The sequence below is a fragment of the Triturus cristatus genome, chromosome 8 (assembly GCF_964204655.1).
Source record: "Triturus cristatus chromosome 8, aTriCri1.1, whole genome shotgun sequence".
Taxonomy (NCBI): Eukaryota; Metazoa; Chordata; class Amphibia; order Caudata; family Salamandridae; genus Triturus; species Triturus cristatus.
In genome coordinates, this window is record NC_140591.1 from 11,309,995 (window position 1) to 11,870,429 (window position 560,435).

Sequence of the window (560,435 nt, forward strand, 5' to 3'; positions counted from 1 at the left end):
TGGCGCCACCCATGCAAACCTACCAACCACAGACAGACCACCAGGGGAGTGCAGAGTGGTGTGCCTTGCATGGATCTCATTAGGGGCTCTTACCCATAATGTTCTGCATACTTTGCCTGAAACAATACATTTTTCTTACATTTCTGTGATGGAAACATCTAGAATCTACAAACTTCCTACTAACCAACATTACCCACTTGTTCAGATAAAAAAGCTGCCCCACTTGTGTGACTATTCCTATGACATCACTGATGACATCTCAAATGACAAACCCTCAGCAGGCTGCCAACCTCATGCTGCATACAGCCTTTGCCATGCGCGGCGAGGGGTTGGCCACAGGGATTGGCCTGCCCCAAGGCCCTGTAGCCAGACCCGCAGCAGGCTGCCAACCCCACGCCGAGCACAGCCCTAACGTGCGCGGCGTAAGGCTGGCGTCCGGGCCCAGGGCCTCGTCCCCATAGGACAAAACTTGTATATTAAGGGTAAGGGGCATGACTTAATTGGCCTCTGGGACCCCATTCCCCGGGCCAGTTCCAATAGAAAGTGAAGGGGGTAGCATGGCCCTACCTCAAGCCTTAAAAGGCCCCAGGGGACCCCATTCCCAACTCAATTGGGGAGAGGGTGTGCAGCACCCATCCCTGAGCCATCTTGGGCTCGGGAGACCTCATCCCCTGGGGCCAGATATAATAAGAAAGGGCACTGGCCCCTCCCTCTCCGAGAGAGAGAACATTATGTGTACCTAGGTATGAGGGGCCTATGTTGTCATCAAGGAGTTCTAGTGACATTCATAAACCACAGGGCCGAAGAGGAATGACTGAAGCTTGTGAAACAGACAGGAGGTGCTTGAAACTGGGCGCTGTGTGCAGTTTCTCAGAAGCCCTGCTCTCCGTGGCCGCCCGAAGTAGGCGCAGGCGACCTCCAGCGCTTCTCGGAGCCTCGACCCATGTCTGCAGCGTTTCCTGCCGTGGCCTCCCCGCTTCATCTGTGACGTGAAATGAGAGCAGCGCGGCCTGGGTGGTTAACCACGGGCTCGCCTAGGGGCCCTGCACCAGCCCCTGTCCTCGGGCCTTAACTCTCACCTCCCGGCTGAAAGAGGTGCAGCAAGTGCTCAAACAAGAGGTCCAGCACTTTCATTCTGTAAAACCCCTTTCAAACAGTTACCGAGTCCACAGCTTTGTTTGCAAATGTCCCTTTCAGCCATTCCTAAGCTCAGTTTATACACCAATATGTGGAAATCATACGTGACTTTAAAAACATCAGGCTTCCAGCATGTTCTTTTCAGGTTTGTGTGAGAGTGCAGCTGCTTTGAAGTGGCTACTCGGATCACTCACCTCTGGCATGATGTCATCGTTTTAAATGTACCCCTGTTGATTAGTGTTAATGCAGAGCTTTAATTGTAAAATGAATAAATATTTCCTTCGGAGTTCGTCACCCATCGCCAGCGGCAATGCGGGGGTCCCCAACTTCTCCCACTCTTTCCACCTACTGCACAGCGGGTGCTGGCTCACCTCTCCTCTCTGTAATGTTTCTAGCCTCTCCTGTGTATATTTCTTTCTCTTTTGCAGCCCGTCCCCATCATTCTCCATGTATTTTCTCTTCTTTTTACCTCTGTGTCCCTCTCTCTTTTTAGGTCTCGCTGAGCCAGCGCATACGCTGCTCAGCGAGACATTTAGTGTACGGGTTTTCAAAGTGCTGCCACAGGCTTTTGGTGGCCTAAAGCTTGCGTGCTCGCGAGTCTGTGTCCCTTTCACGGCCACGCGGCCAATGCTTGTTTTTAATGGGAGATTAAGGCTCCGCTCACACCTGTGAACGTGCTAATTGTGCCCCATTGGAAGTGAATCCGCCATGTCCACGGTGCACTTCCGGATTCAGCTTTTTACGTCACGCTCCATGGGCACCACCACTACCTGCTTTCATCTCCAAGTTAAATATCGCTTAGCAGCTTGCCCTGTTATGTGGTCTTGCTTTACTAAAAATACTAATTTCATCTATTTTATAGGGGTTTCACGGACACCGTTCAGTCCCATTTTCTTCCGGAGTGCTGTGCCCATTTCATGTGTGATTTCTTCAGCCAGTCCAGACTTTTTCTCCAGCAGCACTTCTAGTGCTGGGGTTTTTGAGCATACGCATATGGGAAACTACGAATCCCAGAATGCAATTGCCTTAGCACTGCCAGATGGTTAAGCCTTCATGTGACCTGATCCAAATAATTAAATCTATCATCAGCAGGGTGCGTACAGCCTCCAGTCCAGCTTTTTCTTTGAGTTCCTGTGTGTACTTTTAAAAAATCGACACTACAAGAGCCAGCATGCTCAGAATAATCCGGGCCTGGTTGAGTCATAGTGGCGTCTCTTGATGTTTAATGAGAGCAGGACAGGGACCACAGAACATATAAAACTGTTGGTGCCGCCTGTGACTACCAGACGTGAAGAGTGCACGTCACACGTGCATACGTAGTAAGAACCTGAGGGCGAGGTGTACCTGACCCTTCTATGGCCCCTGCCTGGAGCCGACATAGCGAGGAAGGACGCTGCAGGTCGAGCCGCCATGAAAAGCTGACGTCACAGGCTCTGGTAAGCATCGCCCACTCCGGGCTAATTTTAAGTGTGTGGTCATGGAGCTACCCTTTGCCAGCGAGGGTGCAAAGACTGAAAGATTTCACCTTAGGCCTGGTGGGTAGCATGAAATCAAAGTGTGCTTTTGGAAAAAAAATACCTCTTTGTCCACCTGCTTTATAGGCATCAAACCTAGGAGTGGCCGAGCATCTACTGTAATATCGACTGTCTATATAGTATATGTGGTACGTAGATAGCGCAAACCTAGCAAAAAGAGTGCGAGGCGCTGTACAGGGTCAAAGGTAGAGACTAAAAGTGTTATGGGGGTATTTAGGCCCATATTTGTCATTCTTTCATGAAATGCTGCGCAACAAAGTAAGCGCTGCGTGAAAGTGAGCAGGCAGGAATATGCTGCATTTAACACTATGCAGCGCATTCCAACTCTCTGCTTGCACTGGCGCACAAACCGCTGCCTAGCGCCAACGCAGGCCCCTTTGCATCATGGTGCAAGTGTGCCTGCTTTGTAGGCAGGATTGTTTTTGTGCGGAAACCTTCCTGCACAAAAGCAATCCTCAGGCATTTTCCTCAAAGTGTGCTGCAGAATGAAGCACACTTAGAACAAGCATTGGCATAGCCAATAGGTCTCGCCTTTGGGACATTATAAGTGTTTAGCCATGCAGCAGTTGATGTTGCACCAAGGATATTGTGATGCATAACTAAATACTTATAAGGTCCCAAAGGCGAGACCTATTGGCTATGCCAATGCTTGTTTCCTTAGTAGCGAATGCTTTCCTCTTCTCTTTTCTCATCACACCTCATCTACCCCTCTCTCGTTTTCCCCTCTCACCAAATCTATTTTTTTGCACCCCTTTCTCTCTTACTTTTTCTGTCCTAGTCTATGAGACTCCTCCTCCCAATATTGGACATGAATTTCAGGCAGGCTGGCAAAGCTAGTAGGCCCAGGGTCACAGGCCCAGTGTGTGGACTGTGTGTTTTTGGTCCCGTGGGCCGTGATAGGACCAAAAACATACGACCCACCCACTCACCCTTTCAAGGTGGCCCTTCTAGCAGTGCAAGGCTGCCAGCCGGACGGAAATTCCTGTCCCTGTCCGTTTCGCTTTTCATCTCTGCAGTTTGTCTCTCTCCTTCTCTTTCCCCCTCTGAGACTCTCTTGCTCCCTCTCTTTTCCCCTCTGCAGTTTGTCTCTCTCCTTCTCTCTCCCCCTCTGAGACTCTCTTTCTCCCTCTCTTTTCCCCTCTGCAGTTTGTCTCTCTCCTTCTCTTCCCCCTCTGAGACTCTCTCTTGCTCCCTCTCTTTTCCCCTCTGCAGTTTGTCTCTCTCCTTCTCTTTCCTCCTCTGAGACTGTCTCTTGCTCCCTCTCCTTTCCCCTCTGCAGTTTGTCTCTCTCCTTCTCTTCCCCCTCTGAGACTCTCTCTTGCTCCCTCTCTTTTCCCCTCTGCAGTTTGTCTCTCTCCTTCTCTTTCCTCCTCTGAGACTGTCTCTTGCTCCCTCTCCTTTCCCCTCTGCAGTTTGTCTCTCTCCTTCTCTTCCCCTTCTGAGACTCTCTTGCTCCCTCTCTTTTCCCTGCGCCCTCTTCTATTTACCTGCGTCTGCACCTCCTTCTCGCTCTCTACTCCGCTGTACCCGTCTCCTTCTTCCTTTCAACTTTTTTTTGTCCCACACTCTCGTCTCTCCTTTGTCCTCTGTCCTGCCTTCTCTCACCTTTTGTTCGCTCTTCTTCTCTCTCACGACCTTAGTGCCTCCCTCCTGTCTTGCTGTATTTGGCTGCTCTCAGCAGACCCCCCCCCCCCCCCAGCATGTTGCGGCATGGATTAGCAAATTTAGTGGCACAAATATGGAAATGTAGCGCTATTTTTGATGCATTTTATTTTACTCATAATCCTTCATTTTCAGTCTGAAGTCAATGGAAATTAGCAGAGTATTCCACTTTGCGATAGGCATGTTTAAAGTGTCTGCAGCTGCAGTCCTAACCTCGTGGGAGGGAGCTGTATTTATCCCTGGGATGTTCTAATGCCCATGAATGCACCCCTGCCCGGGCACCGCTGCCTCCCGGATCCGTGAGGCAGGACACCTCTTCCTCAGGCCCCCTTTGGGCGCAGGATAGTAGTGGGTGACCCAAACAAGTGAGACAGACTGCATAGGGAGGTCACCCCGTGCTTACTCACTGTTCGGACAGGAGTCATCAGATATGGTAGAACAAGGTAAGGAGAGAAACCATCTACTATTTGATGAATTGTGTCCAGAGGTCCATGGACCTCCAGTTGTATAAGATTAAATACATAACCTTCAATTATAGGGGTGATCAGATCCTCTCTTATGTTTCGAAAGCTGGTTTCAGTTCCCCCTTGAATGTGGAGGCGTAAACATTAGCTCATCAAGATTCCATTTGGATGCAGGCATAAAAAAGTAAGGATTCTGCTGTGCATGGGGTGTTTCATAGGAGTCAGACACACACATTACCTCCCGTGATAACATCTTACCCAATCCCCCCCTCAGTAACATCTTACCCAATACCCCCTCAGTAACTTATCACGCAATACTCATTTCAGTAACATCACCTCCTAAGTTACACCTTACCTTTTACATCTCTCTGTAATATCTTACCCTATACCCCCCTCAGTAACCCCTCACCCAATACCCCCTAAATAGCATCTTACCCCGTACCTCCCGTCAGAAACATCTTACCCAGTACCTCCCTCAGTAACATCGACACAGTAACCCCCTCAGTGACATCTTATCAAGTGCCTCTTTCTGTAACACCTCACCCAATACCCCCTCAGTCATACCTTACTTATACCTTGTTTATTAGCAGCTTGCTCAATACCTCCGTCAGTAACCCCTTACCCAGTACTTCCCTCAGTAGCATCTTACCCAGTCACTTCAGTAACAGCCAGCATGGTGTTCTGTGGCCCCTCTCACCCTGCTAGCCCCTCAGACTTACCCTCTCCCTCTCACATCATCCAGCTCTTCCAAGTGTCCAGAGAGGAGCCGGGGTAGTTTGGGAGTGGTCCTTTTGGAGTGTGTCTGCCTGAGCATCTAACTGGATGCAGAGTTCATGTCGGACTTGGCTGGCTAGCTGAAGGCGCCTGTCTGTTGTTTCCCCCCCCCCCCCCCTTCCATCAACCCGCGTGCCTGAACCTGTTCCTGTACACCTGTAGGGCCCCCCGTGGCTCCCCGGAACAGGAAGGGTTGTCAATCTATTCTGATGCATAGCGGGGCGGGTTTACGCTCTTGTGTAGAAGGTCTATGTTGTTCTGACGTGTCTAGTATTTGAATCGACCACCATGGTAGGTTCTTCTCCAGTTGTGTGTCCAGTCTTTTAATTGCTTCCTTATATTTCCCCCTCAAGCCACAAACTTCCTACGGTGATTCGATTTCTAGAAGTTGATCACAGATGTGTTGTCAGGGTGCCCCAAGACAACTAAAAGTGCATTTTCTTTTTTTATTCAGGATCATATTTCTTAGCATCAATGGCTATGAAATAGTTTTCAAAGTTTCTAAACCATGTTTGTCATTTTAATCGTGGCTACCCTGGATTTTGTAACTGGTTCCGGTATGTACTGGAGAGAAGCCATAAGTTAAAGTTTATTCTAGATAATAAAGACAGTGATGGCATTCAAATAAACAGGGCTGAGACCAATGCTAAGGTGTTCTGAGAAAGCGATGCGAAATACTTCAAGTCAAGGTTAAAGCTGTCAAAGGAGGCAAAGAAAAGAACGCCGTGGCAAAGTGTGCAAGCTGCAAACACAGAGCTAAGCATGTGTAGTTGTCATGAGTAAACTGCTGACTTGAATTCAAATACACAAAGCCTGAATGAGAAGGGTGCATGAAGGGTGATAAGAGTTCACCGAGGCTTTGTGATGTAAAGCAGTGTCTTTTCCTCTTAAAATGGCCTCTGCATGTGTGAAGAGACGAACTTCACCTGGCACCAGTTCACCTCTTCAAGATGGCCGCATGAACAGCATGGACAAGCAGTGATGGACACGCGGGAGGGTCGCCAGCCTTGCTTGGTTCCTGATGTAACTCACTGGACGAGAAATAAACTCAGCAAGGGTAAGCAGTCCCATCTGACAGACTCCACTTGCCTTGGTCTGTCAGAAGCTCTGGATGATGCCAAAATCCTGCCACGCCCACTCAACCAAGACAGCAGGGCTCAAGACGAGAGGAGAGCTGGAGATCTGTGGCCATCACTTCCTCCAAGTGGTCGCCAAATATGTCACGTCTTGCACTGATTCAGAGTCGAAAGGTGATATCGAAGAAACGCCTCCAAGTTTATTTGTCAGAAGGAGCCCACGGTGCGGGTACCCCCACAAATGCTCATTCGTGTTTTTTCAACCGCCCCTTGGTTCAAGTGCAAGTTACACGAGACATCAGAAGTACACGAGCACAAGCCAAACTCAACACAATGACATACAGAAGCCCAAGCTTGCTATGATGTGGTGAGTAGAGAGGTGAGCTAACAATTAATGATACAATTAAAGATGAAAACAGGAAAACATATCTCCAGGGAGAATCTGATATACAGCACGGTTCTCTACAGGTGGAATCAAAACGTGAGCCAGTGGTCACTGCCAATGGTGAGAGGACAAAGAGTATGTGTGAGGGGTACAAGGGTTCACATATGAGTGGGTCTGTGAGGGGTTTCCACATCCAAGGAAGATGTTTGAAGCTGTTAGGCGAAAGGTAGACAGTGTGCCTGGGATCTGTGCATGAAGGGCTCGACAGTACACGATATGGTGCTATTTTGGCCTGATAAGCCAGCGAGGTGTTGGCAAAGCAAAAATGTGGAATAGGTGAGTGTCTCCATGAAAAAGACAGAGTGTGTGTCAGGTGATCTGTGCAGAGGTAGAGTTTAGTGCAATGCAAAAAGTCTGCCTTCCCCTAATGTTTTACTTCGTTGATTAATATGAGTTTAGTCAATAGTGTGGACATCATAAAATGGCCACAAGAGGTCCTCGTTTCCCAAAAGTTGGGAATTGAGAGGTGAAGTATCTGTTGTGTTTTCATAGCCTCAACAACAACAAAGAAAGATTGCATTTTCCAAATTTTGCGGGCAATTTGGTAAAAATTGGAGCATTTTTACAAAACTGCCGGTTTCACTTTTTTTTTGCAAATTGCGAAATCCTGGTGGGTCTGTCTCAGTACTTAATTTGAGCCGGTGGCACTCAAATCTAAACACTGACAATAATGCCAGTCCACCACATGGTGGCACTGTCTGTCTAATTTTAAGGTGAGCACAACAACATGGGTTAATATTTCAATATATATCAAAAATGAATATTAGCTACCACGCACAAAATTCTTATACCTTTGGGTGGCCTGAAATAGTTTGAATTATCGCACGTGTAGGAATGCGATGGGAAGGTGTCCTGTTGGTTCTGTTGGCAGCGCTGGCAGGGCAATGGATTGTTCAAGCTGTAATGACCCTCTGAGCAGGGCCCTGGCACTTACTTTTACAAATTAAGTACTGGCTGCTCTCCTGTCAGGTTTTACGGTGTTAGTAATACCATCCTTGCGCCCCATCCCTTGAGTTTACCCTCCCTATTCCATCAGTCTTTCCCTGTGACACTCTTTGACATGGGGGGGAGGGTGCAGTCAGCACATTCCTTCCTGCAGCTTCAGTGCTTCTGAGATGTTTGATGGCTCTTGTCCTGCACAGTTTATCTTCTGGTGTAACCCTCATGCAACCCTCATGTGGACTAAACATTATGTGCAATGTCGAACAATAATGCCCCTTGTTATTTTATTCTGGCCAGCCCTTAGACAATTTTACTACTTGTTTTGGCACGTATACTGCGTGTGAAGGCACAATAGTTAGAATAAATATTTTAAACTATTCTGTGTCCCTGTCAGATCTTATTGTGGACGAGTACAAGAATGCAAGCAAAAGGGTGCGTCTTCTTGTTACCCCGGTTCCCGAGAGATCTGGGAGTGTTGTGTTCTGGGGAGTCTAATCATTGGTTTCTCTGTGAGTGAGTAGGAGAGCGAGTGAGACACTATAGCTAGTCGGTCCTGGGCTCGTGGGTACTGAGGTGGGAGAAAGACCCAGTCCGTATAAACTAAGGTCTTCTATTCCTGTACATAATTCTGTGTTTGTGCAGAATCCCTGCAACATGGCGCCACCAACATTTGGTCTGGTTCTTATTCACGAGACCCCTGAGTAGCACTTCTGGTTGTCCACAGTCTCCTCACACTGGTTTCCGGAGATGTCCATAGTGTGAGGGTTTAGCCTCCTATATTAGTGTTGTATAGGTTTTTCAAGCTTGGAATTTAAAAGGTTTTCTTTCTCTTTCTAATCCAGTTTTGCGGTACCGTTCTACTGGTTTATCCTTTTTTGTTATTATGACGGTCGCTATTGTGACTCATAACCATGTTGCGGACATAGCCCATTTGATTCAACATGGGGTCCCTAATGCGGGGGCTGATATCTTTGTTGTCGCGAGGGATGCAGCTTACCGCTTCAAAGTTTTCTATTCTTGGGTTACATTTCCAGCAGTGAATGGGAATTATAATTTGTTTCATGAATATACACCGACGGCGGTTCGGCAGAATTTTCATCCTTATCGATTACGTGAAGTTCCATTGACAGCCTGGGAGCATACCATTTGGTTTAATGGCACTCTTCCTCACCCTGTTTCTGTGGTCCGTTTAGGCCCCTTGTCAGTCGATGAGGCCACGTGGCCTGTTTTGGATGGTTTTACACCACTTCCCAAATATCTTAATGTTCCACTTGCAGAGCTGTCAGTTACATACACCCTGATTCATATACACAGAAGTGTCATACAATTTATGTCACATAATATTTAAGTGGCTCCAGCTGGAGCCACTCCACAACCACCTGGACATGGTGGGGATCTTGTCATTAGACCCATCATGATTATTTCAGTAATGGGCAAGCGTCCTCAGAATAGAGATGATTTCCCATATTGGTTGGCTGAGAAATTTGAGCAACTCGAGGTCGTTTTGCCACATACTACTCCTGATGAGAAACACAGGATCATTACGATGATTTTACCGAGTGGTATTGTTTCCACGTTAGCTAATTGGACCACCTGGGGGACGTGTTTGCTGCGGTGTATGCACTGTGCTTTGGCACCCCCTCCATGAGCGTTCTTCCAAGCATTCTAAAGAAGTTTCAGGATGAACACGGAGCTGGACCAGCCCCGGAATTGGAGATGAGATTAGTGGGAATGTTCCCTTTTGTCTCCGATATGATTCTGGCAAATGTCAAAGGTGAGGCAGTTAGTTTACAAGTGTGTCAACGACTATCGGCGGTGGCGGACATTGATCGGGAGCGTCAGTTTCCAATTATTATTGCAGATGTGTATACCTCATTAGGTCGTAATAGTTTGGGAGTAAAACTTTATACTCTGGTACAAAGTAAGCCCCCTCCAGATAACGAGGGTCGTCCGGTCTCTCCTAAAAAGACTTGGAATAAAAATCAGCTGCAGCAACAGCAGTAGCCTGATAATCGTGCTGGTTCGCCACCACCGGACGCTTCTGACCGTAGATATGATTTGCGTGACCACTCTCAAATTAAAACACCAGAGAGGTTTCAAGTTCCTGATCCTTGTTCTCCTCGTCACTTTCAGGAATCGTTGGATCAACAGTTCAGTGGGGAAGGACGACAGGATCACAGTGAAGGTGAGTCTGCGCGACCACGACATGACCCGCATCGCCATTTTGATGTAAAAGCCAAACAGGAGGGACCACCCCAATATCGTGCCCCATTTCAGAAGAAAGAAGTTGCCGCTTTGAGTACAGAGTATGCCTCAGATGGTGAGAAGCCTGGTCCTATATTAGAGATAGGCGGTAACACTCCTCGACAGTGCAGCAGAAGTCACCATAGTGTAAGAGGCACTCCACCAGTGTCTGGAGGTGAAAGCAAGTGACACATTCATTACCGTGGAAACAGCTGATATATGAATTGCACACCTAGATATGATTTATAAGATAGGCCTTCAAATTGGAGGTGATATTAAACGCACGATTAAGGCGGTCTTTTGGGACAACCTTACTTCTTCCTATCATATTTTGTTGGCAGAGGTGGATTGGCCTCCCCCATTTGTTCTGGCATCCTTTAAGGGAAAGGATGTTATTCTCCCAAGTTTTTCACGTTATATCTCGGAGGATGCTAAACAAGCATACGCAGCAGAGTGGGCGCTTGCACTTGCCCCGGCTGTGTATCGTAATCAGGTGGGTTGGGATAAGGATTCGCCGGCACATGAAATTCCTTTGTCATCTACGCCACAACCCCAACCACAACTTCCAATTAAGCGTGACGCAAAAGCGCCCATAAGTGAAATCTTGGCCCAATTGGAATAAGAATGTGTAATTGAACCCTGTGTTTCTTCAATGAATAATCCTCTTTTCCCAATATTGAAACCAGACAGTTCATGTTGTATTGTTTTGGATTACCGTCATTTGAATAGTGATGTTCGTACTTTTGCGGTACAGAACACCCACAGCTCTGCGTTAGTCGATCCCATTGTTCGTAAAAAATGTAAAACGACTCTTGATATCTCCAATGGTTTTTATAGTCACAATTTGGCTCTTGATAGCAGTGAGTTCACCCTCTTCAGTGCCGTCGGCAATCATAAAAGGTATAGGCGCTTGCCTATGGGATATAAAAATAATCCCGGCGCTTTTGCAGCGTGCAAGGTGTCTGTTTTACATGAAATTTACCCTGAAGCTTTCTCATACGTGTCTGACATTTATTTGACAGATGATGAATTGATACCTCACCTTGTGTGTGTGGTCCGCATCATAATGTCTTGCGGACTATGGTACAAATTCAACTTTGCCAAGTCGCTTACTGCCTATTTGGAAGTTCTTTTTCTGGGTTACAAACTCACCAATGAAGTCAAGGGGTTGGCCCCCCACTTTCCGGATAAATGTGCTCAATTGCAACCTCCATCTACTCATAAAAAAATGCAATCTTTGCTGGGTTTTTAATTTTGGGAGGGCTTACATTCCTGATTATGCCCAGCATATCAAACCACTTTATTCTTTGATACAACCTTATTTTTCCGCTTCCTGTTGGCTTCCGGAACATACCGCAATTCTTTTGTCTCTGCAGTCTGACCAGCTTGCACCCAACTTCTTGTTGACACAAGACAATTCTACTAATCTGGTCATAAGGATTGTACCTGGCGCATTGGGTTTTACCTACTTGACGTTCAGTGAGGGGGACACGGTCCCCAATGCATATAAATCTCATTTATACATTGTGGCGGAGATGCGTTTTTTCTTCTACAGAAAATGTTTTGACCGCTGGCCAGATGGCGATTCTGAAAGAACGCTCTCTACTCAGGGTAAACGCATTCATGGTCTCGCCGGTACCTGCTTCAGAAGCAGCCACAACGGCTAGTGTTCCAAATTCTAAAGCCTTGGATCAACATTGGATACAATGGGCTAGTTCTTTGACGTTGGCTGATGTCAACTTTATCTTTGACCCTTCTTTGCAGACAAAGGAATTTTTACAATATGAACATGTTCACCCACCACCTCTGTCATTATTTCCTCTTGATCAGTACAAATGTATTATTTACATTGATGGGTCTGCGCAGCTCGTCATTGGACCTAAACATGCTTATTCAGCAGCCTGCGCAATTGTGGCAGGTGAGATTGTTGATGGTGATTTTCAATCCTTCTTGGTGCACACACAGTCTCGTGGTGACTGCAAGGCTCAATTGGCGGAGCTATATGCTTTGGTTTTTGGCTCTTGAATTTGTAGATCCAAGATGTTCCTACGCTTATAGTGTGCGATTCGTATTACTGTGTACAGCCCTTCAATGAAACACAAAGAGGGCCTCTTGGTCTGCTAATCCAATGATGGGGTCTTGGAGTGTCCCTTTCTTAGGACAAATCCCGTCACCTGCCCAAAGGTGGCATGCTTCATCATAGGAGATCTCCTCACACTATGAACCTAGTTGTAGTGCTGCGTTTCAGTTATACGAGTGAGGAACTGGCCTCTGGTGCTCTTTAAACTTCCTCTGGTCCTATTCAGGGCCGGACTGGCCGTAGCGGGCACCGGGCTATCCCCCGGTGCGCCGCACGGGTGGGGGCCGGTTTTGGGCCCCTGGGGGCTGTTTTTGTTACAGGGCCGTTTTTGTAGCATAGCTGCAAAATCGGCCCTGTAACAAAATCGAACGAAAACCGGCCCTGGCAAAGAGCTCGGCGGCACCCCCATACCCGGGGGGGGGGGGGGGACGGCCGAGCACTTTGCCAGGGCCGGTTTTGGTTCCCAGTCCAGCCCTGGTCCTATTTGTGTGTTTACTACAATCCTTCAATGATAACTTGTTCTTCTGGACACAAAATGATTTTCATGATTCTAAAGGTAGCGCAATTAAGCATAAAACACTTTGGGTTAAAGTGGCCCCTCTTAAGGAACGCTTGCCACTCACACATTGTTAGAATTGGGGGTCTCTAGTTGGCAGAGGTAGGTACCTTTGTCCAAATAGGGACCCTTGCTTCTAGTCAGGGTAAGGGGGCTACACTCCTAAAATAACCCCTGCTCACCCCCTTGGTAGCTTGGCACGAGCAGGAAGGCTTATCTCAGAGGCAGTGTGTAAAGCATTTGTGAATACATACAGTAATACAGTGAACACTACAAATGGACACCAAACCAGTTGAGAAAAATAAGTAATCTTCACTAGACTTAACACAAGACCAAACGACAAAAATCCACGATACTGTAATCACAAATAAGTCTTTAAAATGGTAGAAACTAGCTTAGTTCAATGTAGATGGTAAATGCAACACTTTACTCTCAAAGTACCTCAGATGCGTCACGCAATGCAAACATAAGGGTCGCAAGGAAGGTGATGTGTCGGTTCCTTGCTTTGGGGGAAGTGATGCATCGGTTCCTTACTGCAACGCAGGGGAGGTAATGTGTTGTTTGCTTATCGGAGAGGAGGTGATGCGTTGGTTTCTTACAGCGTTTTGGTTACGATGCGACAAGATGGCGTCTTTGATGCGATGCGACAACGTTGGATGCGATGCGTGCACGCCCGACGGCCGTGCGGTGAACTCGGTAACTTCTGAGCCGTGACAGGCCCTGCGACATGCTTCACCAGTGATGCAACATCTGTAGCGGCGAAACGCTTCTCCGATGATGCGACACGCTTTGTCGGTGATGCGACGGCAAACAGCTGTGGTGGCGGCACGCTTCTTCGGCAGTGTGAGGGCAACTGCTGCGGCGGCGACACGCTTCTCCTTGTTGAGTCACGCTTCCAGCTCCCAGAGACATGCAGTCTTCTCAGAAGGCCCAAACAACAGTAGGCACCTCTCTGCAAGTAGAATCCTCAGCAAGGCAATTCAGGGGAGCTAGTGGTGAAGTCTTGTATCCCTGAGACTTCAGGCAGGAGGCAAGCACACTTCAAGCCCCTGGAGATTCTTCTTCAAGATGATGAAAAGTTCACAAAAGTCCTCTTCCCCTTTCTTTGGCAAATAAAGTTACCACTGCAGGCCAACCCCAGAAATGGCACAGCACAGGGGCAGTCTCATGCTTCAGGTTTCTTGGTTCTTTTCCTTGGCAAAGGTTTGTCTTCATTCCCAGAAGTGATCTAAAGTTCTGGGGTCTGGGCCCCAATATTTATACCAGTAAATCCTTTGTCCTCTGAAGGCAGAGGGTGCCTGTGCCCAGCCAAAATCAGTTCTGTGCAGCTTTTTGTCAGGAGGTGGAGACAGCTTTGTTTGAGAGCAGACCTGGCCCAGGTAGCTGAAAGGAAATCTCCTCCCCCTACTCTTTATTCTATGAGGGCTATGGTCAGTAAAAGGAAATCTCCACCCCTACTCTCTATTCAATGCAGGTCCTATTCAACCCAGCCCTGACCCATCAGACTGCTAAAGCCAGCCTCTCCAGCCCCCTGTCACTCACAAACCAGACAGGGAATACACAAACTTTGCAGAGGCATGCTGGATGGTGAGGCAAGAAAATACCTACTTTCTAAAAGAGGTATTTTCAAAGACAGAATGTAAAAATCACCCACCTTAAAAGATGTATTTTAACATTCTGATTTCAGGCATACTAAACTCAAATTTCTACCTTGCTCCCTGGGTCATTTAGGATTATAAGAGGTTATAATCAAACTGCCCATTCTGGCCTATGGGAACAGGTAGTCTTGCAATAGTGAAAAACGAAATTGGCTGTGATTCCCTATCAGGACATGCCACACACATCAGGGCATGTCCTACCCTTCACATACTATGTACCCTGCCCATGGGGGCACCCTGGACCTACCTTAGGGGTGACCAACATGTAGAAAAGAGAAGGTTTAGGGACTGGCAAGTATGTGCACTTGCCACGTCGACATGGCAGTCCCAGAATACACACAGGCTCTGCAATGGCAGGTCTGAGCTATATTTTACAAGCTGCTTCTGTGGGTGGCACAATCCATGCTGCAAGCCCACCAGCGGCATTTGATTTACAGGCCCTGGGCACACACGGTGCACTGTATTAGGGTCTGACAAGTAAATCAAATAAGCCAATCATGGAGTAACTAATCCAATACAACACTTTACAATAGGGAGCACTTGCACTTTGGCACTGAATAGCAGTGGCAAAGTGCCCAAAGCATCTAGACCAGCACAGCAAAAATATAGTAAAAACACAGGAGGCAACAGTGAAAAAATGGAAGGGAGACCCACGCCAATGGTGCCAGGTCTAGCACACATGTTATCCATACTTTTGGCCATCAACTTGTGGGAGCGCATGCTGTTGGTAATTTGTTGGCTGATGAGGCAGCCAAATCTGCAGTAGCCATTTGTTCAGTAGCAGCAGTCACTAGCTCAATAGCTCAAAAAGCATTTTTAACATCTTGAATAGCCTCACTAGCCCTGAGTGCACTAAGAAGCGGATACCCCCCTCTCAAGAACTTTGTAACAATTTAGCCAAGTTCTTTCATGATAAAATTAAAATTATCATTGATGTTCTGGGGGGGGAATCGTCAGCAACTGCCACCTGGAATCGCTGACACTATGGGTCTCAGTGAAATTGTAGAGAGAGGCACTGATGCTTCTATTAACACCTCAGAAAGCCTGGCCGTTAATTATTTAACGGAGTTTGGGCCTCTGGATGTGGAGGATTTCTGCAAGGTGGCTCGGGGTACCTCTTTTGGCTCCCTATTGGATCCCGTGCCACATAAAATTTGGAAAGAGTTTGAGGCAGAGCTTTTTCCTACACTTCGGTCAATCTGCAATCAATCCCTCTCTAGTGGAGTGGTGCCGTCCCATTGGAAACAGGCACTGGTGACACCTCTGTTAAAGAAGCCCTCTCTTGACCCGGAGTGTCCCAAGAATTATAGGCCGATTTCTCTTTTGCCTTTTTCGTCCAAGATTACAGAGCGAATGGTCAACAGTACTCTCTCTAATCATCTGGAACAGCATAAATTGTTGGAGGAGGTCCAGTTTGGTTTTCGGCCTGCTCATGGCATGGAGACTGCCTTAGTGACCGTGTTGGACGAGCTTCGGATGTCGGCAGACAGGGGTCAGGCAGCTGTTCTTATTTTGCTTGACCTGTCTGCCGCCTTCGACACGGTCAACCATGGGACTCTGCTGAGAAGGTTGAGGGAGGTGGGGGTGATGGGCTGTGCTCTTAAGTGGTTTCAGTTTTTTCTTTCGGACAGAAAGCAAGCAGTGTCCCTGCCCCCTTACCAATCTGCCTTTATTAACATCTCACATGGCATGCCACAGGGCTCGGCAATCAGCCCTATTTTATTTAATATCTGTATAAAACCCCTGTTTGCGGTCATCAAAGAGCATAATATTAACATCGTAAATTATGCAGATGACACGCAGCTGATTCTCTCCTTGGAGGGAGATCAGTCGACCTCATTGGAAGTGTTTCATTGCTGCCTGCGTGACACGGCTCTGTGGCTGAAGGGAAACTCGTTGCAGTTTAATGCGGGTAAGACCGAGGTGCTTTATTGTTCGACTGACAGGGTTCCCTCTGTGTTGCCCAGCAACTTTTGGCCCAGTGAGACTTCGACCGTAGTTAGATCAGCTGAAACGGTCCGTAACCTGGGCGTTATGTTCAACAATAAACTTACAATGGAGGCTCAGGTTACTAGAACAGTGGGCAGCTGTTTGGCTATTATTAGATCTTTGCAGAAAATCTTTCCACTGCTGCCTCCCCATGCGCGTGCGCTAGTGGCACAAAGCACCATCCTAAGCAGGTTAAATTACTGCAATGCCCTTTTGTTAGAGTCTCCGAAATTTCTTCTGGACAGACTTTTGAGGATTCAGTCAACGGCAGCCAAGCTAGTCTTAGGCTGGCCTAGAAGGTCCTCCTCCTCTTGGCCTTGGCAGAATTGCATTGGCGCCCGTTGAGACCGAGAATTCAGTTTAAGTCCCTCTGTTTAGTGTTTAAGGCCCTGCATGGGCTGGGACCTATCTCTATGCAGAGGAAGTTTGAATGGTATGTTCCAGTTAGAAGCCTTCGCTCTTCGTCGGCGAGACTGGTTAAGACTTCTAGGTTCAGGAAAGTTAAATCGGGTGGTAGAACCTTTGGTGTAGCAGCTGCTAGACTTTGGAATGGACTCCCATTGGAATTGAGACAAATCAGCGATCTCCTTCTTTTTAGAAGGAGACTTAAAACCTGGTTGTTCCCCAAAGTCTAGTTAAGTTGTCTGTTTTTTCTGGCACATTTTTACACTGTACTCTGAGTTTGCTAGCGCCAGAATGCCTGTTAGGTGACAGAGCTCTTTGCAAATGAAGTAAATAAATAAATCAATAAATAAGGTCCATGAATAAAATTGATGATGATATTCTAGCAGCTATGAAGGAGGGAACAGAGTATCCCCAAGGTTTCCTTTCACGTTACACATACCATTTGTCATCTGATCAAGTCCCATTTGCAACTATTCCATCCGTTGAGGATTGGCTGATTCCCAAGGAGGACCACAGACTTTCTTGGATTATTGCCACTCATAAAGGCGTGGCTTCCGCCGATGCTGGACTGTCAGTCACAGTGTCTCTTTTACAGCAACATTTCTGGTGGCATTGTTTATATCAGCAGACACATAAATATGTACTTTCTTGTGATATTTGTCAACAAATTAAGCCTTCTACTGTTGCATGTCCACCTCACACTCCGCTTTACATCTCCACTGCTGTCCTTTGACATCAGACACTGCTTTTAAACATATTTTGGTTGCAGTGGATTCGTGTGCTAGATTCCTTTGGGTTTGGCTGCAACGTAGTGCTGACGCTCGAGCTGGTATTAAGGATTTGCGTGTCTTTGTAGGGAAATTTGCCTGTGGCACCTTCCATTCTGACCAAGGTCCTGCGTTTGTCTCCAAGGCTTAACGGGATGCGATAAAGTCTCTGGGGGTGCAGGTGCAATTTTTGTTCCCATACCGGCCTGAGGGCAATTCAGTTGTGGAACAAATTAACCGTGACTTAAAGCAATCTTCAACAGTTAGGGTCTTAGGTACTGGTAGGGGTTGGCTTACTTATTTGCATGGAGTCCAACGTGCACTAAAAAATCTCCCTAGAAGATCTCTGGGGGGGACCCCATCCAAAATATTCTTTGGCATTAAAATGTTTATGCCAGTCCTCGAAGGTCTAGACGTTGTGGCGGCTGCCGTAACCTTTAACGTAGATAATCATTGTTTTATGTTAAAGGATCTACAAAAAGCTCTTGACTCCTGAGCAAGAACCCAGTTGCCCTCTTCCACGAATCCAGCGGTGCTGATTCCTGTTTCTGACTGGCTTCCTAAAGTTGGAGATCTGGTCTGAGAAACGGTGGAGATCAAAAAAGAATTTGGTCCATCCTACTGTTTACCAGTCAGAGTCCTTGGTTTGAAAGGCACCCATACTGTGATCCTGCCTCCTTTACCTGGTCATAAGGAGAACCGTTACATTTACATTGAATATGTCAAGCTACACCATATGGCCGATACTGAATAGTATGCCTCCCAGCATTCCACACCAGGATCTTTTACAGAATCCGATGACTTCTGCTTCTTCGACTACTCACCAACACATGGAGGGGGAAATGGAAACTTTAATTGATCTATTGCCTGTTTTTCCTACTACATCTACATCTGCGGATATTGAGTATGCTTCTCCTCCAGTTGAAGTCATAATTGACATTCCTGCGAGTACCATACCTGAAACATTCGATGCAGCACATTTCCCGTTGTTTCAGCTGGGGTCCAGCGGTTATTATGTGGATCGTAATAGCTTTTCCTCTGCCACATCATCGTCGTCATCTTCTGTGCCAGAGACCCCTACCTGTGCAGGTGTTTTCATCTCCTGATTCAAAAAGACTTTCTTGGTCCCTCCCTGGACATATATCTGGAGGGTGCTTACGAGGATATTCCTCTTCATGGGGATCAGATTTGTGGCTGTATTTTTCCTACTCATTAATGGCCATTATTTACCTGCTGTGAACTTTGTAGACGGAGTCTGGCCCCTCACACGTCGTCACATATAATGAAAAGAGACTAAACCCTTGTCAATATATCAGCGATCCCCGTTGTTGATGGCATTGTCTGGGATAAAGTATCATGCAATGTCCATGGCTCGACCGAAATTTTGAACATTCCATGTCTTCCGCGTTTCCTTAGGGGATGTGGTTTTGCCCGACATACTGTGGAAATATGGATTTTTCTGGTCAGTTATGTCCCCTATCTTGGACCCCAACGGTTCTATGTGCATGTTACAAGTACATGTATGTTCCCTCCAGTTCCAGTTATGAAGACGCAAATACATGTGCGTCCACCGTCAACATGTCCTCTTTCAGATCCGCCATGAATGGGCTGGATATTCGATTCCTAAGTACGAAAGGCCACCGACTTTATATGGCTTAGTTACTCCATTTTTGCAGTTCAGGCGAGTAGGCCCTGATTCTGCCATCAAGCCTTTCCCTGCTTTCTGCCTCTGACAGCTCCAGTCTGAGCTCACATCTGTATCCATGAACTTTGTCCTACTCCCTGTGCGGCTAACAGTGCCTGCCTCGGCCGGTCTGCCTGCCTGCCAAAAACTGTATTTCACCTTCAAGTTATCTGTTTCACTCCTCAGCCGATACATTCCTGTCTAGTAGTTTAAGTAAACATTTCCTTCAGCTACTGAGCAAAGGGCCCGGCTTCTCTGTCCTCATGCAAGTAATTCATAGCCCCGTTACCATGGAAGGTTTCTGCCCCTTGCATCTCATGTAGACACTTAGACGCTTGTGCACGCACACACAGTCAGTATAGAATAGATTTTGTCCAAGAGTCCTTCCTTTGTGGATAACATAGTTCTTTAAACATAGGATGTTAGATATGATTTGGGATTAGGTTGACTTGACCCCCCAGACTTCTTGTCTCCACATGTAGAGCTAAATGTCAAGTCCCCTTCACCCCCTAGTTGCACGTCAATTACACGTCATGCTGCTGCGCGCGCATCTCTGCCAAGTATTTCTGCTGACATTGCGAAATTATTTCATAGGTCCACCCATATGTGACATCACAACCAATGACGTTTCCTTGTTACTCCCAATTACGCCTCTTTCAGCTACGCATGTGAAATGTTATCTTTGCTATCAATTGTTACGCCTCTTACATTGGTTTCATTGTAATGTCTGTTCTATAAAAATGATTACTTGTCAATAAAATATTGTACTCCACTTCCTGAACCCCCGTGGTGATGGAACTTGGAGGCCACGATTCGAATCGTCCATTGGAATAAAGCCCATTCTGAACCTCTTATACCACGGATTCTGCCTCTTATTTTACTGAGCTATTTTACTAAGATTCCGTATCAAATTCAGTTCCGGTAATTAAATTATTTACCACATGAATGGCGCCCGAACAGGGACACTTTCTCATCTCACGCGCCGGTGGTGCGTTGCAGGCCCGGTCTCCTGCCACAGCTGGACGGACAACAACGCGTACCAGCAGGATTTCCTGTATCTCCCTCCGGTCAAGCGGGGGCGACTGAGGCTGCGATCAACACCCAGACGAGGCGGTGAGAAGTGCGAAGTATCCCAACCAGAGCCTAGCTGAGAGAGCAAGATCCGAGGTATACAGAGGCCCACCAAGTTCCGAAGTTTCCGATGATCCGAAGTTCCGAAGTTTTCGAGTCGAGTCCAGTTCAAGTTCAGTTCCGTTCCGAGGCCTTCCGTTCCGAGCTACCCGGTGAGTACCATTGCTGGGGAGGCGTTCTGACGTGCACATAGGTTGTGCCGGTCAAGACGGATTTGGGTACACAAATCCGGTCTGCACTGTTTCAGCAGTGTATATGTACTGTTTAGCAGTATATCGAGTATGTCTAGTATATGAAGTATGAATTCTCTAATTAGTATCGAGTATTATGCTTAGTGAACGGCCATCATTGTTGTTCATTAAATGTTAAATGTTTTAAATACGTTCTGCATATTGTGGTATGAATGACTGTTCATTATTGTGCTTTTGTATTAAGTGTGTTTAAGAATAAGTATCAGATCAGTTGTCAGTATGCCGCTCTTTTCGAAATTAAGACAGATCACAACTAGAAAAGGGGTACTCGAAGAAGCTGTTCCTATTCCTCCTAGGGACACTCCAGGGCACTTTATGTATCACAAACATGGCTTAGACGCCATATTATTTCTTGATTTATGGGTGGACTACACCAAGGAATTACCAGAAAGTCACAGGTGGCCCGCAGCTGGGACCTGGGATGCAGAGTGCATCGTGAAAGTAGAGGAAGAGTTATGGAAAAGGAAAGCTAGACCGTCACAGAAAGACGCCATTGAATTATGGCGTAAAGAATCGTATAGACGTACAGAAAAAGCACGTAGACAGGAAGAGAAAAGTAAGGAAAATTCAAATAAAGTTCGAGAAAATCTATTAATTGAAGAAGGTACACGAGTAAAATCAGAACAAGTAGACAGACAAAGAAATGCCCTTATGAATGGTATGTATCCCCTTCTGGCCGAAGGATTACCTAAGGCTACTCCGGAGATACCAAAAGACTTGCCACCCCCATTGTTTCCGATAAAAGCACATCCAAAGGGGCATCCCAGAACCGCAGAAGATGTTTTTCTTTCCTCATATTTGATGACGCAGCTCCCGAGTATGCTAACCCCGCACCACATAGACCGTCTGCTGGGGGGGTTCAACGTCAAGACCATGTGTCTGTACCTTTGCAACAACAAATTCCGACACAAGTTCCGGCAAGCACATCTGTTTCTACATCTGTTCCCACGGCCGTTTCTACAGCTGTGTCCACACCTATAGTTGCTGTATCACGATCAACGAATCCTTTCGCGCCCAGTACCCCAGATGGGGCTACCGGAGGTGCTATCAACGATTTTTCTACGCCACCCAGAATAAATAAACTTACTTTTCAAGAATCAGCACATCCACGTACGCCCAAACTTATAAATACCCGCACACTTAAGGAACTTCTAGTAGATTGTAGATATGATCCTGTGCCCGGCAAAGAGGACGAAATGGTCCTGGCATCATTACGTATCAGACGAGCTGCGATGTTCTTAGGGAAGCTACCAGGAATGACTATGCATCTAGATAATATATATCATTTTGTCCAAACAGGTCGAGATTCTGAATGTATTAACAGAGCTATGGAATACCAGAAAGTGGAAATACAGGGGGAACTGTTACGTTTCCTCATAAATTGTGTGATCAGAAATCAAGACCGACCGGGGGTAAACCCGGAAGTAATGCAAATTCTTACGAGATGGAGCCAGAATATATCAGACGGGAAACATGATAAGCAAACATGTATAGTAGCTATGTGCCGAAAGATCAGAAAAGAAATAGAACGAATACATGAAGAGAGATTGGCAGTAGACGAGTTTGAACAAAACGAAGAGGGAGAATTAGAATTTCCCGCAAGACAGTCAGAAACTATAGCCTATGTAGGTAGAGGAAGATCTTGTAATAATACTAGATGTTTTACTGATCCGACACGTCCGATATGTCCAGATAATAACAGAACTTATCCAACACCTATAATAAATATGAGGTCTCCCGAGCATTCGTTCCAAGCCGCTGACAAACTACTCCGAGAACGAAGGGGTTATCACCTACTCGATTCTATGGATGAACAAGAATTAGCCAGATCAGCCGTTCACTGGATTGACAGTCCCGGAAAATATGGTGATGAAACAGTAGCACACACGTTTTTGAACCTCAGCCCAGATGAACAGCGTTTAGCTGGGATTTATATGATTCAACAACTTCTTATCTTATATAAGAACAAACATTCCGATCCTGGTCCTTTACCTGATATATTAACTGAATTACTCACGAATAGATGGAGAGGTTCAGGTACTAAGTTAATTAGAGAAATACTAGAATCCAGAAAGCAGTACATTCTTTTTGTATGCCCAGAACATGTCTCACTGCCCATCAAGGAAAGAACGCCGTATTACATAGATAGACAGAATCCCTTGCGAGAAGTGCACCCAATAAAAGGCGAAGACAATGAGTTTAAACGCGTATTTGTATATACGCCCATATCTAAAATAGAATTGTTAGAAATGAAGAAAGTAGTACCCAGTCATGACAAAGACCCAGCGGGTTTTCACCGAGAAATTAAAGACATGTTACTCATGGGAGAATATACCTATCCTGACATTATGACAATATTAAAGGTATTAATGCCTGCTGGCATTTATGAAAAACTTAAGGAAAAAGAGTGGGAAGTGGGAGACCAAAAGATAGACTGGACAGCATTAGAAGCAGAAGAAAAGGCCCGAACTGCAGGAGCAGGGCTCGGGGATAAAGTTAAAGCACTACCAGGTTTACTAGTACAGGTACTGCCACGTTTATTAACTACGAAAAAAGAAGACTGGGGTGCAATCTCAGCCTGTAAGCAAAAACAAGATGAAGACACTAGTGATTTCTATGCCCGATTCGAGAAATGTTTCGGTATAAATAGTGGCATAAAAGCAAGTAGTAAGTCATATCCACATCTGTTTGTGACGAAATTAGTTGAAAATTCCTTGCCCCAAGTGAAGAATAGAGTATTGAAATTCGAAAGTACCTGGCAAGGTAACACCCCGTCACAAATGTTACAAATGTTACAGTATCATCACAATAGAATTAGAGAAGAACAAGAACATGAACAAAGACGTATGAAAGACACAAAAATGAAAATGTTAGTCTCCCAGACAGTTCCAACAGACGGTCACAAAAAGGGTGTGACACATTCTGGAGATTCAGCAGTTCCTGTAAAAGGGACATGCAATTATTGTAAACAGCCAGGTCATTATGTACACGAGTGTCCAGTCCTGAAACGTAATATTGCCGTAGGTATTGCAAAGGAAAGGCCACGGCCACTCAGACAGGATCAGAATGAACAAGGAGCCCCGCAGCATGCACAGTCCATGCCAGTTCCGCAACAGTCCATGCCAGCTCCGCAACAATCTATACAGTTTGTGCCAGCTGCACCAGCGCTGCCTGTTGCTGCCACACAAACCACGACACGACAAATGTATCAGGCCGCACAGTATGAATATCCTGAGTATCAACGATACGCATGAACCAGCCTAGAGAGGGAAGTTGACTTACCCCTTATCGAGGTCCCTGTAGATCAAGAAGGACCTTATGTGCACAGTGAATTATTGGGTCAAGATAGAAAATTTTTACTTGATACAGCGGCAAGTCGAACAACAATAAAACGTAGTGAAGTTCCGGAGGCACCCCTCTCAGGCTCACAGAATATTTCCCTTGGTTTTTCAGGAAAACCTATTGTTAATGAAGTATCACAGCCTCTTCCACTTACGATTGGACCCTTGACACGAACTACAGATTTATTGCTTACTAAATCATGTCCAGAAAACTTGTTAGGTATAAAAACATTGAAAGCTCTAGGAGCGATAATATGTTGTTCTCCGAAAGGAGTAAGATTGTTTTTGCGTGATTTTAAAGGTCACTATGTATCCCGAGACATGGATCACCGACTGCAGACTTTACCCACACATTTATGGGCACAAGGCCCTACTGATGTTGGTTGCATGAACATTACACCATATCGAGTCACACTAAAGGCAGGAGTGGTACTACCACGAATACGACAATACAAGCTACCACCAGATGCTGTAGTGGCTTTACTACAAATCATTGACGAGCTTATTGCCCAAGGAGTGGTTGTGGAAACAGACTCCAATGTATGTAATTCTCCGATAATTCCGATTCTTAAACGAACCGATCCAAAGGCCCCGCCAGTATATCGATTGGTTATTGATCTGCGCGAATTAAACAAATGCATTGTGCCACAATTTCCTGTGGTCCCCGATATCTCATCATTACTGACAGCCATTGATTCACAAGCAACATTCTTTACTGTAATTGATCTCAAGAATGCCTTTTTCAGCGTCCCAATAGATCCGGAGAGCCAATACTTGTTCGGATTTAGTTTAAATGGACGAAGTTTTAAATTCACACGCGCACCTCAAGGATTTACAGAAAGCCCCAGCATCTATAGCCAAGCACTGAAACGAGAACTTGACAGTATACACATGCCAGTTAACACTGCACTGCTTCAGTATGTCGATGATCTGCTGATCACCGCCCGAAGCGAACCTGAATGTGAAAAAGCATCTCTGATGGTTTTACAATTTCTAGCCGAAAAAGGGCACAAGGTGTCCCCTTCTAAGCTGCAATTCTGTGTCCAGCGAGTTGTTTATCTTGGTCACTCGCTGTCCAAGGAGGGAAGGCAGCTTACACCCGACCGCATTCAGTTAATTGCTAACATGCCAATACCCAAGACACAAAAGGAGGTGCGGGCTTTTATAGGCCTCACTTCATATTGTAGGCAGTGGATCCCTCAATATGCATTTTTAGCAAAACCACTCATTCAGTTGACAACACAGGAGGCGGCCACATCGACTGTCCTCCCTTGGACTCAGGAACACACACTAGCTTTTGAAAGCTTAAAGAAAGCTCTATGTCAAGCACCTGTTTTAGCAACACCATGTTACAGAAAACATTTTACACTCTTTGTTACAGAACGAGAAGGTACTGCCTTGTCCGTACTCACTCAGGAACAAGCAGGATCACACAAACCATGTGCCTATTTCTCTAGTACATTAGATCCCGTAGCCCAGGCTTTGCCTGCGTGCCTGAAATCAGTGGCAGCAACAGCTTTAGCAATAAGACAAAGCGATGCCATAGTGTTAGGACATCCATTGACAGTACAAGTACCGCATGCAGTAGAGGTTCTTGTGAACCGAACGCAAACACAACACTTGACCATAGCAAGACTTACAGGGTACGAACTAACATTGTTTCAGCCACACATAGAAATCAGACGCTGTAATACATTGAATCCTGCCACACTTTTACCTGTAATCGGAACAGACCCACTAGCTCATGATTGTATTGAAGTTATTACAATAACGACGAAACCCAGACAAGATTTGACAGATGTTCCATTGTTAGATCCAGACCTGACGTTGTATGTAGATGGTTCATGTATGAGAACAAGTACAGGAGATTTAGTGGCCGCATATGCAGTCACAACAGATACTGAAGTCATTGAAGCAAACTGTATAAATACCTTGTCAGCTCAAGCAGCAGAGCTTATTGCTCTGACACAAGCCTGTATCCAAGCCACAAATAAGAAAGTCAACATATACACTGACTCACGTTATGCATTCGGAGCTGTACATGACTTCGGCGTGCTGTGGCGAGAGAGAGGTTATTTAACTTCTCACGGTGCCCACATTCAGCACGGATCCCTCATTCATGCTCTGTTAGATGCAATACATTTACCCACTGCAATATCGATTATGAAATGCAAAGCTCATACGAAAGTTACTGATATCATTTCTCAAGGCAATGATTTAGCTGACAGAACAGCTAAACAGACTGCGCAAACTCGCACATCCGACATGACAAAGACAATAGTCCAGACACCAACACATTGTATGACGATTAAGGATCCCGCTCTTGATGTAATTGACATACAGACACATGCTACACCAGACGAAATAAAGAAATGGACGGAATTAGGAGGGATCCAAACGGACCAGGGATGGATGACGAAGGAGAAATCTGTATGGTTTCTTCCTGACTCTATGGTCCAAGCTATCATAAATACAATACACAGTCCAGCGCATCTAGGAGAGAAAGCTATGCTAGATAGCATTCAACACATTTGGTTCAACAAACATTTACGAGCAGCAGCGAAGCAAAAAGTCCGTACCTGTATGATATGTTGTCAGTTTAACCCAGGTAAAAGCATCCCCGTAGAGCAGGGTGGATTTCAGCCTCCTGATCACCCTTTTGAAGTCCTCCAGATGGATTATATCCAGATGGAACGATGTCGAGGATTCAAATATGTTCTCGTAGTTGTCTGCGCTCTTTCCCGTTGGACCGAAGCGTACCCAGTATCAGATTACACTGCCCCGACCACTGCCAAGCAGCTAGTTCGAGAATTCTTCCCACGGTACGGTTTACCACGTGTTGTCTATTCAGATAACGGCCAGCCGTTCTCATCCGAACTGATGAAACATGTTTCACTTCTGCTAGGATATCAGTGGAAGTTTCATTGTGTCCGACCCCCCGAGGCAGCAGGTCTCGTGGAACGACATAATCAAACTTTGAAAATCAGATTGTCCAAAATATGTAGAGAGAAAGGTGTTGACTGGGTAGTAGCTTTACCAGTTGCACTCTTTTACATGAGAATGGTAGCACACTCTCGAACAGGGCTATCCCCTTATGAGGTGATCTTTGGAAGACCACCGAATATGTGGGGGACGCCTATACCCCGTAAAATAACTGATGTTGACTGTAATATGCTGACAGATTACTTGGCTTCCTTGATGTCTGCACTACAATCTTGTCGTTCACAGGTAGCTGCAGCCTTTCCTGACAACACTGAGGTGAAACCCCATGACGTAATTCCGGGGGATCTCGTTTTAGTGAGGAACTTTGATCGGAAGACTCAGCTGGATCCTAGGTGGAAGTCGCCGCAATTGGTCCTGCTCACCACAAGGACAGCCGTGAAGATCGAGGGCAGAAAAGGCTGGGTACATTCAAGTCATATCAAGAAATTTCATGGACTACCATCGGATGTAAATGCCACACCTCGTGTGTCTTCACCTATTGACTCAAAGCTTCCTTTGGTTGAACTTAGTAGCTCGGAACAATATAAATTAAAACTCAGGTCTAATAAGTCAGACAATTTGATTGTTTAAGTCCTCTCCAAGGTGAAGCGGTTGAATTTGTCTCTGACATGTATCCCTTAGACCTGAATAGAGGAAAAACTCGAAAAATGTTGAAACGACATGCGTACTGTAAATCACTGCGTAGTCATTGTATAGTGACGTTATTAATTTTGTTTTTCTTGAGTCTTATAATAATAACTGCAAGTATATTGTTGCACATATATTATCCTATTTCTAAACATGTCTATAATGTTACTGCTGAACATTCTTTTAGTGATCTACCCCCGCATGAATTGTCCTATAGATTTGCGCTGCGCAATAACACTTTCATTAGTATGTTACATCATTCCCATCAGACTAGTAATGCTACCAATTGTTGGATATGTGGTCGACTCCCTCCCTATCAGAATTATAAGGGAGTTCTGCCCCTCTTTCCATATCCGTTTACACACAATGGCTCCTGTGGAGCATGGTTTAGTTTAATCAATTCCTTAGATTCAAACACAGCAGTTTATCAAGACAATTGGGTATGGGGAAATCTGAACTTAGTTTTACTCAAAGTCTGCTACCCCGACAAGGAGGGTCGTCCCAAGAGAACAGGAACTGATCTAGAAAATGAAGTATATGGATTAAGTAATTTTACACTTAATCTCATGATCCTGAATGTCGAATCCGAAGTTGCACCAATTTTGCCTGCCATGTCAGTGTTCCCAGCTAAGGGTGAATTGTGTGTAAGAAAGAATGGTTCCATACATATGGGCCATAGTAGATGCACTACTGTAATAGAATTCAGTGATCAAGGCAAGTCTTCGTTTAGAGCTTCTCGCCACTCCTACTTCATATGTGGTCAGACTGCATATATGCGTCTGCCTCTAGATTGGGATGGTACCTGTTACATTGCATTCCTTTTGCCACCTGTTTTCCTAGCTCCTCCTGATTACCACAGAAATATTCATTTAGTACACAATAGAGAACGGAGAGATCTCCCAATTGTCGATTACACTGAGACGGCATGGGAGAAGTATGTAGATTTTAATAAAGGTCTCTTTCCCTATATAGGTACAGTTACCAATAGTAAGCTAATACGTAGATTAACTAGGACTCTTGAAGCCGTAGTGAATGAAACTATTTCCGCCCTAGGCAACTTGACAGAGGAGCAGTTTGCGATGAGGATTGTTGTTCTTCAAAATCGTCTTGTCCTTGACGACATCCTGGCCGATAGGGGCGGAGCTTGTAGGGTCATCGGATCAAGCTGCTGCGTATTCATACCAGAAAATTCGCCATCTGTATATAAAGCTATAACTCGCCTTCATAAGATTGTGAGCCAGATACACCAGAATCCAGGCACTTGGACTTGGTCCGGGTGGTTTTGGAGCGTGTTATCAGCCTGGGGATGGAGAGTTCTATCCTTCCTAGGTATTGGCCTTCTTATACTATTCAGTTGCTGCTTATGCCTGCAATGTGGACCAGCGATTTGTGGTCTGTGTGCCACTTCGTGTATTCCACATCAAGATTCTCATTCAAGATCCCGAAAGAAGAAAGAAGAACAAATGATGCTATATGAACAGATCGATGGATTAATGAAGATTGATATCTCTTGACGGGCAAGTAGGGGACAAGGAGGGAATGTGGAAATATGGATTTTTCTGGTCAGTTATGTCCCCTATCTTGGACCCCAACGGTTCTATGTGCATGTTACAAGTACATGTATGTTCCCTCCAGTTCCAGTTATGAAGACGCAAATACATGTGCGTCCACCGTCAACATGTCCTCTTTCAGATCCGCCATGAATGGGCTGGATATTCGATTCCTAAGTACGAAAGGCCACCGACTTTATATGGCTTAGTTACTCCATTTTTGCAGTTCAGGCGAGTAGGCCCTGATTCTGCCATCAAGCCTTTCCCTGCTTTCTGCCTCTGACAGCTCCAGTCTGAGCTCACATCTGTATCCATGAACTTTGTCCTACTCCCTGTGCGGCTAACAGTGCCTGCCTCGGCCGGTCTGCCTGCCTGCCAAAAACTGTATTTCACCTTCAAGTTATCTGTTTCACTCCTCAGCCGATACATTCCTGTCTAGTAGTTTAAGTAAACATTTCCTTCAGCTACTGAGCAAAGGGCCCGGCTTCTCTGTCCTCATGCAAGTAATTCATAGCCCCGTTACCATGGAAGGTTTCTGCCCCTTGCATCTCATGTAGACACTTAGACGCTTGTGCACGCACACACAGTCAGTATAGAATAGATTTTGTCCAAGAGTCCTTCCTTTGTGGATAACATAGTTCTTTAAACATAGGATGTTAGATATGATTTGGGATTAGGTTGACTTGACCCCCCAGACTTCTTGTCTCCACATGTAGAGCTAAATGTCAAGTCCCCTTCACCCCCTAGTTGCACGTCAATTACACGTCATGCTGCTGCGCGCGCATCTCTGCCAAGTATTTCTGCTGACATTGCGAAATTATTTCATAGGTCCACCCATATGTGACATCACAACCAATGACGTTTCCTTGTTACTCCCAATTACGCCTCTTTCAGCTACGCATGTGAAATGTTATCTTTGCTATCAATTGTTACGCCTCTTACATTGGTTTCATTGTAATGTCTGTTCTATAAAAATGATTACTTGTCAATAAAATATTGTACTCCACTTCCTGAACCCCCGTGGTGATGGAACTTGGAGGCCACGATTCGAATCGTCCATTGGAATAAAGCCCATTCTGAACCTCTTATACCACGGATTCTGCCTCTTATTTTACTGAGCTATTTTACTAAGATTCCGTATCAAATTCAGTTCCGGTAATTAAATTATTTACCACAATACACTCGGATGACTGGGATGTTCATGCCGTTCATTCATTGTTCTCTGATTTAAAATATTACGCTGCTTTTAACACTGAAGATTTGTATTTGAATTCCGCAACATTATGGCAATCATTTTTTACACAAAATTAAAACTCAAAGAACCTTTTTTAATTATACTCAATGGAAGCATTGTCGAACACCGTTACGGGACAGTTCGAAGATTCAACAAAGTAAATTTGTGTATTTTTCTGGTTACAATCTGTCTGACCCACAGTCCTATTTTTATTAACTCTGTGCGTAGTGGGGCTACGCGGAGGGCCACAGAGGTACATGCAAACTCCGTGGCCCTCCGCGTAGCCCTGCTACGCCACCCGCCTCCCCCCCCTATATAGTTAACAATAAATTATGCTACTAATAAGTACATTTAAAACACTTACCTGAATTGCGGCATCCCCAGGCTGCCCTCCTTTTCTTCGTCGCTGTTTCTGCTAATTCTTGCAAAAACTGCACATGCGCGTGCACCCGCGCATTCGCATTTCTCACAAGAAATAGGTGAGACACACTTGGAGAGGGACCTTTCCAGGGAGAAGAGCAAGACAGCACTTATGATGTAGATCTACCATCTATAGGCTAAGGTATGGGATCTGCTCCAAGGCCCATAGATCTTCTATTATATAATAATACTTCTTCTTAGCAAGGGGAGGGAGGATAGGCACTATAATCCTTTCTCCATTGTCTTTCTATGATAACATTTCTCTTCATGATTTATGGACTTGCTGCCCTGCTGACTATGTTTGTATTATGCATTTTCCTACTTGTTGTGGCACGTATACTGCATGTTAGGGCACGTTCGACACTATAGATAGTTGATCCTGGGTTCATGGGTACTGGGGTGGTAGGAAGACCCAGCCCCTATACACTAAGGTCCCATTATCCTGCACATAGTTCTGTGTTTGTGCAGAATCCCCACAACAGAAGTTTGAGTCCCTGTATGTGTGAATCTCCTGTAGAGTTTAAGCAGCTGTGTCTGCTCTCCAATATTTGAGTCCTGTAATATGGACACCTGCACTGTGTAAAGTCTTTACAATATATTCCCTGCAGTATGACTGGCCTTCTTCTGTAAAGGTCCCTCCATGGTGTAAGCCCCTTGAACTCAGAAGGGTCACTGCACTGTCTATGCTTCATGTACAGTGTAAACACTGCACAGTACACGAACCGCTGTGCAGTATGGCCCACTTTATCACACATTCTGTGCATTTCAACCCTATATACAGTAGTACCCCACCCAGCTCCCCCGTCCACACGTCAACCAAAATGGAATGACGTGCGAATCACTCAACCCCTCTTCCCTCACCCCATGCCTAGACTGTGATTCGCGTGGCTTCATTCCAAGCTTTGCACATGGCTAGTTGACTACAAAGTCTTGAAAACAAGGAGAGGGGCTCGTGCGTTCCAAAGGGACAGAGCACCACAAACTGAAAGGTTAAAGATAATTGTTGCCTTTGGAGATATTCTGCATAGAATTCACACACTTACTCTCCACAAGCAATCACTCATGCTGTATTTGGTTAAAATTCCACTCGGGATGCTAAAGCACTTAAAATATTTAATTCATAGTATCACAATTAATACAATACAAATATGTGCAAATAAACAATTACTGTTAAAAAATATTTTTACAAAACATGTTGACTACAAAGTCTGGCTAGTGCCTGGGGCTGGATGGCCGTCCAACCGGACAACGATAGCCAGTGCCTCGGACTGGTGAGATAGGCAAGCGAGAGAAGGCAAGGATAGGGACCGCAGGGAGGGAGATCTGGGGAGGACACAATAACACACTGTTAGTCTTTGCTGTCAGTTCACAACAACCCAATCATGTAAGGCACATCATAAGAATGGCTGCAACGGTAAAACAAACTACCTGAAATAAAGAGAGTGAAGAAACGATAGCAGAAGAGAGAAGAGGGTGATTTGCAAACCTCCAGCAGGGAACTAGTAGGAAGAGAGAACACACCATATAAGTATCTCCTGTATGCGTAACAGTTCCCCTACGGAAGATTTCCCTTCACCTACCCAAAGGTACATGTGGATCTGTAAAACGTGCAATACTGCAGCTTCCTGCACACCCTCATAAGACTCTCTCTCTCCTAGGAAACAATATATAACGAACAAGATAATGTGAAGAAACGTAACTTAGCAGCTAAGGTACATTCATCATCTGTACAATGCTGAAAACGATGTAAAGCTGACGTGTATTATCACCATGAAAGCCCAAAGGGATCAAATGATTTCTTTTTGTCCCCAATTCAGATTACTGCATAAAACTCCACAGACTTTCCTCTGCAGCTGTTCAACAGCAGTGATGTATACCCTAGAGGAGGAATTGTCTGTGAGCCAATCCATGAATATCCACCATATACAGTCTCAGCCTGGGGAGTAAAATTTCCGCAAGAACCCCCATTGACATTGGCTTGGTTTCTATAAATTGGCAAAGGTTCAGAGTACAGCGTGTTTCTTTCCTCTAAGGGGCATGGAATGGTCAATGCCCAATTGTCCCCTCTTTTGTCCCTCCTCTGCAATGAGACACAGAACTTGGCTGTCTCTTCCAACAGAGGAGCGTGAGCAGGAATGCAGCAAATACCAGGCGCTATTACGCTCCTCTGCAAGAGACGCGGAAAGGCGTCTCGCCAACAGAGGAACGAGCGACCGGTGCCGTAACAAGAAACGGGAACACAGAACACCAAGAAGTAAAGCAGACAAAGACCGCCTGCGCATTCCTCTGCAAGAGACGCTGGAAAGCCGTCTCGCCAACAGAGGAGCGTGCAGGCGCATAGTCCACAAGGGTCTAGAACACGGATTCCCAGGCAAGTACTCATGGTACCTCCGAAGAAGCGATAGATCCTCACACCACCAGGACTCCTGAAATCCAGAGCATCTAATGGACCGCCATCCGGAACGAATAATCGGCAGTGCTTGGTCTTTCAGTCTGCGCCTATATCCGGTTTCCCGCATTGCGTTGCGTCAAGTGGGGCGTGACTCTGCTACGCATGCTGGGAAATGTAGTTTTGAGAAGGGCCAACTCGCGTCCTGGTGGCCCTTCTGTGTGTAGTCAGTGCTTACCCGAGCTAGGGCCTGACAACTCCCCCACTCACATGCCGATAGATGCCGAAACTGCATCAGTGTGGTTAGTGGTGGGATGAGTGGGCACTGCCTGAAGCTCAACTCAGGTAAAACCGAGATTATCGTGTTCGGGAACCCCTCCCCAGCTTGGTCCATTAATTGGTGGCCTGAAAACTTTCCACAGCCTCCTCTTCCCATCACCAAGGCCAAGAATTTAGGAGTCATTATTGATGACAACCTTAATATGAGTGCGCATAGTTCTGCTATAACATCTTCAGCTTGCTATATCCTAAAAATGATAAGGAAAATTCTTCCATTCATCCCGGATAGTCATAGAAAAATCTTAATCACTGCGCTAGTCCTTCCCAGGTTGGACTATTGTAATAGTCTCTATTTAACCATTTTAGAACAACACATGACACGCCTTCAGTCAGTCCAAAATGCCGCGGCTAGAATGATTCTTAAGGTTCCCAAATTCCACTCCATCAGGCAGGGACTTCGTAAGGTTCACTGACTTCCCATGCGCTGTCAGGTGAAATTTAAAGCCCTCCGTTTAACCCACAAAGGAATGCATGACCTAGGGACGTATTTTTTTAGGTCAGTTTTTAAGCAATATAAACCGAATAGAGAACTCAGATCAGCCAAAGCCAATCTTTTATTTATTATTATTTATTTATTTATTTATTAAAGCGATTTATAAAGCGCTCGATTACCAAGTAGGTGTCCTGGCGCTAACTACTTCTCCAAAGATAGGGCAGGGGCAGTAAGGAATTAATTCACGAAAAGCCAAGACTTCAATGCCTTTCTGAAGCTGAGCAGATTGTTGATGTTTCTTAGGTACAGAGGCAATTTATTCCACAGCTTGGCGGCACCAAAGGAAAAACTGCGTCCACCCCATCGGGCTTTTTTTTATCAAGGGGATTGCAATTAGTTTAGCTTCAGATGATCGTAACAGGCGCGATGGTGAATACCATTGAAATTGCCTTTTTTTTAAATCCGGGCCCTCATCATGTAATGCTTTAAAAACCAAGCAGAGAGCTTTAAACTGGACCCTGTTCTTAACTGGGAGCCAGTGCAGTTTTTGTATTACGTTAAAGATAGAAGCAAATTTGGGGGTACCCGTCAAAAGTCTGGCCGCAGCATTTTGAAGCATCTGGAGCTTGTGCAACAAATTTTGCTGTAGATTTAAATAAAGGCTGTTACAGTAATCCAACCTGCATAAAACCAAGGCCGTAACCACTGTTTTACGGCAGTCCGGCGGAAGCAAAATCAGGATCTTTTTCAGTATTCTTAGAATGTACCCTGTTTTAGAGGCTACCACCTTAACCTGGGCAGCCATAGATAGTTTTACATCAACCAGGATCCATAGGTTTTTTACCTTCTCGACCGGGGTGGGGAGGACCCCCAAAGAAGGCGGCCACCACGAGGGCGTCCAAAAGTTAGGGTTGTTTCCGAACAGCATAACCTCGGTTTTATCTGAATTCAACCTGAGGCAGTTGCCTGCCATCCATCGTCCTACCTCCGTCATACATGCCTGGAAATTAGGATCCAACCCCTTCTCCAAACCTGGAAGTAGAGATACCACGATTTGTGTATCATCCGCGTACGAGGTGATACCAAATCCATAACGCCTAATGATCGGAGCCAGGGTAGTGACATACACATTAAAGAGGGTCGGGCTTAATGATGACCCCTGCGGAACACCACATGGTAAGGAGAAGGGTTGTGAGTGAAATTTGCCCAGTGCGACTCTCTGGCTTCTATCCGTAAGAAATGAGTTGAGTAACTCCCAAGCTTTCCGTTGAACCCCGCATTTCATTAAACGGTCCATCAAAAGCTCATGATGGACCGTATCAAAAGCGGCCGAGAGATCCAAAAGGATCAGAGCCGTCTTGCCTCCCTGATCCACTGCTGCCCTAATTTCCTCCGTAGCTTTAATCAAGGCTGATTCAGTACTATGTCCTTCCCTGAAGCCGTATTGGGATGAATCAAGCAAATGGGACTTCTTTAGAACTTCTTTTAGTTGTCCCCAAATGTAAAAAGATGCAATGGGGTGGCCGAAGTATAGTCCTCAGCACGATCAAACTTTCGAACAGCCTTTCACTTCATCTCCGAGCAATCCCTTCCCTGTCATCCTTTAGGAAGGAGATAAAGACCTGGCTATTCAACATCTAATATAGCACTTAGCGTGCCTTTCAGACAGCGGCAAGACACCTTTGAGGTAATTGCGAGCGTTAAATTATTTTTAACATAACATGCATGCTCCTCAACACCCACTCACTCATGAAACACAACGCCAAGGTCTGGGACCTTCTGCACGACAACCGACAACACCCCAGACTTACTTTTCCTCAAGGAAACCTGGCTAAAACACACATTTGCACCACCGCCTCTCAAAAACTGGTACAGCATCATTGACCAGGAGTGGAACACCTCTCTCAACATCCATTAACCAAACACAACAGCCTCAATGCCAGCAAGAACTTCAACAATTGCATCACCTGCTGCTCCAACTCCCTGGCCCCCTCAAACACAGGGATACAACAAGATCCACACCCCAGGCCAGTTAGTACCCCGAGGAATTACAACTGATGACTGTGCCTGCACACAACTAGAGTACCAATGGGGAGTTAGCAGAGACAATGCAGACAAGAGCACCCTGAGGCCCTGCCACTAAATTATCCCGACCACCAAATGCGCAGTTCTGGTGGACTGCATTGACGCCAGCATCCACAGAAGCAAATACATCTTTGTTTCACCTGATTTCACCTCACCTTTAACTCCATCACCCCTCGCAGTACCTCTGCATCAATTTCTCTCAATTCTTCAGCAACAAAATCACCACCATTTACAGCAATGTGAACCCGCAATCAGACTGGAAAGACCTTGCCAACCTCCCAATCCTATCCAAAGAACCAGTGCTCACCACATGGCCAGACATCACCCCAGGAGAAACCGCTACCACCATGAATTCCATCCACTCAGAGGCCCCATCAGATCCCTGGCGCCACCATCCCCACTCAAGAGGACTGCAACCCATCAGCGCCATGCGGGCACCCATTCTGGATGCCTCCACCTCTTATGCATTCCTTCCTAGGAGCTCGGAAACACACAACTGTCTACCCACTGTTGAAGAAACTCTCTGTGCACCTTCAATGCTTGCCAACTACAGACCAATCTCCCTGCTACCTTTCTCAGCCAAGGTCTTAGAGAAAATCATCAACAGATGCCTCACCAAATACCTCAACGACCACCAACTCCTTGACACCACTACGTCTGGTTTCAGACCCAAGCACTGCACAGAAGCTTTCCTCATCGCCACCACAGAAGACATCTGCTGTACTCTGGACGGAGGAGGCACAGCGGCCCTCATCCTCCTGGACCTCTCTTCAGTGCTTGACACAGTCTCCCACCTCGTCTTCATTCAATGCCTACATGACATCAGAAACCACGCACAAGCACTCCGATGGATCTGCTCCTTCCTGACTGGAAGGATCCAGTTGGTCAGCTTAGCACCATACACCTTGGACGCCTGCGACAACGTCTGCAGACTTATGTTTAGGGTATTTATAGAGTGCATGGCTGCCCAAGGGCTTCCCAGCAAACCAATACTGAAGCCACAGGAGGTTAATGGTATTGAGTAAAGAGCCAGGTCTTAACCTTTTTTCGGAAAATGGGATCAGTTCCCACGAATCTACTTCCACAACCATCCAAGCTAACTCTTACAGAGAACCTGGCTACAACCTCAGAGCTGTAAACAATGACAGCCTCAAGTGCATTCACATATCTCAGACTGCCAATAACCAACTGAAATGCGTGCTCCTCACTGCAGGTCGGCTGATAAACATGCACCCGATATTTATTACCGCATCCTCGCACATGAGCTCAATATCGTTATCCTTATGGAAACTTGGTTAAACAGCTCATCTCCTCCTACTTTAGATCTACTAGTCACCCCTAGTCATGGCATCATTCGACTACATAGACCTAAGAAGCCTGGGTGGGGGAGTAACCTGCATCTACAGCAACACCTTCTCTGTGTTTCAGTCAGAAACCACCACCCTGACTGCACGTGAATATCTTTGCATCAATATCGCTAACAACAACAGTCTCAGTTGTAAACTACACGCGTTCTACCACCCTCCTGGAGACAATCTGCCGTTCATCGAACACATCATGGAAGTCATCACAACCAACGATGATCCTCAAATGACCAAGATATTCCTCAGGGACTTTAACCTCCACTGGAATGACCTGAATGACCATGCAGTGAACTGCCTTAAATACTTTCCATCAGACCACAAATTGACCCAATTCTATGACAGCTCTACTCACAAGACAACAAAGGTGAGACACTGGACCTTATCTTTTCAAAGATGGACAACATCACATTACAGTCCATTAGCCCCTGTGACTGGACAGACCATTACCATATCACCTTCCTCATCAATGTGATGCTGACCCCGAAGAGAGCGCAACTGAAGAAAACAAAACAATGGAAAAGGAGTCTTCGAAACATAAACTCTAATGACTTCTCTACCCGCTGTAACAACACCTTGACTCCTCAAATGGTCGTGGTAGATGCCCACAACCTCACTGACTTCTACAATACCTCTATTTTAGATGTCCTTGACTCAGTCGCCCCCTTCAACAAAAAAAAATCCACCGACGTCTCTAAAGATTGGTTCAAAGGTAATCTGAATTCTGAAAGACGCAATATGAGACTGGCAGGGAGAGCCTGGAGATCCTCACCCTGCAGGGAGCACCTAAAACGCTTAAGATCAGCGAGGAACACTTACAACAGAAGAATCAGAAGTAATAAGCCAGCTTCTTTCGAACGCAGATAGACCAAGTCAGAAAACGACCCAAAAAACGTCTTGAAATTGTCAAGCAACAATCTCTTAATGTACCAAACCCACTTAGCAACGGGTCCATCACTCTCCCAAACTGTGAGGACTGGGCTTCATTCTTTTTGGAAAAAAATAAAATCTATGAAAATGACCTACAATCAGCGAGGGAACTACTTCCTGCTGTCTCGCACATCATTCCGCACACCACAAGGACCTGCCTTTGCACCCATTCTCCTCCAAACCACATACCCAAGATCAACCTGTGGATGAAGCGTCTAACTGCCCTCAACTTTACCCCTCACGTTATAGACTCTGTTAGATCCTTGGGAATTACACTAGACAATACCTGAATATGCACAATCACATCAGCACTGTCACCAAAGGAGCGAATGACCAGGTGAGCAGTTTAAGGAAACTTAAACCCGTCCTCCCTCAGGACCACGTTAAACTTGCATTCCAAGCTCTTGTATTGATTACGAAAGCGGCACACTGTGTGGCTTGCCTAGATACAAGCTGGCCCCTCTAAGGCCCTCCCTTAACCTGCCAGACTTGTCGCCAGAGCAAAAAGAAATGATCACATCTCCCTGGATCTAAAATCCCTGAACTGGCTCCCTGATGAGGCAAGAATACAACTAAAGATTGCGTTATTACTCATTTCTGATGATCACATTTTTACCCTAAGATCGCACCTTTTGTTTATTGATTTTATACTTGTCTGTAATTCATTTACTGATTTGGCTACTACATTCCTGACTCTCTAAGGAGGTGAAGCTTATTATTCTGTTAATCCTCAATGTCTGTTCCTTGCTCGTATCTGTGACTGGTTTCGATCTCACACCTACATCCTGCTTCCCCTTCACGTAAAGCACTCTGATAACCTCTAGGGTCATGTTTGTTCTATATAAAACTTTATAAATAAGTCTACCATTGCAGTCTACGATGCCACGAAGGCTGGTAATGAGTGAGACTCCATTGTGGTCTACGGTGCCACGAATGCTGGTAAAGCGTGACCACCACCCGGGCGTCACTTTTTTGGGAGCGGCGGCGAGCGCAAGGTTCATTTTATTTGTTTTTTCGCCAGCACACGCAGCTTGTCGTTGTCTGTCGACAGCACCCCCCGCTCATCTGTCGCCAGCAACCCCCACACACTCTTGCCTGCACTGGGCAGCAAACTAAGGGATAGCCCGGGCAGCAACAGCTCTAGATACGCCACTGCCTTCCAGCTACAGTGACAAAAACAAAGCCACTGCCTACAGCTGCAGTGACACAAACAAAGCCACTACCTACAGCTACAGTGACAAAAACAAAGCCACTGCCTTCCAGCTACACTGACAAAAACAAAGCCACTGCCTACAGCTACAGTGACAAAAACAAAGCCACTGCCGACAGCTACAGTGACAAAAACAAAGCCACTGCCGACAGCTACAGTGACACAAACAAAGCCGCTACCTACAGCTACAGTGACAAAAACAAAGCCACTGCCTTCCAGCTACACTGACAAAAACAAAGCCACTGCCTACAGCGACACAAACAAAGCCACTACCTACAGCTACAGTGACAAAAACAAAGCCACTGCCTACAGCGACACAAACAAAGCCACTACCTTCCAGCTACAGTGATAAAAACAAAGCCACTGCCTACAGCTGCAGTGACACAAACAAAGCCACTACCTTCCAGCTACAGTGATAAAAACAAAGCCACTGCCTACAGCTGCAGTGACACAAACAAAGCCACTACCTTCCAGCTACAGTGATAAAAACAAAGCCACTGCCTACAGCTGCAGTGACACAAACAAAGCCACTGCCTTCCAGCTACAGTGACAAAAACAAAGCCACTGCCGACAGCTACAGTGACACAAACAAAGCCACTGCCTACAGCGACACAAACAAAGCCACTACCTACAGCTACAGTGACAAAAACAAAGCCACTGCCTTCCAGCTACACTGACAAAAAGAAAGCCACTGCCTACAGCGACACAAACAAAGCCACTACCTACAGCTACAGTGACAAAAACAAAGCCACTGCCTACAGCTACACTGACAAAAACAAAGCCACTGCCTTCCAGCTACAGTGATAAAAACAAAGCCACTGCCTACAGCTGCAGTGACACAAACAAAGCCACTGCCTTCCAGCTACACTGACAAAAACAAAGCCACTGCGTACAGCTACAGTGACAAAAACAAAGCCACTGCCTACAGCGACACAAACAAAGCCACTACCTACAGCTACAGTGACAAAAACAAAGCCACTGCCTTCCAGCTACACTGACAAAAACAAAGCCACTGCGTACAGCTACAGTGACACAAACAAAGCCACTACCTACAGCTACAGTGACAAAAACAAAGCCACTGCCTTCCAGCTTCAGTGCTAAAAACGAAGCCACTGCCTTCCAGGTGCAGTGCTAAAAACCACGCCACTGCCTTCCAACTATAGTGATAAAAACAAAGCCACTGCCTACAGCGACACAAACAAAGCCACTACCTACAGCTACAGAGACAAAAACAAAGCCACTGCCTTCCAGCTACACTGACAAAAACATAGCCACTGCGTACAGCTACAGTGATAAAAAACAAAGCCGCTGCCTTCCAGCTACACTGACAAAAACAAAGCCACTGCCTACAGCTACAGTGCTAAAACAAAGCCACTGCCTTCCACCTAGAGTGATAAAGCAAAGCCACTGCTTTCCACCTGCAGTGACAAAAACAAAGCCACTGCCTTCCACCTAGAGTGATAAAGCAAAGCCACTGCTTTCCACCTGCAGTGACAAAACCAAAGCCACTGCCTTCCAGCTAGAGTGACAAAAACAAAGCCACTGCTTTCCAGCTACACTGGCAAAGCCAAACCACTGCCTACAGCTACAGTGATAAAAACAAAGCCACTGCATTCCGGCTAGAGTGATAAAAACAAAGCCACTGCCTTCCAACTACAGTGATAAAAACAAAGCCACTACCTACAGCTACAGTGACACAAACAAAGTCACTACCTACAGCTACAGTGACACAAACAAAGCCACTACCTACAGCTACAGTGACAAAAACAAAGTCACTGCCTTCCAGCTACACTGACAAAAACAAAGGCACTGCGCACAGCTACAGTGACAAAAACAAAGCCACTGAGTACAGCTACAGTGACAAAAAACAAAGCCACTGCCTTCCGGCTACACTGATAAAAACAAAGCCACTGTCTTCCAGCTACAGTGATAAAAACAAAGCCACTGCCTACAACTACAGTGATAAATACAAAGCCACCGCCTTCCGGCTACACTGATAAAAACAAAGCCACTGTCTTCCAGCTACAGTGATAAAAACAAAGCCACTGCCTACAACTACAGTGATAAATACAAAGCCACCGCCTTCCGGCTACACTGATAAAAACAAAGCCACCGCCTTCCGGCTACACTGATAAAAACAAAGCCACTGTGTAACCAAACATGTCACTTTCTGCACTCCTGCCAGGGCACAGTTGCCACAGTGACCTTCAAAAAAGATGATGGCGTCCTTCGATTAAACTATAGATTGATCCGTTTAGCTGATATTATTGCTACGAAAATATCATACTACCAGATTTGGCAGCCTGGATCTCAACTAGTGACTTATGGGTCTATTACAATGGCGGGCGGAACGTAACAGCAAATGGGACCCAGGGCCGGACTCGGAACCAAAACCGGCCCAGGCAAAGTGCTCGGCAGGACCCCCGGGGGGTTGGGGGTGCCGCCGAGCTCTTTGCCAGGGCCGGTTTTCGGCCGATTTTGTTACAGGACCGAAAACGGCCCTGTAACAAAAACGGCCCCCAGGGTCCCAAAACGCCCCCCCCCCCACCCGTGCGGCCCACCGGGGGACTGCCCGGTGCCTGCTACGGCCAGTACGGCCCTGATGGGACCGCCCACCATATGTGCGGCGGTCCCGCGAATCAAATTAGGATGCGCCTGCCACACACTGGGTGCATCCCGCATTTTCTACATTGCGGCGGGCGTTGCTGTCAGCAGCACCCGCAGTAATGTAAAAAAGGCATGTCGTGCATCTGCATGCACAACGTAGCAGGCACCGCGCGGTGCCTGCCACCTTGTGCATGCAAATGTGATACCCCCATGTGCATCCCCCACCTCCCCAACATCCTCGGGGCCCACAATGGGCCCCTGAAAATGATATCCACCTGGCTTTCCATGGCGGGACCTCCGCCATGGAAAGCCTTGCAGCTCCGCACATCATGATATGGATGGGGGTGTCTTGCAGACACCGCCACCATATCTGAGCCCTTTTCCGCCCGTCGCCTGTCTGACCGGCAGAAAACTGGCAGACGGTCTTTCCGTCTGCCGGCTTCCCCACCGCCATCATGATTTGGCGGGGGGAAATGGTATGCGGGCGGTGGGAATTGGCGGGCGGATCGCCACCGATCTGCCTGCCAACCTCATCGACCCCTTAGTTTCCTTTGAGAAGAGGAGACTCTAGTCCACTGCTGGGCACTGCTGGGCACTGCTGGGCACTGCTGCGCTCCATGGACATTGCCTCAGATGTCAAGGGAACCAGCTTTGGAAGACTGTTCTCTTTCACTAACACTCACATTATCAGGGAATCAAGATCAATTCTAGACAGGCTGGCAGACAATTCTCTGACGTAAGAGATTTTTAAATCCAGTGTATGATTCAATCCTCTCTTCTCGTGCTTGACATTGGCAACTAGGGTCAAAGATACCAAGGGAAATTGTATTCGTGTTTAGTTGTACATCTTTCGGAGTTCACATATTGTTAGACTGCTTAAATGTTTTGACCACCTTTATTTCCAGAATGCAATGCTAGGTCCACTCAAACGTCTATGAAGTTATCGGAAAAATGTTATTTATTTAGATGTAATGATTTGCCACGGTCGATAGTTAATCTCACTAAAACGGCACTGCCAAACGCTGTAAGCTGTTTTATATATATGCATTGTATTAGTTTAATAGACTAACCTATTTAAATAAACGGTATTCTCATACTGGAGTGAGCCCTGTTGTCTGTGACCCCGCCGAGGCCGGTCACACAGTCCTGCAGTAGGTCCGGCTCTGTGAGGGTCTATTCTACTTACAATGCGGTTCTAGGTTTCAGAGATAATAGCGCGTCTGGTGCTCTAGCACCCAGGCGCAAACAAACATTGGCTGCTGTAGGATGAAGGCACGTGGCGAACAGGCGCTGTGCACTGCGCACCCCCAGCCCCCTACTTTCTGTGGTTAGTAGCGTGCTACAGGAAGTGTATGTGTGAACTGTGGTGAGCTCGGAGTTGCAGCAGCAGAGTCTGTACTCAGTGCTAAACTGAGCTCACAGGCGATGAAGAAGGAGATATAACCACCCCCACCCCCCCCCTCTGCCTGCAGCACCCGTCTGAAGACCCCAACACAGCCCCCTGCGACAGCACGGTGAGCGGGCGACTGCACTGGCGCTGCACGCGAGGGCTGCGGGTTCCACAGTATGGCTGACCGGGCAGGGTAGATGTTTTACAGTGTGGTGCCCCCGGCAGGGTAGATGTTGTACAGCGTGGTGCCCCCGGCAGGGTAGATGTTGTACAGCGTGGTGCCCCGGGCAGGGTAAATGTTCTACATGTTGGTGCTCCCGGCTGGGTAGATGTTTTATAGTGTGGTGCCCCTGGCAGGGTAGATGTTGTACAGTGTGGTGCACCTGGCAGGGTAGATGTTTTGTATTGTGGTGCCCCGGGCAGGGTAGATGTTTTACAGTGTGGTGCCCCCGCAGGGTAGATGTTTTACAGTGTGGTGCCCCCGCAGGGTAGATGTCTTACAGTGTAGTGCCCCCGCGGGGTAGATGTTTTACAGTGTGGTGCCCCGGCAGGGTAAATGTTCTACATGTTGGTGCTCCCGGCTGGGTAGATGTTTTACAGTGTGGTGCCCCCGCAGGGTAGATGTCTTACAGTGTGGTGCCCCCGCAGGGTAGATGTCTTACAGTGTAGTGCCCCCGCGGGGTAGATGTTTTACAGTGTGGTGCCCCGGCAGGGTAAATGTTCTACATGTTGGTGCTCCTGGCTGGGTAGATGTTTTACAGTGTGATGCCCCTGGCAGGGTAGATGTTGTAAAGTGTGGTGCCCCTGGCAGGGTAGAATTTGTACAGTGTGGTGCCCCTGGAAGGGTAGATGTTGTACAGTGTGGTGCCCCTGGCAGGGTAGATGTTGTACAGTGTGGTGCCCCTGGCAGGGTAGATGTTGTACAGTGTGGTGCCTCTGGCAGGGTAGATGTTCTACAGTGTGGTGCCCCTGGGAGCGTAGATGTTTTACAGTGTGGTGCCCCTGGCAGGGTAGATGTTGTACAGCGTGGTGCCCCCGGCAGGGTAGATGTTGTACAGCGTGGTGCCCCCGGCAGGGTAGATGTTGTACAGCGTGGTGCCCCTGGCAGGGTACATGTTATACAGTGTGGTGCCCCTGGCAGGGTAGATGTTTTGTATTGTGGTGCCCCGGGCAGGGTAGATGTTTTACAGTGTGGTGCCCCTGGCAGGGTAGATGTTTTACAGTGTGGTGCCCCCGCAGGGTAGATGTTTTACAGTGTAGTGCCCCCGCGGGGTAGATGTTTTACAGTGTGGTGCCCCGGGCAGGGTAAATGTTCTACATGTTGGTGCTCCCGGCTGGGTAGATGTTTTATAGTGTGGTGCCCCTGGCAGGGTAGATGTTGTAAAGTGTGGTGCCCCTGGCAGGGTAGATGTTGTACAGTGTGGTGCCCCTGGAAGGGTAGATGTTGTACAGTGTGGTGCCCCTGGCAGGGTAGATGTTGTACAGTGTGGTGCCCCTGGCAGGGTAGATGTTGTACAGTGTGGTGCCTCTGGCAGGGTAGATGTTCTACAGTGTGGTGCCCCTGGCAGGGTAGATGTTCTACAGTGTGGTGCCCCTAGCAGGGTAGATGTTCTACAGTGTGGTGCCCCTGGTAGTGTAGATGTTGTACAGTGTGGTGCCCCTGGCAGGGTAGATGTTCTAGAGTGTGGTGCCCCTGGCAGGGTGGATGTTTTACAGTGTGGTGCCCCTAGCAGGGTGGATGTTGTACAGTGTGATGCCCCTGGCTGTATAGATGTTGTACAGTGTGGTGCCCCTGGCAGGGTAGATGTTGTACAGTGTGGTGACCCTGGCAGGGTAGATGTTCTACAGTGTGGTGCCCCTGGCAGGGTAGATGTTCTACAGTGTGGTGCCCCTGGCAGGGTAGATGTTCTACAGTGTGGTGCCCCTGGCAGGGTAGATGTTGTACAGTGTGGTGCCCCTAGCAGGGTAGATGTTCTACAGTGTGGTGCCCCTGGGAGCGTAGATGTTTTACAGTGTAGTGCCCCTGGTAGTGTAGATGTTGTACAGTGTGGTGCCCCTGGCAGGGTAGATATTTAGAGTGTGGTGCCCTTGGCAGGGTAGATATTTAGAGTGTGGTGCCCCTGGCAGGGTAGATGTTCTACAGGGTGGTACCCTTGGCAGGGTAGATATTTAGAGTGTGGTGCCCCTCGCAGGGTAGATGTTCTACTGGGTGGTACCCTGGTGGGGTAGATGTTTTACAGTGAGGTGCCCCTCGCAGGGTAGATGTTCTACAGTGTGGTGCCCCTGACAGGATAGATGTTCTACAGTGTGGTGCCCCTGGCAGGGTAGATGTTCTAGAGTGTGGTGCCCCTGGCAGGGTAGATGTTTTACAGCGTGGTGCCCCTGGCAGGGTAGATGTTCTACAGTGTGGTGCCCCTGGCAGGGTAGATGTTCTACAGTGTGGTGCCCCTGGCAGGGTAGATGTTTTACAGTGTGGTGCCCCTGGCAGGGTAAATATTAACAGTGTGGTGCCCCGGGCAGGGTAAATGTTCTACATGTTGGTACCTCTGGCAGGGTAGATGTTCAACAGTGCGGTGCCCCTAGCAGGGTGGATGTTGTACAGTGTGATGCCCCTGGCCGGATAGATGTTCTACAGTGTGTTGCCCCTGGTAGCGTAGATGTTTTACAGTGTGGTACCCCTGGTAGCGTAGATGTTGTACAGTGTGGTGCCCCTGGCAGGGTAGATTTTCTACAGTGTGGTGCCCTGGCAGGGTAGATGTTCTACAGTGTGGTGCCCCTGGCAGGGTAGATGTTCTACTGTGTGGTGCCCTGGCAGGGTAGATGTTCTACTGTTCAGTGCCCTTGGCAGGGTAGATGTTCTACAGTGTGGTGCCCCCGGTAGGGTGGATGTTCTACAGTGTGGTGCCCTTGGCAGGGTAGATATTTAGAGTGTGGTGCGCTTGGCAGAGTAGATATTTAGAGTGTGGTGCCCCTCGCAGGGTAGATGTTCTATAGGGTGGTGCCCTGGTGGGATAGATGTTTTACAGTGAGGTGCCCCTCGCAGGGTAGATGTTCTACAGGGTGGTGACCTGGTAAGGTAGATGTTCTACTGTGTGGTGCCCTGGCAGGGTAGATGTTTTACAGTGTGGTGCCCTTGGCAGGGTAGATGTGGTGCCCTTGGCAGGGTAGATGTGTACAGTGTGGTGCCCTTGACAGGGTAGATGTTCTACTGTGTGGTGCCCCTGGCAGGGTAGATGTTCTAGAGTGTGGTGCCCCAGGCAGGGTAGATGTTTTACAGTGTGGTGCCCCTGGTAGCGTAGATGTTCTACTGTGTGGTGCCCCGGCAGGTTAGATGTGTACAGTGTGGTGCCCTTGGCAGGGTAGATGTTTTACAGTGTGGTGCCCCTGGTAGCGTAGATGTTCTACTGTGTGGTGCCCTTGGCAGGGTAGATGTTTTACAGTGTGGTGCCCCTGGTAGCGTAGATGTTCTACTGTGTGGTGCTCCCGGCAGGGTAGATGTGTACAGTGTGGTGCCCTTGGCAGGGTAGATGTTCTACTGTGTGGTGCCCTGACAGGGTAGATGTTTTACAGTGTGGTGCCCCTGGTAGCGTAGATGTTCTACTGTGTGGTGCCCTTGGCAGGGTAGATGTTTTACAGTGTGGTGCCCCTGGTAGTGTAGATGTTCTACTGTGTGGTGCTCCCGGCAGGGTAGATGTGTACAGTGTGGTGCCCTTGGCAGGGTAGATGTTCTACTGTGTGGTGCCCTGACAGGGTAGATGTTCTAGAGTGTGGTGCCCTTGGCAGCGTAGATGTTCTACAGTGTGGTACCCCTGGCATTGTAGATGTTCTAGAGTGGAGTTCCCTGGCAGGGTAGATGTTCTAGAGTTTGGTGCCCCGGCAGGGTAGATGTTCTACTGTGTGGTGCCCTTGGCAGGGTAGATGTTCTACTGTGTGGTGCCCTGGCAGGGTAGATGTTCTACTGTGTGGTGCCCTGGCAGGGTAGATGTTCTAGAGTGTGGCACCCCAGGGAGGGTAGATATTTAGAGTGTGGTTCCCCTGGCAGGGTCGATGTTTTACAGTGTGTGGCAGTTCATTCTATACAGGGCCATTATAGGATCATTGCAGGGTCTGGGCAGATCTTTGTGTTTAGAGTCCCTGTGGACCATTTAACTCTGAACCTCTGGGGGGTGGTGTTTGCCACTCTCCACAGTTGGGCGGTCTGCAGGTACCCCAGGGGTCCCAGAGCTCATGGCACTGGGTCATCATGTCGGTGGGCCCTGTGGTTCGTTGTACACAGGTTACCTGCATATGGATCCTTGTGTCAAGGGCTGTGAAGACCATTGCATTGACCCGCCTGCTGTGGGTACAACCCACCCCTCTACTGATGCGGTCATTGTTTACACCAGGCTTACAGGTCAACTACAAAGGGTCAGCGGCTGAAGAGCCCTCTGAGGCAATCCGCATCAGCAGACCTGTGGGATAGGACCATCTACCTAATGTCCAACAACTTGAACTAAGTCTGGTTAAACCTATTGGGGCAGATCTCGCGGGCCGCGAGTCATTTTGCTGCACGGCGCTGGGTTAGTTTTGAAGCACAGGGATGCGACATATTTACAACAATATGTTGTATCTCTGTGCTTCCCCATGCGGGGTAAACACCCCTTACCACGCATACGTCACCCCACATGTTACAACAACCGCATTGTAACAACACGTACCATCACCCCGCAGGTCGTTACAACGACTTGTGGAGGGGGGAGAAGGTGATGGATTTAAAATCCAACTCCTTCCCTACTGTCCGCATAGACTGGAGTTGGAATAGTGAATGATAATAATCCAACATCCAGCGCCCCCCTCCGCAAGTCGTTATTATGACGTGCTGGGTAATGGTATGCGTTGTTACAACGCGGTTGTTGTAACAACTGCGTTGTAACAACATGCGGGGTGAGGGAAAGCAGACAAAAGAGGCATATTCCCCTGCACAGGCGCACAAACTGCTGCCATGTGCCGGCGCAGGCACCCTTGTACCATGGTGCAAGGATGCCTGCATCGTGGAAAGATTGTTTTTGTGCAGGAAGGGGCACCTTCCTGCACAAAAACAATAAATTGAGGTGATTTCCTCTTCCAATATGTGCCGTAGAATGCAGCACACATTGAAAGAGGGAACAAAAAGAGGAGAAGTGAAAACATTTCTCCTCGTTGCACCTCGCCACGCCACCCTTAGGGTGTCTTAGCATTCTGGCGCGTTTTCAGTTTTTACGATTTCTCGTAAATCTGGAAATGCATCAGTGGACATGGGTGTTGTATGGGAACACCCACAGCAACATCCATGTCACATCCCTAACACGCAAAGTGTTGCGTGAACAGGGGCGATATTTACAAGTCCTAAACACACCGTCCACTTGTTTTTAATACCATATGGCCGCCACTCACATTACAATTTAATAGGCAACCATAATGGCTTTTTAAATCACTCACTCATTCTCTTCACGGGCCCCCACTTAGCTTAGAAGTGCATCCGTGTCGTCAGGTTTATGCCCGCCCTCCATCAAACCACGTTTTTGGAGGGCGAGAACTGGCCAATGATGAAGCATGACACCAGGTGGTGTGCGAGACCAGTCCGTAACTTTTAATGAGATGTCTCCACTTCTTTAAGAAAGCACTGTAAATAAAAAATAAAAAATAAAAAAATCTTGGTCACTAAACTGGGAGCGGCTCGTATGTGGTAAACATTCGATATTAGAGGCTGTCTGCTCCCAGTGCCCTATCCCTCTAATTCCCTCCTCAAGGGTTTCCTGGGGATAGTGTGGTTCATACAGCGATATTTACAAGCACAGGTTAAATCACGCAGGGTGACTTTACCTCTGCTTGTATATTTCACTCAGCAGGCTGCGCCACCCGTGCGTCACGCAACGTGATGCACCGGCGGCGCAAGGGGATTGTAAATCTGCCCCATAGTGCCTCGATCACGTGAAGGTTACTGGAGCCCCATAAACATGTAGTGAGAGCTATTCTGAGCCTCTTCATTGAAATCTTAACGCAGCCCGCTCGATTTGGCAGTCTCGTAGTGATAAAGCCTCGCGCCCTCTCATTTGGAGTGACAAAGCCTCCTGCCCTGCCTTTTGGAGTGATATAGGTCTGCACCCTCTCGTTTGGAGTGATAAAGCCTCCTGCACTGTCCTTTGGAGTGATAAAACCTCCTGCCCTGTCCTTTGGAGTGATATAGGTTTGCACCCTCTCGTTTGGAGTGATAAAGCTTCGTGCCCTCTCGTTTGAGTGATAAAGCCTTGCGCCATCTCATTTGGAGTGATAAAGCCTCGCGCCCTCTCATTTGGAGTGATAAAGCCTCGCGCCCTCTCATTTGGAGTGATAAAGCCTCGCGCCCTCTCGTTTGGAGTGATATAGGTTTGCACCCTCTCGTTTGGAGTGATAAAGCCTCCTGCACTGTCCTTTGGACTGATATAGGTTTGCACCCTCTCGTTTGGAGTGATAAAGCCTCGTGCCCTCTCGTTTGAGTGATAAAGCCTCGCGCCCTCTCATTTGGAGTGACAAAGCCTCCTGCCCTGCCTTTTGGAGTGATATAGGTTTGCACCCTCTCGTTTGGAGTGATAAAGCCTCGCGCCCTCTCATTTGGAGTGATAAAGCCTCGCACCCTCTCGTTTGGAGTGATATAGCTTTGCACCCTCTCGTTTGGAGTGATAAAGCCTCGTGCCCTCTCGTTTGAGTGATAAAGCCTCCGCCCTCTCATTTGGAGTGATAAAGCCTCGCGCCCTCTCATTTGGAGTGATAAAGCCTCGCGCCCTCTCATTTGGAGTGATAAAGCCTTGCGCCCTCTCGTTTGGAGTGATAAAGCCTCGCGCCCTCTCGTTTGGAGTGATAAAGCCTCGCGCCCTCTCATTTGGAGTGACAAAGCCTCCTGCCCTGCCTTTTGGAGTGATATAGGTTTGTTCCCTCTTGTTTGGAGTGATAAAGCCTCGTGCCCTCTCGTTTGAGTGATAAAGCCTCGCGCCCTCTCATTTGGAGTGACAAAGCCTCCTGCCCTGCCTTTTGGAGTGATATAGGTTTGCACCCTCTCGTTTGGAGTGATAAAGCCTCGTGCCCTCTCGTTTGAGTGATAAAGCCTCGCGCCCTCTCATTTGGCGTGATAAAGCCTCGCACCCTCTCGTTTGGAGTGATAAAGCCTCGCACCCTCTCGTTTGGAGTGATAAAGCCTCGTGCCCTCTCATTTGGAGTGATAAAGCCTCGCGCCCTCTCATTTGGAGTGATAAAGCCTCGCACCCTCTCATTTGGAGTGATAAAGCCTCGCGCCCTCTCATTTGGAGTGATAAAGCCTCGCGCCCTCTCGTTTGGAGTGATATAGCTTTGCACCCTCTCGTTGTTCAATGTGTTGTAGGACAGTCTGGTGACCAAGCTGAGCTCATCATCTTGTGAAAGGGAGCTGTGTCTTTTCTGTCTCACTCTCTCCACCGCACCCCTTTTATAGTTCTGCATTTGGGCTGACTGCTCCGACTCAAATGTCTTCCTCATGGGAGCTTCTATGAGCTAGGTTCTAGTGAGTATAGTCAATAAAACCCAGTCCTCAATGAAAGGATAACCCCCCCACCCCCCCTTCACCCCCAGCTGCAAAAACAAATCGAGATTTAAGCAGAGTCCAGTGTTATATTTGATACTCTTCAATATCAATCAATACACTCAACGCAGCCCCGCTCCGCCCAATCAGCTCGATCTAAGACCGGTCGGTTCAGTGCAATTCAATGTAATGATTCTGTTGATATAATGACGTACATTAGTTATCCCTGGAATCAGTATTCAGACATGATCTTCAGATGATGAAAAGCCAGGGTTAGTTTTCAAAGCATGAGAAAGAGATGTGAAAATGAAAGTGAAAGCAAAAAGAGAGGCTCCACAGAAATCCACAAAGTGCCCGGCTTGTTGTTTAGCTTCCTCTTGCACAACATGAGGCCGGAAGTGTATTGTGATTGGTTGTTTACTCTATTACGGAACCTGAAACAGAGTTAACTCCTTCCTCACTCACAACTCGAGCTCCTCCTCCTCTCCCCAGACCCCGTTTGAGGTATCTGGTGAGCCGTGCGGGGGTGGGGTATTGAAAAGTGCTGATCATGAAGGGCCACCTCATTGATCCTGCTTCAGGCAGTCTTGGTGCCTATAGGCCTAGAGGTCAGTCCTCTTACTTCAGTTTGATCTTACCCCATACATCGGCCAATATGTTAAACCCACTCAGTGCTGCCCCGGCAGCTATTGCAGCGGAAGAAGCTCTGATGCCGAGAGAGAAACCCCGGGTATCTTCATCATAATTCAACCCGCCTGGTGTGAGATCACCCGCAACCGATGCAGGAACAACTCTGAGGGCATTAAACCACTCCCCAGTATTTATGTCTGAGCCCAGGCGTTACTGTGGCTTTTCCGTCATATCCGAGGAACAGGATACTTCCTCTACTGTTAAAAAGGCCTTTTGTTAAAGTAAATGTGCATTTGTATTTCTATATTATTTACTTTATTGTTCAATTTATTTACATTTATCAAGCACAGACAATGCTAGATCTTGCATTAACCTGCTGTCCAGAGAAGCATCATTAGTTATACTTGGTCCTGACCATTCCTCGAATGCAAAACTGTTGAACAGATGCACCAGCTAGGTTTGCATGGATTATTTTTTTGTTTATATGTTTATTTTTAAAAGGTTTTAATAGGTTGCAATGATGAAATATTATTAATGAAATACAATTGTTTCTAGTTCCTGCAACCTTTTTAAAGTTCTTTTGAATTTTCAAATAAGTTTTCATTATAGCCTTATAGAACTCCATAGCAGGCTATATCGGCTATTAAAGGCCCACTCCCGCGTTAAAGGTCCGAGCTGAAGGCGAGGGACTTTAACAAGGGAGCGGGACTTTAATAGCCGGTATAGCCCAGCTATGACGGGCTATAAGGCTATTAGAACATTCTGCCACTAGAGGGCAGAATGTTCCAACAAATAAAACAAACGCCTCTCATAGCCCGAGGGGGTTTAAATCCCCTCGGGCTCCGAGAGGCCTTTGGAAACAACATTGGAATGTTGCTCTGCAGGCCTTTACCGGCCCGTAGAAGCCCGGAGCACTTCATGGTCTTCAACGGAACTCTCAACGTTCCAATGTTCTAATAATAATTTGAGTCTGTTGAATCTGTGTAAATCTCATCAGGATGCCCGGGGCCCTGGTACAAGTGAGCACATCGCCCCCCTTCCCTGGTTAGGTACTGAAGCACAGCCATGACTGGGGTACAGAGGGCACTTCGCATGCCAGGAGAGCATTAATGATGGCTATGCCGATGTTGGGGTCCAGTTCGAGGGAGAGTTAAAGATTTAGGACTGTCTTACTTCAACAGATTAGTGAAACAAATGCTTGCACAAGTTACACCACAATTAAGAACATTCTAGAACTGGCGCTTGTCAGGTACAAAGTGACTAGCTCATGTTTCAGTATTTGTATACTTTTGGATTAGTTGTCGGTTTCGCTGGTGGGCATCAGCTGTGGTCAGGGTAATTCCATGTAAATGTGGTGCCCACATCTTACACCTCTTCAGATGACTTGTTGGGTATTTCCAAAGAGTTGTAGGCGGATTTCAAACATGTTTCTGCACTGCTCAGTGAGACCAGCAGCTTTCAGATAACACTATTGCTGAAAGTAAGGGATAGGGGCACCAATCACCCCTGGAGAAGGGGAGAGAGAGAGGGTGCATGGAGGACAACAGTCTGAAGCGAGAAAAAGAATGAATTCTTAGGTTGGCCCAAGAATGTGTCACTCTCTAAAGGAAAACTGCTGTATTTTAAACAATGTGTGACGTATGGAAGCCACAAAACTGTTGCAGGATTGTAGGCGCAACTTCCAAAAGTCTCAGTATGTGCCTACTAAAGTACATCCGGCCCTTACATCTTTTTCATACATCAGCCTCTTAAACACCTTAGTAAAGATGAAAGGTTCTGTTTTACATTATGAATCTTTTACGAATTACTCCAATATTTATTAAATCCCTAATAACAAGTTAACCCTGTGAAAACTAATCCAAGCTATTTAAAACCCTAATCAGCATTTGTAACTATTTCCAACTGAACACATCCCCAAACTTGTTTAGAATATCTTAACTACTAATCGGGACTTTCAAAAACAAACTCCTTTTACACTAAATTCAAACTTGTTAAAAAACCCATTTGAGTTAATATAATATGTTACATTTTTTTCTCCCTACATTACCCTGATTTGAACCTGTATTACAAACAAGGTCCCCCATGGGGTCTTCCACCGATTACCCCAAAGAGAAACTCCACACAACTGGCACTGAGAGATCCAAGCGATGAAAACAGATCTCCTTCTGGAAATCCCTGAATCCCTCAATAAAGAATCATCCATTCGCGCCTTCTCCGGCATGCCCCAGATGTGGGACTCTAGCCCAGATGTGTTCATTTATGAAAGAGTTCAGGGTTCATGTCTTCAAAAAGAATTTTCTGGCCGAATCTTCCACCTCTTCAGATAACCTGCCCCAGCCTTGATCCTATGTGCCCCTTCGCTTCATGAACCTCTTGTTATCTTCGTGTGTTTTGTATTTACAACATCTTCTTTGTAAAGCGCAGTGTTGCCCTTGCGGCTAGGTCCAAATTACAAAACTTTGTAAAATAAATTAATTTATAAAAAAAAAAAAGATTGCTTTATACCCTTTTAAGTACCAATGCCACATGAATTTCGGGTGTCTAATGATTGTCCTGTGTGCTGCCGTTGGTCACCTCTTGCATCAAAATCAATGGTACATTAGATTTCATTCGGGGCACATTACTTCTGTAAATGTGAGTACTTTGAGATAGTCCATCTGACAGGTCTGACTGAAGCTTTTTGAAGTGATGTGAGCACCGAATGCCAACACTTCTTCTGATATTCTTAATTGTGCTCTACTTGGACGTAAAATATGAAATTTGTTACAGAAAATGTGAGAAAAACCTAAAATATAGGAACGACCTAATGTTCGTAAAGAGAGAGCAGTGAATATGTAGCTGGAAAGTAATGACGGCTGCTATTCGTAATAATGACGTAGAGTTACTTTGATACTTGGTCGCGAATAGCTCAAGATCCCATCCAAAGATCTCTAGCTAAGAAACCTCACAAGTGTGGGGGGAATGTTTTTAGAGTTTGTAGCACACCAGACAGTCCACTCATTTGCATATCAAAGTTGCCTTTCAATTCTCTTCTTTATTGAACAATAGGAATGCTGAACTAGGGCCTGTGATGTCTAAATATCCCAGTGGTGTCCATGAAAAGAGGACTTGAAGGGGTGGAGTGGTGTTGTGGGCCACTGTTCCTTCTGGCTCTGGAATGGTCCGTCCGGTTCAGTTTTCAAAGCGGGCGCTGTCACTTTCTGCTCCAACAAGAGGCTGAGAGTGTTCTTAAAACGATCACCGGAGGTGATGCCAGCAACTCTTTGTGTCACTTGGGGCACTGGGCTGCGACTGCCAGCCGTGTTCCATGCAAACATACAAGAGTCGCGGAGAATCCGGCCACATCTACAGCTGTACAGTTCTCTACGTACCGTGCGCGCTCCTGCTGTTCGCGCGTGTACGTACCTTTCTGGTGAGTTGAGGGGAATTGAGAGTTTTAAAGTGAAGAACCTCACTTAAAGTTGATTTTTGATTTGTTTAATGTCCTTCTGACCAGCGTCACCAGTGGAATCTTCGTTCCATATTGATGTGCAGGTTCGTTGTTGCTTGTGGCAAAATAAAGCCCCATTTATTATTGTTTTTATAGTTCGCCTTAAGTTTGCCTCGCTGACGGCTTCTCAAACATGTCGGAATGTATATGAATCTTGCCTTTCTACATCTTTATTTTATCAAATTCTTTAAACTAATTTTCGAAGTAAAGTCCTCAACTTGCTGCTTGTACCTTTTCTAAAGAAACCTTGTAAGTGGAGGACTTTACTTCAAAAATTAGTTTAAGGATTTGTTAAAATACACAAGTAGGTCTGCAGAAAACTAGAGCAAACCTTTAGTGACGGAGGCCACTCTGCCGACATCACCCCACAAGTGGTGAGACATATGACCTGCCGCAGAGACAGACACTGCAGAAAAGTCCAGATGTGGAGACTTCGGTCCCGGCCGCAGCAATTTAAAAGCGGTTCAAAGTGCTTAACATGAGTACAGAGAGGGCACAGAAGTCAGACCGCCGCGCAGCGCGATCTTTGTGAATTGTGCCCAGTATCTTTTATTTGTGTTATTTTACTGTGTGATGCAGAAGCACACACAGAGTCTAGTTTTGTTAGAGCGCCGTGCAAGCCATAGAGCTTGGGGACCAGTATTATCTGTAAATAGCAATGTAAAAATCATGTTTTATAGCAAGAACTAAGGAATCCAAAAGGTATTAAATAATTATAGAGCATTTGTAAAACACGAGCAAACACGTCACAATGACAGACGTCGGCCTGTAAACATCCTGCAAACATGTTCATATGAATAGTGGCGCATCACAGAATGAAAGGCCCGGCCACAGGGCACAGAGACACCGAGACTGGCAGGTGAGGGGAGGAAGGTAGAAGCAACAACGTCTGAGAAGTAAAAAGTGAAAGTGGTTGAAAATGAGCTATAACGTGAAGGAGGCAAAAAGACAATACAAGACAGAAGAACGAGTTTAAATTGCACATCTAAAGAGGGGTCGAAAACAGAGGGGTCGATGGTAGAATATTCTGACTGGCTGGAGAACCGCGAGCAGTTCGAAGGTCCCAGCTCCGAAGCTTTCTTCACAGAGACTTTGCGTGAAACATTTCCCGACAGTGAAAGAGGCACAGAGCGCATCCGAGGGCTCAAGCAAGCACAGCCCGTAGGACAGAGCTAGGGGCAGAGGGAGGACACTATTTGTGGAGCTGCAGAACTGTCTAAAGGTAAAGCGAATCCTTTTATTAACTGTTACCTACTGATAGTATTTATGAGAATCAAATCCACAAATGTGAATTGAACCCACAGAGGAGGCCAGCATTGCTTTTGAAGGACACATCGACTAGTCTCGGTTCCTGATAGGAATACTCGAATGAATCGCAGGATTTTGGAGAAATCGATTAAACACAATTGCCAGGACATAAACCATTTTGAATTTGATCCATTTTGAATTATTGTTTTAAATATACTTGTCTGCTGCATCACATTGGAAGAGAATCACAACCACATCTGGAATCCGTTCACAGCATCTGCACTTCTGACCCTGGTCGGAACATATACACGAGGCGCACAAGCGAGATGTTGTTCACAGAAAAAGACAAAGGCCTGAGATATCTACAAAGCCATGTGTGGAATGTACACTACGGAGACAAGGAGCCAATAAGGTAAAAGATGCAGGTAAGCTAGCCGTGCTACCTCTATCAAGTCCCTGGCTGCAGTGTATGTTACACTGGCGTTACCTGCAGTCCACATACGGGGTCTTTGAGAGCAGATTTATTATTGTAAAAACAAAAGTCTTTCAAAAACGCCTGGAACACCCTGCCTCTCACCTCAGGCAATCACCGTCACTGCCTCAGGTCAGGAAGGACCTCAGACCTGGAACACCCTTCCTCTCACCCAAAGGCAATCACCCTCACTGCCTCAGGTCAGGAAGGACCTCAGACCTAGAACACCCTGCCTCTCACCTCAGGCAATCACCGTCACTGCCTCAGGTCAGGAAGGACCTCAGACCTGGAACACCCTTCCTCTCACCCAAAGGCAATCACCCTCACTGCCTCAGGTCAGGAAGGACCTCAGACCTGGAACACCCTGCCTCTCACCTCAATCACCGTCACTGCCTCAGGTCAGGAAGGACCTCGGACCTAGAACACCCTGCCTCTCACCTCAGGCAAGCACCGTCACTGCCTCAGGTCAGGAAGGACCTTGGACTTGGAACACCCTGCCTCTCACCTCAGGCAATCACCGTCACTGCCTCAGGTCAGGAAGGACCTCAGACCTGGAACACCCTGCCTCTCACCTCAGGCAATCACCGTCACAGCCTCAGGTCAGGAAGGACCTCAGACCTGGAACACCCTGCCTCTCACCTCAGGCAATCACCGTCACTGCCTCAGGTCAGGAAGGACCTCAGACCTGGAACACCCTGCCTCTCACCTCAGGCAATCACCGTCACAGCCTCAGGTCAGGAAGGACCTCAGACCTGGAACACCCTGCCTCTCACCTCAGGCAATCACCGTCACAGCCTCAGGTCAGGAGGGACCTCAGACCTGGAGCACCCTGCCTCTCACCTCAGGCAATCACCGTCACAGCCTCAGGTCAGGAAGGACCTCAGACCTAGAGCACCCTGCCTCTCACCTCAGGCAATCACCGTCACTGCCTCAGGTCAAGAAGGACTCAGACCTGGAGCACCCTGCCTCTTCACCTCAATCACCATCACTGCCTCAGGTCAGGAAGGACCTCAGACCTGGAGCACCCTGCCTCTTACCTCAGGCAATCACCGTCACTGCCTCAGGTCAGGAAAGACCTCAGACCTGGAACACCCAGCCTCTCACCTCAGGCAAGCACTGTCACTGCCACAGGTCAGGAAGGACCTCGGACCTGGAACACCCTGCCTCTCACCTCAATCACCGTCACTGCCTCAGGTCAGGAAGGACCTCGGACCTGGAACACCCTGCCTCTCACCTCAATCACCGTCACTGCCTCAGGTCAGGAAAGACCTCAGACCTGGAACACCGTGCCTCTCACCTCAGGCAATCACCGTCACTGCCTCAGGTCAGAAAGGACCTCGGACCTGGTACACCCTGCTTCTCACCTCAGGCAAGCACTGTCACAGCCTCAGGTCAGGAAGGACCTCAGACCTGGAACACCCTGCCTCTCACCTCAGGCAATCCCCGTCACTGCCTCAGGTCAGAAAGGACCTCGGACCTGGAACACCCTGCTCTCACCTCAGGCAATCACCGTCACTGCCTCAGATCAGGAAAGACCTCAGACCTGGAACACCCTGCCTCTCACCTCAGGCAATCGCCGTCACTGCCTCAGGTCAGAAAGGACCTCGGACCTGGAACACCCTGCCTCTCACCTCAATCACCGTCACTGCCTCAGGTCAGGAAGGACCTCGGACCTGGAACACCCTGCCTCTCACCTCAGGCAAGCACTGTCACTGCCTCAGGTCAGGAAGGACCTCAGACCTGGAACACCCTGCCTCTCACCTCAATCACCGTCACTGCCTCAGGTCAGGAAGGACCTCGGACCTGGAACACCCTGCCTCTCACCTCAATCACCGTCACTGCCTCAGGTCAGGAAGGACCTCAGACCTGGCTCTTAGACTGAACCCCAGAGCCCAGACAGATCAACAGGCCCCCGCCCCCCACCCCAGTTCCCTGAGACCCTCATGGGTGAGTAGCCGTGCTCTAGAAACCCCTGATTGATTGATTGATTGATTGATAGTTGCTGCGAAGGAGATGGGAGCTGGATTCAGCATGGATGGTGCGGTGCAAAGATCTATTTGTAAAAAATGTGTATAACTGAAAAAATAGTTTGTGAAAAATATAAATATGTGAAGAGCATTGTTTTCAGTTATTGTGCTCTGCGTCAAAGCAAAAAATGTGCAGTCATTTTGGGTGTTCACATTAAGGACCACAACTATTCTGCGCACCCCATTAAAATCCCATGTTTGGGGGTCTGTGGTGGGAGGAGGATGTCCCCTCTGATCTCTGAGCTTTCCCGGCAGCTCCCCTACTTCCCAGTTCGAGCCCCAGCTCAGGGATGTGCAGCCCCCCTTGTTGTGAATGTTTGTCCAGATTCAGACTGGAGGCTCGTGGCCAGGGTGGGGGGTGGGGGGGGGGGGCAGACTTCACTGTTTCCATCCGGCTCTCCTTGGATATTGGAGCAGCGGGCGCCTCTGAGCCACTGGAGTATAGCCGGGGATAGTATTTTTGTATCACTTTGTAATTAAAATATTTGAAATGCAGTACAAAATGTAATAGTCAAGTGCAGCCTTCTTTTTGTACTGGTGATATTTAAGTTTGTTATTTTTTTTTTAAGAGATAAAAGATATACAAACAGTCCGATAAACCAATACAAAGAGAACCATAAAATGGAATATAAAAGCTGAGCATGAAACTCCTATCCACAGCAAAAAGGCAATTTACATTGTTGTGCAGGAAACCGGATAAAAAACAGTATTTTTAAAGTAAAGTGGGAAGGAAAGAATCAAATGAAGAACGTAGGAGAAGAGAAGAGAGAAATAAGAAGAGTAGAAAAGATACATTATAATTATTGAAAGATACTTACAAAATATATAAAATAAAATTATAGATATAAAACATTGTATAATAAGCAAAGCGATCTAGTAACGGGAAAGCGCCTCCTCAGTGACGTGCGCCTCAGACGCTGTAATACAACCCGTAATGAGGCGACGGTCTGAACCTGCCCGGGCAGATGTTGAGGGAATGTTTCCCAAAGGTCATCTCATTTCAACAAAGAAGTTGAGGCGTGTAATGATAGCAGTCCAGAGGATGCTTGGGACGCACCACATCCCACCACTGGTGCAACGTGATGGCGTCTACGGGTTTCCAATTGGTGGTGATTACCTGAAAAGCAACAGCAATCAGCGGTTCAACAAACTTAGGGGGTCATTTACTCTGAGGCCAGACACTGCTCAGGCCGCCTAAAAATACAACATCAATGGAAAGGGAGAGGACTTCAGTAATGTCTCCTGTTCTGCTCCACAATTGTTCACACATCAGTGACAACTTGGGACATACAAAAAACCTAGCCAAGGGCAGTGTTAATATCTAGGGTCAAAGGAGAAATGCACCCCCCCACCCCCCCATATTTATGGTGATGGATTGGAAAAGGTTTATCTACAGGGAAAATAGAATTTTCCTTATATACAAAAGTTACAGGAAAAGCACATTTGTTCATGGTTTGATGATGCGTAAACTTCAATACGTATCTCGCTCGGTTCTTCTGGCCAGACTGCAGTACATCGGCGTCAGAGGGCAGGCATTGGACGGGTGCTCCTCCGACCTCGCGGGTCGATCCCGGGAGGGTTCCCTTCCACCATTTATGTCCGGCCTTGAGCCTAGGAGTTCTTCAGGGTTCAGCACTTAGCCCCACGCTCTTCAATATTTACATCCACCGCTGTTGAGACTCATTAAATCCTTCGGTTTGCGATGCATGAATTATGGGGATGATACTCCGCTCCTCGTCACGCTAGACGGGTCAGGCGCAAACCCTCTGGAACGGTTCCATCTTTATTTGCCAGCGGTGCCTCACTGGCTGCAGACCAACTCGCTCCAAGTGACCCATGAAAGATGGAGGCAATGTAGGGGAAACATTCTTGTTTCCCGGATTCGCTGCCTCTGGACTTTTCGGGCATCATTTGATCAATGCGACAACCGCAGCTGAAATGGTACAAAAATGTGGGGATCTGCCTGGACCCAGAACTTCCATGGTGGGCCAAATAGCCTATGTTGCAGCAAGAGGCTTTTTCCTTCTAGAGCTGCTCAGGAAGGTGTTATTCCCTCCTCCCTAAGCGGGTCCACCGAGTGACTATATTAAGTCGCTTGATCTACCGTAAGTCTGTTTCTGGAGCTGGATGGTGGGTCTGCCAAAGAAGCTTCAAAGGGCACAAACGGCGGCGGCTAGATGGCCCATGGGGCTTCCTCATTTTTCTTTGAGATCTGAGGCCCTGAAGTTGATGTGTTGTCTTCTGGTGAAGAAGAGGGTTATTTTTAGTCCCTCTGCCTTGTGTTTAAAGCAGTTCATCTTAGTGGTCACGATTACTTGATTCAGAAATTTCACAATTACGGTCCCTCGCGCTGCATACGCTCCTCCGGAGCCCAACTGCTGGTTGTGGCTATGTTCAAACGAGCTGCTCAGGCGACAAAGCATTCTCGGCGAGGGTGGCAAAGTTCAAGACTGAGCTTTCAGGCCCTGTACAGCTTGACCTCGCCTTACTTCAGTTCAGGAGGACCTGGCTTTTTAAGAGCTAGGGCCCTCTTTTACAGGGATTTGGCGTAGGCGAGCACAGCGAGTCACCGTGCTTGGCAGCCCTACATCAAAGTGAAGGGGCAAGAAAGCATTTATCCAGTAAGGTGCATTCCTGTCCTTTCTGCCCGCGATGGCACCGTTTCAATAGCCTAGCGCCAACGCAGGCACTCTTTCACCATGGCGGAAGGATTCCTGTGTTGCCGGCTGGATTATTTTTATGCAGGAAAGGACATCTTCCTGCATTAAAACAATCCATAGAGGCGGTTACCTCATTCTATGCGTGCTGCATTTACAGCCACATGGAAAGAGGATAAACCTTGAAGAAATAAAGATCTTTGTCCTTGTTAGGCCGGCCCTGGCGAGCTGGAAGATTGTGACTCATTCCGAGGCCTACAGATCCTTGTAAATCTGTGACCGAACCGCAATCCGTGGGAGTTGCGTGGGGACACCCACCTCAATGCCCAAGGAAGGATTTTCGCTGCGTCTCCTGACTCACGATTCATGAGGCCACTCAAAAGTCAAAGCTATGCTGGGTGACTCTGCGTGGCTCCATAAATCTGACTCTGAGCCCTGCATCACACATGTACCACTCTGCGTGGTCTTTGCATCACGCATGTACCACTCTGCGTGGCCCTTGCATCACGCATGTACCACTCTGCGTGGTCCTTGCATCACGCATGTATCACTCTGCGTGGTCCTTGCATCACGCATGTGCCACTCTGCGTGGTCCTTGCATCACGCATGTGCCACTCTGTGTGGTCCTTGCATCACGCATGTGCCACTCTGCGTGGTCCTTGCATCATGCATGTGCCACTCTGCGTGGCCCTTGCATCACGCATGTACCACTCTGCGTGGTCCTTGCATCACGCATGTGCCACTCTGCGTGGCCCTTGCATCACGCATGTGCCACTCTGCGTGGTCCTTGCATCACACATGTAATCAATCAATCAATCAATCGAGGCATTTGTATAGCGCGCTACTCACCCGGGAGGGTCTCAAGGCGCTGGGGGGGAGGGGTCCGTCACTGCTCGAACAGCCAGGTTTTGAGCTGCTTCCTGAAGGAGAGGTGGTCCTGGGTCAGCCGAAGGTGGATGGGGAGGGAGTTCCAAGTCTTGGCTGCCAGGTAGGAGAAGGATCTTCCTCCGGCGGTGGCTCGGCGGATGCGTGGTACGGAGGCGAGGGCGTGGCTGGTCGATCGTAGTTGGCGGGTGGGCGTGTAGAAGGTCAGGCGGTCATTGAGGTACTTTGGGCCCAGGTCGTGGAGAGCCTTGTGTGCGTGGGTGAGGAGCCTGAATGTGATTTTCTTGCTGACAGGGAGCCAGTGCAGGTCTTTCAGGTGGCCGGAGATGTGGTTGTGTCGTGGGATGTCCAGGATGAGTCGTGCGGAGGCGTTCTGTATGCGTTGGAGTCTTTTTTGAAGTTTGGCTGTGGTTCCGGCATAGAGGGTGTTCCCGTAGTCCAGTCGGCTGGGGACGAGTGCCTGGGTGACGGTCTTCCTGGTTTCGGTGGGGATCCATCGGAAGATCTTGCGGAGCATGCGCAGGGTGTTGAAGCATGAAGAGGAGACGGCGTTGACTTGTCTGGTCATCGAGAGGGAGGAGTCCAGAATGAAGCCAAGGTTGCGTGCGTGGTCCGTTGGTTTGGGAGTGGTGCCCAGGGCAGGGGGCCACCAGGAATCGTCCCAGGCGGAGGGCGATGATCCCAGGATGAGGACTTCCGTCTTGTCTGAGTTCAGTTTCAGGCGGCTGTTCTTCATCCACTCGGCGACGTCTTTCATCCCCTCGTGTAGACTGGCTCTAGCGGTGTCGGGGTCGTTGGTGAGGGAGAGGATCAGCTGGGTATCGTCGGCGTAGGAGATGATGTTGAGGTTGTGTTGGCGTGCGATGGCAGCGAGGGGGCTCATGTAGACGTTGAAGAGGGTTGGGCTGAGTGATGATCCTTGTGGTACGCCGCAGATGACTTCGGTGGCTTCGGATCTGAACGGGGGGAGGCGGACTCTCTGGGTTCTTCCGGCGAGGAACAAGAGGATCCACTCCAGTGCCTTCCCTTGGATTCCGATGTTGCTGAGGCGCTGCACTAGGGTGGGGTGGCAGACGGTGTCGAACGCTGCGGAGAGGTCCAGGAGGATGAGGGCCGCTGTTTCCCCGTTGTCGAGCAGGGATCTGATGTCATCGGTGGCTGCGATCAGGGCGGTCTCGGTGCTGTGGTTGGCTCGGAAGCCGGACTGTGAGGGGTCGAGGGATCCGTTCGTCTCGAGGAAGGCGGCGAGCTGTCTGTTGACGGTCTTCTCGATGACTTTGGCAGGAAAAGGGAGGAGCGAGATGGGGCGGAAGTTCTTGAGGTCGGTGGGGTCCGCTGTTGGTTTCTTCAGGAGGGCGCTGAGCTCGGCGTGCTTCCAGCTCTCCGGGAAGGTGGCGGTGTGGAAGGAGGCGTTGATGATGTCCCGGAGATGGGGTGCGATGATGGCGTCGGCCTTGTTGAAAACGTGGTGGGGGCAGGGGTCGGTAGGGGATCCGGAGTGGATGGTGTTCATCGTGCGGGTGGTGTCTTCGGTGCTGACCGGGGTCCAGTTGCAGAGGGTGGTGGTGGCGGGCGTTGGTTCAGGTGTTGTGTGCGTGGTCTGTGCGCCGAAGCTGTTGTGTATGTTGGCGATCTTGCGGTGGAAGAAGGAGGCGAGTGAGTCGCAGAGGTCTTGCGAGGGGGTTATGTCGTTGTTTCCGGCGCTGGGGTTGGAGAACTCTTTGACGATGCTGAAGAGTTCCTTGCTGTCGTGGGCGTTGTTGTCCAGTCGTTCTTTGAGTGCTGTCTTCTTGGTTGCGCGGATCAGCTGGTTGTGCTTGCGGGTGGCGTGCTTGAGGGCGGTCCTGTTGTCTGTGGTCTGGTCGCGGCGCCAGGCTTTCTCGAGGGTGCGGCAGTCTGCGTGGTCCTTGCATCACGCATGTGCCACTCTGCGTGGTCCTTGCATCACCCATGTGCCACTCTGTGTGACCCGTGCATCACTCATGTACCACTCTGCGTGGTCCTTGCATCACGCATGTACCACTCTGCGTGGTCCTTGCATCACGCATGTACCACTCTGCGTGGTGCAAACGTGACGCAGCGCTGACTAATTCCTTCCTTTTGTCGGTCTCTCTTTTTCTGTGTTTCACTTGGTGTCCGGACCCCTTTCGAGGGTTTTGTCGCGCTTTACAAATCTGGTAACATACCATATCCGAAATGTTGAGCAATCCCACGGGAGCAGCTCATGCCTCCTCCACAAAGGGGTTTTTGAGTCCGTGCCCGTGGCATCAGATGGTCTGGTAGAGACTTCCTCGGTCCGCTCCTCCTGTGAAGTAAGGGGGGCCGTGAATAGATTTGGTATTTAATAATACTGGTAAACGCTCGGTTTCGCCACAGTGCTCCCACCGCCCGAGAGATGCACAGAATGTGCACCCACAGGATTTGTAAACAGACCGGACGTCCGTGCATCACCTACGGCTGCCAGCTCCAGTCCCACAGGTCTTGTCCACCTTTGCCCAGGGCCCCTTGCAAGGGTACATGGGAAAAACTGGCAGTGACCCCTGACGAAGGAACATGGGAAAGGCTGGCAGTGCCCCCTGCTGAGGGTATATGGTAAAGGCTGGCAGTGCCCCCTGCTAGGGTAAATGAGAAGGCAGCAGTGCCCCCTGCAGAGGGTACATGGAAAAAGGTGGCAGTGCCCCCTGCTGAGGGTACATGGGAAAGGCTGGCAGTGCCCGCTGCTGAGGGTACATGGGGAAAGCTTAGCAGTTCCCCCCTGCTGAGGGTACATGGGAAAGGCTGGCACTGCCCCCAGCAGAGGGTACATGGCAAAGGCTGGCAGTGCCCCCTGCTGAGGGTACATGGGAAAGGCTGGCAGTGCCTGCATGTGAGGGCACATGCAAAAGGCTGGCAGTGCCCTCCTGTGAAGAGAACATGGGAGAGGCTGGCCATACCCCATGCCGAGGGTACATGGGAAGGGCTGGCAGAGCCCTCTAGTGAGGGTACATGGGGCAGGCAGTGCCACCCTGCTGAGGGTACATGGGAAAGGCTGGCAGTACCCCTTGCTGAGGGTACATGGGAAAGACTGGCAGTGCCCTCCAGTGAGGGTACATAGGAAAGGCTGGTAGTGCCCCTTGCCAAGGGTACATGGGACAGGCTGGCAGTGCCCCCTGCTCTGGGCACATGGGAAAGGCTGACAGTGCCACCCTGCCATGGGTGCATGGGAAAGGCTGGCAGTTCCCCTATTGCCGAGGGTACATGGAAAAGCTGGCAGTGCCCCTGCTGAGGGTACATGGGAAAGGCTGGCAGTGCCCCCTGCCAAGGGTACATGGGAAAGGCTGGTAGTGTCCCCTGGAGAGGGTACATTGAACGTCTGACAGTGCCCTCTTATAGAGGGTACATGGGAAAGTCTGGCAGTGCCACCCTGCTGAGTGTACATGGTAAAGGCTGGCAGTGCCCCTTGCTGAGGGTACATGGGAAAGGCTGGTAGTGTCCCCTGGAGAGGGTACATTGAACGTCTGACAGTGCCCTCTTATAGAGGGTACATGGGAAAGTCTGGCAGTGCCACCCTGCTGAGTGTACATGGTAAAGGCTGGCAGTGCCCCTTGCTGAGGGTACATGGGAAAGGCTGGCAGTGCCCTCCAGTGAGACTACATGGGAAAGGCTGGCAGTGCCCCCTGCCAAGGGTACTTGGGAAAGGCTGGTAGTGCCCCCTGCCAAAGGTACATGGAAAAGGGTGACAGTGCCCCCTGGCCATGGTAAATGGGAAAGGCTGGCAGTACCCCCTGCTGAGGGTACATGTGAAAGGCTGGCAGTGCCCCGTGCTGAGGGTACATGTGAAAGGCTGGCAGTGCCCCCCATGCTTAGGGTACATGGAAAATGTTGTCAGTGCCCCCTACAGAGGGTACATGGGAAAGGCTGCCAGTGCCCCCAGCTGAGGGTAAATGGGAAAGGCTGCCAGTGCCCCCTGCCAAGCGTATATGGGAAAGGCTGGCAGTGCCCCCTACTGAGGCTACATGGGAAAGGCTGGCAGTCCCCTCTTACCCTGGGTACATGGGAAAGGTTGGCAGTGTCCCCTTGCCAAGGGTACATGGGAAAGGCTGGCAGTGCCCCCTGCCAGGTTAAATAGGAAAGGCTGGCAGTGCTGCCCTGCCGAGGGTACATGGGAAAGCCTGGCAGTGCCCTCTGGTGAGGGTATATGGGAAAGGCTGGCAGTGCCCTCCTGCTGAGGGTACAATGGTATGGCTGGCAGTGCCCCCCTGCTGAGGATCCATGGGAAAGGCTGGCCGTGCCCTCCTGCCGGGGGTACATAAAAAGTTTTGCAGTGCCACTCTGTTGATGGTATATGAGAAAGGCTGGCAGTGCCCTCCTGTGAGGGTAAATGGGAAAGCCTGGCAGCGCCCCCTGCCAAGGGTACATGGGAAAGGTTGGCAGTGTCCCCCTGCGGAGGGTACATGGGAAAGGCTGTCAGTGCCCTCTAGCAAGGGTACATGGGAAAGGCTGGGAGTGCCCCTCTGCTGATGGACCATGGCAAAAACTGGCAGTGCCCTCCTGCTGAGGGTACATAAAAAGGTTGGCAGTACCCCTCTGTCGAGGGTATATGGGAAAGGCTGGCAGTGCCCTCCTGCCGGGGGTACATAAAAAGGTTGGTAGTACCCCTCTGTCGAGGGTATATGGGAAAGGCTGGCAGTGCTCTCCTGCCGGGGGTACATAAAAAGGTTTTCAGTGCCACTCTGTCGATGGTATATGGGAAAGGCTGGCTGTGCCCTCCTGTGAGGGTACATGGGAAAGATTGGGAGTGTCCCCCTGCCAAGGGTACATGGGAAAGGCTGTCAGTGCCCTCTAGCAAGGGCAAATGGGAAAGGCTGGCAGTGCCTCTCTGCTGATGGTCCATGGAAAAGCTGGCAGTGCCCTACTGCCGAGGATACATAAGTTGGCAGTGCCCCTCTGTCGAGGGTATATTGGAAAGGCTGGAGGTGCCTCACTGCCGAGGGTACATTGGAAAGGGTGGCTGTGCCCCCTGCCATGGGTACATAGGAAAGGTTGGCAGTGTCCCTCAGTCGGGGGTATATGGGTAAGGCTGGCAGTGCCCCCCTGCTGAGGGTAAATGGGAAAGGCTGGCAGTGCCCCCTGCTGAGGGTACATTGGAAAGGCTGGCAGTGTCCCCCTGCTGGGGGGTACACGGGAATGGCTGGCAGTACCCCCTGCTGAGGGTACATGGGAAAGGCTGGCAGTGCCCTCCTGCCGAGGGTACATACATAGGCTGGCAGTGCCCCCTGCTGAGGGTACATGGTCACCCAGTGGCTTTGGATCTAGTGGACTTTGGGGTACTCATCATCTGGATTAGACACAGGCTGTCATTTGAGGGGAGAGGGGTCAAATGACACCCCCTCTCCATCCACACTGCCAGAGTACCACCACCCCTCCAACAGTACAGAAAGAAGCTCTTCAGAGCACAGGACACCCACACGTGGTAGATACGTCACCCGCAAACAACTATTGTGAATCATAGCACAGCGCGTCAGCCTCGATGCAGCACTTCATGGCACTCTGGCTAGGTTACCGCTTGTACCAAAACATACCTAGAGGGTACTGAAGTGACTCCTTTCATGACTGGCCCATCATCAGGCAGGGTGGGGAGTGGCACCAAAACATACATACATACATACATAGAGATTACTGAAGTGAGTCCTTCATCGTCAGGCAGGGTGGGAGTACTACCTTAATTTGCGAGGGGGTATTACACACACTGGGGTAGAATTTCAAACACTTTGTGCTGGCTTTGCATCACAAAAGTAATCAGCACAAAATGTTTTGGGGGAATTTAATTTCCAGCGCATAACTTGCTTTGCGCTGGAAAGTGCCCTAAAATGAGTGCAAAGCAGCGTGAAGCATTGCCTTGCAACACTCCGCGCCAAAGGGTCATTACATGAGTGGTACATGGGCGTTCCCAGGCAACCACTCGTGCCTTTTGACACAAAACCCTATCTACAAAGAATTGTAGACAGGGTTTAGCGCCCAAAGTTAACAACACTTCAAGGGATGCGCTAACAGGAGAAATATTTTCAGGTCTTCTTTCTTTTCCGACTGTGCATGCGTGCTGCGCTGTGCAGTGCACATACAAAGTGGGAAAAGGTTCTAAACATGTCTAGTCATGGTATTTTTGCCAAATTAAGACCAAGTAATTCCTGATTTTAAGTTGGCGAAACGAGGAGAAATGCATAATTTCTCCTCGTTTTTGCTTTTTCCATGTGTGCTGCCTTGTGCAGCACAGATGGAAAAAGCATATTGCCATGGATTGTTTATGTACAGGAAGGTGTCCCTCGCAGGGGGAAACGTGAGGCTGCACCACATTCTTGTAAATATGGTTCAGCCTTGCGCTTCTGAAGTGGCCGAGAGAGGTGTTAAGCCAGAAAGGCAAACCCCGCCTCTCCATCACTTCATTGTACATATGACCCAAAGAGCGCAGGGACTGAGGGCTTAGACTGCCTTCCATTTTCTTTTCTTGTACACATGACGGGCTGTGTTTATGACCTGGTTTACGTCGCTCTTGCACCACACAACGTGGTGTAAGAGTGAAGCAAACTGCAAGTCCGATTTTTGTAACCACGCAAAGCCACTTTGCGTGGCTCCAAAAAACGGAAGTCACGCAGCGCAGTGCAAATCGCTGCGTTGCATTACTCTGTCCTGGGTAGGTGTTCCATGGGTGTTGTGTGGGTGTTCCCATGCAACTCCCATGGTTTTTGGTGACAAGTATACGCTTCCCCAAGAGAGGCATAAGGAGGATAAATATCTTTATTTGGTCTTGTTACTTCCTCTTTCTATGCGTACTGCAAGAAAATGCCTTAGAGGATTGTTTTTTGTGCAGGAAGGTGCCGAAAATGTTAGTAATTCGTACAGACATCTTGCATGACAGAGGCTTAGACATTAGGGGTGGGCGGAATTTGCAAAATCCACTTTCGCAAATGATCGCGAAAATGTTAAAAATTATCGCAAACACGCGGAAATATCGCGAAGATGCGGAAGTTTTTTTCCCGCATGTTCGTGAGATTTTCTGCATGGTTGCGGCTCGCCAACTTAACCATGTGGTTGCTCGCGGGCACGGCCATCTTGTTTTCAGTTGTCTTGCGGTGCATGATCGCGAGAAGAAAGACGTGATCGCGCGATGCATGACGTCACTGCGGGCGCGAACTGTCGCGAGACAGCGCAAATGGCTAAAAACAATACAACATCTCATGGAGAACGCGACCGGATCAAGAAAACTTGTCGGCGAACGCAGGGATTCAGGTAAGGAGATCGCGCGTGCGTGCGAGAATGTATTATTTTACAGCGCGAGCAAGAACCAAATTATCGCTAAGCTACGGAATGCGGAAATTTTGACATTTTCGCGCTTTCTGCGGAACGCGAAAATGTCAAATTATCGCAATTTCCGCGAACGGAACGAAATTTTTGGCCAGGCCTAATAGACATTTGACATGTACAGTATTATAAAACGGAAATCACTAATCATCAACTGTGCGTGCGTGACTCATAAGTCGCAAGATATGGTGAGTAGATGCATAGGAAGGGCGATATACATGACTTCTCCTTTTGCTCAGTCTTGCATAATGCATTTTCAGATCACTTCCATGATGCCAATTCAAGCATGTTAAAGTACAGTGGAACTTTCAAGTCTGATAAACATAAGCTTTGATCTAAGCTGCACCCAGCCTATGTGATCAATGACGAACTGTCTAACACTATCTGCCTAGTATGACGATCGAGGTGAAGGTACATAGGAACACATGGCTCTGTCAAGGGGGCCTTCTGTGTAAAACCTATGTGTGAGTCAGCGTCATCACTGAGACATGTGGACTATAAACCGCAAGATCATTGGTGGCGTAGCGGCTGACTGGAAGTCTGCAAGTATAGTGTAGCAGCTATTAGATAAGGGGTGTGTGCGTAGCCCTAGTGTATCTTCTCTATGTAGGGTGACACTTTATCCCTGCGGCATGCCAAGTGGCCAGTTCAGCCTGTGATGTAATCGGCTCTCCACGTGGCACACCTAGTAACGGAAGAACTGGTGCGTGTGGTGGAACGTGTTTGGTGAAAGAGAGGCAACGTCTGTGACAGTGGTAAGCCCCTTCAATAGCGTGGGGCTGGGCATCCGGATCTGTGTGCAGGGGTGGAATAAATACGATACATCAATGTATGGAAGGAGTGGGCAGGTACTCTGTCAACAATAAATTATTGTAGTCCAAATAAATTATTTTCTGAAGTCCAAGAAATTTCTTCCAAAAAGATTCTTTTATTCTTTCAAATTATTTTCAAGTTGCTGCTCCGACACATTCTGAGAAGTCCAAACACAATCTTAGAAGTCCGACACATTCTTAGAAGTCCAAACGCAATCTTAGAAGTCCGACACATTCTGAGAAGTCCAAACACAATCTTAGAAGTCCGACACATTCTTAGAAGTCCAAACGCAATCTTAGAAGTCCGACACATTCTTAGAAGTCCAAACACAATCTTAGAAGTCCGACACATTCTTAGAAGTCCAAACGCAATCTTAGAAGTCCGACACATTCTGAGAAGTCCAAACACAATCTTAGAAGTCCGACACATTCTTAGAAGTCCAAACACAATCTTAGAAGTCCGACACATTCTTAGAAGTCCAAACACAATCTGTGTTACACAGAATAAAAGAATCTTTTTGGAAGAAATTTCTTGGACTTCAGAAAATAATTTCTTTGGACTACAATAAGTTATTGTTGACAGAGTACCTGCCCACTCCTTCCATCCATTGATATATTGTTTGTTCCAGAGTGGTTTCTTTACGGTGGGCCACTGGAGGTGGAGTGGAATATATACGTTCAGTATTATTGTATCAATTTTAGATTCTTCATTGCACACATATTGGACCCTCATCGTTTTGGATGTGGAATAAATAGGTCAGTGTCAATAATACTTTTATTTGATTTCGTAAAAAATCATAAAAGGTTGGGACAAGCCACCTAAGTACATGGTAGATTAGCTCTTTTATAAGTGTTTAGCCAAAGGTAAAAATACGACAGAGTCATATCCTTGAGCAATAATCAACTAGTTAGATAAAAACTCAAATTGGTATAGATGTGAAAAGTGCAAGTAAAAAAAGGTGCAAAAAGTTTGATTTAAAAAATTTCAAATCAATTTCTCTGTTTTGTTTAATTTTTTACCGCAATGTTCCAGAGTGTAATGGCTCTGCAGGACGGTTGGATCAATGAGCCTCCGAGACATTTGATAACTGCCGCTCTGCATGTCTTTATTTGTGCTTTCCTTAATGGCACCCGAAGAACGATCTTTCGAGTTTCTAGTAGTGATGGGCAGATACATAAGAAATGCAGTAATGACTCGTCGCCTTTTCCACAAAGGTAGCATTCGTTTGTCAGCCATGCCTGCTTCCATTTCAAGATCAGGTCTTTTATAGGGAATGACCCCAGCCGCGTCAAGAAGTGCTTTTTTTATGCGAAAAGTGCTCAGACAAGTACGGCTGAGGTTTCAACGTCCGATAAGATTGTATCACCGCCCATGCGTGATGTATTTTTGAGAACGCTGTTTGATCCATTAATAGTGAGATCCGTTTAATTGCATTATTCACTACGATTTCCTCATCAAGCTGTAGTATAAAAGTAGAGTCGTTTAGCCTGGCTTGTTTTTCGATCTCCTGCCAACAATAATGGGCGAGGGTATTATCTTCGGCTGCCCTCATCCTCCAGTAATATTTAGCCAATGCGCCTTGTCTGGCTGGTTTCTGGTTTTGTGGTCCATATTCGAGTCGGATTTGTGCCTGTGAGATATGTCGCGGGATTAGGAACAAACGCTTAAAGAGCCTAGATTGAGCTGTATTCAAGACTGTGGCTTTGTTTGTGTTCAGCATTTCCGACCCATATGATATGGAGGGCAGACATTTTGCGGCGATTACCTTAAGCAAGTGACCTGTAGAGCACCCTTTAAGCTTTTTTTCTAGGATTTTAAATACGAAAAGCAGTTGTTTGGTGTGGTAAATTACTTGTCTAATATTCTCCACTGTACTGCTCTGTCAGAATGTTCCATGACATCATCGAATGCCGGAGTGCCTCTCTGTGTTTAGGGTGTCAGTTAGTCAACTCAGGCTGAGCTGCCAGGAGCCTGCTCCTGGTGGGGCTGTCTTTGAACTATCTATCTTCTCCTACTTTCCTGATCTCCTATTCTGGAACCGAGCTACAAATAAAGAAGTATTCTACTTGTACAGCTGGACTCTGTATCTTCCTTTACAACATTTGGCTTTCGTTTTTCCTTGTTCCAGATGTTGCTTAAAATTAAAGTTGGAATAAATAAGGTAATGTTGACAGGGCCCAGGCTGGTAAAACAGTGGCTGTATCAGTTCGGCATAAGCTAGCCATCCATCGGGCTACCCACTGAAGGTGAGAGGCCAAATAATCATGCTCAAAGTGGGGAACTTCCAACCCCCCTTTGTATGCGGGCTGATAGAGTTTCTGCAGCGCCACTCGGCATCGGGTGTTGTGCCAGATCGATCAGTGCATCAATCCCTCAATTAAGGAAGAAAAGGGCTTCGGAATATGGAGGGGAAGGTGAGTGAAATGATATAGGAACCGAGGTATCATTATCATTTTAATAAGAGCAATGCGGCTCGCCACAGAGAGTGGGAGGGACCCCAAAATCCCACCTGAGAGCGCACTGATGTCAGTGCCCTGGTGAGATTCCCGTCAGAGATCAGTAGGCGAGTGATAGATGCGAATGCCCAAATATCGGACATGTAGGGTTGCCAAGGCAAATGAACGTCGTTTACGAGGGACGCTGTGTCCGCTATTGCAGGATTGAAAGGGAAGAGGCAGGATTTGGTCCAGTTAACCATCAGACCACGCAAGGCCGCAAATTAACTAAAACTGGAGACTACAACTTCCGGTATCACTGTGTCATCCCTAAGATATAGCAGAAGATCATCCGTGTATAATGATTACTGAGTGCGGGATGGGGGCGTGGCTTGACGCCGATGTGAGGGGAAGCAGACCTCGGAGCTCTTCCCTCCACCATCATTGAGCCTGAGATGCTGAGGTGGCCCCTTACCGCACAACTGGTTGCGGAAATCCTGGTGCCCATGCCGGTTCACTGCTGAGGTGCATTGGTGCCACTACGGGGGTGAAAAAAGCAGCTAAACCCCCTGATCGAGCCCCGGGCACGGCATCGCTAAGATGGCGGCCGCACGCTGAGATGAAGGCTTCCATCGGCTGGGACAGCAGGAGTTCTGCGCTCTGTTTATGAGCGACTGTACAGGGAACTGGAGCACAGCCCACGGCGGGACAATGCAGAGGCGACAGCCCAGAGGGGGCGAGCTGGAGTGGCGGGATCGCCAGAATAGCCCAGTGCTGGCTTACGTTCCCAAGTTGGCAGCTCTATGATGTGAAGGGGAGACCTGGTGTCAGAAGAGGCGGAAAGCAGGCTGAGACAGAGCAGCGGGGAGGCGCTGCTTGCGGGAGAAACTACTGGCCGCTGAGACGCGCGCCTGGCGCCTGGAACCACAGCATTGGGCGGTGAGACAGCGGCGTTCATTGCGAAGTGGCACTGAGGCCAGAGGCTGATGAGTGACTGAGCCGTTGGGAGCTGATCTGAGGCACAGGACCGCAACGGAACTCTGCAGGAGCGGCGATCCTGAGGGAAAGGACTGGGGAGGCGGGGAGATTGCCAGAGCCTTCCTGTGCTGCGTTGCCCTCCCAAGTTGAGGGCTGAATAACGCGGAGACCTGATGCCAGTGGAGGTGTGGCGCAAACTGAGGTGGGGCAGTGTGGAGATCGCTGGTCACTAGAGGGACTGCTGGCTGGTGAGACGTGCGCCTTGTGCCTAGACCCACAATATTGTGAGGTGGCGATTGGACTGGTGCCGCTGCGCGGCGACAGATGTGTGGTGGCACTGAGGACGGAGGCTAGCTGGCTGGGGAATTCGCGGACGGTGTGGGACTAATTAGTGCATACCGGCGACTTCTTTGAGGCTCACTACTACTGTGCACAAATTATGTAAGAGAGTGCAACAATAGGGAAAGTGTTGGATAGCATAGGGGTAATAATTACTATTCCCACACCAGAGAGTGCAACAGTAGAGAAAGTGTTGGATAGCGGAGAGGTAAAAATTACTATTCCCACTCCAGTGAGTGCAACAGTAGGGAAAGTGTTGGATAGCGTAGGGGTTAAATTAACATACTAATTAATTAAATACTTTTTGTAGAATAAATCAGACATTACATTTTATTAACTAATACATTAATAATAAATACAAATAAAATTAAATTAATAATTACTTAAATAAAATTAAAATGCTTCCCACCCTATTCCCCCATAAACACACAACCCACTACACATAAAAAAGAACACAATTAATTTAATTTGCCATTAATCTATAAATAAAAAATAATTAACAATAATGAATTAACAATTAAAAAATATATATAATTATAAATTATTCAATCAATAAAAATTATCAGCCAATTAATAATTAACAGTAATATTATTTATCAAGAACAATAAACTATAAAATATTAATTAATTTATAATTAACAAATTACTTCCCACTCTATTCCCCTATAAACCCACAACCCGCAACACACAATAATGAACATAATTAATTTAATTATAAATTAAGCTAATGAAAATTAATTAACAATTATTAATTAATTAACAATTATTAATTAACAATAACAATAAATACATTAAAAACTAAATTATTTATAATTAATATGATAAATTAATCAATTAATTAAATGTAATGACCAATTAACAATAAATTATTAATCAATAACAATAAATTTTAAATAATTAATTAATTATAATTAAATTACTTCCCACCCTATTCCTCTACAAACCCACAACTCTATCTGATACTTAAATGCAAAAAATATTAATTAATTATAATCAAATTCCTTCCCACCCTATTCCCCTATAAACCCACAACCCGCTCTGATACTAAAACCTAAAATTTACTTTAAAAAAATTACTAATATCAAAACATTTACTACATATATTTGGAATTAATTAAAATACATTACAAAAAATGTTCAACATACATATAAAATACATAACACTAATATAAATATCGATATTATTAACAGCGATATTTTTGCTAACAATATTACTTACTTCGATATTACTAACTTCGATATAAAAAAAAACAATATTACTTACCTTAAGGTCGATATTCTGGTCAAAGATCTTCCTAACATCGATATTCTGTTCCTACGATATTGTTGACTCGATATAATTGTAGGCCGATATTTAAACTTCGATATTTAGACTGTGCACCGTCTTATAGAATTTGGAGGACAGGCCCTCTGGATCCGGTGACTTGCCAGAGCATATGGATCTAATGGCTTCCTGGATTTCAAAGAGGGTAAGGGGACTGTCAAGTTGTCCCTTTTATTTGAGTGTGGCCTGTGGAACCGCAACGCCAGCGAGGAACATGTCTATGTTAGCTGTAGTGGGTGTGTTGGCCGATCAGTTCAAACCGGAGTAGTGGGCGGTTATTTCTGCATGGATTTCGCACTGGGTGCAGAAGAGAGCCCCTGAGGCCGCACCTAGCTCTAATATCTGGTGTCTAGGTTCCTCTTGATGGAAAAGCCAAGCCAATAGCGCACCATATTTGTCCGCCTCAGCATGTTTTCTCGCCCAATGGTCTGCAAAGTTGAGGCAGCAAAGTCTCTTCAACAGTGCAGTGTGTTCCTGTCGTGCGTGTGTTAGGTAAACTCGGATTGCGGGGTTCTGCAAGGCTTGAGTTTCATGTTTCCGCAGGTCATGTTCGATGTTCGTGATGTCTGTGTCCAAAAGGCAATGGATCTTCCAAGTAGTGCCAGTAAACTGACCCCTTATAGTTACCTTGAAGACATCCCACTCCATTCAGCAGGATGTGGCAGTGCAGGTGTTAGACTCAGAAAAGCTGGTGTTGGCAGTCTCCAGGAATGTGCGAAAGGGGGGATCTTCTAAAGTCACCGGTTGTAATCGCCAGGTGGGGATAGGCGATGGATCCCTTCCCAGTTTGGATGCAGGAGCTGAGAGTTGTGGTCAGAGTGTGTGCACCCCAAATAATCAATGTACATAACATATGGGAGAAGGTCAGGGGAGACGACAACGCCATCAATGCTGACACGCAAGTCATGTGGACAGGATTAAGAAGAGTAGAATCTAGAAACGGCGTTGCGTGCACACCAAATATCTGCTAATGGCCAGTGTCTGAGTCACTCTGTGAGATTTTGGGCATTTGTTGTGGCAAACGCGTTGGTAAAAGGGGGCAACAAGCAGTCAAGGCCAAGCCTCAATGCACTATTGAAATCTCCTTCCACCAGCCAGGGTGGCATCTCCAGCCTGACAGTGTGTCAGACAGCTTAGTTGAGAAGGTTGCCTGGTCTGTATTGGGGCATACGTCAAGTCTACCCCTGAGTAGGACATATCGTCCTTCTGAGTCGACCCTAGTACTCCCTGCCTGACAAGGAACTCCCGCCTTGACCCACACTGGCACTCCCCTTGCGTATGTTGGAAAGTTTGAGGAGAATCCCTGACCTCGCCAATGCTTTGCAGCTTGTTGGCCTCAGTAGTGATCAAGTGTGATTCTTGCAGACAGACAATGTGGGTATTGTGGCCCATCACACCCCATCACACAGGTATGAATACACAGCTTACCTGTGTGATCGCGTGTGCATGCCTCGAACATTCCATGTAATCACATTGGCGTCCGGCATGATACTGATCAGGGCTTGTGACCGGGCCTGGCCTTGTCAAATAAAGCAAATACCAGGCCTGTTGTATTGTGGATGTCGGCTGGGTGTGGACAGAAAAAACAAACAATAAACAAAACTAAAAGAACCAGAGCAGGAACATGCGTCTGTCCAAACTGATTAGCATTTCATATGTAAAGATATGAACCAGCTATTCAGGTTAGAGCTGTGTAGGAGGTGAAACCCCCTGACTTGATGCTATATAAGTAACATCATTCAGGAGTAAGTGTGATGACAACAAAATGAAGCAATACATTGTAATTCGTACTTGCTGATGCACGGTGACCATGCCGCAACCAATGATTGAAAAGGTACAGGCGATTGGCATATTGTGGACCATTGCCTCAAATGAGTTCATCTGGGGTTTGTGGCGTGACTTCTGCAGCCCCTCTACATGCGGTTTTGCGGTTTAGACGGTGGATGAGCCATCCTCAATGGAGGACCCAAGAATTCCCTGTCAGGTTCAAATTTGGGCGGGTGTTCTCGGACGTTGGTGGCCCTTTGCAACGCATGGGAGTTGACCTGACACATGGCGGATGCTCCCCTCTTCGGTGCTTACCACACTGGCTGTCTCTACGTGGGAGTCCTGGCGTCCCACTTCCGTCTGAGAAGGTTGCTGCGATGCAGGACCATTTGTGTCAATCCAGTCCCAAGCTTCTTTGGGGTATGTCAAGTAATAGGATCTGCTGTCCATCAAGACCCTAAGTTTAGCTGGGAACAGAAGCTTGTATTTCATGTCCCAGTCATGCAGGTGGCGTTTACCAGATAGGAGCGAGCCCCTTTGGCGTACCGCCAAAGTGTACTCTGGAAAGAGCATCACTCGTGTATTATCTACAGTAACGTCGGCCATCTTCTGAGTCTCTCTAGGGTGAGGCTTTGATCTCAATAATTCAGCACTTAAAAGACCAGCGGCCTAGGGTGTGCTGCTGCAGAGGTCTGTGGGCAGGTGCCCGATGTGCTCTCTCAAGAGAGAAGATCGGTGAGAGGGCTGATGGAGTAATACGTCCGCGGATCCATTGTTTGATGCAGGAAACTGAATCCTGGCCTTCAATGTTCTCCAGAAGACCCACAACTCGGATATTGTTGCATCTAGAGCGGCCTTCCACATCTTCTGCCTTCTCCGCAAGATGCACATTCTGTCTGTGAGTTGTTTGAGTTGGGTTTCTGTGGCGTGTGTACGGGGTTGCAAGGCAGCCAGCGACTGCTCCATTTCATGCACCTTTCCGCTAGGTTCTTGTGGTCAGCATGGAGGAGAGCAAGATCTACTGCGACCGTGCCAATCTTGTTTTCAATTGAGAGTCTTGATTTCTCAAAAGACGCCAACGTTATGTTCAACTTGTCGTCATGTGCTGTGATGCGCTGGAGGGAACATGGGGGTCTGGCGCATCAGACATGGTTCTGGAGACAGCTAGGTGTGAGGTCACGCCCATTCAGCCGGATCTTGGGTATCCCCTGGGGTGGCCTGTCAGCTTGACAGTGCCGGGATGGCCAGGGGTGATGAGCGTGAGCCCGCTTGCTTATGTTAGGGGCATTCACACCACACAGAAGCACAAGCAACTCACCCGTGGGGCCTAGCCGCTGCACCGCTAGCTGGCTCTGTAATTGTAGTGACGATGGGGTGTAGAGACATAAGAGTTGGCTAGCCAGTTGCGTAGCCAAGAGGAATACAGGATTTCAGAGGGCCCGCTTGCATACCAGAGGTTGTGCAGCCCCAGTCGACCAGTCGATGATGGAAGATTGTGCAGCTCTGCAATGTTACTGTGGAAGCAGTGGCGAAAGGTGTCAGGGGTCTAGTAAGGCACTGTTGAGTGGTAAATGACTGATGCCACAAGTTGTTAATGTCTAAGGAGCCAGGGTTATAGAACGCATATATCCTAAGTAGAAAAGTGGAAGGCATGGGTGTGAAATTCTGCCCTGCTCGCGGAGTCTGCGGAGTTTTTCCCACTCCGTTCTCCACCTAGTGTGCAGAGTTCTGAAAAACTCCACTCCCTGGAGCAGAGTTTTTTACTTTCCGCGCTTGCCGACGTTAAGTTGGCGAGCACGAGTGAGTAAAATCTTACTACAGATCCCCTCCCGGTGAGATTTCCCAACGCAGGCAGTCGCAGATGGACGTTGCTGGTCTCATTGAGAGACCTTTCATTCGGGTCGAGGAAGCTGCCGCTCGAGTAGAACATCTACTCGAGCGGCAGGATGAAGCTGCACCGTCTTGCGCTGCACATGGTGCTGTTTGCACCTTTTTCAGCGCGGGAGAAACACCCAGGGCAAACGGCAAGACCAAACGCACTCCACTGCTTGTGGAAATATGCGTAGTGCGGTGGAGTTTTTGGGTCACTTTGCGGAGCTCCGCGTAGCAGAACTCTGTGCTCCACCCAGGCCTAGATAAGGCCAGTATGAAGTAATGGGGTGACCAGGGTAATCGGCTGTGCGCGGCAGTGGCATGAGCGTGTGCCCGCGTGTGTGCCCGAATTGTCAGTAGGGTGAGCCAGAGGGATCCCAGTATTCGCACGGGTGGAGGGAGCTGGTAGGCGCTGTCGCCATCGGAGCATAAGCACAAGGCCGGCCGTGCACGGGCGAGTGTGCACACACAATCTTTGCCTCAGGAGTCGTTCACATCAGGTCCATGTAAAGTCGCAATGCACAGGTTTCTCTGAGCTCAGTATAGGCGACGGTGAGTTTGTCAGCCTAGCCAGTCCGTGCAGCCCATGAGGCTGATGTAAGATAATGAGTGCGGGTTTTATACACAGAGTCACAGCGCTATGGCCCCCTCGTCTATGGAGAGCCGGTCAGGCTGAGGGGGTCCAAGTCCTGCAGGGCCGCTGCAGTCTGATGGCGGCAGCGGTGGCAGGCGGGAGGGGAGTTCACTAGACCTCGATGGAGCCCTCACCCGTCGCCAGAGCGGGGCAGGAGCGTCAGGGCCTCAGCGCTCAGGGAGGCAGTGCAGGGGGACAGGTGACGGTGGCCGCGGGGCCTTCATCTGTTGCCGACTTGTGCGTCCGCCCACAACCTCAGTCAGCAGAGCGCCACCCGCAGGGCGGCCCACGGGCACCGGCCTGCAGCCGTTCCGCCAATTACACAGTGGGCACCCAGTCCGGCCCAGGACACCCAAAGCTGTGGTCCGGCAGGGATGGCATAGCGCAGGGATGGCATGGAAGGGGCCGGTTCACTCCTAGCCTGTCGTCAATTCCCAAGGGGTGGAGGTGTACGGGGCAGCCTGCTGCGCGGTGCAGTGGGTGCCCAGTAACCTATTGCACTGGGAGGAAGGGAGGAACAGCGGGCACGATGCCTTACCCTAGGCAGCAGCTGGTGGTTGCACAGAGAGGAGACGCCGGTACCGGAGCGGTGCCCGCCAAGCAGCATGGCTCTGCTCCGCGATTCTCCACTCGTTGGGTTTCTGGCGTTCTGGGAAGTCGAGGGCTGGAAACAGCAGCCTCAGCCCTTCGGAGGGATCAAGACACCTAGTTACAGACGTTGAGTTGTGTCTGAGGGCCGCATAGGAGATGGATTGATGGGGCCCGAGGCAGAGCTCACTTATTTTATTTTATTTATTTAATGCGTTTTTATATAGCGCCGACTTTACCCGAAGGTGTCAGAGCGCTTCACAGTAGGAACAGTAATGATACATGAGGAGAAAATTACAAGTGAGCAAGTTACAAAAGCAAACGTTACGATCCATGAGGCAATAGTGACAATTGTGCAAGTATCAGGAGCAAACAGAATACAAGAGGGAGCAAACGATACGTTACAAGAGAAAAGTGACGTGTGCAGGTTACAAGAGCATACAAAGTACACGTAGAGGTAAAATACTGCACTAAATGGCAGACACTCAACACACAAGAACACACTGGGAAGGCGCTTCTATAGGCATGGAGAACAGAATTTCCCATAATGGAAGGACTTCCTTCAGATAATAGAGAGGGCGTAAATTAAATTTGGAAGTGTCTTTGAAGAGGAGAACTTTGAGGTCAGTTTTGAAGGCCTGGGAAGAGGTGGTGGTCCGGAGCTGAGGCGGAAGTGAGTTCCAGATTCTCACCGCGTTGCCTGAAAAGGATTGGGCCATCGATCTTTCCTTCCTGAAAGTGGGAGGTTCAAGCAATACATTTTCCGCGTTACGTGATGGTCTGGAGCCTCCAGAGAGTTTCAGTGTATTCGCCAGGTAGCGAGGGGAGGAGGAGTGCAAGGCTTTGTGGGTGATACAGGCAGTCTTGTAGATCGATCTTGCCTCGATGGGAAGCCAACGGAGGGTGGATAAAATGGGTGTGATGCGGTCGCTTCTTTTGGCCCCATATATGAAGCGAGCTGCTGAATGGAGAACAGACTTCAGGGGGGACAGGTGGGATTTGGGGAGGCCGGTCAGAAGAGAATTGCAGTCGTCCAATCTGGAGAGAACCAGCGATTGGACCAGGGTTTTAAGGTCGTGCTCCGGGAAAAAGCGACAAATCCCCCAAAGAAGGAGCAGTTGGTATCGAGCAGACTTTGCAATGGAATCGATGTGGGAGTGTAGATTGAGTTTTTTGTCGAGTATGACACCAACGGATTTTGCGCTTTCGACAATGATGGGTTTATTGTTAAGTAGATTCATCTGATCCATCCACGATTGAACCCGGGGGAGGAGCAAGTGAGGAGGAGAGGAGGAGGAATTCAGTTTTGGAGGGGTTCAGGATCAGTTGATGAGTTAACATCCAGTTTTGAATGGAGTCGAGAGTAGAGTTTAGGATGGAGAGATCGTGAGTGGAGGCCACCTTAAGATAGATTTGAGTGTCGTCCGCATATAGATGATAGTGGATCCCGGATTTACTTAGGAGATTTTCCAGTGGTTCTAAATGGAGATTGAACAATGTGGGTGCGAGTATAGAGCCTTGAGGGACAACTTGACCGACCGCTAAAGGAGATGAAAGGCTGTTCGCTATTTTGATCATTTGGGCTCTATCAGAGAGGAAGGAGGCAAACCATTTGAGCACAGTGCCCTCTATGCCCATTCTCTGTTGCAGAGTGTTAAGGAGAGTGTTGTGATTGACAGTGTCAAAGGCTGCAGAAAGGTCAAGAAGAATTAGAAGACAAGACTCCCCCGAATCGAGTATCCGCAGCGCGTCATCCATCACTTGCAGCAGGGCTGTTTCAGTGCTGCAGTTTTGAATGAAGCCGGACTGGAAGTTGTCCAGAAGATCATTGTCCTTGATATGGCGCGAGAGTTGTTTCGCTACACATTTTTCTGTGATTTTCGCAAGAAAGGGAGGTTAGTGATGGGGCGTAAGTTGTTGAGGTCGTTCGCATCAGCGGTGGGTTTTTTGAGCAGAGGGGTGACCTGTCCATTTTTGAAGGAAACAGTAAGGGAGCCTTGACAGAGGGAGAGGTTGACCAGAGTGGCCCAATAGGAAAGAGAATGGGTATAGAAGTCGATGGCAATGGCGCTAGGGATGGGGTCAAGAGAATGGTTGGAGGGCTTTGTATCGAGGATGCATTTAAGGAGGGCATCTTAGAGATGGGGTCAAAGTTCTGCCAAATGGCTAAGGATTTGCGCTCCTCTGTAGGGGTGGGATGAATGACCTGATCTACAAGTGATTTCACTTTTTCGTCAAAGAATATAGCGAATTCCGCTGCTTTCTTAGTAGAATCCTCCAACTTGGAGGTTGGGGGAGAGCAGTTTCGGTTCATGATGAGGTTGAAAAGTTTTTTGGGTCTATTTTTAGCTGAGTCGAGGAGGGTTCCGAAGTGCGACGCTTTTCCAAGGAAGATGTGGTTGTGGTACTTGGATCTTGCTGAACAAAGCGTGGCCAAATTTTCGGTGGAGGGCGCTTGTCTCCATTGTTTCTCAAGGACTCTTAGATACTTCCTTTCTTCATAGAGGGATTTATTGAACCAGGGTGCTGAGGGAGTAGGCCTTTTATTTTTGCTTTGGAGAGGAGAGACATTATTGATTTCGACTGCAAGGACTGTGAGGCATTGGGAGGTGAGTTTGTTAACATCTAGGTCCGGGTCTAGCCTTGGAAGTGATAGCAAAGCCGAATCTGTTACGATTCCGTCCCAAGTCCAATACTCCTCAGGATTCGAGTGATGCTATAGGGTGTCCACCTCTCGACATCCCCAATTCCTACACTAACGGCACGGAAGGTTGGAGCAATCAAGCGAGGGAAGGGAAGGAAGGGAACAGTGGGAAGTAGAACCTGTAAAAGAAAAGTACACAAACACAAACGAAATACTGAGGCATATAATGCTACACTCATAAATTCTCACTAGGGATAACGATACCTTCAGTTTGCTATCAGTCTTGTAATCCTTATCCTATCTTTGTTTGCACCAATATTACATCATATTCATACTGACAAATAATCCAGATCCAAGCCCATGCACCTAACATTCATACGTGTAACAAGAACAGCAAGAAACCTCCCCCCCCCTTTTGTACTCCTTGAAGGAACTGTGGGTATGTTAGGTTCAGCAGGAACCCCCTAATTATTAGATTCACAATGGCAAGGTCTGAAGTGTCTCAGCAAGGCATGAGGTGACTGAAGACACAAGCCACTATGGCCTTTAGTAACCACCGCGTTAATTGGCCTTACACAGAGTTCTGATGATGTCTTATAGTCCCCTATGGTGCCTCACTGTAGTTCTTAATGTTTTCCCACCGCGGTTGCTTCACCGCTCACTGGACTGAAACACACCAAAGAAAAAAGAACCAACTTTAAACCCCCAGCTCCCCCTACTTGTCTTATCAGAAGGGTGGAAAGTACGAGCTGGGTCACCTACGGAATGCTAAAGGCAACAGCGCTTCCTACGCCGGAGTACGCTGTGCAAATGCTGGGAGAGATACACGGAAGAAGGCGTCTAGTCCGGGGAGGCGGCTCCGGTAAGTAAATAAATACCTTGACGGACCTCCCTTTTGGTCCGGAAGAACAGAACACTGAACTGGCCTCCAACGACGATGTCTCCTGGGTAATTGTACGTTTGAAGCAGCAGACGGGCTGCTTTTTTGAAAGTGCACGGGAAAGCAGGCAGAGTCCGCGATGAGACCGTCGGATCGAGGTCTCCAACAGGTGGCGGGCAAACGATCCACGGCCTCCTTTCTTCTCGGGAAAGGGGTCGGGGACGGACTCGCACTCGGGAATTACGCACAGTGTCCTGTGCGCGTTACGTCTCTTTTGTGCTCGCTGCTCCTCCCCCCCCCCCCAGTCCTCGGGCATTCTGGGGATTGTAGGCAATGCAGGTGCGCAATACCTGATCCCTGGCAGAATCACAGAGGGTACCGAGGTCAATAATTTTAGTGTCCCGGAACCAGGAAGTAGCCCTCTTGGCCGAGAGTTATAGAGTGTGATAGGTGAAGAGAGAATGGGATGAGGAGGTGGTCAGACCAGTCTACACGAATACTGTTGTTTCAATGTCCACTGGGGCTCGCCTCAAGACACCTCTGTGAATTTGCTGGCCACCTTCCTCTCTGCAAACGACCTTATCCAACACTGCACGTGTTGGATAAGATCGTTTGCAGAGAGGATGGTGGCCAGCAAATTCACAGAGGTGTCTTGAGGCGAGCCCCAGTGGACATTGAAGTCACCCACGAAGATCTGATTGTCACTTTGCGAGTATTGGTCGCTGATGAAGTCAGTGAGTTCCTCCATAAACGAAGGGCTGCTACCAGGCGGGTGGTAAATAGCATGGAATCTGAGAGGTGAGCGGTGGTGCAATTGAAGCTCAAGAGATAGGCATTCAAAAGTGCGGAAGGAGCTGTTAGGAATAACCTTAAGTTGAAGCGAGTTTCTAAAGATGACTGCAAAACCTCCCCCAACTTTGTCAATTCTGTCATTTCTAAATATAGAATAGCCTGTGGGTAATAGGAGGTCAAACATAGAGTGAGCGGTATCGTTGAACCAGGTCTCTGTGAGGAAGAGCATGTCAATATTGTTCAGGATGATGGTATCGGAGATTTCAAGTTTGTGTTTTATTGCAGATCTGCAGTGTGAGAAGTTGGCCTGGTATATGATGTTCACTAGTTAAAGTGACCACCTTGTACCATGCCAAGCAACCCTTATGGTGTGGTTGTAAGTCAACCTTTTCGGACTAGCTGCCCTAGTGGTAGCGTAGGCTAAGCAGTCTTTGAGGCTAAACTCGTTTAAGCGTGTTAAGCAAGCTGTTTTACCATATGTAACCCCCCTTTTAGACCAATGAAAGGACACCACACAGATATATATATGTATTTATTACTCAAAGTATCCCCTAGACTCTTTATGAGCACAGGAGCACAAATCGTTAAACAAGAAAGTATTACAATATACAGAAGTTGCACTTTATATGGATAGGCCCTGGTGGCCGATCAAACCATATACTAAAATAGTGGTATAAGTACCACGAACAGGAAAGGGAAAAGACCTAGGGCCTCTAGAATCGCTGGGCCTACAAGGAGCTAACTTCAGTTAGTGACCAGGAGGTCCACGGGTCACGTGTGCAGTGAGGAAATTTACACGCGGGCTCCCATAGGTTTTCAATGGGTGCGTAAAAGTTCAAAAGTTACTGCTAGAAGGATCTTCTGGATGGACTACGAACTTAAGACTTAAAACACAGACACTAGAGATGTTTATCTACACTTGGGCACCGGAGTGCTAGCTTTACCTCACCCACAGGAAGCGGGTGCATAGGTCTCGAAGTGCGTCTGGTTTCGTCTATCTGTTCAATGGAGCCTGATGACAAAGATGATGCAGGCGGTCGGTCCAGAAGAGATGCGGTGGATCCAAGGGTGGATCGGAGTTGTAGAAGACCTGAAAGCAGAGGGGACAGTGTTCACAGTCACTAGCCAGTGACCGGCGTGGCACCAGGTAGGTACCAGGCGATGTCGGGTGCAAACAGGTGAAGAGGCTGCATCAGTGGCCCCTAGATTATGGAATGCTCTTCCCTCTGAGCTTAAAGCTATAGCATCTCTGCCCTCGTTTAAGAAAGCCCTTAAGACCTGGCTCTTCGGGAAAGCATACTACTAAACTGCGCATGGTGATTCAATTTATTATGTTAGGCGCCTTGATGCCCTTCGGGCTAAGTCTGCGCGTTATAAATTTATTTTCATTTCATTTCATTTCATTCAAGAGGTGTAGCTTGTCTCCGCAGCCACGTAGTCCCTGGAGGTCGACGACATCCAGGAGTCGGTTCACGAGCTGTCCCACGCAGGCTCTCGCTGTCGGCGGTGTCGGCGACTCGAAGGAAGCAAACAAGCCTTGGCAAAAGCAGGAGTTGCAGGAATTGAAGAAAGCTGTTTACTCGGACCAGCAAGGTCAGAGGGGCTGCTCCTTTGGAGCGAAGCAGGGGCCAGTCTGGAGCAACCAGACCAGCATCGTAGTTTTCAAGTTAGTTTGCCAAAATGGGCACTAGCCAACAGGCCAGGGACCGGGCAGGCGCGTCGAGATGCAAAGTGCAGAGGGGCCCCACGCAGATCGTGGAGATGCGAGGGCTCACCTTTGGTGCAGATGCTGCTCGGATATTGGGCTTCTCAGGACCCAAAGCACAACTCGGAGGGAGCCTCTGTTGTTGCGCTTGCAGCTTGTCGATTGTCTTTCCAAGATGGCTGGCTCCACATGTCTCGGTGCCTCCACGGGTTCCTTCTTTGCAGGGACTGTGGATCGGGCTGTGAGAGGTCTGGAGGTCCAGGTCTTGTCAGTCTCCGGGCTCGGGCTCCGGCAGGAGGCGGCGGCAAAGCAGACGTCGAGTTGCTGGATGGTGCTTGCGTTAGCAAGATGGTCACTCCCTGACCATAGGGGAGATTTCCTTCAGTCCTCTGTGCAGCAGAGCGACAAAGTTCCCGTCTTCTTCTTTGTGTTAAGTTGATTCCAGGATGTCTGAAGTATGAGGACACAGCTCCTACCTTTAAGCGGATTATAGAGGCCGGACTACCTGCTAGGTCCCTCCCTAAGGGTGGGACCAGGAAGGGGGGTGGTTACACCCCCAATCCTTTGTCCAGCTCGCCCCAGGTCCGGGGCTGGTGTGCCCCAGGACCGGTTTGAACTGGCATATGCACCGAGGCTCCTTGTGAGCCTCAGGCATGTCTGATTCTATTCAAGCCCTACCTGACCAATACACAAAATCCTGTCTGGGGTGGTGCACGCACCTCCCCTGGCAGGTAACCCTTTGTCCACGTCTCCCAAGCTGGAAGGACTCCCAGCAGCAGGAGGGCAGACTTGTGTCTGTGGTGGCAGCGTCCATTTTGTGGAGCTGAGGCTATGTCTGATTTTACCCGGGTTTCAGGTTCTGTACATGTCGTCTCCCTCTAGAAGGGTGGAATGCTAACCCCGTCGCCAGAATTGGCGAGGGGTTAGTATTCCAATTCATATGACACCTTACTCGACATGTTTTGATAAAGCCAAACCAAAGATAGCATTTAACCGCGAGGTTCATAATGCACTTAAGAGTATATGGTATGGCGATATCTGGAAACGGTAGAAGGAAGTTGTTCCGACCACTGCAGACAGGCTCAGCTCATGCCAGAGCACCATCTCACATGGAACCAAGCACTCTGCCTTCAGGATTGTTAAGGCCTGCCATAGGAGTGACTTATAGGTTAACATGTGTCCCATTTAAGGTTAGGTATAGGTATACTACACCTAAGTAAGAGGTGGTTACACCAACTTACCCCAGCTGAGTGATCAGCTAGTTGTGTCAAATTGTTAGGCCAGGCCAGGGGTGGCACAATACATGCTTCAGCCCCTGGTAGGCCTTAGATACACCAATGCCCTGGGTACCTAGTGTACACTGGTACAGGGGCTCACAGGGTGATCCAATTCCAATTGGTTATGCACCTATAGAGCATAGTGTCAATTTAGTAGAGAGAACAGCAGGCTGGGGGTCTGATTAGCAGGCCCACAGCCTCAATATGTCAAAAACCAGTGAAGCAAAAAGCAAAAATTTGGGGTGACCATAGGATAGCAGACCCTACTCTCCTACATGCAGTTGTGGAGCATACAGCGCAGCTCTGTCAAGACTGTTTTGGTGACGGGGGCACTTGGGCTATGAGGGGTGATGGGGCTATTGTACTTATATGAGGGTGCTCGGGAGGGTTTAGGTGGATGCGTGGTTCTGACAGAGGAGAGGGTCGGAATAGTGTAGATAGTAGGGTTACTTGGAGATGAGAGTGGAAGAAGGGTGGCGTTCGAGGGCTTGTGTGAGTTTGCGATGTTTGCAGACAACAGGTTATGCTTGGCTATTATGGGGCGTGGGGGCGAGGTGCAACTCGTGGGAAGGTGAGTGTTTTCCAAAGGAATTGAGGTGTAGGGAAAAGTGGAAATCTTGAAGCTTAAAACTGAAATGGTAGCTTCAAGTTGGGAGATGGAGGTGATAAGCGAGCCTAGCTTATTTTCCAGAGATAGTAGGGCAGAGCACGGCATGTTGGGTGGCTCGATGGAAACAGGAGGGGGTGCACTTGGCGGTGGAAGGCAGGGACAGGTGTGGTAACGGGAGGGGAGTAGGGGTACAGGGTTCAGAGGTGGGGAAAGGTGGTGGATGAGAGCAGGCGTTGGTGCACCAGAGGTGGAAGGAGAGTTGTCTTTGTTGGTGTTGCAAGAAGGATAGGAATTAAGGACATAATTGGGAGTAGATAGGAGAGGAGCGAGGCAGTGGAGCGGAAGGAGAGGGGAGGAGTGTGTGGAGTCATAGGGATGAAGGAGGTTTGGGAGGAAGAGAGGGGAAGGGGTTGGAGAGGTCCTGGCAGCTAGGTGAGGTATCTGTGAGGGAGCGGGTATCTGGCAGAGTGAGGGGGGTTGGGAGATAGGGAAGTTGAAGAAAGGAAGTGGTTCTGCTAGGCCCGAGGGAGGAAAGAGGTTACCAAGGAGGGAAAGGGGGTAGCACAGGATTGCTGGAGGAGTAGGGGGAAGGAGAGAGATGCAATGGGTTTGTGGAGAAATCGGGGTACATAGCGAGGGGAGGAGGGGGTAGAAAAGCGGAGAGGAGGAGGGGAACGTAAGGAAAGTTAACTAGGGGAGAAGGCTGGAGGAGAGGTGAACTAAAAAGGGGGTGGCAGGTAGAGGTAGGGGGGAGGAGATGAGAATGGAGTACCGGGACGGTGCAGATTGGACGAGGAGCGTGTTAGCTAGAGGTAAGGCTGAAGTGATGAGGGGGGGCATAATGTGAGGGGGAAGAATGGGAGGGGAGGGCACAGGGGAGGGAAGAGGGTCGACCTGTGCCTCCCGAGGGTGCAGCCTATTGGAGAGTGGGGGGGGGTCAGGGGAGGAGATAGGGAGTAATTGGTGGCGCTAGATGAAGAGTCATGGGATAGCCCGGTCTCAGGGGAGGGGAGTAGGGAAGGGAAGAGGTGATCAAAGAGAGAGAGAAAGGTGTCTTGAGCTTGGATCATGACTGTACCGTTGTTATAGAGTGAAATAGTGACGGAGCCGTTGAAACACACAGAGGGGGACATTTTTAGCTGTTTCCCATGAGGGATAGAGGAGGAGGAGGTGACGTTAAGGGAATTGTAAAAGCTGGTGGACCAGGAGGGGATGTATTCAGTGAAAAAAATGAAATCGTTTTTGAGCCTCCCATAACGACCATTGTCAAATTGATCAGAGAATCAGGGAAACATTCAATGGTGTTATGCTTGAAACGTTTTGCTGCAGTTTAGTCAGGTTAGAAGGGTAAATGATTTTGTAGCAATTAATTCCAGACTTAACTCGAGTGGTGGCCATGTTGGGAAACTGAGGAGGAGGAGGGTGGTGGGGTGTCAAGAATTCCTGTCATACAAGGGAAACACGCCCTTATGTAAACAGGAGAGCTGTTACATAACTCAAGGGAAACACGCCCTTATGTAAACAGGAGAGCTGTTACATAACTCAAGGGAAACACGCCCTTATGTAAACAGGAGAGCTGTTACATAACTCAAGGGAAACACGCCCTTATGTAAACAGGAGAGCTGTTACATAACTCAAGGAAAACACGCCCTATAAAGGGAGGAACCGGGAGGTACAAGGCTGTCGGATATTGTGTTTACACCGACGTACCTGCTTCGTGAAGAGCAGTGTTCCGGAGTGGTGCTCCAGTAAGGCAAGAACGGAGGTAGGTCGAGTCGTTACTCCCTGGGCCGTGTCTTGCCCCATCGTCACCTGTGAAGGACCCGGAAGCTCTACCGGTCAACCATTGAGCTTCGCTTTTTGACTCGGCTGAGTCCAAGCGCAGTGGCGCTTTTGCTGGTTGGAGTCGTAACTCCCAGCCCGACCAGAGACACAGGGACTGCCAGCTGTAACGCACACCAGGAGGTGTTTGCCGCGTTACAGACTCGGAAGTCCACAGGATCGATCGAGCGGCTGCTCTCGGTTCAGTCTTCTTGCTTGTGATTGGGGTATCGGTGACGCATCACCAGGAGGTGACTCCGCGTCCCGGTGCAGTCTGAGGAAGAGGTTGAGCGGCTGCTCCCTTCAGGTAGAGACCCCGGCTGGGTGTTTCCCTGACTCCTCGATTCTCCCCAACACTCTTCGTGCCCCTCACAGTCTACCGATTGGCATTGTCGGCCATTTCATTTCTGCCCTCTGTTGGCATACGCCGGGATCGGCGTATATGCAGAGGACGGTTAGGACCATCCGTGCTGTGGGCTGGTAACGTACTTAGCCTGGAGGATTCCAGTGACTATAACTTTTGTTTGTTCTTTGTATTTTATTTGCCTTCATTAAAAGAACTAACCCTTCACAAGTGGTTGCGTCCTCATTGTCGTGTCTGTTAAACGATCCTGAGACGTTCAGGGCGTTACAAAATATCCGACCTTAATAACACTAACTGTCTCCCGGTCGATAACAGACATGGCAACACTTGATGATGTGCTGGCTGCTGTAGCGGCCATACAAGTTGAAGTGGCTGCCTCTAGGCAAGAACCAGCCGATGTAAAAGCCAGACTGGATGCTATCCAATTGGACCCGCTCACGCCCAGCACCTCCCTCACGAACCAGACCCCTGCGGTAGTGGTGGAAATGCCGGTAGCCATCCCCTTGGCAACACCAGAGAGGTACAGTGGGGATCCTAACACAGTGCAGTTATTCCTCACACAAGTGGCGCTACATTTATCGTGCAAACCAAAGGCGTTCCCCACGAGTCAGGCTCGTGTGGCTTTCCTTATATCCTATTTGGCTGGAAACGCGGCACAATGGGCCGTACCTCTGGTGAGCAGGGACGACCCCCTCTTATGTGATTGGGGTGCTTTTCGCGAGGAATTCCTGAAGGTATTCGACAGAAGGGCTGACTCGTACACGGCGGACCGTGAAATGCTTGAGTTGAGACAGGGATCCAACGACCTGGTGCAGTATCTCAACGCGTTCCGAAGGCTGGTTGCGGAAACCAAGTGGCCTGTTGCTAAACAGACGGCGCTCTTCCATCAAGGGCTGTGCGATGAGCTCAAGGACGCCGTGGCTCATATTGACCCTCAACCCAAGACATGTGAGGGCCTTATCAACCTGGTATTACGGCTGGAACATAGGCTAAGTGAAAGAAAGGGGGATCATGGGAGAAAAGGAAAATCCCTTCCATCCTATGTGACGGTGGGAAGTCCTGAAACTTCCACCGCATCCAAGGGAGAACCCATGGACATCAGCGCAATACGAGCGAGCCTCACAGCCACGGAGAAAGAGTCACGCCGTAAACAAGGATTGTGCCTATATTGTGGCAAAAAAGGCCACTACGTACGTGAATGCCCTGCCAAACCGAAGACGTCACGTTATCGGGCCAACCGGTCGGTAACAGCCGTGGTGGAGATACCGGCGGAAAACTAGAGGACTCCAAGACCAGAGAAGGGGCATCTCGGAGTCACTCATCCATCCCTTCACTTTCCAACTCGGTCACTAAGGGACAACGACACCTGTTTATCACGGTGCACGTGGGAGTGCATGACCAGTGGATACCCGTTGTGGCCATGGTGGATTCAGGGGCCACTGGCATGTTTATGGACCACAACGAGGCATGCAGGCTAGGGCTAGTGCTTCTTCCCAAAGCTGTACCCGAAGACGTCTATGCTGTAGACGGAAGGCGATTGGTGACGGGGCCCATCGGACAGCACACGGGGGTCCTTCCGATGAGATATGGGAGGAACCATTTGGAACAAATCGATTTTAACATCATCCGAGCGCCCCAATATGGCGTCATATTGGGATTGCCGTGGCTACAGAAACACAACCCCTTTGTGGATTGGCCAACACATCGCATCGAAATGACGTCACCGTATTGCATCCTGCATTGTGGAATAAGAACGGAATCCCTTGACGCAGATGAGAGCGGGAGTCAGACGGTGGCTACAGCGGCAGAAAAAGATGTGGCTCTCCCCCAGGCTTATCACAGTTTTGAGGATGTATTTGATGAGGTGAAGGCGGAAGTGCTACCACCACATAGACAGTTTGACTGCCAGATCGACCTGGTGCCAGGGGCCAGCGTTCCCAGCGGCAGGCTGTATGCCCTGACGGAGCCTGAAAACGTGCATCTCCGGGGGTACCTGGATAAACTCCTCAAGCTAGGATTCATCCGCCCGTCCAAGTCTCCGGCCGCCTCGCCACTCTTCTTCATCCCGAAGGCTAATGGGGAGCTGAGAGCCTGTGTGGACTTTAGGGCATTGAATGCGATAACCATAAAAAATCGGTACCCCTTGCCTCTCATCAGTGTACTTCTGGAACAGGTCAAGAAAGCTCGTATCTACACCAAGTTGGATTTGAAAGGGGCATACCATCTGGTGCGCATGAGGGACGGAGACGAGTGGAAGACCGCCTTTAAGACCAGGTTCGGCCTTTTTGAGTACCTCGTCATGCCGTTCGGTCTGTGCAACGCCCCGGCAGCCTTTCAGTACTTTTTGAATGAGGTATTCAGAGAGGAGTTGGATATCTACGTGGTCGTATATATCGACGACATCCTCATCTATTCGTCCAGTGTGGAGGAGCACGTACACCACGTCAAAGCTGTGCTCCAAAAGCTGAGGGAAAACATGCTGTTTTGTAAACTCAGCAAGTGTGACTTCCACGTCACATCCGTGGAATTCCTCGGAGTGATGCTGAGTCCAGAGGGACAGGAGATGGCAGAACGAAAGATCAAGGCGGTGAAAGAATGGCCGGTGCCCCAAAGCGTGAAGGACGTCCAAAGTTTCATTGGCTTCGCCAACTTTTACAGGCGGTTTATAGATGGATTTTCAGGAGTGGTGGCCCCAATCACACAGCTACTGAGGAAGTCCAAGGAGTTTGTCTGGTCCCCTGAAGCGAACAAAGCCTTTGAGTCCCTGAAAAGCGCCTTTGGTAAGGCGCCGGTGTTGGCTCACCCCGATCCGGATCTCCCCTACGTGGTGGAAGCGGACGCGTCGGATGTGGCGCTGGGGGCTATCTTGTCCCAACGCAACCACGACACAGGGGTGCTTCATCCCGTTGCGTACATGTCCCGCAAACTCAACGACGCCGAACGCAACTACCATATTGCGGAGAAGGAGCTTCTCGCAATCAAGGACGCCTTCACCGAATGGAGGCATTGGTTGATGGGGGCAAGACATGTGGTATCGGTGTACACGGACCATCGGAACCTACAGTTCATGACGGCCACTAGACACCTTTCTCCCAGGCAGCTGCGGTGGATGATCTTCTTTGCGGGGTTCAACTTCCGCATCACATATCGGCCGGGGACGGAAAACCGGAAGGCGGACGCCCTGTCCCGTCAATCTGCAGTTAAGGAACCATTGCCTGCAACCGAGCGTTCCATCATTTCCCCGAGGATGGTATTGGGGGTTATCCAACCGGATACTTTCCTGAGGGGAATAAAGAGAGGGATCAGGTCATTCGCATGGCGGAGGTGGCTCCTCAGTCACAGAGAATGGCAGCTGAAGGACGGGATACCCCTGAAGGGCAGGTGCCTATTGATACCCACGCCTAGGCTAAGGAAACAAGCATTCATCTGGTGCCATGACTCTCCATGCGCAGGTCATTTGGGCTTTGAAAAAACGGTGGCTAGCATGGGACGGCATTTCTGGTGGCCAACCATGAGAGTGGATGTCAGGAGGTGGGGACAGGAGTGTCCTACGTGTGCTACCATGAAGGCCGACCATGGCCGAACCCAAGGGCTCTTACATCCACTTCCGACCCCGGATAGACCATGGGATAGCATATCACTGGACTTCGTGGTGGGCCTACCGGTAGACCAGGGGATGACGGCAATACTGGTGGTGGTGGATTACTTGACGAAAATGGGGCACTTCATCCCCTGCAAGAGAGTCCCTACGGCCGGGGAATTGGCGTCACTACTCCTAAAGAATGTGGTACGACTGCATGGATTACCTGGGGTGATCGTGTCGGACCGGGGGTCGCAGTTTACTGCGCAATTCTGGAAGACTTGGTGCACAGCGCTGCATGTTAAGACCGCCCTGTCCACCAGCTACCACCCTCAAACGGACGGCCAAACCGAGCGCCTGAACCAAACGCTCAAACAGTATCTGCGATGTTTTGTGGACCAGGGCAGGGAAGAATGGGTCGACTTGCTATGGGTTGCAGAGATAGCCTATAACAACGCCACTCACAGCTCCACACAGTCATCTCCGTTCTATAGCAACTATGGCCAACATCCCAGGTTCTTGCCATTTCTACATCCGTTCAGAGAGGACAGGATTCCCGCCACAGCGGACAGGGTGGCACACATAAAAGACACGTTGATGCGCTCAAGGGCTGTCCTAATAGAGGTCAAGAGAAGATACAAGGCTGCGGCAGATAGGAAGAGAAGGCCCGGGCCACTGTACCGCACTGGAGACTACGTCTGGATATCCACAAGAAACATGAGGTTTCGAAAGAACAGTGTGTTCCATCCCAAGTACATGGGCCCCTATCGAATTACCAAGTGTATGGGTCCCGTGAACGTGAAGGTGTGCTTGCCCCAGTCATTGCGGATACACCCTGTCTTTCATGTATCATTGCTCAAACCAGCACCCTCCAAGCCGTCTGGGACACCTAGGCCGGTATGCGTGGAGTCGGAGGTGGAGTATGAAGTGTCGGGCATACGGGCGTCCAAATGGCGCAGGGGGAAGCTGTGGTACCTGGTTGCGTGGAAAGGCTATGGCCCGGAGGAGCATTCATGGGAACCGGCTGAAGGGGTTCATGCTCCGCGCTTGGTCTCCTTGTTCCATCGGCGTTTTCCTGCCAGCGCTGGACCCGTGGGGAGCCGCTGAGAGGGAGGATGTACTGTCAAGAATTCCTGTCATACAAGGGAAACACGCCCTTATGTAAACAGGAGAGCTGTTACATAACTCAAGGGAAACACGCCCTTATGTAAACAGGAGAGCTGTTACATAACTCAAGGGAAACACGCCCTTATGTAAACAGGAGAGCTGTTACATAACTCAAGGGAAACACGCCCTTATGTAAACAGGAGAGCTGTTACATAACTCAAGGAAAACACGCCCTATAAAGGGAGGAACCGGGAGGTACAAGGCTGTCGGATATTGTGTTTACACCGACGTACCTGCTTCGTGAAGAGCAGTGTTCCGGAGTGGTGCTCCAGTAAGGCAAGAACGGAGGTAGGTCGAGTCGTTACTCCCTGGGCCGTGTCTTGCCCCATCGTCACCTGTGAAGGACCCGGAAGCTCTACCGGTCAACCATTGAGCTTCGCTTTTTGACTCGGCTGAGTCCAAGCGCAGTGGCGCTTTTGCTGGTTGGAGTCGTAACTCCCAGCCCGACCAGAGACACAGGGACTGCCAGCTGTAACGCACACCAGGAGGTGTTTGCCGCGTTACAGACTCGGAAGTCCACAGGATCGATCGAGCGGCTGCTCTCGGTTCAGTCTTCTTGCTTGTGATTGGGGTATCGGTGACGCATCACCAGGAGGTGACTCCGCGTCCCGGTGCAGTCTGAGGAAGAGGTTGAGCGGCTGCTCCCTTCAGGTAGAGACCCCGGCTGGGTGTTTCCCTGACTCCTCGATTCTCCCCAACACTCTTCGTGCCCCTCACAGTCTACCGATTGGCATTGTCGGCCATTTCATTTCTGCCCTCTGTTGGCATACGCCGGGATCGGCGTATATGCAGAGGACGGTTAGGACCATCCGTGCTGTGGGCTGGTAACGTACTTAGCCTGGAGGATTCCAGTGACTATAACTTTTGTTTGTTCTTTGTATTTTATTTGCCTTCATTAAAAGAACTAACCCTTCACAAGTGGTTGCGTCCTCATTGTCGTGTCTGTTAAACGATCCTGAGACGTTCAGGGCGTTACATGGGGATATGAGAAGGCTGTTACTAGGAAAGCGGTGGTGAGGAGAAGTATAAGGACAAGAAGGGGGCACATATTCCAGACGTCGGGTGAAGAGATCTGAGCTAATGTGCAGTCAGGGAAGTGAGGCGATTAGGAACAGGTTTTTACTTCGGAACAGGACAGATTCAACAAGGCAGGACTGAAGATGGAGCGGTGTAAGAGGAAAATCACTGTACTTAGCATCATCCTGTGACATAAACCACATTATGCACAGCATCACATTAGGCGCCAAACGCATTGTACGCCCAAAGTCTCAACAGTCTAATATTAGACACTTACCTCCTAAGTATCTCCAACATTAGGGGCATAAAGCACAGGGTGGAACATAATCTCACTAGCATAAACCAAAGTATACAAGACAACCTCATAATCATTAAAAAAAAACACATTAAGAGGTAGCCAGAACAGGGTCCGAAAATCAAACTACATGAAATACATTTCCTAGCACCACATAAACACATTAGGGCCTGGCGCCCTACAAACCTCGCAGTCCCCCTGGCCAACTGGCTATCTCAAAGGGGCTCAAATGACCTGTGTCCAGAATGTCGGGCTGCTGCCAATGCAGCGAAAGTCCAGGGTGCGTACCTGCGCAAATCTAAATGTTGCAGCTGGCACTAAGTGCTGCGCAGCTGTGAAGAAATGGGGGAAGGAGTGCATCTCACTCCTAACTCAGACAGAACTGCCCCCAATTGCCATAAGAGTCTAGAGGAGGACAACTTTGGTCAGTACACCCGTTGGGAGAGGATTGATCTGCCCTTATTGTCCCTTATGGGCCCCAGTCTTGTGGTTACTCCTTCCATACTGCACAATAATTACCTTGCACGCCGTCTCTGGCATTCACGGAGGTATTGATGTTTGTATATGTCCCCGCGGCCGCCATTTTGAAGTCAGGCAGGCCGCTTGGGGGCTTTCATACTCATTCAGGTGCCGCTGGGGAGCCCCGGTCCTGCTGCAGTCGCAGCCGCCTGTGGCTTGCGGTCACCCCTTCCAGTGTTGTGGTGTGCAGTGTGAAGAGTATTCTCAGGGGTCTCCCTGGGCTCTCTGCCAGGTGATCGCCGCATCTCCATCCCCCAGCGGGCCTCACCTCTTTTAGGTGCCAGTCACTAGTAATGAGCGACGCAGCCCCCCAGGTCTCAGGCCAGGTGACGCTGGCCTCCGCTATTCCCGGCTCCCGTAGCCCTCTGGCAGATCCCTCCAAGCTCCGATGCCGATCAGGGGCCAGGCATCCTGCAGCTCCTGGGGCCGTGCATATGGTGAGGGCCGCAGCCTCTTCCTTTCTTCTGAGGCCGCAGTTGGAGGCCCTTCACCAATTGATCCTTCGCACCACCGTCACCGCAACAGCAACCTCAATCTCCGGTGTTTACTTCACCGGATAGCTAGACTCCAAAGCTCGGCCCCCACAGCGCGCTATGCCGCCCGATGCTGTTAAAATATTAGTTCTCTCACGAGAGACCACACAATGCCCCGTTGGTGCGATATTGTTCTCCCGCTATCTTCCTTAGTTATGCTGCCGTCCCGCAGCCCCACCGCAGCCCCACCGCAGCCCCACCGCACCCCCACCGCAGCCCCCCCACTTAGAGAGCGTCCACCATCTTGGCCTTCGAAGCCATACCCCTGCCACTCCACACTACTCTAACGCTCCCCTCCACTCTACTCCACTTTACGACACTCCATGCCACTCTCCTTTACCGCACTAACTACCTCAAGACCTGGATGTTCAACCAATAGGAATGCAGCGTGATCCCACAGCATGACTCCACAGCGCCTCGAGACCCGCACGCAGAGGCAGCTCCTCCGTTAAGGTGGAGGAGTGTCACACCGCTAGCTGCCAGCGCAGCCGGTACGCACTGAATAATAAAATGGTCATTACCGTACCATTGTATTATTCTGTGTGCCGCGGTGTGCGCTAGCACAGAGTGATGGTGGGGGCGGGGCAGACAGATTCCTGCATATTGCTGGATGGCTGCTTGAAGTGCACATGACAGATGGGCAGGCTGTCTACAGCCAACCAATCTGTGATGTGCACTTCAGAGCCTGCCATCCCAGGACCGTAAAACAGCCGAGGGATTTCAGACACTGGCCCCCAGCCTCAAAGCGAGTGCTGGGTTAGCCTGAACCAACCAATCCTGGAGTTTGGCTGGATTCAGAAGTAGAAAGTAAACCACCTTCCTTTCCTGCTCGTCGTCATCAGGAAGGGCAACGGGAAACATATCAGTGAGTTTTACGACGCCCAGTGCCCCATCGAATTTTTTAAATGCTAGCCGCCCCTGCCCTCATGGGTGACGCAGCTGCGCTATACAAATCCTGATTAATTGATTTAACTTTTAGCCGTGCTGAACAGCAGCCACGCTGGTGTTCAACATGTCTAAAACATATTGGCAAAGCCATTCTCTCTTGCATAGGTGAAAGCTATTGGCTTTGCCAATGCTTGTTTTGCATTTCTCATCTCCTTTTATAGAGTGAAAGGCAAAGTTTAGCATTATTTCTTCAGACATCAGCAAATCCTTAAAACTACATCACAGCCCAGTTTGGGTGGGTATGTGTCCACCAACCCACTCCAGTTTGCAGTTGGTACAAGCCCGGATGGCAACTCCTTAAAAATACATGTGTGTGCTCTCCCATAAATACCTGTCGTCACACAGTTGACCCCACACCCAGACCTTCTAAAGTTGAAGGAAAAAGGAGAGCCTATGTACTTTGAATATACTGTGAAACATACCACAATGGTTTTATGGTGATGCATACCAGACACCAAGGCAACATTCAGAGGCGGTGGAAGCCAAACATATGACTCTGAGAACAAGCCCAGCACTGAAGCGAGATGTGGTCCATGACGTAAGAGCTGGAGAGCGTCATTCATAATGGCAGACGTGGTCCCTGACGTAAAAGCGCGAGAGCGTCATTCATAATGCCACATGTGGTTCCTGACATAAGAGCGGGAGAGCACCATTCACAATGCCAGATGTGGTCCCTGACATAAGAGCTGGAGAGCGTCGTTCACAATGCCAGATGTGGTCCCTGACATAAGAGCTGGAGAGCGTCGTTCATAATGCCACTTGTGGTCCATGACGTAAGAGCGGGAGAGCGTCGTTCACAATGCCAAATGTCGTAAGAGTGGGTGAGTATCATTTACAATGCCAGATGTGGTCCCCGATGTAAGAGCTGGAGAGCTTCGTTCATAATGCCAGATGTGGTCCCTGACATAAGAGCGACCCCTAACCCTCCTTGTAGGTTGCTCCCCCTCCGCACAGCTCCGCCTGTGTGCCCCTGCCCCAGGTGCCGCTGCTAAGAACCTGCCCGTAAGTGTGCTTCCTCCGATTCTGTGCCCCATTGTTTTGCTTCTGTGCCACTGTTTTCCCCCTCTTTTGTGCCCCGTTTTTTGCCTTCTGTGCCCTGCATTTCCTCTCTTTTGTGCCCCGTTTTTTGCCTTTCGTGCCACTGCATTCCCTCTCTTTTGTGCCCCGTTTTTTTGCCTTCTGTGCCCTCCATTCCCTCTCTTTTGTGCCCCTTATTTTGCCTTCTGTGCCCTGAATTCCCTCTCTTTTGTGCCCCGTTTTTTGCCTTCTGTGCCCTGCATTCCCTCTCTTGTGTGCCCCGTTTTTTGCCTTCTGTGCCACTGTTTTCCCCCTATTTAGTGCCCCGTTGTTTTGCTTTCTGTGCCCTCGTCTCCCCCGCCGCTGTGCACCCTGCGGCCACGCCCCCCTGACTGCCCACTGCCCATTCGCTGCTCCCGCCTCCCGCTTGCTCCTCCCTCCCACCTCCCCATATATGCCGGACGCTGCGCGGCTGCGCAGCGGACGCGTGCAGAAGGCACGCCTAAGGCAAGCCCGTCTGTGCCTGGACCGCGCCCAGCGCCAGAAACCCTGGCCCCCGCACACACCACGATGCCCGCCTCCGCTACGACTCCAGCACCCTCCACGCACTCAACGCCGGACGATCACGCACCTGCTGCCTGGCCGTCCCGAAGGGCACCCAAGGACCCTTCTCCTGCCGTAACTGCAGCTTCACCAGCATCCGGCCCGCCAACCCACCCAACATGGAAACCAACTTCCTCAGATGTATCCTGCTCAACACCCGCTCCTCCCGCAAACACGCAGTCGAACTCTGGGACCTACTCAACACCAACGCCCCAGACGTCGCCTTCCTGACGGAGACCTGGCTGACCCCCTCCTCGGCACCCGACATCACCATAGCCATCCCGGAAGGCTACAAGATCACCCGCAAGGACCGCACCAACGGAATAGGAGGAGGAATTGCCATCGTCCACAGAAACACTCTCAAAATCTCGACACACTCCGACAACACCCTCAGCACCGCCGAACACCTGCACTTCCAGATCCACACCGACCCCAACACCACCCTCAGAGGCACCCTCATCAACAGACCCCCCGGACCCCGACTACAGTTCAGCGACTCCATCACCGTCCTCATCAGCACACACGCCCTCGCCTCCACGGACTACATCCTCCTCAGGGACCTGAACTTCCACCTCAAGAACAACAACGACCCCAACTCCTCCACCCTGATCGACAACCTCGGCTACCTCAGACTCAGACAACTCATCACAGCACCCACACACTCCGCCGGCCACATGCTTGACCCCATCTTCTCAGCGAGCACCCACGTCTTCTTCGACTGCACCACCGAACTCCACTGAACCGACCACCGCTGCATCCACTTCACCTTCCGGAAACCCACCACACCCAGCAGGTACCTCACCGCAGCTGGGGCAAGATCACTGAGGACCAGGTAACCGCTGCCCTCGCCCAGAGCCCACCCGCAGACCAAACCGACCCTGACGCCGCGGCCCGCAACCTCAAACAATGGATCAACGACTGCGCCAACACCCTCGCCCCGCTCAAGAAACCCCCAACACCCACACCAGCAAGAGAGCCAGCTGGTTCACCGAAGACCTCCAGGCATCCAAGCGAACCTGCCGAAAACTAGAAAAAAACTGGACCCGCGAAAGAATACCGGAAAGCTACACAGCCCACAGGAACGCCACCCGCCGACATCACCAACTCATCAGATCCGCCAAAAGGACCGCCTTCAGAGACCGCCTCGACAACAAAGCACAAAACAGCAAAGAGCTCTTCCGCATCGTGAAGGAACTCTCCAACCCCAGCTTCAACACCAACGACATCCCACTGTCACAAGACCTGTGCGACTTTCTGACCACCTTCTTCCATCACAAGATCGCAGACATCCACGACAGCTTCAATGCCGTCACCACCCGACAACAGCCAACACCCTCGCTCCCACGACCACCACCCGCACCAACCACCTGCTCGCCTGGACCAACGCCAAAGACGACGACACCACCATCAAGATCATGAACACCGTCCACTCCAGATCCCCAGAAGACCCCTGCCCACACCACATTCTCAACAAAGCCAGTAGGACCATCTCACCACACCTTCGGAAAACCATCAACATCTCCTTCGAGACAGCGACCTTCCCGGAGAGCTGGAAGCACGCAGAGATCAACGCCTTACTAAAGAAACCCAAGGCGGACCCCAAGGACCTCAAGAACTTCCGACCCATCTCCCTGCTCCCATTCCCGGCGAAGGTCATCGAAAAGGCAGTCAACAAACAACTGACCAGCTTCCTCGAAGAGAACAACATCCTGGACCCATCCCAGTCAGGGTTCTGCAGCAACCACAGCACCGAAACTGCCCTCATCGCCGCCACCGATGACATCAGGATCATGCTCAACAATGGAGAAACCGCGGCCCTGATCCCCCTGGACCGGTCAGCCGCCTTCTAAACAGTCTGCCACCGCACACTAAGAGCACGCCTCCACGACGCCGGAATCCAAGAGAAGGCCCTAGACTGGACAACCTCTTTCCTCTCCGGGAGAACCCAGAGCGTCCGCCTGCCCCCCTTCCGCTCCAAAGCCACCGAGATCATATGCGGCGTACCCCAAGGCTCATCTCTCAGCCCAACGTTATTCAACATCTACATGGCACCACTCGCCCACGTCGCCCGACTGCACGACCTAAACATCATCTCCTACGCCGACGACACCCAGCTGATCCTCTCACTCACCAAGGACCCCCACACCGCCAAAACCAACCTCCACGAAGGAATGAAGGCCATCACCGACTGGATGAGGAACAGCCGACTGAAGCTGAACTCAGACAAAACGGAGGTCCTCATCCTCGGCTCCACCCCCTCGGCTTGGGACGACTCCTGGTGGCCGACGGCACTAGGAGCATCCCCTACACCCACCAACCACGCATGAAACCTAGGAGTCATCCTCGACGCCACACTCTCCATGACAAAGCAGGTCAACTCCGTCTCCTCCTCCTGCTTCAACACCCTCCGCATGCTTTGCAGGATCATCAAGGGGATCCCCATCGAAACTAGAAAGTCGGTCACCCAGGCCCTCGTCAGAAGCAGACTGGACTATGGTAACGCACTCTACGCAGGAGCCCCGGCCAAACTACTGAAACGACTCCAATGCATCCAGAACGCCTCCGCTCGCCTGATCCTGGACATCCCCCGCTGCAGCCACATCACACCCCACCTGAAAGACCTGCACTGGCTCCCCATCACGAAGAGGATAACCTTCAAGCTCCTCACCCATGCACACAAGGCACTCCACGACACGGACCACCTTACCTCCACAGACGACTCAGCCTCTACACCCCCACCCACCAGCTCCGCTCCGCAGACCATGCCCTCGCCACCATCCCCCGCATCCGAAGAGTGACCGCCGGCTGCAGATCATTCTCCCACCTCGCCGCCAAGACGTGGAACACCCTCCCCATCCGCCTACGGCAGACCGAAGACCTTCTATCCTTCAGGAGACTCCTCAAGACCTGGCTCTTCGAACAGTAGCAGCACTCCCCCCCTAGCGCCTTGAGACCCTCACGGGTATGTAGTGAGCTTTACAAATGCTAGGATTGATTGATTGATTGAGAGCATCGATCACAATGCCAGATGTGGTCCCTGACGTAAGAGCTGGAGAGCGTCATTCATAATGCCAGATGTGGTCACTGACGTAAGAGCGGGAGAGCGTCGTTCATAATGCCAGATGTGGTCCCTGACGTAAGAGCGGGAGAGCGTCCTTGTTAGAAATGGGGGTCTCTAGTTGGCAATGGTTGGTGCCAATGTCCAAATAGAGACGCTTCTTCCTATGTCAGGGAAAGTGGGCTACCCCCTTTGACGCCCTCTTCGCAACCCAGTGGTAACGTAGCACGAGCAGTTAGGCCTATCTCAGAGGCAGTGTGTGAAGCATTTATGACCATGCACAATAAGGCAGTAACAACACTACAAAAGGACACAACTCAAGTAGGTATAGAAAAATAATATCTTTATCTAAGGTGTTGGAAACGGGTAGCGTGGTGCAGAGCGGGCGGGCCAAACTCCGGAGGAAATGTGCAAAGCATCCACGCAGTACACACAGGCGACACACAAGGCACACTACAAAAAGAGACACCACACCAGTTTAGGTAAAAGAACTTTTGTATTGTCCAAAACCACAAGGTGTCAATAGGCAATCTCTGTACTGCGCCAACTGGTGCTCGGTTAACATTTACAGGGGGGGAATTATGTACAGGGCAGGGCCAATCGGGCCCCTGCCGGAATCATTGCGATTTAGAAGATAGTAAAAGTAAGTCCATTAGCTGCAACCTGCAATAAAGTCAACTCAGGGCATAACCTTAGGCGTTAGTCCAGACCACCTGTAATAAAACACATCATGACCTGACCATATCCCTACACAACCTGGAGGTCCCCTGAGGCAGGAATCAAAATAGGCAGTTCATTCACCTTAAAACCTGGCATCTAGACATAGCGCTGCATACAACACATGACTAGCACTTTAAATCATAGCCATTGACATAGCGCTTAAGAGCATGACATTTGAATATAGCGCTGCACATATCACGGCGAAAGCGCTTCAAAACATAGCCATTGACATAGCGCTTAAGAGCATGACATTTGAATATAGCGCTGCCCATATCACGGCGAAAGCGCTTCAAAACATAGCCATTGACATAGCGCTTAAGAGCATGACATTTGAATATAGCGCTGCACATATCACGGCGAAAGCGCTTCAAAACATAGCCATTGACATAGCGCTTAAGAGCATGACATTTGAATATAGCGCTGCACATATCACAGCGAAAGCGCTTCAAAACGTAGCCATTGACATAGCGCTTAAGAGCATGACATTTGAATATAGCGCTGCACAACTAGCATTGACCATAGCGCTTTAAATATGGCATTATAGCATAGTGCTACACCTGGCAGATCAATGGCGCTTCAGATAGGGCCCTCGCTGGGAGCATTCAGCATAGCAAGCTCTTGGGGCAGTAGACTTGGCAAGCTCTGGGAGCATCAACCATGGCCAGCCACTGCAGCGCTAGGCATTGCATTTAGTCCGGGCAGGTCCGTGGGCCCTCCGAGGTGTCCACCCCCTCCAGCATCCCTCTAGGCCGTTGCAGCTGCCCACTGTCCTGTGGGGCAGCTGTGCAGGCTCCTGGCACCAGGGGCGGGCACCGGCAATGTACCCCGTTGCCCCCCCTCCTCCACTACCAGTCCCACACGACGCCGGGGGCGGGCACCGACAATGTGCCCCGACACACCCTCCAAGAGTGCCCCCACAAGGTCCCAAAAATGTGAAGGGTCCCCGGGGCGGGCACCGATAATGTGCCCCGTTGCCGCCTCCATGCCACTGGTTCCCCCAATGCCCCACTCACCGGGCTCTCGACTGCAGGCGTCTCGGCGGCCTCCCAGCAGCAGGCTGTCACTCTCTCCGGCTGCAGGCACAGCCACTTCAAAGATAGCGCTCACCAAATCCAGCGCTCTCCTTCCAGGGGCAGCTTGTAAATAGCGCTCTCCTTTGTAAATAGCGCTCTCCTTCCAGGGGCAGCTTGTAAATAGCGCTCTCCTTTGTAAATAGCGCTCTCCTTCCAGGAGCAGCTTGGGAATAGCGCTCTCCTTTGTAAATAGCGCTCTCCTTCCAGGAGCAGCTTGGAAATAGCGCTCTCCTTTGTAAATAGCGCTCTCCTTCCAGGGGCAGCTTGGAAATAGCGCTCTCCTTTGTAAATAGCGCTCTCCTTCCAGGGGCAGCTTGTAAATAGCGCTCTTTGGTTCCTGCCCCTTGTTTGAGCGTTTCTTGAGGGGGGAAATTGCGTTGGTGGCGGAAGGCGGACTAATTAGTCTCTGCCTCTCGTCCCTGGATTCTCCTCTCGCCGGGCCAGATCAGTGGGTAGTTCAGGATCCCTCATTCACTTAAAGGGCAGCGCCTAAACCCTGTCACCTTCAGAGGCATAGGTCCCTGACTGATCCTACCGCCTAAAACTCCTGCGAGGGCTTCTCCAGGTTTGCGTTGCCCCAACTATATCTTTTCCTCGCCCTGTGGACAGTAGGGGGGGTAGGTAGGCTCAGGGCCCAGCATACAGGCCTATGTGGCGGTAACCCCTGGCAGCAGGTCCCCTCTCTCCCTGGTCCACCCTCTGACTGACTGCATGGCAACCCAGCTCCTCCCTTTAGACGCCCCTCACCCCACCTTCCAGACAGTGCCAGAAGCTTCTAGAAGCATCTGGGGAAACTGGCTCTAACTGGCCTAGGGGGAGGGGTAGAGCACCCTGGGTGCCAGGCTTCCCTCCAAAAGCTGGGGCTGCTGGGAAATAATGCCTAGACTGTCAACCCAGCTCAGTCAAACGGCGCAACCACACAGCTCTGGCATCCATTTTAAGTTATATTTTTAAAATGGGGAAACTCAGTCTGCACACATTCATACAGCCTTCATATATCATTTAGTTTCCCCGAAAAGCGAAAAATTTCTGGGAAAAAGGGCCAAGTCCAACACAACCCCCTTCCAGCCAAAAGCCAGGGTAGACCGATCAATGCCTTGATGGGCTTCCCTGCTTAGGGCGAGAAAAGGTGGACGCAGGCCCGCAACTGCAGGAGCACCCGCAGGTTCTCCTCCACTCTGGAACCCGAAGGTTCCCTCTCTCAAACCTTCCTCGACCGCCTAAGCCACCACCCGGGGGTTCCCTAGCTGGTTGTGGCCAGGACTGGCCCCTAGGCCACCCAGATGTCTCTGGCCATTGCGGTCTCACAGAGTGGGGGGCAGTAACCCCAGGCCCATAGTACCCGTTGACCACTCTCCTCCCCCTCCTTGCAGTTCCGAACTGCCACTGGTCCTCCCACCTGGGGTCCGCACCCTCAGGCTGACCAGCCCTCAGGGGCGAGGCTCTCCTCCCCCTACCTCTCCTTCTGGGGTTCCTCACCCTACTTCCATGCGAGGCACCCTCAGACCACCACTCTCTCCCCAGTCCAGGGCCTTGACCCTTCAACTGGTTCCCCAGCCTAGGGTCTAAACCCTTAGGCTGCACCGGTGCCAGGGGTGAGACCTCCCTCCCCCTGCACCCCCTCCCAGAGTTCCGCACCCTCCCAACGGGAGTAGCACCCCTGGAAGACAATTCTGGGGGGACACTGCTAACAGATGTCCCACCCGCCAGGTCAGGCAGTACCCATCCCTGGCCTCCCAACCAAGGATCTAAGCCCTGTGGCTGAGCCGGTGCCCGAGGTGAGACCTTCCTCCCTCTGCACCCCCTTCCAGAGTTCCGCACCCTCCCACCTGGAGAAGTACCCCTGGAAGTCAATTCTGGGGGGACACTGTTAACAGATGCCCCACCCGCCAGGTCAGGCAACCCCTGAACCTGGCATCCCAGCCCAGGATCTAAACCCTGCAACTGGGCCAACCCCAGGACCTCAGGAGCTCTGATTACAGATGCCCCGGGTCCTCCTGACACTAGGGGCTCCCCCTCACCGGGCGGCACATCAGGACAGCCTAGGCTCCCAACCTGCGGCTCCCTTACGGAACTCTCCAGGCCCTGAGACTGCGGTTGGGGCACCTCGAGACACCTCCCCGTCTCACTCCTTCCTATGGATAGGTCGTGAGGCCCTACAACCCTCTCTCTTCCCGGGGACCTAGCTGGGCTATTCGCCACCTCTCCCACCTCGCTGGGTTGGAAGATCCCTGCACCACCCCCTTCAGGGTCACTCCCCAATGCCTCCTCAGACACCCTGGCCCTCACCCAGAGGTCTGCCTCCTGTGCAAGCTCCCTGGGGTCAGAGAGCCCACACTGTACTAGGTGGTGACGCAACCTGGGGGAACAATTTCTGAGCATGTGCTCCCGGATGAGTACCTGGCACAGCCCTTCCCACTCATTCACTGCACTCCTCACCACCCAATCCTCCAATGCAGTCCCACACACCTCCGCAAACTCCCCCCAGGACTGGTGGGACAGTTTTCCCCTGCCCCTGAACTCTAACCTGTCCCACTCTTCCTGGGAATCAGGCACCGTCTCCTGGGCTCTGGGAGTGGGACACCCTACATTGGAACCACTCTCGCTGCCACCACTGGATCCCACCCTCACTGGTGAATCCAGACCACAGAAACCACTCTCAGGGGACAACCTACCCTCCCGAGCTGGTCTCTCCCTGGCAAAGGCCCTCTCTGCCTCCGTCATCCTCTCCTGCGCTAGGACCTTCTCCGTCTCTAGCCTCTTCTCCTCTACCCTCAGCCGCGCTAGCTCCACCTTGAGCCTTTCCAGCGCCAGCTGATGCTCCCTTTCTTCCCTCCTATCTACCCACTCTTCTGGGGACAGGGAAAGGGACGGGGCGGCGCCCCCGGGACTGGACCCAGCGCGGGACTCCCTAACTCTGGTGTCCTCCCTCGCTACTGGCGTCTCCCCCCAATCACTTTCTTCCTCCTCGTCAGTGTCACCACCCTCCGGGGTTATGGACTGGGCTCCCTCACTCTCGGAGTCCTCCCCTCTCTGGAGGTCCTCCTCTGGGTCTCCGCTAAATCCACCCTTTAAATATGCGGAGGGGTAATCTGACAGGTCCCCGCCAATCTCTAAGGGTTCCCCCCTCTTGAGGGCCTCATAGAGAAATAACTTCCTGCGTGTGTCGCCTACTGGGGGTATCCCTCTCTCCCTGCAGAAATCCACTACTTCCTGCTCCGTGTACTCCATCAGGCAAACCTCCTCGTAGGTCAACCCCATCCTGGCAAGGTACACCCGGGGCACACCACCCACAGTGCAACAAGGGGACACAATTAAAAAACACTTCCAGGAGGAAACCACAATCAAGGAAAAAAACAATAATTCCCCATAACCTGAGATTACTTTTAATCCTCAGTTTGCAGTGCAACCCGTGGTCGCTGCGCAAACACAAGTCCTATCCCACCGCTGAACACCAATGTTGGAAACGGGTAGCGTGGTGCAGAGCGGGCGGGCCAAACTCCGGAGGAAATGTGCAAAGCATCCACGCAGTACACACAGGCGACACACAAGGCACACTACAAAAAGAGACACCACACCAGTTTAGGTAAAAGAACTTTTGTATTGTCCAAAACCACAAGGTGTCAATAGGCAATCTCTGTACTGCGCCAACTGGCGCTCGGTTAACATTTACAGGGGGGGAATTATGTACAGGGCAGGGCCAATCGGGCCCCTACCGGAATCATTGCGATTTAGAAGATAGTAAAAGTAAGTCCATTAGCTGCAACCTGCAATAAAGTCAACTCAGGGCATAACCTTAGGCGTTAGTCCGGACCACCTGTAATAAAACACATCATGACCTGACCATATCCCTTAACAACCTGGAGGTCCCCTGAGGCAGGAATCAAAATAGGCAGTTCATTCACCTTAAAACCTGGCATCTAGACATAGCGCTGTATACAACACATGACTAGCACTTTAAATCATAGCCATTGACATAGCGCTTAAGAGCATGACATTTGAATATAGCGCCGCACATATCACGGCGAAAGTGCTTCAAAACATAGCCATTGACATAGCGCTTAAGAGCATGACATTTGAATATAGCGCTGCACATATCACGGCGAAAGCGCTTCAAAACATAGCCATTGACATAGCGCTTAAGAGCATGACATTTGAATATAGCGCTGCACATATCACGGCGAAAGCGCTTCAAAACATAGCCATTGACATAGCGCTTAAGAGCATGACATTTGAATATAGCGCTGCCCATATCACGGCGAAAGCGCTTCAAAACATAGCCATTGACATAGCGCTTAAGAGCATGACATTTGAATATAGCGCTGCACATATCACGGCGAAAGCGCTTCAAAACATAGCCATTGACATAGCGCTTAAGAGCATGACATTTGAATATAGCGCTGCACAACTAGCATTGACCATAGCGCTTTAAATATGGCATTATAGCATAGTGCTACACCTGGCAGATCAATGGCGCTTCAGATAGGGCCCTCGCTGGGAGCATTCAGCATAGCAAGCTCTTGGGGCAGTAGACTTGGCAAGCTCTGGGAGCATCAACCATGGCCAGCCACTGCAGCGCTAGGCATTGCATTTAGTCCGGGCAGGTCCGTGGGCCCTCCGAGGTGTCCACCCCCTCCAGCATCCCTCTAGGCCGTTGCAGCTGCCCACTGTCCTGTGGGGCAGCTGTGCAGGCTCCTGGCACCAGGGGCGGGCACCGGCAATGTACCCCGTTGCCCCCCCTCCTCCACTACCAGTCCCACACGACGCCGGGGGCGGGCACCGACAATGTGCCCCGACACACCCTCCAAGTGCGCCCCCACAAGGTCCCAAAAATGTGAAGGGTCCCCGGGGCGGGCACCGATAATGTGCCCCGTTGCCCCCTCTACGCCACTGGTTCCCCCAATGCCCCACTCACCGGGCTCTCGGCTGCAGGCGTCTCGGCGGCCTCCCAGCAGCAGGCTGTCACTCTCTCCGGCTGCAGGCACAGCCACTTCAAAGATAGCGCTCACCAAATCCAGCGCTCTCCTTCCAGGGGCAGCTTGGAAATAGCGCTCTCCTTTGTAAATAGCGCTCTCCTTCCAGGGGCAGCTTGTAAATAGCGCTCTCCTTTGTAAATTGCGCTCTCCTTCCAGGAGCAGCTTGGGAATAGCGCTGTCCTTTGTAAATAGCGCTCTCCTTCCAGGAGCAGCTTGGAAATAGCGCTCTCCTTTGTAAATAGCGCTCTTCTTCCAGGGGCAGCTTGGAAATAGCGCTCTCCTTTGTAAATAGCGCTCTCCTTCCAGGGGCAGCTTGTAAATAGCGCTCTTTGGTTCCTGCCCCTTGTTTGAGGGTTTCTTGAGGGGGGAAATTGCGTTGGTGGCGGAAGGCGGACTAATTAGTCTCTGCCTGTCGTCCCTGGATTCTCCTCTCGCTGGGCCAGATCAGTGGGTAGTTCAGGATCCCTCACTCACTTAAAGGGCAGCGCCTAAACCCTGTCACCTTCAGAGGCATAGGTCCCTGACTAATCCTACCGCCTAAAACTCCTGCGAGGGCTTCTCCAGGTTTGCGTTGCCCCAACTATATCTTTTCCTCGCCCTGTGGACAGTAGGGGGGGTAGGTAGGCTCAGGGCCCAGCACACAGGCCTATGTGGCGGTAACCCCTGGCAGCAGGTCCCCTCTCTCCCTGGTCCACCCTCTGACTGACTGCATGGCAACCCAGCTCCTCCCTTTAGACGCCCCTCACCCACCTTCCAGACAGTGCCAGAAGCTTCTAGAAGCATCTGGGGAAACTGGCTCTAACTGGCCTAGGGGGAGGGGTAGAGCACCCTGGGTGCCAGGCTTCCCTCCAAAAGCTGGGGCTGCTGGGAAATAACGCCTAGACTGTCAACCCAGCTCAGTCAAACGGCGCAACCACACAGCTCTGGCATCCATTTTAAGTTATATTTTTAAAATGGGGAAACTCAGTCTGCACACATTCATACAGCCTTCATATATCATTTAGTTTCCCCGAAAAGCGAAAAATTTCTGGGAAAAAGGGCCAAGTCCAACATAAGGTTTAACTCAAGACTCTCAAAGCGTTTTAAAAAGCTACAGTGCACGTAAACCAGAAGGGACTCAAAAAGGCAATAACGTATTCACCAGGCGTGACACTGAGTGAGTTCAAGGCCGGGGCCTATGCGACCCGTTGCGCACCAGATACCTGTAGTTGAAAGGGGACACAGCACACAGCTTCTCGAAGAAGTGGAGACGGTGACAGGCGGACTCCTAGTGACCACAAGTCTTGGCTGCAGGGGTCCGCAGCGTGCACCCACAATGATTCGGGCATTCGGGGACAGGCGGGCTCTCAGCGGCAGCAGCACGCAGCTGCGGCGGCCCGGGCTGGTGGTGGCGATGACTCTCGTCTTACAGCTCCGTGGTGGGCTCACAGCGGCAGCAGCTCTCTCTTAGCTGCGGCAGCCCACAAGACGATAGCGACAATCCTCAATAATGGTGAACAAGATGCGGGCACACAGCGGCGGCAGCTCTCCCTTAGCTGCGACGGCCCACAGGACAAATCACGATGAGGCAACATTGCCAAAGGTGCGGGCGCTCAGCGGCAGCAGCTTTCTCTTAGCTATGGCGGCCCACAGGACAGATCCCAATGATGCATAGTTGCCAAAGGTGCGGGCGCTCAGCGGCAGCAGCTCTCTCTTAGCTACGGCGGCCCACAGGACAGATCCCAATGATGCAAAGTTGGCAAAGGTGTGGGCACTCAGCGGCAGCAGCTCTCTCTTAGCTGCGGCTGCCCACAGGACAAGGGATGGTCTCGACCAGGCTGGCACAACGGTGGGCACTCAGCAGTGACAGCTCTCTCTTAGCTGCAGTGGCCCACACAGATTTACCGAAGGTTCCGGAGGTTCAAATTCAGGCGGGCTGTCAGCGGCGGCAGCTCTCTCTTGGCTGCAGCGGCCCACACAGATTCAGCGAAGGTTTCCAGTCCGCGTTCCTTACAGTAGAACTAGAGGCTCTGGATTGCTCGACGGAGGCCTCATCTGCAAGCAGAATTCCTCGCACAGGAATTCCGATGGCTGACGGGGTGAAGTCTAATGTCCCTGAGGCTTCAACAGGAGGCTCTCTCAATTCAGGCCCTCGGGTAGTTTCTTCATTAAGCTTGGTGAAAGTTTCTGATATACCTTTTCTCTGTTCACTCGAACCGAGATTCGTCTTGACATCCAGAAGGAACACACTTCGACAAGGTTCCAGTGCAGCGTTTTATACCTAAAAAGTCTTTGTTCTCTATAGCTACAATTCACAAAATGCAGTCAGAACCAGTTTGGTGGGGTTGGGGAGCACTTGGTTTACGATGCAACATCCTGCCCTTTCAGAATGCAGGGGTCGGCTATCAAACGCCCAGTGGGGGGGTGGAGCCATCATTCACCTTGCCAAGCACGGCCCTGCTCGGATCAGAGTCACCCCTCCCCAGGCTCTGAATACCGATCTCTCTTTCCAGCCAGGTCTGACCCAGCTGGCCCTGCTGCTCCAAAACCAATACACATACACAATACACATACTAGCAAAGCCTACAGGAAAGCTCAGGCAAGAAAATACCGCGTTTCCAGAAAAGCCATCTTCGAACATGGGATCTATAAATGGTTCTTACTAAAAGGTGTATCTCAATGTCCTCAGCATAAACATATCAAACTCGAAGTTCCTATCAGGTTCTGGGGGTCAGATAGGATTATAGAAGGTAATCGTCAACCTGCCCATTCTGGCCTATGAGAACGGATAGCTTCATGATAGTAACAGTGAAATGGAGGGTAACTTGCTATTAGAACATGCTACACAGACCTAGGCATTATGGTTATCCTAATTCATACAGTCATCTTTACACATGGAGCATTCGCGCTGTGGCACTGATTAGCAGTGGCACGGCACCCAGAGCATCTAAATCCAGCCAACATAAAAGATAGGAAGCGAAAAGAGGAAGGGAGACCCTTGCCAAAGATGCCAGGTTTAACACGCATCCCCTCCAGCTGAAATGTGGGAAGAACTAACCATCCCCTTGGGAGTTCTCATCACTAAGGCAGAAAAATCTGGACAGACCGTCAGCATTGGCGTGTTCTGTACCAGGGCGTTGTTCCACCGTGAAATCCACACCCTGTGGGGAAATGGACCACCTCAACCACTTGGGATTCTCACCCCTCATCTGCATCAACCATCTAAGGGACCTGTGGTCTGTCTGAACCCGGAAATGAGTCCCAAACAGGTATGGTCTCAGCTTCTTCAGCGCCCAGACCACAGCAAATGCCTTGCGCTCAATTGCAGTCCACCTCTGTTCCCGGGGAAGTAACCTCCTGCTTAGGAAGGCTACCGGTTGGTCTAGTCCCTCCTCATTGATCTGTGACAGAACAGCCCCTATACCATGCTCTGAGGCGTCTGTCTGGACAACAAATTCCTTTGAAAAGTCGGGCGCCTGAAGCACGGGTGCGGTGCACATGGCAGTATTCAGGGCATCAAAAGCTTTCTGACAGGTGTCAGTCCAGTTAACTTTCTTTGGCTGTTTCTTAGAAGACAGCTCAGTCCAGAGTGCAACAATTTTGCCATATCCCTTCACAAACCTCCTGTAGTAACCTGTGAGTCCCAAGAAGGCCCTCACCTGCGTCTTGAGTCTTGAGGGGTTCCCACACCAGGATGGTTTCAATTTTGGGCTGCAGTTGTGCCACCTGGCCGCCCCCCACCTGGTGCCCCAAATATACTACAGAACCCTGCCCAATCTGGCACTTACTGGCTTTGATTGTGAGGCCTGCTTGCCGCAGTGCCATCAATACTTCTCAGAGGTGGCGCAGGGGTTCCTCCCAAGAGGAGCTAACACCGAAATGTCATCCAGGTAGGCGGCACTCAAGTCTTCCAGCCCCACCAACACCCTGTTGAACAAACTCTGAAAGGTGGCAGGGGCATTCTTCATTCCAAAGGGCATCACCCGGAACTGGTAGTGCCCATCAGGTGTGGAGAAGGCTGACCTCTCCTTTGCTCCCTTGGTCAAGGTGATCTGCCAATACACAGACGTCAAATCAAATGTGCTGAGGTATTTGGCAGCCCCCAACCGATCTATGAGCTCATCAGCTCTGGGGATGGGGTGCGCGTCAGTCTTCATGACTGAATTGAGGCCCCGATAGTCCACGCAGAACCAAAGTTCTGGGGTGGCACCAGGTGCCGCAGCCTTTGGTACCAGCAGCACGGGGCTGGACCAAGGGCTGCTAGAGGACTTAATCACCCCTAAAGCAAACATTTTGGAAACCTCCTCCTTGATGTATGCTCTGACCCGGTCAATCACTCGGTAAGCCTTGTGCTTCACAGGAGGACTGTCCCCAGTGTCTACATCACGGAAGCACCAGTCAGTGACACTAGGCACCAGGGAGAACAGATCACTGAATTGCCCCAACAGTTGGCGACAATCACCCTGCTGCTCAGGAGTCAGTGTAGTGGAGAGGACCACACCCTCCACTGACCCATCTCGCTCCCCTGCACACAGGAGGTCAGGAAGGGGATCGCTCTCCTCCTCCATCCCAGCCTCTGTGGCCAGAAGCATGCCCACTTCAGACCTCTCAAAGTGGGGCTTCAGGCGGTTAACATGCAGGACCCGCAAGGAGACTGCAAGTCCACCATGTAGGTAACAGGACTCTTGCAATTCACCACCTCAAAGGGGCCGGTCCACCTATCCTGGAGCACACAGGGCTCCCTGGGGCCATGACCCAAACCTTTTGTCCAGGCTGAAACTCGATCAGAGTGGCATTCTGATCATGCCAGCATTTCATCTCTTCCTGGCTGGCTTCCAGGTTTGCCTCAGCAAGTTTCCTGAAACGCAGAGTCTGGTTTCTGAAGGCCAGCATGTAACTAAACACATCCTGGGGAGGTTTCCTGGGAGATTGCTCCCAGCCTTCCTTGACCAGACTCAGAGGCCCTCTTACCGGGTGACCATAGAGCAGCTCAAAGGGACTGAACCCTAAGGACTTCTGTAGCACCTCACGGTAAGCAAACAGGCATGGCAGGAGGACATCCCACTTATGCCTCATGGGCTCACCTAGGCCCATATTCATGCCCTTAAGGGTCCGGTTGAATCTCTCACCAGCCCATTACCCTGGGGGTGGTAAGGAGTGGTGAACGTATACGTTAGCCCACACTCCTCCTACAGAGACTTCATGTATTTGGAGATGAAATGAGTTCCCCTATCGGACACCAGCTCTCTGGGGAATCCCACACGGGAGAAAATCCCCATCAGTGCCCGTCCCACCACGGGGGAAGTCACTGTCCTGAGTGGGATGGCCTCAGGGTACCTGGTGGCATAGTCCACGAAGACCAGGATGAACCTGTTGCCCATAGTTGTCTTGGGATTCAGCAGCCCCACAATATCTATGCCCACTCGCTCGAATGGGGTACTGACAACTGGAAAGGGCTGGAGTGGGGCTTTAATCTTCCCCCCACTCTTCCCATTTGCCTGGCAAGTCTCACACGTCCAGCAGTGAGCATCTGAGCTCCTGCGCATCTGGGGCCAATAGAAGTGGGTGCCCAGCCTCTCAAAAGTCTTGGTCTGCCCCAGATGTCCAGCCAGTGGCAAATTATGAGCCAAGCCCAGTAGGAAGGTCTTGAATCGCTGGGGTACCACCAGCACACTGGCTGACCCAGGCTCAGCAGCCTTAGGCTCGCTGTAAAGGAGGTAATTCTCCCAATAGATCCAATGTGACCCTGTCCGATCACCTGCTGCCTGGGCGACGGCCTGGCACCGCACCCCTCAAGAGAAGGGCAGGTTCTTTGTTGCTCGAAAAATTCCTCCCTGGAGGGCCCCCCTTCCTGCTGCCAATGGGTCAGCTCTGGTAGGTCCCCCAGTTCAGCCACTTGTTTCCCTGTAGGTTCCAGGGCATCCCCCTGAGGGTCTGCTCCCTCCGGGACCGTGGGAACCGCGGGGGCCGGTTTCCCCCTACCCCTTCTCTTTAAGGCAGGGGCCTGGGCCATACTTTCAGGCTCCAGGCCCTCCGGAACACCCTTCTGAGCTGTCATGGACCGAGTGGTTGCACACGCCCACTCAGGCAGGCCAAACATTTCCAAATGAGACTTTCTCTCCACCGTAGCCACAGGGAGTTCTCTAGATCATTGCCCAACAGACAGTCTACAGGCATGGCAGGCCTCACAGCCACTTGAAGAGTTTTATACCTAAAAAGTCTTTGTTCTCTAAAGCCACAAATCACTAAATCCAGTCAGAACCAGTTCGGTGGGGTCAGGGAGCACTTGTTTTACGAGGCGACATCCTGCCCTTTCAGAATGCAGGGGTCTGCTATCAAACGCCCAGTGGGGGGGGGGGTGGAGCCATCATTCACCTTGCCAGGCAAGGCCTTGCTCAGATCAAAGAGTCACCCCTCCCCAGGCTCAGAACAACGATCTCTCTCTCCAGCCAGGTCTGACCCAGCTGGCCCTGCTGCTCCAAAACCAGACGGCCAATACACATACTAGCAAAGCCTACAGGAAAGCTCAGGCAAGAAAATACAGCGTTTCCAGAAAAGTCATTTTGGAACCTGGGATCTATAAGTGGTTCTTACTAAAAGGTGTATCTCAATGTCCGGAGCATCAACATATCAAACTCGAAGTTCCTATCAGGTTCTGGGGGTCAGATAGGATTATAGAAGGTAATCGTCAACCTGCCCATTCTGGCCTATGAGAACGGTTAGCTTCACGATAGTAACAGTCAAATGGAGGGTAACTCGCTATTAGAACATGGTGCACAGACCTAGGCATTATGGTTATCCTAATTCATGCAGTCATCTTTACACAGGGAGCATTCGCGCTGTGGCACTGATTAGCAGTGGCACGGTGCCCAGAACATCTAAATCCAGCCAACATAAAAGATGGGAAGCGAAAAGAGGAAGGGAGACCCACGCCAATGATGCCAGGTCTCCAGTCCTTCACGATGCCAGATGTTGACCCTAACGTAAGAGCTGGAGAGCGTCATTCACAATGCCAGACGTGTTCCCTGACGTAAAAGCTGGAGAGCGTCATTCAGATTGCCAGATGTGGTCATTCAGAAGAGCTGGAGAGCGTCGTTCACAATGCCAGATGTGGTCCCTGACGTAAGAGCGTCATTCACAATGCCAGACGTGGTCCCTGACGTAAGAGCGTCATTCACAATACCAGACGTGGTCCCTGACGTCTTCCTCCTCTCTGAGCCCCTTGTTCGTCCTGCCCTCCACTCTCTTGTACCTTCCTCCTCTCTGTGCCCCTTGTTTCCCCTGCCCCCCAACCTCTTCTACCTTCCTCCTCTCCGTGCCCCTTGTTTCCCCTGCCCTCCACCCTCTTGTATCTCCTCTCTGTGCCCCTTGTTTCCTCTGCCTGCCACCCTCTTGTACCTTCCTCCTCTCCATGCCCCTTGTTTCCCCTACCCTCCACCCTCTTGTATCTCCTCTCTGTGCACCTTGTTTGCCCTGCCCTCCACCCTCTTGTATATTCCTCCTCTCTGGGCCCCTTGTTTGCCCTGCCCTCCACCCTCTTGTATCTCCTCTCTGTGCCCCTTGTTCCCCCTGCCCTCCACTCTCTTGTATCTTCCTCCTCTCTGTGCCCCTTGTTTCTGCTGCCCTCCACCCTCTTGTATCTTTCTCCTCTCTCTGCCCCTTGTTTCCCGTGCCAACCACCCTCTTGTACCTTCCTCCTCTCTGTGCTCCTTGTTTCCTGTGCCAACCACCCTCTTGTATATTCCTCCTCTCTGTGCCCCTTGTTTCCCCTCCCCACCACCCTCTTGTACCTTCCTCCTCTCTGTGCTCCTTGTTTCCTGTGCCAACCACCCTCTTGTATATTCCTCCTCTCTGAGCCTCTTGTTTCCCCTGCCCACCAACCTCTTGTACCTTCCTCCTCTCTGTGCTCCTGGTTTCCTTTGCCAACCACCCTCTTGTATATTCCTCCTCTCTGTGCCCCTTGTTTCCCCTCCCCACCACCCTCTTGTACCTTCCTCCTCTCTGTGCCCCTTGTTTCCCCTGCCCCCCAACCTCTTCTACCTTCCTCCTCTCCGTGCCCCTTGTTTCCCCTGCCCTCCACCCTCTTGTATCTCCTCTCTGTGCCCCTTGTTTCCTCTGCCTGCCACCCTCTTGTACCTTCCTCCTCTCCATGCCCCTTGTTTCCCCTACCCTCCACCCTCTTGTATCTCCTCTCTGTGCACCTTGTTTGCCCTGCCCTCCACCCTCTTGTATATTCCTCCTCTCTGGGCCCCTTGTTTGCCCTGCCCTCCACCCTCTTGTATCTCCTCTCTGTGCCCCTTGTTCCCCCTGCCCTCCACTCTCTTGTATCTTCCTCCTCTCTGTGCCCCTTGTTTCTGCTGCCCTCCACCCTCTTGTATCTTTCTCCTCTCTCTGCCCCTTGTTTCCCGTGCCAACCACCCTCTTGTACCTTCCTCCTCTCTGTGCTCCTTGTTTCCTGTGCCAACCACCCTCTTGTATATTCCTCCTCTCTGTGCCCCTTGTTTCCCCTCCCCACCACCCTCTTGTACCTTCCTCCTCTCTGTGCTCCTTGTTTCCTGTGCCAACCACCCTCTTGTATATTCCTCCTCTCTGAGCCTCTTGTTTCCCCTGCCCACCAACCTCTTGTACCTTCCTCCTCTCTGTGCTCCTGGTTTCCTTTGCCAACCACACTCTTGTATATTCCTCCTCTCTGAGCCTTTTGTTTCCCCTGCCCACCAACCTCTTGTACCTTCCTCCTCTCTGTGCTCCTTGTTTCCTGTGCCAACCACCCTCTTGTATATTCCTCCCATCTAAGCCTCTTGTTTCCCCTGCCCACCACCTTCTTGTATCTTCCTCCTCTCTGAACCCCTTGTTTCCTCTGCCCACCACCCCTCCTATATCTTCCTCCTCCCTGTGCCCCTTGGTTTCCCTGCCCTCCACACTCTTGTATCTTCCTCCTCCCTGTGCCCCTTGGTTTCCCTGCCCTCCACACTCTTGTATCTTCCTCCTCTCTGTGCCTCTTGTTTCCCCTGCCCACCACCTTCTTGTATCTTCCTCCTCTCTGAACCCCTTGTTTCCTCTGCCCACTCCCTCTTGTATCTTCCTCCTCTATGTGCCCCTTGTTTCCCCAGCCCACCCCTCCTATATCTTCCTCCTCCCTGTGCCCCTTGGTTTCCCTGCCCTCCACACTCTTGTATCTTCCTCCTCTCTGTGCCCCATGTTTCCCCTGCCCTCCGCCCTCTTGCATCTTTCTACTCTCTCTGCCCCTTGTTTCCCTTGCCTACCCTCTCCTCCCTAGTGACTTCTTAAAACTGCTTAGGCGCTGGGTATCTTTTTCAGAAAAACAAAAGATGGTCCATAATAAATGCTCCCTTGCCTTCAAAACCATCTTCTTTTTAGGTCTTGCTTATACACAGCTTTCAGCTGTCTGTTGTCAAAAGACCTCTTGTGGGCAATGCCAACAATCTACTGTGGGCTTAAAACCCTTCCATTGCATACGATTGGCTGACGTTATTGCCACTCTCATTTGCTAACTTCTTATTCGATTGCTTTCCTCCCTCTTCTTCTGTTTCTCCCTTCGCCGAAAAATTACTTTTTTGCCATCGTCCTGAATGGATGACTTGCATCCTTCCAGTGCCCACATTCACAGATCTGGTTTCTCTTTCAGCACTGCATGAGAGTCCATGTGTTTTCTTGTTCTCTCGCTTGTACTCTCCCAGACCCTGGGTTTTGCTCTCTCCTCCCTTCCACCTCTGCGCATCTGTTTTATGACTCCAACCTGGCTTCCTTCCATGCTTTAAAAAAGACATATTTCCTCTCCTGGCCCCACTTCAAGTTCTGACCTTGCTCCTCTGGCCACTTCGCATTGCTCCTACCTCCACATCTCCTACCTCCACAGCTCCTGCTTCCGCAGCTCCTACCTCTGCAGCTCCTACCTCTGCAGCTCCTACCTCTGCAGCTCCTACCTCTGCAGCTCCTACCTTCACAGCTCCTACCTCTGCAGCTTCTACCTCCGCAGCTCCTACCTCCGCAGCTCCTACCTCCGCAGCTCCTACATCCATAGCTTCTACCTCTGCAGCTGCTACCTCTGCAGCTCCTACCTCCGCAGCTCCTACCTCCGCAGCTCCTACCTCCGCAGCTCCTACCTCTGCAGCTCCTACCTCTGCAGCTCCTACCTCTGCAGCTCCTACCTCTGCAGCTCCTACCTCTGCAGCTCCTACCTCCGCAGCTCCTACCTCTGCAGCTCCTACCTTCACAGCTCCTACCTTCACAGCTCCTACCTTCGCAGCTCCTACCTCCGCAGCTCCTACCTCCGCAGCTCCTACCTCCACATCTCCTACCTCCACAGCTCCTGCTTCCGCAGCTCCTACCTCTGCAGCTCCTACCTCTGCAGCTCCTACCTCTGCAGCTCCTACCTCTGCAGCTCCTACCTTCACAGCTCCTACCTCTGCAGCTTCTACCTCCGCAGCTCCTACCTCCGCAGCTCCTACCTCCGCAGCTCCTACCTCCATAGCTCCTACATCCATAGCTTCTACCTCTGCAGCTGCTACCTCTGCAGCTCCTACCTCCGCAGCTCCTACCTCCGCAGCTCCTACCTCCGCAGCTCCTACCTCTGCAGCTCCTACCTCTGCAGCTCCTACCTCTGCAGCTCCTACCTTCACAGCTCCTACCTTCACAGCTCCTACCTCCGCAGCTCCTACCTCCGCAGCTCCTACCTCCGCAGCTCCTACCTCCGCAGCTCCTACCTCCGCAGCTCCTACCTCCCCTACTCCTACCTCCGCAGCTCATACCTCTGCAGCTCATACATCCACATCTTCTACCTCTGCAGCTCCTACCTCCGCAGCTCCTACCTCCGCAGCTCCTACCTCTGCAGCTCCTACCTCCGCAGCTCCTACCTCCGCAGCTCCTACCTCCGCAGCTCCTACCTCCCCTACTCCTACCTCCGCAGCTCCTACCTCCGCAGCTCCTACCTCCCCTACTCCTACCTCCGCAGCTCATACCTCTGCAGCTCATACATCCACATCTTCTACCTCTGCAGCTCCTACCTCCGCAGCTCCTACATCCATAGCTTCTACCTCTGCAGCTGCTACCTCTGCAGCTCCTACCTCCGCAGCTCCTACCTCCGCAGCTCCTACCTCTGCAGCTCCTACCTCTGCAGCTCCTACCTCTGCAGCTCCTACCTTCACAGCTCCTACCTTCACAGCTCCTACCTCCGCAGCTCCTACCTCCGCAGCTCCTACCTCCGCAGCTCCTACCTCCGCAGCTCCTACCTCCGCAGCTCCTACCTCCCCTACTCCTACCTCCGCAGCTCATACCTCTGCAGCTCATACATCCACATCTTCTACCTCTGCAGCTCCTACCTCCGCAGCTCCTACCTCCGCAGCTCCTACCTCTGCAGCTCCTACCTCCGCAGCTCCTACCTCCGCAGCTCCTACCTCCGCAGCTCCTACCTCCCCTACTCCTACCTCCGCAGCTCCTACCTCCGCAGCTCCTACCTCCCCTACTCCTACCTCCGCAGCTCATACCTCTGCAGCTCATACATCCACATCTTCTACCTCTGCAGCTCCTACCTCCGCAGCTCCTACCTCCGCAGCTCCTACCTCCCCTACTCCTACCTCCGCAGCTCATACCTCTGCAGCTCGCACATCCGCAGCTTCTACCTCTGCAGCTCCTACCTCTGCAGCTCCTACCTCCGCAGCTCCTACCACCCCTACTCTTATCTCCGCAGCTCCTACCTTCACAGCTCCTACCTCCGCAGCTCCTACCTCTGCAGCTCCTACCTCTGCAGCTCCTACCTCCCCTACTCCTACCTCTGCAGCTCTTACCTCTGCAGCTTGTACATCTGCAGCTTCTACCTCTGCAGCTCCTACCTCCGCAGCTCCTACCTCCGCAGCTCCTACCTTCACAGCTCCTACCTTCACAGCTCCTACCTCCGCAGCTCTTACCTCTGCAGCTCCTACCTCTGCAGCTCCTACCTCCGCAGCTCCTACCTCCACAGCTCCTCCCTCCACAGCTCCTCCCTCCACAGCTCCTACCTCTGCAGCTCCCACCTACCCTACTCCTACCTCCGCAGCTCTTACGACTGCAGCTCGTACTTCCGCAGCTTCTACCTCCGCAGCTCCTACCACCCCTACTCCTATCTCTGCAGCTCCTACCTCTGCGGCTTCTACCTTCACAGCTCTTACCTCTGCAACTCCTAACTCTGCAGCTCATACCTCCCCTACTCCTACCTCCCTAGCTCTTACCTCTGCAGCTCGTACTTCCGCAGCTCCTACCTCCACAGCTCCTACCTCCGCAGCTCCTACCACCCCTACTCCTATCTCTGCAGCTCCTACCTCTGCAGCTTCTACCTTCACAGCTCCTACCTCCCCAGCTCCTACCTCTGCAGCTCCTACCTCCACCGCTCCTACTTCTGCAACTCCTACTTCCACAGCTCCTACCTCCACAGCTCCTACCTTCACAACTCCTACCTCTGCAGCTCCTACCTCTGCAGCTCCTACTTCCGCAACTCCTACTTCCACAGCTCCTACCTCCACAGCTCCTACCTTCACAACTCCTACCTCTGCAACTCCTACTTCCACAGCTCCTACTGCCACAGCTCATACCACCGCAGCTTCAACCGCCCCTGCTCCTACCTCCGCAGCTCCTACCTCCGCAGCTCCTACCTCCACAACTCCTACTTCCGCAGCTCCTACTTCTGAAGCTCCTAGCTCAGCAGTTCCTACCGACGCATCTCCTACCTATGCAGTTCCTACCTCCACTGCTCCTAACTCTGCAGCTTATACCTCCATGGCTCCAACCTCTGCAGCTTCTACCTCCTCAGTTCCTACCCCCCCAGCTCCTACCTCTGCAGCTCCTACCTTCACAACTCCTACCTCCACATCTCCTACCACCGCAGCTTCTACTGCCCTGCTCCTACCTCCATGGCTCCTACCTCCACAGCTCCTACCTCCACAACTCCTACTTCCGCAGCTCCTACTTCTGCAGCTCCTACCTCAGCTGCTCCAACCTGCACATCTCCTACCTCTGCATCTACCTCCGCAGCTCCTACATCCACAACTTGTAACTCTCCCGCCTCTGCAGCTCCTACCTCCAGAGCTCCTACCTCTCCGGCTCCGAACTCCGCAACTCCTACCTCCACAGCTCCTACCTCCCCTGCTCCTACCTCCGCAGATCCTACCTCCGCAGATCCTACCTACACAGCTCCCACCTCCCAGCTCCTACCTCTGCAGTTCCTACCTCCACAGCTTCTACCTCCCCACTCCTACCTCCCAGCTTGTATCTCCACAGCTGCTACCTCTGCAGCTCCTACCTCCGCAGTTCCTACATCCCCCGCTCCTACCTCCGCAGCTCCTACCACTGTTGGTTCTTCACCTCCACAACTCCTACTTCCGCAGCTCCTACTTCTGCAGCTCCTACCTCAGCTGCTCCAACCTGCACATCTCCTACCTCTGCATCTACCTCCGCAGCTCCTACATCCACAACTTGTAACTCTCCCGCCTCTGCAGCTCCTACCTCCAGAGCTCCTACCTCTCCGGCTCCGAACTCCGCAACTCCTACCTCCACAGCTCCTACCTCCCCTGCTCCTACCTCCGCAGATCCTACCTCCGCAGATCCTACCTACACAGCTCCCACCTCCCAGCTCCTACCTCTGCAGTTCCTACCTCCACAGCTTCTACCTCCCCACTCCTACCTCCCAGCTTGTATCTCCACAGCTGCTACCTCTGCAGCTCCTACCTCCGCAGTTCCTACATCCCCCGCTCCTACCTCCGCAGCTCCTACCACTGTTGGTTCTACCTCCCCCACTCCTACCTCCAAAGCTCATACCTCACAGCTGGTACCTCCGCACCGCCTAACTCAGCAGCTCCTACCTCCCCCGCCCCTACCTCCACAGCTCCTACCTTCACAACTCCTACCTCTGCAGCTCCTACTTCCACAGCTCCTACCTCCAGAGCTCCTACTGCTGCAGCTTCTACCACCCCTGCTCCTACCTCAATGGTTCCGCCTCTTAACTCTGCACCTCCTACCTCCACAACTCCTACTTCCGCATCTCCTACGTCTGCAGCTCCTACCTCCCCCACTCCTACCTCCACATCTCCTACCTTCACAACTCCTACCGCTACAGCTCCTACTTCCACAGCTCCTACCTCCAGAGCTCCTACCGCCGCAGCTTCTACCGCCCCTGCTCCTACCTCCATGGCTCCTACCTCCGCACCTCCTACCTCCACAACTCCTACTTCCCCATCTCCTACTTCTTCCGCCATTCCCCCCAACTCCTACCTCCACATCTCCTACCTTCACAACTCCTACCGCTACAGCTCCTACTTCCACAGCTCCTACCTCCAGAGCTCCTACCGCCGCAGCTTCTACCGCCCCTGCTCCTACCTCCATGGCTCCTACCTCCGCACCTCCTACCTCCACCACTCCTACTTCCACAGCTCCTACCTTAGCAGCTCCCACCTCTGCATCTCCTACTTCTGCATCTACTTCCACAGCTCCTGCGTCCACAGCTTCTAACTCTCCTGCTCCTGCCTCCGCAGCTCCTACCTCCACAACTCCTACCTCCACAGCTCCTACCTCTGCAGCTCGTATATTCACAGCTCCTATCTCTGCTGCCCCTTCCTCCGCAGTTCCTACCTCCCCCGCTCCTACCTCCACACAAGTAAACACTCAGTTTTTGATTACTGCTCCAAGTGACAGCTCCCATCTAAGAATGGTAAAAAAAAATACCCCCCTTGTGTGTGGTGATGTATTCATGTGCAAGTGTCATAACAATGTTGGCACAGCTGCCAGAAGTGTCATGACACATACTCCCTCATGCACGTGCTCACACCATAACGCCCTTTTGCCTTTTTCTTTTTGCTGGTTCTGCACAACATCAGAAAAAAACATTTGTTTTGCGAATACGGCACATTAGCTGCAAAATGCATTGACAAAAATGAGACCTATTGGCTTTGCCAATGCTTGTTTTTCATGGTCATTGTGGTATAACTCACCCTCCTGTTTCTAAGTAGTGTAACCTCAAATGTAGAAGCCCCACCCTTCTAAGGTCTGTGCACGCCAACGCTTTCCAAGAACATGTACCAAGCTGCAGGCTGGGCGTCTTCACCCCTCCTTTCCTCTTGTGCAAACACTGCAGTGAATTGGGGAAGCTTGGCTGTGTCTATTTTCAGCCCTCAGTAGCTTGATGCACGCATGTTGGCACTATGGTTGAGTCCTTTCTGTACTAGTGCATCAGCACATGAATCTTGCCACAATCATTCTACGTTATCGAACCCTTACTGAGAGGTAATGCATGGTGCACGTATACAATCAATAGTATGTTATTCCATTGGTGCCCCAGTGCATTCTGGGGTTCAAAACACTTCACCAGGGGACTCACTTATTCCAATACACATTGAGTATCACAATTAGTAAACAGAGAGCGCGCTGGGAACTGCTGAACAAAGCCTATAATGCTGCTAACTTCAATATAATACAAGTTAATGTAATATAATATAATATAATATGATATAATGTAATGTAATATAATATAAGGTAATGTGATATAATATAATGTAATGTGATATAATATAATGTAATGTGATACAATATAATATGATGTAATGTGATATAATATAATATATTATAGTATAATGTAATGTGATATAATATAATATAATGTAATGTAATGTGATCTAATATAATAAGGAGTTAAAGAGTGCCGGACTCATAAGAAACATGTCATTTCAGGTCTGTCGTTCAACCCTTTTGGTTGTAAACTGTATAGGGTCTTTACCAAATAAGCCTTTCTCTCATGTAAAGTTCTGTTGTTATCTCAGTCCTGTTGTTTGTGCATTTGTCCACTCACTTGATATCTGTGTTAATTAACACTACGTCCCATCTCATAGAATTGTTTCAATACTGTTGATCTTTCTGGTATGTTTTTGAGTTCACTTTGATGTTTGTTCTATCTCTTTCTGATCTCACCTTCAGTTAGTTTTCCCTTTGTAAATCTTACAATAGGATTGTTTGAAAACATATGCACAATTGTTAGTATCACAGGTCTAGGAGTTCTTATTATAGAATTTTTACCCTGAGTAAGGGTGTTTAATTCTGATGCCTCTCATCGCATTTACGATGTGTTATGCAGATTAGTAGAACGCACTGTCACCTGGGAGGGTACCTGGCGCTGAGCAGGACTGAGTCTAGGCACACCGAGGGCCTAGTGGGACTACTCACAAAGCCAAGACTTAAGCTTCTTGCGAAATTGAAGAAGTGAAGAAGAGGCTCTTATGTGTAGCGGCAGTACTAAGCGCTATATAAATCCAAATAGAATACCATGGACTTGTACAGCAGCAATACTGAGAGACTGCTTTAGAGGCTATGCATGCACCCACCAGGCAAGCCAGAGGCTGGCACTTCTGTAGGAGAGACGGAGCACAGAGCTTCGGGAAGGAGGCACCGGAGTAGGGAGAGAGGGAGGAGACAGTGCTTAGGAAACACGATAACGTGAACCAACTGTGATCATCGATACAGTGGGGGATGTCACAGACAAACAAGCCCTTTATCCGCCATTCCTGATCATACCATACCGTACTTTACCGTAGCATACTGTACCATACCATACTGTTCCGTAGCATACCATACTATACCATACCATACAAAGATAGCTCATCATATGCCATACCATACCATACAATGCCAGGCCATACCATACCATATCACACCATACCCTAGCTTACCATACCATGCTATAACTTCCCATACCATACCATACAATGACAGACTATACCATGCCATACCATACCACACCATACCGTATCTTATCATGCCATAGCATAGTACCATAAAATTTAGTATCATGTCATAACCCACCATGACATACCACACCATATAAAACAAACAAAAAAATCATACAACAACATACACTACCATACATTAGGCCATTCACATATCTTGGTCATCTTTGAAGCTTTGTCTGATGAAAGCTAGAAACTGTTTGTCGAGATTTAAAAAGTTCCCCAGAGCTCTTGCCACTTCACTGGCTGCTGTCCGGGTTGTCTCCTAAGCTCTCAATGTTACTTATATGACGTCACTTCTGAGGAACATAAGTCTGATCCATAGGATTGAGCAGCGCTCCAGCTGGCTAGATACCCACGGCTAGGTGAGAAGGGTGATACCACAGCATCAGCACCACTGTGGACTCCAAGGACCATCTACACCGAGCCACAGCCGGCCTCCTCTAGCCACAGGGAAGAGGCCAATGATCATGGCTTTAGTAGATCTGTGTCACTCTTGTTACTTGACTTATTTGGAGAAGTCTAGGGTGATCGCCAGCATCCACGGGAGCGAAGACCAGAATCACAACTCTCCCCTAGGGTATAGTCATTATCAGTAGAGCCCACAAACCGAGTAATGAGTTATACCCAGGGGAAGAGCCGGGACCAGAAAGGGATCTCAGGGTAGCCCACCAGGGAGTCTGAAGGGTCTCAGAGGTGGTGCGCCAGGTAAGGAAACAGAAGACTGCAGAAAAGAAAAATAATAAACAAGGAGATAAAAGAAGAGAAGGGAAGAATTAATTCTGGTAATGCACTAGTCAGGAACAAACCTCTTCCCCCCCTGTGCATGGCGTTTGTCGTATAAAGAGAGGTTGTGTACCTTCGCAATCCTTATCTCAAACAATGAAGATGTTCTGTACAATGGGTATGTCCCTTCAAAGGGGCTAGGAGGTAAGTCTGAGACAGAACGTGGCTCTCTACCTGAGAGAATCCAATGAGGAGTTGCAGGTTACAGGAAGGTATCGATGTGTCAATAAAGTTTTGTTAAAGTAAAAAAAAATGAAACACCACAATCCGCTCGTCAGTCTCTGATTGTGGCAAGACAACCAACAATATTCCACCAGGCTCTCGTGGGTTTATGTTGTGGTACAAGTACATGCTGAATTCAGTCCGGGCAATATTGATAGCTTTTAGAATGTCTCAGTCAATAAACAAAAAGGTGCACGCGCGCGTGTAACGTACCAGAAACGCCGTGATCTGGATCGTTCAAGGGAGCGGCTGGTGGCTCCAGTTGCAGTCGATGACTCCTCTCGTCACTGGCGAAATGCAGAGATCCTACGAAATGGGGGACGAGTGAAAGGAATCCCAAAACCCCGTAGGCAGAGCGGGGAAGAACAAATGAGTCCGGGTGTTGTTCCAGCGAGCTTTGAGGATTGGCTCGGGGGTCCGTAACAATGGAGGCTGATACAAAGTTTCTTTGTCGATCCACGGCTCAAGGGAAACGATAGTCCCAGGGAAGGCTAGACGTGCAGGGAAGTATCCGCAAATGAATGCAGGTGGCTGCTTCAGTACAGCAGAAGTCCGATGTCCGTAGAAAACACCTACTCCGGGTAAAGGGCAAGGCAAGGTTTCAAGCGAGGTTCACAAGAGCTTCGAAAAGCCAAGCAACGAACTCAAGGAGGGGCTTGGTTTTAAACGTCCTCCTGGACCAATGAGCTCGTTCGAGGAGGAATTGGGACGGTACACAACCCTAGACCTGTAGTGATGCATTATGGGAGTTGTAGTGGGAGTGAGGGACGCGTGATTAATGCACAAGTGGATGAGCGTGTAACAATCTGTCTTACGCTTCACACTGACAGACCTACAGCCATGATGGCCCAGCTGAGAGCAACTGGGACACAGGACGAGCTCTGAAAGGGTGTCTGACCTTAACTTCATCAGGCATTTATTTAATCAGGATTTACTTCATCCGACATTTACTTAATCGGGCATTTACTTCATCAGGCATTTACATCACGAGGCATTTATTTCATCAGCGATTCACTTCATCGAACAATTACTTCATCGGCATCTAATACATCAGAGATTTACATCATTGAACATTTACTTCAGCAAGCGTATACTTCATCAAGCATTTACTTCATCTGGCATTTATTTCTTCAGGGATTTATTTCATCGAACAATTACTTCATCGGCATCTAATACATCAGAGATTTACATCATTGAGCATTTACTTATTCGGGTATTTACTTCATCAGGTTTTTACTTCTTGCAATTATTTAGACAACCTCTCTTTACTGAACCATACTGTCACTTCCACAAAATTATCATGAAAATGGTTTATATGATAAGTGTAATTTGTAAGTAGGTTTGAAATAAATCACTAAAATATAAATAATTCATTTATCTTAAATTACATTTGTTTATTTAGTTAGGGATGGTATTTCTATATTGTATTAATTTAATTATATTTTATTTAATATAAATCAAAAAAATTTACAGTTAGAATTAGGGCCAGCAATAAAACAGTTAACTGCCATTACATTTGAAATATTTCATTAAATATAATGTTGGGTATAGCATTAGAGTTAGGAAACATTTAAAGTAATATAAACTTCATTTCATTGATTGGCATTGTAAAATGTAATCTAGTGCAATACATTATTTTAATTTCATTCGAAATATTTTCTTGAATCTGTAGGATTGTGACTGGGATTAGAATTACAATAAAGTTAATATTTTAATATAATTAGATTACAACATAGAATTAGGGTAAAAATGGTAGTAATAAATGTATAATAAAATAATGTATATAGGTTTCATCTAATGTAGGTTTGGGGCTATGGTTAGCAGTAGCATAAAATAATGTATTATTTTATTTAATTACAAAACTGTAGTTTGAGTCACTATTGGTGTAGGTCAAAGGTAGTATGAATTACGTTTGTTTGCAATTCAATTATATTAGCAAGCATTTGCAGTGCAATAGGTCTGGCATTACTGAAAGTTTGAGCTATTGGCGTTGCAAATAATAATGCAATGCCAGTAGCTCAAACTTTCAGTAATGCGAGACCTATTGCATAGCAAATGCTTAATATAGTGTCTGAGTGAGTTCGAGAAAAGGTGGAAAGCCGAAAGAAAAATGGAGAGAGGAGACCGTACAAGAATGCCAAATTACTCGTCGCGCGTCTCTGCAGCGTTCACACACAACGGCCAAGTCTGCAGGCTTTTTTTTTAAAGCGGAGAACAATACAGACCAGTAGGTTCAATCAAACAAGTTGGACGAGCCGCGCATTTTGTAAATATCATGTGCGGCCCCCATTGCTAATAGAAAAATTAAGCACTGGAGTGGAGCAAGGCGTGCATTTTGTAAATAAAGTCGCGTGTCCGCCATTGCCTGCTATTCTGACGAAAAGAAAGGTGTGTGGCCGCTGTTGTTAAAGTGTGCCGCACTTCAAAAAAAAAAAGAAAAATTATATGAAAAGATGCAAGTTTGGAGAGCTACATATTTTGAGAATATCACGCACGGCTGCCATTGCTAATAAAAACATAAAAGCGGGCGTCGTTCTGAAACCTAAAGCGCGGCATCCGGAGGCAGGATGGCAATGAGGAGCAGACAGTCAGGAGAGAGTGGAAAAGAGGGGGTTGTTGCAGGTAAGCATGACGTGCGTGCAATAGGAGAAATCATTAAAGAAAATAGTGCTCACAGACGGCAAATAAGACATACCAAGTAAAAACACAGAGGGCCAATCCTCATTTGAGGATACAAAAGGAGAAAATATGGTACTAAGGAGGGACTACTAAGCCTATTCACGAATCAAAAGCAACCATTTAGAAAGGTCGGTAACAGGAGCCTATTGAAAAGATAGACGGAAAATGGGAGGAGATTCAAGTCCAGACATAAATACAGCATGTCTCGAAGAGACAGTGGAAGCGCTGCCTAGGCGAGACAAAAAAAAACTAGAATAGTGCTAAGTTCACCCACTGCGCTCACATCCTTTGTCCAATGTGGGAAAGCAGGGCTGGTAAACTTGCCACAGCTAATCTTGGTTCCTAGTCTGGCACTGACTGGGGCAGACAAACTGATATACAGTCTGTGTCCAGTCTGCCAAAAAGTAAAGAAACGTCAATGTTTCCCAGTTATGGAAATATAAGCAACCACAACCCCCCCCCCCCCCCCCCCCCCCCCTTCAACCCGACCAATGCACAGCTCATAACATCACAAATGACATCAGAGAAAAAAACACAATTCTGTCACTGGTGATAGCTCATAAGACCTCGCTAAACGAACACACGCGGACTTTCTCATCCCTACCGGTGGACGCGAAGCCTTCTTTTATTCATATAATGGCTACGAGGACGTCCAGCTGTCGATCATACACACCTAAACATAGGCTAGGTTAATAATCATGATAATATTTAAACATTAGTTTAAAAAGTCACTGAAAACACAATTAAAATGAAGTTAGGTTTGCAAATTAAACCCGAAAAAACGACTGGGGTTGGGATGTTATAGCTAGGACAGCTCAACAGAGATGGAAACCGTAACTCGCACACTGCATGCAATGGCTCAAAACCACGACAAGATTATAGTTTAAAATCAGAGAAAAGAAACTACACATAAACCACCAAATGTAGTAGAAGTAAAAACCAGCATGGGCTACAAAAAAACAATATAGTTAAAAAAAACTGATCTCTGTGCCAAAAACTACCTAATACAATCATATACCACAGAAAAGTGTAAGAAATATGATTAAAGTAGCAGAAGAGACTCGACAACAATTGAGCAGAGTCACAACATGTAGAATAGATGACCAAAGTAATGAAGGAAGGACAGGGTGAATGACTGTCATGGGAGCATGCATAGGGCCACAGTGCCCTCAACAGGACCAAAGCTAAAAGAACGTGGTCGCATTGTACGCAATGAGGTCACTCACTGCAGGACGTGGCTAAAGATAAAACGAGGCCACTGATGAAGTCACAAGACCACAGACAATGGCATAGAGGGACAGTCCCTAGGAAATGACCAGACAACAGAATAGGGCCAAAGGTCACAGAACAGGTTCACAGATCACGATACATGGCCACAGATTTTGGAACTCGGTGTCTGAGGGCAGTAAATAGTCCCATACAATGACAAAGTTAGACCACAAATTGGCTGACAGACTAAGGAACTAGGTAGGAGATGACAAAACAGACTGACAGACTACAAACCTGTCTGCGCCCATGAACAAGCATTTACAGTGCAATAGGTCTCGCATTTACGCAAGTTTGAGCTATTCGCATTGTAAATAACAATGTCATTTGCAATGCTAGTAGCTTCAACTCTCGCAAATGCGAGTCCTATTGCATTGCAAATGCTAGTTTTTTATGCACTTCAACCGCTGGGTGGCCCTTCGCCAAAGTCTGGTCTCAATCTCCATAGGCACAACAGTAAGCGGGTGGCACCCTCTTGTGTGTTATCAGTTATCGTATTTAGTTTTGGTTTGCGGTGGGTATTGACTGCAGATATTGGTATCAGGCCAGCCCGAGAGTACCAGTTATGGCACGGCAGTATTTCAGGCCCTTCTGATATTCACTGCTGTTGTTCAGGTTAAAAGTTCTATTAAACTGTTTTTTTTAAGTTGATTTCTATCTACAAACAACACCTCTGGCCGAATATTGATTGTTAGTAAGTGCATTGGTTTATGCAATATATTGTATCTGTGTCCAGACTTTACTGTTCGACACAGGGGATTTAAGAGCCTTGGCTAACCTTTGCAAACAACAGCATCCCGGGGCAGTGCTGGGAGCGGGCAGCCTCACCTCCCACACTGGTCGGTACTCCCTGCAAAACCCAGAGCCTGCAGAGGACGTCGGAGAGCGCACTTTACCACAAGTGGACACCGAGCCCAGCCCTATCGATCCGGCAGCAAGCATTCTGTGACACCTGAGCCGTAAAACATGAGCAAACACCATGTAAAAGAGGAAGGGCACTGACGCTTCACAAGAACCTCTGACAGATGGCGTTTCCAGAGGGAACAATATGAAACACATACAATTATTTTACTCTAAGCGATCAGCAATGATTTTCATGGGGGGAGGACAAACAGGAAATGTGTCCTCCACATATCTTGCGCTGACACCACTTCAAAACAATGCAGCTGGGGCCAGGAGCTCGATGCCTGCACTCTCTGCACACAGAAGGGAAAGTTAGGGCTGAGAAAGCCCCGTTCTCCTCCAAATATCTGCTCGCCAAATGCAACGTGTGTTCTGCTGGATTTACTTAAACAAGAAAAAAGTGCTTAGCGGCTAATTAAAAGACACCGTGTTACGCCGCGAGTAAAAGATCCAGTCTGGGTGGGCGGAACCAAAAGGAGACAGCGCGGTAACAAGGAGTAACTAAAAATCCTCACTCACAATGGAAAGACAGAGTTTAGCATGCACGATGACGCAAGCCAATGGAAAGAAGGGGCGGGGCCTAGACTCCACTTCTGAAACTGGCTTGATTACAAGAAGCGTTGCAGAGCGGGTAGCGCATGTGCGGTGCAACACTAGGCGAGACCTAAAAAGGGCCAGAGATTACAAAAAAGCGTCACAAACCATAGAACAGGATCATAGACTCAGGAATGGTGCATGGGCGATAGAGTGAGGCCAGAACTACCACAGAGAAGAGTCACACCCCACAAGACCAGGGAACGGCCCACAGAATCAGGTCACAGGGGATGGACCAGGGTCACTGACAACAGAACAATGCTACTCACCCCTTACCATGCGGAGGATCAAACATGGCAGCGCACAATAAAACATGGCCACACTGACACAGACAGGAGTCACAGACCACTGAGCCAGGGCAGAGATCCCTAAGCCAAGTCTCATAGCACGGGATAGGGTCACAGAAGATGGGGCAGGTACAAACCCCACTATATTGCACGTGCTGCATTGCATGACAGTAATATTGCACCCACTGGGCGTGGAAACGGGAATAGTTATTGTATGCTTGCCATGACCACATAGTGTCAGGAGATGGGACGTATAAATGTTATAGCAGGTATATGATATTGACTTCGAAGCACCATTGTACAATCTTCACTGCCCAAGGTACATGGTTGCACCCCACGTGCAGGGTGACAGAAAGCAGTGAATGAGCACAGGAGAGAGCTACAGGCCATAAACCAGGGTGATGGATCACAGAACACGCCCACAAGCGATGGACCAGCATAATGAAATACCAACAGTCAGTAAGCAACAAGCATGGCAATAAAGCGCCAGACCATTCCCACAAAGGGGGTTATAGGGCCCCGATCCACAGAAGCGGTGCATAAGTGCACATTACAGGCGGCAGAACCTGCCTGTCTGTGACCAGCTGTAGAACTGTAGTGGCAGCTGCAAGATGGCGGCACCTCTGCACCACATCCGCGCATGCCACAGCCACCATTTTCTTCCAGCTCAAAGAGACTTCAGAAATGCAGCTTTTTAATAAAAAATGTGCAGAACCCCGACTTAGGCAGTGCAGAAATAAGGAGCACTTTCCTGCGGTGGCATAGGGCGGTGCCGAGGCTGGAGCCGCGGTACTCGGGAGGATGGAACCAGGGTTGGATTGGGATTATAAATCGGCCCGGCAAGCTAAAAATAAATTGGGCCACATATTGCCTTTCCATAAAACACTGCGTCTGCAAAATTTTATTAAAAAAAGGTGGGGAGGGGTGTTAAAAAAAATGCACGGATTAGTTTACACTGATGAGACACACCTAAAAACAAATGAAGCCACTTTTGCTCAGGCCCCCTGCCCCCTCTCAATATGCATATAATAATGAGCCGACCCAGCGAGAGAGAGGGAGTGACACCTCTGCCGTTGATAAAAGGGAGGTAATGGATGACCATCTACCTCCAGAAAGGCCACTCAGGCGCCCCGTTGGGCCGCTGGCAGCGTCGAACAACGCAGAAACCGCCCAAATCGCCACCCACGCTGCTCAAAAAAGCAGCCCACAGCTGGAGCTTGGACACCGGCCCTTCGGGCATTCCCCCCAGTGCCTGTATTACCAATCCAACGCTGGATAGGACAGAGGGGGCCACAGATACTCGGGAGGATGGGACCGAGGGGGTCCGCAGGAGATAACAATTTTATGACATAATCCTTAGACCATTAATTCTAAACTTTACAAGCTTTATTCAGCTTAATTTAGCTTTTACAAAAAGACATTCAAAATCAATTATACATGTCTTTAGAAAGAGTAACACATTGTTAGGTTACACAGTGTCATCCAACATTAAAGCACGTAATCAAACATAAGTACACATGACAGAATCATTTTGTTGTTTCCATACCCTGAATACAGCATGTCTCAAAGAACCTAAAAATGAGACTCTGGAAACAACTCTCTGCAGCTTCCACATCTCACACTTTTCCACCCAGAGTTAGTCACTCCGGCTAGCAGCCGCCCAGAGTGTGTCCCGGACTCCAAATATCCCATCCAGTACCATTACTAGACTGCCCTCTGTACTGAATATACCGCTGGTACACTGTACTGAAAATACAGCCTATGCACTGTACGGAATATACCCCTGGTACTCTGTACTGAATATACCATTAGTACATTGCACTGAATATACCTCTCGTACACTGTACTGAATATACAGCCTGTACTCTGTACTGAATATACTGTTCACACACCGTACTGAATATACAGCCTTTACACTGTACTGACTATACCATTTGTACACTGTACTGAATATACAAGCTGTACACTGAATATACTGTTTCTACACTGTATTGAATATACAGTTTCTACACTGTACTGAATATACCGCCTGTACACTGTACTGAATATACCGCCGGTACACTGTACTGAATATACCACCTGTACACTGTACTGAATATACCGCTGGTACACTGTACGGAATACACTGCCGGTACAATGTACTGAATATACCATTTGTACACTGTACTGATTATATATACTGCCTGTACATGGCACTGAATATACAGCCTGTACACTGTACTGATTATACAGCCTGTACATTGAACTGAATATACTGCATGTACACTGTACTGAATATTCTACCTGTATATTGTACTGAATATACTGTTTGCACACTACTGAATATACCGCCTGTCCACTGTACTGAATACACCGCCTGTACACTGAACTAATTATGCTGTTTCTACACTGTACTGAATACACCGTTTTTACACTGTACTGAATATACTGCCTGTACACTGCACTGAATATACTGCCTGTACATTTTACTGAATGCTTTTAATAAATTATAACATATTATAAACATATTAAAAATTATATATACATATATATCCATACACCGGTAAAATAAAATATTAAAATATGTATATTTTTTTACAATTTAATTTGACACTTTATTAACTGCAACAGTAGTAAAAATGTTGGATAGCGTAGGGGTAAAATTTACTGTTCCCACTCCAGTGAGTGCAAAAGTAGGGAAACTGTTGGATTGCGGAGGGGAATCATTTACTATTCCCACTCCAGCAGGTAAAACAGTAGGGAAAGTGTTGGATAGCGGGAGGGTAAAAATTACTATTCCCACTCCAGGGAGTGCAACAGTAGGGGACGTGTTGGATAGGGGAGGGGAATAATTTACTATTCCCACTCCAGCAAAATAATTAACATTAATTAACAAACAAATAATTAAATCTAAATAATTTACCTGCCACTGTATTCCCCTATAAATAACACCACCAATGTTGTAAAACATAACACAATTAACAATTAATTACCAATTAATTAACAAACAATTTAAAAACAATCAATTATAAATTAATTCACACAAATAACACTAAAAAACAACAGAAGATACATTTCATAAAATATATATTTTTTTAATTGTTTTAATTAAATTAGTTCCCTGCCTACTCCCTTATCAACCCACAACCCGCTCTTAAAAAAATAACACAAATAACATAATTAATATTTAATTATTCATAACCAATTAATGAATACATGAGAATAAATTATTTACCACAATTAACAATATAAAATATTAAATACATAAATATTAAATATAAAAAATATATTAATTAATTCATTAATTTTAAAACACTTCCCAACCTACTCCCCTATAAACCCACAACCCGCTCCTATAAAAATGACACAATTAACATATATACCAATTAATTATTAATAATTAACAACCAATTAATAACTCATCAGTAAGAACTTAATTCCCCCAATTAACAATATATAATCTTAAATACTACATTATTAATTATAAAAAAAAACATATTCATTATAATTATAATTTAATTACTTCCCACCCTATTCCCCTATAAATCCACAACCCACTCCAGAAGAAAGAACACAACTAAAATATTTACCAAATATTTATTATTAATTAACAACCAATGAATAATGAATTAATAATGAATTAATTAACACACTTAATAATATAAAATATTAAATACCTAAATATTAATTATTAAAAATGATGAATTAATTAATTATAATTAAATTACTTCCAACCCTATTTCCCTATACACCCACAACACCCTACGGAACAAAAACACAAATTTTTATTTTAAAAGATTAATAACTTCTAAAAATGATCATTACATGTGTTTTACCGGCTAAGGAACTAAAATGATATTTGCAACTCGATATTATATCTGTTTACCCCTAGGTCCTCTCCACTCTCCCACAACCCACCACACTCCACTATACCCCATTAAACCCCATCCCCCACTAACGTACACCCATGCTGAACAGCTGCCACACTGGTGCACAACTTGGCTAGAACACATTGCCAAAGCCAATAGCTCGCACATAGGCAAGACCTGATGGCTTTGCCAGTGCTTGTTTATAAAGTGCTAATGAACCAGCCCCGACACAACAAACGATGCACTAACACGAGCCACAGGGCGTTGCTTCTGGCAAGGAACCCCCAAGAGGCGGAAGACGAAGCGGGCGGCCTGTGCAGAGGCGCTAGAGGCCTCGGTGAGGTTGCCGACCGCACAGAGGCTGGAGGTAGGGACGTGGGAGCTGGGGGCGCAGACAGGGGCGTAGGAGACACTAAAATTCTGGGGGGGACAGGGACAACCTTGTGCACTTTCCAGTGACCCTATACAAATCACCGCCCGTTAAACAAATACAATCGCATACTTTCGAAGTGAAATATTGAGAAAAGCAGGCATGTAGTCACAGTTTGCATGTATGCTTTATTGTTATTTACATTCATATAGTAATGAGACCAAATGTTTAAAAAAAACATATATATGAATCTTGCATCTTAATGCACAAAGCAAACAAAGGCCGCTGACTTAGGGTGGGGGCGTCGTGTTTGCAAGTGCATTAGGGTTTGAAAAGTACCTGCTGCTGCATTCCTGGTCTCCAGCAATTTTCAGGCAACAATAAAAATGTGAAGATAACTTTGGTGATTAATGTTTTTTTTTTAGAGAGATCGAAGGCTTGTCTAGTGAAAGTTTTAATTCAATAGGTCAGTGAGTTACTGCTTTTGTCTGAGATATTCTTTTGGTATTTGAAGTTTATAAGTTAAAATCCTAACATTGAACAGTGAGCTATTAACCGTCATCAAAGAGCTGCATAAAAACTTCAATGTATAGATTAGAACGTTATGATTTTTCCCCAGTCTTTCCCTATCCTAATGTTGGAAAATGGGTTCATTAGGATAGAAATCAATTCTGATTATTGAAGAGAACCCCCCAACCATGGTGTTAAGTTTTACATTCTGAGTTTGTGTTTCTCTAGTGTTGCAAAGCTGCCCTGGGCACTCCCCAACTTTTTGCTGACTGGTACTGGTGGTACCTGACTGACTGACCCTGGCCTCTGCCTAAACAGCCAGTGCTATTCTGGCACTTAAAAATACAGTGAAAACACCTACATACACTAGGGTTCACTATGGGTTAGGGTACCCCTATGATTGGCATGACCTCTCCTATAAGGCCCTAGTACATAATAGGGCAGGGGGATTAGAACTACTTTTAAGTCCCTAGAATATAATAAGGCATGGCAGTTTAGAGGCCAGCAGCCCTTTATGCGCTTGCATGTGTGCACTGCTGAAGCCTGAGGTCAGTTTAAAAGTAGCCCTGTGTTATAGGGCTGCTTTTAAAATGCAAATTGTGCCCAAACTCGACTTTTGGGTTTGGGGAACTTACAAATTGATCAACTACAATGTTGGGGCAAAATTAAGTGGAAAAATGTTTTCCACTTAACTATGGCTGTATCATATATGCCACATAATACATCATCTGCTGCATAATCTAACGATTTCCTCCAAAACAATTTTGTAACTCAAACGGATCCCAAATTACTAAAAGAAATCTGACTTGTGTTGCTGTGAAGTTTAGGGGCCTTTGCAAAGGTTAGTAAAGAAAATAATTCCTAAGAAAACAATTGGTCCCAGACACTCCTAATGACACTTAAATTAATACCTGTAGGAGAGTGCAGTATGCAATCAATTCATACAACCAAAAATGTATAATGTAAAGGCACATTCAACAGGGAAATCTCATAGATAAGAGGCCAACCAAAGTCAATTAAATTGCAAACATCAATTTATTTCCCGCTGAATCATATTCATAAAATGCAAACTTAGGGGCTAACTACGATGGCAGGCGGACTTCAGTACCACCGCCATCGAATCGGGGAATGGGACCGCTGGCCTTCAAGGTGGAGGCCCCACGATAGGCATTACAATGCGACTGCCACTACGGTGTTCGCAGTGCCTATCTTTTACATTGCAGCAGGTGCTGCTGGCTGCATCATCCGTCGCAAAGTTAAAAAAAAAAGGAACATGTTAAATATATCGGTGCCTGCCACATGGTGCAGTGATATATTGTGGGGCATCATAGATGCCCCCCAGGACCCATGTCTGAGGGCCAGGGGTAAAGGGGCCTGCTACGGGCCCCCAATGTCCCTTTCGCCAACATTTCCATGGCAGGTGAACCGCCATTGATAAGCTGGCGGGTAACGGACATCGTAATCCCTGCTGCGGTGCATGGTAGGCACCACCAGCATTGTAGGAACCATGAGCCCCTCCACCACACCGGCAGGCTCAAGAAGCCCGTCGGGTGCGTGGTGGTTGGTCTTTCCGACCGCCAGGTAACCACCCGCCATTGTAATATGGCGGGCTGTGACGCATTCACCAATGGCGGTGGGACCGCCACCGACGGGGTGATGTGGTGGTCCCACTGCCATTATAATCACCCCCTAAGTTTGGTGTGCATGCAAATCCTACATTGCCAACCCCTGGCAAGTTGCACTGCTAGTGCTGGAAAAAGGCCAATGGAGGTACCAATGGGTGAGGTGGACTGGCCTCAAGGGTCTTGTGACCTCAGTGACAGATTCACTGTCGATCTAGGATGTGCTTCTTCATATGCCTGCCCGTAACACTGGAAGTGAACTGCAGTATGGATTGTGGTGGACAGGTCCACCTGCGGGTGCTAAGACACCTGGCCTTTTAAGGTCTATCGGGCCTTCTAAGGTGTAGCATCGGAATAAGCTCTGTCAGGAATGTGGTAGGGTGAACTGGTCATGAAGGTCTGAACATGGTTCTCCAGTTCCAAGTTCAGCAGCTCTGGCCAGAGTGCCACATTCTCTCCCACACTGAACACCATACTGCCCCACTGAGAGAAACTCGCACTGCCTTCAGCACACCTCAATTGTGCTGCGACTAAATTCAAATTATGCACTAGACAACAGTAAAATGCTGCCTGAAAAAAAATGAATTACACCCTGGGAAAAGCAAACACTCATAGGGAATGCAAGAATAAGCAAAGCATGTGAACTGTAATCAGAAAAAAACATGGTTACCTTAACGGTTTTAAACTCATTATTCAGAAATCAGTAAGTGATTTTGCCTGAAAAGTTCAAGACATGGCTACAGGACCAGGAAGGGACCCCTTTCAATGTCCTTTGCTTATATCCTTTCAAAATGTATGCAGTTTGGTTTAAAAAAGACCACATCCCCAAACACAGAGCCGCATTTTATAAGCTAAAATAATTAAAAAGTTGAAAACGATCATATTAAACGTTTCCACTCGACCCATCAACCAGGTATTGCAGTCCCTTTAGGAATGGCGCACTTACCCACCCTGGGAAAACAATGTTGTTCAAAGAAAGAAGATAAAAAGAAAGTAGCGCTTTCACTGGCAAACTCTGTAAAGTGGCGCTAATGTGTGTGGGTGTAAATAACAGTCTGGCCTGTCTGCTGTCCACTCTGTATTGCTTTATTTAGGTATTTAACTATTTTTTTTTCTCCATTCCGAGGTTTTTCTTTTCAATAGAAAACGGTCAGAAAATGAGGACATTTACAGCCAAAGTGTTCAGCCTTTTTTGGATCAATTTCACAGGGGAACAAATAAAGAAAAGGAGAGGCAAGAGAGAGTACCTTAAGAGCTGCCTCTTGAAATCAGCACGTAAGCAGGAGCGAGACAGAGACAGAAAGAGATGGAGGAATAAAGAGAGGGGGGCAGCCGCCAGAGGCAGGTCAGGAGTAGTGGACACGGTCCTTGCCATGAAGGAAAAGAGACAGCGTACCGGATACCTGGTCTGTTACTTGGTTTGTCACCTAATTCAGATTCCTGCTTCTCTCACCTGCCGTGAGGGCAACGGCCTGCGAGGGGAAGACGCACTGCCACAGGTCTACATCGCCGATGCCGTGAGGGGAACGGCCACTGGAAATACAAACCCCAGAATCCTCGGCGCAGGGCGAACGCCGATGAGGTCATCAGGAAGTGCCTAGCCCTTAGAAAAGACCAGCAGGTGCCCCGCAGCGCGGGACGCGCACCGGATACCTGGTCTGTTACTTGGTTTGTCACCTAATTCAGATTCCTGCTTCTCTCACCTGCCGTGAGGGCAACGGCCTGCGAGGGGAAGACGCACTGCCACAGGTCTACATCGCCGATGCCATGAGGGGAACGGCCACTGGAAATACAAACCCCAGAATCCTCGGCGCAGGGCGAACGCCGATGAGGTCGTCAGGAAGTGCCTAGCCCTTAGAAAAGACCAGCAGGTGCCCCGCAGCGCGGGACGCGCACGGGCGGCGCCCGGGCGAAGCCCGGGCCAAGGGCGGGCCCTCTGTGGCCCTCAGAGGCCTGAGGAGACTGGACTGGGCCAGGGACGCTGGTTCTGTATATAGGAGTCACACGAAGCAGTGGGGGTGATATTGAGTTATTTGCTAGCCGTAGCCAATGTTTTTAAAATTTGAAATCTATGCGAAATATTAACGGACTGAACGTCATATCAATTCAGTAAGCTTTTGACGGGCGTGTGACGATTTACAATTTACAATATGTCTAGATCTAAACCCTCTATGGGGCCACGTACAATGGATAATTACTTGGTCCAGAAGGTTAGTAAGATTAATTCGGAAAGACGACAGTCGCTGGGGAAAAATAGTACTCCGCATCTAGAGAGCCCTGTAAGAGGTCTATCAACCCCTAGTACGGAGGGTGCGAACAATCACTCCGACACTAGTATCTCTGGAGTGGTAGAGTCAACAGAGATGGGACACCTCGAGACCGCACAAACTACCCCCAATGAGTTAATAATAGATGACTGTCCTGACACGGTGGAACAATGTTTACCTTCCACAAAAGTACGGGCAGTTAGAACATGTAGGAAATTTCCGATTAAAAAGAGGACACTGCGTAATGGGCAGAAACCAGCTGTCTCACCAGATAAAGACACGGAAAATATTGTCCTGAGAAAAATTAATAAGGGGGGGACTGAGGATAGTATTGTTAGTAACATTGAGGAGATTATTGGTATCAAGATTAGGGACATCATAGACCCACTGGTTTTAAAAATAGAGGAGTTAACAAAAGAAGTTGTCAGATTGGGTGGTTTGCTAAGTAAGGCCTTAGACAAACCAGGAGAGGTGTCTGTTGCTACTACTGTTACAACTGCTGTAACTGACACCACTAACAACCAAGATAAGAGCCAAGCACAGGGAGACCCTGCTAAGAAAGCCACAGGGAATAAAGGGAATGATAGTGCTATCTTGGTAACACCCCAAATGAGCACGCGTTCAATTAGCAATACTCTGCCTGCTATAGATAACATAAATAGGTGGGAGGAAAATAACGTTAAGGGCGCTGTTAATCTCCCACCTGAGTGTGCTCCTTATGTGGTGGTACTTACAAATGTGCCACCGCTAGATAACAGGGGTTTTCAAGAAACCCATGATTCCCTAAAAAACAAATGCCTGTCGTGGCTAAATAGACAATGTGGTTTCCCATTGAATTTTTCTGATAATATTTTGACAACCAGGAGAGCCAACTGGATTGGGAGCGATAGGAAAAGATTAAAGGGGGACTGTGTAATTATTAACTTTAAATACCCACAGCATGTTACTACAGTTCTCCTAAGAGCGGCATCCCTCCCATTCTCAGATGGCAATGTATGTGCCCGAGCACTAGGATACTTTTATAATCACCTTAATGACAATCGGAGGGACAATACTAGAAGTTCTACTTATCCGCTCACTTGCAAACCTTATTTTGATATTCCTACACAGAATAGATTTCTTGCACTTAGTACTCTGGACTCTAACGATTGACGCACAAAAGAGACGGGGATATGTACAGGAAGGGAAGAGGGTCCCAATTTGGAGGACTGTAGAGATGATTGTATATCTGTAATATCTGTAACAACAACCTTGGTCCCTGGATTTGTGTCTAATCAGAATGAGGCTGAGATCACACAAGAGGGTAGTATGAATACAGGTGAACTGGGTCAAACTTATGAGGCTGGCACAACGGAGGGAAACGCCCGAGGTCCCACTAGTGGGATTACCACCAGAACAGGTATATGCTCCAGGTTGGTGTGCTGGAACGTAGCTGGTCTGAAATCTAAAAGCAGAGACCCGGGTTGGAATTCCTTCATTAATAGGTATGATATCCTTTGTTTTCAGGAAACCTGGTGCAAAGATAACATTGATTTTGAGGGGTTTGTTTCATATAACCTACCAGCATATGGAGAGGGACCGGGAAGAGCTAAGGGGGGTTTACTCACCCTTGTATCGGTCCACCGCCAGATGATGGTGATAAAGTATGTGCCGGTAGGTGATCTAATACAGATGATTTGGATCCGAGAAGGCAAAAGCCGTAACATCCTTCTGATCAATTATTATAACAACATTTTTGATAGCACCAGGGGCAGAATCGTAACCGAATTGGCCAATGCTATTGAGAACCTAAGTTTGAATTCCAATGAAGTATTTGATATTATCTGGTGTGGGGATTTCAATGTCTCATTATGTGAATTATTATACACAAAGGCGTGTGGGGTTACAAATAATGCTGGATGGGAGGTCCCACACTTTGGGCATGATATGTATGGGGAAAATCTGAATACATTAATGGGGTTCCTTGACCTGGAAATTTTGGATTGTTGCAGGGATAGTAACGGTTCACCTATCCCCACATTTAGGAATTGGCGTGCCAATTCTGTAATCGATCATGTGTTGGTATCCTCCAGTATTGCCGACTGTTTTGCCCCACTGGAAATGGAGATAATGGGCACCAGTGACCACAATTGTATTATTGTGCCCATGACTTTGTGGGAAGAGAATGATAGAGAGACAGGGACTACGGTTGGAAATATTGAAGCACACCGGGTTAATGGGGTAAGGTTGAGGTGAATAGGTGCAAAAGCATCTGAACTAACTGAATCTATTATTATGAAGAATTTAGCAGACATTGTTTTTATTTTAGAAAATAGATTAGATCATGAGCGGGTCTTATCTAGTTTTAAAGGAATCAACAATGCCATTAACGCAAAGTTCACAAGCGGTAGTAGGGGTGGTATAAAACCTGGCTTTGTCTGGTTTGACAAAACCTGTTCTACTGCCCTGACCGATCTTAAACAGGCCCTAGCAATAAGACCTAGGGATAAAAAACTAGTAACTACTCTGAGGCTAGAATATAAAAGTGCTATTAAAGCAAGGAAGAAGGTTCTACAGCTTCAGGCATGGGACTCTCTTAACCAGGCGGCAGAACTTTCTAATTCTGTATTATTTTGGGCAACAGTCAACTCCCCATTCCTTAAGGAGACAAATATGCCTGAGTTAACAGCAAATGTCTCCTGCGAAGGCTGGATTACCCATTTCTCAAGTATTTTCGATTCAGATAAAAACAGTAACGTCGGGTCAGATAGCTGGCCGATTATACCACTCGATATTACTGTGGAAGAAGTGGAAATGGGGATTAGGGCAAGCAAGGGAGGGAAGGCCCAAGGTCCAGATGGGGTCCCTAGTGATGTATATAAGGATGCCCCAGAAGTATGGGGTCCATTGTTGGCTGTTGTTTTTAACGCCGCGGTTTGTACAGACCCTCCGTTAACATGGGAGGAGTCTATAATTGTACCAATATATAAGAAAGGATCCAGGTCAGATGCAAAAAATTACAGACCAGTTTCATTATTGGATGCTTCGGTAAAAGTTATGAGTAGGATTATGCTAGTTAGACTGGAAGAATGGGTAGAACAGGACTGTATTTTGTCAGATAGCCAATATGGTTTTAGGAAAGGTAGGGGTACACTCGATCAATGCATTAATTTAGAATTATTGATCGGGAAATATAGCGAAGCCAAATCTGGCCATATTTATATGTGCTTTGCTGATTTAAGCAGCGCTTTCGACATGGTCGACCACTCTATTTTGTGGTCGACCTTGTTGGAAATAGGGGCGCCAAAGGGCATAATTTATTTTCTTGCCAGGATGTATGAGAGATTAAAAACATGTGTACGTTTTGGTAGGAAGGGCGAATGTACCCGGAACTTTAGCGTTAAACGAGGTATAAGGCAGGGTTGTGTTTTAGCACCCCTTTTATTTATTTTATTTATAAATAACATTGATGCAATTTTAAAAGAAGTACCCGCAGATGCTCCAATGATTAACGGTACCCCCGTTCCGGTGTTACTATACGCCGACGATGCTGTATTGTTGTCAAGAACCCCGATAGGGTTACAACGATTAATGGATAGTTTTGCTTCCTTTATCAATGATAAAAAACTAGTTATCAACAAAACCAAAACTTATACAATGATCTGTGGCCCAAAGAAATTTAAACATATAGCGAAAGGGTTTTTTATTGACAAGTTAAAAGTACAGCAGGTGGACAAATTCTGTTATTTAGGTATAACTTTCTCTGAGGATAAAAAGTGGACACATGAATTTAATAATATACGCAATAAAATGGCTAGAAATGCACACGGAATTTTTAGATTTGCCCAGAAAATTGGGGATCGTAGGACCAGAGATATGACAAAAATTTATCAGGCTAGATGTGTTTCGATTGCATTATATGGGGCAGGAATTTGGGGTTACAGTGGCGTACATGAATTGCAACTGGAACAGAATTCTTTCCTTAAAAAAGTTTTGTGTTTACCCACTTCGGCCTCTAATGCATTATGTCACCAAGAATTAAATGTGAACTATCTATCCGATCTTTTGTCACTTAGACCTCTGATGGTTTGGCGGTCTATTTGGCTGAATGAAGAAAAATCCTTCACTAGGTCTATTATCCAGGATTGTATGCGACTAGATAAAGCTATAGCAATACCCTGGATTAAATACATTATTATGTGTTTTTCGGATATTTTTAACCTGAATATTGTAACTGATCCGAACGCTGTTTTATTGATCCCTAAGATCGAGTTAAAAAGGGTTTTTCTAGCCTTTGTTGAGAGGAAAAGAACAGTTATTGCTGGCACTTTGTCCACTGTTATGTTTTATAACAGATACTTGTCCATGGATGGATTTCCTGTCTATTTAACTCTTGTCACCAGACCGACACATAAATTTGTGCTGACCAGATTGAGATTTGGAACAGTGCATCATCTGGTGGCACAACCTGTAATGAGGAAATACCCTGTAGGTCCTTGTAGTTGTGACGGGATTTCCAAGCAGAGCACAATGCACTTTATATTATTCTGCAAGCTCTACTCTAACTTTCGTATTATCCTGCTAAAACCCATGTTTGTTAAATATGGTACACGTACGGTTGAGCAAGCTATGAAATTGATTTTTAATTTACAATCTGCTGACATTTGTTTTTATACTGCTACTTTTTTAAACAAATGCATCAATTTGAGGAAAAGCATGTGTTTTTAGATGTAGTTATGTAATTTTAAAGGTGTAAATTATTGTTTTTTAACTAATAATACTGTTTAATGATGTGTGATTATGTCTGCTATAAGTTGTTCATATTTTGTATTTGTGACTGTGATTGTGTATGCTTTTATGGACATTAATTTGTACCGAATAAAGCTGAATTGAATTGACAGCGTTTATTTTTTCTCGTTCTCTGCCCTTCCCAGAATGGCTGAGCCTTCCTGCAGCATAACAAAAGGCGGAGGGCGGGTGGCCTCTGACTCCAGGCAGGTCAAGTGCAGGGTCATTAGGGAGCGCTTTCGTGTGCTAATGGCCCTGCGATAACAGAAGGGAGAGGGGAAATTCCTTTGTCCCCTCGTCCCCCCCACCCTTGTCCCACGTGTCCCCCCCACTCCAAAATCTGGGGGGGATATATCCCCGCGTCCCCCACACTTCCTACGCCCATGGGCGCAGAGTCACGCAAGCACAAGGGAGGGGGGAAACCGCAGGCCTGAGAGGTGCAGGCTCCTCACACTGGGCCCATGGGGGCGTTTCACGAGTTACGGTATCTCATAAATCCTCATAGATACAACTTTGTATCACGACCCCTCTACTCCAAACCTTCTCCACCCATCGAGTCGGCACCTGAAAATATTCCCCGCTACAGCCGTCCGTGTCCTGTGGTCGCGGCATCCCGGTCCTCAAAGCCTCCCTCTTGAAGGCTTGACATATACCCGCGTTTGGGTGGCCTGGGTCTTATAAACGTCTTCCCAGCGCAGTGTCTCTGGCTCCCAGTGGACTTCATGTCAGGTGGACGTATCTTTCTCAGTCCTGCACTTTCCTTTTACAGATCACTATTCTAAGGTGTGATTGCCCAGTTTGATTAATTAATTCAAGCCGTGACTACAAGTCCCAGAATGCACTGCTCTAGTGAGTGATGGCCTGGGACATGGAATGAGACTTGGAGTCACGTGGTACCTCTAATCAATAGCACAGACCTAGATCCATTCTGTGTGGTGCTTAAAGTGTTGGTCCCCTCCCGGCCCCCGTAGCTCTGGGGCCCGAAGACACGTGCTCACGCCACTTGCACTGAGGGCCCTTATCTTTGAGTCATCACTTCGTAAATCACAACCATGGGTTAGTTTCTCACATTTACAGAGCACGAGCCGAGCCCAAGGAATCCACACAGGGAGTGGGGGTGGGGGCGGGAGCGAAAGGATGAATGAGAAAGTGAATAACGCGCTTTGACGCCCTGCCGTGAGAGATGCAGCGCTATAGATTGTACAGTACAAGGGAGTGAGGGAACAAACCTTGACAGAGAAGGCCACGTTTCAAGTGTCATTCGTGCTAGAAGAGGTGAGGTGGTATCCGCAGGTTTAGTGTGGCTGGTCGAGACCAAGGAGTAGATATTTCATGGATGAAACGTGCGCGTGACAGCTGGTCCCCGGCCCTTCTTTGGGGCGAGGATGGAGGCTTTGAGGTGCGCAGGGTCACGGCCACGTCCCAGCGGTGGTGCACTTTTCAAAAGCTCTCCGGTGCAAAGGTCGCACGAATCTTTCTTTCACATTTGTATGTAGCGGTATTGGGGCGCTTTGCATGAGCGGTTACATCACACACAGTCACGTGCATTGTTTACATTCACGGGGAGATTACGCGATTTGCCCAGAATCACAGGATACTGAGCCGGCGCCGGGACTCGAGCCTGGCTCCCCAGCTCCAAAGACAGCAGATGACACTGCACCCCCCCCCCCCCCCCCCCCCCCCGCGTCACCCCAGCCCAGCCCCGCCTCAAGGTCTACCCTGGACTGGACTCGGTTCAAAATCAACTCTTTCTGTCTCAAGGCCGCGTTATCTGAAGGGCTGTGTCTTGTGACGAGGGTCTTGGGTTTGTTCCTGAAACCTCGGGGGGGGGGAGGGATCACATGCTGTCAATGCTACGAAAAAATAAGTACAATTAACACTCTAGACACACAACTCCCCCCCCCCCCCCCCACAGAGTTCCGACGCACTGCCCCCCAGTCCATGACAGCTTGTCTGCAGCCCCTCCAACTGCTGCTGTGCCCCCCCCCCTCCCCTGAGAATGAGCGTGCGAACTCCCAGTTGTCAGAGACATGGGGTCAGAGGTCAGGATGCTGCGGAGGGGCTGCATCCACTGAAGTCTGTTTAATATAGTGCCAACTTGGCATCTCGCTGCCCTTCGGAGCGCTTAGCCCGCTAGGGGGAGTGGAAGTAACACTGGGGAGTCGGGGGGCAGACGTGAAGGGAAGGAGAGCGTGAGGGGTAGAGCAGTGAAAATAAGGCGAGTGCCAGGTGGCACGCAGGTGAGGAGTTAGACACGAGGGGGCAGATTTACAAGCCCCTTGCGCCACTTTTGCGTCACTTGCTGCCACCTATGGTTCTAGTGTCTGGGGTTATGCCGACTGTGCAGCTCGATATCGGGCAGAGAACAACATTCTTAGAAGATTTTCAGTATTTCCTCAAGCTCCCCAGCAAACATTTGGAGTTAGCGCTTTCATATATTGAAGATATTATCAGATAACGCCCGAGGCAGCTCTGGCTTATAGTTTGTTTGACACGTGAGCCCACCCTGAATTTACAATGCCAATACCTCTAACTCTTGAAAGTGCAAGACCTATTGGCATTGCCAATGCTTGTTTTAATAGTCAACAATGGTACATTTTGAACCCGATGTCACCTTTGTACGATTCTCTTCATGGTGACCAGGCCTGGCCATTGGTCTAAAGGAAATAAACGTTGTCCATGTGATGGAATGTCCGCTCAAAGTACTTAGGGCCATATTTACAAGGAAGTAACTCAGCGCAGCGCCGCAAGTTATTTGGCTGCATCACGCTGCATTACTTTTGAAGCAAAGGGATGCGCCATATTTACAACAATATGATGTACGGGGCTCTCCCTTGCACTGGGGAACAATTGGAAGCCATGTGCCAATGCAAGCCCCCTGGCACTATGTGAAGGGGGCCTGCGTTGCGGGTATGATTGTTTTTGTGCAGGAAGGGACGCCGTCCTGCACAAAAACAATCATGAGTGGTGTTTTGCGCTTTCTATGCGTGCTGCAGGATGCATAGAAAGAGGAAAAAGCGAGAAAAAATAAAAGTATTTCTCCTCATTGCGCCTCCCTATGGCTCCTATTGGGAGGCGTAGGATTTCTCCTCGTTGCTCCTCCCTATGGCTCCCCTTGGGAGGCGTAGGATTTCTCCTCATTGCGCCTCCCTATGGCTCCTATTGGGAGGCGTAGGATTTCTCCTCGTTGCTCCTCCCTATGGCTCCCCTTGGGAGGCGTAGGATTTCTCCTCATTGCGCCTCCCTATGGCTCCTGTTGGGAGGCGTAGGATTTCTCCTCGTTGCTCCTCCCTATGGCTCCCCTTGGGAGGCGTAGGATTTCTCCTCATTGTGCCTCCCTATGGCTCCTATTGGGAGGCGTAGGATTTCTCCTCGTTGCTCCTCCCTATGGCTCCTATTGGGAGGCGTAGGATTTCTCCTCGTTGCTCCTCCCTATGGCTCCCCTTGAGAGGTGTAAGATTTCTCCTCATTGCGCCTCCCTATGGCTCCCCTTGGGAGGCGTAAGATTTCTCCTCATTGCGCCTCCCTATGGCTCCCCTTGGGAGGCGTAGGATTTCTCCTCATTGCGCCTCCCTATGGCTCCCCTTGGGAGGCATAGGATTTCTCCTCGTTGCTCCTCCCTATGGCTCCCCTTGGGAGGCGTAGGATTTCTCCTCATTGCGCCGCCCTATGGCTCCTATTGGGAGGCGTAGGATTTCTCCTCGTTGCTCCTCCCTATGGCTCCCCTTGAGAGGCGTAAGATTTCTCCTCATTGCGCCTCCCTATGGCTCCCCTTGGGAGGCATAAGATTTCTCCTCATTGCGCCTCCCTATGGCTCCCCTTGGGAGGCATAGGATTTCTCCTCGTTGCTCCTCCCTATGGCTCCCCTTGGGAGGCGTAGGATTTCTCCTCATTGCGCCTCCCTATGGCTCCTATTGGGAGGCGTAGGATTTCTCCTCGTTGCTCCTCCCTATGGCTCCCCTTGGGAGGTGTAGGATTTCTCCTCATTGCGCCTCCCTATGGCTCCTATTGGGAGGCATAGGATTTCTCCTCATTGCTCCTCCCTATGGCTCCCCTTGGGAGGCGTAGGATTTCTCCTCATTGCGCCTCCCTATGGCTCCTATTGGGAGGCGTAGGATTTCTCCTCGTTGCTCCTCCCTATGGCTCCTATTGGGAGGCGTAGGATTTCTCCTCGTTGCTCCTCCCTATGGCTCCCCTTGAGAGGCATAAGATTGCTCCTCATTGCGCCTCCCTATGGCTCCCCTTGGGAGGCATAGGATTTCTCCTCGTTGCTCCTCCCTATGGCTCCCCTTGGGAGGCGTAGGATTTCTCCTCATTGCGCCTCCCTATGGCTCCTATTGGGAGGCGTAGGATTTCTCCTCGTTGCTCCTCCCTATGGCTCCCCTTGGGAGGCGTAGGATTTCTCCTCGTTGCTCCTCGCGTAGGATTCTGACACATTCCCAAGTTTACGAAACGTTGTACATCAGGGAACGCCGCAGAATCCATGGGTGCTTCGTGGGCACACCCACAGCAACACCTATGGAACGTCCTTTTCACACAAAGGGCTGCGTGAAAAGGGGCCGTATTTACAAGGACACGAAAAGCCACGCAGGGTGCCCTTGCAAATATGGAGCACTACGCTGCGTCACCAGTGCATCAAGAAAAGTGACACACCGGCGGCTCAAGGGGCTTGTAAATATGCCCCTTTATAGCTAGGCTTTGTTTGTAATTTGTATAAATTGCCTCAAACTCGCTTTTTAAAACTATTTGTAATGCTTTCTAAAGAGTGTAGGCCTGCTCTTTCATACCTGCAAACTCTGCCATCCATTCTTATATATTCTGCCGTGCTAAGTTTTATAAACTGTGCTCTAGGGATTAAGAACTTTTGGCCGGATATTCCTGCAGACTGTATTTGATTTTATATTTGTAACTACTTCATTGTATTTTGCTAAATTATCTTTTATGGTTGTGGAACATTAACCGAATAAGGAATCTTTGACTTTGAATATATGTGCTAGTGGGGCTGGGGTCAGTGAGGTGCAGACTTTATTCCTTCTTATGTGAGACACACATTGGACCATGTAAATCCTTGTGAAAGGCCAGTGAGTGGTGCGTTGTGTCAGCAGCCGTGTAAGTCCTTGAGGGAGGTCAGTGTGTGGTGCGTTTGTGTCAGCAGCCGTGTAAGTCCTCTAGGAGGTCAGTGTATGGTGCGTTTGTGTCAGCAGCCGTGTAAGTCCTTGAGAGAGGTCAGTGTGTGGTGCGCTTGTGTCAGCAGCCGTGTAAGTCCTTGAGAGAGGTCAGTGTGTGGTGCGCTTGTGTCAGCAGCCGTGTAAGTCCTTGTGAAAGGTCAGTGTATGGAGTGTTTGTGTCAGCAGCCGTGTAAGTCCTTGTGAAAGGTCAGTGTATGGAGTGTTTGTGTCAGCAGCCATGTAAGTACTTGTGAAAGGTCAGTGTATGGAGTGTTTGTGTCAGCAGCCATGTAAGTACTTGTGAAAGGTCAGTGTATGGAGTGTTTGTGTCAGCAGCCATGTAAGTACTTGTGAAAGGTCAGTGTATGGAGTGTTTGTGTCAGCAGCCATGTAAGTACTTGTGAAAGGTTAGTGTATGGAGTGTTTTGTCAGCAGCCATGTAAGTCCTTGTGAAAGATCAGGGTGTGGTGCGTTTGTGTCTGCAGCCGTGTAAGTCCTTGAGGGAGGTCAGTGTGTGATGCGCTTGTGTCAGCAGCCGTGTAACTCCTTGTGAAAGATCAGGGTGTGGTGCGTTTGTGTCTGCAGCCGTGTAAGTCCTTGTGAAAGGTCAGGGTGTGGTGCGTTTGTGTCTGCAGCCGTGTAAGTCCTTGTGAAAGGTCAGTGTATGGAGTGTTTGTGTCGGCAGCCGTGTAAGTCCTTGTGAAAGATCAGGGTGTGGTGCGCTTGTGTCAGCAGCCGTGTAAGTCCTTGTGAAAGGTCAGTGTATGGAGTGTTTGTGTCAGCAGCCGTGTAAGTACTTGTGAAAGGTCAGTGTATGGAGTGTTTGTGTCAGCAGCCATGTAAGTCCTTGTGAAAGATCAGGGTGTGGTGCGTTTGTGTCTGCAGCCGTGTAAGTCCTTGTGAAAGGTCAGGGTGTGGTGCGCTTGTGTCAGCAGCCATGTAAGTCCTTGTGAAAGGTCAGTGTATGGAGTGTTTGTGTCAGCAGCCATGTAAGTCCTTGTGAAAGGTCAGGGTGTGGTGCGTTTGTGTCTGCAGCCGTGTAAGTCCTTGTGAAAGGTCAGTGTGTTGTGTACGTGTGTCAGCAGCCGTGTAAGTCCTTGTGAAAGGTCAGGGTGTGGTGCGTTTGTTTCTACAGCCGTGTAAGTCCTTGTGAAAGGTCAGTGTGTTGTGTGCGTGTGTCAGCAGCCGTGTTATTCCTTGTGAAAGGTCAGTGTATGGAGTGTTTGTGTCTGCAGCCGTGTAAGTCCTTGTGAAAGGTCAGTGTGGTGTGTGCGTGTGTCAGCAGCCGTGTTAGTCCTTGTGAAAGGTCAGTGTATGGAGTGTTTGTGTCTGCAGCCGTGTAAGTCCTTATGAAAGGTCAGTGTGTTGTGTGCGTGTGTCAGCGGCCGTGTTATTCTTTGTGAAAGGTCAGTGTATGGAGTGTTTGTGTCAGCAGCCGTGTAAGTCCTTGTGAAAGGTCAGTGTGGTGTGTGCGTGTGTCAGCAGCCGTGTTAGTCCTTGTGAAAGGTCAGTGTATGGAGTGTTTGTGTCTGCAGCCGTGTAAGTCCTTGTGAAAGGTCAGTGTGTTGTGTGCGTGTGTCAGCGGCCGTGTTATTCTTTGTGAAAGGTCAGTGTATGGAGTGTTTGTGTCAGCAGCCGTGTAAGTCCTTGTGAGACGTCAGTATGTGGTGTGCTTGTGTCAGCAGCAGGAAGGACTTGTATAGACCAGGGGCTGTGTTAAATAAAATGCCCCGGGAGCGCAACGGGCGTTTACGCCCGCTTTTCGTGCCTCTGAGGCACTTTGGTATTACAAAAGGGACCACAGACGCTTGTGCGCCCCCTTCTTTAATACCATTAGCACTGGTGCACATAAAGCACCAGCGCTATCTTCAAAGGTGCGTTCCCTCATTTGAATGGGGGCGTGCCCCATGCAAATGAGGGAATCCTTTTGCCTCTGCGGCCGTGCCGTATTACAGACGTTGGTGCTGAGGCAAAGAAGCCCTCAGGAGGCGCACTGGCATGGCGCACTGTGAGTACGCCCCCTTAGAGCAGCCCTCTGATCGAGGGAAAGGGGGTCCCATGGACCCCCGTGGACATCCCCTTGCAGGCGCCTGCAGTCACGGACTTCACCCACCTGCAAGGGGATCTCTACCCCCCTTCAAAAGTGCAGCCTGGTTGCCGTCTGCACTGGGAAACACGTAGCGGCTTTAAAGCAGCCGCTCTGTTTTTCACATGAATACGCTGCCCCCAGGGTAGCACGAGTTCTCGGCTGCCCAGGGAGCAGCGCATTCAACATAATATGGTGCATTTTCACTGTTTGCGCCAGAGCACCTTTTTAAAGTTGCGCCAGGCGCAAACCATGAAATTGCGCTTTCTGTGTAATGTGGCCCCAGAAGTCCCACATGTGTGACTCCCTCTGTTTAGAGACCTTTGGGGTGAGTGTGCGAAGGACCCCCTGGCACACAGTGACAGACACTTTGACGGGTGTCGGTCACTAGTATGACGTCACAGGCCCGGCCCAGCGCGTGCTGTTCCATTTCCAAGGTCACTGCTGAGGCCTGAGAGCACATTCAGAAATGTGACTGGCAGCCGTTATCCTTAAGGGGCCGAAGCTGCCGCCTCCACCCCAGTGACCTCTACAGGCGCCTACAATGACGCGTTCCTACTCCTGACGTACACAGACTGAGGTCCTGAAGATGATGACTCAGCCTTTCATCCTCCTGTGGTCACTAGAAATTCATGTAGGTTTTATTAATAATTGCGTGTCATTGCCTTGGGCTGGTGGCTTTAATCGCTCTAAATTGCCCTCTGCACAGTAATGGGACTGAGAGCAAGCAATCGGTACTTCTGCATCCGCCCCCACCCCCCCCCCCCGATTTAGTGCTTCTCTCCGCCAAACTTTCACCTGCAGATTTCGTCTGCTTTCACCCCGAATTCCCAGTAAAACCTTCTAGGGCTACAGATCTACTGTGGTTCTTGTGACTCTTGATGGGGCCACTATCTCCATTAGAGGCCCCATCGGGAGACAGGCACCCCATAATGCCCCGATTACTTACCGGTAATCTTCATTACTCCGAGTCCTAGTCTTCCTCGCCACAGTATTCAAATATGAGCCTCCGGCTCCACACAGAACTCCAAGTAAAATTAAAAGAGCAGCGCTCTAGTCTCCCCTCCCTCCTCCAATATGGCCCCCAGTGGCTTCAGCCAATCCCATAAAAGGATACATACCAACCATCTCGACCTGAGAAACAAAGCCGCAGACATGAAGCCACCACCAGGGCCGGGAGGGAAGGGAAACTATACTGTGGCGAGGAAGACTAGGACTCGGAGTAATGAAGATTACCGGTAAGTAATCGGGGCATTACCTCCTCGTCCAGTCTTCCTCGCCACAGTATTCAAATATGAGCCGATACCAAAGCAATCAGCTTCATGTAAGGAAAAGACCACACCAAAGTGCAGTGAAAAACAAAATTTAATAAACAGAGGTACAGCAATCAAAGACAACCTCTCAAGGCATCCCCGCAGTCAGAACAGAAGATGCAAATGAAACAGAACCCCCACCCCCAACCTGGAGGCGGTAATGGGACATGAATGTATGAGGGGAAGACCAAGTAGCAGCCCGGCAAACATCCTCCATGGACACCCCTTCGAAGGAGGCCCCAGACACAGCAACAGAGCGGGTGGAACGCCCCTGAACAGGAAGGGAGGGAACTACAGAAACCGAAGCATACGCCAAAAAAATGGCCTCCTTAATCCAGCGACTGATCGTCGAGAGGGAGGGTGTCAGTCCCTGACGTGACAAACCATAATTGACAAACAAGTTGTCCACTGTGCAAAATGAAGACGTGCGTGACAAATATATCAATAAAGCACGACGAACATCTAAGAGGTGCAACAGGGCTTCCTCATCCGAGGAAGGATCAGGACAAAGACATGGAAGCACCACCTCAGAAGACCTGTGAAAACAAGAATCCACTTTCGGAATGAACGTAGGATGAGGGCGCAACACCACCCTGTCCGCCAAAACCAACAAAAAGGGAGCAGAACGGAGGAAGGCACCCAACTCACCCATACGTCTGGCAGAAGCAATCGCCACAAGAAACACCACCTTGAGTGTTAAAAACTCCAACTCCACCGACTCCAAAGGCTCGAAGGGAGCCAACTGCAAGGAGCGCAAAACCAAAGGCAGGTCCCAAGGTGGAGGACACATAATAGGACGGGGGCGTCGGAAAGAGAGAGACTGAAAAAGTCTAGCAACCAAAGGCGAAACAGAAATTAAAGGAAGGACATGGAACGCCTGAATCGCAGCCCACAGAGCCCGAAGAGTCGAAATGGCCAAGCCCAGCACAAATCCATCATTCAAAAACCCAAAATGTGAGCCGGATCCAAAGAATCCACAGACAGATTGCGACCCAGACACCAAGAAACAAAATCATCCCAGTGTTTTGCATAGGAAGTAAGAGTAGAAGGTCTCCTGGATTGCTGAATGACCCCAGCCACAGCCAATGAACAGCCAGTTCGCATCAACGAATCCCTCTCAAGAGCCAGGCCCGCAGACCCAAGGAACGGAACACAGGCAGAGGAAGAGGAGGACCCAACAGAGGATGAGGACTGAATGGCAACGCCCACCCCGGAGACACAGCCAATTCCAACATCAGGGGATACCAAGGGCGACGCATCCAACCCAGAGCAATGAGAAGCACAAAGGATCCCTCCCTCTTGATCTTCTGCAAGACCGCCGGAATCAGGGGAACAGGGGGAAAGGTATACAAGAGACCCGTCGGCCAAGGGAACGACAGGGCATCCACTCTCCAGGTATCCCGGCAAGGCATAACCGTGCATGTAACACGAACATTACCATTTGCGAAATCCCATTGTACATGTGACAATGTAAGCGTCTGCCAGTGAGCAGCCATCTGATACCGGGAAATATTCCCCAACCTTACTGAAGGAAATACCATTGCCTAAACTGTAGGCCGAGCAAACAGAGAATGACCAGGGAATGAACACCTAATCTTCAGATTAAGAGTCTAAGACCTAAACCAATAGGTCATAGTGACTGTTTACCACAGGGCCCTGGAAGCCAAGCATGGGTAGCAGGAGAATATACCCAAATACCAAGGCACAGCGCCCCAAAACCGTGGTAGCAAGCCACCCCTCCGTGCAACAAAACACCGGAGACGGTGCCACAGAGAGGAAGGAAGGGAACACCCAACCACCTCACCAGAGCAACCGAATGAAATCAAGTCAACAACGGACGAAGAACTCCCCACACAAACAGAAACACCAACAACCTCGCGAAGGTGACACTAGAAAAAGAGGTTAACACAAAACCTCGAGGAGCAAGAAGCACCAACCACTAGGCCACAGCGAAACACTCACAAGGGAAGGCCCAACCAGGGCCCCACAAAACGCCAAAAAAAAAACACACATGGCCATACCGCGAGACGGAAGCACCCCCCGGGATTAAGGGGATCCTGTGCCATGGGGCCAAGGAGGCCAAAACCAACCACACAGCGGAGAGCCACACCCCTGCTTTAACACAAACACAAAAAAACAACACAGCGCCTCCGCCCAACACAGAGTCCCAAGCCCCAGTAGGGACTCGGGGAAATGGGAAAGAAACCGACAAGGAAAGAAGGCCACATCCCATTCCGTTTGGGCACCCACAGAAGCAGCCGTGGGAAAAGACTGGTGCCAACAGCAGCCCTCCCCCAACAGAAACGCAGCCGCAAACCAAAGAAAGCAGATTGTGAAAATCCGCCATCCTAGGACACTGAGACATCATCAGCAGGAGACGAACCCCTGCCCATCCAGACACATGTCCCACACAGGCACATGACCAACCCTAGAGCCATATCTCGTGGTACCCAAAGACACAATAAAAATCCACTCCCACCAGGGCGGACAACAACAACAAAAACATCGGAATGAAGAGAATCAATGGAAATTGAACCTGTAACCGCGAGATTAAGAGCCTCAGACTTGAACCAATAGGTCACTGCGACTAATGGAACCGTGAGTGCCCGTAGGAGACTCGGCGCTGAACCACAGATGACCATTGATACCCAACTCATCGACACTCACGAAATCGACCCCAGGAGGATGAAAGGCCAAATCGGACCCGCTGGGAGATCCAACCCGTAACCATGAGTGCAAACACAGGGTCCTACAATGGAAGCAGTAGCGCACAAAGACAAGCAGCAGGGCAGAACCGTAACAAAAGCAGTACACAGAAGCCCAACAAACAGAAAGCACAAAATGCCAACTGTCAGGACCGACTACAAAAGGGTAAAATGGGGGAAATCAACCAATGAAAGGTGCTAGGCAAATACCACAGTAACAGGTGCCTAAAACCCCCCAGGAAAGCACATATGCAAAGCAACAGAAGAACACTCACCCAGAGGACGCAGGTCTCGTGGCACAGCACAACGAGACGGCAGAGTCAAAAAAACGACAGGCATCAGAAGTGCCCAGCCAAACAACACACGCACACAGACGGAAAGCACGAGTCTGTGTCGTAGCGTGAGAGAACGGAGCGCGCATGCGTGCGTGCAAGACATAACAAACGAAAAACACGGCCAGACATCGATGTGGGAAATGAAAGTAATACTGAAAGAAACCCACAAGGACATGAGCCACTCCATGGGTACAAACACGGTACAGGACCACGTCCTCCAAGCGCGCGCCCCCGAACCGAAGAACGGGCGATCGGGCAGCAACATTGGGACCGGGAACGCCATAGGTAAACATAGCAGCACGCGTCACCCGGGAGGGAGCGCGCGCCCACCCCGGCCCGGGGGAGCCTCATGGAAAACCAGCCCCCGTCGCCTGATGGGTCTGGGTGCAGGGCAACAAAAGCCAAAGCAAACATAGCACCGATACACACCAGGGATTTAGGAGCCCCGCAGCTGCCAGCGCCGGCCCCATGGAACCAGCAGTGAATGCAGGCCAGTAAGCATGAACACCAATCGCCAGAGTAAGAGTCTTAGACCCTTCACCATTAGGCCAGAGCGACGCATTACATGTCACGGGGGGAAGAGGAGGCCCAAAATCAACCGCACCCGGCAAGAGTGAACAAACAAATACTCAGCCCACACGGACGAGGGGACATTCAGACCCCCTTGCCCTGCCTCCTGTACACCCAGGGCGTGCTAAAGCAGAACCCAACCGGTCCAGACCAGACACCGGGGGAAGGAAGGAGGATGGTCCCAAAGCATTGGCAGCAGGTAGGAATGTGACCGGGAGCCTCCGGCCCCCAGAGCAAACGCACCCGGCCGCGCTACGTCCGCTTAGCAGGACGCGCGGTCGGGAATGAAAACAAACATAGTAGGACTCCAAGAACGAGTCCAGATCTGAAACAAACGCCACTAAAGTCCGCTAAAGCAGGACCAGAGGCGTTAAAGGCAGAAGAATGGGGGAAAAAACAAAATCTAAGGAAAATAACACAATAAAATTCAACAACTTCCCCCAAACTAGATACCCTAGGGCAAAACGGGTCCGCTCAAGCATGAACCCAGCCCCACTCACCTGACCATCAGGTAACACAGCACTCGGAGAAGTGCAGAAAAAAAGAACAGGTCGAGATGGTTGGTATGTATCCTTTTATGGGATTGGCTGAAGCCACTGGGGGCCATATTGGAGGAGGGAGGGGAGACTAGAGCGCTGCTCTTTTAATTTTACTTGGAGTTCTGTGTGGAGCCGGAGGCTCATATTTGAATACTGTGGCGAGGAAGACTGGACGAGGAGGTAATGAGGCCCTAACCCACCAGCCCCAGAAAAGCCCTCCCTGGGGGATTTCCTGCCATGCCCCCCCCCCCCCCCCCCCACCCACCCCGCTACAGGCTCTTCTTCCCAATTTTACCCAGTACAGAAGTTCAATTTTTATTCCCGACTCGCCTTTTTAAAAGTGTCTCCAATTTCTTGTCCAATCCTGAGCGGGGTGGAGCAGTGTAATGCGAAAGGACGGGGCCCCTGCAGAAAGGACAGGGCCCCTGCAGAAAGGACGGGGCCCCTGCAGAAAGGACGGGGCCCCTGCAGAAAGAGACGAGCGGCCCCTGCAGAAAGAGACGAGCGGCCCCTGAATCTTGACTATAACAGATATTCATGGCCTGTAGCTGGACGGAAGCCCCCTGGCAGGTGGAGGCGCTGGTGAAGGGTGAGGGCCACACCAGGGCGGGTGTCGGGGAAGCGAAGCAGATACATCTAGTGGCTGAAGTGCACATTGTGATGCCTGGAAAACCTGGGATTAATCCCTGCTTCTCCACTTTACCAAATTGTGTGATCCTAGGAAGTTGTTTTAATTCACTTGCCTCCTTTTTCTTTCATTATCACGTTTAAGAGGAGCTCGAGATACATGACGTCAGGACGAGCGCTGCACAAAACCTTCTCCTGTGTCTGATTCAATAAGCTATAATGTTGAGCATGAATGATAGGAACCCCGGCCACTCTAAGAGTGCACACAACAACTGACTTAAGTCTTAGTTCAGTATTTGCATTGCTGTCAGTGTAGGGGCAAAATGTATGTTTCTAAATCCATATTTAAAAACTATCACTTAAATTAATACTTCTCAATGCACTGATATAATCTGATGTACTAAGGTGAAATGGTTCTGCATGTCAACAAAATACACTTTTGAAGAAACCTTATCCTATCTTTACACAAGATGGTTTGGAAAATGAAGATTTTCATCAAGTTAAGGGGTGCAGGACAACCTAGCTCTTTCCTTTCTTGGACTTCAGTGAACCTTTAAATAAAGGCTCCCCTCTATATTTAACATCGTTTACAGTCGGCAGCAGCCCCCTGCCACTGTTCATCGGGAGCCGCATGTAACGGTCATGAGAGCCCCAAGTGGCCCCGGGCCCTCCTTTGAGTATCCTTGGCTTAGGTGGATCCAACCCACCCCGGTGCAGGTGCTTATTGAGGCCAGACAACAGGTCCAATCCTTTGTAGATGAAGATCAGCCATCGGGGCGGGGGGGGGGGGGGGGGGGATGAGAGTGGCTTTAAGGTACCAGACCCGGACATCCACCACCACCCCCCCCCCCCTCAGGTGAATAACGTATCACCTCACAGCAGCAACGGGTGAGCAGCAGAATGGAACGAGCCATCTCTCAGGTACGCAGTCACCTGGGCAGCCCTAGATACCGCCCTCCGCCATATTAGCCTCTTTCATGGAATCCAAGAGGCAGATTTACTAACATTTGACGCAGCGCAGCGCACCGCAGCAACTTACTGCACTCAGGGGTGGCTTCTCCACTAGGGTGGAGGAGGGTAGCTCCACTGGTTTCTCGCAGTGCGAGAAGCAGAAAGATAAAATGGTAATAACTACCATTTTATGTTTCTCCTTCTCGCACTGCAAGAAAGCAGAAGGGTTTGGTTGCGGGCGGGTGAGTGGCAGGGCTGCTCTGCGAGCAGGGCTGGGCAGGGGAGGAGTGTTGTGTCCACTCCTGAGTGCGCATGCCTGGTTTGGTCGACCCTCTGGGGCCGGCCAAACTAGCCATGCGCACTCTGCCCTTCTCCATGCAAGCTGCAACACCGCCTACATGGACAACATGGCCAGGCCATTAGCCCCTGGTTAGGCGGAGTCCCGAACAATCACCACACCGCTTGCAGCATTGTGATTGGCTTAGAGGTGGGAGTCTCACTGCTTGCATCCTGTTCCTGCCGGAGGTAGGAGAGCATGAGAGGAGCAGAGATGACGCGGTACCCGGCCGGCGGGAAGGTAAGTTTAATTTTTCATTTATTATTAAATTAAAGGCAGTGTGTACAGAGCATGGGTATCCAGGGGTACACTGACGGGATGAGGTGAAGTGTACAGAGCGTGGGTATCCAGGGGTACACTGACGGGATGAGGTGGAGTGTACAGAGCGTGGGTATCCAGGGGTACACTGACGGGATGAGGTGGAGTGTACAGAGCGTGGGTATCCAGGGGTACACTGACGGGATGTGGCGGTGTGTACAGAGCGTGGGTATCTAGGGGTACACTGACGGGATGAGGTGAAGTGTACAGAGCGTGGGTATCTGGGGGTACACTGACAGGATGAGGGGAGTGTACAGAGCGTGGGTATCTAGGGGTACACTGACAGGATGAGGGTGTGTGTACAGAGCGTGGGTATCTAGGGGTACACTGACGGGATGAGGGAAGGTGTACAGAGAGTGGGTATCTGGGGGTACACTGACGGGATGAGGGGGAGTGTACAGAGCGTGGGTATCTAGGGGTACACTGACAGGATGAGGGTAGTGTACAGAGCGTGGGTATCTAGGGGTACACTGACAGGATGAGGGTGTGTGTACAGAGCGTGGGTATCTAGGGGTACACTGACGGGATGAGGGAAGTGTACAGAGCGTGGGTATCTAGGGGTACACTGACAGGATGAGGGTAGTGTACAGAGCGTGGGTATCTAGGGGTACACTGACGGGATGAGGGGGAGTGTACAGTGTCGGAATCTAGGGGTACACTGACAGGATGAGGCTGTGTACAGAGCGTGGGTATCCAGGGGTACACTGACGGGATGAGGTGAAGTGTACAGAGCGTGGGTATCCAGGGGTACACTGACGGGATGAGGTGGAGTGTACAGAGCGTGGGTATCCAGGGGTACACTGACGGGATGAGGTGGAGTGTACAGAGCGTGGGTATCCAGGGGTACACTGACGGGATGTGGCGGTGTGTACAGAGCGTGGGTATCTAGGGGTACACTGACGGGATGAGGTGAAGTGTACAGAGCGTGGGTATCTGGGGGTACACTGACAGGATGAGGGGAGTGTACAGAGCGTGGGTATCTAGGGGTACACTGACAGGATGAGGGTGTGTGTACAGAGCGTGGGTATCTAGGGGTACACTGACGGGATGAGGGGGAGTGTACAGAGAGTGGGTATCTGGGGGTACACTGACGGGATGAGGGGGAGTGTACAGAGCGTGGGTATCTAGGGGTACACTGACAGGATGAGGGTAGTGTACAGAGCGTGGGTATCTAGGGGTACACTGACAGGATGAGGGTGTGTGTACAGAGCGTGGGTATCTAGGGGTACACTGACGGGATGAGGGAAGTGTACCGAGCGTGGGTATCTAGGGGTACACTGACAGGATGAGGGTAGTGTACAGAGCGTGGGTATCTAGGGGTACACTGACGGGATGAGGGGGAGTGTACAGTGTCGGAATCTAGGGGTACACTGACAGGATGAGGCTGTGTACAGAGCGTGGGTATCCAGGGGTACACTGACGGGATGAGGGTGTGTACAAAGCATGTGTATCTAGGGGTACACTGACGGGATGAGGGTGTGTACAAAGCATGTGTATCTAGGGGTACACTGATGGGATGAGGGTGTGTGTACAGAGCATGGGTATCCGGGGTACACTGACGGGATGAGGGTGTGTACAGAGCGTGAGTATCTAGGGGTACACTGACGGGATGAGGTGGTGTGTACATATAGGGGTACACTGACGGGATGAGGGGGTGTGAGACGCGTGGACGGACAGGCACTATGGGCTGGGTGGCTTGGAAGGGTCAGTCACACATGTGGACTTCTGGTGTGGGGAGCTCACACTCCAGTGGTCCGTGGGGGACTTCAGTCCCTTTAACCAAGTGAGGGGTGTAGCCCAGCACCCCCAGGAGATGGCGCCACTGCAGGCGTCTTGGTTCCAGGTCCAAAAGTAAATCTGATATTTTAATAGAACGTCTGTGTTCGTTTATGCCTAAAGGAAGAACCTTTGTGTGTGTGTGTGTGTGTGTGTGTGTGTCTCTGCGAGCCTATACCAGCTTGTGTATGTTTATCTTTTGTGTATCAATGCGTGAGTGTGCACATAGGATACATGTATACAGCTGTGTGCGAGAGTGCATATGTGGGTATGATATGTCTCTGGATGTACCTATCTATGAGGAGTGTTAGAAGCTAAATTAATATATTTGTATATATTTGTTTTTATGTATGTATGCGTGTATCTGTAGTATGTATGCCGCGTCTGTGTGCGCGCATGTATATTACTTTGTTTCTGTGTGCGTAAGGGTAGCTTCAGACCCAGTGACTGTAGCACACACAACACCGAGTTAAAGCCAGGAGCATAGCTTCTAGGCGCCTTACAATACATGCAATTAAAGCATATGAACAAGCTGTAAACTGTAAAATCGAATCTCATCACGAATATATATCTTAATATGGTATTCTATCAAATAATAAAGAAGAGGGGGGGTATAACTGGCTGAGAAAACATGTGGCTGACGTGCAGTGAGTGAATGTGGGCTAGTGAAGGTATGCGTTAGTAGTGTATGGGTGAATGTGTGTGTGCGTGTGTGTGTCTGCATTAGTGAAAATGTTGAATGACTGAGTTAGTGGTTCGCGGCTGAATGAGAGTCCTTGAAGTGAGTGGCTGACGGTGACTATTTAAGAGGCCGGGTGAACGGTTCACGGTGGCTCAAAGAGCTCATAAATGAGGGACTGTGGTAGCCGGGGACTTGGATTTCTGGAGCTGGGCTCACTGCGGTCAGACCTCGGGGCGCTTTGTGACTCTATGGATTGTGGTTGCTGTGGTAGGTGGGGTGCGTTTAAGGCATCTGCAGGTCCCGTACCTCACCTGCCCCGTGTCAGGGTGTGTTAGTGCCCATTGGACAGTCTTCTGGATATCTAACTTGAAGGATAACAGGCCGTGTGTGCCCTGTCGTGGCGCCAGCCCATGTCCTGTCCAGGGCCCACAGACCGGCCTCACCAGCAGGGGGTCACAGCACCGACCTCACAGTTCTATTCAAACGCTCCCATCGAGGGGCGCAGCACCCCGTCTTTTCACTGCCCCACAGGGCTGATTAGAGACAGGCTCCTAGAGTCGGCTTCAAGTCCACAGGTGCCAAAAAACCCACAAATATCTTATGAAAGGACTCCTTCCGGTGTGTCAGCAGCAGGATGAGTCCAGCTTCCTGCTCCATGCACAGCAGAGATTATATTAAAGGACATCTGGTTATATTACACACCTCCCGATGCTAAAAACCACAATGAAAGGTGCTGCCACCTGTCATTAGAGATAACATGTTAGACTAAAGAAGTGCCTACCTGATATCACGTGACGCAAGTGAACATTACCTTACATCACAACAGAGAAAATACAATGAAATGTGGGATTACCCCACACAACATCAAAGCTGACCCCGCATGGCTGGTGAGGGTGGTGCTCTGTCTGTCATAAGTGCGGCCAGGTAAACGACTCTCAAAGTTCTAAGGTGGTGGAGCAACTGAGGGACACCCCCTGGACATGAGCTGCAGAGGTCAGCAGCGTATGAGCAGGCTTGTCTTCTACGCATCGCACACAGACTCCTGCAGACTTCCAGTGGCCTCAGTGTGTAGCCACTGAACCAGTGTCCGAGTGCGTAGCGCCTAGATGGAGGTGCCAGCGCTCATTGCCCACGGTACACTCCAGGATCCCACTCCAGGGGCCCAGGGTACACTCCAGAATCCCACCCCAGGGGCCCAAGGTACACCCCAGGATCCCACCCCAGGGGCCCAGGGTACACCCCAGGATCCCACCCCAGGGGCCCAAGGTACACTCCAGGATCCCACCTCAGGGGCCCACAGTACACTCCAGAATCCCACCCCAGGGGCCCAAGGTACACCCCAGGATCCCACCCCAGGGGCCCAAGGTACACTCCAGGATCCCACCCCAGGAGCCCAAGGTACACCCCAGAATCCCACCCCAGGGGCCCAAGGTACACTCCAGAATCCCACCCCAGGGGCCCAAGGTACACTCCAGAATCCCACCCCAGGGGCCCAAGGTACACCCCAGGATCCCACCCCAGGGGCCCAGGGCACACTCCAGAATCCCACCCCAGGGGCCCAAGGTACACCCTAGGATCCCACCCAAGGGGCCCAAGGTACACCCCAGGATCCCACCCCAGGGGCCCAAGGTACACTCCAGGATCCCACCCCAGGGGCCCAAGGTACACTCCAGGATCCCACCCCAGGGGCCCAAGGTACACCCCAGGATCCCACCCCAGGGGCCCAAGGTACACCCCAGGATCCCACCCAAGGGGCCCAAGGTACACCCCAGGATCCCACCCCAGGGGCCCAGGGTACACTCCAGAATCCCACCCCAGGGGCCCAAGGTACACCCCAGGATCCCACCCCAGGGGCCCAAGGTACACTCCAGGATCCCACCCCAGGGGCCCAGGGCACACTCCAGAATCCCACCCCAGGGGCCCAAGGTACACCCCAGGATCCCACCCAAGGGGCCCAAGGTACACTCCAGAATCCCACCCCAGGGGCCCAAGGTACACTCCAGAATCCCACCCCAGGGGCCCAAGGTACACCCCAGGATCCCACCCCAGGGGCCCAAGGTACACTCCAGGATCCCACCCCAGGGGCCCAAGGTACACTCCAGAATCCCACCCCAGGGGCCCAAGGTACACTCCAGAATCCCACCCCAGGGGCCCAGGGTACACTCCAGGATCCCACCCCAGGGGCCCAGGGTACACTCCAGTATTCCACCCCAGGGGCCCAAGGTACACTCCAGAATCCCACCCCAGGGCTGCAGGAAGTTCGGTTACAGCCTCGTGTCTAGCCTTTCACCCCCCAGGCTATCAGTCCATCCATCACTCGGGCAACACTGCTTCCACAGGTAACATATACTCCCCAACTCTTACCCTCAAAGCCCCTGTGACGCTGCGTCCGAGAGGAGAGGAGGAAACGCCCGTTTCCAGCCTAAGAAGAGCAAAAAACCGCAGACATAGGAGAGAGTCAAGCGTTGGACCTTACGCTGCCATGCTGCACGGGAGCGTGATCACACAGAATGTAATAAGGTTAACCGTTAATTTAATATATAAGTATTTACTAACACGGAGGAGTTTTAAATCCGTTTCTAAATACATTTAACTACTTTTGTACGGTTCACTTATATACATTTTTGTTCTATATTCACAAACATAGCATTTTGTACATTCTTTTTTAAAGTATTTTTAAAAAACATTCAATTTTGCATTACATTTGGTAGCTTTTGGAAGTAGAAAAATGACATTTTAGCATGGCCACTAAATCATTCTGCCTGTGGTAGCTGGTGAGCTGAGCTTGCATCCATGTCTAGGGTCTGCTCGAACTTGCGCCCCCTGCTTGCTTCAGCTCACTGCTATTTCAGGAAGCCTGCTCTGTTTGCTGTTTTATTTTGCAGCAGCAGCGACTCTAAAGCCCAGGGGCGGGGGAGACCATAAGTGTCATACGTGTAAAAGGCTTCGGGCGCTGTGCCGAAAAAATGACAGGCGTGCAGCCGCCATGCTGTGTGAACAAACCCTGTGTGAAGAAGAGCTAAGCACAAATTCAAATTAAAAAGGTGGTGCGCCAAATGGAAATAAATGCCCTGGAGTGACATGATCCATGTAACAGGGTCAATCTCCAGGGTAGTAACAAAACACCCAAAAGGCAGGACAAATGTAAGGGATTTGCAAAAGAAAGGAAATGAATTTTGAAAGGCATGCTAAGAGCCCAATGAAAGCGATGGGCATGTAATGGGCGTGGTGAAACCCCACAGAAGTAGATACAGCATGCCAAGAGACAGCGCATGCGCGCTGCCTAGACTCGACCGAAAAGGAAGTAAAAGGAGAACTGAACATACTCCTCGTTACACCTCTGTTGGGAAGAAGCACTCTTGACGCATTCCCAGGTTTACAACTCTTTGTGAATCTGGAAATGCGCCTGACGACATGGGTGGATGCATGCGAACACCCGTACTCCACCCATGGAACTCCTCTCTGCTGCAAAGTAATGCCGCCTTGTGTCACCCTTGGATTTAATAAACCTTACGGAGACACGCAAGATGGCTTTACGTGGCTTACTAAATCCTAGTGAAGGGCTTGCGTTGCCTTGCGTGACGCAAGGGCAACGCGCACCCTTAGTAACTCCTAGTTAAGGGCTTGTGTTGCCTTGCGTGACGCAGGGACAACAGAAGCCCTTAGTGAATCTGGCCCCAGGTTTGTATTCTACCGCACACTTTAGCAGATGCACACACACTCGACGCACTTAACTGACCTCACATATCCCATGCACACTCCTCTCCTGGCTGCAGTCCACAAGCATGCAAGCAGGAAACCTTGTCCAGGGAGGTCTTCCACCCATGGGGAGTGGGGGGGGCAGTACGAGCCTCACTGCAAGGATCTGTCTCTGGACTAACACCCCCGCTGCTGCCACAGCCAGAGCCACGAAGGCTGGCTCCAGAGGGCAGGAGCCACTCTCTTACGAAGAATGCCCATTGGCCACCGCCAGCGCTTCGAGGCGCAGCTCTGGGGTCACACTCCATTTCTCTCTACAGTCTCTTCACTATGTAGGATTTGTTGTATTTTCTCCTCGCCATGTAGAAAAGCTCTGGCCTCCCTTTTCTTGTGGGTCTAGTTAGAGCTGTACCGATGAAAAATGCATAAAAAGTGCTACAGAATTCTCTAGACATTACTCAGACCGAGAGAAGAAGGCGGCTCACTGAAAGACCTTGTTAATGTGTGTATAAATGTATGCATTAAGATTGTTACACTCGATCTGAAAACGCTGTGCTGCCGTCCTTCACTACTAACTCAACTGAGGGGGGTGAAACGCAGGGGCTCATTTACAAGCTCGTTGCATCGCCGCTGCGTCGCTTTTCTTGACGCACTGGAGGTGCAGTGTGCTGGCCATATTTAGAAGGCCACGTCAAGTCACCCTGCATGGCTTTTCAGGGCCTTGTAAATATGGCCCCTTTACACGCATTACTCTGAGTGAAAGGGGCGTTCCAGGGGTTTTGCTGTGGGTGTTCCCACGCAACATCCACGGAACCTGACACATTCCCAGATTTACAAGGTTTTGTAAACTTGGGCATGTGTCAGAATGCTGCGCTTCCCCAGGGGAGGCGTGAGGAGGCGCAACGAGGAGAAATACCTTTATTTCTACTCGTTTTTCCTTTTTGTACGCATGCTGCATTCTGAAGCACACATAGAAAGAGAACAACACCTCTCATGATTATTTTTGTGCAGGAAGGTTTCCCATCCTGCACAAAAATAATCACCTCCTACAGCGCAGAGACCATTGCACCATGGACTGAAGCAAATCATATCTGAGTCCCAGAATGCACTGCAGTGTGGCAAATGAAGGCCTACGACTGGCACTAAGGAGTGCTTGTGGCACAGAGTTACCATAGCAACGCAGCAAAAGTGTGTTCATTCTTAGTGATTTAGAACCACAGCAGTGGCGTAACAAAAGCTCCTGCAGGCCCCACAGTGCGGGGGGCCTGAGCTCTGGGGCACTGGCACTGGCAGGTCCCTGGCCTGAGAGCTCCAGACTGGATCCAGAGGGTGGGAGGACCCGTGCATGTACTTTGCAGGGGGCCCCCTCTTGTTTCGTTATGCCACTGATCCAGGTGGCGGGGGGGGGGGGGGGTGGGGTCGAAGAGTCTCATAGGTGTGATTGGTCTGTCTGGGAGCGGATGGTCATAGTCGCTTCAGCCCTGACTCACAAACTGTATTTTGTATGACATACAGTAGTGTTACCACTTCTATAAAATGCATTTCGAAGAGCTACGCATGTAAATCTCCACTCTCCTATCTTTTCTATGGAGAGATCCTCAAACCTGTAAGTTCACTACGTAGCAATAAATGTGGGAGGGGCCAAGGGGAGTGCCTGGAAAAGGGTGCGTAGTTACTGCTAGATGGGAGAGGTTTAGGGAGGACCAAGGAGGGGTTCTGGGACCGGTTTAAAGAGGGGCATGTGCCCACCCGCAAAAGGGTAAGCCCATTCTTATTCACAAATCGCACTTGTAAAGTTACTACAGCCAGGACTCAAAACAGTAGTAACCGTACTCCCTCAAAGCTGGAGTAATCCAGCACCACACATGGCCAACTATTGATAATGCAACACCCTCTCATAGGAAAAACTGGAGGTAGCCACTAAAAATAAAAATCCCTAGGAAATATTGTGTAATAACATTTTTTGAAGTTAATTTAATGTTTTAAAAAAATATATAAATAAAATGTGTATTAGTTTATTTAAAACATTTTTTATTAAAAGATGGAAATGATACATTTGTATTAAAATATAGTTACACAACAATTAATTTCATGTAGTTAATTTTGCATATCAATTTTAATAATTATTAATAGAGTATAAAATATGTTTTTTACTACATGAATAATTACTTTTTTTAAAGTCTTCATAAAATATTATTACTTTAATATATGTAATTCAACTTTAAGTTAATGGTACTATGCATTTTTTATATTGTCTTCAACATTTAAAATAAATATATAACTTTCATTTCAAATAATATAAAACATAAAAAAAATTACAATTTTCTGTAGTTGAATACCTTTTTTAATGCTTTCTCTATACCTTCCCACAGGAAGATTTCTTTCACGGGGTTGGAGATCTTCCTATGGTAAAGTACATTTTTGAACCCACCCCCAGTTTCAGGGGCGCAAACATGTAAGTCTACACTTTTGAGTAACTTTAAATTCATAAGTGTTGAATAACCAAAACTAGTAAAGTTACTCAAATGGGCAAGAGGAAACTAACACATGTAGATTTGGTCACATGTACGTTTACCTTTTGTGAAAAGGCCCCTCTGTGTTAGGAGCGGGAAAGTGAGCTTCAGGGGCAGTAGGAAGTGGGAGCAGGGGGGATTCGCTGACATCTCACTAGGTGCTATGCACCTCATTTACAATATGTGGATGCAGGCAGCGAGGCAAGCGTTCTTACTGCGCTGCCGCGTGTCACAAGAAAAGGCAGGAATGTGCTGTATCTTCAAGACATGGCACATTCCTGTCCGTTCCCCTTGCGCTGGCGCACAAACGGCTGCCATGCGCCAACACAGACATCCTTGCACCATGGTGCAACGGTCTCTGCGCTGTAGGAGGTGATTATTTTTTGCAGAAAGGGAAACCTTCCTGCACAAAAACAATCATGAGAGGTGTTTTCCTCTTTTTATGTGTGCTGCAGCATGCGTACAAAAAGGACAAGCATTGGCATAGCCAACAGGTCTCGCCTTTGGGACCTTATAAGTGTTTAGCCATGCAACAGTTGCATAACTAAATTCTTATAAGGTCCCAAAAGCGAGACCTATTGGCTATGCCAAGAGGCCGTGCGGCCACGAAAGTGAAAGTGATCGCGATCAAGCATCAAAGTAGCTGTGCGGCCGCGAAAGTGAGGCGCGCGCGCCCCCGCGCACGTGCACTGTAGCTCTAGGCTGGCCTGGTAGCACTTTTTGAAGCCCTCTCAATAAGTCTCGCCAGATCAGCGCATGCGCAGGGTCGGGCGAGACCTAAAAAACAAATAGAAATAAAGGTATTTCTCCTTGTTAAGCCTCCTCACGCCTCCCCTGGGGAAGCGCAGCATTCGGACACATGCCCAAGTTTACAAAACCTTGTAAATCTGGGAATGTGTCAGGTTCCGTGGATGTTGCGTGGGAACACTCACAGCAAAACCCCTGGAACGCCCCTTTCACTCAGAGTAATGCGTGTAAAGGGGCCATATTTACAAGGCCCTGAAAAGCCATGCGGGGTGACTTGACGTGGCTTCTACATATGGCCAGCACACTGCACCTCCGGTGCGTCAAGAAAAGCGACGCAGCGGCGATGCAACGAGCTTGTAAATGAGCCCCTGCGTTTCACCCCCCTCAGTTGAGTTAGTAGTGAAGGACAGCAGCACAGCGTTTTCAGATCGAGTGTAACCATCTTAATGCATACATTTATACACACATAAACAAGGTCTTTCAGTGAGCCGCCTTCTTCTCTCGGTCTGAGTAATGTCTAGAGGATTCGGCAGCACTTTTTATGCATTTTTCATCGGTACAGCTCTAACTAGACCCGCAGAAAAGGGAGGCCAGGGCTTTTCTACATGGCGAGGAGAAAATACAACAAATCCTACATAGTGAAGAGACTGTAGAGAGAAATGGAGTGTGACCCCAGAGCTGCGCCTCGAGGCGCTGGCGGGGGCCGAAGGGCATCCTTCATAAGAGAGTGGCTCCTGTCCTGTCCGGCCAGGCTTCTTGGCACTGGCTGTGGCGGCAGCGGGGGAGTTAGTCTAGAGACAGACTCTCTGACGGGTGTCGGTCACTAGTATGACGTCACAGGCCCGGTCCAGCGCGTGCTGTTCCACTACCAAGGTCACTGCTGAGGCCTGAGAGTACATTCAGATATTTGACTGGCAGCCGTTATCCTGAAGGGACCGGAGCTGCTGTCTCCTCCCCAGTGACCTCTACAAGCGCCTACAATGACGCTTTCTTACTGCTGACGCACACAGAGACTGAGGTCCTACGGACGATGACTCAGCCTTTCATCCTCCTGGCCTGACGTCAGCTTCCATAAACGGCGTCAGATCCCCAATAGCGCAATGTAACAGCACCTACAGTGCAAGAAAACAACATTAGTAAATGCCCGCATTCTCAGGCTTCTGATTGGCTGCTCCGACCTCAGCATTAACGAGTGGAAGCTAATAGTGCCTACTGATGAAGGGTCGAGGCGCAGTCTGCTGCTGGGCAGGCCAATAAAACAATCACCGCTGCTTCATCAGGCGGGGTAAACGTTCTGCAGAAAGTTTGGAATGCATGGGGGTCTCTTCGCCCACAACCCCCCGCCACTCCGAATTTTATCTTCAGCTCTTGTGTCTCTGGGGGCAAACACTTTCCTCGACCTGAGCGGGGCAATGCCCACCAGTGAGAATGACTGAAATAGTAAAACACCCGAAACATGGCATTTCAGTGGCCAGTGGATGGAGCTGGGGAGCCCCCTGCTGGCGCAGAAGGGATGAACCAGGGCTGTAATGGGGGTGGACGGAGCATGCTAGGTTTCATGCCGCGGAGTTATATAAAAACTCCGCGAGACTCTGTGGAGCTCTGCGAGCAGGCAGGATCCGGCACATCGCGCTGCTCGCGCTGATTTTTAGCGCGGGGCACTTCTTCCAGACTATAAAATCCGCGTGAACGGCTCCACGCGGCGCACCAGAGGGCGCGGCTTCTTTCTGCCACTCGAGAAGATTTCGTTCCAGCACTTGAAAATTGTGTCAGGGGATGCACATTCACGCTGGCACCTCCCCAACTTAACCATGGCCAACTTCGTGCAAGAAAAAACTCTGCCATGCGGCGGTTGGCGGAGTTTCGCCAGAACTCTGTGCTCCAAGCAGAACGCAGAGCGGTCAGAACTCCACGAACTCTGCCGCTGGAGTGGGATTTTTCACCCACCCCTAGACTATGCTCAGCGGGGTGGAATACTCCATTACTCCATCCCATAATCCTTTTTATTAAGACCAGGATGCAAGTCACTGTCTACCCCTGACATACGGTGACGTCACTCTACAGCGCTTACTCTTTGTGCGGGTGAGTACCGGGAGCAATGTTAATCCCGACACAGATTTTGTTTCCCCCCCCCAAACCTTTGACTCAATTGGAACATTCTAAATGACAATTTCAAGGATTTGCACATAGAACCCCTTTGGTTCTACAAAAAGGACAGACAGTGAAGTCTTACACCTGAGAGGGTTTATTTTCCGATTGTATCCACACAGAAATCAATTGGAAACATCCAAATCATGTCCTCAATAATCAGAACGCAAAGCTGAGTGAAGGCGCTGACCTCAATGACAGAACTCCCTGAAGGAGAGGTCAGCAAAGATTCCAGTCTAAAAAGGGGGGAGAAAGCCAGGATGGATCCCCTCCAGGGGTCAGTGAGCAAAGGCTCTCTACGCATGCAGACGCACGCACTTCCATAGGGCGCTGAACAGAGGATTGCGTGCATCTGTTAGGGTCGTACCAATCAGGCCCAAGCAGAGGGAAACCGTTTCAGATGAACATCCCTCACAGTTCTACCACATGGTGCTTCTCGCAGACGCCCCTGTGCTGGAACAACGTTTGCTGCGTCATATGCGATTGCACTGGAACAGCTGGGCACTGCCTCGAGTCAGAACACATTTTTATTCGGAACAGATTGTGAAGGTCGCTGGGCTTGTCCATGGAGCGCGTGCAAACTTCATTCTACTGAGATATGACATCGCGGGGCATATTCACGAGTGGAGTTGCGTCGCTCGTGCAGCACGCAAAGGACCGCCAGAGTGACGGAAGCCCTAGATGGGATTTATAAAGCCACACAAGGCCGCGTTGCGTGGCCCTGAGGGGCCCCATAAATCTGAAGTAATGCAACGAAGCACCAATCGCCGTGTTCCCTTACGCTGCCGTGGGAAGGCGTTCCATGGGCTTTGCGGTGGATGTTCCCGCGCAACCCTCGTGGTTTGGGATGCACTTCCAGATTTACCAGAACTGGTAAACCTGAGAATGTGACACAAAGTGACGCCTTCCCAGGGGAGGTGTAACGAGGAGAAACATCTCTGTGTCTCTTTGTTTCGTCCTCTTTCTAAGTCTGCTGCTTTCTGCTGCATATGTAGAAACAGGAGTTTGCCTCCCAGCAAGGGGCACCATGGTGCACGGGTGCCTGCGTGGGCGCTAGGCTGCCAAAATGGTGCCAGCGCATGGGAAAGGACAGGAACGCACCGTATTGCCTTAAAAAGTGACTTTGTGCGCCTCACTGCATGACTTTCTCATAAATGAGCCCCTACAAGATTTTCCATGTAGTGCAGTGAAACATCACAACATGATGGAATCTGAGGCCTAAAACCTCTGTGCTATCAAAGCATTAACATAAAAAACCAGCTCCGTCAAAGGTCTGGGTAGAATGCGTGTGGACTGCATCCCCCTCACCGGCTCTAGTGCGGACCTTCCGTCTAGGCTAGCAACCCAAGCAGGGCTCCCGTTCCTTTAATATATCAGCGTAGACTCCGATGCTCTGGAACATTCATAATGACACGTGACCCGAAGGAGGATAGGGGGCTGTGATCTGCTGGTGCATGGATGGTGAGAAGTTTGAAAAAAGGGGGCAACCCAGTAACCCAGGGACCTGAGCCAGACAAAATTTATCAAACAAGCATTTGCAATGCAATAGGTCTTCCATTTGTTAAAAAGTTAGAGCTGTTGGCGTTGAAAATAACAATGTTTTTTACTTTAGTTTTTTTACTTTCAGTGGAGTTATTATATTGGCATAGCACTATCCCCAATCGTTTAAAAAAGCAAAGTAAAAAACATTTTTAACGCCAACTGCTGTAACTTCAACAAAAGCTAGACCTTTTGCTTTGGAAATGCAGCCGGTCTCACATTTGTTGGAGTTTTTGGCATTATAAATGCCAGTGATTTTTACCTGGCCATGTTGCAGGGTGCAGTACCATACGTTGGCCGAAGGAGTCCCATGGGACCTCTGTTGGCCACATATGGTACTGCACCCTGCAAAGATGGAGTTATTGGCATTATAAATGCCAGTGATTTTTACCTAGCCATGTTGCAGGGTCCAGTACCATATGCAGTCAAAAGAGGCCCTATGGGACCTCTTTTAGTCACATATGGCACTGCTCCCTGTAGAAGAAATGGTAAATCCACCCTACCCATAATGCATTGCATGCAAACAGTACCACAAGTATAATCAAATAGCTATTTCCATACATACAATTGGTAGTTTTGAAATGTGACAAAAGGATTATTATATTAATTCCAGATTCAGTTGTACTCTGTGTGGCGCTGATGAAGGGAAATTTATAGACGGTCTCATATAAATGTGAGATGTGCTAGTAGGTAAATTAGCCACTGCCAGCCTTTCCTAGGACCAAGTGTGTGTCCTGTCTGAAGGCCTTTAACAAAATAGTGCTCTGAGGCTGTAATTAAAACCTAGGGAGTAACAGCACATGTAACAGGGTGTTTGTTCTCATGGGAGGTAAGAAGAGACAAGGGGGTACTAAGGAGGGACTACTAAGCCTATTCACCAATGAAAAGCCACCATTTACAAGGGACAGGAGGCAATTAAAAAGATGGGTGAAAAGTGGGCGGTGCTTTATGCCATATCTGGAATACAGCATGTCTTGAAGAGAGAGTGCAAAAATTGCCTAAGCGAGACCTAAAACGGTGGTCTCCAAGGGTGAAGTGTAGGCCTGGACTTCCACAGCAATAGTGATATATAGAGAGTTAAACGGATCTTATTTTAACTCTGCGATAAGTGCATTCAAATATTCAAATAGGAGGGCAAAAATGGCACAGCATTCATACTTTATCTTTTTAGTGTTTTTTCATTTAGCATTTTTCAAAAATTGTTAATAAACAAAAAATCAGGTGCTCCTTTATTTTGTCAGCGCTGTCAAAGTGAGTAAAGTGACTAAGAGGTGTGCTTGTGTTATCTACAGAATATGTACATGTGACTGATTGTGAAAAAGGAAGAGTCACACGACACAATCACATTTTAAAATCAGTCCACATAGAGCTTTTTGTCGACGTTTCGACCCCGTGGTGGAATAATTTAAAAAGGGCCATCATCAGGACAGATAGAAAAGGGAGACACCAGTTAATATGAGTCAACGGACCCGTAAGTATGATTATATCAATGGTAAACGGGCACCAGTTTTCATTTAAGCTGTGTCAGGGTAGCCATAGGTGAATGTAGATGTTTCTTTTGTTCTCGGCTGTACATCCTGTATTCAATGTAAATGCTCAATGAGGGGTGCAAGAGAACTCAGTCCCTTCTGGGGAATGGAAATTGACTTCTTGCTCTATCAAGAGACTTTACAAATGTTCTGTTTTCTTATAGGGCGTGGAACCGGGCAGCTGAGTGCGAGTTTAAAGCAGACAAGGGTCTCTTAGGCCGTGAACCAAGCAGCAGACTTCCCATAAGTATCAAAGATGTAGATGGAGGCTAGATGGAAGTTGTAAGACGCAGCTGCGTGCCTGTTGCTTCGTATCCGTTCTCCCCGTGAGGGGAAAGCCGCCCAGTGAGGTCCGTCTGCAGCACCCCTCAGGGCAGGCCGTGTCTGTGGCACCGGGAGGGCTCCTGGAATGGTGGCTGCAGGCGTGGGGCGAGGCTGAACCTTTCCAGGAGTGCACCTTTCCAGGAGTGCACCCTCTGTGATGCCTTCTTAGGCTGAGCAACTAAAGATGTCAGCCTCTCCCGACGCTTGGGTTCGATGACGTCCCGCCCTGCAGTGGAGAAAGACTTTAAAAACTTCTCTTGACCCCAACTTCACTCCCTCTTTAGCATGGACCCTCCCTGGCGAAGAATGAAATCCAGGCTGTCCCATTCCCTTCCTCCCCCTGCCCTGTGTGACACTGCCCGGGACCTTGGCTGGGCTTTAGGGGCAGGCACCGGGCAATCCCCCCGGTGCGCCGCACGGGTGGGGGCCGGTTTTGGGCCCCTGGGGGCCGTTTTTGTTACAGGGTCGTTTTTGCAGCATAGCTGCAAAATCGGCCCTGTAACAAAATCGGCCGAAAACCGGCCCTGGCAAAGAGCTCGGCGGCACCTCCAACCCCCCCCGCGTGGGTGGCCGCACCCCCAACCCCCTGCGGGGGCAGTCGAGCACTTTGCCAGGGCCGGTTTTGGTTCCCAGTCCGGCCCTGTTTAGGAGTGAGAAGCCCCCTCTCCCATCCTCTCACGTTATGAGCTCCGTACTCCGGTGCTATTGAGATTTCCGGTACATGGTGTTTGGACTCTATAGTTCGACCCCATCCCCAGCTATCCTGGCCCCCTGCAGCCTTTCGCCCCCTCGAGGCCGAGAGACAGCTCAGTGAGCTGAACGTTTGCCTCTGAATTAATTAATCTGGAGGTCATGAGTTGAGGTCTAAGCCCATCAAGGTCGTCTCAGCCTTATGTCCTCTTGAGTACCATGAGTGGTTACTAGTTAGGGTGGCCAACTGGCATGGGCACAAATTCAGGATGGTGAGTGTAAAAATTCAGGACAAGGGGTCAAAATTTAGGACAAAATTCGGGACAACAGGTATGCTTTGCAGACACATCAGTGGATGTCATGCAATAGTATATAAATAAATAGGCAAGGAACATAAGTACAAGTCACTTCTCCTGCCTCGTCACTTCTCCTGCCTCGTCACTTCTCCTGCCCGTTCACTGCTCCTGCCCTTTTACTGCTCCTGTCCAGTCAGTTCTCCTTCTCATGCTCGATCACCGCTCCTGCCTCGTCATGTGCCCTGCCCCTCAATTCTCCTGCCCCCTCACTTATCCTGCCCCGTCAATTCTCCTGCCCCCTCACTTCTCCTGCCCCCTCACTTCTCCTGCCCCGTCACTTCTCCTGCCCCGTTCACTTCTCCTGCCCCGTTGTCTGCTCCTGCCCCGTTCTCTGCTCCTGCCCCGTTCACTGCTCCTGCCCCGTTCACTGCTTCTGTCCTTTCACCGCTCCTGCCCGGTTACTGCTCCTGCTCATGCCTAATCACCGCTCCTGCCCCGTCACTTCTCCTGCCCCGTCACTTCTCCTGCCCCGTCACTTCTCCTGCCTCGTCACTTCTCCTGCCTCGTCACTTCTCCTGCCCGTTCACTGCTCCTGCCCTTTCACTGCTCCTGTCCAGTCAGTTCTCCTTCTCATGCTCGATCACCGCTCCTGCCTCGTCATGTGCCCTGCCCCTCAATTCTCCTGCCCCCTCACTTCTCCTGCCCCGTCAATTCTCCTGCCCCCTCACTTCTCCTGCCCCCGTCACTTCTCCTGCCCCCTCACTTCTCCTGCCCCGTCACTTCTCCTGCCCCGTCACTTCTCCTGCCCCGTCACTTCTCCTGCCCCGTTCACTTCTCCTGCCCCGTTGTCTACTCCTGCCCCGTTGTCTACTCCTGCCCCGTTGTCTACTCCTGCCCCGTTCTCTGCTCCTGCCCCGTTCACTGCTCCTGCCCCGTTCACTGCTTCTGTCCTTTCACCGCTCCTGCCCGGTTACTGCTCCTGCTCATGCCTAATCACCGCTCCTGCCCCGTCACTTCTCCTGCTTCATCACTTCTCCTGCCCCGTCACTTCTCCTGCCCCGTCACTTCTCCTGCCCCGTCACTTCTCCTGCCCCGTCACTTCTCCTGCCCCATCACCTCTCCTACGTCATCACCTCTCCCTTCCTGTTGCCTCTCCTGCACCATCACTGCTCTTGTCCCGTCACTTTTCCTGCCCGTTCACTGCTTCTGCCTGTTCACTGCTCCTGTACGGTCAGCACTCCTGCTCATGCCCCATCACTTCTCCTGCCCCATCACTTCTCCTGTCCCATCACTTCTCCTGTCCCATCACTTCTCCTGTCCCATCACTTCTCCTGTCCCATCACTTCTCCTGCCCCGTTCACTGCTCCTATCCGTTCACTGCTCCTATCCGTTCACCGCTCCAGCTCATGCCTAATCACCGCTCCTGCCACGTCACTTTACCTGCCCCATCACTGCTCCTGCCCCGTCACCTCTCCTTTCCTGTCGCCCCTCCTTTCCTGTCGCCTCTCCTGTCCCGTCACTGCTCCTGTCCCGTCACTGCTCCTGCCCTGTCACTTCTCCTGCCCCGTCACTTCTCCTGCTCGGTCACCTCTCCTGCCCCATCACCTATCCTTTCCTGTTGCCTCTTCTATCCCGTCACTGCCCCTGCCCTGTTCACTCTGTGTACAACAGTGACAAATTACACAAGGTGGCAAGTTCCCCACAGTCCTCTGTTTGGGGAAAGCTCCTCTGTAATGGCTAACTCCGATCTCACTGGCACATGATATGCTAAAGGCAGAGGGAGTGGGCATTGTCAGTCGGAATGACAATGGGCCTGCCCACAGTCTGTGAGAGCCACAGTCTGTGAGAGCGCAGGGAGGGGCTGCCGCAGGTCCTGCCCACAGTCTGTGTGAGCTCAGGGAGGGGCTGCTGCAGGGCATGCCCAGAGTCTGTGAGAGTTCAGGGAGGGGCTGCTGCAGGGCCTGCTCACAGTCTGTGAGAGCTGAGGGAGGGGCTGCCGCAGGGCCTGCCCACAGTCTGTGAGAGCTCAGGCAGGGGCTGCTGCAGGGCCTGTCCACAGTCTGTGAGAGCTCAGGTAGGGGCTGCCATAGGGCCTGTCCTCAGTCTGTGAGAGCTCAGGGAGGGGCTGCTGCAGGGCCTGCCCGTAGTCTGTGAGAGCTCAGGGAGGGGCTGCTGCAGGGCCTGCCCACAGTCTGTGAGAGCTCAGGTAGGGGCTTCTGCAGGGCCTGCCCCCAGTCTGTGAGAGCTCAGGGAGGGGCTGCTGCAGGGCCTGCCCCCAGTCTGTGAGAGCTCAGGGAGGGGCTGCTGCAGGGCCTGCCCACAGTCAGTGAGAGCTCAGGGAGGGGCTGCTGCAGGGCCTGCTCGCAGCCTGTGAGAGCTCAGGGAGGGGCTGCTGCAGGGCCTGCCCTCAGTCTGTGAGAGCTCAGGGAGGGGCTGCTGCAGGGCCTGCCCGCAGACTGTGAGAGCTCAGGGAGAGGCTGCTATAGGGCCTGCCCGCAGTCTGTGAGAGCTCCGAGAGGGGCTGCTGCAGGGCCTGCCCGCAGTTTGTGAGAGCTCCGAGAGGGGCTGCTGCAGGGCCTGCCCACAGTTTGTGAGAGATCAGGGAGGGGCTGCTGCAGGGCCTGCCCGCAGTCTGTGAGAGCTCAGGGAGGGGCTGCTGCAGGGCCTGCCCGCAGTCTGTGAGAGATCAGGGAGGGGCTGCTGCAGGGCCTGCCCACAGTCTGTGAGAGCTCAGGGAGGGGCTGCTGCAGGGCCTGCCCACAGTCTGTGAGAGCTCAGGAAGGGGCTGCCATAGGGCCTGTCCTTAGTCTGTGAGAGCTCAGGGAGGGGCTGCTGCAGGGCCTGCCCGCAGTCTGTGAGAGCTCAGGGAGGGGCTGCTGCAGGGCCTGCCCACAGTCTGTGAGAGCTCAGGGAGGGGCTTCTGCAGGGCCTGCCCACAGTCTGTGAGAGCTCAGGGAGGGGCTGCTACAGGGCCTGCCCACAGTCAGTGAGAGCTCAGGGAGGGGCTGCTGCAGGGCCTGCCTGCAGATTGTGAGAGCTCAGGGAGAGGCTGCTATAGGGCCTGTCCTCAGTCTGTGAGAGCTCAGGGAGGGGCTGCTGCAGGGCCTGCCCGCAGTCTGTGAGAGCTCAGGGAGGGGCTGCTGCAGGGCCTGCCCACAGTCTGTGAGAGCTCAGGGAGGGGCTGCTGCAGGGCCTGCCCGCAGTCTGTGAGAGATCAGGGAGGGGCTGCTGCAGGGCCTGCCCACAGTCTGTGAGAGCTCAGGGAGGGGCTGCTGCAGGGCCTGCCCGCACTCTGTGAGAGCTCCTTATGTACCTTAGCCGAAGCCTCGTGGCTGTCTGCCTTCATTATGGCAATTGTATTTCTGCACGTGGCCCACACCCAATGGCGACCGGCACGGATCAGGGGTGAGGGGACAAGAGGGGAAATGTAAAGCGGTTTAAAAAAAGAATTAAAAAACACTTACCTGATGCCATGTCTCTCCTCCGTGTCTCCATCACCGTCTCGCTCCTGGGCCCAGAACAGGAAGCACCCAGGCTCCCCTCAGCCAATCACAACGCTGCAATGCATCCTTATGATTGGTCTGAGCGCCGTGTTTCCAAGCTCCGCCAGGAAATGGAGCCTGCATGCAGAACATGCAAAGTGCACATGAATGTTTGGCGGGCCCGTGAGGACCAGACAAACATTCATGCGCACTTGGAGTGGGCAAACCACTCCTCCCGCTGCTCCACTGCCGTCAGAGCAGCCCCGCCCACGCAAACCTGCCGCAGCAGGGGAACATCAAATGATAATAGCCTGGAGTTATCATTTTATGTTTCCTTTCTTTGACTGCTTCAAAGCGGTGGGGCGACGCTCCCCCGCCTCAGAGGAGGAGCCGCCGCTGCCCACACCTCATTCCATAGATCACACCCTCCCTCTTGGCAACCACATCCATGCAGCCTACCAATACATAGCGTCCTGCAGTCTGTCTATTCAGCCCACCAGCTAATCAGCTTGAACTCACCTATCCCGCCCCGCGCTATTCATTACACATCTCCTGCTAATTGAGGGGCACGTGTCAGAAAAGATCATGCAGCGCAGCGCAGCAAGCCACCTTGCTGCGCTGCGCGATTGTAAAGGGGCAGGAATGCACCATGTTTAACATCATAAGGCGCATTCCTGGCTTTCTTGCGCTGGGGCAGAATGTGCTGCCTGGCGCCGACTCGGGCACCTTGCACCATGGTGCAAGGGTATCTGCATTGTAGGTAGGGTTGCTTTTGTGCTGGAAGGGGCATCTTTCTGCACAAAAACAATCCCCTGAGGCACATTCCTCTTTCAATGTGTGCTGCAGAATGCAACACACACAGCAAGAGGAGAGAAATAGAGATATTTCTCCTCGTTGCGTCTCCCCTGGGGATGCGTACCATTTCGACGCCTTCCCGGGTCAACCAGCAATTGTAAATCTGGGAATGCGTCAAAAACCATGGGAGTTGCGTTGGAACTCCCAAACTTCTGGAACGCCGTGCTGCAGCAGAGTAACGTAAGGCAGCGTTTTGCGCCGTCTTGCGCTGCATTTTCCGCTGCGTTGTGCTAATCTAGATATCAAGAAACTCAGGATGTAGTTGCGTCGCCCTGGCACCCAATTGCGTAGCGCAAGGATGACGCAACGGCTTCATAAATATTCCCCTTAATCTACAACAAAGAAACTGGCGTAAGTGCATGGAATGGCTTCCTTGAGAGCACTCGCCGGATCCTATTAACAATAACCACTGGATTAACATCTGATTTGGGGTTGTGGAGTAGCACCCATGAAGCACTTCAAAGCCTCGTCAGATACAATAAGCGCTATATATATGCAATTACAATACAACACAATACTGTCACGCTAATGAAAGTAAAAACCAAAGGAAATGATGGACGGAGTGTTGAGCATTGCAAGCACTCACCCCCAGTCAACTGATCTGGGTTTAATCCATCACCGTTCTTTAGCCCACTCTGCCACCCCAGTTCAGACATGGCCATATGCAAATCAGTCTGACCCCGTGCCTCATGGGAACAGTCCAGCCCGAACTGCCAAGCCATGTCTTCCCTGGACCGGAAATGAAAGTGCCAGACACCGATGGCAGAAGAGCTTTTAACAGACCTTGGCGAACTCCATGCGCATACTTTATTATTTATTTTTCCCCATGAAGGTCTAAAAGACATATCCTGCTGGTGTTCGTGTGAGGCGAGGAGCGGGGGTGGGGCGTGGGGGGGGTCGGGGACCACTTGACAGCAGGTTCTCAGGGTGACAGATTTCAGTTTATTACTCAAACGTTGTCTGTGTGTTTACAGAACCCTCGGGCAGGTCCCCTGGTCGCCATTTTAAGGCAGGCACAAGATGGACGACTGCGGCACCCCTGCTCAAGGCGTTCAGCTCTGACTCGCTTCTGTCTATACCCTTCCATCCTATAGGGGCAGAGAAGCGTCTCCGGCTCGCGGTGAAGCAGAAACCATGGCGGCCGCCTGCCAGGGCCCCCCCTCGTCCTTCCTGGCAGAAGGGGAGACCCGGATCTTCACCTGCTTCCAGCACCCCTCTGCCATCCTCGAGGTAAGGGTGCTACAGCGCCTAGACACCTGACCATACATACCCTTTATGTGAATGTGCTGATGCAAAGAAAAGGCAATGGATTCTGGTCTTGTATTGTATGGTCTATATAGCGCCTCAAGCCCTGTCGTGAGCACTGAGGCACACTTTCAGAGTGCTACACCACAGGGGAGTGTTGTCTTGGTCGTGATCCGAGGTGTCAAGAGTTTTGGTGCCGTGTGTGAGTGACCCGAGAGATGCTCTTTTAATGCCTGGGGGCTCAGCGCCTAGCAGTGTGAGGGATGAAAAGGTGAGAGATGGACACACAAAGGAAGGACACAAGAGGAACGAGGCAGCTGAAAGAGACGAGCATCTGTCTGGATGGTGTGTTATAAAGAGTCCAGGGGGCATATCAGCAACAACCGGCGATAATTATCGCTAAGCACACTTAGTGCTAGGATAATTATTGCCGGCTATCGTGGATTTTTATCGCTGAGATAGCGTGCTATTAAAAGCTTATCTCAAAAGCGATAAAAAATCCTAGTGCTAACAGTCTAACGTGAGATTGTCACTGGAAACCCAGCGATAATCTCACGTAGTGTGGCATTAGCTTGCTGATAGGGCCTCACAAACTTAGCCATGATATCCACCTTCCATAGGATATCATGGCTAAGTCAGTCCTGAAGCAGGCGTAAGGAAAGTAGCGATAACCGGGGTTATCGCTACTTTTCTTGCCGCTATGCTTCATAGCGTGGGGCTTGATGATAGGAGAAATGTCGCTTAGGGACATTTCTCCTGTCATGTTGGGTCAGGAACGCCCACTTTGCATCTCATTAGATATGCAAAGCTGGGCGTTAAGATTTCGTGCGCTAAAGCAAGGTTTCACGCGATAGCGTGGCCGTGCTAATTAGGCGATAAAATGATCGCCGCTTTTCGGCCAAAAACGGCCGCAAAAGCGGCGATAATTTTCTATCGCCGCCTTGTAGATATGCCCCCAGGTTTGGGGCAGGCAGACTCAGGGCAGCTTAAGGGCAGCTACACAGCGCCAACCTGCCCAGAGGGGCAGCGGCATGCCTGTTTTGTTTGTGTGTACACCCAAAAAGAAGATTAATCAGAGAAGGCCCAGTCGTCGATATGGCAGCAAAAATAGGGCACATAAGTGTCACTCTAGTAAAATGATGCCAAGTGGGCCCGGATAACCGTGGCTGGTGGCTCAGTGGATTAATGCATCCAATATGGACGGGGCCTGTGTTCGACCTCATTGTCACAAGTTCAAATCCCTGCGGGTCTACTCAACAAAAGGAGTGCCATTGAGTCGGCTAACAATAAACAACTGTTATTCAGTGCCAAGATGTTTTTCTGAGTGAAAGTGCGCTTTACAAATACAGTGTTAGGTAAGGATAGGAGTTGGTGACACGCTTCGGTCTTGAACTGTTTTAAAGGAAAGGATACTGCCTCCTGTGGGGACGAATGCACCTCTGAACGACGAAAGAAGCGGAAGAGAGCCCGAGCTCGGCGCCCTGAGCAGGCTGCACAGGTCTTAGCCTCATTGCAATTACTTGATGTGGCAGAGGAGGGCATACTGTGTGCATGGGATACGGACCCCAGTGTGTGCACGGGATACGGACCCCAGTGTGTGTACTGGGTACAGACCCCAGTGTGTGCATGGAATACAGACCCAGGGTGTGCACGGGATATGGACCCCAGTGTGTGCACGGGATACGGACCCCAGTGTGTGCACGGGATACGGACCCCATGGTGTATACGGAATACAGACCCCAGTGTGTGTATAGGATACAGACCCCATTGTGTGTAAGGGATTCAGACCCCAGTGTGTGTAAGAGACACGGACCCCAGTGTGTATACGGAATACAGACCCCATTGTGTGAAAGGGATACAGACCCCATCCTTCCTCTCCGGCAGAACCCAGAGCGTCCGCCTCCCACCCTTCCGCTCCAAAACCACCGAGATCATCTGCGGCATCCCACAGGGATCCTCCCTCAGCCCGACGCTGTTCAATATCTACATAGCCCCCCTCGCCCACGTCGCACGACAACACAACCTCAACATCATCTCCTACGCTGACGACACCCAGCTGATCATATCCCTCACCGAAGATCCCCACACCGCCAAAGCTAACCTCCACAGAGGAATGAAGGCCATAGCCGTCTGGATGAAGGACAGCAGACTGAAGCTGAACTCAGACAAGACAGAGGTCCTCATTCTCGGACCCACCCCATCAGCCTGGGACGACTCTTGGTGGCCCACGTCACTAGGCACAGCCCCGGAACCCACGGACCACGCACGCAACCTGGGGGTCATCCTCGACTCCACTCTCTCCATGACCAGGCAAGTCAACGCCGTCTCCGCGTCCTGCTTCATCTCCCTCCGTGTGCTCCGCAGGATCTTCAAATGGATCCCCCTCAACACGAGAACAACCGTTACCCAGGCCCTCATCACTAACAGACTCGACTACGGGAACGCCCTCTACTCAGGAACTACAAACAAGCTCCTGAGACGACTGCAACGCATCCAGAACGCCTCGGCTCGACTCATCCTCGACGTCCCCCGCGCAGCCACATCACACTCCACCTGAGAGGCCTGCACTGGCTCCCCGTCAACAAAAGGATCACCTTCAAGCTCCTGATCCACGCACACAAAGCACTGCACAACACCGGACCCACCTACCTCAACAACCGACTTAGCTTCCACACCCCCACCCGAAGCCTCCGCTCAGCCAACCTCGCCCTCGCCACAGTCCCTCGCATCCGAAAAACCACCGCCGGCGGCAGATCCTTCTCCTACCTCGCCGCCAAGACCTGGAACACTCTCCCCACCATCCTACGACAGACCCAGGACCTGCTGGCCTTCAGAAGACTCCTCAAGACCTGGCTCGTCGACCAGTAGCACCGCCCCCTCCCCAGCGCCTTGGGACCCTCTCGGGTATGTAGCGCGCTTTATAAATGCAGTGATTGATTGATTGTGTATGGGATACAGACCCCAGTGTGTGCATGGGATACAGACCCCAGTGTGTGCATGGGATACAGACCCCAGTGTGTGCATGGGATACAGACCCCAGTGTGTGCATGGGATACGGACCCCAGTGTGTGTAAGGGATACAGACCCCAGTGTGTGTAAGGGATACGGACCCCAGTGTGTGTACTGGGTACGGACCCCAGTGTGTGCATGGAATACAGACCCAGGGTGTGCACGGGATATGGACCCCAGTGTGTGCACGGGATACGGACCCCAGTGTGTGCACGGGATACGGACCCCAGTGTGTGCATGGGATAGAGACCCCAGTGTGTGCATGGGATAGAGACCCCAGTGTGTGCACGGGATAGAGACCCCAGTGTGTGCACGGGATACGGACCCCAGTGTGTGCACGGGATACGGACCCCAGTGTGTGTACGGGATACGGACCCCAGTGTGTGTACGGGATACGGACCCCAGTGTGTGTAAGGGATACGGACCCCAGTGTGTGCACGGGATACAGACCCCATTGTGTATAGGAAATACAGACCCCAGTGTGTGCACGGGATACGGACCCCATTTTGTATACGGAATACGGACCCCATTGTGTATACGGAATACGGACCCCATTGTGTATACGGAATACGGACCCCATTGTGTGTACGGGATACGGACCCCAGTGTGTGCACAGGATATGGACCCCATTGTGTATACGGAATAAAGACCCCATTGTGTATACGGAATACGGACCCTATTGTGTATACAGAATACAGACCCCAGTGTGTGTACGGGATACAGACCCCAGTGTGTGTAAGGGATACGGACCCCATTGTGTGTACGGGATACAGACCCCATTGTGTATACAGAATACAGACCCCATTGTGTGTACGGAATACAGACCCCAGTGTGTGTACCGAATACAGACCCCAGTGTGTGTAAGGGATACGGACCCCAGTGTGTGCACGGGATATGGACCCCAGTGTGTGTACGGGATACGGACCCCAGTGGGTGCACGGGATACAGACCCCAGTGTGTGCACGGGATACGGACCCCAGTGTGTGCACGGGATACGGACCCCAGTGTGTGCACGGGATACGGACCCCAGTGTGTGTACGGGATACGGACCCCAGTGTGTGTAAGGGATACAGACCCCAGTGTGTGCACGGGATACGGACCCCAGTGTGTGCACGGGATACGGACCCCAGTGTGTGCACGGAATGCGGACCCCAGTGTGTGCACGGGATACGGACCCCAGTGTGTGCACGGGATACGGACCCCAGTGTGTGCACGGGATACGGACCCCAGTGTGTGTAAGGGATACGGACCCCAGTGTGTGCACGGGATACGGACCCCAGTGTGTGCACGGGATACAGACCCCAGTGTGTGCACTGGATACGGACCCCATGGTGGGGCGGAGACAAGTCAGTTTCACAGCCTCCTTTATTCATTTTTCCATTGCTTCACATTTTCCAAATGTTTCTTGATAAACCTTCTCTTTCACAGCGGGTGTGAGCCTGTAGGTAGGTTTGTGGTATTTCTATAGTATGAACCTAGCCAGAGTGCAACGGACACTACAGTGCTGAAGGCAAGAATACAGCCCACCCAGGGCCGGACTGGCCGTAGTGGGCACCGGGCCTTTCCCCGGTGGGCTGCCAGGGTGGGGGCCAGTTTTTCCTACCCGGGCTGGCAGTAATGGCCCCCTGTAACAAAATCAGCCAAAACCAGCCTTAGCAAACAGCTCAACCGCAACCACCGTCCCCCCCCAGCCCTCCCGAACCCGGGGACCGGCCGAGCAGTTTGCCAGGGCCTATTTCGGTCCCCAGTCCGGCCCGAGTCCACCAGCGCTTGAAGGGCAGCTGAGGGGACAGGAACTGTTCCTGCACTGTGATGTAGTTTTCTTCATGAGGAGTGTGTTCAGCTTTTAATCTGGAGCAGGGTTAATGCAGCCCTGAGAGGGAAAGGGATGTTGTTCCACACCCTAGAGTAGGGGTACTTTAAAAAGAGAAGTGGGCAAAACTCCAGTAATTGTGTGTAGCGCAATCACGCAGAATTACTTAAGAATTTCCAGAGTTTACACTTGATTTACACGAGAAGAGCAATTCTGCGTTTATTGCTATTTCTTAGGACAAAAATGGCCACTGTGCCCAAAATGAACGCAAGGACACGTTACACACTAAGAAATAGCACCAAATATAACAGAACACAGGAAGCGGGCACGCTGATGGCTGCTAAATGTGATTTTGGGACAGGATGTTTCTTCCCCAATTTACTACCGTCATTTAGGGCTATTTGCCTGGCGGAAAATGCACCCTCGGGTCCAAAATGGCCGCCAGGATGCTTTTTACGCTAATGAGCAGCGCTAAGTGCAGCACAACATGAATGGGGCGATGACCACAGAACATAGTGCCAATGCTGCACGAACCCGCGGAAGGAAACGGTAAACAGGCAGAGCGAGCAGAGAAACGAGTGCGAAGGCGAACGAAACAAAGTACACAAGGAGCCAGGAAAGGCTTGATTCCTGCAACGCATGGAGTTAGAAACGTCTCTCCTGGAGATGGCCATGTCTCTTTCTACTCCTTCACTGCTTGACACGCGCTGTAAACTACGCAGCTTCTGCGCAGGCGCAAAGAATAGAGTCTGCATCTTCCTTCAGGAACGGCCTGTGGACAAGAATTCTAGGGATCGTGTTTTCCTTGAAGGAAGCTTGGCTGCGAGACAGCTCTCACCCTGACCTCGCCTTTGCTCTGCGCCTGCTTATCGCATTTTGGCAGCAAATTGATGCGGGAATAAGGCGGGGGGGGGCAGCTATCTTCAAAGATGCGATTGAAGCCTCTTCCACTCCCCTTAGTTAATGAGAAAACATTGAGGACGTGTTTTTAAATTTTAAACTCCCCCCCCCCCCCCTCCTTCTCTTTTTCTGATCTGCTGTTATCTCGACCTCTGGACCGCCCTAGCAGCAGTTTCTCCACTGCAGTATTGTCAATATCGGCTTCGACGCGCTACTTAGACTGTTCTGGGAGATTTCAATGTCCACGCTCATGACCCCACCTCCCAGCTGAGCTGCACAGTCCGTTCAAACTTTGGCAGGGTTTAATCTAGAGCAAGTGGTCCAGACCCCCCCCCCCCACATCTGGTGGGTCCTATGCTGGATTTGTAGCCTTATAGCCCGCCATAGCGGGCACTACTGGCCATTAAAGGCCTGCTCCAGCATTAAAGGCCTGAGCTGAAGGCGAGGGCTTTTAACAAGGGAGCGGGCCTTTAATGCCCGGTATAGCCCGCTACAGAAGGCTCTAAGGCTATTAGAACATTCTGTCCCTAGAGGGCAGAATGTGGTAATTAGTAAAATAAAGGCCTCATGGAACTTGAGGGGGTAGAAATCCCCTCGGGGTCCGTGGGTCCTTTTTTCAAAGCAGCAGCAAGACGTATGAACGTTGATGCTCTGGGCTTCTAGCGGCCATTAGAGGCCCGGAGCACTCCACTGTCTACAATGGAGCGCTCAACTTTCTAATATTCTAATATTTACCAATGTCACCAGCCTGCAGGTTAATGATCCAGAACAGCTGATCTGGACGGATCAATTTCAGGATTTCATTCGCGTTTTCTGGCCGTTGGGCACAGCCTACGCGTATTCCGACTCAGCGATGAAAAGAAAGTGGCAGGAAGTGACTGAGGAAGCTCTGGGTCACTCCGTTACTTCTACTCTGTTGATCTTACAAGCAGTATTTGAACCCGACGTCCTGTTGTTCTATAGTTGGTTTTTTAATTCATTAAACCACCCGCTTTGCTCCCTTAAAGTACAAGGCAAAAAGGCTGCGGCCGACAGCGCCTTGGTTATCCCCACCCTTAGAATGGAGAAAAGTCAGTGCAAGAAACTAGAACGCAAATCGAGGATAGCATATGGCTCTGATGCCAGGAATCTTTATAAAACAGTGCTTAGAAGCTTCCAAAATAATACACGCATTGCTATGAAAGATTATTTTTCAGATCATATTAAGACGGAAGCAAATTAAGGAAGAGTTTAGGTTGGTAAATTCCTTTTGGTCCACGGATGGTCCTAAAACGGATATCACTCCATCAGCTGACCTTTGTGAAAAATATCAGTCTCCCTTGGTGAGAAGATCAATTCTCACCAAGGGAGATCAATTCTCTTCCTTTCCTAATGCTCCGTCGGAGACTGTAGCCTTCCGCTCTGCTGTTGCAGGGAATATGGAATGTCGCAAGCCGATCTTCCATGAATTTGCCCCTACCTCGGTAGACCGTTCTCTGAATGTAACTAAACGGTTAGTCTGGCACTCCGGAGGAAGACTGCCCCCCTCATATTTTTAGGCTTTTGTCTCAGCACTGCAGTCCCCCTCTCACTGAAACCTGGAATGCTTCCCTAATGTTGGAAATTCATCCTGCATATTGGAAACAGGCGTTTCTCCTGCCGTTGCTAAAAAAGCTGAACGCCGACACCAGTGTGACGAGTAATTATGGGCCTATATCTCTCCTCCCAGCCCCAGCAAACATTCTGGAGAAAGGGGCCAATCAAAAATTGTCCACTTTTGTGTTGGCCAATTTGATTCTCCATGACTCGCAATCTGGCTTTCGGACAGGCGTTGGTACGGAGACAGCCCCTTTGGAGGTTGCCCGATTTGTCAGGGAGAGTCTGGGCAGGAGCGCACCTGTCTCGGCGCTGCTCTGGATCTGCCGGCCGCGTTGGACACTGCGTCGCAGGCTGTTTTGTTGAGCAGACTTCGCAATCTTGGCATTCAAGGCGAGGCTCTTCAATAAATCAAATCCTTCCTGGAGGGCAGATGCCAACAGGTATCTACACCCGCACGTTACGTCCCCTAAACCTTTGGTATGTGGGGTGTCAAGGGCTCTGCACTGAGCCCACTCCTGTTCAACCTATACCATTCCCCCTCGGCAAACCTTATTGAGTCTTGAGGGGTTAAGGTTGTGTCCTACGCCGATGACACCCAATTCCTTTTTTCTTTCCAGTATAACTCCGAGGCACCCTTTTCCATGTTTTTTTTTTGATAATCAATTTTATTGATATTGCAAAAACCACAAAGAAAAGACATTGGCAGCGAACTCGTACCCAGTACCACAGTGGATGGCCATAAGAAGATGGAGACGGAGACCTGTCCATCAAGCATCAGAGTTAAGTATTCGTGTGAGGATTTCATAACACATAAGGATACACACATCCATCGGGACAAAAGATTAAACCATTTCCCCCAGATTCTTTTCAAACATTTCGGGGCAGCCTCAGGCCTCGAAGAGAGACTCCTCCTGGGTCCCACACCAGTCCACCCCTCGTCTCCACTTCCGTACCCCAGGAGGCGTGGCCTGAGACCAAGGAGCCGCAATGTCCCGCTTTGCCACCGCCACAGCAGTCCCCAGGAAACGCTTATCGGCCCGGGAGCCGTCTAGGCCGTCAAACACACCCAGGATTAGGCAGAGTGGGTCATGGGGAACATCCCACCCCAAGGGCTGTGTAAGTTCTAGCTCCACACCCGCCAAAAATGGCGCAATGACGGGGCAAGGCCAAACCATGTGGAACAAATCAGCGGGAGCATGGGTACACCTTGTGCATGTCGGGAGGGTCTCAATCGAGCTTTGTACGGACGTGTGGGGGGGAAATATGCCATATGTAAGTAGTAGAGTTGGATTAGACACAGTTTGGAGGAAGTCGTCAAGGTCTTGGGAGCCATGAGAGCATCCCGCCCATTTGCGTCGTCCATTGGGCCTAATCAGTCCTCCCATCGGGAGCGTAATGAGGCTAGGGTTGCAGGGCCGTTGTTAACTAGTGAGCGGTAGATCCGCGACACCCCTCCCCTGCCTAGGTTCCCCATCATCACCTGAGCCTCTAGGGGACTAAATTCGGGGAGGGACGTGGGAGACGTAACGTGTATGGTGGGCATGCCGAAGTTGCAGATATTTGTGAAATTGGGAGGCGTGGAGGGAATAACATTGTTGCAGGTCTGCGAAGGTCATGATGTGATTCCCAGCCCAGACATCCCCAAGAAGCGAGATCCCAATGTGATCCCATTGACGGAAGTCCCGGAGAGCTGAGGTCTCACGGAGCCAGGTACCGTGCCACAGAGGCGTCTGTCGGGTTAGCCGTCCATCCCACCTCGTGTGGCGCAGGGCCATGCACCATGCCAATAGGACCGCCCTAGTGATGGGGGTGGGAAAGGCTTGAGGTATGGGGGCCCGTTTAAGTAGACTTGGAGGTGCGGAAAGTCCATGGAACAGAGCTCGACCCTGGATGCCAGGTCGGACCAGCCGCCGGTGAACCAGTCGTGAACCACGATAAGTCACGTGGCTAGGTAGTAGAGGTGAAGGTTGGTCACAAACATGCCACCGTCATAGGGAGATATCCGACAATGGGCCAGGGACATTCGCGACCCCCCGCCTGCCCACAAGAACCGGGTGAGTAGACCATCAAGTTCACGAAACCAACTCCCCGGGAGGTGCAATGATATGTTTTGGAGAATATATAGGAATCGGGGAGAACCATCATTTTAAAAAGTGTACTCCTGCCAAGAGGGTTGAGAGGGAGGGGTTGCCATCGCTTGAGGTCAGCCTTGGCCTTGGTAACCAGGGGTGTAAGATTGAGGGCCCACTCAAGTTCTGGGAGCAGAGTGACCCAGATTCACAAAAATGTGAAGGATTGCCTTCGCAGGGGGATGTGGTTTGCCAGACGAAACCGGCATGCGACGGGTGGAGGGGAACCAGAGTGGATTTTGCTGGGTTGAGTCGCAGTCCCGAGACTCTTTCAAAGGCGAGGACGATTTCCAAACAATGGGTGCCTGAGTCCTCGGGATGTGCCAGGAAGAGGAGGACATCGTCAGCGTATAGGGCGACCTTGACGATCTGATGGGAGTCCCAGGCCCACCCCTGGATGCAGGGGTCATTGTGCACGAGGGAGGCCAAAGGCTCCATCACTAGCGCGAATAAAAGCGGAGTAGGTGCCTCTCTGAATGGGAAATGCCTCGGAGAGCACGCCATTAATTAAGACCCAGGCCTTTGGATTAAAGTAGAGGACACAGACAAAACGCCAGAAAGGGAGGCCCATTCCCATTGCCTCGAACACATCTTCCAGATAACTCCAGTCAACGGTGTTGAATGCTTTTTCAAAATCAATGAAAAGCAGGACCAAATATGGAGTGAGCTGATGATGATGCGCGAGGGCGAGTTGAAGACGGCGAATGCAGTGTCGGGTGCCTCGAGCAGGCATGAAGCCGCATTGGTCCGGGTGGACCAATTCCTGCAAAAGGGGGCGGCGGCATTGAGCCAAGACGGTAGCAAAGATCTTCATCTCAGTGTTGATGAGGGAAATGAGGTGGTAGTCCGCGCAGGAGAGGGAAGGTGGTTGCATCTTCGGCAGAACCACAATCAGTCTCGGGGGGTTGGGGGGGAAGGACCCGGTGTCCACCACATGCTGGAATAGAACTACCAGGTAAGGAACCAACAAGTCACGATAGGTCACATAATATTCTTGAGGGTATCCGTCTGGTCCTGGCGTCTTACCGGCATGCAAGAGTGAAATGGCCCCATGTATCTCCTCCGGAGTAAGGGGGAGATCCAGAGTTTCCGAGACTGCTTGAGGAAGGTGAGGCAGCTGGGTCACAGCCTCCGACAGTAATGCAGTTAAGGAAGCCGCGGGGGTCTGGCTGCATAAAGTTGGGCATAGTAACCCGCAAAGGCTTGAGCGATGGCCTGGGAAGTGAAGTGATGAGCGCCGGTCGCATCACAGATCTCAGGGATTATGCGATTGGCTGAGGGATAAGAAACAAGATTGTGGAGTAGTTTCCTGTTTTTGTCACCCCAGCTGTACACCCGCGCCACAGAGGAGCGCCAGAGCATCTTGGCCGACTCTAGAGAGATCTGGCAGATCTCATCGCGAAGCAGTGCGAGGTGGCGGGAGGAGTCAGCATTGTCGGCAGATGCTTGGGCCGATTCCAATTGCAGCACCTGGGCCTCAAGCTGCAGGAGGCGAGCGGTCTGGGTCACGCGTTTCGCGTGGACCAAGGCTCTAGCCACGCCATGCGCAGTAGCCTTGCCAGCCTCCCACAGGGTACCCGAAGATGAAACTGACCTCTTGTTGATCAGAAAATATTGCTTCAGCTCTTGCTTGAGGGTCTCAACGATATCGGGATCTTAATAGGAACCAAGCATTCATCCGCCAGATCCTTCCGGCCCCCCTTTTCCAATTTTAAAGAGTGTCTTAGAGGAGTCGCAATTTGAATGGATGCAGATTGTTTGAAACTTAACTCTGATAAACCGAAGCTAAAATGGCCCCCCCACCTCCCTTTTGGTGCCCTGCTGAACCAAACACTCCACTTCATCGACTAGAAATGTGGACATCATCTTTGATTCCACCCTCTCCTTTGTGGCACAAATTGGACATATACCATCAGTCAGTTTTCTGAAGATGAAAAGTTTAAAGAAGTTACTTGATCTGGCTCCTGCAGAGACTAGGACGGCGGTGGTTCACTCTTTGATCATGTCCTGCCTATCTATCTTGACCTCCCTGCATATTTGTCACGTCGACTTCATCTAATTCAAAATGCAGCGATGTTAATGCGTAGTGAGTTAGCGCTTTTCAAAGAAGTGTGCCTTCAGCCCTTCCCTAAAATAGGACTTACATTTAAAACAAAAAGTTTTACCCAGAGATATGAGATAAAGAGATAGTTAGAACGTAAGACATATCTATCTTGGTGGAAATTCCAGTGGACCAGTTACAAATGTTTTCTAGTGAATGCAGGTTGGATATGCAGGGGTGTGGGCATTAGCTTACATGTACCGCATGCAAAAATAAAAATAAAAGATTTGACAAAATAAAAAGACCCCCTAAACTCAAAGACGCCATTGCACCCCAATAGCCACTGATTGGGAACTGCAATGAACTTGACTGCTCTCTTTAGCCCCTCTGCTCAAGTTCAAACCTCTGTATGTCAGCAACTGGATCCCATATAGGCCTTTTGTAACTGGTCAACTGGAATTTTAACAGAGGAATAGAAACATTACCGCCTCACGGTCTTTTTCTTCTTATCCTCACTGTTGAGGTGACTCCACCTCACCAGACAGCACCTCATCGTCCTCAGAAAAATTATGATTTATTTTTTAAATGAATGCTGTCTTGCTCCGCCCTTTCCCTATCAAGTATGGCCATAAAGAACTCTTTCATCCACCACTTTACCCTGTTGTCCATCTTTTACTAAAGACAGTCACCTCATGACACTTTGATAAGTCCACAAGTCTACGCGGGATCCACCTCTCGGAAGGATCTCTGGCTGGCAGTGATGAAGACCCATCGTAGTGCTGGGGCCGGGCGAGAAGGTCTGGTGGAGTAGGCTTGCTGGCATCAGGTGAGGTGAGGCTGGGCCACCAGGTAGGGGTGCTGATGTGAGGTGAAGGCCATAGTGGTTGAGGGTTGGGGCTTACCCTTCAGGACCTCACATGGATGACTATGTAGGGACTGGAAGTGATTATCAAATCATAACCTCTGTCTGCACCCACTCTTGTGTGAGCCATGAGCCGTGCCCTGGGGGAGGTATGACTGTGTTGACCATTATAACTATCAGTGCATTTCACTGGGGGTTTTGTTTTGCATCATAGCGGAAACATTCCTTGAGCAGAAGTTGTTTGGGGAATTTCTGTTTTTTTATTATAACAAACATTATTTTTCTTTTCTCTGTAACAAAGGGTTTTCAGGAAATATGCATTCGAAAATAATGCCTGCCATTAAAAAGCAAAAGGTTCCAAATGTGATCTGAGATGTATAAAACCTTGGCTGGCGCAGCCGACGCTTTGGAACTGAGAGTTGGCTTTGGCTGAGTCTCTGCAGCTCCCTCCATCCATCTCTTCAAGGACAGAGATGGTCCAAGGACCCCTGAAGATGTCTCCGGATCTCTTTGATGGATGTAGCAGGGCAGCCTTGCTGCATGAGCTTGGGGGGAAGGGACACAGCAAGACTGAGTCAGTAAAGAGCTCAAGGTCAAACAAAGACAAACCTAAGTAAATAAAAAGAGAGGCTTCACTAAATAATAATAAAATGGAGGAAGGACCGCCCCCCGCCCGCATCGCCCAGGCTACATGTCGCTGGTCGGTATGTGACGGAGGCATCGGGCAGTGGAGATCTGTCGATACTACTGGGCGTCCCACCTGATGGTCATAAATGGCTGGCTGACTGGCGGATGGGCTGATCCAGCGTACCAACTAGAATTTTGCCGCCTTAGTCTCGACTGCATTATCTATATGGCCGACCACTCCCTCTGACTCTCCCAGACATAAAATGTGTCCATAAAAAAAAGATGGAGGAGGAGCTTAGGGCAAGCAAAAGTAGTTAGGAATTAACATCATCAAAACATACCATATATTTTTTTAAGGATGGAGGAAAACGCATGCAGTTCTTAGACACGTCGTCGTGTCGAGCGGAGGCTTCGGCTAGCGTGTGTCAGGACCCCACAAGTCTTACCTGATGTACTCGTGGAGCTATCTCGCAGGGACGCCGTGAGCAACCTCCACCGTTTCCCTCCCTACCTGATCAAGGTGAAGAATCAGACCGAGGCACGGAGGAGACCAGGGAAAGATGCCTAATGGGATCGGGGGAAAGATGTTGTCGAAGAGGATCAGAGGAGGAGTCACGCTAGACCGGGGATGCTCTCTGGGGTATTGCCAGCTAAACAGAGGAACAACAATGATTAGTGCACCTGATTTCCTTTCGTGGATCACACGTACAGACGCAACAACCATACCATAATACAGGGCTGGTAGTAGGAGTCAATATTCACCTGGCATCTGATGGTTTTAGGTCCCTTTGGGGTACTCCAGATAGAGGGTTGTCTTGGTGATCCCGACGTCTTACGTGCAGAGGGTCAAGGGCCGTCATACATGCTTGCCGGACAGCAGCATGTGATGGAGCCAACAAACACGCTCCTGCGCGGTGAGGGGGCAAAGGAGACAAATACGTGACCACGCTTCCGTGTGCGTGTCACGAAGGTAGGTACAAATGAGCTCCTGCGCGGTGAGGGGACAAATTAGGCAAATACGTGACCACGCTTCCCTGTGCGTGTCACGAAGGTAGGTACAAATGCGCTCCTGCGCGGTGAGGGGACAAAGTAGGTGAATACGAGACCACGCTTCCCTGTGCGTGTCACGAAGGTAGGTACAAATGCGCTCCTGCGCGGTGAGGGGACAAAGTAGGTAAATACGTGACCACGCTTCCCTGTGCATGTCACGAAGGTAGGTAAAGTTGCGCTCATGCGCGGTGAGGGGGCAAAGTAAGCCCGTGACCACGCTGCCTGCGTGTGTCACGGAAGGAGTCAGGATTTAAGGCGCTCCGGCGTTGAAGGGGAGGCAAGAAAGCCCGTGACCACGCTTCCTGCGTCTGACGCAGCATATACCTGCGGGGGGAGTTGTAGGAAGTTCGTGGTTCTCTTCCACGAGAGTCCGGAGGCGGTGAATCAATAGGTGGAAGCAGGCGGCCAAGCAGCAACACGTCTCAGTACTGGAAGCACTGACGGGAGTGGCCGCTGCGGTTAAATGCGGCCTCACCCGGAAGTGCTTCCTATGGTTTTCGTGAGCACTAGACTGCTGACCTGAAAGCGGTGCGTGCTCCGAAAACCGGAAGTCGGTTTCCTGACGTAGAGCACCCCCGGCTGGAACCATGACAGCGTAGCTCGTACAGACCTGGCCTTGGGACGGGTCCTTTGGTTCACTGAAGACCTGTGTGATGAAGGCCTGTGTCCTACAAGGAGCTCCTCAGTTTCATGCTGTGAGACGGGCGATGGTGTCCTACAAGGAGCTCCTCAGTTTCATGCTGTGAGACGGGCGATGGTGTCCTACAAGGAGCTCCTCAGTTTCATGCTGTGAGACGGGCGATGGTGTCCTACAAGGAGCTCCTGAGTTTCATGCTGTGAGACGGGCGATGGTGTCTCTTACAAGGAGCTCCTGAGTTTCATGCTGTGAGACGGGCGATGGTTTCCTACAAGGAGCTCCTGAGTTTCATGCTGTGAGACGGGCAATGGTGTCCTACAAGGAGCTCCTGAGTTTCATGTTGTGAGACGGGCACGGAGCGCGACCCTCACCGGCCAGCAGCGGAGGCCTGGACTCCTGAAGAAGAGCCTCTCGCCCTCTCTGTTCCGCAGAATCAACAGTACGTCAGTCTTATCAGCATTTCCCTCTTTTAACTCTGGGATAGTGGCTTACAGATCAGAGCCTGAGGGACACTGGGCCCTTCTCCAAGGGCCAGACCGCCAGCGTCGAGCCCGGCGTCCGCGCCATTCTTCTGGCTGAAGGATCTAAGTGACTTTGGGTAGGATTCCTGAAGACTAAACCCACCCTGAAAGTAAAAAGGCTTGTAAAGTTTTATGAAATACTTTGGAAAGGTGGCATAGGTGAAGTCTCGCAGATTCCGATCAGTGTGTAACCTACCAGGCAAGGGTTCAAAGAAAGGTAGGGCTGATGCATCCTTCAGTTTCACAGCGATTGCTACAACAAGTTTGAAGAAAATAGAAACTATGGTTGAAACGCCTCAAGGAGATAAGTCAGTCCGTGGTTTGTGTGCTCCTATGTGGTGGATTCCTGTCTACTGACCTTCTATCATTTCTTCGCAGGACTTCAACCAGCTGCGTGCAGAGGGGCTGCTGTGTGACGTCACGTTGGTCCCAGGAGATGGCGAGGGCTCTTTCCCTGTCCACAGGGCCATGATGGCCTCGGCCAGCGACTACTTCAAGGCCATGTTTACAGGTGATGCGCTGCCGCACTTGGCCCAGTGTCGTCATTTCCTTGTGAGTGGTTCGCAGCTCTACAGCTCTGGGATCACAAGGTTCTACTGTTACCTCTTGACAAATACTAGAAGGGTGGTGGGTTGAGGGTGAAATGGAGAGTTGTACCGAGCACACACATTTAAGATCGTTTATTGAAGCAGAGAACCCCTGGCAGCAGGAAGCTCGGAGATGAAGGGCCAGCAGGAAGAACCTGGAGAACAGATCCCACTTGACACCAAAGATGAGAAACGCAGACTTACCTAGGGGCATATCGGCAAGGAACGGCGATGAATAACGCAAAGCGCGCTTAGCGCTTTCTAATTCATCGCCGTCTATCTCTGGAATTTATCGCCCTGGTAGCGTGTTATCAACAACGCATTGCTCCAGGGCGATAAAAATTCCAGAGATAGCGGGGAAATCGCCGTTTTGCAGGGAACATCGCTGGTTTTGCAGCGATGTTCCCTGCAAAAGGACAATAACCTTGCTGATACGACCCTGTGGTCGTAGCAGCATAATCCACCCCTATGTTGGGGATGGATAAGTCAGGATTTTAGCAGATGCTAGTTTTTGGAGAAAACAGCGGTTTTCTCCAAAAACTAACGTCTGCTAAAATGCTGGGGCAGCATTGTAAATATCGCGATGTGCACATCAGCGATATTTGCAAGGCTGTACTGCCCAGTGACGCCCACTTTGCATCTCATTAGAGAAGCAAAGGGAGGCGTCGGGAAAAGGGGTCCTAACATGCGATTATGCATGGTAGCACCCTCTTGTAAATTGGGCAATAGTTTTATCTCCGCTTTTTTGGCTTTTAAAGCCAAAAAAGTGGAGTTAAAGCCCTTGTTAATATGCCCCCTTGGGAGGACAAGTACGTACCCTACTTAGCACAAGTATGTAAGTAAGATCAAAACACATCTGTTAACAGTGAAAACCGATGGGAAAGAAATAGAAATATATTATTCCAGTATAAAAAGTTTAAAATAATACAGTAAACTAAAGGCATCCAAAGACATTACTCTGTGAGTCACTCCGGCACCGTGCGGATGCACCCACAGCGTTGCCCTGCTTTCACGGGTCCCCACAGGTAAGAGCGGTGGGTCTACAAGGGAAAATGAAATAAATAATTAATATTGCCTCGTCGTCGTCTGTCGACATCCTCCCCTCCTGCCCCACCGCTCTTCCCTGCATGGGCCACTGCTGATCAGCCATCATCAGACATACAAGCGCCAGCTTTACTTACTCTTCCCATTTTTCCACATTCCGCCACTAACACGACTAGAGTTTAGTTTCACTTCAGCACAATGTACAGCCTGCGTCACAGATAACCCCTTATTTACATATCATGGGCGTTTTACCCACCAAACCTCTCCAGACAAGATGTTTCAGCATTACACCTCTCCTGGCTTTAAAATGCTGCGAGGAACACATTGACACTAAGTGCAACATTCACCTTCACTTCTCCAATTGGAACGGATGTATCTGTGTCTGTGCGCCGGTCAATGGATCTTTGGACCCTCATTGACAGCTATTCTGAAATTGTCAATTTTTCCCCGATAAATTCCAAAGAGATGTTTCAGTTGTGAAATGTGGGGTGTTCTGGTATGAAAACAACATGCTAACAACAGATTAAGTTACGCTTTCTATAGGCAGGAACTCACTGCATACATTCTACAATCGCACTGTTTGTACATTCTTTCGATCCAATCACCTGAGAGTGGTATAAAGCAAACGTTCTATCACAAAATCAACTCTGCCATAAAATAAGATGCACTTTCCACAAAGTAAATTCATTGTCAAATCAGTTAAAAAATATGGTTCACAATAGCTTTCATACTCTGCCACAAAGCTGAACCCATTTAGAACAGTAGTCATCCAGCTCTGTAGCCTGTCTACTGGGACTGGAGACACCCACAGAACACAACAAAAGAATTGATCACTCGACTGAGACTGTGAAAAGGCTAGAACTGCGCATGGAGGAGCTAATGCAAGGAGATTTCATGCAGACGCTTGGGTGCAACCAGGAAGAAGGGGCAGATTTCTCTAATAAATAATATAGAGATGCACAGGAAAAATATGAGACTGTATCATATAATGGGTTTGAAAAACACGCGTTAGGAAACTGTAGTAATTAAGATTCTCAGTACAGGTTCAAAGTGAGCAGTCACCTTGCAATAACCTCATCTCAAACCTCGGTCTGGCTCCTGAATGGGTGTTTATATTTTATTTTTATTTGTTGTATATGTCACAAATGGGTCAGCTAGTGATGGGCATTCCAATCATTTAAATGTTATCATCTATTGCATGCGAACAGAGCCATCATTTGAAATCTATATGTACTCCTTCACGAAGATCAGTTTCTTTTGATTGCTCAAGCCTCATTCACCCACATGCAGTAAGTTATTCAGGCCGCCCTCGGTCTCTGATGGAGGTCTTGTTCCTATCCCATCACCTAGGAGGCATGAAGGAGGAGAACCAGCGGACTATCCGGCTCCTGGGCGTGAGCGGAGCCGGCCTGCGGCACATCATCGAATTCATTTACACGGCCAAGCTGTTGCTCAGCATGGACAACCTTCATGACGTCCTGGAAGCCGCCAGCTTCCTCCAGATCATGCCCATCCTGGACTTCTGCACCGAGCTCCTGGTTTCACAGGTAAGTGTGTCTACTGTCCATCATTGAGGCAAAGAGAAGATCTGTCTTAAAGCTCGTAACTTAGGGTGAAAAGAACCACTTTGTTAGCTCCTCATCTGAATCTTGAAGCACATTCCAGAAAGACCCAGGGGGCTGTGAGATGTGAGGCACTCACATCATAGCACAGAGCCAGGCAAGCTGGCCCTTTCTTCTGGGGTGTAATATTTCGAATATTGCAACTACATGTCGGATGTTTCATGCTCCCCGTCTCAAGCTCGGCTTCTGTCCCTAACACCAGCATATCCGGTGACTCTCAACGTATCTACTGCATTACCACTGCTCAGTGACGCAATCTTGGAAACACAGAGTGTGGCTAAGTCCCCAACTACAGCGACTCTGGTAATTCTGCCCTCCTCAGTTCACCCCTTCAAAGTGATGGTAGATACAGCCCGAGGATCTGCCATCAGCAAGAAGGGAATCGACCTGAGGCGATATCCGGTGCGCGAGGAGTTCAATGCACAAGATCTGTTGATGGTGACAATGACGTTACCTTAAATTACTCCCTCCTGGTCTGAGCATTTATTCCGTAAAAGTGGAAAGATGTAACAGATCCAGGATTCCAGTGATGAAAGATGCATCTGGCTGGCACGACTTGAAAAACATTATCCCTTGTGGTGTCGCTCGGGACGGTCTCCGCGGCAATGCATGGGATAGGGCGGAAGCGTGTGTCGCAATGGAGAATGAAATGGTCGAAGCACGAGCAGAGCTTGGTTTCTTCCTCACATGAGTTTATTCCGTTAATTCTCTATCCATTTACTACAGTCCTCACATCACAGCCAACTGCTGGCCCTTTCAACTCGCACCGACAAGCTGGAAGCCACGCTGGGGTTGTCGGCACACTTCTGTTGCCTCTGCATTTTCAACTTCAACTACTTCCCACATGCACCACTCTGCTTCATAGCAGCCATCTTGGTTCCCAGCAGTCGCAGCCACTGTCTCCAGGGTTCCTGCTGCTCTTGAGGTCACTGTGCCTCATGTCTCTTCTGCTGTAATGATCTCAAAATACCAGATGAACTGAACACCATCCAGGTAATAGGATGATCTAGGGTTGCTAACACGGATAATTAGTGCTGAAGATTGAGACGTTGTTAGTGTAAAGTGACTCCCTGCTGAGAAGTGCTGGGTCTGTCAGATTTAAAGTACAACAGGTCCTCTGAGAAGTGCTGGGTCTGCACTATTCAAGGTGCAGTAGCTTTGCTGAGACGCGCTAGTGTGTCCGATTCAAGCTACAGCAGGCTTCCTGAGAAGTGCTGGGTATGTCCGATTCAAGGTACAGCGAGTCTGGTGAGAAGTGCTGGGTCTGTCCGATTCAAGGTACAGCAGCCCTGCTGAGAAGTGCTGGGTCTGCCTGATTCAAAGTGCACTAGTCCTGCTGAAAAGTGCTATATCTGTCCAATTCAAGGTACAGCAGCCCTGCTGAGAAACGCTTGTGAGCTGGCCTGGTATATGATGTCCACTAATGCAAGTGGGCATCTTGCACCAGTCCAGACAACTCTTATGGTGATTTAGGAGGTCTTAGACAAACTTTAGAAGCTCTCTAAGTGGTAGCCGTGGAGAGCAGCCTTCAGGCTTAGTCCAGAAGGAGTGTAAAGCAGCTTGTTTGACCAGAATGCAATCTTTATAGTATAGATTAAGTGAAAAGAGCCACACCAAGTATTTATAAAAATATGTATTTATTATATAATACTCTCTATTAGGTTCCAATATCTTCAACATGGAGATAAACACAATGCACACAATACTTTAGCAAAGAAACACAGTAGATAGCACAAAATATACAGTGGGACCAAACCATATACTAAAAGTGGTATAAGAACCACGACTTGGGTCAAGACAGGGTCGAGAGGGTGTAGAAGTGCTGGGACCCCAAGGGACCACCCAAGGTGAGTAGATAAGGACCCCACGGAGAGCGGGAGCAGTGCGGAAACACGACCGCGTGCTCCGTACAACTCTATGTGCAACTCGTGGTTGGATTATTAAAGATTAACAGCCCTTCCCATTGGACTCTGAAGAAACCCCATGGAAGACAGAAGGTTGCAGAGCCACCCCACCCGCGGATACCCTAGTACCCACGTTAGCTACACCAGAGGAGAAGGGTGCATACGTGTGAAGTGCTGTTGGAAACCGCAGTCGAACCCAATGGGAGACTTCCGGAAAGTGCCGCTGTGAAAGAAGGAAGAAGTGTCCGGTGGAATCCGAGGATGGATTCTTAATGAGAGGTACCTGCAAGCAGAGGGGACAGAGTCTATGTCACTCAGGAGTGACCAGGAGACTTGGAAGACGAATGCTCTCCGATGTCGGGCGTTGCAGGATGGATGTCGAGGACCTTGACTCTGGAGCTGTGAGGACCAGGCGATGCTGAGGAGGACCAGAAGCCATGCACGAGCTGTCCCACAAAGGATGCCAAGTGCTGAGTAGTCGGTGTCCGGCGGGAGCACTAACAAGCCTTGGCAAATGCAACCAACACAGGAATCAAAGAAAGAGGTACGTCGGGAAGTCCAGGGGACTCACCAAAGGCAGGGGTGTAAGGGCAGGCCCGAGCAATCAGGGGAGCCCAAGAGAAATAAGTGTGACCCTCAAGTGGACCCACAGGCCGGAGGACTGAAGTCGTGAGAGGACCTCAAGCAGCTCACCAAAAGATGCAGGCCATGATGTACACGATGCGGTGTGGCTGAAGATTCTGCTCACTGGAAGTGCTGGAGGTTGGGTCTACTTGGAGCCGGAAGATCTCCTTGGAAAGAAGTCAACAAGCTTTTGCAACTGCAAATTGACGCGGTGCACAGGGGTTCAGTTATTGTAACCCCCATGAAGGATACTGCCCTCAAACTTGGTGAGAGGACAGGGCAGGCCGCGGAAGCTGTGGAAAACTGCCACCTATGTTGCAGAACCTTTGGAGTCCAGAGGCGCTCAGGATCATTAGAACGGTTAACTTAGTTGTGGTGTCTGCAAATGCAGGGGAGTGACTCCCTCACTCGAAGGGGGATTCCTTCAGGTGTCTTTCATGCCCACAGGCCTTGGAAGGTTCCTGTATGGTACACAGGCACAGACAATGCAGCAGACTGGAAGGGAGACAAAGTAAGGCATAAACGAAGTCCAGGGTGCCCAGACGGTAGAAGTAGAAGTGGTGTCTGATCTGAATCTTATCCCACGACAAATCTAGGGACCCACACCCAGGTAAGCTTTTAAATGTCCTGGGAAAGGGTTGGGGAGATTCAGGGGACCCTCCCAGGGGAGGGTCTGGACAGGGGAGAGGTTAGTACCATGTCCTTTGTCCAGTTTCGTGCAAGAGCATGAGCCAATGGCTCCCAGGACTGGTTTGAACTGGACTATGCACAGGGACACCAAAGGTGCCCCTCAGGCAGACTTTCAGGCGCTGGCAAGCTCACCCAACCAGCCCTAATACACTAAGTCCTGTCTGGGATGTGGTCACACCTCCCTGTGACAGGATGCCTATTGTTCTACCTTCCCCTGCTCGAGTCTGGTTCAGCTGCAAAAAGAACTATTGATGGACAGAATGCAGAACAATGTCATACATTCACCCCAGCACAGAGATCTGGGCCTAAATCCATCGTTCAGCAGCAGGAGGGTAGAAATGTGTCTATGGTCGGCAGCAACCATTTTGTGCTGTCCAGGTCTAGAAGGCTGGTGCTGGGAACACTGAGAGACTAACACAGAGCTCTTCTAGTGCTTGGAATCATACCTGCCACACCATTTACGGTGGGGGGTATGATTCCAACAAGTTTGATACCAAAAATGATAGGATTGTTGCAGGCGTTTTCGAGATGGTCATCGCGTACTTACGCGGTGCCCCTCTATAAGGTATATGGCTGTGTAGGAGAGTAGGATCTGCTTCACATGGGTACCCCCACTTTTTGCTGGTGTTTCACTGTTTTTCGACTTTAGTCTGGCTGTGGCCCTGCCAATCAGGACCCCGGCCAAGCTGCTTCCTCTCTAAAATGGTTTCCATGTACATTAGGTACATATGGATTCTGGAGTGCCTTATACGACCCTAGTCTATGGTATACTATGTACCTAGGGCATAGGTACCTCAGAGGCCTACCAGGGGCTGAAGCATGTATTATGCCACCCCTGGGAAGCACTCCAAAATGACACCACAGGTCTGCTACTGCAGCCTGGGTAAGGTGGTGCTTGCACCCCTTACTGTGGTATAGGCTACCTATATCACTTCCATTGCACACACATATAAAACCTATAAGTCACTCCTATGGCAGGCCTTAACAATCCTAAGGCAGAGTGCTTGGTTTTTATGTGAGAGGGTGCCACTGCATGAGCAGAACCCCTCTGCAGCGTAGGGAGTACCTCCTCTGATGCTGTTTGTGGTGCAACCTGACCATATACTCTTAAGTACATTATAACCTCGCGGTAAATGCTAACTTTGGACTGGCTGCACGGAAACATGTTGTGTTTGTGTCAAACGCTTTGGAATACTACCCCCCGCCAGTTCTGGCGGCAGGGGTAGCACTCCACCCTTCTAGTGGGAGAGACATGTTCACACTGGTCTACCCGGTAAAGACTTTCTACAGCCCTGGCATCACCAAATGGATGCCACTGCCACAGACACGGGTCTGGCCTCCTGCTGCTGACCGAAACTCCGGCAGGGGAGGCCTGGACAATAGGTTTCCTGTCCCAGGGAGGTGTAACCACCTCCCCAGACAGGCAGATGTGTATTGGGGCTGGGCGGGAGCACTCTCTGGTGCTTTGAAGTCCTGCACTGGGGGCACACTTGGTGTCCCTGTGCATAGTCCAGTTCAAACCGGTTGCAGGGGCTAGTTGCCCCTGCTATGGTGCAAAACTGGACAAAGGAAATGGTTGTAACCACCCCTCTTTCCAAACCCTCCCATAGGTGGGTCCCTAGAGTATGTCCAACCCCAAAACTTTGTATAAGTATGGGAAACAAGTCCTAGGGACTTTAGATTACCCTGGACGAAACTCTGCAACATATATCCTGGACCTTCGATGTCTATTTCAACTAGAAGACTGAAGAAATCTCCCTTGGGGTCAAGGAATGGCTCCCCTGCTTGGCAGGCACAAAAGAAGCAACTGACCAGTCTGCAACTCTGAAGCTCCCGCCGGACGCCGATGTCTTCGCATTACCAGAGGTGGATCTCCAGACTTCCCCGGGGCCTAACCTGAGTCCACAGCAAAGCTGAGGCCTGTGGCTATCGTGGGTGATGTGAAACCGTGACCCCTGGACACCGTGATCTTTTGCTGATCCATCATCTTCCTGGTCTTCCTCGAAGTTGTGCTTTGGGCTCCGAGTAGCCCCAGCCTTGAGCACCTCCTGCACCAAAGACCTCTGGCCTCTACTCCACTAGTGACCTGTGGGCCAGTTTCAAGTGCGACTGCTCAAGGCTCCTTCGCTATCGCTAGCCCGTTGGCTAGTGGGTCCCCACAAAGGCAACTCCTCTTCTGATTGGGCTTTACTGGTTGCTCCAGACATGCCCCGACTTACCCTTGCTGGGTGGGTCCCCCAGACCTTGCTGGGCTGCACCTCAGTCCTTTCTCTGAATTCCAGTGACTTGCCTTTGCCAAGGCTTGTTGGGTCCAATCTGGTTGCCGACACCACAGCACTTGACAGACTTTGTGGGACAGCTCGAATCCAGCTCCTGGTCATCGTCGGTGCCTCCTGGACCTCGTGGCTGAAGAGTCAAGACACCCGTCAACTCACCTGAAGCACCCGACATCTGTGGGCATTGGTCCATCGTGCCCTTGGTCACTGGTAAGTGACCCAGACTCTGTCCCCTCTGCTTTCAGGTTCCTTCCATCCTTGATCCGGGCTCAGATCCCTTCGGACACTTCTCCTCTTCACGGCAGCAGCACTTCTTGAGCAGCTTCCCTTGAAAACGACACCGCGACCTGACACCATTTGACACCTATGCACCCGGCTTCCCTGGGTGAGGTAACTCGAGTACTCCTGTGCTCCCGTGGGTGTTAGCCCTAGACACCTCTAAGTCCAAAAGGGTTCGCTCGTAGTCATCCTCTAACTGTCCTTAAACTCTTAATTTCCAACCGCGACTTTACCTATGGAAGTTAACAGCGATTCGCGCTGTGTTCTCACACTGACCCACTTGTGGGACACCCCCGTGCCGCACGGCCACCAGCTGCTGCGTGTGCCCCTTGCCTGCCCTCTGCCTCGCTGCCCTCTGCCTCGTCTGCCGGCTGCCGCCGCTGCAGTTGCTTGCCCTTGTTTTAACGTGATTTTGTGCCTGCTTGGTCTAACTCTCTTTTTTTTCCCTTGTTTATCGTTATTTGTGCCTGTTCTGCTGTTATTTCATTTTCCCCGTGTTTGCTTCCTTCCTTGCTGTCCGCCTACCTCGCCGCCCTCCGCCCTCCCTTCCCGCCACCGCCGCTTGTCCCCGCCCCTTTTTGCCTTCTGTAACCCTCCCCGCTCCCGCCACCGCCGCTTGTCCCCGCCCCTTTTGCCTTCTGTAACCCTCCCCGCTCCCGCCTCCCAGCTGCTCCGCCCACCCGCGCACTTGGCCTTAAATGGCGACCGTGCGACGCAGGTGAGTGTGACCCACTTGTGGGACACCCCCGCGCCGCACGGCCACCAGCTGCTGCGTGTGCTCCTTGCCTGCCCTCTGCCTCGCTGCCCTCTGCCTCGTCTGCCGGCTGCCGCCGCTGCAGTTGTTTTTGCCCTTGTTTTAACGTGATTTTGTGCCTGCTTGGTCTAACTCTCTTTTTTTTCCCTTGTTTATCGTTATTTGTGCCTGTTCTGCTGTTATTTCATTTTCCCCGTGTTTGCTTCCTTCCTTGCTGTCCGCCTACCTCGCCGCCCTCCGCCCTCCCTTCCCGCCACCGCCGCTTGTCCCCGCCCCTTTTTGCCTTCTGTAACCCTCCCCGCTCCCGCCACCGCCGCTTGTCCCCGCCCCTTTTGCCTTCTGTAACCCTCCCCGCTCCCGCCTCCCAGCTGCTCCGCCCACCCGCGCACTTCGCCTTAAATGGCGACCGTGCGAACGCGCAGCGGCCACGCGCAGCGGGTGCGCCGATTGAGCGCCGAAGGTGCGCCAAAGGTAAGCCCGTCTGCGCCCGTCCGCGACCGGATCGCGTCCAGCGCCAGGACCCCTGGCCCACGAAGACCCCGACCTACCCGCCTGACATACTCCGCCGCCACCCTCATCGCTCTCAACACCGGCCGACTCCAAGATTGCCACCAAGCCACACCACGACACACCCACGGACCTTTCAGCTGCCACGCCTGCAAGTTCTCCTGCATCCAGACCAGCCCCGCACCAGCACCCGCCAAGTCGAACACCAGCAGCACCCACCTCAAGTGCATCCTGCTCAACACCCGCTCCGTCCACAGACACGCCATCGAACTCTGGAACCTCCTAGACGCCACAGCCCCTGACGTTGCCTTCCTCACGGAGACCTGGATGAACGCCTCTTCAGCTCCCGACATCGCCATTGCTATCCCAGAGGGCTACAAGATCGTCCGGAGGGACCGAAACGCCAACCAGATGGGAGGAGGCATCGCCATCATCCACAGGAACACCATCCGTCTCACGACCAGCACCGACAACACCCTGACCAGCGCCGAACACCTGCACTTCCAGATCCACACCAACCCGAACACCACCCTCAGAGGCACCCTGATCTACCGACCCCCTGGACCACGCACGCAATTCAGCGAGGACATCGCCGACTTCGTCAGCCCGCATGCCCTCCCCTCCGCTGACTACATCCTCCTGGGAGACCTCAACTTCCATCTGGAGAACAACAACGACCACAACACCAGCACCCTGCTCGACAACCTCGCCAACCTGGGACTCAAGCAACTGGTGTCCACCCCCACCCACCTCGCCGGACACACACTCGACGCCGTCTTCTCATCCAGCACAGACATCGACTTCAGCCACGCCACAGAGCTTCAATGGACGGACCACAGCTGCGTCCACTTCACCTTTAAGAGAACGACGACTCACCATCACCAGCAACAGGCCGCCCGCAGAAGCTGGAACAAGATCACAGCAGACCAGCTCGCCACCTCCCTGAGCCAGCACCCTCCTGCCAGCTCAGCGAACCCCAGCCAGGCCGCCGACAACCTCACGAAGTGGATCAGCAACTGCGCGGACGAACTCGCCCCGCTGAGGACCCCGCCTAGCAGACCCGGCAGCAAGAAGGCCCCATGGTTCACCGACGAACTCAAGAGCTCCAAGAAGAACTGCCGAGCCCTCGAGAAAGTCTGGAAAAGGGAACCGACACCGGACAACAGAACCTCCTACAAACTTGCTACCCGGAAACACCACCAGCTGATCCGCGCCGCCAAGAAAACAGCATTCAAGGACCGGTTGGACAACAACGCACACAACGGCAAGGAACTCTTCAACATCGTGAAAGAGCTTTCCAACCCCAGCGCAGGAAACAACGACATCACCCCATCGCAAGACCTCTGCAACTCCCTCGCCTCATACTTCCACAACAAGATCACGGACATACACAGTAGCTTCAACAACCAACCAACGCACACCATGACCGACCAACCACCCCCACCCACCACCACCCTCCACGCCTGGACCCCGATCAGCACCGAAGACACCATCCGCACGATGAACTCCATCCACTCCGGATCACCGACCGACCCCTGCCCTCACCACGTCTTCAACAAGGCCGACGCTGTCATCGCACCCCACCTGCGAGACATCATCAACACATCCTTCGACACCGCCACCTTCCCCGAGAGCTGGAAACACACCGAACTCAGCGCTCTACTCAAGAAACCAACAGCGGACCCCACCGACCTCAAGAATTACCGCCCCATCTCACTTCTCCCGTTTCCAGCCAAAGTCATCGAGAAGACCGTCAACAAGCAGATGGCGGCCTTCCTCGAGACGAACGGATCCCTCGACCCCTCACAGTCCGGCTTCCGAGCCAAACACAGCACCGAGACCGCCCTCATCGCCGCCACCGATGACATCCGAGCCCTGATGGACAATGGAGAAACAGCGGCCCTCATCCTCCTAGACCTCTCCGCGGCTTTCGACACGGTCTGCCACCGCACCCTAGTACGGCGCCTCAGCAACATCGGAATCAAGGACAAGGCGCTGGAATGGATCATCTCCTTCCTCGACGGAAGAACACAGAAAGTCCGCCTACCACCGTACAAGTCAGAGGCCTCCGAAGTCATCTGCGGCGTCCCCCAAGGATCATCTCTGAGCCCCACCCTCTTCAACGTCTACATGAGCCCCCTCGCGGCCATCGTACGCAAACACAACCTCAGCATAATCTCCTACGCCGACGACACCCAGCTGATCCTCTCCCTGACCAACGACCCCGCCGCCGCCAGAGCCAACCTGCACGAAGGGATGAAAGAGGTAGCCGAGTGGATGACGACCAGCCGCCTGAAACTGAACTCGGACAAGACGGAGGTCCTCATCCTGGGCTCTTCACCCTCCGCCTGGGACGACTCCTGGTGGCCTCCCGCCCTGGGCACCGCACCCAAACCGACAGACCATGCACGTAACCTGGGCTTCATCCTGGACTCCTCCCTCTCCATGACCAGGCAGGTCAACAACGTCTCCTCGGCGTGCTTCAACATCCTACGCATACTACGGAAGATCTTCTGGTGGATCCCCACAGAGACCAGGAAGACCGTCACCCAGGCCCTCGTCACCAGCCGACTGGACTACGGTAACGCCCTCTACGTCGGTACCACCGCCAAGCTCCAGAAGAGACTCCAGCGGATCCAGAACGCCTCAGCCAGACTCATCCTCGACATCCCACGATCCAGCCACATCTCCGGACATCTGAGAGACCTTCACTGGCTCCCCGTCAACAAGAGAATCACCTTCCGCCTCCTCACCCACGCACACAAAGCCCTACACGACCAAGGCCCGAGCTACCTCAACAGCCGAGTCAACTTCTACGCTCCCACACGCCACCTCCGATCAGCCAACCACGCCCTCGCCGCCGTCCCCCGCATCCGAAGAGCGACTACAGGAGGAAGGTCCTTCTCCTACCTGGCCGCCAAGACCTGGAACTCCCTCCCTCCCGACCTGCGCCTGACCCAAGACCACCTCTCCTTCAGGAAGAAGCTGAAGACCTGGCTATTCGAGCAGTAGCGGCACCCCCCCCCCCCCCCCAGCGCCTTGAGACCCTACGGGTATGTAGCGCGCTTTATAAGTGTCACTGATTGACTGCACCCGTCCTCCGTGGGGTCCCTGTGTCACTACCTTGGGTGGTTCCTTGTGGTCCAAGCACTTCTACAAGCTCTAGGCCTTGTGTCTAGTTCAGTCGTGGTTCTTGTACCACTTTATTGGTATATGATTTGGTACGCCCCTAGGGCCCGAACGTGGATTTGTGCTTTTACTGTTAAATACTGATTTGTAACTTAAGTGCTTCGAACTCCAGCCTCATAAAGAGACTAGAGGGGTGTGTGTTAACCTAAATACATATATTTTGAATACATACCTGGTGTGGTTGTCCTTTCATTTGATCACTCAAGAGATTATAGACTGGTAAAACAAGCTGCTTTACATTCCTTCAAGACTTAGCCTGAAGGCTGCTCTCCATAGCTACCACTAGGATAGCTTTCAATAAAGGTTGTCTTTAACCTATCACCATAAGGGGTTGTTTGGACTGATACAGGGTGCCCACTAGAACTAGTAGACAGCATATATCAGGCTTTCACAGGACGAGTCTGTTTTCAGTATTTATTATGCACTTGTCACTTGATGAAAAAATGAGAATGTTTCCGTAGCTGCGTCATGTCATCAAGGACTGCGAAGGCCGAAACGCGTCATGGCAGAGGCTGTATGATCAACCAATTTTTGATTTAAAAAATCAGTTTTTTAACATGAATTTATATCAATAAAGATGAAAAAAAAATTATATGTTCAAGTGCACTGTAGTCTATTAATATGTCAATGAGCTTTTTGTAGGTCGCTCCACAACCAGTTAAATACATAGGTTTTGCAGGGGGTCCCTTTTTGAGTCTCAATTAAAGTATTTCTATAGGGTGCACCCATCAAAAGGCAGCAGAGTGACAGGAGCGGGAGCTGCTTTGTGGACGGTTACTGCAGTGTGATGTGGTCTTCAAAGAGGGGAGATGTAACTCTTTCCTAAATTGGAGCAGCGATGGGGCGTTCCTGATGGAGATGGAATGTTGTTCCAGATCCTGGGGCATAGATGGACATGCCCTGGTGGACAAGGCCTGGTGGACAAGGTCTGATGGACAAGGCCTGGTGGACAAGGCCTGGTGGACAAGGCCTGGTGGACAAGGTCTGGTGGACAAGGTCTGGTGGACAAGGTCTGGTGGACAAGGTCTGGCCCAAGGCCTGGTGGACAAGGCCTGGTGGACAAGGCCTGGTGGACAAGGTCTGGTGGACAAGGTCTGGTGGACAAGGTCTGGTGGACAAGGCCTGGTGGACAAGGCCTGGTGGACAAGGTCTGGTGGACAAGGCATGATGTCTTGCTTTTTTCAAACTTCTTCGTCTCCAGTCTGATGGTGTCCTGAATGTAGGTGTGAAGACAACCACCAGAGATGGTGAACTTGTCTGCAAGCTTGTTTTGATGGCTTTACAAATGAAAAAACAACAGTTGATGGACAGAATGCAGAACAATGTCATACATTCACCCCAGTACAGAGATCTGGGCCTAAATCCATCGTTTCTTTAGCTCACCATGCCATTCCAGTTTGAACTCCGCCATATGCAAATCAGTCTTGACCCTGTGCCTCATGGGAACAGTCCTATCCGAACTGCCAGGCCAGGTCCTCCCTGGACTGGAAACAAGCATCCAGGACCAGTTTTGGGGTTTCACTCCTCTTCAGCCAGGATAGCTTGATTCCAGTGGCATGGAGAGCACGGGACCCAGGTCTGGGCATACCCGTCCCACTCGGAGGGACAGATGCAAAAACAACAGTTGATGGTGAGAATACAGAACAATGTCATACATTCACCCAAGTACAGAGATCTGGCCCTAAATCCATCGTTATTTTGCTCACCATGCTATACCAGTTTGAACCCAGCCATATGCAAATCAGTCTTGACCCTGTGCCTCATGGGAACAGTCCATCCCGAACTAGTAGTGGGCAAAAGAACGATGGATTTAACCCAGATCATTTGACTGGGGGAGAATGTTTGCATTGTTAGCATTCCGTCCATCATTTGTTTGCTGTAACACTTTTCGCCCTAAGTGGGAAGGGTATGCCCAGACGTGGGACCCGTGCTCACTATGCCACTGGAGTCAAGCTAGCCTGGCTGATGAAGGTTGACATACCCTGAAACCAGTCCTAGGAAGCTTGTTTTCGGTCCAGGGAGGACCTGGCCTGGCAGTTCGGTCTGGACTGTTCCCATGGGGCACAGGGTCAAGACTGATTTGCATATGGCTGGGTCCGAACTGGGTTGGCGTAGTGGGCAAAAGAACAATGGATTTAACCCATATCTTTTGACTGGGGGAGAATGTTTGCATTGTCAGCATTCCGTCCATCATTTGTTTGCTGTAACAGCTTTACAATTGATGCAGCTGGTTTTGAAGATGGTGCAGGGTGACTAGGAGACCCAATGAGTGGCATCAGGCTGGGGTGCTCTGATCCTATTTCTTTGACCCCCTTGATGAGACCTACTACAACATGTAGGATGCTTGTGAGAGGTGCTGCAGAAGAGCCAATGGGCAGGGCCTTGCCACAATCCAAGGGCGAGTGTACGAGGGCTTGAACAGACGTTCTGAAGCTAAATGTGAGAGATAGTTCTGCTTTCTCTAGGTACAGCATGTGAGTTCTTTCTTACTTGATGACTAGCTCTACACTGTGTGAAGCCTGGGAGATTGGTCTGGTGTCTGAAAGTGAGTTCCATATACCTAAACTGATTGATACCTCTCCCATGTTGGGCGCCAATCTGTAAATTCTTTGTATCCTGAGTTATCTTTTAACGGGTGGCTAGAGTGAAAGGTGGGCATGCCTCCTCCCTTAAAATTCAGCTCTCAACAATACCATTTTATATCAGATCAACCATTTATTGATCTAATGATTGCCAAGAGTGGGTTTTTAACGTTGTATTTGCTCTCTCAGCGCCCCTCCCTCCATGTTCAGCTTCAGTTCTGATGCGGGTCACAAGCTCTCTGTGCATGGATGCCCCTCACAGAAGAGGCTGATGTGTTGTGGGGTGCTTACATGGCTCCCTATTGTGAGAAGTTGGCCTGGCATATGCTGTCCACTAGTTATAGTTGGCACCTTGCACCAGTCCAAACAACCCTTATTGATGATAGGTTTAAAGACAACCTTTTTTGAAAGCTATCCTAGTGATAGCTCTGGAGAGCAGTCTTCAGGCTAAGTCTTAAAGGAATGTAAAGCAGCTTGGTTTACCGATCATAACCTCTTGAATTACTAAATGAAAGGAGAACCACACAAGGTATATATATGTATTTATTTCTAAACACTCATTACTAATCTCTTAATGAGATTAGAGTCCAAGATACACAATAATACAGTTCTAAAACGACAGTAAATAGCACAATATACAATGGGCCCTGGGGGGGTGGGGGGGGACCAAACCATATATTAAGAAAGTGGTAGAAGAACCACGGCCTGACCTGACACAGTGCCTAGAGCACGTAAAATCGCTGGGACCCCAAGGAAGCACCCAAGGTAGTTACGCAGGAGACCCACGGGGGATGCGTGCCTCGTACTATTCTATGGGAAAGTCGCAGTTGGAATTTTAGAAGTTAAGGACACTTAGGAGAGGACTTTGAGCAAACCCCTTTAGACTTAGGGGGTTCTAGGGCCAGTTCCCATGGGAGCACCAAAGTACTCGAGTTACCTCACCCAGGGAAGCCGGGTGCATAGGTGTCAAATGGTGTCAAGAATCATCGTTGATTTCAATGGCGATCTGCTGCAAAGTGCTGCTGCCAGGAAGGAGAAAAGTGTCCGGTGTGATCCAAACCTGGATCAAAGACCAGAAGAACCTGAAAGCAGAGGGGACAGAGTCTTGGTCACTTGCCAGAGACCAGGGGCACAATAGACGAATGCCCACTGATGTCGGGTGCTTCAGGCACGAAAAGTCGAAGCTTGACTCTGCAGCCACGAGGACCAGGAGGTGTCGATGATGACCAGGAGCTGGATTCGAGCTGTCCCACAAAGGATGTTGAGTGCTGCTGTGTTGGTGCCCGGATTGTACCCAACAAGCCTTGGTAACAGCAACCCACGCAGGAAGAGAAAAGAGGCTTTGGTGCGGACCAGCAAGGTCTTAGGGACTTCCCAAGCAATGGAGAGTCAGGGCACATCTGGAACAACCAGATAAGCCCAATTAGAGTTAGAGTTGCCTTCACAGGGACCCACCAGTCGATGGACTAGGGATCGCGAAGGGACCTCGAGAGAAAAGACAAAGGGCCAGCTCACGGAACTCTCGTGGAATGTAGGCGGGCAATCTTTGGTGAAAATGCTGCTCGGGGTCAGGGCTACAAGTAACCCAAAGCTCAGCTGCAGGAGTTGCTGGAAAGCTGATGCTTCTGCAAAGTGACGCGGTGTCCAGGGGTTCGGGTTGCAGGGTCGCCACGAGGGATACGGGCCTCACACTTGCTGTGGGTACTGTTCGACCTCTAAGACCATGGAAACCCACTTCCTGTGTTGCATGTCGGAGTCTGATGGGAGCTTCGGAGATGCAAACCGGTCAGATGTGTCTTTGGTCCCTGCCTTGCAGGGGAGTAACTCCTTTACTCCAAGGGAGATTCTTCAGTCATCTAGTTCAATGTAGATCGTCGATTCTGTATCAGAGTTTCGTCCAGGTGTAATCTAAAGTCCTGTTGCCTGGGGTTCGTATCTTATACCCAAGGAAGATGTGGGATTAGCTCTAGGGACCCACCTGTGGGAGGGTCAGGAAATAGGGATGATTACACCCATTTCCTTTGTCCAGTTACGCACCAGAGCAGAGGCTGGTAGCCCCTGCAAACAGTTTGAGCTGAACTATGCACAGGGACACCAAATGTGCGCCCAGTGCAGACTTCAAAGCACTCTTGGAGTGCACCCACCCAGCCCCAATACACTAAACCCTGTCTAGGAGGTGGTGACACCTCCCTGTGACAGGAAACCTATTGTCCAGACCTCCCCTGCCAGAGTTTCATCCAGAAGCAGGAGGGCAGACTCGTGTCTGTGGCTGGCAGCATCCATTTTGTGATGCCCGGGCTCTGTTAGCTGGAATCGGGTATACCAGTGCTGTCATGTCTCTCCCTCTAGACGGGTGGGATCATACTCCCACACCAGTTACTGGTGTGGGGGTATGATTCCAAGGTGGTTAACACGACATGTTGCCGTGCAGCCATCCCAAAGTTAGCATTTACCGTTTAGTTATAATGCACCTAAGAGTATATGGTTTGACTGCATCACAGACAACCCTGGAATAAAGATTCCGAAGGCTACAGAGGGGCTCTGCTCATGCATGGGCATGCTCTCACATAAAACCCAGCACCCTGCCTTCAGGATTGATAAGGCCTGCCATATATGTGCAGTGATATGGAGAGATACAGTGAACCTATACCTCAGTAAGGGGTGCATGCACCACCTTACACAGGCTGTAGTAGCAGACCTGTGGTGTCATTTTGGAAGGCTTCCCAGGGGTGGCATTATACATGCTGCAGCCCCTGGTAGGCCTCTTGGGTACCTATGCCCTTAGGTACACAGTATACCATATACTAGGGACTTATAAGGGTACCCCAGAATCCAATCTGGATTGTACCTAAAGTACTTGTAATCAATTGAAGGGAGACAGCAGATAGGCTGGGGTCCTGAATAGCAGGATCCCAACAAAACTAAGTCGAAAACCAGCAAAACACCAGGAAAAAAGTGGGTCAACCATGTAGTCAGATTCCACCTTCCTACACCTATGGCTTATGAAATGAAATTAAATGAAATGAAAAATTATATTTGTATAGAGCGTAACTACCCGGAGGCCTCGCAGCGCTTTGACTGATTACTGTGGCGGGCTACAGGGTGGATTAACACGCTTTTGCGAACAGATGAGTTTTCAAAGCTTTTCTGAATGCCATCCGGTTATTATTCTCTCTAAGAGCTAGGGGGAGGGAATTCCAAAGCCTCGCGGTGGTGTGGGAGAAAGAACGGCCGCCCCATCGGGCTTTGTTGATTTTAGTTGTGGTTGCTAGATGCAGTGAACCGGAGCGGAGGACTCTGGACGGGGCGTAGGGCACGGCTAAGGGGAACAGGATGGAAGGGCCTGTTCGGTGGAAGGATTTGTGCACAATGCACATGGCCTTAAACTGTGCTCTAGCAGCCACTGGGAGCCAGTGTAGTTCTTTTAGGGCTTTCTTGGCTGACTGCCAACGGCGGATGTTGAACAGTAATCGGGCGGCACAGTTTTGCGTGACTTGGAGCCTGTTGGTCACTGCTGCCGGGGCTCCTAGGTATAAAGCATTTCCATAATCCAGGCGGGAGAGTTTCGGGGCCTGAACCATGATTCTCCTCGCCTGGAAAGGAAGCAAAGGGAGCACTTTGCGGAGCATTTTCATTAGCCCGACACACGTGGAGGCCGTTTTGGTGGCCTGGACTGAAAAGTCTAGCGCTTTATCGAGCCAAATTCCAAGGCTCTTTATCTGAGGTTTGGGGGGGGGGGGGAGGAGCGCCGAGACATGTGGGCCAGATGGAGGCCAGAGTGGTCGGTGGAGAGTTGCCCAGTAGCATAATCTCCGTCTTCTCCCCATTAAGTTTGAGACAGAGGATTGCATCCACTTAGCGACAGCCTCTAGACAGGGGCCCAAGGTGTTGGACGACCCCTCAGTGTGGTCCAGGGAGACCACCAGTTGGGTGTCATCCGCGTAGGTGACAATACGCACACCAAAGGGCTGGACTATCTCTGCTAGAGGTCGCATGTAGGCATTAAAAAGTGTGGGGCTTAGGGAGGAGCCCTGGGGAACCCCACAGCTAAGTGGTTGCTTGGGGGAGACTACCTCGCCCTCGAACACCTGGAAGAATCGCTCATCCAGGAAGGAGGTCAGCCATTCCAGGGCCGCGCCCGACACGCCCATGCCTTTCAGACGATGTAATAGTGTGGCATGGTTAACCGTGTCGAACGCGGCACTGAGGTCGAGTAGTATGATGGCTGCTTTTCCTGCCCGGTCCAGCACAGCTCTAGTTTCTTCCGTCACTGCTAAGAGGGCAGTTTTGGTTCCGTGCTGAGGGCGGAACCCCGTCCGGGAGGCACATAGCAGATTATTAGATTCTAAATAATCTACTAAGATGTTATTGATGTGCCTCTCAAGCAGTTTCTCATCCAGGGAAGTAGGGAAATAGGGCGAAAGTTGGCCAAGTTGTTCTGGTCTAAGGTGGGCTTTTTTAGGAGGGCTTTAACCATCGCACACTTCCATGGAGCTGGGATGGAGTTAGAGGTGATGGAGGCATTAAGGACATCCAGGATGACCGGGCGAATGGCATCAATGACCTTAGTAAGAGTCTGCGGAGGTGCTGGGTCATTGGGAGATCCCGAGGTGACTTTAGAGATCATTCTGTCTAATGTGATGGAATCTAGGAGAGGGAATTTGTCCAGCGAGCAGGGGAAAGGGAGGTCAGAATCTGTTGTGGTGGTAGACTCCGTGTCACAACTACCAGTGGTGAATGAGGAATAAATGGCCTGGATCTTCTGGGAGAAGAAAGTGGCTAGGTTGTTACAACGGGTTTGCGCGCCGTCAGATGACAGACGCTCAGGGGGGGGGGAAATTAGAGATTTGGCTATTTTAAAAATTTCTTTAGGGGAATTTACAGCTAGGTTAATTTTGGATTCATAGAATTGGGCTTGTACAGATTTTATTTCATTTTTGTAGAGCTTTATTGCGGCTCTGTACTCAGCTTTCTTCGGTTGTGAGTGTTCTTGTCTCCAGGCTCTCTCTAGTTTGCGGCAGGATTGTTTCATAGTTCTAAGGGCGGGAGAATACCAGGGGGCGACTTTGGATATCTTTATCGAGTGCAGGGATTCCTTCGGGAGGACTTGGTCAAGGGTACTAGAAATCCAGTTGTCAAAATTGACAGTGTCTGTGTTGGGGTTAGTCACCTTCGGGGGTGGGTGTTCGGTGAGAGCCAGTTTCCACTTGGGAAGAGGGAGCGAGACCCATTTTCTTCCCCAGTGTTTATTGTGATTTTGTAGAGTGGGGGGGGGGTGCATGTGGACCATGTAAAGGGTACTAAGAAGTGATCGGTCCAGGGCAGTGGTATGGGTACCTCGGCAGTTAGGCTATCTAGATTACTATAGATGTGATCTAGGAGATGCCCCTTGGTGTGCGTCGGTTGAAAACCTTTCTGGAGCAGGTCGATGGCCTGGAGGTTCGATCGAAAACTGTTGGCTGCTGAATCAAGCGGATCGTCTAGATGCAGATTCAGGTCGCCCAGCAGGGTGAAATTTGCAGAGGTGAGCACTAGGTTGGCAACTATGTCCGTCATATTTGTGACGAAGTCGCTAAGGGTACCAGGTGGTCGATAAACTAAAATACCAGAGAAGGTGGTGGTGGGGGAAAATTCGAGAGTAAAGTGTAGGTTCTCACAGGCTGGCGTAGTGGAGGGAGTGACGCGGCATCTATAGTTGTCTCTATAAATGATGGCCAACCCTCCGCCTCTGCCTGTCTTGCGGTCCAGTCGCTTAAGAGTGTAGCCTTGGGGGGTGGCCCATACTGTTGCAGGATCGGTTTCTAGCTGGAGCCATGTCTCTGTTAGAAAGAGGGCGTCTGGATTGAGCTCCTCTATCAGCATGGCCAGTTCAGTGTAGTGCTTCGGCAAAGATCGGCAATTGAGGAGGAACATCCTCCACTTGTGCATGGAGGGATGTTTCCCTGTATTTGGGGTGGACATACCCCAATCACATGTTTTACAACGGGCCTTCGTATTTATAGGGAGGACCGAATGTAAGCATAGTGGGTTGGTGGTAGGTCGTAGTGCGTGCAGGGAGGAAGCGCTGTATGAGAGGAGGTTTCCTACCATAGTGCCGGCTGGGACCGGGAGCTGGAAGCGTCTGGACGCAGACTGGCTTCTCTTTGGCGCCTCTTCGGCGCGTCTACGGCGCTACCGCTGCGCGTGCCGCTGCGCGGTGAAATAACTGTTTTGTATAGATTGGGCTCGAGTAAGACTGGAGGGTCAACCCAGTAAGATGGCCGCCGAGTATTGGCACCACCAGGAAGTATGAGCGCTCTGTTCTCCCTCCACAACAAACAGCCTAAATCGCTGCGGTGGACCGGGGAGTCAGTGCACAGTTCAATTATTATCAGCAACAGCAGTATTTTAAAAGCACAAGAACAATTGTTAAAAACGCATGCAGCAATACACAAACGGTGCTGTCACCTGGAGCGCTAGCGCAAGAGTGATCAGTTTCAAGATTTTACTCTGCGCGACAGCGCTGGGAGCCTAAGTAGTCAGGGCTCGAGGAAGACTGGAGCGTCAACGGTGCTGTCACCTGGAGCGCTAGCGCAGGAGTGATCAGTTTCAAGATTTTACGCTGCCATGCAGAAGAAACATGCCCAGGAACATGAGCTAGACTAGTGGTTCCCAACGGGAAACATTGTTTACAACGCTGTCATTACATCGCTGTACCATTACAACGACCGCGTTGCTAGTATGCGATGCATTTACATCGCAAGTCATTACAACGACTTGCACTAGGGGGCGCTGAGGTATGGGAAATGAATTCCAACACCTTCCCTACAGTTGAGCAAACTGGAGTAGGAATAGTAATTAATACTAATCTGAAATCCACCGCGCCCCGTAGTGCAAGTCGGTTAAATGACTTGCGATGTAAATGCATTGCGTACTAACGAGGTCGTTGTAACAACCGTGTTGTAAAAGCATGTGATGTAACACATCGCGTTGCAATGAACCATTTAGTTCCCAACATGTGGTCCTGGGACGTCAGGGGGGGGGGGTTGTGAAGCCTCCTCAGGGGTCTGCAACTACTTAGAAAATTAAATATTATTAACGGATTAACCCCTTCGCCGCGGCACGAATTCCGCCGCGGCGCTGGGGGGGTTTGGGGGCAGCGCGGCGCCGCCATGCTCATGACGGAACCACGCCGTCATGAGTCACGGGCGAGCTGTGCTCATGACGGAGTGGTTCCGTCACGACTCCGCCCACTCGCGCTAATCGCCTGCACAGGCGGGGAATCAGCGCAGCGTGGGAGGAGCGGCGGCCAACGGCCGCAGCATGACGGAACCACTCCGTCATGAGCACACGGCGCCCGTGGCTCATGACGGAGTGGTTCCGTCATGAGCAGCGATGAGGCTAATAAAGTGTGTATATAAACAAAGAAGCAAAATTTACAATTGAAAATTTAAAACGTACTGTAAATGTTAAAGGATTTGACATTGGTGGTTAAAAATTAAATTAGGATCCTCAGATTGATTCGTGGGAGCAGTTCAGGTGCATCATAGAGAATATAGTATGGACGATGAGTGGACTCAATCAAGTGTAGAAAAGCTACAACCTTCCTATTAAAATGTTTATTTTTTTTATTATGTGTTTATTATGTGTTTTCAAATTAAATAAAATGTGACATCATATGTGTGTTTATTAGATGAATGTTTTTTCTGCATTTTTTTTGTATATTGTTTTGCGGTTCAAATCATCAGCAATGTTTAGGCCGGGGTCCCTGGCTTCCAATAATGATTCAGTGGGGGTCTCCCGGTGCTAGAAATGATTAAGTGGGGGTCCCCATAAGTCAAAGGTTGAGAACCAGAGCTACACTGCTTTTTTGGTGTTGGATCAAGGTTGATTTGCATATGGCACCCTTCCTGCACAGATAGGCTAAAAATCAATTAAATTAAATGTCACCCGGAGCAATTTTCAGTACTGGGGTAAGTTTTCTAGCGGGTAGCAACAGATAACATGATTGCTCTCCTGTTTAATTTCCTAAATGTGATCTCAAATTCTGCCTGCAGGTGACTCTGGAAAATTGCATGGAGGTCAGTTCCATCGCCAACACGTACCATCTTGGCCAACTAGAAGATTGCATGACAGACTTCATACGGCTCAACTTCTCATCTTTCCTGTCCAGTGGCGAGTACCTGAAGCTGTCCGCAGACCAGCTGGCACACATCTTCAGCTGCAACAGCCTTAAGGGCTGCTCAGAAATTGAGCTGTATAGAGCCGCCAAGGCCTGGCTCACCCAGGATGAGTCGCACAAGCAGTTCACCTACAAACTGATGAGTAAGATCCGCTTCCCTCTGTTGACCCCCCAAGAGCTAGTGGACATTGCCCAGAAACCTGGCTACCTTCAGGCTGACACAGCCTGCCTCAACCTGCTTCTGGAGGCCTCCAACTACCAAATGTTACCAGATATGCAGCCCATGATGCAAAGCGAGCGCACAGCTATCCGCTCGGATGCTACCCAACTCGTCACACTTGGCGGGGTCATGCGCCAACAGCTGGTGGTAAGCAAGGAGCTCCGGCTGTTCGACATGAAGACTCGTATGTGGAAGGCCCTGCAGCCCATGGACGCCCCTCGCTACCAGCATGGCGTAGCAGTGATTGGCAACTTCCTGTACGTTGTTGGCGGACAAAGCACCTACGACACCAAAGGAAAGACAGCTGTGGACACCACCTTCCGCTATGACCCACGCATTAACAAGTGGCGCCAGTTGGCATCGCTCAATGAGACGAGAACCTTCTTCCATCTGAGTGCCTTGAAGGGGCATCTTTATGCTGCCGGAGGCCGGAACATGACTGGAGAGATAGGTACCCACCATGTCTGATGTACCTTGTCTTTCAGGTGATGTTAGATTTATGTAACCATAGGGAGCGACTATGAGGACAGCTGGTGTGGCACTAAATTAGAAGGCCTTCTGTAGGTCAATAAATCCAGTCTATGGCAGTAGTGAGCAAATGTCATTCCATTCCACCATCCCACTGATGGCCTTTGCTCTTCGAGGTCTTGCACCAGTTACCAGTGGGCCCCACCCAGAGAACCCTGAGTTTCTACACTATATGTGCTTGGGCTTAGGTGCACTTTATAGGACATAGAATTTTGTCTGTGAGTGAAGGGTTTATTTATTTATTTAACCATTGTTATATAATGCGAATTAGACCCACATAAAAGTGACTGTGTGTTTTACAAACCTTAATAGAGACAAGTAAAAAATTCAAAGGAAAATATACTACAAAAGATAGCTGAATAAAATACAGAACAGGTAGTTGAACATTTGTAGCAGTCACAACTGAGTTGACAGTGGCAAAATATAAGGTCAAAGAAAGGTAGAAGTAGTCTACGTGTATGAGGTTATTGCTCAGGGAGCATAGAGTCAGCAGATGTAGGAGGGTCTGTGGCAGCTCAGTGGGTTGAGTCTGAAGGATCTCTTGAATTGTCTCAGGGAAGGAGCTAGCCTGGTTTGTCTTGGAAAATGTTCCTTATCTTAGGGGAACGGTTGGCGAACGAGCGCTTACGGGTGGACCTTTTTCATGGAGTAAGAAACGTCCACGTGTAAGGATGTTTCACCTCTTGAGGTTCTGCTGCCACCATAGACAGAGTGTTTGTGCCAGGTGTGAGGGAGTGTGGATGTGTAATGCTTCATTTGAGAAGCCTTGTAGATGCAGCACACTCCTAGTGGTGACCAATCGAAGGAGTCAGGACAGTCTTAGCACCTGGGCTTGTGTTTCAGCACTTGACATAAGCCGGGCAGAATGTTTATGTCAGAATAGCAAGGCCAGAAATACCATCCTACGAAACACTGGCCCATATGTCGCTCATGATACTCCGGCTCTATTCTGGACAAAGAGTGTAGAACCTCTTTGTTGGATAATGACCATGGCTGGCTTGGACTGGAGGTTTTTTGGTCAGCTCTTGGTAGGAAGGGCCTGATACTTCATATGGGTGTCCCTTGATAGTTGACATTCTTTGCCATGGACTCCACATGCGTGTTTGGGCTTAGCTTGGAGTCAAGATTACATTCGAGGGGCTTTGTAGTGGTGACAAGTTTTGGTAAAAGGACTAAGTGCTCGTGTATTCATTCAAAGGTAAAGGTGGTATGAATTTCTGAGTGAGGAAGAGGTGGATGCACAAGGACTTTTGTGGGTTCAGTTTAGATTTATGCATAATTGTATCTCAAATGCAAGTGGTCAGGGTGCGGTCAATTCTCAGATACAGACGCATGTCATCACAGTATTGGTGGATCCCACACGTATGTAGTAGATCACCTTGTGGTTCAACCTATACGTTCAAAAGTAGAGGGGGAGACGATGGATCTTTGGGGCACACAAATGGGGTCTGAGTAGGAGTCTTGGCCAGTGTTAGTGCCCTGCAATCCCCTTGTGAGATAAGAGTGGATCCATTTCAGGATCATGTTCTAAAGACTTTTTCTCTCATTAAAGAAATATATACCAAATGCTGAGGACAGGTCCAGTACTACTTAAAGACAAGGGTTGCGTTGAAAAAGGGCAGAGTGTTGCCACCTTCCTTGAGAAGTGTAGCATTGGTGCTGCGGCCGCAGGGGACGTGCATTGGAGAAGGCACAGAAGGTGATGGTTGTTGAGGAATTCCTTGATTCTGCTAGTAACACAACCTTTGAAGATGTTAAGGAGGTTGTTATTGCTACAAATTTGAGCTTGGTATATGACTTTGAGGAATAGCTGAACATGGCCAGTTTTAAGGGGGTGAGTATTAACATTCTTTATAATGAGGATAATCAACGTGTTTCTCATCTGTAGGAGAAGACAACGTCTTCAGTTGAGTATTGATCGGGTCTAGTAATTATAGCTTACTTCATGAACTCCTCTTAGTTAAATAGTTTCTTATGTGGCTGTGACTAGTAGGGTTTGAGTGCAGTGATGGGTCTCGATGTCTGCTCTGATCACATGAATCTTCTATGTGAAGGAATGAGAGATTCACTCTAAGAGATCCTTGTGACGTTTGTTTGTTGGCGCTCTAAAACTAGTCAGCAACAACTGTTGCACGAACTTTCCCATCCTGTTGTGCAACCTGTGACAACCAAGGATCCCCCAGGGGCACCAAAGAAAATTAGTCATGTTAAAAAACCTTTATCTATGGCACTTGCAGCATTAAATATGCCTCCACAGCACAATACTGTGACGTTGTTGCCTATATCCGGGTCATTGTTGAACATCTCTGGTGCAGGCCTAATATGGGTATTTAGTTGTGGGTGGCACACAGACCCCAGACCTTGGAATAGTCACCTAGACCAGTTCCATGATTCAATGAACACCTCTCTTGTATGAGCGGCTGAGTGGAGGCTGACGTCAAGAAATGCTTCCTTCTTACAACGGAGGGAGAAGGAGAGCCTGCTGTCAACCAATACCGCTATTCTTGGATAGAAGAAAACATTGACTTCTGGGAGGAGCCTCCCTCGCTGATGATGGGCGAGCGAAGGCTGGCTTCTAAGAGGCACCTCCCTCGCTAATGATGGATGAGGGAAGGCTGGCTTCTAGGAGGCACCTCCCTCGCTGATGATGGGCGAGCGAAGGCTGGCTTCTAGGAGGCACCTCCCTCGCTGATGATGGATGAGGGAAGGCTGGCTTCTAGGAGGCACCTCCCTCGCTGATGAAGGATGAGGGAAGGCTGGCTTCTAGGAGGCACCTCCCTCGCTGATGATGGATGAGGGAAGGCTGGCTTCTAGGAGGCACCTCCCTCGCTGATGATGGATGAGGGAAGGCTGGCTTCTAGGAGGCACCTCCCTCGCTGATGATGGATGAGGGAAGGCTGGCTTCTAGGAGGCACCTCCCTCGCTGATGATGGATGAGGGAAGGCTGGCTTCTAGGAGGCACCTCCCTCGCTAATGATGGATGAGGGAAGGCTGGCTTCTAGGAGGCACCTCCCTCGCTGATGATGGATGAGGGAAGGCTGGCTTCTAGGAGGCACCTCCCTCGCTGATGATGGATGAGGGAAGGCTGGCTTCTAGGAGGCACCTCCCTCGCTGATGATGGGCGAGCGAAGGCTGGCTTCTAGGAGGCACCTCCCTCGCTAATGATGGATGAGGGAAGGCTGGCTTCTAGGAGGCACCTCCCTCGCTGATGATGGATGAGGGAAGGCTGGCTTCTAGGAGGCACCTCCCTCGCTGATGATGGATGAGGGAAGGCTGGCTTCTAGGAGGCACCTCCCTCGCTGATGATGGATGAGGGAAGGCTGGCTTCTAGGAGGCACCTCCCTCGCTGATGATGGATGAGGGAAGGCTGGCTTCTAGGAGGCACCTCCCTCGCTAATGATGGATGAGGGAAGGCTGGCTTCTAGGAGGCACCTCCCTCGCTGATGATGGATGAGGGAAGGCTGGCTTCTAGGAGGCACCTCCCTCGCTGATGATGGATGAGGGAAGGCTGGCTTCTAGGAGGCACCTCCCTCGCTGATGATGGATGTTAGAAGCAGGAGATTCCACGCGCACCGTTGTTGTCAAGTGCGCGACCCGGACCTCCCCGCCTCCACGCTAGGCCAAGAAGGACACCATCCGAGACAGCCCTGCTCACCCCCTTAGTACACAGCAATCCCAATGATGTCACCACAAATGGACTCCACACGAGTTTGAGTAAAACGAGTATACTTTATATAGACAGATACACGAAATGACCACGAGATACCAATCCAACATATACACAATGGGTAATATTGTTTCCGGTCGGTGGGGCGGTCCTAATCCCCAACCACCGCTTCTAATCAACAGTTACGCTGACTTTTAACCGTTCTCAACAGGTTAGGTACGTTGTATCACTAGAATCACACACGTTGCAAAATAAAAGGAATACTGCCCTACTTAACGATGGGTTCCTGTACAATGCCACAGTGAAACAAAGCCATGCGTGGCATCACAATCATATACTGAGTCAACACACGATAATGCAACTCGGTTCGCTACAGCATGCCCTGTTCAAGGAAGAAATACAGCAATGCGTCACGCTGCCATTCCGTACAGTGCGATAGGAAGACAATGCAATGCATATCACCACCAACATGCCCTGTGCAAGGAAGGAATAAGGCACTGCGTCACAGCGCAATTCAGTACAGTGCAGTACACAACCAATGCAGTGCGCTACGATATGATCCTGTATCCTACAAGAGAAACATAACGTAGTGTGTGGCGCACTAACCCCTGAGTTCGCTAAGCACCACTAGTGTCAGACGTTGTCCAATAGTTCGATAGTTCATTAGCAGCAAATATGCAAAGTGTTATACGACTGTTTTCGGACGTTGTGTCACCGGTTGCCCCCAACACGGATCAACAATGACACCCAAGTTCCACTCCGGACCCGGCCCCCTGTACTGCCCCGTCCGGGACCAGCACGGACCGAGATCTGGGCCGAAGCAACAGGCACACACAGCTGCCAGCATCGAGAAGCCGAGAGAGTGTCCATCCGAGACCGCACCCTACCCCAGGCGATGATCCACTTTACCTGGGGGGGGGCGTGACCTCACTCTCCTCTCCTGCAGCAGCGGGTTCGCCTCACTCCAGAACCTTATTACCACAGGCAAGGCATGCTCGGGACGGTAGTTCAGCTCCTGCGGGGCTGCCGGTCCGAGCCGCCAACGTTCAGCACAAACTCCTTCCACGAAGCCTTCCATACAACGTTGGTGCCACCCCACGTTGCCTCCGAGGGCCCGATCAATTGGCCCCCCTCTCCAGCGCTGTTAGGACTTCTTCGCTCCCCGGTGCTCACCGCTCCCCGTCACTCCTCAACAGCAACACCGGTGGAACCTTCAACACGCACCCTGCGCGTCCGAGTCTCGCTCCGTCTCCGGGTGCACACGATCTTCAGGACCTCTTCTCTAGCGCCACAACTGCATACCCAAACGCACCCTGCGTGCTGGAGACCCACCTCGTTTCTTGGTGCACACAATGACCCAGGCGCTCTCCACTAACGTCCTGGTCGTACCACGACACGCCGACCCGCGTGTCGGAGACTCACTCCTTCTCAGTGCCCACGATGTCCCGGCTCTCTTCACTAGCGCCTTGACTGCACTCCCTGCGCGTCCCGAATCTCGGCTCTCTTCCACGATGCCCACAATCCACAGGCGCACCAACACGTGTAGCCGCACCAAGACATGCACCCTGCATGTCAGTCTTGATTCGCTCCGGGTGCCCACAATCACTTTAGGCACCCGTTCGGAGGTCTCAGGCTGCCACGACACGGTCCCACCACCGCGCCACTTGAGACTTCCTGGAAACTTTTATGTTCATGTGTTTCCGAACAGGAAGCCAGCTCACCTCGGGCCCTTGGGGTTCAGAACGCAGCACACAGCAAAGTCCTGCTCAGGAAGAAGGGGGGGCCTGACCAACTGCAGCGACCCTTCAGTCTCTCCTCTGTCAAGAGCTACAATCGGCCCACAAGCCCCAGATCATGAAGCAAGGGTCAAGTGTCTCCCGCAGCCTATTCAGCAACTCTTCCTGAGGCAGAGGTTTTCTTCCCGATCGCGGACAGGTCAAAGCCGCCAGACTCGACCCGTCCACGGCGTCTTCAAAGCGCTCCCAGCACTTCTCTGAACGATACCGAGACCGTTCTCGATGACATCATAAACATAACCAAAGTCTTGAGGTTACAGTTCTAGTTATACCCCTCGTTGTCGTTGAAGTTTCCTTGTGCTCAGGGGTCCCTGACCCCTCCCTAAATCAGTCTTGCCCTAAATCAGTCTTGCGTCTCTCCCCCCCAGTGTCACCGTCCTCCCTTTGATACTGGGGGCCTGGATCTTTAATCACTCAGAGGGAGATGGGTCTATTCTATTATGGCTCTGAACCAGGCCTCTTCACCTCGCAAAGCCTCTCATTCTCCCTGCTCCAGGTGCAGGGCAGCCTGGCGCCGTCTCCACCCCTCCCCTGGGGCACGACCTCCCTCAGATCCAGGCAGGCAATTCACATTCTGCTGAGACACACAAAAAGGTCTAAAGCACAAACTCAACCATTTTTTCAAACAGCAGCTTCTGGCACACAGCGACAAAACTATCCACCCAGAAAGGTGCGTTCTGACGCTGTGAGCTCAGACATACCAAACTTCACTGTTCCATTTCCAATTCTTGGGACACTAGGCTAACAATACTGCACCCAGCCTCCCCATTGTGTCCTATGGGCAGGATGGCCTTTCACCAGGGAAAATGAAATGGAGTATTTTCCACTGTCAGGGCCTAGCACCCACGCTGGCACCGGTCCTGCCTTTTAACTACACTGCACCCTGCCTAGGGGTTACCCAGGACGTCCTACAGGGGTACCCCATGTGTATGCAAAAGGGAAAGTAAGGCCTGACAAGTGGAAACACTTGTCAGGACAACATGCTAAATTAGCATAACGCGTGCAGGCCCTACACTGAAGACCTATGTTCCCTCTCTGCGCATTTCTCTAGTACTAGCCCTGGCATACACAGTGCACATCACTTAGGGATCTTGCTAATAAGGCACACATACCAATCAGAGACAACCAATCACTACTACAATTTATACAGGGAACATCTGTACGTGCACACTGAAGTACCTACAGCATCTAACTTCGTAACTCTGTTAGGAAAACGGTCTAAGGGAAAAGCAAAAAAGTTTAAACTTTAGCCAAAAAGGTCAAGTCCAACAATGGATGAGCGAAGGCTGGCTTCAAGGATGCACCTCCATCATTAATGATTGTTTTACATATATACAATGTGATGTACGTGGGTGTATTCAGTGTCTATATGACCACGCTCTTTCCATTTATTTACTTTAGTTTTCTTTGAACTGTTGGGCTTTCTTAGTGCTGGTAGTGTTATTTTCTGCCTCCATGGATCTGTACATATTTCCTTTGCAGTACCTGTGAGTAGCGCGTGTGGTGTGTGACTTTCTTCAAGGCTTGGTTGGAGTAGAGCTGGGTGTATAATGGCTACTGTATTAGAGGGATATATGTTGCTATAGGCTTCCTGAATTGCATTTGACCAGCCTTTCTGAATAGTGATGACCTTATATTTACAACGCTCCTAAGTGACCATGGCACCACTCCCCTCTCTTTGTCTGTGCAGCATCCGTGGAACGCTACGACCCGTCGAGGAACGAGTGGACCTTCACGTCCCCGTTAAACGAGCCACACTATGGACACGCGGGCGCGGTGCACGGAGACTACATGTACATCTCAGGTGAGTCTGAGGAGCTTCGGACTCTGGGTGCTGGAGAGCCCAGGGTTCCATGGTCCATGCTCCTGCTAACATGTGGCGGAGTTTGGAGACCAATGATGATCAGCGGTGTAGCGTTCGACCTCCCTGGTGCATTAGTCATGTGACATCATGCTCCTCTTTTCAACATCCTAACTTACTTGGCATGTATTCCTGCGCAGGCTATCAGTGCCTCAAGTCCCTTGGAAGGTGCACTTTGGAATGTTTGTGTTGCTTCAGAGCTTAGTCCTGCACTGCACTGGACCAGCGGCTGAACTTTGGCTAAACTTTGAAAGAGCGTCAAACTGGACTTTGCGTGAGAGTGAAGGGAGCGCAGTGCTGTACGTAAGCTCTGGCTCACAGAAGAGCATGTAAAGAAAAACAAATTGGCAGAAAATTCAAAGCCCTGCGGGGGGTCAGTAATGACATATTGCAATCATTTTGCCGCGTGCGCGAGAATCCATCATTTCCACTTGGTGCTGGGACTCCCCCGGCCCAAAATAACTTAGGAAAAATCCACTGTTCTGCAACCATTTTTCAATTAGTTTTCAAAATATTTTTAGCAGGATACTCGACTTTGTTTTTCCATTCATCTGTTTTGAGTCCATTCTCACTTGCAACTGATGAGTATGAATGTGCATGACCGGGTTTGGCTGGACAGACCAAGGCCCACATTTACTAACATTCTGATTTGCGGTTGTGTCACTTTTTTGACACAGTCCGGGTGCAAAATGAATTTCAAGATTTACTAAACCGCGCAAAGTCTGACTTGTGTCGCCTTGTGTTCCATTGCGTTTGGGATATGCTCTATGAGCGGGGCATGGGCATTCCTGTGCATCCACCCGTGAATTCTGTTGCAAACCTAGATTTAGTGAAGTCCGTAAACCTCGGTTTGTGCCACAATGGTGCGCTTACCGAGGCCGGCATAACAAGGAAACATATCTTTCTTTTCCCTCGTTACTTCCTGTCTGCATGTGTACTGCACTGTGCAGCAAAGAAGCAAAGAGGAAGAAGCCCCTGAGAAGAGTTTACGTGCAGGACGGCATCTCTTCCTGTACATCACGCAGCCTTGGGTCGTGGCACAAGGGTGTCTGCGCTGGTGCTCGGCTGCCACAAGCGTGACAGGGCAAGGAGAGAGCAGAGGGGCATCCTATGTTAGTAAATGTGGCGCATTTCTGCTCTCTTCCTCTCACGCAACGCAGTGTTGCCTTGCTGCGTTGTGTGAAAGATTAGTACATCTGGGCCCATATGTTATGAAATATTTCACAGTCATAGGCAAAGCTATCGGCTCAAACGCGACCTCTACTGGTGCATGTGAATCGCAGGACCCGACCGCAGCCAAGTGACACTAATAATGCGTGCTCATGCTTCCAAGAGCAGAAGTGGGAGGAGCATAGATGCTGTATTAATAGAGATGATGAAAGTCACGAAGTAACAAACGTGGCAGCAAGTGCCTTCTGGCACTAGTGAATCAACATAAGCAATTAGTCTTTCAATAATTTATTGATCAAATATCAGCTTTAAATATATATTTTTTTAAATGCCACTATTTTGTCACAAATTATCAACCTTTTCTGCCTGTTTTCTGCCCTCTGTTTTGCATTTTCTGTTTTTTTCTGCTTCCCTATATTGCTCATTTATCTGCCCTCTGTTATGCTTTTCTTCTCGTTTTTCTGCCCTCTGTTTTGCTTTATCTTCTCGTTTTTCTGCCCTCTGTTTTGAACTCTTCTGCTCTGTTTTGTCTTTTCTGCTTGTTTTTCTGCCCTCTGTTTTGTCTTTCCTGCTTGTTTTTCTGCCCTCTGTTTGTGCCTCCTCTGCTCATTTCTTGCTCTGTTTTGCCTCTTCTGCTCTTTTCTGCCCTCTGTTTGTGCCTCCTCTGCTCATTTCTTGCTCTGTTTTGCCTCTTCTGCTCTTTTCTGCCCTCTGTTTGTGCCTCCTCTGCTCATTTCTGGCTCTGTTTGTGCCTCCTCTGCTCATTTCTTGCTCTGTTTTGCCTCTTCTGCTCTTTTCTGCCCTCTGTTTGTGCCTCCTCTGCTCATTTCTTGCTCTGTTTTGCCTCTTCTGCTCTTTTCTGCCCTCTGTTTGTGCCTCCTCTGCTCATTTCTTGCTCTGTTTTGCCTCTTCTGCTTGTTTTTCTGCTCTCTGTTTTTCCTTCCTCTGCTCTCTGTTTTTTTCCATTTTCTGCTCCTTTTCCCGCCCTTTGTTTTGCCTTTTCAGCTCACTTTTCTGCCCTTTTTTTCGTTTTCTGAAGGAATGGACTCTATCAGTCTCTCTTCCCTCTTATCGCTCTATCAAGGTTCATTTGGCCTCCTGTGTAACTCTGGTATCACCCTTATCCCCCACTTGTTTAACCCCTACATTTGTCCCTTAATACACTCCCTTCAAAAGCAAAACAAGAAAATATTTAATTATACTTATGATATGCAGCTGATTTTCACCATAGACAACTCCATGGAATCCAAGGCATTCTTTTGAAGATACCGGGCACGATTCACGGAACTAACTTAAGACAAAATCCTAAACTTACTACTTTTGGTATTCACAGAAGTTAGGATTTTGTCTTATGTTTGTTTTAAGACAAACTTAAGACAGACTTAAGACAGACTTAAGACAGACTTAAATTAAGACAAAATCCTAAGTTTGTTTTAAGACAAATTTAAGACAGACTTAAGTTAGGAGTCTGTCTTAAGTCTGTCTTAAGACAAACTTAAGAAAAAATCCTAACTTCTGTGAATACCAAAAGCAATAAGTTTAGGATTTTGTCTTAAGTTAGTTCTGTGAATCGGCCCCACCATGCTTTATATCCGGGACTGAATGAAGTTCCACCAGCTGAAAAAACGGAAGTGATGATAACGGAAAATAACTTTATCCAGTGGAATCCCTCCTTTTGGTCCCTGAATTGGGCTCTTCCACCAAACCAAAGATAGGGTGAGAAGCCTTGGGACGCTCATTGATGAGTGTTTATCCCTCAAACAACAGATCGGGCTGTCTCTTCCTCTTGCCTCTTCCAACTCCAGAAAATAAGAAATTCAGGAGATATATTATGGAGGAAGCGACTATTCAAATTGCAATCACCCTCGTGATATCGCGACTTGACTATGCCAATGCCCTTTACTTGGAACTTCCCGCTGGCTTAAGCTGCAGGCTGCAAATAGAGCAAACACAGGCAGCCCGGCTGGTCTCCAGTCAACCAGGACATTGCCACACTGGGCCTCTTGTGAAAAAGCTTCACTGGCACCCTGTGCCCCAGAGGACCTTTTTTTAAATGGCCTGCACGATTTTCAAGGCTCTTCTTGGCAAAAGCCCGGCCTTCGGGTCTTCCAGAATTCAGCGCTACACCCCCACATGCCATCTCAGGTCGGGTCACCTCAATTTACTCACAGTGCCAGGAAGCAAAAGAAAAAGGTGAGGATGGGCCAGATTTTCTGTATTAGCCCCCTCACATGAAACATTCTCCCCTTGGACATTAGATCCGCATCCAATTATGGGAATTTCAGGAAACTTAAAAAGCTGGCTGTTCCGACAAGCCTGTTGCTGCCTCGCTACTGGCGCCAAGAGACCTTATGGTGAATGTGCACTTTTTAAGATTGCTATAACATAACATAACATGTTCGGCTTGTTGTTCTGCCCTCCGTTTTGCCTTTTCTGCTAATTTTTCTGTACTCTGTTTTGCCCGCTGCTTCTCTGTTTTGCATTTTCTGCTTGTTTTTCTGCCCTTTGTTTGGCCTTTTCTGCTTGTTTTTCTGCCCCCTGTTTTGCCTTTTCTGCTTGTTTTTCTGCTCCGTTTTGCCTTTTCTACTCATTTTTCTGCCCCCTGTATTGCCTTTCCGCTCACTCATTTTTCTGCCCTCTTTTTTGCCTTTTTCTGCCTGTTTCTTCCCTCTTCCCGCCCTTTCCTCGAACCTTGCTGTATCTTCATGTCTATACCATGCATTCTCCTCTTAGTGTCATGTGCCCTGCTGCTCAGAGTGACTGTGTTGTAATTAGAATGCTGATGTGTGCCTGGTTGAATGAATGTCCGTTGGAGTGCGTGGACTGGGCAGCAAAGAGGCTGCTTCCGGTGGAGCTTTCGCTGATTTACTGTCACCTGATCTGAACTTAATAAACCTACATCTTTTATAACCTGGAAGACTGCATCAGTGATTGTAACAGACCTATTTCAGGGGGAGCTGGTAGGAGGTAGACCTCGCACCCCATCGCCCTCACACCGCCAGGAGTGGCATGCCGCGCTCTACAAATGCTGATTGATTGAGTGATATACATTTGACTGATTGAGTGATATAAAGCCAGACACAACCACAATGGTTCTGATGGATTAGTTCAAATACCTTCATATAATAACTATGGAAAGTTTCCATAACAAATCCCTCCTAATATGAATGTATAAAAGAATCCAAGGTCCGCAAGAGGTACATATGTTAGGAAAGGTATTTTATGATTAACATAAATAAGGATCCATAAGGGGCTGCACAGGGGACAGGTGAAGCACCACAGAGCAGGTGAGGGTGATGGTGAAAAGATCAAACACAGCCACAGCCTTGTTCGCTTTACTACCCGGGATGTAAAGTGAAACCTTCACTCCCGCAGATTTTATTTGTGGCCTACATAGTCCACAGTCCCACGAGAACCCAGCTGCCCCCCTACATCAAAGGAGGTGCAAGATGGCCGTTACTGGAAGGACCCAGGGAGCTCCGTCGTGGAGAGATGCCGGCAGAATGCGGGGGTACCACGACTCGTGGCCTGCCCCAGCGAGGAAGGGGCACCAGGCAGGGTGCAGGCTAGGGAGGAAATGCACCCCTCACTCCATCCCACACCCCCAGAGTTGTGAGTTGGGTGTATGGAGTGGTCTGAGCGTCCAGTCACGGCATTAACTGCCTCCTTCGCTGCCCGACAAGGCCTCGCTGGGGGGCCTCGGTCAGACAAGCCCCAGGATGTTCAGACTTGTGTTAGAGCCTACATGTGAGGCTGTGGAAGCCTCGCCTTCTCTCCGCCCATATTTTTGATTGGCTGGTTTCATTGTCCTTGGTAAATGCTGGCTTCTGATTGATAATGAGGCTTGTTAGTGCCTCCTAGTTACCGCCCTGTCGCCATTTGTTACCTCCCAAGAGGAGAGGATCTTTTACTCGTGGCGTTACACGGTCTCATTCATAAGTCGGTAAGCACTATTTTTTTTATTTGCAGCGCAGTCCGCTTTCACTTTAGTGGCTGAGCTTTTTTTTTTAAATTAATTTGCCACAGGGGCCGAAAGGGAGTGTTTCTACTCACTAATCTAACAAGCATTTGCAGTGCAATGGGTCTCATATTTATGCGAGTTTGCGCTTTTGACATTGCAAATAACAATGCCCTTTATTTTTGTTCTTGTTTTTAAACCATACATAAAAGGCATTGTCATTTACATTGCAATAGCTTAAACTCACCTAAATGTGAGACCTATTGCATTGCAAATGCTTGTTGTTCCTTTGGTTTTTGTATTCGTATTGTGGTAGCACTTTGACAAACGATGTATTATGATTGCAATTGTTTTATATACTTACACTGTTATGAGCTGTGATCTGTATTTATCATCCTCCCACGTATTTATAATGCTTTTGCACTGTGCACTTTTATGGTTCATTGAATTGAAATAAAGTGATAAAGTAAAAGTAGAAAAAAAAACTATTATTCTAACGAGAGAAACCAACAAAGGCATAGAAGACCCAACTCAGGGCCCCCAGAACCAACTCTCAAGCCAGGAATGCATTTATTTGGGCGGTGTTACCCTAAACTCCCCCTCCGGAAGCTACGCCCCTGTCTGTGGGGCGGTACCCCAGGGTGCGATACCACTTAGCCCGTTCTCAACAGGCACAGTGTTCCGCACCCTGATGAACTGGTTCCGGTAACCAAGGTTCTGATTTTACCAGCCGGTAAAACAGCAGTAGGGTGGGCGACAAGACCATACCGGCCTCGGTCTCTGACTCCCACCCACCCTCACCCCTTGCCACCCCTCCCCCGCCCCCCAGCGCTACCCTCCTCCTCCGAGTAGTTTGTAAATGGCAGTGGTAATGCACATGGAAAAGGACCTACTCTGTAGATTGCTTTCTGGATAAAAAGGTTCCCGGTGGCGAAGCCCCATTCCGTGGGCATTCATTCATAATCGGCGGATTCAGTTGCGGCAATACCAGTAGCATTGGTAGTTCCAGCCACCTGCTACCTGCACACTTAGATCCTATTAACTGTTCAACGAGGGTCGAGCACACCTAGGCTGAATTCCTGGCTTGCTAATTTGTGTTCTTGGGCAAATTGATTTCCAAATCTGCTGTGCGCTCTCACTGTTAGAGTGCCACGTGTAGTGCTTTCAACCTAGGACCAGTGTACCTTCTCTTTTCATCTCTGGTGTGCACTTTCTCTGCTACATTGCCAGGTGTAGTGCTTAAACCACTCTCCGTTCTGTTTCCATGTCTGGTTTTCACTGTCGCTGTTATAATACCACATGCAGTGCTTTAAACCAGTGTCTGTTCTGTTTCCATGCCTGGTGTGTGCACTGTCACTGTTATAATAGCACATGCACTGTTTAAACCAGTGTCCGTTCTGTTTCCATTCCTGGTGTGCACTGTAGCTGTTATAATACCACATGCAGTGCTTTAAACCAGTGTCCGTTCTGTTTCCATGCCTGGTGTGTGCTCTGTCGCTGTTATAATACCACATGCACTGCTTTAAACCAGTGTCCATTCTGTTTCCATGCCTGGTGTGTGCACTGTCACTGTTATAATAGCACATGCACTGTTTAAACCAGTGTCCATTCTCTTTCCATGCCTGGTGTGCACTGTCGCTGTTATAATACCACATGCAGTGCTTTAAACCAGTTTCTGTTCTCTTTCCATGCCTGGTGTTCACTGTCGCTGTTATAATACCACATGCAGTGCTTTAAACCAGTGTCCGTTCTGTTTCCATGGCTGGTGTGCACTGTCGCTGGTATAATACCACATGCAGTGCTTTAAACCAGTGTCCTTTCAGTTTCCATGCCTGGTGTGCACTCTTGTTATATTGCCAGGTGCGGTGCTTTAAACCGGGGACCAGTGTCCGTTCTGTTTCCATTCCTGGTGTGCACTGTCGCTGTTATAATACCACATGCAGTGCTTTAAACCAGTGTCTGTTCTCTTTCCATGCCTGGTGTTCACTGTCGCTGTTATAATACCACATGCAGTGCTTTAAACCAGTGTCTGTTCTCTTTCCATGCCTGGTGTTCACTGTCGCTGTTATAATACCACATGTAGTGCTTTAAACCAGTGTCTGTTCTGTTTCCATGCCTGGTGTGCACTGTCGCTGTTATAATACCACATGCAGTGCTTTAAACCAGTGTCCGTTCAGTTTCCATGCCTGGTGTGCACTCTTGTTATATTGCCGGGTGCGGTGCTTTAAACCGGGGACCAGTGTCCGTTCTGTTTCCATTCCTGGTGTGCACTGTCGCTGTTATAACACCACATGCAGTGCTTTAAACCAGTGTCCGTTCTCTTTCCATGCCTGGTGTGCACTGTCGCTGTTATAATACCACATGCAGTGCTTTAAACCAGTGTCTGTTCTCTTTCCATGCCTGGTGTTCACTGTCGCTGTTATAATACCACATGTAGTGCTTTAAACCAGTGTCTGTTCTGTTTCCATGGCTGGTGTGCACTGTCGCTGTTATAATACCACATGCAGTGCTTTAAACCAGTTTCCGTTCAGTTTCCATGCCTGGTGTGCACTCTTGTTATATTGCCGGGTGCGGTGCTTTAAACCGGGGACCAGTGTCCGTTCTGTTTCCATTCCTGGTGTGCACTGTCGCTGTTATAACACCACATGCAGTGCTTTAAACCAGTGTCCATTCTCTTTCCATGCCTGGTGTGCACTGTCGCTGTTATAATACCACATGCAGTGTTTTAAACCAGTGTCCGTTCTCTTTCCATGCCTGGTGTGCACTGTCGCTGTTATAATACCACATGCAGTGTTTTAAACCAGTGTCCGTTCTCTTTCCATGTCTGGGGCACACTCTTGTTATATTGCCGGGTGCGGTGCTTTAAACCGGGGACCAGTGTCCCTTCTATTTCCCTGTCTGGTGTGCACTTTTTTCGTTATAGTGCCGTATGCGGCGCTTTAAACCAGGGACCAGTGTATCTTCTGTTTCCGTTGTGGAAATGAGCCTTTGTAGGGGCCCACCGGTGCAGGGTTCACCCTTATCTGTCCACTGGTTCTTTAAACCAACATAGTAGAGATTGGCACGGAAGCTGGAATATCAAAATAACAAGTTTATTAACCTCACATGAGGGAGACTGCGTCAATACGGTACCCTCAGGCCACTGCATGAGGCAGTCCCTAGAGTACAGAAATCATGGGTGTTTTATGCCCAGTTTATAGCTGAGTAAGCATGAAGACTCAAAAAGAGGCGGTACAAGTATACCCATGAATAGCTATTACTCATATAAGGACTAACAGAAAATACTTAGTCAAGAAAGTAGGAGGAGTAACAGAGTTGCTGATATTAGTTAAAATAGCCTGACAGTTACAGTCTTAGAGCAGGTGCACTCTGGCAGCTACAGGCCTTTCTGAGCATGCGCAGTGCTCTGGCTCAGTACTGAAGGAGTTAACTATAGTTGATGACTTAAGCGAAATACAAGGGCAGGCAACAGTGAAGGCGGAAGAAGCACATGGCTAACACATGGCTAACTAAAATGGCTGCCACAACCAAAATGGCTTCAGCTCATGCTAACAGCGATTTCAGCTAGTTTCCACACCATGTTTGGTGTGCACTTTTCTTGTTATAGTGCCGGGTGCGGTGTTTTTAACCATGGACCTTTGCCCTAATGTTTCCATGTCTGGTGTGCACTCTTCTTGTTATAGTGCCTTGTGCTGTGCTTTAAACCGGGCACCAGCGTGCCTTCTGTTTCCATGTATGGTGTGCACTCTTCTTGCTATAGTGCCGGGTGTGGTGGTTTAAACCAGGCACCAGTGTCTCGTCTATTTCCATGTGCCGGGTGCAGTGCTTTAAACCAGGGAACAGTGCCCTTTTCTTTCCATGCCCGGTGTGTACTCTTCTTGTTATAGTGCCGAGTGTGGTGCTTTAAACCAGGCACCAGTGTCCCGTCTATTAACATGTCTGCTGTGAACTCTTATTGTAGTGCTGGGCGTGGTGCTTTAAACCAGGTAGCAGTGTCCTGTCTATATCCATGTCTGGTGTGCACTCTTGTTATAGTTCCGTCTGTGGTGCTTCAAACCAGGCACCAGTGTCTCGTCTATTACCATGTGCGGGGTGCTGTGCTTTAAACCAGGGACCAGTGTCCCTCTGTTTCCATGTCTGGGGTGCACTCTTCTTGTTATAGTGCTGGGTGTGGTGCTTTAAACCAGGCACCAGTGTCCCGTCTATATCCATGTCTGGTGTGCACTCTTCTAGAAATAGTGCCGTCTGCGGTGCTTTAAACCAGGCACGTTTGTCCTGTCTATTTCCATGTCTGGTGTGCACTCTTATTGTTATAGCTCCGTCTGTGGTGCTTTAAACCCGGCACCTGCGTCTCGTCTGTTACCATGTGCGGGGTGCTGTGCTTTAAACCAGGGACCAGTGTCCCTCTGTTTCCATGTCTGGGGTGCACTCTTCTTGTTATAGTGCTGGGTGTGGTGCTTTAAACCAGGCACCGGTGTCCCGTCTATATCCATGTCTGGTGTGCACTCTTCTAGAAATAGTGCCATCTGCGGTGCTTTAAACCAGGGACCAGTGTCCTGTCTATTTCCATGTCTGCTGTGCACTTTTCTTGTTATAGTTCTGTCTGTGGTGCTTTAAACCAGGCAACAGTGTCTAGTCTATTACCATGTGCCAGGTGCAGTGCTTTAAACCAGGGACCAGTGCCCCTCTGTTTCCATGTCTGGGGTGCACTCTTGTTGATTATTTTCTTTTTTTTATCAACCATTTTTATCTGATTTTTATCAATAAACAGAACGATCACGTGTGACAAATCATGGCCCATCGTTGGGCACGTCAATGGAGTGGATAAGCAACATGCCATTCCATGTGGATCTCGCAACACTCAATATCTCTAGCGTTTTATAGTAGGTTGTGTCATTTTGCAGGCAGGGGATTGGTGCCCATGTTCCATCGCAGGGGTGGGTTCAATAGTGCAAGGGGAGTGAACTGTGTATAAACACGTGGGTGGGGGGTGTAGGGGTGCTTCGATATGTGCCAGCGTAAGTGAATTGAGTGGCACGGAGGGCAGGCTAGAGGCGGCAGGCGCCAGGCGGGCTAGAGGTGGGCAGGCGCCAGGCGGGCTAGAGGTGGGCAGGCGCCAGGTGGGCTAGAGGCGGGCAGGCGCCAGGGGGGCTAGAGGTGGGCAGGGGCCAGGCGGGCTAGAGGTGGGCAGGCGCCAGGCGGGCTAGAGGTGGGCAGGCGCCAGCGGAAGGGGGGAGTTGGTTCGAATGGAGGGGATAAAGGGGAGTAAAATGCCTGACATTATTCTGAGATTTGTCCCTCTGGGTGGGGGGCGAGGGGGGCCCATGCTGATATGTAGTATGAGTGGGGCATTCATGTGGGCCAATCGTCATTGCCGTCCAGCAGTCGGAAGTGCACGAGGAGGGCGGCCCACTGCTGGAAGATAGGCCTTCGACAGATACTGGGGGTCTCCTTACTGCACCCCTTTAACGCAGCACCCCTTTCCATGCCTCTGTAGGACTCCCCGATATAGGCCTGTGCCCTATCGTATTACGGCATGTATGGTACCCCCATAGTCTTGGAGGGCTGGACACGACCACAGCATATGCTTGAGTGTGGGGTCTGGGGCCCGACAGCGGGGCATGCACAATGAGTATCCCGGAAGTAGTGATGTAGTTGTGCAGGAGTAACGAAGGCTCTATGAAGCATAAAGAATTGTATGTTCTTGAATCGTGATTTGTGGGAGACCTTTTTCTGGGATTCAAATGCTGGTTTCCATTCCTTATCGTGCAATGGCTTCTCAAACTCATCCTCCCATTTCTGGCAGGGAATGTCTAGCGAGGGGGGCGTCAGCTCCCGGATGGCTCTGTACAGCCAGATGATAAGGTGGCGAGCTGGCCCCATAGTCAATGTGGCTTGAAGTGGTGGATGCGTCTCAGGCTCCCCGCTTGGAGGATTCCATAGGATGTCACATGCATGTGTGAGCGGCCTATGTAGGAGAAACTATCCCGGCAGGAGTCCGCTCTCCAAGAGGGAGAAGTTGGCCATCTGCAAAGAGGTCCCCACCCCGAGGAGCGAATGGTCTGTCTAGATAAAGAGTTCCTTCGTGGTGTAGTAGTCTGGCCCCCGGGGATGACCAGCTGAAGGTAAGTTAGTGGGTTACAGCGGGACTGTCCGAGTGATGCGATGTATTCTGGTCATACAGGTTTTCCCCACTGCTACCTGTAGTGGCCAAGAGGACTTAGGTTGCACGCCTGGGAGGAGCAAGTGTTGGACAACGAGTATCGGTATAGGTCCCATCTTTATAGAGGCTTCGACAATGTGGCACCCGGCACTCCAGCATGACGACCACTGTAGTTCAGCTGCTAAGAAGAATACCTCAAAAGACGGGGCCCGAGGCTCCCTCGGTCAACTGATAGGGCAACATGGCGGCGGTCCAACGCCTACATAAGTGTGCAGAGGAGTGCATCTATCTCCTTGAAGGAGTGGGGAGGAATAAATGGGAGGTTTGCATAGTGATAAAGGTGGCATGGCAAAACCACCATTCTTGCCAGGGCAATCTTGCCGAGGGGGGCTAGGCGGCGAGTTCGCCTGAATTGCATTTGAGATCGTATGCTTGCCAAGATTTTGCATAGGTTTCCCTTCAATAGGCCTAGGGCAGTATGATAGAGTCGGACTCCCAAGTATCGGGGCGCCTAACCTTGGTGGGTTGCACCAAGGTATATTTCCCGAGGTATCTGCCCTGGTTGGAGTGGGTAAATGACAGATTTTGCCCAGTTGACTAGGAGTCCGGCCGTGGAGGCAAACTCCGTCAATGTTTCCTGAATGAACCTCAGATCGGTTGTTATATCGTGGGCAGAGAGGAGTAAATAATCCACGTGTAGAGATGCTGCATGAGTCCTGCCCAGTAGAGGTATGCCCCACCCATGCCCTCCTCCCTCAGTCATTTGCCCAGCGGCTCCATTGCGAGGGCAAGAAATAGGGGAGACGATTAGCAGCCCTGTAGTAACTCTTGAAATACCGAAAAAGGGGCGAGATCAGGCAACCCAGGTGGACCACAGACGCTGGGTTAGTACAGGCTGAGTTTAGGACCCACCCCCAGCGGGCAAAGCACAGCGAACACCAGGTCAGGGCGTTAAACGCCTTTTCCAAATCTAGTATAAGGCGCGGAGCCTGTGGGAACCACCATTTAATCTGGTCTTGCACATGAGAGAGGTGACCAAGATTCTGGGAGGTGCTTCAGCCCGGGACGAAGCCGTTCTGATCCGAGTGTATTAATCCTGGGAGAATCCGGGCATACCGAGCGGCCAAGATTTGACCTCAACTCTTGTCATCAACCCCAAGGATGGCAGTGGGTCTGTACGCGGCTAACTGCAGCGGATCTTGCTCTGGTTTTAGGATGGAGACCAAAAGGGACTTGAGTGGGGAGTGAGGGAGCTCGCTGCCGCTCAGCGCCGTCCCGTACATTGCAGCCAATTTGGGCAACAGTAGGGACGACAAGGTGTGATGATATTCCGGGGACAGACCATCTAGTCCAGGAGTCTTATTGCAGGTGAGGTCGTGTATCGCCTGTTTCACTTATGCGGTTGTGACGTCCGTATCTAGGGCTTGGCCTCGTGGAGGCTGTGCTCGGATTCTAGCTGGGTACTCTGTTCGTGTGGTTTGTGGTGCGCTATATATGGTTGAATAATAATCCTAGTAGGCCTATAGAATGTCGGCCTGATTATGAACTGGGACACCATTTAGTGTCATGACCTCTGTTATAGGGTGAGTCGTTGTGTCCTGCTGGGAGAGCCACGCAAGGAGTCGACCGGGTCTATCGCCCTCTCGTGGACTGAATAGGCCGTAATGTCATAACAACACAGGTTTTCCAGAAGGGCAGCATAGGCATGTCTGGCGTCTGCTAACTGGAAGGCGAGGGCGGGGTCGTTGTCTGCCCCTTTACTAAGGTCCGTGAGGGTCCGTTCAGCTCCCTCAATGACCCTCTCTAGAGTCCTGTGGACTCCGGCAATCTGTTGAATGCATGTTCCCCGTGCTACTACTTCAAACGCATCCAATTCCAGCATCCTGGAGGATGCCAAGTTGTGATTGTCAGAGAAGTCTTGCCTGATGCACATCTGTTCCTTCTGGAAAACCTGACCATCGAGGCAGTCCTGTGGCAGCCGCCAGGCGGGTGTAGGGGGGGGAGGAGAGGTGCCCATCTAATGTCCGTATTGTGTGCATCGTGGTCCGATACTACCCTACTCAGTCTGTATGTTGTAGCAAAGGTACCAGTGTCGGAGAGCAAAGGAAGCGGTCAAAACGCGTGTAGAGGTTGTGTGGGACTGAATGTAAGGAACAGTGCTGTGCTGTGGGGTGTTGAGAGTGCCACATGTCTGTGAGTGCTCAGTGGTGGACCCAGGTTCGAAAGCATTCTGTCTGGGTATGTGGGGGGGGGGGATGAGGTAATGCAGGGTTGGACCTATCCAAAGCAAGGTCCAGAACACAAGTATATTATCCACCCAGAACCCACGGTGTTGCTGTGCTACAAGCAATGGTGGTTGAAAGGGTGTCCCGGAACGGTCCCTGGTCAGTGTTGGGCGCATAGATACTGCCCAAGAGAATGGGCTGTCCATCAATACGGCCCTCTAAGAGGGTATAATATCCATCTTTGTCAACCTCTTTGTAGGTTTTTTGGAAGAGTACTCGGGCGAACCCACCACGATGCGCACCTAATGTATGCGGAGTATGTTGTGGCACAAATTATACCCCCCAGCACCTGCACAAGTGGTCTAATTCCTTTGCCACGATGTGTGTCTCTTGCAAGAAAGCTGTCTGTGCCTTCTGTCTCTTGATGTAGGAGTAGATAGCATATTCCTTCCTAACAGTATGCATGCCGTGAGAGTTGAGGGTATTTTACCGGATGTCAGAGATTGAATCCATGACTAAGTCGCATGTGTTACGGGCTTGAAGTCTGATATGTCGCCAGCGTGGTCTTTCTGCTCGTGCCTCAGAGGCCATGTGGTGCCCGCCACTGTGTGTTAGAGTGGTAGGGTGAAAAATAATGAGGGAAACATCAGTCACTGGGTAGGGAATAAAATCCCAATACTGGGAGCCTACCGCAATTGGCGATTCTCCCAAAATAAACATACTCATTGTGTAGTGGGAGAGAGAGAAAGGCAAATGTGTAAACCAAACAGTGCAACAAAGAGCCCATCAAAGTCCAAGATTATTGTTGTCGGCTTTGGCAGAAGTACGCATGGAGATAGTATGATAATAGGTGATTGTTCATTGCGGAGGCTCCAGTGTGCGTGGCTAGATGAGAGTGTCTGCAGTTTTGGGGGTCACCATAGGGGAGGGCAGCAAATCGACACGGGAGTCATCAGATTGGAGTGAGTCCTCCACAGAAGAGAACAGGTGTGGGTCCTTCTCATCGTCTGTGGCAGTGTGGTGAGGGGGTAAGTTTGCTGCAGCTTGAAGTGCTTTTGGGTGATCTGAGATCATTTGTTCCAGGTTGGGCGAGCTGGCAGATGAAATCTGGGGGGGGGGTCTTTGTTGCGTCCCACCCCATCTCCTCCTCCGGTGTCCGCCCCTAGGGCCTCGGGCTCCTATCGCGCACCCAGCAGCGTCCCCCGTTCAGTTACCTCCATGTTGTTCCACCCAGTCTCATTTTTCTTTGGGGTCCGTGAAGAACACAGTGGTGCTGACGGAAATTATCTTGAGGCGGACGGCGAATAGCCAAGAGTGTTGCATCTCTTGTTGACAAAGGCAGCATTTGACCTCCAGGAAGGAGGATTGTTGCCATTGGACAGCGCGCGTGTAATCTGGAAACAACATGATAGTTTTGTCATCCACTTGAAGAAGTCCCGCCCGTCTGGCCACACAGAGTATTGCATCTTTGTCCCTGAAATGGCGCCTTACCAGTTTGGGACGTGGGGGAGAGCCCGGGGGTGGGCGTCTCGCCCAGACACGGGTTGCCCTCTCTAGAAAATGGAAGTTGGTAATGGCAGAGGCCAGAGTGAAGAACTTGAACCAAGGTTCCAGGTAAGCAAGGGGGTCCAACCACTCAACCCCCTCTGGTAGACCCATGAGGCAAATGTTTCTCCTCCAGAAGCGCCCCTCTAAATCCTCCGGCCTGTTCTCTAGATGCGTAACTCGGTCCTGCAAGTCTTTGATGGCGGATTGGTTGTCTTTTGCAAGAGGGTGCAGAGTGGAGAGGGACTTCTCACCATCTGAGACCCAGTATGCAAGCTTGAGTTGATCGTCCCAGAGAAGTGTGAAGTCAGCCGCGAGGGATCTGAACTGGGTCTGCATGGTGATGCGAGAATGTTCAATGGCTGCGCATGGAGATAGTATCCTATCCAATTTCTCTGATGTGATAAGATTCGGTTTACTCTCCAACTGAAGGGGGTCAGTGGTCATACCAAGTGGGTCCGTCATGGATGATGGTTGGGCCATGGCTGGCGATCGCAGCCTCCCCATGACGCTGAGGTACTCGGGTTGGGCTGTCAGTACCAGGCGGTGCAAACGGATTGGGAAGAGAAAAACTCCCAGACACTTTTATTTTTTTTATTTTTTTTATTTTTGGATTTATACAGCGCATAGCTGCCCCAGCAACGGGGCGTACCAGCGCTTCCCAAAGAACAGGTGCCAAAGAATGCTCCAACCAACACAGACCAGCCAGGTCTTTAAAGCCTTTTGAAAAAATTATATGATTCTGGAGACCTCTGACAGAAATCGGGAGGGAATTCCAGAGATGGGCCGCCTGGACCTTAAAAGAACGTCCACCAGCTCTGACTCTTTGAAAACGAGGAATACAAGCCAATCCCGAGCTGGAAGAGCGAAGGGGGCGATTGGGGATGTACTGGACTAATAGGTCCATTAAGATCGGAGGGCCTTGTTGTGTCAGAATTTTGTGGGCTAAACACAAGGACTTAAACTGAATTATTTTGGCTATAGGCAGCCAATGCAACTTTGGTAAGAGATTGGATACCGAACACGACTTGGGAAGTGCAAACAAAGCCCGAGCTGCGACATTCTGAATTCGTTGGAGGCGTAGGATACACGATTTATTGGCGCCCAGATAAAGGGCATTGCCATAGTCCAACCTGGATAATATTGTGGCCTGGATAATGGTTTGGCAGATTTTTGGTTCAAAATATCCAAGCAGGGGTTTCAACCCCCTCAGATGTCCGAAACAGACCCCTGCGAGGACTTTAGATTGTGTATCAAATGAAAGATCCCTATCAATCCAGAAGCCCAGATTCTTAACCGCCTCTTTGAGCAGTGGCGCTGGTTTGAGTTTATCCGGCCACCACTGTTCTGATCAGAGAGCAAAGTCTCTCCCCAGCACAAGGATTTCCGACTTGGCAGCATTGAGCTGCAAACAGCTGGTTGTCGTCCAATCTGAGATCGCTAACAGATCCTCTTTAAATTTAAAGAGGTTGTTTTTGCAGTTATTTGAAAAGGAGATGACCAGCTGGGTGTCACCGGCATAAGACACCAATGACATCCCTCTACTTTTGGCAACCATTGCTAGGGGTTGAACATAAATGTTAAACAGTGCAGGGCTCAATATCGAGCCCTGAGGGACCCCGTGCTTAATGGCGTGCACCTGTGAGTGGTAAGGTGGTACAGCAAATTGAACAGTTCTGCTTTCCAAAAAAGAACGGAACCAGGTCAAGGCCAGCCCCCTGACCCCGATATCATGCAGCCTGCCTAAAAGGATGTCATGTGAAACCGTGTCGAAGGCGGCACTTAAATCCAGCAGAATCAAGGCCGCCGAGTTCCCAACATCTAGGCTGCTCCGAATATACTCAATCACAGCCAGCAGTGCAGACTCGGTGCTGTGGCGGGGGCAAAAGCCGTTTTGTGAGGGGTGAAGGATTTTATTCTGCTCTACAAATTCAGCCAAGACAGTATTTACATAGGATTCGGTAGCTTTAGCTAGAAAAGGAAGTTGGGAGATCGGACGAAAATTACCAGGGTCCGAGGGCTCCAGAGATGGTTTCTTTAGAAGCGGAATAACTTTTGCATGTTTCCATGTTACAGGCAACGATGCAGAGGACAGCGATAAATTAATCAGTTCCCTGACCGCTGGTAGAACTGACGTGTAAATTAAACAAAGTTGGTCTGGTCTCAGAGGATCGGCTGGGGAGCCTGATTTAATATTGCGACCGTGATTCCGTCCCAGAGAGCATAAGAGGAGGGAAAGTGCACAATGTTAGTTCAGGAGTGACTAACCTATCCTCGACCTCGGCTATTTGATCAGTATTGACCCTAGCTGAATGGCAGCTGCCAGTTGCAAGGTTATCATAGATAGTCTCCACCTTGCGCACAAAGAAATCTGCAAGTTTGTCGCACTGAGCATTGGAGGACACTGGGGATCTACTTTCACATTAGAGTGTTGCATCTTTCTGAGAAGGGAGAAAATCATTTTAGGGGGGTTTTCCTCTCCAAAATGTTGGCAGCAATATAATCGGCTCTTGCTTTCCGGATCAGCCTATGATATGACTTGATTGCATCACGATATGTATTTTTAGCTTTGAAATCATAGGCACGGCACCAAGTTCGCTCCAGTTGCTTACAGACCTTTTTAGCTGTCACCAAGGTTTCATTCATCCACGGATTAGACGGCCCTTGCTTCTTCTTTGAACTCCGTTTCGTGGGAATGCTGGTATCTAATGCTAGAGCCAGCCAATCCTGGAAGAGAGAGTCCGCTGCCTCTCTGTTCGACGGGAACTGTGGTTTTGAACTTAACAATAAATCTGAGAGTTGACTGACATCCAGTTTATGCCAAGGACGTTTCATCACAGAGCGAGAGCAGTTCAAAGCCCGTTTCCCTGGCAGCGGTGTTAGGCCCGGGAGGGGGGGGGGGGATCGAGTTCCAGCAGGGTGGTCAAGCCTCATGTCTCATCCAAGAGGGGACCCTCACTTGGAGGTGAGCAATTAGATCCAGCGGGGTCAGGGCCACAATGCAAAAATGGGACCCTTCCCAGTGTCCCCAGTGACAGCGTCAAGAAGAGAGAAATGTCTCTGGATCAGAGGGCCCACCTGGGTATCACGCAGGTCATCTCAGCCTTGCCAAGGGTATCAAGGGGGCATGTTAGGCCACAACGGGCCGTAGCCCTCTCCTCCCCTGCGGCAATGAGAACAAGCATTTGCAATGCAATAGGTCTCGCATTTATGCGAGTTTGAGCTATTGACATTGTAAATGACAATGCCTTTTATTTATGTTTTGGTTTTTAAAACATAAATAAAAGTCATTGTCATTTACAATGCTAATTGCTTGCTCTCGCAAATGAAAGACTATTGCATTGCACATGCTTGTTTTTCTTAGCAGTTTGGATTTGAGCTGTTTACTTGTGCTTGCTACGTACTGTGTCTTGGTGGGGATTGGCTGCACCGATCAATAAAGGTACCTTTAGGTATTATGTTTGTTACAATGAGAAGCTTGGGTAGGCACTGCTAGAGATGACGGTGAAAGGAGCTATGAAGAGCCGCATGCATTTAATATGCAATTGTGGTTTCACAACGCACCTCAGAGGTAAACTGCAGCGCTCTCTATGTTACATGCTCATGCCTCTGTTACACTGTGCTCGGAGGGACATGGGATCGCACTGACAGAGATGGTGCTCCTAACTCAAGTATAATTGTTGAACCCTGTGGCAGTAGCGGCTGGTGGCAGGGAAGAGGGGTGGAGCAGCGAAGGAGGTGGGTGGAACGGGACGGATGACAACAATAGTAATAGCACAAAATAAAACAAACAGAAAAGCACTTACCTGAGGCCCGCCGCGGCTCTTCTGCTCCTCTGGCTCCTCTGGCTCCCCTGCAGCACAGTCTGATGCTCGCAAACTCCCCTACGGCCAAGCCAGGCACTGCTCTCTACTGCTGGAGCATAGGGAAGCGCCGGGACTGGCCTGAGCGGCCTGGATTCGCATTTACATAAGATTAAACATGTCGCTGGTAGAAACAAGCTTTAGTTATTGCCAAAACCTGCGGAGTGCAGGAAAGTTCAGGGTGTAAAAGTACTCCTACGTTACTCACTTCACATTGGTTGAGGTAGGACTCACAGATATTGGCTGAAGTACAGTAAAACAGAAGTTCACTTTACTCTTTCTTGGGAAGATTTCAGCCCTAGGCCCTCCTTAGGAGTTGCCTTCTAGATTTCATTATGCGTGACAACTCCCATTACGGCACATACTGGAGTTATGAGTGTTCCGGCTAGCACCCCTCCTCCACAATTATCCCCAGGTGAAGCATGCAAAATCCGCATGTATATTATCCAAAAACCCTTAACTTTTGAACATGCTCTCCAACTGGTAAGTCCAGACCTCCTCAGTGTCCGGTATTAACGGGTGCGATCTGATTATCACATACGATAATGGGCTACTCGTAAGGAGGTTCCTAAAGAGACCACTGATGTTCACCCACCACTGGAACATCATAATAGCCAGCGCATAAAGAAGATGAGCAGTTACATACTAGACAGGAGGGGGGAGTGCGCAGAGCCTTGCAGCGGTTCGTAATGGACTAATTCATTAGCCGTATATGCACAAGACGCAGAAAGAAAGGAAGGAACTAACGTGGATGAGCGGAGGTAGCGGTAATATTATAGGCCAACGAAATGCATATGCTGGGGCGGACCTGACGAGGAGCCACACGATGCCACCTATGGCTGAGGAAAATCTCTGGACCCATGCCGTGAAAGGACAGCACATACTGGCCGAGCTCAGCAGAAACCACTAATGGATCCCGTACCAATGAAAGCCGTGTCCCGCAGCCAGCCCGGCGCTTCCTAAACCGATCACCCAAGAATGAGTACCTGGATCTGAGGCTACTCACCGGTGTGTCGTGGGACAGGCCTCTGGCCTGGGCGCTCACTTGTTCGTTCGGACGGACAGACTCGCTGGGGCACAGGCCGCTGGTTCCTCCCAGACAACCTGTCACTTAGTTCAGAGTCTATATCTCTGCTCTCTGGAGCTGAGGCCGCCCACCATGGGGAGGCGGTGGATGCAGCAGCTAAGCGCTAGGCTTAAAGTAAAAAATATATATATTAATAAACAGAGCGCAAGGTCCCTGGAGCGGGCACGTGCTTTGAATGAAAAATTTAAAAATAATCACCCAGCGGTACTTCGCTACTGGCAGCTGCTATGAAAGTGAAAGCGCGCATTGCGCGCTCTGTGTACAAATAATGACTGTCAATGGCCCGCGAGTGCTGGGGGGAGTGGGGGTTTGGCCACTAATAAAGTAAAAGTGCTCCGCATAAGTGAAAGTGCAATGCAAAAAAAAAACACGTGGCCGCCTTTGCCAAAGGTGACTGAAACAAGCTATCGCCATTACGCGAATAAGAAAAAAAAAGTGCTTACCCATTAGTTAAAGGAGACTGTATAACGCCGCAAGCAAAAGATCCAGTCCAGATAGGATGTCCAGAAAGGAGACAGGGCGGTAACAAAGAAGCCTCATTTTGAATCGGAAGCCAGCGTTTAGCATAAACGATGTCGCCAGCCAATAAGAATGATGGGCGGGGCTTGAACTCCACTTCTGAAATTACAGATTACAGTATTACAATAAGCCTCGCTGAGCGAGCTGCGCATGCGCGATACAACGCAGGTCTGCGAGACCTAAAAAGGAGACTAGTCGATGTATTGTGTGGACCGTATGTAAATCCCACAGGGCTCGCGGGGGTCTTCTTCGTGTACCGTTATGTTCCCCACAGCTGAGAACAAGGGTCCACAGTGGCCTGACAGGGGCCAATGTGTGACAGAGCTCTGCGGGGGATCTCGCGGTGCTCCTCGCCCCACAGTCACGGAGAGTGTCACAGGCTGCTCTGGGGTCCTCTCTCCCTTCACACTAAGCTTAGTTGGCCTCGGGTCTCCTATATTATCCATATTCTTCATACCCATGGTGAATCGAAGGAGTATATTATACGTATGTTTATTAGCACATCCACCTAATGCTCAATAATCATTTATTGTACAATATCCTGCTGATTCCGGGTCACCTATGTTTGTTATCTATATATTATATTTCTCTATTGTACGTATTGACACATTTCAACTGCTTGTATAATACATCATCCACTTATGTTTTAAACTGTATACTGTAAAGCGCTCTGATACCGTCGTGGGTCACGTTCGCGCTATATAAAACTTTATAAATAAATAAATACCCCCTGCCCACCGGTGCTGCCCCTCACCACAGGCCTCCAGGTCCTTCGCTACAGCAGGGGTGGCATCGCCAAGAGGGTGCTGTGCACCTCGATTTTAATGGCACTGACCGCGGATCAGGCACTCCTCCTCCATGCACAGCCAGGGAGATACCTGTGCGTTGGGCGCAGCTGCCAGCAGGTAAGGCCCCAGCACCTTATCTGCCACAGCGTGCCCATGGGCTCCACAGCACGCCCTACCCTGGGCGTCGATCAGGGACTTCCCAGCAGCAGGTGACGTGGTCCCAGTCGTGACCACCAGAGAGGGGGAGTCCAATATCTGCGGGGTCCTCGCATCCCCCGGCTGACCCCCTCTGCAGGACCCCCACCACATCTCCTCCTACTCGACTTTGGGCTGCAGCTGGAGAGGACCACCCACTGTGGGTCTCTGACATTGGGGCTCTCGTTGCCCCCTCAGTGCAGGGGCTTCTGGGTTCTCACTCCTACCGCAGTGTAGTGGGTCAGTGCGGCCTCCGGTGTCTGTCAGTCGTGGCTGTCTGCGGTCCCCTTACCTACTCGACAGCGGTCTCTGGTCTCAGGTTTGCCGAGTCGGTCGGGGCAAGCCACTGGGCATCGGGGTACAAATAGCTGCCCCCGGGGAACCACCTCCGTTAATAGGCTGCTATTAAGCTAGCTTTTAGTCATAGATGGTTACCGATTTTCGGGCTGGTTGGCGCCCAGAGCACTATAAAGATGCGTCCGTCATCTTGACTGGCTTAGTCATGCCCCCGTGTGCACTTTTCTTCTTATAGTGCCTTGTGCTGTGCTTTAAACCAGGCACAAGCGTGCCTTCTGTTTCCATGTCTGGTGTGCCCTCTTCTTGTTATAGTGCCTTGTGCTGTGCTTTAAACCAGGCACAAGCGTGCCTTCTGTTTCCATGTCTGGTTTGCAGTCTCATTGTTTTAGTGCCTTGTGCTGTGCTTTAAACCAGGGTCCAGCGTGCCTTCTGTTTCCATGTCTGGTGTGCACTCTTCTTGCTATAGTGCCTTGTGCTGTGCTTTAAACCAGGCACAAGCGTGCCTTCTGTTTCCATGTCTGGTGTGCACTCTTCTTGTTATAGTGCCTTGTGCTGTGCTTTAAACCAGGCACCAGCGTGCCTTCTGTTTCCTTGTCTGGTGTGCACTCTTCTTGCTATAGTGCCTTGTGCTGTGCTTTAAACCAGGCACCCGCGTGCCTTCTGTTTCCTTGTCTGGTTTGCAGTCTCATTGTTTTAGTGCCTTGTGCTGTGCTTTAAACCAGGTACCAGCGTGCCTTCTGTTTCCTTGTCTGGTGTGCACTCTTCTTGCTATAGTGCCTTGTGCTGGGCTTTAAACCAGGTACCAGCGTGCCTTCTGTTTCCTTGTCTGGTGTGCACTCTTCTTGTTATAGTGCCTTGTGCTGTGCTTTAAACCAGGCACCAGCGTGCCTTCTGTTTCCATGTCTGGTGTGCACTCTTCTTGCTATAGTGCCTTGTGCTGTGCTTTAAACCAGGCACCAGCGTGCCTTCTGTTTCCTTGTCTGGTTTGCAGTCTCATTGTTATAGTGCCTTGTGCTGTGCTTTAAACCAGGGTCCAGCGTGCCTTCTGTTTCCTTTTTTCCTTGTCTGGTGTGCACTCTTCTTGTTATAGTGCCTTGTGCTGTGCTTTAAACCAGGCACCAGCGTGCCTTCTGTTTCCATGTCTGGTGTGCACTCTTCTTGCTATAGTGCCTTGTGCTGTGCTTTAAACCAGGCACCAGCGTGCCTTCTGTTTCCTTGTCTGGTTTGCAGTCTCATTGTTTTAGTGCCTTGTGCTGTGCTTTAAACCAGGGTCCAGCGTGCCTTCTGTTTCCATGTCTGGTGTGCACTCTTCTTGTTATAGTGCCTTGTGCTGTGCTTTAAACCAGGGTCCAGCGTGCCTTCTGTTTCCATGTCTGGTGTGCACTCTTCTTGTTATAGTGCCTTGTGCTGTGCTTTAAACCAGGGCCCAGCGTGCCTTCTGTTTCCATGTCTGGTGTGCACTCTTCTTGCTATAGTGCCTTGTTCTGTGCTTTAAACCAGGCGCCAGCGTGCCTTCTGTTTCCATGTCTGGTTTGCAGTCTCATTGTTTTAGTGCCTTGTGCTGTGCTTTAAACCAGGGTCCAGCGTGCCTTCTGTTTCCATGTCTGGTGTGCACTCTTCTTGCTATAGTGCCTTGTGCTGTGCTTTAAACCAGGGTCCAGCGTGCCTTCTGTTTCCATGTCTGGTGTGCACTCTTCTTGTTATAGTGCCTTGTGCTGTGCTTTAAACCAGGGTCCAGCGTGCCTTCTGTTTCCATGTCTGGTGTGCACTCTTCTTGTTCTAGTGCCTTGTGCTGTGCTTTAAACCAGGGTCCAGCGTGCCTTCTGTTTCCTTTTTTTCTTGTCTGGTGTGCACTCTTCTTGTTATAGTGCCTTGTGCTGTGCCTTAAACCAGGCTCCAGCGTGCCTTCTGTTTCCATGTCTGGTGTGCACTCTTCTTGCTATAGTGCCTTGTGCTGTGCTTTAAACCAGGGACCAGCGTGCCTTCTGTTTCCATGTCTGGTGTGCACTCTTCTTGCTATAGTGCCTTGTGCTGTGCTTTAAACCAGGCACCAGCGTGCCTTCTGTTTCCATGTCTGGTGTGCACTCTTCTTGTTATAGTCCCTTGTGCTGTGCTTTAAACCAGGGACCAGCGTGCCTTCTGTTTCCATGTCTGGTGTGCACTCTTCTTGCCATAGTGCCTTGTGCTGTGCTTTAAACCAGGCGCCCGCGTGCCTTCTGTTTCCTTGCCTGGTGTGCCCTCTTCTTGCTATAGTGCCTTGTGCTGTGCTTTAAACCGGGCACCCGCGTGCCTTCTGTTTCCATGTCTGGTGTGCACTCTTCTTGTTATAGTGCCTCGTGCTGTGCTTTAAACCAGGCACCAGCGTGCCTTCTGTTTCCTTGTCTGGAGTGCACACTTCTTGCTATAGTGCCTTGTGCTGTGCTTTAAACCGGGCACCCGCGTGCCTTCTGTTTCCATGTCTGGTGTCCACTCTTCTTGTTATAGTGCCTTGTGCTGTGCTTTAAACCAGGGTCCAGCGTGCCTTCTGTTTCCATGTCTGGTGTGCACTCTTCTTGTTATAGTGCCTTGTGCTGTGCTTTAAACCAGGGTCCAGCGTGCCTTCTGTTTCCTTGTCTGGTGTGCACTCTTCTTGTTATAGTGCCTTGTGCTGTGCTTTAAACCAGGGTCCAGCGTGCCTTCTGTTTCCTTTTTTCCTTGTCTGGTGTGCACTCTTCTTGTTATAGTGCCTTGTGCTGTGCTTTAAACCAGGTACCAGCGTGCCTTCTGTTTCCTTGTCTGGTGTGCACTCTTCTTGTTCTAGTGCCTTGTGCTGTGCTTTAAACCAGGGACCAGCGTGCCTTCTGTTTCCTTGTCTGCTGTGCACTCTTCTTGCTATAGTGCCTTGTGCTGTGCTTTAAACCAGGCACCAGCGTGCCTTCTGTTTCCATGTCTGGTGTGCACTCTTCTTGCTATAGTGCCTTGTGCTGTGCTTTAAACCAAGCACCAGCGTGCCTTCTGTTTCCTTGTCTGGTGTGCACTCTTCTTGCTATAGTGCCTTGTGCTGTGCTTTAAACCAGGCACCCGCGTGCCTTCTGTTTCCTTGTCTGGTGTGCACTCTTCTTGCTATAGTGCCTTGTGCTGTGCTTTAAACCAGGTACCAGCGTGCCTTCTGTTTCCTTGTCTGGTGTGCACTCTTCTTGTTATAGTGCCTTGTGCTGTGCTTTAAACCAGGGACCAGCGTGCCTTCTGTTTCCTTGTCTGCTGTGCACTCTTCTTGCTATAGTGCCTTGTGCTGTGCTTTAAACCAGGCACCAGCGTGCCTTCTGTTTCCATGTCTGGTGTGCACTCTTCTTGCTATAGTGTCTTGTGCTGTGCTTTAAACCAAGCACCAGCGTGCCTTCTGTTTCCTTGTCTGTTGTGCACTCTTCTTGCTATAGTGCCTTGTGCTGTGCTTTAAACCAGGCACCCGCGTGCCTTCTGTTTCCTTGTCTGGTGTGCACTCTTCTTGCTATAGTGCCTTTTGCTGTGCTTTAAACCAGGCACCAGCGTGCCTTCTGTTTCCATGTCTGGTGTGCACTCTTCTTGTTATAGTGCCTTGTGCTGTGCTTTAAACCAGGGTCCAGCGTGCCTTCTGTTTCCATGTCTGGTGTGCACTCTTCTTGTTATAGTGCCTTGTGCTGTGCTTTAAACCAGGGCCCAGCGTGCCTTCTGTTTCCATGTCTGGTGTGCACTCTTCTTGCTATAGTGCCTTGTGCTGTGCTTTAAACCAGGCACCAGCGTGCCTTCTGTTTCCTTGTCTGGTTTGCAGTCTCATTGTTATAGTGCCTTGTGCTGTGCTTTAAACCAGGGTCCAGCGTGCCTTCTGTTTCCTTTTTTCCTTGTCTGGTGTGCACTCTTCTTGTTATAGTGCCGTGCTGTGCTTTAAACCAGGCACCAGCGTGCCTTCTGTTTCCATGTCTGGTGTGCACTCTTCTTGCTATAGTGCCTTGTGCTGTGCTTTAAACCAGGCACCAGCGTGCCTTCTGTTTCCTTGTCTGGTTTGCAGTCTCGTTGTTTTAGTGCCTTGTGCTGTGCTTTAAACCAGGGTCCAGCGTGCCTTCTGTTTCCATGTCTGGTGTGCACTCTTCTTGTTATAGTGCCTTGTGCTGTGCTTTAAACCAGGGTCCAGCGTGCCTTCTGTTTCCATGTCTGGTGTGCACTCTTCTTGTTATAGTGCCTTGTGCTGTGCTTTAAACCAGGGCCCAGCGTGCCTTCTGTTTCCATGTCTGGTGTGCACTCTTCTTGCTATAGTGCCTTGTGCTGTGCTTTAAACCAGGCGCCAGCGTGCCTTCTGTTTCCATGTCTGGTTTGCAGTCTCATTGTTTTAGTGCCTTGTGCTGTGCTTTAAACCAGGGTCCAGCGTGCCTTCTGTTTCCATGTCTGGTGTGCACTCTTCTTGCTATAGTGCCTTGTGCTGTGCTTTAAACCAGGGTCCAGCGTGCCTTCTGTTTCCATGTCTGGTGTGCACTCTTCTTGTTATAGTGCCTTGTGCTGTGCTTTAAACCAGGGTCCAGCGTGCCTTCTGTTTCCATGTCTGGTGTGCACTCTTCTTGTTCTAGTGCCTTGTGCTGTGCTTTAAACCAGGGTCCAGCGTGCCTTCTGTTTCCTTTTTTTCTTGTCTGGTGTGCACTCTTCTTGTTATAGTGCCTTGTGCTGTGCCTTAAACCAGGCTCCAGCGTGCCTTCTGTTTCCATGTCTGGTGTGCACTCTTCTTGCTATAGTGCCTTGTGCTGTGCTTTAAACCAGGGACCAGCGTGCCTTCTGTTTCCATGTCTGGTGTGCACTCTTCTTGCTATAGTGCCTTGTGCTGTGCTTTAAACCAGGCACCAGCGTGCCTTCTGTTTCCATGTCTGGTGTGCACTCTTCTTGTTATAGTCCCTTGTGCTGTGCTTTAAACCAGGGACCAGCGTGCCTTCTGTTTCCATGTCTGGTGTGCACTCTTCTTGCTATAGTGCCTTGTGCTGTGCTTTAAACCAGGCGCCCGCGTGCCTTCTGTTTCCTTGCCTGGTGTGCACTCTTCTTGCTATAGTGCCTTGTGCTGTGCTTTAAACCGGGCACCCGCGTGCCTTCTGTTTCCATGTCTGGTGTGCACTCTTCTTGTTATAGTGCCTCGTGCTGTGCTTTAAACCAGGCACCAGCGTGCCTTCTTTTTCCTTGTCTGGTGTGCACTCTTCTTGCTATAGTGCCTTGTGCTGTGCTTTAAACCGGGCACCCGCGTGCCTTCTGTTTCCATGTCTGGTGTGCACTCTTCTTGTTATAGTGCCTTGTGCTGTGCTTTAAACCAGGGTCCAGCGTGCCTTCTGTTTCCATGTCTGGTGTGCACTCTTCTTGTTATAGTGCCTTGTGCTGTGCTTTAAACCAGGGTCCAGCGTGCCTTCTGTTTCCTTGTCTGGTGTGCACTCTTCTTGTTATAGTGCCTTGTGCTGTGCTTTAAACCAGGGTCCAGCGTGCCTTCTGTTTCCTTTTTTCCTTGTCTGGTGTGCACTCTTCTTGTTATAGTGCCTTGTGCTGTGCTTTATACCAGGTACCAGCGTGCCTTCTGTTTCCTTGTCTGGTGTGCACTCTTCTTGTTCTAGTGCCTTGTGCTGTGCTTTAAACCAGGGACCAGCGTGCCTTCTGTTTCCTTGTCTGCTGTGCACTCTTCTTGCTATAGTGCCTTGTGCTGTGCTTTAAACCAGGCACCAGCGTGCCTTCTGTTTCCATGTCTGGTGTGCACTCTTCTTGCTATAGTGCCTTGTGCTGTGCTTTAAACCAAGCACCAGCGTGCCTTCTGTTTCCTTGTCTGGTGTGCACTCTTCTTGCTATAGTGCCTTGTGCTGTGCTTTAAACCAGGCACCCGCGTGCCTTCTGTTTCCTTGTCTGGTGTGCACTCTTCTTGCTATAGTGCCTTGTGCTGTGCTTTAAACCAGGTACCAGCGTGCCTTCTGTTTCCTTGTCTGGTGTGCACTCTTCTTGTTATAGTGCCTTGTGCTGTGCTTTAAACCAGGGACCAGCGTGCCTTCTGTTTCCTTGTCTGCTGTGCACTCTTCTTGCTACAGTGCCTTGTGCTGTGCTTTAAACCAGGCACCAGCGTGCCTTCTGTTTCCATGTCTGGTGTGCACTCTTCTTGCTATAGTGCCTTGTGCTGTGCTTTAAACCAAGCACCAGCGTGCCTTCTGTTTCCTTGTCTGGTGTGCACTCTTCTTGCTATAGTGCCTTGTGCTGTGCTTTAAACCAGGCACCCGCGTGCCTTCTGTTTCCTTGTCTGGTGTGCACTCTTCTTGCTATAGTGCCTTGTGCTGTGCTTTAAACCAGGCACCAGCGTGCCTTCTGTTTCCATGTCTGGTGTGCACTCTTCTTGCTATAGTGCCTTGTGCTGTGCTTTAAACCAGGCACAAGCGTGCCTTCTGTTTCCTTGTCTGGTGTGCACTCTTCTTGTTATAGTGCCTCGTGCTGTGCTTTAAACCAGGCACCAGCGTGCCTTCTGTTTCCTTGTCTGGTGTGCACTCTTCTTGCTATAGTGCCTTGTGCTGTGCTTTAAACCAGGCACCCGCGTGCCTTCTGTTTCCTTGTCTGGTTTGCAGTCTCATTGTTTTAGTGCCTTGTGCTGTGCTTTAAACCAGGTACCAGCGTGCCTTCTGTTTCCTTGTCTGGTGTGCACTCTTCTTGCTATAGTGCCTTGTGCTGGGCTTTAAACCAGGTACCAGCGTGCCTTCTGTTTCCTTGTCTGGTGTGCACTCTTCTTGTTATAGTGCCTTGTGCTGTGCTTTAAACCAGGCACCAGCGTGCCTTCTGTTTCCATGTCTGGTGTGCACTCTTCTTGCTATAGTGCCTTGTGCTGTGCTTTAAACCAGGCACCAGCGTGCCTTCTGTTTCCTTGTCTGGTTTGCAGTCTCATTGTTATAGTGCCTTGTGCTGTGCTTTAAACCAGGGTCCAGCGTGCCTTCTGTTTCCTTTTTTCCTTGTCTGGTGTGCACTCTTCTTGTTATAGTGCCTTGTGCTGTGCTTTAAACCAGGCACCAGCGTGCCTTCTGTTTCCATGTCTGGTGTGCACTCTTCTTGCTATAGTGCCTTGTGCTGTGCTTTAAACCAGGCACCAGCGTGCCTTCTGTTTCCTTGTCTGGTTTGCAGTCTCATTGTTTTAATGCCTTGTGCTGTGCTTTAAACCAGGGTCCAGCGTGCCTTCTGTTTCCATGTCTGGTGTGCACTCTTCTTGTTATAGTGCCTTGTGCTGTGCTTTAAACCAGGGTCCAGCGTGCCTTCTGTTTCCATGTCTGGTGTGCACTCTTCTTGTTATAGTGCCTTGTGCTGTGCTTTAAACCAGGGCCCAGCGTGCCTTCTGTTTCCATGTCTGGTGTGCACTCTTCTTGCTATAGTGCCTTGTGCTGTCTTTAAACCAGGCGCCAGCGTGCGTTCTGTTTCCATGTCTGGTTTGCAGTCTCATTGTTTTAGTGCCTTGTGCTGTGCTTTAAACCAGGGTCCAGCGTGCCTTCTGTTTCCATGTCTGGTGTGCACTCTTCTTGCTATAGTGCCTTGTGCTGTGCTTTAAACCAGGGTCCAGCGTGCCTTCTGTTTCCATGTCTGGTGTGCACTCTTCTTGTTATAGTGCCTTGTGCTGTGCTTTAAACCAGGGTCCAGCGTGCCTTCTGTTTCCATGTCTGGTGTGCACTCTTCTTGTTCTAGTGCCTTGTGCTGTGCTTTAAACCAGGGTCCAGCGTGCCTTCTGTTTCCTTTTTTTCTTGTCTGGTGTGCACTCTTCTTGTTATAGTGCCTTGTGCTGTGCCTTAAACCAGGCTCCAGCGTGCCTTCTGTTTCCATGTCTGGTGTGCACTCTTCTTGCTATAGTGCCTTGTGCTGTGCTTTAAACCAGGGACCAGCGTGCCTTCTGTTTCCATGTCTGGTGTGCACTCTTCTTGCTATAGTGCCTTGTGCTGTGCTTTAAACCAGGCACCAGCGTGCCTTCTGTTTCCATGTCTGGTGTGCACTCTTCTTGTTATAGTCCATTGTGCTGTGCTTTAAACCAGGGACCAGCGTGCCTTCTGTTTCCATGTCTGGTGTGCACTCTTCTTGCTATAGTGCCTTGTGCTGTGCTTTAAACCAGGCGCCCGCGTGCCTTCTGTTTCCTTGCCTGGTGTGCACTCTTCTTGCTATAGTGCCTTGTGCTGTGCTTTAAACCGGGCACCCGCGTGCCTTCTGTTTCCATGTCTGGTGTGCACTCTTCTTGTTATAGTGCCTCGTGCTGTGCTTTAAACCAGGCACCAGCGTGCCTTCTGTTTCCTTGTCTGGTGTGCACTCTTCTTGCTATAGTGCCTTGTGCTGTGCTTTAAACCGGGCACCCGCGTGCCTTCTGTTTCCATGTCTGGTGTGCACTCTTCTTGTTATAGTGCCTTGTGCTGTGCTTTAAACCAGGGTCCAGCGTGCCTTCTGTTTCCATGTCTGGTGTGCACTCTTCTTGTTATAGTGCCTTGTGCTGTGCTTTAAACCAGGGTCCAGCGTGCCTTCTGTTTCCTTGTCTGGTGTGCACTCTTCTTGTTATAGTGCCTTGTGCTGTGCTTTAAACCAGGGTCCAGCGTGCCTTCTGTTTCCTTTTTTCCTTGTCTGGTGTGCACTCTTCTTGTTATAGTGCCTTGTGCTGTGCTTTAAACCAGGTACCAGCGTGCCTTCTGTTTCCTTGTCTGGTGTGCACTCTTCTTGTTCTAGTGCCTTGTGCTGTGCTTTAAACCAGGGACCAGCGTGCCTTCTGTTTCCTTGTCTGCTGTGCACTCTTCTTGCTATAGTGCCTTGTGCTGTGCTTTAAACCAGGCACCAGCGTGCCTTCTGTTTCCATGTCTGGTGTGCACTCTTCTTGCTATAGTGCCTTGTGCTGTGCTTTAAACCAAGCACCAGCGTGCCTTCTGTTTCCTTGTCTGGTGTGCACTCTTCTTGCTATAGTGCCTTGTGCTGTGCTTTAAACCAGGCACCCGCGTGCCTTCTGTTTCCTTGTCTGGTGTGCACTCTTCTTGCTATAGTGCCTTGTGCTGTGCTTTAAACCAGGCACCAGCGTGCCTTCTGTTTCCTTGTCTGTTGTGCACTCTTCTTGTTATAGTGCCTTGTGCTGTGCTTTAAACCGGGCACCCGCGTGCCTTCTGTTTCCATGTCTGGTGTGCACTCTTCTTGCTATAGTGCCTTGTGCTGTGCTTTAAACCAGGCGCCAGCGTGCCTTCTGTTTCCATGTCTGGTTTGCAGTCTCATTGTTTTAGTGCCTTGTGCTGTGCTTTAAACCAGGGTCCAGCGTGCCTTCTGTTTCCATGTCTGGTGTGCACTCTTCTTGCTATAGTGCCTTGTGCTGTGCTTTAAACCAGGGTCCAGCGTGCCTTCTGTTTCCATGTCTGGTGTGCACTCTTCTTGTTATAGTGCCTTGTGCTGTGCTTTAAACCAGGGTCCAGCGTGCCTTCTGTTTCCATGTCTGGTGTGCACTCTTCTTGTTCTAGTGCCTTGTGCTGTGCTTTAAACCAGGGTCCAGCGTGCCTTCTGTTTCCTTTTTTTCTTGTCTGGTGTGCACTCTTCTTGTTATAGTGCCTTGTGCTGTGCCTTAAACCAGGCTCCAGCGTGCCTTCTGTTTCCATGTCTGGTGTGCACTCTTCTTGCTATAGTGCCTTGTGCTGTGCTTTAAACCAGGGACCAGCGTGCCTTCTGTTTCCATGTCAGGTGTGCACTCTTCTTGCTATAGTGCCTTGTGCTGTGCTTTAAACCAGGCACCAGCGTGCCTTCTGTTTCCATGTCTGGTGTGCACTCTTCTTGTTATAGTCCCTTGTGCTGTGCTTTAAACCAGGGACCAGCGTGCCTTCTGTTTCCATGTCTGGTGTGCACTCTTCTTGCTATAGTGCCTTGTGCTGTGCTTTAAACCAGGCGCCCGCGTGCCTTTTGTTTCCTTGCCTGGTGTGCACTCTTCTTGCTATAGTGCCTCGTGCTGTGCTTTAAACCAGGCACCAGCGTGCCTTCTGTTTCCTTGTCTGGTGTGCACTCTTCTTGCTATAGTGCCTTGTGCTGTGCTTTAAACCGGGCACCCGCGTGCCTTCTGTTTCCATGTCTGGTGTGCACTCTTCTTGTTATAGTGCCTTGTGCTGTGCTTTAAACCAGGGTCCAGCGTGCCTTCTGTTTCCATGTCTGGTGTGCACTCTTCTTGTTATAGTGCCTTGTGCTGTGCTTTAAACCAGGGTCCAGCGTGCCTTCTGTTTCCTTGTCTGGTGTGCACTCTTCTTGTTATAGTGCCTTGTGCTGTGCTTTAAACCAGGGTCCAGCGTGCCTTCTGTTTCCTTTTTTCCTTGTCTGGTGTGCACTCTTCTTGTTATAGTGCCTTGTGCTGTGCTTTAAACCAGGTACCAGCGTGCCTTCTGTTTCCTTGTCTGGTGTGCACTCTTCTTGTTCTAGTGCCTTGTGCTGTGCTTTAAACCAGGGACCAGCGTGCCTTCTGTTTCCTTGTCTGCTGTGCACTCTTCTTGCTATAGTGCCTTGTGCTGTGCTTTAAACCAGGCACCAGCGTGCCTTCTGTTTCCATGTCTGGTGTGCACTCTTCTTGCTATAGTGCCTTGTGCTGTGCTTTAAACCAAGCACCAGCGTGCCTTCTGTTTCCTTGTCTGGTGTGCACTCTTCTTGCTATAGTGCCTTGTGCTGTGCTTTAAACCAGGCACCCGCGTGCCTTCTGTTTCCTTGTCTGGTGTGCACTCTTCTTGCTATAGTGCCTTGTGCTGTGCTTTAAACCAGGTACCAGCGTGCCTTCTGTTTCCTTGTCTGGTGTGCACTCTTCTTGTTATAGTGCCTTGTGCTGTGCTTTAAACCAGGGACCAGCGTGCCTTCGGTTTCCTTGTCTGCTGTGCACTCTTCTTGCTATAGTGCCTTGTGCTGTGCTTTAAACCAGGCACCAACGTGCCTTCTGTTTCCATGTCTGGTGTGCACTCTTCTTGCTATAGTGCCTTGTGCTGTGCTTTAAACCAAGCACCAGCGTGCCTTCTGTTTCCTTGTCTGGTGTGCACTCTTCTTGCTATAGTGCCTTGTGCTGTGCTTTAAACCAGGCACCCGCGTGCCTTCTGTTTCCTTGTCTGGTGTGCACTCTTCTTGCTATAGTGCCTTGTGCTGTGCTTTAAACCAGGCACCAGCGTGCCTTCTGTTTCCATGTCTGGTGTGCACTCTTCTTGCTATAGTGCCTTGTGCTGTGCTTTAAACCAGGCACAAGCGTGCCTTCTGTTTCCTTGTCTGGTGTGCACTCTTCTTGTTATAGTGCCTCGTGCTGTGCTTTAAACCAGGCACCAGCGTGCCTTCTGTTTCCTTGTCTGGTGTGCACTCTTCTTGCTATAGTGCCTTGTGCTGTGCTTTAAACCAGGCACCCGCGTGCCTTCTGTTTCCTTGTCTGGTTTGCAGTCTCATTGTTTTAGTGCCTTGTGCTGTGCTTTAAACCAGGTACCAGCGTGCCTTCTGTTTCCTTGTCTGGTGTGCACTCTTCTTGCTATAGTGCCTTGTGCTGGGCTTTAAACCAGGTACCAGCGTGCCTTCTGTTTCCTTGTCTGGTGTGCACTCTTCTTGTTATAGTGCCTTGTGCTGTGCTTTAAACCAGGCACCAGCGTGCCTTCTGTTTCCATGTCTGGTGTGCACTCTTCTTGCTATAGTGCCTTGTGCTGTGCTTTAAACCAGGCACCAGCGTGCCTTCTGTTTCCTTGTCTGGTTTGCAGTCTCATTGTTATAGTGCCTTGTGCTGTGCTTTAAACCAGGGTCCTGCGTGCCTTCTGTTTCCTTTTTTCCTTGTCTGGTGTGCACTCTTCTTGTTATAGTGCCTTGTGCTGTGCTTTAAACCAGGCACCAGCGTGCCTTCTGTTTCCATGTCTGGTGTGCACTCTTCTTGCTATAGTGCCTTGTGCTGTGCTTTAAACCAGGCACCAGCGTGCCTTCTGTTTCCTTGTCTGTTGTGCACTCTTCTTGTTATAGTGCCTTGTGCTGTGCTTTAAACCGGGCACCCGCGTGCCTTCTGTTTCCATGTCTGGTGTGCACTCTTCTTGCTATAGTGCCTTGTGCTGTGCTTTAAACCAGGCGCCAGCGTGCCTTCTGTTTCCATGTCTGGTTTGCAGTCTCATTGTTTTAGTGCCTTGTGCTGTGCTTTAAACCAGGGTCCAGCGTGCCTTCTGTTTCCATGTCTGGTGTGCACTCTTCTTGCTATAGTGCCTTGTGCTGTGCTTTAAACCAGGGTCCAGCGTGCCTTCTGTTTCCATGTCTGGTGTGCACTCTTCTTGTTATAGTGCCTTGTGCTGTGCTTTAAACCAGGGTCCAGCGTGCCTTCTGTTTCCATGTCTGGTGTGCACTCTTCTTGTTCTAGTGCCTTGTGCTGTGCTTTAAACCAGGGTCCAGCGTGCCTTCTGTTTCCTTTTTTTCTTGTCTGGTGTGCACTCTTCTTGTTATAGTGCCTTGTGCTGTGCCTTAAACCAGGCTCCAGCGTGCCTTCTGTTTCCATGTCTGGTGTGCACTCTTCTTGCTATAGTGCCTTGTGCTGTGCTTTAAACCAGGGACCAGCGTGCCTTCTGTTTCCATGTCTGGTGTGCACTCTTCTTGCTATAGTGCCTTGTGCTGTGCTTTAAACCAGGCACCAGCGTGCCTTCTGTTTCCATGTCTGGTGTGCACTCTTCTTGTTATAGTCCCTTGTGCTGTGCTTTAAACCAGGGACCAGCGTGCCTTCTGTTTCCATGTCTGGTGTGCACTCTTCTTGCTATAGTGCCTTGTGCTGTGCTTTAAACCAGGCGCCCGCGTGCCTTCTGTTTCCTTGCCTGGTGTGCACTCTTCTTGCTATAGTGCCTTGTGCTGTGCTTTAAACCGGGCACCCGCGTGCCTTCTGTTTCCATGTCTGGTGTGCACTCTTCTTGTTATAGTGCTTCGTGCTGTGCTTTAAACCAGGCACCAGCGTGCCTTCTGTTTCCTTGTCTGGTGTGCACTCTTCTTGCTATAGTGCCTTGTGCTGTGCTTTAAACCGGGCACCCGCGTGCCTTCTGTTTCCATGTCTGGTGTGCACTCTTCTTGTTATAGTGCCTTGTGCTGTGCTTTAAACCAGGGTCCAGCGTGCCTTCTGTTTCCATGTCTGGTGTGCACTCTTCTTGTTATAGTGCCTTGTGCTGTGCTTTAAACCAGGGTCCAGCGTGCCTTCTGTTTCCTTGTCTGGTGTGCACTCTTCTTGTTATAGTGCCTTGTGCTGTGCTTTAAACCAGGGTCCAGCGTGCCTTCTGTTTCCTTTTTTCCTTGTCTGGTGTGCACTCTTCTTGTTATAGTGCCTTGTGCTGTGCTTTAAACCAGGTACCAGCGTGCCTTCTGTTTCCTTGTCTGGTGTGCACTCTTCTTGTTCTAGTGCCTTGTGCTGTGCTTTAAACCAGGGACCAGCGTGCCTTCTGTTTCCTTGTCTGCTGTGCACTCTTCTTGCTATAGTGCCTTGTGCTGTGCTTTAAACCAGGCACCAGCGTGCCTTCTGTTTCCATGTCTGGTGTGCACTCTTCTTGCTATAGTGCCTTGTGCTGTGCTTTAAACCAAGCACCAGCGTGCCTTCTGTTTCCTTGTCTGGTGTGCACTCTTCTTGCTATAGTGCCTTGTGCTGTGCTTTAAACCAGGCACCCGCGTGCCTTCTGTTTCCTTGTCTGGTGTGCACTCTTCTTGCTATAGTGCCTTGTGCTGTGCTTTAAACCAGGCACCAGCGTGCCTTCTGTTTCCTTGTCTGTTGTGCACTCTTCTTGTTATAGTGCCTTGTGCTGTGCTTTAAACCGGGCACCCGCGTGCCTTCTGTTTCCATGTCTGGTGTGCACTCTTCTTGTTATAGTGCCTTGTGCTGTGCTTTAAACCAGGCACCAGCGTGCCTTCTGTTTCCTTGTCTGGTGTGCACTCTTCTTGTTATAGTGCCTCGTGCTGTGCTTTAAACCGGGCACCAGCGTGCCTTCTGTTTCCATGTCTGGTGTGCACTCTTCTTGTTATAGTGCCTTGTGCTGTGCTTTAAACCAGGGTCCGGCGTGCCTTCTGTTTCCTTGTCTGGTGTGCACTCTTCTTGTTATAGTGCCTTGTGCTGTGCTTTAAACCAGGGTCCAGCGTGCCTTCTGTTTCCTTTTTTTCTTGTCTGGTGTGCACTCTTCTTGTTATAGTGCCTTGTGCTGTGCTTTAAACCAGGTACCAGCGTGCCTTCTGTTTCCATGTCTGGTGTGCACTCTTCTTGTTATAGTGCCTTGTGCTGTGCTTTAAACCAGGGACCAGCGTGCCTTCTGTTTCCTTGTCTGGTGTGCAGTCTCATTGTTATAGTGCCTTGTGCTGTGCTTTAAACCAGGGACCAGCGTGCCTTCTGTTTCCTTGTCTAGTTTGCAGTCTCATTGTTATAGTGCCTTGTGCTGTGCTTTAACCGCTTGCTGCAGGTTACATGGGAGAGAGCAGGAATAGACATTGCATTGAAAGTTCAATACAAGGGGAATAGAGAGAGCGTCAGGTTTGTGCCGCAGCCATGGTCTTCCCGACAGGGAGAGAGTCTCAAGATAAGGCGCTTGGTTTGCATAAAGTGGAGGGGGCGCTAGGAAGAGCATTGAAACAACTTTAATTGTGCAAGAAAAGAGGTTGCACTCTTTCAGTCATGGAGTGGGGTTTAAAGGAAGGTTCCAACCAGGCTCAGTGAGTGCTTAGAGGCCACACAGGTGGAGATGTTTGCTGGCGTGTGGAGAGCATGGCTTACGGAGGCTTACCCTAGTAAAAAGTCGATGGTCGAAGCCGAGGCCTCTCCTCCGCTTGAGAGACACTTGTGAGTCCTTCCAGACCTTGGTGCATTGGAGTGAGAGTAGCGTCTCTTGGGGGCCCGGATTACAAGTTTAGGTGGCATTCATCGCACGTTGTTGGGGAATAACATGACCGGAGTGGGGTGTTTCACGCACCCAGATCCGCAGGATGCGGTGAATACCCCATGGTTTTCCTGTTAAATGTCAGCATGTGTGAGCTGCCGGATGTTACAATTAGCGCTCTAGCGTTTCAGCTAGAGCGCTGGAGGACACGCGTAGGTTGCGCTCACGTCAGGGACGTGAGCGCATACATAAATAATAAACGGACGGGCGAGCCAGTTAGTTCGCGCCCAACCGAGTAACGGTGTGGAGTGTATTCATTGCGCTGCGCACACGCTAGGCCCCCCTGACTCCCCAGACCACGAGGGTGCTGACCCAGGGCCCTACCCTTCCTAGGCAGAGGTCAGGGAGTGTAACACCACACTGGCGACGAGGGATGACTACTGAACCCCAGGAACTCCTGCTACCGGCTGCACAGCCAAGGAGGCCTCGCCTGAAGGTGCAGCGCGCTGCACCTGCCCACGTGCAGCGACCGGCGAACCAAGTGAGTGCACGACGACCCCTGCTCACACGTCGGTGGTTTCGACACCACCATGGGCGATGATGAGACGCCCGGCCCTGTGGGGGCGCTGCCCCATCACCCCGCTTCAGGAGTGCTGCCTCCTTTTAGCGAAGCCGCAGACCCCACAACCGCCGCTCCGCAGTGGCAGACATGGCTGGGGAGGCTGGAAAACTACTTCGTTGGGTCCAGAGAGACGGATGGAGCAGTGAAACGCTCCCTACTACTACACTACGCGGGAGAAGAGATTTACCTTCTGTTCAAGCACCTGCCCGACACGGGTCCCCCGACGCACTATGCAGCGGCAGTTGCGGCCTTGAACGCACATTTTGACCCCCAAGTCAACCCTGATTACGAGCACTTCAAACTTCACCGAGCGAAACAGCGCGAAGGAGAGTCAATTGACGCGTTCCACGCGAGGCTGAGGGTTCTCGCAGACAGGCACCTGGTCGGAGATCGGGCTAAAGAGGAAATCAGGGCGCAGCTGATCTTGGGGATCAGGAGTAAAACGCTACGAGGCATGATACTTCGCAAGCCTAACATCGCAATGAACGACATCCTCGTCCTGGCCAGGACTCACGACCTGTCAGCAGCACGTGCAGAGGGAATGGATTTGGCCCTAGTGAAAGGAGCTGCCAGTACCGTGGAGGTGAAAGTGGAGAAAGCGGACGCAGTCCGGAGAAAAGAACGGCCGCCGAAGCCCCGCGACCGGCGGGCCCTCGATCAGGCCAAGCAATGTGGGTACTGCGGATACGATGAACATCCCCTCAAGGCATGCCCGGCTCGAGGGAAAACGTGCACCAACTGTGGCATCGACAACCATTTTGCGTCAGTCTGTCACAGGAAGACGCAACGGAGCAGCCACAAGCGAGACAAGCCAGTGAGGAAGCTGGTACGGCAACTGTCACACACGTCATTATCGTCGCAGCCACGGCCCAGGAGAGAACAAGCCAGGGAGTACCCAGACTCAGACACTGAGTCCGACGATGGGGAAGAAACGTACCTCGTGTCGTTCACCAGAGCCCTCAAAAGCACCCGGCGACCTCAGCCACACTGTGACATATTGATAGCCGGATTGGAGGTGAACGCTGTGATAGACACCGGTGCGTCGGTGACAGTGATGGGTGTGCAACAGTACAACCGCCTCAGACCAAGGCCGGACCTCCGACCGTCGAAGACCAAGATCTTCGCTTATGGAAGTGACACGCCACTTCCGCTGAAGGGCAAGATGACGGTAGCAGTACAGTCAGAGAAGGCGTAAATCGTCATCGACGTTCATGTCATCAACCAGGAAGTGGACACACTTCTCAGCGGCCACGCGGCAGAAGATCTAGGACTGATCACATTCCACAGAGTGGTCCAAGACCGGCAAGTCGAAGACCTGCTGGAAGCATTTCAAGGCCTGTTTTCAGGACTAGGGAAGATCAAAAGGCCGCCCGTACGACTTCACATAGACCCCGCTGTGCAACCGACAGCCCTCCGGCACAGGCGCATCCCGTTTCACTTACGCCCGTTAGTAGAGGAGGAGCTCCGACGATTGGAGGAACAGGGCATCATAGAGAAGGTCACGGGACCCACACCATGGGTGTCACCGATGGTGATAGCCGAGAAGCCACGACAACCCGGGAAGATCCGACTATGCATCAACATGCGCCTCCCAAATAAGGGAGAGGCACATCACACCGACCATGGACGACATTGTCTCCGATCTGAACGGCGCCCGATGGTTCTCGAAACTGGACTTAAATGCGGGGTACCACCAACTCACCCTAGCTAAGGAGAGCCGGTACATTACCACCTTCAGCACGCACTTGGGGTTACGGCGGTACAGACGCCTGAACTTCGGGATCTCATCGGCTGCCGAAATCTTTCAGAACACGATTAGAGACATCCTGGTCGGGCTGCCTGGCGTCCTGAACGTGAGTGATGATATCCTCATCTACTCAAAAACAGTGGAGGAGCACTACCGACACGTACGGGCCACCCTCACGCGCCTCAAAGAGCACGGAGTCACCCTACACCGAGAGAAGTGCCAACTGTTCCAACAAAAGATTGAATTCTTTGGCTACATCTTTACCAAGGAAGGCATCCAAGTAGACCCTCGAAAGTCGCAAGCCATCAAAACGGCCGCGGCCCCCGCGTCAGTGGCGGAAGTGCGCAGCTTTCTAGGGATGGCCACATACTGCGGAAGGGTCGTCCCAAATCTGGCCACCCTGGCTGAGCCCCTGAGACACCTCACCAAGACAGACATGGCGTGGCAGTGGACTGACACCGAAGAGCAGGCTTTTGAGGCGATCAAGGAAGCGCTTCTAGACCAGACAACACTGGTCTATTTTGACCCGAACAAGAAGACCGAGATCCTGGTGGATGCCAGCCCCGTAGAGCTAGGGGCAGTCCTAACACAAGAACAGGAACTGGGGCAATGGGCAACTCTGGCGTATGCTAGCAAGGCCCTCACCTCACCTTCCTTGTCTGGTTTGCAGTCTCATTGTTTTAGTGCCTTGTGCTGTGCTTTAAACCAGGTACCAGTGTGCCTTCTGTTTCCTTGTCTGGTGTGCACTCTTCTTGCTATAGTGCCTTGTGCTGGGCTTTAAACCAGGTACCAGCGTGCCTTCTGTTTCCTTGTCTGGTGTGCACTCTTCTTGTTATAGTGCCTTGTGCTGTGCTTTAAACCAGGCACCAGCGTGCCTTCTGTTTCCATGTCTGGTGTGCACTCTTCTTGCTATAGTGCCTTGTGCTGTGCTTTAAACCAGGCACCAGCGTGCCTTCTGTTTCCTTGTCTGGTTTGCAGTCTCATTGTTATAGTGCCTTGTGCTGTGCTTTAAACCAGGGTCCAGCGTGCCTTCTGTTTCCTTTTTTCCTTGTCTGGTGTGCACTCTTCTTGTTATAGTGCCTTGTGCTGTGCTTTAAACCAGGCACCAGCGTGCCTTCTGTTTCCATGTCTGGTGTGCACTCTTCTTGCTATAGTGCCTTGTGCTGTGCTTTAAACCAGGCACCAGCGTGCCTTCTGTTTCCTTGTCTGGTTTGCAGTCTCATTGTTTTAGTGCCTTGTGCTGTGCTTTAAACCAGGGTCCAGCGTGCCTTCTGTTTCCATGTCTGGTGTGCACTCTTCTTGTTATAGTGCCTTGTGCTGTGCTTTAAACCAGGGTCCAGCGTGCCTTCTGTTTCCATGTCTGGTGTGCACTCTTCTTGTTATAGTGCCTTGTGCTGTGCTTTAAACCAGGGCCCAGCGTGCCTTCTGTTTCAATGTCTGGTGTGCACTCTTCTTGCTATAGTGCCTTGTGCTGTGCTTTAAACCAGGCGCCAGCGTGCCTTCTGTTTCCATGTCTGGTTTGCAGTCTCATTGTTTTAGTGCCTTGTGCTGTGCTTTAAACCAGGGTCCAGCGTGCCTTCTGTTTCCATGTCTGGTGTGCACTCTTCTTGCTATAGTGCCTTGTGCTGTGCTTTAAACCAGGGTCCAGCGTGCCTTCTGTTTCCATGTCTGGTGTGCACTCTTCTTGTTATAGTGCCTTGTGCTGTGCTTTAAACCAGGGTCCAGCGTGCCTTCTGTTTCCATGTCTGGTGTGCACTCTTCTTGTTCTAGTGCCTTGTGCTGTGCTTTAAACCAGGGTCCAGCGTGCCTTCTGTTTCCTTTTTTTCTTGTCTGGTGTGCACTCTTCTTGTTATAGTGCCTTGTGCTGTGCCTTAAACCAGGCTCCAGCGTGCCTTCTGTTTCCATGTCTGGTGTGCACTCTTCTTGCTATAGTGCCTTGTGCTGTGCTTTAAACCAGGGACCAGCGTGCCTTCTGTTTCCATGTCTGGTGTGCACTCTTCTTGCTATAGTGCCTTGTGCTGTGCTTTAAACCAGGCACCAGCGTGCCTTCTGTTTCCATGTCTGGTGTGCACTCTTCTTGTTATAGTCCCTTGTGCTGTGCTTTAAACCAGGGACCAGCGTGCCTTCTGTTTCCATGTCTGGTGTGCACTCTTCTTGCTATAGTGCCTTGTGCTGTGCTTTAAACCAGGCGCCCGCGTGCCTTCTGTTTCCTTGCCTGGTGTGCACTCTTCTTGCTATAGTGCCTTGTGCTGTGCTTTAAACCGGGCACCCGCGTGCCTTCTGTTTCCATGTCTGGTGTGCACTCTTCTTGTTATAGTGCCTCGTGCTGTGCTTTAAACCAGGCACCAGCGTGCCTTCTGTTTCCTTGTCTGGTGTGCACTCTTCTTGCTATAGTGCCTTGTGCTGTGCTTTAAACCGGGCACCCGCGTGCCTTCTGTTTCCATGTCTGGTGTGCACTCTTCTTGTTATAGTGCCTTGTGCTGTGCTTTAAACCAGGGTCCAGCGTGCCTTCTGTTTCCATGTCTGGTGTGCACTCTTCTTGTTATAGTGCCTTGTGCTGTGCTTTAAACCAGGGTCCAGCGTGCCTTCTGTTTCCTTGTCTGGTGTGCACTCTTCTTGTTATAGTGCCTTGTGCTGTGCTTTAAACCAGGGTCCAGCGTGCCTTCTGTTTCCTTTTTTCCTTGTCTGGTGTGCACTCTTCTTGTTATAGTGCCTTGTGCTGTGCTTTAAACCAGGTACCAGCGTGCCTTCTGTTTCCTTGTCTGGTGTGCGCTCTTCTTGTTCTAGTGCCTTGTGCTGTGCTTTAAACCAGGGACCAGCGTGCCTTCTGTTTCCTTGTCTGCTGTGCACTCTTCTTGCTATAGTGCCTTGTGCTGTGCTTTAAACCAGGCACCAGCGTGCCTTCTGTTTCCATGTCTGGTGTGCACTCTTCTTGCTATAGTGCCTTGTGCTGTGCTTTAAACCAAGCACCAGCGTGCCTTCTGTTTCCTTGTCTGGTGTGCACTCTTCTTGCTATAGTGCCTTGTGCTGTGCTTTAAACCAGGCACCCGCGTGCCTTCTGTTTCCTTGTCTGGTGTGCACTCTTCTTGCTATAGTGCCTTGTGCTGTGCTTTAAACCAGGCACCAGCGTGCCTTCTGTTTCCTTGTCTGTTGTGCACTCTTCTTGTTATAGTGCCTTGTGCTGTGCTTTAAACCGGGCACCCGCGTGCCTTCTGTTTCCATGTCTGGTGTGCACTCTTCTTGTTATAGTGCCTTGTGCTGTGCTTTAAACCAGGCACCAGCGTGCCTTCTGTTTCCTTGTCTGGTGTGCACTCTTCTTGTTATAGTGCCTCGTGCTGTGCTTTAAACCGGGCACCAGCGTGCCTTCTGTTTCCATGTCTGGTGTGCACTCTTCTTGTTATAGTGCCTTGTGCTGTGCTTTAAACCAGGGTCCGGCGTGCCTTCTGTTTCCTTGTCTGGTGTGCACTCTTCTTGTTATAGTGCCTTGTGCTGTGCTTTAAACCAGGGTCCAGCGTGCCTTCTGTTTCCTTTTTTTCTTGTCTGGTGTGCACTCTTCTTGTTATAGTGCCTTGTGCTGTGCTTTAAACCAGGTACCAGCGTGCCTTCTGTTTCCATGTCTGGTGTGCACTCTTCTTGGTATAGTGCCTTGTGCTGTGCTTTAAACCAGGGACCAGCGTGCCTTCTGTTTCCTTGTCTGGTGTGCAGTCTCATTGTTATAGTGCCTTGTGCTGTGCTTTAAACCAGGGACCAGCGTGCCTTCTGTTTCCTTGTCTAGTTTGCAGTCTCATTGTTATAGTGCCTTGTGCTGTGCTTTAACCGCTTGCTGCAGGTTACATGGGAGAGAGCAGGAATAGACATTGCATTGAAAGTTCAATACAAGGGGAATAGAGAGAGCGTCAGGTTTGTGCCGCAGCCATGGTCTTCCCGACAGGGAGAGAGTCTCAAGATAAGGCGCTTGGTTTGCATAAAGTGGAGGGGGCGCTAGGAAGAGCATTGAAACAACTTTAATTGTGCAAGAAAAGAGGTTGCACTCTTTCAGTCATGGAGTGGGGTTTAAAGGAAGGTTCCAACCAGGCTCAGTGAGTGCTTAGAGGCCACACAGGTGGAGATGTTTGCTGGCGTGTGGAGAGCATGGCTTACGGAGGCTTACCCTAGTAAAAAGTCGATGGTCGAAGCCGAGGCCTCTCCTCCGCTTGAGAGACACTTGTGAGTCCTTCCAGACCTTGGTGCATTGGAGTGAGAGTAGCGTCTCTTGGGGGCCCGGATTACAAGTTTAGGTGGCATTCATCGCACGTTGTTGGGGAATAACATGACCGGAGTGGGGTGTTTCACGCACCCAGATCCGCAGGATGCGGTGAATACCCCATGGTTTTCCTGTTAAATGTCAGCATGTGTGAGCTGCCGGATGTTACAATTAGCGCTCTAGCGTTTCAGCTAGAGCGCTGGAGGACACGCGTAGGTTGCGCTCACGTCAGGGACGTGAGCGCATACATAAATAATAAACGGACGGGCGAGCCAGTTAGTTCGCGCCCAACCGAGTAACGGTGTGGAGTGTATTCATTGCGCTGCGCACACGCTAGGCCCCCCTGACTCCCCAGACCACGAGGGTGCTGACCCAGGGCCCTACCCTTCCTAGGCAGAGGTCAGGGAGTGTAACACCACACTGGCGACGAGGGATGACTACTGAACCCCAGGAACTCCTGCTACCGGCTGCACAGCCAAGGAGGCCTCGCCTGACGGTGCAGCGCGCTGCACCTGCCCACGTGCAGCGACCGGCGAACCAAGTGAGTGCACGACGACCCCTGCTCACACGTCGGTGGTTTCGACACCACCATGGGCGATGAGACGCCCGGCCCTGTGGGGGCGCTGCCCCATCACCCCGCTTCAGGAGTGCTGCCTCCTTTTAGCGAAGCCGCAGACCCCACAACCGCCGCTCCGCAGTGGCAGACATGGCTGGGGAGGCTGGAAAACTACTTCGTTGGGTCCAGAGAGACGGATGGAGCAGTGAAACGCTCCCTACTACTACACTACGCGGGAGAAGAGATTTACCTTCTGTTCAAGCACCTGCCCGACACGGGTCCCCCGACGCACTATGCAGCGGCAGTTGCGGCCTTGAACGCACATTTTGACCCCCAAGTCAACCCTGATTACGAGCACTTCAAACTTCACCGAGCGAAACAGCGCGAAGGAGAGTCAATTGACGCGTTCCACGCGAGGCTGAGGGTTCTCGCAGACAGGCACCTGGTCGGAGATCGGGCTAAAGAGGAAATCAGGGCGCAGCTGATCTTGGGGATCAGGAGTAAAACGCTACGAGGCATGATACTTCGCAAGCCTAACATCGCAATGAACGACATCCTCGTCCTGGCCAGGACTCACGACCTGTCAGCAGCACGTGCAGAGGGAATGGATTTGGCCCTAGTGAAAGGAGCTGCCAGTACCGTGGAGGTGAAAGTGGAGAAAGCGGACGCAGTCCGGAGAAAAGAACGGCCGCCGAAGCCCCGCGACCGGCGGGCCCTCGATCAGGCCAAGCAATGTGGGTACTGCGGATACGACGAACATCCCCTCAAGGCATGCCCGGCTCGAGGGAAAACGTGCACCAACTGTGGCATCGACAACCATTTCGCGTCAGTCTGTCACAGGAAGACGCAACGGAGCAGCCACAAGCGAGACAAGCCAGTGAGGAAGCTGGTACGGCAACTGTCACACACGTCATTATCGTCGCAGCCACGGCCCAGGAGAGAACAAGCCAGGGAGTACCCAGACTCAGACACTGAGTCCGACGATGGGGAAGAAACGTACCTCGTGTCGTTCACCAGAGCCCTCAAAAGCACCCGGCGACCTCAGCCACACTGTGACATATTGATAGCCGGATTGGAGGTGAACGCTGTGATAGACACCGGTGCGTCGGTGACAGTGATGGGTGTGCAACAGTACAACCGCCTCAGACCAAGGCCGGAGCTCCGACCATCGAAGACCAAGATCTTCGCTTATGGAAGTGACACGCCACTTCCACTGAAGGGCAAGATGACGGTAGCAGTACAGTCAGAGAAGGCGTAAATCGTCATCGACGTTCATGTCATCAACCAGGAAGTGGACACACTTCTCAGCGGCCACGCGGCAGAAGATCTAGGACTGATCACATTCCACAGAGTGGTCCAAGACCGGCAAGTCGAAGACCTGCTGGAAGCATTTCAAGGCCTGTTTTCAGGACTAGGGAAGATCAAAAGGCCGCCCGTACGACTTCACATAGACCCCGCTGTGCAACCGACAGCCCTCCGGCACAGGCGCATCCCGTTTCACTTACGCCCGTTAGTAGAGGAGGAGCTCCGACGATTGGAGGAACAGGGCATCATAGAGAAGGTCACGGGACCCACACCATGGGTGTCACCGATGGTGATAGCCGAGAAGCCACGACAACCCGGGAAGATCCGGCTATGCATCAACATGCGCCTCCCAAATAAGGCCATCACAAGGGAGAGGCACATCACACCGACCATGGACGACATTGTCTCCGATCTGAACGGCGCCCGATGGTTCTCGAAACTGGACTTAAATGCGGGGTACCACCAACTCACCCTAGCTAAGGAGAGCCGGTACATTACCACCTTCAGCACGCACTTGGGGTTACGGCGGTACAGACGCCTGAACTTCGGGATCTCATCGGCTGCCGAAATCTTTCAGAACACGATTAGAGACATCCTGGTCGGGCTGCCTGGCGTCCTGAACGTGAGTGATGATATCCTCATCTACTCAAAAACAGTGGAGGAGCACTACCGACACGTACGGGCCACCCTCACGCGCCTCCAAGAGCACGGAGTCACCCTACACCGAGAGAAGTGCCAACTGTTCCAACAAAAGATTGAATTCTTTGGCTACATCTTTACCAAGGAAGGCATCCAAGTAGACCCTCGAAAGTCGCAAGCCATCAAAACGGCCGCGGCCCCCGCGTCAGTGGCGGAAGTGCGCAGCTTTCTAGGGATGGCCACATACTGCGGAAGGTTCGTCCCAAATCTGGCCACCCTGGCTGAGCCCCTGAGACGCCTCACCAAGACCGACATGGCGTGGCAGTGGACTGACACCGAAGAGCAGGCTTTTGAGGCGATCAAGGAAGCGCTTCTAGACCAGACAACACTGGTCTATTTTGACCCGACCAAGAAGACCGAGATCCTGGTGGATGCCAGCCCCGTAGAGCTAGGGGCAGTCCTAACACAAGAACAGGAACTGGGGCAATGGGCAACTCTGGCGTATGCTAGCAAGGCCCTCACCGACACGGAGAAGCGGTACTCCCAAATCGAGCGGGAAGCACTGGCGATCCGGTGAAGCTGCCGTCATTTCCATCTGTACGTATGTGGACACCCGTTAACAGTGGTGACCGACCATCAGCCGCTGGTGCCGCTATTCCGGGGAACAGCACCACACCCGCCCCAACGCATAGAGCGGTAGGCCATCGGCTTGCAGCAGTATCACCTAAGTGTAGTATACCGGCCAGGGGCCAAAAACCCGGCATATTTCCTGTCCCGCCACCCAGGACACGGCAGTGAACCCGAGCACAAAGACGCTGAGGACGAAGCCGAGGAGCACCTTGACATGGTGGCGGCACTGACGTGTCCCCAGGCTATAACGCTTGAGGAGCTCCGAGAAGTAGCCGATCAAGACCCCGTAATGGGCAAGGTCAAGAACACCATCCTCGAGGGAACCTGGCAGTCGTTTCTGCAAACGGCGAACTCGTGGGCCAGTGGAGACCGAGAGGACCTTCAACACATGTGGTGGGTACGCCACGAGCTGAGTGTGACCAGAGGGGGACTCCTTCTAAGAGGTTCCCGAATCGTTGTCCCAGGGGCACTCCGGACAAGAGTGACACAGTTAGCCCACAAGGGACACCAGGGTACAGAGAAGATGAAAGCCTGGATGAGGGAGAAAGTTTGGTTCCCGGGTATGGACGACTATGTCACCGACACTGTCCGCAGATGCCAGTCATGCCAGCTAACAGGGGAGGCCCGACCACCGGCACCCATCACAACTGAAGAGCATGGGCGTACCCCCTGGGAAAAGATCAGCGTGGACTTTGGGAGCCTGCCCGACGGGCGAGTCACCCTAGTCGTCATTGACAGTTACTCGAAATACCCAATAGCAGAGGCCCTACCGTCCACTGCCTTCGTGCATGTGAAGCCCGCCCTGGAGAAGATATTTGGGATGTTCGGCTACCCTGAGGTACTGCGGAGTGACATTGGACCCCCATTCCAAGGGCACGAATTCGAAGAACTCCTGAAGTCACACAGCATCAGACACAGGCGCATCACCCCGCAATGGCCCCAAGCCAACGGGGAGGTGGAGCGGTTCATGCGCACCATCAATAAGGTACTGCGCATCGCCGTGTCTGAACAACTAGACCCGGAGCAAGAGCTACAGCGATTCCTAGGGGAATACCGCAGCACTCCCCACTGCTCCACCCGACAAGCCCCCTGGGCACTGATGTTCCAAGGAGCTCACAGGGATGGGCTGCCAGTAGCCCCAGGCTGGGTAGCGCCGCCCTTCAGCGAGGAAGAAGTATTCCGAAGGCGCCAAAGGCGAAACAACAGAGTCAGTGAGGCCCGGAGGTCTGTGACCCGAGAAGTTCAGGCCGGAGACACGGTGGTCCTAAAAGAGCGCTGGCCAGGAGGAAAGTTTAAGACTCGATACGAAAGAGGGTACTGGAGAGTGTTCGACCGCCGAGGAACCATGGTGACAGCGCGTCGAGGGAGAGACTTGGTCACCCAGAACATATCGTGGTTCAAGGTGGTGAGGAGACCCGCGGACGACCAAGAGATGGCAGACCTCGAAGTAGACCACGACTCTTGGGACGCCCCGGGGGACACATCCCGCTCCGACCCACGGAGCAACACAGAGCCTGAGCCAGGCGGCGCCGACGGCACAGGTGGTGGGCCAAGGCAAGAGGTGCCACCTGAGACCTCGGCCCCGGGCACACGAAAGGCCGCCAGGTATGAGCTGAGGGAGAACCCCAGGCCCAGCAGTCGGCTGAGAGACTTTGCGTGCCAAGTAAGTGATGCGGCGAAGTAATAAGTGAACTGTTGTCAAGGACTGAGTTGAGAAGGGATGTTACAGTTAGCGCTCTAGCGTTTCAGCTAGAGCGCTGGAGGACACGCGTAGGTTGCGCTCACGTCGGGGACATGAGCGCGTACATAAATAATAAGCGGGCGAGCCAGTTAGTTCGCACCCAACCGAGTAACGGTGTGGAGTGTATTCATTGCGCTGCGCGCACACTAGGCCCCCCTGACTCCCCAGACCACGAGGGTGCTGACCCAGGGCCCTACCCTTCCTAGGCAGAGGTCAGGGAGTGTAACACCACACCGACATGCAATGACAGTTGAGGCATTTAATGCATCTGATAATTATCTGAGGTGGTAAATACACAACTCCTGATCCCAACCCATGCATAAGCAGGGGTGTGCACTCAGCTCGGAAGAAGGGCGCTTCTAGTCTGGACGCCGTCATCGAACTCCACCCAGCAAGAAACATCCCATCACTGCCCTTCCGCTTCTGGAGCGGAAGAGAGAGGTGAGGCGGAGGAGGCCTGGAGGAGTCTGGCCAGCCTCCCTTTGATGACCACTCACGTGCTCTCAATCTATTGAACACATTCTTTTCCGTCTCTGCCACTTGTTTGTTCTTATGCGCCTTTGAAAACCCAAACAAATGTTTTATAAAAACAGAAAAAAAGCAGTGAAGTTGCCCAATGTCCAAGTCATTGAGCAAAAGGTTAAACTGATGAAGTCCATGTAATACCTTATTGTAATGAACATTCCTCAAAGTAACTTTGTCGCACTTAAACCAATCTGCCCATCTCTGAAAGGAAGGGCTGTGGATGGGCGAGGCAAGCATATAGCAAATGTAATGCAGATTCCTCAAACGCCCAAAGTTATGATTGACTTGAACTCTTTGGTTGTGCGCAGCGTGTACTCAACTTTGCGTCTCACCTTCCACTCTTTCCTCTGCAGGGGGCATCACTCACTTGACCTCTTTGGTTGTGTGCAGCGTGTACTCAAGTTTGCGTCTCACCTTCCACTCTTTCCTCTGCAGGGGGCATCACTCACTTGACCTCTTTTGGTTGTGTGCAGCGTGTGCTCAAGTTTGCGTCTCACCTTCCACTCTTTCCTCTGCAGGGGGCATCACTCACTTGACCTCTTTTGGTTGTGCGCAGCGTGTACTCAAGTTTGCGTCTCACCTTCCACTCTTTCCTCTGCAGGGGGAATCACTCACTTGACCTCTTTTGGTTGTGCGCAGCGTGTACTCAAGTTTGCGTCTCACCTTCCACTCTTTCCTCTGCAGGGGGCATCACTCACTTGAACTCTTTTCGTTGTGTGCAGTGTGTACTCAAGTTTGCGTCTCACCTTCCACTCTTTCCTCTGCAGGGGGCATCACTCACTTGACCTCTTTTGGTTGTGCGCAGCGTGTACTCCAGTTTGCGGCTCACCTTCCACTCTTTCCTCTGCAGGGGCCATCACTCACTTGACCTCTTTTGGTTGTGTGCAGCGTGTGCTCAAGTTTGCGTCTCACCTTTCACTCTTTCCTCTGCAGGGGGCATCACTCACTTGACCTCTTTGGTTGTGCGCAGCGTGTACTCAAGTTTGCGTCTCACCTTCCACTCTTTCCTCTGCAGGGGGCATCACTCACTTGACCTCTTTTGGATGTGCGCAGCGTGTACTCAAGTTTGCGTCTCACCTTCCACTCTTTCCTCTGCAGGGGGCATCACTCACTTGAACTCTTTTCGTTGTGTGCAGCGTGTACTCAAGTTTGTGTCTCACCTTCCACTCTTTCCTCTGCAGGGGGCATCACTCACTTGACCTCTTTGGTTGTGCGCAGCGTGTACTCAAGTTTGCGTCTCACCTTCCACTCTTTCCTCTGCAGGGGGCATCACTCACTTGACCTCTTTTGGTTGTGCGCAGCGTGTACTCCAGTTTGCGGCTCACCTTCCACTCTTTCCTCTGCAGGGGGCATCACTCACTTGACCTCTTTTGGTTGTGCGCAGCGTGTACTCAAGTTTGCGTCTCACCTTCCACTCTTTCCTCTGCAGGGGGCATCACTCACTTGACCTCTTTTGGTTGTGCGCAGCGTGTACTCAAGTTTGCGTCTCACCTTCCACTCTTTCCTCTGCAGGGGGCATCACTCACTTGACCTCTTTTGGTTGTGCGCAGCGTGTACTCAAGTTTGCGTCTCACCTTGCACTCTTTCCTCTGCAGGGGGCATCACTCACGACACCTTCCAGAACAGACTGTACCGCTACGACCCGGACACCGAGGTGTGGTGCCAGAAGGCGGACATGAACACACTGCGTGGGCTGCACTGCATGTGCACCGTTGGGGACCGCCTCTACGTCATCGGGGGCAACCACTTCCAGGGCTCCAGTGACTATGATGACGTGCTGATGTGCGAGTACTACAGCCCTGCTCGGGACGAGTGGGTGGTGGTCGCCCCTATGCTCTACGGCCAGAGCGACGTCGGGGTAACCATACTGGATGGCCGGATCTACGTGGTGGGAGGGTACTCCTGGAACAGCCGCTGCATGGTGGACACTGTGCAATGCTACGACTGTGACCTGGACGAGTGGACCAAGGTCTTAGAGCTAGAAGAGCCTCTTGGGGGCATTCGCGCCTGCACGCTAACTGTCCACATGCCTGAGGAGACGGTGGACTCACAGACCCGTGAGTCCCCCCTACCCCCAACAAAGAAATGCTGAGCTACCCACCAGCTGGTAGCCAGTGTGGGTGCTCATGGCACGTCATGGATCTGTAGGACGGTTTGTGTGAAGAGGCAAACCTTAAAATGATGCTGTCCAGGCCTCACCGACTGGACCCCTTCGATAAAAGAAAATATCTATTGTTGTATGGCTATGTATGTCAGCGCTTTGTTGGATCGCTGTGTATGTCAGCGCTATGTTGGATTACTGTGTCTGTCAGCGCAATGTTGGATTACTGTGTCTGTCAGCGCCATGTTGGATCACTGTGTCTGCAAGTGCTATGTTGGATCACTGTGTCTGTCAGGCTATGTTGGATCACTGTGTCTGCAAGTGCTATGTTGGATCACTGTGTTTGTCAGTGCTATGTTGGATCACTGTGTCTGTCAGTGCTATGTTGGATCACTGTGTCTGTCAGTGCTATGTTGGATCACTGTGTCTGTCAGTGCTATGTTGGATAACTGTGTCTGTCAGCACCATGTTGGATTAGTGTGTCTGTCAGAGCTTTGTTGGATTGCTGTGTCTGCCAGCACCTTGTTGGATCACTGTTTCAGCACCATGTTGGATCACTGTGTCTGTTAGTGATCTGTTGGATCACTGTGTCTGTCAGCACCATGTTGGATCACTGTGTCTGTCAGCACCATGTTGGATCACTGTGTCTGTCAGCACCATGTTGGATCACTGTGTCTACCAGCACCATGTCATGTTACTGTGTCTGTCAGCACCATGTTGGATCACTGTGTCTACCAGCACCATGTTGGATCACTGTGTCTGTCAGCACCATATTGGATCACTGTGTCTTTTAGCACCATGTTGGATCACTGTGTCTGTCAGCACCATGTTGGATCACTGTGTCTGTCAGCACCATGTTAGATCACTGTGTCTGTCAGCGCTATGTTGGATCGCTGTGTCTGTCAGCGCTATGTTGGATCACTGTGTCTGCAAGTGCTATGTTGGATCGCTGTGTCTGTCAGCACCATGTTGGATCACAGTGTCTATCACTGCTATGTTGGATCACTGTGTCTGTCAGCGCTATGTTAGATCACTGTGTCTGCAAGTGGTATGTTGGATCACTGTGTCTGTCAACGCCATGTTGGATCACTGTGTCTGCAAGTGCTATGTTGGATCACTGTGTCTGTCAGGCTATGTTGGATCACTGTGTCTGTCAACGCCATGTTGGATCACTGTGTCTGCAAGTGCTATGTTGGATCACTGTGTCTGTCAGGCTATGTTGGATCACTGTGTCTGTCAAGTCCATGTTGGATCACTGTGTCTGTCAGCACTATGTTGGATCGTTGTGTCTGTCAGCACCATGTTGGATCACAGTGTCTGTCAGGCTATGTTGGATCACTGTGTCTGTCAGCACCATGTTGGATCACTGTGTCTGTCAGCACTATGTTGGATCGCTGTGTATGTCAGCACCATGTTGGATCACTGTGTCTGTCAGCACCATGTTGGATCACAGTGTCTATTGCCGCTGTGTTGGATCACTGTGTCTGTCAGCGCTATGTTGGATCGCTGTGTCTGTCAGCGCTATGTTGGATCACTGTGTCTGCAAGTGCTATGTTGGATCACTGTGTCTGCAAGTGCTATGTTGGATCACTGTGTCTGCAAGTGCTATGTTGGATCACTGTGTCTGCAAGTGCTATGTTGGATCACCGTGTCTGCCAGTGCTATGTTGGATCACTGTGTCTGTCAGCGCTATGTTAGATCACTGTGTCTGCAAGTGCTATGTTGGATCACTGTGTCTGTCAGCGCTATGTTGGATCACTGTGTCTGCAAGTGCTATGTTGGATCACTGTGTCTGCAAGTGCTATGTTGGATCACTGTGTCTGCAAGTTCTATGTTGGATCACTGTGTCTGTATACGCCATGTTGGATCAACTGTGTCTGCCAGTGCTATGTTGGATCACTGTGTCTGTCAGGCTATGTTGGATCACTGTGTCTGCAAGTGCTATGTTGGATCACTGTGTCTGTCAGACAATGTTGGATCACTGTGTCTGCAAGTGCTATGTTGGATCACTGTGTCTGTCAGGCTATGTTGGATCACTCTGTCTGCAAGTGCTATGTTGGATCACTGTGTCTGTCAGGCTATGTTGGATAACTGTGTCTGCAAGTGCTATGTTGGATCACTGTGTCTGTCAACGCCATGTTGGATCACTGTGTCTGCAAGTGCTATGTTGGATCGCTCTGTCTGTCAGCACTATGTTGGATCGCTGTGTCTGTCAGCACCATGTTGGATCACTGTGTCTGTCAGCACCATGTTGGATCACTATGTCTGTCAGCACCATGTTGGATCACTGTGTCTGTCAACACCATGTTGGATCACTGTGTCTGTCAGCACCATGTTGGATCGCTGTGTCTGTCAACACCATGTTGGATCACTGTGTCTGTCAGCACCATGTTGGATTAGTGCGTCTGTCAGAGCTTTGTTGGATCGCTGTGTCTGTCAGCACCATGTTGGACCACACCCTCTACTGACCTCACTGGAGCCCTGTGGCGCTCGACTGACCTGGCTGGAGCGCTGTGGCCCTCGACTGACCTGGCTGGAGCCCTCTGGCCCTCAACTGACCTGGCTGGAGCCCTCTGGCCCTCAACTGACCTGGCTGGAGCCCTGTGGCCCTCCACTGACCTGGCTGGAGCGCTTGGCTCTCAACTGACCTCACTGGAGCTCTGTGGCCCTCAATTGATCTCACAAGAGCCCTCCACTGACCTCACAGAGGCCCTGTCGCCCTCCACTGACCTGGCCTCACTTGAGTGAAGCACACGTGACCTTCTCTCTAGGACGGATCTGAAAAGGACTTTGGATTCAGCCCTGGAGGAGCAGAGAAGCCGCCTGGAAACCCTTCTGCCGAGCTGTGCCTTATCATCTCTTTGCTTCATTCAGAAATAAATTCAAAACTTTCTCTTTTTAGGAGTCATTGTAATGTGGCGACAACTTCCTCCATTTTCTAAGCAATTCTGTCTTTGTCTATCTTCTTGTTTTGTTCTTTTATTTTATACTTTTACATAAAAATGCCCACAGTAAGTGAGGTCACCCTGTGAAAAAATGGACAAAGTGATTTGCGATGAGTCCTGTGTGAGTCCTGCAGCTCTTGCTCCGTGCTGTTTAGCGCTGGCACTAGCAGGGGTGCTGTTTAGCGCTAGCACGAGCAGCGGTGCTGTTTAGCGCTGGCATGAGCAGCGGTGCTGTTTAGCGCTGGCATGAGCAGCGGTGCTGTTTAGCGCTAGCATGAGCAGCGGTGCTGTTTAGCGCTGGCACGAGCAGCGGTGCTGTTTAGCGCTAGCATGAGCAGCGGTGCTGTTTAGCGTTGGCACGAGCAGCGGTGCTGTTTAGCGCTGGCATGAGCAGCGGTGCTGTTTAGCGCTAGCATGAGCAGCGGTGCTGTTTAGCGCTGGCACGAGCAGCGGTGCTGTTTAGCGCTGGCACGAGCAGCGGTGCTGTTTAGCGCTGGCACGAGCAGCGGTGCTGTTTAGCGCTGGCATGAGCAGCGGTACTGTTTAGCGCTGGCATGAGCAGCGGTGCTGTCTAGCGCTGGCACGAGCAGCGGTGCTGTTTAGCGCTGGCACGAGCAGCGGTGCTGTTTAGCGCTGGCACGAGCAGCGGTGCTGTTTAGCGCTGGCACGAGCAGCGGTGCTGTTTAGCGCTGGCACGAGCAGCGGTGCTGTTTAGCGCTAGCACGAGCAGCGGTGCTGTTTAGCGCTGGCACGAGCAGCGGTGCTGTTTAGCGCTAGCACGAGCAGCGGTGCTGTTTAGCGCTGGCACGAGCAGGGGTGCTGTTTAGCGCTAGCATGAGCAGCGGTGCTGTTTAGTGCTGGCACGAGCAGGGGTGCTGTTTAGCGCTGGCACGGGCAGCGGTGCTGTTTAGCGCTAGCATGAGCAGGGGTGCTGTTTAGCGCTAGCATGAGCAGGGGTGCTGTTTAGCGCTAGCATGAGCAGGGGTGCTGTTTAGCGCTAGCATGAGCAGGGGTGCTGTTTAGCGCTAGCATGAGCAGGGGTGCTGTTTAGCGCTAGCATGAGCAGCGGTGCTGATTAGCGCTAGCAGGAGCAGCGGTGCTGTTTAGCGCTAGCACGAGCAGCGGTGCTGTTTTGCACTAGCACGAGCGGCGGTGCTGTTTAGCGCTAGCATGAGCAGGGGTGCTGTTTAGCGCTAGCATGAGCAGGGGTGCTGTTTAGCGCTAGCATGAGCAGCGGTGCTGTTTAGCGCTAGCATGAGCAGCGGTGCTGTTTAGTGCTGGCACGAGCAGGGGTGCTGTTTAGCGCTGGCACGGGCAGCAGTGCTGTTTAGCGCTAGCATGAGCAGGGGTGCTGTTTAGCGCTAGCATGAGCAGGGGTGCTGTTTAGCGCTAGCATGAGCAGCGGTGCTGATTAGCGCTAGCATGAGCAGGGGTGCTGTTTAGCGCTAGCATGAGCAGGGGTGCTGTTTAGCGCTGGCATGAGCAGCGGTGCTGTTTAGCGCTGCACGGGCAGCGGTGCTGTTTAGGTCTGGCACGAGCAGCGGTGGTGCTTAGCAATGGCACGAACAGAGGCGCTGTTTTGCGCTGGCACGAGCAGGGGTGCTGTTTAGTGCTGGCACAAGCAGCGGTGCTGCATAGCGCTGGCTCGAGCAGTGGTGCTGTTTAGCGCTAGCATGAGCAGGGGTGCTGTTTAGCGCTGGCACGGGCAGCAGTGCTGTTTAGCGCTAGCATGAGCAGGGGTGCTTTTTAGCGCTAGCATGAGCAGCGGTGCTGTTTAGTGCTAGCACGAGCAGCGGTGCTGTTTAGCGCTGGCATGAGCAGCGGTGCTGTTTAGCGCTAGCACGAGCAGCGGTGCTGTTTAGCGCTAGCACGAGCAGCGGTGCTGTTTAGCGCTAGCACGAGCAGCGGTGCTGTTTAGCACTAGCACGAGCAGCGGTGCTGTTTAGCGCTAGCATGAGCAGGGGTGCTGTTTAGCGCTAGCATGAGCAGCGGTGCTGTTTAGTGCTGGCACGAGCAGGGGTGCTGTTTAGCGCTGGCACAGGCAGCGGTGCTGTTTAGCGCTAGCATGAGCAGGGGTGCTGTTTAGCGCTAGCATGAGCAGGGGTGCTGTTTAGCGCTAGCATGTGCAGGGGTGCTGTTTAGCGCTAGCATGAGCAGCGGTGCTGATTAGCGCTAGCACGAGCAGGGGTGCTGTTTTGCACTAGCACGAGCAGCGGTGCTGTTTAGCGCTAGCATGAGCAGGGGTGCTGTTTAGCGCTAGCATGAGCAGGGGTGCTGTTTAGCGCTAGCATGAGCAGCGGTGCTGTTTAGTGCTGGCACGAGCAGGGGTGCTGTTTAGCGCTGGCACGGGCAGCAGTGCTGTTTAGCGCTAGCATGAGCAGGGGTGCTGTTTAGCGCTAGCATGAGCAGGGGTGCTGTTTAGCGCTAGCATGAGCAGGGGTGCTGTTTAGCGCTAGCATGAGCAGGGGTGCTGTTTAGCGCTAGCATGAGCAGGGGTGCTGTTTAGCGCTGGCATGAGCAGCGGTGCTGTTTAGCGCTGCACGGGCAGCGGTGCTGTTTAGGTCTGGCACGAGCAGCGGTGGTGCTTAGCAATGGCACGAACAGAGGCGCTGTTTTGCGCTGGCACGAGCAGGGGTGCTGTTTAGTGCTGGCACAAGCAGCGGTGCTGCATAGCGCTGGCTCGAGCAGCGGTGCTGTTTAGCGCTGGCACGAGCAATTTTGCTGTTTAGCGCTGGCACGAGCCGCAGTTCTGTTTAGCGCTGGCACGCGCAGAGCTTCCTGTGAAACCTATTACTTTTATCAATGTTTTTTTTTATTTTTATTTTTTTAGGGTTGCCCTTATCTTTTTTTTTTTTTCTTTATTTCACCGTGTAAAAGCACAAAATTTATAAGTACAATACAAATGTACAAAAAATCAGAGGTAGAAAGTACAGATGTGCAAATACGCAAAAATACAAATACACAATTCATAAAAATACTATAGGAAAGGAAAGGGGAGAAAAAAAATGACATAATAGGAAAACCCCTGGGATTAGAGCATCAGAAATACAGCAGGTAATTCAATTCATTGATGTATATATTCTTACCATAAACATAGAAAAAGATAATCCAAATCTACAATAGATGCATACTTGTGCATAACAGCAAGGGAATACTCTAGCTGCCATGCTATTACTCAGCCAATCCCCAATCTTTCCCTATACCATTCTGAGATATATGCCCAGACCTCCCTCCCCCGTGCCTTACAGCGCACCCCTCTACACGCATACAAGGCCTTTTCCTGATTGTATATTCCCAACAATCTAGACAGCCACATCTGAAAGTTTGGGGGTTCCGCATCTTTCCAGCGTGCGGTTAAGAGAATCCTATATACTGCTGCCCCTATAAATAGGGTATATGCTTGTTTTCTAACCAGACCCAGGGAACAATCATATCCTAGAATCATTAGGGTTGGTGTCATCACCAAAAGCTGCCCAAATAATTCGCCATAAAACCTTGATATCTCCTTCAATAAAACTAGCAGCTTGTTACAGTCAAATAGCATATGTTTAAGATCAGCCGACCCTTCCCCACAGCTAGCACATTTATCATCGTTTCTCATTCCCCAACAATGCAACTCTGCCGGGGTATAGTATAAATTATAAACCGTTTTATATAGTTGAGCCTTCAAATTAGTACTTAATAAAATATGCCTAGATGGGGCAAGAGACTTCTCAATATCCACGTCCGGGTTCTTTAATTTAACACCTTGCCCCTTAACATCAGACAAAGTGTTACACTGCTTCAGTTCCGCAAACTCTTGAAAACCTGGCTGTTCTCTCATTAACCTCTTTTTCTTTTCTTCCCTCACATCTGTTCAATTAACTGGTTTACCCCCTCACATTTCCTTAGTCAATATTGGTTTTTAGCGCCAAGACGCCTACGGGTATATGCAGCGCTTTACAAATATTAAAAATAAATAAATAAATAAATAAATACTGGCCCAGGCTGCCTCATTCTTATTTAAATCATCTGGAACTTTTTCCAATAAACACTTATAGAGTATACCGATCCTGCTTCTTTCTTTCGTACTCAGTATTTCAAGTAATGGTATTTTGTCACCAACCCTTACCGCTGATCGGTTTCTTGTTATACAACTCATTATTTGAAGATACTTTAAATGATGTCCACCTGGTAGACCATACCTCTGTTGAAGTTCGGGAAAAGATATAACTTCCTGTTGGTCACAGATATCCGCAAATATATTTATGCCTTTTTCCCCCCACCTTTTACTAACTAAGTCTCCTGGTAATATAGAAAGCATTGGTGTATCCCATAATGGGGTATACCTATTTAACTTGGGAATCTCTATCATTTTGGTCACATATTTCCAAACTTTCCAGACTCCCTGAATTGTCTGTAACTTTGTGCGTTTATAAAACCCTCGCTCCATATATCTTAAACAAAGCTTCCTATATGATTTTCCCATTGATAACTCAAAGGTTGATGGTACTCTAACCCCTATGTTCGACATATCAGTACTAGAGGATGAGAATAGTGGTACCATCTGTTGCAAAAAAGCAGCATAGTAATAAAGCCTAATATTTGGTACTAATAAGCCACCTCTATCTAAAGGTAGCGACAAATATTGTAAGGAGCGCCTTATTTTTCCATACTGCCACATAAACCCTGATATTATAGCCTCGATCCGCTCCATAATTGATTCATCAATAGCTAATGGTATGGAACGGAAAAGATAGAGCAGCTTGGGAAGTACATTCATTTTTATATAATTACAACGCCCTATAAGTGTTAGATGTAGGTTATTATCCCGCCGAAGATCCTTTCCAATAGAATCAACTAAGGGCTTATAATTTAATTCCATAATATCTTTAACGTTGGCGCAGATGCAGACACCTAGATACGTTGCACTGTCGGTTCTCCTGATATCATTAAATATTACATTTTGTGTACACACAATGATCGTCTTCCCTTTATTCAATGCGTAGCCTGATAGTGCTCCAAATTCTTCTGATAGCTGCTCTATCTCTTGAATGGCTTCAGTAGGGTGACTCGTAATTACCGCTACATCATCCACATATGCGAAGATCTTACTTTCTGATTCCCCCGTTCTAACTGGAATAATTTTCTCACTAGCCATCAACTTCGTCAGCAAAGGTTCCAAGTACAGGGCGAAAAGTAAAGGGGAACAGGGACACCCCTGCCTCGTTCCTCTGGAGATATAGATATTCCCTGATTCCAAACCCATAAGTTGGATCCGTGCTGTAGGTTTGACGTACATGGCTCTTATGGCTCTGATGATATTGGGGCCGAGACCTTTATATCGAAGAACCTCCCAAAGAAACACCCACGACACCCTGTCAAATGCCTTTTCCGCATCAAGGAGGATCATGGCCATCGGCCTTCCGCCTGCCGCCATGATGTCAAAAAGCGTAATTGCCCTGCGAACATGGTCCGTCGTATCCCTTCCAGGGACAAACCCATGCTGCCAGGGGGAGACCAAGGTACCCATGATCCTCCCCAACCGATTGGCCATGATCTTAGAGTACACTTTATTATCTGAATTTATCAGAGAAATTATTCTTTTAAAGATTCTGATAGTATTTTTGAAATTCATTAACAATCCCCACCGCGTCTGAAATTGTGCAATCTCCCTGCTTGATATTATTAATTAAATTCTGGGTCTGTCTCTGCCGATTGATAAAAGCCAATCTTCTTCCTACAGCCTCTCCATTTTCAAAAGCTTTATTTCCTATTAAATAGGATTTCTCTGCAGCTTCTTTAGCCAAGTAGCTATTAACTTCAGCTTTTAGAATAGTTATTTGCTGATGTGTTTCAGGTATCCTTCTTCCGTCTGATATCTCCCTTATATGTTTTTCCTCAGCCTGTATAAGTTGGCACATTAGTGCCTCCTTTCTATCTGCTTGAGCTTTCCTTTCCGCTGCTACAAAGCTCACAGTCTCCCCCCGAAGTGTGGCTTTAAAAGAATCCCAAACCATGTTACGACTAGCGCTGAATCTGTTAAAATTAAAAAATTCTAACGCCCATGCTTTAATATGGTCGGCATACTTAGAGATGACCAAAAGTCTTTTATCAAACAACCATCTACTTCTTTTTTTTTCATATGACCATGTAGTTCCAACGTAATAATCAGGGTTTTGTGATCAGATATTACCTTCGGGAGTTTTTTAATAACTGCATCCCTAACCAAGCTTCTAGAAATAAAAAAATAGTCGATCCTCACATACTTGCTATGAGGGTAAGAGAAATATGTATAGCCAGCATCCTGGGGCTTCTTAATTTTCCATACGTCCTCTAGGCCATGGGTTTCTTATAAGCATGGTAATGCACTGAAAACTTTCGGCTTCCTACCCCCATAGCACGTCTTACCTGACCCATGTGAAAGATCGTTAACCGGATCTATGGATATGTTAAAATCTCCACATAATATTACAGGGGTAGGCCAGACCGCTAGTTCGATTTCCAGCGCCTCCAATACCGCTGGATCATGTTGATTAGATGCGTATATAGTGCCTATTGTAACACCAGCCTCTATTTCAACCAGAGCCCATCTGCCCATATGATCGGCTGCCTTTCTTTTAACCGAGCCCAGTGCAGATTTCATCAGGATAGCCACCCCTCTAATCTTAGAGGTCTGAGTCAAGCAAACCACGGTCTTATAGCCCGGGATGTCAACGAGGCGTCTACTGGCCCATGGGATGTGCGTCTCCTGGAGACATACTATATCGTAATCAAACAATCTAATATAATTAAGAAGACGCTCTCTCTTAGCCCTACCGGTCATCCCAGCTACATTAATTGTACAAATCGTTACTCTCCCCATAATTTCACGTTGATTTGTCCCAACTTACTGCTTTTCCGATTCTTCCCAAATTTAATATACTGTGTTATATAGCTACTGATGCTCACTACCTCAAACCTCATTTCCAAAAACTTAAATTTATTAAATCATCCTCTTTGAGATGTACTTTCTTTAACAATATTTCCCCCCCCATCCCCAACGTTCCCGGACCCCCCACCCCACTCACCCACTCCTCCCCCCCACCCTCTCCCAATCCCCCCACCCATTTGGTGAAGCACAGACATAGTCTGTGTGTGATGGTCGCTGAGCACAAATACGAGAGCCCATCCAAAAGCATAACCCATTTCCTATACCCTTCTCATAAGCCATAATTATCAGTCCCCAACGAACGTGTTAATGTTTTCCCTATAAAACTACTTAACCCCAAAAAAAAAAAAGCAAGATGGCGGTCTGTAGAGACTGTAGCTGAGACGCAGAGAGTTCGAGAGCCCGTCCCTAGAGGTGCTGGAGAAGTAGTGGATGGCGTAGTATTGTGATATTGGAGGAGGATGAAATAAATGACATTTATTTTTTTTTAAAATACGATGGCGGCAACGGAGCATCGAGTGGAATACCTGAAGCCATCAGGCAGTATCAACACTGCGCTGTTCGATCCGACGGGACCGGCAGGATTTTGCTTGAGGTTGCGAGAGGTAGCAGAGTCTCTGATTGTTTGGACCCGCCTCCTTCTGCTGAGTGTGGAGAAGGAGAAGGAGAATTCGAGCTGTGCCTGCAGTGCGGAGAGGTCGCGGCAGCAGAGGAAGCAGTGCGAGGCAATGGCTCCCAAAGTCCCGCCTAAGGCGGTGCAGATGGTCGGCAAGCCAAAACCTGCCCGATCGGCCACGGAGACAGAGGAATCGACCTCACCAGCTACGCCGAGGCGGGCACGCCGAGGACAGCTGCAGCCGTCGGAGATCATCGATAAGGTGGTTGAAAAAAAAGGCAGAGGTGGGGGGTTGAGCAAGCCTCACCAGCCCATTCGGTCTGTCGTTGATATGCTGAAGGGGCGAACCGGCGTTGGGGCTGGAGCCGGTGCTGGGGGTTATGAATGTGAGGGTGATATCCGAGGGGGCCTGCAAGCAGAGACTGGGACGGCTCCAGGAGAGACTGACTTGGCGACTTCAGCCCATGGTGTGGTGAGCAGTTCTAAAAACCTTACTGTAACCAAATGTATCAAACAAAGGGGAAAAGGCTTAGAAACAACCACTATCCTGTCAGATCATCTAGCTCTATAGTAAATCATAGCCTCGCTGAACCCATATTTGACTTACCGGCTCGTCCTATAATCGAGGTAACTGATGTCGAAAGCATAGCAGGCAGTGGGGAGCCGAACAATTTAATTATGCCTGACACGGCTTTGGAAAATGATACCCCCCGAGCGGAGGGGGGTGCAGGGGTCTTAAATGGTCAAAGTGCCTCCATAGTGTCGATAGGGAGATTTGGGCCCACGGCACAGCAGGGGGGCCCTCCGGTGAACAAGTCATGTGAGCAGGACAAGGATTATGGGGAAAAAGTACATAGCGAAAAGACTATAAGGAGGCTGAAAAAGAGAGCTGGTGAGAAGGAGTTGGATTGGGACTACAGTTCCCCAACGCAACTTACAGGTCTAAATAGGAAGTTTCCGGGTGTCAGTCCTACACCCCCATCGTTAGATGCCATTTTGCAAGCTATAACAATGCACAGGGAGGAGACACGCATGGGGGGGTGTGTAAGACCTGGGGTCACCAAGCCCTAGGGGGGTAACACGACTCGAGCGGCTGGGCACCCAAAGGCTTCTGTGTAAAGCGACCATACAACACACGCCACCTCTGAAGCAGGGAACGCACACAATAAGGGACGCCACACTGTAGGGTTTATGCAATAACTCAAGTTTATCCACGCAGATAGGCATAAAGACAGTTCAGTATATGTAAATGCAATTCATCAGATGTAAATGCAGTTCATTATATGTAAGTGCAATTCATTAACGGTAACTGCAATTCATTAGATGTCAATGCAGTTCATTAACGATAAATGCAATTCATTAGATGTCAATGCAGTTCATTAGCGATTAGCATTTGTTGCGCCCATCAACCATAACAGTGCTGTAGGGAGTACCTGATACAATCTGGAACAGCGCTCTAGAACCCAGCGCTACTCGTGATAAGTGCGCCGTGAATCCTGGTGAGCAGAGCCTGCGGACACAGCGTTACTCGTGCTAAGTGAGCTTCGAACACTCCAGAGCAGAGCCTGTGAACACAGCGTTACTCGTAATACTGGAGCCTTGACCGCTTTAGAGCAAAGCTTACCAACACAGCGTTACTCGTAATAAGTACGCATCGAACACTTCTGAGCAAAGCTTACCAACACAGCGTCACTCGTAATAATGGAGCATTGAACGCTTTAGAGCAAAGCCTACCAACACAGCGTTACTCGTAATAATGGAGCATTGAACGCTTTAGAGCAAAGCTTACCAACACAGCGTTACTCGTAATAATGGAGCCTTGAACACTTTAGAGCAAAGCTTACCAACACAGCGTTACTCGTAATAAGTACGCATCGAACACTTCTGAGCAAAGCTTACCAACACAGCGTTACTCGTAATAATTGTGCATTAAACACTTCTGAGCAAAGCTTACCAACACAGCGTTACTCGTAATAATGGAGCATTGAACGCTTTAGAGCAAAGCTTACCAACCCAGCGTTTCTCGTAATAATGGAGCATTGAACGCTTTAGAGCAAAGCCTACCAGCACAGCGTTACTCGTAATAATGGAGCATTGAACGCTTTAGAGCAAAGCTTACCAACACAGCGTTACTCGTAATAATGGAGCATTGAACGCTTTAGAGCAAAGCTTACCAACACAGCGTTACTCGTAATAATGGAGCATTGAACGCTTTAGAGCAAAGCTTACCAACACAGCGTTACTCGTAATAATGGAGCATCGAACACTTTAGAGCAAAGCCTACCAACACAGCGTTACTCGCAATAATGGAGCATCGAACGCTTTAGAGCAAAGCTTACCAACACAGCGTTACTCGTAATAATGGAGCATCGAACGCTTTAGAGCAAAGCTTACCAACACAGCGTTACTCGTAATAATGGAGCATCGAACGCTTTAGAGCAAAGCTTACCAACACAGCGTTACTCGTAATGATGGAGCATCGAACGCTTTAGAGCAAAGCTTACCAACACAGCGTTACTCGTAATAATGGAGCATCGAACGCTTTAGAGCAAAGCTTACCAACACAGCGTTACTCGTAATAATGGAGCATTGAACGCTTTAGAGCAAAGCTTACCAACACAGCGTTACTCGTAATAATTGAGCATTGAACGCTTTAGAGCAAAGCCCACCAACACAGCGTTACTCGTAATAATGGAGCATTGAACGCTTTAGAGCAAAGCCCACCAACACAGCGTTACTCGTAATATGGAAGCATTGAACGCTTTAGAGCAAAGCCCACCAACACAGCGTTACTCGCAATAATGGAGCATTGAACACTGTAGAGCAAAGCTTACCAACACAGCGTCACTCGTAATAATGGAGCATTGAACACTTTAGAGCAAAGCTTACCAACACAGCGTCACTCGTAATAATGGAGTATTGAACACTTTAGAGCAAAGCTTACCAACACAGCGTCACTCGTAATAATGGAGCATTGAACACTTTAGAGCAAAGCTTACCAACACAGCGTTACTCGTAATAATGGAGCATTGAACGCTTTAGAGCAAAGCTTACCAACACAGCGTTACTCGTAATAATGGAGTATTGAACGCTTTAGAGCAAAGCTTACCAACACAGCGTTACTCGTAATAATGGAGCAATGAACGCTTTAGAGCAAAGCTTACCAACACAGCGTCACTCGTAATAATGGAGTATTGAACACTTCAGAGCAAAGCCTACCAACACAGCGTTACTCGCAATAATGGAGCATTGAACACTTTAGAGCAAAGCCTACCAACACAGCGTTACTCGTAATAATGGAGCATTGAACACTTCAGAGCAAAGCCTGCGAACACAGAGTTACTCGTAATAATGGAGCATTGAACACTTCAGAGCAAAGCCTGCGAACATAGTGCTACTCGTAATAATGGAGCATTGAACACTTCAGAGCAAAGCCTGCGAACACAGAGTTACTCGTAATAATGGAGCATTGAACACTTCAGAGCAAAGCTTACCAACACAGCGTTACTCGTAATACTGGAGCCTTGAACACTTTAGAGCAAAGCCTGCGAACATAGCGTTACTCGTAATAATGGAGCATTGAACACTTTAGAGCAAAGCCTACCAACACAGCGTTACTCGTAATAATGGAGCATTGAACACTTCAGAGCAAAGCCTACCAACACAGCGTTACTCGTACTAATGGAGCATTGAACACTTTAGAGCAAGGCTTACCAACACAGCGTTACTCGTAATATTGGAGCATTGAACACTTTAGAGCAAAGCTTACCAACACAGCGTTACTCGTAATAATGGGGCATTGTACACTTTAGAGCAAAGCTTACCAACACAGCGTTACTCGTAATAATGGAGCATTGAACACTTTAGAGCAAAGCTTACCAACACAGCGTTACTCGTGATAATGGAGCATTGAACACTTTAGAGCAAAGCTTACCAACACAGCGTTACTCGTGATAATGGAGCATTGAACACTTTAGAGCAAAGCTTACCACCACAGCGTTACTCGTGATAATGGAGCATTGAACACTTTAGAGCAAAGCTTACCACCACAGCGTTACTTGTACTAATGGTGTATTGAACACTTCAGAGCAAAGCCTACCAACACAGCGTTACTCGTACTAATGGAGCATTGAACACTTTAGAGCAAGGCTTACCAACACAGCGTTACTCGTAATATTGGAGCATTGTACACTTTAGAGCAAAGCTTACCAACACAGCGTTACTCGTAATAATTGAGCATTGAACACTTTAGAGCAAAGCTTACCAACACAGCGTTACTCGTAATAATGGAGCATTGAACACTTTAGAGCAAAGCCTACCAACGCAGCGTTACTCGTAATAATGGAGCATTGAACATTTTAGAGCAAAGTCTGCCAACACAGCGTTACTCGTAATAATGGAGCATTGAACATTTTAGAGCAAACCCAACAACACAGCGTTACTCGCAATAATGGAGCATTGAACGCTTTAGAGCAAAGCTTACCAACACAGCGTCACTCGTAATAATGGAGCATTGAACACTTTAGAGCAAAGCTTACCAACACAGCGTTACTCGTAATAATTGAGCATTGAACACTTTAGAGCAAAGCTTACCAACACAGCGTTACTCGTAATAATTGAGCATTGAACACTTTAGAGCAAAGCTTACCAACACAGCGTTACTCGTGATAATGGAGCATTGAACACTTTAGAGCAAAGCTTACCAACACAGCGTTACTCGTAATAATGGAGCATTGAACACTTTAGAGCAAAGCCCACCAACACAGCGTTACTTGTAATAATGGAGCATTGAACACTGTAGAGCAAAGCTTACCAACACAGCGTTACTCGTACTAATGGAGCATTGAACACTTTAGAGCAAAGCTTACCAACACAGCGTTACTCGTACTAATGGAGCATTGTACACTTTAGAGCAAAGCTTACCAACACAGCGTTACTCGTACTAATGGAGCATTGAACACTTTAGAGCAAAGCCTACCAACACAGCGTCACTCGTAATAATGGAGCATTGAACACTTTAGAGCAAAGCTTACCAACACAGCGTTACTCGTAATAATGGAGCATTGAACATTTTAGAGCAAAGTCTGCCAACACAGCGTTACTCGTAATAATGGAGCATTGAACATTTTAGAGCAAAGCCCACCAACACAGCGTTACTCGTAATAATGGAGCATTGAACATTTTAGAGCAAAGCCTACCAACACAGCGTTACTCGTAATAATGGAGCATTGAACATTTTAGAGCAAAGCCTACCAACACAGCGGTACTCGTAATAATGGAGCATTGAACACTTTAGAGCAAAGCCTGCAAACACAGCGTTACTCGTAATAAGTACGCATCGAACACTTCCGAGCAAAGCTTACCAACACAGCGTTACTCGTAATAAGTACGCATCGAACACTTCCGAGCAAAGCTTACCAACACAGCGTTACTCGTAATAATTGGGCATTAAACACTTCCAAGCAAAGCCTGCGAACATAGCGTTAACCGGAATAATGGAGCATCGGGCACTTCAGAGCAAAGCCTGCAAACATAGCGCTACTCGCATTAATCGAGCTTCAAGTACTTCGGTGCAGTTCGTGGGGCACAACGCTGCTCGACAGTCTCGGAGACGAGGGGCAATCCCTCGGCGGGGTGTCAAAAGTCTTGAGGGGACGGGGGGACTCCCACGGAGGGGAACCAGGGTCTCAGGGTGCGGTGCTGCTCCCGGTCTGTGGGGGGCGCACCAGGTCCGGCCCAAGCCTCCCGGGCTTACCTTGATCTCGATGTCTTGAGGCGTCCCAACCAGCTCCGAATTCCGCAGTCGGTCCTTCTGCGACGGGGGCAGGCCACGGCCCCACACACCTTCCCCAGCAGCTGCGACGGCAGCGACGGGGCCCCGGGCTTCTCCGCGGGCCTCGACACGATGAGGGGTGATGATGCACGCTTCAGGCTTCCGGGCCGCAGCGGTGAGCGCGCTCTGGTCCCCGCACTCCAAGGGGGGGGGTCAAATTAAGCGGGAGAACTCCGCGCTCAATGGGGATGGATGCCGGGGATCCCAGGCCTGGTCAGGGAGCGCAGGGGTCTCAGCGCTGGTACCTGGTTGATCCCGAGCACTTCCGCAATCAGCTTTGGCATAAAGTTTCAGTTGTCAGTTCTGGCATGCAGTCTCAGCATTCAGTTTCAGTATGTCGTCGTGACATGAGTTTTCAGCATTCAGTTTCTGCATTCAGTTGCTACCTGAATTCTTGATGGCGCAGATGTCTCTGGCGCCCTTGGGGGGTTCTGTTCCTGGGGTGTAGGGATTGAGTTGGCGACTAGGTCCTTCCTAGTCAGGCTGGGCAGAGGTTCCCTGGGTCCTCCTACTGCTGGGCAAGATAAGTGGGCTTTACAGGATCCCTCATTCACTTAAGAGGCAGCACCTAAATCCTGTCACTCTCAGAGGCATAAGTCCCTGGCTAGGCCCTACCGCCTAAAACTCCTGCGTGGATTCTCCAGCTCTGCTTTACCCCACTGGCCAACTGACTAGAAAAAGTTCCCTCCCTCCCTTAAGTAGCCCTAGGTCAGGTGACCTCTAGCCAAGGCGGCAAAAGTAAAACCACACCTCCCTTCTAGAAGGTTCCAGCACATTCCAGGAGCTTCCCCATTCTACCTATGGGACAAAAAAGGCGGGCTGGTGTTGCAACATTGTTGTGGGGTCCCAGCCAGCTCCTGGCAGCTAGGGTGCTACTAACGAAGACCACTCTGCAGTAGCAGGGGCCTGTGGCAGCCATCTTGGGAGAAGGGAGCACCTGCACCTTAACACTGATTGGCAATGAAAAGGCGCCCGGAGACCTAAGTCCAACATCAAAATGAGGGTGGAAAAAATGAGGCGCGATCAAAAATAGATGGGGAGACCACCCTAGGGCTGACAGGTCCAACACGCGTCCCCCCCAGCCAAAAGAGGGGAGAGCTACCCAACCTCTAGGGAGTTCTCTTCCCTAAGGCGGAAAAACCTTGAGAGACCGTCAGCATTGGCGTGGTCAACTCCGGGCCGATGTTCCACCCGAAAGTCCATCCCCTGTAGGGAAATGGACCACCTCAACAACTTGGGGTTTTCGCCTCTCATCTGCATGAGCCAGCGAAGGGGCCGGTGGTCGGTCTGAATGAGGAAGTGAGTTCCAAAGAGATATGGGCTCAACTTCTTCAGAGCCCAGACCACCGCGAAGGCTTCTCTCTCAATGGTGCTCCATCGCCGTTCCCGAGGGAGGAGTCTTCTCGATATGATGGCCACTGGTTGATCTTGGCCCTCGGCGTTGAGTTGCGAGAGCACCGCACCTATGCCGTGCTCTGAGGCGTCTGTCTGTACAATGAACTCCTTACTGAAATCTGGAGTTGCGAGTACTGGAGCAGTACACATCGAATGTTTCAGTGTGTCAAATGCCTCCTGGCAAGCAGCTGTCCATATAACCTTGCAAGGTTGCTTCTTCGATGTCAATTCTGTCAAGGGGGTTACGATGGTACCATATCCCTTGACAAACCGGGGGTAATACCCAGTGAGGCCAAGGAAAGCTTGGATCTCTGTTTGGGTCTTGGGGGGCTCCCAAGCCAATATGGTCTCTATTTTGGCCTGGAGGGGTTGCACCTTCGTGTCGTGTCCCAGGTACACGACAGATCCCTGTCCAATCTGGCACTTGCTGGCTTTAAGTGTTAGGCCAGCGCGTTGCAGCGCCTGCAATACCTCCTGGAGGTGCTGCAGATGGTCCTCCCAGGTGCTGCTGAAGACAGCTATGTCATCCAGGTATGCCGCTGAGAAGGACTCCAGACCAGATAGTACCTGATTCACTAACCGCTGGAATGTGGCCGGGGCATTTTTGAGCCCAAAGGGCATCACTCGGAACTGAAAGTTGCCCTCGGGGGTGGAGAATGCGGTCTTCTCCCTTGCTCCATCGGCCATGGCAATCTGCCAATATCCGGATGTCAGGTCAATGGTGCTGAGGTACCGGGCTGGTCCCAGCCGGTCCACCAGCTCGTCCGCTCGTGGGATGGGGTGAGCATCTGTCTTAGTGACAGAGTTCAACCCCCGGTAGTCCACACAAAACCGAAGTTCCGGTGTGGTACCCGGTGGGGCCGCCTTCGGCACCAACACCACCGGACTAGCCCACGGGCTGCTGGAAGGTTCTATCACCCCCAGCTCCAACATCTTGGCTACCTCACGCTGGATGCTATCCTTCACTCGGTCAGAGAGCCGGTAAGACTTGTTCTTCACCGGGGGGGGTGTCCCCTGTGTCCACATCATGGGTACACAGATGAGTGATTCCAGGCGTGAGGGAGAACAACGAGGCGAACTGTCCCAGGACATGGCAGCAGTCCCTCTGTTGCTCTGGGGTCAAGGATGGGGAAAGGACTACACCTTCTACCGAGCCATCCTTCTCCTGTACCGCTAGAAGGTCAGGAAGAGCTTCACTCTCTTCCTCTTCGCTCCCATCCGTCACCATAAGGAGAGCAAGCTCTGATCGCTCATGGTGCGGCTTCAGGCGGTTGACGTGGAATACCCTCAGGGGCTGTCGGGGGATCTTTAGATCCACTACGTATGTGGTCTGGCCTCGTCGCTCCACAATGTCATACGGACCAGTCCACCGGTCCTGGAGGGCACAAAGCTCCCCAGGTTCCATGACCCACACCTTCTGTCCAATGTCCAACTCGACCGTCCGAGCGTTGCGGTCGTACCACTCCTTCATAGCGGTCTGGCTAGTCTCTAGGTTCTCTGAGGCCGCCTTCCACAGCTTGGCCATCTGGCTGCGGAACGCCAGCATGTAGCTGACAATGTCACAGGGAAGCTTCTGCGAAGTCTTCTCCCACCCCTCCTTCACTAAACTGAGGGGACCCCTAACGGGATGTCCATAGAGCAACTCAAACGGGCTGAACCCGACTCCCTTCTGCGGTACCTCCCGGTAGGAGAACAACAAGCAGGGGAGGAGGACGTCCCATTTACGCCTCAAGCCCTCTGGCAGGCTCCGGATCATTCCTTTCAAGGATTTGTTGAAGCGCTCTACGAGCCTGTTAGTCTGGGGGTGGTAAGGAGTGGAGAACCGGTAGGTCACTCCACGCTCCTTCCACATGGCCTGCATATAGGCCGACATGAAATTCGTGCCCCTGTCCGACACCACGACCTTGGGGAATCCCACTCGGGTAAAAATCCCCAATAGTGCCCGCGCCACCACCGGTGCAGTGATGGTCCTCAGAGGGATAGCCTCTGGGTACCTAGTGGCGTGGTCCGCCAAGACCAGAATGAACCGGTGTCCCACTGCGGTCGGAGGGTCCAACGGCCCAACAATGTCTATGCCGACCCTCTCAAAAGGGGTCCCGACCACCGGTAGCGGTTCCAACGGGACCTTCAATTTAGTCCCAGTCTTGCCACTTGCCTGACAAGACTTACAGGTCTTACAAAAGGTGTCTGAGGCAATCCTCATCCTGGGCCAATAAAAATGTGGGACCAACCGCGCAAAGGTTTTGTCCTGGCCCAGATGTCCGGCTAAGGATATCTTGTGCGCTAACTCCAGCAGGAAGGCCCGGTAACATTGGGGGACCACTATGGCCCTCGAAGATCCATGTACCGGCACCTTGGGCTCACTGTATAGGAGGCCATCCTCCCAATACACATGATATCCTCCCATCTCCTGACTGGCCACTTGGGCTTCGGCCTGTCGCCGCATGCCTTCAAGCGTGGGGCATGCCCTTTGTGCCTGACAAAATTCCTCCCGGGTAGGTCCTCCTTCCACATGCCAGTCGGCAAGGGTCGGCAAGTCCCCCACGGGAATGACATCCACCTCCGCGGACTCCGGGGGCACCCCTGCGGCCTCCCCATCCATCTCACGGGGCGTGTCCTCTACCACCTTCTTCTCTCCACACTTGGCGTTGGGTTGGGCCATACTTCCAGGCTCCAACCCGGGGCGGGTTCTATGCCGGGCAGCCATGGACCGCGTGACTACGCAAGTTCACCCTGGTAATCCCAGCATCTCGGTATGAGCTCGAAACTCTACATCTCCATTTGGTGTGCTCCAGGTCGTTCCCTAGCAAGCACCCCACAGGCAAGGCAGGGCTCACCGCATCTCTTAGTAGGCCTTTGACTCCTCCCCACTCAAATGGAACACGAGCCACTGGATAGTGACTCACACTGCCGTCAGCCAATACGGCCGGATGGAACTCCTCGGGGACTACTTGGTCTGGGGACACCAGCCGCCTCACTACGGTGGTCATGCTGGCACCTGTGTCCCTCAGAGCCTCCACCTCCTCCCCGTTAACTCTCACCCTCTGCTGGTATTTAGCAGTGTTCGGGGGCAGGGACACTACGGGGACCACCTCTCTATCCCCGAGTGAAACCAGGGTCAGGCCTGTCCACTCCCCTTCCCTATCTAAGGGCAGCTCCACCCCAAGCGCTACACTACTTACCCCGGGGCTCTTCCCGCCCGGTGGGGCTGGGGGTCGCTTGCGACACTTGGGATCTCCTTTGTAGTGTCCAATCTCCCCACATTCGTAGCACCTCACAATCCTTGGCTGCTGACTCCTGTCAGGGTAAGTGGGTTTTGTGAAATTGGACCGGGGTGGGGTTCCTACTCCCTTCCCAAACTTATTTTGGGGACCTTTCGAGAACTCCACCTTTTTATCTCCCCCTTCTTTCTTCTGGGGGAAACCCTGTCCGCCTTTCGAGCCATCTCCCCCGGGGCCCTTGTGAGACACCCGAGTGCTCACCCAAATATCTGCCTCCTCCGCAAGCTCACGGGGATCCATTAACTTGCGGTCCACCAGATGCTGGCGCAGCTCCGGAAAGCACTTATCCAAGAGGTGCTCCCTTAAAAAAAGATTGTACAACCCTTGGTAGTCCTGAACCTCGCTGCCACGCACCCAACCATCTAGTGCCTTACGGGCATAGTCAAAAAAATCCACCCACGTCTGTGTGGACAGCTTATGGCTGCCACGGAACTTCTGCCTATACCTCTCGGGGTTGAGACCAAATTTCTTTAGTAAGGCCTCTTTCATGGGGGCATACCTGACCTGATCCGCCTTGGCTAAGTATAACAGGGTGTCCCTGACATTGGGAGGTATATAGCAATACAGGCCCCCTCCCCAATTGCTCTCGGGAACCCCATGGGCGGTCAAGGCCACTTCGTATGCCTCCAACCATTTGGCAATATCGTCCCCCACTGTGTAGCTGGCAATGACTTCTTTGGGTAAATAAAATTTTGACTCATGGGACTCTCTTGGTACGCTGCCACCATTGTCCTTATTGGACGCATTTATCTGGAGGGCGCGCAGCTCCAACTCCTTCAGCTGAAGCTTGTGCGCCAGCTTCTTTTCCTCCATTGCCCATCTCTTGTTTTCTCTTTCTCTCTCTCTCTCATGTTCCAATTTCGCTAGCTCCCATTTTAACTGCCTCTCCTCCCTCCTGTCCTCATACTCCTTTGGAGACGTGCTCCTACTAGACCCTGTCCTACTACTGGCCCCAGAACGTCTCCCTGGGGGCACATTTTCAGACACATCTACATTTAGTATGTCTAGTACTTCCTGGGCGCTCTCCTCCTGAGGTGCATCTGGCGCCTCCTGTCCCTCATCCTCTCTCCCTTCTGGGTGGGCCTCTACCCATGCCCTTAAGGCGGTGCGGAGTTCCGGTCCTTTGGCCTTCCGCACCCCAGGCACCCCCATCCCCTGCCCGAACTCTCTCAGTTGCTTTACAGTGTACCCCTCGAGGTCAGCTAACCGGAATTCCATCGTGACAGGTGGGGACCTAGATACTAAGGAAGAAGAAACAAATTCCTAGGATCTGGGTGACAGTTACCAGCTAACCAGGATTTTACACCCTCAGTCTGGACAGTGGAATCAATACATGCAGCAATAACAGTTGCAGAGCTTAAAACAATAGGCGTTTAATTGTGGCGCCCTCCGCTTCACGGAAGGGTGCTGTATGGTCACAGGTCCTTATCCCACCGCTCGCCAACAATGTAAGACCTGGGGTCACCAAGCCCTAAGGGGGTAACGTGACTCGAGCGGCTGGGCACCCAAAGGCTTCTGTGTAAAGCGACCATACAACACACACATCCTCTGAAGCAGGGAACGCACACAATAAGGGACGCCACACTGTAGGGTTTATGCAACAACTCAAGTTTATCCAAGCAGATAGGCATAAAGACAGTTCAGTATATGTAACTGCAATTCATCAGAGGTAAATGCAGTTCATTATATGTAAGTGCAATTCATTAACGGTAACTGCAATTCATTAGATGTCAATGCAGTTCATTAACGGTAACTGCAATTCATCAGAGGTAAATGCAGTTCATTATATGTAAGTGCAATTCATTAACGGTAAATGCAATTCATCAGATGTAAATATGCAATTCATTAGCATTTGTTGCGCCCATCAACCATAACAGTGCTGTAGGGAGTACCTGATACAATCTGGAACAGCGCTCTAGAACCCAGCGCTACTCGTGATAAGTGCGCCGTGAATCCTGGTGAGCAGAGCCTGCGGACACAGCGTTACTCGTACTAATTGAGCTTCGAACACTCCCGAGCAGAGCCTGCGAACACAGCGTTACTCGTAATACTGGAGCCTTGACCGCTTTAGAGCAAAGCCTACCAGCACAGCGTTACTCGTAATAATGGAGCCTTGAACACTTTAGAGCAAAGCTTACCAACACAGCGTTACTCGTAATAAGTACGCATCGAACACTTCTGAGCAAAGCTTACCAACACAGCGTTACTCGTAATAATTGAGCATTGAACACTTTAGAGCAAAGCTTACCAACACAGCGTTACTCGTGATAATGGAGCATTGAACACTTTAGAGCAAAGCTTACCAACACAGCGTTACTCGTAATAATGGAGCATTGAACACTTTAGAGCAAAGCTTACCAACACAGCGTTACTCGTAATAATGGAGCCTTGAACACTTTAGAGCAAAGCTTACCAACACAGCGTTACTCGTAATAATTGAGCCTTGAACACTTTAGAGCAAAGCCTACCAACACAGCGTTACTCGTAATAAGTACGCATCGAACACTTCTGAGCAAAGCTTACCAACACAGCGTTACTCGTAATAATGGAGCCTTGAACACTTTAGAGCAAAGCTTACCAACACAGCGTTACTCGTAATAAGTACGCATCGAACACTTCTGAGCAAAGCTTACCAACACAGCGTTACTCGTAATAATTGTGCATTAAACACTTCTGAGCAAAGCCTGCGAACATAGCGTTAACCGCAATAATGAAGCATCGGGCACTTCAGAGCAAAGCCTGCAAACATAGCGTTACTCGTAATAATTAAGCATGGAACACTTCCGAGCCCAGCCTGCGAACATAGCGCTACTCGCATTAATCGAGCTTCAAGTACTTCGGTGCAGTTCGTGGGGCACAACGCTGCTCGACAGTTTCGGAGACGAGGGGCAATCCCTCGGCAGGGTGTCAAAAGTCTTGAGGGGAGGGGGGACTCCCACGGAGGGGAACCAGGGTCTCAGGGTGTGGTGCTGCTCCCGGCCTGTAGGGGGCGCACCGGGTCCGGCCCAAGCCTCCCGGGCTTACCTTGATCTCGACGTCTTGAGGCGTCCCAACCAGCTCCGAACTCCGCAGTCGGTCCTTCCGCGACGGGGGCAGGCCACGGCCCCACACACCTTCCCCAGCAGCTGCGACGGCAGCGACGGGGCCCCGGGCTTCTCCGCGGGCCTCGACACGATGAGGGGTGATGATGCACACTTCAGGCTTCTGGGCCGCAGCGGTGAGCACGCTCTGGTCCCCGCACTCCAAGGGGGGGGTCAAATTAAGCGGGAGAACTCCGCGCTCAACGGGGATGGATGCAGGGGATCCCAGGCCAGGTCAGGGAGTGCAGGGGTCTCAGCGCTGGAACCTGGTTGATCCCGAGCACTTCCGCAATCAGCTTTGGCATAAAGTTTCAGTTGTCAGTTCTGGCATGCAGTCTCAGCATTCAGTTTCAGTATGTCGTCGTGACATGAGGTTTCAGCATTCAGTTTCTGCATTCAGTTGCTACCTGAATTCTTGATGGCGCAGATGTCTCTGGCGCCCTTGGGGGGTTCTGTTCCTGGGGGGTAGGGATTGAGTTGGCGACTAGGTCCTTCCTAGTCGGCTGGGCAGAGGTTCCCTGGGTCCTCCTACTGCTGGGCAAGATCAGTGGGCTTTACAGGATCCCTCACTCACTTAAGAGGCAGCACCTAAATCCTGTCACTCTCAGAGGCATAAGTCCCTGGCTAGGCCCTACCGCCTAAAACTACTGCGTGGATTCTCCAGCTCTGCTTTACCCCACTGGCCAACTGACTAGAAAAAGTTCCCTCCCTCCCTTAAGTAGCCCTAGGTCAGATGACCTCTAGCCAAGGCGGCAAAAGTAAAACCACACCTCCCTTCTAGAAGGTTCCAGCACATTCCAGGAGCTTCCCCATTCTACCTATGGGACAAAAAAGGCGGGCTGGTGTTGCAACATTGTTGTGGGGTCCCAGCCAGCTCCTGGCAGCTAGGGTGCTACTAATGAAGACCACTCTGCAGTAGCAGGGGCCTGTGGCAGCCATCTTGGGAGAAGGGAGCACCTGCACCTTAACACTGATTGACAATGAAAAGGCGCCCGGAGACCTAAGTCCAACATCAAAATGAGGGTGGAAAAAAGGAGGCGCGATCAAAAATAGATGGGGAGACCACCCTAGGGCTGACAGGTCCAACAGGGCGTAAAGGGCAGACCGCCCTAATAAAATTTCAGGGTGTGGCAAGAAAATTGTCCAAAACATGCAGTGCAATTGGGGCGCGTGTAACGGAGATGGAATCGCGAATTGTTACAGCAGAGGCGGAGATATCGTCTACTCTGATGAAAAATGAATCCCATGAAGCACAGTTGATTGACATAAACTGGAAACTTGAAGAATTTGAGAATCGCCAGCGGCGAAACAATCTTCGAGTACTAGGCATTCCTGAGGGGGTCGAGGGTGGGGACATTCGGGAATATATGTTGACCCTGTTTAAGGATACTCTACTGGAGTTAAAAGACTGGCACTGGCATACTGAGGTACAAAGTGTGCACCGATTTCCCTTTGTGCAGAAGCAACCAGGGAGGGAGGGAGCCTTCCCAAGGGCAGTCTTGGTCTATGTGGGTAATTACCTATTACGACAGTTGATATATGAGAAGGCAAGACCAGAGGCCAAGAGAGTAGGAGGAGATATCTCATATTTTGTACGCCCTGATTACTGTCACACTACGGTTGAAAGGCGCTGGCGTCTTCGCCAGCTTATTAAATCGTTTCAAGATAAAAATGCCCAGGCCTATCTGAACAACCCAGCAAGACTTAAGGTTACAGTGGGGGGTCAAACTCATTTTTTTTATCAGAGATAAAAGCTAAGGAGTATTTAGATAGCTTGTAGGCAATTTTGGAGTGGGAGGCAAAGAGTATATTAGGGTGGCATGCCTGCCTAACTGCTGTGCTATGTGAGATATTTGTCTTCTCCTTAATCTGGGGGGTGTTTTTTTTTTTTTTTGGGTCAATGGTTTTTGTCAATGCTTTTGGATACATGTGTAGGGTGACCAGAATTTTTAGGCCAAAAACCGGGACTTTTCACTGAAATAGAAAAAGGACTAAAATGTTACTTCAAGCGAGCGCACAGAATGACAGCGCTCCTCACCAGAGAATTATATAACAGTCAGAACCTACATAAAATGCAATTTTTAAACCTAGTAGCTTGCCTGTTAATTAAATTGCTTTCTTGAAACAACTGCTAACTATCCCTGCTTTGTAAAACATAAAAAAGCTCCTCCCGCTGTTTTCAGTCGACCCTCTCTAAAAACATGAGCTAAATTTCCTGGACAGCTGGTGAAAACCGGGACCATTCTGGCAAATCCGGTACACCTCGACTGACCTGGATGGAGCCCTCTGGCCCTCCACTGACCTCACTGGAGCCCTCTGGCCCTCCACTGACCTCACTGGAGCCCTCTGGCTCTCAACTGACCTCACTGGAGCCCTCTGGCCCTCGACTGACCTCACTCTTGTCCCCTGGCCCTCAACTGACCTGGCTGGAGCCCTCTGCTGACCGCACTGGAGCCGTCTTGCCCAGACTGACCTCACTGGAGCCCTTTGGCCCTCGACTGACCTGGCTTGAGCCCTGTAGCCCTCGACTGACCTCACCAGAGCCCTGTGGCCCTCGACTGACCTGGCTGGAGCCTTGTGGCCCTTGACTGACCTCACTGCAGCCTTGTGGCCTTCAACTGATATCACTGCAGCCATCTGGCCCTTGACTGACCTCACTGGAGCTCTGTGACCCTCAGCTGACCTCCCTAGAGCTCTGTGGTCTTTGAAAGAACTCATTTGATCCCTGTGGCCCTTGACTGACTTCACGGGAGCCCTCTGGCCCTCAACCGACTTCACTGGATTCGTATGACCCTTGACTGACCTCGCTGGAGCCCTGTGGCCCTCGCCTGTCATCATTGGAGCCTCTGACCCTCGACAGACCTCACTGGAGTCCTCTGGCCCTCGAATGACCTGGCTGAAGCCCTGTGGCCCTCAACTGACTTCACTGGATCCATATGACCCTTGACTGACCTCGCTGGAGCCCTGTGGCCCTCGCCTGACATCATTGGAGCCTCTGGCCCTCGACAGACCTCACTGGATCCCTTTGGCCCTTGACTGAATACAATGGATCCCTGTGGCCCTCGACTGACATCATTGGAGCCCTGTGGCCCTAAACTGACTTCACGGGTGCTCTCTGGCACTTGACTGACCTGGCTGGAGCCCTTTGGCTCTCGACTGACCTCGCTGGAGCCCTGTGGCCCTCCACTGACCTCGCTTGAGGCCTCTTGGCCTCGACTGACCTCACTGAAGCCCTCTGTGGCCCTCGACTGACCTGACTGGAGCTCTCTGGCCCTTGACTGACCTCATTCTTGTCCCCTGGCCCTCAACTGACCTAGCTGGAGCCCTGTGGCCCTCGACTGACCTCACTGGAGCCCTGTGGCCCTCCACTGACCTCACTTGAGGCCTCTTGGCCTCGACTGACCTCACTGAAGCCCTCTGTGGCCCTTGACTGACCTGACTGGAGCTCTCTGGCCCTCGACTGACCTCACTCTTGTCCCCTGGCCCTCAACTGACCTGGCTGGAGCCCTCTGGCCCTCGACTGACCGCACTGGAGCTGTCTAGCCCAGACTGACCTGGCTGGAGCCTTGTCGCCCTCCACTGACATCACTGCACCATCCACGACGCTGGCCTCACTAGAGTGAAGCACACGTGACCTTCTCTCTAGGACGGATCTGAACATGACTGGATTCAGCCCTGGAAGAGCAGAGATGCCACCTGGAAACCCTTCTGCCGAGCTGTGCCTTATCATCTCTTTGCTTCATTCACGAAGAAATCTAAAACTGTACATGTTGTACATGAGCAGGGCTGCTCTGCAGCATGGCTGAAAGAAAGAAAAAAACACTGACACAGACAAGGATAAAAACGTCATTGCATTTTTTGTGTTGTTGATGTGTGGGAGGCAACCTGGAGGGCGGGTGGAAGATGCAACACGGAGGGCGAGGGCGGTGGATGTGGGGGTACAACATCGACAATGGAGGAAGGGTGGCTGGGGGTTGCAACACAGAAAACAGGAAAGGGGTGTGAGTAGGTGAGGAGTGCCTCACAGACAACAGAGGAAGAGAGGGTGGGGGTGCAACACGCACAAATTAGGTAAAGGAGGGGTGGCAGGTGGCAGGTGGAGGCAGGGGTGGTTCCTCCACAATGGCGGAGGAGCGTGCCCCACTGGCTCAGACCAGCAGGTGAAAAATAAAACAATGTTCTATCATCGTTACACCGGCTCTGAGCCAGCATGTGCAGGGAGGGGTGGGGCCGGGGCCATGGGAGGGGGGAGGAGGACTGGTTCCTGCACTGTAAGTGCGCATGTGTGTTTGGCCGGCCATCTCAGGCTGGCCAAACGCACATGTGCACTTAGGCTTCTCCACCTCGCCTGCATTAAACAGCGGGGCTGGAGAAACAGCACAAACTCCCCGTCCCGGACGGAGCGTATTTTCAGCCCGCTCAGGCCAATACCTACGCCGCTTTCAAGCATGAGAGCAGCGCGGGGATTGCACAGGGAGTCTGTCCCAGTGTATGCTGGGAGCCTGGGACCAGGAAGAGCACATGGAGGCGCAGGATATAAGCCTCGTTTACTACATCAGAGGCGCAGGATATAAGCCTCGTTTACTACATCAGAGGCGCATGAGGGCTGACGTTCTAGTTTAAAATGGAGGATACAGTCAAGTAAAGTATTGCAGGGGTAAGCTAAGACAAATGCGTTTTCTCACACACGGCAAACTTGGGGGCAGGCCTCAGTGATACGGCACAATAAACACCTGGCCATTGTTAGGTCCTGCCGAGGATAGCTTATCCACTGCTGGGTAAGCTGGAGGCAGCGGCAACTTAAGGTAAGTTTCAGTTTTAAAAATTATTATTAAACTCCCCCTTGCGCTCCCCCCGGCGCTGCGCCTCCTGCGCTCCCTCCTCACGCCTCACCACCCTTAGTTTGTGGCGGGGGCAACATTTACATTGGCAAAAGGGAGGGAGGTCGGATGGGGTGCACCAATATAAACGTAAGGGAGAAAGGGCTGGATGAGGTTGGAACACAAGCAAGAGAGGAAATGAGGGTGCGCAGGTGGGGCTGCAACAAGGACAATGGACAAAGAAAAGTAGGGTGGTTGGGGGTGCAACATGGGCAAAGGAGGAAGAAAGGAAGGGTGGTTGGAGATGCAACATGGACAAAGGAGGAAGAAAGGAAGGGTGGTTGGAGGTGCAATACGGACAGAGGAGGAAGAAAGGAAGGGTGGTTGGAGGTGCAATACGGACATAGGAGGAAGAAAGGAAGGGTGGTTGGAGGTGCAATACGGACAGAGGAGGAAGAAAGGAAGGGTGGTTGGAGGTGCAATACGGACATAGGAGGAAGAAAGGAAGGGTGGTTGGAGGTGTAACACGGACATAGGAGGAAGAAAGGAAGGGTGGTTGGAGGTGCAATACGGACACAGGAGGAAGAAAGGAAGGGTGGTTGGAGGTGCACCATGGACATAGGAGAAAGAAAGGAAGGGTGGTTGGAGGTGCAACATGGACAAAGGAGGAAGAAAGGAAGGGTGGTTGGAGATGGAATACGGACAGAGGAGGAAGAAAGGAATGGTGGTTGGAGGTGCAATACGGACATAGGAGGAAGAAAGGAAGGGTGGTTGGAGGTTCAACATGGACAAAGGAGGAAGAAAGGAAGGGTGGTTGGAGGTGCAACATGGACAAAGGAGGAAGAAAGGAAGGGTGGTTGGAGGTGCAATACGGACAGAGGAGGAAGAAAGGAAGGGTGATTGGAGGTGCAATACGGACATAGGAGGAAGTAAGGAAGGGTGGTTGGAGTTGCAACACGGACATAGGAGGAAGAAAGGAAGGGTGGTTGGAGGTGCAATATGGACAGAGGAGGAAGAAAGGAAGGGTGGTTGGAGGTGCAACACGGACATAGGAGGAAGAAAGGAAGGGTGGTTGGAGGTGTAATACGGACATAGGAGGAAGAAAGGAAGGGTGGTTGGAGGTGCAATATGGACAGAGGAGGAAGAAAGGAAGGGTGGTTGGAGGTGCAACACGGACATAGGAGGAAGAAAGGAAGGGTGGTTGGAGGTGCAACACGGACAGAGGAGGAAGAAAGGAAGGTTGGTTGGAGGTGCAACACGGACATAGGAGGAAGAAAGGAAGGGTGGTTGGAGGTGCAACACGGACATAGGAGGAAGAAAGGAAGGGTGGTTGGAGGTGCAAGACCTAGCGGGTTGGGAGTCACAGCACCTTCTCGGGGAGGGCCTCACCCAAATCCAGGTGCTAGTCCCCCAAGCAAGAGCAGGGTCACGGGGGTGTCGGTGGGCCTCAGGAACGGGGCGTGTTGCTCTCAGCAAAGAGTGGGGGGCCGGCGAACCATCCCTGCATCTCTGGCCAGCCCCTAGTCACCGAGGCAATGCGTCGCCGAGAGTGCGAGCCATGCTGCGAGCCTCTGTGGCCAAGTGCTGAACTCGGCAAGTGCAGGCGTGGAATCCTTCTAGCGCAATGAAGGAGTTTCAGGCCAGTACTGATCATGGGGGACACTTCATCTCCTTTAAGTGCAGCGCAGATAATAGAGAAGGCCGGACTGACCATCAGACACGTTCTGATCCTTAATCCCAGCCAGCTGCTGGACTCGCGAACACCAGCGTCTCCGGCAGTGGGAGGACAATGACATCTTTGATGGCTCTGAAATTTCTGAAACAAGGGGCAAGCCAGCAAGCCATTGGAGGTACTCTGGGGCTCAGTCCTTGGTCTTCTGACAGGGCATAGGGCAGCAGGGCAGCTCAACAAAGCAGGGAAGCAGTTCCTTACAGCAGTCAGGCACAGCAGAGTGACAGTCCTTCCGCACAGCAGCCTTTACTCCAGCAGAGTTTCTCCCTGGTCCAGTAGTGTTGTAATTTGATAGGACCAGAGCCCTAATACTTACACTCCAAATTGCTTTTGATGTAGGGGCTGACTTCGAAAGAGCCATCTGAAGTTCACAAGTATTACTTACTACCCCTTCTCCAGACTACCAGTAGGGGGTAAATCAGCCCTTTGTGTGAGGGCAGGACAAAATCTATTCAGATGTGTCAACCACCTCTGGCTCTCCCTGCCCAGAAAGACAATCAGTATACAGATGAATGCCTATGCATCCCCTGCCACACCCAGCTCTTCCTGTATTGTGGCTGTCTCAAGAGTATGCACAAAGTGTAGATGTCACCCAGCCCAGATGTGTATTGGAGACAGGCTGCAGGCACACAGAGCAAAGTTAAGAGAAGGGAAATGTCCACTTTGTAAAAGTGGCATTTCTAGAATGATAATGTCAAATCCAACTTTACCACTAAAGAAGATTTATCATCACCTTTCCAAAGATATTAAACAAGAAGTAGCTACTCCTTTCCAATCATCATTTACAGATTAAAAGGTATTTGAAGGAATCCCCCATGCTAGGCAAGGGAAGGAGTAGGCCTCACAGCAGTAAAAAATTAATGTATCTGTTTGTCACTGCCAGGGCATGTAAGACTTAAAAGTACATGTCCTGCCTTTTAGTTACACAGCACCCTGCCCTTAGGGTCACTTAGGGCCTGGCTTAGGGGTGATTTATGTGTAATAAAAGGGGAGTGTTATGCCTTGGTAAGATTTAAATGCCAAGTCTAAGTGGCAGTAAACTGCACTCACAGGCCCTGTAGTGGCAGGCCTGAGACAGATGTGAAAAGCTACGTCAGTGGGTGGCACACTCAGAGCTGCAGGCCCACAATAGCATTTAGTGTACAGGCCCTAGGTACACAGGGTACCACTTTACAAGGTACTTACTGATTAACAAAATATGCCAATCAGGTATACACCAATGCCACCATGTTTAAGAGAGAAGCACAGGCACTTTGGCACTGGTCAGCAGTGGTAAAGTGCTCAGAGTCCAAATGCCAACAGAAATATAAAGCAAAAAGTGCGAGGCCAAAGGCAAAACGTTGGGGGAAGACCGCCGTAAGGATATCGGGTCTAACACCTCATCTGATGTCTAACACTCTACACACCCACACAATGAAACAAAACACAACTGTAACCCATGCCTGACTCCATGGCTGCTCAGCACCAGGGCAGAGTGCACAGCCCACTTGGTGGGTGGTGTTCATTCTCTGCCAATTGTGATGACTGTCAGGTGGGCAACATTTCCTGCAGGTGAAACCCATTTCCATACTCCATTCAATGAAAGGCTCTACATCCCATAGGAAGGCAGAGACCTCCCCCTACTCTATGTACAACAACAACTGGCATATCATCTCCTTGCAGTAACTTTAGAGTCTTATTTTCAGTTGTGTATGTTCCCGCCCCCTCTTGTTTGATACCCTCCCCTTCCTCCGAACACAGTCCCTTTTACTTGTAGCCTTCGTCCCCCAATCAGGTGCTGGTTTCTGTAATCTCACTTCTCGCTTCTTCTTCGATTAAATGACTGCCCTCGGGGACTCTGCTGCTTCTCTGCACTTGGCCACACTTCGTGGAATATTCAGAATTAAAAAAAAAATGTTTTGCTGTTTAATATGGGGCAAACTCGATCCAAAGGTATCAGAGTGCTTTACACAAGGACATATTCACTTTTGTTTTTTAGGCACTAGGAGATTACGTGATATGCCCAGAATCACAGGATGTCAAGGCAGCGCCGAAACTCTGCTTTCCCAGGCCCAAAGTGGGCAGCTCTGGCCGTAAGGCCATATCCGTCATCCCAAACAAATATGTGACGTTTCCTCCTGAAGAGAATTGGCCATCCCAAAAATTTCTAAGCACAGAGACACTTTTTACACTGGAGCAGATCCCTGTACATAACCCATCTTGTTGGTTAGTGAGCTGGTCCAACTTTTGCTACTAAAACAAACCAAAGGAAGACATTGAGGTTTTTCTCTTCGACATATTCCTTAGACTTCTCTTGGTTCCCTTAGACTACTCTAGTCTAACAACTGTCCCCATTGGTGAGACGGGTGTAGAGAGCCATCTGTGCTCTCCCATACATTGTTACCAGCATGCACTCCTCGGGGTGGGCTCGTCCCGAGGTGTTAAATAAACGACAGGAGACCGCTCGGGTTCTTCCCGCCACACTATCGTAGCGGACTGGTGTATACATTATTTCTGCTGCGCTAGGCCCCTGACACCCCCAGGCCTCGCAGCGCTACATTGGCAACGAGGCCGGTACAGGACCCGCACCTTGCTGACATACAGGTAGAAGAGCGTGAAGGGATCTTAGCGCCATCCTCGCACTGTACGGCAGTGGAATCCCCAATCGGCCACCAACCATTGGGCTCCGACGATCTGGTTGGCAGCACGCCACACAGCAGCCTCCTACGTGGCTGCAGGGCTCGCTAGCCCGGCATCTCCGCCCACACGTCGCTATCGAGCTGAAGCAGTGCGACACGGGGAAATCAAGCAGAAGACCCCACAGGCTGAAAGACCTGTGAGAAGCCACGCCCTGCAGCGTGGATCACGACAGCCGGGGAGAGGCCTATGGCTGCGTGGGCAGGAGTGAGCCCAGCAAGGCGCACAGCAGCATTAAGGTGAGCGTGCTGTGGCGCAACTAAGACTGCACACAACACACCAACAGCGCCCCATCAGACTGTCAGACCTCATCATCAGGAAAAACATGGAAGGCACGTCACACAGAGAAGAAAAACAAGGAAAAGAGACAACCAAAAGAAAGTCAAGAAACTAAGGAAAGGGTGCATATAAGAGCAGGAAACACAAGACAAGGACACAAAAAGTTGGAATAAATAACGCAAAAGGCCGGAAAGTGGACCCTGCAAGAAACACGCCCAGGGCAGAGACTGGCCACAGCGGTTTGAGCAACCATGAGCACGCAGCAACAGGCAGGTGCTGTAGGCCCGCAAGCAGAGGCGGGCGAGCCACAAGCAGGCGCGGCTACCCCACCCCAAGAGCACAACCATGCAGCAGTATCTCCACTACCCCCATTTATCGAAACAGGGGATGCGGCAACAGCAGCCCACACTGGAAAGCATGGATAGGGCGCCTCAATCACTATTTTAAAGGAACGCGGGAGACGGATGGAATAGAAAAGAGATCGCTGCTAATATACTATAATGGTAGATGGATCTCGGACTTATTCGAGACAATCCCAAACACAAGGGACGATGACGACTATGAGGCCGTGATCGCTGCTCTCAATCGGCACTTTGACCCCCAGCTAAACCCTGATTTCGAGCGATTTAAAAATAAGGCAAGCGAAGCAGTCTGACACTGAGTCAGTGGACATGTTTTACGCATGGCTAAGGTGACTGGCGAGTACGTGCACTTTCGCTGATCAAAGAGAACAAATACAAGCCCAGGTGATCCAGGGGTGTCGCTCAGTCCTCCTATGGAAATTGATCCTCTGACAACCGGGAACATCGTTAGACGAAATACTCATACTCACCAGGTCTCACGAAGTATCAGATGCTCGAGCAGACAAAATGGAAGCGGCCCTCAATAGAAGTGCCATGACGTCCCACACCCCAGATACACCCAAGTCAAGGAAGAGTGGGTCGAAGCTATCCAGCGGCACCCGAACACATGCACATCTACAAGAACACAGACGGGCGGAGCATGTGGTAACTGCGGGACAGATCGCCCTCAAGCTGGCCCGTGCTTTGAGAAAGCAAAAACTTGTTCCCGATGCTGAAAAGCAAATCATTTTGTGAAAGTTTGTAGAAGCAGCAGATTTTGGCCGACCTACCCAAAATCACGTGTGGACAACGCAACAACTTTACTGCTGTAAATCAATGACCATCAGGCCCAAGAGGAAGGTACGGCACAAGGGCGCAGTTTCACCCCGGAAGACGATGATGATGATGTGTTCGTCATATTATTTGTAAGCCGGTCAGACAAACAAAAAAGACCTCCTCCCATGTGTTCCGTCAAAGTGACCAGATCCACCGTCCAAGTGCTGACTGGCACCGGGGCATCCATGAATGTCATGGACTCAGAACAATATGAGCAGCTATCTCCACCCCCCCTGGCCCCTCCAAAGGCCAGAATCTACACTTGTGGAGGGACTCACCCACTTCCTCTAAGAGGGGTAATCGAAACGGAAGTCACCAGCGAGAAACACACCACGAAGGACAGGTTCCACATCACCAAGGGAAAGAAAGGAACTTTACTCAGCTGTCACACGGCCGAAGACCTGGGCCTTGTCTTTTTTGCAAACCAAGTACATGACTCCCACGCCGAAGCTAGTTTGCAGGAATTCCCGAAACTGTTTGAGGGACTAGGAAAACTCAAGGGCAAACAGTTCACACTACATATCGACCCGACTGTCAGGCCGACAGCCCTGGGGCACAGGAGAGTGCCATTCCATCTGCGCTCACAAGTAGAAGCAGAACTGAAGAAACTGGAAGACCTCAATGTCATCGAGAAAGTATCGGGACTAACCCTGTGGGTGTTGCCGCTAGTTATCGCACCGAAGCCCAAACAACCTGGAGCTATCCGGCTGTGAGTAGACATGCGCCTCCCGAATCAAGCAGCCAACAGACTCATCTGACTCCCACGATGGACGACATAGTTGCGGACCTCAATGGAACTATGTGGTTCTCGAAGCTCGATTTGAACGCTGGATACCATCAGCTGGAGCGGGAGAGCCGTTACATCACCACGTTCTCCACCCATTTGGGCCTTCGGATATACAAAAGGCTGAGTTTCAGGGTGTCCTCGGCCGCAGAAGTCTTCCAGAACACCATCAAAGAAACCCTGTCTGGTCTGCAAGGCGTCATAACCCTTAGTGACAACATTGTGGTTTTCTCAAACACCCTGCAGGACAATCGCACACACCACACTCCAACGTCTTGAAGATTGCGGCTTAACTCTTCAAAGGGCCAAATGCTCCTTCTATCAGGAATCCATAGACTTCTTTGTGTATATCTTTTCTAGAGAATGGCTGAGAGTGGATCCCAAGAAAGCAACAGCCATCCGGTCAGCCAGAACTCCCACTACGCCAACTGAAGTCCTCAGTTTTCTGGGTATGGCCACCTATTGCACAGATTCATTCCGAATCTGGCCTCGCTGTCCGAGCCACGATGAGCTCTCACGCACAGTGGAAACACCTGGGACTGGAACACTGCAGCCAACCCTGCGTTCCATGCCATTACAGCAGCACTAACGGACAAGCTTGCAGGTGTCTTGGAAACTTTTCTATTTGGAAAGTCTGCCTCTATTGCAAGGAGTCCCACAGAGCTCTATCTTCAGCCCACCTTTGTTCACTCTGTACTTCGGCCCCCTTGCAGATATTGTGGAATGACACAAGGTGACAATTGTGACAATTGTGTCACATGCAGATGACATACAACTGATAGTCACGGTATCACGAGACCCTGAAGCCTCGCCACCAAGTACTTAGTAAAAACAAGGCAAAAGCAAAAGAAAAACTGGAGGAAAGGAGGCAGAAACTAGTAAAGAATGAGGCAAAAGTGGAAAAACCACTTTGAAAAACGGGGGAAAAGAAAGGAGAAATTAGTAAAATACAAGGTAAAAGCATGAAAAGCACTCGGAAAAATGGGGGAAAGGATGGAGAAAGCAGTAAAGAATGAGACAAAGCAGGAAAAACACTCAGAAAAATGGGGGGAGTGAAGGAAGGAGAAAGCAGTAAAATACGAGGCAAAAGCAGGAAAAAAGGGAGGAAGCAGGGTGGTGCAGCAGCAGAGGAGAGCTGGACCTGGGGAGTTGCGTGTGGAAGTGATGTGAGTGTGTGTATGTGGTGTTGGATTGCGTGAGATTACTGTTGTTGAGTTTGTGTTCAAGTAGGCTGCTATGGAAGTGATGTGTGTGGCTGTATGCAGTTTTTGAATTTATTTTTGTTGTTGAGGTTGTGATGAGGTTGCGAGTGGAAGTGATGTCAGTGCATGTATGTGGTGTTGGATTGAGTGAGTTTGCTGTTGTTGAGTTTGTATTCATGTTGGCAGTGTTGAAGCGATGTGTCTCGCTGTATGCAGTGTTCTATTGAATGTATTTTTGTTGTTGAGGTTGTGATGTGATTGCACAGAGAGTGCCGAGTGTGCATTGTACGTGGAAGTGATGTGAGTGTGTGTACGCGGTGTTGGATTGCGTGAGTTTGCTGTTGTTGAGTTTGTGTTCGTGTTGGCATATGTGGGAGTGATGTGGCTGGCTGTTTGCATTGTTTGATTGAATATATTGTTGTTGAGGTTGTGATGTGGTTGCACAGAGAGTGGTGAGTGTGCATTGTACGTGGAAGTGATGTGAGTGTGTGTACGTGGTGTTGGATTGCGTGAGATTACTGTTGTTGAGTTTGTGTTCAAGTAGGCTGCTATGGAAGTGATGTGTGTGGCTGTATGCAGTTTTTGAATTTATTTTTGTTGTTGAGGTTGTGATGAGGTTGCGAGTGGAAGTGATGTCAGTGCATGTATGTGGTGTTGGATTGAGTGAGTTTGCTGTTATTGAGTTTGTATTCATGTTGGCAGTGTTGAAGCGATGTGTCTAGCTGTATGCAGTGTTCTATTGAATGTATTTTTGTTGTTGAGGTTGTGATGTGGTTGCACAGAGAGTGCCGAGTATGCATTGTACGTGGAAGTGATGTGAGTGTGTGTATGCGGTGATGGATTGCGTGAGTTTGCTGTTGTTGAGTTTGTGTTCATGTTGGCATGTGTGGGAGTGATGTGGCTGGCTGTATGCATTGTTTGATTGAATATATTGTTGTTGAGGTTGTGATGTGGTTGTGCAGGGAAGGCGCGTGTTCATTGCATGTGGAAGTGATGTAAGTGTGTGTTTGCGGTGTCGGATGGAGTGACTGTTGTTGGTGAGATTGTGGCTGGCCTGCTTGGTGCCAAGGGGCACTGCCACAGGCAGGCACCCTTGGATAGCGGTGCAGGCAGTAGTCCCAAGGGCACATTCTTTTTACCCTGGGAGGGTTCATCTCTTCTGCGTTGTGTGTCCTTGAGCTGAGTGAGAGGGGATGTGATCTACGAGCTGGTATTTTTAATCTTGCCAATGGCCCAGGGGCAAGGTTGGCCCTAATCTAAGCGGCTGATCCCTCACTTTTTTATGATATATAATATTAACAATAACTGGTTCTTTATATAGCACTTACCATAGCACCTCTGCCCTTTCTAGGCGCTGTAAATCACAGATGTTACCATTACACAATCTAATAAGACTCAATTTATTGACCTCGTGTAGTGCGCTCCCAATGTGCAAGTCGCTGTCCCCCCCCCCCCCCCCCCCCACCCCCACACTGCAAAGACTCACAGGGGAGAGACAACTTTGATTGTGGTTTAATAAAGTTAAGCAGACATTACAGTCATGAACATTCCAGGTCATACGATCAGTACAAAAAACAGAGTACAGATTGTACGAGCAATTTAATGGTGCATAGTGCCAGAAGGCCCCTATTCCTTATCCATTTCCCCAGCCATGAACCAAGGGGATCCCGGGGATTATTGGCAACCATCCATTTGTGGCAACTCACACTTACCCCCGACTCTCAGAGGGAGAGTCAGTAACTGCTGTTCCATACCAACCAGGGCACCGCATAGTGTTCCGTGCCTGCCGGGGTACCTGTTTCCAGGCAAATCCTCCCCAAAATGTTCATTTCCAGGGTACGTCAGAAAGGTCCAGGACCACCAGCAGGTCAGTCCCCCCTTCCCGCCTGCCTGCCCAGTGCCCACACAAAATACCACAGGCAAAAATATTAAACTCCAGGCATCGCACCCAAAACTGCAGGCATCGCGCCTAAAATGTTCAACTCCAGGCATCCTGGGGTAGGGCAAAAACGTCCAGGGCAACCAGAAGGTCAGTGCCCCTCTTGCCTGCCCAGTGCGCACACAACTCAACACCCCTCCAAGGGGTAAGCACAGTAACTCAGTCCAAATTCTTTGGGTATCCCCCTTTTTCTGCTGCTAGAAATTCCACTAATTCTGCCTTACTCCAGGGGTTGGTTGTGATGCGGTGTGCTAGAGCGCGGTGGAGAGGAAAAGAGGCCGTTCTCTTGCCTCACGACGCCTTAAATGTCCTGTCCCGGGCACATGCCGATGACGTCATGGCCTGCTTTGGAGGCAGAACAAACAGCGGACTCCCAACTTGGCTAGCTCCTGCCCATGGTGAGACCAATGGCGCCCCTCAGCTATTTGCTAGGGGCGCCAGGGCAGGAATGGAGGGCGGAGTTGACCCTGACGAGATTTAAATTTGTGGCATTCAAAACACCAACTTTTTCAGCGGCGAGCGCATAACTCATGTTTTTCAATCTGCCAGCTTTGTGGGGTGGGGGCATTATACATAGTGCCAATAACAGCAACACTCCCCATCCCACATGCAGCAATATTATTTGGAAATAAACCACACGACACCTTGTTTGTGGAGAAAATTGCTGCAGGTTTAGTTGCATACCAAATATGCCAACATGGTGGGTTATCTTACGGGCGATCCAAGGGCAGGCAGCCCCTCCGCCGCCTGCCCGCCTGATGAGCCAAATTACACCGTGGCCGTCGCCAATCGGTGCTTACCAATTTTGGGGGAGGGGATAACCCCTCCCACCGGTGGACCGCCAGTCCACCCCCTCACTCATGCCCCCGAAGGGCCGGAGCGTTCCAGGCAACCCCCGATTGCTCAGGCTTACAACCGCCTGTGGGACTAAGGGGCGCCGTCGCTCCTCCAGGGTTCAGAGCGAGGACTTGCTGGGGAATTTGGCCTTTGCACCCTTTGTGCTCCTGAAGAGGGTACCCCTGTGTACCTTTCCACCTCTGGATCGCCCTGTAACTCCGCCTGCAACACAAAATAACAAGTTAGAACACCTCTCCCACCCCACTCTTGCACTTACGCTGGGTAAGCGGTAGGGAAGGAAACGGCGTCAAGCGCAGCGCCAAAGAGGCCGCCAGTTGGGCGGGGAGAGGCAGTTATACCTTATCCGCCGCCCATCGTCTACCAGAAGTGACGCTGCACGCGTACCCCTAGGGGTCCCACAATGCTGGACTGTCTTGTGTGCCCTCATGTGGCACTAAGGCGGCCGCCCTCTTATGAGGGTCCCCCTCGTAGACCATGGGCAGCCAACAGCAACGTGGTTTTAGTGTAACTGAGATATAAGTAGAGCCTGGCCCCGATCAGCAGAGTGTGTCCCAGTGTCCTGGCACACAACACGTGGGGTGTGCCCTCGGGGGGGGGTGGGGGGGGGGACTGCTGCCTGTGGACCCGTGTCAGGGCGGCAGGGGACGGGCGCTACCAGTGAAGCCAGATGCGGTGGAGGGGCTGGGGTTGACCCCCTCCCCTTCAGGGGCGAAGAGCAGGGGCCTGAATAACATACGCAGTCTAAGGTGCAAAGCTGACAGTAAAATGCCTCGATTTACAAGTGCAAGGTGTTCACAAAAGGCGTCACAGCTCTCGTAAATTCATTTGCATATTACACCACTGTGGCTTATGTGGCACGGGAGTGAGTCCCACACCAGGAGCTGGGAATGCTCATTGTACTGTGGACCTGCTCTGCAAACTTTGTGAAGACCCATAAACTAGGAGGTATTAAAAAACGAAACAAAAAGGTTCCAAAAGTGATACCTTTAAAAGTAAGCATTGGCAAAACCAATAGATATAGACCATAAAATCTATTAGATGTACCAGAGCTTATGGTTCAAGATTATCCTCCTTTGTTTTTTTTAAAAAAAAAATCCTAATTAAAAATAAATATATACATATATATATTTATATAAAAGGTTCTTCTCAATCTAGTTATAGAATATAATAAATGCTTCCAGTTTTCCGTTTTTATGGAATTTTACAGATACATTCAGACAGAAGCCAATGTGTTTTCTTTCTGCATTTATTTTTAAAAGTGGAAAAATGCAGAAGATTGGGCTCCTTTTCAGTGGCTCTCTGTGATGTTTTGTATGAATTCCAGACCAACAGCTGAGCAGATGGACAGTGTGGGGGTCACAAAGAGGATGGCATTTCCTTCAATAATGGCACATGTCACCATACCTTTGTAGTGTAATGCTGACGTTTACCCGAGGGTGTGGTGTGATGTGACGTGTACCTGAGGGTGGAGTGTGATGCGACGTGTACCTGAGGGTGGAGTGTGATGTGACGTGTACCTGGGGGTGGAGTGTGATGCGACGTGTACCTGAGGGTGGATTGTGATGTGACGTGCACCGGAGGGTGGAGTGTGATGCGACGTGTACCGGAGGGTGGAGTGTGAATCGACGTGTACCTGAGGGTGGATTGTGATGCGACGTGTACCTGAGGGTGGAGTTTGATGCGACGTGTACCTGAGGGTGGAGTGTGAATCGACGTGTACCTGAGGGTGGATTGTGATGCGACGTGTACCTGAGGGTGGAGTTTGATGTGACGTGTACCTGAGGGTGGAGTGTGATGTGACGTGTACCTGAGGGTGGAGTGTGATGCGACGTGTACCTGAGGGTGAAGTGTGATGCGACGTGTACCTGAGGGTGGAGTGTGAATCGACGTGTACCTGGGGGTGGAGTGTGATGTGACGTGTACCTGAGGGTGGAGTGTGATGCGACGTGTACCTGAGGGTGGAGTGTGATGCGACGTGTACCTGAGGGTGGAGTGTGAATCGACGTGTACCTGGGGGTGGAGTGTGATGTGACGTGTACCTGAGGGTGGAGTGTGAATCGACGTGTACCTGAGGGTGGAGTGTGATGTGACGTGTACCTGAGGGTGGAGTGTGATGCGACGTGTACCTGAGGGTGGAGTGTGATGCGACGTGTACCTGAGGGTGGAGTGTGAATCGACGTGTACCTGGGGGTGGAGTGTGATGTGACGTGAACCTGAGGGTGGAGTGTGATGCGACGTGTACCTGGGGGTGGAGTGTGATGTTATATTTAGCTGCTTAATTTGCTAAATCACGACAGAAATCAAAGTATGAGTGCCTGTTTATCAGGTAACTAAATGTGTAAATATATGATTTTTTAATCTTCATTTATTCACAAAATAAATATGGATAAATACAAACGGAAATGTAAAAAAAAAAACATAAAACCGGGAGCTGTGCTGGATTGTGCAGAGGGAAAACCAAAGCAATACTAGCGTACAAACAGGCTGCCTTGCACAAAGCAGAGTCACATATACTAAGACTGGCCCGCTGCTGCTGTCAGGGCCTTTACTAGCGTACAAACAGGCTGCCTTGCACAAGGCAGAGTCACATATACTAAGACTGGCCCGCTGCTGCTGTCAGGGCCTTTACTAGCATACAAACAGCCTGCCTTGCACAAGGCAGAGTCACATATACTAAGACTGGCCCGCTGCTGCTGTCAGGGCCTTTACTAGCGTACAAACAGGCTGCCTTGCACAAAGCAGAGTCACATATACTAAGACTGGCCCGCTGCTGCTGTCAGGGCCTTTACTAGCGTACAAACAGGCTGCCTTGCACAAAGCAGAGTCACATATACTAAGACTGGCCCGCTGCTGCTGTCAGGGCCTTTACTAGCGTACAAACAGGCTGCCTTGCACAAAGCAGAGTCACATATACTAAGACTGGCCCGCTGCTGCTGTCAGGGCCTTTACTAGCGTACAAACAGGCTGCCTTGCACAAAGCAGAGTCACATATACTAAGACTGGCCCGCTGCTGCTGTCAGGGCCTTTACTAGCGTACAAACAGGCTGCCTTGCACAAAGCAGAGTCACATATACTAAGACTGGCCCGCTGCTGCTGTCAGGGCCTTTACTAGCGTACAAACAGGCTGCCTTGCACAAAGCAGAGTCACATATACTAAGACTGGCCCGCTGCTGCTGTCAGGGCCTTTACTAGCGTACAAACAGGCTGCCTTGCACAAAGCAGAGTCACATATACTAAGACTGGCCCGCTGCTGCTGTCAGGGCCTTTACTAGCGTACAAACAGGCTGCCTTGCACAAAGCAGAGTCACATATACTAAGACTGGCCCGCTGCTGCTGTCAGGGCCTTTACTAGCGTACAAACAGGCTGCCTTGCACAAAGCAGAGTCACATATACTAAGACTGGCCCGCTGCTGCTGTCAGGGCCTTTACTAGCGTACAAACAGGCTGCCTTGCACAAAGCAGAGTCACATATACTAAGACTGGCCCGCTGCTGCTGTCATGGCCTTTACTAGCGTACAAACAGGCTGTCTTGCACAAAGCAGAGCCACATATACTAAGACTGGCCCGCTGCTGCTGTCAGGGCCTTTACTAGCGTACAAACAGGCTGCCTTGCACAAAGCAGAGCCACATATACTAAGACTGGCCCGCTGCTGCTGTCAGGGCCTTTACTAGCGTACAAACAGGCTGTCTTGCACAAAGCAGAGTCACATCTACTGAGACTGGCCCGCTGCTGCTGTCAGGGCCTTTACTAGCGTACAAACAGGCTGCCTTGCACAAGGCAGAGTCACATATACTAAGACTGGCCCGCTGCTGCTGTCAGGGCCTTTACTAGCGCACAAACAGGCTGCCTTGCACAAGGCAGAGTCACATATACTAAGACTGGCCCGCTGCTGCTGTCAGGGCCTTTACTAGCGTACAAACAGCCTGCCTTGCACAAGGCAGAGTCACATATACTAAGACTGGCCCGCTGCTGCTGTCAGGGCCTTTACTAGCGTACAAACAGGCTGCCTTGCACAAAGCAGAGTCACATATACTAAGACTGGCCCGCTGCTGCTGTCAGGGCCTTTACTAGCGTACAAACAGGCTGCCTTGCACAAAGAAGAGTCACATATACTAAGACTGGCCCGCTGCTGCTGTCAGGGCCTTTACTAGCGTACAAACAGGCTGCCTTGCACAAAGCAGAGTCACATATACTAAGACTGGCCCGCTGCTGCTGTCAGGGCCTTTACTAGCGTACAAACAGGCTGCCTTGCACAAAGCAGAGTCACATATACTGAGACTGGCCCGCTGCTGCTGTCAGGGCCTTTACTAGCGTACAAACAGGCTGCCTTGCACAAGGCAGAGTCACATATACTGAGACTGGCCCGCTGCTGCTGTCAGGGCCTTTACTAGCGTACAAACAGGCTGCCTTGCACAAGGCAGAGTCACATATACTAAGACTGGCCCGCTGCTGCTGTCAGGGCCTTTACTAGCGTACAAACAGGCTGCCTTGCACAAGGCAGAGTCACATATACTAAGACTGGCCCGCTGCTGCTGTCAGGGCCTTTACTAGCGTACAAACAGGCTGCCTTGCACAAAGCAGAGTCACATATACTAAGACTGGCCCGCTGCTGCTGTCAGGGCCTTTACTAGCGTACAAACAGGCTGTCTTGCACAAAGCAGAGTCACATATACTAAGACTGGCCCGCTGCTGCTGTCAGGGCCTTTACTAGCGTACAAACAGGCTGCCTTGCACAAAGCAGAGTCACATATACTAAGACTGGCCCGCTGCTGCTGTCAGGGCCTTTACTAGCGTACAAACAGGCTGCCTTGCACAAAGCAGAGTCACATATACTAAGACTGGCCCGCTGCTGCTGTCAGGGCCTTTACTAGCGTACAAACAGGCTGCCTTGCACAAAGCAGAGTCACATATACTAAGACTGGCCCGCTGCTGCTGTCAGGGCCTTTACTAGCGTACAAACAGGCTGCCTTGCACAAAGCAGAGTCACATATACTAAGACTGGCCCGCTGCTGCTGTCAGGGCCTTTACTAGCGTACAAACAGGCTGCCTTGCACAAAGCAGAGTCACATATACTAAGACTGGCCCGCTGCTGCTGTCAGGGCCTTTACTAGCGTACAAACAGGCTGTCTTGCACAAAGCAGAGTCACATATACTAAGACTGGCCCGCTGCTGCTGTCAGGGCCTTTACTAGCGTACAAACAGGCTGCCTTGCACAAAGCAGAGTCACATATACTAAGACTGGCCCGCTGCTGCTGTCAGGGCCTTTACTAGCGTACAAACAGGCTGCCTTGCACAAAGCAGAGTCACATATACTAAGACTGGCCCGCTGCTGCTGTCATGGCCTTTACTAGCGTACAAACAGGCTGTCTTGCACAAAGCAGAGCCACATATACTAAGACTGGCCCGCTGCTGCTGTCAGGGCCTTTACTAGCGTACAAACAGGCTGCCTTGCACAAAGCAGAGCCACATATACTAAGACTGGCCCGCTGCTGCTGTCAGGGCCTTTACTAGCGTACAAACAGGCTGTCTTGCACAAAGCAGAGTCACATCTACTGAGACTGGCCCGCTGCTGCTGTCAGGGCCTTTACTAGCGTACAAACAGGCTGCCTTGCACAAAGCAGAGTCACATATACTAAGACTGGCCCGCTGCTGCTGTCAGGGCCTTTACTAGCGCACAAACAGGCTGCCTTGCACAAGGCAGAGTCACATATACTAAGACTGGCCCGCTGCTGCTGTCAGGGCCTTTACTAGCATACAAACAGCCTGCCTTGCACAAGGCAGAGTCACATATACTAAGACTGGCCCGCTGCTGCTGTCAGGGCCTTTACTAGCGTACAAACAGGCTGCCTTGCACAAAGCAGAGTCACATATACTAAGACTGGCCCGCTGCTGCTGTCAGGGCCTTTACTAGCGTACAAACAGGCTGCCTTGCACAAAGAAGAGTCACATATACTAAGACTGGCCCGCTGCTGCTGTCAGGGCCTTTACTAGCGTACAAACAGGCTGCCTTGCACAAAGCAGAGTCACATATACTAAGACTGGCCCGCTGCTGCTGTCAGGGCCTTTACTAGCGTACAAACAGGCTGCCTTGCACAAAGCAGAGTCACATATACTGAGACTGGCCCGCTGCTGCTGTCAGGGCCTTTACTAGCGTACAAACAGGCTGCCTTGCACAAGGCAGAGTCACATATACTGAGACTGGCCCGCTGCTGCTGTCAGGGCCTTTACTAGCGTACAAACAGGCTGCCTTGCACAAGGCAGAGTCACATATACTAAGACTGGCCCGCTGCTGCTGTCAGGGCCTTTACTAGCGTACAAACAGGCTGCCTTGCACAAGGCAGAGTCACATATACTAAGACTGGCCCGCTGCTGCTGTCAGGGCCTTTACTAGCGTACAAACAGGCTGCCTTGCACAAAGCAGAGTCACATATACTAAGACTGGCCCGCTGCTGCTGTCAGGGCCTTTACTAGCGTACAAACAGGCTGTCTTGCACAAAGCAGAGTCACATATACTAAGACTGGCCCGCTGCTGCTGTCAGGGCCTTTACTAGCGTACAAACAGGCTGCCTTGCACAAAGCAGAGTCACATATACTAAGACTGGCCCGCTGCTGCTGTCAGGACCTTTACTAGCGTATAAACAGGCTGTCTTGCACAAAGCAGAGTCACATATACTAAGACTGGCCCGCTGCTGCTGTCAGGGCCTTTACTAGCGTATAAACAGGCTGTCTTGCACAAAGCAGAGTCACATATACTAAGACTGGCCCGCTGCTGCTGTCAGGGCCTTTACTAGCGTACAAACAGGCTGTCTTGCAAAAAGCAGAGTCACATCTACTGAGACTGGCCCGCTGCTGCTGTCAGGGTCTTTACTAGCGTACAAACAGGCTGCCTTGCACAAAGCAGAGTCACATATACTAAGACTGGCCCGCTGCTGCTGTCAGGGCCTTTACTAGCGTACAAACAGGCTGCCTTGCACAAGGCAGAGTCACATATACTAAGACTGGCCCGCTGCTGCTGTCAGGGCCTTTACTAGCGTACAAACAGGCTGCCTTGCACAAGGCAGAGTCACATATACTAAGACTGGCCCGCTTCTGCTGTCAGGGCCTTTACTAGCGTACAAACAGGCTGCCTTGCACAAGGCAGAGTCACATATACTAAGACTGGCCCGCTGCTGCTGTCAGGGCCTTTACTAGCGTACAAACAGGCTGCCTTGCACAAAGCAGAGTCACATATACTAAGACTGGCCCGCTGCTGCTGTCAGGACCTTTACTAGCGTACAAACAGGCTGTCTTGCACAAAGCAGAGTCACATATACTAAGACTGGCCCGCTGCTGCTGTCAGGGCCTTTACTAGCGTACAAACAGGCTGTCTTGCACAAAGCAGAGTCACATATACTAAGACTGGCCCGCTGCTGCTGTCAGGGCCTTTACTAGCGTACAAACAGGCTGTCTTGCACAAAGCAGAGTCACATATACTAAGACTGGCCCGCTGCTGCTGTCAGGGCCTTTACTAGCGTACAAACAGGCTGTCTTGCACAAAGCAGAGTCACATCTACTGAGACTGGCCCGCTGCTGCTGTCAGGGCCTTTACTAGCGTACAAACAGGCTGCCTTGCACAAAGCAGAGTCACATATACTAAGACTGGCCCGCTGCTGCTGTCAGGGCCTTTACTAGCGTACAAACAGGCTGCCTTGCACAAGGCAGAGTCACATATACTAAGACTGGCCCGCTGCTGCTGTCAGGGCCTTTACTAGCGTACAAACAGGCTGCCTTGCACAAGGCAGAGTCACATATACTAAGACTGGCCCGCTGCTGCTGTCAGGGCCTTTACTAGCGTACAAACAGGCTGCCTTGCACAAGGCAGAGTCACATATACTAAGACTGGCCCGCTGCTGCTGTCAGGGCCTTTACTAGCGTACAAACAGGCTGCCTTGCACAAGGCAGAGTCACATATACTAAGACTGGCCCGCTGCTGCTGTCAGGGCCTTTACTAGCATACAAACAGGCTGCCTTGCACAAAGCAGAGTCACATATACTAAGACTGGCCCGCTGCTGCTGTCAGGGCCTTTACTAGCGTACAAACAGGCTGTCTTGCACAAAGCAGAGTCACATATACTAAGACTGGCCCGCTGCTGCTGTCAGGGCCTTTACTAGCGTACAAACAGGCTGTCTTGCACAAAGCAGAGTCACATCTACTGAGACTGGCCCGCTGCTGCTGTCAGGGCCTTTACTGGCGTACAAACAGGCTGCCTTGCACAAAGCAGAGTCACATCTACTGAGACTGGCCCGCTGCTGCTGTCAGGGCCTTTACTAGCGTACAAACAGGCTGCCTTGCACAAGGCAGAGTCACATATACTGAGACTGGCCCGCTGCTGCTGTCAGGGCCTTTACTAGCGTACAAACAGGCTGCCTTACACAAGGCAGAGTCACATATACTAAGACTGGCCCGCTGCTGCTGTCAGGGCCTTTACTAGCGTACAAACAGGCTGCCTTGCACAAGGCAGAGTCACATATACTAAGACTGGCCCGCTGCTGCTGTCAGGGCCTTTACTAGCGTACAAACAGGCTGCCTTGCACAAGGCAGAGTCACATATACTAAGACTGGCCCGCTGCTGCTGTCAGGGCCTTTACTAGCGTACAAACAGGCTGCCTTGCACAAGGCAGAGTCACATATACTAAGACTGGCCCGCTGCTGCTGTCAGGGCCTTTACTAGCGTACAAACAGGCTGCCTTGCACAAGGCAGAGTCACATATACTAAGACTGGCACGCTGCTGCTGTCAGGGCCTTTACTAGCGTACAAACAGGCTGCCTTGCACAAAGCAAAGTCACGTATACTAAGACTGGCCCGCTGCTGCTGTCAGGGCCTTTACTAGCGTACAAACAGGCTGCCTTGCACAAAGCAGAGTCACGTATACTAAGACTGGCCCGCTGCTGCTGTCAGGGCCTTTACTAGCGTACAAACAGGCTGCCTTGCACAAAGCAGAGTCACATATACTAAGACTGGCCCGCTGCTGCTGTCAGGGCCTTTACTAGCGTACAAACAGGCTGCCTTGCACAAAGCAGAGTCACATATACCAAGACTGGCCCGCTGCTGCTGTCAGGGCCTTTACTAGCGTACAAACAGGCTGCCTTGCACAGAGCAGAGTCACGTATACTAAGACTGGCCCGCTACTGCTGTCAGGGCCTTTACTAGCGTACAAACAGGCTGCCTTGCACAAAGCAGAGTCACATATACTAAGACTGGCCCGCTGCTGCTGTCAGGGCCTTTACTAGCGTACAAACAGGCTGCCTTGCACAAAGCAGAGTCACATATACTAAGACTGGCCCGCTGCTGCTGTCAGGGCCTTTACTAGCGTACAAACAGGCTGCCTTGCACAAAGCAGAGTCACATATACTAAGACTGGCCCGCTGCTGCTGTCAGGGCCTTTACTAGCATACAACCAGGCTGCCTTGCACAAAGCAGAGTCACATATACTAAGACTGGCCCGCTGCTGCTGTCAGGGCCTTTACTAGCATACAAACAGGCTGCCTTGCACAAAGCAGAGTCACATATGCTAAGACTGGCCCGCTGCTGCTGTCAGGGCCTTTACTAGCGTACAAACAGGCTGCCTTGCACAAAGCAGAGTCACATATACTAAGACTGGCCTGCTGCTGCTGTCAGGGCCTTTACTAGCGTACAAACAGGCTGCCTTGCACAAAGCAGAGTCACATATACTAAGACTGGCCCGCTGCTGCTGTCAGGGCCTTTACTAGCGTACAACCAGGCTGCTTTGCACAAAGCAGAGTCACATATACTAAGACTGGCCCGCTGCTGCTGTCAGGGCCTTTACTAGCGTACAAACAGGCTGCTTTGCACAAAGCAGAGTCACATATACTAAGACTGGCCCGCTGCTGCTGTCAGGGCCTTTACTAGCGTACAAACAGGCTGCCTTGCACAAAGCAGAGTCACATATACTAAGACTGGCCCGCTGCTGCTGTCAGGGCCTTTACTAGCGTACAAAGAGGCTGCTTTGCACAAAGCAGAGTCACATATACTTAGACTGGCCCGCTGCTGCTGTCAGGGCCTTTACTAGCGTACAAACAGGCTGCCTTGCACAAAGCAGAGTCACATATACTAAGACTGGCCCGCTGCTGCTGTCAGGGCCTTTACTAGCATACAAACAGACTGCCTTGCACAAAGCAGAGTCACATATACTGAGACTGGCCCGCTGCTGCTGTCAGGGAATTTACTAGCGTACAAAGAGGCTGCTTTGCACAAAGCAGAGTCACATATACTAAGACTGGCCCGCTGCTGCTGTCAGGGCCTTTACTAGCGTACAAACCAGCTGCCTTGCACAAAGCAGAGTCACATATACTAAGACTGGCCCGCCGCTGCTGTCAGGGCCTTTACTAGCGTACAAACAGGCTGCCTTGCACAAAGCAGAGTCACATATACTAAGACTGGGCCGCTGCTGCTGTCAGGGCCTTTACTAGCGTACAAACAGACTGCCTTGCTCAAAGCAGAGTCACATCCACTAAGACTGGCCCGCTGCTGCTGTCAGGGCCTTTACTAGCGTACAAACAGGCTGCCTTGCACAAAGCAGAGTCACATATACTAAGACTGGCCCGCTGCTGCTGTCAGGGCCTTTACTAGCGTACAAACAGGCTGCCTTGCACAAAGCAGAGTCACATATACTAAGACTGGCCCGCTGCTGCTGTCAGGGCCTTTACTAGCGTACAAAGAGGCTGCCTTGCACAAAGCAGAGTCACATATAGTAAGACTGGCCCGCTGCTGCTGTCAGGGCCTTTACTAGCGTACAAACAGGCTGCCTTGCACAAAGCAGAGTCACATATACTAAGACTGGCCCGCTGCTGCTGTCAGGGCCTTTACTAGCGTACAAACAGGCTGCCTTGCACAAGGCAGAGTCACATATACTGAGACTGGCCCGCTGCTGCTGTCAGGGCCTTTACTAGCGTACAAACAGGCTGCCTTGCACAAGGCAGAGTCACATATACTAAGACTGGCCCGCTGCTGCTGTCAGGGCCTTTACTAGCATACAAACAGGCTGCCTTGCACAAGGCAGAGTCACATATACTAAGACTGGCCCGCTGCTGCTGTCAGGGCCTTTACTAGCGTACAAACAGGCTGCCTTGCACAAGGCAGAGTCACATATACTAAGACTGGCCCGCTGCTGCTGTCAGGGCCTTTACTAGCATACAAACAGGCTGCCTTGCACAAGGCAGAGTCACATATACTAAGACTGGCCCGCTGCTGCTGTCAGGGCCTTTACTAGCGTACAAACAGGCTGCCTTGCACAAGGCAGAGTCACATATACTAAGACTGGCCCGCTGCTGCTGTCAGGGCCTTTACTAGCGTACAAACAGGCTGCCTTGCACAAAGCAAATCACATATACTAAGACTGGCCCGCTGCTGCTGTCAGGGCCTTTACTAGCGTACAAACAGGCTGCCTTGCACAAAGCAGAGTCACGTATACTAAGACTGGCCCGCTGCTGCTGTCAGGGCCTTTACTAGCGTACAAACAGGCTGCCTTGCACAAAGCAGAGTCACATATACTAAGACTTGCCCGCTGCTGCTGTCAGGGCCTTTACTAGCGTACAAACAGGCTGCCTTGCACAAAGCAGAGTCACGTATACTAAGACTGGCCCGCTGCTGCTGTCAGGGCCTTTACTAGCGTACAAACAGGCTGCCTTGCACAAAGCAGAGTCACGTATACTAAGACTGGCCCGCTACTGCTGTCAGGGCCTTTACTAGCGTACAAACAGGCTGCCTTGCACAAAGCAGAGTCACATATACTAAGACTGGCCCGCTGCTGCTGTCAGGGCCTTTACTAGCGTACAAACAGGCTGCCTTGCACAAAGCAGAGTCACATATACTAAGACTGGCCCGCTGCTGCTATCAGGGCCTTTACTAGCATACAAACAGGCTGCTTTGCACAAAGCAGAGTCACATATACTAAGACTGGCCCGCTGCTGCTGTCAGGGCCTTTACTAGCGTACAACCAGGCTGCCTTGCACAAAGCAGAGTCATATATACTAAGACTGGCCCGCTGCTGCTCTCAGGGCCTTTACTAGCGTACAAACAGGCTGCCTTGCACAAAGCAGAGTCACATATACTAAGACTGGCCCGCTGCTGCTGTCAGGGCCTTTACTAGCGTACAAACAGGCTGCTTTGCACAAAGCAGAGTCAAATATACTAAGACTGGCCCGCTGCTGCTGTCAGGGCCTTTACTAGCGTACAAAGAGGCTGCCTTGCACAAAGCAGAGTCACATATACTAAGACTGGCCCGCTGCTGCTGTCAGGGCCTTTACTAGCGTACAAACAGGCTGCCTTGCACAAAGCAGAGTCACATATACTAAGACTGGCCCGCTGCTGCTGTCAGGGCCTTTACTAGCGTACAAAGAGGCTGCTTTGCACAAAGCAGAGTCACATATACTTAGACTGGCCCGCTGCTGCTGTCAGGGCCTTTACTAGCGTACAAACAGGCTGCCTTGCACAAAGCAGAGTCACATATACTAAGACTGGCCCGCTGCTGCTGTCAGGGCCTTTACTAGCGTACAAACAGACTGCCTTGCACAAAGCAGAGTCACATATACTAAGACTGGCCCGCTGCTGCTGTCAGGGAATTTACTAGCGTACAAAGAGGCTGCTTTGCACAAAGCAGAGTCACATATACTAAGACTGGCCCGCTGCTGCTGTCAGGGCCTTTACTAGCGAACAAACAGGCTGCCTTGCACAAAGCAGAGTCACATATACTAAGACTGGCCCGCTGCTGCTGTCAGGGCCTTTACTAGCGTACAAACCAGCTGCCTTGCACAAAGCAGAGTCACATATACTAAGACTGGCCCGCCGCTGCTGTCAGGGCCTTTACTAGCGTACAAACAGGCTGCCTTGCACAAAGCAGAGTCACATATACTAAGACTGGGCCGCTGCTGCTGTCAGGGCCTTTACTAGCGTACAAACAGACTGCCTTGCACAAAGCAGAGTCACATATACTAAGACTGGCCCGCTGCTGCTGTCAGGGCCTTTACTAGCGTACAAAGAGGCTGCTTTGCACAAAGCAGAGTCACATATACTAAGACTAGCACGCTGGTGCTGTCAGGGCCTTTACTAGCATACAAACAAGCTGCCTTGCACAAAGCAGAGTCACATATACTAAGACTGGCCCGCTGCTGCTGTCAGGGCCTTTACTAGCATACAAACAGGCTGCCTTGCACAAAGCAGAGTCACATATACTAAGACTGGCCCGCTGCTGCTGTCAGGGCCTTTACTAGCATACAAACAGGCTGCCTTGCACAAAGCAGAGTCACATATACTAAGACTGGCCCGCTGCTGCTGTCAGGGACTTTACTAGCATACAAACAGGCTGCCTTGCTCAAAGCAGAGTCACATCCACTAAGACTGGCCCGCTGCTGCTGTCAGGGCCTTTACTAGCGTACAAAGAGGCTGCCTTGCACAAAGCAGAATGATATCTACGAATAATGGCCCGGTGCTGTCAGTACCTTTACTAGCGTACAAACATTTACTGTCACCTGGCAGCAGGCAGGCTGTAAGTCAATAGAACACTTCTTTGAATTCAATGGGCTCATCCCTTTTGGCCACTTGAAAACAGACGATGGCCTCCCAGAAACAGACCGCCGCCACTCTCTCCAGATCCGGCACTGGGTCCTGCACCCCATGGTGAGACCTGGTACCAGAGATGCTGAACATCCTTCAAGAAATGGCTGCTTGCAACGGATGCTGACAAGTGCCTCGCCTCTGAAATCTGCGCCTTCCCCACCCGGGCCACTGTAGGAGAGAAATCAGCGGAATAATTGTGGTGGGAGAGGGATTTAGGACGCACCCTCACACATAAGGAGTTTGAGAAATGTATTACTGCGCGTGCCACACTGCGAATAACACAGCCAGCACAGAAACGCCTGTAATGCCGCTGCCCGCGTCCCACGCAGGGGGACATCAGCAGGGCAGCTCTCTAGTGGCCACCCGTCGGAGCCTCCCCCCCCCCCCGTTCCATCTCTCTCTCGAGAGGCCACGCCTTGGGGAGGGGAGGCCCCAATGGGCATTGCTGGGGGAGGCGGGCTACTGGGCTGGGCGGGGCCAGGCCCTATTTATGCCTCCCACCCCCGTAGATCGCCCTCTGCTTCCTGTTACGCTCCTGGCCGCGCGACGTCTCGCCCCTTTGCTGCCCCACTTTCACGCCGTTGCCTCGGTCATCGTCGTCTGGCCCCACGTGCATCTACGAGTCGCTGGTGAGTCTTGCCGCAACCACTCCTCCCCGGCCCTGTCCCTGGGCAGTACCAGGTTGACGGGGCCTTGTGGCGCGGAAATGCCACGGCGGAGGGGGCGCAAGATGGAATCTTTGGGGCTCGGCGCTGGCGCCTTGCAGCTCGTTTAGGGCTTAGGGCGGTTTAAATTTGGATGTGGGAACGTGTTCTGTGGCATCGGAGCTTGAAGCGGGGTCGGCGATCTCTCGTGGAGCCCGGCGTGGTGCATTCCTATGCCGAAGGCAAGCGTCAGCTTCAGGTTCGAGTCACGCAAGGTCACGATTATATCATTCATCTGGAAACGCAGAAGATTAACATTCTTTAGGCGGGAAACTTCGGCATCGGGCTCTGTGTAACAGGGTTGCCTCGGCGGCAGCGCAACACTGATATTTGCAAGGAAGGTATTTTGCTATAGCTCGATGTTTAAATGATCGAGCCTTCAGCTACACCTGTACTTGTTTCTGTTGTGCTGGGCGAGATTGGGGGGGTTGCTGACCGCGAGTCGGGCCTCGCGGCACCAAAGACAGCGCTCCTACATCCTCTTGGGGAAGAGGCGCGGGGCTCAGCGGATCCCCAAAGCCGCCTTTGGGGCTACAGATCAAGGTTTACGAATTTTAGGCATGTAAAAACGCGCCAAGGCGGTTTGGCCGGCAGAGTTCGCGATTTAGATATGAAGGTCAGATCCGTGGATACATCGCGGAGGGATGTGGCGTCTCGGCTAGCCTGCTGACTTTTGTGCTGAAAACCAGGGTTCGCGCCTCGGTTCGCGCCACTTTCTGTGATCCTGGGGCAAATCATATAATCTCTACAAGCCTGAATGTGCAATGCAAATACGGTGCTCGTATGAAGCGCTCCGCTACCTTCGGGTCTAGTCCGCGCTATATAAATATGCAACAATTTTCAGCCTTTAAGCGCCTATAATCCTTGCGGTGTCCGCCACGGTTGTGCGGTGGGAGTCGTTGTGCGCGTGCCTTTTGAGGCACGGGAGGCTGCGTTTGTTTCTGCGGCAATTACCAGGCCTCACATAAATGCCAAGATAACTCGCGTGAATCATTATCTTCCAGGAGAGCGAGCAGGTTTTTTGTACAGTTGAGGTTTTGACTTCGGCGAAGTTAGGGCAGAGGGTTAATATGCCTGCTGCTAAGAACGTGTGCCAAGTAGAGTACAGAGTGCGTATGATGTAAATAGGTCAGCTGGTTACTATTTTCAAAGAGGCATCCTTTTGTTATTTGCAATTGTGTCCTAATATTCATCAGTGAGCTGCAAACGCTTATCTAAATCTGCATTCACTCCGCAATGCATACATTATTAGAACATGGTTACTGTGGCTCGCGCAGCGTTGGGGCAAATGCTTTAGCAGCCTAATGCCGGTTTAGTTGGGCAATGATACTGGGTGGATCTGGTGCGTTGGGGCCCCGAGGAGAGTTCCTGTGGGGGCAGTGGTTATCGTCGTGAGCCTATCTCCCTGGTTGAACACTGTGGCGGTGCTTCCTGCTAGGGGGTGGGATCCGGGCTTCGTTCCCGGCCGTTGCAGTGCCAGGGATGTGTAGCTTAGTGGAATAGCACATGCGTGGCATGGATGAGGCCCCGTCCCCATACCTACTTCTAATGAATGCTCAAGCCCCAGACTGGGGTTTTCCTTGTCCACCCGGGCATCAGGACGGGTAATTGTGCCATCTGCGCAGTCGAGTGCGGACGGATTGACTGCACGTTTTACAAGCGGTGGGTGGGGGCATAAGAACAATGCACGGCAGGCCGCCGTGGCCTTGGGCGTGCCCTTAACCGGACTGGGCTAGCCTCCCGTCAGCACCAGTGTTTCATGGGGATCGCGTTTTCTGCTCGCCCCTAGCCGATCATAGGCACGCACCTGCCCTTAATTTAGTGTATATATTGATATATTAAATGCGAATTTCGATAGCACAAACCCTACACGAAGGTGTCGGAGCACTTTGCAAAGGGACCAGTTTCATCACATAACGACTTCAGGGTCTCGGGTTAAGCAGCACCTACATTTGGTTTCCTTGTGTGCGGGTTGGCCCCGCCATGAAGCAACTGAGGTTTCGCTTCCTCGCTCCAGAGAGTGCGGTTCGGCAGCGGGGGTGAAACATGAACGTGGGGCCATTTGCGCCTTCCAGTAGAGCGAGTCGGTCGTGGCGTCCGCAGCACCATCAGAACTGGTGTAATTTGCGTGGTAGTCTGTGTCTGGCCATAGCTGATTGCAATCGGATCGTAGCGAGTCGAGGGGGCGCTTTGCAAATGGTCCAACAAACTTACGCTTTGGAGCAAACATGCTATTAAGCAGGCAGACACCGCTCCAAAGAGCTGTGAATGGCCTAGGATTTGACCACGGTCAGCAATCCCGCCCGATCGCGAAAGCTTGCACAGTTCCCCACCCCCCGCATGCATAGGTTTTTTCCTAAGAGCTTTGAAGCACCGGATGCTGCGTTTCTTTCCGCGGCAATTCCAGGCCTCACATAAATGTCAAGATGACTCGTGTGATTCGTTTACTTCCTGGAGAGAGATCGGGGATTTGCATAGTGGAGGTTTTGACTTCGGTGTAGTTAGTGCATAGGGTTGATGTGCCCGCTGCAAGGAACGTGTGCCGGGTAGATTTCAGAGTGCGTATGATGTGAGTGGGTCAGCGGGTTACTGTGTTCAAAAGAGGCATCCTTTTGTTACTTGCAATGTATATCTTAAGGCCCTAATAGTCAACAGTGAGCTACGAACGCTCAGCCTAGAGCTGCATACACGCCGCTGAGCATACATTATTAGAACATTGATTAATGTTGCAAAGAGGGTTAATTTGGCTAGAAACCGACTGAGCTTGTGCTTCTCCGCACCAAGCAGCCTTAAACTATACTGCCTGCCAGCAGGGATGACATGAGTCTCCTACACTTTGAGTCCTGTGGCTCAGGTAACATTCCCGATACACTGATTGACATGCATATGATTGATTGGCTCGGCGGTTTTGTGTGAGAGGCAGGGTCGAAAACAACTCTGTGTCAAAAGCATGGCACAATAGAAAGCTATTTGTCCAGACAATCAGCACAAAAGTGTAAGCTCAAATAAACTGAAAATAATACCAACTCACCTAATATCACAGAATCCATTCCTCCTCTTCTCCCAAATGGACAAACATGCGGGTTCCATCCAACCCACCCCCCGAGTTGACTCTCCCCCACTGGTAAAACTAGTTAAGCCGAACACTTCCCCTATACTTGCATCTAACTCAGAAGAAGGGCTCTGAAAGTTAAAACTGCAGATTAAGGATTTAAATAAAGAGGTCAGCGCTCTTAAAGCAATGGTTAGCACATCATCTGAATCCCTTAAACTCGTACTAGCAGACACAGTTCATATAAAGAATCAGCTACATAATTCTACAATAACAGTGCGCAGTGAGTTGCACCGTCAGACAGGTTTCAGGGGCCAGTGAGAATACTGTTAAACGCTACGATCACCTCCCACATGGTAGCACATTCAGATCACACCAATATACACAACGGCCTGGCCCAACATTTGGTCACGCAACTGTACAAAACAGTACAAACTCATTTGACTGGGTGTCAGTTTATAACCCTTCAAGCTCATCCATCCTTCCTAATAGGACGAAGAAGACGACGCAACTTATTAGAGATCCTGTGCTGGGTTAAAAACAAAATCGCTCAATTAACTAATGTCCCCAAATGATCCCCTAGTTTAATTAAAGAGGACAAAGTCGCACTGATAAATAAATGCACCCAATGGATCAGACATGTGGGGGGCTGTCGATCAATTATTAGGGAAGATATAATCATGGTGAAAAGGCTACCCCAATCTGGATCTGCTTGGATTGTATAGCGCTGACCTCTACCTGTAGTGAACTAGTTGACAATCTAGTGGCATTTGATGTTTGGAATTCCCATTTAACAGATACACAAATCCGAACGAAATATAACTCCCTGGATCTCTAATTAAATCTACTACCCAAAAACCATCCTTTTTCTCGTTTAATAGAGTCTACCCCAAGTGCATTGGATTGATGGTCATGGAAGCCTCTCCACGAGTTCCATCGGAATGTAGTTCCTGAATGCACTGGAGAGGCTACCGGCCACCAACTAATTTCATGTGTTCTATCTGAACCCTATGCCTCCCCTGCCCACTTGTATCGAGGAAATAACAAACACAGCCCATGGGGCCCAAATGAGCAGGTAGTCTCACTCCAGCCAATAGCAGCAACTCAGACATCATTCCTATCATGGAACATCGCAGGACTGAGATCTAGGGGAGCTTCTTCAGACTGGAACAGTCGAATTGATACACATTATACCTTTATTTCAGGAAACATGGTCTACAGACCCCATATTCCATCCTGGGTGCCTGAATTATCATATACTGGCAGCTCGCCGCCAGTGGCAGGCCATAAGGAGGGATGAGCATATGGGTGGGGCAGGCCATAGGCTATAAGATCCAGGAGCGCTGTACAGACAGCTCCTTGCCATTCGCATGCAGATTAGCCACCAGACCTATATAGTTATTTAGAATGTATACACTAGAGGAATTAAAGGCAGTCGAAGGTCTAACACCGTGGTGTTACTGGGTGAACCTCTGGCTATTAACCCAGATATCCCTCACCTACTAATAGCAGGGGATTTTAATACAACCTTTGGGCCCCTCTACCAGGACAACTATAAACTAACCGAAGAGGAAGATGCTCATAGGGGTACCCCCAGCCTAGAAATAGTGCCTATCAAATGATGGACAGAAACGGCTTTACAACTAAAAGCCCATGTTTGGAAATGGGCATTAGGCCAGTAAATGGGAGATCCAACTCAGATAGACATGAGTCAAACACTTATAATATTGGCTACCGTGCCTGCCATATTGATTATCAATAAATCTGGAATTGTGGCATGCCCTCATTTACATGGAAATAATTGAGAGAGCAGAGAGCGACCATACCTCTTGAAATTTGCACTTAAACTTTCTAATAATGGAAAGGGCTTAACACCTTCTGAAATAAGCATGACCAGAGATGTGCTGCTTTCCAACGACATTTGACAGCTTAAATGGGCAAAGCTAGTGGAAAAGCCAGATGTATTGTCATCAATTAAGGTAGACGTGACCCAGGTATTGGCAAGATAGAGACACTGCCAACTATGAAGATGTAAACGAAATCATAACTGGGGCTCACAACAAATTATTTGATAAAATAAGAAGTTTCTTTTTCAAGCCACTATGTCGGTGCCACAAATTACCTATAGCGCAGCAACACCGGGATATCAAGGACTGTAGGCAAACCTATAAACTCCTTGCAGCAGCAATAAAGTCTAAAATCTAGCTTCTATCCAACAAGCAAGGAAATTGTTTACACTGTCCCAGTGGAGAGCAAGAAAAGATTGGGATGAACAGCGAGACTAGTATTAGCATGCTGTAGGAGGGTGAGATTGTCTCAACGAATCATTTGCCAATAATTCTGTCACTAGCTAAGGTTGTGGCATTAACATTCAGAGACAGTGACATGAAGCAGCCAGGGACAGTGAGCATAGGTTTCCGTGTCCTGGGTGAGAGTACATAGACAGAGGCTGTTGCCCCCATACTTTCTGATGTTGACAGCTTTTAATTGCCCATCCCATCATCGGATACCCGTGATGTCAGCTGGTGTTTATAATCGTAGGGAAGGTAGTTAACTCACACGTTACCTTCATCTTGCGTTATTGTGATGTAGCTGTTGGAAACACACTTCTAAGCCAGGAAGGACCCTAATTTGGCACAATTGAAAAACCATAATAGGATTTCATGTCCATAAGCGCCTATTTCACCAATGCCTTGTTACCCATGCCATATTTTCCAGTCCTGAGAAACAGATTTAGGTGTGGCCCTCCTTCGCTCAGTCCTTCCTTGTAGCCTAGGGAGTTGGAACGTTCACAAATTTTGGCCCCGAGCTGAAAGATATGTATCCCTCAGAAGCAAATTCTCACCTTTTAGGCAGTCAGTCATATTGGCTTTATCCGGAGCATGGCAAAAGGTGTCCATATAAGCAGCCAGCTTTAAATATTTTGCCCTGCCTAGAAACCATGCATACCTCGAAGCAGCAGCATTTCGGGGACCATAAACACTATTAATACATCTCCTGTTTAGACAAAGTGGAAAATGAAATCTTCTTCGTGCTAGGAAAGAAACACCGCTTTCCGAAAATTCAGCCACCTTTACCGGCAGAGAACATATTCTTCCATTGTTTGCAAAATTATGTTCAAGGAATGAAGGGTATGATGGACTGAAGAATTTAAAAAAATAAAATAAAAAAAAAAGCTACGGTCCAGTTCTGGCTCTATAATGTAGGTTTTAGATCTTCACACAATTACGTCTGGAAGATCTGCAGTTACATCTCAAAGTAAGTTAGGAACATCATTCACGTATAAGCCGAACAACTCCTAGGAGGCATATTTGGGCTGCAAAGTAGCAGGAGTACCACTGGCATTCCCAGTATTAACATAGTGAGGCATTTATGCTCTGGTTCCCCCCTGGGTCACGCTGTCCTGTCTGCTCGCTGGTATGCGGGCAGAACTTTGGGAGGGCTAGGCTTCACATAGGGTGGTGACTGTCGGAAGGTGATGGTCATACTCCGACTAGGGCTAGACTCAGATAACTGAGGTAAGAGGAAGTAGAGCGGGTTTGTCAACTCTTACCTCCACCCGCGGGCACTTCCTGGCAGGAGTGGCTTGTCATAGGTATTGTTCTTCAGCCATGCAAAGGTAACATTGGACCAACGCCTATTTTTAGGTTTCGGGTCACTTCAGTCAAAATCCACGGGGAGCTTTGATAGAATGGGGGCACTTGCCTGAGGGGGCATGCCGGCTCCGGGCCTGCATGGGCTAAGACTGGTTTGGCTGGACCTGGGGAAGCCCGGTTATCAGTTGCAAATTATTGCCGTTATTTACGGGTTACAGAACAGGATCCATAATTTAGCCCACTAAAGCTAGCTCGCAGGGGCAGGGCACCTATAACAGCGAAGGGAGGAATGGGGGGCTCTGGCAGCGACGGGAGCCTCCCCAGAGCTGTAGCGGAGTTACAGGGCGATCTGGAGGCAGAAGGGTACAGTAAGGGTACCTCTGCGACAGTCGGTACAGTAAGGGTACCCCTGTCTGGCACAGTAAGGGTGCCCGAGCCAAGGTCCGGGAGCCAAAGGAGGTTCTGGGAAGACCGCAACGGCGCCCCGTTAGTCCTTAGGGCGTTTGGGGAGCCTGACCAACCGGGGGTGTGCCATAACACGCTCTGCCCCCGTTAAAAGGGGCGGGAGTATTACACAGATCACGTGATCCAAAGGAGGATCTGAAAAATGTGCCGCACTGCCGGGCATCGACCCACCGTGCGTGCTGGCTCGCAAGGCAGGCGGAGCAGCAAGGGGCTGCTTGCCCTGGATCGCCCGTAAGATAACCCACTCTATCGTCATACTTATGTTGTATGAAATAAACCTGCAGCAGTTCTTCACCCATAACTAATGTGTCAGTGTAATTATTGGGTGATGTCTGTGCATACGTGTTGAGTGGAGCGGATGACGGTGTGGGCACTATGCCGGTGCCCGCGTCCCACGCAGGGGGACATCAGCAGGGCAGCTCTCTAGTGGCCACCCGTCGGAGCCTCCTCCCCCCCCCCCGTTCCATCTCTCTCGAGAGGCCACGCCTTGGGGAGGGGAGGCCCCAATGGGCATTGCTGGGGGAGGCGGGCTACTGGGCTGGGCGGGGCCAGGCCCTATTTATGCCTCCCGCCCCCGTAGATCGCCCTCTGCTTCCTGTTACGCTCCTGGCCGCGCGAGATCCCACCCTTTCCGCTTACACTGCGCGGCGTAGGCAGCGCGCAACTGGAATGTTATAATGTTTTTTCTTGTGTTGCAGGCGGAGTTACAGGGCGATCTGGAGGCAGAAGGGTACAGTAAGGGTACCTCTGCGACAGTCGGTACAGTAAGGGTACCCCTGTCCGGCACAGTAAGGGTGCCCGAGCCAAGGTCCGGGAGCCGAAGGAGGTTCTGGGAAGACCGCGACGGCGCCCCGTTAGTCCTTCGGGCGGTTGGGGGGCCTGACCAACCGGGGGTGTGCCATAGCACGCTCCGCCCCCGTTAAAAGGGGCGGGAGTATTACACAGATCACGTGATCCAAAGGAGGATCTGAAAAATGTGCCGCACTGCCGGGCATCGACCCACCGTCCGTGCTGGCTCGCAAGGCGGGCGGAGCAGCGAGGGGCTGCTTGCCCTGGATCGCCCGTAAGATAGCCCACTCTATCGTCATACTTATGTTGTATGAAATAAACCTGCAGCAGTTCTTCACCCATAACTAATGTGTCAGTGTAATCATTGGGTGATGTCTGTGCATACGTGTTGAGTGGAGCGGATGACGGTGTGGTCACTATAATAGCAACATACTGGCATCTAACGCCGACCAGACGGCATCAGTGCAACCCCACACACAGCACCTCTGGTTGGCAGGCACCCGATTACACTACCTGCTGCGACACGAACAGGATGCAGGCTGCCAGGCTCCCTTCCCTAAGCCATTCACAATGCTGTAAGCGTTGTGATTGGTCAGGATGTTCTGCTGGCAGAGTGAGCATGACGGGTTTGGGCGGCCCCAGAGGGTCGACCAAACAGTCTTTGCGCACTCAGGAGTGGGCAAACCACTCCTCCCCTGCCCTGCTCAAAGAGCAGAGCAGCCACGCCCACCCGGCTGCCATGTGCAAAGGTAACATATGTTTCTGCTTCTCACACTGTGAGAAAGTAGTGGGGCGACGCTCCCCCTCCCGAGTGGAGGAGCCGCCCCAGGGTCACTCCTATCCCAAACCGGTCCTCTGCTTGGGAGGAGGTTTTGACGGGTATTGATGCACACATGAACGTTCAGCTGCAACGTTTCCCTGCACTTATTGTGCTGCGCCTTCCCAATGCCTTAACCTACCCACTGAATTATAAGAGGGTGGGGGTGTCCGAGAGGGCTAGCCATAGGGACTGCTCTCTAGGCCATTATTTCCCGCTGAGGCTCAGACAGAGTTCCTCCTCACTCCTCTTGGCTGCACAGACTCTGGCTGATTCTAGTCATGGACAAACTGACCCTGGCGCAGAGCACCGCCCTGGCTCCTCTCAGTACCTAAGGGCCTCATTCATCGCCCTCCTCTCTCAGGAGTTCAACGAGCTGACTTGCCCCAAACGTATGCGAGTTCTCCGTCTACTCCCAGAGCGACGGGGAGACAGCTCGCGAGAGACTCCCCGTACCACACGACCTATCCCCACACAGCGAGTCCTCCGCCTACTCCCGGAGCGACGGGGAGACAGCTCGTGAGAGACTCCCTGTACCACACGACCTATCCCCACACAGTGAGTCCTCCGCCTACTCCCGGAGCGACGGGGAGACAGCTCGTGAGAGACTCCCTGTACCACACGACCTATCCCCACACAGTGAGTCCTCCGCCTACTCCCGGAGCGACGGGGAGACAGCTCGTGAGAGACTCCCCGTACCACACGACCTATCCCCACACAGTGAGTCCTCCGCCTACTCCCGGAGCGACGGGGAGACAGCTCGTGAGAGACTCCCCGTACCACACGACCTATCCCCACACAGTGAGTCCTCCGCCTACTCCCGGAGCGACGGGGAGACAGCTCGCGAGAGACTCCCCGTACCACACGACCTATCCCCACACAGTGAGTCCTCCACCTACTCCCGGAGTGACGGGGAGACAGCTCGCGAGAGACTCCCCATACCACACGACCTATCCCCACACAGTGAGTCCTCCGCCTACTCCCGGAGCGACGGGGAGACAGCTCGCGAGAGACTCCCCATACCACACGACCTATCCCCACACAGTGAGTCCTCCGCCTACTCCCGGAGCGACGGGGAGACAGCTCGTGAGAGACTCCCCGTACCACACGACCTATCCCCGCAAAGCGAGTCCTCCGTCTACTCCCAGAGCGACGGGGAGACAGCTCGCGAGAGACTCCCCGTACCACACGACCTATCCCCACACAGTGAGTCCTCCACCTACTCCCGGAGCGACGGGGAGACAGCTCGCGAGAGACTCCCCATACCACACGACCTATCCCCACACAGTGAGTCCTCCGCCTACTCCCGGAGCGACGGGGAGACAGCTCGCGAGAGACTCCCCATACCACACGACCTATCTCCGCACAGCGAGTCCTCTGCCTACTCCCGGAGCGACGGGGAGACAGCTCATGAGAGACTCCCTGTACCACACGACCTATTCCCGCACAGCGAGTCCTCTGCCTACTCAAAGAGCGACGTGGAGACAGCTCATGAGAGACTCTCCGTACCACACGACCTATTCCCGCACGGTGAGTCCTCTGCCTACTCCCAGAGCAACGGGGAGACAGCTTGTGAGAGACTCCCCTTACCACACGACCTATCCCTGCACAGCGAGTCCTCCCTCTACTCCCAGAGCACCAGGGAGACAGCTCGTGAGAGACTCCCATACCACACAACTTATCCCCTCACAGCGAATCCTCCCCCTACTCCCAGAGCACCAGGGAGACAGCTCATGAGAGACTCCCTTTACCACACGACCTATCCCTGCACAGCGAGTCCTCCCCCTACTCCCAGAGCACCAGGGAGACAGCTCGTGAGAGACTCCCATACCACACAACTTATCCCCGCACAGCGAGTCCTCGGCCTACTCCCAGAGCAACGGGGAGACAGTTCATTAGAGACTCCCCATACCACACGACCTATCCCCACACAGTGAGTCCTCCGCCTACTCCCGGAGCGACGGGGAGACAGCTCGCGAGAGACTCCCCATACCACACGACCTATCCCCACACAGTGAGTCCTCCGCCTACTCCCGGAGCGACGGGGAGACAGCTCGTGAGAGACTCCCCGTACCACACGACCTATCCCCGCAAAGCGAGTCCTCCGTCTACTCCCAGAGCGACGGGGAGACAGCTCGCGAGAGACTCCCCGTACCACACGACCTATCCCCACACAGTGAGTCCTCCACCTACTCCCGGAGCGACGGGGAGACAGCTCGCGAGAGACTCCCCATACCACACGACCTATCCCCACACAGTGAGTCCTCCGCCTACTCCCGGAGCGACGGGGAGACAGCTCGCGAGAGACTCCCCATACCACACGACCTATCTCCGCACAGCGAGTCCTCTGCCTACTCCCGGAGCGACGGGGAGACAGCTCATGAGAGACTCTCCGTACCACACGACCTATTCCCGCACGGTGAGTCCTCTGCCTACTCCCAGAGCAACGGGGAGACAGCTTGTGAGAGACTCCCCTTACCACACGACCTATCCCTGCACAGCGAGTCCTCCCTCTACTCCCAGAGCACCAGGGAGACAGCTCGTGAGAGACTCCCATACCACACAACTTATCCCCTCACAGCGAATCCTCCCCCTACTCCCAGAGCACCAGGGAGACAGCTCGTGAGAGACTCCCATACCACACAACTTATCCCCGCACAGTGAGTCCTCCGCCTACTCCCGGAGCGACGGGGAGACAGCTCGTGAGAGACTCCCCGTACCACACGACCTATCCCCACACAGTGAGTCCTCCGCCTACTCCCGGAGCGACGGGGAGACAGCTCGTGAGAGACTCCCCGTACCACACGACCTATCCCCACACAGTGAGTCCTCCGCCTACTCCCGGAGCGACGGGGAGACAGCTCGCGAGAGACTCCCCGTACCACACGACCTATCCCCACACAGTGAGTCCTCCGCCTACTCCCGGAGCGACGGGGAGACAGCTCGCGAGAGACTCCCCATACCACACGACCTATCCCCACACAGTGAGTCCTCCGCCTACTCCCGGAGCGACGGGGAGACAGCTCGTGAGAGACTCCCCATACCACACGACCTATCCCCACACAGTGAGTCCTCCGCCTACTCCCGGAGCGACGGGGAGACAGCTCGTGAGAGACTCCCCGTACCACACGACCTATCCCCGCAAAGCGAGTCCTCCGTCTACTCCCAGAGCGACGGGGAGACAGCTCGCGAGAGACTCCCCGTACCACACGACCTATCCCCACACAGTGAGTCCTCCACCTACTCCCGGAGCGACGGGGAGACAGCTCGCGAGAGACTCCCCATACCACACGACCTATCCCCACACAGTGAGTCCTCCGCCTACTCCCGGAGCGACGGGGAGACAGCTCGCGAGAGACTCCCCATACCACACGACCTATCTCCGCACAGCGAGTCCTCTGCCTACTCCCGGAGCGACGGGGAGACAGCTCATGAGAGACTCCCTGTACCACACGACCTATTCCCGCACAGCGAGTCCTCTGCCTACTCAAAGAGCGACGTGGAGACAGCTCATGAGAGACTCTCCGTACCACACGACCTATTCCCGCACGGTGAGTCCTCTGCCTACTCCCAGAGCAACGGGGAGACAGCTTGTGAGAGACTCCCCTTACCACACGACCTATCCCTGCACAGCGAGTCCTCCCTCTACTCCCAGAGCACCAGGGAGACAGCTCGTGAGAGACTCCCATACCACACAACTTATCCCCTCACAGCGAATCCTCCCCCTACTCCCAGAGCACCAGGGAGACAGCTCATGAGAGACTCCCTTTACCACACGACCTATCCCTGCACAGCGAGTCCTCCCCCTACTCCCAGAGCACCAGGGAGACAGCTCGTGAGAGACTCCCATACCACACAACTTATCCCCGCACAGCGAGTCCTCGGCCTACTCCCAGAGCAACGGGGAGACAGTTCATTAGAGACTCCCCATACCACACGACCTATTCCGCACAGCGAGTCCTCTGCCTACTCCCGGAGCGACAGGGAGTCCGCTCATGAGAGACTCCCCGTACCACACGACCTATCCCCGCACAGCGAGTCCTCTGCCTACTCCCGGAGTGACAGGGAGACAGCTCGTGAGAGACTTCCCGTACCACACGACCTATCCCCTCACAGCGAGTCCTCTGCCTACTCCCGGAGCGACGGGGAGACAGCTCATGAGAGACTCCCCGTACCACACGACATATCCCCACTCAGCACAGCTGGCCAGTGGTTCCCTCAGACCACTGAGGACAGCATCCTCCCAGGTGCCACTGATTCTTAAGCGAGTACAGGGGACGACGGGGTGGGAAGTGTTCCGTTGGGTCTTTGGTTTGTATTGTTTCTTTTTCTATGATTCCTTTTTGAGTCTAGTCTATGTATGAATATACGTGCCTGTCTTGGGTTTTGCTGTATGGATATACATGCCTGTCTTGGGTTTTGCAGTGAAACAATAAAACAGATTGAACCATAAAGAGCGGGAGATGGCGAAACCTCTGGCTGGTCACCTGGAGTGAGAGCACCTGACCTCAGCTCATTTAGAAGGATTGGACTTGTTTGCATACAAAGGAGGTGACCTTAACCTCATGGGCATCGGAGGAGGTGGCAAACTACGTCTAATCAAAAAAAGCTGCACTAAAACGCTGGCCGATTACTATCACTACATCCCCTCCTGATGTGTGCCTAAATATACTACTTATAGAGAAATTGCAAAATCCGGTGGGGGGAGGCGTTGAAATCCGTAGCGCAGCTGCCCACTGCAGATCGATTCTCAATAGCGCACCTGGAACCAGACACTATTGTGAAAAAACCCTAAGTGTAAGAAATCGGATTCTTAGCTGTGAGAGATTGATCGATCAGGATTTATAGAGCGTGGATAATCACCCGTGAGGTTCTCCAGGTGCTGAGGGGTCCAGTCGAACAGCCAGCTCTTGGGTCTTTTCCTGAATTCCAGCAGAGAGGATGAGGTGAACGAGGTGAACGAGGTGAACGAGGGGGAGTTCCAGGATTTCGCCTCGGGGAAGCAGTGTCCACCACTGTTGCTTCGGCAGAGGTGGGGTGAGTGCGCGAGGGAGAGGGAGGCGGAGCGCAGGTGTCTGGAGAGTTGGTGGAAGTTCAGGCGGTGGTCGATGATGCTGCCCTTGCTAGTGATGGGGGATGGCAGTCCTGTGCTAGTGAGCAGACGTCTTACTCACAACACTGAATACATTAGTGCCCAGTCAGAGCCTTTTCTTTTAAAAAGGAAAAGTACATTTATAGAGCACCTAGTACTAAATACTAGCATCAAAGTATAAATACATGCGTTCCATAGAAGGAAATACACTTGGTGAAGCCCTCCCATCACATATCACGCCTAGTGAGTCCTGAACACCACACTCACACACCCCCCACCCCACCTGACATGAGATGCAGCATCAAACTATAGAGGAATGTAAATTATGCATGAGCAGGCCTACTGGCTTTGTCAAGAGGTCATCGCATCAATAATCACTAATCACATGTTTGAAAACCAATGGAATCAATAACCATATTCAAATGATTCACTATTATTAAAAGCATTAATTCAATCAGAAATGTGTGTTTGAATTTTTCTTTTTTATTCGTCAGATTATAAAATCCAACCACAGCACCGACCACACACAACCCCTTCACTCCCGCCCCAAGGAACAGCAGCGCCTCCTCCAGGAGTGCTTCCAACTATGGTAACCGTCTTTGAGAGCATAATCTCAAGGACCCCAGAAACTTAGAGTGAGTCTGTAAGACATTCTTTGAGGGGTGTTGCACATCCTACAGCCCCCCACAATACATTGGTGGTGCCCCTGCCCAGAGCAAGAAACGTATGTAAATCATGGATCTGATGGGGCATTATGAGCAGTGAGTCCGAGACTAGCTGCTCACTCCTCTCTTCAGGCCTTGCTGTGCCGCCTCAGTGTTCCTTTCAGTGTTTTGTTTCAGGGGGTGCCCCGGTGCCACCTGGGGCACCCAGATGCCAAATCTAACAAAGGAGGAGGTGCGTCTTCATTTTCTCTGCCTGCTCCATGAAGGCAGGGTGCGGATGCTGCAGTGCATGTCCCCTGCCCCTCTCCCCCAAACATGGGCGCAGGGCACAGTGCTGCTCACCCCTCTCTCCTCCTCACATCTGGGTCCAGGGATGGGGGTGGGGGTGGTATTGATGCAGCGGGTAAAATATTTTCTTTTTATATACCCAATCCATTTATATATGTTTATATTAAAACGAATAATATTAATTCTAATCAATAATGGAGTGATGTGATGTTAAATAATCAACCTTATTAACAAAGAGAATACACGTGGGAATGCATTTGCATGGCTAAAATAATAAGTGAACAAAGTTGGTACGCATATTAAAATGATAAGTGTTGCTTAGGCAATGTTATTGTAATTTGCGCTTAAATAAACCAGCATTAACGGCTTTAAATGTTGCATATGGCTAGATAAATGCATACACATAAGGGTATTAGTAAGGGAATAACACTGTTTTAAACATTTCAATGTATTAATTACGATTTTGTGTTTCTTTGCTTAAGTTGACTATTCTGGCCTACCAAAAGATGGCCGCCGACTGAATCCTAACTAAAGTATATGACTTCATAAATTGAGCAATGGAGAAAGGCGCCTGCATTGACTTCGTTCGTGGCCTTTCCGTGACCCGACAGACCAGGCCCATGAAGACTACCCTGGGCGAGGTGCCAATGTCCCTGAACGCGGAGCAATTGTTGCTATTTGGGAACCAGAAGCCACCTATTCACAATAGACTGATACTTTCCTGACCTGGGAACAGCCTTTCCCATGCGCCTAGTTTATTCATCATCCGTATGTGAAATTTGGAGAATGTTTCTTAAAGTATTGAGACGTGGCTGAATTCAGCCAATCAGGGGCCTGGAAATAAAGAAAATGTTACTGTTTTATGTAAATTTTAGTATAAATATTAGTAGTCTAGGGAGGGAAACGAGCATTCGTGACCCCACCTGATCGATGCTACTCTATGCGACACGCCATGCTGACAGAAGAGGACGGGACGTTAGAACACTGATGATCTTTCTGAGGACCGGTTCTGACTTAGAAAACAACAAATAGCCAGAATAGGTAAATATGACAAAAGATAATATGGCATTGTTGGGATTTAACCTGCAATTTAATTAGATAAAGAAAATCATTATTTTAAGAACTGTGTCGGGTGAATATTTCTTTGAAATGTTTATTGAGTAAATTAAGAGTTAAGCGTTGCATCAAATTTCCATAACAGCTAAATGATCAAGTCGACCTCCGGATGGAGGAACTAGTAGGGTAAGTCAATAGATGAGGTTTCCTCTATCCAAGTGAATAATTGTAGTTCGAGATCGGATATCTCCTCTGTCAGGCACGGATAGATTGAAGAGAATGCATGTTGGTGTTATGGGCCCCACCAGCGTGTGATGTGTGTATGTGCGTGTGACTGAGAAATCATTCTGTCTCTGGAAGCAGGGGGAGATTTTGTGTCCTGAACTGCACCAGTATCAGGTCCCAATCGATATTATGCCAGTGTCACCAGGGTCAAATGAGCCTGGGGGTACACAAATGCCCCCTTCCAACACCCCCCACATCCGCCAGAACCGCTGCAGAGGTCGTTCCATCTCCTGGAAGGACCTCCCCCTTCACCTACGCACCTGTCCCTCGCTTGAGGAATTCAGAAAGAAGGCGCGGCTCTTCGACCAGGGACATTAGGACCTCCCCCTTCACCTACGCACCTGTCCGTCACTTGAGGAATTCAGAAAGAAGGCGTGGCTGTTCGACCAGGGACATTAGGGCCTCCCCCTTCACCTACGCACCTGTCCGTCACTTGAGGAATTCAGAAAGAAGGCGTGGCTGTTCGACCAGGGACATTAGGGCCTCCCCCTTCACCTACGCACCTGTCCCTCGCTTGAGGAGTTCAGAAAGAAGGCGTGGCTGTTCGACCAGGGACATTAGGGCCTCCCCCTTCACCTACGCACCTGTCCGTCACTTGAGGAATTCAGAAAGAAGGCGTGGCTGTTCGACCAGGGACATTAGGGCCTCCCCCTTCACCTACGCACCTGTCCCTCGCTTGAGGAGTTCAGAAAGAAGGCGTGGCTCTTTGACCAGGGACATTAGGACCTAGCGCCCAGAGACCCCCGGGGTGACAGCTCACACATTATAAGAACTCTTTGATTGAATACTACATGAAATGTTCCTTGCCCCGCCCCCACAGCTCTGCCCCCCAGGGGTATTTTCAAGGGGATCAGCAGAGCGACAAGCTCTCATTTTTCTTTCAAACCGGTAAATCTTCACAGCAGCAAATCTGTAGCCTGGGGGGGGGGGCAGTTTTCATCATGTACGGCTCGTTTTGCTCCTTATGACCAACACTTGACGTCAGCGAATTTTCAACAGGCCTCCTGGGCTTTAAACGGGGTATTCTCAGTGGGGAGCTGGATTTAGTGAGCCCCCCCTCACCCCACTAGAGGCCAGCCTTGTCATCTGTCTGGCTCCTGGTGCTCCTGTCCTGCTGACCGGCTCCTGGTGCTCTTGTGCTGCTGGCGGCTCCTGGTGCTCTTGTGCTGCTGGCGGCTCCTGGTGCTCCTGTGCTGCTGGTGGCTCCTGGTGCTCTTGTGCTGCTGGCGGCTCCTGGTGCTCCTGTGCTGCTGGCGGCTCCTGGTGCTCTTGTCCTGCTGGCGGCTCCTGGTGCTCTTGTGCTGCTGGCGGCTCCTGGTGCTCCTGTCCTGCTGGCGGCTCCTGGTGCTCTTGTGCTGCTGGCGGCTCCTGGTGCTCCTGTGCTGCTGGCGGCTCCTGGTGCTCTTGTGCTGCTGGCGGCTCCTGGTGCTCCTGTCCTGCTGGCGGCTCCTGGTGCTCTTGTGCTGCTGGCGGCTCCTGGTGCTCCTGTCCTGCTGGCGGCTCCTGGTGCTCTTGTGCTGCTGGCGGCTCCTGGTGCTCCTGTGCTGCTGGCGGCTCCTGGTGCTCTTGTCCTGCTGGCGGCTCCTGATGCTCTTGTCCTGCTGGCGGCTCCTGGTGCTCTTATGCTGCTGGCGGCTCCTGGTGCTCCTGTCCTGCGTGCTCTTGTGCTGCTGGCGGCTCCTGGTGCTCCTGTCCTGCTGGCGGGGGCATCTTCTGCAGTCCTTCTGCAACCCGCCAGAAGAAAACCCCTCCTACTCGCACTCCCCACCCCCATGGCCTCCTGGCCAACTTACGCAGCACCCGGGGGTGTCAAAAGGGATACCTTCCTGCACAAAAACAGTCCTTACAGGCATATCCCTCTTTCTGCACACATGGAACAGCACACACAGAAAGAGGCAGTAACAAGGAGAAACTAGGATATTTCTCCTGGTTTTGCCAGCCTTGGGGGGCGCAACCATTTTGGGCAAACCAAGGTTTTCTGACTTCAGTAAATCTAGATTTGGGTCAAAGTGCGTGGCTGATGCCTACCTGACGCAAAGTAAAGCAAGTCAGCGCTGGGCGTTGCCTTCCGTTACTAGCCACGCAAAGTCATGCACACTGGGCTTTGTGCGGATAGTAAATCCAGAAATACATCTTGCGTCTGGTCCGCGTAAGCCTAACGCAAACTGTTAGTAAATATGGCCCTATGCTTTTTATTGCACACCTCAAGCACTTTTGTTCTGGCGACCGATTCTTTCTCAGACTCCTTGTGCACCTTAGGGTCAGTCCTCAACATAATGTTGGCCTGTGGGCTCGCAAACCACAAGTCCTCAGCAACCTCTGAAAAGCATTGGGTGTCAGTTCCTTACACTGTGCAGTGTGTTCCTGTGACCGAAGGTGCCTGACACAGAAGTGCCAGATGTGTAAGATTTCCCGGGAGAGCATTTCCCTCTGCCCTAGGCTCTCAAAGGTAGGGACCGAGGACCACCTGCTGAGAGCCCACAGCGCTGCGCATACCCCTGCTTGGCAGCTCGGTGGGTTTCAGCCTCAGGTACATGCAAGGGCAGCTCAGGGGCTTCAACCTCAGGCACAGGCAAGGGCAGCTCAGGGGCTTCAACCTCAGGTACAGGCAAATGCAGCTCAGGGGCTTCAACCTCAGGTACAGGCAAATGCAGCTCGAGGGCTTTCAGCTTCAGGTACAGGCAAGGGCAGCTCGGTGGGTTTCACTCTCAGGTAGAGGCAAGGGCAGCTTGGTGGGTTTCACTCTCAGGTAGAGGCAAGGGCAGCTTGGTGGGTTTCACTCTCAGGTAGAGGCAAGGGCAGCTCAGGGGTTTCACTCTCAGTTGCAAGCTAGGGCAGCTCGGTGGGTTTCACTCTCAGGTAGAGGCAAGGGCAGCTCAGTGGGTTTCACTCTCAGGTAGAGGCAAGGGCAGCTTGGTGGGTTTCACTCTCAGGTAGAGGCAAGGGCAGCTTGGTGGGTTTCACTCTCAGGTAGAGGCAAGGGCAGCTCAGGGGTTTCACTCTCAGTTGCAAGCTAGGGCAGCTCGGTGGGTTTCACTCTCAGGTAGAGGCAAGGGCAGCTCAGTGGGTTTCACTCTCAGGTAGAGGCAAGGGCAGCTTGGTGGGTTTCACTCTCAGGTAGAGGCAAGGGCAGCTCGGTGGGTTTCACTCTCAGGTAGAGGCAAGGGCAGCTCAGGGGTTTCACTCTCAGTTGCAAGCTAGGGCAGCTCGGTGGGTTTCACTCTCAGGTAGAGGCAAGGGCAGCTCAGTGGGTTTCACTCTCAGGTAGAGGCAAGGGCAGCTTGGTGGGTTTCACTCTCAGGTAGAGGCAAGGGCAGCTCAGGGGTTTCACTCTCAGTTGCAAGCTAGGGCAGCTCGGTGGGTTTCACTCTCAGGTAGAGGCAAGGGCAGCTCAGTGGGTTTCACTCTCAGGTAGAGGCAAGGGCAGCTTGGTGGGTTTCACTCTCAGGTAGAGGCAAGGGCAGCTTGGTGGGTTTCACTCTCAGGTAGAGGCAAGGGCAGCTCAGGGGTTTCACTCTCAGTTGCAAGCTAGGGCAGCTCGGTGGGTTTCACTCTCAGGTAGAGGCAAGGGCAGCTCAGTGGGTTTCACTCTCAGGTAGAGGCAAGGGCAGCTTGGTGGGTTTCACTCTCAGGTAGAGGCAAGGGCAGCTCGGTGGGTTTCACTCTCAGGTAGAGGCAAGGGCAGCTCAGGGGTTTCACTCTCAGTTGCAAGCTAGGGCAGCTCGGTGGGTTTCACTCTCAGGTAGAGGCAAGGGCAGCTCAGTGGGTTTCACTCTCAGGTAGAGGCAAGGGCAGCTCAGTGGGTTTCACTCACAGGTAGAGGCATGGGCAGCTTGGTGGGTTTCACTCTCAGGTAGAGGCAAGGGCAGCTTGGTGGGTTTCACTCTCAGGTAGAGGCAAGGGCAGCTCGGTGGGTTTCACTCTCAAGTATAGGCATGGGCAGCTCAGGGGTTTCACTCTCAGTTGCAAGCTAGGGCAGCTCGGTGGGTTTCACTCTCAGGTAGAGGCAAGGGCAGCTCAGTGGGTTTCACTCTCAAGTATAGGCATGGGCAGCTCAGTGGGTTTCACTCTCAGGTAGAGGTAAGGGCAGCTCAGGGGGTTCACTCTCAGTTGCAAGCTAGGGCAGCTCAGTGGGTTTCACTCTCAAGTATAGGCATGGGCAGCTCAGGGGTTTCACTCTCAGTTGCAAGCTAGGGCAGCTCGGTGGGTTTCAGCCTCAGGTACAGGCAAAAACAGCTCGAGGGCTTTCAGCTTCAGGTACAGGCAAGGGCAGCTCGGTGGGTTTCACTCTCAGGTAGAGGCAAGGGCAGCTCAGTGGGTTTCACTCTCAGGTAGAGGCAAGGGCAGCTCGGTGGGTTTCACTCTCAGGTAGAGGCAAGGGCAGCTCGGTGGGTTTCACTCTCAGGTAGAGGCAAGGGCAGCTCAGTGGGTTTCTCTCTCAGGTAGAGGCAAGGGCAGCTCAGTGGGTTTCACTCTCAAGTATAGGCATGGGCAGCTCAGGGGTTTCACTCTCAGTTAATCTAGGGCAGCTCGGTGGGTTTCAGCCTCGTGTATAGGCAACAGCAGTTTGGTGGGTTTCACTCTCGGGTACAGGCAAGGGAAGCTCGGTAGCAGTGGCGGCTGGCATGTAAGGAGGGTGGGGGCGTGGGACAAATAAAGGTGAGAAATAATCCCACTTACCTTGTATGTGCGACGTCCTCCTCGCTCAGGTCTCCAGGCAGGCATAAGAGCAGCGCCAGGATATGAGGGAGCGGCCTCTCTCGTTGCTCCCAAGGAGACTCGAGCCCTCTGCTGTCTCTAACCCAGCCGTCTAGTTTAAACTGCGCATGTCAGGCCGGCCATGGCAAGAAGGCCGGCCAAAAAAACATGCACACTTTAATCGTAAGTGCCCTCCCTGGCACTGCTCTCTGGTGCTGCCTGACTGGCAACAGGAGGAAGCAGAAAGCCCGGGCTCATCCTGACACTCAGCTCGGACGGAGGGTTGAAATATAAAATAATAATTTACTCCCCGTTTTTTTTATCCCTGGGGACATTGTTTTAGTGGTGCGACGCTCCTGCACCTTAAAGGAGGAGCCGTCCTTGCTCAGTGTGTTTCAGCCTGGGCACAGGCAAGGGCAGCTCGTGGGCTCCAACCTCAGGCACAGGCAAGGGCAGCTCTAGGGCTTCAACCTCAGGCACAGGCAAGGGCAGCTCGTGGGCTCCAACCTCAGGCACAGGCAAGGGCAGCTCTAGGGCTTCAACCTCAGGCACAGGCAAGGGCAGCTCGTGGGCTTCAACCTCAGGCACAGGCAAGGGCAGCTCTAGGGCTTCAACCTCAGGCACAGGCAAGGGCAGCTCGTGGGCTTCAACCTCAGGCACAGGCAAGGGCAGCTCAGGGGCTTCAACCTCAGGCACAGGCAAGGGCAGCTCGTGGGCTTCAACCTCAGGCACAGGCAAGGGCAGCTCAGGGGCTTCAACGTAAGGCACAGGCAAGGGCAGCTCAGGTGCTTCAACCTCAGGCACAGGCAAGGGCAGCTCAGGGGCTTCAACCTCAGGCACAGGCAAGGGCAGCTCAGGGGCTTCAACCTCAGGCACAGGCAAGGGCAGCTCAGGGGCAGGAAACAAGTCCTAAAAAAAGAAGGGGGGGGGACTAACCAAGTTAGACAGTATTCAAGTCACATCATGGTGCATGACATCACAGCACGTGACATCAATGCGCGCAACATTGCATCTGGCATCACAGGAAGTGATTTAACAGGAAACCACATCACAACCATGAGCTCACAGGAAGTGATATCACAGGAAGTGACATCAAACTTAAGACCTCACATACATATATTTAGTAGGTCTACCATGAACATGTGAGCGCATGACCAGAGTTACCAAATTAGATTTTGCATTGGGGTTGTGCCAAAAAAGTGACGCAACCCTGATGGAAGATCTGCACCTCAATTTAAACATTTATTTTTGTTTAAACTCTGCCACAAATACACTGTAAACATGGAGAAATATGGCAGTAGATCTATTCTGCTTAAGTTATTGCAAAGTCTACATTTTAAAGTATCTTATGGTGTTAATGCACCTGCTGCAGAGATCTTTGTGTGCCCAGTAAATCTCAGGAATTGATAATAATGGTAAAATTACTCTGGGGGTTAACCATTTGCTGGAGGGTTCTGTGTTTTCTATAGCCCTAGTTTTGGATGGAAGTATCATAAAGGGTTAATGTGTCTCCTGCAAAGCACATGATGTAGCATGCAGATGACGGGTTTTAATTTATGTAGGTAGGTAAGTGGTTTACTGCTTCTAGCACAGAGATCCTGTTATTTGCAGTTCATGATTGCTATTCTTATAGAGCACAGTGAGCTATGAAGGGCACGTGACTCCTACACCTTGTGACTCTCGCTGTCTCATGCAGGCCCTACACCCTCGCTGTCTCATGCAGGCCCTATGCCCTCGCTGTCTCATGCAGGCCCTACACCCTCACTGTCTCATGCAAGCCCTACACCTTCGCTGTCTCAGGCAGACCCTACGCCTTGTGACCCTCGCTGTCTCATGCAGGCCCTACGCCTTGTGACCCTCGCTGTCTCATGCAGGCCCTACACCTTGTGACTCTCGCTGTCTCATGCAGGCCCTACACCCTCGCTGTCTCATGCAGGCCCTATGCCCTCGCTGTCTCATGCAGGCCCTACACCCTCACTGTCTCATGCAAGCCCTACACCTTCGCTGTCTCATGCAGGCCCTATGCCCTCGCTGTCTCATGCAGGCCCTACACCCTCACTGTCTCATGTAAGCCCTACACCTTGTAACTCTCGCAGTCTCATGCAGGCCCTACACTTTGTAACCCTCACTGTCTCATGCAGGCCCTACACCTTGCAACCCTCGCTGTCTCATGCAGGACCTACACCCTCGCTGTCTCATGCAGGCCCTACACCCTCGCTGTCTCATGCAGGCCCTACACCCTCACTGTCTCATGCAGGCCCTACACCTTGTAACTCTCGCAGTCTCATGCAGGCCATACACCTTGTAACCCTCGCTGTCTCATACAGGCCCTACACCTTGTAACTCTCGCAGTCTCATGCAGGCCCTACACCCTCGCTGTCTCATGCAGGCCCTACACCTTGTGACCCTCGCTGTCTCATGCACGCCCTACACCTTGTAACTCTCGCTGTCTCATGCAGGCCCTACACCTTGTAACTCTCACTGTCTCATGCAGGCCCTACACCTTGTAACTCTCGCTGTCTCATGCAGGCCCTACACCTTGTGACCCTCACTGTCTCATGCAGGCCCTACACCCTCGCTGTCCCATGCAGGCCCTACACCTTGTAACCCATCGCTGAAACATGCAGGCCCTACACCTTGTAACTTTCGCTGTCTCATGCAGGCTCTACACCTTGTAACCCTTGCTGTCTCATGCAGGCCCTACACCTTGTAACCCTCGCTGTCTCGTGCAGGCCCTACACCTTGTAACTCTCGCTGTCTCATGCAGGGTCTACACCTTGTAACCCTCGCTGTCTCGTGCAGGCCCTACACCTTGTAACCCTTGCTGTCTCATGCAGGCCCTACACCTTGTGACTCTCACTGTCTCACGCAGGCCCTACACCCTCGCTGTCCCATGCAGGCCCCTACACCTTGTAACCCTCGCTGTCTCATGCAGGCCCTACACCTTGTAACCATCGCTGTCTCATGCAGGCCCTACACCTTGTAACCCTCGCTGTCTCATGCAGGCCCTACACCTTGTAACTCTCGCTGTCTCATGCTGGCCTAACTCCTTGTAACCCTCGCTGTCTCATGCAGTCCCTACGCCTTGTGACCCTCACTGTCTCATGCAGGCCCTACACCTTGTAACTCTCGCAGTCTCATGCAGGCCAAACACCTTGTAACCCTTGCTGTCTCATACAGGCCCTACACCTTGTAACTCTTGCAGTCTCATGCAGGCGCTACACCCTCGCTGTCTCATGCAGGCCCTACACTTTGTAACCCTCACTGTCTCATGCAGGCCCTACACCTTGTAACTTTCGCTGTCTCATGCAGGCCCTACACCCTCGCTGTCTCATGCAGGCCCTACACCTTGTGACTCTCACTGTCTCATGCAGGCCCTACACCTTGTAACTCTCGCTGTCTCATGCAGGCCCTACACCTTGTGACCCTCACTGTCTCATGCAGGCCCTACACCCTCGCTGTCCCATGCAGGCCCTACACCTTGTAACCCATCGCTGAAACATGCAGGCCCTACACCTTGTAACTTTCGCTGTCTCATGCAGGCTCTACACCTTGTAACCCTCGCTGTCTCGTGCAGGCCCTACACCTTGTAACTCTTGCTGTCTCATGCAGGCCCTACACCTTGTAACCCTCGCTGTCTCGTGCAGGCCCTACACCTTGTAACCCTTGCTGTCTCATGCAGGCCCTACACCTTGTGACTCTCACTGTCTCATGCAGGCCCTACACCCTTGCTGTCCCATGCAGGCCCCTACACCTTGTAACCCTCGCTGTCTCATGCAGGCCCTACACCTTGTAACCATCGCTGTCTCATGCAGGCCCTACACCTTGTAACTCTCGCTGTCTCATGCAGACCCTACACCTTGTAAACTTCACTGTCTCATGCAGGCCCTACACCTTGTAAACTTCACTGTCTCATGCAGGCTCACTGGAATTATGTGATGCTGCTGCCACTGCATGTTTCACATAATTATGGATTTCCCACATTTGCCACATAATCCATCATCTGCTGCAGAATTTGCAGATTTTAACAAAAAGTGTTTCCAGCTGAAGTGCATCAAAAGTTACTGAAATGCGTGTTGCAGTGCACTGGGAGGCAGGTCGCAGAGGTTGACTGTTCACCTTTCAGTTGCATATTGCTGTACTTTGGTGCTAAACTAGTATTGATAAGGTGAAGCCTGTGTACAGAAAGTGTTAGGGTGTGTAAATATTACACAATAATGAACTGGTACTATAAAAAACATCTGGCACATTATGCCACATTATTAGCATTTTCTTGCTATGTAATTTATTAAACCCTGCCACATAAATGAATCCTTAATTACAGCATAATTTCAGTGGCACTGGTCTTCTATAACACATCCTATACACTGATGTCACACACAATATTTAGTGTGTATGTGTGATGTAAAGTGCTCTGACACCCTGCACTGGGATGAGTAGTGGAATAAAAAAATAACACACTATAGTGGTATTTAAATTGTTATTTGTGTAAATACTGGAGCAGATCAACACATCTGACATTCTTACAGTGCGTGCATATCTCTCATTTACAGTCACTGAAGAAAGCCAAAAGCATGTCTCTCGTCATAGTGACCACACCGTCACCCGCTCCACTCAACACGTATGCACAGACGTCACCCAAAGATTACACTGACACATTCGTTATGGGTGAAGAACTGCTGCAGGTTTATTTCATACAACATAAGTATGACGATAGAGTGGATTATCTTACGGGCGATCCGAGCCAAGGTCTTCCCTGAACCTCCTTCGGCTCCCGACCTTGGCTCGGGCACCCTTACTGTGCCTGACAGGGGTACCCTTACTGTACCGACTGTCGCAGAGGTACTCTTACTGTACCCTTCTGCCTCCAGATCGCCCTGTAACTCCGCCTGCAACACAAGAAAAAACATTATAACATTTCAGTTGCGCGCTGCCTACGCCGCGCAGGGTAAGCGGAAAGGGTGGGATCTCGCACGGCCAGGAGCGTACACAGGAAGCAGAGGGCGATCTACGGGGGCGGGAGGCTTAAATAGGGCCTGGCCCCGCCCAGCCCAGTGGCCCGCCTCCCCCAGCAATGCCTATTGGGGCCTCCCCTCCCCAAGGCGTGGCCTCTCGAGAGAGATGGACCAGGGGGAGGGGGGGGAGGCTCCGACGGGTGGCCACTAGAGAGCTGCCCTGCTGATGTCCCCCTGCGTGGGACGCGGGCAGCGGCATAGTGACCACACCATCATCCGCTCCACTCAACACGTATGCACAGACGTCACCCAAAGATTACACTGACACATTCGTTATGGATGAAGAACTGCTGCAGGTTTATTTCATACAACATAAGTATGACGATAGAGTGGGTTATCTTACGGGCGATCCAGGGCAAGCAGCCCCTCGCTGCTCCGCCCGCCTTGCGAGCCAGCACGCACGGTGGGTCAATGCCCGGCAGTGCGGCACATTCTTTTCAGATCCTCCTTTGGATCACGTGATCTGTCTAATACTCCCGCCCCTTTTTACGGGGGCGGAGCGTGTTATGGCACACCCCCGGTTGGTCAGGCCCCCCAACCGCCCGAAGGACTAACGGGGCGCCGTCGCGGTCTTCCCAGAACCCCCTTCGGCTCCCGGACCTTGGCTCGGGCACCCTTACTGTGCCAGACAGGGGTACCCTTACTGTACCGACTGTCGCAGAGGTACCCTTACTGTACCCTTCTGCCTCCAGATCGCCCTGTAACTCCGACACAGCTCTGGGGAGGCCCCCGTCGCTGCCAGAGCCCCCCCTTCCTCCGTTTGCTGTTATAGGTGCCCTGCCCCTGTGAGCTGGCTTTAGTGGGCTAAATTATGGGTCCTGTTCTGTAACCCGTAAATAACAGCAATAATTTGCAACTTTACTCAGAAGCCCAGAGCAGACTAACAAAAGAGATTTCTACAAGAAGCGAATTGACGCAAGGATGTCTTTTGGCCCCACTGCCGTTCAGCTTATACGTGAATGGTGCTCCTAACTTTCTTTGCGATGCGGCTGCAGATCTTCCTAACGTAATTGTGTGAAGATCTAAAACCCACATATAGCGCCAGAACTGAACCATAGCATTCCTTCAATCCATCGTACCCTTCATCCCTTGAACATAAATTTATAAACAATGGGAGAATATGTTCTCTGCAGGTAAAGGTGGATGTATTTTTGGAAAGCAGAGTTTTTTTCCTAGCACGAAAAAGGTTTCCTTTTTAGCTATGTCTAAAAAGGTGCTGGATCGATAGTGTTTATGGTCCCCGAATTGCTGCTGCTTCGCAGTTTGCATGATTTCTAGGCAGGGCAAAATATTTAAAGCTGACTGCTTATATGGACGCCTTCTTCATGGCTCCGGATAAAGCCAATATGACTGGCTGACTAAAAGTTACGAATTTGCTTCTGAAGGATACATATCTTTCAGCTCGAGGACCAAAATTTGTGAACGTTTCAAACTCCCCAGGCTACAAGGAAAAGACTGAGAAGAGGAGCAGCACCTAAATCTGTTTTTCAGGCTGGGAAATATGGCATGGGTAACAAGGCATTGATGAAATTGGCGTTTATGGACATGAAATCCTAATGTGATTTTTCAATTCGGCCAAATTAGGGTCCTTTCTGGCTTAGAAGTGTGTTTCCAACAGCTACAGCCCAATAAAGCAAGGTGAAGGTACGTGTGAGTTAACTACCTTCCCTACGTTTATAAACACAAGCTGACATCACGGGTATCTACTGATGGGATGGGCACTTAAAAGCTGTGAACATCAGACAGTAGGGGGGCAACCGCCTCTGTCTTACTCTCACCCAGCATACGGAAAAATATGCTCACTGTCCCTGGCTGCCACATGTCACTGTCACAGAGTGGTTAATGCCACAACCTTAGCTAGTGACAGCATTATTGGCAAATGATTCGTTGAGACAATCTCACCTTCCTACAGCATGCTAATACAAATCAATGAAAATCGATAAGACAGCTAACTCTGCCGTATTTACCTTTTCGGCCATTAACTCCCTACTTTTGCTTCCTTTCACATTGTATTATTGTCCTATTGTGTACTTCAAATGATCAATATCTCAGCAACATCTCCTTGTTTTTGCCTTTCTACTGCCAATAATGACCTAGCATTCTGGGGGTCTATCCTAACTAACCAGATAATACAGGTTTTATTGAATATTCTTTCAACTTGAGTTACATTAAATTAGATGATGGAGTCTTATTCTGGCTTTGTTTTTCAATGGTTCATATAAACTCAAACTAAGATAAATATTATTGAAATATTTCGGTTCATTCCTACATTTTAATTTACTTAAATTAAAGTTTATTTTCCTGGAGACGACATGTAATTCGAACTAACATATGTAGGGAACAAATCAGTTTCAATAATTAAATTGACTCAGCACCTCCTTCCCTAATTCAAAACCTAATGCTAACCACAACAATTATGAACCTATGTGCAAATGCCATTTTTTTTAATTTTTTTTTAATACAGGCACTGAAATTATTTATTGTTTGTTTAATGTTTGTTATATAATGTTGTTAGTTAATGTTATTGACTGATACAAATTGAAATGCAATTTCTTAGAATTGATTTCGTAAAACGAGGTAACCTTATCTCACCTTTAACCATAACTATTAGTCCAAAATATCGTTAACTTGTTGACTTCTGTTTAATTAATTTCAAATTAATTTTTTTTTTATAATTGTTTATTTCAACAGTATGGCTTGCTGTCACCTTGTGAAACATCCTGTGTGGTTCCACAAGCTCTGTTTTCGAATCTCTCAGTAGTGCAGAAACACATTATGTTCTGCTCCTAAAAGATTATGAAATCCAATCCCACATTTGTTATGTTATGTTATACTAAATTTGTAGGGCACACGTATCAGATTGGTTTCCTGGCGCTACTCTGAAACCGGTTAGGGTGGTATGTTACTCATATACCTGTCTAACTGGCCATGTATTAGGAGTTTGCGGGAAGTCATGCGGTCTGTGCAGGACCTAATCTCTAGAGGTGGGGAGTTCCAATATCTGGGACCTAGTGTGATAAACCTTGTTCCCCCAAAGTGTTTCCATTTACAGGATCCCTGGGGAACACCACATGTAGTTTTAATCTTGGGGGTCGTGACGTGGCCAAGAGTGAACCTTTCACGTCGCCACATTCATATCGTAGAATGGATAAAAGAGAGCAGTATTGGTGTTTTTTTTCTTTTTTTTTATTCCAAAACAAAATTACTTTCGAGATTTTCACCATAACCACTTGATGTGCCATTGGCTTGACTATTTGGAAATGTCCTTTTCGAAGGAGTACAGCTCTCAGATATCATCCACCCAACACAGGGCATCTCTGAGCGACACCAAATATTTACAGCTCCTTGTGCTTACTAAAATGGACCCGCTCCTTAGTTTCCAGCACACAATGCCCTTTAATGTCATCTGGCCCTGGTGCCTATCAAACAACTGTGACAGCCTCTGTCACCTTCATACAATAAATAAACGAACTTCAAAAGGTCGCAGAAGAGGCGCCAGGCTGAGTCTCGGTAGACCATGTCACTCTGGGCTTTCCCTGGCCTCCCTGTGGAACAGGGAGAATAACCTTAAAGATGTTACGTATGACACACAAACCTAGGCCTTCCGCATGTCTCAAAAACAACTCAGGCTGCTGACTGTCCTGTATAGACTAAGCTGCCCCTATGACTGTGAGTTGCAGAAAACATTACGCCAGCTGTTTCCGAGGCAGCAGCATCTCTTGACTTAAGCGTGGAACTCACACTAATAAATACCTTCAAGATGTTATGTATGACACACAGACCCAGGCCTACAGCTTGTCCCAAACCAGCTCAGGCTGCTGACTTTTCTGTATAGACTAAGCTGCCACTATGGCTGTGATTTGAAAGAAACATTACACCAGCTGTTTTCGGGTAGCAAGGCAAAGATGAAAGACAGCAGCATCTCTTGACTCAAGCGTTGAACTCACAATAATAACATTGGTAGATGGATTTCTGTGTTACACCTTTCCACAAGCTGACCATTGCACTTTGGTTGAGACTGGGTTTTAGGCTGAACCTTTGACATATTTGTAGTCCTGCTACCAAGATAACATATATATATATACCCTCCCTTATCCTGTTGCACCACTTGGGACACATAACTTCGTCACTTCGTAACTACCGGCATGGAACTACTGCCAAAGAGATTCCCCCCTAGTACCGGATAACCCTACTAAATGCTGGATTTTGGGACAAAGATACCAGAGAACCTATGTAAAGGGCCATGTCATTGCGATTAGTAACTGCTGCTCTGTTTGAGCTAAAAACATGCAAATTTATTCATTTAATCAGCAAAGCATGCTGGAGATGAAGGAACATGTGGCCGGCCCAAGGATATACAAGTGAGCCGCGGCATTGCATGGTTCCAGAGACATGGCTGAGTGAAGCGGCCTCACGACTTTTGTGACCGTGCCGTGCAGGTACGACTGCCCATCAAAATTTAATTTAACTGACAACACAAAGATGAGGCCCTACATGTGTACATATGAAAAGCTGATTTATTGCCCGTGGCGCAGGAGTCTCATGTAGGTATTAGACTGGTTGCTGCGTTTTGCATAAAGGGGGTTGCCCATCAACGTCTCTAAAATTACCATCATCATGACTTGAAGTTGTATAAAAACCACTAGCCCTCAAACGACACTGCATAAGGACATAAGAATGTGGGTTTTATTCCCATTAAGTGCGTGCCTATGCACGATGATGCCGGGCCGATACCGAAGGCAATTGGCACTGGTGCCCCACAATGCAAGCTTGCCTGTGTCCCAAGAAAACCTTCCCCAACTTGGACATACCCACAACCGCCTCTAGTGTCCTGCAATATCAGCTATTCCGAATCTGGCTAACGAAAACTACCATTGGGCAAAAGCTAAAACTAATAGAAACTAGACCATATGTTTCTCAAACGCTTACCATAAACCGTACTGAGTACAGACTCATCATAGATCACCCTGGGCCCCCAAACCTTTCCCAGGGAACTGGAGAGAAATGAACTCATTTGCGCAGGGCAAGAAATACCAAAAGTTAATACTGACCACGTTTCCCTAACCACACTCTCATATGCATTGAATTAGTTATATAGCGCCACTCCTACCAGTGTAGGGTGTCCGCGAACTTTGCATCTCACACAAAAAACCGCCGAGCCAATCAATCATATGCATGTGAATCAGTGTATCGGAAATGTTACCTGAGCCAAAGGACTCAAAGTGTAGGAGACTCATGTCATCCCTGCTGGCAGGCAGTATAGTTTAAGGTTGCTTGGTGCGGAGAAGCACAAGCTCAGTCGGTTTCTAGCCAAATTAACCCTCTTTGCAACATCAATCAATGTTTCAATAATGTTTGCTCAGCGGTGTGTATGCAGCTCTAGGATGAGCGTTCGTAGCTCACTGTTGACTGTTAGGGCTTTAAGATATACATTGCAAGTAACAAAAGGATGCCTCTTTTAAACCGCTGACCTATTCACATCATACACATTCTGAAATCTACTTGGCACACGTTCTTTGCAGCGGGCATATTAACCCTCTGCACTAACTACACCGAAGTCAAATCCTCCACTATACAATTCCTGATCTCTCTCCCGAAAGATAACGAAGCACCCGAGTTATCATAACATTTAAGTGAGGCCTGGAATTGCCGCGGAACGAAACGCAGCATCCGGTGCTTCAAAGCATAATAAACATCCAATCCGGCAGGAGGAGACGGCAGGGAACCGCGACAGAGGACAAGATAGCGGAACATGGTGGCATGTCAAGAAAAAACAGAGATCGGAGGTGAGCCCCTGAAAGGAATAACTGTCTTATGGGCACAGCGCCTGCTGGGTGTGAAGGGAAGTGTGCAGCCTGCCCTCAAAAGGATCCTGTCTGAACAGTGTGGAGGGGGTTAGAAGTCACGTATGGAAGGGTGGACCCATTACAGCGAAGTACACTCAGTGGCACCGGGGCAGTGACGTAAGCGGGGTTTGGTTCTCCTCTACTCACCAGGGGTAGCACTGACAAGGGGAGAGGGCCCGAAAAATTGACCCTTGAACAGGGTCATAGGGACTGACCGTGAGCCAGAAGAAGCAACCCTTTCTATGATAATGACGGGTTCCTAACCCCCCCGCACCCTCATAACGGCGTAATCTCAGCAGGGTTTGTACTTCATCATTCAAAGGCCGATAACATTGGTACCATCACGTTGCGAAACAAAAGCAGCTATTTTAAGAGCCAAGCGTCATTTTAGTTTACGCTCCACATCATTTCATTGTTTATCAAAAACCACTTTTGATTATTGCTTCGACGTTGCTTATTCCTGAACTAATCGTAGGCCGGATAAAGAGATTGGTAAGTGACGGAGGGACTAGGGCCATAGCATTTTCGCCCACGGCTACATTACATATTACAAATACAGGTACTACGCGGATGTTTCCCATTCCCATCATCTGGCAAAGCAATTGTGTAGCGGTGTGAACTGCAATGCAGATCAAAACCGGAAAGTTTACATTTAGCCACTTCTAACAATCACCGCAGAGCTGCGCGGTGAAGTGTCGACAGCTGGACAGGACAGGTACACGTGTAGGTGGGGACAGAGAAAAGCAGGGATGACGCACTCAGTGTGACAGGTAAAGCCCTGGTGGCTCCCAGTAGCGGGTTGCGCCCAAAACGTTGCAACGTCGTTACACCGGAGACATGCCGACTGGGCCCCCCTGTGACGAGACAACTTACCAGCAGTCCTACAATAAAGAACATTGCAGCAAAATGTTATAACCATCACGCGGCGAGCGCGGGAAAATTTAAAGAAACGCTTGCCGCCAGAAAGCCAGGTGGAAAACCACCCATGAGCAATTACGGGATGTGCCATGCGCTGGACCACATTCACTTATTTATGCATTCTTTTGCCTGCCGTACAAACGGAATTGGAAACCAGTGTAGGAGCTATAAATCATAGCGCCATTGCCTCCAGGCTAAGCTTAATTTATAACCATAGCGCAAGGCAATATAACCCGATAGCCTCTTACAGCTAAGCATTATCAGGAGACGGTTAGTATTGTATAGAAGAGTATTGCTGCAATTATAACCGTCACGTGGCGAGCGAGGCAAACCTGTAAGGAACGCTCGCCGCCAGCAAGCCAGGTGGAAAACAAACCATGAGCAAATTACGCGACGTGCCATGGCCAACGGAAGTGGAATTATATAAAACATGTCGGACAACGGCCGCCAACAGCATGAGCCACGAAGAACGCTTGCCGCCAGAAAGCCAGGTCGAAAACCAACCACAAAGCGCCCAGCTAGTTGTAATTTATTCAGTGTGGCGCTTTACCCTGCCGTTATGTCTGCCCTCACTATGCACCATACGTGTTCGCTGTGCTCGCATATATTACCCGCGCGCACAACTGATCCCAAGGCGGTAAATTCAAAAACCCGCTCGACTGATGGCGCCGGTAAACTTTTTTCAGCGCTGTTGCCTAACTCCCCAACGCAACTCTGCTCCGGCTGCCGCGCCTAACACCTAACACCCGCTGGTCCCTAGATGCAGTCGGAAGAATGGCCCGAGCCCCCGAGCAGCTTCTCAGGCAACCCCCGAGGATCGACTGCGCACTACCCAAGTAAGGATTTCTGGGTCAAAATTCGCGCGCTCCAACCCACGGGGGCTGCCCAACAGACCCGCCCGAGCCCCGACACCTCACCACCGTCCACACGGGGACCAGACTGCTATCCCCAGCACCACACGGCTCTTCTCCCGGGCTGACTACGCGAGGTCCCGCGGCGAGTCCTGTCCTTTTGCACCGACGCGATGTGCGCGAAAATCCTGTCGACGCTGTCCTACGGAAATGCTGTTCTCAAAATGGCGACGTCAGCAACCAAAAAGTTAACAAACAGCGATGTTCCCGGGATCTCGCGCGGCCAGGAGCATACACAGGAAGCAGAGGGCGATCTACGGGGGCGGGAGGCTTAAATAGGGCCTGGCCCCGCCCAGCCCAGTGGCCCGCCTCCCCCAGCATTGCCTATTGGGGCCTCCCCTCCCCAAGGCGCGGCCTCTCTCGAGAGATGGACGGGGGGGGGGGAGGCTCCGACGGGTGGCCACTAGAGAGCTGCCCTGCTGATGTCCCCCTGCGCGGCAGTCTCGTGAGTACCTGTGAAGTGATAACAAGCTGTGCGCCTTTGTCCTGCATCCAGGAGTGAGGGTCAGATGCTCCCAGCCAGGAGACTGGCACCAAAGGAGGCCTAACGGCCCCTTAAATGTGGCATGTGTTGTCGGTCCAGCTGGAATTTAAAATAGCAAAGCTCCTTCGCCTGCAGGCCCTGCTGGATGTGTCCCGGGGTCTGTAAATGGCGAGTTCAGCATCCTTCAGTGGGGCCCCGTTTCTTGGCAAGATGGACGGCGTGCACCCCATGATAGTGGGTGGACGCCATCTACCTGCATGTACCTCCGACGTGTGCCCTGCTGGGGGGGTTTGAGTGTCGGGTGCAAGCAAGGGCAGCTCGGTGAGTTTCAGCCTCGGGTGCAAGCAAGGGCAGCTCGGTGAGTTTCAGCCTCGGGTGCAAACAAGGGCAGCTCAGTGGGTTTCAGCCTCGGGTGCCAACAAGGGCAGCTCAGTGGGTTTCAGCCTCGGGTGCCAACAAGGGCAGCTCGGTGGGTTTCAGCCTCTGGTGCAAAAAAGGCCAGCTCGGTGGGTTTGAGCCTCGGGTGCAAACAAGGGCAGCTCGGTGGGAGCCTCGGACTGGAAAGGCAGGCAATCGGCCACCTGCCAATGGGCCTTTGGCCCAGCCCGTTGGTAGGTCGGTTTCTTGGTGGCCATCACAATCTCAGTCTCCACCTCAAGGGCACATCATCAAAGGCCTTTGCATAGACATGATGCGCCTGCCTGATGCACATTATGGTCAGACCGGAGGCAGAATGACAAGGGCTGCTCCGGCTGTCACAGCAGGAGGTGTGTCTGCCCTCTGCCTCCCTGACGGTGTGACAGTGGCCGCAAGAAGCTGCTGATGGGAAGCCATCTGCAGGGGAGAGGACTTGAGAGGTGGGGGGGGGCAGCCAGGGGGCTCTTCATTTATTTGTGTTTCCCTCCCCTGCATGAACAGGCATTTCCTTGCAAATGAGTCTTTGCTGTTCTCCTTTGCCTGCTATAAAACTGGGTTTGATTCCCAGCGTCAGATCAACAGCCAGTGATTCTGGGCAAATCACTTATGACACCGGCCAAACAGAGCATCGATCTGGCCGTCTGAAATGTTATCTGGTGCTCGTGGAAAGCTCTCCAAGGCCTCTGGGCAGTTTCATGCTGTGTAAAACTGCAAGTATGTGAGGAAAGTGACACTGTTGTTTTTATTTATTTTCGCATTCACACACTAGCATCATTCCCTGTACAGGAAATTACGCGTGATAATGAACAGAGACACCTTTCACCAGTCTCTGAGGATTGGAGGGCCTCTCTGAGGTACTGTAAAAATACACATCTACAAGCCCTAGGCAAGTGTAAAAGGCAGTCCAGGTCTGAGCCACTTCCTGTTTCCCAGCGGACATCACTCAAAATAGCCACAGTGGCGGCTGGTGGATTTTGAAAGAGGTGAGGTGAAATATGCAAAGGAGCGAAGCGAGCAAGCCCAAACTGCAAAAGAAGGGTTCGGGGAGGGGAGCCCCCCGCAAGATAATTTTGCAAAAATGAATTCAAATGGTGGGTTTTACACCACATATTTAATGCAAATTGTTGAAAAAAAGGGGGGTCCAAATATAGCATTTTGAAGCACAAGTGTTAAGAAAACATTAGAATCAAATCAAAAACGTACCCAATCCTCAAACTGGTCCGCTTGCAAAATGACCCCCCGATCCAAGCACATCCAACCAACGGAAACAGGCCCCCTAAGTGTTTCCAACCTGTAACACATCTGTGAACCACCTATGTTTTCATTGTATATAATAATGAAAATGCTGCAGTTTGTTCTCATTTATCTTATGCAATTTACAACCATTGACAAAGCCTATAGCCCTGGCAGGTTGTAGGTTTAATGTCACTTGTATTATATATCTGGAGGCAATGACAGACGAAGCACAATACCAGCACACTATGCTAAGTACAGATTTTTAGCTTAACAGTTTCAAGCCACGCTCATAATTACATCGGCTGCCCCTACGAGAGACCCCCCCCCATTTTTTCATCCCACTTAAAGCCCTGCACAGATCAGGTATCCTCCATAAAAAGCTCACAAAGACCCTCTTCGTCCTGTTTAGGAAAGCGAGTATTTTGCTGTCCCTGTCAACAAATACAACAGGTAGGAATACGTTCAACTCAAAATCATTATTGCTGTTTTTTGGGTGTTACTGTATTTTATATGTGTGTATGTGTGTGTAAAACTAGTGTTAGTTTAAACTTTTCTGTATTATAAAATCTCGAACTTATACACCCCTTTCAACCACAGGTGTGCAGTTTAAAAGCATTTACATATGTGACTGTATTTTATTACAACTGAATGATACACTAATTATCATTCTCAGAAGGATGAAGGGCTGTGTAGGGAATAAACATACCAGCAGCAGGCGTTTGAACCAATACACTATGTTACCACGTATAGGCTTAGCAGGGATACTCGCCGTCCATTAGGAGAACGAGGGCTGCGGCATTGATCAACCCTCGCTCTCCTAATGCGCAGCCGCCAGCCAGTGCAAACACTAATGTGCATGACTGGGCTGCTCGGAAAAATTATCCGACCCAAACCCAACATGCGCACTTGTGAGTTGTGCGCTCCGCTCGACCACCCCCTGGCCTCCTGCAGTGCTGAGACTGACAATGACATGTCAGTCAGCATGACACCAGAGTCAACCCGCTGGCTGCCCCGCCCCACCCCCTGCCTGTCTGCTAAAACTGTAAATGACTGCCTCCAGTGCCTCGGGAGTCGGACGCGGCCCGGGGCTCGGGAGGTAATAATAGGCTATTATTACTGTTCTTTAGGGGCCAGAAATTACTTGTGGGTCAATGCCCCAGCGCCCTAATGGATGCCCCGCCACTGAACAAACTTATAGACAGAAAAGCAGTGAAACATGAGCTCCTAGTATTTTTCATTATTCTGAGATTCCAAGGGATATTTTTTCACTAGAATGTTAATTTCCAATTTAAATCCTGGCCCTATAAGCCTTAGAATACTTTAATTGCTTCATGTTTGTCAACACTTTACTCCATGGTAGGAACCAAGCAGTTTATTGCAAAGGTTGCGATCTGCGAATATGGGCCACTTTTTAGGTCGAGCCTAGGCAACGCATGCGCTGTCTGCAAGACTGTTGTATCTCTCCTCGGTGGGCTCTTGGCACGCCCATCATTGCCATTTGATATTTGTTGTGCCATTCAGAAATGCTGCCTTTTTATTGGTGCATTTGCTATAATGGTTCCTCCTTTGGGTGCTTGGTTCCCTTCTAAAGGATTTCACTAAGTGAATCTTTTTGTTGGCCATCTCACCACGTTTACCATTCTTCCTGTGACAGCGTGTGATGGCCCCTCCCCCGCTGCCCGTCTGGGCATGGCAGCCTCGGTTAAAGCACAGTGTTCTGAAAGGCATTGAAGATTTAGTTAGTTCTTGTGCCTCTTCTCGGGTGTACCTAATTGATGTTTTGTAAGCCCCCTTTACTCCACGGACCACCACTGCTGTTATTCTCTACGGTTATCCAAACAAGCATTTGCAATGCAATAGGTCTTGCATTTATAAGAGTTTGAGCTATTGGCATTGTAAAATTACAATGCCTTTTATTTATGTTTAGGTTTTAAAACAAATAAAAGGCATTGTCATTTACAATGTCAGTAGCATAAACTCGCATAAAAGCAGTGTGTGGAGTGCAGCAGTGTGCGGCGTGCAGCAGTGTGTGGCATGCAGCAGTGTGAGGCGTGCAGCAGTGTGAGGCGCGCAGCAGTGTGCGGCGAGCAGCAGTGTGCGGCGTGCAGCAGTGTGTGGCGTGCAGCAGGTTGTGGCTTGCAGCAGTGTGCGGCATGCAGCAGTGTGTGTTGTGCAGCAGTGTTTCGTTTAGCAGTGTGAGGCATGCAGCACTGTGTGGCGTGCAGCAGCGTGCAGCAGTGTGAGGCATGCAGCAGTGTGCGGCATGCAGCAGTGTGCTGCATGCAGCAGTGTTGTGCAGCATGCAGCAGTGAGTAATGCAGCAGTGTGCAGCAGTGTGCGGCGTGCAGCAGTGTGTGGCGTGCAGCAGTGTGTGGCGTGCTGCAGTGTTTCGTGTAGCATTGTGAGGCATGCAGCAGTGTGTGGCGTGCAGCAGTGTGTGGTGTGTAGCAGTATGTGGTGTGCAGCACTGTGTGGCGTGCAGCAGTGTTTACGTGTAGCAGTGTGCGGCATGCAGCAGTGTGCGGCGTGCAGCAGTGTGCTGCGTGCAGCAGTGTGTGGCGTGCAGCAGTGTGTGGTGTGCAGCAGTATGTGGCGTGCAGCGGCATGCAGCAGTGTGTGGCGTGCAGCAGTGTGTGGCATGCAGCAGTGTGTGGCGTGTAGCAGTGTGCGGCGTGCAGCAGTGTGCGGCATGCAGCAGTTTGCGGCATGCAGCAGTGTGCGGCGTGCAGCAGTGTGAGGCGTGCAGCAGTGTGCGGTGTGCAGCAGTGTGAGGCATGCAGCAGTGTGAGGCATGCAGCAGTGTTTCGTGTAGCAGTGTGCGGAGTGCAGCAGTGTGCTTCGTGCAGCAGTGTGTGGTGTGCAGCAGTGTGTGGCGTGCAGCAGTGTGTGGCATGCAGCAGTGTGTGGCGTGTAGCAGTGTGCAGCGTGCAGCAGTGTGTGGCGTGCAGCAGTGTGCAGCATGCAGCAGTGAGTAATGCAGCAGTGTGCAGCAGTGTGCGGCGTGCAGCAGTGTGTGGCGTGCAGCAGTGTGTGGCGTGCTGCAGTGTTTCGTGTAGCATTGTGAGGCGTGCAGCAGTGTGTGGCGTGCAGCAGTGTGTGGTGTGTAGCAGTATGTGGTGTGCAGCACTGTGTGGCGTGCAGCAGTGTTTACGTGTAGCAGTGTGCGGCATGCAGCAGTGTGCGGCGTGCAGCAGTGTGCTGCGTGCAGCAGTGTGCTGCGTGCAGCAGTGTGTGGCGTGCAGCAGTGTGTGGTGTGCAGCAGTATGTGGCGTGCAGCGGCATGCAGCAGTGTGTGGCGTGCAGCAGTGTGTGGCATGCAGCAGTGTGTGGCATGCAGCAGTGTGCGGTGTGCAGCAGTGTGCGGCATGCAGCAGTGTGCGGCGTGCAGCAGTGTGAGGCATGCAGCAGTGTGTGGCGTGCAGCAGTGTGCGGCATGCAGCAGTGTGAGGTGTGCAGCAGTGTGAGGCGTGCTGCAGTGTGTGGCGTGCTGCAGTGTTTCGTGTAGCATTGTGCGGCGTGCAGCAGTGTGTGGCGTGCAGCAGTGTGTGGCGTGCAGCAGTATGTGGCGTGCAGCACTGTGTGGCGTGCAGCCGTGTTTCGTGTAGCAGTGTGCGGCGTGCAGCAGTGTGCTGCGTGCAGCAGTGTGTGGCGTGCAGCAGTGTGTGGTGTGCAGCAGTATGTGGCGTGCAGCGGCATGCAGCAGTGTGTGGCGTGCAGCAGTGTGTGGCATGCAGCAGTGTGTGGCGTGTAGCAGTGTGCAGCGTGCAGCAGTGTGTGGCGTGCAGCAGTGTGTGGCGTGCATCTGTGTGTCGTGGTTTGTAAACAACAAGAAAAGCAGACATCAAAGGAAGGGTGGGAGGGAACGAGCATATGGGGTGTAAGTTATAACGAAAGTTAATTTTTGTAAGAGGGGATGCAGGAAGTGAGGCCGAGTGCGCGCTGGCGAAAGCAGTCTGCTGCTTTCAAGTCCGATGCCAGATGCCAGCTTCGCGCTTGAATGCCTCACATGCACTGGCCATAAACCGCATTCCTAAGGTCTTGTGCCCCTTACTGTTATAAGGCGTTCCCCGGGGAGGCTGCGGAATGTGTTCCTGACCACCCTGAGGCCCACCTTTCCCAGAGTTAGGCCGAGCAAGAGCAGGGAGGCCCTTTCTGGAAGGGTCTCGCACCTAGGATCGCACACGCTACGCTTCTCTCTTCTTCGGATAGAGGGACACCACACAGTAAATCGTTGTAAGATAATAAGCTTTTATCGGTGGTTATCAGGGATCTTTATGATCCAGCAGGCAGGTGCAGAATTAATGCCACAAGCGGCAGCGATCTTATGATGGAGGGAAAAGGGGTAGCGGGACAGTCTTTCAATCAGTGTCTCTGCGAGGTATCCGGCGCCCAGCTCTCAATCCTCGAGCTGAGGGGATGTTGCTTCTCTCGGCGATCTCTGCCGATTCTCTTGGAGGAGCGGGCTGCGAGTCACTCAGCAGGCACCGGAGGGTCTTAGTTCTGGGATCCGCGACGGCGTCAGCAGGGCTCAGATGGTTCAGAGTTCGGGGAGCCGCGACAGCGTCAGCAGGGCTCAGATGGTTCAGAGTTCAGGGAGCCGCGACAGCGTCAGCAGGGCTCAGATGGTTCGGAGTTCGGGGAGCCGCGACAGCGTCAGCAGGGCTCAGATGGTTCAGAGTTCGGGGAGCCGCGACAGCGTCAGCAGGGCTCAGATGGTTCAGAGTTCGGGGAGCCGCGACAGCGTCATAAGGGCTCAGATGGTTCAGAGTTCGGGGAGCGTTCTTCTGTTCGGGGGGTGATCGAGCCGCGACCAAGTCCGCAAGCTCTCGTCAGTCCAGGTCTTCTCTGCCTCTCGTCCCCTCCGCAACCCTTGTTATACTCCCCCTCCTCTTTGAAGTCCGGAGTCCTCGCGGAGAGGGGTCTGGTGCCTGGGGGGCGGTGTGTCGGGGTTCCCTGTCGCTCGGCCCCTTGATCTGTTCAGGTGTGTCCGGGAGGGACTCCAGACGCCCAGCAGGAGAGGCGCCCGCTCACCGGGGGCCTGGTGGTCGATCGAAACCTCCCTCGGGGAAGAGCCCAGAGGTGTGACAGGGTCGGCGCCTCTCGGTCTGGTTTGTGGGGGTGGTTTAGTTCTCCCTCGGCCGGGCATGCGTGTTGGGGATCTGGTCGGCCCTCGGGATGTTGGTCCACGGAAGCCGGGAGGCCGTGCCCACGAGGTTCGGCGTGATTGTAGTGTAACTTGCTGGTCGGGAGGGCCCACGCCACGAGGCCGGTCTCACACGTGCCCCCCCCAGCTGAAAGGCGGGGAGAACTACCCATCCACTTGGGAGTTCTCCTCGCTGAAGCGGAAGAATCGGGACAGGCCGTCCGCGTTGGCGTGGTCAGTCCCGGGGCGATGTTCCACAGTGAAATCCATCCCCTGGAGAGAGATGGACCAGCGTAGCAGCTTGGGGTTTTCCCCTCGCATCTGCATCAACCACCGCAGGGGTCGATGATCTGTTTGTACTCGGAAGTGTGTTCCGAACAGGTAGGGCCGTAGCTTTTTGAGGGCCCAGACTACTGCGAACGTCTCTCGTTCAATTCAATTGTGCTCCACCGCTGTTCCCGGAGCAGTAACCTTCGGCTGATGAAGGCTATGGGCTGATCTATGCCTTTGTCGTCATACTGTGAGAGGACTGCCCCGATGCCGTGTTCCGAGGCGTCCGTCTGGACCACAAACTCCTGGGCGTAGACGGGTGCTTTGAGCACTGGAGCCGCGCACATTGCGGCCTTTAGGGTGTCGAACGCCTTCTGGCAGGAGGGAGTCCAGTGTATTTTCTTGGGGTGTTTTTGGAGGTTAGTTCTGTGAGAGGGCCGCGATGCTGCCATAGTTTTTAATAAACCTTCGGTAGTAGCCGGTGAGGCCCAGGAAGGCTCGGACTTCCGTTTGGGTTGCAGGGGGTTCCCAGGACAAGATGGCGTCGATCTTCGGCTGGAGGGGGGCGACCTGCCCACTCCCCACCTGGTGCCCCAGATAGGTTACGGAGCCGTGCCCAATTTGACATTTGCTAGCTTTGACGGTGAGGCCGGCTCGGCGCAGAGCCAGCAGGACTTGACGGAGGTGCTGGAGGTGCTCGGTCCATTGGGAGCTGAAGACCGCTATGTCGTCGAGGTATGCTGCGCTGAACCCGTCTAGTCCGGACAGGACCCTGTTCACCAGCCGCTGGAAGGTGGCCGGGGCATTTTTCATTCCGAACGGCATCACCCTAAAGCGGTAGTGCCCATCCGGGGTGGAGAAGGCGGAGCGCTCCTTGGCTCCCTCGGTGTGTGGTAAATATTTCATTACCGGTACTATTTTTTATGCGGTAAAGTTTAGTAAGAATAACTCAGTATAAATAAGAGGCAGAATCCGTGGTATTAGAGGTTCTGAAAGGCTTTATTCCTCTACAAAGGAATTTACAGTTCGAACTGTAGGCTTCAAATTCCATCACCACGAAGGTTCAGGAAGGGAAGGCAATACATTATTGACAAGTAATGATATTTATATGAAAAGTATTACATTAAGACAGATGCAAGGGGCGTAATAGCTGATAATACAGATAATGATACACATACGTAATGAAAAGAGGCGTAAACATAGGCGTAACTAAATACGTCATTAAACATGATGTCACAAGTGGGTGGATCCATGAGAGAATCCTGCAATGTCAGCAGAAATACTTGGCAGAGATGCGCGCGCAGCCGCATGACGTGTGATTGACGTGCAACTAGAGGGTGAAGGGGACTTGACATTTAGCTCTACATGTGGAGACAGAAGTCTGAGGGGTCATGTCAACCTAATCCCAAATCATATCTAATATCTTATGTTTAAAGAACTGTATTATCCAAAAGGAAAGGTCTCTATGATGGAATCTATTCTATACTGACTGTTAGTGCGTGTACAAGCGTCTAAGTGTCTACATGAGATGCGAGGGGGCAGGAATCTTCCATGGTAACAGGGGCTATGAATTACTTGCATGAGGACAGTGAGGCCTGGCCCTTTGCTCGGTAGCTGGAAGAATGTTTACCTAAACTACTAGACAGGAATGCATCGGATGAGGAGCGGAGCAGATAATCTTGAAGGTGAAATACAGTTTTTGTCAGGCAACAGGCTGGATCAGGCACCGTTAGCCGCGCAGGGAGTAGGACAAGGTTCATGGATACAGATGCGGGCTCGGACTGGAGCTGTCAGAGGCAGAAGGCAGGAAAAGGCTTGATGGCAGAATTCAGGGCCTACTCGCCTGAATCTGTAAAATGTGGAAAGTGAACCACATAAAGTCGGTGGCCTTTCATACTTAGGAATGGAATATCTGACCCATTCATGGCGGATCTGAAAGAGGACATGTTGACGGTGGACGCACATGTATTTGCGTCTTCATAACTGGAACTGGAGGGAACATACATGTACTTATAGCATGCACATGGAGCCGTTGGGGTCTACGATAGGGGACATAACTGATCACAAAATTCATATTTCCTCATTCCCTCCTTGTCCCCTACGGACCCTCAGGAGATATCGATCTTCATCAATCCATCGATCTGTTCATATAGCATCATTTGTTCTTCTTTCTTCTTCCGGGATCTTGAACGAAAACTTGGATGCGGGATACACGATGTGGCACACAGACCACAAATCGCTGGCCCACATTGTAGACATAAGCAGCAACTGAATAGTATGAGAAAGCCAATACCTAGGAAGGATAGGATCCTCCATCCCCAGGCTGACAACACGCTCCAGAACCAACCGGACCAAGTCCAGGTGCCTGGACTCTGGTGTATCTGGCTTATAATCTTATGAAGGCGAGTTATGGCTTTATATACTGACGGCGAGTTTTCTGGTATGAAAACACAGCAACTTGATCCGATGACCCTACAAGCTCCGCCCCTATCGGCCAGGATGACGTCAAGGACAAGACGATTTTGAAGCACAACAATCCGCATAGCAGACTGCTCTTCTGTTAAATTGCCTAAGGCGGAAGTAGTCTTGTTCACTACTGCTTCAAGGGTTCTAGTTAATCTACGTATCAGCTTACTATTAGTGACTGTACCTATATAGGGAAAGAAACCTTTATTGAAATCTGTGTATTGCTCCCATGTCGTTTCAGTGTAATCGACAATCGGGAGATCTCTCTGCTGTCTATTGTGTACTAAATGGGTATTTCTGTGATAGTCAGGAGGGGCTAGGAAAACAGGTGGCAGAAGGAATGCTATGTAACAGGTACCATCCCAATCTAGAGGTAGACGTATATATGCAGTCTGGCCACATTTGAAGTAGGAATTACGGGAAGCTCTAAACGTAGACTTGCCTTGATCACTGAATTTTATTACAGTGGTGCATTTACTATGGCCCATGTGTATGGAACCATTCTTTCTTACACATAATTCCCCTTTAACTGGGAATACTGACATAGCGGATAAGATTGGCGTAGCTTCGGATTCAACATTCAGAATCATGAGGTTAAGTGTAAAATTACCTAATCCATATACTTCATTTTCTAGATCAGTTCCTGTTCTTTTGGGAAGTCCCTCCTTGTTAGGGTAGCAGACTTTAAGCAAAACTAGGTTCAGGTTTCCCCATACCCAGTTGTCTTGATAAACTACTGAATTTGAATCTAGGGAATTAATCAAACTAAACCATGCTCCACAGGAGCCATTGTGTGTGAACGGATACGGAAAGAGGGGCAAAACTCCCTTATAGTTCTGATAGGGAGGGAGTCGGCCACATATCCAACAATTTGTAGCATTGCTGGTCTGATGGGAATGATGTAACATACTAATGAAAGTGTTGTTGCGCAGCGCAAATCTATAGGACAACTCATGCGGAGGTAATTCGCTAAAAGAATGTTCTGCAGTAACATTGTAAGCACGTTTGGAAATAGGGTAATACATATGTAGCAATACACTAGAAATGATGATCAGAAGACTTAGAAAAAACAAAATTAATAATGTAACTGTGCAGTGACTACGAAGCGATTTACAGTACGCATGTTTTTTAAGCTTTATCTGTCTATTTCTCTCTCTATTTCGGTCTAGAGGATACATGTCAGAGACAAATTCAACCGATTCACCTTGGAGAGGACTTAAACAATCAAATTGTCTGACTTGCTAGACCTTAGTTTCAGTTTATAGAGTTCGTTTTTTGTTTGTTCAACCAAGGGGAGCTTTGAATCTGTCTGTGAGGGAATGCAGGGCTGAGTGTTCACATCAGATGGTAGTCCATAAAATTTCTTGATATGACTCGAGTGTAACCACCCTTTACGTCCCTCAACCTTCACGGCTGTCCTTGTTGTCAGCAAGACGAGTTTGGGCGACTTCCACCTGGGCTCCAGCTGGGTCTTCCGGTCGAAATTCCTCACAAGAACCAGATCACCTGGAACCACGTCATGGGGCTTTACCTCAGTGTTATCGGGAAAAGCTGCAGCTACCTGTGAACGACAAGATTGTAGTGCAGACATCAAGGAAGCCAGGTAATCTGTCAGCATATTACAGTCAACATCAGTGATTTTGCGAGGTATAGGCGTCCCCCACATATTTGGTGGTCTACCGAAGATCACCTCGTACGGGGATAGCCCTGTTCGAGAATGTGCTACCATTCTCATATAAAAGAGCGCAACTGGTAAGGCTACTATCCAATCGACACCTTTTTCTCTACATATTTTGGACAATCTGATTTTCAGAGTTTGATTATGACGTTCCACAAGACCTGCTGCCTCGGGATGTCGGACACAGTGGAATTTCCATTGGTAACCTAACAGAAGTGAAACGTGTTTCATTAGTTCGGATGAGAATGGCTGGCCGTTATCTGAGTACACGACACGTGGTAAACCGAATCGTGGGAAGAATTCTCGAACTAGCTGTTTGGCAGTAGTCGGGGCAGTGTAATCTGAAACCGGGTAGGCTTCTGTCCAACGGGAAAGAGCACAGACAACTACGAGAACATATTTGAATCCTCGACATCGTTCCATCTGGATATAATCCATCTGGAGGACTTCAAAAGCATGATCGGGAGGTTGAAATCCACCCTGCTCTACGGGGATGCTTTTACCTGGATTAAACTGACAACATATCATACAGGTACGTACTTTCTGTTTGGCTGCTGCTCGCAAGTGTTTGTTGAACCAAATGTGTTGAATGCTGTCTAGCATAGCTTTTTCTCCTAGGTGCGCTGGACTATGTATTGTGTTGATGATGACTTGAACCATGGAGTCGGGAAGAAACCATATAGATTTTTCCTTCGTCATCCATCCTTGATCCGTTTGGATCCCTCCTAATTCAGTCCATTTCTTTATTTCTTCGGGTGTAGCATGTGTCTGTATGTCGATTACATCAAGGGCGGGATCCTTAACTGTCATGCAATGTGTTGGTGTCGGAACTATTGTCTTTGTCGTGTCAGTTGTATGAGTCTGATTCTGAGCAGTCTGTTTAGCTGTTCTGTCAGCTAGGTCATTACCCTGAGAAATGATGTCGGTAACTTTTGTATGAGCTTTGCATTTAATAATCGATATTGCAGTAGGTAGATGAATCGCGTCTAATAGAGCTTGAATGAGGGGTCCGTGTTGGATGTGGGCACCGTGAGAAGTTAAATAACCTCTCTCTCGCCACAGTACGCCGAAGTCATGGACGACTCCGAATGCATAACGTGAATCTGTGTATATGTTGACTTTCTTATTTTTGGCTTGAATACAGGCTTGTGTCAGAGCGATGAGCTCTGCTGCTTGAGCTGACAAAGTATTAATACAATTTGTTTCAATGACTTCAGTGTCTGTTGTGACTGCGTAAGCGGCCACTAACTCTCCTGTACTTGTTCTCATACATGAACCATCTACATACAATGTCAGGTCTGGATCTGATAAAGGGATGTCTGTCAAGTCTTGTCTGGGTTTCGTCGTGATAGTAATGACTTCAATACAATCATGTGCTAATGGATCTGTTCCATTTACGGGCAAAAGTGTGGCAGGATTTAACGTATTACAACGTCTGATTTCTATATGTGGCTGAAACAATGTTAATTCATAACCGGTGAGTCTTGCTATAGTCAAGTGTTGTGTTTGTGTGCGGTTCAAGAGAACCTCTACTGCGTGTGGTACTTGTACTGTCAATTGATGTCCTAACACTATGGCATCGCTTTGTCTGATTGCTAAAGCTGTTGCTGCCACCGATTTCAGGCACGCAGGAAGAGCCTGAGCTACTGGATCTAATGTACTAGAGAAATAAGCACATGGTTTGTGTGATCCTGCTTGTTCCTGAGTGAGTACTGACAAGGCAGTACCTTCGCGTTCTGTAACAAAGAGTGTAAACTGTTTACTGTAACATGGTGTTGCTAAAACAGGTGCTTGGCATAAAGCTTTCTTTAAGCTTTCGAAGGCATGAGTATGTTCTTGAGTCCAAGGGAGGACAGTCGATGTGGCTGCCTCCTGTGTTGTCAACTGGATGAGTGGTTTTGCTAGAAATGCATATTGAGGGATCCACTGCCTACAGTATGAAGTGAGACCTATAAAAGCCCGCACCTCCTTTTGTGTCTTGGGTGGTAGCATGTTAGCAATTAACTGGATGCGATCAGGTGTAAGCTGTCTTCCCTCCTTGGACAGCGAGTGCCCAAGGTAAACAACTTGCTGGACACAGAATTGCAGCTTAGAAGGGGACACCTTGTGCCCCTTGTCGGCCAGAAATTGTAAAACCGTCAGTGACGCTTTTTCACATTCAGGTTCGCTTCGGGCGGTGATCAGTAGATCATCGACATATTGAAGCAAGGCAGTGTTAACTGGCATGTGGATACTGTCAAGTTCTCGTTTCAGTGCTTGACTATAGATGCTGGGGCTTTCTGTGAATCCTTGAGGAGCGCGTGTGAATTTAAAACTTCGTCCATTCAAACTGAATCCGAACAGATATTGACTTTCCGGATCTATTGGGACGCTAAAGAAAGCATTCTTGAGATCAATTACAGTGAAGAACGTTGCTTCTGAGTCAATAGCTGTTAGTAATGAAGAGATATCTGGGACCACAGGGTATTGTGGTACAATACATTTATTTAATTCGCGCAGATCAATAACTAATCGATATACTGGTGATGCTTTTGGATCCGTTCTCTTAAGAATCGGAATTATCGGGGAATTACATACATTGGAGTCGGTTTCTACAACCACTCCTTGTGCAATGAGCTCGTCAATGATTTGCAGCAAAGCCACAACAGCATCTGGTGGTAACTTGTATTGTCGCATTCGTGGTAGTACTACTCCTGTTTTTAGTGTGACTCGATATGGTGTAATGTTCATGCAACCAACATCAGTGGGGCCTTGTGCCCATAGATGTGTAGGTAAATTCTGCAGCCGGTGATCCATGTCTCTGGACACGTAGTGACCTTTGAAGTCACGTAAAAATAATCGTACTCCTTCCGGAGAACAACATATTATAGCTCCTAGAGCTTTCAATGTTTTTATACCTAACAAGTTTTCTGGACATGATTTAGTAAGCAATAAATCTGTAGTTCGTGTCAATGGACCGACCGTGAGTGGAAGGGGTTGCGTTACTTCATTAATGATAGGCTTTCCTGAGAATCCAAGGGAAATATTCTGTGAGCCTGAGAGGGGTGCCCCTGGAACTTCACTGTGTCGTATAGTTGTTCTGCTTGCCCCTGTATCAAGTAAAAACTTTCTGTCTTCCCCTAATAGTTCACTATGTACATAAGGTCCCTCTTGATCTACAGGAACCTCGATAAGGGGTAAGCCAACTTCCCTCTCTAGGCTATTTCATGTGTATCGCTGATAATCGGGATAGTCGTTTTGTGCATACTGGTACATCTGTTGTGTCGTTGCTTGTGTTGCAGCAATAGGCTGCGCTTGTGGTGGTGCTACGATCTGTTGTGGAGCTGCCTGTTGCGGAGCTGGCTGTTGCGGAGCTGGCCTAGATTGTGCATGCTGAGGGATTTGTTGTTGATTCTGATCCTGTCTAGGTGGACGTGGTCTTTCCTGTGTTCTACCCGTGGCGATATTATGTTTCAGAACTGGACAATCGTGTATATAATGACCTTGTTGTTTACAATAGTTGCATGTCCCTTTCGCCGGACCTGCGGAATCACCCTTTTTATGACCATCGGCTGGAACTGACTGGGCAACAAGCATTTTCATTTTCGTATCTTTCATACGTCTTTGTTCATGTTCTTGTTCTTCTCTAATTCTATTGTGGTGATATTGTAACATCTGTAACATCTGTGACGGGGTATTACCTTGCCAGGTACTCTCAAATTTCAATACTCTATTCTTAACTTGTGGTAGGGAATTTTCAACTAATTTTGTCACAAACAGATGTGGATATGACTCGCTACTTGCTTTTATGCCACTATTAATACCAAAACATTTTTCAAATCGGGAATAGAAATCACTGGTGTCTTCATCTTGCTTTTGTTTACAGGCTGAGATTGCACCCCAGTCCTCCTTTTTCGTAGTTAATAAACGTGGCAGTACCTGCACTAGTAATCCTGGTAGTGCTGTAGTCTTTTCCCCAAGCCCTGATCCTGCAGCTCGGGCCTTTTCTTCGTTTTCTAATGCTGTCCAATCTATCTTTTGGTCTCCCACCTCCCATTCCTTTTCTTTGAGTTTCTCGTAAACACCGGCAGGCATTAACACTTTCAATATTTTCATAATGTCGGGGTAGGTATACTCTCCCATGAGTAACATGTCTTTTATCTTACGGTGGAAACCTGCTGGATCCTTGTCATGGCTGGGTACTACTTTCTTCATTTCTAATAATTCAATTTTAGTTATAGGCGTGTACACAAACACGCGTGTAAAGTTATTATCTTCACCCCTGATTGGGTGTACTTCGCGTAACGGATTCTGTCTATCTATGTGATACATTTTTCTTCCCATAGTGGGAACTGGAACGTGTTCTGGGTATACGAAAACTATATACTGGTTTCGAAATTCTAGAATTTCTTTAATTAAATCAGTACCTGACCCTCTCCATTTATTCGTGAGTAATTCTGTCAATATGTCAGGTAAGGGTCCAGGATCGGAGTGTTGGCTTTTATATAATATAAGGAGGTGTTGAATCATGTATATACTAGCTAAACGCTGTTCGTCTGGGGCAAGGTTCAGAAACGTGTGTGCTAATGCATCATCACTGTATTTGCTGGGACTGTCAGCCCATTGTACTGCTGACCTGGCTAATTCTTGTTCATCCATGGAATCGAGCATATGGTACCCCCTTCGGTCTCGGAGTAGTTTATCAGCGGCTTGGAATAGGTGTTCAGGAGACCTTGTATTTAACATAGGGGCTTGGAGATGTCTGTTACATTCTGGACGTATCGGACGTATCTGATCATTAAAACATCTGGTTTTATTAAAAGATCTTCCTTTACCTACATAAGCCATCGTTTCTCTTTGTCCTGTAGGCATTTCGTCCTCCTCTCCCTCTGATTCATGTTGATCTGACTCTAATCTTTCTGTATGTATTCGTTCTACTTCTTTGCGGATCTTACGGCACATAACTACTATACATGTCTGTTTATCATGTTTCCCTTCTGATATATTCTGACCCCATTTGGTAAGTACTTGCATTTCCTCCTGATCTACCCCAGGCCTATCTCTGTTTCTGATCACACAGTTTATGAAGAAGCGTAACAGTTGTCTCTGTACATCCACTTTCTGGTATTCCATAGCTTCGTCAATACTTTCAGGGCCTCGCCCTGATTGGACAAAGTGATATATATTGTCTAAATGTGCCACCATTCCTGGTAGCGTCGCTAAATACCTTGAAGCTCGTCGTATTCGTAGTGATGACAACAGCATACCGTCCCGTCTACCGGGCACAGGATCATACCTACAATCCACTAGATGCTCTTTAAACATGTCGGAAGTTGCTAGTTGGGGTGTACGTTCGTATGCTTAATCTCTAAGGGATAATTTATTTCCTCGGGGTGGCGTGGCAAAAATGTCTGTCGCACCTCCTGTCGCACCGTCTGAGGTGCTAGGCACGAAAGGATTTGTCGGATGTAAGATAGAAACTGTAGATGTAGGAAAAGCGGTAGAAACAGATGGACCTGTGGGAATGTGCGTAGGAGTTTGTTGTTGCGGGGATACAGACGGATGATCTTGGCGTTGAGCACCATCGGTGGGCGGTGCGTGTGGCGGAGCATTAGCATATTCAGGAGCTACATCATCTAAATAGGAAGAAAGGAAAATATCTTTTGCTGTTTTGGGATGTGCTTTTATCGGGAGCAATGGGGGTGTCAAGTTTTTCGGTATTTCCGGGGTGGCCTGAGGTAACCCTTCGGCCAGAAGAGGATACATACCATTCATAAGAGTGTTTCGTTGTCTGTCTACTTGTTCTGCTTTTACTCGGGTACCTTCTTCAATTAATAAATTTTCTCGGGTTTTATTCGAATTCTCCCTACCTTTCTCTTCCTGTCTGAGCGCTTTTTCTGTACGTCTATATGATTCTTTACGCCATAATTCAATGGCATCTTTCTGTGACTGTCTGGCTTTCTTTTTCCATAATTCTTCTTCTACTCTCATGATGCAATCTGCATCCCAGGTCCCAGCTGCGGGCCACCTCTGACTTTCTGGCAAATCCTTGGTGTAGTCCACCCATAGATCAAGAAATAATACGGCATCTAGGCCATGCTTATGATACATAAAGTACCCTGGAGTGTCCCTAGGTGGAATGGGAACAGCCTCTTCGAGTACCCCTTTTCTGGTTTTGATCTGTCTTAATTTTGAAAAGAGCGGCATTTTTAGACCTTATTACTTGAACACACTTAATACAATAAACACAATAATGAACAATCATTCACACCACAATATGTAGAACGTACTAAAACATTTAACATTTAACAGTTAATGAACGATGATAATTAATAGAAAACTAGTTACTGACATAATACTGACACTAGATAATACTGAATTATATGCAAGACATACTAGATATACTGCTAAACAGTACAGATACACTGCTGAAACAGTGCAGACCGGATTTGTGTACCCAAACCCGTCTTGACCGGCACAACCTATGTGCACGTTTAAATGCCTCCCCGGCAATGGTACTCACCGGGTAGCGCGGAACGGAAGGCCTCGGAACTGAACTGAAACTGGACCGGACTGGACTCGACTCGACTGGACTCGGAACTTCGGAACCTGGTGGGCCTCTGTATACCTCGGATCTTGCTCTCTCAGCTAGGCTCTGGTCGGGATACTTCGCACTTCTCACCGCCTCGTCTGGGTGTTGATCGCAGCCTCAGTCACCCCCGCTCGGCCGGAGGGAGATACAGGAAATCCTGCAGGTACGCGTTTTTGTCCGTTCAGCTGTGGCAGGAGACCGGGCCTGCAACGCACCTCCGGCGCGTGAGATGAGAAAGTGTCCCTGTTCGGGCGCCAATTTATGTGGTAAATATTTCATTACCGGTACTATTTTTTATGCGGTAAAGTCTAGTAAGAATAACTCAGTATAAATAAGAGGCAGAATCCGTGGTATTAGAGGTTCTGAAAGGCTTTATTCCTCTACAAAGGAATTTACAGTTCGAACTGTAGGCTTCAAATTCCATCACCACGAAGGTTCAGGAAGGGAAGGCAATACATTATTGACAAGTAATGATATTTATATGAAAAGTATTACATTAAGACAGATGCAAGGGGCGTAATAGCTGATAATACAGATAATGATACACATACGTAATGAAAAGAGGCGTAAACATAGGCGTAACTAAATACGTCATTAAACATGATGTCACAAGTGGGTGGATCCATGAGAGAATCCTGCAATGTCAGCAGAAATACTTGGCAGAGATGCGCGCGCAGCCGCATGACGTGTGATTGACGTGCAACTAGAGGGTGAAGGGGACTTGACATTTAGCTCTACATGTGGAGACAGAAGTCTGAGGGGTCATGTCAACCTAATCCCAAATCATATCTAATATCTTATGTTTAAAGAACTGTATTATCCAAAAGGAAAAGTCTCTATGATGGAATCTATTCTATACTGACTGTTAGTGCGTGTACAAGCGTCTAAGTGTCTACATGAGATGCGAGGGGGCAGGAATCTTCCATGGTAACAGGGGCTATGAATTACTTGCATGAGGACAGTGAGGCCTGGCCCTTTGCTCGGTAGCTGGAAGAATGTTTACCTAAACTACTAGACAGGAATGCATCGGATGAGGAGCGGAGCAGATAACCTTGAAGGTGAAATACAGTTTTTGGCAGGCAACAGGCTGGATCAGGCACCGTTAGCCGCGCAGGGAGTAGGACAAGGTTCATGGATACAGATGCGGGCTCGGACTGGAGCTGTCAGAGGCAGAAGGCAGGAAAAGGCTTGATGGCAGAATTCAGGGCCTACTCGCCTGAATCTGTAAAATGTGGAAAGTGAACCACATAAAGTCGGTGGCCTTTCATACTTAGGAATGGAATATCTGACCCATTCATGGCGGATCTGAAAGAGGACATGTTGACGGTGGACGCACATGTATTTGCGTCTTCATAACTGGAACTGGAGGGAACATACATGTACTTATAGCATGCACATGGAGCCGTTGGGGTCTACGATAGGGGACATAACTGATCACAAAATTCATATTTCCTCAGGTGAGGGCAATCTGCCAGTACCCACTGGTCAGGTCGAAGGTGCTGAGGTAGCGGGCGGCCCCAAGGCGGTCAATGAGTTCGTCGGCACGGGGGATAGGGTGAGCGTCTGCTCGGGTGACCGCATTGAGGCCTCGGTAGTCCACGCAAAACCTCAACTCGGGGGCAACACCCGGGGTAGTCGCTTTCGGTACCAGGACTACCGGGCTGGCCCAGGGGCTGTCGGAGGGTTCAATCACCCCGAGGTCTAACATCTTTGCCACCTCGGTCTGGATGCAGGTCCGGACCCGATCAGGGACCCGGTAGGCCCGATGTCTCACTGGCGGGCTGTCTCCGGTGTCCACGCCGTGGACACACCAGCTGGTGACCCCGGGGGTCAGGGAGAAGAGATCCGCGAACTGCCTTAGTAGCTGGCGGCAGTCGTCGGTCTGTTGGGCTGTGAGGGCGGTCGACAGTCTCACTCCCTCCACGGATCCATCGGTTTCCTTCGCCCCCAGGGGGTCTGGAAGGGGCTCGGTGTCTTCTTCGGCCCCATCATCGGTGGCCAGGAGTAGACTTAATTCGGTCCGTACAAAGTGGGGCTTGAGGCGGTTCACGTGGAGAAACCGGAGGGGTTCCGCGGGGACTGCACATCGATGAGATATGTGACTTGGCTCTTCCGCTCGACCACCTTGAAGGGCCCAGTCCATTTATCTTGGAGAGCGCAGGGTCTCACCGGGGCCATGACCCAGACTTGTTGGCCCGGCTGAAACTCGACCAGCGTAGCATTCTGGTCATACCAGCGCTTCATTTCTTCTTGACTGACCTCGAGGTTTGCTTCTGCGAGTTCCCTGAATTTTCGGGTCTGGTTGCGGAGCGCCAAGATGTATCGGAACACGTCCGGAGGGGTCCCCCGGGGGGTTGTTTCCCACCCCTCCTTGACCAGGCTCAGGGGTCCTCGGACGGGGTGTCCATATAATAGTTCGAATGGGCTGAATCCCAGGTATTTTTGGGGAACCTCCCGGTAGGCGAACAGGAGACATGGGAGGAGGACGTCCCACCTCCGGCGTAGGGGTTCCTCGAGGCCCATGATCATTCCTTTCAGTGTTTTGTTAAAGCGCTCGACTAGTCCGTTTCCTTGGGGGTGGTACGGGGTGGTGAATTTGTACGATACTCCGCACTGCTGCCAGAGGGATTTCATATAACGGGAGATAAAGTTCGTACCCTGGTCACTCACGACTTCGCGGGGGAACCCCATGCGGGAGAAGATCCCCATCAAGGCCCGGCCCACCACAGGGGCCGTCACGGTGCGGAGAGGGACGGCCTCGGGGTAACGGGTGGCATGATCCACTAGGACGAGGATGAACCGGTGGCCCTGGGCGGTCTTGGGGTCCAGCGGTCCCACAATGTCGATTCCTACCCGCTCAAAAGGGGTACTGACGACGGGGAAGGGCTGGAGCGGAGCCTTGCGCTTGCCCCCACTCTTTCCGCTGGCCTGGCACGTGGGGCAGGACTTGCAGTGGGCCTCCACATTTGCTCGCATCTTGGGCCAATAGAAGTGGGTGACGAGCCGTTGGTAGGTCTTATCTTGGCCTAAGGTTCCGGCCAGGGGTACATCATGGGCCAGGCCCAGGAGGAGACTTCGGAAGCGTAGGGGTACCACTAGTACCCGGGCCGATCCCAACTCGGCCGACTTCTGTTCGCTGTACAGGAGGCCGTCCTCCCAGTATACCCAGTGGGTGCCAGTCTGGTCGCCTGCTGCTTGGGCCTCGGCCTGTTGTCGGGGTCCGATGAGGGACGGGCAGGTGGATTGTTCTTGGCAGAATTCTTCACGGGAGGGGCCCCCTTCGCAGGGCCACTGGGCCAGTTCTGGCAGGTCCTCGAGGTGGGTCAGGGTTTCGGGGTCGGAAGGCGCTGACCCTTCGTCGGGAGCGGTCGGCTCGTCCAGAAGGGGGTCGTTGGCCTCTGGTGGTGTATTCTGGATCTCGGGGGTGGTGGCGGTGTCTAGCGGCATGGGCTCTTCCCCCTCGGAGGGAGGCGCCCGGAGAGTCATTGAGCGCGTGGTGGCGCTTACCCACTCGGGGAGGCCCATCATCTCGAGGTGGGCTCTTCGTTCCACTTGTCCCCACGGGGAGTTCTCAAGGTCGTTGCCCAGGAGGCAGTCCACGGGCTGGGCGGTTCGGACCGCCACCTTTAACTTGCCGGTGACTCCCCCCCATTCGAAGGGGACTAGGGCCATCCGACAGAGGCTCTCGGAATTGTCTGAGGAGATGACGGGGCAAAAGGCGCCAGGCAGGATCTGATCCTCGGAGATCAGGTGACAATGAACCGCCGTGACACTCGCCCCCGTGTCCCGGAGGCCCTCGATGCGGTGACCGTTGACCGTCACCCGCTGTCGGTACTTCTTCGTGTTGGCGGGCAGGGACGTTCCGGGGACCATCTCTCGATCCCCTAGGGAGACCAAGGCCATGGCGGCTGGTTCCCATTCTTCGGAGTCTTCTATCTCTTCCCCCAGGGCTACGGAGGCCATCTGTCGAGTCGGCGGGGTTGTTGTGGTGGACCGCTGGTACAGGGGACACTGGGGGTCGCTGGCATAGTGTCCGGTCTGTTGGCAGCGGAAGCAGGTGATCCTCACTCGGGGCCCCGGCCTCCCTGGTGGCCCGGTGCTGGCCGGAGGGGGAGCTGGAAAGGGCGGAGATTGTCCTCTGGGAGGGCTGAGCGGGGATCCCCCCGGAAGCTCCCTTTGCCGGCCTTGATTCCCTCCGTCCCTCTGGCGGGGGGGTCCCTGACTGTGGCGACCGTAGTCCCCCACGGGGCCCCGGGGGGCCCGGGTGTTCACCCATCGGTCAGCCTCGACGGCCAGTTTTCGAGGGTCTGTGAGTTTGCTGTCCAGGAGGTGCTGGCGCAGCTCTACGAAGCAATTCACGGACAAGTGTTCCCATGCGATTAGGTCGAACAGCTCCTCGAAGGTGGAGACCTTGCTGCCCTTGATCCATCCACCCAAGGCCCGGCTGTAGAAGTTCACGTACTCCACCCAGGTGGTACTGGGTATCTTTTTGCAGTCTCTAAACCGTTGCCGGTACATTTCAGGGGTGAGCCCATATCTGGCTACTAGAGCCTCTTTCATGTGACTGTAGGAGTTCATCACGGTGGAGGGCAGGTCCAGCAGGGTATCTCTCCCCTCGCTCAGGAACCGGCCCCACAGCCCGGCCCCCCAGTCCTTCTGCGGGACTCGGTGGGAGGTCATGGCGACTTCGTAGGCCTTGAACCATTGCTGAATATCGTCGTTCTTATAGTATTCTTTCACCACATCCTTGGGGATGTGGACCTTTGGTTCCACGGTGGAGGAGATGGGTTGGGTTTCCGAGGGTCGGGCCTCCGCCTTCTTAGCCTTGAGCTCGATTTCTTTTAGGCTACGTTCGTGCTCTAGTTGGAGTTTTTTCTCGTCGTGTTCTCTCTGTCGTTTCTTTTCCTCTAGTTCTCCTTGTAGGCGTAACTGTTCCACCGCCAGTTTTTTCTCAGCCAGCTTTAGCTCTCCTTCGATTTTTAATTTTGCTAGTTCTAGTTCGTGGTTGCGATCTCTTTCTCGGTCCGCTAGTTCCTCTGTGAATAGGCCCCTCTCGGGGGCACCGTTCCTCCCCGGGTTGCTTCGTGGTTCGTTGGGAGATTCTCCTTCTGTTTGTGTCCGGGGAGTTTCTGCCTCGATCCAGGTTTTTAATGCCCCCTGGAAGTCCTCTTTAGTGCTTAGTCCGGTGGTAGCGATTCCGAAGTCTTTGCAAAATTGTTTCAGTTCTCGGTGTGTATACGATTCTAACTGGTCTTTTTGGAATGCCGTGCTCGGGTTGGTGCCTGCGGCACCTAGGGAAGTTTCTCCTTCCATTCTTCTTGGTAGTGCGTACGTCATCTACTGCACGATCTCTAGGTGTTGGCTCGGATCCCGTCGCCTGCCACCAAATGTTATAAGGCGTTCCCCGGGGAGGCTGCGGAATGTGTTCCTGACCACCCTGAGGCCCACCTTTCCCAGAGTTAGGCCGAGCAAGAGCAGGGAGGCCCTTCCTGGAAGGGTCTCGCACCTAGGATCGCACACGTTACGCTTCTCTCTTCTTCAGATAGAGGGACACCACACAGTAAATCGTTGTAAGATAATAAGCTTTTATCGGTGGTTATCAGGGATCTTTATGATCCGGCAAGCAGGTGCAGAATTAATGCCACAAGCGGCAGCAATCTTATGATGGAGGGAAAAGGGGTAGCGGGACAGTCTTTCAATCAGTGTCTCTGCGAGGTATCCGGCGCCCAGCTCTCAATCCTCGAGCTGAGGGGATGTTGCTTCTCTCGGCGATCTCTGCCGATTCTCTTGGAGGAGCGGGCCGCGAGTCACTCAGCAGGCACCGGAGGGTCTTAGTTCAGGGAGCCGCGACGGCGTCAGCAGGGCTCAGATGGTTCAGAGTTCGGGGAGCCGCGACAGCGTCAGCAGGGCTCAGATGGTTCAGAGTTCGGGGAGCCGCGACAGCGTCAGCAGGGCTCAGATGGTTCAGAGTTCGGGGAGCGTTCTTCTGTTCGGGGGGGTGATCGAGCCGCGACCAAGTCCGTAGGCTCTCGTCAGTCCAGGTCTTCTCTGCCTCTCGTCCCCTCCGCAACCCTTGTTATACTCCCCCTCCTCTTTGAAGTCCGGAGTCCTCACGGAGAGGGGTCTGGTGCCTGGGGGGCGGTGTGTCGGGGTTCCCTGTCGCTCGGCCCCTTGATCTGTTCAGGTGTGTCCGGGAGGGACTCCTGACGCCTAGCAGGAGAGGCGCCCGCTCACCGGGGGCCTGGTGGTCGATCGAAACCTCCCTCGGGGAAGAGCCCAGAGGTGTGACAGGGTCGGCGCCTCGGTCTGGTTGGGGGGGGGGGTTTCGTTCTCCCTCGGCCGGGCATGCGTGTTGGGGATCTGGTCGGCCCTCGGGATGTTGGTCCACGGAAGCCGGGAGGCCGTGCCCACGAGGTTCGGTTGTAGTGTAACTTGCTGGTCGGGAGGGCCCACGCCACGAGGCCGGTCTCACACTTACTAAATCTCTCTGAATGCGTGAGGCGGCACACGCGCAGGAAGTAGCTGGTGGCAAATGGAATGCGCGTGGTTGTGCGCGTAACCGCCACCCGATCCGCCTGGGAAGCCTTTGGGAGCATTTTCTGAAGCCCCTACATATTTCTCGCTGCGCGATCGCTTACGCGATAGCCAGGCGAGACCTAAAAACAAATAGCCTGCCGCCGCTCTTATGATTCGTTACAGGTGTTTTTTTGGCATTTGGTACAATTGCAGTTACTTCCCTGGGTCTTTATTAAATAAACCCCGCCTGCGCTGGACCTTTCTGCCCTGCAGATGTCTGTACAAGGTTCACGTTACTAAGCGAAGTGTCAGACTCGGGAGCCACGGGCAGCGCACACCATCCCGCCGCCGCCGCCGAGGCGAGGGGGCTCTCTGCTCGCCACCCTCACTCACTCCGCTCTCTGTCCAGTCTACTTGTGTCTCCGTTATTTTTGCATGTTGTATTTTGTCTGTTGCGGCGCATACCTTTATTTCTTAGTTATTTTACTTTTGATATGTTCTCCTGTGCAGTGACAAACTCTCATTGTGCAGATGTTTTGCATCTGACGTTTTATCAAGTTGCGGTTCGCCGTTTTCTTTTTTAGTTATTTTGCATTGAATGTTGATTGTGTTACAATTAGCGCTTGTCCTAAAGGGTCGTGAGCACAGCTGGGATGTTTGAAAAAAGCCTTTGTGACCTGGATTCGGACTCCAGCTCATTTTGCCCCTTCGACTTGTATCTTCTATTTCTTCTCAACAGTAGCTTGGAGAATGGTATGGTGCCTCCTTCTATTTCATCTCGTTGAGGCGTTGCACATTTTCAGTTGCTCTTAGTTCTCTATTATCAAGGTTATGTGGAAGTTTGCATTTCTTGTTAAATATGTAATAATGAACGCGAGACACCAAAAACCGTAAGCGAAAACGTCAGTAAACATTTGCTGGCAAAATAGATGACAGGTGCGGCCATCACAACAGCATTATGAGCTCTTATGCATTAATATGATAAGCAATGGTGCTCACATTACACGAGCGCAAGTTGTAGGTTTATCGTCACTCGTATTATATATCTGGAGACAATGACACACGAAGCACAATACCAGCGGGGCAGCACACTATGCTAAGTACAGATATTTAGTTTAACAGTTTCAAGCCACGCTCATAATTACATCGGCTGCCCCTACGAGAGACCCCCCCTGTTTTTTCATCCCACTCAAAGCCCTGCACAGATCAGGTATCCTCCATAAAAAACACAAAATTCTACAAAACACCACATATTTAAACTCCACTACATAACACTCCACAACACAAAAATAACATTCCACATGATAACACTCCATAACACACAATCCCACTAAGCATACTTGCAATACACTTGAATACACCATAATTAATGTGCACATAATTCCACTGCACACCATGCCACATAGTTCCACTACACAAATTCAATCCACACCCGACAATTCCACACCTAACAATTCCAAAACAAACCTTATAATTCCCCTACACACCACCACATACATCTACTGAAATTCATAACACATCAGAAAAAGACATTTGCATTTCCCACACCAATAGCTCTTACTCTCGTTTCTCTCCTTGTCCTTACTTTAGAACCTACCCTCACACCTCACACCACGATATCATCGCCGGCAGCCGCTGTTGTGATCAACCAGCGATCATTATCGCTAAGTGCACTTAGCGCTAGGATAACTATCGCCGGCTAACGCAGAATTTTATCACTGAGATAGCGTGCTATCAGCAACGCTTATCTCAACAGCGATAAAATTCCAGGTGCAAGCTGCCAAGTGTGCGATTGTCGCTGGAAATCCAGAGATAATCGCACAACATTTGGCGATAGCTTGTTGACAGGGCAGGGGGGACTTAGCCATTATATCCACCTTCCATTGGATATAACGGCTAAGTCAACCTGAAAGCAGGCGTAAGGAAAGTAGCGATAACCGTGGTTAGCGCTACTTTTCTTATCGCTTTGCTTGTTAGCGAGCCCATTGATAATTGGAGAAATGTCGCTTAGCAACATTTCTCCAGTCATTTTGGGACAGAACGCCCACATTGCATCTCATTAGAGATGCAAAGCTGGGCGTTAAGGGAAAGGGCGCTAAGGCAAGGATTTACGCGATAGCGTGACCTTGCTGATAAAGGGATAAAATTATCGCCGCATTTTGGCCAAAAACGGCTGCAAAAGCGGCGATAATTTTATAGCGCTGCCTTGTTGATATGCCCCTTTGTTCTTACGTTGATGTCTGGCACATATGCTGTGTTAACCATATTTGTGGCAACTATTTATGCGGCATAGTTCCTTGACTTTTGCCTACATTGCTGTAGGATTTGAATGTTTTTTTTACCATACGTTAATAGCACATAACTACCATCCACATAAACCACTCTATGCCACATAACAACAATCCACATAAATAAACTCCACACCATACCACATAGTTCCACTCAACATAATTTTACTAAACACCACACTTTTCCATGCCACACTATTTAACTTCACACAAAGCCATTCCACGCCACTTAATTCAACACTAAACCACATTATTCCACTCCACAACACATTTCCACTACACAACACATATATTCAATTTACAACACATAATTCAACATCATACCACAAAATTCAACAGCATACCACATAATTAAACTCCACTAAAGAACATTCCACAAAGCAAAATACCATTCCACATAATTACACTCCATTACACACAATCCCACTCAACATAATTCCACTACACAATTCAACTCCATACCACACAATTCCACGCCACACAATTACACAACTAACTAACTAATCCAATCCAACCCACATAATTTCACTGCACACCACTTACATACACTCCAAACCAAGATGCATCGGTAAAAGACATAGCCATTTGCCAATAGCTCTAACTCACAAATGCGCGACCGATTGCATTTCTAATGCTTGTTTTTTTGTTTCGTGGGCCTAATTCTGTCCCCAATCAATAAATCAAGTAATTTGTAAAGCGCACTACGTACCCGTGAGGGTTTCAAGGCGCTGGGTGGGGTGGTAGAGGGGGGGTGGGTTCTGCTGCTATTGGTCGAAGAGCCAGGTCTTGAGTCGTCTCCTGAAGGTCAGCAGGTCCTGGGTTTTTCTTAGGTAGAGGGGGAGGGTGTTCCAGGTCCTGGCGGCGCAGTGGGAGAAGGTTCTGCCTCCGGAAGTGGTTCTACGGATGCGCGGGACCGCGGCCAGGGCGTGGTCAGCGGAGCAGAGTTTCCTGTTGGGTATGTAGAAGGAGAGTCGGCTGGGCCGGTTTTGTGGAGTGCCTTGTGTGCGTGGATCAGGAGCTTGAAGGAGATTCTTTTGTCGACGGGGAGCCAGTGCAGGTTCCTCAGGTGGGGGGTGATGTGGTCGCGGCGCAGGATGTCGAAGATCAGGCGTGCAGAGGCGTTCTGGATTCTCTGCATTCTGTTGATGAGCTTGGACGGGGCTCCGGCGTAGAGGGCGTTCCCGTAGTCGAGTCTGCTGCTGACTAGGGCCTGGGTGACTGTTTTCCTTGTGTTTGTTGGGATCCATCTGTAGATCTTGTGGAGCATGCACAGGGTGTTGAAGCAGGCGGAGGAGACTGCGTTGACTTGTTTGGTCATGGTGAGTTTTGAGTCGAGGATGATTCCTAGGTTGCGTGCGAAGTCGGTGGAGGCCGGGGGGGTCCCCAGTGACGTGGGCCACCATGAGTCGTCCCATGCTGAGGGGTTGGACCCGATGATGAGGATCTCCGTCTTGTCTGTGTTCAGTTTAAGGCAGCTATCCTCCATCCAGTCGGCGACGGCCTTCATTCCCTGGTGGAGGTTGGATTTGGCAGTGAGGGGGTCCTAGGTGAGGGAGAGGATCAGCTGAGTGTCGTCGGCGTAGGAGATTATGTTGAGGTCGTGTTGTCGGGCGATGCGTGCTAGTGGTGCCATGTAGACTTTGAACAGCGTCGGGCTGAGGGAAGATCCTTGAGGGACGCCGCAGATGATCTCGGAGGCATCGGAACGCGGGGAGGCGGACTCTCTGGGTTCTGCCGGATAGAAAGGAGGTGGTCCAGTCCAAGGCTTTCTCCCGGATCCCTGCGTCTTGGAGTCGCGTGCGTAGTGTGTGGTGGCAGATGGTGTCGAAGGCGGCGGAGAGATCCAGGAGGATGAGTCCTGCTCGGTGGGTTTCAGTCTCAGCCTCGGATACAGGCAAGGGCAGCTCGGTGGGTTTCAGCGCAGGCTTCTGTGACTCTGCCACAAAACTGTACATCCTTTTAAACCCACTATCCAACGTCAACGTTTTGAGTGGCGGTATTGTAAATAGAGAATAGGCGCATATGGTGAGTGTACCCGGTATCTGTAAAGTTCTAAATTAATTATGGTGCTAAAAGGTATGGGAGAACCACCAGCCTCCCTGGACAGTTGTCACGAAAACAACACAAAGTTAGCATCAAGGTTCCCAAGCACACACAAAAATAAAGTTGTCAAAGTTAATGATACAAATCAGTATACAGCGAAAACAGTAAATCTTCGTCTTTTTCTTGTGTTTCGTCGCCTTTAGTTTAATCATACATGCGACTTGTTCACGGCTGAACACTGTCTTATAAACACAATATTAAGTATGACGTATTTGGAGCCAGACGCGGATGAGGGCAGCGAATCTTTGCAGTTACTGACTCTTATAACCAAAGACGGGGAAACTACTTTGAAATACAGAGCACAACTGATATGTAGAAAGCATAGATCCTGCAGATGCCTGTCCCCCCCGTCGCTTGAACGTATGACCTGGAATTATCGTAATACTTAATATTGTGTTTATAAGACAGTGTTCAGCCGTGAACAAGTCGCATGTTTGATTAAACTAAAGGCGACGAAACACGTGTTGGCTCAGGAACCACTGTGAAGACTGTGAAATCACTAAGAAAATGAAACTATTAAACTGAAGAAATTCACAAGAAAGAGACGAAGATTTACTGTTTGTGCTGTATTCTGTTTGTATCATTAACTTTGACAACTCCACTATCCAACGTCACCTTGGATTCACAACTGAGACAAAGGGCCGAAGTCCCATAGTGGACAGGAGCAGCAGAGATCCGGTGGGTGGTGAAGTGGGGCGCAGGCGCTAGACACGCTTCGAAGGAGCTTGTACCACCCTAATTCATCCCACCTCGGACAACAGGCACAGAGGGTACCTCCAAGTGCCGACGATGAGAGGGCCTCAGTCACCTGCCAGAGAGATACCTTTGTGTACCACAAGAGGGGGCCAAAGGGCACTGCTGGCACACCTTTAGGGGCAGCCCTTGGATGGTCGGAGCATGTTCTTCACCCAGGGAAGCAGCAAGGGAGGAACAAGCACTGGCAAAGCCAATAGGTCTAACCTGCACGAGACTGAACACCTCGCAGTGTCTCTTTGTTTTCACTTTCGGCCATGCTGCACAGCAGCTGCGCTTCTGTACAACGTTTTCTTGCTCACTTTGCAATGCTTTTTAAGTGTCACCTCTATATGCTGGGGTCGACTGTTTCTAGAGGTGGGAGTGCCCTGGGTCTGGCTCCGTTCGATGTCCTGTTGGAATCTCAAGACCAGAGCGAGCCAAACTTTCATATGTCTTACTCCTGCCACCTTCACGCTACCCAGGAAGTGGTGTTACAGGCTGAGCTGTCGACTTTGGAACTGGGTAACCAGGTTTGAGTCTCGGCATCGACTCAACATCCTGTGAGTCTAGGCAGATCACTTAATCTCCTGATTCTTGTGAGCAATGACTGGTGGCTTTGTCACGTGTGATGTAACTGGTGCTCAAGTAAAGTCCAGCGACAGCTCAGAGCCACCAGGAGATAAATAAAACGATATACATCATTGTTTTATTTTTCAGTTTCTGTCTCAGCCAGCATGCAGTGAGGGGCGGGGCCAGGTCCAGGTCGATGGAAGAAGAGGAGGAGTGCTATGTGCACTCTCTAAGTTGGCATGTGTGTTTCGCCGTCTGTCTCAAACCAACCAAGACACACATGCTCACCTAGACTTCTCCAACCTGCCTGCATTGAACAGCGGGGCTGGAGAAACAGCACAGACTCCCTGTCCTGAGTGGAGCCGGGCTGGAGAAACAGCACAGACTCCCTGTCCTGAGCGGAGCCGGGCTGGAGAAACAGCACAGACTCCCTGTCCTGAGCGGAGCCGGGCTGGAGAAACAGCACAGACTCCCTGTCCTGAGCGGAGCCGGGCTGGAGAAACAGCACAGACTCCCTGTCCTGAGCGGAGCCGGGCTGGAGAAACAGCACAGATTCCCTGTCCTGAGCGGAGCCGGGCTGGAGAAACAGCACAGATTCCCTGTCCTGAGCGGAGCCGGGCTGGAGAAACAGCACAGACTCCCTGTCCTGAGCGGAGCCGGGCTGGAGAAACAGCACAGACTCCCTGTCCTGAGCGGAGCCGGGCTGGAGAAACAGCACAGACTACCTGTCCTGAGCGGAGCCGGGCTGGAGAAACAGCACAGACTCCCTGTCCTGAGCGGAGCGTCTTTCCAGCTCGCTCTGGCCAATCCCTGCGCGTCTCTCGTAGTATGAGGGCATTGCAGCGATTGCACAGGGAGTCAAGGAAGACTGAGGCGCGACATGGGAGGCAACTGCAGCTGGAGGTAAGCTTTTCTTTATTTTTTATTATTATTAAACTCCCCCCATGCTCCCCCTCCCACGCTCCCATTCCCGTGAAGTACTGGGTAATTTAGACCCAGCGGTGCAGGGGCACACACCCTATGACTTCTGGGTTCACCCTGTTCCGGACCTACAGAAACACAGAGTCTTCTGGGTGAAGTCAAAGAATCGTTTATTGGCTGCAGACCAATGACAGGTATCCTAGAAGTACAACAGCGTGTATGTTCTCAGGAGACTGCTGCAAATCATAGGAACGGACTTCTCCTTAAGTACAAAATATCATGCTCCAGGCACACATTCCTTGGTTTACGATATGGTCGTATAAAGGCATACATTACAAACGAAAAAGCAGAGTCATGATGACCATCCCACATTCCAGTTCGGCCAGCCCACAATGATTTACACAGTAAGGTTCAGATCCCACGTTTGAAGTAAATAGACCCCCCAATAAACATGAGCATCTCCTGTTTTGGGAAACAAGTCATAAAGCAGGAACAAGCAGGTGTGGAAGAGATTAGCCGGGGGATGGTGTAGAATGAAAGGGTTTTATGACGGGTCAAACCCTGATGCTAATCACAGGTGGACGGAGGAAGGGGAGCTCGTGAGACCGGTTTGACCCGGGGCAGCAGAGCCAGCTGCCCAGGTCACAGAGAAGTCAGAGGGAAAGCCCATGTACTGTGAGGCCCGTATTAACTCCATCATAGCCTATGTGAGGGCAATGACAAGATGGCCACTGCTTCCAAAATGGAACCCGCGTAGTGAAGCAGAATAACGTGTACACAGTGCATTCACAGCTAGAACGATATATAAAGCACTCGTACATGCCGCATTTACCATTTGCGGTCCGCTAATACCAAGATAGACAGGGGTAGGGCCCTGTCCCCTACGCGGTCCCGAATATTAAAGTACGACAGACCCTCCTTTTGCCCTTACATAGGCAATCACTATTCTCATCTTAATCCGAGTCTAGGTCAATGTTCACGAAGTCATGGAGATGTTGCTGTAGCATCATCCTATTACTTAGCTCATCCCTCGATACAGGTTTCCTTACACATAAGGTAGCACAGAGGCCACATATCGCAGGAGCACACTGTATACACAGGCAGAACAGGAAAAGAATGGCTAAGATCATTCCAATGACCATCAGAACTTTCCAACCCCAGGCAGATATCAATTCCCAGAACCACCCCATCAGTGACCAATCTCCCTTATCCACGTGTATGGCTTCAGATATTTTATGGAGTTTGGAGATGGCTTGATACACTGTTGGAGCATTATCTGGTATGAAAATGCAGCAACTGGATTGGATGACCTTGCATACCCCACCGCGGTCTGCAAGAATAACGTCTAGAACCATGCGGTTCTGCAGAGTCATAAGGCGATCCGCTTGGAGCTCAGCTGTCAGATTACTAAGGGCACCAGCCGTTACATTGACAGTGGATTCAACCACACGAGTCAGCTGTCTCAGGTTCCTACTATTGACCATAGGTCCCCAAAACGGCAGGAAACCCAAGAAGAAGTCTCCTGCTTCCTGACCGGCAGTGTCCTCCTTACTAATCACACCTCTCACAACTCTGGTCTTGTGATAGTCAGAGGCAGCAGTAAATGTCGGCGGTAGCAAGTTCGCAATATAACATGTGCCCGAGAAATCAGGGGGCAGCCATGTATATGCTCGGTCATGACAGATGAAATATGTGCCCTTGGCAGCCAAAAACGCAGGGGAAAACTGTGACGGGAAAGTGTACGTTTCAGTACAGTCACTTCTTCCCAGTTGAGCTCTAGGATTCTGACCATTACCCTGTAAGCAGAACCGACCCATGTGGGGTACGACCCAGATTGGAGATGAGATTTTCCGCTGTCTTTCACCCAGACTAATACTATACCCCGTCGCGTTCCATCCTACATAAGGTCTCAACTCTTCTTTGGGAATGGATGAGTATGCATTAATATCCCTACTCATATCGGCAACTCCTTTCATCAAAGCCTTATTATTGGTGATAGGTCTGATGGAACGCGGTTGGCGAGGGGAGTATGTATCTAGAGCATAGAGAAACATGGTTTGGAATGCCCATGACGATCCATTGTAACTGTACGGCAGCACCAGGTAGGGAATACCTTTGTTAATGGTATGGGGCATTAACCCACACACCCAGCAATTGGTCGTATTCATTACCAGTTGGTGCTGGTGCAAGAGCTGGATAAACGAGTTATTTACGAACTCTGATCGTCTGGTCTGTTCGTGCTCAGGCAAAGGGTGGAAAGAGTGAGAGGAGGCAGTAGAAGGAAGTATAGGCTGTTGAGTGGGTTCAATGGGCTTTTGAGCGGAGAAAAACACAAATCCTACAATAAACATTATGATACTACACAGTGTAAAAAGGCACAAAAAGACAAAACATTTACTTTTTACAATTCTACACATCCTTGCGTTAAAGTTCATTTCCTCAATCGGTCTCTCCATCTTAAAAAACTCCATCCTCTACTCGGGCCGCTCGCGGTGGATGAGTTTCTTCTGCTAAGGAGTACGCCTGTCAGTCCAGGGAAACGCCCTAGACCAACCAGAACCGTTGACCTAGCGTCTTCGGCCTGTACCCCAAAGTCTTGGCACCGCGACCCTGCGGCAGAACCCGGATGGTGGTTCGAAAAACAAAAATCAAGAAAGTCCTTCAGATGGGAGAGCAAAAAATGTCAAAAGGGAAAATAGTGAGGAAATCTTTATTTGTCCATGGGCCTAGGTCTCAAATTATAGCGGAGACGGCCAGGTGCTGTTTGGTCCCGGAACAAAAGTTCAGGCTCAGTGGTGTCCAGTCGACTTGATGGTGGCACAGCTTCCTGCAGAATATTGTCACTCTCTTGGTCTGAAACTGTGTCTCTTAAGCGTGCGTCACTGAATGGTACAAAGCGAGGTACAATGTCTGTCTCTGAGTCGGCGATACCCTCCTTGACCCACTGGTCATATGGCAGAGGCAAAGGGACTATTTTGCAGTGAGTACCATGAATCCAGTGCTTCTTCCCTTTCACTCGCACTGCTGATCTTGTTGAAAGAAGAACAAGATGGGGGCCGATCCAGCGGGGCTCGTCGTTGCTCTTGCGCTGGAAGTTTCGGACTAGCACCCACGTACCAGGGTTGATAGGGTGTCCGGGAGGTTCAGAGGCTTGGGGAAGAGTATCATGTACCTGTTGGTGCAAAACACGCAGTTTAACAGTCAAATCATACAGGTAATCGAGCAGTACTGGATGCTCTATTTCGCTAAATTTCGCCGGTCTTGGCACGCCCCATACATTAGCCGGGCGGCCAAAGACGACCTCATAAGGGCTAAGCCCCACTCGTGAGTGTATGGTCATTCTGGTGGACAGGAGTGCTAGAGGCAGAGCGTCAGGCCATTTAAGACCGGTGCTCGCCTGGATTTTAGCCAGCTTGAGCTTTAAGGCTCCATTGTAGCGTTCTACTAATCCAGCTGATTGGGGGTGATTTGCAGCGTGGAACTTCTGCTTTATTCCTAGCCCTTCACATACATTCTTCATCACTTAACCCACAAACTCACTTCCGTTATCACACCACACCATTCTTGGCATCCCAAACCTAGGGAAAAACTCCTTCACAAGGGCTTTGGCTGTGGATAGGGCAGTGTTATCTTTCAGAGGATAAGCCTCTATCCATTTTGAGAAAGCACAAACAACCACCAGTACATATTTCAGGTTGTTGCATCTTTCCATGTGAATAAAGTCCAGCTGCAAAACTTCAAATGGACATGATGGGGGTGCAAAGTGACCAGCCGGAGTTGGGGTTCCCCTACCAGGGTTGTACTTCAAGCATACTATGCAATTCTTGACCACGTTCTCTGCACACTTGGGAATCCCAGCATTCTGCCATACTGGAGCCAACAACTTGCATATACCTTTCGTACTGATATGTGCCATTCCATGTGCCATAGTAACCACTGGAAGCACATATGCATCAGGCAACAACCATCGCCTATGTTCTGTCGGATCAATCCAACAACCATTCTCATCCAACTTACCCATACTTTCTCTCCACTTGCTTAACTCTTCCTCTGTGGCTTCAGCTTGAAGCAACTTCACACTCTCTATTGTGTTCTCACACATTCCCACATCATTAACCCATCTTGCGGGACCTGCAACATACATTCTAGTCTTCACATTCTGTGCCGTTTCTCTCGCGGTCTCATCAGCAAACGCATTCCCACGTCCAACATCATCTGTGACTTTCCGGTGCGCACTACATTTCATGATCGCAACTTGCAACGGTAGGGTCAGTGACTCAAGGAGATCATTCACCAACTTGCCATTCTGAATTTTAGCTCCATGCGACGTCAGGAACCCACGCTCCTTCCACAAACGCCCAAAATTATGAGCCACGCCAAAGGCGTACTGGCTATCTGTGTATATGTTCACTCTCATTCCTTCAGACAACACACATGCTCTCGTGAGGGCGATTAATTCTGCTGCTTGGGCCGTATTATGTGGCACTCGTGCAGTTTCCACGACCGTGTGCAAAGTCGTGATAGCATAGGCAGCAGTCGTGTCACCATTAGGGAGCTTGAAACAGGACCCATCTACCCATAAAGTGCCATCACACTCAGTCAGGGGAGTATCTTTGAGATCTACTCTCCCTTTCGTTTCTTCTTCTGTTCTGAACAGACAGTCATGTTGCTCAATCTCATCTGAGTCTGCTGGAATTGGCAACAATGTAGCTGGATTCAGCGTATTACATCTTTTTATGTGTATGTGATTAGCTAACAGTGTAAGTTCGTAGCCCGATAATCGTGCACTAGTCAAGTGTTGCGTCTTAGTTCTATTTAATAATGTGTCTACAGCGTGTGGAACCATGACAATCAATGTGTTGTCCATTACCAAACCAGCAGATTGTCGGATAGACATCGCTGCAGCAGCTGTCGCTCTCAGACAGCTTGGCAATGCCCTCGCTACAGGGTCCAAGGTGGATGAAAAATATGCGCATGGGCGCGGTCTGTCGCCAAAAGGCTGTGTTAACACTGACAACGCACATCCATCTTTCTCGTGAACATACAATGTAAAAGGCTTGCTGTAGTCGGGAGTACCCAACACAGGTGCTGAACATAATGCATTACGCAATTCCACAAAACTTTTCTGGCACTCTTCAGACCATGGGATAGGATTCGGTGTGTCTTTGCATGTTAAGGCTAACAAAGGTTTTGCCAATAAGGAAAAACTAGGGATCCAATGCCTACAGTATGAAGTGATGCCCAAGAAAGCACGCACTTCTCTCTGTGTTTTCGGCACACTCAACTGTGCAATAGCTTGAATTCTTTCTGGGGTCAGTTTCCTTCCCTCCTTCAATAAGAGATGACCTAAGTAGGTCACTTCTTGTCGACAATATTGCAGCTTAGAGAGAGACACTTTGTGATGGAAAGCGGATAAATGGCGCAACAGTGACAATGTGGCTTCTTTACAAATCTTTTCAGTATCCGCAGCGATCAGTAAATCGTCCACGTACTGAATCAGGATAGCGCCACTAGGTAGAACAAGTGCATCAAGCTGCGCTTTCAGAGCCTGACTGTATATGGATGGGCTCTCACAGTAGCCCTGGGGAGCGCGTTTGAAGCGGAAGCTTCGGCCTCCCAGACTAAAACCAAAAATATCTCTGCTCTCTTCTGCAATTGGGATACTAAAGAAAGCATTCTTTAAATCGATCACTGAAAACCATGCAGCAGAGGCTGGAATCATCGTTAACAAGGCAGTTATATCAGGGACAACCGGAAACTGTGGCACAACAATCTTATTAACCTCTCTGAGATCAATCACAAATCTGTAAACAGGTGGCTGTGAAGGGTCCGTTCGTTTTAAGACAGGTAAAATCGGACTATTGCAAACGTTGCCTCTTGTCTCTTCGATCACACCCTTATTAATCAAGTCACTGACAATGTCTAACAATGCTTTCTGCCCTTCATTAGAGATCTTGTACTGGGGAATACGTGGCAGTCTGACATTAGCCTTTAGAGTCACCACATATGGCGGTATCTCCAAGAGGCCCACATCATTGGGACCAGTAGCCCAAAGGGCATCCGGAAGGGATGACAATTCAGGTGGCATCGTGTTTTTAGACAAATACATTGGGGAAATCACTTTCTTACCTAATGTAAGTTGTACTCCCGAAGGAGAACAATACAGTGTAGCATGCAATCTTTTCAACAAATCTAATCCCAGCAAATTCTCACCACAACCTGTTGTCAGGATCAGGGGTGCTTTCAGCTCGCAAGGTCCAACAGAAAGTGACATGGGACTGGAAATCGGGTTCCTAACCGGGGCGCCAGAAAAACCTACTGAAACATTTATATCGCCAAACAAAGGTGCGCCAGGGAGTTTTGAATGCATGATTGAACTCTTTGCAGCACCAGTGTCTAGCAGAAAAGGCTCCGTTACATTCGCTGTGGTCACCTCAACATACGGTCCACTCTGATCCACTGGCACTGAAACAACTCCCTCTCTCTGTCTATGGCTGTCCTAGTAATCCTTATTCTCTGCATCACCGTCTTCTGCATAATAATCATTATTATAATACTGGGCCGTATTACTAGTCGCGTTAGCTTGCTGATCAAAACTATTGATGGTACTTTGAGGCGGCAGAGGACGCGCGTTCTGGGGAACACTTCCACGCCCTCTGCCTCTAGGAGCTTGCTGACCACCCCTACCTCTTGCGCCATACATATTACCGTTCCGCTGCATTAATTTAGGGCAACTGTATTTAAAATGACCTTCCTCTTTACAGTATGAACATTGGTTGGGACCTACAGGGACACGTGGTTGGTAATACCCGTTCATTTGCTGATTTGTCTGAAACTGTTGGGGTTGGTGATAGACACCTTGGGGTTGCCTATAATTATTACCACCTCCACGTGGCGGATAGGCCTGCTGTAAAAGGACCTTTGTCTTTAGTTCCTTCGTTTTCTTCTCCGTTCTATCTTTCTCGTCTTTATCTCTATTTTCATAATACTGTGCAGTAGCCAGTATTTGCGCTGAAGAAGAAACAGCCCAAGAACTTTCTGAATCTTTTAACTTTTTACACAGGTCGGGAAGTAAATTCTGCACGAACTTATCCACAAACAGCCGTTGGCCACCCTCAGTACTCATATCCTGCCCACTGTGATCAATAAACGTTTCTTCAAACCTAGTAAAGAAGTCTGACACTGTCTCATCTTTCTTCTGCTTGCATGCAGATAACTTATCCCAATTTACGCGCATCGCAGGCATTATTGTCTTCATATACGTGATGATTCTACCAGGCAATTCAGCTACTAAAGGTTCTGGTTTCGCACCACCAGTTTGTCTCGCATCAGCAGCAACAATGTTAGTCCATGTATCCCCTAGTTCTGCATTGTGATCTACATTACGAATTGATCCCCATAGAGGCTGTGGAACAACATTACCAAACAACATGTCTATATCGGCCAGATTCATAATGCATGACCCTGCCGTCTGTGACAACTCTTTATAATAACCTGCTGGGTTTTTACGGGGATCAGGCAAGGACTGCTTAAGTGCTAACACCTCAGAGCGCTTCCATGGAACATGCACCCAAACACGCTGGAAATGCGCTGCCACAGCGGGGTTACCACCGGCAGCTGCAACCGCTTCCTTCCATACCGGGGGGACTTCTCTCATAGGGTATTGTCGCGCTTTTGCCTTCTTCCCCACAAGGACCTCTTGCTCAAACAATGACTGTTGGCAATCGTCATTCCTTAAGGACAATACAACCGCAACTGCTTTATCTACTTCGCGGTCCACAATTATACCAGTTCCAAAATCGAACCTCACTCTACACAATTCCTGCGGATTCGGATTTCTACCACTATCCTCCAATTCTTCACAGAGAATTTCGCACATTTTCTCAAACACATATCTCCGTTTAGGGGCATCCCATTGATGGAAAATGTTGACAACTGATTCCACATCATACAGTGAAGGGAAAACGATCCATCTACGCGCCATGCTGTCTATTACCTTTTTCTCATCGGGGTTAGGCAATTGGCTGCGCAACTGCTTATGCTGTACACCAGGAGTTGCACCAGATGACCCAAAGAGAGGAGACATTAATGTAGTAACCACATTAGCTAAGCGCTGTCGCGCTGAAGGAGAAGCTGAGGCAAGAACAGGGGGAAAAACAGAGGGAAGAAAAGAGGATGTAGAGACAGGTACTGGAGTGGTGGAAGGAAGAGTGTTAGGGGAGGCAGTTACTGGATTAGGCAAAGTCACAGGAAGTGCGGGGGCAGTTGGAAGCACAACTGGCAGCGCTTGAGAGGGCTGCGCTACTGGAATAGGAACTGGCTGCAAAGCAACTGGCGGTAGCGGCAAGGCTTGCAGTACATGCACTGGAGGCGGCATATTTACAAGCTGGGGAGGCGCCGTGGCAGTTTGAGCATACGGGGGTGGCGAACTCAACAAATGTGACATCAGGGGATCTTTCTCCTTTTCTTCTGACTCACCCTGCTTAGAATGTGGCAAAGCTGGGTAACATTTGTCAATCCCTAACTTACGCTGCCTGTGCAATTGCTCATTCATTTGCTCCTCTTCATTGTCTTTAAATTGTACAGCTGCTTGCATTACTGACATACCTCTCTCTCTCTTATTCTTTTTCGCTAACTTAATTTCCTTCTGTTTGGCTTCCTTTCGCCATAAGCGGAAAGAGTCAAACATCGCCGGCCGGGCTTTCTTCTTAAACAATTTAATTTCTAAATTATCTAAAATATCAGTATCAAAACTACCATTTTGGGGCCATTTTAAAACACCATCTTTCCTGGTGTAGTGGATCCACACTTCGTTATATGCAATGGGGCCTACGCCATGTTTTACATAGAGCTCATAAGTTGGAGTTCCAACCGGAGGAACCGGACATGATTCCTCTAGCTGGAAATCTTTTCCACAACCCAAACAGAATAATCTACCAAATAGTCCAGAACCAGGCATCTTCGCTCACTAGTCTAGATCCAAACGTCAAAGGATTATCGATTACGATAGCCTCGTGAATACACGAGTCCTCTGGTTTTGGCGTTTACAAACTCCAAAGTACCAATTCAAATGATCCCGAAGGATACCAAAACAAATGGGAGACGCTCCACTTATACTTAACTGAATATTGCTGATCGATGGCGTCACCAGAAGACTCTCTCGATTGTTTCGCTCTCTCAAACTCGTCAAGGGTCCAAAACAGGTCGATTAATCAGGGCAGCAGTCCTTCGTAGCCGTCGGGACGCGGAGAACCTCGCAGAAAAGACTTTCGGACCACGTCGACATGCAGGGGTCGATGAAGTGGCGGCCTTCCTCCGGAATTTCCTCACGAAGCTCCTCACGAACCTCTGGCTTGGACTGGTACCGCTGAAATCGTCCCGAGTTGGGCGCCAAACTGAAGTACTGGGTAATTTAGACCCAGCGGTGCAGGGGCACACACCCTATGACTTCTGGGGTCACCCTGTTCCGGACCTACAGAAACACAGAGTCTTCTGGGTGAAGTCAAAGAATCGTTTATTGGCTGCAGACCAATGACAGGTATCCTAGAAGTACAACAGCGTGTATGTTCTCAGGAGACTGCTGCAAATCATAGGAACGGACTTCTCCTTAAGTACAAAATATCATGCTCCAGGCACACATTCCTTGGTTTACGATATGGTCGTATAAAGGCATACATTACAAACGAAAAAGCAGAGTCATGATGACCATCCCACATTCCAGTTCGGCCAGCCCACAATGATTTACACAGTAAGGTTCAGATCCCACGTTTGAAGTAAATAGACCCCCCAATAAACATGAGCATCTCCTGTTTTGGGAAACAAGTCATAAAGCAGGAACAAGCAGGTGTAGAAGAGATTAGCCGGGGGATTGTATAGAATGAAAGGGTTTTTATGACGGGTCAAGCCCTGATGCTAATCACAGGTGGACGGAGGAAGGGGAGCTCGTGAGACCGGTTTGACCCGGGGCAGCAGAGCCAGCTGCCCAGGTCACAGAGAAGTCAGAGGGAAAGCCCATGTACTGTGAGGCCCGTATTAACTCCATCATAGCCTATGTGAGGGCAATAACAAGATGGCCACTGCTTCCAAAATGGAACCCGCGTAGTGAAGCAGAATAACGTGTACACAGTGCATTCACAGCTAGAACGATATATAAAGCACTCGTACATGCCGCATTTACCATTTGCGGTCCGCTAATACCAAGATAGACAGGGGTAGGGCCCTGTCCCCTACGCGGTCCCGAATATTAAAGTACGACACCCGGAGCCCCTCCCCCCTCCCCTCCACTTTTAGTTTGTCGCCGACACCACTGGTAAAACCCTTGAATACCATCTGGTTGAGTTCGCCCTGCAGGAAAACGCAATAAGACGTAAAAGCGAAGCATTAACATGACGGAAAGAAAATAGATACCCTTTTACTGGATGATTAGTGCTAAGTGAAACCAGAAAACCTGAATAAATCGCTGCTTCCCCAATTAAATTGTGTGATCCTAGGCAAATATTTAATTTCACTAAAACTGCTTTTTCTTCATTGCCTATGAAAGCACTTTCAAATATATGAGCTCAGAACACCGGTTGAGTTTGATTTAATAGATGTTTGTGTTGCTCTGCAATAATCTGTCCACGTACAGGCTTTACTTGACAACTGTCTTGCCTCTTACTTCACTAATGGTTAATGTTTAAAAAAGTAATTTTTTGAATTTTGAACATGATTTTTTATGTTATGTTTTCTGTATTATTTACATAGCAAACATGTTTGCTTGTGTACAGGCTCTAAGATCCGAGATAAACCCTTGGCTCGGCTCTGGCTCGACTCTCCCTGTTCAATTGTCGGCTCGTCCACCTCTGTCCGCTCCACGGGACAATGGAGAGGCAGTCTTGGGTTCAGTACAAAGCTTGCTCCCTTCCTAAAACATTGCCAGAACTGAAATACGTTTGCAAGTTAAATAAGGTTGGTTATTGTATGTCTTATATTTTTTTGTGTTTGCATGGTGACCTCTGACCCCTGCATGCGTGCAGCTGCTCAAACTGCGAGTCCACTGATCTGCAGCAAACATGCTCTCGTCTTGGACGAGCCCAACAGTTTTACTTTTCCACGTGGAGGATGGGATTGTTCAAGACAGGACACAATTATATGTGTAGATTGTATGATCTAAAGTAAGGCGCCTTGACGCCCAAGGGCATAGCGCACTTTATCAATATGTATCTTATGTCATATGAATGTGAATGCTTTTGCGTCCCAGCTTCACGCTGTCATTCTGTGTGATCTCTGGTCAGTTGCACTTGTTTTCTCAGATTCTATAAGTCAGTGCTCAGAGATTTGGGGGCATATTAACAAGGAACAGGGAAAATTAACGCAAAGGGCGCATAGCGTTAATTTTTTTAACGCCCGCTATCGCCTATCGCCTGGTTATCGCGTTATTAACAACGCTAACCGCCCAGGCGATACAAAATCCAGCGATAGCGGCATTTTGGGAGGTTATTGCTGGTAATGCAGCGATAAAACTACAAGGATAGGGATATCCGTGTTGATAGCCCATGGTGGACTCAGCAATGTAATCCACCTCCCATTGGATTACATGGCTAAGTCTGAAAATTAGCAGACGTAAAAAAGCAGCGTTAGCCGTGGTTAGCGCTGCTTTTTTTGTCTCTGACAGGGTTAGCGTGAAGCTTGATAACTATTATTTTGCTCTGGAACGCCCACTTTGCATCTCATTAGAGATGCAAAGTGAAGCGTAGTAAAAGGGTGCTAACATGCGATTTTGCGTGTTAGCACCCTGTTGTTGATAGGGCGATATTTTTATCTCCCCTGCTTGGGCTTTTAAAGCCAAAAAAGCGGAGCTGAAGCCCTTGTTATTATGCCCCAAAGTGCGCCTGTGTGCCCTGCTGCACCCGGCGGATGAAGGGAGACGCTTTGAAGGAGCTCTCAGTGCACGCGCGTGCCTCTGATGCTGAGCAGGAACTTCAATGTGCAATGCTGACCCTGTGGGAGACGGACCCTCTGCTCCACGGGGTCAGCGTGGGGTATCCGTCCGCCAAGCTACTAGGACTGAGAGAGGCAGGGAGAATAGAGGGGTGGACAATGGTGCCAGCAACAGCAACGAAGGACAACAATAATAAAAGCAACAACCACTAGAACAGTAATAACAGCCCCCCCCCCCCCTTGGGTGGCCACGCCCACATTTACAGGCAGTGAAACAGATCAACGCATGTGAGAGAAACATACCTAGGCAGGTAAACAGGCATGTAGACAGCTAAACCCACAGCACCTCACACCATTGGGGCACTGTAACACCACAAAATAACAAGCTATCCGTACAGATGTTTGTGTAGAAGGACACGGACGGTGAGTGACCTGGGCTCGCCTGTCATTCAAGGCTCAGAGACCTATCGAGACACTCATTCATCCACACTGACTGTCACGAGAGCAGCTGTTTGAACTCACTCCTCATAAATGGTTGTTTTAAAAGACACACTTCCGTTTAAAAAGCTTGCCACCCAAATGTCCACCGTTACTCATAATTATTCTCTGCAAACAATGGTGCGGACATCACACGCGGGTTCTGTTCCCTTCCAGCATTTCAAACGGAAAGCGAAACCTGTCGTGAGGTGTTTGTACCCCGTGTTGGAACGCAGAGGCGTTCGTGCTGGAAATGGACAACAACACGTCATAAAAGCGCCACAAAGACAACTTTCAGAAGGCCCTTCTGGGAAAGGAATTCTCCTGATTAATTACATTTGCTGTGGTTGTGTGGAGCCGGCTCTAGAAACAGAAACAAAGGGGCGGAGGGACTGAACCCCAGTGCTCGTGAAGGCAACAGACGCGACACAACAACTGACCGTCAAAGAGGGGTGCTATAGGGACTGATGACAGTGCCACGGCCCTGGTCAGAGGCCACCGCAGCCTGCACCACCCACTGACCCAGTGATAGCACCCTCACACTCCTACAAGTGCCACAATTCGGGCTGCACGAGGCCCCCAGAGCGATAAGAATGGCTTGCACGACAGATGTTACTTGTTTTCAATTTATATTGGATTATTAAACAACTGTTGTTCTGCTCAAACAGCGCCACCATCAGGCAGCTATCATAAGTGCCGGTGTTGACAGGTGCAATGAGGGGGGAGTGGAGTGTTCCGTCCTGGATGCCACAAGTTTTAGGGGCAGCAGCTTTCTCCCCCCAAACTCACATACGGGCGCCGTGGGGCAACCCCTCCAGGGGCTCCCCAGGCGGAAAAGGGTCTAGCTATGCCACGCAGTGGAGCACTGGAAACCACTGGTTCAAATTAAGCACTACTGATGAAGGAATCCTTTGTGTGGCTTCATAAATCTGTATGAGAGCCCTGTGTCGCACATGTACCACTTTGTGTGGTGCAAAGGTGATAATACAGGACTCTCATAGAATAGCCCCAAAATGTCTTGAAGGGACAGCACGTGCACTGTCTCAAGCGAGACCTAAATAGTGTCCATTTATCCTCAAGCAGGCAAGGATGGTCCTAGGAGTTTTGGCACCCCCGGCAGAAAGGGAATGTGCGATGTCCCTCTAATTTGCATACAACGTGAAACATTCAGGGCTCTTTACATCTCAATAGATGCCCCTGCTCCTGAAGAGGCTAGGGGCAGACCCCCCCCCCCCCCCCCCCCCAGGGCTGCAGACCCCCACTCCCAGACACCTGCAAGCCCCTCCTTTACAGCTCATAAAGGGCTGAAGCTGCCACAGTTGCTTATCACCCAAAGGATTAATACTTGGGGAGGTGGGGGGGCTAGGCTGCAGGACAATAGCCATCCTGCAGTGACTCTTTGTGGGCAGCAGGGCAAACGAGCAGACTGTGTCTCCTTGTGACTGGGACCATAGGAAGACCCCACCCTGGGCCTTGTCTCCCTGCACCATAGTAGCGAGAACCAGGGGACAGAGCCCCCTCCGATGGGCCCACATAAAAGAAAAAGCCTTTCTTTAAATTGGATAGGAGGGGGGAGGGGGGCACAAGAGGCCTGTCTGTGTCCCAGTGGTGGGGGCCTAAATTGGTGGGCTGAGTAAGGGGCCCTGGGCAGCTGCCCACACTGCCCATGCTTACCGCTGGCCTTGCAAGCAGAACTACAAAAGAGGCTATAACTGGTGTGCAATGGGCCCCTCACACCCCTGGGCCCCAGGGCCACCATACCTGCTATACTGTTGAAAGGTATGTCCCTATCTTCACCCTTAGATAAATTAGGTATCTTAAGTTCAGCCGTGACCAGATGGCTGTTGGCTCTCTTCGCTCCAACACGGGATGAGTTCCTCCAGTTACCTTAGAGCCAGACAGATAGCCTAGGCCTTGAGGCATGTCCACTGGAACTATGGGGCAGTGAGGACCAAGTTATGCCAAACAGCATCCAGATGGGGTCCAGACAGCCTAGGCCTCAGACCAGGGTCAGGCAGGATCCAGAGAGCGTCCAGGCCGCCTAGGCCTCAGCCCAGGGTCAGGCAAAATACAGACGGGGTACAGGCAGCCTAGGCAGAGGGTCAGGCAGGATCCAGACAGGGTCCAGACAGCCTAGGCCTAGGACAAGGGTCAGGTAGGATCAAGACAAGGTCCAGGCAGCCTAGGCCTCAGCCCAGGTTCAGGTAGGATCAATGCAAGGTCCAGGCAGCCTAGGCCTCAGCCCAGGGTCAGGCAAGATCCAGATGGCGTCCAGGCAGCCTAGGCCTCAGCCCAGGGTCAGGCAGCACCCAGACAGGGTACAGGCAGCCTGGGCCTTAGCCCAGGGTCAGGCAGGATCCAGGTGGAGTCCAGACAGCCTAGGCCTCAGACCAGGGTCAGGCAGGATCCAGAGAGGGTCCAGGCCGCCTAGGCCTCAGCCCAGGGTCAGGCAGCATCCAGACAGGGTACAGGCAGCCTGGGCCTTAGCCCAGGGTCAGGCAGGATCCAGGTGGGGTCCAGACAGCCTAGGCCTAGGACGAGGGTCAGGTAGGATCAAGACAAGGTCCAAGCAGCCTAGGCCTCGGCCCAGGGTCAGGTAGGATCAAGACAAGGTCCAGGCAGCCTAGGCCTCAGCCCAGGGTCAGGCAGGTTCCAGATGGGGTACAGACAGCCTAGGCCTCGACCCAGGGTCAGGCAGGATCCAGACGGGGTACAAGCAGCCTAGGCCTCGGCCCAGGGTCAGGCAGGATCCAGACAGGGTCCAGACAGCCTAGGCCTTGGCCCAGGGTCAGGCAGGATCCAGACGGAGTACAGGCAGCCTAGGCCTCAGCCCAGGGTCAGGCAGGATCCAGGTGGGGTCCAGACAGCCTAGGCCTAGGACGAGGGTCAGGTAGGATCAAGACAAGGTCCAAGCAGCCTAGGCCTCGGCCCAGGGTCAGGTAGGATCAAGACAAGGTCCAGGCAGCCTAGGCCTCAGGCTAGGGTCAGGCAGGATCCAGATGGGGTACAGGCAGCCTAGGCCTCAGCCCAGGGTCAGGCAGGTTCCAGATGGGGTACAGGCAGCCTAGGCCTTTGTCCAGGGTCAGGCAGGATCCAGACGGGGTACAGGCAGCCTAGGCCTCGGCCCAGGGTCAGGCAGGATCCAGACGGAGTACAGGCAGCCTAGGCCTCGGCCCAGGGTCAGGTTGCCATTCTCTGGCTTAGTCAGACTAGATCCATATTTCACAGCAGGGTGCAGCATCATGGCCTTTGGGGTGGCCTTGGCATGGTCGTAGCCTTCTGAGGTAAACAGCAACTCCCAAACTCCTGCTGGTGGTCAAGTGGTTTCTGGTGAAGCCTTCACAGAAGTCCACCGACAAGGTGCTGGCCCTGGACAGCCAGTCCTTACCCAGTTCAAAGGGTCAGTCCTGGCATGCCCGGATGATCAAGGGTTTCACTGTGGTAGAACCCACACCTTTGACAAACAGGCGCTATACGCAGCAGTTCAGTTTTACATTATTTGTGATTGGGTAAGTGGTATCTTTCCACTGTTGGTGGTGGCGTTGTGTGTACGTTGTATCTTCAGACTGACCCCAGGTTTACCTACACTTGTACTGGGCGGTCCCGGGGGAGATGCATCGAATAGCAAAGCCACCCAAGATGTTGCACTGTTCTGCATTTGGAAGCACGAGCCGGGGAGCTCCATTTCGACTAAGATGCAGCACCGGACCGGATCAGTGCTTAATTTGTACAAAATAAAGTGCCAGGGCCCTTGTCGCAAGGACACTGCAGCCTGCACCACCCATACCCTGCCCGCGCTGCCAACGACAGTACCAACAGAACGCCAAGCCATCCCACTCCTAACAGGGTGACAGTTCAGACGATTTCAGGCCCCCAAAGCTGTAATAATGGCTTGAGAGGCTGGCATTATTCAAATTCAATGTGTATTGACTCTATAAACACGGTCATGGTGTTATCTCAAAATTAAACAGAGTGCGCCACCATGTGGTGGACTGTCAGTAGAGCCAGTGCTGACAATTAATGAAGTGCCGGAGCCGAGCACCGGAGATCACGGCTCAAATTAAGCACTGGCGCAGCTGCTCTCTCCCCAGCGCCGGTGCTTGAACAGGCTGGTAGTGCCACGCGCACGCACCTTGGCACCATACCGTCTGCAACGAATCATCGGCTACTACCGGTCCTGCGGGTTCTAAACACGTGTGCGCTCTTTCCAGAATAAACTGCCACGTCTGACCCGACACCTCCTTTCCTGGGTCTGGCTAGAGGTGGCGAGCCAGCAAATTGACAGGGAGGGCCGAGCCAGGTGTCTGGCTTGGCTCTCTGAGCCCGTGCACGAGCCGAGCCCTGAACGTAGTTGCTTTGTAAATCATGCAAAAAACGTTACTTAAAATATGATAAGGCCTCTTCAAAATGCAAAAAGTTATTTTTTTTTCTTGCATTAATAGATCACGTGATAGGCCGGCGCTGAGAAGTACTTATTACAAGGGATATTTTTAAACATATTAGTGAACAAAGTAAGAGGCGAGACAATTGTCATGAGATTGTAATTGAGCAACATTATATTCTGACTTATTTTGTAAAGTTTTTTTATCTGTTTGGATTTTTAGTTGCTATTAGCTCCTCGAAATCAACGGCCGTCGCTGCAAAGCGCTGGCCTTGAGCTCGCAAGGGACGCCATGATTGACATGACAAAGAGTGATAGCGCCTGAAACCAGGTCCTCGGGCCAAAGCGCCGCCTTTGAGCTGGCAGAAGCGCCTCGACTGTGACCATCACTACAAAGCGCTGTCCTTGACCTGACCGAGAGTGATAGCGCCTGAAGACGGCAGAGCAAGAGGTGGCCCTGGGCCCGAAGCCACGTCTTCTGCTGGGAGGCGTTAGGGGGGAATCGGGAGAGAGTGGGGGGGAGGGGAGGGGCAGGTGACAAGGTGCCGGGGAGGGAGAAGGGAGGCCCTGGGGATTGTGGGAGTGAGTGAGCAGCAGTGACTTAGGAGGTGCCAGACACACAGGGCATAAATACTGCACCTCTGGCCAGACCAACTACTCGACATATGAACTCACGCCTGCCGGCTCGCTTGCACTAAGACCCCGTCCTACGGAAGGGAGACCAGCACCAGCGCCTTGAAGCCGCTCCTCGAGAGCCCTGCTGGTCCATCACAGGTAGGGCGGCGCCAGCGCCTTGAAGCCGCTCCTCGAGAGCCCTGCTGGTCCATCAATGGTAGAGCGGTGCCAGCGCCTTGAAGCCTCTCCTCGGGAGCCCTGCTGGTCCCTCACAGGTAGAGCGGCGCCAGCGCCTTGAAGCCTCTCCCACGGAGCCCTGCTGGTCCCTCACAGGTAGAGCGGCGCAGGCATTGGGAGTATAAAGTGCAGGTACTCGCTGAGCTACAGTGCCGAGCAAACTGAGGTACAGACAGGGTGAGTGACTAGTGATAGAGCCAAAGAGAGCCAGAGAAACTCACGACAGACACCGACAGCGCCGCCAGCATCACAGAAACTCACGACAGACACCGACAGCGCCGCAAGCATCGCAGAAACTCACGACAGATAACGACAGCATCAAAGAAACGCAGGACAGATACCGACAGCGCCGCAAGCATTAACGAAGCTCAAGACAGATACCGACAGAAGCAGTCGGGCCTCACGACAGACACCGACAGCATCAAAGAAACTCACGACAGACACCGACAGCAGCAGTCGGGCCTCACGACAGTCACCGAGAGCAGCAGTCACGCCTCACGACAGCCACCGGCAGCAGCAGTCGGGCCTCACGACAGACACCGGCAGCAGCAGTCGGGCCTCACGACAGTCACCGGCAGCAGCAGTCGCGCCTCACGACAGACACCGGCAGCAGCAGTCGGGCCTCACGACAGGAGTCCCCCGGGCGTGTCGGGGCCGGTGAGGGGCCTCGGGAGCCGTCATGCCCCCCTCCCTCGCAGGGGTGAGGTGCCTGGTGACGGGAGCCGGGGGCTTCCTGGGGCAAAGGATCGTGCAGACCCTGCTGGAGGAAGAGGAGGGCCTGGCCGAGCTGCGGATGATGGACCTCGCCTTCAGCCCCACCCTGCTGAAGGTCTGCGACAGTGAGTGACCTTTGACCTGTCCCTCTTTTAGCCCAAATGTACTTCTGTGTGTTTTTTGTGCGCGCAATTGTTTTGTGTAGCGCTTTGTGCGAACGGAATGACCAGCAAGGCTCTTATCGACACGCGCAGAAGTTTGAGCGCCGCAGGTGGGGTTCTAAGCGCTATGCTTGGATAGAATGGGGTGCTTCGGGGTATCGAGGTGTGGCTGATTTCAGGCCCAGTGTTTGAACTGAATACATACCTCAAATCATGATTGAGGACAGGGTCATAACACACCCTAGGGCCCCCCACTAACCTTTCGGAGGGCCACATTCCGTACAAGGCCAATAGGCCGATGAATTTTTGAGAGATCAAGGGCCCCTCTTCACACTCTGCGGAAGGGGGGGGGGGGGCATCATTTTATGTTACACCACGAATTACGGGGACGTTGGGATTGGAGTAAAGGGTCCCTGTGGGGCACTGTTGGGGTTGGATTAGACTTAGAGGGTCCCTGTGGGGGCACTGTTGAGGTTGGAGTAGAGGGTCCCTGTGGGGCACTGTTGGCCTTGAAGTCGAGGGCCCCTATGGGCACTTGGGGTTGGAGTTGAGGGACCCTGTGGGGCACTTGGGGTTGGAGTCGAGGGCCCCTGTGGGGCACTGTTGGGGTTGGAGTCGAGGGCCCCTGTGGGGCACTGTTGGGGTTGAAGTCGAGGGTCCCTGGTGTAGGGCTTGAATAATTCAAGTCCTGACCGAGGCACATTGTGAGAGCTGAACTCGGGCTTTAGGCGCACTATGAGGGCTGTGAGGGAGGCTCACTGGTGTGACCAGAATGGGGTGTTTCGGGTGAGGGCTGAGGTGCACGATGAGAGCTGTGAGGGAGGCTCACTGGTGTGACCAGAATGGGGTGTTTCGGGTAAGGGCTGAGTTGCACGGTGAGAGCTGGATGGAGGCTCACTGGTGTGACCAGAATGGGGGGTTTCGGGTTAGGACTGAGGTGCTCTGTGAGAGCTGAAGGGAGGGTCACTGCTGTGAACAGAATGGGGTGTTTCGGGTGATGCCTGAGGTGCACTGTGAGAGCTGTCAGGCAGGTTCACTGGTGTCACTGAACAGAATGGGGTGTTTCGGATAAGGGCTGAGGTGCACTGTGAGAGCTGTGAGGGATGCTCACGGGTGTCACTGAACAGAATGGGGTGTTTCGGGTGAGGACTGAGATGCTCTGTTAGAGCTACAAGGCGTGCTCACAGGTGTCACTGAAAAGAATGGGGTGTTTCGGGTGAGGGCTGAGGTGCACTGTGAGAGCTGCGAGGGCGTCTCAGTGGTGTGAACAGAATGGGGTGTTCCGGGTGAGGACTAAGGTGCACTGTGAGAGCTGTCAGAGAGGCTCACTGGTGTCACTGAACAGAATGGGGTGTTCGGGTGAGGGCTGAGGTGCTCCGTGAGAGCTGTGAGGGAGGCTCACGGGTGTCACTGAACAGAATGGGGTGCTTGGGGTTGAGGGCTGAGGTGGACTGTGAGAGCTGTCAGAGAGGCTCATTTGTGTCACTGAACAGAATGGGGTATTTCGGGTGAGGATTGAGGTGGACTGTGAGAGCTGCGAGGGCGGCTCAGTGGTGTGAACAGAATGGGGTGTTTCGGGTGAGGGCTGAGGTGCTCTGTCAGAGCTGTGAGGGAGGCTCACGGGTGTCACTGAACAGAATGGGGTGTTTGGGGTTGAGGGCTGAGGTGGACTGTGAGAGTTGTGAGGGAGGCTCAGTGGTGTCACTGAACAGAATTGTGTTTTTCGTGTGAGGGCTGAGGTGCACCGTGAGAGCTGTGAGGGAGGCTCGCTGTGTAAACAGAATGGGGTGTTTCGGGTGAGGACTGAGGTGCTCTGTGAGAGTTACGGCGGGGAGTTGTTACTGGTGTAGTAAGTGGCGTGATCTGGTCAGTAAGATTATAGGGGTGTGGGCCTTATGGGGGGTGGGGGCAACGAGCTTTAGATTTTCTAACAATTGCTTTGGAACATAATGATAAAATACATTATAAGACAAGCATGGCACACACAAGGGGAGCGTGGATTGTACTAGAGATTGTGTTTGTCTGTGTGTGCCTGTGTGTGTTTGTCTGTGTGTGCCTGTGTGTGTGTGTTTGTGAGCGTTTGCATGTGTGTGTGTGCTTGTGAATGTGTGCCTGTGTGTGTGTGCGTGTGTGTTTGTGAGTGTGTGCCTGTGTGTGTGTGTGAGTGTGTGCATGTGTGTTTGTGAGTGTGTGCATGTGTGTGTGTTTGTGAATGTGTGCCTGTGTGTGTTTTTGTGAGTGTGTGCCTGTGTGTGTGTTTGTACGTGTGTGCCTGTGTGTGTGGGTGCATGCATGTGTGTGTTTGTGAGTGTGTGCCTGTGTGTGTGTGTTTGTGAGTGTGTGCCTGAGTGTTTGTGTTTGTGAGTGCGTGCATGTGTGTGTTTGTTAGGGTGTGCATGTGTGTGTGTGTTTGTTAGTGTGTGCATGTGTGTGTTTGTGAGTGTGTGCCTGTGTGTGTGTGTTTGTGAGTGTGTGCATGCGTGTGTGTTTGTGAGTGTGTGTGTTTGTGAGTGCATGCATGCATGTGTGTGTTTGTGAGTGTGTGCCTGTGTATGTGTGTTTGTGAGTGTGTGCCTGTGTGTGTGTTTGTGAGTCCGTGCATGTCTGTGTTTGTGAGTGTGTGCATGTGTGTGTGTTTGAGAGTGCGTGCATGTGTGCGTTTTTGAGTCTGTGCCTGTGTGTGTTTGTGTGTGTGTGCCTGTGTGTGAGTGTTTGGGAGTGTGTGCATGTGTGTGTGCCTGTGTGTGTGTTTGTGAGTGTGTGCATGCACAGATCTCAGGTGAAATCCAACAGACATGCCGACATACCAGACTGAAAGCACCTGTACCAAACTATTCATCAGAAAATACATTTATAAGGGGGATGTAACACCCCAAACTACCCCCCCCTTGAAGGTGAGTGTTAGATTTGGAGGTCTCTAGTTGGCATAGGTAGGTACCTGTGACAAATAGGGACCCTTGCGTCTAGTCAGGGTAAAGGGGTACACTCCTAAAATAACCCCTGCTCACCCCCTTTGGTAGCTTGGCACGAGCAGACAGGCTTATCTCAGAGGCAGTGTGTAAAGCATTGGTGACAAATACAGTAATCAAGTGACAACACTACAGATGGACACCACACAATTTTTATGTCAAAAATAAGTATTCTTTATATAGATTGATCACAAGACTATAAACGACAAAAATCCACCATACTGTACTTTAAAATAGCTTAGTTCTCTTGAGAAGGTAAATGCGACACTCAGAGTTCAATGTACCTTAAGATGCGACACGCAGGGCAACAAAAGTGTTGCAAGGATGGTGATGCGTTGAAGATCCGGGGCAAATTAACAAAGATGGCGCTTCCTTCTTGATGCGACACGCTTTCCGGTGATGCAGCGGCACCTGATGCGACATCAATCTCCTTCGCCTGAGATGCGAGATGTTTCCTCAACATGTGAGCTGTGACAGGCCCTGCGGCACGCTTCTCGGAGATGCGGCGGCGTCTGATGCGACATCGATCCTCGTCTCCTGCGATGAGCCGCGACAGGCCCTGCAACATGCTTCCCAGTGATGTGGCGGCTTCTGCTGCGACGTCGATCCTCTTCTTCTGACGATGCGAGGCGCTTCGGTGGACCTGCGGTGACTCAACGATTCTTCTGCGACACGCTTCCCGGAGATGCGGCGGCGTCTGCTGCGACGTCGATCCTCTTCTCCAGCGATGCGAGGCGCTTCGTGTTGTGAAGCGGCAGTTCGGCGATACGCTTCTTGTTTTTGAGTCACGCTTCCAGCTCCTTGCGACACGCAAGTCCTCAAAAAGACCAACACAACTGCAGGCACTTTAAAATAACTCTTGGGGAGCTGGTGGGTGAAGTCTGTTGTCCCTGAGAATTCAGCAGGAGGCAAGCTCTTTTCCAAGCCCTTGGAGATCCTTCACAAGTTGAATAAAAATGCACACAAAGTTCTTTCTCCTTTCTTTGGCAGTCAGGCAACCACTGCAGGCCAATCCCCCAAGCAGCACTTCAGCTCAGGGATAGTCTCTCCTCAGTTTCTTCTGGTTCCACTCCTCAGCAAAGGTTTCTTCTTGTTTCCCAAAGTGATCTAAAGTTCTTGGGTTTGGGTCCCAATATTTATACTCCGTTTCTCTTTGTTCTCTGAAGGCAGAGAGGCATTTGCATAGTACAAACCAGTTCTGGTCAGTCCTGGAGCACTTTGATGACAAGACTCCTTCTTTCCTTTCAGAGTGCAGGGCAGAGACATCAGACGCACCACACGAGGTGGAGCCAGCATTGTGGAGGGAAGGCCCAGCCCTATTCAGGTCCCAGGTGCAACTCCTCCCACCCATCTAGATGCAGATCTCTCTATTCAGCCCTGTGCGGACTCACCCTGTCTCCTGGAATCCCCCAGCCCTATCACTCAAACTCCAGACAAGGAATACACAGCCTAGCAGAGGCAGGTGTGGATGGTTAGACAAGAAAATATCTACTTTCTAAAAGTGGTATTTTCAAACACAGAATATTAAAACCAACTTCACTAAAAGATGTATTTTATCATTCTGAGTTCAGGCATACTAAATTTGAATTTTTACCATGTTCCCTGAGTCAGTTAGGATTATAGGATGTTATAATCAAAATGCCCATTCTGGCCTATGGAGAACAGGTAGCCTTGCAATAGTGAAAAACGAAAATGGCTGTAATTCACTATTAGAACATGCCACACACACCAGGGCATGTCCTACCTTATCCTTACAATGCACCCTGCCCTTGGGCCTACCATAGGGGTGCCTGAAATGAAGAAAAGGGAAGGTTTACGGACTGGCAAGTGGGTGCACTTGCCCAGTCGCATGACAGTACCAGACTGCAAGCAGGCTCTGCAATGGCAGGCCTTAGACACACTTTTACAGGCTGCTTCTGTGGGTGGCACAACCAGTGCTGCAAGCCCACCAGCAGCATTTGGATTTACAAGTCCTGGGCACTCCTGGTGCACTGTACTAGGGTCTGACAGGTAAACCAAACCAACCAATCATGGACTCCCTAATTCATACATTAATTTACAATAGGGAGCACTTGCACTGTGGCACTGGACAGCAGTGGCACAGTGCACAAAGCATCTAACACCAGCAAAAACACATGAGGAAACAGCAAAAATGGAAGGGAGACCCACGCCAAGGTGCCAGGTCTAACAGTGATGTAATAGGGTAATTTTAGGAATTTGAGTCACATGAAATTACACAATAAAATACAGGTATAACATTAATCCTACCCAGGCATAACACTGCACCATTAGAAATTAACAATCCACTTCTGGTCTAAGAACCCAGCATCCCGTCCAATCACGTACCTACTGTGTCCTCACCTTTGACCCAAAATCCCCTCCAATCACGATCTGACTGTGTGCGCACCTTTGACCCCGCATCCCCTCCAATCACGTACTGACTGTGCCCTCACCTTTGACCCCGTGCAGCATTCTGTTGCCTTCTGCTAGGTTGAGGCTCTACTGATAGCCTCTAAATGCATGCATACAAGCACACAAGCTCACACGCCCAGGCTTGCTGGGGGTCCCTTTAAGTCCGGGCACGTGGGGCTAGTAGGGATGTCCTCGGCCCTCAGTACAATATGACGTCTCCACCCATCCCCAGAGCTTTGGCCTCATTACATACTGCAGGGGACACTTTTTAAAGCCTCCTCATCACCCTCTTCTCTGACCAATAGGGCCCAAGCTCCTTCCTTGTGTTCCCCGAGCGATAGCTCTGCTGTCTGAGGAGGGCGATTCTAATATTTGTGTAACTCTGTCTGAGGTGGAAGACTGTAACCCGAGCGATAGCTCTGCTGTCCGAGATAGTAGCCTGTAGCTGATGCAGCGCGGCTATTATAAAGCCTTTCCCTTATGACATCAAGCCATAAACCCCTACTCCTATTTATTCATATAAACCTACGTCGGTGGGGCCCATGACACAGAATACACAAATCTACTCAGTTTTCTGGACTAATGATAAGTAGACGAGCTGCAAGACGAACGGGGTACCTTATTAAAACGACCGAATGTACATTATACACATTATATACATTAATCTTATAAACTGTCGGTTCTAAACATCAAGGTACTCCGCTATTCGGTTGATGGACCATCTAGTAGAATCAGTTGATGGTGATTACGTCCAGCTCAATCACGATTAAAACCTTTAACATTTATTGTTCATGCTTAATTTAAGAATCACAGACTCAATCTTAGAGTTAGCATATGATTTTATCTGAATTCATTGAATGAAAGTAAATAAGTTATGTTTTATTAGACATATGCATTTAACATTATCCGTAAGCATTTATGTAAAATTAAAATAGAAACGGAAAAAAATCATTACCCTTGGCCATAGTGCGATGAAGAGAATGGTTCACCAGAAAGAAGAATGAACCGCAGCTCACAGGATAGATCTCCCAACACTGACTGACTGTCCCTCTAAACTCCTCGGACGCAATTCCCTCCCGGGGCAATTCCCGCAACGGTCTCGTTCCTACTCCCCATCAAAGTTCGGAGTCCAAAATGACAGAGCCTCTCGTAGCATCAGGATAGAAAAATGAAGGAGTGTCGAATCGAATCAAATCTGATCGAACCACTACGAACCGAACTGAACCTCTCATAATGTAAGCGCAGACTCATTTTATACCCTGTACTCTACTTGCTACACTCAAAATTAAATACTTTAGGGGCTGAATTCATTCTAATTGGCCCATTGGAGGGGTGGTGAGGGTCACCTCATCGCCCTCCTTGTTCGAACCGGTTTGCAAAAAATAAATGCATACAGTAGTTCTGGTGATCCACAATGTCCAAGGGAAATTTAACTTGTTAATGAATTTGTAAGAAACTCCGATGGCCATCCTCTGTAGCTCAGTTCTCCCATCCGTTCCCATGCATACATGCTGAACTCCTGACACGACTCTCGTTTCAAGTCAGGCTGGCCTTGACATCTCTCACTCCGGGCATAGGCCGCATACACGTGACTGAAGCATGCAATCTCCTCATGCGCGGGGCCATCTTTGTCGGCGCACGCAATGTCATCCCTCTCCGGCAGCCATTTTCAGGCATGGCCTACCAGGCCCGAGCGAAACTAATATAAGAACAAACACAACAGAATTTAGACATAGAGAAATAAGCCTTTCTGTTTACCACACGCCATTCTAATAATCTGTGTTAGATATTACCTAGCAAAAGTGACATTTAAAGCCATTTTACTTACCATCTGCATTCTTTGCCACAGTATAATTTTGCTACGCAACAAAATCCATATAATTTTATTCTATTTTTAGGTAAATCACAAGACCTATGTTATTTAATCCACACTTGTAAGTAAATTAGATTTTGCAAAGCTAGTTAGTTTTCCCACATGTAGGGCTATATGTAGGAAATTTCTATTTACCGATTCCTAAATGCCGAATTTTACCGATTCGGTATTTAAGAATCGGTAAATAGAATGTAGGTAAATAATCGGTAATTATTACCGAATCGGTAATATTCGGTACTTATGAATCGGTATTTACCGATTCGGTAATAATGCATCCCTTCCAATTCATTCCTATGGGCCTGGAGTCCGATAGGAATGAATGGGAAGCCATTCACTATTACCGATTCGGTAAATACCGAATTGGTAATAGGGGGAGCATATTCAAGGGTGGCAGGGTGTCACATTGACACCCTGTTGCACCCCTGAATCGTGCATGTGTGCACATGTGGCGCACATACATGCCCTCAGCCACATGGCACTTTTAAAAAAGCACAAAATTGCTTTTGAAAAGGTTTTCGGTATTTACCATCAACTTGTAGTTGGTGGTAAATAACGAATCCTTAAACCAAAAATGCACTCACTTGAGTGCTCCCTACATAGGATTTAAGGATTCGGTAATTTACCGATTCGGTATTTTACCGATTTCTTAAAATACCGATTCGGTAAATTACCGAATCCTTAAAACCTGCCTCCTACATTAGAAAGGGCTAAATACCGGTTGGTAACGGGAAAATTACCGATTTTCGGCCGTTACCGACCGGTATTTAGCTATCTACATATGGCCCGTAGTGTCTAATAAAGGTGCATTTTGTTGATTAGTACATGCGTTCAAACAATTAGTATCATTAAAGTTATGAGGTCATTAATTTCAAAGGGGTCCAAAAAATATTTTGTTTTCCCCTGCTCCATCATAGCATGTGCGAGCCTCTAATACTGTCTGATGTGAGGGCCGCTAACACTGTCTGATGTGTGAGCCTCTAACACTGTCTGATGTGAAAGACTCTAACCCATGTAACAGCTCTGCTGTCTGATGTGTGAGCCTCTAACACTGTCTGATGTGTGAGCCTCTAACCCGTGTAACAGCTCTGCTGTCTGAGCCTCTAACACTGTCTGATGTGTGAGCCTCTAACCCGTGTAACAGCTCTGCTGTCTGGTGTGTGAGCCTCTAACACTGTCTGATGTGTGAGCCTCTAACCCGTGTAACAGCTCTGCTGTCTAAGCCTCTAACACTGTCTGATGTGTAAGTCTCTAACCCGTGTAACAGCTCTGCTGTCTGGTGTGTGAGCCTCTAACACTGTCTGATGTGTGAGCCTCTAACCCGTGTAACAGCTCTGCTGTCTGATGTGTGAGCCTCTAACACTGTCTGATGTGAGAGCCTTTAACATTGTCTGATGTGTGAGCCTCTAACACTGTCTGATGTGTGAGCCTCTAACACTGTCTGATGTGGGAGCCTCTAACACTGTCTGATGTGAGAGCCTCTAACACTGTCTGATGTGGGAGCCTCTAACACTGTCTGATGTGGGAGCCTCTAACATTGTATGATGTGGGACCCTCTAGCACTGTCTGATGTGGGAGCCTCTAACACTGTCTGATGTGGGAGCCTCTCACACTGTCTGATATGGGAGCCTCTAACACCGTCTGATGCGGGAGCCTCTAACATGGGCTGATGTGGGAGCCTCTAAGACTGTCTGATGTGGGAGCCTCTAACACTGTCTGATGTGTGAGCCTCTAACACTGTCTGATGTGGGAGCCTCTAACACATTCTGATGTGGGAGCCTCGAACACTGTCTGATGTGTGAGCCTCTAACACTGTCTGATGTGGGAGCCTCTAACACGTTCTGATGTGGGAGCCTCTAACACGGTCTGATGTGGGAGCCTCTAACACTGTCTGATGTGGGAGCCTCTTACACTGTCTGATATGGGAGCCTCTAACATTGTCTCATGTGTGAGCCTCTAAAACGGTCTGATGTGGGAGCCTCTAACACGGTCTGATGTGGGAGCCTCTAACACTGTCTGATGTGTGAGCCTCTAACATTGTCTGATGTGTGAGCCTCTAACACTGTCTGATGTGAGAGCCTTTAACCCGGTTTGACGTGAGAGCCTCTAACACTGTCTGCTGTGGGAGCCTCTAACACTGTCTGCTATGGGAGCCTCTCACACTGTCTGATGCGGGAGCCTCTAACACTGTCTGATGTGAGAGCCTCTAACACTGTCTGATGTGTGAGCCTCTAACACGGTCTGATGTGGGAGCCTCTAACACTGTCTGATGTGGGAGCCTCTAGGGAGCCTCTAACACTGTCTGATGTGGGAGCCTCTCACACTGTCCGATGGGGGAGCCTCTAACACTGTCTGATGTGGGAGCCTCTAACACTGTCTGATGTGGGAGCCTCTAGGGAGCCTCTAACACTGTCCGATGGGGGAGCCTCTAACACTGTCTGATGCGGGAGCCTCTAACATGGGCTGATGCGGGAGCCTCTAACACTGTCTGATGCGGGAGCCTCTAACATGGGCTGATGTGGGAGCCTCTAGGGAGCCTCTAACACTGTCTGATGTGGGAGCCTCTCACACTGTCTGATGCGGGAGCCTCTAGGGAGCCTCTAACACTGTCTGCTGTGGGAGCCTCTAAAACGGTCTGATGTGGGAGCCTCTCACACTGTCTGATGCGGGAGCCTCTAACACTGTCTGATGTGAGAGCCTCTAACACTGTCTGATGCGGGAGCCTCTAACACTGTCTGATGTGGGAGCCTCTAACGCGGTCTGATGTGGGAGCCTCTAACACTGTCTGATGTGAGAGCCTCTAACACTGTCTGATGTGGGAGCCTCTCACACTGTCTGATGCGGGAGCCTCTAACACGGTCTGATGTGGGAGCCTCTAACACTGTCTGATGCGGGAGCCTCTAACATGGGCTGATGTGGGAGCCTCTAACACAGGTGTCTCCAACCCATCCGCCACTTGCTAACACCTTCAGAGTTGCTCACAGGCTTAAGCTCATTTTTATGAAAGCGCAGGGTCCCATCTTTCTTTTAAAGCTCAGGGAAGGCGGTGTTTGTTCTGGCTGCAGACCGCAGGGCCTGGTAAGGAGCGGAGCTCTGTCAGATCTACGACCCAGGACACACAGGGGAACGACTGAAGCTCAGAGCTGTTTACCTCTGAGTCAACCCAATATTGGAATGTGAGATCAAAATGATGCTTTAGAATGCTTTCAAGTGGTAGAAAATCAAAACCAAAAGTTACCTTAAGGATTGAGTTAACTCTTCATTGTAATGGTCTCCCGTTTCCACACAGCGGCCGCTTGCTCCCAGTGGCCAGGGGACTCTGTGCCATGTGTATGACTGAAAATACAGGCCTCTCTTTTGAATGGGAGAAATGTAAAGTGAAGAAACATATTTCTAGGAATCATGAAGGGGCATATTTGCAAAAATATTTCGGAGCGTGGATCTGCGCCAAATTCAGCAGCAGCTCGCTCCGACATTTTTAGAACACAGGGATGAGCCGAATTAACAAGAATACAGTGCACACCTGTGTTGCCCCTGGTGCTGGCACAAAACAAAGTGCACACAGTACCGCTCCAGCACTGCAAGTGCCCTAAAGCCATGAGGGACAAACATAGAAGCAGCGGACTCAGCTGAGGGTGGCCAGCTACCATCTGGGCCAGACTGGTGCAGGGGGCAGACATGGGATGGACCCGGCCTTACACAGTATCGCACCAGTACTGTACGTGCCCTAAAGCCAAGAGTGGGGATGGACATAGAAGTGACTGACAACCGAGGGCTTCTCGCCCCCAGCTGGCCCAGACCACTGCAGGGTACGGACGCAGTACGGGCTGGGTCATGCACAGTACAGCTCCAGTGCTGGACGTGCCTGAAATCCTTTCCCTTTCCTGCCAGCATTTCATCAGCCCCTTCCCTCTGTGCCCTGCTGCCTCCATCTGAGCTCTCTTAGGGGCATATTATCAAGACAGGCGATAAAATTATCGCCGCTTTAGCGGCAGAAATCTGCTGCTAAAACGGCGATAATGGGCTTGATAATCTGCTCTATGGAATTCCAATAGAAGCTCAGGTTAGACGTCCTTCACATCTATCATGGGCTTCAATTGGAATTCCATAGAGCATATTATCAAGCCCATTATCGCCGCTTTAGCTGCAGTTTCCTGACGCTAAAGCGGCGATAATTTTATCGCCTGTCTTGATAATATGCCCCTTAGTCCTAGACTCGATAGTAGCATTTGCTTCAAGCAGGCGTAAGGCACCATGTTAGGGATAGGGCAGGTTGGAACAGTGTTGGAGTTGCGTCGCGCTTGCGACACAACTTCAGCACTGCGCCAACCTTACGCCGGCAGATGCGTCACGTATCTGCTTGTCCTAGCGCCACGATGCACCGCATTGTAAATGCGGCGCATCTGCGGTGGCACAAGGGCAAACTTGCGTGACGCTTCTTCCCTGGCGCATCCCTGCTGATTTGCAGGGATGCGCCAGGGAAGGTAAATCTGCCCCTCAGTCTTTAGTTCCTAAAAGTTTGTATCACCAACACCCCCGGCCCCTTCGATTGTAGGCGTTCTTGCTTCAAACAGTGAACATCAAAGGGCTGCTCTGAAGAATGTCCCAATGCCATTGGTTAACGTCTGATGATTGTCTCCTAATGTCCCTCCCCTCCTTGTTCCTCTCCACCTCTTCGTATGTGTGTGCTTCTCTGGGAGGACAGATACAGCTGACCCTGCTGAGTAGGGGGCATTGGACGAGCAAAGGTACAGGATCGGGACAGAGATATGAGGAGAAGAGTCGAGTGGGAGTCATGAAGTAAAGCAGAACGGGGTCAAGATGGACATGGGATGGAAAGCTGCGTATGGAAGAGAGAGGCTTACAAAGTATAGCAAAAGGAGAAGCAGAATGGGGCAAGATGAAGAGAGTTAGAAAGAAGAAGAATAGGCAGAGAAAGTGAAGTAGAGAAATAGGTAAGACAGAGAGAGGCAGAGATAGGAAGAAAGAGTTGTAGTGAGAAGCAGAGCACAGAACTTCAATAGGTGAGGTTGTGAGAGGTAATGTAGAAAATTAGGTGAATGAGAAAGAGTTAAAGGCAGCTGGAGGCAGGTATAGTAGGGGAGATGAGTTAACCTCCAGAGATCTTAATGGGAGTTTCAGAGGACAGAAGGGTACCCTAATTAAGCCCACATAAAAACTCTGATAGCATTTGCAAGCGGGATACGCCACGCCTGACCTCAAAATGGCGCCCGTTGTTGGGGATTGATCCAGCATCTATGCCCTGGAGTCTCAGAGACCCCTCTGCGAGAGTCCACCGCGACAAGGGAATCACACATTACGGAGGACTGGGAATGATCCCTTTACCGCTGGGAGCCGTCACCTACCCAGCTGGACATGAGACACTGTTACTTCCTTGTCTCCACGCTGTGTCTCCGGGTCTAGCCAGCACTATATAAAACTTTTCAAATTAATAAATAAAAGGTATGCAGATACAGAGAATTGAGGAAAAACTAAGAGATTCAAGGCAGAAAGGCCAAAATGATAAGAGGTATAGAAAAATGGGCCCTGTAAAGAGAGTAGAGGGGAAGAGAGGAACCCAGAGAGACGGTTGAAGGGTAGAAAGGAAAAGGTGGTGTAGAACAAAAACAGGAAGTTGAAAGATGTGAAATAGAGAAAGAGAAGAAAGGTTAATACAGAGGTGGACAGAGCTCTTAAAGGAAGAGTGGTAAGAGCGATGATTGAGATGATGCAGGCAAAGCCAGGAGAAGGATGTAGTGAGCAATGGCGTTTGGTGAAGTATGAAGGGTATTCTGAGAGAGAGATGATAAAGACTAAGGTGGGTTAGAGGAGCTGAGATCAAGAGTGTTGTGTAGTTCCCACTAATCCGTAGGACCTGCGCATTTGTTGCACAACATAAGCTTTGGGTGAGATGCCTAGACTGATTCCAGGTACCCCCGCAGGATATGTTGGCCTAGAGACCAGCTAGCTCACAGTGCCACCATAAGCGCCCTAACCTTCCCGGGGAGCGATGGTTTCTGGCAGCCACGGAACATGACAACCCCGACCCCTCGGGGATCGTGGTAACAACACAGATCCGTTCACTCACTCACTCGTGGTTACTCACTCACTCGTGGTTACTCACTCACTCGTGGTTACTCACTCACTCGTGGTTACTTGTGCTCAGAGAAATATCCACAGTTCACATGGGGACGTTTTCAATATATTGATTGAGTCAACGCTATTCTGGTATCGAATACATGTGCTGCGATAATCAGTCGACAGAAGCAGATGAAAGTGATTACAAGCACCGAGAGAGAAAACAGTAGATGCAGTTCCACCGAGGTGCACTCCTACTGTGCAAACCCTACTCTGAGTGTACCTAGAGTGTGTGTAGCTGGGAAGCCAAGCATCCCCCCCAAGGGACGATCCAACCCCATTACCTGGCGGGAGAAAATGAAGGTCACATCTTGGTCACAAACTGGTCACCACTCACGGAGATTTCAGACCCCTGCGTGGTGAAGCCTCAGCATGCAGGGACCCTCGGTGTCCGCTGGAGGGCCTCCTCCGCTGCTCCCTTGGGATGCTCATTATCTATAGTAGAAGGCAGCCATGCGATGTGCGTATAGATTAGTGATGTTATGGATATGTAGATTACTCCGTCACCCCGTGGATGAAGATAGGACGACATTTGCACATAGTGCATCGAATGGCTGTTCAAGTCACCGTGAAATGTTGTGAGAAGCTAGATGAGCAAACAAAGTAGTTTCAGAGAAACTAATCCAAGAGTCTTGTGCACACAAATATGTGCCAAAGGTCACAGCAGAAATGTTATTGAGAAAAATAGGACAATGTGAGAAATGAGCCGCTTCGCTATGTGGGCCAAACCCGGGCACAAAACAAGAGAAAGAGTGTAGATACATACAGCTGTAGAGATAGAGCGGGCAAGACAGAGGGGTAAGATAGGAGAGATGAGGCGAAGTACGGTGGGAGGAATGCAGTTTAGTTGCCACTAAGCCCCTAAGTGTGTGGGTGAACATTGGGCAGGTCTGGAAGCCCATTAAGGGCACCACTTGTCCACACATTGTGCCAGTGACCACCAATAGGGAAGTAAGCTGGTGCAAAGTGTTGATCTGGGCTCCATTTTAGAATGGTAAAGTGTGTGTGTGTGTGTGTGTGTGTGTGCACGAGCGTACGCTAATACAGAGCAGTGAGCTCTCCAGTAGCAGTGTGTAGCCGCTGGTCACCCACAGAAAAAAGTGAACTAAAGAAGGGCCGCTCGGGACGGCTGAAGGGCCCTTGGGGCCTGGTGTAGATTTTGGAGGATGGGTTACTGCATCACAATGGTGAACGATATCCTGTAGGATATTATGGGATTTATACTTCGGCAATGGGGTTCTCTTTCACCGTTATGACGGAGCAACCCACCTGCCGAAATCTAAAACAGGCCCTCAGTCTGGGAGGTGGTGAAGTGATGGGCGAGAAAGTCAGTAACCTGGCAGCAGTGTGCAGCTGGCGGGCCTTTGCTAAAAGTTTTCTTTTCTTTAAAGTGATGCTGGAGGCGGGAATGCACAGAGGAAGTGGGGATGGCAGCATCGCAGGATGGTATGAAAGTGAGCGACCTAGCAGCGGGGTGCAGTTACGGGCCCTCATGCAAGCTAGTGAGAAAACAATGCAAAAACAAGTAATAATAAAGTAGGGGGACCAATGGATGCAACACATGCGGAAGAGAGCAGGTAAACACATGCACTCCCATGGATTGCTGAAAGAAAAAGAATGATAAAGCTTCCTGAACTCAGCCCTGGAAGGATACAAACCATTCAGTGAAAAGGTTGGTAAAGATGCTATGCTCCAGGGGAGGGACAAACAGAATCAGAGGAAGCAAAGCCATTGAAGAAGGCGTAGGCAAATGAGATGGACAAGGAACCCAACCAATGATAGGCCCTAGGCTGACCTAAAGCCCAATCTAAGTATTGGTAGTGAATATAATAGGTCTTTCTTTAGGCAAGTAGTAAAAAACATATCACTATTGCCATGAAGACATCAGGCACATTGCCATCAACCTAGCATGAGGCATTTATTATGGTGTGGCTGCAATAATGCATGTAATGTAAAGACCCGCGCTACAATAAGGAATGACGAGGGCGTTGCCTAGGGCGCCAGAGCAGGGGGTGACTTTATGACCTTCGAGGCCGTAAATATGACCTTTTCCACCTCCTGGCCATGCTCAGCTTCCTCAACAAGAAGACGGGAAAGACACCTATGTTAGGGGTGTTTACTCTATCTAAAAACCTTCTCAACCCTGGATACAAGCTTCTCAGTAAAGCTATGGAATAGAATTAGGGGTGGGCGGAACTCGCGGAATATGACTATGTGGAATTCTGCAGAGTTAAAAAAAAAACTTCACGCGATTCCATGGAGTTCTGCCAACGGGCAGAAATAGGCATGTCGCGCTGCTCAAGCTGTGGTTTAGCGCCCGCAGGGCGTTCCATACTAAAAAATCAGTGTGAATGGCACCACGCGGTGCGCCAGAGGGCACGGATACTCGAAGTGATTTTACACTTGAGATTTTCTACTTCAGCCTTCGGAACGTGAATGGTCGCGACCATTTGTGTTGGAAAAATCTCGTCAGATGTCCTCCTAATGACAAAAATCACACTGGGGGGCATCAAATCTGGCTTGCACTGGCACACTTACCGTTTTGGCATGCATGTGAGAAAACATTCCACCATGCGGCAATTGATGGAACTTGGCCAGAGCTCCGCATTATAAAGTTAATGCGGCAGAACAGAACATTGTGCCCACCCTTAAATAGGACCCCTAGAGTGGATGTCTATCCCCCCCCCCATTTGCTCATCAAAGGCCACCTCACAGATGAAGAGAATAGATTAGAGGCAACCGCCCCTCGTACATGAGGGTACAATGTGAATACTAGATTTACAGATGTGGACAATGGGTGGGTCAGGATGTGGGGGTGAAGAGGTGTCCTTCTTCAGGGACTAAGCGCAACGCAATGGAGTAAGAGCTGTAAGGAGGAAGCCAGAAGAGGTGGCAACACGTGACCTCTCTCATCAGGACCAAGGATGAAAGAGGAAGGTGGTCTGCTGGGACCTCTGCTCATCTTTCTGACACCCTCACTTCTCTTAACATTTGTACCATTTCTGCGCGGCACCGCCACACTCTGCAGGCACAGTGCCTGTGCTATAGTCCTGCGCAATGAGGCTTCTTTACAACGCAGTGGTTGTTGAAAACTAAACTGCTTGTTATCATGTGATGTTGTTGGTGTTTGTGTTGGTGTTTGCATCACACCCGCCTGTCAGTAAGATGGCTTTGTAGCACTATCACCTCTCTAGAGTGCCCCAAATATGGGGTCTCAGCTGCAGACTGGAGTTTGAATCATCTAGTGGTGATATGTCCTGGGTATTGTGTATTGTTTTGGTGGAAGTGTCATCCTTAATGAGCTATTAGTGTGTATTTTGGTTGGGTGGCAGCAATCACCCTCAATGTGCTGCGAGTGTGATTTGCTTGGGTTTCAGCGTCATCCTCAATGTGCTGTAAGTGTGTATTTTGGTTGGGTGGAAGTGTCATCCTCAATGAGCTGAGTGTGTGTTTTCGTTGGGTGGCAGTGTCATCCTCAATGTGCTGTAAGTGTGTATTTTGGGTGGGTGGCAGCGACATCCTCAATGACCTTTAGGGCTCTTTGGTTGGGTGGAAGTGTGATCCTCAATGGGCTGTGAGTGTGTTTTGGTTGGGTGGAAGTGTGATCCTCAATGGGCTGTGAGTATGTTTTGGTTGGGTAGAAGTGTCATCCTCAATGTGCTGTAAGTGAGTATTTTGGGTGGGTGGCAGCGACATCCTCAATGACCTTTAGGGCTCTTTGGTTGGGTGGAAGTGTGATCCTCAATGGGCTGTGAGTATGTTTTGGTTGGGTGGAAGTGTCATCCTCCATGAGCTGAGTGTGTGTTTTAGTTGGGTGGCAGTATCATCCTCAATGTGCTGTAAGTGAGTATTTTGGGTGGGTGGCAGCGACATCCTCAATGACCTTTAGGGCTCTTTGGTTGGGTGGAAGTGTGATCCTCAATGGGCTGTGAGTGTGTTTTGGTTGGGTGGAAGTGCGATCCTCAATGGGCTGTGAGTGTGTTTTGGTTGGGTGGAAGTGTGATCCTCAATGGGCTGTGAGTATGTTTTGGTTGGGTGGAAGTGTGATCCTCAATGTGCTGTAAGTGTGTATTTTGGGTGGGTGGCAGCGACATCCTCAATGTGCTGTAAGTGTGTATTTTGGGTGGGTGGCAGCGACACCCTCAATGACCTTTAGGGCTCTTTGGTTGGGTGGAAGTGTGATCCTCAATGGGCTGTGAGTGTGTTTTGGTTGGGTGGAAGTGTGATCCTCAATGGGCTGTGAGTATGTTTTGGTTGGGTGGAAGTGTGATCCTCAATGAGCTGAGAGTATCTGTTTTAGTTGGGTGGCAGTGTCATCCTCAATGTGCTGTAAGTGTGTATTTTGGTTGGGTGGCAGTGTCATCATCAATGTGCTGTGAGTGTGTATTTTGGTTGGGTGGCAGTGTCATCCTCAATGTGCTGTAAGTGTGTATTTTGGTTGGGTGGCAGTGTCATCCTCAATGTGCTGTAAGTGTGTATTTTGGTTGGGTGGCAGTGTCATCATCAATGTGCTGTGAGTGTGTATTTTGGTTGGGTGGCAGTGTCATCCTCAATGTGCTGTAAGTGTGTATTTTGGTTGGGTGGCAGTGTCATCCTCAATGTGCTGTAAGTGTGGATTTTGGTTGGGTGGAAGTGTGATCCTCAATTAGCTGAGTGTGTGTTTTCGTTGGGTGGCAGTGTCATCCTCAATGTGCTGTAAGTGTGTATTTTGGGTGGGTGGCAGCGACATCCTCAATTACCTTTAGGGCTCTTTGGTTGGGTGGAAGTGTGATCCTCAATGGGCTGTGAGTGTGTTTTGGTTGGGTGGAAGTGTGATCCTCAATGGGCTGTGAGTGTGTTTTGGTTGGGTGGAAGTGTGATCCTCAATGGGCTGTGAGTGTGTTTTGGTTGGGTGGAAGTGTGATCCTCAATGGGCTGTGAGTGTGTTTTGGTTGGGTGGAAGTGTGATCGTCAATGGGCTGTGAGTGTGTTTTGGATGGGTGGCAGAGTCTTTCTCAATAAGCTGTGAGTGTGTGTTTTGATGTTTGTTGGAGCCCCTTTGCCAGTTGTTTATGCAGCTTTTCGGCAAATCACATGCCCTTACCCTGGCATTAGATAGTCTAAGCCTGGTGCTGTTGGCTGTGTGGTTGTTTTTGTGTGGCGCTTTTAGGGGGCAAACTCTTTTTGTACCGTGTGAGTCCTCTATAGGGCGTGTCAGCTCTTTGTGTTATGTTGTGTATCCACAGTGCACTGCTGGCTTTGGGCCATTTCACCAGGTATATTACTAATGTTATGTTATGTTTGGCTTATGTGTGATACACTTTGTTGTCATTGATACTTTGTTGAGTTACGTATTACACCACGGTCATGCTCTGCTGTCTTGTGTTATATTGTTGCATGTTAGGCATTCTTTCCTGTGTTATGATAACCTGCAGAGCACTGCAGAAGGTTCTATGTTGTTCTACTTCTAGAAACTTTGTGTTGTTTTGTATATATTAGTGTGATGTCATATCGTGTTTTGATATGATTTAAACACATGGCCTCACAGTTAGTTTGGTATCTGTGCAGCCTGCAGAGTTGTGAGATTCACACACTCATGAGTGAAGGACGTGTGGAGTCGGGAGTCTGGTTAGTGAATCTCTCTCCCTCTGGAGTATTGTTTAGTAATGTTTGTACTTGTCGATGGATGAGTAGTGATGTCTGGTGTTACTCAGTCTGGTTAGTGAAGATCTTTCTGTCTCCAGAGTACTGTTTAGTAATGTTTGTACTTGTCGATGGATGAGTAGTGATGTCTGGTGTTACTGAGTCAGGTTAGTGAATCACTCTCTCTCCAGAGTAATGTTTAGTAATGTTTGTACTTGTTGATGGATGAATAGTGATGTCTGGTGTTACTGAGTCAGGTTAGTGAATCACTCTCTCTCCAGAGTATTGTTTAGCAATGTTTGTACTTGTCGATGGATGAGTAGTGATGTCTGGTGTTGCTGAGTCTGGTTAGTGAAGAGGTCTATCTCCAGAGTATTGTTTAGTAATGTTTGCACTGGTTGATGGATGAGTAGTGATGTCTGGAGTCACTGAGTCTGGATAGTGAGGAGCTCTGTCTCCAGAGTATTGTTTAGTAATGTCTGTACTTGTTGATGGATGAGTAGTGATGTCTGGTGTTACTGAGTCTGGTTAGTGAGGAGCTCTGTCTCCAGAGTATTGTTTAGTAATGTTTGTACTTGTCGATGGATGAGTAGTGATGTCTGGTGTTACTGAGTCAGGTTAGTGAATCACTCTCTCTCCAGAGTATTGTTTAGTAATGTTTGTACTTGTCGATGGATGAGTAGTGATGGCTGGTGTTACTGAGTCTGGTTAGTGAGGAACTCTGTCTCCAGAGTATTGTTTAGTAATGTTTGTACTTGTCGATGGATGAGTAGTGATGGCTGGTGTTACTGAGTCTGGTTAGTGAGGAACTCTGTCTCCAGAGTATTGTTTAGTAATGTTTGTACTTGTTGATGGATAAGTATGATGTCTGGTGTTACTGAGTCAGGTTAGTGAATCACTCTCTCTCCAGAGTATTGTTTAGCAATGTTTGCACTGGTTGATGGATCAGTAGTGATGTCTGGTGTTACTGAGTCTGGTTAGTGAGGAGCTCTGTCTCCAGAGTATTGTTTAGTAATGTTTGTACTTGTTGATGGATAAGTATGATGTCTGGTGTTACTGAGTCTGGTTAGTCAAGAGGTCTATCTCCAGAGTATTGTTTAGTAATGTTTGTACTTGTTGATGGATGAGTAGTGATGTCTGGAGTCACTGAGTCTGGTTAGTGAAGATCTCTCTCTCCGGAGTACTGTTTAGTAATGTTTGCACTGGTTGGTGGATGAGTAGGGTGTGTCTGATGCAGAGAGTGATGCTTGTCGGGTATTACGTGTAAGAATATTATGCTGCAGGACATCACTATATATTTATTGCCTCTGGGATGTTCTCTCTGCCTCACCCAAGGAGACTATTCTATCATATGTGTGTGTGGCTTGAATGTCATGTTGGACATGTGTGGCTGTGGTATGTTTCAGAAAACGCCTGTCCTGTGATGCTCACCTTAGTCGAGCTCCCTTCTTATGTTGTGCTGTGTGCCAAGCTGTGCTGGGCTGTTTGTCTCATGTGCCACAGTATGTTATCATGTGCTTTGCGTGTTTGGTTGTGTGATGTTGTATGTGTAATACAACACTACACCTCCTGTTCCTTCTTTGTCCATGCACATTGCCTGGTCTCTGCGCGCGCCCCCTCAGTGATGTATGCCTGCGGTGTGCTGACCTCAGGTCTCTAAAGACTCCACACCAACCCTGGTGTCCTTCTTCTATTTCTACAGAGTACCAGGGTAAGACCAAGCTGCAACTGATGAAGGGGGACATCCAGGACGCCGAGCTGCTGCTCAGGGCCTGCCAGGGCCTGTCACTGGTCATCCACACGGCGGCCATCATCGACACCCTGGGGACGGTCCCCGCCGAGAAGGTCATGGGGGTCAACGTGAGAGGTAGGTGCCCGCCCATGAGCCTTGAGGGGGTAGGGGAGAGGGCTCTCCATACATGTCTCATGGGTGCTGAGAGTAGAGTCAGCACCAGGGGTCAGAGCTCTAAGAGACTGATGCTCCATCAGGCGATGACCTGGAAGTACAACTGCACCCTCACTCTAACGTCCACATTAACCATGAGTTCAACAAGCCTCAGGGCCGGCTTTAGCGCTGGTGGTGCCCCGTGCAACAATCGTGTTTGGCACCCTCGATCACCTCCTTCCCCACGGACTCTCTCACTACAGCCCTCCACCCATGCTCCTCATCTCTCCTTAGCCCCTCCCCTCATGACCTCCTCCTCAGATTCCCTCACTGCCACGCTCCACCAGTGCCCTTCGTCTCCGTAGCCCCTCCCCCTCATGACCTCCTCCATGGATTCCCTCACTGCCACCCTCCACCAGTGCCCCTCATCTCTCCGTAGACCCTCCCCAAATGACCTCCTTCTTGGATTCCCTCACTACCAAGCTTCACTAGCGCACCTCATTGCTCCGTAGCCCCTCCCCCTTGTGACCTTCTCCTCAGATTCCCTCACTACCACGCTCCACCAGTGCCCCACATCTCTCTGTAGCCCCTCCAATTACCTCCTTCACCATGTATTCCCTCACTACCACCCTCCACCCATGCTCCTCATCTCTCCTTAGCCCCTCCCCCTCATGACCTCCTCCTCGGATTCCCTCACTGCCACCCTCCCCCAGTGCTCTTCATCTCTCCATAGCCCCTCCCCCTCATGACCTCCTCCTTGGATTCCCTCACTACCACGCTCCACCAGTGCCCACATCTCTCTGTAGCCCCTCCAATGACCTCCTTCACCATGGATTCCCTCACTACTACCCTCCACCCATGCCCCTCATCTCTCCGTAGCCCCTCCCCCTCATGACCTCCTCCTCGGATTCCCTCACTACCACCCTCCACCAGTGCCCTTCGTCTCCGTAGCCCCTCCCCCTCATGACCTCCTCCTTGGATTCCCTCACTGCCACCATTGTGTCTCATCTCTCCGTAGGCCCTCCCCCTCATGACCTCCTCCTCGGATTCCCTCACTACCACCCTCCACCAGTGCCCTTCGTCTCCGTAGCCCCTCCCCCTCATGACCTCCTCCTCGGATTCCCTCACTGCCACCCTCCCCCAGTGCTCTTCATCTCTCCATAGCCCCTCCCCCTCATGACCTCCTCCTTGGATTCCCTCACTGCCACGCTCCACCAGCGCCCCACATTTCTCTGTAGCCCCTCCAATGACCTCCTTCACCATGGATTCCCTCACTACCACCCTCCACCCATGCCCCTCATCTCTCCGTAGCCCCTCCCCCTTGTGACCTCCTCCTCAGATTCCCTCACTGCCACGCTCCACCAGTGCCCCACATCTCTCCGTAGCCCCTCGAATGACCTCCTTCACCATGGATTCCCTCACTACCACCCTCCACCAGTGCCCCTCATCTCTCCGTAGACCCTCCCCCAATGACTTATTAGCGTTATGCAAAGGTTAGACTTAAGCTTAGGAGTTAGGGTTATAGTTAGATTGAGTGTTAAAAATAGAAACAACAGGCATTGGCAATGCCAATAGATCTGGCTTTAAAGGGATGTTGAATGGTAATGTGAAAAAAGCAAAAGTACAAATGATGGACAGAATGCTAAACAATTCAAACATTCACCCCCAGTCACGAGGATCTGGGGGCGTGGTGAGTAAGAGAACAATGGAATAAACCCAGATCTTTGTGACTGGGGGTGAATGTTTGCATTGTTCAGCGCTCAGTCCATCATTTGTTCCTTTTGCTTTTGTCACCCTAAGTGCGCTGGGTATGCTCAGACGTGGGGCCCGTGCTCACCGTGCCACTGGATTCAAGATAGCCTGGCTGATGAGGGGTGATGCCGCGAAACCGGTCCCAGAATGCTTGTTTCTGGTCCACGGAGTACCTGGCATGGCAGTCTGGGCTGGACTGTTCCCACAAGGAACAGGGTCAAGACTGATTTGCATATGGCTGGGTCCAAACTGGGGTGAGGTGGTGAGCAAAAGAATGATGGATTAATCTACGATCTTTGTGACTGGGGGTGAATGTTTGCATTGTCCAGTTCTCCGTCCATCATTTGTTCCTTTTGCTTTTGAATGGTAATGTGAATAAATAGCACGGCTATAGATATGTATTGTGTGAAAGCAATGAACTCTTGAATAATATTGGTACAGGTTAACAAGTTAGGTGACTGTTGTACTGTCAAGCCAGACCTAAAATTCCATGTTGGCTAGTGACTGGCCACATCCATTTGAGCTGCTGCCAGAGAAAGACGAACATAATGTGGCAAAGTACCCAAAGTATCTGCAACTAATGTGCACCAACCTTCCAAGTTTTGCCCACCCAGTTCTTCAGTGCGACCGGAGGTTCTAGTATTCGAACAGAAAGTTTTGGAGGAAATCTCCAAATTGGAACAACTAGATAAACGTGATGTATGGGAGAGGGGGAGACCCCAGGACAGGGGAGGGAGATAGAAGGTGGCCCCGTATGAGTACTTCGATACATGGACCTTGAGTTACGTTGACCCGGCAGAGGGGGGGGGAGGGCAGGGGGGGGAAGTTGGGTTGGGGGAAGGGGCTGGGAGGTGGGAGGGGGGAATTTTCTAAAGTTGGTTTTGATAATGCGAATCAAACGAGACACCGGATGATAAACGTTGAAGATAATGGACTTTCCACGGTGTTGAACTCAGACATTGTTGTTCTCAGGTATCTTTACTGTGCGGTTCCTCGCCTCCGCAGCGGTGGACTAAATGTAGAATTGTTGGTTGGGAGGTGAGAGGCAAGGTTGGTGACAACCTAATAACAGAATTATGGATGCTGCAACCACTCGAACACTGACAGGTTACACGTGCCCGATTCGTCCATTGGTAGCTCGTAGCTATCTGTCTCGCCGCTTACTATTTCTGTGCTTCTTTGCTGAATCTGTCGGGATTTGATATGTTATGATGTATACTAATGATGGCGGAAGTTGTAATCTTAAGGAAACCAATAAAGTATGTTTAAAAAAAAAAAAAATCTGTCATCAAACCTGAAATAAAGAGATACATACTGCTTGAACTTGAAAAACAAAATCTGTTTTGGAGAACCTTGTAGGTTTCTGGGTTTGTATGATGCTAGTTGTTCAATCAATGTTCTTCTTGCTTACCCGATAAAGGTAATCCGCTCTATTTTGGAAACCTCAGCACTATCAACCTGTACTTTTGTACCATAAGATTTAGCCATAAAAAGGCAGAAAGTAAAAAAAAAAAATAATAATATACCATGACACGTTTAACAACATGAGTCACGATGATTCGGAGGCAGTAAAGAAACTACAAGATAATGACTCCATAACAATTAAATCTGCCGATACAGGCGGCGCGATCGTAGTTATGAATACTACTGACTATGACGCAGAGGTCTTGAGATTGTTGCGAGAACGGAAGAACTATCATCCTCTTCCCAGAGATGCCTTGAATGAACTTCAGGGAGTAATCAAAACAATGGTGGCTGAGGCTAATAATAAGAAATGGATTACAAGTGGGGGGCCCGCTTGAGCCTTTAGCTCTGCACATTGTCCACCGATCCGGCATCTATCCGACAGCTTCGTCTGCCCCAAATCGAGCGCAGTGGAGGAGTTGTGACTCCGGGGTGCGCTGGGCGCCTAGCGGTGGTTTTAACGAAGAAAGGGAGCCCTGACGTGCCCGCCTCCGAGACCTCGGATCCCCAGACTCAAGAACAGAGGCTCTCGGTGTCGCCTGAGACGCGCACATAGCTGAGGTGCCCTGGGAGACCCGAAAGGCTGGCAGCGCAGGCGCGCCCTTGGCACTGCGATACGCTAGGGTGCAGCCCAGACCTTGTAGGGCCGTGCTTGCACCAACGCCCAGGACTGCTTAGGAAGCATTGTCGGACAGCCGCTGGATGAGAGGTCACCTACGCGGCAGTCCGACTCGCTGTGTGTGCGAAGCGGGCTAATCGTCTCCTGACCTGAGACATCTGTCGGATCGCTTCGGCTGCCTGGCAGTCTGCCGGCATTGCGGCCCTGGCACCTGCCATCTAGCCTCTGTGAAGCGGGAGTGCCGAGCCCGGCCGCGACCGACCTTAAGGTGAGAGAGGGCAGTGCTGGCAGCGCCAGAGAAGGGGGACCCCGTGACCGCGTATTCCTTGTCGAGGGAGGTTAGGCTGGAGTGCGATGGCTGCAGACTAGTGGCGGTGCGGGGGCCCCTGGTACACGACTCTGGAGCATACGGCCCTGAGAGACGCAGGCGGCTGGTAGTGGGCAAGAAGACAGGCTGGTTAGTGAGCCCATTTGCAGTGCTGCCATACCTTTGTGAGAGTTCCCCTGATGCGGCGCTCCTGCGGTGCTCTATGGGGCTGAGTGGCTGAGCAGGGGGTCGCAAGTGGGCCAGTGGCAGAACGCGACCTGCACCGAGCGAGTAAACCCTGCTGCCGCTCATTGTTTGCCAACTTGTGCCACAGTGGAGGTCTCTAGTGACGCGACCAGGCATCCGTAAGCGGATCAGAGGGGCCTCTTGGACTGGGGTGTTGCCCGCTGTGGCATCAGGAAGTGGTGCAGAACTACTGCGGCTGGAAGCGCCTCACAGCTATCCCTGGGGGTGGCGTCCTGGGCTACAGTTCAGAGGCGTGACAGAGTTCAGTCAGGTACTTTCTCCTGGTAGTGGAAATGGGCAGAGTGGACAGGACACAGTCCAAGCTCACTTTTGAACAGAAGCGGTCGCACCCGCATGATGCCTCATTGGATGATGCCCCGGGGGAGCAGGCTCCCGCATCTGTTGCTACAGGCTCTGACATGCGGGGCATGCTAATGGCCATGGAGAAGAATCTGCAGAGCGGCATCACATCCCTGGGTGCGAAAATGGATGCCCTCTCCTACAGGATGGACAGAATGGGTGAGCGTTTGGACAAACATGCTGAAAGACTGGATATGTCCGAACGGAGGTTTACGGAGGTGGAGGAGGCGCATACCACGCTTGATACCGAACACAAGCAGCTTGGTCGAGCTTTGCGTGTCCTACAAGATAAAACGGAGGACTTAGAAGCACGTTCTTGTCGATGTAACCTCCGCATTACGAGCCTTCCGGAGACCACACAGACTGGCAACATGGAGCAGTTTATAGAGAGACTGTTGGTCACGCTGCTGGGAGATGGGGTCTTCTCCAATATGTTTGTGGTGTAGAGAGCGCACCGATCCCTGGGACAGCGTCCAATTACGGGGGCGCCACTGCGACCGATCATTGCAAAACTGCTCAACTATCGGGACAGTGACACAGCCCTGAGAACAGCGAGAACCAAGCAGTCTCTGACCTACGAGGGATCCGTGATATCACTGTTTCCGGACTTCACCATCAGAGTCCAGGAGGCGCGCCGACAGTTCATACCTATGAAGAAGCAGCTGCGCGATTTGGGCATAGACTACGCCATGTTGTATCCAGCTAAGCTGCGGGTCAATAGACAGGGCCGCTCCCACATCTTTACGGATCCTAAGGCGCTGCAAAAGGCTCTGAAAGGTTGGTCCACAGAACGACGCCACAGCCCGGAACGACAGCTACTCAGCGAGGCAGCAGGAGGCTCCCTGGATGAACAGGATTAGCCGCAACGGATGGTGGCACGCTGTTAAGTATGGCCGAGGAACTGGACTGAGGGTGAGGGGGAGTGACACTTTTGGTCTCCAGGGCTCTACTCTCAGAAGAAAGTGGAGGCATGCCCATAACTGTATAATCAAGGTTTGATGTGGGTTGGGCCTCGGCCATGCCGCGGCATTTGCACTGGGGGGCTACCCGCCCTGCCGCTCATGTTGCGCTGGGGGGGGGAAGGCTTGGTGGGATGCACAGGCGAGAGGTGTAGAGCACTGCCTATGGACATCTGGGCGGGGATCGAGTTGGAGTACTTGCCCACACGATATCGGTTATAGGGGTGGACTTGCTATAGTATTGTTTATGTGCCTGCGGAGGTCTGTGGTTAACGGGTCTTCGAGGCTGTGCATATGTTTGGGGTCATGTGCTGGGTGGGAGGCTGTTTTATGTTTCAACTGTTCCTATTTGCAACGTATAGCAACATCTGCCCACGAGTGCAACACACGAGGGTGGTTCCTTCTGATTGGGGGGGTGGGGGTGGTCTGTTGTGGGGGGGCAGGGAGAGGGAAGAGTGTTGTTTTTGTTGTTGTTGTTTAAAGTCTCATATTGGCCTCTACATGGTGTGCACACTGACTACGGGCTGCTTAGGTCAGGTTCTATAATAGACAGAGTTATTAAGGATGGCGGGAACTAGTGATGCCCCTGTGCACAAGACGATAGACACCATTCGAGTGCTTACGTGCAATGTTCGGGGGCTAAAATGACCACCATAAACTGCGCAAGGTACTGAACTACATGCAGAGGCAGAACATTGATGTAGCACTGATGCAGGAGACACACCTTCCACTACAGACCGCTTTATTGCGCAGTAGGGGTCTGGCGGATCATGTCAATGTCTCGGGCTTCACCACGCACGCCAGGGGGGTTCTGACATGGGTTAACCCTAAATCTTCTTATACACTGGTACAATTAGACACAGACAAGAATGGCCGTTATGTGATTGCCGGATGCCAGGGGAGGGGGGGTCGACCTAATTATAGTAAATGTCTATGGCCCTAACTATGGTTGCCCCGAGTTCTTTACAGCGCTTGCGAAAGTGGTATCTAGATTCCCAGATGCACGGTCTCTTTGGGGTGGGGACTTTAATTTGGTCAGACACCCAAATTTGGACAGGTCTGGGGGCCCGGTGAGGAGACCTACAGCAGCGGCTAGGGCGCTTGAGAGCGCTATGGTAGGCCCGGACCTTTGTGATGTATGGCGCACATGACACCCTGACAAGGGTGGATACACGCACTACTCTGCCTACCACAACCTGCACACTCGCATAGATTATTGGTTGGCCTCTTCTGCGCTCATGGGGCACGCCCGGGAATGTTCGATACTACCACGTACTCTTTCGGCCCACTCTCCTCTGTTGCTGATTCTTACCACGCCTAGGAAGGCGATTCCTCCATTTACTTGGCGTTTTCCCCCTTATATCCTGTTAGACCCTCTTTTTAAAGCAGAATTGGCAGAAGCCATAGAAACCTTCTTTCCCGTTAATGTGGGGTCAGTGGGCAGCTTCCAAGTGGTGTGGGAAGCCTTCAAAGTTTATATTCGAGGAGTGACCATGGCGAAACACTCGGGGGTGCTCCGCTCGATCCGTGGTAGGTTATCCACTCTGGAGCGGGAACTGGGTGCTTTGGAACAACGTCAGGTAGCGAGCCCAGATGAGGCTATTGCGCAGGTGATTAAAGACAAGTTGGGGGGATACCAGGAAGCTGCAGACAGAGAACTGACACATCTAGGCAACTATGCTAGGGCGCGTACCTATGGGGAGGGTGAAAGGCCCGGCTCGGTCCTGGCACAGGTACTGAAGGCGAAGCGCGGTAGGACGCTGATTACGGAGCTTAAATCGGAGGAGGGGGAGATACTGGTTGAAGAAGCGGACACCACTACTATGGGGAATTATACACATCCCAGTCACCGGGTACGGAGGAACATAACCTTGACTATCTAGAACATATCAAATTGCCCTTCCTCATGAATACGCACCGGGAGTTTCTCATGCGATCCATAGGGAAAGATTAAATCTTATTGGCTCTGTCCTGTATGATAGCAGCTAGTGCCCCTGGAGCGGACGGCCTAACTGTCGGGTTCTATAAGGCCTTTATAGACTTACTACTCCCTCACCTCTCCACGCTTTTTGATGATATGTGCGTGTCAGGCACTATGCCATGCAACCAACCGCGGGTGACCTCTTCAAAGACGGTGCGGTTAAGACGTGGGAGGATGTGGAGTTCTCGGCTGGAGACAGCACTCAGCTGCAGAGATTTCAGTTTCATAGAGTGCGGAGGGCGCTCCGGGATATACTAGGGGAGGATCTGCAGGAACCGCCAGAGATGCTGGAATTGTCTTACACAATTAAAGCTAAATCGCCCGCAAGGTGATTTCCAGCATATATAAACTGGCAATGTCTCACAGAGCGAATTACTATACCAAAGCCAGACTAGCCTGGCAACGTGATTTACAACTGGAAATATATGATTCTATGTGGTCATACTGTTGTACTAGTACGCGGCGTATATCATTACACGGCAGACATAGGCTGGTCCACTTTAAGTATCTGAACAGAGCGTATTATACCCCAGAGAGACTGTTCAAATACGGACTGAGGGAGAACCCGGCTTGTGACAGGTGCCACGCACACACTGCAGATTTTTTCCATCTGGCCTGGCATTGCCCGGAGGTGTACCGGTACTGGGAATCGAGCTTTCTGGAACTAGGGAGGGTGGTAGATATTGAGCTTACTTTGGACCCGGCACTGGCCCTTCTGGGGTATTCTAAAAACTACCCAAGGCTGTCCGCAGACTGGTAGATATGGGTCTCATACTAGTGAAACGACGGGTTGCAATGTGTTGGTTGAAAGGCCCCGTAGCCACATTGGCCCAATGGTCACACGATATGCTCTACTGCAGCACACAAACTGAGAATTTCAGCGAATTACTCCCCCCCAGGAGCAGACCCAAGAACTTTTGGGTATTATATACTAGATACCTCCTGACTAAGGGTGTGGGCCCTGATGGAGCAACCCCTGACACTCCTGACGATAATGATCCCATATCCAGCACTTGATTTCCTGCATAACATGTGCATCACAAGACTCCCCTCTGAGCACTTCGCTAACGGGGGGGTTTGGCCACTGGAACGACAGGTAGGCTGCATCGGAAGGGGGGATTTGGTAAGCCGATAACTGAGAAGCCAGGCACCCCGCCCCCTTGATATCGGTGCTAGTCACTGACCTTTGAAAGCCGTCTATGAGTAATGCGTACATTTGATTATTGAGAGATATGTATGTTGATCATGTGTTCTCTTGTGGCGCGCCTAGCCCTTTATGACTGAGTGGTCTAGCGACATCTGCAGTCCCTGTACGCTGCTGCCCTCATTGGGTTGTTGGCTTAAAAGCTGTGTATACCATCGTGGAAAGTACTGCCGCCGGCCCTCTGGGTTGTAGGCGAGAGGCTGTGTTGAAATGAGACTTTTTTTCTTAATACAAAGTTCACAGAAAATAAAAAGAAATGGATTACAAGTAATGAGGTCCATTTCTTGATTAATACCAAACCAAGAACTCCGGCCTTCTATATATTACGGAAGGTCCATAAGGTACAGCATCCTCCCCCAGGGCGCCCGATAGTATCGGGGATTTCGTCTGTCCTGCAACCTTTGTCCCAATTTGTGGACTTTTTCTTGAGGGAATCTGTTCTTAAACAACCCTCCTATGTACAGGACACCACGGGCATTCTCAACATCCTAAATGATCTGGAATTCGACCCCACACGACAGTTCCTAGTGACAATAGACATTGAGTCATTGTATACTAGCATACCCCAAGAGGCAACGCTGGTGGCAGCAGCGCATGCCCTTGGTGCGCAAGAATGGTTTTATGACACTCCCCAATCTTTTGTGTCACAATGTATTGAACTTGCTCTTACACAAAAAAGTTTCTGCTGTAAGAACGATCTGTACTTACAAGTGTCCGGAACATCGATGGACGCAACTTTTGCGCCCAGTCTGGCCTGTATCTATGTAGGCCGGTTTGAGGAGCATTTTTTGCATCATCCATCAAACCCCTTCCAGAGACATATTGGTCTCTGGAAGAGGTATATTGACGATATGCTGTGTATATGGACTGGCGAGGAAGGTTCTCTTCTTGAGTTTTTGGAATAGCTCAATGGCCTAGATGCTTGTCTGGAATTCACCTGGACAAAAAGCAACGAACAAGCTATTTACCTGGATTTGGACATCACAGAGTTAGATTAAAAAACTTTGCACTACGGTGCACCAAAAGGGGACGGATAGGAATTCATTACTCCAGTGTCAGTCTTTTCATCCCAGGGCATTGTGAGATAATTTGCCCGTAGGCCAGTTTTTAAGATACCGTAGAAATTGTAACTCCGTAGAGACATTTTCACAACAATCTTGCAAGTCCTAAAGTCCTAACTTTAGGAGTCCTAACTTTACTACTCCTAAACTGAGAAAAATCCTAACTTTAAGACTTTTGGTATTCACAGAAGGCATTTAGGAGTCCTAAAGTTAGGACTCCTAACTTCTGTGAATACCGAAATGAGTAAGTGCCTTCTGTGAAGACCAAAATGGTAGTAAGTTTAGGATTTTGTCTTAAGTTAGTTCTGTGAATCGGGCCCCTTATTTTTGCTTTTTCTAAAACAAAATGCCATAAATGATTGTTTATGTGCAGGAAGGTGTCCCTTCCTGCACATAAACAATCATTAAATAAAGGCGATTTGTTACTTCTATGTGTGCTGCAGAATGTAGCACACATAGAAGTAGGAAATCCCAATATTATATAATGATTGTTCATGTGCAGGAAGGGACACCTTCCAGCACATAAACAATAATTCACTGTAATGCAGGCACCCTTGCACTATGGCCCATGGGTGTCTATGTTGGCGCTAAGCAGCAATGTTTAGCGCTAGGGAAAACACAGGGGTGCGCCGTCTTGTGAATACGGTGCATCCCTGCATTTATGGAAATGGTGGAGCGTGGTGCATCTAAATTTGCTGCAGGTTCGCGCTCCGTCATTTCCTTGCAAACATGCCCCCAGGTTTTACTTTCACACTTCTCATCCATTGAGTTATTATTACTAAACCCATCTCTAAATCCTATAAACTCTGATTATCAGCATTCACACCTTCTCATCTGTGTGTTCCTCTGCCGCTAGCCTCTGCGAGTCAACCAGCAGACTGGATGCACTCGCTGCTGAAACTAACCTTCGATGTGCAGAACTTTTCTGTTGAGAGCTCCTCAAGGCAGAGATTCCAAATATTTCCTCATCCCAGGCATCTGTTGCTCCTTATTGCCCGAACCTTTCGCCATCCCCAGAAACAATAGGGACTCTCGCCCTTCTGATCACTCTTCACCCTCCCCAGAGGATCGAAGAGATCTCCTTTATGGCTGCATTGATCCTTCTGAAGATGCTACTAACTCTTCTCCCAGATATTTCTCAGTCTCCTCTTTTGGAGAACCTCAAAGCCCCTCGAAAGACCACCTTGATTGACGGTCCTTGGAACCTCTCGTTGGCTCTTCACTCTCCAGCCTCCTGGGTCATCGACCTGTTATTGTCCCGTGTGAGTGACCTTTCAGAAACATAAAATGTAGGAATTTCATTGAAAGTTATCTACTCTCTGTCCCCTTCAGCAAGTGCTAACTTCACTCTCAGATGTCTACTGCATAACTGCAGGTGTGCGATTGAGCGCCGCTCTGATACGGTTGATTTCCTCCCCTGCCTGGACTTCACCCTTTCACTCATAACCCAAATCAGTAACTCCTCACAAACCGTCTTGCTCCTTCTCTCATCTCCTGATTCTTTGATTATTTGCCTTGACCATATAGACTTCAATTATTGACATCCTAGACAATGGGGACTCCCGCCTCTTGGAACGGAGGCGCATCAGCAACCTTTCACACCATCAGCCACAAACCTCTACTGGATGCTTTACAAGATCATATTGTGGTTGCACTTCTCTCAAATGCTTTACTTCATGCTTCGGCATCTGGGACAACATTAAATTGTGCAACCCACTCTCTAGACTGGTCTTTCTCTTCCAAGGAGTCCCTCAAGGCTCTCTTTAGCTCCCATTCTCCTCCACCTACACGTTAAACCAGTTGGCCCTCTCCTCCACATTGTCAGACTGACACACAACTGTGTCTGCCAATGACAAACTCTCTCCTGGCCTCTGTCCATCAAAACATCCAAGCCCCGGATGAGTCTCCATCATCTGAACCTCAGCACTCCCAGAACTGAATGTCTTCTCACCTCTCCGCGTCCTCTTCTAATCCTCTTTGATCTGGCTGGAACTCTTTCCTCCTTACTGCTCATGAACCATCATCAAGTGCACTTCAGCTATTTCTTCACTGTAGACTCTCATCAGCAAAGTGCACAGGGATCCTTTGCAAGTTAAGACTTTTTTAAGACATCATGTGAAGAGAGTAGCTGAACTCTTGGTTCTGTCTGCTCTCCACTCTCACTCTCATACCAGCAGAACTCCTTACTCCTCTGAAGGCTGTCCTCCCCACTGCGGCTCATCTTGTGTCTGACAGCAGACTCTTCGACCTCAGTCCTCCGGTGCTCATTCACGACAGTGGCTCCCAGATGGACATTTGGTTTCAATGAGCCTTGGAGTGGATGAATAGGGAGAAACTCCTGGGGTAAGTCAGGAATGGAAGAGCTCTAGGCTTCCAGACTTTAACGCTGCATGAGGGATGTTTCGCCCTTACGTTTGAGTCAAGTGTATAGGAGATTTGCTTTCCCAACCCGTGGTTAGCTCTGCCGTATTAATTCATGCAGCCACTGGGAAGATTCCTTTATCAATATAAGTTGTGCATTTCACAACTTTACATCACTGTATCAAGAATTTTAATTTCCACTAGCCTTTGGTGAGGTGCAATTTAATAACATAAGCTGTGCATGTCACAACTCTGCATTGTGTATCTCGAATTTTGTTTTCTGTCGTTTTGTACAAGTTTTATACACCACTCAAACCTGGGATATCATCTGTGGTCGCAGTATACCAATGTATTAGATCTTTTGGGACGCTCAGTTGAAATTAATGTCCTGATGATGACCATGTAATTATACAAAGGTCAAAACGCCGTCTACGCATATGTGGCCGTAACTAACAAAGGACGCATCGTATTGCTTGTTGGTGCTTCAGTGTTGTTCTGAACCTCCCTTGCTATATAATCCCTTTTTGTATTGCACTACAAATATTATATGTACCAGTGTATATTTCTGAGCGCATTATCTTCAAATTGTTTTTATCTTTATATTGAATAAACTTTGTACACTTTTCTAATATTTCTTATATGGGTTCTTATTTTTCTATTTCTTTTTCTATTTATGTTTATTGTATAGTTTTTTCTTTTTCTAAAAATCTCAATTTATTGTTATTGATTGTTTGTGAAATTGATATTTTCATAATAACGTGAATCGCTGTTAGGACTAAATAGAGCTCTTGGTAGAGACCCCCACCTCCACTCCACTCCATTCAACCCATGGGAAGGGGCTTGAAGATGGAGAGCCAGAGGGCAGTGGAGGTGGTGGCCGGCTCCCAGGGCCAGATCTCCAGTCACCCCATTACATGGCCTAGATGTAAAGGAAGGCAGTGTTTAGTGCGAGAACCTTTTACCGCTGTAATATGAAAGCAGAGTTGTGGAGGTTGTAATGTGTGAATACTTGTGTGCTAGAAATGTCTGCAAGCGCTGCTTCGTTTCTAGCTAAAAGCGGTTAATTCCTCTAAGACTCCAGTGACATCCAGTTACCACGACTGGAGGTGGTAAAAGACCACTACCGCTGCCCCTGCTCTATGACTATTCAAGACACCAGTCAGCCCAAAACTGTGACAGAAACCAGACCTTAAATTAGCATTTCACAGTATGTGATACAGACCCATACATTTTGCTAGATTTGATGCGAAGGCGAGAGGGCGGTTAAGCAAATGAGAGGATGGAGGACTGAGCACTAATATTGCAGTTTTCTTTACTCTTCATGGTTTCTTACTTGTCGATTTCTCACAAGGTAGTTATTGTTAAGCAAAAATATAGCATCTGTGATGTTTCTGAATTGGCCCCTTTTCAGAAAACAAGCAACGGCAAAGCCAGTAGATCCCAGGTATGGAAGGCGGAGTCCATTTAAATCGTCATTTGCATGTGACCGCCTGCATCATGATGTATGTCCTGCCTGGCCTGCATCACGATGTATGTCCTGCCTGGCCTGCATCACGATGTATGTCCTGTGTGGCCAGCAATCTTGCAATGGGGTTTTGTTAAAAACCCAATAAGAGGTCGATAATGCATAAAGAAGCCTCATGGCACACATGTGTGCCTGGTTTATTGCGCATGTGTTGTGATTGGAAAACATCCTTTACCCCGTAGTCACAACAACGACCAGCCTTTACAACAAAGTCACTACCCAGACTGTGAAGTTACCATGCGTTACTTTAACACGCAAGTCGTTACAACGACTTACTGTAGGGGACGCATTGTTGGATTTTTAAGTCCAACACCTTCCCTACTGTTGCATAGACTGGAGTTGAAATTGTAATTTATACTAAAGAGTGTGGTAAAGTAACACGTGGTAATGTCACATTCAGGGTAGTGACTGTGTTGTAAAGGCATTTGGGTTAAATGCATGCAAGATTCCATCATACAACCAAATTAAAATTCAAAACAGTGCGCAGAGAGCCACAAAAAAGGAAGCGAGTGACCCAGAGGCATTTTGCAGCCACTGGGCTCTTGTAAAAAAGAAAAAAAACATTTAAAATAGGGAGTGGAACATGAAGCATTGATAAGCAGGGGAGGGGGATGTGAACAGGGACAGGGTGCACAGAAAAACAAGCAAAGGAGAGAGCACCTCAGCCAATCCGGACACTGCGGGGCTAAAATGCTCTTTGTGGGAAGAAAGCCATCCAATCAAGAGCAGGCACCCTAGATAGACAACAAAGCCATCCAATCAAGAGCAGGCACCTGAGATAGACAACAACGACATCCAATCAAGTGCAGGCACCTGAGATAGAAACCAAAACCATCCAATCAAGAGCAGGCACCTGAGATAGACAATCAAGAGTAGGCACCAGAGACAGACAACAAAGCCATCCAATCAAGAACAGGCACCTGAGATAAACAGCAAAGCCATCCAATCAAGAGCAGGCAAGGAGATAGACAACAAAGCCATCTAATCAAGAGCAGGCAACTGAGATAAACAGCAAAGCCATCCAATCAAGAGCAGGCACCTGAGATAGACAGCAAAGCCATCCAATCAAAAACCCACTTCAAACAAGCATTGGCAAAGCATAGCGGTTATGCCTTTGAGACCGATTGTGTTTTTCAAAGCCTTTTAGCCATGCTGTAGAGCATCGGTAAGATGCTGAGCATCATAGAAGCGATGATGCAGCCCTGCGGCTGTGTCACTTTGTTGGTGCTCACAAGTGCGATTACACAAAGGAGGGCTTAATTATTTTGAGGGCAAAAGTCCTAAAAAAAGAAATGGGGGGACTAACCAAGTTAGGTAGTATGCAAGGGAAAGCATGACGCGTTCCATCACAGCACATGATGTCACGACACGTGACATTGCACGTGACATCACAGGAAGTGACATAACGAGAAGTGACATCAGATATTAAGACCTCATACATGTTTATCAGGTATATTATGAGTACATTTAAACGCATTATGAGATTTAACAAAGGAGATTTTGCATTGAGGTTGTGCCAAAAAAGCGGCGCAATCCTTATGCAAAATCTGGGCCTCAACTATTTCATTACATTTTTTTTAAACTATGCCACAAACATATTGGCAACAAGGAGAAACATGTTAGTAGATCTGTTCTGCTTAATTAGTTGCAGTTTGCATTTTATAATATTTGATAGCGTTGAGGCATCTGCTGAGAAGGTGCCAGTACATCTCCGGGAATAGAAGTAATGGGTAGATAACTCTGGAGTTAAACGCATTCGTTGGAGAGATCTCTGGTTTGTGACGTCCCAGATTTGAATCAAAGTAGTATGAGGTTAAATGTGTCTCCTGCAAAGCACATCACATAACATGCAGAAGACAGATTTGAATTTTATGTAAAGGTAAGCGGGTTACTGCTTTTAACACAGAGATCCTTTTGTTACCTGCGGTTCATAAATTGTAATCCTCTAATATAGCACAGTGAGATAGGGACATGTGACTCCTACACCTTGTAACATGGTCTCATGTCACTCATCTTGTACATTGATTTACACATGTACATGATTTATTGTCAATGTATAATGTGTATGTTACGTAAAGAGCTCTGACCCCCTGCATTGGGTTGCCTAGGGCTATAAAAGAAAAAAAATAGTGCTATTGAAATTGTTATTTGTGTAAATACTGGAACAGACCAACGCATCTGAAATTCTTACAGTGCATGCACTTATCTAGAGGGACTAAAGGAAGTCGAAAGCATGCCTCTCTTAAGTGCCTGTGAAGAGATAACAAGCTGTGAGCCTTTGTGTCCCCTCCGTTGCATTTACTTTCAAGTTTGGGGTTCCAGGCCAGCTCCAGTCAGGATACTAAAACGAAAGGAACACTGACGGCCCCTTAACTTTGGCCTTTATCCACTGCCCAGCTGGAGGTGAACAAGCATTTGAAATGCAATAGGTCTCGCATTATTGATAGGTTGAGGTCTTGGCATTGCAAATAATAATGCAACACCTATAGCTCATACTTTCATTAATGTGAGACCTAGTGCATTGCAAATGCTTGCGTAGTGAGCCAGGAACCAGCATTGTATGTCTCAGGGCAGTACCGCAAGCTGCTCCTAGAGGTCGCTAGTGAGCAAGGCACAAGGACTGCATGTCTCTGAGCAGTACTGCAAGCTGCTCCTAGAACTCTCTAGTGAGCAAGTCACCAACACTGCATGTCTAGGTGCAGAACCGCAAGCTGCTCTTAGAGGTCCCTAGTGAGCAAGGCACCAGCACTGCATGTCTAGGTGCAGTACCGCAAGTTGCTCCTAGAGGTCCCTAGTTAGCAAGGCACCAGCACTGCATGTCTAGGTGCAGTACCGCAAGCTGCTCCTAGAGCTCCCTGGTGAGCAAGGCACCAGCACTGCATGTCTAGGTGCAGTACCGCAAGCTGCTCCTAGAGCTCCCTGGTGAGCAAGGCACCAGCACTGCATGTCTAGGTGCAGTACCGCAAGCTGCTCCTAGAGCTCCCTGGTGAGCAAGGCACCAGCACTGTATGTCTAGGTGCAGTACCGCAAGCTGCTCCTAGAGGTCACTAGTGAGCAAGGCACCAGCACTGTATGTCTAGGTGCAGCACCGCAAGCTGCTCTTAGAGGTCCCTACTGAGCAAGGCACCAGCACTGCTTGTCTAGCTGCAGTTCCACAAGCTGCTTCTAGAGGGCCTTAGTGAGCAAGGCACCAGCACTGCTTGTCTAGCTGCAGTTCCACAAGCTGCTTCTAGAGGGCCTTAGTGAGCAAGGCACGGGGACTGCATGTCTAGGTGCAGCACCACAAGCTGCTCCTAGAGGTCCATAGTGAGTAAGGCACGGGGACTGCCTGTCTAGGTGCAGTACCACAAGCTGTTCCTAGAGGTACCCAGTGAGCAAGGCACCAGCACTGCATGTCTAAGTGCAGTACTGCAAGCTGCTCCTAGTGGTCCCTAGTGAGCAAGGCACAAGCACCGCAGGTCTACAAAGTTGGAGTTATTGGCATCATACATGACAATGTTTTTTACCTAGCTATGTTGCAGGGTGCAGTAACATATGTAGCCAAAAAATGACCTCTTTTGGCCACATATGGTACTGCACCCTGCAGAAGATATGGTAAATCCACCCTACCCAAGACAGTACTATGAGTACATTCAAATAGCTATGTCCATATATAAAATTAGTAGCTTTGAAATGTGACAAAAGAATTATTAAATCAATTCCGGAAAAGGTTGTACGCTGTGTAGAGCTGATGAAGGGACATTTATAGACGTTACAACAAACGGCCTCATATAAATGTGAGATGTTCTAGTGAGTGAAGTAAACACTGCCAGCTTAGCTTAGGACCAGCTGTGTGTCCTGCCTGAAGCCTTTTAAGAAAATAGTACCTTGTGGCTGTAATTAAAACCTAGGGAGTAACAACACATGTAACCGGGGGTGTCCTAATGGGAGGTTACAAGAAGAGATAAGGCGGTACTAAGGAGGGACTACTAAGCTTATTGACCAATGAAAAGCCAGCATTTACAAAGGACAGGGACAGGAGGCAATTAAAAAGATGGGCGGAAAGTGGGCGGAGCTTCATGGCCATATCCTGAATACGAAAAGAGCTGTTGATGGACAGAATGCAGAACAATGTCATACATTCACCCCAGTACAGAGATCTAGGCCTAAATCCATCGTTTTTTTGCTCACCATGCCATTCCAGTTTGGACCCAGCCATATGCAAATCAGTCTTGACCCTGTGCCCTATGGGAACAGTCCAGCCCAAACGGCCAGGCCAGGTCCTTCCTGGACTGGAAACAAGCATCCTAGGACCAGTTTCAGGGTTTCACCCCTCTTCAGCCAGGATAGCTTGATTCCAGTGCCATGGAGAGCACGGGACTCACGTCTGAGCATACCCGTCCCACTTGTGGTGACAAATGCAAAAATAAATGTTGATGGACAGAATGTAGAACAATGTCATACATTCACCCCAGTACAGAGATCTAGGCCTAAATCCATTGTTTTTTTGCTCACCATGCCATTCCAGTTTGGACCCAGCCATATGCAAATCAGTCTTGACCCTGTGCCCTATTTGCCAGACTGATTTGCATATGGCCATGTCTGAACTGGGGTGGCGGAGTGAGCTAAAGAATGATGATGGATTAAACCCAGATCAGTTGACTGGGGGTGAGTGCTTGCAATGTTCAACACTCCGTCCATCATCCCCTTCGGTTTTGCTTTGTTCTCCCTAAGTTGGCAGGGTATGCCCAGACGTGGGTCCCTTTCTCACTTTGCCACTGGATTCAAGCTAGCCTGGCTGATGACGGCTGATTAGCCAGAAACCGGTCCCAGGATGCTTGTTTCCGGTCCAGGGAAGACATGTTTTAGCAGTTCGAGCTGGACTGTTCCCATGAGGCACAGGGTCAGACTGATTTGCATATGGCCATGTCTGAACTGGGTTGGCGGAGTGAGCTAAAGAATGATGATGGATTCAACCCAGATCAGTTGACTGGGGGTGAGTGCTTGCAATGTTCAACACTCCGTCTATCCCCTTTGGTTTTGCTCCATATCCTGAATACAGCATGTCTTGAAGAGACAGCGCAAGTGCTGCCTAGGCGAGACCTAAAAAAACATGCACGTTGCTGTTAGGAATGGAAAGCAGACAATGCGCATGCGCTGCTGAACATGTCCCGGTGGCTGAAAATTACACCGGGGCAAGTTCAGCATATTTCTGTGGGGCCCAACTTCTTCGCAGGGTGGACGACGTCCACCCCCTGAAAATAGTGGATGGATGCCTTTTACCTGCGTGTACGCCCGACTTGTGCCCTGATTTTATTCTATTTCCAACATAGATTAGTAAATATGAAAATAAATAGTAGTGGCGCAAAAACATTTTTAAGGTGGATGGGCTGGCAGCCCTCGGTCAATAAATAAATAGATGAATAAATAAAAAAGACAGCAGGTTAGGAGGGAGTGGGCGGATGGGAAATGAAAGCGACAAGAAAGCAATGAACGAAGGAGAAGCACATGAGGGTGAGCGCATCACCAAGGGGGGTCATGTAGAAGGAAATGGGTGAGAAAAAGCAACAAGGAGCACTGTGGAGGGGGGTAAGAAAAGTACACAAACGAGACAGCTGGAAAAGACATTCACTCTCATGGTGTTTTAAACCAAGATGAAAAAGTAGTGGCTAAAAAATAAGTAGTGGTAAGCAAACATACTAGTGCCTGGAAAAGATTCCCTCTTCCGGATGTAATTCAAGCCATTGATTTGTTCCCTTCTTTTGGATTTTTAGGTCTGGAGTTAGTGTTAGCCAAGACCTTTTGATATTACTAAAATTATACATATACTTACTAGGTCTGGCCTTAGCCAAGACCTTTTGTTTTACTAACATAATTTGGGCTGGAGCGAGGAGGTCTCTTTCTCCTTAGTTGAGTTTACTCATTGGTCAGTTGCTGTCCTGCACGTGTGTGCTGCCACCTCCATGTTCTGAGTGGGTTCCTCAGTAGCACATATGCACATTTGTTGGTCTCCGGAAGTCGAAGGTGCTTAGGGAACAATGGACTGTCAGTAGTGGTTTTTGTTTCCTGCTGTCCCTTATTATGCTTGGTGGATCCTGTCTGCTTCTGGGTGTGCTGCGTGGGGGGATCAGGTTCCTTTGCTCCTCCTGTGACACGTGCATCTCTTCTTTCTACTTCTCATGGGATGGGGGTGTCAGCCTGCTTATTCTCATGTTTCCTCCACAGATAATCTCTCCTGTGGTCTTCAGTTGGCTCACCGGCCCTGCTCAGGTGTCTCTTTATCCACACTGCTGCTAGTGGGGTCCCCTCCAGTGGTGCTCAGCCTCCCTTCCTTGGAGAATGGCATGGTTGAAGGCTTTGAGCTGGTCAGCCTCCGTGGAGGCGCTGGTGGTAGATGCAGAAGGTGGTTCCTCTGTATCTAGGTGACTCTCTTCTGTAGGGCAGTGCTGGCCTCTGACCTTTTGGGTGTAGTGGGCTGCTGACTGGTCCTTTGTTGCTACTAAGGGAGTTGGCTGTGGAGTGCATTCTAAAATGAAGCTTTCTCACATCCCAACAACCACTGGTTTATTTCTGCCGATGTGCATCTGTTCACACTATGCTTACATTTCATGGCTTGTCAGCTGCACAGTCATGGCGCCCTGGGCAGTGCTCAGCCGTTGATGGAGGCTTGGATATTGGACGGCTGTTCCGGGTAGGGTGGGCGAGGTGTTGCCTCAGCATGTAATACTGTCTCAGAGATGGGATCCAACTCACAGTAATGATTGTAATGTGGAAGAGTAGGGCTGAAAGTAATAAAGATACCGGTAAGTAATCTCAGCATTCTAATTGGCTGAGCAAATCTCAACCTTAAATACTATGTGATAGTGAAAGTTATGCTCTTACTAGAAACTCTTGAAGGGTTTTGTTAATTTGAAGCTGCCATTCACAGCCCAATAACCACAGTCTCTTCCTTTCAAGGTACCCAGCTGCTGTTGGACGCCTGCACGGAGAACAATGTGAAGTACTTCATCTATACTAGCAGTGTGGAGGCGATCGGTCCGAATATGAGAGGGGACCCTATCATCAATGGCAGCGAAGACCTAGTGTATGACAGTAACGACAGTTTCCCCTACAGCAAGAGCAAGCGAATCGCTGAGCAGTGTGTGCTGCAAGCCAATGGACAACAACTGAGCAACGGCACCAGCATGGTGACCTGTGCCTTACGGTGCATGTACATCTTTGGAGAAGAAAGTCAGTTCTTGCAGATGCATCTGGATGGAGCCATTATGAACAGAGATGTCTTCCAGAGGTTCTCCCGGAAGGAGGCTGCTGTGAACCCCGCCTATGTGGGCAATGTGGCATGGGCACACCTTCAAGCCGCCAAGGCTATGAGGGACCCAGAGCACGGAGCTGGGATCGCTGGCCAGTTCTATTACATCTCAGATGACACCCCACACATGAGCTACTCAGACTTCAACCATGAGCTGGGCAAGGAGTTCGGCTTTGGGGTGGAGCCCAAGCTGTGTGTGCCCCTCTCACTCCTCTATGCCTTTGCATTTGTGATGGAGGTGGTAAGCCTCTTGTTGAGCCCTTTCGTGAAATTTGTGCCCCCGACCAACCGCCATCTGCTCAACCTGCTCAACACCCCATTCACCTTCTCCTACAAGAAAGCCCAAAATGACTTTGGTTATAAACCGCTCTTTAGCTGGGATGATGCCAAGCGGAGGACCTCCAACTGGATGGCGGCCCAGGTCCCACTACGCAGGGAGATTCTAAAGCAGAAAAAGCAATGTTAAAGTCTACGAGTAGCCTGTGGCGATCTGGATGACACACGCTGGACCTGCTACTCTGCACTCTGCTTCTGGTGAACCAAGCAAGCTATATTTTTCATTCATGTGTTATTCCTCAGGGTGGACGCTAGCTCCATTGAAATGCCAAGCTGCATCCATAACCTCTTACAGGAGGGAAAGAGGACATTTCATTCTGAGAACTTCTGAAAGGGGCAACATCACATAAGGATCAGCCACATACAGCTATAAGAGAAGTCCAAGGACATGTGCCTGAAAAGGCAGAACCAGTCCACTGTGACACTCATACAACACCCTCTTTGTGACCTCCCCTTTGCATAACCTGCATGTTTGACTCGGTTCACCACAGACTACCTATTCACAGACCTGATGATCCTTCTCAGAAGCGAAACTTCGTCCTCTAGTACTCGTTCGTCTGACTCCTCTTGATCATGAGACTTCTGAATATATGGCAGAGGTCTTGGGAGAAGTACTTGTCCAAAACATTCAATGTGGCGAGAACCGTCCTCACCTTTATTACTTCCACCTATGGAGTGTGTGTGTTATGTGGTGACTTAATACCTTATAGTGCCAAAGACTTTAGATGCACCGAAAATCTTAGGTGCCAATCAAAGAACTTGTCAGACATCATTTGGGAAGGTGAACAGTCAATTGTGAGCTGCCTACAACATGGAGCCCTATTCCTCAGACACTGTTACTACACATTCCACTGTAGTGTAGTTCCTATATCCCTAATAGGCTCTGCGCATTGGAATAATATACACTATAGTTTTGACATAGGACTGAGGTCAGTATGTCTCTATCGAGTACATTAAACTTAATTACTTGTGTGTGCCAGCTAACTCAGAGGTCACAAGAAAGTTATCGAATATACAAGAAGGGATTAGTCTCTGACAACCGCATAAACATGACAACTTTGTTTCCCTTAGAATCAAAACAATCTCAGAACCGTGTAAACAATAGATAACAGTTTCACTCAGTCCATCGTGCATGCTTCGTTTCTACAGAGTTGCACAGAAATAGAGAGACGGGCGTTTCAATAAAAAGGGGTTTATTGAACAGTCTTATTTCTCATGCAAGAGATATGAATTGCTACAATCGTAAGACAGACTGCGAAGTATAATGCGTACAGGGTTAGCAGTAAGATAACATAATACTGCAATAGCATTCTTTGTAGCTATGACATATATTCATAAAATACATACATAAATAACACAGGCTAAAATGTGAATACTCATCTGATGCTTCTAAATAGTTCTACCCCAGTGTACCTAACCTAAGTGTAGTACGAGCTATGAAGTAGGTGCTGTTTTCTAAAGTATAGCTAGCTATAGTTTTAGTTTTGCCAAGAGTTGCCAAAAGTTTCTCTAAGTTCTAGTCTGCTCCATACCTTAGAATGTGTGAGGTTGGAAACTCTTTCCGGGACTCGATATCTAATACCCCGCAAGGGGAGTCAGAAACACTGGAGCTGGATTCTCTGCAAGGAGGGTGACAGTGTCTGGTCAGTGCATCAGGCGGGAACTCGATCACCTTCCGAACTTGCCGTGGCGAACCGCAAGTCGGCAGTCGAACTGGACCGTTCCGGAACCGTGGTTTGCCAGGGTAAGTGCAGGTATATTTCTTCCGTGAAGGTGTTTAGGAATGCCTGTATTGACGTAAAAGTCGGGCATCGGAACGTCATGAATGAACCCCTAAGGAATAGATGTTCATGCATAATAAATGAGTTCTTAGAGAAATCAATATCCAAGCAAGGGAAGTTCCTAAAGGCTTAAGAGTCTGGTTTTCCAAGAACTCGGTGTGACGTGGATTGGCGGATGTAGGAGACCATGCCTGTATTTTGGTTAGCATGGACAATGCCTAAATAAGGGTTGGATTTTCTATGTCTAAATAAGGGCAATATGAATTGTACCTATATAAGGGCATAAATCGGGAAACCTATATACGGAATCTAAATCTACACACAACACCACAGCAATGCACACACTTGTGGCACAACAATCGCCAGATCAGCTTGGTGGTGTTGATGGTGAATGCACCAAATGAGGTTTGAGCAATTGAAGAAGTTCTAGCTCAAAGGTATGTATACCAGATGTATACCAGAGACTGGGGTGGAAGTCATGGCGCATGTGTGTGAAGCCGTCTTTGGTGTGTTCTGAAAGGCTGGATTGGATGTTTCTGATTGGATGAAGGAAAAGGCCTATGGGAAGCAAGCAGAAGTACTCTTTAAACAGAGGTGTCTTGAAGGTGAAGTGTAGTTCGTATATACCTATATAGGTTCTGCACGTTTGGATAACATAAACTGTGTCAATGATGGCAGCCTGATTTCGTGTACCCCTACCGGGTATCTTAGCCTGCCTGTATCAGCTAGCTCACAGTGCCACTAGAATCTCCTCTTATCTGGGAGAGAATAGTTTTTGGCAACCTTCGAACATGACAACCCTGATCCTGTAGTGTAGTTCCTATTTCCCTTATAGGTTCTGCGCATTGGAATAAAATACACTATAGTTGTGGCATAGGACTGAGGTCAGTATGCCTCTATCGAGTACATTAAACTTAATTACTTTGTGTGCCAGCTAACTCAGAGGTCACTAGAAACTTCTCGAATGAACAAGAGGGGATTAGTCTCTGACAACCGTATAAACATGACAACTTTGTTTCCCTTAGAGTCAGAACAATCTCAGAATCGTGGAAACAATAGATAACAGTTTCACTCAGTCAATCGTGCATGCTTAGTTTCTTCAGAGTTACACAGAAATAGATAGACGGGCGTTTCAATAAAAAGAATTTATTGAACACTCTTGTTTCTCGTGTAAGAGATATGAGCTGTTACAATCGCAAGACAGTATGCGAGATATAATACGTACAGCGTAAGCAGTAAGAAGAAATAATACTGCAATAGCATTGTCTTCTAGCTATGACATATATTCATATATACATACATTAATAACATGGGCTAAAAAGTGGATACTCGTCTGATGCTTCTAAATAGTTCTACCCCAGTGTACCTAACCTAAGTTTAGTACAAGGTAAGAAATAAGTGCTGTATTCTATAGTATGGTAAGCTATAGTTTTGCCTATGCCAAGAGTCCCTCTAGGTTCTAGTCAGCTCCATACCTTAGATTGAGAGAGGTGGGAATCTCTTTCCGGGTCTCAAACTCTAACACCCCGCGAAGGGACTCAGAACACTGGAAGCTGGATTCTCTGCAAGCAGGGATGACAACGTCTGGTCAGTGCATCAGGCGGCGACTCAAATTCCTCCCAAACTTGCTGTGGTGAGCCGTATCGAGCTGTGCAGTTGAGCCATGGTTTGCCATGGTAAGGGAAGGTATATTTATACCTGGAAAGTGCTTAGGAATGTTAGCATTGAAGTAAAGTCGGGCAGAGGAAGACATCATGAATGAACCCCTAAGAAATAGTAGTTCATGCATAATAAATGAGTTCTTGGAGAAATCAATAATCCTAGCTAGGGAAAGTGCCAAAGGCTTAAGGGTCTGGTTTCTAAGAACTCGTTGTGACGTGGGATGGACGGATGTAGGTGACCATGCCTGTATTTGGATAGCATGTCTAAATAAGGACTGGGATTCTATGCCTAAATAAGGGCAATGCAAATTGTGCCTATATAAGGGCATGATTTAGTAAAACCAATATACGGATATCTAAATCGAAACACAACACCTACTCCACTAATGAATGATCAATAGTACGAAATGCTAAACATTAAAATGCTAAACATAGAAAATGGAGTACCACATGTTGCTAAAAACATTTGTAAAAGCATACTATAAAAACATTTGCTGGACATGAAATGCAAAGATGCTGTACATATTAAGCAATGTTTCATACTAAGCATATATTTACAGTGGAAGTTAAATGAATGAACAGAAACATATACACATATGATGAAATGATTCATAATTACAGAAGAAAAGATCAAAGCCATTTCATGTCATGTTACATAAATGAAATTGTTGTGAATAAAAGGTGATAATGTGTCCCTGGAAGTGTTCAAAGAAGTCTGTTCCCTATAATTAGTTCTACTTTAAGCATATTACTTTGCCATAAAAAGAAAAATTCAAAATTTAGAGAAAAAAAATGGTATGAAAAAAAATTCCAAGGTTTGTCTTTGTTTTGAAAAAATGAAGGCCAAATTCATAGCTTTCTTGGTACACTGTGAGCCGAATCAAAAGTCAGTGTAAGGGGCTGGTGAAAACATGAAATGCTCTATTCCTGTAGACAAAAGATCGTCTACCGATGTCGGTGATAGTTAGAATACCTTGTTTAGAAGATTAACTGCACATAGATGTGAAGCATCGCCAGTAGCAATGTTCCTTTCAAACGTTACCTGTGTGCCCGTTGATCCATCTCGTACCTCAGCAGTAGCATGTTGCGTCTGTGAGATCTCAACGAATGCCGTCATCAGGATTGGTAGCATCTGGAGACAACACAGAGCATGGGCCCTTATCGGGTCCAGCAGAGTATGATGGGAGTGATAAACAGACGTCTAGCATGCATTCTTCACCGCATAGCAGGCAGCGTAGAACAGGTAAGATACAATCTTGCCAGATTGGTCTGAATGACAGAAACCATGTGGTATTTAATTCTCGTAGACGAGGTAAGCCCAAAAGTTGTACTATGCGCTCACAACACTTCCTTTCCAGGAAAGCTTTCTCCAAGGTGCTGGGAGTGACGCTGGTGGATTGGCTTGCCATAGCGTAGTAGTAGGAATAAAAACAGGATTCCTGCAACAAGTGCTAGAATTAGCAGCGGACCACCAAACACCGAGTGCATGAAGTTTGGAATGATTCCGAGGACTGCTTGAAAAGGTGTTAACTGTCCTGAACATATGGTCTTAAATACATGCAGAATACCGCTCATATCAGACATGTTTAAGATACGTCCCAACATTTCTGTGAAATGTGTAGGGCAGTTTGTACGTAACAGAGCCTGTATCTCAGCCGAAGTCCTTGCGACTTGAAGATCATAGGTTTCTTTGGCCGAGGTCAAAGGCACGGTTTGTTGTAAAAGAATGGCCTTCATTCTGCTTAAAGTATCAATTTGTATAGAGGAGATGTTCAGTGAAGGCCATAAAGGCGACTCCCTGACTGTCTATTTGGGGGGAACAAAACTTGCATACAGCAAGTGACCCTGGAGCCAACCATTACCACAGGAGCTCTGAACATTCGACATGAGGTAACTCCCACTTGAAAGTTGACCAAAGATTGGATTAATCACTTCTGCCGGTGAACCTTGCAGGTGGCAGGACAAATTTGCAGTAGAACCACTACAGGCTCCGTGTAAACTAATATCCCGACATATGAGTGAACCGCTCAGTGCATTTGCACAGTGTGTACTGCTAAGAAACACTTCACGCCCCCACTCCAACATCTGTGTGTGTAAGGTAAATCCCAGGATGTCTTGATGTATTCTTTACCCAACCTTTCATATTTGCCTGCTTGCATTTGTTTGAGGAAATACTGAAAATGGGAAGTTGTAACAGGCAGAGTTATTTTGCCATGAATGATCCATTCAGTAGCTGGTTTTTCTGCTAAATGGCAATTTATCCAGTTTTTCAATGCTCAGCACTGTATACTTTGCTCCCCTTTGTGCCAGTTTGACCTGTTTATCAGTAAGATTGTGTTCTGAGAACAGAAAAGACGTGTTGATGAAACGCCAAGGCACATAGCCTGCACGCACGTTTTGTAGCGTCCAGCCTAATAACAGAATAGAACGTAATTGAGACTGCCCTTGTCGCAGCAGGACCAAATCTTGTTCCACAATGTCTATAGCAGAGGATACAATGTTGCCCAGGGAATAAATCCTGGATGACAGAGTTGTTAACCCATTGTTGACCACAGCGAGAGATTTCTCTAAATTAATACGATCAATTTCTCGTATTCTTTCTGCGGCGTCTGCTTGGGTAACCTTCCATATTTCATTATAAGCAGCATAAATGCCGGCATATATGAAACGTTCTTGACGTGGTTTTCTTGGAGCAAGCAAGAAATCCCTAAGGTCTGCGTCTTCTTTAAGTAAAGATAAGTTTTGTTTCACATCCTCTAGTGTAGATTTCTGTAGACAATCAAGGCATAATTTCCCTACACTGTATGTTGTTACTACCCCTGGATGCTGTCTTTGAACATAACGTGTGTCTGGCCTATTGATTGTAAAACCCTGTATTCTGTTCAGGAATCTTTCTTGACAGATGTTTGTGTCTGTTGGCCAGAGCAACCATTTTTCCCATTCAGGATCTGATCTGTTGTTTTGTAAAATAGTATGTACGTCGACCTCCCCCTATTACTTGCAGGTGTAGGTATGGACGGTGTGTTCATGTCTTTGATCTTGGCTAACCCAAGGCAAGACGTTTGCTGGACAGTGTCATTTAAAAATATTATTTGCTGTGGGATGATGCAGGCTCTAAAGAAAGCTTCTATCCCCTGCACTTGCCAATCTTTTGTACCCCAGACAGATTTTGTGTCAATTTTGACTTTCCAAAAGTCAAAACCCTGTCTAGACAGTTGGGCAATAAAGGCTGCAGAATAAATCTGTTTTGTATTAGTTAACATATTTTTCGTTTTGTTCATATTTTTAAAGAAAAATGTTTCCGGATTGGATGTATTGTACCCTGAAAAGTATGGAAACTTCATTGCAAATGTTTTTGAGCTACCCCTTGGTGGTGTAGGACAATGTTCCCATTGGTTATACATAAATACATTTCTAGGTGTTGCAGATCTATGCAAGAAATGATGACCATAGTGGTTGTAACAATAAAGCTGTTCATAGTCTGTTGAACCCATTAAGTATTCATGGTTAGAGAATGCAGCAGACCTCTCTAGATCAGATATCATGTTATTAACAGTCTCAAGTCCCAATCATCAGAATACGTACTGGAGGTAATAAAGTCACTCAATGAAATTTTAAATAAGTTTGGAATCTTCAAAAGTTCTGACGGGCCGAAAATATCATAATCAGTTTTCTACCAAACTATACCATCTTGTATAGGAACGGCTGTGATGTTGACTGCTGACAAGTCTCTTTCTTCACGATGGGATGATTTGTGTGGTTTCAAAAATAAGTTCACATTTTTGCTTTCTGTGTCCAAGTGAATATATCTTCCATCTATCAGCATGCTCGGATTCATTACTAAAGCTAGCCAAAGCAGAAAGAAAAGTATTCCAGAAATAATCCATAGTTCAATCCATGGTGAAACCAGATAAGTCTTTTTCAGGAGATGAAAAAAGTATTGTGCTCGTTCTTTGAAAGTCTTTTCGGCTGGCATCGTTTCCGGTTCGCTTGGAAAATCAGAAAACGTATCAAAGTTAATGAAATAGCCAAAGGCAGTTCTGTCAATGGTTGAAATTGCATCAGGATTCGTTGAAATCACTGGTACCAGTTGATCACGTGTTACATTGGTGTAAACAGGTGTATCAGGACGAACTGTTATTTGGGTTTCAAGAGGAATGAGTTCCATAGCATTGTTGCTTAGTCCTTCATTTCTTACTGCTGAATTCTCGATGATGATGAGTCTTTCAGTTTGAACCTCTTGGATAGTAGCTAGTGGAGTGCGTCTGTTACTTGGTCAGAGTCCACGAGGCCTACTGCTTAGTATTGGCCACATAGTGTGGTTTGATGAGGTCGATTGACACAAATCTTTTCTCCTTTTTTCCAGCAAGGGGCGGCAGAAGAACTGTTCTTGGCTAGGACAGGTAGTGGTTGTCTGTAAGAAGTCCCAAATTCCTTCTTGTCCACGATCTTCTCTCTGACTAGATCCCCAAGCTTTGGGATCCAGACAGGCCTTGCTGGGACGGCTGGAATTTCCCCAGTGGTGGTTGGCTTCAGGAATATGTTGCTTTGTTTCGATCTTAGTTCATTTAAGTCCTAGAAAACAGACAAACGATCTTTGATATCAAATGGTTTATTTTCCACCACTGTGCCTTTCAAATTCCAGATTCCACATTCCAGATTCCACATTCCAGATTCCACATTCCAGATCTGGAACCCACATTCTTGTCCCAAATAGGACTTCACATGGAGTGACACCCCCTAGAGAACTTCTTGGCAAGTTGTTTATTGCGCGCTGGACCCCATATAAATGTTTGACCCACCCATCTCCCGAACCTAATACCCTAGCTGTTATGCTGCTTTATGTCCCGGTTTTTCCTTTCCACAACAGAATTACCGTCAAGATGAAACGGAGAGGAGAACCGCAATGCAACGCCCAAACTGGCCATGGCTTCTTTGTAAGCTTGAGAGCTAAATGCAGGGCCCTGGTCAGAATATAGCGTGCCAATTGCGTATGTGCCGATAAAGTCTTGCAAATCTTTTATAACAGTTCGAGCGTCAGTTGAGCGCTGAGGCCACATCCATAGGAACCTTGAACACTAATCCACTGCGACCATGATATATTTATAGTTTCCATCCCTAAATTGCAAGGGACCGCAGTGATCCAGGTAAACACAAGCTAATGGTTTATCTGAAATTAACAGGGGTGTCTGCTCAGGAAGTTTCACTGTAGAGACTTTCAACTGTTGGCATATTTCATATTCCAAAACATAGTTTTTGGTCTGTTTCCTAATGCCGGGCCACCAATATCTTTGTTTTAATAACAATACTGTGGCAGAAACACCTGCATGGGCAGACGCTATCCCTTCATGTGCTGCTAGGATTAGTCCTAATCTACGTTCCATGTTTGGAATTACTCTATTCCCCCACTCCAGGGATTTGAGCAAAAGGAACGTTGTTTGCATCAATTATATACGAGTATTTGACTGGAAATTATTTAGGTAACGCTGCACCACAATCTTGTTCCAGTATGTCTATTGCAGAAGATACAATGTTGCCTAAAAAATATATCCTGGAGGTCTAAGTTGTTAACCCATTATCCACTACCGCTAATGCCTTCTCTAAGTTAATATATATTCTCTCTGTGGCGCCTCTTGTTGTGATATTTTCAAAATGTCATTGTAGGCAGCATAAATGCCAGTATATATATGAAACGTTTCGGAAGTGGTTTCTTGGGACCTTGTAAAAAATCCCTAAGATCCATGGCATGTGTGAGTAAGGATAAGTGCTGTTTTACTTCTGTAAGTGTTGATGTGGTGTGTTCAGGTCCTTGTTCTTGGCTAGTCCAAGACAGGATGTCTGTTGCACAGTGTCATTTAGAAATATAATCTGCTGTGGAATGAGGCATGCTCTAAATAGCGCTTCTGTTCTCTGTACTTGCCAGTCTCCAGAACCCCAGACTGATTTTAAGTCTATTGTGTGCTTCCGTAGGTCAAAACCCTGTTCAGAAAATTGGGCGATAAAGGAAGCAGAGTAAATCTGTCTAGTGTTAGTCAACATAATTTACTGTGCCGATGTGGATGCGACTTTATAATAAAATGACGTCGGGTCAGAAGTATTAAACCGTGAAAAATATGAGAATTTCTTTGCAAACGTTTGCGAACTATCTTTCGGTGGTGTATGGCAATGTTCCCACTGGTGGTAATCAAAAACATTTCTAGGTGTTATAGATTTGTGCAAGAAATGATTACCATAATGTTGGTAACAGTACAAAGTACCATAGTCTGAAGTTCTTTCTAACATTTCAGTGTTTGGAAATGCAGCAGTTTTCATTAAATCAGACAACATGCTATTAACAGTTTCAGAGTCTCAATTTTCAGAAAATGGACTGGAGGTAATGATATCACTCAATGAAATTTTAAATACATGAGAAATGTTTTAAAAGTTCTGTTGGACCGAATATATCGAAATCAACCTTGTCCCAAACTATACCATCCGGTATAGGAACTGCTATAATTTTCACTGATGAGAAAGATTGATGTGGCTTCAGAATCAAATTTACTTTTTCAGCAGCTGTTCTTTGTTGAAGGTATCGCTCATTAATAAGCATGCTATAAGTTATAACTAAGCCTAGCCAGAAAAGAAAGAACATTATCCCAGTAATTACCCAGAGCTCTACCCAAGGCGATACCAGGTAAGTCTTTTTGAGAAAGTTCAGAAAGTCCGTAATCTGCTGCTTGCGTGTTTGTGGATCTGACGTCGGGCCTAATGTATGAGATTTGAACTAGGGAAAAACCCATGTTCTGAATGCAGTGTTGTATCTAGGTAAAAGGTCAGTCCTTAAGAACCGTTATGTATGTAATGTAGGGAAGAATATAGGTGAAAGGTTGCAGTGTTATCTGTGCCTATATAGGGTACTTATATGGAATATAACACCCACTCCTCTTCCGACTGGAGGACATATGTAACTTATCACCGTACTACCTGTCTAACTAGATATTGGTATGCACAAAGTTTATAAAAACATTTGTTTAGCTAAAATGTTTAAAACTTCTAAAACATTTCTAAAAAAACTTTAAAATGTGTAAACCACATAGTGTGGTTTGATTAAGTCGATTGAGACAGATCTTCTCTCCTTTTTCCCGGCAAGAGGCGGCAAAAGTACAGTTCTTGTTCCTTGAACTGCTAGGACAGGTAAAGGCTTCTGTATGATGGTCCAAATTCTTTTTTGTCCACTTTTTTCTCTCTTACCATATCCATGACTTTTGGGATCCAGACAGGTCTTGCCGTGACCGCCTTGACTTCCCCAGTGGCGGTCTGTTTCAAGTGAACGTTGCTTTGTTGTGTCCTGGATTCATTCAGATCCTGTAAAACAACCGAACGATCATGGATATCAAATGGTTTCTCATCTGCCTCTGTGCCTTCACAATCAAGATCAGGTACCCACATTCTCGCCCCAAATAGGCCCTCACATGGAGTGACACCCCCTAGAGAACTTCTTGGCTGGTTATTGAGTGCTCGCTGTGCCCCGTAGAGATGATTGACCCAACTGCCGCCCTTGCCTAATACCCTAGCTGTTAAATATTGCTTTAAGTCCCGGTTTTTCCTCTCCACTACCAATTTCCCTCAAGATGGTACGGAGAGGAGTACTGCAATGCTACGCCCATACTTTCCATGGCCTCTTTTCAAGCCCAAGAGCTAAACGCCCGGCCACGGTCAGAATGTAGCGTGCCAACTGCGTATGTCCCTATAAAGACTCGCAAATCTTTGATAACAGTTCGAGCATCAGCTGAGCGCTGAGGCCATACCCATAGGAATCTTGAGCATGAATCCACTGCAACCATGATATACTTGTAAGCCCCATCAGATTGTAAGGGACCGCAGTGGTCCAGATAGACACAAGCGAGACGTTTGTCTGATTTTAATAATGGTGTCTGTGCCGGGCGTGTTATGGTGGAGCCTTTCATCTGTTGGCAGATGTCACATTTCAAGACATAGGGGCAGATTTACAAGCCCCTTGCGCCACATTTACTCCGCCGTTGCGTCACTTTTGTGACGCAGCGGCGGCGCAAATCCTGCCCCATGGTGCGGGGTACTTACAACGTGACGCATCTGGGAGATGCGTCACGTTGTAAAGCCCTGCACCACATGTAGGCGTTCCCCCTCAGGGGGGGGCGTTCCGGCGCAGGAACCCCTCCTAAAAGTGGCTGAGTGAAATCTACAAAATTTCACTCAGTCACTTTTAGGCCCATGCTGCGTCAAAACCCTGCGCCTGCCTGAAGCAGGCGTAAGAATTGACGCAGCATTAACAAGATAGGGCCCCCCAGAGCATTGCTGGAGCTGCGTTGCGCTTGCGACGCAACTCCAGCAATGCGCCACTTTTACGGCACAGATGCGTCACGCATCTGTGCCGTTTTTGCCCCATGGTGCGCCGCATTGTAAATGCGGCGCATCCATGGTCGCGGAGCTGTGGTGCACAATAACTGGCGCATCCCTGCTGATATGCAGGGATGCGCCAGTTATTGTAAATATGCCGCATAGTCTTTAGTTTGTTTTATTAGGCCTGGCCACCAATAGCGCTGTTTCAATAATGAAATATTCGCTGTAACACCTGTGTGCGCAGAGCCCAAACAACACCTGTGTGTTGCAACAATCAAACCTTGTCTATGATCCATATTTGGTATTACCCTATCCCCCACTCCAGGAATCTGATCATATGGAATGTTGTTTGCATCTAACTTGTAGGAGTACTTGAGTGGAAATTTCTTTGGTACTGCTGAGCTGCCTTTGCGCGAAGCAATAACAGCTACCATAATCTCACCGTCTATTCTCGTTTTACAAGTGATTGCAGCTATGGAAGCTGTGCATACAGCCCCCTTGGCGGCTTCATCAGCCAAATAATTCCCTTCAACGTGAACGCCATCAAGTTGATGACTCAGTGTGTGTATCACGTGAGCCCGTGGTAGTTCGTTTTTCCAATTCAACTACCTGTTCCCATAGCATTTTATGCTTAATTGTGCCACCTTTTGCGTCTTTAAACCCGTTTTGTTCCCAATTATGTAAATATTCATTGTATGACTGCACACAGTAAAAGGAATCACACACTATTAGTGTGGGGAATTCTCAATCCGTGTTTACAAGTGCCAGTATCAGTGCTTTTTAACTCTGCCAACTGAGCTGTGCAGTCTCCTAGAGATTGCGTTTTTGTGCAACTCGGAATAAATTTTCCATCCCGCATGCGACCTTTAATGATAGCACATGCTGCGCTGTATTGTTGCTTAATCCCTATGGCCAGTTGAGCAGATCCATCAGTGTAAATAATATATTCATACTGATCTAGAGGCAATATTTAATTTGGTAAAGGATATTCTTGTTTCTATTGCAGAAAGGCTTGTGTTTTTAGGCTTGGATCAAATCTGTATTCAACGTCCATTGCAGTAAGACAATTAGCCCGTTGTATCTACCTTGGATGTAGTGCTTTGGCATTCGGAATGCTAGCCTTTGTAACAGCCTCTAAACATGGTACTGGTGTTACGATAATTATGCATTTTCCCTGAGCCAGGGCTCTTTCTCTTGCTACAGCGGTCTGAACTGCCATCAGTATTTTTTCTGTTGAAGTGAAAAGCATTTCTGCGTTTGCGTACAGGTGTGATTTGTATGCGTTTGGTACCGTTTCACCTTCATTGAAGTGTACCCGCATTGACCCGCTATTACACGGATCACCAAGTTGCGTACGCTTACACCTGTCTGTAAGTGTTTGGAAGCTATCATGTCTTCTTGTAGTGAACGCACGATGTTTGTGTGTTCCTGTGTCCAATGTCTAACTGAAAAGTCAGGTTTTATTAAGCCATAGAAAAGTTTTACTCTTTCTGCGTAATCCAAAATGTATGTTCTACCAAAATTTAGGAATCCGAGTATTGATTGTAGATTTTTCAATGTTTTTGGAGGTTGGAGCAGCGCACACTTTTCAAAAAAGTTAGCTGCCAGGCTTTTCCCTTCACTTGAAAGCTCATATCCTAAAAACAGGACATTGAGGTGGGCAATTTTTGATTTTTTAAAGTTAAACTTGAAGCCCTTAGAGGTGAATCCCATAATAATGGTGGTCACCCTGATCAAGTGCCTTTTTAAGTCATCGTCCGTCAGATAAATATCATCCACATAGGAAAATGCTTCCTCGTCAAAATTTTGAAGGAACTCGGTTACTCTTGCTGAGAACATCCCCGGGATGTTCTTCTACCCCTGGGGGAGGCCACAAATTGTCTCTGGGACCCCAACGCTGAGAATGCAGTCAAATACCTGCTTTCAGGCGCTATATTTTGGCAGAAAAATCCATTTGAGGTATCAAATGTGGTTTTGTATTTTTTCTACACAATGTTATTCTTTAATGCACATTGTGTGCATTTTGGACAGCGAATGTCTTTGTTCATGTGATTAAATGTCTGTAATCTAAAACTAGACAATATGAGTTGTCCGGTTTTGATACAGAAAACAAAGGATTGTTCATAGGTGAAGAGCTTGTTTCAATGACCCCTTGATATTCAAGTTGCTTTAAGATCTCCCTGATCTGTTTTTTAGCTTCTTGCTTCATTGGATATTGCCTTTGTGCATTTGTGAAACTTTGAACGGAATCGTGTGGTGGGTTGAATCCTCATTCCACCCGGCATGATTTTTGTACAATGCTTGAGCTAGGGCAACTGCCCACTCCCGTGCATATGCATGTTTAAGATGTATGGGAACGAGGTCGGACAATGCTGGAAAAATGACAATCTTGTTCAGCTAATAGGATGTCATAACCAGATGATGTAGTGTAGTTCTTATAGTACCCCTGCACTACCTGCGCTTTTGGACAACATACACTGTGGGCCTGGTGGCAGACTGACTCTGTGCACCCCCACCGCTTATGTTAGCTTGTTTGCATTAGCTAGCTCACAGTGCCACTAGAATCTCCTTTTTATCAGAGAGATTCGTTTTTGGCAACCTCAGAACACGACAAACGCTGATTCCTCAGACTCGTGGAAGCAATATACTGCTTTTCACCCAGTCACTCGTGCTTGCTCATTTTGTCTCAGAGAGATACACGGAAGAAAGAGTTGAGCGTGTTTACAATAAGAATTTATTGCACAGTTGTTCTTCTAGTGTAAAATGTTTGTGCTGCGACAACTGTTAAACAGTAGCAGAGATATATGATCAGCAGTACAGTGAATAAAAAGGGATAAACAGTTCTACCAGTTTGCAATAGCTTTGAACATATACATGAATATAAAATGCATTTATAAAAGTGTGCGAACTCCTGCGATGCCTGTCTAGATGTACCTAAGTGTACCTAGCATGTGAGTAGGTGCGAAAGAGCCAAGAATCCCGCTAGGATTTAGTCGAACCCCATTACCTTAGTAAAGAGAGAGAGGGGTTCTTGTCCTGGTCTCGAGTTGGACACCCCGCACGGGATGTTTAGACCGCTGCCAGCTGGAGCGACTGCATGCAGCAGCCTCAGCGTCTCTGGTCAGTGTGGTGGCCTGGAAGTCTCGGTTCCCTCTCACTACTGATAGCAAGAGGTGCTGTATTTATACAGTAAGGTATATAGCGCCCCTTTGTCCTTTGTTCTTGTGTTGGGTATAAGGATGACATATGAGATGAACCTTGTGCATAGATAGTAGGAAGATGGTGTAGAGCCCCTACCTGGTTTCCAAGTAGCCTCATGAATTATTCATTTGTGCAGTGTTAGTCTAAGGATGAAATCATAGAACAATATTGTTTGGGAAAAACCCTCCTTCTGCACCCAGGCCTAGTACTAGGTAAAAGGTTCAGTCCATAAAAGGCGTTCAATCCTTAAAAGGTGTTTTGTCCTTAAAAGGCTTGTTAGTGTGTAATGTAGGGGAGGTGATGTAGGAGAAATGGTATGATGTTCCCTGGGCCTATATTAGGGTACCTATATGAAACATAACAATGATAGGTTTTTCCAAAAGAGACCTTTAACTTTACTGGGCTTGTCCCCCTCCATTTGGAGTGCTATTTTATGTAACTTATGTGGGACACTTACCATAGTAGCGGGTGTTTCTACCATGATATAATCATTCACGTCCGCTGTCACTTTTTCCATCAGGTTCTGGCGAGCTATTGTTACTTCTGCCGCACTGTCTAGCATCGTCAGAGCCCATTCTCCGTTCAGTAGTCGAGTCCTCAGAATTCTGGGCATCTCTGATCTTTAGACCTGCTACCTTCTTCTTCTTGAACTGTGGCTTTTGCTTTGATTTCTCTTCTTTTTTGGAAGTGTAATCTTGAGTGTGCCGCTTGTCTCTGGACTTTGTGTGCTCTTCTTGTCTGTCTGACCGTCCTTCCCTCTCGGAGTTTTTTGTTGAACTATGAATGTAACGAGAGAAATGTGTTTCAGTATCCTGATACCTGTCAGGTTCCCTAACATTGTCCCTATTCCTAAGGTTATACCTCTTTTCGGAGGGCTCCTCTGGAGGAGATCTACCTCTGGCTTGAGATCTGTTCCCTTAAATTTTTTGTTATTGTCCCACTTCTTTTTTGATGAAGCAGGTGTCTGCTTGAAGGTGTCCTTCAAGCAGACACCTGTCAGTTGTCAGTTGTGGTTTTAATGCTTTTCCACCCAAACTGTCCCTGCCTAATTCTGCATATGCAGTTTCAATTATTTCCGGTAGTTTGTGTTCTTGTTCTAAAGGACTGAACTCCCTCGGGCATTGGCGGTTAGCCACTTATGCTGCCTCCCCTTTGATATTGGCTAATATTATGACTGGGCATAACTACCTAGTACTTTCATCCCTAAATTCGGAGCAGGCTCTGCTCCGTACTCATTTTGTATTTGTCTTAATACATCTGAAATTAGTGCTAAGGACGGTATATATGGCGGTGAAAACTGTACCTTAAGAGGTACAATCCTCTATCTGTGGTGCTATCCCCATGGGTAAGCAGATTGTCAGCATTCTATGTTTTTCATAAGGGCTGGTATTTGGAAATATTGCTTCTAGCCAATATTGGCCATGTCGCTCCTTCTCTTCTGAGCGTACCGAGTCTTACTCTTATTCTTATATGGGATAGGGCGCCTTTAAACCGGTATATGTGTTCCTGGTACGTGAGCGGAACTTCTGTGTCCTCATACGGACAATATTCCGCTGGTGCTTCATCTTCTGTGTAGTAAAGAAATGTTTTTGTTCTTGCATTTGCTGCTGGGAATGTAACCCACGAATAAAATACCTCTGTTCTGTATGATTCGTGTGCCGCAATCACGAAAGCTACTATGCCACCCCAAGGTGTTATACCATGTGCAAGCAGTTTCAGGGTGACCGCGTTTCTAACATTTGCCGCAATATTTATTGCGTTTGCATCTTCTGAGAGGGGCAGGGGTTGCTCTAGTGGGTCTATGTCTTGGTTAGTCATTGTATTTAGAACACGTAATAACTTTCCAAGGGAACTAAGATAAAGTGTTTCGCACAATTTAGGAACTAAGTGTCCTTCAAGCTTGATTAACCAACAGCTAATAAATAGGATTTTTTGCCTACTCAGCTGTGGCGGAGTTTATGCCAACCCGCTCGAGACGTCTCTGGGGTTTTGCGTTTAGGGATTTCTGAGATTAGCACGACTGAGCTACTCAGATTCTACTTTTAAATAAGTACCCAACCAACGTCCTATAACAATTATACAGGATATGCATGTTCCTACAGCACACTCTGTAGGATTGGTGTCAGACTGACTCAGATCACCCCCACCGGGTATGTTGGCCTTTTGTACCAACTAGCTCACAGTGCCACTAGAACCTCCTCTTACCAAGGAGAGAATAGTTCCTGGCAACCATCGAACATGACAACCCGGATCCCTCCGGACCGTGGAAACAATATACTACCTTTCGCTCAGTCACTCGTGCTCACTTAGTTTGTCTCAGAGAGATACACAGAATAAACAGACTGGGCGTTTTCAATAATCATTTATTGAACAGTTTCTTATTCTGGTGTAGAATACATGCACTGCAAGCATCCTTTAGACAGTATAAGGTATAAATGATTAGCAATACTATGAAAGTAAAAGGATGGTAGAGTGAATACATATTAGTATATAAAATACACGATAATAAAAGAGCGTAATCCTACAATGTTACCCTAACTAGATGTACCTAAATGTACTCAGCATGTATTTAGGTGTGAAAGCCAAGAATCTCTGTAGGATAAAGTCAACCCCATTACCTGAAGTGAGAGACTGTGGGACCCTGTCTTGGTCTCGAGATGGACTCCCCCCAAGGGATGTAAGATCACTGCAAGCTGGAGTGTCTGTGAGCAGGAACCTCACCGTCTCACCCAGTGTGTCAGCATGGAAATCCTTTTTCTCCTCTGCCTGTCTCAGCAAAGATATAGTGGGGCTCATTTATGAGCCCCTGCGTCACTTTTTGTGACGCACAAGTGGCGTAAAACATGCGCCATGATGCGCCATATTTACAAAGTGATGCATCTACCTAGATGCGTCACTTTGTAAACCCTTGCGCTACATTATACCTGCGTCAGGTATAATGTATGCAGGGTGGGCGTTCCCACGTAAGTAAGCACCGTAGAAGTGACGCAGTGAAATCTACGAGATTTCACTGCGCCACTTCTAGGGTGCAAATGCGTCAATATCTTGCGCCTGCCTCACAGCAGGCGTAAGACTGACGCAGGCCCTTTCACATGGGGCTTACCCCATGTGAAAGGATACATTGCTGGAGTTGCGTCACTTTTGTGACACACTCCAGCAATGCGTCACTTTTGCGCCTACAGATACGTCAGAAATACTGACGTATCTGTGACTCCTTGCGACATGATGCGTCATATTTACAGTATGACGCGTCATTGGAGTCGCAGGGAGGGCGCAGTGAAAAGTGACGCATCACTGTTTTCACGCAGTGATGCGTCACTTTTCATAAATGAGGCCCAGTGTATATATACCCAAAGTGTTACCCTCAGGGGATATACCTAGCTATGTCTTGTCGGACTAGGATGACGGAAGGAATGACCCTTATACATAGTTATTATGCAGGAGATTGTAGTCCTGCTGTGATTCCAAGAATCCTCATGCATAATGAATGAGGCTTAAGCTTTTCGGAGAAAACCCCATGTCATAATGTCATCTTTAGGCATTACTGTAACTAGGTAAAAGGTCAGTACTAAGAACCGTTATGCAGTGTAATATCAGGGGAATGTAGGTGAAAGGTGCATTCATTACCTGAGCTGATATTGGGGTACCTATTTATTTATTTATTTATTTATTGGGCTTATTGAGCGCGACAGCTACCCAAAAAGGGTTTCCCGGCGCTATAGAACACTGAAGCAAAAGAATGAAGGCAGGAGAAGGTCATAAGAAAGAGACCGGAACATGTTACTGGTTGAAAAGCCAGGTCTTAATGGCTTTGCGGAAATGGATGTAGCGGGTTTCCAAACGGAGAGATTGTGGGAGGGAGTTCCAAAGCTTAGGACCTAAAAGGGAGAAAGATCTTCCTCCCATCCTTACTCGGAGAGTTTTGGGAACACAGAAAAGGCCTTGAGTGGAAGACCTCAGGCAGCGAGCAGGCATGTAAGTGTGCACTAGGGTTTGGAGGTATCTAGGGGCATTGCCCCATCTTATTCTATGCATGAGGCTGAGAGCTTTGAATTTGACCCTATTTATAACTTTTAGCCAATGAAGCGCCTTAAGATGACCGGACATGTGTTCCCTCCTACTGCATTTGCATAGCAGTCTGGCTGCAGCATTTTGAACCAGCTGGAGACGTCGCATGACTGCCTGTGTTACCCCCAGGTAAAGAACATTGCCGTAGTCTAAGCGGGAGGTGATGAGGGCGTTAACCACAGACTTTTGTGTGTCGTCTGGGAGCATCCAAATGATTTTTCTAAGCCATCTCAGAATTGTAAAACAGGTGGCTGTGAGATTGTTAACTTGTGGCTCCATAGTGAGGCCATTGTCAATGGTAATTCCAAGATTACGGACTTGTCGCGACGGGGTTGGTAGTGGGCCCATTTCAGATGGCCAGTGTCTGGAGTTCCAGAGGTTTTGGTTAGGACCCACTATTAGAACTTCTGTTTTGCTGCCGTTGAGTTTAAGCATATTAGTGCTCATCCAGGTGGCGATGTTCCTAAGGCCTGTCTGCAGGAGGGAGGGGGAATCATTGTCACAATTAGATAGGGAAAATATAATTTGTGAGTCATCGGCGTATGTGAACATTTTGAGACCGGCTGCTTCAGCGATCTGGGCTAGCGGTGTTACATAAAGGTTAAAAAGCAGGGGACTCAACACCGATCCCTGTGGCACTCCATAGGGGGAAAGATGGACATTAGATGTCGCACTGCTGGAGGAGATTTGAAATGTCCTGAAAGTCAGGAAAGATGCGATCCAGTCTAGTGCTTTACCTTTAATGCCCATATTGGAAAGTAAGGCAAGCAGTATGCTGTGAGAGATGGTATCGAATGCTGCGCTGAGATCGAGTAAAATCAGCGCAGCTGAGTCTCCTTTGTCGACCAGAAGGCGGAGATTTTCTATCACTCCGAGTAGTGTTGTCTCCGTCGAAAAACCGGGACGAAAACCCGATTGGGAGGAGTGCAGGATGTTGTTAGCCTCCACAAACCTTGCGAGGTGTTCATGGACATGTTTTTCCAAGATTTTGGAGAAAACGGGCAGGAGGGAAATTGGACGGAAGTTTGCCAAGATCTTTGGGTCATCCGAAGGTTTTTTGAGTAGGGGTGAAACCATGGCATGTTTCCAAAGTGATGGGACCTTAGCCGTGGAAAGGGACAAGTTCAGTGTATGACATATCATGGCAAGTAGTGGAGTGTCCAGGAGTCTGAGTATTGAGATCGGGAGGGGGTCGACAGGCGAACCAGATTTTACTTTCCCTAAGATGTTTTGCAGAGTCTGGACATCGATCCGGGGCCAAGTTGTAAGAGGCTCATAGGACAGATGAGGTTGGGGGGAAAGTCCACTTCGTTAGAGCCGGTGACTTGTGCCCTTTTAGCATGAGCCAGGTGTTGTTTAAGTATCTCTTGGTAGCTAGTCTCGATCTTCCTTGTAAAATGTTTCGCTAGTTCTTCACACTGGGAACTGTTCAGGGGAAGAGGTTTGGCTGATGTGTTTGCGCCTGCTAACTCTTTTACAAGGTTAAAAAGAGTCCTAGATTTGTTAGTAGCTTCAGAGATAGATTTGGCTACATAGTTGGCTCTTGCCGTTTTGCAGGCTTTATGATAAATCTTAAGCTCGTTTCTGTAGTTCGAGCTGGCGACCGGGGAGTAGTCTTTCCTCCATAGGCGTTCTAGGCGTTTGCATTTAGATTATATAGCCTTCAGTTGTTCATTATACCATAGGGCAGGGGAGTTATGAGGGGTGGATTTTTGGTGAGCTTGGGGCAGACAAATGTCTAGAGCACTTAGAAGCCAATTGTTAATTTTAGTGGCTACGATCTCTATGTCTTCGGTGTTAAATATTTCATCCAGAGGGACAGCAAGTAAGACGGACGTGAGATGGTTTATGTCCAGTTTTTTCCAATTTCTAGAAAAGGACTTGCTAGTCCCGCTCGGAAGGCTAGAAGTCGTATGATTATCCACGCTGAAATTTATAAGGAAATGGTCTGACCAATCAAGGGGCAGAGCAGACTGGCAGTATAGCAGGGGAAGGCAGGAAAAAATAGGGTCCAGGAGGTGGCCCCCCTTGTGTGTTGGGCCCGAGTTCCGCAAGGTAAGGTTCATGGCGGCCAGATCCTGAACTAAATTATTTCCTGGTTTGTTACCTATATGGAACATAACAAGGCTCTCACCTTCAGCTCGGGCCTTTAACACTGGAGCAGGTCTTTAATGGCCATTATAGCCCGGTCCGGCAGGCTACAAGGCTCTATTAGAACATTGGAATGTTTAGAGCCCCATTGAAGGCTGGTATAATCCCGGAGCTCCAACATTCCAATGTTTGTCTTTATGTTTTTCCCTTTTTAATTTAGAATATTCTACCATCAGTGGGTGGAATGTTCTAACAGCCTTATAGCCTTCTGCCTTGGGCTTTACCAGTTGTTAAAGGCCCTATCCCTCGTTATAGGGTCTCGCCTGCGGTTCTGGCCTATAGCCTGGGTCCAGGGCCTTTAACAACCTTTATAGCTCTTGGCAGCGGGCTATAAGGCTACACTAAAACTCTGTTCTAGAGCAGATCATACAAATAAGCTTTATTGCAGAAACAAAGAGAACAATGAAAAATGAGGAGCACTGGCAACATATCAAATGGCAAACACCAATCACCAGTCTCTGTGGGAGCTCCTCCGTTCTTCGCCTGTGATGTATGAATGAGTTTCCTAGGATGCCTTTTAACACAGTCTGCAGCCTTGCTTCAGGAGGAGTGGGCAGTCTTTCTTGTTCTTTTGTGGCACTGCTCCTGAGAAGAAGGCAAATACAACCGCCCCATGAGTGCATGACCAGACTGTCGGTGACTTGATGCTCTCGTGACGTGTTGGAGCTTCTTCCTCTGCTGAAATGCTTTGTATCACTCCTATATACAGCGTCATAACATTATTATAATAAAAATGAGCCTTGTGATTTGTGCTATAAGTTGTGAAAAGAAATGTGTCAATGCTCTTGTCTAAATCTCTTGCGTTTCTTTTGATATATCTTAATGTATGAATAAATAAAGTATGAACCATCGATGCACTATCAACTTATACTTAAAGGATCATTATACTGCGAGTACATGTAAACGGAATAACAAACATAATCATGCATTATAAAGTGGATGTTAATAATAGTGTGCACATGAATAAATAAATACCGTAGGTGGGCTCCAAAAGCAGGTAATGCGAAGTAGATGACATAACATTGCACACTCTCCCTTTCTCTCCTTCCTCCTTTCTCTCCCTCTTCCTCTCATTCTCCTTCTCTCTCTCTATCCTTCTCTCTGTGTCTTTTTCTCTCTCTCTCTTTCTCTTTCTCCCTCTCCCTCTCTGTCTCCCTCTCCGTCTCTCTCCTTTCTCCTGCTGCCACAAGCCAGTACTGGCCTCACCTGTAGATGTCCCTTGCCCCCAGGCAGTGCAGGTGTATAAGCTTACCATCTAGAGTGGGTAAGACAGTCAAGGGGGTCACAGAACTCTCTCCCAAACTTACCTTGAAGGGATTCATGATAGAAACAAACATGACCTGCTACAGACCACATCCTCACCCTTTGACCAAAGCACCAAAGGACACTGGACTAGTATTGCACATGTCTGGACTGGAATCCATGGCCGTGCAGAAAACAAGAAGGACAAAGAAGCTGTAGGAAAGTATCTCTTTTGACATGGTTTGCCCCACTTTTTGACTGATGTATGATGTGATTTGGAATTGAAAGTGTACCGGGTCCCTGATAACCAGGTTCCCAGTGCAAGATCTCTTTACCAAAACTGCACCATGACTGGCACAACGTCAGCCACCCCTGTAAGTCACCCCTGATATCTTGGGCATTGGAACTCAAGAGGGTCCACTAGGGTAGCAGCACAAATTATGACACCCCAGAGACCCCTCACCAAGACCATGCAAACTGCCTTTGCAGGCTGTGTGTCTTGGTGCAGAGAAAACTGAATAGTCGATATGGCACACAGCCCTGTGTGCCAGCCCACAGACACTGCATGGGGTATAGGTATGCCACCCCTACTGCAAGCCTTACAGCCCTAAGGCAGGGTGCACTATATCATATGTGTGGTCCTATCTGCCTGAGCAGATATGACCCTATAATATCAAGTCCATTCTTGAATATTGTAAGTGCGCAGGGAAGCCAGTGAGACTACGTGGGCTGGACACCTGTCGTTACGAGTTTCCTAGCTCCATGATGGCTTCACTGTACCCTAAGATGTTTGGTACAAAACCTTTATCTTATAAAGCCTCACTGATGCCAGTGTTGGATTTATTAATAAATGCACACAGGGGACACTTAGATGGTCCCCTGAAAACCTACCGAACACTGGTGTTTTCTCTGAATAGTCTTAGCCAGTCACCCACCACCAGACATGTTTCTGACCTCATGGGGTGAGAGCCAGCACTCGCAGAGGCCAGAAACAAAGCCTGCTCTGGGCGGAGGTGCTTCAATACTTCCCCCAGGATAGGATGGCCTTCCACGGCAGAAAGCTTCAAAGGCGATGATGCCTTTGAAATGCGACCCAGGCAGTTCCAGCTAGAGGAGGATGTCAACCCCCCTGTCCTCTTCCACATTCGGCAAGAGGACAGGCAAAAAAAATAGTTAGATTAGGAGGTGTGCCCACATTCAGCCAGCACCACCCCTAAGGTGCCGCAGGTGATGTGGACCCCACTTTTTAGTTTCCTCCATCTTGTTTGAGAGGGAATTAGCCAATTAGGGTCAGGGTTGTGCACACTTCCCAAAGGAAGTGGTCACATGGAGAGTGTAGACATCTTAAAGGAATGTAACTTATTGCCTGTTCCCTTTCTCCCTCTGTAACACCCCTAAATATAGTATTTAGGTGGCACCCCTGGACCCTGAACAACAGATTCGATGCGCACGAAGAAGACACGGACCAAGAAAAGCTGCTGACCTGAGAACTGAGGACCTGCTGCAAAAGTTTGGCAAGAAACTCGACCTGCTGCCTCCAGGACTCGACAATCGTGGTGCGCTACCTCGTCCTGCTGCTGTGAGGACTCCAAGAACCCTGGAGCACCTCTAGATGCTTTGGCAATCAATAGAGAACTCCCTCGGAGTAGGGGAACTCCTCCCCTGCAGCCCCAGGCACCGAGCACGCAGAGTCTGGTTTACCAAATTGCTGCTCCCCAGTGACTCCAACACAGCAACCAAGTGAGGAAAGGCACACCAGCTCTGAAGAGTCAGATCTGTCACCCCACCAAGTGGGAGGACACCAGGACCTACTGGGGCCATGCCGTAGCAATACGTGAGATTCCAGAGCAACTGCAACCGACCCCGAGACGAAGAGTCCAACTTGACTCCCATTGCTCAGGAAGCAAGCACCAGTCAAGGGACATCGAGACCCCTGAAACCCACTGTCCAGAAATCATCCCTGCCACCGCCAGCACCTGACCACGTAGACCATCTTGACGCACTGAGCCTGGCTGACCTATCTGCTCTGCACCTAGCCGGCCGTCCAGAGTACCGACGAACCAGAGATGGTCCTATGGTCTTGAGGCCCATACAACCTGATACCTTATTTGGGGTCCCCCAGACTTACCTATAAGTCCCTCTGTGCAGCCTGTTTTTGGGTGGCCCCCTTCTTCGTACACACCAGCTACCAATGACCTCAGCAGCCTTCTCCTAGTCGAATCCTGGATGTGCCCAATGATCTCCTGGTGGAACACTGCACTGGCCTTGCTGCTGCCCTGAAACCAGAAGGTGAACTCTGAGAACCGTCTGTACGATTTTATATGCATTTTTGTGTTTTTCTCCATAGACTTCTATTGTGCGTAAATGTGCTCAACTGTGAGTTATTTTCCTAACTTTGATGAAAAATCATAACTTTAAAAGTACTTACCTGTGAACGAAGTTCTGGTCTTTAAAATAATATAAAATTCAGTGTTATTTTTGCAAATTGGTCTGGGATTTATTCTTGAGTGTGTGCCTCATGTATTGCCTCTATTAGTACAACAAATGCTTAGCACCACCCTCTGATGAGCCTAACTTCTCGCCCACACTACCAGAAATAGAGCGTTAGTATCATCTACTTTTATCTCTTGTAGGAGAGTAGGATCTGCACTTATGTTGCCCCCACTTTCTTTCTGATGTTTACACTGGTTTCTGGCTATAGTCTGGCTGGGTCCCTGCTAATCAGGGCTCCAGCTTCTCTGTTCTCTCTAAACAACTTGGAGTGCATATTAGATGCTCTAGTGATTGGATCCTGTGGTACCTTATGAGCCCCTAGTATATGGTACATTAGGTACCAAGGGCATAGGTACTTCACAGGCCTACCAGGGGCTGAAGCATGTATTATGCCACCCCTGGGAAGCAGACTAAATCTGACACCACAGGCCTGCTACTGCAGCCTGGGTGAGGTAGTGTTAGCACTCCTCACTGAGGTATAGGTTCCCTATATCTCACCTTACACACACATATAAACCTATCAGTCACCCCTAAGGCAGGCCTTATCAATCCTGAGGGCAGGGTGCTTGGTTTTACATGTGAGGGGGTGCCTCTGCCTGAGCAGGGCCCCTCTGCAGCCCTCAGAGTCTATTCTCTGAGGCTGTTTGTGGATGCGGTTAAACCATATACTCTTAAGTTCATTATAACCTCGCGGTAAATGCTAACTTTGGAATGGCTGCATCAAAACATGTCGTGTTTGGTGTCAAACACCTTGGAATCATACCCCCACACCAGTAACTGGTGTGGGAGTATGATCCCACCCTTCTAGAGGGGAAGACATGTAGCTACTGTGGAAACACGGTAGAAATCTGAAAGAGCCTGGCATCAAAAAATGGATGCCACCAGCACAGACACTGGGCTGGCCTCCTGCTGCTGACTGAAACTCGCAGTGGAGGAGGCCCAACAATAGACATCCTGTCACAGGGAGGTGTCACCACTTTCCAGACAGGATTTAGTGTATTGGAGCTGGGTGGGTGCACTCTTAGAGTGCTTTGAAGTCCTGCACTGGGGGAGCAGTAGGCTCCTCTGTGCATATGCCAACTCAAACCGGTTCAGGGGCTACCAGCCCCTGCTCTGGCGTGAAACTGGACAAAGGGAAGTGGGTGTAACCACCCACTCCCCTGACCCTCCCAGAGGAGTGGTGATAGAGCTAGTCCCTCCCTTTCCTTTAGTATAAGATAGGGAAACCTTGCCATTGCAAACTAGATATCCCTGGACGACGCTCTACAAGAAGAATCCTGGACCTTCGACGTTCCACTACCTTTGGAAGACTGAAAAATCTCCCTTGGAGTCAAGGAGTGACTCCCCTGCTTGGCAGGCACCAAAACTTTGAATCAACGGTCGCAAGCTTTCCCGCCGGAGTCCGAAGTCCCTGCAGCCCTGGAAGTAGATTTCCTGACTTCTCGATGGCCATTGTGAGTCCCCAGGAAACCTGAGGTGAGTGGACCCCACGAGTGACGAGGAACAGCAATACCCGGGTACCGTGCACTATTGTCAAGTGCAACCTCTTCACGAAGATCTACGAACTTGTGCATTGGACCACGTGTGGTCCAAGCCACCAGCAGGATTTCCCTCGAAAATCAGAGGCCTACCTCGTCCCGAGTGACCGTGGGCTCCTGTGAAGTAAATCCTCACGAGGCGTCTTCACGATCCCTTGCCAGTTGGCTTGTGGGTCCCCTGAAGACTTTTTCATCAAACCAAAGGGCTCCCCTGGTTGCTCCAGGCCTTTCCTGACTTACGCTTACTGGGTGAGTCCCACAGACCTTGCTGGTCTGCACCGCTGACTTTCTTCACATTCCACGAGACTTGCTGTTGCCAAGGCTTGTTGGCTCCAATCTGGTTGCCGACACCTCAGTAAGCTGTAGACTTTCAGGGACACTCCGAATCCAGCTCCTGGTCATCATTGATGCCTCCTAGACCTCGTGGCTGAAGAGTCAAGATACCCATGAATCACCTGAAATCACCCGACTACCGTGGGCATCCATCTTCCTGGCCCCGGGTCACTGGCAAGTGACTGTGAACAGTGTCCCTTCTGCTTTCAGGTCTTCCTTCTTCTGAATCCAGCCTTGGATTCCACCGGACACTTCTCCAGTCTTCACAAGCAGCAAAACTTCTTCGGCTTCCATTGAAAACGACGCCGCGACCCGACACTAAAAGACACCTGTGCACCCGGCTTCCCTGGGTGAGGTAACTCGTGCGCTCGGGTGCTCCTGTGTGTGTTGGCCCTCGAACTACTTACCTTGTAAGTGACTTGCTTGTAGACTCTCCCGAAGTATTCTAAAACTTTAAAATTCCAACCGCGACTTGCTCCATTGAAGTCTATTGAGATCCCCGGCTGTGTTCTCACACTGCATGCATCTCCCTGGGTCCTTTACTTACCTGCCTTGGGTGGATTAGTGAGGCCCCAGCGCTTCTACAGGCCCTAGGCCTTGTCCCCTCGCAAGTCGATCTTCCTAAGTCTCTTTTTTAGTATATGGTCTTGTACGCCCCTAGGGCCCCAGCCATATAAGTGCTAAATTTGTTGTGAAATGTTGATTTTTGCACATATCCTTGACTGCTAATCTCATAAAGAGATTAGTAGAGTGTGTCTAGAAATAAATACATATATATTTGATATATATACCTGTGTGGTGTCCTTTCATTTGGTAATTCAAGAGATTATAAGGTAAAACAAGCTGCTTTACATTCCTCTGAGACTTAGCCTGAAGGCTGCGCTCCACAGCTACCACTAGGATAGCTTTCTTTAAAAGGTTGCCTTAAACCTATCTACCATAAGAGGCGAATTGGACTGGTGCAAGGTGGCCACTATAACTAGTGACCAGCATATGCCAGGCCAACTTCTCACACCTCTGTAATCCAGTAAGGGACTCACCAGACTCTCTGCCCAGTGTGCTTCACGCTGGTACACTATAGAGAGCCAGCTTCCTACAGAAGGAAATACCACAAGAATGGTAGCGATAAAAATGAGCAAAACGTGATCAATATAAACAGAGGCAACATGTTATTCCATACAATTGCTAAGTAGGGTCACCACCGTAAGTCTACCAGTGAGAGAGGTGCAGTGCGTTACCATCGCATACCTGTTTGGTAAGGCCAGCCTGCCCTGTGCCTGCAAGGACAGGCTCTGTCTGTGAGAGCCCAGCTTGTTATCAGCCAGTGTCACCCTCTGTGGAGAGACCAGCTCCCTAGAAATTGAGATGCTCCTCTAGGCGTGTGTTGGATTTTTCAGAGCTGTCGTGAGAAAGTGTCCAAGTGGTTAGTGAAAAGAGTCTCGCGAGAACTCTTACCTCTTACCTTTAACGGTCCATACAGGAGACCAGTAGTTTCAAGCTGCGTCATTGCACATTACGTGAATATCTGAACTCAAAGCGGAATATTATAACATATGGACCGTGGGCAACACTTCATTTTACTGTCCTATCTGGACACTAGCCATGAATGATCAGCTGCCCTTGGCTATCAGTGACCGGTGGGCAGGGGCAAGGTGGGCACCAATGAAATAATATGTGAACTCACAACCCCATCTCCATGGACAAGCCCACTGTGATGCTGATGCAAGGGGCGGCAAATCTAAACCCAGTGCCATCTCAGGTCAGGGCAGATCTTGATATCCGGCATCTACAGCAACACGAAAAACACAGCTAGCTGCAAAGAATCTGTAAAGTTGACATACAAACCCTCTGGCCTGAAACTTAGAGACATGATCTATGTCTTACCTTCATAATGCACACACACATGGTGCACTCCACCTATGGAGGTGTATGTACTCTGGTCCAGTGCCCAGAGCTACGAAAACTACTCGTTTGACTTGGGTTGTACGGCAAGTCCAGTATGACAAAAGGGCCATGGCAACCCTTGTCCATGTACATGTCCTGCTGAGGATGGATTCAAAGTCCTGGATCAGCCAGAAGGATCTGGCAACCCTCATGAGCTCTTAACCTGATTTACCCACAAGGATCCGGCATCCACCTGAGCTCGTAACAAGATACAACATGAGCTTCTATACTCACCCAGTCCACAACTCCAACCACACCTGGTTGGTAACTACTACCCACTGGAGAACTAAGCCAGCTTTCTGTCTCTGGGGTTCATACTTCCAGCCATCCTCTGCGCTGTTCATTTCCTCTCCGCCCACTCCCATCAGAGGCCTGGCCCAAACCTACTGCACCCATCTTACTTTGTCTAATTGTAATCCTGTGACTGATATATTAAATCTTCATATCTGGTGGCCATGCCCGGCTCCAGACATTTGTATTTGAATAGGTGAAGGGTGCACTCAGGTTGGCCACTGCAGGCCCACTTTGTTGCTCCTGGAGTAACCTGCAAGCCCTAGATGACATCATATCTATTTCAAAACATGTTGGCACCACGATACACAGGATGCGTCCAGTGTGTATACATTGCATGTAGAGTTACTTGAAAGTAAGAGCCAATGTCTGCATCTAACTACCAACCTTCAACTTCCGGCAGTCGAGGCTTCCACGCAAGCGCTTGGATGTCAAGCATACTCTAAGAGCAGCTCAGGATTAAGGAGGGCTGCGTTACCACGTGCACGCCTTGACGTCATTGCGCTAGGAGGGCTGGCGATTTACCTACAGCAATTTGCCCGACACTTATTTTTCTGTGTGGCATGTATGACAACATGATGAAGCTGATGATTGTAACAGTGTATTTAAGGAATATATGTTTATTTATTCATCTCTGTATCCCCCCCATTTCATCCCCTCATCGCGGATGCTCTATCATAGCACGGACTTAAAATGTCTTCTGGTTTAAAGTTACAGGCAACCAAGTGGCTTAAAATCCGATCAGCTGTGTATTCTGTATCTAAATGTTCCATTTGTAAAAGACCAATTAAATGTTCCTCAGGTGTGGCGTTCCCACAAAACACACGAGGGACGGATTTTCAATATTACATGTATCACGAGTGCCAACAATTTTAATAGAAAAACTTTGAATCACAACTTTTGTCTTGTGAGAGAACCATACCAAGTATCTATTACATCGTTTTGGATATATTTAGATGTATATTTTGCATCCAGGGGAAAAGAGTGCATACTTCCGGCTAGCTTTTTACCTTTTTTCAAAGTGTATTTGAAAAGCTTTCAAATTAATGCACTTGTTCAATCAAAAATTTCTTCTGTGTGGTGGACGCGCAAGCGCCCAATTCGACATGGCCGCCCTCCCGGTGAGCTCTCACCACATCGGCCCTTCTACGACATTTTCTTTTACATTTAACTGCCAGTTTTTTATACAATATTGTTACCAGCAGCATTTGGAATATTTTGCCTACCGGTAAGGAGTTTTTCTGGTCGTTAGGAGCAGTGTTTCTTGGTTCCTGGTTCCAACTCGGCCTCTTCAATCAGGTACAGCCCAGCGGAGTAATTACCCTGGAATGGACGAGGCTTTGGCCTGGTCACTCCCGCAGTCAGTTTTAGCTGCTGCACCTCTCTTGTTCAAGGATGTTCTTTATTATTAATTTTCTCCTCCATATTTGTTTCCATATTTTGGCTGCTGTAATCTATTTTAAGAAACATGGAGACCAAAAATACGCAGGCTCAACATAATAAAAGGAAACAAAACATTTCTCCTCCACCTGTTAAATCTAAGGTGGTGGAATCTACTGAACCTTCTTTGTCTTTACTATTTGATGAGATTCAGGCATTTCCCTCTACTACTGATACTATTGCGTCAGAAATTAAGAACTTACAAAAAGATATGGCTTGTATGTCAATGAAAATATCTGACAATGCAATTAAAATCCAAGACAATAAAGTCAAAATTGATTCTTTCTCGCCGCTCGTGGCTAAGATATCTCCTATGTCTAACCTTCTTCTAGATTTGGAAAATCGTAACAGACAATAAAACCTGCTTAGTTTTAATTTACCTGAAAATGTAGAAGGTAATGAATGCAGGATATATTTGTAGAACCTAATACCTGGTCTTTTGCGTATAAACTTTCCTGAGAAATTTGAAATTGATAAAGCTCACAGGATTCCTTCTCATCGTAATTCCCATCATACTAAACCGCGACAAATGATTTTTAAAGTTTTACGTCACCATCATTTAGTCTTGATAAGAAAAGCGGCACAAGAGATTCCTTCATTAATGTTAAACGGCAATAAAAATTTTATTCACCAGTATTTTGTTAAAAAAACTGTTAAGAATTCACTGACATTCGTCCACGGTTCCGAAGTCTCGGATTTAAATATGGTCTTTTTGATCCTTCGACAATGCGAATCTGGAAAGACATTTTTTCAAAATCCTTTAAACGCCCTGAAGACCTGCGGATATTTTTGGATCAACATTCCCAGCTTCCTATGGATACACATGAGACTGCTACTTGAATATTAATGCATTAATATTTCTGGCTAAACTAATTGTTTAATTCGTTACAGGGCTTCAATGGTTCGGTCATGCTTGCAAAGCGTGTGTGAGTTTCAACATTGTTATATATGTTATATGTTGTTGTTCTCTATGTTTCATATGTGTCTCTCTTTTCCTTTTCTCTCTACTGTCCTTTTCTAGAGCTACTTCTTTTCCTTTTATGCTTCAAACTTTATTTCCTCTTCTTCTTCGTATTTTTCCCATCTCACTATGGCTAGCATTAATAATTTTACAATTGTTTCATTTAATGTTAAGGATCTAAGGCATGCTGTGAAGAGTATAACATTTTTAGATTATTTAGGTAGTCATGAAACAGATATTTGCTTAATTCAAGAGACACATATTGAAGATAAAGTTTTGGCTTTTATGAAGAAAAAGTGGGTTGATACTATTATTTCTTTTCCCGCTATGGGTAAAAAAAATGGTGTGCTATCCTTTTCGCAAAAAGATGGCATTGTTAAATATTAAGTAAATCTTCAGACACAGAAGGTAGATATATTATAGCGAAAGTTGAAATTCAAGATACAGTTATATTTTTAATTAATGTATGTGGACCAACAGTTGATGGCCCTAATTTTTGGTCTAATCTAACGACTGAAGTTCTCAAGTTGGGTAATGTCCCACTTATGGTTTGAGGAGATTTTAACCTTGTACATGACCCTTTTTTACATAGATCATCTCACATTAAATTTCATCCACCTAGAGCATTTTTTACTCTAAAATCGTTTTTTAAAGCAACTAAGTTGGTGGATATTTGGCGATTACATTATCCTACTGAAAAACCGTTCACTTTTTTCTCAAACCCGCATAATTCTTATTCAAGATTAGACTATTTATTAGTTTCTTAACAATTACGTAATTCAGTTGTTACCCCTAATATCTGTAATATTTATATTTCTGATCATGCTTTGATCTCTATAGTATTGCAATTTAGCGCAAATTTTACAGCTCAATCCAGATGGCGCATGAACACTAGCATTATTCTGAATGAACATAATAAACCAAAACATTTAAATGCACTTCAAGATTACTTTCAACTTAACCCAGAAGGCTCTACGTCTATGGTGAATCGATGGGATGCTTTTAAATCTTATATTAGAGCGACTTCTATTTTAATTACGGCGCATGAAAACAAAACTTTCAATTTCAAAATTAAAGATTTGGACAAATTGCAAAATTCGAGAAACTTTTTATTACTTCTAATGATCCCCAATTTAAAATAACATTACAAAAATTGTGTTATGAATTTAATTCAATTGTAAGTAAAAGAGCTGGAATACAACTTTCTAATTCTAAAGCCAAATTGTGTTTTAATGCTAAGAGAGCTGGTCGGCTCTTGGCCAACTATTTACATATTAAAAAACAAAAAAATCAAATACATTCAATTCGTGGTCCCAATGGAAAAATTGCATTGTCACAAATATTATTATAAATTAATTTTTCAATTACTACTCTAATCTAAACCTCAATGTTATGATCCTTCCCTGATTGATCATTTTTTATTTATCTGTGGATTACCTAAAGTTCCACAGGTGACCAGAGATAAACTAGATTTGCCTATTACTAAAGAAGAAATACAATTTGCTATTAAATCTCTTAAACAAAATAAATCCCCAGGTCCAGATGGAATTCCAGCAGAATTTTATAAAGAATTTGATTTGAAAATTAGTCCTCATTTATTTAAACTTATTATCTTTTTTAGTGCTTTAGGTTCAACTTCAGGTTCTTTTACTGAAGCTTTGATGGTAGTTATACCAAAACCTAACCAAGATCCGACACTTGTATCAAATTATTGCTCTATTTCCCTAATAAATCAGGATTGTAAACTATATGCTAAAATTCTTGCTACCAGACTGACCTTCGTATTAGATTCCCTTATCCGTCCTGACCAATCTGGTGTCATGAAAAATAGATATTCTGTTAATAACACAAGAGTTTTGTTGCATGCTATTGAGCAAGGATCTACTCTGTCCCTACCATCTGGGGTACTTGCATTGGATGCTGAAAAAGCTTTTGATAAAGTTGATTGGCAATTTTTATTTCATACTTTAGCTGCATTTAATTTTGGTGATTTGTTTATTCGTATGATATCTGCTCTCGACTCTACCCCTACCGCTTGCTTATTTATTAATGGTCACATTTCAAAGCAAATTTTTCTTTTTAGAGGTACAGACAAGATTGTCCATTGTCCCCGATATTCTTTATTCTTGTTATCAAACCTTTACTTATTTCTAATCCTGGGCGTTGACCTCCGCTCCGCTCGAGTTTCCCGCACTCCGTGTTATGCGGAGCTGGCGGAGTTCTGAAAAAGTTTTTTTCCTCACTTGCGTTCACCAACATCAAGTTGGCGAGCGCAAGCGAGGAAAATCCACCTCCTGGCGAGATTGTCAGGGGGTGTCAGGTTTCTCATTGCGAGTGGTCGCATATACTTGCGACCGCTCGTGTTGAGAAACTGCCCATTAGCATTGAGAAAGCTGCTGCTCGAGTAAACATCTATTCAAACGGCAGAAAAGGTAAGCTTGCGATGTGTATGGTGCTGTTCGCAATGATTGCACAGTGCGGACAAGCATCTGGCACCGTGCAATCACAGCGAACTGCATTTTTCTATTGTACTCCGCTGCTTGCGGAGCTCCGCGTAGTGCATCGGAGTTCTTTTTGCACTTTGCGTGGCTTTGCTTAGTGCAAGTCCACGAACTCCGCCCAGGGTTACTTATTTCCATTAGAAAATGGAATGATATCACTGCTATTAATATTAAAGAGGTCATCAATAAACATTAGCATATGCAGATGATGTACTTTAGTTTATTAGTAATCCTAAATCCTCACATCCTCCTTTATTAGATATTATCTCATCATATTCCTTCATTTCTGTTAATACGTTAAATACTAATAAAACTGTATTTTTCCCTTTAAACCCCCATTGTACCCCCGATCTATTAGCCGTAAAAGAAATAATCGGGCAAAGAGATAAATTCAAATACCTTGGCTTTTTGTTCTTGTCATCTAAAAAAAAAAAATTACATTCAATTGTGAGTCTATTATAAATTATATTAATGATAAATTATCTAAATGGTCTCCACTTTATCTTTCCTGGTGGGGGAAACTGGACTCAATAAAAATTACTATAGCTCCTAATTGTTCTTATTTTCTAGCTATGATTCCATATCAATTCTCTATGAAATTTTATACAACTATTGATCAACATCTTCCTAAGTTTCTTTGGAATTATAAATCACCTTGCATTGGCTATAAAGAACTAAAAAAGGCTAAATGTAATGGAGGATTTGGTAGACCAGATTTTTTTAGCTATCATAAAGCGTTTATCTTAAAACAAAGCTCTCTTTCTCTTTGGTTTAGTCACTCCCACCTTAATAATCCTCCTACATGGCTTCTTATAGAAAAAAATGTAGTGTTTCCATATCCACTGTCTACTTTGCTAACCATGTCTAACAATCCAATGTTATTTAAGAAATCTACTATTTTGAAATCCACAAAGTTAATACTAAATGATTTAGATGCACTTTTTCAATCAACTATTTCAAATACAGTAGAAATGTCATTATGGTACAATCCACGACTAAAGCTCTCTCGTTCTGTCAGATTTTGGCAGTCATGGATTAACGCAGGTATTTTTTACCTAAAGGATATTTACCATGATGATACTTCTATATCGTTTGATGTATTAGGGGCAAAATTCCACTTCCCTTCTTCTGATTTCCTTAAATATGAACTTTTATGTGATTCTATACTAGATTCCTTTCCTAAAAATATTCCTTCAAATATAAAATCAGATTTAACAATTTATATTCAAACGGTATCCTCTTCGTCTCATGCTGTTTCATTAATGTATAAGAAGCTGAATACATTTCAAGGTAACAATATTGATACGATTTCAGCGTTTTGGAATGATGAACGTTCAATATCTTTTTCATATGATACATATGAAAAATTAAGGTACAATAATATTTCAGGTGGTTACCTGTGTCACTTTAACAATCAAATTCTTATATTCTGTTTAATTGCTTATGGACCCCTTAAAGTTATTTCAAGCTAAGCTTCTTCTGAATTCAAATTGTTGGCATTGTAACTCACACACAGGCTCGTTAAAACATATGCTTTCTAAATGTACGTTTATCTTAAAATTTTGGAAAGAAGTTTGGGATGTTACACAAAAAATACTTAAGATTACACATGTTTAACTTATAATAGCTCTCTTCAAATTTATTTTTTCGATAATACCTGCTTGTTTCTTCCCCTTCCTTTTTATGTTGTGATCATTATATTCATACTACATTGTTCCGCTTTATGTTTAAACTATGTTCTTTATAAATACGTTTCTTTAGGGAACTCTATACAATGCTCTTTTTTGTAATGTTGTTGCTTATTATTATTATAAAATGTAATAAACTATTTTGAACATGAAAAATATCTTCTGTGTTGCCACCAAAGGAGGAGTTAAATTACGACAAGAAAATAAATTACTTCTCCTATTTTTTAAGTAATATCAATTATTTTATATCACTTTAGTATCTAACAAGAAGGCAATTGTATCTCCTCTTTCTCCTCGCTTAGATACCTCTGCTAAAACCAGTACAACATATGTGTATGTTTGACTGCCCACATGTTGAGCAAAACCTGTGCCTGATGCTGGCGCACTTTTCCAGTTACGGAAGCCAGTTACAGTAAAAACTGTATCCTTATCATTTTTCCAATTAGTAATCACACAATATGGGAAACAAAAGCAGCATCTAGACTAACAGAGTACTCCAGCCGTGGTTGGGTTTTATTCCAGTCTGAGGGGAATGCCCTTTCACGGTCGCCAAACCTACTGCATGGATAAGACGTAAGAAATGGTTGGGATGGTTCATCCTACACAGATCAGTAGCATTGCTGCTGAGACAATCTTGCTGCTTTACTTTGTCAAAAAGCTCTCTATTCACAGCAGTAGCATTGCTGCCGAGACAATCTCGGTGCTTTACTTTGTCAACAAGGTCTCTATTCACAGCAGTAGCATTGCTGCTGAGACAATCTTGCTGCTTTACTTTGTCAACAAGGTCTCTATTCACAGCAGTAGCATTGCTGCTGAGACAATCTTGCTGCTTTACTTTGTCAAAAAGGTCTCTATTAACAGCAGTAGCATTGCTGCTGAGACAATCTTGCTGCTTTACTTAGTCAACAAGGTCTCTATTCGCAGCAGGAACATGATTTAGGCGAGCAGAAATTTTTCTTTCTTTTTCAGCTGTCATGGGGGATGCTGGTAGAGGACTTGGATTGTAACACAAGGGATTGTGGGTGGCAGCTAAAGAACGTTTCCAAATGACAAATCCGTCAATGAAGCCCGACCTAGGTTTAGCAGAAAATGAAAGAAATATTTAAAAATTAAAAAAAATCATAGATTAGTTTTAAAAATTCCTGAAATTGCAGGTTAATATACCGCAGGTGAAATCCCTTAAAAAAAAGTTGCTGAAAATTCATAAAAGTGTCTGCAGGATGATTAAAACATTTTAAAAACTGAAGTGTGTGATTGGTATTAAACACTAGCAAATTTCGCAAAAAATGCAGTATAGAATTGTCACCATATATAGCTTCGATGAAATTAACTGGATACACAGAATAGACTCTGTCCTTTCTTTTGAGGCAAACCTGCTGTGAGTCGCTCATTGCGTTTAACACAAGAGTCTTGAATAATGAATGCCCAATAAAGAGTTAATGCCACTTAGGCAATTAACTGCCATGCACAAACTGTATACAGCCAGCCATGCTCGAACTGTATTCAGCCAGTTATGCACAAACTGTCTACAGCCAGCCATGCACAAACTGTATACAGCTAGCCATGAACGAACTGCATACAGCCAGTTATGCACGAACTGTACACAGCCAGCCATGCAGGAACTGTAAACAGCCAGCCATGCACAAACTGTATACAGCTAGCCCTGAACGAACTGCATACAGCCAGCCATGCTTGAACTGTATACAGCCAGCCATGCATGAACTGTATAAAGTCAGCCATGTTTGAACTGTATACAGCCAGCCATGTTTGAACTGTATACAGCCAGCCATGCATGAACTTCATACAGCCAGCCATACACGAACTGTATACAGCCAGCCATGCACGAACTGTATTGAGCCAGCCATGCTTGAACTGTATACGGCCATCCATGCATGAACTGTATACAGCCAGCCATGCTTGAACTGTGTACAGCGAGCCATGCATGAACTGTATACAGCCAGTCATGCACAGATGTTATACAGCCAGCCATGCATGATCTATATACAGCCAGCCATGCTTGAACTGTATACAGCCAGCCATGCACGAACTGTATAAAGTCAGCCATGCACAAACTGTATACAGCCAGCCATGTTTGAACTGTATACAGCCAGCCATGCATGAACTGCATACAGCCAGCCATGCATGAACTGTATACAGCCAGCCATGCTTGAGCTGTATACAGCGAGTCATGCACAGACTGTATACAGCCAGCCATGCACAAACTGTATACAGGCAGCCATGCACGAACTGTATACTGCAAGCCATGCACAATCTGTAATCAGCCAGCCATGCACAAACTATATACAGCCAGCCATGTACGAACTGTGTACAGCCAGCCATGAGTGAATTGCATACAGCCAGCCAGGCATGAACTGTATACAGCCAGCCATGCACGAATTGTATACAACCAGCCATGCAGGAACTGTATACAGCCAGTGTGAGAAGTTGGCCTGGCATATGCTAGTCACTAGTTATAGTGGCCACCTTGCACCAGTCCAATTCGACTCTTATGGTAGATAGGTTTAAGACAACCTTTTAAAGAAAGCTATCCTAGTGGTAGCTGTGGAGAGCAGCCTTCAGGCTAAGTCTCAGAGAAATGTAAAGCAGCTTGTTTTACCTTATAATCTCTTGAATCACTAAATGAAAGGACACCACACAGGTATCTATATAAAATATATATGTATTTATTACTAGACACACTCTACTAATCTCTTTATGAGATTAGAAGTCAAGGACATATGCACAAATCAACGTTTCACAACAAATTAAGCACCTATATGGCTGGGGCCCTAGGGGCGTACCAGACCATATACTAAAAAAGAGGAATAAGAAGAACGACTTGAGAATGGAGAAGGCCTAAGGTCTTCAGAAGCGCTGGGCCCTCACTAATCCACCCGAGGCAGGTAAGTAAAGGACCCACGGGAGACACATGCAGTGTGAGAACACAGCCGCGGATCCCAAAAGACTTCAATGGAGCAAGTCGCGGTTGGAATTTTAAAGTTTTAGGATACTTCGGGAGAGTCTACAAGCAAGTCACTTACAGGGTAAGTAGTTCTAGAGCCAACACACACAGGAGCAGCGGAGTACTCGAGTTACCTCACCAAGGGAAGCCGGGTGCATCGGTGTCTTTTGGTGTCGGGTCGCGGCGTCGTTTTCAATGGGAGCCAAAGAAGACTTGCTGCTTGTGAAGACTGGAGAAGTGTCCGGTGGAATCCAAGGCTGGATTCTGAAGAAAGAAGACCTGAAAGCAGAAGGGACAGTGTTCAAAGTCACTTGCCAGTGACCCGCGGCCAGGAAGCTGGATGCCCACAGTAGTTGGGTGATTTCAGGTGATCACAGGTGTCTTGACTCTTCAGCAACGAGGTCCAGGAGGTGTTGACAACAACCAGGAGCTGTATTCGGAGTGTCCCACAAAGTTTGCAGCTTACTGAGGTGTCGGCAACCAGATTAGAGCCAACAAGCCTTGGCAACAGCAAGTCTCGTGGAAAGTGAAGAAAGTCAGCGGTGCAGACCAGCAAGGTCTGAGGGACTCACCCAGTGAGGGTAAGTCAGGGCAGGCCTGGAGCGATCAGGGGAGCCCTTTGGTTCTATGGAAAAGTCTTCAGGGGACCCACAAGCCAACCGGCAAGGGATCGCAAAGACGCCTCAGGAGGATTCACTTCACAGGAGCCCACGGTCACTCGGGACAAGGTAGGCCTCTGATTTTAGCTGGAAATCCTGCTGGAGGCGTAGACCACAAGCGGTCCAATGCACAAGTTCGTAGAACATCGTGAAGGGGTTGCACTTGACAATAGTGCACAGTACCTGGGTATTGCTGTTCCTCGTCACTCGTGGGGTCCACTCACCTCAGCTTCGCTGGGGACTCACAATGGCTGTCGAGAAGTCAGGAAATCCACTTCTGGTGCTCCAGGGACTTTGGACTCCGGCAGGAGTGGGAATGTTTGCAACCATTGATGCAAAGTTTTGGTGCCTCCAAGGGAGATTCTTCAGTCTTCCAAAGGTAGTGGAACGTCGAAGGTCCAGGATTCTTCTTCAGAGCGTCATCCAGGGATATCTAGTTTGCAATAGCAAGGGTTCCCTAACTTATACTAGAAGGAAGGGAGGGACTAGCGCTATGACCACTCCTATGGGATGGTCAGGGAAGTGGGTGGGTACACCCACTTCCCTTTGTCCAGTTTCGCACCAGAGCAGGGGCTGGTAGCCCCTGAACCGGTTTGAGCTGGCATATGCACAGAGGAGCCTACTGCTCCCCCAGTGCAGGACTTCAAAGTACTCTAGAAGTGCACCCACCCAGCCCTAATACACTAAATCCTGTCTGGAAGGTGGTTACACCTCCCTGTAACAGGATGCCTATTGTTGGGCCTCCTCCACTGCGAGTTTCGGTCAGTAGCAGGAGGGCAGCCCAGTGTATGTGCTGGTGGCATCCATTTTGTGATGCCAGGGCTCTTCAGGATTCTACAGTGTTTTCACAGTAGGTACATGTCTATCCCTCTAGAAGGGTGAGATCATACTCCCACACTAGTTACTGGGCTGGGGGTATAAGAGTATATGGTTTAACCGCATCCACAAACAGCTACAGAGAATGGACTCTTAGAGATGCAGAGGGGCCCTGCTCAGGCAGAGGCGCCCCCTCACATGGAAATCAAACACCCTGCCCTCAGGATTGATAGGGCCTGCCTTAGGGGTGACTGATAGGTTTATATGTGTGTGTAAGGTGAGATATAGGGAACCTATACCTCAGTGAGGAGTGCTAACACTACCTCGCCCAGGCTGTAGTAGCAGGCCTGTGGTGTCAGATTTAGTCTGCTTCCCAGGGGTGGCATAATACATGCTTCAGCCCCTGGTAGGCCTGTGAAGTACTTATGCCCTTGGTACCTAAGGTAGCATATACTAGGGGCTCATAACGTACCACAGTATCCAATCACAAGTACATCTAATATGCACTCCAAGTTGTTTAGAGAGAACAGAGAGGCTGGGGCCCTGATTAGCAGGGTCCCAGACAGACTATAGCCAGAAACCAGTGTAACATCAGAAACAAAATGGGGCAACATAAGTGCAGATCCTACTCTCCTACAGCCAGCCATGCTTGAGCTGTATACAGTGAGCCATGCATGAACTATATGTAGCCAGCCATGCTTGAGCTGTGTACAGCCAGCAATGAACGAACTGCATACAGCCAGCCATGCACGAACTGTATACAGCCAGCCATGCACAAATTGTATACAGCCAGCCATGCTTGAGCTGTATATAGCGAGCCATGCACAAACTGTATACAACCAGCCATGCACGCACTGTATACAGCCAGCCATGCTTGAACTGTAGACAGCCAGCAATGCATGAACTGTATACAGCCAGCCATGCACGAACTGTATACAGCCAGCCATGCTTGAACTGTGTACAGCGAGCCATGTACAAACTATATACAGCCAGCCATGCTTGAGCTGTATACAGCCAGTCATGAACAAACTGCCTACAGCCAGCCATGAACGAACTGCATATAGCCAGCCATGCACAAACTGTATACAGCCAGCCATACATGAACTGTATACAGCAGCCATACACGAACTGTATACAGCCAGCCATGCCTTGAACTGTATACAGCGAGCCATGCACGAACTGTATACAGCCAGCCATGCACAAATTGTATACGGCCAGCCATGCAGGAACTGAACACAGCCACCCATGTTTGAGCTGTATACAGCGAGCCATGCACAAATTATATACAGCGTGCCATGCTTGAGCTGTATACAGCCAGCCATGAACAAACTGCATACAGCCAGCCATGCACAAACTGTATTCAGCCAGCCATGCACAAATTGTATACAGCCATCCATGCAGGAACTGTATACAGCCAGCCATGCTTGAGCTGTATATAGCGAGCCATGCACAAACTGTATACAACCCGCCATGCACGCACTGTATACAGCCAGCCATGCTTGAACTGTAGACAGCCAGCAATGCATGAACTGTATACAGCAAGCCATGAACAAACTGTATACAGCGAGCCATGCACAAATTGTATACTGCCAGCCATGCAGGAACTGTATACAGCCAGCCATGCACAAACTGTATACAGCCAGCCATGCACGAACTGTATACAGCCAGCCATGCACAAACTGTATACAGCCAGCTATGCTTGAACTGTATACAGCAAGCCATGAACAAACTGTATACATCCAGCCATGCATGAACTGTATACAGCCAGCCATGCTTGAGCTGTATACAGCGAGCCATACACGAACTATATACAGCCAGCCATGCATGAACTGTATACAGCCAGCCATGCTTGAACTGTAGACAGCCAGCAATGCACAGACTACACAGCCAGCCATGCACAAACTGTATACAGCCAGCCGTGCACAAACTGTATACAGCCAGCCATGCACGAACTGTATACAGCCAGACATGCTTGAACTGTGTACAGCGAGCCATTCACAAACTGTATACAGCCAGCTATGCACAAACGTTATACAGCCAGCCATGCATGAACTGTTTGCCGCGAGCCATGATTGAGCTGTATACAGCGAGCCATACACAAACTGTATAAAGCCAGCCGTGCACAGACGGTATACAAACAGCCATGCCCGAACTGTATACAGCCAGCCATGCACAAACTCTATACAGCCAGTCTTGCATGAACTGTATACATCCAGCCATGCACAAACTGTATACAGCCAGCCATGCACGAACTGTATACAGCCAGCAATGCACAAACTGTATACAGACAGCCATGCACAAACTGTGTACAGCCTGCCATGAACGAACTGCACACAGCCAGCCATGCACGAACTGTATACAGCCAGCCATGCACAAATTTTATACAGCCAGCCATGCAGGAACTGTATACATGTCAATGCCGGTGCTCTTCTGAATCGCTTCGGGAGCAGAACGTCGCTGTTCCCAATGCCCCTTCCCAGCTTTCTGGACCACACGTCTTAGATACGAGTTGGCCCAAGAAACCCAAGGGGGGGAAAGGGGAATGGGACAGAGAAGAAACAGTCACTACGTCTTTTTCTTTCTTGAGTGTTGTCGCTCTTTGTATCTTCTTTGCGGTGACAGTAATGTGTATACTGTAAAAGAAGTAATCACATTAGTAAGTACCCTAATCTTACACTCTACTCTATCTATGCTCAGAGTGATCTTTCCTCTCTAATACCCACCCTGTCTTTAGTGACCAATGCTCCTCTTCTGTTGTGGGGTGGTGTTGTCTTGGTGTGAAGCTTACTGCAATGACAAAAGTCCTTTCTTTTAGAGTTGTCTTACTCTCTCTACTTATCTCATTGTTCCTTATTTCTTTTCCCTCCTATAGGTTCTCTTACCCAAGATACCACTGAAGAAGCATCAACTGGATTCTGGATTGTTGAGTACTTCTCCTTAGACTTCTTGAGTAACTGCTAACTTAGTTTTTCCTTTTCTTGGGTGTCTAATTAGTCGATACTCGGTGCTTCCGTAATCTTCCTAATACGGAGTTTGTGTGGTGTACCCCTAACTAGCTACACTCGGATATGCTCTCCTCACAAGGACTTGGTTCTGTGTACTGTCCTGTGTCTTTTCTTTTTTGACGCTCTACTCTGAGGTAAGCAGTCTGTGCTATTTGCGAACTCTCTCCACTGTGATACTGTAATCCAGGCTCACTTCTCTGACAGGAACTACTGGAATTTCTCCTGTGACGCTATAAATAATTATTAACGCTGAACATTCTCGTCATGAAATATTGCTCTGGTTGTTGTTACGTATTGTGCCCTGAACAGTGATTCTAAAAGGGGAAGGAGGAGAGCTTGCGTTTGCTTTTCCTTCTCTCGCAAGTTTTTTGAGGAAATACTCTCCACAAATATTTCGCGCCGAGCAACGGAACAGTCTTACTGTATTTTCTGGAACCTGGAACTCGACTTTTTCTACAACTAGACGAATATCTCTCCTCACAAGCGCACAGCACACAACAGGTGACCTTCTCTCCTCATAACTCCGGTGAAGTGCGCCTCTCCACCGGGCTGACACCTGGATCTTACTGATTACTATGGAACGCTAGAGCGCTAACCTGTTCCTCAAGCGTTCCAACTGCAGCGGCCATCTTAGATTCTGGTCTTACTTTATTTCGCTTAAGGTTCGCTGTCAAGTATGGTCTGCAGGTCCTGACAGTACCCCCTCTCAAAGAACGTCCTCCCGCTCTGGGCTTATTAGGAAATCTCTTGTGAAATTCCCTAATTAATCTAGGAGCATGAATGTTTGAAGAAACTTCCCAAGCTCTCTCTTCGGGCCCATAACCTTTCCAATCCAACAAATAGTACGTCTGTCCATTTCGTATCTTGGAGTCTAAGACTCGCTGTACCTCAAATTCTTCCCCTAATTCTGTCTGGATTGGTTTTGGGGGTATTTTAACTCGTAGATCTCTTGACACCTTTTTCAATAAAGAGACATGAAACACCGGATGCACACGCAATCCTGTGGGCAACTTCAACTGATAATTTACGGCACTTAGTTTTTTCTCAATCTGATATGGCCCTACAAATCTTGGTTGAAACTTTCTAACTCCCTTAAGTCTAAGGTTCTTAGTGTTTAACCACACCTTATCTCCAACTAGTAAGTCTGGTTCCTTCCTTCTTTTTTTATCTGAATAAAACTTGTAAGTCGCCTTTGCCTTGGTTAAATTGTCTGTGGCTATTGAGTGCACTCTTGTCATGTGATCAACTAAATTAGTCACTGCTGGAACATCTACCTCTTGAAAATCTACAGATTGATGGGGATGTCTTCCTGTGTTTAAATAAAAAGGGGAATAACCTGTGGACATGTTTTTTGCATTATTGTGGGCAAATTCTGCTGCCCACAGATAATCCGGCCAATCTCCTTCCTGTTCTTATAAACATAATCTTAAGTACTGCTCTAACTCTTGATTTGTGCGCTCTGTTTGGCCATCTGTCTCTGGGTGATAACTGGTCGTGTACCTGGAGTCAATACAATGGGGCATATCAACCAGGGCTTTATCTCTGCTTTTTTGGCTTTAAAAGCCAAAAAAGCAGAGATAAAACTAGCGCCCTATCAACAACAGGGTGCTAACACGCAAATTTGCATGTTAGCACCCTTTTACTCTACGCTTCCCCTTGCATCTCTAATGAGATGCAAAGGGGGCGTTCCAGAGTAAAATAATAGGAGAAATGTCGCTAAGCGACATTTCTCCTATTATCAAGAATGTCGCTAACCCTGTTAGAGACAAAAAAAGCAGCGCTATCCGCGGTTAACGCTGCTTTTTTACGTCTGCTAATTTTCAGACTTAGCCATGATATCCTATGGAAGGAGGATATCATGGCTAAGTTTGCCTGTCCCTATCAACAAGGTAACGTGTGATTATCGCTGGGTTTCCAGCGATAATCTCACATTAGCCTGTTAGCGTGTAGATTTTTATCGCTATTGAGATAAGCGTTGCTAATAGCACGCTATCTCAGCGATAAAAATTCACGCTAGCCGGCGATAATTATCCTCACGCTAAGAGCGCTGAGCGATAATTATCGCCGGTTGTCGTTGATATGCCCCAATGTTTCTTAGTAAAAGCCTTCCAAAAATGGGATAAGAATTGGGACCCCCTGTCTGATATTAAAACCTTGGGTACTCCATGGGCTCGAACTATGTGTTGACTAAAGGCATGCGCCAAGATTGCTGCCGTGGGAACTCCTTTCAAAGGTACAAAATGCACCATTTTAGTAAATGCATCTACACACACCAAAATTGAATCATAACCCTTACTGGATGGCAAATCTACTATTAAGTCTAAGGTTATAGTGTGCCAAGGGTGTGGTGGCGTAGGCAAAGGCTGTAGTAGCCCCTGCGGGGCTTGTCTTTCCGGCTTTCCCCTAGCGCAAATGTCACAAGTGGCTACATATTGTCGTACATCCTTTGCCAAACTGGGCCACCAAAAACGTCGCCTCACTAGATCTTCGGTCTTTGTTATTCCCTTATGGCCTGCCAAAAGATCATCGTGACTTTCTTTCAAGGCCTTTTGCTGCATTTCTGCTGTCGGCAAGTAAAAGACTCCATGATTATACGGTAAACCTTCCCGAATCTCTCGTCCAGAATCTTCTCTCACCCATTCTTCCAATTCTTCTTCTGACATGGAAAACTGCTTCTTCCTTTCCTTCGATTCTCGCAAAACTGCTCCAATTACCTTTTCTGAAGGGATGATGGTCTGGACCTTAATCTCCTCCCTAACTTCTTCTGTCCCTCTCCTAGATAAAGCATCCGCCTTACCATTTTGTGCACCAGGACGGTAAGTAATTATGAAGTCATAGTCCGCAAAATATAATGACCATCTTAGCTGTCTCGGTGTTAAGGTTCTTGCAGACTTCAGGAATTTCAAATTTCGATGATCTGTGTAAACTGTTACCACATGTCTGGCCCCCATTAGGTAGTGTCTCCAGTCCTTGAAGGCATCCTTAATTGCTAACAACTCTTTCTCTGTGATGGTATAGTTAACTTCCGGTGCAGTTAACTTCCTAGAGCGATAGGCCACCAGGTGCAGTTGTCCAGTTGACTTGTGTCGTTGCGATAGCACTCCTCCTAAGGCCCAATTGGAGGCATCCGTTTCTACAAAAAATGGCTCAGATGGATCTGGATGCAAAAGAATCGGGGCGGAAGTAAAATCCTTTTTTAACTGCTGAAACGACTCTTCTGCTTCCTCAGACCACTCAAATTTGACGCCTTTCCTTAGTAGTCTTGTTATTGGAATTAGTTTTTGCGAGAAATTTTGAATAAACCTCCTATAAAAATTAGCAAATCTGATGAAACTTTGGATTTCCTTCACGGATTTCGGAGATTCCCACTCCAGAACTGCCTTGATTTTGCTTTCATCCATAGTCACACCACTGGGGGCGAGAACAAAACCCAAGAATTCCACGGATGTTACACTAAAGGCACACTTTTCCAATTTGACATAAAGACTGTGCTCTCGCAATTTCTGCAACACCTTCTTGACATGCTCTTCATGTTCTTCCTCATTGTTCGAGTAAATTAGTATTTCGTCTATATACACCAATGCATTCTGATCGATAAACTCCTTCAAGACGTCATTGATGAAGTGCTGGAAGGCTGCTGGGGCATTGCATAGGCCATACGGCATCACTTGATATTCAAAAAGGCCATGTTTTGTCCTAAATGCCGTCTTCCATTCATCTCCTTCCCGAATTCGGACCAGATGGTAGGCCCCTCTCAAGTCCAGTTTGGTATAGATTTTGGCTTCCTTCACCTGGTCCAATAATACAGAGATCAAGGGCAAGGGATACCGGTTATTAATGGTTATTCTATTTATTGCCCTGTAGTCAATGCAGGTTCTCAATTCTCCACTCTTCTTTGGAATAAAAAAAAGTGGCGAGGAGACGGGGGACTGTGACGGTCTTATAAATCCGTTCTCCAGATATTTGTGCAGATACTCCTTCAGGTGCTCATCCTCTCTCTCTGTCAGAGCATAGATTCTACTACATGGGAGATTGGATCCCGGTTCCAATTCTATTTTGCAATCAAAGTCTCGATGCGGAGGAAGCCTTTCCGCTTCTACTTCACTAAAAACATCTAAGTACTCTGCATATTCTTCAGGTAGTTCTGTGGTACTGATTACACAGATCGTGGATCCTCCTTTGCTTAAAAGATGGGCCTGCGTCTTTTCTAGACTTCTGTGACCTTCCAAATAACAGTGTTCCTTACAATAATCTGAGTTCAAGGTCACGGTACGGGCTCCCCAATCTATCATAGGGTTATGTTCGGTGAGCCATGGCAACCCCAAAATTAATTGGAACTGGGGAGCATCAATCAAATTAAATTGGAGATCTTCTCGATGACCTTCTTCGGATTCCAGCTCCACTATTTCGGTATGACTCACAATGGGTCCAGGTGAAAGATTCGTTCCGTCTACTGCTCGAACTGCCTCACTTCTTTCCTTCTTGATTGCCTTTAACCCAATTTTTTCGGCGAATTTTAGATCACAGAAATTGCCTGTTGCTCCCGAATCTAACATTACTGTGACTCGCCTAAATATTTGTTCCCTGTATCGCAGCGTCATCATTAAAGTCAAATGCGGAGCCGCAGACTGCAAGGTATTCGCCAGGGTATGAGCATCTGGAGCTGTTTCTGCATCAGCAACCACCAGTCCAACTCCACTTACTGGTGGTGCAAGGCGTTTCCCGACGGCTTCTGCTTGGGCTTCTTCTGGCAATCCCGAACAAAATGCCCAGTTCCTCCACAATATAGGCATTGCTTGTTCAACCTCCTTTTTTCTTTCTCCTCTTTGGAAAGCGGACCTCGAATCGTCCCAATCTGCATGGGTTCACCCCCACGGGCTAAGTCGCCTTCCTTGCTGCCTTCAGTTCTCACTCGATCAAACCGAGCCACACTTGGACGATAATCTCGCTTCCTTTCTCCTCTTCTCTCTCCTAGACGGAAGTCAATCTCTAAGACTAGATCGATCAGTGCTGATATCTCCGTGGGTCGATTGGGTACTTGTGCTAATGCATCCTTCAACTCATCCCTTAAGCCTCGATAAAACACAGCTGCTCTTTTGTTCTCTGGCCATTCGGTTTCTACCACTAACTTATTGAACTGAGCCAAGTGAGCTACTAAATCTCTGCTCTCCTGTTTTATTTCCAATAATTCATTGTCTGTGGCCTGGGAGACTCTTCTTCTGTCGAAGATGCGAAGGAATTCCTTCTTGAATTCATCCAAATCATATAATAATTGAGCGTTACTGTGACCAGGGGCATAGACCACGACGCCGCATCTCCACTTAAGTACGACAATATGAATGCCACTCTAGACTGCGCATCAGGGAATAAGGCCGGTCTACACATAAAATGTAGTGTGCATTGGGTTAAAAACACCTGTGCCTTTTGTGGATCACCACTAAAACGCTCTGGGGGCGCCAAAGGAATTACAGGTGACAAGGAATGAATTACTTGTGTCGTTATTTTAGGCTGAGTGACTGAAGGCTCACTAGAAGTTCCTTCTGGATTAACTGGATACCTAAAACTTGAATCAGAGACTATGTTACTCATTTTTACGTTTAAATCTGTGGTTTCCTTTCTCAGTTCCCTATTCTCCTCTCTAACAGAAATTAATTCTCTTTGGATTCCTTCTAAAACTTCTCCTAATTTCTTCAAATCCAATCCTTCAGCCATTCTGCTCAAGAGCGAACAAAACACGTGGGCACTTCACTCTGTCAAGGCCGGTGCTCTTCTGAATCGCTCGGGAGCAGAACGTCGCTGTTCCCAATGCCCCTTCCCAGCTTTCTGGACCACACGTCTTAGATACGAGTTGGCCCAAGAAACCCAAGGGGGGGAAAGAGGAATGGGACAGAGAAGAGACAGTCACTACGTCTTTTTCTTTCTTGAGTGTTGTCGCTCTTTGTATCTTCCTTGCGGTGACAGTAGTGTGTATACTGTAAAAGAAGTAATCACATTAGTAAGTACCCTAATCTTACACTCTACTCTATCTATGCTCAGAGTGATCTTTCCTCTCTAATACCCACCCTGTCTTTAGTGACCAATGCTCCTCTTCTGTTGTGGGGTGGTGTTGTCTTGGTGTGAAGCTTACTGCAATGACAAAAGTCCTTTCTTTTAGAGTTGTCTTACTCTCTCTACTTATCTCATTGTTCCTTATTTATTTTCCCTCCTATAGGTTCTCTTACCCAAGATACCACTGAAGGTGCCTCAACTGGATTCTGGATTGTTGAGTACTTCTCCTTAGACTTCTTGAGTAACTGCTAACTTAGTTTTTCCTTTTCTTGGGTGTCTAATTAGTCGATACTCGGTGCTTCCGTAATCTTCCTAATACGGAGTTTCTGTGGTGTACCCCTAACTAGCTACACTCGGGTATGCTCTCCTCACAAGGACTTGGTTCTGTGTACTGTCCTGTGTCTTTTTTTTTTGACGCTCTACTCTGAGGTAAGCAGTCTGTGCTATTTGCGAACTCTCTCCACTGTGATACTGTAATCCAGGCTCACTTCTCTGACAGGAACTACTGGAATTTCTCCTGTGACGCTATAAATAATTATTAACGCTGAACATTCTCCTCATGAAATATTGCTCTGCTTGTTGTTACGTATTGTGCCCTGAACAGTGATTCTAAAAGGGGAAGGAGGAGAGCTTGCGTTTGCTTTTCCTTCTCTCGCAAGTTTTTTGAGGAAATACTCTCCACAAATATTCCGCGCCGAGCAACGGAACAGTCTTACTGTATTTTCTGGAACCTGGAACTCGACTTTTTCTACAACTAGCAAATATCTCTCCTCACAAGCGCACAGCACACAACAGGTGACCTTCTCTCCTCATAACTCCGGTGAAGTGCGCCTCTCCACCGGGCTGACACCTGGATCTTACTGATTACTATGGAACGCTAGAGCGCTAACCTGTTGCTCAAGCGTTCCAACTGCAGCGGCCATCTTAGATTCTGGTCTTACTTTCTTTCGCTTAAGGTTCGCTGTCAAGTATGGTCTGCAGGTCCTGACAGTACCCCCTCTCAAAGAACGTCCTCCCGCTCTGGGCTTATTAGGAAATCTCTTGTGAAATTCCCTAATTAATCTAGGAGCATGAATGTTTGAAGAAACTTCCCAAGCTCTCTCTTCGGGCCCATAACCTTTCCAATCCAACAAATAGTACGTCTGTCCATTTCGTATCTTGGAGTCTAAGACTCGCTGTACCTCAAATTCTTCCCCTAATTCTGTCTGGATTGGTTTTGGGGGTATTTTAACTCGTAGATCTCTTGACACCTTTTTCAATAAAGAGACATGAAACACCGGATGCACACACAATCCTGTGGGCAACTTCAACTGATAATTTACGGCACTTAGTTTTTTCTCAATCTCATATGGCCCTACAAATCTTGGTTGAAACTTTCTAACTCCCTTAAGTCTAAGGTTCTTAGTGTTTAACCACACCTTATCTCCAACTAGTAAGTCTGGTTCCTTCCTTCTTTTTTTATCTGAATAAAACTTGTAAGTCGCCTTTGCCTTGGTTAAATTGTCTGTGGCTATTGAGTGCACTCATGTCATGTGATCAACTAAATAAGTCACTGCTGGAACATCTACCTCTTGAAAATCTACAGATTGATGGGGATGTCTTCCTGTGTTTAAATAAAAAGGGGAATAACCTGTGGACATGTTTTTTGCATTATTGTGGGCAAATTCTGCTGCCCACAGATAATCCGGCCAATCTCCTTCCTGTTCTTATAAACATAATCTTAAGTACTGCTCTAACTCTTGATTTGTGCGCTCTGTTTGGCCATCTGTCTCTGGGTGATAACTGGTCATGTACCTGGAGTCAATACCTAGTTTCTTAGTAAAAGCCTTCCAAAAATGGGATAAGAATTGGGACCCCCTGTCTGATATTAAAACCTTGGGTACTCCATGGGCTCGAACTATGTGTTGACTAAAGGCATGCGCCAAGATTGCTGCAGTGGGAACTCCTTTCAAAGGTACAAAATGCGCCATTTTAGTAAATGCATCTACACACACCAAAATTGTATCATAACCCTTACTGGATGGCAAATCTACTATTAAGTCTAAGGTTATAGTGTGCCAAGGGTGTGGTGGCGTAGGCAAAGGCTGTAGTAGCCCCTGCGGGGCTTGTCTTTCCGGCTTTCCCCTAGCGCAAATGTCACAAGTGGCTACATATTGTCGTACATCCTTTGCCAAACTGGGCCACCAAAAACGTCGCCTCACTAGATCTTCGGTCTTTGTTATTCCCTTATGGCCTGCCAAAAGATCATCGTGACTTTCTTTCAAGGCCTTTTGCTGCATTTCTGCTGTCGGCAAGTAAAAGACTCCATGATTATACGGTAAACCTTCCCGAATTTCTCGTCCAGAATCTTCTCTCACCCATTCTTCCAATTCTTCTTCTGACATGGAAAACTGCTTCTTCCTTTCCAGCGATTCTCGCGAAACTGCTCCAATTACCTTTTCTGAAGGGATGATGGTCTGGACCTTAATCTCCTCCATAACTTCTTCTGTCCCTCTCCTAGATAAAGCATCCGCCTTACCATTTTGTGCACCAGGACGGTAAGTAATTATGAAGTCATAGTCCGCAAAATATAATGACCATCTTAGCTGTCTCGGTGTTAAGGTTCGTGCAGACTTCAGGAATTTCAAATTTCGATGATCTGTGTAAACTGTTACCACATGTCTGGCCCCCATTAGGTATTGTCTCCAGTCCTTGAAGGCATCCTTAATTGCTAACAACTCTTTCTCTGTGATGGTATAGTTAACTTCCGGTGCAGTTAACTTCCTAGAGCGATAGGCCACCGGGTGCAGTTGTCCAGTTGACTTGTGTCGTTGCGATAGCACTCCTCCTAAGGCCCAATTGGAGGCATCCGTTTCTACAAAAAATGGCTCAGATGGATCTGGATGCAAAATAATCGGGGCGGAAGTAAAATCCTTTTTTAACTGCTGAAACGACTCTTCTGCTTCCTCAGACCACTCAAATTTGACGCCTTTCCTTAGTAGTCTTGTCATTAGAATTAGTTTCTGCGAGAAATTTTGAATAAACCTCCTATAAAAATTAGCAAATCCGATGAAACTTTGGATTTCCTTCACGGATTTCGGAGATTCCCACTCCAGAACTGCCTTGATTTTGCTTTCATCCATAGTCACACCACTGGGAGCGAGCACAAAACCCAAGAATTCCACGGATGTTACACTAAAGGCACACTTTTCCAATTTGACATAAAGACTGTGCTCTCGCAATTTCTGCAACACCTTCTTGACATGCTCTTCATGTTCTTCCTCATTGTTCGAGTAAATTAGTATGTCGTCTATATACACCAATGCATTCTGATCGATAAACTCCTTCAAGACGTCATTGATGAAGTGCTGGAAGGCTGCTGGGGCATTACATAGGCCATACGGCATCACTTGATATTCAAAAAGGCCATGTTTTGTCCTAAATGCCGTCTTCCATTCATCTCCTTCCCGAATTCGGACCAGATGGTAGGCCCCTCTCAAGTCCAGTTTGGTATAGATTTTGGCTTCCTTCACCTGGTCCAATAATACAGAGATCAAGGGCAAGGGATACCGGTTCTTAATGGTTATTCTATTTATTGCCCTGTAGTCAATGCAGGTTCTCAATTCTCCACTCTTCTTTGGAATAAAAAAAAGTGGCGAGGAGACGGGGGACTGTGACGGTCTTATAAATCCGTTCTCCAGATATTTGTGCAGATACTCCTTCAGGTGCTCATCCTCTCTCTCTGTCAGAGCATAGATTCTACTACATGGGAGATTGGATCCCGGTTCCAATTCTATTTTGCAATCAAAGTCTCGATGCGGAGGAAGCCTTTTCGCTTCTACTTCTCTTACTCTCTGCATATTCTTCAGGTAGTTCTGTGGTACTGATTACACAGATCGTGGATCCTCCTTTGCTTAAAAGATGGGCCTGCGTCTTTTCTAGACTTCTGTGACCTTCCAAATAACAGTGTTCCTTACAATAATCTGAGTTCAAGGTCACGGTACGGGCTCCCCAATCTATCATAGGGTTATGTTCGGTGAGCCATGGCAACCCCAAAATTAATTGGAACTGGGGAGCATCAATCAAATTAAATTGGAGATCTTCTCGATGACCTTCTTCGGATTCCAGCTCCACTATTTCGGTATGACTCACAATGGGTCCAGGTGAAAGATTCGTTCCGTCTACTGCTCGAACTGCCTCACTTCTTTCCTTCTTCATTGCCTTTAACCCAATTTTTTCGGCGAATTTTAGATCACAGAAATTGCCTGTTGCTCCCGAATCTAACATTACTGTGACTCGCCTTAATATTTGTTCCCTGTATCGCAGCGTCATCATTAAAGTCAAATGCGGAGCCGCAGACTGCAAGGTATTCGCCAGGGTATGAGCATCTGGAGCTGTTTCTGCATCAGCAACCACCAGTCCAACTCCACTTACTGGTGGTGCAAGGCGTTTCCCGACGGCTTCTGCTTGGGCTTCTTCTGGCAATCCCGAACAAAATGCCCAGTTCCTCCACAATATAGGCATTGCTTGTTCAACCTCCTTTTTTCTTTCTCCTCTTTGGAAAGCGGACCTCGAATCGTCCCAATCTGCATGGGTTCACCCCCACGGGCTAAGTCGCCTTCCTTGCTGCCTTCAGTTCTCACTCGATCAAACCGAGCCACACTTGGACGATAATCTCGCTTCCTTTCTCCTCTTCTCTCTCCTTGACGGTAGTCAATCTCTAAGACTAGATCGATCAGTGCTGATATCTCCGTGGGTCGATTGGGTACTTGTGCTAATGCATCCTTCAACTCATCCCTTAAGCCTCGATAAAACACAGCTGCTCTTTTGTTCTCTGGCCATTCGGTTTCTACCACTAATTTATTGAACTGAGCCAAGTAAGCTACTAAATCTCTGCTCCCCTGTTTTATTTCCAATAATTCATTGTCTGTGGCCTGGGAGACTCTTCTTCTGTCAAAGATGCGAAGGAATTCCTTCTTGAATTCATCCAAATCATATAATAATTGAGCGTTACTGGTGACCAGGGGCATAGACCACGACGCCGCATCTCCACTTAAGTACGACAATATGAATGCCACTCTAGACTGCGCATCAGGGAATAAGGCCGGACGACACATAAAATGTAGTGTGCATTGGGTTAAAAACACCTGTGCCTTTGGTGGATCACCACTAAAACGCTCTGGGGGCGCCAAAGGAATTACAGGTGACAAGGAATGAATTACTTGTGTCGTTATTTTAGGCTGAGTGACTGAAGGCTCACTAGAAGTTCCTTCTGGATTAACTGGATACCTAAAACTTGAATCAGAGACTATGTTACTCATTTTTACGTTTAAATCTGTGGTTTCCTTTCTCAGTTCCCTATTCTCCTCTCTAACAGAAATTAATTCTCTTTGGATTCCTTCTAAAACTTCTCCTAATTTCTTCAAATCCAATCCTTCAGCCATTCTGCTCAAGAGCGAACAAAACACGTGGGCACTTCACTCTGTCAAGGCCGGTGCTCTTCTGAATCGCTCGGGAGCAGAACGTCGCTGTTCCCAATGCCCCTTCCCAGCTTTCTGGACCACACGTCTTAGATAAGAGTTGGCCCAAGAAACCCAAGGGGGGGAAAGGGGAATGGGACAGAGAAGAGACAGTCACTACGTCTTTTTCTTTCTTGAGTGTTGTCGCTCTTTGTATCTTCCTTGCGGTGACAGTAGTGTGTATACTGTAAAAGAAGTAATCACATTAGTAAGTACCCTAATCTTACACTCTACTCTATCTATGCTCAGAGTGATCTTTCCTCTCTAATACCCACCCTGTCTTTAGTGACCAATGCTCCTCTTCTGTTGTGGGGTGGTGTTGTCTTGGTGTGAAGCTTACTGCAATGACAAAAGTCCTTTCTTTTAGAGTTGTCTTACTCTCTCTACTTATCTCATTGTTCCTTATTTATTTTCCCTCCTATAGGTTCTCTTACCCAAGATACCACTGAAGGTGCCTCAACTGGATTCTGGATTGTTGAGTACTTCTCCTTAGACTTCTTGAGTAACTGCTAACTTAGTTTTTCCTTTTCTTGGGTGTCTAATTAGTCGATACTCGGTGCTTCCGTAATCTTCCGAATACGGAGTTTCTGTGGTGTACCCCTAACTAGCTACACTCGGGTATGCTCTCCTCACAAGGACTTGGTTCTGTGTACTGTCCTGTGTCTTTTTGTTTTGACGCTCTACTCTGAGGTAAGCAGTCTGTGCTATTTGCGAACTCTCTCCACTGTGATACTGTAATCCAGGCTCACTTCTCTGACAGGAACTACTGGAATTTCTCCTGTGACGCTATAAATAATTATTAACGCTGAACATTCTCGTCATGAAATATTGCTCTGGTTGTTGTTACGTATTGTGCCCTGAACAGTGATTCTAAAAGGGGAAGGAGGAGAGCTTGCGTTTGCTTTTCCTTCTCTCGCAAGTTTTTGAGGAAATACTCTCCACAAATATTCCGCGCCGAGCAACGGAACAGTCTTACTGTATTTTCTGGAACCTGGAACTCGACTTTTTCTACAACTAGACGAATATCTCTCCTCACAAGCGCACAGCACACAACAGGTGACCTTCTCTCCTCATAACTCCGGTGAAGTGCGCCTCTCCACCGGGCTGACACCTGGATCTTACTGATTACTATGGAACGCTAGAGCGCTAACCTGTTGCTCAAGCGTTCCAACTGCAGCGGCCATCTTAGATTCTGGTCTTACTTTATTTCGCTTAAGGTTCGCTGTCAAGTATGGTCTGCAGGTCCTGACAATACAGCCAGCCATGCTTGAGCTGTATATAGTGAGCCATGCACAAACTGTATACAACCAGCCATGCATGAACTGTATACAGCCAGCCATGCTTGAGCTGTAGAGAGCCAGCAATGCATGAACTGTATACAGCCAGCCATGCACGAACTGTATACAGCCAGCCATGCTTGAACTGTGTACAGCGCGCCATGCACAAACTATATACAGCCAGCCATGCTTGAGCTGTATACAGCCAGTGATGAACGAACTGCCTACAGCCAGCCATGAACGAACTGCATAAAGCCAGCCATGCACAAACTGTATACAGCCAGCCATACATGAACTGTATACAGCCAGCCATACCTTGAACTGTATACAGCAAGCCATGCACGAACTGTATACAGCCAGCCATGCACGAATTGTATACGGCCAGCCGTGCAGGTACTGAATACAGCCAGCCATGTTTGAGCCGTATACAGTGAGCCATGCACGAATTATATACAGCGAGCCATTCTTGAGCTGTATACAGCCAGCCATGAACAAACTGCATACAGCAAGCCGTGTACAAACTGTATACAGTCAGCCATGCACGAATTGTATACAGCCAGCCATGCAGAAATTGTATACAGCCAGCCATGCACAAACTGTATACAGCCAGCCATGCACGAACTGTATACAGCCAGCCATGCACGAACTGTATACAGCCAGCCATGCTTGAACTGTATACAGTGCGCCCTGAACAAACTGTATACAGCCAGCCATGCACAAACTGTATACAGCCAGCCATGCACAAACTGTATACAGCCAGCCATACACGAACTGTATACAGCCAGGCATGCTTGAACTGTGTACAGCGAGCCATTCACGAACTGTATACAGCCAGCTATGCACAAACTGTATACAGCCAGCCATGCATGAACTGTATACAGCCAGCCATCCACGAACTTTATACAGCCAGCCATGCTTGAACTGTATACAGCCAGCCATGCTTGAGCTGTATACAGCGAGCCATGCACAAACTGTATAAAGCCAGCCGTGCACAGACGGTATACAACCAGCCATGCACAAGCTGTATACTGCCAGCCATGTGTGAACTGTACGTAACCAGCCATGCCCAAACTATATACAGCCAGTCATGCACAAACTCTGTATAGCCAGTCATGCATGAACTGTATACATCCAGCCATGCACGAACTGCATACAGCCAGGCATGCACAAACTGTATACAGCCAGCAATGCACAAACTGTATACAGCCAGCCATGCACAAACAGTATACAGCCAGCAATGCACGAACTGTATACAGCCAGCCATGAAAGAACTGTATACAGCCAGCCATGCACAAATGGTATACAGCCAGCAATGCACAAACTGTATACAGCCGGCCATGCACAAATTGTATACAGCCAGCCATGCATGAAATGTATACAGCCAGTCATGCACAGTCTGTATACAACCAGCCATGCACAAACTCTATACAGCCAGCCATGCTTGAACTCTATACAGCCAGCCATACACAAATTGTATACAGTCAGCCATGCTTGAGCTGTATACAGCGAGCCATGCACAAACAATATACAGCCAGCCATGCTTGAACTGTATACAGCCAGCCATGAATGAACTGCACACAGCCAGCCATGAACGAACTGCATACAGCCAACCATGCACGAACTGTATACAGCCAGCCATACATGAACGGTGTTCAGCCAGCCATATACCAACTATAAACAGCCAGCCATGCTTGAGCTGTATATAGCGAGCCATGCACAAACTATATACAGCCAGCCATACTTGAGCTGTATAAAGCCAGCCATGAACGAACTGCATACAGCCAGCCATGCGCGAACTGTATTCAGCCAGCAATGCACAGATTGTATACAGCCAGCCCTGCAGGAACTGTGTACAGCCAGCCATGCTTGAGCTGTATACAGCCAGTCATGCACGACCTATATACAGACAGACATGCTTGAGCTGTATACAGCCAGCCATGAACCAATTGCATACAGCCAGCCATGCACGAACTGTATACAGCCAGCCATGAACGAACTGTATGTAGCCAGCCATGCACAAACTGTGTACAGCGAGCCATGTACGAACTGTATACAGCCAGCCATGCACAAAGTGTATACAGCCAGCCATGCATGAACTGTATACAGCCAGCCATGCTTGAGCTGTATACAGCGAGCCATGCACGAACTATATGCAGCCAGCCATGCTTGAGCTGAATACAGCCAGCCATGAACGAACTGCATAAAGCCAGCCATGAACGAACTGCATGCAGCCAGCCATGCACAAACTGTATACAGCCAGCCATACATGAACTGTAAACAGCCAGCCATGCTTTAGCTGTATACAGCCAGCCATGCATGAACTATATACAGCCATCCATGCCTGAGCTGTATACAGCCAGCCATGAATGAACTGCAAACAGCCAGCCATGCACGAACAGTATACAGCCATCCATGTACAAATTGTATACAGCCAGCCATTGAGGCACTGTATACAGTCAGCCATGCTTGAGCTGTTTACAGCGAGCCATGCATGAACTATATACAGCCAGCCATGCTTAAGCTGTATCCAGCCAGCCATGAATGAACTGCATACAACCAGCCATGCACGAACTGTATACAGCCAGCCATGCTTGATCTGTATACAGCGAGCCATGCACAAACTATTTACAGCCAGACATGCTTAAGCTGTATACAGCCAGCCATGAATGAACTGCATACAGTCAGCCATGCACAAACTATATACAGCCAGACATGCTTAAGCTGTATACAGCCAGTAATGCACGAACTAAAAACAGCCAGCCATTCACAAACTGTATACAGCCAGCCATGCATTAATTGTATATAGCCAGCCATGCAGGTGCTGTATACAGCCAGCCATGCTTGAGCTGTATACAGCCAGCAATGATTGAACTGCATACAGCCAGCCATGCACAAACTGTATACAGCTAGCCATGCTTGAGCTGTATACAGCGAGCCATGCACAAACTATATACAGCCAGCCATGCTTCAGCTGTATACAGCCCGCCATGATCAAACTGCATACAGCCAGCCATGCATGAACTGTATACAGCCAGCCATGCATGAACTGTAAACAGCCAGCCAAGCTTACGCTGTATACAGTGAGCCATGCACAAACTGTATACAGTTAGCCATCCACGAACTGTATACAGCCAGCCATGCTTGAGGTGAAACAGCCAGCCATGCAGGAACTGAATACAGCCAGCCATGCATGAACTGTATACAGCCAGCCATACTTAAGCTGTATACAGTGAGCCATGCACAAACTGTATACAGCCAGCCATGCACGAACTGTATACAGCCAGCCATGCTTGAGGTGTATACAGCCAGCCATGCAGGAACTACATACAACCAGCCATGCACGAACTGTATATAGCCAGCCATGCTTGAACTGTAGACAGCCAGCAATGCACAAACTCTACACAGCCAGCCATGCACGGACTGTATACAGCCAGCAATGCACGAACTGTATACAGCCAGCCATGCACGAACTGTATACAACCAGCCATGCTTGGTCTTTATACAGCGAGCCATGCACAGACTGTATACAGCCAGCCATGCACAGACTGTATACAGCCAGCCATGCACAGACTGTATACAGCCAGCCATGCACAAACTGTATACAGCCAGCCATGCATGAGCTGTATCCAGCGAGCCATGCACAAACTCTGTACAGCCAGCCATGCACAAATTGTATACAGCCAGCAATGCACAAACTGTATACAGCCGGCCATGCACAAACTGTATACAGCCAGCAATGCATGAACTGAATACAGCCAGTCATGCACAGACTGTATACAATCAGCCATGCACAAACTGTATACAGCCAGCCATGCTTGAACTCTATACAGCCAGCCATACACAAATTGTATACAGCCAGCCATGCTTGAGCTGTATACAGTGAGCCATGCACAAACAATATACAGCCAGCCATGCTTGAGCTGTATAAAGCCAGCCATGAATGAACTGCACACAGCCAGCCATGAACGAACTGCATACAGCCAGCCATGCACGAACTGTATACAGCCAGCCATACATGAACGGTGTTCAGCCAGCCATATACCAACTGTATACAGCCAGCCATGCTTGAGCTGTATATAGCGAGCCATGCACAAACTATACACAGCCAGCCATACTTGAGCTGTATACAGCCAGCCATGAACGAACTGCATACAGCCAGCCATGCGCGAACTGTATTCAGCCAGCAATGCACAAATTGTATACAGCCAGCAATGCACAAATTGTATACAGCCAGCCCTGCAGGAACTGTGTACAGCCAGCCATGCTTGAGCTGTATACAGCCAGCCATGCACGACCTATATACAGACAGACATGCTTGAGCTGTATACAGCCAGCCATGAACCAATTGCATACAGCCAGCCATGCACGAACTGTATACAGCCAGCCATGAACGAACTGTATGTAGCGAGCCATGCACGAACTATATGCAGCCAGCCATGCTTGAGCTGAATGCACAAATTGTATACTGCCAGCCCTGCAGGAACTGTGTACAGCCAGCCATGCTTGAGCTGTATACAGCCAGCCATGCACGACCTATATACAGACAGACATGCTTGAGCTGTATACAGCCAGCCATGAACGAATTGCATACAGCCAGCCATGCACGAACTGTATACAGCCAGCCATGAACGAACTGTATGTAGCCAGCCATGCACAAACTGTGTACAGCGAGCCATGCACGAACTGTATACTATATACAGCCAGCAATACTTGAGCTGTATACAGCCAGCCATGAACGAACTGCATACTGCCAGCCATGCGCGAACTGTATTCAGCCAGCAATGCACAAATTGTATACAGCCAGCCCTGCAGGAACTGTATACAGCCAGCCATGCTTGAGCTGTATACAGCCAGCCATGCACGACCTATATACAGCCAGACATGCTTGAGCTGTATACAGCCAGCCATGAACGAATTGCAGACAGCCAGCCATGCATGAACTGTATACAGCCAGCCATGCTTGAGCTGTATACAGCCAGCCATGCACGACCTATATACAGACAGACATGCTTGAGCTGTATACATTGAAAAGGTAGTTTGCCAACAAGGGATTTTGTTTGGAGAAATTATATCTTTTTGTAAATTTTGAGAAAATTGATTTCAAAGTGAGTTCAGAACTGATACTCTACAACACATTAATTGACTGAGTTGATCAAATATATAAAAATATATAAAACACACACGGGGTATCTTTTTCGTGAAAAAATCACAGATCTTTTTATATATACAATCAATAAAAAGGAGTACAAATAAACAATTGAATGTGTAGTGTAACATGAAAAGAGAAATAAATAAATGTTATCCACATTTCATGAAACAGAATATCCAATCCAAATGAGAACACAGAGATCTATCTCTTATTGGGAGAGCAATCGACTGTACATAGATGTTGTGGATATGGATAGTGTAGTCGACGTTTCGGTCTGTGATGGCGTCAATCCGTCAGACCATCTTCAGGACAGTGGAAATTTCTAAAAGGGACTCCCGATCTTAGTTGGATTGAGGTTCGAGTTCCTGCCTGCGGACGGTTTCTGAATTCGTTTCCTCTCGGACAGAAATAGTTCCAAATAAAGAGCCTTAATCCAGGAAGGATAGTCTCCTCCTTCTGACGCACGAGAGCACTACACCCAGAGTGCTGCCTTTCAGTGCCTCACCATTCCTTCGTATATATCAGGAAGGAATACCTCAATCCAACTAAGATCGGGAGTCCCTTTTAGAAATTTCCACTGTCCTGAAGATGGTCTGACGGATTGACGCCATCACAGACCGAAACGTCGACTACACTATCCATATCCACAACATCTATGTACAGTCAATTGCTCTCCCAATAAGAGATAGATCTCTGTGTTCTCATTTGGATTGGATATTCTGTTTCATGAAATGTGGATAACATTTATTTCTTTCTCTTTTCATGTTACACTACACATTCAATTGTTTATTTGTACTCCTTTTTATTGATTGTAAATATAAAAAGATCTGTGATTTTTTCACGAAAAAGATACCCCGTGTGTGTTTTGTATATTTTTATATATTTGATCAACTCAGTCAATTAATGTGTTGTAGAGTATCAGTTCTGAACTCACTTTGAAATCAATTTTCTCAAAATTTACAAAAAGATATAATTTCTCCAAACAAAATCCCTTGTTGGCAAATTACCTTTTCAATTAAATCTGCCCAAGCCCTCAAGGGTATATTGGGTATTCCCCTACGGTTACACTGAGCTGTATACAGCCAGCCATGCATGAACTATATACAGCCAGCCATGCCTGAGCTGTATACAGCCAGCCATGAATGAACTGCAAACAGCCAGCCATGCACGAACAGTATACAGCCATCCATGTACAAATTGTATACAGCCAGCCATTGAGGCACTGTATACAGTCAGCCTTGCTTGAGCTGTTTACAGCGAGCCATGCATGAACTATATACAGCCAGCCATGCTTAAGCTGTATCCAGCCAGCCATGAATGAACTGCATACAGTCAGCCATGCACAAACTATATACAGCCAGACATGCTTAAGCTGTATACAGCCAGTAATGCACGAACTGCAAACAGCCAGCCATGCACAAACTGTATACAGCCAGCCATGCATTAATTGTATACAGCCAGCCATGCAGGTACTGTATACAGCCAGCCATGCTTGAGCTGTATACAGCCAGCGATGATTGAACTGCATACAGCCAGCCATGCACGAACTGTATACAGCCAGCCATGCAGGAACTGCATACAGCCAGCCATGCATGAACTGTATACAGCCAGCCATGCTTAAGCTGTATACAGTGAGCCATGCACAAACTGTATACAGCCAGCCATGCCCGAACTGTATACAGCCAGCCATGCTTGAGGTGTAGACAGCCAGCCATGCAGGAACTACATACAGCCAGCCATGCATGAACTGTATACAGCCAGCCATGCTTAAGCTGTATACAGTGAGCTGTATACAGCCAGCCATGCACGAACTGTATACAGCCAGCCATGCTTGAACTGTAGACAGCCAGCAATGCACAAACTGTATACAGCCAGCCATGCACGGACTGTGTACAGCCAGCAATGCACGAACTGTATACAGCCAGCCATGCACGAACTGTATACAACCAGCCATGCTTGGTCTTTATACAGCGAGCCATGCACAGACTGTATACAGCCAGCCATGCACAGACTGTATACAGCTAGCCATGCACGAACTGTATACAGCCAGCCATGCATGAGCTGTATCCAGCGAACCATGCACAAACTCTATACAGCCAGCTATGTGTTTTCTGTATGCAACCAGCCATGCTTTAACTGTATACAGCCAGCCATACTTGAACTGTATACATCCAGCCATGCACAAACTGTATACCGCCTGCTATGCACAAACTGTATACAGCGAGCCATGCACGAACTCTATACAGCCAGCTATGTGTTTTCTGTATGCAACCAGCCATGCTTGAACTGTATAGAGCCAGTCATGCTTGAACTGTATACAGCCAGCCATGCACAAACTGTATACAGCCAGCCATGCTTGAACAGTATACATCCAGCCATGCTTGAACTGTGTATAGTGAGCCATGCACGAACTGTATACAGCCAGTCATGCACAAACTCTGTACAGCCTGCCATGTGTGATCTGTATGCAACCAGCCTTGCATGAACTGTATACAGCCAGTCATGCTTGAACTGTATACAGCCAGCAGGGACGTAGGAGACACTAAAATTCTGGGGGGGGGACAGGGACAACCTTATGGACTTTCCAGTGACCCTATACAAATCACCCATTGTGTGAGACTGTAGGCCTGTTAAATAAATACAATTGCACAGTTTTGAAGTGAGGTATTGAGAAAAGCAGGCGTGTAGTCACAGTTTGCAAGTGTGTTTTATTGTTATTTACATTCTTAGTAATTAGACCAAATGTGAAAGAAATGCACATGAATCTTGCTTCTTCATGCACCAAGCAAACAAAGGTCGCTGACTTCGGTCGGGGGCGCGGTGTTTGCAACTGCATTATGGTATGAAAAGTACCTGCTTCTGCATTCCTGCTGTCCAGCAATGTTTAGGCAACAATAAAAATGTCAAGATAACTCCATGGTTAATGTTCTTCATTGGGAGAGATCGGAGGTTTCTATAGTGGACGTTTTGACTCATGGTAAGGTAGCCACAGTGGGTTAATATGCCTGCTGCAAAGAACGTATAGCATGCAGGTCATAAAGTACATATAATGTGTATAGGTCAGTGGGTCACTGCTTTTGTCTGAGAGATTCTTTTGTTACTTGCAGTTTATAAGTTTAAAATCTAAAATAGAACAGTGTCATCTGGTACCTTTGCGAGGCTTCATTAGTGAAGTAGGAAGGCACAAGGAAAGTGCCCTATGCAGTCCGTTATTTCTCATTTCAAGCCCCTGCTCCCACCTGAGCCAGCTGTGATCTGCAGCTGCTGTGATGAACCCCACAGTCAGGCTACGATAATACTTCAGTTCATGAGGCCTCGCCATTCAAAACACAATAAACAGGAAGCAGTGGGAGAAATGGGGAAAAAAGTAGGAAAACAGTGGGCGGAGAATCCTAGGGCGAGACTAACCTGAGATTTGGGTCTGTGGGCGGAGTCAGAGGTGTGGCCAGAGAGAGCAAAACTTTCCTAGTATTAGTTTTTGTTTGGCACTTCACTGACCAGTTACAGCGTATTACGTTATTTAATTCAACCAATACACATGTTTATTTAAGGTTTAATGTGAGTTATTGACATTAAAATACATTAACAAGTGGATATGCTCCCAATCACAGAATATGACAATTATGCTTAAAAGTGGAATCGCAGGCCATCTGTCTCCGAGCCATACAGTCTCTGTCATCTCCTCCCTTTTTCCACAAGAGCAGCTCCAACATAAATGGCAAAATATCCTAGTTTACAAATGTTTTCCACTTAATTATGGCTCTACTGTATTTGCCGCATAATACATCATCTGCTTCATAATATAACGATTTCATCAAAATAATAATTTATAGTTCAAACGATCAAAAATTACTAAAAAAACTGTGACTTATGTTGCTGCGATGTAGAGGGCCCCTTGCAAAGGTTGACTGGTCCTAATGAGGCAAAAGCTTTGCAGAGGCTGTTAGTATATATAAGAATGTCAAAATGATAAAGTATCATAAAATGTACCGCATTACGCTGCAGTCTTTTTTTTTGCTTCATATTTTAGTCCACACTGTGACATAATGTTGTCCTCCAACGCTGCACAATTCCAGTGGCCCCAGAGCACGCAGCAGATGTTTAAAGTGCTTATGCATGAAATAGAGAAACCGTGAAGTTTGCAAACAAAGGAGCACATCATCAAGCCTTGGAGATAAAATTATCGCCCCTTTAGCGTCCGTTTTTGGACGGAAAGCGGCGATCATTTTATCGCCTAATCAGCAAGGTCACGCTATCGCGTGAATCCTTGCATTATCGCCCTTTCCCCCAACGCCCATCTTTGCATCTCTAATGAGATGCAAAGTGGGCGTTCCTCCCCTGACATAACTGGAGAAATGTCTCTAAGCGACATTTCTCCAATTATCAATGGGCACGCTAACCTGCAGAGCGACGAGCAAAGTAGCAATAACCTCTGTTATCGCTACTTTCCTTACGCCGGCTTCAACACTGACTTAGCCATGATATCCTATGGAAGGTGGATATCATGGCTATGTATGCCTTGCCCTATCAGCAAGCTCTCGCCAAACCTTGTGCGATATTGCTGTATCTCCAGCGATAATCGCACAATTGCCAGCTTGCGCTCCGAATTTTGTCGCTTTGGAGATAAGCGTTACTGATAGCACGCTATCACCGCGATAAAATTCACAGTTGGCCGGCGATAATTATCCTCGCGCTAAGAGCGCTGAGCGATAATTATCGCATGTCCTTGATGATATGCCCCTTAGTTTGGTGTGTGTGCAAATCTTGGATTGCCGATCCCCAGTGAATTGCTCGACTGCTGCTGAAAAAGGCAAATGGGGGTACCAATGGGTGAGGTGGACTGGCCTCAAGCACCTTGTGACCGCAGTGACAGAGTCACTATCGCTCTAGGGTGTGATGCTTCAAATGCCTGCCCGCAAGACTGGAGATGAACTTCAGTATGGGTTGAGGTGGACTGGCCTTCAAGGTTAACCACTATTTGCCACCGCAAGGGTCCACCTACTGGTGCTAAGACACCGGGGCTTCTAAGGTCTGTTGGGGCCTTCTAAGGTCTAGCATGGGACTGTGTTCCATCAGGAGAATGTTCTGGTGGACTGGTCATGAAGGCTGAACCTGGTTCTCCAGTTTCAAATTTGGCAGCTCTGACCACAGTGCCACATCCTCTCCCCTACTGAACATCAAACTGCCCCAGTGAGAGAAACTTGCACTGCCTTCATCTACAACCCGATTGTATCGCAAGTCAATTCAAATTATGCAGTAGACAAGAGTAATATCCTGCCTGAAGAAAAAAAGTAATAACATCTTAGAAAAAGCAAACACTCAAAGGGAATGCAAGGATCAGTAAATATGTGAAATCTAAGCAGGAACAACATGGTTACCTTAATGCTTTTACACTCATTATTCAGAAATCGGTGAGGGCTTTTGCCTCAAAAGTTCAGGACATGACTACAGGGCCCGGAAGGGACCTGTTCCAATGTCCATTGCTTATATCCTTACAAAACGTAAGGAGTTTGGTTTACAAAGACCACATCGCTGAACACAGAGCCAGGGTACACATTTTATGAGCTAAAATAATAAAACAGTTGAAAAGGATCACATTAAACATGTTCCACTCACCCATCAACCAGGTATTGCAGTCCCTGTAGGAGTGGCGCACTTCCTCACCCTGGGAAAACAATGTCATTCAAAGAAAGAAGATAAAAAGAACGTAGCGCTTCACTGGCAAACAGTGGAAAGTGGCGCTAATGTGTGTGGGTGTGAAGAACACCAATCTGGCCTGTCTGCGAGCACTCTGTATTGCTTTATTTAGTTAATTTATTTTTCGTCTTTTGATCCATTTTTTCCTCTTCGTCTGGAGGTTGCGCTTTGGAATAGAAAAAGGTCAGAAAATGACAACATTTCCAGTCAAAGTGTTTCGTCTATAGGCATTGGCTATTTCTGTGGAGGGTGCAGCATAACAAAGGGCAGAGGGCGGGTGGCCTCTGTGACTGGACGAGGGCCACAGGGCAAATGCAGGGCCATTATAGGAAGCGCTTTCGCTCACTAATGGCCCTGCTAATCTCACATGGGAGAGGGGAAATGATTTTGTTACCTCGTCCCCCCACCCTTGTCTCCCGTGTCCCCCACTCCAAAATCTGGGGGGATATATCCCCTGTGTCCCCCACACTTCCTACGCCCAAGACAGCCAGCCATGCATGAACTGTATACAGCCAGCAATGCACAAACTGTATACAGCCAGCCATGCACGAACTGCATACAGCCAGCCATGCACGAACTGTATACAGCCAGCCATGCTTGAACTGTGTATAGAGAGCCATGCACAAAGTGTATACAGCCAGCCATGCACGAACTGCATAAAGCCAGTCATGCACGAACTGCATACAGGCAGCCATGCTTGAGCTGTATACAGCGAGTCATGCACAAACTGTATACAGACAGTCATGCTTGAACGGTAACCAGCGAGCCATGCACAAACTGTATACAGAGAGTGTAGGAGAGTAGGATCTGCACTTGTGTTGCCCCCACTTTTTTTCTGATGTATACACTGGTTTCAGGCTATAGTCTGGCTGGGTCCCTGCTAATCAGGGCCCCAGTCTAACTGATCTCTCTAAACAACTTGGTGTGCATATTAGATGCACTAGTGATTGGATACTGTGGTACCTTATGAGCCCCTAGTATATGGTACCTTAGGTACCTAGGGCATTGGTACTTCACAGGCCTACCAGGGGCTGCAGCATGTATTATGCCACCCCTGGGAAGCATTCACAATCTGACACCACAGGCCTGCTACTGCAGCCTGGGTGAGGTAGTGTTAGCACTCCTCACTGAGGTATAGGTTCCCTATATCTCACCATACACACACATATAAACCTATCAGCCCCCCCCTATGGCAGGCCCTATAAATCCCAAGGGCAGGGTGCTTGGTTTACTATGTGAGGGGGTGCTTCTGCCTGAACAGGGCCCCTCTGCAGCTGGCAGAGTCTATTCTCTGCTGCTGTTTGTGGATGCGGTTAAACCATATACTCTTAAGTGCATTATAACCTCGCGGTAAATGCTAACTTTGGAATGACTGCATCAAAACATGTCGTGTTTGGTGTCAAACAACTTGGAATCCTACCCCCACACCAGTAACTGGTGTTGGAGTAGGATCCCACCCTTCTAGAGGGAACGACATGTACACCCTGTACTACACGGTAGAAATCTTTCAGAGCCCTGGCATCACAAAATGGATGCCACCAGCACAGACACCGGGCTGCCCTCCTGCTGCTGACCGAAACTCGCAGTGGAGGAAGCCCAACAAAGGGTATCCTGTCTCAGGGAGGTGTCACCACCTCCCAGACAGGATTTAGTGTATTGGAGCTGGGTGGGTGCACTCTTAGAGTGCTTTGAAGTCCTGCACTGGGGGAGCAGTAGGCTCCTCTGTGCATATGCCAGCTCAAACCGGTTCAGGGGCTACCTGCCCCTGCTCTGGCGTGAAACTGGACAAAGGGAAGTGGGTGTAACCACCCACTACCCTGGCCCTCCTAGAGGAGTGGTCATAGAGCTAGTCCCTCCCATCTTTTCACTATAAGATACCACACATTGCCAATGCAATTTAGATTACACCTGGACGACACTCTACAAAGAAGAATCCTGGCCCTTCGACGTTCCACTATCTCTGGAAGACTGAAGAATCTCCCTTGGAGTCAAGGAGTGACTCCCCTGCATGGCAGGCACCAAAACTCTCTACAACGGTTGCAAACTTTACCGCTCCCGGCAGAGCCCGAAGTCCCTGCTTCCCCTGAAGTGGATTTCCTGACCTCTCGATGGCCATATTGAGTCCCCAGCGAAGCTGTGGCATCTGGACCCCACGAGTGACGAGGAACAGCAATACCTGGGAACCGTGCACTGATTTCGAGTGCAAGCCCTAAACTACGTCCAACGAAGTTGTGCTTTGGACCACTTGTTGTCCAAGTCCCTAGCAGGTCTAGTACGGAATTTCAGCAGCCTACCCCGTCCCGAGTGACCGTGGGCTGTTGGTAAACTTTTCCTGCAAAGGCGTCTTCGCGGTTGCTTGCCCGTTGGCTAGTAACTCACCTGAAGACCTCCACATCGATTTCAAGGGCTCGCCTGGTTGCTGTGGGCCTGCCCTCACTTACCCTTGCTGGGTAAGTCCATCAGACCTCTGCACCATTGCCAATCTTCACTCTACACGAGACTTGCGGCTGCCAAGGCTTGTTGGCTCCAATCCGGGTGCTGACACTGTCGACAGCTGCAGACGTCGTGGGACCTCTCGAATCCAGCTGCTGGTCATCATCGAGCCTTCCTGAACCTCGTGAGCGAAGAGACAAAACTCCATCACTGACCTGAAGAGACGCGACAGCTGTGGTCATCCATCTTGCTGGCCACCGGTCACTGGCAAGTGACTCTGAACTCTGTCCCCTCAATTTCTAGGTCTTCTGCAACTCCAATCCATCGTCGGATTCAAACGGACACCTCTCCAGTCGTCACAAGCAGCAAGTATCCAGTGATCTCCATTGGGAACAGCATCGCGACCCGACACCAAAGGACACCTATGCACCCGGCTTCCTGGGTGAGGTAACTCGTGCACTCCGGTGCCCAAGTGTGTGTTGACTCTCGAAATACTTACCCTGTAAGTTGCTTGCTTGTTGACTTTTGCGAAGTGCCCTAGAACTGTAAAATACAAACCGCGACATTTGCCGTTGAAACGCATTGAAAACCCGCGTGTGAGTTTAGACACTGCACGTGTCTCCTGTAGGCTGATTACTTACCTGCTAACACTGCAGAAGTGAAGCCCCAGCGATTCCCAAGGCCCTAGGCCTCTTACTTTTGCAAGTCGAGTTTGTTAACCCACTATTTTAGTATATGGTCTGGTACGCCCCTAGGGCTACAGCCATATTTGTGCTTAATTTATTGAGAACTGTTGATCTTTTGAATGTTTACCTTGCTCTAATCTCATAAAGAGATTAGTAGAGTATATTTAGAAATAAATACATATATATTTGATATATATACCTGTGTGGTGTCTTTTCATTTGGTAATTCAAGAGATTATAAGGTAAAACAAGCTGCTTTACATTCCTCAGAGACTTAGCCTGAAGGCTGCTCTCCACAGCTACCACTAGGATAGCTTTCTTTAAAGGTTGTCTTAAACCTATCTACCACAAGAGTCGAATTGGACTGGTGCAAGGTGGCCACTATAACTAGTGACCAGCATATGCCAGGCCAACTTCTCACAGAGAGCAATGCATGAACTGTATACAGCCAGCCATGCTTGAGCTGTATACAGCGAGTCATACACAAACTGTAGACAGACAGTCATGCAAGAACTGTATACAGCCAGCCATGCACAAACTGTATACAGCCAGTATTCACGAACTGTATAGAGCCAGCCATGCACAAACTGTATACAGCCAGCAATGCACGAACTGCATACAGCCAGCCATGCATGAACTGTATACAGCCAGCCATGCACAAACTGTATACAGCCAGTCATGCACGAACTGTATACAGCCAGCCATGCTTGAACTGTATACGGCCAGCCATGCATGAACTGTATACAGCCAGCCATGCACAAACTGTATACAGCCAGCCATGCACGAACTGTATACAGCCAGCCATGCTTGAACTGTATACGGCCAGCCATGCATGAACTGTATACAGCCAGCCATGCACAAACTGTATACAGCCAGCCATGCACGAACTGTATACAGCCAGCCATGCACAAACTGTGTACAGCCTGCCATGCATGAACTGTATACAGCCAGCCATGCATGAACTGTATACAGCCAGCCATGCACAAACTGTATACAGCCAGCCATGAACTAACTGCATACAGCCAGCCATGCACGAACGGTATACAGCCAGCCATGCACAAACTGTATACAGCCAGTCATGCACGAACTGTATACAGCCAGCCATGCTTGAACAGTATACAGTCAGCCATGCATGAACTGTATGCAGCCAGCCATGCATGAACTGTATACAGCCAGCCATGCTTGAACTGTATACAGCCAGCAATGAAAGAACTGTATACAGCCAGCCATGCATGGACTGTATACATCCAGACATGGCAAATAGAATGCAACCAGCAGTGATGACAAGTGACCGAAAGGAGTGCACCAGTGACAGGCAACCCGAGCAGACCTGCCCCGGCTCCACCCAAGAGCAGGAGGAACGTATGGCGTGAACGTGGACATATAGGCAGGTAGATGGAGGGTCCATTCAGCAGCAATAGAGGAGCGTCCCATGCATGAGAGGCTTCAAGGAGCTATAGGCAGCAGCATGTATGCACGATGCATCCACCCAAGAGAGACAGCGGGGTAGTTTAATGCTTACACCAGAATCAGATTGCCTTTATAAACCTGAAGCACTGGTACAAAGCACAGCTCATGGGACACTACAGGAGCTATAGACAGTGGCGTCTTGAGCACCCTGCTTCAAGGCTTAAGAGGGGGTGGTGATGACACACAACTAGAAGCCTGTTCTGTCTGCTGCTCTGCCGACAAAAGTTCGAAAAAAACACCAAGTGAGGGAAACCATAAGAGGGATGCAAAGTCAACCACAGTAAAGGAGGCACCAAAGGTGAAAGAAGAGAGTGCAGGGCGTCCCTTTAATTGATGCAGTAGGTACTGTGGAACCAGGGCCCAGAGCCCTGAGGGGCTCCCTGAACCCCGCTTATTGCTCCATTTTATAATTCAAGTAGCAGCGAATGGCTCATTTCCCTCCTGCTCTAGAGCCCACGATGCACTGACGGTGCTATTGACCATGTGAGAGAGAGAGTGAGAGGGCTGAAAGGAAGAGTAACATGAAGGACATGTGAAGAAGAAACACTGTGAGAGACGGAAGGTCCAACTGCATTAAAAGATGGATGCAGGGGTGAAATGACCTATGGGTAAAGTGTAAATCAACATTTGCATGGGTGGGTGAAAGAAAGAATGGCTGGACTGATGAAAGGCTGAATGCATGAGTGGATGGATGAAGGGAAGTCTGGATGGATGGGAGAAATGGTAAAAGGAGGGTGAATTGATGGATAGTTGTAAATGATATGATGCATGGATGGGAAGGGCATGGATGAATGGCTGGAAGTGTGACTTGAAGGATGTATGGAAGAATGTAATGAAAGGGAGAATACACATAATGGTGAAGGAAGGATGGATGGGTTGGGATGGCAAATAGATGGAAGCATGAACATGTGCATAGATAGATGGATGCATGAAAGGCTTAAAGGATGAACGAATGAATGAATGAAAGTCTTATAAAGCGCAAACTTTGCCCAAAGGCATTAAGGCACTAGGCATAGAGCTGGTGGTCTTAAGTGGGAGGGAAGGAAATCTATCTGTTAGAGTGTGAAGAGCCGTGCTTTTAAGGACTGTGGATGCGACTCTTGACAAGAGGCCATTAGGGGGAGAGTGTGCCAGAGCCTCGAGGCGGCAACAGAGAAGGCTCTTCCCCCGACCTGACCCTCCTGAACCTAGGGACTACCAGCCAGCTTTTGTTGGCAGACCGCAATTGTTTGGGAGGGACATACCGTTGGAAATGTTTTTTGATGCCTTCGAGAGTTATCAAGAGCCCTATGGACAAGGTATTGGGCCTTGAGCAGAATTCTCCTTTCTAGAGGAGGCCAGTGCAATTTATGAATTGCTGCAGAGAGTGGGAGGAATTTAGGAAAATCCATCAAGTCTTGCTGCTGCATTCTGTACAATCTGCAGTTTGTGAATAAATCCCCTGTTGATGTCCAGATAGGGGGCTCTACAATAATCCAACCTGGACAAGACCAGGGCAACAACTTCCTGCTTTTGAGAGGAGAGAGAAAGACATGGAAAGATCTTCCACCTACTTTTTCACAAGAACCTCAAGCGGAGGGTAAACCCCTTCGCTCCATCAAAGGAAAGATGGCTTGGAAGTCTTTGTAGTATTATCCACTTTCGATGCCCTCATAAAGATGAGCCCTCCGGCAGCAGCCAAAAGAGATTCAGATGAGATATCGGAGATGATCGGACCTGTTGTTCCGTAATGACCAGTCTCGATTCAAAGCTGCATCTTGTCTTCATCTGATCTGCTCGGCAAGACCTTGGAAGTCACGCAGCATGGACTGCACAGCAGCCTTTGCATATGTTCCAGCTCTAATCACCAAACTGGCAGCAGTATAAGATCTTTCATTGCAGACTCAACTTTTCTGTCCTCTTGGTCAGATGGAGCGGCTGCCTCAGAAGTTATAATGCTGCTTGATGGAAGGCCCGCCATGAGGGAATCCAACTCTACTCTCACCGGGATCTCTTCTGGGAAACCCATCAATGAGCACCTTGTGGCCAGATATCAGGGGAAAGAAGCTTTCTCTATGTCCGACCATTCTCTGGAGAGTAGGCCCCTTAGGTGAACACTCTGGCTCTTCCTTTCAATATTGTGGAAATAAATCCTCCTCATCAGGCTGGAAAGGAGCCTCCTGGACCGAAGGGCTTTGTCTAAGGTACGCAAGTATCTCCTTGAGCTCAGGACCCTGTACAGGCCTTCCCCCCTGTTGCCCCTCATCCTCCTAGGGCTCAGACACATCTTTCCCCCTGTAGTCATCCTGCGGACCTCGGCTGGAGGACGAGCTTTAGTTGTCATCAGCCAAGAACTTCCGTGTCTGCAGCAGGATCAAACAGGAAGTCTTGAACTCGACCCCTCCTATTTCTCTTTTCAGGATCTATACTTCCTGTGGTGGCCATGTTGGGAGGGGCATGACCTGGAGTTGTTTTTTGCTGGGTGAATGCTGCGGAAGATGGAGACAATGCTCAACACATAAGGACTGGGACAAGGAAGATGGATGAGCAGGTAATGAGGATTGCATGTTGTGCCTTGGGGCAAACTATCCTTGCTGCTTTCTCCAGCCCTCCAGATTGTCTGTCGACCCTACATTGTTCCTCAACAGGGGCTTTAAACAGTAACTGGAACTTTCAGGCTCGGCCTGATTGTCCCGATGAGACGAGGTGAGATCACCAAACAAAAGACACATACCCTGAGTGGCTCTGAAGCTTTGTCGTAGCCCAGTCGGAGGCTGATGGATAAGCATGAATGAATGTATGATGTTACAACGCATACATTTACAACGCATGCCTTTACAACGCAGTTTTTACATCACAACATCCTTTACAACGCATTATTTTACTTCGCATGCCATTACATCGCATTTTCAGAAACTACCTTTACAACGCATTCCATTACATAGCATTATACCTTTACAACGCATACTATTACAACGCATACCACGACATCGCATTTAAGGTAAGTGTTGGATAGTATAGGGGTAATAATTACTTTTCTAACTCCAGTGAGTGCAACAGTAGGGTAAGTGTTGGATAGTGTGGGGGTAAAAATTACTATTCTAACTCCAGTAATTGCAACGGTAGGGTAAGTGTTGGAATTTTTAAGGGTACTATGCATTGTAATGGTATTTGTTGTAATGACTTGCGATGTAATGCCTGCGTTGTAGTGACATGCATTGGAATGACATGCGTTGTAGTGACATGAGATGTAATGGCTGCATTGTAATGACATGAGATGTAAAGGATGCTGCGATGTAATGATTGTGTTGTAAAGGTAGTGCGATGCAATGACTTCATTGTAAAGGTTGTTTCACGCATGGATACCACATTGTCTCACCATGGATTGCACAGGTCAGTAATGTGGAGAAGCACATGGCCAAGATGGAGGCAGGCGGGAAGAACCGGTTGGGTGTCACACAGCAGCACAGAATGAGGGGGCAGTGCTTTAAATGGGCCAGTACTGTCCGGTTCCGAGTACCGGCACTATTTTATTTTGAAATGCAGAGTATCTGTACTTCTCAAGTGTGATGTAATACTTTTAATTGGAAAGTACCGGCACTTCTCAGAAACAAGCAGGTACTCTGGTACAGGGTACCCCCACTTCTATTTTTCCATTTCAAGCACTGGTAGGGGGTATACCAAGGAGAACTCTAGAAAACACACAGAGCACTTTACACAAAAGAACAAGCATTGGCAAAGACAATAGGTCTCACCTATGAGAGACCTATTGGCTTTGTCAGTTTTTTTTATCCATGTTATACATTAGCATCGTTGGAAGTTAAAAATAAAAGTGCTATGACGTGGCCAGCACTGACTGTGATGGGCAGTGATCCGTTTTCTTAGTATGGGATTATTCTCTACCCTCATAAAAATAAAAGTTTAATTATCTATCTTATGTCAGAGCTGAAGTTCACCGTTTTTGCCCCGCATCAAGACAGCACCACAAAGGCCATGCAGAGGATGGACTACAGTACCTTTTGCATCTTTGTAGCATTTTAACACCCACTGCCATAAGTATTGGGTGTTTACTTTTCTGGTGGGACAGGAGTGACAAGCAATGAAGAGGGAGCAGGTGGGAGGTGCCCAGAGCAAGCAACAATGAGTAAGGGGCAGACCGGACAAGCAGCAATGCAGTAAGAGGGAGAGAGGGCAGGTCAAGCAACAATAAGGGAGTGGGGATGGAGGAAGGAGATGTAAGTAAAAGGAAAGAAAAGTATCTCTGAAAGCAGCAAGCAGTGAAAGGGCACTGGGCAAAGGAAGCAGTACTTGGGCCATGCTCCAGCGTAGGGACGAACACACAAACAGGAAGTACAGCAGGCACTTGCTGATGAAAGAGAAGCAAAGAAATGAGAGTGACAATAGAGCCAATCAATGGTAAGCAAAGAGGGGCTCTAAGCCCCCTGAGTAAACAAAATGCCTTGCAAGCGACAGCACATGCGCAGTCTCAGGAGGGACCTAAAGGATAGGATGTGGCAGGGTGGGGGCAAACTGTGAAAGAGGCGAAGGTGACTGCCAAAATTACGGAAGGGCATAAATCAACCAACAGTCACCCCCAAAACATGTGTGTCCTGCCTGAGGGGAAACACCCCTAACCATGCAGGACTTTAACTAAGCAGTCTTTACCATGCAGGTAATTATTACGCAGGAAAGCATCTGCACCTTTACCATGCAGTATTTTACCACACAGGTATGTACTTTCTTTAAATACCCTACTTCTTATGTTAATTATCTTTCTAACCCCTGAGCAGCTAGGCCTCCCCCCCCTGTGCTAAGCCTTTTTTTGGGCTAATTGGGGTAGTTCGAGCGTAGGCCCCTGTAACTTTTCGACCACATAAGGCACCCACACAAATTTGCTTCCTTTTCTTCCAACATCATGGGGATTCTAAAGGTATCCAGGGTTTGTGGAGTCCCCTGGAGAAGACCCAGAAATTAGCTAAATGTAGTTTTTGGGGGGAAAATGGAAAACAAATTCTGCTGCAAATGAAAGCGTCTGATTTTTTCCCTGGAAATGGTATCAGCAAAGGGTTTGTGGGGCTGAAATCACAATTTTTCCAGCTTTTAGGGACTGACAGACTTTTGTCAGAAAACCAACATTTTTTACACAGTTTTGGCATCTTACTGGGACATAGCCTATTTTTGCTATTTTTTATGCTTTCATCCTTCTTCCAGTTAATGGTAGAAATGGGTATGAAAACAATAATGGATACTGGAAAGCTATACATGTTAGAAAATTAGACCACATTCTGAATTCAGCAAGGGGTCATTTGTGTAGATCTTTCAAGGTTTCTTTATAGAAACTAACAGTTGAATATAGGAAAAATTGAAAATTAGTTGAAAAAAACAGCCATTTGTGATAACGTTTTCACCTGTAACCTCTTCCTATTATGACAGCTGTTTGAAAACAATATACCGTTAAATCCGCTGGACCTTTCTGGTTGTTGCGATATGTAGGACTTGTAGGTTCACCAAGAACCCGACGAACCCAGAGCCAATAACTGAGCAGCGTCTTGCAATGTTTTTTTATTATGTACCGAGTGTATAGCAATTAATTTGGGAAAGTATATACATGGAAAAACACCTATGTATTTCTGAAATTGGAACAAAATATAGAGTTTAGAAACAATAGATATTTGCACATTTCGAAAATTGTAAGTACCCATACTAGCATGAGAATGATAGGACAAAGTAACTTCTTTTTTTACACATTGTCTTTCATTTGGAAGGCAGAAATGCATCGAAAGTCAATAGGTAATAACAGTTGCTCTACAATTCAGTGTTACCCTAAGTCTCCCAATAAAAATGACACCTCACTTGTGTGGGTAGGCCTAGTGCCAGCGACAGGAAACAGTTCAAAACGCAACGTGGACACACTTTATTTTTACAGTGAAAACTGACCCTTTTTTTCCAAAGTGCTTAGCTGTAGATTTTGAACCTTAGCTTTGCCGGCACCTAAGGAAACCTAGCAAACCTATACATTTCTGAAATTTAAACACCCAGGGAAATCCAGGATGGGGTGACTTCAGAGTTGCTTAACAAATTCTCCGTTAAGCAAGTCTGTGCACTGGGTGGAGGGAACATAGCGGCTGACTAGGTCACACCGCGAGCTCGTCTACTCCCCCGGCACCTCTGAATGATTCCCTGATTCCCTGAGCTTTGATTTCGCAGTAAACTATGCCGAATGATACTGAATTCCCTGAAAACCCCCAATACTTACTTGCGGAGTTGGTGTCTTCTCAACGCTGTTTGGTGGAGTCTCGCGTTTTCCGTTTCTGTGCGCTGGCGGGTGTTGGCGTGCGCGGGCTCTGCTTCCTGCTTCCTCCTGTTGGCGTTCCGCGGTGCTGGTTGTCAGCTCTCGCCCCCCCGCTTTTGCCTCCACCTCCTGTTGCCCTGCTGTCTCGCTGCTTTTGGCTCGGCGTGGTTCGGGAGGGCGCCTGGCGGTGCTGCGGTGTGTGCCATCGGTTCCTGGGCTGTGTTGAGCCCTGCTGTCTCCGGCTGTTTCCGGCGGCTCTCCCCTGCTTCGCTGCTGCTCTGCCACTGAGAGGGGTGGTGTCAAGTCCTGGTGACTGGAGTTCTTCAGCGGCAACCTGGAGCGAGAGTTGTGGGGGTTGTCTGGGAGTCCTGCGGTCGCCTGTGGAGGGGGGAGACTGCTGCAGGCTGCTTCTGGAATTCGCTCCGATAGGCGCGCAACCGCCAGGATCTCCCTGCGAGGAACACTAGGTAGGATTTCATTTAGGCGGAATCCAGCTTATAGTATTTGCAGCTTTACTGGTGTCAATTTAAACTTAGGTTCTAGTAGTAGGAGTACTTGCTTTCTTGTTCCCTTTGTTGCTTTACAAGAAGATTCTAAAAAACTACACTTACAGGGTTATGCACAATACTTTTTAGAGCAGAGAGCTCTGATACAAACTTCCTTGCCCCTTAATACCTTGGACAGCAGGAGTTCAAGGGGGTGCTATTACTTGTCTCGACATATGACCCCCGGACGAGCCAAACAATCAAAAAAATTAAATAAGGGGGATGGTGATGTGAGCACTTCTTCAAACTTTCCAGCTAAGAGAGGAAAAAAAGCGAAAGCAAGGGTTCTGTCTGCAATACCCTCTCAAGCACCCACCACAGACTATGTACGCATAAGTGTGAGTGCAAGTAAAGGGTCCTCATCGGAGGTTCATTTGTCTACTCCATCGGATTCACAGGAAGCTCGGGAGGGTCAGTCTTCTCAAGCAGTCACAGAGGAAGGGCCTTCGTAATAAAATTTACAATCGGTTGGAGTGCCTGGAGGGTGCCCGTGCCACCTCCCTCGGTCATTCTTCAGCAGGGTTCTCTACTACTAGCCTTGCTCCTAAAAATTCTACTAAAACATCTGGCATGAATTTAAAAGGAGATCAGCAATCTATTGCCTCGCGATCCTCACGACAGTTAAAAGAATGCTCAAATCTTAAAATCAAGCCATCCTTAAGATCTTTTTTTTAAGGTACAGGAAAAGACGTACTTAACCCCACCACTGCCACTTTTATGAGTTCCAGCCTATTACAAGTGAGGGCAGCGGGAAAACAGCTTCAACTAAGCTACTTAAGGCAGCCGAGCACAAGATGGGCACAAGAGAAATCTTCGCAGTTTCTGCGGGGGCGGATCTCGCTGTTATTACAACAGAAAATATGTTGGAGGCATTGAGTGAAAATGGCCAGGAACCCATATCTGTTTTAGGAAATGCCAATACTACTCCAACTCCTCCAGAATTGTCAGCTTTGCCAACTACTTCTGACCAGTCTGATCTGGTGCAACAGCTAAACTCCCTATCTTTGGAAATTCGGAGCAAGTTCGCCATCTCAGAGGTGAATCAGGCTAAGATTCAAGACTCATGTGAGTCATTAAAAGTTAAAATGTCGGCTATTACTGAAAGAATATGTGTAATGGAGGCCTCAATTGAAGCTCTAAATAAGCAAGTGGAGCGGAATTGTTCGGAAATCCAGACATTAAAAAGGGGAGAAAAGGACATGCTAGAAAAACTGGAAACTTTGGAGAATAATGCCAGGCGCAATAACATTAAAATCATGAATATTCTGGAGGGTTCAGAAGGGGGGGGGCATTAAAACCTATGTTAGAAGCTTATTAAAAGAGTTTATCCCCATTCTAGAGGTTTAGGATCTAGAAGCTGACATCCAGAGAATTCACAGAGACCCTTTCTCCAAGAACCCAAACAGGACAAACCCCAGGCGAATTTTGGTTAATTTCAAATCATATGCTCTGAAAGAACGGGTTCTTTCGGAAGCCTTAAAAACCGGGACTTTTACAAAAGAGGATTGGGTCTTTCGGATGAGATCAGATCTCTCCAGAATTACACAAGACAGGCAGTGGGAATTGGGGAAATTTATACCAACGTTAAGATCACTTGGCGCCACAGTACAGCTGAGGCTCCCTGCATTACTCAGAGTGATGTGGAGAAACAAAATGCATAATTTTAGAGACCCTAAGGAGGTAGGGATCTTTGTTGATCAAATTAAAGCTTAGGGTTAAGGCTCTGTAGAAAAGGCAAGACAAGTATAGGTTGCCGGGTGGGTTATGAGCTCATAGGTGTTATTCTATATCAAACCCCATGTGGTACAGGGGGGTTCCCGGGGGAGGGGGGGATAGAGATACATGGGAAGATTACAAATTTAATTATGCACTGGGTGGGCAGCAAAGTAGGGGAAAAAAAAGAAAAAGTCCTCATTTATATAGTTTTCTCAAGGAAGTTGCTAATCAGATGGGAAAGGTTGTCTTCCAAAGTGCGTTCTGCTTGAGCAAAGTTGAGGATGGCTGGGTTGGTACAAATGATTGAAATTAGAGTCTCTACCTGGAATATTAATGGCTTAAGGGTCCCAAGTAGGCGAAGGAGAATATTTCAGTACTTAAGGCAAGCAGATTTAGATGTTATGATTCTACAAGAGACCCATCTTTCATCGGACGAATGGGAGCTGGTCAGGGCTAAACAAAGTTGGATAGAGGGTTCACTTCACACCACACGACCCTTTTGTACTAAGGGGGTGGCCATTATCCGGAAAAAATCTGCAAATGTGGTTCTAGGGTCCTATAAGGCAGACAACAAGGGGCGCTGGATTATAACGGATTTAAAAATACAAAATAATTGGGTGACCTTAGTGGGTTATTATGGTCCGAACATCGATGATGAGTCTTCTCTTAGAATGATTTACAATCATCTACTTGATTCAACGTACCCCATTATTACGGGTGGAGACTTCAATGTTCTCTTAAACCCATCCTTGGATAAATCTAAAGGTGGCAAACTATTATATACGAAAATGGGCTCATTGATTAAAATACAGATGGCGGATCTAAATCTGGTAGATATCTGGAGAGTAAAAAATAAGTCCATAACTGGCTCTCAAAATTTCACCGTCCATAATAAAAAATATAAATATCACTCTAGAATAGATTTCTTTTTGTTAGATCAAAGGCTTATTTAATTAGTTGGTGCAATTTCTCATATTCCAGAACATTTATCCGATCATTCTTCTGTTCGGTTGGTCCTAAAATTCCCTCATCAATCAGAAACTAAAAGATGAACGTTCGATAGGTCCATTCTTAACGATAAGTTAGTGGTTGCTCAGTTAAAAATGGACACCCTATTTTTCTTTGAGGTAAATGATAATTCTTCCCCATTAGAGATAATATGGGACGCCTATAAGGCTTTCATTAGAGGTAGAATTATTGGCATCTCAGCAAATATCAATAAGGCAAACAAAGATAGATTGAAGTTACTGGAAGCCGAAATCCATAAAGCCTCGCTTGCCCAATCAACTAACAGGAATAGTGTAGATCAGAGAGGGGAAAGTTCTGAGCTGTTGGCTAAAAGACAGGATTTGGCAGATTATTTAGATAGCATTATTAAGAGAAGATGGGATGCCAGTAAATTGGCCAACTATGAGTATGGAGAAGGCAGTGGGAAACTTTTGGCCTGGAAATCTCGAGTCAACTTAACGAGAAATTTCATTAAAGAGATCTTTCATATACAAACAGGGGAGTTATCTTCTGATAGGGCTAAGATGGAAAAAGCGTTTGAAAGTTTTTTTAAGGATCTATATACTGAAGATCTAGTTGTCACAGACTCACAAATCAAAAATTATTTAGATAATATCTCCTTACAGTCATTATCTGAAGAGCAGGCTCAACAGCTTAATAGGAAGATCTCACTTTTTGATATCAGGGCTGAGGTTAAAAATTTAAAGAGGGGGAGTGCTACAGGTCTAGACGCAATCCCTAATGAGTTTTATATTGCATTAAGTGAGACAATTGCCCCGATTATGGAAGTACTTTTTCATAATATCTTTACAATTAACTCCTCAATTCCTAGTGCCTGGAATGAGGCATCTATTACCTTGATTTTGAAACCCAATAAAGATTAAAAAAATGTGAGTCTTACAGACCCATCTCCCTGCTCAACTGCGATTATAAAATCTTTGCACAAATTATAGCAGGAAGAATAAACAACATAATGGGTAATCTAATTCATCTTGATCAAAAGGGGTTCATTAGAGGGCGCCATTTGCATGATTTAACTCATGAGTTAATTGGTGCCATTGATATTGCCTCAACTAACAACATGCGGGCGTCCGCGCATGCGCATTCGTGAGGAAGAAGCTAGCCAGGAAGCAGCAAGATGGAGCCCCAGGACGCGGCAGCTCAGGTAAGTAATTTTCTTTATATGTAATGTTTTAAGTAATTGTAAAATGAGGGCGGGAGGGAGGCAGGCAGTGCGTAGTGGGGTTACGCGAAGTGTGCGGGTGGGCATAGGTATTTCCCCCACTCCGTAATGCTTCATGTAGCCTCACTACGCCCAGCCTTACTTTGGATTCAAAACCCAATGTACAGCACCCACCATCCTGTGCACTATCCTCACATATGTTTGTAAATAAACTCACCAGTACACTATACTTGCCTCTGTTGTGATTCCAACTTGTTATGTGCCATGGAGATGTTGATCTGCCAAACAACACAGTGCATGCCAAATACTACAGCAATGTGATCACCGTTATGTGAGTCATGGTGATGTGACACATGTGAGGGAGACACACCACTATGGCACCACAACACATACTCAACACGGCCATGTAATTCATCCCACACAATGATGTTGACCTGAAATACATTGGAATGCACAGACACCACACCTATCCACAGTCAGTGGTAACAATCCCACAGGTGAGGTAAGTGAATGTCAGTCAGATGTGTGAAGACAGACAATGCACCTAACAAAGCGTAGCACAGGTTCATTACACATCAGCAACATGTTTATTCCACAATAGTTGCAAGGTAATTCAACGTTACAGTGGACACAAGGTCACAAAATGTCGGAGAATTGAAGTCCAGGGGTGTGTGGTACATTACTTGATGGGAATTGACAACTTCCACCCTGGTGTTGGATTCTGGGTGTTGGGGGTCAGTGTTGACCAACAGGCAAAGTACCCTGGGAAGGACAGACACAAGACACAGTCAAAAGCACCGCAGAACAGGAGAGAAATGCAATACACATGCACAAAACATGTCAAAAGAAACCTACACAGAAACAAGTTAGCAGTTCGACACTATTGTGGAGTACAGACCACCTGAAAGGACACATCACTGCACGCATCCAGTCAAGTGACACACAGACACACTCAAACAGCAACAGAGCAGCCACAACACATTTCTGACTAACTCCATACATTGACATAACAACCCTGTAAACTCACATTCAGGTGAAGAAGTTGTTGATGAGCTGTGTGCGGACGTCACCCTCATCTTCATCATCACTGGTATTCGTGGCCCAGGCCTGGATCCTCCACAGGTGGCGGAGGTAGGTCATCGTCATCCTGGATGAGAGGTAACTTCTTACGCACTGCCATGTTGTGTAGCATGCAGCATACAAGGATAATTTTGCACACCTTTGCAGGGTCATATGGGAGGGCCCCTCCGGTCTTGTCCAGGCAGCGGAAGCGGCTTTTCAGGAGACCAAAGGTCCGCTCAATCACCCTCCTGGTCCGACCATGTGCCTCATTGTAGCGCATCTCAGATGGTGTCACAGGGTTCCTGAGGGGTGTCAGCAACCACGGCATCTTGGGGCATCCGGAGTCACCTACATACAAACAATTGAACAATTAGCTGAGTTTTGAAAGAGGGTGGAATACAACATTGCCAAACACACACAATGGTAAACAGTCAGTACACACCGACAAGCCAGGCACGCTGGTCTGGCATCTGTGATATCAGCGTTGCAATGCAACTACTCCTCATGATGTAGGCATCTTGCGCAGAACCGGGGAAACGTGCACACACATGTGTGATACACATGTCTGCAAGACCTACCACCAGAGCATTGATGGAGTGGAAATGTTTCCTGTTCCAGTATGCCTGCTCATGTGCCCGTGGTGGTACCAGGGCCACATGTGTACTATCAATAGATCCGATGACGTTCGGCATCCTCCCCAGTGTATAAAAAGCATCCTTTATGTCAGTGAGTTGACCTGGGCTAGGAAACTTGATGTACAGGTCAAGGAAATGCAACATCCCCTCCAAGATATCGCGTAGCACACGACTGAACATAGTTTGCGACATACCACCAGCAGTAGCCACAGTGTTCTGGAAGGTACCAGTAGCAAAGAAGTGCAGGGCTGCCATCACCTTCACCTCTGGGGTCAGTGCTTTAGGGTATGTCCGGCCAGGTAGCAGGTGTGGCGCCAACTGCGCCGCCAACTCCTCAATCAGTGGCCTGGTGAAGCGGTACCGTCGGATGCAGTCGCGTTCCTGCATGGTTTCAAGGTCTGGAAACGGTATATGGACAGCTGGTGCCCTGCAGTACAGAGATGAACAAAGGAAGATTGTCGATTCATCCACCCATGTGGCTATGACCAAGCAAAATATCACATGATACATCATGACAATACACAATGTACTGAGGTGTGTGCTGTATGGACACATATGTCACCTACATCCACATCACCTCACATCTCAAGTCGACATGTCTACATAAGTTCCATGTAGTGCAATGGCCAAACATTGGGCTGTGTCACAGTACCTATATACTGCTGTCACGTTACAAACACACACCACAGTGACAAGTGAGGCCTGATGTCTCCCAGGCATCACAGCTCTTTGACATGCAGATACCCAGGGTCCCTGTATTGCCACATGGACACTGGCATGACATGGCGTATCATGTACACGCCACAAAACAACCGTGAGTCCCACAGGTAGTGGCCACTGTTGTCTCTGCAGGCCCGACATGGACGTCTCGTAGACACACACACACCATCAATGTTGATGCACAAACCACATGGATGTGGAGACTGTCACCCATTGGGCACATTTGATCATCCACATCTGAGACACAACATGCACATAGACTGTGGGTGTGCATCAGAATTGGGGCTATAGGTCTCACTGTGACGTACATACCATCACACCCAGGACTCAGGGTGTATGTGACATGTCCTAGACATATCCAACCTGCAACTGGGTCCATGACTCATGACCATAACTGTACAGTTGCACATCACAGTGGTAATGTGCACAACACACAAAGGATTCTGTCCCCATGAACACGTGCATAGCCTGGGAGTGGCTGCACAAAAGTGCCACACAACAAACCAAAATGTTGCCCCCCCAAAACACACAGGTAATGCAGCCTTACATGCCATGGGACACAGTGTGGCACATGCTGTAGTGTGGTAGGTGTGCACCTGAGTCCCTGGCAAGTAATTGTGTGTGGAAGCCGTCAAAAAGTAACACCAATATCAACCGACGCGGTTGACTTCTACAGAAACGCATTGAACAGTTCAGGAGCGAGCCGTGCATACGCTTAGCCATTGACTGCAATGAGAACCGATGCGGGTGACTATCATGCGTACGCATTGAACAGTTCAGGACCGAGCCGTGCGTACGCTTAGCCATTGACTGCAATGAGAACCGATGCGGGTGACTATCATGCGTACGCATTGCACAGTTCAGGACCGAGCCGTGCATACACTTAGCCATTGACTGCAATGAGAACCGATGCAGGTGACTATCATGCGTACGCATTGCACAGTTCAGGACCGAGCCGTGCGTATGCTTAGCCATTGACTGCAACGAGAACCGATGCGGGTGACTATCATGCATACACGTCGTGCAGGCATGGTCCAAGCCCTGCAAACGCCTTGGCCATTGAATCGTATGAAGACGGGTGCATGTGGACTTTCAAACTACGCGTTGAACAATCAGTTGACCGAGCCGTGCGCACCCATTGGCTCTGGACTGTCATGGAGACGGATGCGGATTCAAAACTAGTACGAGTTGTGCGCTGGAAATTCAGTTGGATGCCTACAACAATGTTGCAATTCCTAGTGTTTCATGAAGGTGAAGATTTGAACGATGCGTAAGGCGTGTATGAGTCGTACTTTTGAATGGATTGGCCAGATTCATAGAATGCAACCGTGTTGGACCTATCACTGGGGACACATGGCACAGATTCTGCCTCTGCAGCACAGATATAAGGCTGGCTGTCCCCAGGGAGCTCACTTGCCTGCACTACATGCTACTGGACCACATCCCTGCCACCACTGCTGCTGTCTCTGCATCCTCTGGCTCCTGCTATGGCACGTACTCTGGAGAGGGCCCCAGCCTTCACTGAGGAGGAGAACCAGGCCCTGCTGGACGGGCTCCTTCCAGAGTACAGAAAGCTCTATGGGACACCAGGGGAGCAGGTGATTGTGCAATCCACTGTCTTCCTAATTGTGCATGTTGTCTGACTAGCAGTGTGGTACACCAGTGGCAAGCGTACTCACTGAGTACTTTCATCACTCAAAGTGTGTAGGTACATGTAATGAACAGGTGTTCTGCTGCTAAAGTGCATTAGTGCAAGCTTAAACTTCCCAGGCATTGTTAACATGTCAGACATGCAGGGCATTTGTCCTTTTCCATGGGTGCACTACCTGTGTAACTCATTTTCCTTTGTGATGACGACATGTATATCCAACTATGTGCAGCACAAATATGGGGCATGTGTGTTAATGGACTTCTAACTTTGTCATCCTCACAGGTTGATGCCCACCAAAAGCAGGAGATCTGGCTGACCATCGCCCGGGCAGTTTGATCAGTAGGGGTCTACAAGCGCCGGATCCGCAACTGCCAGAAGAGGAGGCAGGACCTTCGGGGCTGGACCCGGAGGATCGCAAGGGTCCAGCTGAAGATGTTGCCTCCTTGCAGGAGGGACGGACACTGGACCCTGACCCCTCACATGCTCAGGATTCTGGCAGTGGTCTTCCCGGACCTGGATGGGCAGCTGAAGGCCAGACAGCAGCAAGGAGGGGGTAACTCCATGCCTAATCCGTGTACTATGTCTGACATGCTATTTGCAGTCTTTTGCCTGGTCACACTTCCACATTACGTAGGTCTTGTAGTCCAGGTCTCATGTTTCTCAATTGTGTGATGCACCCTCCTCATCTGATCCACAGGTGTGGACCCTACAGTTTGTGGCTTGTGTCACTAGGGCACTGTGTCCCTGCAGTCAGCTATGCTTCTGGTTTCGGACAGCATCTGTTACCGTGACTTTGTTGTGTGTTTCATGGGTGGGTCAATTGTTTACACAACGCCTGAGATCTGACATGTGATCTGTGTGTGCCCTTGATATGTGTTCCAATTGCTGGTCTGACTCGCCACATGTGGCTGGGGTATTTCAAACAAACCCTTGCAGCAGGGGACTCCATTTTGTGTGCCTCAGGAGTATGTATATCAAGATTGCTACACTGTTTCACGTAGACCTGGGCAGTCATGCCTACTCAAGGGCATTTAGAAACACTCTGTAATCCCACTCCTGTGTATCAATTTACAGGTTGTGCTTAGTGACATGTGCCTTCAGGTGTCTGCCTCTGTGTCATTGTGGTGTGGCTTCCTGTTACGTACAACTGGAGTGTTCATGAGTTTGAGGTTCAGCAGGACATCTGAGATGTGGCTATGAGAGACAAGACCTGTGTGACATATAGGTGTGTGATCATTTGACAGTGCACAATGGTGTATGCAACTGTGCACTTCAGGCAGCTGGGTTACATGCACAGCAGACTGTGATGTGCTAATGTACAGGGATTTGTGTTCGCAGAGACTCATATGTCTGATTTGCATGATGTGGGGTCTTCTGGGTCCTGGATATGTTGTTTGCTGGGGATGGGTAAGTGCACTTGTCAGCTGCAGAGTTTGATTTACCCCTGAGCTATGATTGTGACACAGTGCATACTGTTGTTGTCTGGATGCCCTGCCCCTGTGACAGGAGACAGTGTTGACTGACTTTCCATGCATGCCAGTGCCATGGCATTTAACTTGCTATGAGTGATCCTGCATTGGGGTCACATGTGCTCCATGCACCCCATTGTGGCATTGACTATCAGGATATGAGAAAATCATAGTGTGTGTTGCTGGCATGCATCACAAGCATGTGAAATGAGTCTCTGGCCATCCCTTCATCCTGACACCGGTACTGAGTCGGTGGCAAGAGATGTGATGTGTGTATAGTGACATACTCCTACATGTTCACTTGCATGTCCAACAAATGTGTAGGTGGTGCATGTCTGCACATTGGGGTATTAGCATCCAACATGCAACAGACATATGGGTGCAAGTCCAGGAGGGATATGAGTGCCATGGTTGATGGTGAGAATGACAATTGGCTTATTCTAAACAGTGTTGGCACTTTGAGCAGTGATCAGCATACGATGCCAGGGCTTGCCCTGTGATGTGCTATACTCACTGTGGTGTGTGCAGTCAGTGCAGGTGACTGATGTTCTCTTTCTTCCTATTTCTATCCAGATACATCCACGGCCACAGGAGGGGACAGCTCCACGGACGAGGAGGAGCCACAGAGCCTGACTGGGACAGAAGGCGAGGAGTTGGAGGGACCCAGTGGCACGGAGGACAAGTGGAGCCACACGGAGGAGTCCTCAGCACCATCCACCCGAGCTGAGGGCCAGAGCAGCTTGGAGGATGACTCCCTTGTAGAGGCGGGTGTCAGCAGCCACCAAAGCCCAGCTAGTGAGGCTGTCCCCGTCACCGCCACCACCACCACCACCCTCCCATCAGCTCCCATCCCAGAGGTCCGTGGAGGCTCCAGTGTTCAGGAGCATGTCTCCTTTGTGCCAGGCACCGCACCCACTACCCCTGTGTCCCCTGCTGCCCTGAGTGAGGAGTCTGTTGTCTTGCTTCGAAAGATCCATGTAGGGCAGACATCAATGCTGAGTGTCCTCCATGCACACACCAGTCTGTTGACACAACTGGTGTCATTCATGGAGGGCATTTCATCGGGCATGTCTGCCCTACAGAGGACCAATCAGTCCCTGGCCTCCTCCCTGACGGCAGCAGTGTCCCTCCTCCAAAAGTCCCTCACCCCTCCTACCCCTGCCCTATCCACGATTCCTAGCACCCTACCAGTCCCAAGCACACACACACCAGCACATTCACCCAAACCCACAGACACTGGCAGCACACAAACACCCAAACCAAGGGCTAGACGTGCACACAAGCAACCTCAGGGGACTGACACCACACTCACAGGGGGTGGTTTGCAAACACACACACAGGCATCCACAACCACTTTGCAGTCCTCCGATACCTCTCCCTCCAAGACCCCTTCCCTTGACTCACCTGCAACCCCATCCACCCAGAAGCTCTTCCTCTGTGACCTTGGCCTCTTCCCCACCGACCCAGCAGATCCAGCTTACATGGGGAAGAGGAAGTCCCCACACACAGAGGGGAGTGCCCCTCACACCCGGACACCCTTCCCCAGGTGCAGTCAGACTGAGTCCCCCACCCGCAAGTCCCCCCCGGAGCCAGAAGAACAAGACCCCACCCCCACCCCGCAGCTCCACGACACAGTCTCCTTCCTCCACCCCCCAGGCCACCACTCCAGAGGTCCGCCACACCCTGCCCCAGTTTCCCCCACCCACAGATACACCATCCCCAAAATGCTCCGGCCCTCCCCCCTACCACTTGCTCTTCCACCCCCACCCCCGGTCAGACTGTTTGTGCCATTGATGTGGGGACCGTGCCCCCCCCCTCTGTCCTGCCGACCTCCTCTGAACCCCTTTCCACTCCCATGGAGATGGGCACTGCAGTGGAGTCCACGACCACCCCGTCTGACTTGGACACTGCAGTTGTGCCGGCAACCACCCCATCTGACTTGGCCCCACAGTTGTGACTGCACCCATTATGTCAGACACCTCCACTGCAGTTGCCAGTGACTCTCCTGCATCCACCACCCCTTCAATGCCTCCTTCTGCTGAGCCCTGATCCTGTCCCTGTGGTGCCTGGCCTGCCCGCATGTATGCCCCTCCGAGGCGATATTCCCTGTCCTTCCAGTGCAGGCAAGCAACATGTGACAGTTGTCTCTCAAGTTCACTCCTTGTGATTTGATGATGGACTGGCCATTGGCCTTTTGTTTGAACGGACGTTTCAATTTTCATTTGCTGAATAAAGCTTTTTTCTTTCTCCTTGTGAATTTGATTGAGCTGTACATTATGTTGATGATGTTTACAATGACCTTGCAGTTCTAATGCTGGATTTCCAATGCTGACTACTGAGGTGTTGATGTGAGGTACTCCATGTGGTCCATGAGATATGTATCCTATTCTGGTCGGTATCTATGTCATCCTTTGCAGCTAACTGGGTGTGTCATGATCAACTTTTTGAGAACATCTCTGTAAACATTTCATTTGCATGGTCACATCTGTGGCCTGCACACATGCACATATGATGTGCTTCCCATTGTCCAATTTGTCTATTTCCCTGACTGTGGGCGCTTCTCCACTGGACCTACAGGTGTGGGCATCATTGTTGTAGGAGCAACTGGGTCCTCTGTGCAACTTGCTGGACATATGTATGGAGTATGTGCAGATGACTTAAGGGACAATCTGGTACCCAGGCTGTTGTGACCAGAGCCTTCATTGTGTGGTAACTGATGGCTGACTGACCAAGTGTTCTGCTGACATGACTGAGACCTGCTGGGACTATGTTTGGCACAGCTGAGCTTCCACAGGAGTTGAGGCCCCCCAAGTAAGTGTGTTGTTCCGTGACATTGCCTGGGCCCACGGTGTGTGTTGTGGGAGAATGTGTGTGTGTCCACATCCCTTTTCATACACAGGCAGTGTTTCCTTGATATGTTCCTGTTGTTGATGCTTGCTGAGTGGTACTGGGTTCATCCCACTACTTTGCCATGGGCTACCAGATGTGTGGGTGCATGACACACTACTGTTAATTGGTGTTTCATCATTGGGATTTGTCAGTTCTGAGTGGTGATGATGTGTTCAGACGCAGATGGGACACAATCAGGGGTCCCCAAGGCACTTCTTTGTTCACAATATCATGTAGTTGTCCCTAGGTGGTACCTTTCAGTGATTGAGTCATGTGTATGTGTGTGTGACTGCTCCCACTCGTCCGGTTCAGGGTTGCAATGTTGGCAGGTGTCAGCATGTGTGTCTTGTGGTTCTCCTTGGCTTCTGCATTGTCGTGGGACTGTGGCAGGGATTCCGAAGGTTACGAGAGCTTTGACGTCATGGCCATGTACCGCATACTGTGCAGTATGTCTGTCATTCACCAGGTCTGTAGACTGTCCTTGTGTGATGAGTCTGTGCACCTTAGTTCCTCCCAACATTACTGTGTTTGTCATGGGTGCATGTGCAATGTCACCTGGCCATGTGGGCTTCACAGAAGCACCTTGGTGCAGTGCAGGGTGTGTGGTGTTGAGGGTGGACAGATGTGAATGTTTGCACGGATGGGCCCCTAGCTCCCGTTTGTCCATGGATGACGGGCCATGCTGAGTGATTTGTGTTTGTGTAGGTGTGATGTACGTTTGTGGCACAGGACACATGTCTGGGTTTCACAGTTTGTACGACATCTACCTTTGTCATCACAGTGGATGTATCATGCATGCTTGTGTCACCCCAATGTCTTGTCCCTGGGGATTGTGCTATTGTGTGTCAGTCTCCTGCTGTGTTAGTTGCTGTTCATTCCAGCTTGTGTCACATGTGTCTGTTGTGCTCCCTCTCATCTCACAATGCCTGATTGCTCACTAAGGGGACCCAAGGATGGGTTACTTTTGTATGGCACTGTGTCCACATCTGTCTCACTGTGGTTCAGCCCCCCTCATGTGTTGTGTAGTTGCCTGGGGATACTGAGACACAAACACACATGTTGTGTCAGATGTGCAGTGTGAAGTTGCCTATTTGTGTTTGTGCATCTGCACCAGTGCATTGGTATTGCTGTTGTGGGCCATTGTCTGGATGTTGCTTTTGTGATTTTCCCTGCTGTCCCTGTGAGTCATATCACATCATTCTGCACATTCATCCTGGTTGTTAGGTCCCATTGCTGCCATGGAATGGGAGTTTGTGACCTGACACCTACAGTCTACACAGGATGTTTTGAATTGTGTGTCTATTTTCAAGATGTGTGTATGCTTTGTGATGGTCACTTCTGCTTTTGTGTCATTGTATACTGTATGCAATGTCAGCCCGCATGGGTGGTGCTTGTCTGCACATGGCCGAGAGTATGTTAGGTTTTCACAGCTCTGTTAGCCTCACCACATCTCTGTGGGTATGGGACACAAGGACTACTTTGCCACAAAAGTGTTTCATGTGTTGGGACCAGGACTCATACATGCTGTTTGACATTTGCAGCTTTGACCATGATGACACTTACCTTTTGGTCACTGTGATGAGGGGGGTTTAGACCCCATCACCACAATGCTCAACATTTGCTGCAGTTTGGAAGCCCACACTTAACTTTGAGGGGGTGTTAGTGCACATTGACACAGTGCTATTGTGATGCTTGCCTTGTGTAGGTCACACATGTGATGGTAGTTACATTGTATGTTCGAAGTCATATTGACTGTTCTGGGCATTTGTCTCAGACTACACACTGTTGTCATGATGTTAGGGGGGATGTATTTTGCTGACATACCTAATGTTGGTGTATGATGGATGTGTGGCGCATCACCCATCCTATGGGTGGGGGTGGCAGGAGTGATCTGCAACATAGTCCCTATGGGTGGGAGTGGTAGGAGCAATGGCCAACATAGTCCCTATTGGTGGGGGTGGCAGGAGTGATGGGCAACATAGTCCCTATAGGTGGGGGTGGCAGTAGTGATGGGCAACATGAACCCCTATGGGTGGGGGTGGCAGGAGTGATGGGCAACAGGTCCCCTATGAGTGGGGGTGGCGGGAGTGATGGGCAACACAAGCCCTATGGGTGGGGGTGGCAGGAGTGATGGGCAACATAGTCCCTATGGGTGGGGTGGCAGTACTGATGGGCAACATGAACCCTTATGGGTGGGGGTGGCAGGAGTGATGGGTAACAGGTCCCCTATGAGTGGGGGTGGCAGGAGTGATGGGCAACATAAGCCCTATGGGTGGGGGTAGCAGGAGTGATGGGCAACATAGTCCCTATGGGTGGGAGTGGCAGTAGTGATGGGCAACATGAACCCCTATGGGTGGGGGTGGCAGTACTGATGGGCAACATAAGCTCTATGGGTGGGGGAGGCAGGAGTGATGGGCAACAGGTCCCCTATGGGTGGAGATTGGCAGTAGTGATGGGTAACAGAATCCCTATGAGTGGGGGTGGCAGAAGTGATGGGCAACAGGTCCCCTATGGGTGGGAATGGCAGTAGTGATGGGCAACATAAGCCCTATGAGTGGGGGTGGCAGGAGTGATGGGCAATATAAGCCCTATGAGTGGGGGTGGCAGGAGTGATGGGCAACATAAGCCCTATGGACGGGGGTGGCAGGAGTGATGGGCAACAGGTCCCCTATGGGTGGGGGTGGCAGTATTGATGGGCAATATAAGCCCTATGGGTGGGGGTGGCAGGAGTGATGGGCAACATACCCCCTATGAGTGGGGGTGGTAGTGGTGATGGCCATGCAACCCCTATGGTGGCCTGTTGCTAGTGGCCAGGATATGGATCCCCTGGGTGTGTGTGACATTTTGCAGGTACGTGTTGTTTGTTTGTGTGGTGGGTGTCTGACTTACCGTCTGCGCCGTCCGTGTCTGTTCCTGATCCGGTCATAGATGTACAGGTATGACCTGCGCGATGGGATTCATGAGGTGTTCGTCTCGTACACGCTGCTTGTTGCTCCGTCTTGTACCCGTTGCTAGCTGGTCTGTCTCGTAGCCGTGGATTGTGTTCTGGCGCGAATCGTACCTGATATGCTTCTTTTCCAGATGCTGTGACGTGCTGTACGTGGCGACCCGTCCGGCGCGTATGATTTGCGTATCGTACTTGTCCGGCCGGAAACTGCTGTGGACACTGCTTTCGGGTGACTCGGTTCCGCGTTCGGAGGTATGGCTCGTACGGAAAATGAAGCTTGAATCACAGCCTACGTGTTGGTCGGATTTGTGTCAGTTATGCGCATCGTACTTCATTGCCCGGACAGACCGGCTCCGGGTACGAGTCGCTCGCAAGGTAAGAGTACGAACAGCTCTCGGAGAGCTGTCCGACCCGGATCGGAATCGACCCCAAAGGGTCAGTTTACACTGTAAAAATGACAGAATATCGACGACCACAATATCGAGGTCCCGAAATATTGAAACCTAAAGATCGATGTCAATAATATCGACATCCTATCTACATCATGGTAAGTACAAAAATAGCTCCAAAAAATATTGTTGTTAAAAATATTGTTTTTTTTAATGTTTAATGAATAATATAAAATAAAGAAAATAATACATATAATTAAAAAAAAGACAGATAGAATTATTATAAAATGTTTAGAATTTGAAATAAAGATAATGTAAAAAACATACATATATGTATAATATAAATGTACTGATTAATATTAATAAATAATTATTATAATAAATTATCAAGGTGCCGATTCCGATCCTGTAAAACCCGGGTACAAATGGTCGTACGGAGCGTTTTCTCCGTACGACTCGTACCCGGGAATTCCACCGTACAAACCAGCAAGTACGATTCGTACAGAAATACCATTTCCGTACGAATCGTAAAAAACACCGTACGGCTAAAAAATACATACAATTCCGATCCTGGACAGCACGTACGCGACGTCCGCACGGAGTCAGGCAGTGTTTTACGGTCCAGCAAGTACGATTCGTACCCACAGCACTCCGCACGGCTATATTTTTACGGGAGCCAAAAAGTGCCGGCAAAGCTAAGTACGCCGCGATGCACGAGGAAAAGGGGGCCCGCTACGCGACGTACACGCCATCACCCACATCGTACGTGTCATCATGTACAGTTCGAACCCCAACATTGCATATGTATGGACCGTAACCCCACCCCCGTATGTACGGACCGTACCCCAGGTGTACCCCCCACCCGTGCATGTACAGACCGTACCCCAGGCGTACCCCCCACCCACGTATGTACACACCGTACCCCAGGCATACCCCAATCCTCGCGTATGTACGGTCCGTAAATACGCGAGGATTTGGGTACGCCTGGGGTACGGTGTGTACATACACGGGTGGGGGGTATGCCTGGGGTATGGTCCGTACATACGGAGGGGGTGGGGGGTACGGTCCGTACATACGGGGGTGGGGGGTACGGTGCGGACGTATGCGGGAGGGGTGGGAGGCTGGGGGGGGCCGTATGACTCATACCCCAGGCACAAGTGTACTCGGGGTAGGGCTCGTACAAAGTTCGCTCCGTACGGAGCCTTTTCCATGCGCTTGTGTTTTCGGACACGCGGTACGGATCGTACTTGCGCGCTCGGACTTCAGTTTTTCGATTTGTATGTAAAACTGTCCGGGGACGTCTCGTAGACTTTTCCCGAGGCGATTCGTATGTATTTTTCACGTACGAATCGTACTTGGCCGTTTGTACGGGACTTGTACGATTCGTACGTAAAAAAAAACGGATACGAGTCGTATGGGAAAAGAAATCCAGGATCGGAATCGACCCCCAAATGTTAGAAACATCCAACAAATTATAAATACATATAAATATATACACCTATACCAGTAAAATAAAAATTAAAATAAAATATATATATATAATAAATTAAAATATTAAAGTATTTTTATTCTTTTACAATTATATTTTACACTACATTAACAGCAACAGTAGGGAAAATATTGGATACCTGAGGGGATAAAATTACTATTTCCACTCCAGGGAGTGCAACAGTAAGGAAAGTGTTGGATAGCATAGGGGAATAATTTACTATTCCCACTCCAGCAGGCATAACTGTAGGGAAAGTGTTGGATAGCGGAGTGGAATAATTTACTATTCCCACTCCAGAGAGTACAACAGTAGGGAAAATGTTGGATAGCGGAGGGATAAAACTTACTATTCCCACTCCAGCGAGTGCAACAGTATGGAAAGTTTTGGATAGCAGAGGGGAATACTTTACTTTTCCCTCTCTAGAGAGTGCTTTAGTAAAGAAAGTGTTGGATAGCGGAGGGGCAAAAATTACTATTCCCACTCCAGAGAGTGCTACAGTAGGGAAAGTGTTGGATAGCGGAGGGGGATAATTTACTATTCCCACTCCAGCAGGTAGAACAGTATGGAAAGTGTTGGATAGCAGAGGGGAATAATTTACTATTCCTACTCCGGGGAGTGCAACGGTAGAGAAAGTGTTGGATAGTGGAGGGGTAACAATTACTATTCCTACTCCAGGGAATGCAACAGTAGAGAAAGTGTTGGATAGCGAAGGGGTAACAATTAATATTCCAACTCCAGCGAGTGCAACAGTAGGGAAAGTCTTGGATAGTGGAGGGGTAACAATTACGATTCCCATTCCAGCAAGAGCAACAGTAGGGAAAGTGTTGGATAGCGTAGGGGAATAATTTACTATTCCTACTCCAGGGAGTGCAACAGTAGAGAAAGTGTTGGATAGCAGAGGGGTAACAATTACAATTCCCACTCTACAGAGTGCAACAGTAGGGAAAGTGTTGGATAGCGTAGGGGTAACAATTACTATTCCCACTCCAGAGAGTGCAACAGTAGGGAAAGTGTTGGATAAGAAAGGGGTAAAAGTTACCATTCCCACTCCAGTGAGTACAACAGTAGGGAAAGTGATGGATAGCGGAGGGGAATAATTTACTATTCCTACTCCAGGGAGTGCAACAGTAGAGAAAGTGTTGGATAGCGGAGGGGTAACAATTACGATTCCCACTCCACAGAGTGCAACAGTAGGGAAAGCGTTGGATAGCGTACGGGAATAATTTACTATTCCCACTCCAGCGAGTGCAACAGTATGGAAAGTTTTGGATAGCAGAGGGGAATACTTTACTTTTCCCTCTCTAGAGAGTGCTTTAGTAAAGAAAGTGTTGGATAGTGGAGGGGCAAAAATTACTATTCCCACTCCAGAGAGTGCTACAGTAGGGAAAGTGTTGGATAGCGGAGGGGGATAATTTACTATTCCCACTCCAGCAGGTAGAACAGTATGGAAAGTGTTGGATAGCAGAGGGGAATAATTTACTATTCCTACTCCGGGGAGTGCAACGGTAGAGAAAGTGTTGGATAGTGGAGGGGTAACAATTACTATTCCTACTCCAGGGAATGCAGCAGTAGAGAAAGTGTTGGATAGCGAAGGGGTAACAATTAATATTCCCACTCCAGCGAGTGCAACAGTAGGGAAAGTCTTGGATAGTGGAGGGGTAACAATTACGATTCCCACTCCAGCAAGAGCAACAGTAGGGAAAGTGTTGGATAGCGGAGGGGAATAATTTACTATTCCTACTCCAGGGAGTGCAACAGTAGAGAAAGTGTTGGATAGCAGAGGGGTAACAATTACAATTCCCACTCTACAGAGTGCAACAGTAGGGAAAGTGTTGGATAGCGTAGGGGTAACAATTACTATTCCCACTCCAGAGAGTGCAACAGTAGGGAAAGTGTTGGATAAGAAAGGGGCAAAAATTACTATTCCCACTCCACAGAGTGCAACAGTAGGGAAAGCGTTGGATAGCATACGGGAATAATTTACTATTCCCACTCAAGAAATATAAGTAAAATTAATTAACAAACAATTCGTTAATTTAAAAAAATGTGCCTCCCACCATATTCCCCTATAAATAACACCACCAATGTTGTAAAGCATAACACTATTAACATAATTAATTAATAATTAACTATTTAAAATTAGCAAGCAATTTAAAAACAATCAATAATGTAATTCACACAATTAACAGTATAAAACAACTTAAAATAAATGTTATAATAAAAAGATATAAAAATATATTGAAACTAAATTACTCCACAGCCTACTCCCCTATCAACCCACAACCCGCTCTTCAAAAAATGACCAAAATAACAGAATTAATAATGAATTAATAGTTATTAATAACCAATTATTAAATCATTAACAATATATTATGTTCTACAATTTATAATATAAAATGTAAAATACATAAATATTAAATAATTAAAAATATAAATAAATTAATTATTAATAAATTACTTCCCACCCTACTCCCCTATAAACCCACAACCTGCTCCTAAAAAAATAACACAACTTGGATATTTACCAAATAATTATTAATAATTAACAACCAATTAATAACTAATTGATAATAAATTAATTGCCACATTTAACAAGATAAAATATGAAATATATAAATATTAATTAATTAATTAAAATAAATTACTTCCTACCCTATTCCCCTATAAACCCAAAACCCGCTACGGAACTAAAACGCAAAATTTACCTTAAAAAAAATTAACAACTTCTAAAAATGTAATACATATACTAAAAAATAAATACAATACTTAAACAAAATATAGAACAGATACATTTAAAATACATGCTAAAATACATAACACTAATATCAACCATGATATTTTTATAAACTATATTACTGACTTCGATATAAACAAAAACGATATTTCTTACCTGAAAGTCAATATTCTGGTCCATGATATTCTTGCAGTCGATATTCTGTCACTTCGATATTCAAAACTCGATATTATGGGGCTTCGATATTCCAAACTCGATATTATGTCTGTGCACCAAAAATGTGGTGTGTCCACGTTGTGGTTTGACCCGTTTCCTGTCGCGGGCACTATGCCTACCCACACAAGTGAGGTATCATTTTTACCAAAACACTTTGGGGAATGCGGGGTGGGTGGAAGTTTGTGGATCTGCCAGATTCCAAAACTTTCCAACACAGAAATATGAGGAAAATGTGGGGATTTTTTACAAAGTTTATGGTTTGCAAGGGATTCTGGGTAACAGAAGCGAGTGAGAGCCACACAAGTCAATACATCCTGGATTCCCCTGGGTGTCTAGTTTTCACAAATGTATAGGTTTGTTAGGTTTCCTTGGGTGCCAGCTGCGCTAGGACCCAAAATCCAGAGGTAGGCACATTCCGCAAAAAAGTCTGTGTCTAGTGGGCTTTCTGCCACTTTGGGGAGGAGGGAAATTGGGGGCTTTTGCCCCAATATGGCCCCAAGGGGGCAGAAAGACTATGGCTATTTTGTTTGAGTGGGTGGGGACAATGGGATGTCCATTCTGGGCAGACCCCACCCCTACATATAAAAAAAGCCAGCATAATCACTGGCGCCTCGTGGGCTCTCTGCCACCCCGGGGGCAGATCTGGGACTACTGCCCTCATCTGCCTCCTG

General features: G+C 49.2%; 2 protein-coding genes across 2 annotated transcripts; both read left to right on the top strand.

Annotated features, from left to right (window-relative positions):
* Window positions 1-43,726: 43,726 nt before the first annotated feature.
* LOC146799830 (kelch-like protein 13) lies at window positions 43,727-284,786 on the top strand. The gene is made up of 7 exons (XM_085620722.1): window positions 43,727-43,843; window positions 183,547-183,682; window positions 199,243-199,375; window positions 201,846-202,042; window positions 222,959-223,754; window positions 230,985-231,098; window positions 281,382-284,786. Exons 2-7 carry the CDS (start codon window positions 183,587-183,589, stop codon window positions 281,876-281,878), a joined length of 1,833 nt encoding a protein of 610 aa, XP_085476848.1. The 5' UTR covers window positions 43,727-43,843; window positions 183,547-183,586; the 3' UTR covers window positions 281,879-284,786.
* A 133,283-nt stretch (window positions 284,787-418,069) lies between these two features.
* LOC146799831 (3 beta-hydroxysteroid dehydrogenase/Delta 5-->4-isomerase-like) lies at window positions 418,070-471,276 on the top strand. Its single transcript, XM_085620723.1, has 3 exons — window positions 418,070-419,095; window positions 439,845-440,009; window positions 460,803-471,276. Exons 1-3 carry the CDS (start codon window positions 418,936-418,938, stop codon window positions 461,618-461,620), a joined length of 1,143 nt encoding a protein of 380 aa, XP_085476849.1. The 5' UTR covers window positions 418,070-418,935; the 3' UTR covers window positions 461,621-471,276.
* Window positions 471,277-560,435: the final 89,159 nt, after the last annotated feature.

What these genes read in the sequence shown, in the direction of transcription:
- LOC146799830 (XM_085620722.1), top strand. Translation starts at nt 183,587, where the DNA reads ATGGCGGCCGCCTGCCAGGGCCCCCCCTCGTCCTTCCTGGCAGAAGGG. An exon ending in ACCCCTCTGCCATCCTCGAG is followed by an intron (nt 183,683 to 199,242) that starts GTAAGGGTGCTA and finishes ATTTCTTCGCAG; the next exon opens with GACTTCAACCAGCTGCGTGC. An exon ending in AGACTACATGTACATCTCAG is followed by an intron (nt 231,099 to 281,381) that starts GTGAGTCTGAGG and finishes TTTCCTCTGCAG; the next exon opens with GGGGCATCACTCACGACACC.
- LOC146799831 (XM_085620723.1), top strand. Translation starts at nt 418,936, where the DNA reads ATGCCCCCCTCCCTCGCAGGGGTGAGGTGCCTGGTGACGGGAGCCGGG. An exon ending in CCTGCTGAAGGTCTGCGACA is followed by an intron (nt 419,096 to 439,844) that starts GTGAGTGACCTT and finishes CTATTTCTACAG; the next exon opens with AGTACCAGGGTAAGACCAAG. An exon ending in CATGGGGGTCAACGTGAGAG is followed by an intron (nt 440,010 to 460,802) that starts GTAGGTGCCCGC and finishes CTTCCTTTCAAG; the next exon opens with GTACCCAGCTGCTGTTGGAC.